At 36.3% G+C, this 496866-nt stretch overlaps 17 protein-coding genes and 1 non-coding gene across 24 annotated transcripts; 10 read left to right on the forward strand and 8 right to left on the reverse strand.

Annotated features, from left to right (window-relative positions):
- Nucleotides 1-354: 354 nt before the first annotated feature.
- Nucleotides 355-9719, reverse strand: LOC120633988 (pancreatic lipase-related protein 2-like). Its single transcript, XM_039904426.1, has 9 exons — nucleotides 9665-9719; nucleotides 9020-9071; nucleotides 8331-8443; nucleotides 7105-7120; nucleotides 6390-6531; nucleotides 4772-4920; nucleotides 3701-3915; nucleotides 1863-2010; nucleotides 355-448 (listed from the first exon to the last, which is right to left on the reverse strand). The coding sequence occupies exons 1-9, from the start codon at nucleotides 9717-9719 to the stop codon at nucleotides 355-357; spliced, it is 984 nt and encodes a 327-aa protein (XP_039760360.1).
- Nucleotides 9720-14854: 5135 nt separating this feature from the next.
- LOC120633607 (synapse-associated protein of 47 kDa) lies at nucleotides 14855-91987 on the reverse strand. Of its 4 annotated transcripts, XM_039903838.1 has the most exons (11): nucleotides 91814-91986; nucleotides 91613-91733; nucleotides 90509-90709; nucleotides 85169-85248; nucleotides 83452-83511; nucleotides 81544-81665; nucleotides 29978-30115; nucleotides 29727-29866; nucleotides 28500-28612; nucleotides 27635-27748; nucleotides 14855-15855 (listed from the first exon to the last, which is right to left on the reverse strand). In XM_039903838.1, exons 2-11 carry the CDS (start codon nucleotides 91705-91707, stop codon nucleotides 15731-15733), a joined length of 1188 nt encoding a protein of 395 aa, XP_039759772.1. In that variant the 5' UTR covers nucleotides 91708-91733; nucleotides 91814-91986; the 3' UTR covers nucleotides 14855-15730. The 4 variants fall into 4 exon arrangements, with proteins under 4 accessions (XP_039759772.1, XP_039759773.1, XP_039759771.1 ...); XM_039903837.1 differs by having other exon boundaries at nucleotides 14856-15855; nucleotides 91613-91986; XM_039903839.1 differs by lacking the exon at nucleotides 83452-83511 and having other exon boundaries at nucleotides 91613-91986.
- Nucleotides 91988-92332: 345 nt separating this feature from the next.
- On the forward strand, nucleotides 92333-126004 carry LOC120633754 (ubiquitin carboxyl-terminal hydrolase 8). The gene is made up of 20 exons (XM_039904087.1): nucleotides 92333-92735; nucleotides 92827-93057; nucleotides 94364-94500; nucleotides 95743-95905; nucleotides 96394-96550; nucleotides 97257-97398; nucleotides 98475-98578; nucleotides 100077-100196; nucleotides 102427-102552; nucleotides 103216-103345; nucleotides 104018-104187; nucleotides 105280-105372; nucleotides 106241-106360; nucleotides 116799-116929; nucleotides 117822-117921; nucleotides 121086-121211; nucleotides 121885-121968; nucleotides 123092-123202; nucleotides 124675-125018; nucleotides 125618-126004. The coding sequence occupies exons 1-20, from the start codon at nucleotides 92635-92637 to the stop codon at nucleotides 125718-125720; spliced, it is 2793 nt and encodes a 930-aa protein (XP_039760021.1). The 5' UTR covers nucleotides 92333-92634; the 3' UTR covers nucleotides 125721-126004.
- An 8650-nt stretch (nucleotides 126005-134654) lies between these two features.
- On the reverse strand, nucleotides 134655-139141 carry LOC120633636. Its single transcript, XM_039903915.1, has 3 exons — nucleotides 138914-139141; nucleotides 138316-138565; nucleotides 134655-135999 (listed from the first exon to the last, which is right to left on the reverse strand). Exons 1-3 carry the CDS (start codon nucleotides 139043-139045, stop codon nucleotides 135893-135895), a joined length of 489 nt encoding a protein of 162 aa, XP_039759849.1. The 5' UTR covers nucleotides 139046-139141; the 3' UTR covers nucleotides 134655-135892.
- Nucleotides 139142-139535: 394 nt separating this feature from the next.
- LOC120633635 lies at nucleotides 139536-140916 on the forward strand. The gene is made up of 2 exons (XM_039903914.1): nucleotides 139536-140001; nucleotides 140627-140916. The coding sequence occupies exons 1-2, from the start codon at nucleotides 139629-139631 to the stop codon at nucleotides 140848-140850; spliced, it is 597 nt and encodes a 198-aa protein (XP_039759848.1). The 5' UTR covers nucleotides 139536-139628; the 3' UTR covers nucleotides 140851-140916.
- A 1393-nt stretch (nucleotides 140917-142309) lies between these two features.
- Nucleotides 142310-147016, forward strand: LOC120633637. The gene is made up of 3 exons (XM_039903916.1): nucleotides 142310-142596; nucleotides 143871-144029; nucleotides 145096-147016. Exons 1-3 carry the CDS (start codon nucleotides 142503-142505, stop codon nucleotides 145320-145322), a joined length of 480 nt encoding a protein of 159 aa, XP_039759850.1. The 5' UTR covers nucleotides 142310-142502; the 3' UTR covers nucleotides 145323-147016.
- Nucleotides 147017-151922: 4906 nt separating this feature from the next.
- On the reverse strand, nucleotides 151923-185657 carry LOC120633638. Its single transcript, XM_039903918.1, has 8 exons — nucleotides 185318-185657; nucleotides 178070-178256; nucleotides 176647-176751; nucleotides 160540-160674; nucleotides 160173-160301; nucleotides 155685-155853; nucleotides 154502-154644; nucleotides 151923-153206 (listed from the first exon to the last, which is right to left on the reverse strand). The coding sequence occupies exons 1-8, from the start codon at nucleotides 185464-185466 to the stop codon at nucleotides 153117-153119; spliced, it is 1107 nt and encodes a 368-aa protein (XP_039759852.1). The 5' UTR covers nucleotides 185467-185657; the 3' UTR covers nucleotides 151923-153116.
- Nucleotides 185658-186240: 583 nt separating this feature from the next.
- Nucleotides 186241-192719, forward strand: LOC120633911 (chromatin target of PRMT1 protein-like). Of its 2 annotated transcripts, none has more exons than XM_039904310.1 (5): nucleotides 186241-186661; nucleotides 187344-187498; nucleotides 188729-188827; nucleotides 190416-190585; nucleotides 191768-192719. In XM_039904310.1, the coding sequence occupies exons 1-5, from the start codon at nucleotides 186449-186451 to the stop codon at nucleotides 191917-191919; spliced, it is 789 nt and encodes a 262-aa protein (XP_039760244.1). In that variant the 5' UTR covers nucleotides 186241-186448; the 3' UTR covers nucleotides 191920-192719. The 2 variants fall into 2 exon arrangements, with proteins under 2 accessions (XP_039760244.1, XP_039760245.1); XM_039904311.1 differs by having other exon boundaries at nucleotides 188732-188827.
- Nucleotides 192720-197655: 4936 nt separating this feature from the next.
- On the reverse strand, nucleotides 197656-197737 carry Trnas-cga. The gene has a single exon. It is a non-coding gene; the product is annotated as a tRNA-Ser (tRNA).
- Nucleotides 197738-202097: 4360 nt separating this feature from the next.
- On the forward strand, nucleotides 202098-240710 carry LOC120633990 (protein masquerade). Its single transcript, XM_039904427.1, has 14 exons — nucleotides 202098-202185; nucleotides 220133-220282; nucleotides 220639-220758; nucleotides 222124-222320; nucleotides 223639-223839; nucleotides 225404-225531; nucleotides 226794-226924; nucleotides 228311-228499; nucleotides 229294-229368; nucleotides 231120-231279; nucleotides 234189-234376; nucleotides 235157-235246; nucleotides 238221-238375; nucleotides 240543-240710. Exons 1-14 carry the CDS (start codon nucleotides 202098-202100, stop codon nucleotides 240708-240710), a joined length of 2040 nt encoding a protein of 679 aa, XP_039760361.1.
- Nucleotides 240711-245980: 5270 nt separating this feature from the next.
- Nucleotides 245981-268625, reverse strand: LOC120633668 (kinesin-like protein Klp61F). The gene is made up of 20 exons (XM_039903974.1): nucleotides 268427-268625; nucleotides 267012-267159; nucleotides 266014-266163; nucleotides 263167-263385; nucleotides 262380-262468; nucleotides 259699-259947; nucleotides 258714-258967; nucleotides 257921-258150; nucleotides 256942-257105; nucleotides 256061-256200; nucleotides 255425-255516; nucleotides 254712-254915; nucleotides 254116-254283; nucleotides 252955-253327; nucleotides 252419-252534; nucleotides 251863-251994; nucleotides 250684-250906; nucleotides 249849-249961; nucleotides 248452-248712; nucleotides 245981-247571 (listed from the first exon to the last, which is right to left on the reverse strand). Exons 1-20 carry the CDS (start codon nucleotides 268489-268491, stop codon nucleotides 247437-247439), a joined length of 3525 nt encoding a protein of 1174 aa, XP_039759908.1. The 5' UTR covers nucleotides 268492-268625; the 3' UTR covers nucleotides 245981-247436.
- A 63933-nt stretch (nucleotides 268626-332558) lies between these two features.
- LOC120633783 (NGFI-A-binding protein homolog) lies at nucleotides 332559-340782 on the forward strand. Its single transcript, XM_039904130.1, has 7 exons — nucleotides 332559-332653; nucleotides 334463-335217; nucleotides 336062-336189; nucleotides 337280-337352; nucleotides 339121-339182; nucleotides 339824-339899; nucleotides 340158-340782. Exons 1-7 carry the CDS (start codon nucleotides 332605-332607, stop codon nucleotides 340281-340283), a joined length of 1269 nt encoding a protein of 422 aa, XP_039760064.1. The 5' UTR covers nucleotides 332559-332604; the 3' UTR covers nucleotides 340284-340782.
- A 10017-nt stretch (nucleotides 340783-350799) lies between these two features.
- LOC120633688 (venom protease-like) lies at nucleotides 350800-360606 on the forward strand. Its single transcript, XM_039904002.1, has 8 exons — nucleotides 350800-350935; nucleotides 351257-351414; nucleotides 351860-352046; nucleotides 352864-352999; nucleotides 353473-353636; nucleotides 355434-355535; nucleotides 357670-357854; nucleotides 360363-360606. The coding sequence occupies exons 1-8, from the start codon at nucleotides 350875-350877 to the stop codon at nucleotides 360507-360509; spliced, it is 1140 nt and encodes a 379-aa protein (XP_039759936.1). The 5' UTR covers nucleotides 350800-350874; the 3' UTR covers nucleotides 360510-360606.
- An 8877-nt stretch (nucleotides 360607-369483) lies between these two features.
- On the forward strand, nucleotides 369484-401917 carry LOC120633784. Its single transcript, XM_039904132.1, has 9 exons — nucleotides 369484-369693; nucleotides 377973-378965; nucleotides 388176-388333; nucleotides 390809-391031; nucleotides 392101-392239; nucleotides 397285-397448; nucleotides 398543-398644; nucleotides 399184-399368; nucleotides 400638-401917. Exons 1-9 carry the CDS (start codon nucleotides 369630-369632, stop codon nucleotides 400782-400784), a joined length of 2175 nt encoding a protein of 724 aa, XP_039760066.1. The 5' UTR covers nucleotides 369484-369629; the 3' UTR covers nucleotides 400785-401917.
- A 1664-nt stretch (nucleotides 401918-403581) lies between these two features.
- LOC120633991 (venom serine protease Bi-VSP-like) lies at nucleotides 403582-409763 on the forward strand. The gene is made up of 5 exons (XM_039904428.1): nucleotides 403582-403595; nucleotides 405131-405294; nucleotides 406389-406490; nucleotides 407030-407214; nucleotides 408484-409763. The coding sequence occupies exons 1-5, from the start codon at nucleotides 403582-403584 to the stop codon at nucleotides 408628-408630; spliced, it is 612 nt and encodes a 203-aa protein (XP_039760362.1). The 3' UTR covers nucleotides 408631-409763.
- Nucleotides 409764-418514: 8751 nt separating this feature from the next.
- Nucleotides 418515-428997, forward strand: LOC120633992 (solute carrier organic anion transporter family member 74D-like). The gene is made up of 12 exons (XM_039904429.1): nucleotides 418515-418575; nucleotides 419159-419329; nucleotides 420178-420348; nucleotides 420683-420880; nucleotides 421828-422019; nucleotides 423011-423132; nucleotides 424021-424116; nucleotides 424623-424816; nucleotides 425526-425639; nucleotides 426328-426449; nucleotides 427382-427522; nucleotides 428671-428997. Exons 1-12 carry the CDS (start codon nucleotides 418515-418517, stop codon nucleotides 428850-428852), a joined length of 1764 nt encoding a protein of 587 aa, XP_039760363.1. The 3' UTR covers nucleotides 428853-428997.
- Nucleotides 428998-431242: 2245 nt separating this feature from the next.
- On the reverse strand, nucleotides 431243-455197 carry LOC120633666 (UTP--glucose-1-phosphate uridylyltransferase). 3 transcript variants are annotated; one of them, XM_039903970.1, is made up of 7 exons: nucleotides 455071-455197; nucleotides 454284-454310; nucleotides 439710-439896; nucleotides 438306-438538; nucleotides 436417-436622; nucleotides 432394-433165; nucleotides 431243-432155 (listed from the first exon to the last, which is right to left on the reverse strand). In XM_039903970.1, exons 1-7 carry the CDS (start codon nucleotides 455098-455100, stop codon nucleotides 432048-432050), a joined length of 1563 nt encoding a protein of 520 aa, XP_039759904.1. In that variant the 5' UTR covers nucleotides 455101-455197; the 3' UTR covers nucleotides 431243-432047. The 3 variants fall into 3 exon arrangements, with proteins under 3 accessions (XP_039759904.1, XP_039759905.1, XP_039759906.1); XM_039903971.1 differs by lacking the exon at nucleotides 454284-454310; XM_039903972.1 differs by lacking the exons at nucleotides 454284-454310; nucleotides 455071-455197 and adding an exon at nucleotides 445625-445874.
- A 2994-nt stretch (nucleotides 455198-458191) lies between these two features.
- LOC120633766 (solute carrier organic anion transporter family member 2B1-like) lies at nucleotides 458192-479274 on the reverse strand. The gene is made up of 14 exons (XM_039904105.1): nucleotides 479226-479274; nucleotides 472038-472137; nucleotides 471014-471178; nucleotides 470085-470252; nucleotides 468436-468615; nucleotides 466309-466512; nucleotides 465463-465584; nucleotides 464032-464118; nucleotides 463248-463383; nucleotides 462100-462160; nucleotides 460922-461035; nucleotides 459473-459597; nucleotides 458997-459137; nucleotides 458192-458461 (listed from the first exon to the last, which is right to left on the reverse strand). The coding sequence occupies exons 2-14, from the start codon at nucleotides 472072-472074 to the stop codon at nucleotides 458286-458288; spliced, it is 1716 nt and encodes a 571-aa protein (XP_039760039.1). The 5' UTR covers nucleotides 472075-472137; nucleotides 479226-479274; the 3' UTR covers nucleotides 458192-458285.
- Between the last annotated feature and the right edge of the window lie 17592 nt (nucleotides 479275-496866).

Genomic DNA, 496866 nt, shown 5'->3' on the forward strand with positions numbered 1-496866 from the left:
TTCCACTTTTTTATCGGCTTCGTACGCTCAGGTTGCCTTTAAAAGATAACTTTTAGTGATAAGGCCGCCTTTGCACCCTAGCATTAAGTGTTATTACTGTTTTCTTTGTATTTTTCCTATTGTGTTGTGTTGCAATAAAGTTTTTCTATTCTATTCTATTCTTTTGTACGCCAGTGCTCTGAAAGTTGATAAAGCTGTGGAAGAAGATCAATTTTTATCCTTTCCCCGGGGACAAAAATGTCTCCTTGCCATGCTAACCGTGCAGGATGTTTTTTTTTATTTATTAACATGTTTTTAAATTTTTTTCTAATACTAATGCTTCGTCTACTGGCAGAACGATGGTTGAAGAATTATTTAGGTATACCCACGCCTTCTTAAGGTAGCCCCGCTTTCTCCTAAAGCAAAAGGTTCTTGAGATGCTGTTCTTAGGTAGTAATTTCCTCGTAATCTAAGGAGGATAAAAAAATGTTTTAAAAACTTTAAAACAAATAACCCTATAGTAGACAGATAAAATTGAGACCTCCCTGGCGCAGTTGAGAGCGCCGTGGGATAAATGGAAGGTCCCGGGTTCGCTTCCAGCAGGAGTAATTTTGAAATTTGTAATTTCTGTAATTTCTCGGGTCGGTCCGGTGGGATGCTTTGACAAACACGCACTGTGTATCAATTTCCGACGAAGCGTTCCGGAATGATGTCGCGTAGACACAGATTGAGGACGTATGGGTATAATATAACTGCCATACCTCTAATGTGTTAGCCCGCTACCATCTCAGGCTGCATCATCACTACGCTTGGGAGTTCGTTACATTAACAGCTGTTCAATTCAATTAAAAGTCTAGTTAAATAACGAACACAATTGGAATTCATAAAGCAAGCAATGAAAAACTTTCGTAGTAGAGATTTTGTAACAGAGCTAGCAGGTTGCCAGCGTCTGTCTGGATGCCTGGTATTCTTCTACTGTTCGAAATACCAGATCATTTCTACCGCACTCTTGCAAATTATTGAACAATCTCCCATCTGATGTGTTTCCTCAAAAATACAATCTAGGGTTCTTCAAGGGGTGGATAAACAAATTCCTTAAAGGCCGGCAACGTATCGGGGGCTCCTCTGGTGCTGCAGATGTTAATGGGCGGCGGTGATCACTTATCATCAGATGACCCACTTGCTCGTTTGCCCGCTATTAATATAATAAAAAATAAAAAAAGCGTCATTATAGGCACATGAGGCTTCATACAACGTGTAACAGAATTACGAAATAATATTGAAGGATGCACAAGTATATATCATAAGGAATCGCCCTGTAAAAATATTAAATCAAAAGAACCATATTTATTTTTCCATACAAAATAATTCAAAACATTCTAAGTGTTTACTTATGACAACCCGATTGAAGATTGAAGACCGACACGCGCATATTACCTACGTTCCGCGACGCGTACCCAATAAATTGACAGGAGCCGCGTGATTTTAATTTTGCATGTGACGTTAGGGCTGTATCTGATTTCTTTCAGTAAAAACTATTTCAGTGGTTTACCCAAAAACTATTAGGTTTTCGGTTTCACAGATAAGTCTCAGAGACAGTACATAATGTACCTCTAAAGCCTGTGAATTATTATTTCGGTTTTCATTTACACGTTGTATATACGCTTCCAATTTCCTCTAGCATTTTCTCGTATGCCTTTGGTTTGGTTGTAGGATATACTATAGATATATATACTCCGCGAAAAGAATTTTTCTTTACGCGGAGTATAGCAATTTAATCTTAATTTTAATAATATATCATGGATTTCCGCAAAGTAACGCCTGCTTCTATCCAATACTTCCTGCATCCGTAAACTTGAGTGCTACAATAAACATTAACTCACTCTGGTGTTGCAGCTAAACCCATAAAAGCGGTTCCAAAACATTTCCCTTGGCGAAAACCTTCATAAGTATTACATTTTCTTGCTATAAAGTTGCCTCCATTAACCGACTCTGCCCAGTACTGCCACGAACGCCAGTGGTTGCAAAAATCTGTTAAGGAAAAATATGAACATTATTTTCTATTGTCTCATACCATGGCGTCCTGATGGAAACAAGCCTGCGCGCTTATTGCAGGGGTATTCAGCATGGACCCACCACGCTGCTCCAATGCGGATTGGTGGGCTATAGCGACTAGTATCACAAGTTAGCGATACTAACATCGACCGACAGCTTAACGCACTCTCCTAGGCTCGGGGGTTATTGAGAATTTAGCAACAAAAAAAACTTAGTTATATCGTCCGGGAGGTACACAGCGGGTTCCCCGGGCGTCTTACAAAGCCAACAAGAAGCTCGAATTCGTTCGTACGGGCTGCCGAAGCTCTGACCACTGGGCTATCACCACCGCACATTTTTTTTTTTATTTCATCGAAAAATACAAAAAGAAGTATTACATTTAAAAGGTGTAAAACATAAACTCTTAAGAGTTTTACCGTTACACCCTGCGCCGTCGACAATCATTGGTCGTGAATACAACAAGCTAAATTCTACAATTACATTTATTCTATACTAAACTAACTAGTGATCATTAAAGTATGACAAATGGCGATAAATAATAAGTATTTCAAAAAATTTACATAAATAGTTATATAGTTGAAAACCCTGAAAAAAATTGGAATATTTTCGGTTCAAAACAATGCTTTAATATTTTTCCCACGGCTTCCTCTGAATCAGATACAGAATTGAGAACATACAGAAACCGCTTACAGGACTAATATTGAAGCACTAAAAACCACTTCATTTTACTAGTGTTTATCGTACAGGCTGTTGGTCACTTCACAACATTTAGCAGTTCAAATTCAAATTCAAATTCAAATTCATTTATTTCAAGTAGGCCTACTTTATAAGCACTTTTGAAACGTCAAGTATGTATGTTTGTGTGACTCTACCACCGGTTCGGAAAGCAGATTCAGTGTACCAGTGGCGTGCACTTCGCAAAAGTACTGCATACCCTAAAAATTTTGTATTACTCATAAAGGGCCACTGCACAGTACCTAAACGTTTATCATAAATGGATGGGAAAAGTTTGTGAGCTAGCAAAATTGCGCTGGTGGGAAGTGACATCATGGTCGCGGGGCGTTCTCACTGTTTTTTGACACAATGCATAGTGGCTAAATGAGGTTTCTGTGTGTTCTTTATTCTGTGAAATCAGACATACTCGTAAATACACTAGCTGTTGTCCGCATTCTTCGTCCGCGTTTGTGACGGTTTTCAATTCCAAGTTAGGGGCAAAAGGGTTAAAATTGTATTATCGTAGTAGAAAAAGTCTTTATGGTCTTCGAGGTTTATTAATTTAAGAATATTTTTAATATTCCATTTATTTTATTAATTCACTTATGATTGACAGGGGGATTGACATCAGTGGCGTGCATAGAGCGTGTGCACAGGGTATGCAGATGATATAAAATGAAGAAAATCTCCATTACGAGTTATAAAAAACTTAAAGATAGGCTTCGTAAGAGTTATAAAAACCCTACCCCCAGGTACTCGTATATAACTCGTACTCCAGTTTATTTTTAATTTTTAAAATTTCAGATTATGCACAGTTATCTGTGCATATCAATCAGTGGCGTGCTAAGACGCCACTGATTGACATTCGCTGTTAGTTTGACGTATACAGCCGGTAGGGCTGTCACATTGCTCAAGGATGTCACTACATAAATATTATTTGAATAGCACTTACTTTCAACCGTCAATGGCAAAGTGAATGGCAAACACCCAGGCTGATTCGCCGTTCCGCCGTTTGGCCAAAAGTCGACATGGCCAATACTAGTGGAGGCCCCGAACCAGCCGCCATCTGTGTGGATTATGTCTACGAAGTCCGCGTCTTTTGGGTTAACGGGCACCGTTTGTAACGGTGGGTAGAAGCCAGGGTATGCCGCGTCCAGTGCCGTTATCCTAAACATGAATCAATGAGTATACCTTTATTGCACAGCGCGTAGTTAATGAAAAGTAGTACATAATGTTCTACACGATTGATGAATTCCTTAACGACAAGGCTGCTTGGAAGCAGGCCACTCCGCTCTCATCTCTCACAAAACAGAAAAATTCTAATGATTGTTAAACTATAAAATTATGTTGGACAAGAGCAATCTGCTGAGTTTCTTGCCGGCTCTTCTCAGTGGAATCTCCCTTCCGAACCGGTGGTAGAGTCACTACAAATCATTGAATTTTGTAATATAGACGAAGATGATTTTTTCAATTTATTATTATTTATTTATTTATTAATTTATGTTTATTATTTAAGTATTATTTTGTGTACACCTTAACCCTTCTACTTAACTTCATGAACTTTGGTAGGTTGCCTGGTAGAGATCGCTTTTAAGCGATAAGGCCACCTATTGTACCTTTTCTTTCTTTGTTTAAATTGTCTTTGTTTATTCCTTTGTATATGGTGTACAATAAAGTGTACTTGATGTGATTTGATTTGAAGATGCCCTGCATTTTTTGGGGGAGTTTGTTCGGAATAGACTAATGACGGACCAGTTAATATGTAAGTTTAAAATGAATGTTTATGACGTGGGGGTTTATGATTGGGGGCAAAGTATCCTAGCTGCTCCTTAATTAGAGGTAGCCAGAAAGCTATTAGATTTTAAGTTAGATACGAGAGGAAGTAATAATAAATTTTCGTAAAACGAAAGATGGAGCTGACATTCGTATTGTCAAGAAAAGTCCCGAATAAATAAAGAATTTAAAAAAAATCTTAATCTCTGGCAACGCGCACTGTTCGAAGAATTTAGTCTTCAACACTTACCTAGGTACTATATATCTTCTGGTTTTGAGATATCTTGCTACGACAGCCGCTACATGGGCCCCCATGGAATGCCCCACAATATGTAAGCCTTTAATATCCAAACCCCGTTTTAGTAGCTTAAAAACCGCTTTGCCCGCTGCATTGCCTACCTGAAAAAAAATCGTTTATTTCTTTTCCTACATTGTAAATGATACATGTTGTGGAGACCTCCTACTAAGCATCAAAATACCTGTGTCAGCCGGCCTCACTCTTCCATAGCAAAGACAAGATAAAAAAAATAAAACGTTTGATTCGTGTGTTTCCATAATCATTTATTTTCTCCTTTTATTAATTTTCCATGTTTATTATCTTTATCTATCTATCCTGTGACCTCATCCTACATCATACTTAAGGATTCCACCTATATTAAAATAAATTTAGCGGCGTTTTGGTTGCCTCTTATCTCAGCGACAGAACCCTGTGGGTGTGCATAAAAAACATTAAATCGCAGGTGTCGGCTATGTCAATGGGTGTCCCACAGGGTAAAATTTTTGGTCCCTTTCTATTTTTGGTGTATATAAATGATCTACCAAACGGCCGATTGCATGAAGGCCGATTGGCGCAGTGGGCAGCGACCCTGCTTTCTGACTCAAAGACCGTGGGTTCGATTCCCACAACTGGAAAATGTTGTGTGATAAACAGGAATGTTTTTCAGTGTCTGGGTGTTTATATGTATTTTATCAGTATTTATGTGTATTAATCATTGAAAAAATATTCATCAGTCATCTTAGCACCCATAACACAAGCTACGCTTACTTTGGGGCTAAATGGCGGTGTGTGTATTGTCGTAGTATATTTATTAATTATTATTTATTTAAACCACGTCAGTGAAACTTGTGACATTGTACTGTTTGCAGGTGATACATGTCTAATTTTTAAAACTAATAGAGGTAGAGTTAACTCGGACGATGTAAGCCGTGCTATGTCGCATGTGTCGACCCGGACCGTGAACCTTTTGGCGCTAGGGTAAATCATCGTTATCGACCCATTACTAGCCCACTACAGGGCAAGGGTCTCCTCTCAGAGTGCGAAGGATGTAGGCCGTAGTTTACCACGCTGGCCAAGTGCGGGTTGGTAGACTTCACACAACGTTGATAGAATAATAGAGAACTCTCAGGCAAGCAGTTTTCCTCAGTGGCGTGCATAGAGGGTATGCACAGGGCATGCAGACGAAATAAAATGAAGAAAATCGCTAATACGAGTTATAAATACTTAAGGGTAGGTTTTATATAACTCTTACAATGCCAATCCTTAACTTTTTTTTTTACCTCGTATTGGAAATTTTCTCCATATTAACATCTGCATACCCTTTGCATACCCTCTATGCACGCCACTGGTTTCCCTCACCATGTTTCCCTTCACCGTTTAATGCAACTGCAATTTAAATTGCTTGAATTAAAAACGCACATAACTCCGAAAGTCAGTGGTGCGTGCCGGAGCTTGAAGTCAGTCTCCACGATATGAAAGCCGAAGTCGTACCGTAAAGTCTATTGTTTTGTAATGAAATTTAGATAAGAAATAAATTATTTTTCATTTTCAATTTTTTTTCAAATACGCCCTTAAAAATATTGGAACTGACCGGTTTTATGTTAAGCAGGGCGCTAATATAATCGCCGAAGGCTAAGTTGCCCCAATCAAGCACGAGCATGTTGAAGCCACCGTGCGCAACGTATGCGTTCACCACAGTGGCGACGCTACTGTCGAAAGCCGTTTCTATATACCTGTAAATGAAGATAAAAACTTTTATTTCGGTAACAATATATAATAAAAGTTCGAAATGGGCGGTTTCGAATCCCACCACGCACCTCTACCTTTTCTAAGTTATGTTTTAAGCAATTAAAATATCACTTGCTTCAACGGGGAAGGAAAACATTGTGGGGAAACCTGCTTGCCTGAGAGATAATGTTCTCGAAGATGTGAAGTCTGCCAATCCGCACTGGGCCAGCGTGGTGGACTACGGCCTTAACCCCTTCTTATTGTGGGAGGAGACCCGTACTCTGTAGTCGGCCGGTAATGGGTTGATATGATGATAAAAAAAAACAAGCAAAACGACAGAACGGGTCTGCCGTATTTCCTCTTACCAAAGTTTGTCTGGGAGAGATCGCTTTAGCGTTAACGTTATTTTGTTCCTTTATCTGTACATATTATTAAATGAAAATGAAAAATAATATACATAGTATTTATGTATTAATATATAGGTATATATCTTTATTTATATATAATTCTGCTGTACGTGTGTATGTCACTGAACTCTTCCTAAACGGCTGGACCGATTTGGATGATTTCTTTTCTACGCGTTTGGGTGGCACCCTGGATGGTGTAGATTCACAAATCAGCCCGACAAATGGCGCTGCAGCCGGTATCTAGGTTATTTGTCTATACTGCAACTAAACGTCTGATTTAATCAGGTACAGCTGTGATTTGAAATATTATTTCAGTGTTGGATAGTTCATCTATCGAAGGGTATAGAGTATATATATTCAAGCTAAGACAAATAGGAGCATAGCACCGATGAAGAATATTTAAAAATCGGGGTTTTGATTTTCTTTTGTGAGCTTACGGTACGGACGCGGTGCGGCTAAAGTTTCGATAAAATCAAGTATAAAAAAGTTGTTCCGCTTTAAAAATTCTAAAAAAGCCTCGGACAGCACATGTCTATTTTTAAGGTTGACTTTTACACGGACGAAGTCGCGAGGGACCTCCAGTTTGTTTATATTTATAAATATATTTATATGCACCACCTACCTCTCGTCTTGGGCTGTGTTTTACGCCATCGGTTGCCTGGAAGAGATCGCTATGTAGCGATAAGGCCGCCTAATTGTATACATCGTGTAAACTAGTTATTAATATTTTTTTCTGTATTTTTATGTAGTGTACAATAAAAGTTTATTCATTTAAGGACTCTTTGCCAAGGTATGTGGGTATGATTCGTCGATGTTCACGCATAGCTGCGTAGTTTGAACCAATTTGAATAGGTAACTTTAATTATCTATTACCAGAACTTCTTTATTTACTGCCACTAGCTATAGTAGCGTGTACCTAGTATTTTTAGGTCTAGATTTGAGCTCTTCTTTGGAGCTGGTTTTTAATTAGCGTCCCGCGCGTTCATTTATTCATTAATTCAAACAAAGAACATTAATTTAACAAGTAGGCCTTCTTTATATTATACTAGCTTCTGTGCGCGACTTCGTCTGCGTGGGCTTCAGAATTGGGCCTAAAGCTTCGCTCATTAACAAATTTGAATTTTCCTTAGAGAACTTCTTAAGGAATCGGGATAAAAGGCCTATGTTCTTTTCGAAGTCAAAGGCTACATGCACGCCAAATTTCATCCAAATCCGTTGAGCCGTTTTTGCGTGACTGAGTAACAAACATCCACACTTTCACATTTATAATATTAAGTACTTAGTAAAATAACTTTCACGCAATCGAATAAGTAAACGTAGGTAGAAATTCTCACTCTCTGCACTCAGAGATCAGCGGTTAGAGGTTTGCAACTGTCAGAAATCTGCTTAACGGAAACAATTGACTAACCCATGGATATAAAACACGGTGGGTTTCTCGAAGTCGAAGGTAGGATCGGAAAGCAATGGCAGAACTCTCTTGATTCCATACGAGTTATTCCTTTCGCTATCTCTGTAATTAAAAGATATGAACTATTAATGACTCTCCACCTCACCGTAGGGAAGTTTGTATAGGGAGTGTAGCAAATTCAAATTTTCTTAATTTTATAATTTTTATTAGTGTTTTTACCTACACTTGGAGGAATTATCTATTTTTTATAAATTTAAAATGCATATAAAAATTTTTGAACCGACAGGATTTGAACCTGTCGGTTCAATGCAATGGCAAAAAAAAAAAAAAAAAAGCAAAAGCAATGGCAATCGAGGCCTGAGCGCTTTTTCCAATCAAGCTATCTCCTACCAGCGATGCCGAGGTCAAATCAAATTTTCTTTATTCATGTAGGCCTATCACAGGTAAGTACTTGTGAAAAGTTTATATATATATGTTTACATAATTGTAAGGGAATGGCGATAACTTCGTTCGCCAACTAAAACCTAAAGCTACGGGTTCCAATCGCGCCCTGGCCTGAGAAGAGAAGAACCTGCATTTTGAGGCCCCGAGGTAAAATATTTTTATTTATTACTAATGTTTTCTTATATTATGCGTTGAAGACTATAATATTATTTACCCAATATAAAGTTTACCAACCTATAATAAATTATTCGTGTATCGCTCACTTGGGATTTTCGTCCTTGTGGCACTGAAATGAAGCAGATCTTGAATAAAATATTAATTCTATAGAAATGCCCAACTGGTGATGAGCAAGTTTAACTAAGGAGCATAAGGCCCCGGGTTCCAGAAAAAGCAAGGTATTCTGATCAGAAAGCATTCCTGGAGTTAGGAAATTGGTAGTTTCCGCCCCAGTGCCTAGAAGAGCACAATTAAGCTTTCGGCTTCCCAGTCACACATTAGATTCGATTGCCGATTTGCGCAGTTTGCAGCGACCCTGCTTTCTGAGTCCAACGCCGTGGGTTCGATTCCCACTACTGGAAAATGTTTGTGTCGTGAGCATGAATGTTTTTCAGTGTCTGGGTGTTTATATGTATATTCTAAGTACTTATGTATATTATTTATAAAAAATATTCATCAGTCATCTTAGTACCCATAACACAAGTTACGCTTAAATTGGGGCTAGATGGCGATGTGTGTATGTACTGTCGTAGTATATTTATTAGATAACCGGCATTAGAGTAGTGGGGTGGGTTTAAGCTCTAAATCCCTCCTCCCTCGAAGACCTCTTTGTAGACATGTTTTACTAGTGGGACGTCAAAAGTAAGCTTATAAGGTTCTTACCTGACATAAAAATCCGTTTAATCTGTTGAAAGCTATCTTTAGATAGCAATGACATTGCATGTTTCCCTTGACATTCAGCGACAACTAAAAAAACTTGAACAAAATTATAATTTTTTTTTATTTAAACATCTTTATTGCGTAATAAAGGAGAAATTACAAATATAGTTAAACAAAAAATTAAGAGCAAAAGGCGACCTTATCACTAAAAGTGATCTCTGCCAGGTAACCTTACCAATAGTACACAACAAAACATGAGAGACGGGAAATCGCAATTAAAATAAACAAAACATAAATTTACACACTTAAGTACATACTACTAATAACTAATATAATAAATTATTAAAAGAGATAAATAAAATAAGATATAAATAAATATATATATATATATTAACAAATATTTATATATATTATATAATATTAATATTAAACGTGATAGGAGCGGTGAAAGCCTAGTGGCTTTGGCTTCACAAGCACCTAGAGGTGCTTGTGAAGCCATAGGAACTTTACTAAGTTATGTTTAAGTAATTAAAATATCACTTGCTTCAACAGTGAAGGAAAACAGTTCTTAAAACCTTTTACAAAATATAATCAATATTTTGTAAAAGGTTATAATTCCCGAAATAACCTAAGCCGGCGCGTGAACGGCTGAGGTGTTTTCGCGGCAATTCACCATCAGCTCGTTTATTGTGACGAGCATAAATTGAAACTAATGCAATACTCATTATTGTATCGTTACACTGTGGCAATCCTTGGTCGTCATCATCATCAGACTGACTGAATGGTACCTACGAAAGAAAATGGTCAATCAATACGCAAAAGGTGTGCCTACAATATTTTAAGAGTTTCCTGGATTTTTCCAGGATCCCTCCAAAAATGGGTACCTCCTCTGAGGTATGACATACCAACAAAAATAATCATCAAAATCGGTGCATAATTGGCAGAGTAATCGCGTAACAAATATATCAAAAAATTTAAACATACAGTCGAATTGAGAACCTCTGATTGAACCACCTCGTTCTGTCTTCGACTTAAAAGGACCCATGTTATAAAACACCCCCCGTTTATAAGTTGGACAATCGTGTAAAAAGTTTGGACAATCCAAAAGTGCAAGCCTCATAATCTAATTTTTCACTAAAAAAAACTACCTTAAACTTTTCACCGCAGGTGGGCGCCCCAAGTCTCATATTATTTTTTTATTAATATTATCAGTCAATGACAGGTGGAATAAAAAAAAATTTTTTTCAACATTTCGCGCCATTCTCGACGTAAAGCAACACAATAGCTCGCAAGCATTGTGTTCGAACCCAATTTTCATAAGAGACACACTAAAGACTAATCAATTTTTTTTTGTTTTAGAAAAATACAGCCATTTTTCGAATTTCGAAAAGTACTTGACTCTCATATTATAGAGGAAGAGAAAGGTAGCTTAGGTGCTTACCTGATACAAGAACACAGTGTAGTATGAATTTCACTTCCAACATTTTCACTTGAAGTAGAACTATTTTCGCATTTATTTCATTAAACTAAATCCTCCTTGAAAATAATTCTTTTATTACTTAAACAGTTAAGACACACGGTTTATTTGTAAGTATACACACCTAGTTATAATTTTATGTACATAAGAACTTAAACAACAATTAATTAATAATTTAAACCTTTAAACAGTAACACAATTGAATGGTGAACTACAAATGTAATTTTATCCGGAAATTCTCATACAACTATAGCGACGGTAACGAATGCTATTTTTAATTAACTCCTTACTTATTCTAGTGTCTTAGCGTGTTATTTCACATGCTATTATATGCTAAACGCAACCGCAACGAAAATTAATGTTAATATTTGGCATCGGCTGTGAAGACTTCATCCGCTGCGCCGTGAATTAATTTATTTATTTTTAGATCTTTTTAGTACGGCACGGGCCACTTACACGAACTAGATGGTAGGTACGACATAATTTATGGATTATTATAACACAAATGAATGAAAGATATCATTTAATCATTATAAAAGACATGATATTAATATAGTGTACTGTGTACGTACTCTGCGAATATTAAAAAAAACATTCAATATTCTTAGAGTACCTCAACAATTCACGGAACAATGATGTCCACCCGTCATGGAATAGATCCCATTGACCATTGCACTGGAAATACGCGGAAAATGTATGATCTTTTAAAAAATGTGTGGCCGTCAAGATACAGACAGACACAAGCAGAAAGGCGGACAAAAATTAAAAATAATACTGTTTTGGCGGCAGCATCGATTATAGAGGGCCCTCAATTTTTTTTTTCCACAAAACAGTCGGGGACGATCGGACCTAAAAAATCTCACTTGCCTAGACCAGAAGCTGGATACGTCCATTTCAATAGCCTCAATTTCTTACCACCAGGTGTGATTGCAGTCAAGGGCTATCTAGTGGAATAGAAAAAAATATCACATTTTACTTCACATACCTACAGATGCTAATTAAAAAATCCATCACTAGTATCCAGCAAGGTTATTAAAGTTAATTGTATTATACAGTTGATCATAATCACAGAATATACATATAATCAGCGAACGAAAGAAACATGTAAAATATGTTTTTATAAGACGTTTTAATTCTTTTGATATAAAAAAAAAACAGTTTCCTTACTTATTGTCTGACAGACAAACATAGCGCTAAGGAAGGTAGGTAGGTTTATCGATGCTAAAACAGTGTTGAAGGTTTGAATTTTGTCTGATCTTGTCTGGTAGTAGGCTTCGGCCGTGGCTAGTTACCACTCTATCGTCAAAGACCAGCCGCCAAGGGATTAAGTGTCCTCGTACGATGCGGTGTAGAAACCGTAGGGGTACGGGAAAAATATTAACTCTAACACTGCAACTTTAGACTGTATCACTCTACCCTACGGCCGAAGACTCCTACCTGACCAGACCAAAATTGCCCCGTCGGGAATCAAACCCAGGACCTCCCACTTAAAAGACTACGTAGCTCACCACTGCGCCAGGTCGTCCTTAAAAACCGTCCAAAAACGTCGTCCTTGACGACTCTGAGGGAACTAGAGCATTGGAAGAATTAGAGAGAGCGTGACCATCAATCTTGAGAGAACTACTTTAAAATCGTTCAGGTACTAAGGCTTCCTTTCGCGGAGACCGAGTTTGAGGCACGCACCACAGACTTTTCTGAGTTATGTGCGTTTTTAATTTAAGCAATTTAAATATCACTAGCTTTAAATGGTGGAGAAAAACATCGTGAGGAACCCTGCATGCTTTTTTTTTTGCATGGTGGAAAAGCTTATTGCTAGCACCAACCTTTGGGCAGGACGGAGGTTATATGGGACTCCCCCCTCTAAAGGGGGTATACCCGAAACCGAGTATACCCCCTTGAGAGTTCTGCATAATTTTGTCAGAGGTGTGTGGAGTCCACCAATCCGCACTGGGCCAGCGGGATGGACTACCCCCTTAACCCCTTCTCATTGTAGGAGGAGACTCGTGCTCTGTAGTTGGCCGGTAATGGGTTTATATGACGACGATGACTTAACTGCACTAAAGGACATCGAAGTGAGGCAAAGGGACAACCTCGGTGGTCGTGTAGAGTTTACGAGGTTCTATGTTCCATCGCTGGGTCGGTCTAATTTATAGTATAGGGTTTTCCTATCAATACATTTTTACTACTATACTGAAACCCGTGTGGCAGCGGCAGTAATAAAAAAAAACCCTTGTGAGCTTAAGAAATGCTTTATTCACGTACACATATATTTTGGGAATGTTTGTAATTATTGTATTAATTTTTTTTGGCCTTAACATTACGATAATATACAACTTCCAAGGTCCATATTGCACCATTCTTAATCACATACACGAACAGGATATTACGCGGGTGAAAAAACAGGTAACATTTTTTTTTATATATTTATTTTAGACAATAAAGTGAAGTTTTAATTGTTTTCGGTAACTGAATATGGCTTACTTTAACACTTAAGTATGTGCAATGTATTTATTGGTATAAAATCGCCCACTTAATATTCATGTTCGCCAACTTAGTAATTATATTCGCCAACTTAGTTTTTCGCACACAATGAAATGCTGCTTGGTTTCATTATTACATTATAGCATTAGCGGTTGCCATACAATTTTTTAGTCGATTCATAATATTCCTGTATTTGTTTCTATTCGCCATACGTTGCCTGGTTGAAATCGCTATGAAGCGATAAGGCCGTCTTATTGTAAACGCTGTTTTGCTATACTTTTCTTGTATATATCCTTTTAGTGGTGTGCAATAAAAGTATGTTCATTAATTTATTCATTCATAACCCATTTTAAAAATGACGAGACGGAAAAATGAAGGTCGGATAACTCCAAAGTTGTATGTAATTAGAGTGTTTATCGTTTGCATCAATACACTACTTATAATCCCAACATATCATACTTCACTTTATTGTAATAAAAAATTACGTATTTGATAGAAGCTGGCGTAATTGCGGAATTCCATAATATAGAACATTAAGCCTTATTTGCTATACCGCGAAAAGCTGAGAGAGCTGAAGATCGTTACGGGGTTGAGTACAAAGATTGGAGAAATTATAAACTACACCGAAAAGATTCTCCTTTTTATCGCGGAGTGTAGCAAATTAAGCTTAATGTTTGTTATATAAAAAAATTACATAATGGTCCGCACAGTTCGACGTCCCGAGTGATACTGAGGAAATACTTTTGTATTTTTAATATTTTGACGTATAAACACCAATATATTTTAATATTAAAAGGTTTTCGCAACTTTATACTATAAATATTTTTAATATTTAGCATATTTCAACGTATTTATATCGGGAAAAAATCTTTTTTACTTTAGATAGACCATTAATTGAGAAAGGTTATAATATAAGACTATGTCTAACATCTCATAAATGTACATCAAAAGTTTTAAATAACCTCTGAGATTTAAATACATCATTATTTTTATTAATACTAAACAACTCAACAGCCAAAATTATAATTAATATTAATTAATAGTTAAATTAACATATATACAAACTTAATAATTGACAGACGAATGGAAAATTTATAAAACAGTTGCCTTAATCGTACAAGATTTGCTCGCAATCGACGAGTGGCTTTCGCATATCAAACTATATGTATACTTTATGCACCATCCACTTTCCACTTTTTTATCGGCTTCGTACGCTCAGGTTGCCTTTAAAAGATCACTTTTAGTGATAAGGCCGCCTTTGCATCCTAGCACTAAGTACTATTACTGTTTTCCTTGTATTTTTCCTATTGTGTTGTGTTGCAAAGTTTTTCTATTCTATTCTATATCGCCAAAGTAATATGGCCCTAATCTCACAACGTATTAGTATCGCTAATCCTGTTCTTATGATTTTTATTTTACAAAAGTTTCGGCAAAATCCCGGCCTAAAGAATTTTAGGCTTTAATTGAATAAAATAGGACCCAAATTACTCTGATGTTCAAGTATTTAGACTTGCAAAACGACTTTTCGATTGCGAGCGAAAAATTCCTTGTACTAATGGTACATGTGACTTTATTAATGGACGTTTTTAATTAATATCTTAGGCCTCAAGGCGTGCCTACGACCCGCAAACACAGCCCGATTATTTGAAAATACCCAAGTTTATACAATCAGAAACCAAATTCAAAAGTCATTTGTACCACTGTTTATGAGAAGCCGCAACATAGCTTTGTGCCCGTCGATAGGACTTTTTGTCTCTATAGGCTTTTTCTACCTTTCATAACGTTGACCCCTTTATTAACCTTACTGGCCTCCGCAAGGGCCCTATACAATGTGTTGCGACACTGTCTGGACTGTGACAAAATTCAAAGGCTTCGAACAACTGTATACGTTCTTTACACTGTGGTATTTTAAAAGCTCACCAAACCGCATTGGAACAGCGTGGTGGGTCTATACTCTAAAATGGTCTCTGAAATGCAAAGTTTATTTTACAACATCAACATATGTATCATTTTCAGTATAAAAAATAACCGAGAAAATAAATTGAGGCCGAAAAAAGTTTTAACATTTACTCCGGTCTTATGTGGTCTACTGTGATTTTAACTATACTTTTTTACTTAAGATCCAAATCATCGCCGAGCAGGTCTTCGCATTCTTTTTCCCATTTATCATCTCCAGTCTTTTCGGCTACTACCTCGTATTCTTTAAGTTCCGCGTCCAGCTCCTTCTCCCATTGTTCTGAAAGTCGAATTTTTTAATTTTATTTTATCACGTTTAAATAAATTTGATGTATAAGCAATTATAGTACTTTTATCTCACGGAGCTACATCCGTCTGAGATACAGTAATAGTCGTTACGTACTACGTACACATTCGTAGCGAGTTTGTACGCTTGGTTACCACAAACACAGCGCACGTAGCTGTACTTCTGTGTAAGCACCCGCTGTAAACGTGTGTGCAAGCGTTTACAGTACCGTCTAAGCACGGGCGTAGTCGTCCCTACATACTACGCAACATTCGTAGCGCGTTTGTACACTTTGTTACCCAAACTAAAACGCTCGTCACTTCATGAGATAAAAGTACTATATTATTTAAAAACACTTGTACCTGTGTTAGTTTTGAAGTAATCAAACGTCGCACCGAGGTAACAGTTAAATTAACATTTTATATGGATGTCATGATTCGATAAACTAATACAAATTTGACCAAATAACATAATGTCTGTGGATGCAGCAGGAATATTTCCTCCTGAAGCAGAGTTTTCTAATTTTGTCTTCTTATGTTACAAATAAGAAATATATTATAAGCTTTATATCGTAATTAGTGACGCAATTACATAAGTCTGGCACAGAAATATTTACCATTTTTACGTAAAACGTTACCAATTTACGACACTTTTTGGTGGTAAACTTTGCAAGTAAAGAAGACAGGCATAACCTTAGCGAGGTTCTCGTGTATAGACCAAAGCATAAAACTAGAAATTCAACATTGTAACCTTTCCAGTTGTTAAATTAACATGACACAAATCTTTAAAATTTTAATTCATTTTGAGTGTTAAGTCAACGTAGTAACAAGTAACTCTATTTTTACTCTGTGCAAGAAATGGGGGCATGTGCCCATATAAATAGAATATCAATTAAACCGACACCAACACAACCAAAACCAACGTACAGTTTAAACATATATAATTTCTGCCTACCGTGCACATAATATATATATAATATATACTGAGGGACGCAAAATAACAAGACGAATGTTATTTTAGAATAATATAATTATTTCAATTCATAATAACTAACTATAAATGCCATTAATATCTATAATGTTATAATTTCACTAAACATTTTTTTTTTTAATATTGACAATAGAAAGTGTTTACGTCTATGCCGTCACTAGAATATGCGGGGTTTTTATTAACTAGGGCAGCGTCCGGATTGGCTGGAGACCCAAGACCACGTGACTTTCGGATTTACCGTACTATTCTATGGTCTATGCAATGTATGCACACAAGGGGCCTTATTAATAAGCATAACCTCGTAATTGTGTGTGACAAAACACTGAAAACTATTTCGACGTTATGCCACGTTTATTAATAATGTGAAATGTGTTTAATGTGTATTGAATTCATAACGTATCGTGCGTTTCAGATAAGATCATTTCAGACATCTACAATGTAATTGCATTTTATTGGCTACCTTACTTACCATCAGGTGATATTTCCAATTAAATAAGGGAAATGACTAAGCAGTTATACCCCTTATCGCTTTTTAAGCCAACGCTTGGTAGGTACGAAAAAAGAACTGAACGTAAAAATAAAAATATAATCTTAATCGAAACATTTTAGATATCTAGAGGTACAAACTGCCAATTTTTGGTATATGCAACAGAATTTTTCTAATCTGAAACACATAATCAAAAATTTCCCAAACAAAAGCCAAAAGACGGTTAGGTTTAGAAAAATTAAACAAATATTACCATATAAGGTTAGCAAATTTATTTGGCTCCAGTCATTCCAAACGCAGCCAAAATAACGTCTATTCCGATCTAAGAAGCGCCGCTTCGATGCGGTCCATAGACAAAAAGAAAAAGATAAACCTACAATCGCTGTCATCTGACAAGTTTAAATTAACAAAAATAGTTTTTATTCCAAAAAAACATCTTTGAGCATTTACAATAATAATTATAAAATACGTTAAAACGACAATTTTAATACTTGGCGTCATTAAAAATGTTTTTTTTTCTAGAGCACATTTAGGCCATAAAGTGTTATAGAATCTATGTCAAAGTTAGCTGTGCCCCATACACAGATTTTAGATGAATGACTGTCTGAAAGTTTCCAAAGATATTGTTTTACTAAAATTAAATTTTGCAATAACTAACCAAATCTTTCGGACGCTTAGGAAATTTAACGTTCAGACTGTTATCAAACTCACAATAAAAAATAACTTAGAAGAGAAAATGAAAATACCTCAACCAACTCCTTAATCTTTTCTTAATATAACTTATCTATGCTGCCATACGATCAAATGAATACTCCACGGGAAAAACAATGAACGACGCTCTTTTTGGGAAACTGCCGTCAATACCATATTTTTGGTGCATTTGTTCATTTAAAACCGAAGCACATTTTAAATAGTCACAGAATATGGTTATTAGATGATTCAATAATTAAATTTAAAGAATATGAATACAACGTTAAAACTCACATTTTTAAGTTTTTCACTCTCTTTAAATATTCATCCAAATTTATTAAAAATTAAAAAAAATAACAAATAGATTGAAGAAATCATAATATATCTCTCCTTCTCCGCCTCATCCTCTGAAATCAGAGGGTAATGTTTGCCCAAAAAAGATCTCACTTTGGTATTTAAAGACAAATTTTTATGAACTCCCAAGATAGTCTATTGGGACTCAAGAAAATTCATCAAACACTTCGCAAATCATCGGAAGTATGGACCTATGTCAACCAGTCGGACATTCATTGGCTTGGGAGCTCCAACTGATTTCTAATTACGCATACACCAACACACGGCAAACATTCCATCCACACCAACTAAGCGTCCAAAAGACGTGGCATGCTAGTTCACGATTAAATTATTGCTACATTTTAATGAAAGTAAAGCAGGTACAAACTATAAGCCTGCTTCTTATCTATCACCTGTCTTTGACTTTGATTCAGATTATACCATCTTACAATTATACCAACTAAATCTACACAACATTAGAAACACTGGATTATTTAGACACATAATAGATTCGTAACCTTTTTGTTAACTATTTGTTCTACATTCGCGCTGTATGAAAGTCTTTGACAACAACCAAAAGCGTTTCGAATACTTCGGCCTTCTTTTTTGCCCCCATTTTGGTAGGTGGCTAGGTTTTATCTACTTTGATTGATTGAAATTACGGATTTCGTGATCCTTTCATGGAAGATCTGTAAAATTGTACGTCACCAATTTCAAAGCCCGAATTCGTAGCCAATTTGGGTCCGTAAGTTATCCATATTTTTATTTATAACTTCCATGCTAGGATCATTTCGATTCCCTTTTTTACAATCGAGCACACCTGAATATTACAGATAAAAGATGAATCTTTAAATATAAGAATTCTCATGTTACTCTGTAAATATTTTATTTACTCTATTCCCCACGTCTTAGACTAAGCAGTGCGAACGTAGAACTATGTGAAAGGAAGGAAGGAAGTGTGTTGTCAGAGATGAGGTAAAAAACGCAGCTGAGACGGCAGTAAATGTATCATTTAATTGACTGTCACCCATAAGTGATATGTGGCGGCTATATAATTTAAAGAAAAACTTTTTTTTGTCATTTAAATCATCGTTGAAGCCTTTTTTGCGCTACCATTTCACCACCAGATATATCATCATGAACCATCCCGATCATAAACTTCTTATCTAAAAGATTGAGGGTAGTGTTAAAATTGTCAGCAGCTGCCTTTATTAAGATCAATTTACAATAGAATTTCGTTGTTAATTTCACTCACACGATGATCGCATATCGACGACAAATTTAGGCCATTCAGATTGCAATGGGTATGTATTGTCAAAAATCAAACAACAATTATATTTCCATACCGTAAGCAGACAAGACGGCCATAGAAATCATATTTTTTTTTTTTTCTTATTATTTTCCATAATAACTTTATACTATGAGCAATGATGGTATCCCACTTCCGATTCGGATCCTTTAATTTATGGTTACCATCATAAAATATATCTAGATTATAAATAGGTTTAGTATTAAAATCAAAAAAGACATCAACAATCTTTGAGAGTTCTTATTTTTCATTTTAATTTTTCTTAGCTTTAACGACTGCAAATTCTGACAACACAGTGTGAATAAATAAGTTTCAACATTGCTACACGAAAAAATTAATAGAGACTGCGCTTATTTTGCAATGCACAAAACTTGAAGTAATTGACCGGAAATGGTGAATAATTTTTGGAAATGCTGAAAATGATTTCAGCCTTGTCAGATCTTTTAATTCTTTTCGATATTGAAATTTACAGGCGATAGACAACAAATTTGACGTTCTTCGAACGATGAAGGACTAGCTTGACATCATAAATTATATTTACAACGTATGTGACGACTGTTATAACGGTTCAGTGAGAATATCAGCTATAAATTTACTGTGCAAATGAAAAAACGCCGATATAATCAGTAGATAATTAAAACCAACTTTGAGAAAATACAAAAGAATGAGAGTAAAAGGCAAGAAAAATAAGCTCGAAATGTTTCGTCATAGTAGCGAATGTCTGAGTGCAATAATTGTTACAAAATATAAGTAAAAAATTCAAATCATGAATCATTTTTTGTAGTAGAAGTTTCGGCCTTAGATTTTAAAAACACATCTGTAGTATTTATTATGCGAAAAAAATTAGTGTGTGATTACATCCATTTATGTATCCATTACATACTCACACACTTAACACACAATGGTAAAGCATCAGATTCAGTTTTGTATCTTGTGAGATTGATATAACTTCATGAGATTTAAGGAATATTTATCAAATAAATAACTTAAGATACATTGAGCGGGAGTAGTGATAATATAAAAACAAATAAAATTATGTAATTTTGATACGAAAAAAGGATATAAATGTTAATGAAAAAAAAGATCACATATCAAGTGACGAAACTCTTCGTAAATATAACCTTTAAAGACACGTAGCAATGTTAAAACCATTTGATATATTTAATTACTACTGAACAGATTTACGTGAATCTATTTTATTATAACTATATGATCTTAATTACTTATGCATATATATAACATTCAGTTTACATTGAAATACTTTTCCATTAAGATATTTAATTGTTAAACTCTAAATTTTAAAATCACTTTGAAAAATAATCAATATGGCTACGGTAAATGACCACAATCCTAATAAATTGCTATTTCGTAACACAGATTTGTTTTAATGGAACAATTATTAATAAGAGATGCTCATAAATCCCTCTTACTATAATAACATTATTTTATGAAAATAGCTATTATAGTAAAGCTACGAAGATTTTTGTTTACGAAACATAAAACTTGATAAAAATGTATAATATGCAGCAGCCAGAATGTAAGAACTGTCGTTTTATAACAAAGCTAGGTGCTTTATGAAACATCTCGAGTTTTACTGACGTTTTCATATGTTTTAATTTTAGCCATTTCCTTAATCCAAAAGTAATAAAAATATAACAAATCACCAAAAATTTTAAATGCACATTGTGATTAGGTAAATATTGTTTAGTCTAGTAAAACCGAATACTTTTGTAAAGTGCCTAGCAATATTGCAAAACAGCTTATCTTATATATTCACTGCAACATACTTATATATAACATACAGTATATATAACATTACAGTAGGGTAAGAAGGTATATATTGTCATATAACATCCAATTATATTTAAACGACACACGATTTAACAACAAGAGATGAGGATATGATAATATAGTGATATATGTAGCTTATATTATATAAACTTTTAGAATAAATAAAGAAACGCCGCTGCTAGGTATAAACTATATATAATGTCCAATAAAATATATTATATGAGTGAAAGAGTCAACAGTGAGTCGACTTGAATTGATAACGCCAGAAAATTACTTCTTTAGTACATTTGATGGTGACTTCATATCACATAAAATACATATTTCTCATTCTTGCTTTACTAAGCAATGCTTATGAAGACATGCTTTTATTTCCCATATAAATAGAATGCATTATATTTATGGGACTATTCGTGTTGATATAATGTAAGTAAACCTTTATTTCATACAAATGAGACTAAAACAAATTGTGTGTACTTCAGATTTGATAACTAAATTTGTTTATATTTCAGTTAAAGACATTTGCCGTGTTATCAAAGGCTTCTTCCATATTATTTGCTATTGTTGGTCACCGTTTTACATCAATGTATTTTTGTGGAATGACTTGTAGATAGTATTCCGGCCTACCACAATTGGTTTGGGACTCACAATTTATTTAAATTTTGTTTCGCAGGTCAAATATGATTACTTGTATTGTGCAATACTCCATATTAGAAATAGTAGAATTTCATTTTTTTTCTAGTTTAACAGTAGCATAAAATGAATGAGGCAAAGGATTTAACCTACATTGAGTTGGTTTTAGGAGGTTAAGGGCTGAATAAATTACCGTTCAAAAACACTGGATAACTATTCCGTCGTTATGTCACATTTATTTGAAAGGCCCCGTAATGTGGGTCGGATACTTAGCATCTGAATACGTCAAATTAAATTTATTCTTTCTTTATTTACTTATTCTTGGATATAAATGTTTTATTACGAATGAACCTTTGGATACTGCTGTAGGGCATTTCATGGTATATTAGTATACTAGTGGACCCCAGCGCCATCTGTCGGGCTAATTTGTGAATCTAAACCACACACGTTTGGGTGCCACCCAAACGTATACCAAAAAAAAAACATTCAAATCGGCCCAGCCGTCTAGGAGGAGTTCAGTGACATAGACACGCACACAAGAAATATATATATAAGATATATACAAAGAAATAAGTAATTGTCATTTTACATTGCAATACTCTTTGGCATTATCAAATCAAAATCGAAACAAATTATAAGAGGACATTAAGAATTAATACAATATTTAAGGCTAGAGACAAGCAACGGATTGAATAATATACTATAATTATAGGCGAAGGAAATTTGCTTAAAGGTCATAATTTAAACTTATATGGGTTAATTAAATATGTATTTGGTTTAAAGCTGAGCGTCTACCGTCACGCAGACGACTGAAATTACCGCAGCTCAGATTTTAATGAACACTTACAAATATCCACTTGTGTTCGTTATCCTAGGTACCCTCTTGTTGTGAGGTAAAACAGACCTAATAATGCCTCTGTTTTATAATTTTATTTTCAGTTTAAAATTTTACATAGAAGTAAGTACGCATGGCACAATATAGTACTGATGTACCTTAGTGTGCTATTTATGTGCAGATTTTGTTGAACATGTCTGACTTGCTACCTGATAGTAAGTAGTAAATTATTACTTAATTGTTCAATTGCCAACACACACTTGCAAACACCTGCTAGATGCGATTATTACATATCGCGCGTCCAGTGGACACCCAGCTTTATAAACGTATTGTTATTTCGTACCAACATAACAAAATTATAGTTAAGTGAAGCGACCGAGGTGTTTTACATTGTTACGAAAGTGGTATGCGAATTTTCCTTGACGTTCCGTGGGCCTGGCTTAAGCTGCATTCCGAAAAGGAAAAATATCTCATGTTAGCATATATTACAAACCTGCGGTTAGCATATATTACAAACCTGCGTGGTTTTCTGATGCTAGCTATAAGTATTTTTTATTTTTTTTTGGAAACTTTATGTAATAAATAATAAAATAAAATAGCACAGTAGCAATATTTGTATATGAGGTAACTTAAAAATATACGATACCATAGTGTGATAGAATAACAAAAATAAAAGGCCTTCGCTTATTTATTGACTCGGCTCTGTTCCAACACCGTTTCTACTCAAACTTACCGATTCTCCTTCAACTTCTGCACTAGATTGCCAACGAGTCGTATAAGTCGACTCAACGCGCTGTCTACGCGGTGCTAACGAGTCGGTAACGCGACCTCAACGAGTTGGCCAACGAGCGAACAACGTATCGTCAAACAGTCTACAGCTCGGCATTGACTATCACCCTTACCACGTCAGCGCACGGTTAACGCGACGCCAATGAAATGACGAGTCTGTTTCTCGTTAAAGACGCATAGCCAACTCATTGTCGCAACGCGTTGTCAAAGAACGTAAGAGGCCATAAGTGGTTAGAAGTGCATGACGAGTGACCAACTCTTGGTCTACTTGTCATCGTCTATTATCATAGTCTTTATGCCGCACTACATTCACGCTCACTTTTCCATACTCTAATATGAGCTGTGCTGAACGGCAAACGGCATAGAGTCGATATGGTATGCAAAAGCCTCAAAAGGTTATAATAAAACCACGTATTTGCGAAGATGGCATTGTTGTATGAAATAATTGATATTTAAGCTGCGTACAGACAGCGCGCTCCAGTTAACGCGTATTTTAGGTATGTTGAACTGCTCCGAATATAAGCATGAGGCGAATCGATCCATTCCAGCAGAGTTGGATTAATTTAATGCACTTTTCATTATTTAAAATCGGAGGGAACGTGTGATCATTTTTGGTGTCAAAATATGGGTTATCATTATTGAGTTAAGAACTTAGTCAATTATTTTCTATCAAACAACGATATCGCTAAGAACTTGCACTCTCTTGATATCTCAAGAGAGTGAGAGTATATTAATAGTTAATAAGGGTATTTTAACAATAACTCTTTAAATTCTATCAGAGTTATATAACTGCTATAGCACGAAATACACGCTATGAACTCTTTAGCCTTTTACAGCTCTTATTGATAATTCTTCGCAGTAGTGGGTTGTGCATCTACAACAATGAACATGCTGTTAGTTATGGTAATTACAGACGGCGTGTTTAGTACGCTACCGAAACGGTCTCCGTCGCAAAATTTCCAGATGACAACATATTCAGACGTGCGTTTATAAATCATTAAACACGCAGCGATTCCTCGATACAAACGCGCTATTGTCGCACGCAACTATATTCACAAATAAGGACATTCCTTACATTTTAAAGTAGCCCACTTTACCATACCATATGTTCAAGATGCGGATTCTACTTAATCATGACAGCGTAAGATCATCAGTCGTGCTCTTTTACAATCACTCTTGGAGATCAAGGCGCCAAGCGTATCTGTATCGCGTTTAACGTGCGTGTGTTTTAATACAAACAAATGAGACAATCGGTTTTCCGTAGTTCTACCATTTAATAACCGCGCGTAGAAAATACGCCGTGTGCATGCGCCCTTACGTGTGCGTCAGGTGAGACATATAAAGCGATAAGCTAACTTCGAAACAACAATGTATTCCTCAAAGTTGGTTATATTTTGAGACTTTTAATGAGCATGGCGAAGTAAACTTTTTGTAATTTGTTTTATTATGTTTTAAAAATATAAGAACAATTTTATATATATATATATATATATATATATATATATTGTCGAAACGTAAGATTTTTTTTTTTTTTTCATAAAAAGACATGCAACAAAAAATGGAGTGTATGTGATGGATTATATAGTGAATGATTTGGAGTTGATGTTTAGAAATAAATTTTAAACATAATATGTGACAATAAAACATAATATTCGTTGGGGACTTAACAAAACATAACATAAGAAGACAAAACAAGTGAGTCATACGTTTTTTTTTTAATAATTGACGGACTTAGGTGTGCATATAAGGTATGCACTAAGCGAGCAGATGATATAAAATGGGAAATATGTCTAGCACGAGCAATGGCGTGCATAGGGGATATGCACGGGGTATGTAGATAATATAAAATGCTGAAAATCTCCAGTCCGAGTTATAAAAAACTTAAGGATAGGCATTGTAACAGTTAGTAAGACGCATTGTAAACAAATATTAACATGAAATAAATCTAACTTAAAACCTTTAAACACAGTAATATTGGAACACCTTTATAACGTATGCATTCGGGGCAGCGCCAAACCGGTCGCTCGTATCTACTGAGCGACGCGATGGCTCGCAGTACAGAATTACCTACACTGGATTTATTAGTGTACTACCTGCTGTATACTGTATTGTTTTTTAATGGTTAAAATATGATATTGGATGTATTTAAACTTATTACATTTTAGAGGAATGTGCAGCGTCTAATTAAACTCATGTGATTTACAGAATGCGAAGAATAATAATTTTAGTAGTTTTTGTAATAAAAAAAAAAAAAAAAAAAAATTAAAAGCCTACCCTTAAGTATTTATAACTCGTACTAGAGATTGTCTTCATTTTATATCCTCTGACTACCCTGTGCATACCCTCTATGCACGCCACTGATTAGGGGTATGGCTTATAACTGGCATTTGCTATACCTAAGGCATAGGTGCGCCTGTAATTACACCGGCAGCCACGCCCAAAAAAGAAACATGACAATGAAACCCAACTCCCTTCTCGCCTATTCCGACAACAGTTGAATGCCATCGGTTGAGACTAATGACCGTTTTCACTAAATCTAAGCAACGCCTTAATCGAATGCCTAGTGATTGATTGAATTATTTAGACGATGTCTATCTTACGTGATCAGTGGCGCGCATAGAGGGTATGCAGATGATATAAAATGAAGAAAATCTCCATTACGAGTTATAAATACTTAAGGGTAGGCTTTTTATAACTCTTACAACGCCTATCCTTAAGTTTTTTACAACTCGTACTGGAGATTGTCTTCATTTTATATCATCTGCATACCCTCTATGCACGCCACTGTACTTGATATAGTATTGGTGAACGATTGATCTATCTATAGGAATCTCCTTAGATTAGCCGTTACTTATTTTGGCATTGCCTTGCTCATCATTAGTGAAAACGTATAAAAAGAAATGTTATTGAATAAAATAGGTATACGTTAGTTGCAAGAAACATGAATTTAGTTCAAACCAGATAACATATCCAATAAATTTATTGATACGAGTAAAAACTTTATTACTTTAACATTAAAATACTTAATTGAGGGTAAGGTCGAGGATTTTAATCCTTTATCAGTCCGAATACAATCATATCCGAAGCCCAAGCATTTATTAGCTATGGCTATACCAGTGCGCTTTCTTATTCATCTTGCATCATCGTCTGATCCAAGCCTGTGTGACTTTTAACATAGTGTCCATTATTCTACTAGTCGAGTCCTTTAGTTTGACATCCATATTGAGGAATTGGTCTTTTTGTGGTGGCGGGCGTCGTGGTTGTGACCATTTTTATCGTGTATCTACTAGTCAAGCCCATTCATTTGATACCCGTATTGAGAGAGTTGTGAAAAATTATGTGATTCGCCATTTTGGACCGATTTTCACCAAACATAGCTAAGAAGACTCCAGATTAATTCTCCTTTCAATGTCAAAAAAAAAAAAAAAAACAAAATCAACATCGGTTCATCCGTTCGGGAACTACGCTGCCACATACACGTCAAAAAAATAACACCCGTCGTTTTTGCGTAGGGCTTATAAACAAGTTCGGCGACTGCGCACGCTAATCTGCGGCGATTGGTCCGCCATTTTGCGATTTGCGATTCGCATAAAATGGCGGAAGACAAAGTTAAAACATTAGAGTTTACCGAGCATAGTATGTGTAAAACCCTCTCCTATGTACAGAGTAGAACTTCGCAGGGCATGCAAGGTACAAGTCTCACAAAATGCTGTCCTGTTTCCTTAAACCTAAGGAGTAGGTGTTATGCCTCACGTGCTATTATTTGCACCGGCAACCTCGCCTTTCAGACCGGAACACAGCAAAGCTGCTTAGCGGCATAAATAATCAAGGTGGCACTTTCGAGACGAGGATTGAAAGGATCATAAGAGCGCACTGGTGTAGACACAGTTTATACATCGAAAGATTTAAACATTCTTACCGTCGTCGTTGTCTCTATCGACTTTGAGCGATTTAATTCTTTTCTTCGCATCATCTATCGATTCTTGGGATGCTTTCTCATTGGCTATTAGATTGCCGGCAGCTGATTTGGCATCTGGGTTATGAGGGGAAAATAAAAATGATAAACAAACAAAACCAAAAATTAAAATACATGAGTGCGTGTGCGGGTGTGCGTGTGCGTGTGTGCGTGTGTGTTTCTGCGTGTGTAATTTGTGGTGAAGGTGACAAATGTAACAGCATTCACGCTTGAAACTACATAGCTGGCTATAACTTTAAGAATTGTAACTAAATCTTAAGTACAACAAACGCAACGCAAAGTCGTACCTTTGACACCTATACATAATTAATAGAAGATGTTTCTCAAAAAAAAAAAAACTAATTTTATAGATGCATCTTAGATGATACTCGTAAACGGGGAATCCTCATATATAATGTAACTCAATCGTCAGACATACAAGTAGTTTTGTACTTTTTACTGTGTTAAATGTTGAAAAGATTATCAATAGCTATTTTAAGACTTGTCAATTAATAGAGAATTTCGCATATCATAGCCCCTTAATCAAATTATCCTTTATTTTTCTTTCCTTCTGGCTTTACACAGTTTAGCCAATTTCAGGTGTTATTTATCTTAGATTTTTTCATACTTTATCCAAATTATCCAGGCTGTATCAGATATGTTGATGGATAGATTCGCTTTCTTATTATAGATATATCTTAGCAAAAATGTAGTTGAAAAGTGTTTATGATTCATGATTGTGATCTGTGGTTGATGGTAGAGTCGTAGTGTAGCGACTAGCCAACTAGTTTTTGTAAAAGATCTAGCCGAGTGTACTGAAAAGTCTTACCCTGGGACTCATCAGCGCTGTATTGGCGACCTCCAGCGGCGTCGGCCTCGTTGGCCTGGCAGATGAGCGACACGCGGTAGAAGTAGTTCCGCCAGAAGTTCTCCTCCGTGATTCTGGAAATTACACCAAAATAAAAAAATTACTTTAAATCCGCCTTTTATATTCAGGGGGACAGCAGAATTGTTGCTGAGTTCACAAAAGAACTGAACGAACGAAAGCTTATAGAAAAGTCCTATTATAGTATAAAGGATTGCGTAAACGATAAAAAAGCTTGGGTTTGAACAATTGCTCTAACCAGGTTGCTTCTTAAATATTTTCAAATTACAGTGTGAGATAGTTATAACAAAAAGAACACCAGGCTAAGTTTGTTGTGGGCTTCTTCTTAGATCAGGGCGCGTTTGGAACCCTCGTAGCTTTATTTTTAAGTTTACGAATGTAGTTATCGCCATCACTACTCACGGCTATGTACATATTTTGTATATAATCAACGCATCAAAAGTGACTTTGGCTTTGAACGATTGTAGCGTGTGATCAGAATTCATTGTTGGAACTACGAGTAAGAGCGAGAGTCGAAGCGGTCTGCTTCCAAACAATCGTATCATTATGAAATTCATCAAATGTATAGTAACTTTTGGAGCTTTAAGTCATCAGTGGCAACACATACTTTGTAACTCTGTGAAGAAGAATCAGTTTATATCACCACCCACTATCCCATTCTACTTTCTATTGCCCAGAGGTCCATCCCTGTTCCCAAATCCAATCTTTATTGAAACATAAAGTTAATAGAGCGAACTGGCCTGCTTATGCAGATTCTGTTGACTGCTTGGTTGATACTTTACAAAAGATGAGTGACGATGAAAATACATTGTTGTATTATGATAATTTGGTTAGAATTTTAAAATTTTCGGCAGATCTTCATATACCTTTAAAAAAGACTGGACTAGATTTTATTATGTCACCTCCATGATGGGATAATGAATGCACCGTTATGGTAAATAAACGCAGAAAAGCTTATTCACTGTCCCGTGAAAAATTTTTAGAGTATCAGCGCACTGACGCTTAATATAAAAGACATCATATCAACCTATTACCGGCCCACTACAGGGCTCGGGTCTCCTCCCACAATAAGAAGGGGTTAAGGCCGTAGTCCACCACGCTGGCCCAGTGCGGATTTGACAATTTATATCAGGTACATTAAAATCAAGCGTTTGTCTATCAAAAACTTACACTTTTGGCACAAGATCGAAGCGCATCTTCTCAAGGTTGTTGTCCTCAGTCATGATGGCCTGCGCGACCGGGTACATCTTGTCGTAATCGAAGTCGAACTCTACGCCGGCTGGAGGGGCCCGTACGAAGTTCCGCCGGTCCTGAAATAAATAATTTACGGTGAAATATCGCTCACAGATCAATAAGAAGGCCGATTGGCGCGTTGCGGTATTTAGGTCCTAGGTATTATTAGGACAAGAAGGAGTACTTACAGTAGATAAGGACAGGCATTCCTCCTTGAGCGCGGCTTCATTGGGGGCTCCGACCCACGGTGGCACTGCAGAAGCCCCTCCGGCACCCTGGCCTTTGATAAAAGCATCTTGCTCACGGTTGAACTCTCCGAGAATGCTCTGTGGACAAGAATTATCATTATATAAATATACTAGCTGATGCTTACGTGAAGAAAGAACAAAGAAAGAAACAAACACACTTTCGGAATCATAATATAAGATAGGATCATCTGAAACTCTAAGATAAGACCAACGTTGCCAGTTCGATTGTACAAAAATGCTGGAAAATGCAGATCCAAACGTAGAAGTAGTAAAATAGTCATCCTTTTCCCTCTTTCCCCTGTTGCAAAAGAATTGTGTTAATATAACCGAAGTAACGCCTGTAGAAAGCTATATTTTGGGCTCATTTCAATAAGTCATAACGTGATCGTTGGAAAATATGGATAGCGAATTTTTTTTCGAGAGAACCAAATTCCCTCATTCGCTGCGCGGTATCAATAAATAGATAAGAACAGACCTGAGCGAACTCGAACTGTGTTAAAACTCCTATCTAAAATTCATACAACGTGTTTAAATTGAACTGAAGTGAGGCTGCGGCTGCACTTTGTGAATTTATATGAATTAACAAAATGACAGAAAAAGTACAGCGTGTAGAAACCATATTTTGTATGTATTAAAACTTATCTGACTTAACATAGCATAACTATCACAATTTTAAGAGACAGTTAATTGTCTCTTTATAATTTGGTCACATAGTATGTCCGAAAAAAATATTCCATGTCTTCCAAGTCCATACATTTAAGTAGCATGAAAAGTTATGTTTATGAAAATTGTTGTATTGATATTTTCAGAACCATTGGATCGAATCGTTTGTTGCGAAAAACAAGCACTTACGTAGATCCATACGAAACTTTTTCCTACATAGAAGGTAAATAAATACGTTGCCAAAATATGATAAATATAAAACTTTAACCAAAAAATATTTAACTTTTTTTGAGTTCTATTTTTATACTAGCGTCATCGAAAACTTCGGTAACTCTTACTTTTGCTTACATGCACAAGTTAAGACCTACAAAAGTCTCGCACAAAATAACGCTTCGGGTACAAAATTAACTTAATGAGGTAGATCTAAATACATTTCTTATATTTCAAATATATAAGATTAACCTTCGACCCTGACCCCTAACGAGTTGCCAGAAAGGTCGAGCAGTCGAGTTGCGCATTTCCAACTTGACTGCTTGACTTGTTTCTAAGTAAGTAAGAGGAAAGTAATTTCATTTATTTAAGTGACTAATTTCCCAAAGGATCAGGAAATATAATATTTAACACATATATTTTCTTTGTTCATATTAAAGTATAACGTAACGAATTAAAAAATAATCAATTTACGACGGCTACAAGAAGAAACCAAAACTTCTTTTGAAGAAAAATCCCGTTTAACACAAATGGTGTAGGACGTAGTTTGAAAATACAGCATCATCCAAATTTTCGTTTACTTAACTGAGTAGACTCAAGAAGAACTGGACAGATGGCGATGATCAAACGAGTAGCAGAGAGGCGCTGAACCCAAGCAGCACAAAACCGCGGTATTTTGAGCATTTCAAAACTCCAGTCCAGCAGTAGTCATCCGTTGGTTGACATGATGATGATGATGAAAATGAGTAACCTTAAGATGAACTAACGCCTCACATTAATAAATAATCAATCCAACCCAAAAACTTCAAATCGAAGATTTGATTTGGTATGCTCTTCAAACTCTGCTCTGTCGATAAGGATGGCTATAACATTTATTTCCGCAATCGGTTTTTGATTTGCTCAAAAATCTTGTTATAACAAAACATACAAAAACTAAATTATGGTCTCTTTGTCGAGTTTAGTGTTGCAGTTAGTGTTTTTGTTTATCACCATGTTGCCCAATACGAATTATTATTATTTTATCGTACTAAAATTCGAGATATAAGAAGCACTTGTTTCTGTACTCATGCCGTTACCACAATTCGCTAACCGCATCTTAAGTGGTGCGCGTAATAAGCTGTCATAACCGAGGCGCCAAGTAATCCCAGTTGCCGAAATATTATGTCAAGTATCCGACATCCCGAGATTAAGTGCTACTCCAGGTATAATTATATCTTATGACGGGTTCTACACCAAATATAAACCCAGAGAAATACTCTAATTAGCCCAATAAAAGCAGATTAAGAACTCTTTATTAATTTATTTATTTTCTAGATATTCCCCGCGGTATAATTCTCGTTTATTGCTTTTGTTGTGTTGTGTTTCCGAACTAAAAAGGTGCATGCATGGGTAATAGGTTTGTTTTTTAAATCCCACAGAAACGTTACCAGGGTGATTTCAGAGAGTAAAAAGTACTATCTATGTACATATCTAGGATACATCGTCCTTACAACACATCTCTGTGCCAGGTTTCATGTTGATTGGTGCAATAGTTGAGCTGAACATGTAAAAAACAAATCTAAAAGAAAACTCCTCTTATTTAAAATATTTATTGTTCAAGTAGATCTTTCGGTTAAAAGATTTTAACCGTTTTTGGTAGGTATTCATTAGTTTTCTTTAAAAGTCTTTAAATCCCACTTCTGATGTTAATTTTAATTAATTAATTTGACCAGTATATACAACTTTAAACAAACAAGACCCTTGTGATTTGAATTTCGGTACGGACCATACTAATTTCGACGTCACCGAAATATGTCAAGCACCCACCGCCCAGAGCTTGAATCGAGTGCTACTTGAGATTTTTGCTTACGCTAAATATTAGACCTAGCCAAATATACTTCCGAGTCTGATAAAATATGACGAAAAATGAGGTATGCGGATTATTTGTTATACAATGAAATCTTATTGGTGTCATGCCAACTTCTTTTGTTCTAGAGATCAATGTTCTCTATATATTATTAATTGTAGCATTTTGATATAATTTTGATTTATATACTTAACTAGCTTTTCTCCGCGGCTTTTCTTACATTAAGTTCGACTTAAGACATTCATTTATACAAATTGTAAGCCCTTATTATGCCCTCTTAGGGGAACAATTTCCAAAAACCCTTTTTAGAAGACGCCCACGTTATAATTGCTGTATGTAAAATGTGAATGCCATCTCTCCGGTGGTTTTAGCTGTTCGTTTATACGTCAAACAGTCAGTCAGTCAACTATTATATAAGGATTATTATGTATTCACACAGGACCAATGCACATTTTTTTTCTCTCCAGGTACTAATCAGGTACTCGGCTTTCTATATTAGGTAGGAACCAGTTTCTCTATCAGCTATCTTGGATCACGAAATTGGCTATCGTGTATATTGGATCACAAAAGTTACGAAGCCTCAAAATAGTTTGCGTCCTCTGAGCACAAAAGACTTGCGGTAATTCTGAAATAAGAAATACGATCAATCTAACGATTACGACGACCAGTCCAGCTTTTCTCATCCTAATCTCTATTCGCCATACACCAAACGAATTACGATTTACGCTATCACTTAATCCCATTTACCCCACGACTCGGGGTAATAAATACGTAGGCGTGTTGGGAGAGTTAACACAGATTAATGTAGGGTCCTATTGACCTGGGATAATGTACATCTAGTTACTTAAGTAGGCCCGAGAGACAATACATTCCTTAGCACATTTGGACTCAGTAGTAGATTCAATAAATAACATCTAATCATATAAATCTATGTAAAATTTACGTGATTCTTATTTTATTCGAGTGAAATGTACCTACATCTAATTACTTGAGTAGAGTCAATTGGAATCAGTTGTAGATTTAATAGCATCTAATCAACTGTATTTCTAGACGAATCTACGTGAGTCTTATTTTATTTAAATAAACACCATTTATTTACATCTAGTCTATTAAATAGGTCCAAGAGAACCTTTCTTGTTTACAATAAATTCCGCAGCAAATTTGGAATCAGCAGTAGATTCAATAGCATCTAGTCAACGCTATACGTATTTCTGGGCCAATATACGTGATTCTTATTTCATTTCAATGAAAAATACATCTGGTTACTTAAGTAGGGCCAAAATAACTTTTTTTGTCATACATTCTTCAACACATTTGTAATCAGTATTAGATTCAAGAGCATGTAATCAACTCTATGTGTATTTTTGGACCAATAACCGTTTTTTTTAAATTGGTATTAATATATATTTAGATTTTAAATAATATCATTTATTATTATTTCATTGTTTACAATACATCCCACAGCAAATTTGTAACCAGTGAAATCAATAGAATATTATCAAATGTTTCCATTTTTGTGGACCAATTTAAGTAATTCTTTTTTTATTCGAATGAAATATACCTAGTGCCTTAGTACCTGCTACAATCTTTGACACCGTGAAACCAGGTGAATTCTTAGAAGAGTAAATATCTGTAGGTTCTATAAAGGGAAACGCATCAATCACAACTCCTTTGTAACTTAACTGCAGAGCGTAAATGGATCATTCGGGTGACAGAGATGGATATTCATCCAGCAAGATTAGAAAATAGAATACACGTACGTATTTCGGGGGAAACAAGTTTAAGTCCCATCACGCGCCTAAACTAAGCTAACTTCTGTTAGTTAGGTGCGTTTTAAGCAATAATTTCACTTGCTTTAACAGTGAAGTAAAACGTCGGGAGGGTCCTTGGATGCCTAAGAGTTCTCCATAATAATAAATAAATAAATAAATATACTTCGACAATACACACATCGCCTTCTAGCCCCAAAGTAAGCGTAGCTTGTGTTATGGGTACTAAGATGACTGGTGAGAATAGTTTTATGAATAATATACATAAATACTTAGAATATACGTATAAACACCCAGACACTGAAAAACATTCATGCTCATCACACAAACATTTTCCAGTAGTGGGAATCGAACCCACGGCCTTGGGCTCAGAAAGCAGGGTCGCTGCAAACTGCGCCAATCGGCCGTCAATAATGTTTCAAAGGCGCGTGAATCTCCCAATCCGTACTTAGTCAGCGTACAAAACTAAACTAAGGCCTAAACCCTTCAAATTAACTATAAGGAGATCCATGCCTTGTCGTGGGACGGTAATGGGTTGATATGATAATGATGATATGATCAGACTGGTACTTTAAAATATGAGTACGTTTCAACACACAAACGAACTATCTTTATAATATTAAACAAATATTATCTTTGAATAAGGTATGCATGTGAGGAAATTTTAATAAAAATGTAACGCACGATAAGAACGATCTAAATACGTATTTCCCATCGGCAATATATCTTAGCCGGGATAATCCGTCTTTATTCGAAACGCCGGATGAGCCGAACGATAAACAGGAACAAATAGATCTGAACATTAGTATTCCGAGGCAAACATAACTAGATACCTACAGATATTACTGCGGCACTGCAGAATTTTCTGCTGCTGTATTTTACAACTATGATGCAATCAGTGCCACAATAGTAATTCTATCAACTGCTAGACGTAGGAGCGGTTGTTCGCTTTTCGATAATAGAATATCTAGGGAGGAACTAAATTGGATTGGTATTGGAACCCACTCTGAAAATTAACCAAGAATTGCACAAAGTTCACTGCATGACATTATGAAAGTTAGTAGCTGAACAGGTAATATCAAACTAGCACAGAAGGCATCACAATAATTTTAATAAACAGCATTATAAATTAATGCCCTAATGACAACAATCCGCTTCTGTTATCAGCATCCAGTACACCAGGGCGTTGCGTTCTTTGATGGAAATGGCTCTTTTGTAGAGAACTTCACACGATTCGGTTTTGTATCGCATGGCTCGGTCACTCTCTGAGACTCGATTTATGTCCACCTTATGGTCTACATACACACTGCGCTTTGCAGTTTGGGGTTGCCACTCCAGCATCTTGGGACTATCAGTACTCCAAGCTATGTGACCCGCCTACTGCCACTTCAGCTTTGCAACTCTTTGAGCCATGTCGGTTTCCGAGTATCTTCTCGTCTACTTCTACTATTTCCTCATTTCTGATTTGATACAATAGAGATACTCCAAGAATAGCTACCCGCTAATGAGGCCCATATTTAACGACTACTTTTCAGATCCATATCTTACTGGCACTGTATAAAGAATCTTCCAACCAAACCATCTATGAATGAGACAAGGGAACCTACATAGATGGATGTCCATTCCCGTATAAAACATAAAAAAAAATAGTAAAGGCAATACCACTTGAGCTCTTGGCAAACACAAAAAGACTGAAACTTACAAAAATAGCGCAAAAGCGCTATAAAGGGCGGGGAACAAAAAATTTACGGCCCGTGTCAACTGGCAGTGGACTCTGTTATATTCTTATCATTTCTGCAAAGAAAAAATAAAATTCACCCCTGCATTTTAAATACCTTGGCGACAAGGTATTTAAAATTAAATATTAGGAATGGTGAAATTTTTTTTCTTTGCTTATGATACTTTTTGTGATTTGTATAATGCACTTTTAATTCTAGATAATAGAGCTCTATATATTTTTTTCGTTTCAGTCTATGTAAAAATTACATTACCAGCGGTCAAGATGCCCAAAAATTTAAATTGCAAATGCATTTTATTCGCAGTTTACATTTCAATGCCGTAGAGAATCAAGGACCGATACAGGGTGGAAAATATACGTATGAGATTACTCTCGATAGTAACATACATATACGAGTATACACTATAACCAAAGTACATACGCAATATGAATTTGTCCAGTGTACACAAACAAGAGAATTATTTTTTAATTCAATCAGAACAGCCGACTAAATATTACCTTGTATTAACAGAAAACCTTTTTATTTTATAACCATTTTATAACAGCGAGTACGAACAACGAGTAAATTCATACAATAGCCCTCGAACAATGGAAGTTTAACATTCAAAAGCATCGCCGGAGGCAACACGTCGACGCCGGTACCGCGATCGTTCCTATGTAGGATATATTTTTTATTTGCCCTATCTTGACTTTTCTCTCTAACTAGGTCCCCAACAAAGTTGTTAACAGTAGCGTCCATTTTATAAATAAAAACTGCAAAGCCATTTATTTTTCTTTTTGCATCGTTTCATGCACGTGATATATTTCGATTCATTTCCAGATCGATTGCACAACAAATATTTAAATACATATACTACGATAATACAAACATTGCCATCTAGCCCTAAAGTAAGCGTAGCTCGTGTTATGGGTACTGCGATGACTGATGAATGTTTTTAAGAATAATATAAATATCATGTGATAATGTTATGTGACAGAAACGCTTGGATGGCTGCTATTTCTAAAACACATTTCTAAATTGAAAAGTACCTACAAAGTTGGTATTTCTAAAAATGTTTTAATAGCTAGATTTAAATTATTATTATTATTATTATTTTTGTATAATTTACTCGGTAATTTATTTTAATAATCATAAACTTTGGTCATGTATTATTTTTGTAACATCGTAAAATTGTTTTTTAAACTTAATTTACAGATGGTTGAATCAATTGATTATTACAATCAAAGTTATTATTGAAATAATGACAGATTTGTATGACATTCAGAAAGTGTACAGTTAGGAACCTACTTTGAAATAAAATATTTGATTTGATTTGATTTGATTTGAATACTAATAATATACAGATAACACCCAGACACTGCAAACATTCATGCTCATCACACAAAGATTCTCCAGCTGTGGGAATCGAACCCACAGCCTCGGGCTCAGAAAGCAAAGTCCGATAGCAGGGCCCACTGTGCCAATCGGCCAGGAAATTTTAATTCCGATCCTTACTTTCCTGATGTATTTTCAGAATATTGTCGTTATCTAAATACATAAAAAGCGAAGCAAGGTGAAATAGAAAACAAAGAAATGAATATTGCGTAAGCTTCTTTTAACACAAGGCGATGTTTATTTATAGAGAGTATATACATAAATAACTACAGCTTAAATTTTGGGGTAAATACACTTTAAATTTTGGGGTATTTGAGATATTGAAACGAACATTTAATAAGTGTGGAGAAGATTTACAACTGTAACACTGTAATGTTCATTGTTTTTGTTTCCATGAGAATTTTTACAATACAATAGGGGCCTACATTGCCAACCGAGATTGTAAATGGGACATCCCTTCTCGCGTCTTTTTACATGAATAATGTATTGCAGCCAGAGCGGATATTATGTAAAACAATAACATTCTAGCACAGCGTCTAGATTTCCTATCTTTTCTTACGGGGAGTACAGTATTTTATGTACTTTTAGATTTTGTTTTTTTATTTATATGGTTCATGGAGTTTAGTGGACCAATAAGTATGGTTCTACGACCTTTCCTACACTTCAAGCCACAACTATCTTGAAGTTGAGCTATTAGAACGTCGATCTTTTTTGCTTCGTCTAGTGATAGCTCGAAAATGCTTTCTTTTACTTATAACGCGATATGATTTTATGTGCTTCTAATTAAATGATCTGGGCCACGAGCTGTTACACGGTCCAGTGACAATCCACTTACTACGTGGCTGATTTATAAAGTACTTAGGTCTAAGTGGCCTGCCTTTGTCTAGTGTTTAGCATGTTGAATCACAGTTGAAAGGATCACGAGGTCTTACTAGCCAGGAGGAAATTGGTGCTGTAAACCCCCATCACAGAGCAATAATAAATACTTGGTTAAAATTGAAGCAGCATTGTGGGTCTATGCTCAAAAATTATCTCTCCTATGAGAGAGGTGCATGATGATTCTACTAAGTCGTTCTTTCTAAAAGAGGGCAGCACTATTTTTGTATATGCGGTTTTAAAGTATTTATTTTGTTTTCAAGTAATCATGTGCCTGTATTCACCAGCAACCACGCCCTTAAGAGCGGAAAACGGCATCGCAACAATGCTGCTTGGCGGCAGAAATAAGTAAGTAAACATTGTAAATAAGTCCTATATGTTTAGGCGAAATTGTATAACGATTACAATGAGAAAGACGTATAATCAATCTTTCCATTAAACGTCCACTGGTATATAGAAATAGAGTAGTCTCGTCCATTGATAACGGACACTCATCAATCAAGCATTTATGGAAGCCAAGATGGCTGAGAAGACAATAGCATTACTGACAATAACCACAAATGTTGCGTGCATTATGTAGTTATTTATAAAATTCTGAGGCTTGTTGCCTTAACGCAGACTAAAATTCCAAATGAATTATATTTCCAAAAAATAATTCGTAAATTAGATATTTTTTTTGGACAACAACTCAAACGATATCTGGAAAAACTTATTTAACCATCGTGATCAGGATAAATCTCTTAATTTTATTAAGTTCACGTAAATGTTATATATTAAATTATTACTGTTCTTAATATTGTAATAAGTATTGTTAATAAATTTAAATCTTTCCCGGTGCGGCGAGGCAGGTTTTTAATAATGTCCTTTTTCAATATTGCTCTAACCAACTTGCTTCTTTAATAGTTTTAAATGACATTGTGAGATGGTGGTAAAAAAAACCGGGTACGTTGGGCTTCTTCTTAGACCAGGGCCCCCGGAGCTTTAGTTTTAAGTTGACGAATTTAGTTATCGCCATTAACTCACTTCTATGTCATATTTTACATGTAATGTACACATCAAAAGTGCAATCATAGATGCATATTTGAATAAAGAAATATTTGACTTTGACTTTTACTTTGACTTTGACTTTGAATATTCAATCCATCCGTAATCTACAGATTTATTACTTAACAATGAATAATTGTTAAGATGTTGACGTTACAATTATTCATTGTAAAGTCAACATCTCCTGAGGATGCTGCGGTTTCGGAGCAAAACGTGCGTAGAGGGTACATTGCCGAGGATCTGTTTGGTGTGGAGTATACGGATTAAAGAAGTTATAAATTACACCATACAGATTCTACTGCTGTTCGCGGAGTATAGCAAACTAAGCTTAATTTTTGTAATATAATTCCCATTTTCCCATTTTATGAAACGTTTAGAACGTTAAAGGTAATATAATCACTTTCAACTGCTAAATGGTATGAAGTAACTAACCGCCTGCCTCGAGAAACACTACTATAGTGGAGTGGTTTTGATGCTTCAATATAAGTCGTGTAGGTAGGCGGTTTCTGTATGTTCTTAGTTCTTCGCGAAATCGTTTTACCACGACAAAACGAAGTTAACTTCTTCGTAAAGGCGTAGCCAGTAGGTAGGTGACAATAAAGTAAAGGCCTATGAGGGTTAAAGTAAAACAAATCGTTGATAATCATTTTTATGCTATTTCCAAAAGTAATGACGCCGTAAACAAAGTTAAAAGCATTTTAGCATAATCCGATATTCATGTAAATTCGCCCATGCCAGATTACATCAAGCCGGGTTGGGGTGGCAGAATATTTGACACTAATTGAATTCAGCTTCATTCAAATTCGCTGCTCATATTTTTACAGTATTTAATTCTTGATACAAATGGTTTCATATAAGGTCACACGTGTTGTCGAATAATGCGCAGAAAACGTAAAACCCAAAAAAGGTTATACGAAACGTATGTTAAAATAACTGATAGAATTTAGGACATTATATTTAACAGACCTGCTTTCCGAGCAAGTGAAAATTTTATTATTGCATAATGATATTATCAATATCATCCCATAGTGTTTGTTTATCGCCTACGATCACTTTAATCATTTGCAAGCCTCCTAATGTCAATTCTACGGCACCAGGGTAGCGTTCCCGATGGATTTAAAAAAATAGCCTTTGTTTTGTTTATAAAATGGTTTTGTAAAAAAACCCCGATCCATATCAACAGATATTGATCGGGGTATTATTTACAGAATGCAAGCTATGTATGTACTAAATTTCATCAAGATCGGTGCAGTACAAACAAACTGACAAACTAGCATTAAGCTAGTCGCTATTATGATCAACTGCGTCGAAAAGTTGCAGAGAAATAAGTCCAAACTATTATATAGATGCCTAATTAATATTAATGAAGCGTTTGGCCTCAGGCCGTAGTATCTGTTACTTCAAAGCTTTATCAGTAAGTACACGCCCATCGTTTACTGTAACGGTTAGACTTTCATTAGAATTTATTAACGTTGTTTCTACGCTAAAGAGGAAGATTAGTCAAATGAGCTGCTCATATTTGTACAGTATTTAATTCTTGACTTAAATGTAAAGGTAAAGTAAAAAAAAGTATTTGACAAAAAAACCGACTTTGTAATACTAAAAAGCAAGCAAGTCTGTGGCAAGTAAAATGTATCGGTGCCATATAATATTTGAAGAGTTCCCTCAATTTCTCCAGGATCTCTTCAACAGATCTTGACCTGATGAAAATGGGACAGCATGGGAAGTATACCGTTTCAAACAATAAAAAAATTCAAATCGGTTTATAAATAACAGAGTTCTGGGCTAACAAACATTAAAAACAACCGATCTGACTGAGAATCTTTTCCTATTTTTTAAGTCTGTTAATGGAGAGATTAGCTTTAGACATACATCAGTACTAACCCCATCTCATTGTGGGAGGAGACCCGTGCCCTGGTTGATATGATGATGATGATGTTGATGATGATGAGGATTTACATGAGGCTAAATTTGCTATAATCCGAGAAAGCCAGGCAAATCTGCACGGTGCATATAATTTTTTCCGTCTATGTACACAGCACCACACTGATCTTTCAAAATGCGCTCTGTAAGCACGTTTTGCTCTATCATCCTAAATAGGGAAAGTACATTGTTTGACTGGAGAGAGTCCTTTAGTCAAACAATGGACTGTTTCTAAGTCCCCCCCGTCGGCCACGCTGGACAGACGCATTGGTGATCGCAGTAGATGCTAGTGGTGGTGGCCAGGACAGCTTTTCTGGTGAAACCTTTGAAGCGCCCCTTTTTTCACGAATCTTCATATTTCAACTTATTTTTTTTTAAATAATATTTGATTTTTAGATTATCATATCAATCCATTACCGGCCTACTACAGGGCACTGGCCTCCTCCCACAGTGAGGATGGGTTGAGGCCGTAGTCAACCACGCTGGCCCAGTGCGGTTTGACGGACTCCACACACCTATGAGAACATTAAGTAGAACTCTCAGGCAGTGGCGTGAATAGAGGATATGCACAGGATATGCAGATGATATAAAATGGAGAAAATCTCTAATACGAGTCATAAAAAACTTAAGGATAGGCATTGTTAAACTTATAAAAAGCCTACCCTAATATCTATAGCTCGTACTGGATATTTTCAACATTTTTATCATCTGCATACCCTGTGCATACCCTCTATGCACGCCACTGCTCTCAGGCATGCAGGTTTCCTCACGATGTTTTCCTTCAACGCTTAAAACGCACATAATTTAGAAAAGTTACAGGTGCATGATGGGATTCGAACTCGACCCCAGAAAGGGAAGCCAAAGTCCTAACCACTGAGCTATCACCGCTTCATCATATTTAGATAACATGTAACCATTTCATTTATATCGCATCTTTTCATATTTCTTCTAACATCTTTCAGTATATGAATAATAACTTATTCCACCTAAGGGTTGGGGCAGCATGTTTAAAGAGCCATTTGTTCGCCCCCTTCTCCCTATGGGGTCTCACAGGGTTGTTTATTGCCTATTTCAGTGCTAGGCAGCATTTTTCATACATTATGCACGAGTATTATTTTGTTAGTCGTTGAAAATATAGCTTTTTTTTTTTGACGACTTCTCTGACGCATTGGTGATTGCGGTGGTCTTATAGGTTGGGTGGTACCGTGTTCCATCCCCGCCAAATGTTTTGTATTAAGTACTCCTGGCAGCCAGTTTCGCGTAGATTAAATAAATAAATAAATATACTACGACAATACACACACCGCCATCTAGCCCCAAAGTAAGCGTAGCTTGTGTTATGGGTGCTAAGATGACTGATGAATATTTTTTCATATATAATATACATAAATACTGATAAAATACATATAAACACCCAGACACTGAAAAACATTCCTGTTCATCACACAAACATTTTCCAGTTGTGGGAATCGAACCCACGGCCTTTGACTCAGAAAGCAGGGTTGCTGCCCACTGCGCCAATCGCCCGTCAACAATTACGGCAAGATTACTTATTGCCGTAATAGTTTATGATTCCAGCTACATTTATTATGACGACACAACGCATAAAAATTAGCCTTGCGGTTATAACGTATTACCGCGTTGTAGTATACTGAGTTAGGTTAACAATCCCGGTGTAATCCTCTACAAAGGCCCCCTCGTCATACATAACGTAGATTCATTTGCATACAACGCGTATATTCCCATTCGTGCGCGAAAGAGATGAGAATAGGTGCACAGTGAATACGTTATCAGTTATAGTATCGATAAAAGTACTCGTATCTTTGAACGACTCCACCCGGATGCGTACATTTTCTATTGTCATACTCAATAAGTGAAAGAGTATCAGCAATTTATTTTCATTGTCTACTGCTTTAGATACCAATTTTTACTTTACCATACTTACTTTTCTTAACTGAGACTTAAGAGATTAATAATCTCTATCCCTACTAATATTATAAATGTCAATGTAAGTTTGTTTGTTACGCTTTCACGCAAAAACTACTTCACCGACCCTCATGAAACTTTGTACACATATTCTTGGAAGTGTTGGAAGTAATACCTACTAATATTATAAATGTCAATGTAAGTTTGTTTGTTACGCTTTCACGCAAAAACTACTTAGTCGAACCTCATGAAACTTTGTACACATATTCTTGGAAGTGTTAGAAGTAATACCTACTAATATTATAAATGTCAATGTAAGTTTGTTTGTTACGCTTTCACGCAAAAACTACTTAGTCGAACCTCATGAAACTTTGTACACATATTCTTGGAAGTGTTAGAAGTAATACCTACTAATATTATAAATGTCAATGTAAGTTTGTTTGTTACGCTTTCACGCAAAAACTACTTAGTCGAACCTCATGAAACTTTGTACACATATTCTTGGAAGTGTTAGAAGTAATACCTACTAATATTATAAATGTCAATGTAAGTTTGTTTGTTACGCTTTCACGAAAAACGACTTAACCGATCCTAATGAAACTTTGTACACATTTTCTTGGAAGTGTAAGAAGTAATATAGGATACTTTTTATCCCGACATTAAGCTCGGTTCCTTTGGGTGAGGGGATCAGTGTTTCACTATTTTACACCATTACTCCGAAAAATTATAACCGATTTAAATAATTATTTTTGTACTATAGAGGTTATAATATGTGTTTAATTTTGCCCAAACTGTGGCTGGAGATAGAGGACAGAACTCCTCAGCGGACAGCAGCAAACCCCTCATTCAAGGCTTAGCGATACTGAATATTTTAATTTTTTTTAGATCTACAACTAAATGCCACATAAAAAAACAAAATCAAACGCAGACGAAGTCGCGGGCAACAGCTTGTATGGATATAAATCATCACATCATCACATCAACCCCTTACCGGCCCTGTACAGAGCACGGGTCTCCTACCACAATGACAAGGGGTTAAGGCCGTAGTCCAACCCGCTCGTCTAATGCATATTGATGTACTCCACACACCTTTGAGAACATTATGTAGGACTCTCAGGCATGGAGAATTCCTCACGATGTTTTAATTCACCGTTGAATCAAGTGATATTTTAATTACTTAATAGGCACATAGCTTAGAAAAGTTAGAGGTGCGAGCTGGGTTTCGAACTCGGCGGCCGAAAGTGAAGTCGAGCTCCTACCCAATGCGATATCACTGCTTCCGCGAAAGGAAATGGTACCTATTAAGGAAATAGAAACCTAAGAGATAGTAAATTACTGCTCCGTTTGTTTAATGCATTGCATGTTCAACTACGGATCGAGAGGGTTCTGGATCCATTTTAAAATTTTCATACAAAAATCTCAAAGCCAGCTCGGATGTAGGAAAATTGCGATGAACCTATCCCCGTTTCTTGAAGAGCACGCAAAGCCGTTGTAAGATTATTGGAGTTTACTCCTTAAGAATCGATTTTCATATATAAGGCAAAAATAAAAAAAAATAAAAAATGGGAAGGAAAAAAAAAAAAAAAAAAACCTTTATCTCTTTTTTTTTTCTTTTTTCCCGTATGAGAAAAATGTGAGGAGTAAAATCTACTGATGAATGAACCTCGTCACGTTTTCGCTTTGCTACGTTGCATGCCCGGCAACTGTGATGCGCAAACATGCAACGTCGCTTTCGTTTAATTAACTTATTTTTCCTATTTAATTTACCGAGGAAACCGAATATTATATAGGTAAAGAAACAAACACATAAATATATGGGACAGAGTGAGATAGACAACATTATACATTTTTTTTCCTATTCTTGTTAGCATGTAAACTAAATAATAAACATTACATTTATCCTAATAGTTCTGATACTCTACATCCACCTAAATCTCCCGTAGGCTACTTTTAAGAAGTTACACTTCCGCCGTGTGTGAAGGATTTTTAATTTACCCTTTCATATGGTATTAATCTTTATTCAGCTAAATAAACTCTTTTTGTGTATATTTCGACAATCGTACTTAAGGAGTAAACTCCAGTCGTGCGTCGGAGCTGACACACACTTTTTTATCCTTAACAATCGATAATAATAAGTTTACAGCCCGCCGAAACGCATCTGAGTAGCGTGGTTGGTCTATGCTCTGCTATACTCTTTTTGGTACGCGTAACGGGATAGTTATGTCCACCTATTTTCTTCCCTTATCTCATTAAAACAGTAACGAGAATTCCCAGGAGAATAAAACAAAATCGAAACACCAAAGTAGTCGCGGGCATCAGCTAGTGTGAAATAAAATATTTCAAGGAAATAACTGAGGACGTAAACAAATAGTGTCAGAGCATTGCCTGTGTGCATCCTCTAACACAGTACAAGAATCTTTTATTGCGCTCTCGTATTTCCTGTCACTTTGTCCACAGGAAACATCCGGCGTGATAGCTTTGCAAGCGTAGCGCTACGAGACGCAACTCTAATAACGTCTTTTATACTTTTATCTTAGTGCTTCCAAAGAAATGCTTTTCACTGAAAGGATGTAGTCTTCGGTTTATAGATAAAAAAACTGCACCTGTGTTACCGCGACGAATAAAACTTTAAAAGTTTTTTTTTTTGTGTTCAATTACGTATATAGACTTGTTTATAGCGGGGAATGTTGCGCGGCGACAGTAATAAATAGCCTGTAACAGTCTACTGCTGGATTTAGTCCTCCCGATTCTAAATTTAACCTTTACTTATTTGTTCCATCATCATCATCATCATATATACCCATTACCGACCCACTACAGGGCACGGGTCTCTTCAATGAGAAGGGGTTAAGGGCGTAGTCCACCACGCTGGCCCAATGCGGATAGGTCGACTCCACACACCTTTGAAAACATTATGGAGAACACTCAGGCATGCAGGTTTCCTCACGATGTTTTCCTTCACCGTTGAAGCAAGTGATATTTTAATTACTTGAAACGCAAATATCTTAGAAAAGTTAGAGGTGTGTGCTGGGATTCGCCCTCGGCCCCCCGAAAGTGAAGTCGAGCTCCTACCCACTGGGCTATCACAGCTACTGTTTATAAACGAAGTAATAAGTTGTCCATTTTCTACTAAAGGTGTTTTCTATAAAGTACAGAGGGAACAGAGAGTTAATCCACCCGTGCGTAACAAGGATTTGCAGACTTCAACACAGTTCTTAAAACGGAAATTATTTTGAGCCTATCTATGTAAAACATTTTTAAAAATACTATTCCTAACTATGTTTCTAAATACAATAATGTTGAAAAAAAAGAAAATGCATGGGTATCTTTGTATATAGAATTCTTCTTTATGTGTGTATGTCACTTACTTAATTTAACTGCTAAACAGCTCCTAAATCATAAAAATAGGTCATACTTTAGATTAACATTTGGATGCGGTAGGCACTGCGATCAAGTTCCAGGATTTAAATTTCATTCCAGGATTTCCAGGACAACTTCTACCAGGCCCGCTAGTTTTGTAGATAAATATATGTAGTTAGTGTCTAAATTTACTAGTTCTTATCCCAGAAAAAACGTACAAAGATAATATGTATAAAAATTATATTTAACGTCTACATGAGTTTCACGATCAAGAGGCGAGGACAACGTCGCTTCATCCGATGACGTAAACAGAAACTTTCCTGAGCACACACGAAGCACAAAATTTCGTATTAAACTAAGCCCCAATGCGAAGCAGCCCAACAAAGCTGAGATAAAGTACTGCAACGAGCAAGGATAGTCTGTAGAGATAACATCTATGCACATAACAGAACTCGTTAGAACAGGTGAAGAGAAAGAACAATGGATATTGGAACAATCATTTGTACAGATGTTGTTGTAAAAGCTTTAGAGCAAAAGCAATTACGAAGTGCAGAGAGAACTTATTCGGAAAATAAACTTGAAATACTAGAGCACACACACTTGTACACTTATCTTAACGAGGAGTGAGATTTATGTTTTTGTGAACGTCTTAAGGGAGGGTGGGATAATTTATCTACCTGAATCATACTGGTGAAATGTTATTGCTAAACGAACAATTAAGACTGTGGCTCTACTGGCTCATTAGAAAAGATCCACACCTACTACAGTGAACTACTAAGGGCCTTAAATTTTATCTTCTTAGTCGTTACAGGTCGTGGTCGTCATTTGAGTGTTGCGGCTCGCTTTACAATCCGTCGCCACTCTTCTTTAACAGTTGCCTTTCTTGCGCATTCATATAGAGGAGCCTCGATTGTGGCCTTCACTTGGCCCGGCCATCTCATTGGTTATCCACCAAAACTGATGTTTGGTCTAGCTAACTTTATAATGTTATGTAAGCTTCCTTTCCATCCATTTTTTTTTCACAGTCCCAACTAAAACTCTATATTAAATGTTAACCCTATTTTTATACCCACGCTTTTATTAAACGCTGCTTGGTTGTAGGTCATCAGATGTTCAGTATGGAATGAGGGTTAAAAAAAGATTTTTTTACGAGTCGGAACTAAAGTTTTATATGAAATTTTTATGCTCTAACGTATACATACATACGAGACTTTATCTTTAAGACTTTTATTCGTTTTTAATGAATTTACTTTAGCACATAAACATTTTTTTTAATATCTTCGTGGAAAGTCTCTTATTTTTTACTAACCCCTTACGCCTCCATACACTTATCTCATATAGGCCATGTACAAAACTTTTGTTAAAAATATCTTTTGTTTCTCAGTAACCGACGGCGCAATTTTTAAACTTTTTTTTATTTATTACTCCAATACGCCTTAAAGGTAAGTTATTGGTGGAGTCCAAAAAGATTTCGTAAGATTCTGAATATGGTGTTTCATCATATTTTGATTTAGATTTCAATTGTGACTCCAATTCATATCTTTCTTGTTCTTACATTATTCTTCTATTTATTAACGATCTTACATTGTCTGCTGCTACTACTACCGACATTTTAATGTATTTTTGTAGCAGCTTTCTTATACTCCATACTAATTAAGAGTCTATGCTTTCTACTGTCGTAGAAAAACAGTTTACGTTGTTTTAGTGCAGTTTGAAAGCGTGATCTGGTCAAAACACAAAGTACAGAGTTAGTTAGTATACACAAATAATCATTAATTATAACTAGGAGTTCAATTGCTAGTGATGAAAATATTCACAACAAAAATAAAATGAATACAACTAACTAGCATTGAATATTGTCAGCAACACTGTATCAGAGTTTCAATGATTCGGTACAGTAAATTCCATCAAAGCGTATTTAATACCCGAAGTTGGTTGGCGGCCAATTTATATAGGCTTTCGGCTTTTGTGTCAGTTGGAAATTGCGTTTCTCCCTTGCCTTTGTGCTGTGATTTACCCGCATTGATTTTAATGAGCACATCGAAAATTTTAATGCACCCAATTGCACAACCGGACGATCATATATTATCTATATATGATTTAGAAAAATTAAATTTGTTAATTTAATATTATTGATGAGTTCAAATGGGAACTTGAAATCCAATCCTGGCATTTTGTGACTTTGCGAGACAAGTCACGAAATACTCCATCACGTCTGCACACCAGTTGGAATATCGACAACATGGCCGTGCGCACGACTGACCTGGACAATAAAGAGGGTAGATAGCATAACCGCGATCCCAACAAATAACACACACCTACTTAGGTTGTTCACGATCGAGCAAAGAAAATCAACTAGGTACTTCATTTCGCTGTCTTCGTTTGACAATCTATTTTTTCCCTCCTTGTTGTCAAACAATTATATATTATTATTTACGTTGTATATAACAACCATATTGAGATACCTGAACTCGTAACAATACACTGGATGTCACATCGACTCGTTCTGATTAGCTGAACTAAATAAAATACCAGACTTAACGAGTGTACTGCTTCGGTGAGCGAAAAGATCGATACAGTTCACCTATTTCATTTCATTTACACATTTTGCGAATGTGTGTCTCCTCACTGCTTACTCGTTACCCGTCCCTTAATGAGAATTTCTTTTTTCAGAACGACTTTTTCCTATTAACTTTGGTAAACGCGATCTGAAAGGTGCAACACAAAATAAATAACTCACAAAATATCGAACAAACTTCTTACTAAAGCGACGCTACAGTAAAAGTTTTACTAGAAGCCATTACGAAGTTTCGCCGTTTATATCAATTGTTGTTTTTGGAACAATGCGAGAGGCGAGTTTTTGTGCTAGTTAATTACTTTCAGTTATTAAGGAAATCCGATTATGGGAGACAGAAGAACTTGTACAAAAGCATAATATAATGACATCTATTTAAATACATTTTGAATTAAAATGTCATATTTTAATTCAAAATGTATTTAAATAATACCGCTATGGACGCAACTGAAAAATACACCATTATAGAAAGCGCAAATATGATACTATCAGCAAAATGTTTACAGAATAACTTAAAATTCTTATCTACCAAGTTAACTAATTTCTAATTGCAGTATATATAGTATACAAAATTTTGTTGTTTAGAAACGTAAAGTCAAATCTGTCTGGGATGAACTTTCTACCACTTCGAAACCCAGATTCTACAGAGCGGTACTGGCCATAATTTCAGCAGTGCTTTTAACCTTACTAAAAATTAGAAAAAATTTAGTAAAACAAAACACGCTTAATCATAGTAAAAAAATTTAGTTAGTTTTAAAGTTAGGATTGCGGCCTCATCTTCAGGCTTGAAATGGTCCCCCATTTCAAGCCCCGGCACGCAGCTACCGTTCGAGGTTATTAACGTTTTAGCACTTGCTTTACCGGTAAATTAAAACCCCGATTGAAATCTACCAATCCCCAATTGGTCAGCGTGGTGGACTATATAAAACCCTTCACATTCTGAAAGACCCGTGCCCTGTAATGGGTTGGTAATGATGCATATTTCAAAGTAAAGTTGGCGGAACTAGTTTTTGTTTCATTTTGCGCGCAACGCACTCATTACTCCGAAGCGAAGGGGATTGAAAAGGATCACAGGTTAAAATGAAACCTTCGCTATTCAGAAGCTGAAATGAACGGAAAATGAATGCGACGCGGTACTATTGGGAAATTGGAAAAGTTTTCCCGTTAATGAAAACGTATGACTGTTTCAGACTATATCCAGTGGAAAAAGAATTAAAGCTGGCAAAACTGATAGATTAGCTTTCAAACTGTTAAATTTTCAAACTTTAACACAGTTTTTGATAATTTTAACGATCCAGGGAGTCGCCGTAACTAAAACTTGGCGTATTAGGAATCGATCCAGCTCCAACTCAGCTGACTTATTGCAGCAGGGTTTAGTGGGGCGAATATAATACCAGTAGCTGAATACGCACTTTATTAACTCTCTATAAATGTAAATTATAAGCGATATAATAAATTTTATCTATATTGATTATAATTCTTATATTTTGTGAATTTTGTGCCTTTAGTAAAACTTATTATTATTAATTTATGTGCGTTTTTAAGCAATTAAATATCACTTTCAATAACCGCTAAAGAAGCGTTCCTGCACTACCAGTTTCATGTGCCCTACCTCAATACCAAGTGCTTCTGACATTCCAAGATATTTATAGGTCTCCCCTTCACGAAGTGATTTGAGAATAATAGTTTCTGAAAGAACTATATTCTCAGAGCTCACAACCCTACCTCGCTCTACAATGATTACCGCACACTTGTCTACACCAAATTCCATCCCTATGTCATTGCTAAAGGTCTGAGTTATCTTTCTAAAGCCGTAAAGTTCTCCTTTTTTTTTCAAAATATCAACTCCCCAATTCCCTAGCCGGGGTTTGAACCCGTCCAGGGTTATAACACACTAGGCTTATAACAGCGCTGTATATTGTTCCAGAGAGATCATAACACGTTTCCAAAATAGAGCTACCAGCTTACTATACTTAACGTGATATCTAAGCATTTTCTTTCTCTCTCTCTTTTGCGCTAGTGTGGATTTAATATAACGACCATATCCTTAACAGGTTAGCCCATCATACTGGCAGGTGAGATTTCTGTCAAGGGCTAACGTGTAGAGGAATAAAATAAATGTGCCGCTATCTCAATAAAAAAATAAAAGACATAATAAATCAATGTTGAAGAAGGCTTAATTTCAATCCAGTTCTAAACCCAGTTTAAACTTTTATGACCAGCGAGATTGGTGTCATGGTTTCTGTTCTCAAAGTTTTAAACTAAATAGGTTTTACGTGCCAAGCAATTGCCAATTTTGGGGCGATGTACGAGTACCTTCGTAGACTTGGCAATATAGAGAGAACATAAATTATTAATGTTAAGTTAAGTCCGTTACAGAGCGATTTAGATGGTTTTTTTTTGTTTTTCAATCAAACTGCCTATTTCGTCTAGTGGCTAGAATAATTGTCTGCATCAAGTGGTATCGATTTCCGATTCAGGCAAAAATAATACCGGCCCATTACATGGCGCCGGTCTCCTCTTAGAATGAGAAGGGTTTAGGCCATAGTCTATCTACCACGCTGGCCAAGTGCGGATTGGTTACACGGCCTTGAGAACGTTATGTTGAACTCTTTGGCATCCTCACGAAACTTTTCTTTACCGTTTAAAGCAAGTGATATTTAAAAACGCACATAACTCCGAAAAGTTAAAGGTGCGTGCATGGGCTCGGACTCTGCCCCCACGAAAAGAAACCGAAGCCTTACCCACTAGGCTATCACCGCTTCTGGCTTCAATGGCATTGAGTTTAGCTGTCAAGAAATTCTCAGTACTAGAGGTTATTATTTAATGCCAACCTTGAAGAACCAACGTACGATTTACGCTTTACTTATAATACGAAATCTATTATTACTATAACATGGCTTGAGCTATATTTTACGGCACTCGTTATATACCTCCTAATCCTAGTAAGAATGCGAAAGCACTCTTAATGTTGGTATCAATAACGCTGTTATCCATTTCATTATACCTATTCATAAAAGTTTGTAATTGGTAATAAGCTAAAAAAAAAACTCTAGAATTGCAAAACCCACAAACTGATTAGCATTCAAAAGGGGTTCATACGAAATGAGTTGGCAATCGTAACATGTTGCCAAAGTAACGATCCAGTGAGTCGCCGTAACTAAAACTTGGCGTATTAGGAATCGATCCGGCTCCAACTCAGCTGACTTATTGCAGCAGGGTTTAATGGGGCGAATATAATACCAGTAGCTGAATACGCACTTTATTAACTATCTATAAATGTAAATTATAAGCGATGATAGCCAATTGGTTAAAGCTTCAGCCTCCCTTTCGGAGGGACCGAGTTCGATCCCCGAAACGCACATCTAAGTTTTAAGTAGCCATGTATATTGTATATAGTAAGTAATAAAGTTTTATTATTATAAATTTAATCTAATTTTATTACAACTTATATATTTTGTGAATTGCATGGCAAAGAGTTCTCCATAATGGTCTGAAGGGCGTGTGAAGTCTACCAATGTGCGTTTGGCCAGCGTGGTGTACTATGGCCTAAAACTTTCTCATTCTTATTTACCTAGACTAGGTATTTCTGCAAAGAAATTAGATTAATCAGTAGCAGCCTTAGAAAATTGGTGGAGTACCATGCCTAGGAGATCACGTAAACGTTTGCCGACTACTTGCTTGCCGTCGACTGCAAATCTCATGCACTGTAAGGCAGATGAGTTTGCTGTTGAAGGCTAACAAAAAAATCTTATTTAACCCTGTAATTCTTCAATGAAACACGACCGAAGTTGTTAGGTTAGTAAAGGTACAAAGGGGCAGCCAAGACGCCATCAAACTCATCACGAACTTGTCGCCAAAGTAATGAACTCCTTTGCAAAGTTATCGGGAGGGAAACTTGCCTGATAAGGAATCTATAAGGGTTCGACACTCAACAAGTTTCTGGTTGCAACAGGATATTGAAACCAGTCTTGCAATAGTGCCTATTGACAAAGTTCGTTTGCTGCGAACGCAGCAGGCATGAGTAAAGAATCAATATTGCATCTGAATGTACCTACTCTTTATCATTATCAAGCTATTACCGACCAACTACCAAGTTTAGCGTTTAGCTGGCCAAGTGCGAATTTGAAGACACGTCTTTTAGTTCATTATAGACAACTCCCACGTATGCGGGTTTCCTCACGATGTTATCCTTTACCGTGATACTATAATTGCTTAGAACGCACGTCAGTTCGAAAAGTTAGAGGTTCGTGCCGGAAATCGAAATCGGTCCCCTCGAAAGTCAGGTCGATCTAACCTAACTACTAGACGACCCATCTATATCCTCATTATACATATGTCCTTAGAACATATGTATCAAAGATACTAACTTTGATAGGTAATGTGGGTGTTAATTAAAAATAAACTACCATGTGATATAAAGGAAGCCAAATCTACATTTATTTTTAAGAAAAAATTAAAAAGCTACTTAAAAAATATATATACTTACTACGGCATTACACACATGGCCATCTTGTCCCAAAGTAAGCGTAGCATGTGTTATGGGTATTATATAACTGATGAATAATTTTATGAATAAAATACATAAATACTCATTATATAGATATGAACACCCAGACACTGAAACACATTCATGTTCATCACACAAACATTTTCCAGTTGTGGGAATCGAACGCACGGTCTTGGACGCAGAAAGCAGGGTCGCTGCCCACTGCGCCAATCGCCCGTCTACATATAAATAATATGTCAATATAAGTTGTTTCCAGTAAACGATGATCTTTGTCGTATGTTTTTGTTCGGTAATATTCGTGTAACTACCCGCTTATACGAACATTTTCTTTTTAGCTGCGTTTAGTTATTTTAATAGATAATATCTTAATATATATAAATCTCCTGTCACGATGTTTGTCCGCGATGGACTCCTAAACTACTTAACCGATTTAAAATTAAATTGGTACACTGTGAGCAGTCTGGTCCAACTTAAGAGATAGGATAGCTTAGATTTTTAATTATAGTCGCAATTTTATTTTATTTCAAATTATTTGTCTATAATTAATTGGCAGTCACATGTTATATATATATACTACTATACTCATTTAAAGCTTAGCGATACTGAATACTTTAAAAACAAAATCAAACGCAGACGAAGTCACGGGCAACAGCTATGTATGTATGTACCTTCTATATATCTATGTTTTCTTTACAAAGGCTATATTTGTAATTCTTTTGAGAAATAAAGATCTTAAACGATGAACGCTGAGTTAATACGGCGCCGGGAGCGATGTGTTTTATCAGACGTAATAATAAACTGAGGGATATTGTGACTGAAACGATCGTCGAACTAACGATGTGGAATCTTTCTGAGGTAAATGTCAGTGGTTAGCCAAAGGATCAAGAAAAAGCGAGCAGCCTGCCGAGGTATTTCCTATTTTAAGAATTTAATTTTACATTAATAATTTTCTTCTATGTTGAGTAGCACATTTTCTTAAGCTAATCATTGTATTTAAGTACCTAGGCGCCGGCGTTTTTATATTTTTTGTAACTTAACCGGAGGGTTAAGACACAAAGTTACAAAAGTTTTTTCTCTCGTATTATTACACCTGGTGGTAAGTAATGATACAGTCGGCGATAATAACGGGCTTACCTGTTAAGAGGTGTGGCAGTTATATAAAACGCATAATTGGTTTCTATTCATGACATCGTACCGAAACGCTTAATCGCGTGGCAGAACGTCTTTGACCCCCAGCCGACCAAACCAGAGACAATTAAGAAATTATAAATTTACGAAAAGGAAATCTGACAAAAAATAACCATTCAAAAATTTATAATTCTTTGGAGCTTTTAATGTACACAAACCAGGCTTTGAAAATAAATATTAAAAAATGCCGCGTAAACCGACTCATCAAACCACCGACCACAGAACCACACCGAACCACAGATTGTAAATACGATTATTTTTTAAGTGTGATTTGTTGATTTTATATTATAAATAATTGTACTACTACAATTGTAAATGTATAGTGTTTGTTACTCTTTCACGCAAAAACATCTAAACCAATTAGACTGAATTTTGAAGGAGATAGATAATATTAACACATAGGCTGCTTTTTATCCCGGGGAAATGTACGGTTCCATCAAAATTCATAAAAGACCAGAAAAACCGCGAACCAAGCCGCGGCCAACAACTAGTTATTTCATACAAATATTGAATTGGCAATCTTTTCATGTTACGAACATGCTATAAAAATACATTTTGGATTTCTTTTTTAATTACTGTCCGATTGCCTATTGAGCCCGACAGGAATCTTATCCGGGACCACCCACTTATAAAACCACAGCGCGCTCACCACTGCGCCAAGGAGGGCGTAAAAAAATATCGTTCGTTCGTTGCTATCAATCTATATAGCCATCAACACTGGCGTTCACTGGGTTTCTTACCAGGGTATGTATACAGCAGGAAAATTGCATAAAATAGAAAAAAATCCTCCTCTTATACGGGCTTTATTTAAATTTTAGGGTATGCAGTGCTTTTGTGCATGTATGAAGTGCACGCCACTGGCCATCAATCAATACCTTTTAAAAGAACCTGAAAAACATTTTTTCTCCGAAATGTTGTACAAAGAAATATACAACAATAAAGCCTTTAGAATTGCTTCTTGAAATAACGACTGGTACCTATAGGAAATTGTGTGTGGAATTTAGCTCAGGTCGGGCAATAAATCTAAACCTAGTACTGCCAGATATAAATCAAACTTGGAGATCAGAACCAGGTTTGTGTTTGCATTATTTATTACCGTATTATAAGAAGTGTAAGAAAACCAACCTTATGCTGAAAAAGACAGTTATGCGTTATTATACGTGTAAATGAAAACCGAAATAATACTTCAGAGGCTTTCGAGGTACATTATTAACAGTATCTGAGACTTATCTGTACCGAAAAGCTAATAGTTTTTGAGTAAACAATTGCCATAGTTTTTACTGAAAGAAACAGAAAAAGATACAGCCCACATGCAAAATTAAAATTTAGGAGTCACTTTATTAGGTACGCGTCGCGTAGCTTACGTACTATGCGCGTGTCGGTCTTTTATCTTCAAAGGGGTTGTCATAAGTAAACACTTTAATTAGTTATGTTTTGAATTTGTTTGTTTGAAAAATAAATATGGTTCTTTTGATTTAATATTTTTACAGGGTGATTCCTTATGAGATATACTCATGCACCCTTCGGTATTTCGTAATTCCGTAACACGTTGCATCATATACCTATACTGGATGAATGAAGGAATCAATACACTTTTATTTTATACCACAGAGAAAATTCAAAGAGATACAATATCCAGAAGAGATACGATACTGGATTTCTAGTAACCAACCATATTGACCCAAAGGTTGGGTAGAGAAAATCATTTGAATTCTAATATCAGAAATGGGATCAAAATTTGAAACTGCAAAAAACGTAATTTATTTTTGCACTTCCATTGAGTACTCGTTATGATAATGATGAGGAAAGAAACTTCGCCGTAAAGTAAGGTAATGCTATGTTAGATAAGGTAAATATCATGGGGATGCTAAAGGAAACTGACTTACTTTGCGTTCAAAACCTAATCTAACATAGCCCTACCTCCTATTCCCAAAGCGGTTAGTAAAAATATGCCAAAATCTAAACAATAAATATGTCTTCACTTTAGAAAAACAAAAAATGTATGTATGTTACATCTTTATTGATGACAAATATCAATAAAGATGTTACAAACTACGGTAGAATGACTGAAGAAAATATGTCAAAATGGCGACCAGTGGCGACCGTAGGTAAGCCAGGCTCTAGACTAAAATATTCAAACGCGTTCGGACGAAACAAAGAGCGGTCGGGCGAGCTACTACACACAATAAAAGTTCTACAACAAAGCAGAACCTATACAAAGTAGCGGCTAGAATTTGATCTAGGCGAGGCAATAAATCTGTAAGCGCTCGTAAAACAGCGTCACAGCCACCGGAATAAAGGTCGCGGCGACCGTAAATTTAACTACCGCGGCCATAGGATCGCGGTCGACTTTCTGATATTGCGTTGTAAAAGTCGGGGAGGGTAGGAAAATATACGATGTTTATGCGGCTTTAATACGCTTTGTTATTCTTAACTCGCGACGCAATAAGATTGGTAATAAGAGTATGTCAGCTTTAGAAGTGTTGATGCGTAGCTAGTAATTTTTTTTTTGAACTCTAGCCTTCGTAAAAGATATGTTCGCTTTGTTCGCTCGAAATTAAGAAGTTATTTTCGAGTATTTTTAAACTCAGCATTCAAGCTATGAATTACTGGCGAAGGAAATTATAGTGAGGAAACAAGTGAGAGTTCTCTTAAACTTTAACTACCTTTTCATTAGCTTCTTTTTATAGTAATAACCAGCTATTTGCCGCGGCTTCGTACGCGGTTTTTTTGATTTTTGATAAATTAGTTCAGTAGTTTTTGCATGAAAGATTAACAAACATCCATCCATCCATACAAACTTTCGCATTTATAATAACTGCTTGGTTGGTACCAGATGGCCCACCTGATGCTCAGTGGAAAACCATCGCCTATAAACCGAGCATCACTTCACAGGGCATGCAAGGTACACGTCCAGCAACATGCTACATTTATATATTATATTTGTATATATATGCATATTTATTTAAATGCACCACCTACCTCTCTTCTTGAGGTGTGTTTAACGCCTTTGGTTGCCTGGAAGAGATCGCTATGTACCGATAAAGCCGCCAGATTGTATACTTTTTTATAATTATTTACGAGATTGACGGCCGAGTGGCGCAGTGGGCAGCGACCCTGCTTTCTGAGTCCAAGGCCGTGGGTTCGATTCCCACAACTGGAGAGTGTTTGTGTGATGAGCATGAATTTTTTTCAGTGTCTGGGTGTTTATCTGTATATTATAAGTATTTATGTGTATTATATTCATAAAAAAATATTCATCAGCTGTCTCAGTACCCATAACACAAGCTACGCTTACTTTGGGGCTAGATGGCGATGTGTGTATCGTCGTAGTATATTTATTTATTATTATTATTAATTATATTTATAATTTTACTATATGTTTATGTGGTGTACAATAAAAGTGTATTCATTCATTCATTCATGCTACCCTGTGCTGTCAATCCGAGGCGTAGGTGTTAAAAATTCAAAAAATTCAAAATTCAAAATTCATTTATTTCAAGTAGGCCTAATATAAGCACTTTTGAAACGTCAAGTCTGGCTGTGTGTAGTGACTCTACCACCGGTTCGGAAGGCAGAGTTAAGCCTCATATGCCTGACATTACACCGGCAACCACGCCCTTCAGACCGGAACACAGCATAGCAACAATGCTGCTTAGCGGCAGAAATAAGCATGGCGACAATACTTCCCGGACGAGCTCTGTCTCAAAAAGCTCTTTTACTCGGACTGTTTTTTTTTTATATTTATAGACGAGCGCTTGACTGCAATCACACCTGATGGTAAGCGATGATGCAGCCTAAGGTGGAGCGCGCTTGCCTAGAAGATGCCTATTCACTCTTGATTTATTGGTACTAATGTTGATATTAATTTAAAAACGCTTTTTTAATGTTATTATTAATGATGATTATTCATCATCATCATCATCTCAACCAATTGACGTCCACTGCTGGACATAGGTCTTTTGTAGGGAGTTCCACAATGCACGGTCCTGGGCCGCTTGCCTCCAACGGCTCCCAGCTACTCGCCTGATGTCATCTGTCCACCTCGTTTGGGGCCGACCTACGCTGCGTTTACCGGTGCGGGGTCGCCATTCCAGCACCTTAAGACCCCAACGTCCATCGGTTCTCCGAGCTATGTGCCCCGCCCATTGCAACTTCAGCTTCGCAACTCGCTGAGCTATGTCGGTAACTCTAGTTCTTCTACGAATCTCCTCATTTCTGATTTGGTCACGTAGAGACACTCCTAACATAGCTCTCTCCATCGCCCGCTGAGTGACTCTGAGCCTTCTTATGAGGCCCATAGTTAGCGACCATGTCTCTGATGATTATTATAAAAGGATTATTCTAATTAAGCTTACACGGCAACAGATGTTCCTGTTTAAGATACCTACATCTGCGTTCTTGCAAACTTTGCCACGCCCAATAATAAGTTGTACGGTAACTTTGAAATCCTACTATAAGGCAATACGAATGGCCAAAGACAGGACCCGATGGAGTGATCTTATATGACAAGATTACTCGCCATAGCAGTGATCACGATCGTCAGTCATGAGGGACCGAGTAAAGAGAGAGAGAACTTTGAAATGTTGACGTGCAGACAAATACCAATCACGTCAATGTGTCGTGACGTGTTTTAATTATACGTCATCTGTCATTAATCTGATTGGTGTATAACTTGCTCGTCTCCGTTCCGCTCCGCTGCGCACCCATACATACACAGCTAGCATAGATCCGCCTAGACACGTATTGTATTAAACTCAAACTCAACGAATTCCAGTTTGGAAACATTTTCTTTTGGAAACCATTTTTCCATTACCAACTTTTATATCAGACCCAAAGTTTGTACAGTGGAGAAAATGATGGATGAGCTATTTGCAAGCATTTGCGAATTGTTCATCGGAGCGCATTTAAATTCTGTAAGGCATCACAACTGTCTATGTTTAACAAACTGTCAAACTTTAGGAGTCAGCTCTTGACTGTAATCTCACCTACTGGTAAGTGATTATGCAGAAACGCCAAATCGCTTAGTCGCATGTCACTGTCGGTAGGCTGGTAACTAGCCACAGCCGCAGCCTCCCAACAAATTCAGAAATACTAAATTCCCAAATTGCCCCTTCCGATGATCGAACCAGCGACCTTCCAATTGAGACCACACCGCTCACCGCTGCGCCCGGGAGGTCATCAAAGGACAAGGGGTTTTACATTATAGTAATATTTGTTGAAACAAGCAGATAGAAAACTGATGACGAATTGGAAACGGTCGCCTATGAACAGAGTAACTAAAAACATAATACAAAGTGCCGCCCCGTGTGTTTCAACTTGAAGGCGTAGATTATAACCCTCATGTACGTGTAATAAAACCGGCAACCACGCCATATAAACCAGAACACAGTACTGCAGCTTGACGACAAAACTGGCTCGCACCCCTTTTTCGCGTCCACGCTCTAAGCCTCCCAGACAAAACCAGCGAAATTCCACCCTACTAATATTATAAATGTGAATGTAAGTTAGTTTGTTACGCTTTCATGCAAAAACTACTAAACCGATCGTCACGAAACTTTGTACACATATTCCTGAAGGTATTAGAAGTAATATAGGATGCTTTTTATCCCGAAATTAAGCTCTTGGGAGAGGGGACGAAAGTATTAGACGATTTTAAACCAGGCTTAGCTATCCTAAAAACAAAGTGCTGCCACATTTATGAGGCACATGTCTTTCAAAAAACAAAAACATAAGCGGACGAAGTCGCGGGCAACAGCTAGTAAATTATAAATTACCAAATTGTCGAGCGGATCAAATCCGGGTCCTCCCACTAATCAAGACCAGATATCTCACCACTGTCGTCTTTCTGCTGAGTGGAACATTTTTAATAGTCGAAAGTCATGTCTAAAGTCAAAACTAATGCGTTTTGTTAACCGTCAAGTCAGTCGATCATCCTGATAATGACCTATTGACGGCTCACTACCGGGCGCGGGTCGCTCTCAAAATAAGGAGGTTGAGGCCGTAGTCCACCACGCTGGTCAAGTGCAGATTGGTAGAAAACACACCTTTGAGAACGTTATTGAGAACTCTCTGGCATAACGGTCCCCCCACGATGTTTTTCTTCATTACTTGAATGAAAAACGTACATTGCTCCAAAAAGTTAAAAGTGGTTGCCGACAATCGCACTAAAACCTTACGCACCTTAGGGCACGGGTCGCCTCCCACAATAATAAGGGTAACATCACTCATCATCATCATTTCAACCAATAGACGTCCACTGCTGGACATAGGTCTTTTGTGGGGAGTTCCACAATCCACGGTCCGGGGCCGCTTGTCTCCAGCGACTCCCAGCGACTTGCCTGATGTCAACGAGGTGGCCCACAAAAAAACAAACATTTAACAACCGTTTAATATAATAACCTACCATTAAAATATATTACATTATTCCCACCTTACCAGGCAACCATAAAACCAAAGGTCATAAAGTTAAACAAAGGTGTGGGAATATAATTCCCAAGCGTAAGCGTTTTTATTTTAATATAAGTAACTGAGTAAGCCACCCGAGCAACATTATTCATTCTATTTCAGTGTTAACTATGCGTGTAGAGGCTACGGGGCGCCAACTGCTTACGTAACTCGGTATTGATCGCAGCTCCCCCCACCCCTGGCAAACCGACCGCGCGCTCGACCAATCGGCGACGTGGATTTAATTTTAATTTGATAGCCGTTCGATGCGCGCAGCCTCTGATTCGCCAACTCATTACACACACTTACGTACGTATTTTGCGTACATTAAAGCTCGCGTACACGTTCATTGTTGTATCACGGTTTCGTATTAAATTGAAAGAGCTAACAGAGGTTTATATTTAAACTCTTTCAACTCCCCTGTGATAACAGTTATTACATTAACTGAAAAGTTGTAAGTTCCTTTGTCAAAAAGCTGGAAAGGCGACCCCGCCCTTAAAATTCGGTGTATTTCGGAGTTTGTTCAAGTTACTTAGTAAAATCCCATCAACACGTACGAATCGCAATGCTTTCTTGTTTTTAATATGAACTGCATAGATCTGGAACATGTATGTTATGGATATGAAATTTCATATCGGGTTAGGTATATTGATATATGAATAATACAATACCCGCTTCTGATATAGATAGGGTATCATTTTGTAAAGTTTCAATAATATACAAGATTTTTATGATATGTATCGTAAATAACCTCACAAGGTTGGGAATATTTAGCATGAATTCTTAACTAATCAGACATATATATTGTTTTATTCCACTACAAGTGGTCTAAGATGGTAAAGGGCTAATCAGGCCCTAATCCGTTACTACTCGACATCATACTGGAACGCTAAATCGCTTGACGGCTCGTCTGTTTTGTTAGTGCGGTAACAACCCACGACCGAAGACCACTAGACCAGACTAAAGAAAATTTCGAAATTATAAATTCCGAACCCGGGATCTGCGCTTATATTAAGACCGTTATTATGCGTTTACCGCTGAGCCAGACAATGCATCTAAAAGTAATGATATTTTCCCTAAGACACTTAGGACTCTTCCAGTTCAGGGCCTGTGTCTGCAGCCAAATTTATACCATCACCATCTCTAATAAAAACCAGTTTCCTTAGAACTACGAATATGAAAAAAAAAATCCTGACGAATATTGCTCACGAATATTTATCACCTTATCTGAGATACGGAATTTCCACAGAAGCCATTCCCGTAACAAACTTTATAAATCCCAAAGCATCTAAATAAAAGGGAAAAGTTAGTGAAGCCGTTGCTAATCCTCCAAAGAGTTTCCCAGTAAGGGGATTATAATCGCTTTCTTAAATACTTTGTGGAAAGGTTCCGTTTGGAGAGCACGCCTTTTTTGTTAACAGTATCGCCGACATGAAAAATGCAAGAATAGGATATGACTTCATCATTTCAACTTAAAAAATTACTAAACCATTATTGGCTCACAACAGGACACGGTGATAGCCTAGTGGGTAGGGCGTCGGCTTTCCTTTCGTGGAGATCGAGTTCGGTCCCAGCACGACTGACTTTTCAGAGTAATGCGCGTTTTAAATTTAAGCAATTTAAATATCACGATATTCGTCGCTCTAAATCCCTAGCTATTTTCAAAAGCCGTGTTAGGCATCACTATTTGTCATTATAATTATGTTGTTCGTATGCGTGTAGTTATGTATCCTATAGTAAACATAAATAAATACTTATTCCCTTAAAGTTTCATTGAAATCGGTTCAGCCGTTTCGGAGCCTATACGGAAAATACCCACACACTTTCTCTTTTATATATATGGATTAGTAGTATGCACTTTAGTGTGTAAATTTATGTATAGTTAATTGTAATGTCGATTTCCCATCTCTCATGTATCATCTCATTATTGTGTACTATCGTTAAGGTTACCGGGCAGAGATCACTTTTAGTGATAAGGTCGCCTTTTGCTTGTAATTTTTTTTTTAGTATTTTTTTAATTTCTCCTTTAATACGGAATAAAGATGTTTAAATAAAAAGTAAAATAAATAACACTTTCTTTAATAAAACTACATAATGTTCCCAACGGCGTGTGAAGTCTACTTACCTGCTCTTAGCCTAAACCCTTCTCGTTCTGAGAGGAAACCCGTGTCCTGTAGTGGGCCGGTAAAGGGTTGTTGATGATGATGATGATGAGAAGACACGGGTCTCCTTTTAGAATGACAAGGGTTTATCACCACGCTGGCCCAGTGCAGATTGGTGGACTCGACACACCTTTTGAGAATGTTATGGAGAACTCTCAGGCATGCAGGTTTCCTCACTATGTTTTCCTTCATCGTAGAAGCATGTGATATTTTAATTGCTTAAAACGCACATAACTTAGAAAAATTAGAGGTGCGTGCTGGGATTCGAACTCGGCCCCCCGAATTAAAGTCGCAGGCCTGCCCTCTGGACTATCACCGCTTCTAATAATTAGCATAACTTCGAAATAATTTAGATTGGGCACTTTGAAAGTCGTTTAAGTTTGCATTTTCAACGCCCACGTTAGACTTTAATAAAGCCCGCTATCAAAGGTTTAATTACGTCATCACAAAACTAAATTTGGTTGGCTAATAAAGTTGCTACGAGGGAGTTTTGGGAAGGGTTTGCATCAACGAGAGCTTTCCAATTAACAACTAAAAAGGTCAGATAAAACAAAATACTAGTTGTAGTATGAAGTACCGGGTATATACCAGGTCAATGACGATTATATAATAATAATCCCATGGTCTACTGCCTCGTTGGTCTAGTGGATAGCATGTTCAGTTACGGATATCGAGGTCATGGGTTCGAATCCCGGGTCGGGCCAAAAATGGTTAGGTATTGTTTTTCTGTTAAAAGAATTTTCAGTAGCAGCCCAGAGCTAGAAAATTTGCAATATCAACCTCCGTGTCTCGGAGAGCACGTAAAGCTCTACTTGTGATGATAGTCTTTTAAGCCCACCAACCTGCATTGGAGCAGCGTGGTGGGTCTATGCTCTAAAACTGTATCTCCTATAAGAGACGAGGGCTGTGCTCTGCAATGGGGCATTAATAGGCTGCAGATGAGGATCCTATGGAGACCTCACGACGGTAAACACGTAAAACGGTAAGCACAAACAGGTTGAAATATTGTGGTGGTGGACCCCACAAAGAACAAGGACACCAAACGAGTCCGATGGAGCCGTTTGACCGAAGCGCCACAAGACCATGGTATTTGGAACTCCCAACATACGACCTACGTCCATTATCCAGTAGTGGCCGTCCAGATGGTGATGGTGATGTTGAACACCACCAATAGGTACTATAAATGGGTGTATTTAATTGATTTGAGGAAATAAAACAAAACACAAAGTCAGCAAGGCTAGGGCAAGAAACAATTATATCTCTGGGGAAAGGATAAAAATGTATCTTCTCCCACAGCTTTATCAACTCTCAGAGCACTGGCGCACAGGTAGTAATAATATCCAAATATTATCTGTAATAATAAACGGGATCCAAATATTACCTGTAATAATAAATATTGAATAGGAGAAGTTCTATAAATTTTTGAAGTTATGTGCGTTTTGAGCAAATAATATATAACTTGCTTCGACGTTGAGGAAAAACTACGTGAGGAAACCTGCATGCCTGGGAGTTCTCCATAATGTTCTCGAAGGCGTGTGGAGTCCACCATTTCGCACTGGCAATGTATGCAGCATGGTGTACTACGGTTTGAGCTCTTCTCATTTTGGGATCTCTTCTCATCGTGGGTGGAGCGCCTTGCCTTGTACTGGGCCGGTAATGGGTTTATATGATGATGATGACAAACTATAGAAATAAAAGATAACGTAATATAATTAAGTTGACCTATGTAAACTCACCTAGACATTTTTCGTCATTAGAGAATAAAAAATCTTCTGGCGAAATATAAACCATTTTTATACAGCATTAAGAGAGATGTTTCAAACCTACAAATACATATCATATATAAAATACGTATCCCTACTAATATTATAAATGTGAATGTAAGTTTGTTTGTTACGCTTTCACGCGAAAACTACTAAACCGATCATCATGAAACTTTGTACACATATTTCTGAAGGTATTAGAATTAATATAGGTATAAATTAATATGCTTTTTATCCCGAAATTAAGCTCAGTTCTTTTGGGAGAAGCGACGAAAGTGTTTGACGATTTTACACAATAACGCCGTCAAATGATAACCGATTTAAAAACCTAACCTAAATTGAATGCCACATGTCTATCGAAAAACAAAAACAAAGAAGTCGCGGGCAACAGCTAGTCATAAATAATTTCAAGATTATCTATAGATTTGCCTCTTATTTTCTAAAATTTTCAAAGCCTTGGACTTATTTATAGCAAGAGACAAATAGGATTATTTGAAGATTAAGCATTCAACTTAATAACAACAGGCTAAGACAATTGAATTTCAAATAGTATTCAAAGATCTGACTTTGTAACGAGATTGACTTTAGAGTTTATAGAACAATCTATTGTGTTAGTTAATCAATTCGAAACAAGTTTTCCCTCTCCTCGGAGACTTTACACAACGTGTAAATGAAAACCGAAATATTACTTTACATGCTTTAGAGGTACATTATGTACTGTCTCTGAGACTTATCTGTGAAAGCGAAACGCTAATAGTTTTTGAGTTAACCAATCCCATAGTTTTTACTGTAATAAATAAGTTACAGCCCAAACATCACATGTAAAATTAAAATCAAGTGACTCCCTTTACAATATTAGGTATGCATCGCGTAGCGTACGTACTATGCACGTGTCGGTGTTTTATCTTCAATGGGGTTGTCATAAGTAAACACTTAGAATGTTGAGAATTCGTTTGTATGGAAAAATAAAAAAATGCTTCTTTTGATTTTATATTTTTACAAGGTGATTCCTTATGAAATATAATTAAGCACCCATCACCAGTATTTCTTAATTCGGTTACACATTGTACACAGAAAAAAGAATGGATACACACCAAAATAACTTAGTCTGGACCAGAGCTTCCTAACCTGGGTGCCTTAGAAGGTACAGAGGTGCGACGAGAGTCGCTCAATTAAAAAATATATATATATTTTTTTTTGAAGTGAGTGCGCTTTGTGAAGAGGTGTCACAGTTCGTCCAGCACTTTAAAAAAATGTGTGTCAAGCTCAGCCATCCTGTTGTTGAGTATTTTTATTTTACTTTAATCCTTTGTTAAAATTTATAATTTATTATGGTTTTATTAGTTTCATAATGAGGTTGTTTTATCTGCCTAACTTACAAGTACCTATCAATTTTAACCAGCTAGGTTAGAGCGCGGATGCCGTGACCAATTTCTTAACTTATAAGTGCATCGCTAGCTTAATAAAGTTGGGAAACCCTGTTCTAGATATTTAAGCTTACAATGGCGGCATTACCGCAAAAGCAATCACTTCCATAAAACTCGCGATAGGAAATCCTGAGGAACTATTGGGAATTATTCGTATTTTTTTTAAATCCCACTTGAACCATTAGATATTTAGGGATAAAAAGTATATACATAGTAGGACACAAGCTATCTCAATATCAGTTTAGCTGTTAAACCATTTATCTCTGTTAAACTAATTTAAACTCTTATGTGATGTCTAACCATCGTTAGACATCACATAAGAGTTTATGAAACGTTATTTTGTTCTCTAAGAATCACCTAAATCACTAGGCATCGGATTAAAGCGATTCCTAGCTTTAGTGAAAACGGGCATAAAATATAGGTACTATTTAGCCTTATCGGGTATAGCGTTCAATTCCAGACGTAAGCGTAAACCCGTGTAAAAAATATATATTTGAAAAGCCATGCGCCTGATTACAGTCCATAATTTTCCACTTTCCATCCTTCCCGACCCCTCTTAAGAGTTTAACAAATTTATTTCCTGAGAACATCGCATTAATTATATTCAAAAGCCTCCGAAGGCAAAAAGCTTTTATTGTAAATTGAAATTAATTTTTCGTAAATGAAACATTTTACAAAGGTCTCATACCTTTCACTGAGGAGACTAGATTTTCCGGTTAAAAATGCAGTAAGAAAATTTTGCGCATCCAGTTTTGCTCATGAACACGTATTTTAACTTATGCGCAATAGGAATAGTGTAATGACGTACATTAAATTTATTATTTAATAATTTTATGGGGTCAAACATAACTGTTTCTGGGAGGGTACAAAACTGAACCAAATATTTCGTGAGCTGCCCCAGTGATGGTAAGTGGGAATCCATCGCCTGTAAACAGATCAAACCTTCGCAGTATTCGGTATTTTAGACATGTCAATTCAGTGGAGTTTAAATATTTATTTGCAGCGGAATTGGCGCCAATTGGTTTTAAGATAATATTCAACTTTGCCGCTAAAAACACAATAACAAAGTGTCTTTATTCCGTGAAAAAACTAAACTGATATAAAAGTGCCGGCGAGAGCGTTAAAACTAATGATTAAATTATACTCATTAGTCTTACCTACTCTTAAAGAAAGACGGTAGCTCGGGACATGAAATAAGAAAAGAAATAAATTGAAATGTTAGAAAAGGTGAGATGTAATTACTCAGAAAGGTAAAGTAGACTCGGAGTTGTTCTGTAGCGAAAGATAAAGTTTAAATTTATTACTTAAAATGTTGTAGGGCTTCGGTTTCCCTTTCGGGATACAGAGTTCGATACCCAGCACGCACCTATAACCTTTTGGAGTTATGTGCGTTTTAAGTAATTCAATATCACTCGCTCCGACGGTGAAGTAAAACATCTCATCAAATTTAACAAACGAAAGTGAAATTGACTTGGCTATATTGGATAACCTACCATTTTCAGAAGTCAATTCGAGAAGTCTGCTACAATATTGATGTAGTCTAAAGCTAAGCCCAAAAAGTCACTTGACCTGGTCCGACTACAAACGAACCCATTTATGAAACAGGGTCAAATGCCACTACCAAGAAATACTGAAGGCAATTGTAGGAATTCCCTTACAACGTAAAGCAAATAGCGTCGACCTAAAAAGTGCTTACAACTAGTAAATATATTTACGGTAGTTTTCGTTGCCACGGTGAGTAAATCGTTTACATACTTTGTCGAATGTTTTTCCGGTACCAAAAGTAGCCCGTCCTTATCTTTGACCTTTCAAATAACTCTTATGCCAAAAATCAAATCGATCGGTTGCTTACATAGGGCGTTAAGGAAGGTCAAACAAACAAACACTCTTCCGGATAAATAATTGTAACTAGTGCGTAGTGTGAGACGAGGAGAGGAGAGGAGAGGAGAGGAGTTGGGGAGCGAGGGGGAGATGCGGGGGAAAAATAATATGGTGGCAGGCACGCGCGCGGCAGACAGTTTTTTTTTAGTTTTGTGGTGATTAATTAAACGGGTATCACAATTTTGGATAACATCAAATAAGAGTGATTGTGTCCTACATAAACTCTTTTATTTGTTCCTGACTATTAATATTTATTTATCATATTTTTTTTTTATTACTTCCTAGGAATTTATTTGATTATCTCTAAAATATAATTTTTATTAATACATAACTATAACCTAAAATAAACTATTTAAAAACTAAATAAAATCTAAAACGTCCTCGAAACCACCGCAGCGAGGCACAGTTCCTAAGATGAGATGACTATTAATATACATAATATTACTATGGATTACGCTTCAGTTTTTCGGCAAACAAAACCGTCAAAACCCCCGATTTTAAAGCATTCTTCATTAGCGTTAGCGTGATGATATCTAGCCTATAGCCATCCTCGATAAATGGGCTATCGAACAACAAAATATTTTTTCAAATCCAACCAGTAGAACCTGAGATCATCGCGTTCAAGAAAACGAACTGTTGTTATGATGTATCAAAATAATAGAAGTACATATTAATATTTAGCAACTAGTAACGCTATCTATTGTTTAATGTAAAAATTATACTATTCTAATTATCTATTGTATTGTGTACCACAGATACAATGACTTGTCATATGCTTTATTCTATTAAATTGATTTGAGTCCGTTAGCGACATTCACTTGTATGAAACAAGTGAACGTCGCCAACAGACTCAAATACGAACAAACAAACTTCAGCTTTATATAATGGTATAAAAAACGCTTGTATGTATTGTGAAAAATTATGAAAATTAAGCTTAATTTGCTATACCTACTCCGCGAAAAGCAGGAGAATCTGTATGGTGTAATTAATCATTTTTTCAATCCTTATACTCCACACCAAACAGATCTTCGGCAATGTACCCTCTACGCACGATTCGCTCCGAAGCATCAAGAGCATCCTCAGGAGATGTTGACTTTACAATTAATAATTGTTAAACGTACCGAAGATCTGTTTGGTGTGGAGTATAAGGAGTGAAGAAATTATAAATAACACCATACATATTCTCCTGCTTTTCGCGAAGTGTAGCAAATTAAGCTTAATTCTCATATTATATCATGGATTTCCGCAAAGTAACGCCTGCTTCTATCCAATAATGTACTATCCAGTATGTATTGTAAATTAATACATTTCTTACATTGCAAATGCGCGGTAATAAAGCTTAGGTATACATGAATTCGGTTCCTTTACAAGGTAACAGACGTGGAAATATGCAGCGGAACATTCTTGAATCTCATTCTCCGTGAGAATGATCGATGAGCTCCAACTCGAGAGCGAAATATTGTGCTGGAAGGCGATTCATTATTTATAACTGCGTATTTTGTTCTGAGAATTGAATATATTTAGAAGATATTGATAATACCGTGACCGAATATTGCTCTTTGTTGCCCGCGAATTCTGCTGCGTGGACATTTCTATGTTATTTTTTTTTTTTATCTACCACCAGTTAGCCCTAGATACTAGTAGAAGGAGTGGAAAAAAATTAATTCGCCATGTGGTGGCGGCCATCTTGGATTTGAAATTTATCTTAGTTTATTCTACTAGCCATTCCCCTTCATTTCGTGATACCATAAAAATATACAAATCGCCATTTTGTGGCGGCGGCCATCTTGAACCGATTTTCATAGAACATAGATTAATTCACCTTTCAAATAAAAATAAAAAAAACCAAAATCTGTTCATCCGTTTGTGCGCTACGTTGCTATAGACAGACACAAACAGACACGTCGAACTTATAACAGCCCTCCGTTTCAGCGTCGGGGGTTAAAAATGCAAACGGAGAGAATTATCAATTCAATACCAGTGCCAGCTAGAATAAAATCAAAGAGAGATGGCAATTTAAATCGCCGTACATAAAGCGGTGAAAGGTCACCGGGCGTAGGAAATTGGGTCAACGCGATGCGATGGCGGTTGGACGGTGGAATTATTGAAAAACCTTTTTTTACCTACTATCCACTCGATAGCGAGATGTAACTGGGCCCTGTAGATTTCAAGTAATGTAAAAAGATTTTCTTAGAATTGCAACGTTTTCTGGGGACGACTCATTTCGATAATGTTATTGACGTAAGCAATACATTAATACTAACTGAAGAAATTGTATAGAATCGACAAAAATGATTGAGAATTCACAATGTGCAAGTCGCTTAACATCCCAGAGATTGTTTATTGTTTAATGTTTATTAATTGCTTCATGTACATACATAAGAGACATGACGCCCCACCGGGGCATTATTATTATTGCAATTGATTTAAATATTAAATATGTCAATTTAAAAACTTAAAAAATAAAATATTAGAATTTGTGAACTTAAAACATGGGAATAATTTCGATTTACAATAATATAATTATTAGGATTAGGATTTAAAGTCACTTACACTATTATTAATAATGGACAATTAATAATTAACATATCAATATTGTAGCGACTGGAAATGTTTAAAAAGCCCACCGCATCAAATGTTGCCGGTATCAAAAACAGCCTATATATATTCCTGACCATATATAATCCATACATTCTATATCGGTACATAATCTATGGCGTAATTGAGCAACAAACAGCGATCCGAACTTTGCATTTATAATATTGGTATAGACGTATGTCCGTTTTCATTAACGTCGAACAAGGCCTTTATTAAGGAACGCCTAATTTAAGGAGATTCCTTGGCATACATCAACCGTTCACCAATAGATAGCTCCTAAGGGTTGGTGAAACTTTTTTCCATAGACATCGCCTAAATCACTTGGCTTTCGATGGAGGCGATGCCCATGTTAAGTGAAAACGGGTATTACTCCTATTGCTAAGAGAAAAAGAGCATATTTACGATTGCTGTGATCAGATTCAGAAATGGGATTATAACTTTTTTTTTAATATATTATAGCGAGAAATTGAACAAGCGCAAAGTTACAGCACACAAGTTACTGCTAATATGTTGTCGGCTTTTCCAGACTATTATTTATCCGCCCCTCAAATAATGGAAACACTGAAGATAATGATCAAAATGATCTGAACTTAATTCACATCATGAATTCCTAAATATATAAATATGTATTACGATAATACACACATCGTCATCTAGCGTCTAAAAATAAGCAAGGAGAAATTGCTGTGTCTAAGTTTGTTGTGGGCTCTTCTTAGACCAGGGCACGTTTGGAACGCTCGTAGCTTTAGGTTAAGTTGGAGAACGAAGTTATCACCATCCCATTACAATTGTCTAAACATTTATGTGTGAACGCTACATAAGTGTCTGTGATAGGCCTACATGAATAAATAAGTTTTGAATTTGAATTTGGTACGAAATACAATATTATTATATAAGTATATGCTTGTTTTAAAAACAAATAAGTTCTTGTATTCTAAATGATACCAAATTCCTTTTATAATACATGTCTAAATTATATCAAATATCTTTAATCGAAATTTATGTTCGAATTAAAACAGGCAAGGATAAAATAGTTGTTCTCATAATTACCAAATTTATTTTATAAATAAACAAGTTAAGAGTATGGTTGTCTAACAATAGGAAAGGAGAAAATTCTTGTATTCAATATGATACGAAATTCCTTTTAGGAATACACAAAAATTACGCTAATCTAAAAACAGCAAGGAAGAAAATTCCCTCTTCATTCCTTATACGCTTACAACCACGCATGGCAACAATGATAGCAGTTTAAATTGGCGCACATAAAACTGTCAGGTCAGTGTGGAAAGGAAATTAGGCCAATGGCGGTCGGACGCAGGCATTAATTGAAAAGCTTTCACCTTCTATTGGTCAACTCTTGTTCATCGAGGTCGTAAATATTAGGGTTAGGAGTTTATACATAGATTTGTTTGTATTGAGTTTAGTGTTGTTTCATCAGGGGTTATCAGTTGACAGATATGTAGACCAGACCTATCACAGGCACTTTTTTGCTTTCATAGATATAATATGTTACCATTCCACTGTTACGCAGTTTCATACTTTTACAGTGATCATCGTTTCATTTATTAGTGGTTAAGATATGTTATTGTTCACAAATAAAATAAATAAATAAACTAAAAAAAAAAAAAAGTCATGTTAGGTGATGGTCATAGCTACATTTACCGAAGTCTCTAGACCATAACAGAAATTCGAAAATTATAATTTTACAAAATGCCTCTCAGTGAGCCCGCACCCCTCACTAAAGGACCACAGCGCTCGCCACTGGAGATGGAGGTCGTCACTGTGTGTGCACGGATATGGCAAAATTTAACGTTTTTATAACGAAAACGCGTTGCACGCGTTCATTACGTTTTTTTTCCAAATTCAGTCGTAACCGTGCGTGCTGAAAAGTAGCCTATGTTTCTCTTTGTCCTTTTAACTAGCTCTATGCCAAAAATTAGGTTTATTGGTTGCAAGGTTAGGGCGCAAATGAAGAATAAAAGAACACATTTTCGCATTTATTATTTTGATAGCATACCCACATTTCCAAAAATGAGTTCCATTACAATGGATACCATCTCATTTAAAAATTCAATTCGAAATGAAACCATCAATATTAAATTATTAAGAACAGGAAGTCTTGAGACCGTGAAGAGATAAAAGGATTTTCTCATTTTACAATTCGATGAGCAAATTTCAGATTTCTCTCGGTATCGGTACTTCAGAGATCCTTCATTAAGTTTGTTAGCGAGCGACCCAGTTCGAAGATAAGTAGCGTCGTAAAATAAAAGATCGGTTTTCTCTAGCGACCTTATATATCAAATTAGCTTTCGGTTGCTTATGCCCGATTTCGCTAAACCTACGCACCTCTAACTTTTCCAAGTTATGTGCGTTTCAACCAATTAAATATCGCTCGCTTCAAAACGATGAAGGAAAATACCGTGAGGAAACCTGCATGCCTGAGATTTCTCCAGAAAGTTCTCAAAGGTGTGTGGAGTCCATCAAGCCGCTCTGGGCCAGCGTGGTAGACTACCTTAACCCCGTCTCATTGTGGGAGGAGACACGTGCCCTGTAGTGGGCCGGTAATTGGTAATATGATGACGATGATGATGAATATTATGAATGCAAAGTTTGGATCGATGTTTGTTGCTCAATTATGCCAGAACGACTGAAAGGATCTGGATGTATAGATATAGAATATTTGGATGGTGATGATGGTGTTGAATAGCAAAAAGGCTGTTTTTAATACCGCTAAACATACGAATCCCATCAAAATTTCAACGCAAAGGAATGTCGCAGCTAACAAATAAAGGAACTTTACTTTGTAACACAATTCACCTGCCACAGAGGGTGGGAAATCCAAATTCCATTCGAAAATTTGTGTGAGGTGATAAATCATAAAGATTGAAGATAGTAGATCCGACAAATACTGTAGTGTAAATTCTCATAAAAGTATATTCTGTAAGGCAGAGTTTTCCGTATCGAGTGTCGTTTGGGACCATGTTATCTGGCGAAAATATCAGCGGCAATACAACTTGTATAAAGCTGTTCACATTTATTGTCTATCCCGGAAAACAAAATTGCCGTCTTACAATTTGTACAACGTTATTTGCGACATCTGCATCAAAGGACTTTGTCAATCCTATTCGCTTTTTGACGCCACATGGATGACTCTTTGGACAATCCGTCGGAAAAAAATTAAAACACTGATGCTTATAACCATGTGTCTTAATCTCGCGGAAATTGTCATAAACGTATATTCTGTTGTGTAGTTTTCCGGGTCGATTGTCTTTTGGGATCATGAATCAGACGAAAATATCAGCGGCACTACAACTTGTATGACGCTGTTCATATTTGGATTCGTGGATTCCGAAAAACCAAAATTGCTGTCTTACAACAGGTACGGTACAAAAGTATTTGTGTCATCCGGATCTAGAATATTCCGTACCATGCCCTGACACGCAGAACCCTTTGTCAGCTTTGTCAGTCATACTCGCTTTATGACGCCAAATGGATGACTATGTATAATCTGTCTAAACTCCGGACGAAAAGTTATACCTAACACTGATGCTGGCTGGATGTGTCACAAACAATTAACGCTTAAAAATTAAATAAATAAAATAAATTTTAAATTTAATTTTTACTGAAATCTTGACCACCACCGCCATCTTGAAAACACCGCCAAGGTTTATGCGGTTCCGGCCCGGAACTTTTCGGAGTTCCAACGAAGTGATTTCAACGAATTTCTTAGCAAGAATTCGTCAGACAACTGAACTATTCAAAAAATCGCTGAAATTTTTGAAGAATTCTTGTGAGTTTCATGTGATTGCGTAAACAATGCATATTTATGCATCTCACAACAAAAGGTTACGCAGATTTCTATCAAAGTAGTATGAAGTGTTTTCGGGACTGGAAGCTACTTGTAGCACATAATATTCCACCTTGATTTATCCAATTTATTTAATTTTAATTACGTATAACATGAATTTCAAAAGTCAGTTTTAATAAAAAAAATATATCTTGTTTGAAAAATTGTTTGCAGGTGATACATACGTCACGGCTCCTGTTTTAATCAAAACAATATTATGGGAACCTCATGTCCGCATATAATGGGATTTCGCGATAATGTAAACAAAGTGAGTCCCCTTTTTGTGAAACTGAGGCTTAAAGGATTTAAAAGCGACTGATAGGTATTCTTCTTAATCACAGGAACGAATTTAATATGGCGAGGCGAATAGGAGAAGTTTATCCCCGTTACTTATTTACCATCATTTATTTGTATACATTTTTTTTAAAATTTTCAATAGTGTGAATTATAAAAGAAGGACAAACAACACTATTAAAAATTTATAAAAAAAAACCCTCTTCCGCTTGCTAGGCTTTTGAGTACCCAAGCAACCGGCGGTCAGGGCTCCAGAGTGAGGAACCTGCTCACAATACGTGCCGTTTTGAGAATTAATGCCCTCTGTATACTACCCTTGATCCAACAACCAAGCGAAACCTGCTTAAGATATTTGTCGTAGGTTTACGCGAGGAGACCATTGACTATAACAACTATCGCAACAATGAATGTTGACTCAACACTCCACTCCATATCCCCATTTATTTTTATCCTTTCCCCGGGGATATAATTGTCACCTGAGATGGTGACAATTATATTTTGTTATTTGGATATTATTTAAACTTGTGCACCAGTGCTCTGAGAGTTGATAAAGCTGTGGGAGAAGATGCATTTTTATCCTTTCCCCGGGGATATAATTGTCACCTGAGATGGTGCGAGCTGTGCTGTGGTATGTTGAGAGGTCATCCAAAGTTCTCATATTAGTACAGAGTTAATAAATAATGATTATTTGTAAGTGCAGAGAGCTATTAAACTCTCCATCACACACTGAGCCAGCTATTAAGGTCACCTCCATTACTAGCCATCGCCGTAGTAATAAAGTGTAACAATGTAGAGGTTTTAGTCAACTTCTAAGTGCACTTAACTCAAACAATATAAGCTCGCCAAATAATGAAGCTATATTTTCAGGGAGTAAACTGAGATCTTGCAACATAAATAAGGCTGTGCTAATTGAAAGCACTTTCATATTTCTCCATTACGTTGCAGGGTATCTAGCACGAAATTTGAAATTAGGTTAACCAGTTGAAACATAAGTAATAACGACTAAGACACCGGGAGGTATCTTCTAGTTTCTCGAGTCCATTCAGGACTGAAGTGTATCATTTTTCAGATGGATACTTGTAGATAACCACCGGGGTTGCTACGGCGTCACCGTGGGGAGTGGGGCGAGCGCGAGAGCTCGCCATGAGAAGAGCCCCAGGGCAAACAAAAGAGTGCAAACACACGAAGGAGGCCTTAACAGACCTCAACCCACGATTAAGAACAAAATTACTGCAACTAAATCGGTCTAAACTAAGGACGGTTGTAGGTATGATAACAGGGCACTGCCCACTAAACAAACACCTTTCCATTTAAGGTATAACTGACAGTCCTCTCTGCAGAGCATGCATGGAGACGGAAGAAACACCGGTACACGTACTGCTCCAATGCAATGGAGTAGCAGAACAACGCGCAGCACACCTTGGCTCCTCAGCAACACTCATTGAAGCACTCGGCGACCTGGGCGGCCTGCTCAGCTTCTGGAGTGAGCTCGTCTGGCTGGAGTGATCCAGCGGGGGGCCGCATCAGTGGCCACACCAACAACGGACGGTCCCAGACCAACCAAGTGCGGAAAAGGCCCAGAAGAAGAAGAAGAAGAAGAGCCCTAGGGCTCGACGACATCGGAGGGGAAGTGGGGGACGTCAAGCCGAGGGCGCCTCCTTCGAGGATTCGGACCTCGGCTCGGATCGACCTTAATCTGACTGACAAAAGTGTATCGAAAGTGCACTAGTATTTTAATCAAAATACCCACCGGCAAAATGTCATGAACATTGGCTATATAATCAATCTATCAAATATAATTTTAATTATTTTTTGAAATCCATTTATTATTTAAATAACAATTACCTACCAGCACATTGCAAATGCTTATCAATTTAATAAAATATCTGGGACTTATCAATCTCCTGCCCGTTCTCCGTTATAATTCCTTAGTCGCCTCGTACGACACACGCGTGAAGAAGAGGTTTGGTGGTGACAACTGTATTCTTATCTGCCGTCACCACACGTCGTGACAGCAATCGCGTTACATGAAGTGCATTATTTCTTTCATTCATTCATACATTCACCAAGTGAGAGTGCATTCATGGGCTAACTTGTATTGGAATAAGTATAAAAATAAAATCATACATTCACATATCAAAGATCTTATATGTATGCTCTATACATATAAGATCTTTGATACGCAAACTACGTCGCAAACTGATGAAGTCGGATCGATAATGGGGGAGCGAGCTGCTCGCGTGGAAGCGATTCAATTGCTAACATCGTCAGAGGAAATTACTACGGTCGGTCTCGACTCTCGGTGCAGAATAGAGGCTTGTTTGTGTTGTACCTACTTTATTGTGCTCTGGCTCGGCTAGAAGTTACGTAATAATATGAACGTTGGATAGAAGCTGGCGTAACTTTCCGGAAGTGCATGATAACGTTAAGCTAAATTTGCTGCTAAAAATTTATTGGTCTGGTATTCACAAATTATTGCATGGATTATTTTGGTCCCTACTAAAAATCAGCGTTACAGTTTTCCTTGGCAGGTACCTACTGCTATGGTGCTGCATCCAGTGGCGTGCACTACATACATGCACAAAAGCACTGCATATCCAAATAATTTTATATAACCCGTATTGGAGGGGAATTTTTCCATTTTATGCCATGTACCTGCTTTTTGGATACCCTGGTCAAAAACCCTGTGCACGCCACTGGCTGCATTACAAAGATGAGTCAGTCAAACATTGACCATAAAGACACAGCGTACATATTAAATGTTTTTCTTTCTTTTTCTTTATAATTATAAATTTATAACTGTATGTTTCTGTAAGATTTATTGTGGTCAATATAGCTTATTATTATTATCATAATTATTATATCATAAAGTCGCGAATCGTTTAGAATACTCAAATTGCAATAACCGACAAGGGCTTGAATATTTTTGAGCTGGATCATCATCTATTTAACCTAAACTTATTTATGACCCAAAACAAGTAACATCTGCTGTAAGTAGCTGAGCAATTGGGAAATCTGCAGACTACTCGATGCAGCAGCATCACCTCAAGGTTACCATGTCTTGGAAATACCACCTACGAGTAAGTATGAGTATACTAAAATTCTCTATGCAAGCTAGTAACAACCACCATTTGTCAAATAGGAAATGAGCTGATTAACTCCAAATTATTGATCAGATCTTCATAAATTATAGCTAAGATCCTTCAGTCGTCAGATGTCAAAAAATATTTTTTTATTCCACTACAAGTGAACCCTTGTTTGCATTCTCACCGGGTGGTCAGTGATGATGCAGTCTGAGATGGTAGCGGGCTAACCTGTTAGGGAGTATGGTAGTCATACCCCTAATCGGTTTCTACGCGACATCGCACCAAAACACTGAATCTTAGCGGCGCGTTTTTGTCTTTAGGGTGGTGACCAGCCACGGCCAAAGCCTCCCACCTGACAAAAGATATCTACATCGACATTAACAATCCATGGCATGGGTCTCCTCTCGGAGTGAGAAGGAATTAGACCACCACGCTGGCTGTGTGCGAGTTGGTGGAATTCCAAGCATTCGGTAACATTATAGAGAACTATCGGGCAGGCAGGTTTCCTCACGATGTTTTTCTTCACCGTTAAAGCAAGCAATATAATATTGCTTTAATACCAATAAACAAGAAATACCGCAGCAAAATCGCTGCATGCCATCGGCAGATACAATGCCTTACATAAATAAAATAATAGTTTTTTTTTTAAGCCGTTCTCTTAGCGACAGGGGATAGAAATGCAAAGCTATATAAGCGTTGTGCAATACCACCCTGTAAAATAAAGATCGACTTTAATCGTATTAAAAGGCGACCTAGAAAATTGTTCTGCGCCGTAATACCCCACCTCCACCCAGCGCTCTATTCTTTTGGCGACATTCCAGTAATTAATACACGTATATACCTTATCGCTATGTACGTAACGGCTATAGTACGTTAGCACCACTTTTGGCAAACTTTGATTAATGCGATACTATAGCCATGCTTCCGATAGCAAGACACTCTTCCACTATTGGCTAAGAAATAGATACAACGGATAAGACTATTTTAATGGTCTCCAGAGGCAGCCATTTTGACTATTGATTAGCTTTTGTGGCACTTAGAAGGTGAAGATGAATATATGGCTTCAAGAATTAAAAAAATAAGCAGGGCGAATCCAGCGCTTTCCAAAAATTAATACACGTATACACTTTATCGCTATGTTTTTTTTTTATCTTTATAGCTAAAGCGCTTGACTGCAATCACACCTGATAGTAAGTGATGATGCTGTCTAAAATGGAGCGCGCTTACCTAGAAGATGCCTATTCCTACTTTTGATTTGATGGTACTCATATCGTAGGTACTGGGGAAAGTCGAAGCTATAGTACAATAGCTCCACTTTTGGAAAACCAATACCTTAATATAGCCATCCTTCTAATTGCTTGACACTCTTCTACTATTGGCTAAGAGTGAGGTACAGTTGACTACACCATTTTAATGGCATCCATGTGCCGCCATTTTGACTTTACATTACCGATCGTAGGCACATCTCAATTTTTTTATAAGCAATTTTTTTGGCGAATTTTCAGAAATTAATACACATATTATGCACCTATCGCTATTGACATATTAAGAGCTCTCATTTTTGCCAAACTTTGAGATATACCTATCTCTAGTGGCACTGTTACGACAAAGCCTGATCTATTGCTTCAGGACTTATTGAATTTGGCAAGATGGATATTTTGGCGCTCCAGAAATTAATACACATACGCCTTATCGCCATAGACATAAGGCGTGTAGTACAGTAACGCCACTTTTGGCAAGTTATGATCAATGCCTTTCGCCAGACAAAGAAATGGGTATAACAGTTGACATGGCTATTTCGATGGTATACAGAGCCGGCTATTTTGAAATTTTTTTTTATATACTACGACAATACACACATCGCCATCTAGCCCCAGAGTAAGCATAGCTTGTGTTATGGGTACTAAGATAACTGATGAATAATTAATTATATGAGTAATATACGTAAATACTTATAATATACTAATAAACACCCAGACACTTTTGGTACATAGAGAGTGAATTCTTTTTTACAATTTATTTCAATTTTTTATTAAACGTTCTAACTCTTAGTTATAATAATAACGCAACGGGCGAGACAGTTGCAGTTTGATACTGGAGCAGACTGAAAATCAGCGCTGAGCATTTTTGGCAATGCACAGCATAAGGCTCAGTTTGCGGCCATTTGCCATATTGTCAATAACAAATTGGTAATAATTTAGTTAGATCTGTTGCTAATTGATTATTAAGATACGAAAGCAATTCTACTTTTGGACATTTTCCAGAAATTATTACACATATTAAGAGTTGTACAATCACTTTTACCAAACTTTGAGCATAAATCATATAGCAAACGTTCCGATGGCCTGATACTCTTCCATCAATGTCCAATAGACAAACTGGGCAAAAAGACTTTAATGGTATCCAAAGGCGGGCCATTTTGATTTTTGATTTGGTACCTACTTACTGTAATAACTTTAGTGGCACTTATAAGGCTAGAAATATCTACTGCTTTAAGGCTTGTTAAAAGGCTTTTTATGGGCGTCTTTCCGGAAATAAATACACATATTAAACATAAAAACAGCAACATTTTTGCCAAACTATGATTTATGCTACATTATCTATAGCAATCCTTCCGATTGGCTAATACTATTCCAATCTTGACTTATAATATATAAGTTGGCAAGAATACTTTAATAGGGGCGGCCATATTGACTTTATATTGTTAAACATAAATGTTTGGTGATGAGACGAAGACGGATGCATTACTGCAAGATCCATTGAAATTGGTACGACGTTTTGGCGACTATGAAGAATTAATACACTCACTTCACTGTTATAAACAAATGAGCGAAAAAACACAAAAGTACTATATTTCCAATCCTTCTGATTGGTTTATTGGATTCTATGGACCGCCATTTTGAAAACACGTCCAATCGACAAGCTGTAAAAGTTAATAAACAAGAAAGTAACGTTTTTTATTTCAATGACGTAATAGAAGCTTAAATCTATTACTCACGTTTTCCTCAACGGTCTTCTTGATTTTAGCGCTGGCTTCGCTGACCTTCGCGCCAGCTTTGTTCACCGCGGAATACAGGAAGTTGCCAAGTGACTTTGCGCCGGCAACCGCTTTGGTAGTCACTGCCAAGTAAAAAATCGCCAAGTCAGCAATGGATTCAGCTTGGCCATGCTGTTTAGGTTAGCACAGACCAAGGACAGTTACGCTTCAGTTTACCGAACATATTAAAGATTGGTATTCAACAATATATCTAGCAGTACCCACGATAACGTTCGCCAAGTGTCATGGCAAATGACCGCACTCGTTACGTCATAGGAAAATTAGAGCTATCTGCCATCGAAGTTCTTGTTCCATAGCAGAAGATTTTTGGATACACTAAACTGAGCCACTGATAGTTTGAAATCAGAAAATATAGACGTGACGTCATTCGGCGTTTCACCCGTTCGCTCGATTATGCAGTTTTATTTATTGAAAATAAATACCAATCTTCGTTAGAATATAAATAATAATACGTTTTTCATAAAACATGAATCCTTTATCATAAATACAATGTTTAAGCGATTCTTTGTTATTATCATCATGACTGTTGATGAATTGCTTAACGACAACGCTGCGTTTTATCTCTCGTAAGACGGAATTATTATTTCAAAGATGATGTTGGAAAATAGGAACTGCTGAGTTTCTTGCCGGCTTCTTCTCGTTAGAATCTGCCTTTCGAACCGGTGGTAGAGTCACTACGAAAAGACTGACTCGACGTTCCAAAACTGCTTTTATTTCAGCTTACTTGAAATAAATGAATTTTTAATTTTTAACATCCCAAATACTGTACGTTCTTAAAGTATGCATGAAAATAACATTCAACATTCATTATGCTTATATGTTGAAATGCATAATTTAAGCATTCCGCGGACATTGCCTTTCATTAAGTAAACCTCACTCGTTACTCCATTCCGAAGTTTTGAGCGTTCGAATGACTGCAAAATGGCACGTAGCTTTTATTTTGCTCTTAAATGTTTATTTGAACTCAAGTTTACTTCATTCAAATAGATTTATTAAATTTTGTAATACCAGTGTACTGTGTATTAGCCTAGTGCTTAAAACTTCGGTTTCACTTTCGGGGGCCGAGTTTGAATCCCAACACGCTTCTCCTCTAACTTTTCTAAGTTATGGGCGTTTTAAGCAATTAAAATATCGCTTGTTTCAACGGTGAAGGAAAACATCGTGAGGAAACCTGCATGCCTGAGAGTTCTACATAATGTTCTCAAAGGTGTGTGGAGTCCACCAATCCGCACTGCTATAGCAAATTATAATTAAATTCTTTTAAAATTGAAAATTGTTGTCACATAGTTTCATTAAAATTACAATTAACAATTAAATACATCATATTTAATTTTTAATTGTAATTTTGTGAAAAAAAACTTTTGAAGTTATACTTCTTTTGGCGCGATGAAGAAAAATGATGAGAGTGAATTGTTACGTTGCGCGCGCACACCGCCACCTGAATTCTACATCGTAAAGTTAGGTCTAGCTCGCATGAAAATCGATAACTATGTTCAAGTTGTATGTTCTAGTATTTTATATTTAGAACACGTGTTTCGTAACAGTACAAACAGTGTGAATAAATGAATATTATTACGTTAATAAAACCTTTTTTATTTAAATAAAATATTTTTGATTAATTTTAATATTTATCGTTAATCACTACTGCATTTTAGTTATTTTTTTTCCATACGCCAAAGAAGTATAACTTCTAACGCGTGTACATAAGTACACACACTCTTTTTTTTTTTGATTAAAATATGTATGTAAATTAGTATTCTAAATAGCTACACTATACATTATTTGGTACGGTCTCTTAAAATATAACTTCAAAGCGAAAATAAAAAATAAAATGAAAATTCTACTAACACTCTTGCATATCGGGCACTTCCATTGCGTTTACTGTGAACAACTTTTTACTCTGAGGACCTGAAATTGTGCATAACAAAACAAAACTGTGAATTCTAGCAAACTACACTACACAAAATATTAAAATTAAAAGGATATTGTAAAACGAGCGAAAAAAAAATTATATGGCTAACGCTAATGAGATATACCATACCTTACCAAGCAGCATTATTTTTGCGAAACATTTACAAAACGGGCGAAAATAAATATTGAATGGACGAATTGTATACCAAATGAGCAGCTATAATACTCGCAACGATATATAAAGTGCTCCAAAAAGTGCAAAAGTAGCCATATGCAGCAATTACTTTACCATTAATATACATGCATATATATACAAAAATATATATATATGTATATATATGCATGTATATATTTGTCTGGTGGAAGGCTTCGGCCGTACCGACAAAGACGTGCCGCTAAGCGATTCAGCGTTCCGGTACGAGTTCGCGTACCCAAACCGATTAGAGGTAATAGCTTAATGCAATACCCCTAACAGATTAGCCCGTTACCATTTTAGACTGCACCATCACTTACTAGCTGGTGAGATTGTAGGCAAGGGCTAACTTGTAGTGGAATAAGAAAAAACATTCGCTTGTTTGAATACTACCCAAAATTAAATAAAAAAAATAAGAGCCAATGCATTCCGGATCTTCATGTTACGTACATATCACGACGGCCGATTGGCGCAGTGGGCAGCGACCCTGCTTTCTGAGCCAAGGCCGTGGGTTCGATTCCCACAACTGGACAATGTTTGTGTGGTGAATATGAATGTTTTTCAGTGTCTGGGTGTTTATCTGTATATTATAAGTATTTACGTATATTATTCATATAATTATTCATCAGTCATGTTAGTACCCATAACACAAGCTATGCTTACTTTGGGGCTAGATGGCGATGTGTGTATTGTCGTAGTATATTTATTTATTTTATTATATCGGAAACGAGGTGGCTTGCTTCGTACCGGAGGTCTTTGGTGAAGTTTAAGCAAAGAAAAAACCTTTAAATTGGTATTTAAAAACACTACTAGCTTTATAAATGATGCAAGCTACAGTCTATTTTTTATTACATGTCTTATAACGTTACCAATCTTTTCGACACTTTTCAGTGTAAAGCCTTTTTCAAAATTATGAAGACTTCGGCGCGTTTAAGTGCGCTTCTTAGGCTCAACTCACACCGAAAGAGCGTCGAAGCGCAGCGAAGCGGAGTGCAGATTGTGAGACAGACATTTTTCACGTCAAAATTGGCACTTTTGGGAAACTAATTATTGCATAATTAAATAAGAATTTTAAAGTTTTTGTTTTAATTTAATTTTGTTGTATAATTTTCGCTTGGTACTTAATTCCTAACCAATTGTGTTATCGTTTATGAATAACTAAGTTGTGGATAAATAAGGTGGCATTTCATGCACACCCAAATTGTTTTATATTAGTCGTATTGGAGGGGAATTCTTCCATTTTATGCCATGTACCGGCTTTATGCATACCCTGGTCAAAAACCCTGTGCACGCACATGGGTAATGTGATATAAAAAGACGGCATTACTCATGTGTAATAGTACTGTTTGTTTCCCTTGAAAAGCTAATAAATAAATACTCTAAAATGTGATGAAAAGATTGTTCACATTATAAGACAAGCGAGAAAACATGGGGTTTATATACTCGTATAAGGACACTTACCGTTACCAACGCCCGCTGGCTGTTCTTCGGTCGGAGTGCCGCCGGTAGACCCGGGCCTGCTGTCAGCGCCTCCAGTCGCACTGGTAACAATGGAAAGAGAGGTAAATATCGGTGGTAGCTATTAGTACTACTGATGGACATCTTGCCATTTTTACGGTCTCGTGCCACTTGCATCCAGTTAGTTGGATGACTCAATTTCTTCCATTAGAGGATTCGAAGTGTCCGACGCTGTTTTATACGACGCCATTTTAGCCGAACCTTCAGACCGAAACGCCATAGCGTGCTACTTTACGTGTCCTGCTTAGTAGAACTTTAACTATGCGAATCGTTAACATTGGTAACTGTGGTTCTTTCACATATCTCCTATTATCTTATTCTTTTTAATATAGAGCAACACTGTATAAATAAATAAATAAATAATAAATAAATATACTAAGACAATACACACACTGCCATCTAGCCCCAAAGTAAGCGTAGCTTGTATTATGGGTACTAAGATAACTGATGAATATTTTTTCAATGAATAATATACATAAATAATGATAAAATACATATAAACACCCAGACACTGAAAAACATTCATGTTCATCACACAAACATTTTCCAGTTGTGGGAATCGAACCCACGGCCTTGGACTCAGAAAGCAGGGTCGCCGCCCACTGCGCCAATCGGCCGTCAACTTTGCAGGTTATGCGAGGGTAACGTCCTGGTAAATGCCGCCTTTGTCCATCACTCTGAGGAGTAGGTGTTAAGCCTTATGTGCCTAAAATCGTATACTCTGAGTGATTCTGAAATTTGTAGCTTACGAGACAAAGCTTTAACTTTATTAAAGGCGTACATTTTGTACGATCGATTTATTTCGCCAAAATTTTTATAGGGCTGTGATTGATTTTCAAAATTCAAAATTTCCTTTATTTTACGTAGTCTACTTGAAATATAATAAATAAATATAACTACTATTAATCTTGAACTTTTAAAACGTCAAGTCCGTCTATTTGTACTTGCAGTAACTCAACCACCAGTTTGGAAGCCAGATTCTACTGAGAAGAAGTCGTCAAAAAACTCAGCAGTTCTTTTTTAACTATCGATCGATCGTATTCATAAACTATAAAAACATATTTGCTATATGGGTAATGTTACACGACTAATATGATTTTACAGTATTGTCGTGTGTCAAACTCAAATTTCATATTTTTATAGTAAAATGTTATCAGCCATTTTTTTAAATTTTAAATGCATATAAAAAAATTCGGAAACTGATGATTCTGATCCTCAGGCAAAATTTCGAAAATTTTTACATGCATTTTATAATTATAAAATTGATAATTACCTACTCCAATTGTAGGTAAAAACACTAATAAAAATTATAAAATTATTATCAGCCAATCAGAAAGCATTCCAATCGTAACATTGTTATAATTCCCCGACAGACGACCTGCGTATCTCCGAACTCTCTAATGGCTTCGGATTAACGGATTTGTGCGGATTATAGATGTCCGTTGCCGCCATTTTAAAACACTGTGCTTCGATGAAAAACTAGGGTGCATCTACTTTTTACGCCACGATGCAAATAGAAGGGTAATAAATCACCTCACCAAGTAACCTTTCCTTCTTATAAAACTTACCTGTTATTAAAATAATTTCACTTACCACAGGATATTTCTAACATGACACATATAAAATAATTAAAGCATAACAAGTGCAATAAGCGTAAATATATCATTCACATTATACATTGAAAATAAAATCACATGTTACATAAAAGAAAAACAATTTCGTATGATCTAGAAATTTTCATGGATATTAAAGTAAAAATATTTATGCAAAGAACACAAGCAATATTTCTCCTTTAATCTAAAATCTTCTAACCTGTCTACTAAAGATTAACATATAGAAAAAATATAAACATAGTTTATAAATTAGATAATGCATAAAAATGAGTAAAAATGGGGGATTGAGCAGAATAAATGAGTTCACTATTAAATGGTGTGATATTTTTCTAGAAAAGAACTATAGTAAATATACTTTTCAATCTTCTATTACAGAAAAGAAAAAAACTATTTTTTTTTTAATAATATTTAAAATGTTTCTAAAATCTATTGTTACAAAATTATGACAAGAGATGTTTTAAATATCTCAATCTGATTTTTAAAAGAGTGTTTAAAGTTTATAAAGTGTAATAAACATTAATGGTATTTATAATTCCAAAGATGTTTTATAATGTTTACACCATAAAAATTAATTTGATATGGTGATAATAATTGTTTATAGAAGTGCGCCAATTAAGACTCAAATAAATGCGAAAGGTGTGCCAAAAGCTGAAAAAATAATAAACAATTTAGAAAAAAGCTTTCTGATCTCACAACAATATAAGATTTTCGGTGCCATTTTGTGATACATGTTAAGCCAATTCAGTTTTAGAAAAGAGCGATTTAATTTTGGTATGCAATTTCTTATCCATTTTTTAATTAGTTATCTGTCATAAATTCAAGGGACCATCCATTCGTTGCGTTATAGAAGTATTTTTTTTTACCCCTATATTTTACATTTGTTACATTGTCATTTTAATGCGGCCGCACCCTTTCTGTGACGTAATAAAATTTTTCAAAGCATTTTCACATCGGATAATGACTTAAAACTGTGTAATTAGGTAATAAGTAATTTCCCAACAAACCAAAGGTTGTCTGGAGGAGATCGTTTCAAGCGATAAGGCCTCCTTCGCGCATATATTTTGTACGATAGTTTGTTTTGTTAACCTACCTAGCTTTCTATTTGTACGTGCAATAAAGACGTCTTCTATTCTATTTTATTCTATTCTAATTTCCATATTATTTGGAACTTCATAGATCACAGAATCAAAAACGTACAGAAACCATGTGCACGACCATGTACACGTAATGTTCAAAACGTTTACCATAAAACGGTGAAAATGTGAAAAGTTTATGAGCTAGCAACATTCCGCGGATGTGAAGTGAGAGAAATACGCGGGGCGTTTTCACTTCGGGTTTCGATGTTTGGGTTCGGTGTTTTCTAAATTCTGAAAGATTAGGTTTGTTTATATACACCCTCACCTTACTGCAATCACATCCCTCTAAATTTGAAGGAACCCATATAATAGGTAGTTCCTAGGACGAGCGCATTCCAGATATTTGCAGTCAGATTAGACACGGGGTAGCTATTTAAAGGATATCAACTACGTAGTGGGAGGCTTTGGCCGTGGCTAGTTACCACCCTACCGACAAAGACGTGCCGCTAAGCGATTTAGAGTTCCAATGCGATGTCGAGCAGAAACCTATAAGGGGTACGACTACCATACTTCCTAAAAGGTTAACCCGCTACGATCTTAGACTGCTACATCACTTACCACCAGGTGAGATTGCAGTTAAGGGCTAACTTGTAAAAGAATTTAAAAAAATCGAAAATGTACGGACCCTTTCGATATCTTTGGATCGATAGTAGATAGGTGAGGGTAGAAGTAAGTGCACTCACTCGTATACAATTAGTTTTCGATATATATTCGTTTTTGATGAACATCATCGGAATATCGTGTGTGACGATTTGTGCACTGCGCCGAGAATTGAGTACACGTAAAATATTTAGTACATAGATACTGTGTTCAAAATGTGTGTGACATTTAATCAACATCAGCTTTTTCTTCTCTTATATATTCGTGAGCTCTGCCCTCTTTCAACACACCTCTTCGCACAAGCGTGCTTATTTCATATAACGATCGATTCGATTAAAATTTGATTCAAAGCTAACTCGATGTAAACAATTATCGAAAAATAAAGCCACGAAAACGAATCCACTACGAGTGAGTGCACAAACACATTTATTATGAAGGTTATTTCGAATGGTATTTTCACGAATCTCGAAAACGATTTAATACGAAGGAACGCCCCAAGTCGAATCGTTAGTAATCTAAAGCGACCATCCACAGCCCAGTAGATTGGACTTTACGTGATTAACCAATAATAATAATCATTTATTTCAGGGTTTACCCATAAAAATTTAACCTTGCCTTATGCCTTACGTTGCCTTATGTAGGCAATGCCTTAAGTTAACATAGGTCTTTTATAAGAAAATGGTTTTCCGTATACTACTTAATGTCTGCCAACGCCTGAACAATTCCATGAGGAATACACGTTGCAATTTTAAAAGAACTTGAGAAATATACGACGCTTCCAAAGAACTTTCGTGATTGATCCGCGTCGCGTGTTACGTCACACAGCTAACGCCATTTCTAGTCTGCTCAAAGTCAGTTTTCGTATCGTAATATTTTAAAAAATGGCGATCCTTGTTAATAAATATTGTTTTGTTTTAAACTGCAATTTTAAAAGAACGGGAGAAATATACGACGCTTCGAAAGAACTTAAGCGATTGATCCGCGTCGCGTATTTTACGATGTTACGTCACACTTCTAACGCCATTTTTGATCCGCTCAAAGCCAGTTTTCGGATCATAATATTCAAAAAATTGCGTTCCTTGCTAGTAAATATTGTTTTTTTTATTATATCTTGGAATAGATAACAACGGTGCGCAGTTCTTTACGATCGATGCCTCTATCTATACGTTCACTACGGTTGACGATGTTTGAGAGAATGGTAACCTGACCGTTGAATGGAAGATGCCTTTCCGCACGAAATAACTTATTAAATCTGAGGCTATCAAAGTTCCACAGCTGGGCATAAGCCTCCTCATAGAAGAGAGGGTTTCAGATAGTACACCCACCACCCTGCTTCAATGCGCACGGAATCGCGTCGCAGTTTCATGCCCCGCGAATTCACATCGTTTCGATTTCCACTTTTGTAGTTGCGTTAATTTGAAAAATAAAAAATAAAAATTTGTTAGTGACCTTAAAGATATCTCATACTCCCTTATTTTTTCAACTTATCCCTGAATAGCTTCAAATATTCTCTCCAGAAGCTATATTAGACGAAAAAAAAAATCTCATAGATAAGCCACTCCCAAGAGATCCATTCACTTTTTATACTCACTGAATTTAGGGACCAAAGAAAAATCTTCCCCTCTTATATTATAACACAATCCCTATCAGAGAGTATCCTGTAATTTGTAGAATTTGCTTCCTACTTGACCACACCCTTATTATGACATAAGGAATTCTTAACAATTTAAATGTTATAAAAATTATATTCAATGGGTAGATAGGCTAACTTACATTAATAATAATAAATGGATAGTCCCATACAAAGATTAATTTCACGTTAAGTAAGTCCAAGTAAAAATTTTCAATTACTATGAGAAATGACACACCATATAATAAAAAAATAGGCAACATCAAACTCATTGCTTCTGTTCAACCCCTCGTACCTATTATACCTAGAATTATCATCATCGTCTTTCCCCTCTGCTTTAGGCTCTGCCGGTTCAGTTGGCTCCACTGGTGTAGGTTCTGTGACGTCCACTGGTGGTACTTCATTTTTTCGGAGGCCGGGTATTGGTATACCGGAGCCTAGCCAGCCGGTCATTTGTGATTTGACATTGGTGATGAGGTCCAACTTGCCACCAGCCTTTGTTGGACTGTAAGAGAAAAAAATATTAATTTCCATTTACCAATATTAGCTTTAAAAAAAGTCATTATATAATCTTCAGCTATTGAAGTATGTATTGTATGTAAGTAATAGATGAGGCTCAAGATGAAACTGAAAGGATTTTGATTTCAACCCCACAAACTGGACTCTTGATGATATATATGATAATTTAACTTTCATCAAGAACTTTTATCATAAATTCCATGGCTGAAGACTTTATGCTTAAAATTATACAGCAAATGTTCATGTTATCAAATTTTTTTTTTCAGTCATAGCTGAAGAACCCACAAATCCCAAAAATTTATACTTCAGTATAAGTTGCAAGAATAGAAAAGAAAATCTCATGGTTCAGTGTTAAGTTACAAAAAAAGAAGGCCACTCAAACCAAGTCATTAAAAAGAGCTGTCTGAAAATAATATTTAAGGGCATTTAAAGAAAAGAGTAATGGATTGATAAAAAGTGATTTTGGTAAAATAATATTTCCTATACCAATATCCTTCTATAAATACTCAATGAAACTTCATGTAAAAATTCACACAGCTTAGGGACTTGTAGCACACTTGACCTAAATAGTAATTTTACATGTCTGGGCTGGATCAATAAGTATATTATGCAACGCCTAGGGAGAAAATTGTACCTCACGATTTTTTTAAATGAGCTATGCACTCATGTGCAAGAAGTTTTACTGCTAATGAACGCTGTAACAACGCAGATTCTTTAGTAACGTTACAAAAAAGGAATTTCATCGTAAATGAGTTTTTTCCAACAATTTTACGTCTTGTGAACGATGAATATAGTTGAATCTACAATTTCGGCTGGTTTCCTATCGATTTTACGCGAAGTATGCGAAGAATTTCCTGAAAGAAAATTGTAAACAAAGAAATAACGTTACCTTTGCTTTTCGCCTTCAGCCGCAGCTTCCGCTATCGCTTCTTTGGTCGGGGTGGGCACTTCCTCGTCCTGGGGCTCGCCCTTAGCTGCCCCCATCCAAGAACTGACCTGGTTAGTAAGTCCTGAAAACATTTTCACTGCCACTAGCTAGCAACTACACAAGACACAGCACTCGTCTTATTACGCTGCGACAATCTCGTACATGACACACGCGTCGTCTGCGAAGCGCCCGTGGAAAGCGTGATCAGCTGAAAAACTAAGTGGAACACCGCAATCGACCAGGTTTACGAAGTTTCAATGCGCATGAAAACTTGCGCAGATTGCGCTACTATTTTGCAAAATATATACAAAATTTATATACAACTCTCTATATATGTACAGATAAGAATTTGTTCATGTGTGTGAGCTAGTGTTGCTATAGTCAAAATTAAAAATAATATGTTAAAGCTGGGTATACACTTCACCTTTAAAAGTCCAAATATCATTTCCAATTTGAAAGTGATGAATGATAATAACCTTGACTACTGACCTCTATAATACTATTACATTTAACTATTCTGCTCCAACGCAAGTAATGACGGGCTGTAACGATTAATTATTCTTCAATTAGCAATAATAAAAACCGCAATGTTGAGAAGCAAATCCCACACCATGCGATCTTTTATCTGATATATGATTACTAACTCCTAGACCAACGAATTTCTATCTCAACGTGTTTGAATCCTCTTTGCAAACTATGAGTTCAAGTCCTACACGTACAATAAAATAGGCGAATGAAAAAGAACGATAAGAACAGATTAAAATAAAATTAGATGCCAAATGAGAAAAGAGCGAATGAAAAGAATGAAGAAAACTGTGACGTTTTAATAGTAGAAGATATTTGTAATTAATTTTTTGTTTGTCTGAAATTTTGAAACAATTTAAGTGCTACCGTTATCAAATGTAACGCAAACGGGGTCCTGTCGGATTAGAGAATTCAATATATTTTGTTACGCGTCAGTGGCTGATAAGTAAATTATAAATATGACTGAGACGCGTCGTTCTCAACTCCATCTGGGGAAGTGCATAGAGGATTTGGATAAATTACACAACGTACCTGACTTGAAATCGAAAAGAGCTACAATGTAAGTGTTTCTTTATCCTTCGTTATCTCAAATGTACAATTTTCTATACATAAAATGATGTGCTGGTCCTGTAATCAGACTTTGATTGTAGGTTATGCAAAACTGCTCAGAAACTCTTCGAATCTGCTGAGGAAGCTCGTGAAAAGGGTGACGAAGAGACTTCCTACGTACAGTACATGAAGTACCTTCGTGTTATCGCATATATTAGTAAAGATAAGGACTACTCAAAAGACAAAACTTACTATACCAGTATGCTTGGAGTAAAGAACCCAAACAAGGCATTAGATGCCGCTGAAAAGTTGAAAAACAGCTTAATTGTCAGGTAATGTTTCAAATTAAATACCAAGATAAAGTGTATTAGTCTCACACTTCTTTCACTTCTTTCTCTTTGTTAAATGTATTTTACAGGATCATTAGGTCACAATAATGGTTTCATCAAGTTAAAAGACCTCTGTCAATAAACTTGTTTGTATCAGACAACTTTTTACAATAGAGTGTATGCAAATGATTGTGATTATATTATATAAGTATTGTATGTCAAGTGTTATAAAGGAGGGACATACACATTCTTTTACAATTATGTTTCAGTGGTTCACCACTGACATCATAGCACTAACAAAAAAAATTAATAAATGTTAGCCCTTTGACAATAGTCTTTAAGCCCATCAACTCGCATTGGAGAAGTATGGTGGGTCTATGCTTTCATAATGTCTCTCCTATGCCAAGCAGTGGGACATTAATAGGCCAGTTTATAAGCTCCTCTACAACATCAAGTCAGTCTGTTTGTAGTGACTACCACTTAATGATCGATCATTGTTAACCCTGTTATAATGTTGTTTACATACAATGCATATGTAAGTTGTCCTGACCCAGGCTTTTGCCTATTGTTACTTTAATTTATATATAACATTAAGAGCAGTATATGGTAAAAGAAGTTTGCTTGTAAACAGCAGTGGGATTTTATAAAGGTTTTGTACAATTGGTTATGTTTGTTGTTACTTACCTTATTTATTAAGTAAGTGGGTATTAATTTTGGTGCAAAGGCTGCTGGTGCATATAGAACAAGAAAACCTAATTTAATCACCAGATACCAACCAAATCTTATGTTTTAAGTAATTTTGGTTTATTGATAGATCTGTTTTTATATACTTAGTACATACTTAGGACTCTGCGTATTAACTATTTTTGGCCTAAATAAAGTAAACATTGTGCATTCTATACTATAACCAAGCAAAAATAAGCTTGCACAAATTGAAACTTTAAAGTATCATAAAATTGTTTAGACAATAAATATTTTTTTCATTTTCATTTTTCTGCATTAGTTACCTTAAATGTTATTAACAGACCAATGAGATACAATTTTAAAAGCAGAGGTGAAGCTCTTTAGGCTTAAACACTGTCAACTACCTAGGAGGCAGGCCGTTGGGCAATATAGTCAAAGTCTGGCATGCATAAAGCATCCATGAGAATTGTTCCCTTTCTAAAGAAAAAAAAGACTTAAACACTGTCATTTTACACATAAATAAGAATCCAATTTACCTTTTTATACAACTCCTTTCCGTTCATTGTAAACAATTTTCCTTTTCCTTTGTTTGCAAAAAATAATAAATCTTCCTGTTTCATTACAGATATGAGGAAGAACGACAGAGTGAACGTCTGAATGACATAAAAGAGAATGAGTTGATAAAGCAAAAAATTGATGATAATAGAAAGAAAGCCCTGGAGGCAGTTGCTGCTAAAGACCCTGCTACCCAGGGTCTACCTGGTCAGTATTTACTATTAAAATGAGTTAAAAAAATGTCAGCAAATAAACCACTTCAAATATTATGTTGGTATTTGGTACAAAGCTTAGCCCTTGAAGCTTTAGGTTTAAGTTGTCGAGTGAAGTTATCACCATTACATAATTATGTAAACATATATATATGTGAACACTTGCGTGCCTGTGATAAGTCTACATGAATAAAAAATATTGGAATTTAAATTTAAGCAGCAGGATATGAATTCAAAATTCCTTCACGAGTATGAATCATAAACACTGGCACAGGACTATCCAGGGTTAAATAACATCCTATGTATTTAAATCTATGCATATTTTGTGCATATTAATGTATATAGCTTTTTACCCAATATACTTTGGTGCTCCGGAAGTTTACAATCTTGTTCTTCCTTCCCCGTTATATCACAGAACAGCAAGACACTGTGAGCGGTGCTATCCTTATATGGTTGATATTCCATCAACATGGACAAGATGTTTTTTATCTACGTTTTTGATATGTATCGCTAGGATGTAGAACACACTCACGGCAACTGTGTTTCTTGCCACATATAATTTGAGTATGTTCAAGGCAAGAGTGAATAAGCTTTTTCTAGGCAAGCATGCTCCAACCTAGACCTGATAATTTCTTTCTAACAGGCAGGATAGTTGTCAAGCGCCGGCATATTGTTAAAAAAAAAAAAAGGAATTTAAACCTTAAAATACAGGTTTAATCTTATTTAACCCATTTCAGAAACATTGTATCATATCATTTGAGGGGGAAGTCTGCAACCTGGCTAAGTGTCACCAGGTTAAAAAGTTGCTAAAAAACATCATGGTATTAACGATGGAGCCCTTGGCATGGGAGCTTATTGTAGTCTGCAAAGCACAAAATTAGACATGCAAATTTACAACACTTAACATTTTTCCATCGGGAACAACATCTGGAATCCAGGACTTTTAATTAAAATGCCCATAATAATCCCTGCATCAGCAGTACATGCACTATTTTGTCAATGTAAATATTCTTTATTCATGTAGGTCACAGGCACTTTTGATGTGTTCATACATCATAAACTAAACCCTGAGCTGAGGGTTCCAAACGCGCCCTGCTCTTAGAAGAGCCTGCAACAAACTTAGCTGAGTAATTTTTTGTTATCATCATCACACAGTTTATTAATATTTAGCTATGCAGTTAGAGCTATTCATATCTGAAGCTTCTATGCTTTAATATATTCTAAATACTATTTAAAGGTCCAGATGAAGTGACAATAAAAAGTGAACAGCTCTATTCAACACTGAAAAGTGGCAAGTTGAAGGTGATGATCTTGGATGCAAGGCCCGGCAAGGACTACATTGAGTCACACATCAACCATCCTGCTTGCATCAGTGTACCGGAGGAGTGTATATCACCAGGGTATGTTTGTTCATAATAAAAGTGTATTATAGTGGATTGATGGTAAGTGAGAAGGATATGGTGAAGGTCCAGTGGGTAGGACTTCGACTTCACTTTCAGGGAGGCGAGTACGAATTCCAGCCAGCACCAATGTGCGTGTTACTTATATCTTTAAACGGGCAATTCTTGTATATATATATAATTGGAATCTTGGAATCGGCTCCAACGATTTTCACGAAATTTAGTATACAGGGTGTTTGGGGCCATAAATCGATCTAGCTAGGATAAATTTTTAGAAAATTTCATTTTATTCGTGTTGTCCGGTAATAACCGATTTGGTGCAGACGAAGTTTCACGGGCCAACTAGTAGCAATTAAAATATCACTTGCTTCAACTTGCTTGCTATCAAACCGCTCTTTTTGTGTTGGGGTTTAAAAAAACACACACATTACAATTGCTTTGTGTTTTATTCAATCCTGTCAATTCCAAATTATTTAAATTTGTTTCAGCCAAACAGCAAATGTGTTAGAGCAGAATCTTCCAGCGGTGTCCAGACCTGTTTGGGCTGAGAGGGCTTCCATGGACCTTATCGTCATGCTGGACTGGAACAGTTCAGCCGTCATTCCTGGAAAGACTCTGTATCTGTTGAAGACGATACTACTTAAGGTATTTCTTTATATATATATATATATATATATAAGGCCTTTTTACTTTCGGAGGGCCGAGTTAAAACCCTGGCATGCACCTCTAACTTTTTTCAACTTTAACTTTAGATGTACGCACATCAAACTCGGCCCCCCGAAAGTGAAGTTTGTGTCCCGACCCGTGGCTATCACCGCTTCATTTAACTGAAAAATCCTAGTAGGCAAATAAAATACCTTAGAATTAGGGACGTCCAGAACCCTCATTCAGCTTTTATTGCATGCAGTGCATTGTTTATCTGTATATTATAATTATTTATGTGTATTATATTCATAAAAATATTCATCAGCTATCTTAGTACCCATAACACAAGCTCAGCTTACTCTGGGGTTAGATGGCGATGTGTGTACTGTCGTAGTATATTTATTTTTTTATATTGTCCAATAACAGTGAAAACGCCCCGCGCACGTCTCACTTCACACGCGTAATGTAGCTAGCTCACAAACTTTCGACTTTTCTAATTTATAAGAGGAAAATAATTACTGTCATCTGCTAAATAGATTGAAGTAACTAACCTCCTGTCGAACAGGAGGTTAGTTACTTCAATCTAAAGTGGATCAATACTAAAGTGGAGTGGTTTTTGACGCTTCAATATTAGTCGTGTACACGGTTTCTGTATTTTCATAATTCTATGTAAAATACTAACTTTCTTATAATTGTTATTTTTCAGTGGGACATCAAAGTGCAGTATTCCAGACAGCCTCTAGCCCTGCGTGGGGGCTATGAAGACTGGTTGCTGAAGTACCCTGCCTTCACCACCAACCCAAGGCCTACCACTCCCCATCAGGACACCATGCTCGATGACATGTTAGGTGAGCACCCCCCACTATCAAAACCTCCTCCTTTAAACCTAAAATTTAATTTTCAAATGCTAATATAGTAATTTATTTGTCAATTTAATGTACAAAATTTTCACACTATCAATTTAGTAGAATATTATGGTCTATATACGAAATGTATTGTTTACCAACGTCTCGTACAAATATTTTTTTAAATATAAATTATTATTTAACTATTATAACCAAAGGGGATTCACTGCTGGATGTATGCCACTATGTGTTACAGACTAGACTCGCTTGATGTCAGTCTACCAAAGCTGCGTTTTCCTCTGTGGCCCCTCTAACTCTGGACACCAACGTCCACCAGTCCTCCACACTATGTTGCCCGGCCATTGCCACTCTAGTTATACAACTCACTGAGCTGTGGCGCTAATTCCGTTTTTATATGTATCTCCTCATATCTGATTTTATTACTCAAAAATACTCTCGCATTGCTCACTCCATTGCTTGATAAATACTTCTACTCTACCTAAAAGCAAAAACAGAAATAACGTAATAAATATTGCAGCTATCTTTCTACAAAACATTTACACTTTGTTCGATTGCTTCATCAGTACAGCTAGCACGGGCAGGAGCCAAAAATTATATCCCTCAATTATATCCCCTGACATCCTAAGGGATATAATTAACGTGTCCACCTGCTAAAGCATGGGAACATGGAATAGGAGAAGTTTTCACTCGTTTATTTAATTTATTACACATATTATTTGGCTATATAAAATGCCCACTGGCGCAAAAATTTCCACTTTTGCGCCAGTGGGCTCTGAGGGTTGATAAAGTTGTGGGAGTAGATACATTTTATCCTTTCCCCGGAGATATAATTTTCTCCTGACCATGTATAGCGATGCTGTTGTTGGAAGATCTGATATTTCCACCAGTCCACACTGGGACAGCGTGGTGGACTACGGCCTTTATCTCTTCACATTGTGTGGGAGGAGAGAGAGGGAGGAGGTTAATATAATGAAGATGATGATTAATTTCATTGTAACATTTTCCATAAAGAAACATATAATCAAAATAAATATATACATAGTTTCGTTTTGTTCCAGGTGAGATTGACTACCCAAACTGGTCAGATCTTAGCCCCCCCGTGGTCACTGTAAACCGTGTCGCCAAACCCAGTGGGGGGCCACTCATAGATAGAACTAGCAAGGTAAGACCTGCCATTATACAATGCTAGTGGGTAATAACCCGACGGAGTATGGGGGGACCACAGTGTTCAAAATTATGAACTTGAAAAAATACGCAGTGAAAACCAGAAACATACATGTTTACATTTAAGTTCAAATGGGTGATGTGTCGTGTGGTGACCGCAGATCTGCTTATAGTTGTCACTTCCCCTTTCTATCCTGCGGGTGTCGTACGAGGCGACTTAGGGAATATAGCGGAGAACGAGCGGCAGCGTCCTCTGTGCTAATACTGCCATCTACTGCGAACAACAACCCGTCTGCCCAGCGTGGTGACCATGGGCAAACTGTCCCGTTGGGAGAGGCCTTTAGTCCAGCAGTGGACTGTTATAGGCTGTTGAGGATGATGATGTGGTTATGGATTACTATATAAAAAAAAAATATACTACGACAATGCACACATATAGGATTACTATATAAAAAAAAAAAAATACTACGACAATGCACACATCGCCATCTAGCTCCAAAGTAAGCGTAGCTTGTGTTATGGGTACTAAGATGACTGTGGAATATTTTTATGAATAGTATACATATATACTTATAATATACAGATAAACACCCTGACCCTGCAAAACATTCAAGTTCATCACACACACATTGTGGGAATCGAACCCACGGCCTTGGACTCAGAAAGCAGGGTCGCTGCCCACTGCGTCACGCGGCCATCAAACAACTATGACAGCAGCAAAACGTTTATGGTCATATATCGAAACAATAAATCACAACACGTTCATACGGACACACGTACACTTGTTAATGCGATTTCAAGTCAATCGATATTTTTTTTTTCTGATTTGTTTTTCATGTATATATGTTTTGTAACTATAATCATATCTTGAAATGGAGTATTTTTGTTCTATTAATCCAAAAGCTTATGTGGATGGCATATGATTTTAAACCCATTCTACTTTGAGAGAGGAAGCCTGGAGCCCGTCAGAAGGGAATTAACATGGTGTTTATGGTTTTGTATTGTGTATTTATATACTTTATAAGACTTTTGAAACGTCAAGTATAAACTTTTGTAGTGACTCTACCACCGGTTCAGAAAGCAGATTCTTCCGAGAAGAGCCGGCAAGAAACTCAGTAGTTGCTCTTTTCCAACATCAACATTTACAATCTTGCGGGAGATGAGAGCGAGGCTGGCTGCTTCCAATCTACATTGTCAATAAGCAATTCATCAAATGTAGTAACCTCGCTGTATCAGATGTGTTTTTACACATTTTTTAAACGTATGTATTGGTAGGGCCAGAATTACCTTAGGAATCATGTTGTAAAAGCGTATACTCAACCCCACAAAGGAGTTCTGCACCTTTCGCAGACGATATGCAGATATCAATGATTTATGTCCGTTTCTGGTAAGTCGATTGTTAATATCAGGTTTTTTGTTTATACCAAAGTCATTCTGCATTCTTTTGCAGGATGATAAGTGACATGCCATTCATTCTGCAAATCGATTTTGTACAGATAGCAGCAGTACAGTTGTACGACGAAAGGTCTCGCAGCATGCAGAACATTCTAGAACAGCAGGAGCGCATCGCCGATACCTCGCTAACCCTTGAGATGCAACGGTTGGAAGCTGAGCAGGTAGGTTATATTTATCTCATAGGCGCAATGGTTACCAATAAAATAATAATAAATAAAATAAATATAAATACATTACATAATACAATATATAAATATAATAAATAAATATAAATATACTATGACATTACACACATCGCCATCTAGCACCAAAGTAAGCGTAGCTTGTGTTATGGGTACTAAGATGACTGATGAATATTTTTATTTATAATATACATGAATACTTAGAAAATACATATAAACATTCATGCTCATCACACAAATATATTCCAGTTGTGGGAATCGAACCCACGGCCTTTGACTCAGAAAGCAGGGTCGCTGTCCACTGCGCCAATCTTCCGTCAACCAATAAAACCACGGCGGGGGAAATCGGAGAAGAATTTATAACTTCATAATTGTCTCTGGTACGGTCTGGTGAGAGGCTTAAAGGACGTGGCTAGTTACCACTCTACAGAAAAAGAAGACCCGCCAAGCGATATAGCGTTCCGATACGATGTCGTGTAGAAACCAATTTATCGTAAACAAAAAAGTACTCAGAGTTCTTTATATAAGCGTTGTATATCATCTAATGAGCAATGTTTTTGATTACATAGAGTACGTATTTTTATGCCTATATCATCATAAGCATAAAAATACGTACTAAACGTTAGTTACTTTAGGGTTGTCAATTTCTTATTATTATTAATATAATAATATTTTTATAATAATAAGAAATTGACAACCAATATAGCAACTGCTTCATTGGTCTAGTGGTTTGCATGTTCAACTACGGATCACGAAGTCCTGGGTTCACGTTCACTATCACGGTTTCGTTAAAGCCCACCAACTCGCATTGGAGCAGCGTGGTGGGTCTTTGCTCTAAAACCGTCTCTTCTGTGAGAGACGAATCCTCTACCCAGCAGTGAGACGTTAATAGTAGTAATTATGGCGATAACTACATTCGTAAGTTTAATACTAAAGCTACGAGGGAAGCCTACATAACTTAGCCGGGTGCTCTTTTTGTTATCACCATCTCAAATTGTCATTTGAAAATATTTAAGAAGCAACCTGGTTAGAGCAATAGTTCAACCAAGCTTTTTTATTGTTTACGTTATCCTTTATACTATAATTATACATTTCTATAAGCTTTCGCTACAATAAAAACTTTAAACTTTTCATCCCCAAGATATAAACCGGTAATTTATAGTGTATACAATTTCCGTTAAACGAATTGCTTATTTTATGTAGTCTAGTGTAATGAACTGCAAGTCTATTTATTTATTTATTTATTTAAGAGCACTAACAACATGCATATTACACGTTTTTTAAACATAGGACACACACGAACACATGGACTGATATGCACGTCAATGACAAGTGCACATAGCATTGACAAAGCGTCATATAAACTTAATTTGCAAAAAATAAAAAAAATTTAACACAAAATTTAACTCACCGATAAATGTTCGGTGAGTTTTTTTCTAAAAGCTGTGGGTGAGTCATGGAAGATATCGATGCTAGGTATCTTTTTAGATAAATCGTTGTATTTCGCACAAATACGTATAATAGGCGCTTGTTTTCCGAGATGGGATTTAGTAAATGGTATATGAAAAAAATTTGTGGATTTGCAACTTCTGGTGTACCGGCGCGGGACAGTCAGAGATATATGATTGAGAAGGTTGTTACATTTAATTTTGTTTTGTAATATTTTATGTAAAAAACACAGATCAAGAATATCCCGCCTGTTACGAAGAGATGTCATTTTAAATACTGCCAATCGCTGATTATATGGCTGTCTGTGTGAAAGGCCACTGACATAAAAAGCCAGGTGCCGAGTAAAAGCGCGCTGTATACTTTCAAGGCGCTGCGAGTGCACGCAGTAAGCAGGATTCCAGATAGTCTATTTTGTGAACATACATTAAATTTTCAAATATGTATTGGCTATAGACTGTCATTATATTAACATCTTTAAATGTATCTCCTAATGACTCTCGGACCCATTTTATAGATCGCGCGAACAGCCTTCTTCTACAGCACGAAAATAGTGCCAATATCAGCAGAATTACCCCATAATAAAATTCCTTATAACATAATGCTGTGAAAGCAACTTTAAAATTGACTAGTCTAGCAGTTTCTATGTATGTCATGTGGAGTATCTTCTTTACTGCTCTAATGTATTTGTATTTTTGTGAATTTTGTCTGTAGTGCACAATAAAAGTGTATTCATTGATTGAACGCTGTCTGTGGTGTCCAGGACTGGGAGAAGATCCGTCAGCAGAACGAAGCGGAACAACGCGACGAGATCCGGGCAATGTACAAGTTGCGAGAGCAAGAAATCATATCGCAGCTTATGCAGTTGGAGAGCAAACAGTACGATATGGTAAGCATGGTTGATTAGGTTTTCGTTTACAATCATAAATCTATCAAGCGGTCCCGACTTTATCCGCATTTGAGTCGAACATCAAATTCAAATTCAAAAATGTTGTATTCATGTTGACCTTATTACAGGCACATATGAAGCGTTCATACATTTAACTTGTTAGACTAATGTTAGTGATGGTGATAACTGTAAAGGTTTTCATTTACAAAGATCAATTTAACAAGCTGTCCCCCACGACTTTGTCCGCACTTGAGTTAATCATAAAAGGTAGACATCAAATTCAAATTCAATAATGTTTTTTTCATGTAGACCTTATTACAGGCACTTATGATGCATTCATACATTTAAAATGTTACACTAAGTTAGTGATGGTGATAATGCATTCGTTAACTTTAAACTAAAGTTAGGTTTTTTTTTGTTATCACCATCTCACAGTCTAGTTATCGTTGAGCTTTGAAGTTAGAGCAATTCATACCCAAATTTTTTTTTATCATACATGTAATTCTTAATACTATAATAGGATTTTTCTATAAGCTTACGTTATATATAAACTTTGAACTTATTGAGAGACATCTCAAGGATTTCATCTGGTAATTTATTATAAATAAGGCTATCTACATATATACTTTATACTACACATATTTATATGTTTCCTTGATCCAGGAACAAGAGAATCAAACTCTCCGCGATAAGTTGGAGGAATACCAGAGGAGAGAGAAGGAGGATGCGGAGACCATCGCGGAGACCATTACCAAAACGGTGGAAATGCCTGGCATCGAATCTGAAGTGCAAGGTATATATTTCAGAATAACTTCTGCCAACTTCTGCCCGCTTCTGCGTGGACTCTAGAATTTAGTCTAGAAAGAAGGAAGATAAAACAAGGATGTCTGTATATCGACTGTAATACAAAAGGATCGTTTATAGAAGACCGCGCCTAGAAGACCCCCTCGACCGTTTCCTTCTTTCCCGCCAGCCCACCTCCCCCTCCACAGCCAAGACCTGCCAGAGAAACCTCATTCCCCGCAACCCCTCCCCCGCAGAGAAACCCCAGTCCCCGCTTCCCCCTCCACAAACGAGAAAACCCCGTCCCGCTTTTACCGCCCCTTCCAAGAATACCCTACCAAATGCGTATGAGGAAACTTGCATGCCTGAGAGTTCTACATAATGTTCTCAAAGGTGTGTGAATTTGATAACGTATCTCACGACAGGCTTGCGACAAGCGTAAATCTTGCAATCACTGCTGCCAAACGTCACTTTTCCATACAATAAGTAAACAAAAGTGACATTTGACAACAGTGATTGCAAGATTTACTCCTGTCGCGAGATACGTAATCACCCAGCCGCACTGGGCCAGCGAGCGTACGGCCTTAACCCCTTCTCATTGTGGGAGGAGACCCGTGCCCTGTAGTGGGCCGGTAACGGGTTAATGTGATGGTGATAAACTAAATAACCCAACCATGACCAGTGGACGAGCGTTCCCGCCAAGCGACCGCCCGCGACGTGGCGGCCAAGCGCGCGCGCATCGCGGCCGTGCGCGCGCAACGCGACGAGCTCGACCGCCGCAGGGAGGCCATGGAGCACGAACGGAAGCGGAAACTCGCCGAGGCGCGAACTAAGAGGAAGCCCTACGAAAAGGTTACCTGTTCGCATTAATATCGCTTGCTTTAAAGGTGATTACGTATCACTGGTTGCGCAACATCCGTGAATGGACCAATATTGTAAGCGTGGAAACATTGTTACGCTTGGCGCAAGACCGCGAGAAGTTCGCCGAGCACAAAAAGAGAGAGAGAGAGACGTATCACTGCAATCTTCGCTGTCAAACGTCAAATGAAGCTTAGTTTGCTATAATGCGCGAAAAGCAGGAGAATCTGTATGCCGAAGATATTTCTGGCTTGGAGTATAAGGATTGAAGAAATTATAAATTACACCATACAGATTCTCCTGCTTTTCCCGGAGTATAACAAATTAAGCTTAATTTTCATAACATATCACGGATTTCCGCAAAGTAACGCCTACTTCTATCCAATATACATAATCACCCTAAGAATGCTTGGGAGTTCTCAATAATGCTCTCAAAGGCGTGTCAAGTCTATCAGCCTGCATTTGGCCAGCGTGGTTTTTTTAATAGTCATAATTGACGGACCAGCCAGACGGCCCACCTGATGGTAAGTGGAAACCATCGCATATAAACAGAGCATCACTTCGCAGGTTATGCGAGAGACCGGAACACAACAATGCTGCTTGGCGGCACAAAAAAGTATGGCGGTCCTACTTACCTTGACGAGCTCTGTAATGAAAAGCTCTGCCACCAGTGGCGTGCATAGGTTTTTTTCCCAGGGTATGCATAAAGCAGGTACATGGCATAAAATTGAAAAATTCCCCTCCAATACGAGTGATATAAAAAAATTTGGGTATGCAGTGCATTTGTGCATGTTTGAAGCGCACGCCACTGTCTGCTACTATGAAATGTTAATTCGATCGCCGGCAGAGGCATTTACTGAAATTTACCTGTTGTGGTCTGGTGGAAGGTTTCTGCCGTGGCTAGTTACCACCCTAAAAGAGGTGCAGCCAGAGATTCTGCGTTCCGGTACGACCGTAGTAACCAATTAGGACATAAAGCTGCAATACCGCTAACAGGTTTGCCTGCTACCATCTCAGTAAGGCTAAATTGCAGTCAAGGGCGTACTTATACTGGAATAATAAAATATGATTAATAATATTAAACAGGAGGATGATGGCGATGCGTACATGGGGTCCCCGACCGACAGTACCGGGGCCGTCGGCCTCAACCGATCACAGTCATCGCCCAACATAGCAAAGGTTAGTTCATGTACCATATACCATTTGTTTTCCTGGAATAATGACATTAAATTAAAAAAAAAAAAGCTGACACTGGTCGTCCTATTCATTTGATACCCATGTCGAAAGGGTTGGGAAAAAAAATAACGTAATCCGCCATTATGTGGCGGCGGCCATTTTGGATTTGAAATTCAATTTAATGTAGAGTATAATAGTCAAACCGCATTCATTTGATAGCCATATTGATGGAGATGAGAAAAAAAGAATTTAATCCGCTATTTTGTGGTGGCGGCCATCTTTGATTTGAAATTTATCTTAGTGTAGAGTATAGTAGTCAAGCCCCTTTCATTTCATACCCATATTGAGGGAGTTGTAATAAAATATGTATTCCGCCATTTTGTGGCGGCGGCCATCTTGGATTTGAAATTCAACTGAATGTAGACTATAATAGTCAAGCCGCATTCATTTGATAGCAAAATTGAGGGAGTTTTGATAAAATATGTAATCGGCCATTTTGTAGCGGCGGCCATCTTGGATTTAAATTTATCTTAGTGTAAAGTGTAGTGGTCAAGCCGCTTTCATTTGATACTTTTATTGAGGGAGTTGTGATAAAATATATAATCGGCCATTTTCTGGCGGCGGCCATCTTGGATTTGAAATTCATCTTAGTGTATAGTATTATAGTTAAGCCCCTTTCATTTGATAATGAGGGAGTTGAAAAAAAATAATGCAATCCACCATTTTGGGGCGGCGTCCATCTTGGATTTGAATGTTATCTTAGTGTAAAGTATTATTGTCGAGCCCTTTCATTCAATAGCCATATGGGGGAGTTGCGGAAAAAGGCTTATAAAGACTCTTGCGAAGTAACACCTGCGTCTATCCAATACAGCTGTCATCTGATGAGGATGAGGTTCCCATGCCAGCGTTCGACCGGAGCACCAAGCCCAGCAAAGTTGCGCCCTCCAGTGAAATGCACCACAGGGACTTCCAACCCGTTTGGGGAGATGTGGTAAGTTGCATTAGTCAAAAAGTCAAAAATATCTTTATTCAAGTAGTCACTTTTGATGCGTACATAAGAATTACACGGTAGTGAGATGATGGCGATAACCACATTCGTAAATTTAAAACTAAAGCTACGAGGGTTCCAAACGCGTCCTGGTCTAAGAAGAAGCCCACAACAAATTTAGCCGGGTGTTTTTTTTTTGTTATCACCATCTCACAATGTCAATTAAAATTATAATTATTTTACTATGTTATACTACGTATAGTCCGGCCCTTGAAATAATGAGTTCCTGGCAGATATTGGATAGAAGCAGGCGTTACTTTGCGGAAATCCATATTATATTATGAAAATTAAACTTAATTTGCTATACTCCGCGAACAGCAGCAGAATCTGTATGGTGTAATTTATAATTACTTCAATCCGTATATAATGGTTACTTAACAATTATTAATTGTAAAGTCAACATCTCCTGAGGATGCTCCGGTTTCGGAGCGAAACGTGCGTAGAGGGAACATTTCCGAGGTTCCTTTTTGGTGTGGATTATACGGATTGAAGTCATTATAAATTACACCATACAGATTCTGCTGCTGTTCGCGGAGTATAGCAAGTTGAGCTTAACGTTCCTGACAGGTTTTCTGGTCGCTGGGGTTAGCGCAGTGGTCTAATGACTTTAGTTTTAGGTTAGATTTAAGGCAGAAGCAATTTGGGAAGTTCTCAATTTTCTCGTAGCAGGCTTCGGCCGTGGCTTATTACCCGCCTTTAAACACGGGCCGCCTAACGATTATGCATCCGGGTACGATGCCCATACGATGGTATGGGCTTAATGTAAATGCTATACTCCTAAACCCCTAGTCTAGTCAAGGTCTAACTTGTAGTATATAATTGCCTTTTATTGAAAGAATAATTATTATTGTTATAAGCTATATCATTTATATGGTGCTAAATGTAATGGATCTTGTTATGGGGCAGAGCTGCTGATAAAGAAACTATATTTATACTACAGAAAAGAGCTGGGCGATCGAAGTAGCCTCGCAATATATTTATTATAATCTTTATTAATAAAACATAAGTAATTAAAACAAAAAGTCGATATAAACAGCCTTACTAGAAACTGACATGAATTAGTGATATCTGCATATCGTCTGAGAAAAGTACATAAATCCTTTGTGGGGATGGGTATATGCTTCTATAACTTGATATAAAGATAGTATTAAATCTACCTTTACCTAAGTTTAAACAATATATTAAAACACAGTTAACAAATGGTGGTTACTTCACGATTGATGAATTGCTTGACAAGGCTGCTTTGAAGCAGGCAACTCCGCTCTTAGCTCTCACAAAACAGAAAAATTCTAAAGATTGGAACCGAGCAATCTGCTGAGTTTCTGGCCGGCTCTTCTCAGTGAAATCTGCCTTCCGAATCGGTGGTAGAGTCACTACAAACAGACTGACTTGACGTTTCAAAAGTTCTTATAAATTAGGCCTACTTGAAACAAATGAGTTTTGAATTTTTTTTTGAATGTGGATCGGAGAAGTGAAGAGAAGTAAGAATGGAAAAGTGATATATCTTTAATTCGTACGGCGCTGTTACAAGGATATTTTGCTACTAATACAATCTACTCTTCAATATTGTTTTATATGACAAACTGACCGAAGTCAAGAACGCATTCTCTCAGCGGTCAGATTATATCTATTTATAATCTCTCTTTAATTTAAGTAAAACATGTAATGCAATGGGTATGAACTGTTGGCGTGGCGACGCACAGCAGGCTATAAATCCTTTTTATAGGAATTTTCAAAAATTTTATGTTAATTTTATAAAAAGATTTATCGATACATCATAAAAAAATTTACGTTACTGAGTTTTCATTCAAGTATACAGTGTAGATTAGTGGGCGATGGCTATTTACATGGTTGACATCTATTCGACTCGTACGAAATTTTATTTTTCTACGCTACGTTCGTACGAAACGCTAAAGTGTGGTACGCTTCTCCGGTATATATATGGTTCAGAGAATATGCCGCGATATAATTCGTTACACTCCATAATACATTAAAACAATAAAAGATGGACACATAAAGGAGATAGGGCAAATTCAGTAACGAAAATATTACCTCAAATCTTTATCTAAATAAAGGCGACCTAACACAATGTTTAAGCCATTTTGGTACTGACTGCGAAATGTCAATTTTTTTAAAGAAATAATTGTATTTGATTTATTCTGGCCCGGAAACGCGTATTTACTAGCAAAACTGTAACGTATTTTAAAACTACATTCTATATATTATAAATCTTAAAAAAAGGAAGATAACTTATTTAACTGTGCACAAAACAGTCATAAAAACACATTACGCATAGTACCATGTATTTGACACATTATATATGTTTTATTAATCATTTTTGTTTTATAATTTGTTTGAAAAAAAAACCAGGCCAATTGACAGTGTAGCCTTGGGGATATCTGTAATTAAAGAAGCCTTTGGCAATAGAATCTTAATAATTTTAAAACTTAAATTAAAATTAGTTATATCTACCAGTATTTGAAATAAAATAGTCTTAATAGTAGAAATTATGAGCAGTATCCTTATGGTTGTTTGGTTTATCATCATCATCAATACAAAATCGCACCATCCCATATTATAAATGGACTTTGCCATTTCGAACCAGAAGTTCCTGAGATTAGCGCGTTCAACCAAACAAACTGTTCAGCTTCATAATATTAGTATAGATTCGCTAAGCTAATTAACCTATTGTCTAAATTTCGCACGTGCGCTCGCTCGTGGAAACTCGCCTGCACAGTTGTGACGCGCGGGACAGATGGGCGAGTCACATTTCAAACTGCCGACGAGCACTTATATAACACACGAGTTATATAAGTGATAACTGCCTCGTTGGTCTAGTGGCGAGCATGTTCGACTGGAGATCACGTGGGCCTGGCTTTGATCCCTTATTATTTATTTATTGTTATAAGGTACACAAAACAGGTAATAACTAAAGTTAGATCTTAATATAAGTAATAACAAGTTTTGTTCTAAGCTAAAACCCAAAGTATGTGTTTTGGAATTAAATTAAACCGCAAAATAAAGATAAAATTAAAACTGTAACAAAATATAAACAATAAATAATATATATGTGGAATAGTGCTTAATAATTTGATTTTTATAATATTTATCCTAATTAATATCTAAATCATTATTTAAATCAGTATTGGGTTTTTGTATCAAGCAATACTTAGTAGGTACCAACTCGGGGCTTAAAAATTGACGGTGGCTCTTCTTGTATCGGTGTTTCCTGCCACATGCAATTTGAATGCCTTCAAGGAGAGAATGAATATAAATAAATAAATAAATATACTACGACAATACACAGACACACATCGCCTTCTAGACCCAAAGTAAGCGTAGCTGGTGTTATGGGTACTGAGATAACTGATGAATATTTTTTATGAATAATATACATAAATACTTATAATATATAGATAAACAGACACTGAAAAAAAACATTCATGTTCATCACACAAATATTGTCCAGTCGTGGGAATCGAACCCACGGCCATGACTCAGAAAGCAGGGTCGATGCCCACTGCGCCAATCGGCCGTCAAAATATTCATTTTCAGGCGAACGCGCTCTGCTACTTAGACCGCGACATTGCTTTCCTTCGGGCATGATAGTTTTCAAGCTGAAGCCTAAATAGTATAGCCAGAAGCGTTATCGGCAATGAATCCCTCCTTGAGGCGAAACTACTACAGCACCAACGTAATGTTGCCTGGCTGGCGGTTTTTTACAGGACATACTTTGGCGAGTGTGCTCAGAACTTCATAATCTTGTTCCTCCAGAACGGCGAGACGGCGAGACACCGTGAACGGTGGTATCCTTATGTGGTTGACATACAGGCATCACGCATAAAGCGCTTTCATCTACGTTTCTGATACGGACTGCTAAAGTTTGAAACGCTCTTCCGGCTCCGGTGTTTCCTGATTCATACAACTCTAATGCTTTCAAGGCAATTTCTAGGCAAGCGCGCCCCAACTTAGATCATTGCTTTACATCAGGCATGATAGTTGCCAAGCGCAAGTCTATCAAGTATAAAAAAAAAACTAAAATAAAAAGATGAAATAGAAAGAGAAGTTCTGTGAAAACGAGCCAGAACCTTCTTATAAGGCTAAAGCTATGCTCGGATCTCTAAGTGAAAAAAATCACAAGTGAGAAGTCTTCGTTTGTCAAGATTAAAGGACTGCTTTTGTATTTATCTTTTCTGTGCCAATACCTCAATTCACTAAGTCACGTGAAGCCACACCAATACCGACTTTAATTAACACGCGTTATGACGCGATTCTACATTACTTACGTTTGTATAAAAGATATATGATTGTTAGTGCGTAATTAATTTCTTTTCCTCGCTAAATAATCTAAACATTCGAAGTTTCAATATGCTTTTTTTAAAGTTTCAATATGGCCATTAGTTCCAGATAGACAATATTACATACCTACGATATAGGGTTCCCAAGCGACTTTTAAAATCCAATAATAAACGTTGACGGCAGTCGCATCGTATTTCATATTTCCAGGTGCAAATGTTTGACGGCCTGCTTTCTGAGTACATTGCCGTGGGTTCGATTCCCACAACTGGAAAATGTTTGTGTGATGAACATCAATGTTTTTCAGTGTCTGGGTGTTTATCTATATGTTATAAGTATTTGTGTATATCTGTATATAGAAAAGAGAAAGTGTGTGGGTATGTTTCGTATAAGCTCCGAAACGGCTGGACCGATTTCAATGAAACTTTCAGGGAATCTCCGGATTGACCTGGCGAGTAATCCAGTTTGGAGACGATCGGAGCACTCCTATTTTTGAACTGTCGAACTGTCAAATACAGCTTTTATTTACTATGATGATATTCTATTGTTGGCTGTACATGGGTGTAGATAATGATCTTCACCCGCTCGAGAAGAGAATAGAAGAGAATGAATACGGAGAGAAATAAATGATTTAATATATTATGAGACTTAAATTAAAAATTTAATAATGTAAATTTATTGTTTTAATAAAATAAAGCAAAATCTAGCCCGGCGAAGCTGGCTGGGTTCGCTAGTTATTCATAAAAATATTCATCAGTCATCTAAGTACACATAACACAAGCTACCCTTACTTTGGGGCTAGATGGCGATGTGTGTGTTGTCGTAGTATATCTGTTTATAAAAAAAAATACTTACAAAATATATGAGGATGATTCAACGAATAATGCAGAGAGACAGCGAGAGAGAGTTGATTTACCACGGAACCCTAAAAACTGCCCCTTGTTGTATCAAACGATCGAACGTGCTAAGTCTGCAAGCAATTACTGAGCTAATGAAAATGAAAGAAATTCTAGCGCTAGGATTAAAACGAACGTCCGGACGGCACGCGATTTACGGTGAACAAAAATAACCTATGAAATGATATTAATGGCCTGTGGCCGTTTTTGATTATATTTCAACATTACTTTGCTTAAAACATGCCTTGCTTAAGACAATAATGTAAATAAATAAATAAATATACTACGACAGTAAGACATGAGGATACCTGCATGTCTGAGAGTTCGCCACAATGTTCTCATAGGTGTGTGGAGTCCACTAATCTGCACTGAGTGAGCGTGGTGGACTACGGCATTAACACCTTCTCATTGTGGCAGGAGACCGGCCGACCGGGGTATACGTATCTCGCGACAGGCTTGCGACAGCCGTAAATCTTGCAAACACTGCTGTCAAACGTCACTTTTGTTTATTTATTGTATGGAAAAGTAATAGGTTGATATGATAGTGATTGGTTCAGTTTATTTACTTATTAGCATGTATATTTATATTATACACCGCCTGCAACTGTCCACCTTTCAATAGGTACAGAATCAGCATGCCGATAGTCAAACATAATACCCGTCTGAGTAAGGAGATAGTTAAATCGATAAAAAAGGTTTATATCTATATTACTTGCTGGCTTTACACTCTTAATAGAAGTTCATAGTAAGTAATTAAAGTCCATGGTTAACTTAAAGACATAAAAGGTTAGCTAGCAAGGTCAATAAACAAGGTGCGTCAAAGGGAAACGAACGGACAACCCATCAAGCCCTGCAATTCCTCCAAGCCGCTAAACTGTAGAACCCCGCCGCCACCACCTTGGTAGGGTGACCATGATCCGTGTGCTACGAAATGCTAGTCGCATTAAAATATACATAGTAAATCTCCGTAAAATTAGACGCGCAATTGTCACTGTATTTACGCAACGCAGTTTGTCAAATGTATGAATGAATGAATACACTACATAAAAATACAGGAAATATTATAAAAAAACTAGTTTACACGATGTATATAATTAGGCGGCCTTATCGCTACATAGGTGGTGCATATTAATATATATTTTATATATATATATATATATATATAAATATATACATCTTATATCTTTAAACGAGCAATTCTTGAATATATATAATTGGAATCTCGGGATCGGCTCCAACGATTTTCATGAAATTTAGTATACAGGAGGTTTCGGGGGCGATGAATCGATCTAGCTAAGATTCATTGTTAGAAAATGTCATTTTATTCGTGTTTTCGGGTAATAACCGATTTGGTGCAGACAAAGTTGTACGGGTCAGCTAGTAAATACTAAAATACCAAAAAAACGGTATTAAAATAAAGAAAGGTTAAACATACTAGTTAAATAAATAGCGTTGGTAAAAGTTATATAAACTGATAACATGTCAAGCCCTGCAACTCCTCCACGTCGCTAAACTGTAGTACCTCGCCAACTTGACTGTATCATCACTTACCAACAGGTAGAATTGCATCCAAAGGCTAACAAGTAGTGAAAAAATAGTTCTAAGAAACGTTTGCCAAACTTGTTAAATAAACAGGGTACGTCAAAGTTAAATAAACAGACAACCTGTCAAGTCCTGCGATCCCTCCACTACACCTTAGCACCCCGCCACCTTGTTAGGATGACCATGATGTATGTTTTAAACGGACTGATAAAGAAAATTCTTTAATAGAAAATACACAATATATCTTATCATCAATACTTATATCTTTTGGCCCAACCCGGGATTTTAACCCAAAGAGGTAAGCCCGGTATATAAATTATATTTACATGCAATATATTTGTGTTCCCCCACATATCCATTACTTTAAAGTTATTCAAACAATTTACATCAATAAACGTAATAACCATTACAGTTGTATTAACTGTAGCCTTGTAAAACAATTGTCGCGATATAAATTACAAAAAAAAACGAGGACTCTGAAACAATATATAAAGCGAAAGCCTTCAATTGTACTCACCCTACCACCCACCCTATTAACTTACCCCCATATAAAAGACACGTGCCTCGGTTGTTAGTTCTACCACAACTTTGAACACGTTCGCACGTGTCCACAGTGATCGCAATATTGAAATAAAAACAATAAAAAATAATTACATTTTACTATCTGTTCAATAACTGCAAACCAAAAAAAACGTGATAAATGAAGATTCAATAGTTGAAACATTAAAGAATAACAGTGTTACTAACAGAGATAATTAATATTTTAGTGCATATAAATGTTGCCAACAATAATATCGACAATTTTCATGATTTATCTAATAGTGCTTCTCGTTTTAGTGTTTCCGTTGTCCAAATATAAAAATCGTCAATTTTAATGGAACTAAAAGGCTACGGTATTTATAATTAAACTTTAAATTGGAAGACTTAGGTAATGATGTATATTGAAAGGTGTTCATAACAGCAGATCGGAGTCTAAATTCAAGATATTTCCAATTATAAATACTTCTTCCAATAGGAAGTTCCAGCGATCATCATCAGAAAATGTCAAATCAATATAATTTGTTAACTGTAAACTTAACAGCACTTCTAAGCGTCTGGAAATTTTAAAACAAATTTTGAATGTTATGAAAAATAGTTATTGAAATGACAGTTCAGTCTTTAGTTTAGATCGTGCATAGATTACTTCACTAAGAAGAAATTGGAAAGTATCTAACAAAAGAAGACAAACAGAATAGTAATAATTTATTGAAACAAAACTGAATAGATTCCAAATTTAGAGCACGAACGTGCAAATCAAAAATATTTACATACCCAAAATACGTAAATCATGCAATAATGTAATAAAAGTCTTAAGACAATCAGTAGATATCAAATAAAAGTATTTAAAGTAGTAAAGTTGAAGAACCATTGCCTATCCCAAAAGAGGTAATACGTACAACAATCAAAATAAAATAAGCACACGAAAATAAATCTTAACCCGTAAATTTAGGGGTGAAATTCATACAAAAGCGTAAACAGTTACCACCATTCTACGTTACGAGCAGCGATGTATACCGCTGGACGCGGCCAACATGGTTCTGAAGGTCAAGGTCAGGCTGAAGTACTCGCAAAATCACTTCGTTTGGCTGTTTCGAAGAGTAAGTGCTCATTATAAAAACACCCCTATACCACTGTATTATGCTAACACCACCGGTTCAAGGTAACCTCGTAAATAAATAAAAATGTTACTTTCTTAGAAGCTGGTACCTTCTTAGAAATTATGATTGTGTTTTCATTTTACTCTTAACTTATCAATTATTTTTGATGATTCCTCATCCGAGAATGAGTCTAATAGTATTCCAAATTTAATTATGTTTGATGTCCATTTCTTTAGAAATGGACATCAAACATAATTTTTTTTTTGTGATATTTAAATATACTTTATTTAACTAACTGATTGAAAGCCTTCACCTCAGGTCTTTAAATAAAATCATTTGTTGTTAAAACAAACCATATATATATATTTAAATGTCACTTACGACTGTAAATATCACTGGTGACTTTTAGAAAGGTTCGATATACTTACGAACTCGAGAAATGAGGTTTTCTTTACATACATTGTAAGTCTTATGTCTTTGTCGCCTTTTCTAACAGTGCCTAAGCTAGTATTTAATTTCAAGTCTAGACTCTACGCTGTTTACCGACACCGCAATAATTAACTACAAAAGAAAACTCAACGTTCACTATTGGATTATGTAAGACGTAATACGAAAATAGGTAATCAGTTAATTTTTTAAATACCACTGGAACTTAACAAGATCAGTTCTAATTACCGCAAAATAATTTCTTTGTTTGTGATTTTTTTAGTAATACTATTTAATTACTTATTTACGAATCTTAATTTACTTAACTTTACCGGTTAGGTTTGTTATTGTATTGTATTTATTTCAGACTACAAAGCTACCATGTGTTAGTAAATAGTAATTCACAATAAACATAATATCTACGGCCGACTGTCGCAGTGGGCAGAGAACCTGCTTTCTGAGTTCAAGGCCGTGGGCACGACCACTACTGGAAAATGTTTGTGTGATGAACGCAAATGTTTTCAGGGTCTGGGTGTTTATATGTATATTATAAGTATTTATGTATATTATTCATAAAAATATTCATCAGTCATCTTAGTGCCCATAACACAAGCTACGCTTACTTTGGGGCTAGATGGCGATGTGTGTATTGTCGGAATATATTTATTTTATAAATCTATGTTAGTTAATATAACTTATGTTACTACATACTAAAGCTGACATCCTTTAAATGCACAATCCTGCCTGTCAGCTGAAACCTTCAGAACAATATTGGAGCTGCTCTCGATCCTACGTTTGCGGGACGCGCTATTTTTCCTATAAATAAATAAATAAATATACTACGACAATACACACATCGCCATCTAGCCCCAAAGTAAGCGTAGCTTGTGTGTGTTATGGGTGCTAAGATGACTGATGAATAATTTTATTATGAATAATTTATACATAAATACTTATAAAATACATATAAACACCCAGACACTGAAAAAAAATCCTGTTCATTACACAAACATTGTCCAGTTGTGTTGTCCAATCGAACTCACGGCCTTGGACTCAGAAAGCAGGATCGCTGTCCACTGCGCCAATCGGCCGTCGTTTCCTAAAAATTGCGAAGAAACTATCTACTCGGTTCTCCGCAAATATACCAGACGCACTACAGTATCGAGGCAGTCTGAATATTATCCTAAAGATATTATTATATTCGACACGAAAAGCGTTCAGATACCTTTAGGTTAGTTTAACCCACAGAGTGCAGGTATAGAAGGACTGGCAAAAGGACTTGAACACAGTAGCCTTCACCTCTTTTGTACAGTGAGCAAATCTGCGAGCTAACATGTTCCCTCTGACTGCCAACGCCCTTCGATCCCTATGAATGTCACAATCATCTTTTTGATCCTACAATACAATGTGCCCCAGGTAAGTGAACTTGAATGCCCTGTTAAGCTCTGTACCGTACAGATGCCTGCTGCAAATACCATAAGCGTGCTTTTCAGTATATCGTGCTCAACCGAGGGCTAATATTAATATCCAAACATCGTCTTTATCTAATAAAACTTATATGAACCCCGAATGTTTGCGTTCCAGGGCCGCGGATTAACAGGTCTCAAGAATCTCGGCAACACCTGCTACATGAACTCCATCATCCAGTGCCTGAACAACACCGCCATACTGGTCACATACTTCTGCAACGGGCAATACCTCGAACACGTTAACAGGTAAATATAAAATGCATTTGTCCTCAAGAATTCGACGGTTGATGTATGCCATGCCAGTGACGAATAGATTTAGAAACGGCTGACCGTATCCGTGCTTGCGTGCGTGGGTGCGTGTGTGCGTCGGTGTGCGAAGCTGTGTGCTACATCGAAGCACCCGAACGATTGTAATTTTTTGTTTTTTTGACTGAGCGTGTGTGCAACGTTGCTTGGAACAGATCGCTATGTAGCAATGAGTTCTAATTTGATGTACCTTATTTTAAAGCTCAAATTCATCCTCACACTCACTTGCCAAAATAAAAACAGGATTATAGAATTTGTGACTATAAAACTTGTTACATTAGGTCCATTTTGCTTTGAGTTTAAAGTGTTTCGATTCTCTAAAACAACTCCACGATTGCGAGCGTGCATATCTTATACTAAGCTTACTCTACCTTTGTTTACCTGTTGTGCCGCGTCGTGACGACTGATAACCATTCTATTGTCACCACCCCTCCTCTTGTCTCGGGTGTCGTACGTCGACTAAGGGAAGTCTTAGTCCAGCCATTATGAACCAATATTGGCGGTCGATAATTTATGATGACTGTATACTTAGTATTAGATTTGTCCGCTGCCGTGACGTTACGTCAAAGTAAAGTGCCATTAATTTTGGCACTTCAATTCTAAAGGAGGAGAACCCGTTACTTTCGTGTAACGAAACACTATACTGTCAGAGTAAAATTGACTTAATATACTCGTTTTAAAGTAGCCAATTCTGTATTACTGATTTTATTTTCTGCCAGAAATACTACCAGTAAAAATGTGTGCAAATTTGAGCTTAAAATTTATGTAAGTTCAATTTTACTCTGATTTACTAATGTTTTAATACGAACGAAAATATGTAATTGTCTGTCAGGTCCCACAGCACCCGTGGGGCGATAGCGGAAGAGCTCGCGGCAGTTGTTCGAGCGCTGTGGTCCGGACAGTATCGATTCATTGCCACTAAGGATTTGCGGGTAAAAATAATATTAATAGCATTAATATTTAGTTTATTTCAGGTAGAACCCATCTTAATGTTAGTTTATTACATATATATTATTTGTGTATATATAGGTATATATGCAAATATATATGAATATTTATATGCACCATCTACCTCTCTTCTTGAGCTGTGTTTACGCCATTGGTTGAGAAGAGATCGATGTAGCGATAAGAGCGCTAAATAGTATACTTTGGGTTAATTTTTTGTTTACAATAATTCTGTATGTTTATGTGGTGCTAATAATAGTATATATTAGTATTAGAATAGGCGACAGCGCATTGGCTAGGAGCTCGACTTCACTTTCGGGGGCCCAGTTCGATTCCAAAGCTCGCAACAAATTATATCACTTTTCTAAGTTGTGTGCGTTTTAAATAAATAAAACACATGCTGCAACGGTGAAGGAAAACATCTTGAGGAAACCTTCATGCCTGAGAGTTCTACATAACGTTTTCAAAGGTGTGTTGAGTCCACCAATCCGCACTGGGCCAGCGTGGTGGACTACGGCCTTAACCCCTTCTCATTGTAGGAGGAGGAGACCCGTGCTCTGTGGTGGGCCGGTAATGGTTGATGATGATGATAGATTATCGATCAATATTTCCACAAAAGATTCGTCGAAAGTGCGAGAGGGTTGGAGCTTAATACACGTTACACCTAACCTTGTTAAACTAATTTAAGTAGCTAATAGCGGTAATTGTATGAAGTCCTACACACGCTGTGTTACAATAAACTGTTTTAATTGTTCTTTACCACGATCACGAGGACCTAGGGTGTATTCAATAGGCTATACTGGATATATGGACTAAAGGGCTCTTCCAACGGATGGGTTTACCCATGATCGCGCTGGGCAGATGGCTCGGTGACCGCAGATGGTAGTAATAGCATAAAGGACGCTGTCCGTTCTCTGTTAAATTTCCCTATTCGTACAGTTTTTACAAATCTTGTTGGAATGCCTCAGTACATGTTGCGATCGGCCTAAGCGTTCGGCTTTTCCGGTTTGTTGCCCTGGGATAAAAATTACTTTTTCGTTAGTTATTACGGTTTTTTCTAATCCCCTGGGGACCGTTTGCTTTTCTGAGATCACTCGCAGACTTTGTTACTCTCCGTCCTTTCAACTAACTCTATGCCAATAAATTAGTAGTTCAAAAAAACTAAGAAAGTCTCTTGGTAAACAAAACCAAACTAGTGCGGTACTGGTTATTTATGACGAGTCCTGAATGCTGAGTGCCGTACGTGCCGTTGTTTGTAGTTTCAATATAACCTACATAAAAATAAGTTCTCACTGAGTGAAATTGTAATTTCTTTTGAGAAAATAAATGTCTTTAACCACAAACTAATTTCTACCTTTTAGTTTAGTCTATTTATAAAAGCGCGTTTTTTTTAACTATAATTTTTATAAGAGCAAAATTAGTCGCTTCACCATAAAGTTTGTTAACATTAGAAAAATTGGCTAATTTTAATGAATGGAAATTAAAATTGACATCATTCCTAACTTATCGACCATAGATTTTGCAAATTGAAAAATGAAATAATCTTATTAAATTAATGTATCGTCATCGCTTCTCGATATATCTGCAAAGTTTGAAAGAAATCAGACGGTTCGAAGAGGGTCAAAATCAAATCCAAAGGAGTCGGTTACAAACATACAAATATACAAACAATCATGAAGCTAAAATAAGCGTGAAAAAATCAAGTTTATCGGTTGCTTATTGAGGGCGTAAAGAAATGTAAAACCGAACTGGTGGTAGAATCACTACAAACAGACAGACTTGACGTTTCAAAAGTTCTTATATTAGGCCTACTTGAAATAAATGAATTTTGAATTTCGAAAACATTTACTTTCGCATTTTTAATATATCTATATGAATTCGTTTTGAATTGATAACGTCTTATAAATAGATGTGCACTGCCCACACGCACAAAAAAGTGTGACTCATTGTCACATTCCGCCTGAGCCGAGCGTGACAATGAGTCATACCATAACCAATTGTCCAATTTACCTCTCGGCTCTTAGTGATCGGTAATAATCCAAAATTAAGCTTTTTGTCAAAAAAAGTCAAAGTCAAAAATATCTTTATTCAAGTAGGCCCACAGGTGGCACTTTTGATGCGTACATAAGAACCACACGGTAGTGAGATGATGGCGATAACCACATTCGTAAACTTAAAACTAAAGCTACGAGGGTTCCAAACGCGTCCTGGTCTAAGAAGAAGCCCACAACAAACTTAGCCGGGTGTTTTTTTTTTTTTTTTTTTATCACCATCTCACAATGTCATTTTAAATTATTAGAAGAGCAACCTGGTTAGAGCAATAATTTACACCCAAGCTTTTTTATCGTTTACGTAGTCCTTTATACTATAATAGGACTTTTCTATAAGCTTACGTTTAATACAAACTTTGAACTTTTTAAGAGACATCTCCAAGATGACAATTGGTAGTTTATTGTTTTTAACACATGCATTTACTTTTCTTTCTAAATCTTTTATTTTTCAAGCTGGAATTCTCTTTCCGATAATATTAGAGTGCCGAGGAGTATATCTTCATTAAAATTTAGGGTAAAACAATTGTTGCTTGGTGGAGATATCTATTTATTTTTCCAATTTAGTACTTACCATTTCTGTTCTGTACGAGATGTCAAGTTGAATGTCACGGGACTGCGGGTAGCGCAATACGAAAGCGGGTAGTCAGATTCTGCCCGTGACATTCAACTTGACATCTCGTACCTACGCAGTCAGTATTTAAGAAATGTTGATTAACCACAAAAGCTTACTTTAAAATCTTTAATTATATATATGCACTAGCAGACCCCAGCGCCATCTGTCGGCCTGATTTTTGAATATACACCATCCAGGGTGCCAACCAAACGTATACCAAAAAATTCATTCAAATTGGTCCAGCCGTTTAGGAGGAGTTCAGTGACATACACACGAACATAAGAAATATATGTATAAAGATATATATATAAATATATATATATATTTTTTTTTTTTTTTTTTTTTTTTTTCGTGCCTACGACAAATATGTTCTTAGAATGAACCAAGGTTGACTGGTACTGGACTGGAAGTTCGCCTGTTGTACATTGTTTTCTTTTTCTTGTGCGATGAAGTTTACTAAACAAAACCTAACCAATTCTTGTTCTAGAATGAAGTTGGTAAGCACCAGCGCGCGTTTCGTGGTACCGAGCAGCAGGACTCTCACGAATTCCTCACAATCCTGATGGACTGGCTACATCTCGACTTGCAGTTCACGATCAAACCGCCTCACAAGGTAAATAAATAATCAGAACCTATAATATTAGCTGACTGTTTGAAGACCTCTATGGCTCTGTGGTCATAAGCAGTGGTGCCGGGTTCGACCCCTGACAATATTTACACTCAGGCATGCAGATTCACTCACGATGTTTTCCTTCACCGTTGAAGCAAGTGATATTTTTAATTACAAAAAAAACTATAATTGTACGATAATACAATACAATTGCAGAGCTCTTATCGCTTCACCACAATATTTTTTCTACCATTCCCCGCCGTCATTTCATTCCCCCCCGGGAAACATGCTGATTGGCCGGAGGGAAAGCGCGGGAAAGCAGTCATTTTACATTGACCAATCAGATTTTGGCAATCTAATATCGTATCACAGATTATAAAATGACAGACATTCATGACAATAGTATGCTAATTTAGCAAGTAAAGATGATGGTAATACATTGACTATCACAGATATCATATCACAGATAATAAATTACAGAAAGCTATGATTATACTAAGCTAATATAGAAAGCTTGAGTTAATTTTTTAATCACTTAAAACGGACATAATGAAAATGTGCTGGGATTTGAACTCGACTCCCCGAAAGTGAAGTCGAGCTCCTAACCACTGCGCTGTCACAGCTTCAGTGTGATTAACTATATACATAGCCTGTATATGATACGTTGTGTTTACAGGAAACGCTCGGCGCGTCAGAGCGGGCGTGGCACGAGTACACCAAGTCAAAAGAGAGCCTTGTTCTAAGGTTGTTTTATGGACAGGTTGGTTAAACATTATTTAACGGACGGCCGATTGGCGCAGTTTGCAGCGACACCCTGCTTTCTGAGTCCAAGGCCGTGGGTTCGATTCCCACAACTGGTATTGTATATTGGATAGAAGCAGGCGTTACTCTGCGGAAATCCATAATATTTTATGAAAATTAAGCTTAATTTGCTATACTCCGCGAACAGCAGGAGAATCTGTATAGTGTAATTTATAATTTCTTCAAATTCAAATTCAAATTCAAAATTCATTTATTTCAAGTAGGCCTAATATAAGCACTTTTGAAACGTCAAGTCTGTCTGTTTGTAGTGATTCTACCACCGGTTCGGAAGGCAGATTCTACCGAGAAGAAGCCGGCAAGAAACTCAGCAGTTGCTCTTTTCCAACATCAACAATTTACATTTTGTATTTTAACATTCATTTTTCTATCTTGTGAGAGCTGAAAGCGGAGCCGGATGCTTCCAAGCAACCGGAAATGCTTCAATCCTTATACTCCACACCAAAAAGATCTTCGGCAATGTACCCTCTATGCACGTTTCGCTCCGAAACCGGAGCATCCTCAGACTAAGTCTACTTAACAATTATTCATTGTAAAGTAACATCTCCTGAACGGATTGAAAAAATTATAAATTACACCAGGAGAACAGAAAATTAAGCTTAATTTTCATAATATCCTAAAACTGGAAAATGTTTGTGTAATGAGCATGAATGTTTTTCAGTGTCTGGATGTTTATATGTATATTATAAGTATTTATGTATATTATTCATAAAAATATTCATCATTCATCTCAGTACCCATATCACGAGCTACGCTTACTTTGGGGCTAGATGGCGATGTGTGTATTGTCGTAGTATATTTATATTTATTATTATTTATCGGTAACTGCCTTCAACACAAAATTGTTCCTACAATTCTGTCGCCCGCCGTCAATCCTCTATTTGTCACCGGAAACATTCTGATTGGCCAGAGGGAAAGGGCGGGAAATCAGCCATTTTACATTGACCAATCAGATTTTGGCAATCTAATATCGTATCACAGATTATAAAATGACAGACATTCATGACAATAGTATGCTAATTTAGCAAGTAAAGATGATGGTAATAACGAGACGTGTTTGCCAGATCCGGTCGACGGTGCGGTGTTCGGTGTGTCGGGCCAGCTCAGCCACCTACGACTCGTTCTCCAACCTGTCGTTGGAACTGCCTGCCCACGCGTCCCGGTGCACCCTCGCTGTGAGTATCATCGAAAGCCTACTAGAGGACTTTAGTCCACTGCTGGACTAAAGTCCTTGACCAATCGGAGGGTTCGCCCATAATAGCCACGCTGGGTTGATCGCAGATGGTTGTAGTAGCACAGAGGACGCTGCTGCCGCTTTTCCGTTATATTCCCTTAGTCGCCTCGTACGACACCCAAGAGGGTGGGTGGATAACTGTATTCTGGTATAAGAGTATCATCATTTAAGTAATTTGTTGGGTTGAGTATACACCTTTTTATAAGATGATGAACAGCAGGGGAATCTGTATGGTGTAATTTATAATTTCTTCAATCCGTATACTCCACACCAAACAGATCCTCGGTAATGTACCCTCTACGTACGTTTCGCTCCGTTATTTACATAAATTACTTATGAAATAGGCCTACTTGAAAAAACTTATTAAAAAGACCTGTGTTTACTTATGTACACGCGTTATAAGTATATATTTCTTTCGTTATCTGTGCTCGGGGATCGAAGGCCAACCATTCAAAGTCAAAGTCAAAGTCAAAAATATCTTTATTCAAGTAGGCCCACAGGTGGCACTTTTGATGCGTACATAAGAACCACACGGTAGTGAGATGATGGCGATAACCTACGATAAAGCTACGAGGGTTCCAAACGCGTCCCGGTCTAAGAAGAAGCCCACAACAAACTTAGCCGGGTGTTTTTTTTTTTTTTTTGTTATCACCATCTCACAATTCATCTTTGGAAGTTGTGTATATGGTCAATTTGTGAACACTTCGTTAGCGCTATGCAGAATTTTGTGGCGACGCCATCTAGTTCGGTAATGTGGAGACCACCACAATATAAAGCATCTAGCCTTCCTCGATAAATGGGCTATCTAACACTGAAATAATTTTTCAAATCGGACCTGAGATGGTCGCGTTCAAGTAAACAAACAAACAACTTTTGAGTTTTATATATTAATATAGGATAGGACTTTTCTATAAGCTTACAATTATTATTATAAGTTCTTAATGTTTAATCATTCACTTTTGTATTTTTTTTTGCTTTTTAGGGGTTACTATTAATATTGAAATTAACTCTCACGCCCGTGTACAAGATAAATATATATAGTGAGCCAAAACAACATTAATATACTTACTTAGATACATAGAGATTATCTTAATATATATAAATCTCCTGTCACGATGTTTGTCCGCGATGGACTCCTAAACTACCGATTTTAAATTTAATTGGCACACCGTGAGCAGTCTGCTCCAACTTAAGAGATAGGATAGCTTAGATCTTTAATTATAGTCGCAATTTTATTTTATTGCAAATTATTTGTTTTTAATTAATTGACAGTCACATGTTATACATATATATACTACTATACTCATTTAAGGCTTAACGATACTGAATACTTTAAAAACAAAATCAAACGCAGACGAAGTCGCGGGCAACAGCTAGTATGATTATAAAGATAAATCAATTAAATTGTTACAGGACTGTCTAAAACTCTACCTGAACGACGAAATGATACCCGGCTGGAACTGTCCCAATTGTAAAGAGAAGCGAGACGCCGTCAAGAAATTGGACATTTCCCGCCTACCCCCAGTCCTAGTCATCCACTTCAAGAGATTCTACGTGGACCCCAAAGAGTATATGTGCAACGCGTACAGGAAAAAGCAGACATACATAGACTTCCCGCTGGAAGACCTGGACATGAGGCAGTTCTCGCTGCAGTGTCCCGGGAATCCGATATACAATTTGTACGCCGTGTCTAATCATTATGGATCCATGGAGGGCGGGCATTATACTGCGTATTGCAAAAGTAGCGTTTATGGCAAGTGAGTGTACCACATTTAATAAACTTAAATGTATGCCTTTTCTCTTATTAACGGTCTTAGCCCGGTGGGTAAGACTCCGGCTTCACTTTCGGGGGGCCGAGTTCGAAGAAGTTTCGAGAAGTTATGTGCGTTTTAAGTAATTACATAACACTTTCTTCAACGGTTGAGGAAAACATCGTAAGGAAACCTGTATGCCTGCAGTAGCGTGAAAAAAGTTTTAAACCAAGCATATATAAATTAAGGCATATTATGGGCATCATTCAGAAACTTGGCAGAAAATGAGTGATATAATTTTTTAGGGTAGGCAGTGCTTCTACGCGTATATGAAGTGCACGTCACTGCATGCCTGAGAGTTCTTCATAATGTTCTCAAAGGTGTGTGGACTCCACCAATCCGCACAGAGCCAGCGTGGTGGACTACGGCCTTAAACCCTTCTCATTCTGGAAGGACTGCCCTATAGATGGCCAGTAATGGGTTGATATGATGATGATATCTTTTTGCCTGGTGGTTAGAGGCTTCGGTGCCCTTTCCGGGGAACCGAGTTCGATCTCCGGCCCGCATCTTTAGCTCTATTGAGTTATATGCGTTTTTAATTCCAGATGGTACAAATACGACGACCATCTCGTTACGGAGATCCCAACGAGCGAGGTCCGCTCGAGCGCCGCCTACATCCTGTTCTACTCAGCGTGTTCGCGCTCGTGATGCCGCACTCACCACGTCACACGCGCCCGCCACGCCAGGCATCGCTCCAGCCCCGCGACTTCGCACGCCGCAAAAGTGAACGACGGTTGAAACCGTCACTACCGAGTGCCTAGTGTGAGATTTACTAGCTACGTTTGCTTATTCGATCGCGCGAAAGTAAACTACAATTTGTATGGTATCGAAGGAGAGCCCTCTGGTATAAGGCTGGGAAACCGTACTGTCACTAATAATAAAATCACAGTTAACTTAACGCGTTCGAATGAATAAATGTATTTAGAAAATCACATTTGGCACTCTGATTTTTCAGTACTGAAAATGCTGATTACGTCATACGTATTTGCTATGCGAATTCAAATTTGTGAATTCGCTTAAATTCGGTATCATTATTTAATGATTTACTCGCTAACTGAATACCAATGTGTATTTTTTTTTTTGTCAGACAAGGCTCGTTGGAAAGTTAGTACAAACTTACGAAGCTAATGGGGTATTATAGTATTTATAGTAATGGATAAAATTTTTGTTTCACAATTTTTTCCTTAGATCAATAACTGTACAAATTTTTCCTAAAAACTACGTGACAACCAAAACTGACAAATTTAATGGGGTATTGGGGTACATATAGCCCATACACATAGCGGCTTTTTCCGAGATCAAATACTTTCAGAGAAACAACTTTACAAAGTTTTCATAAAAAACTAGGCGATGACAACGAAAATATCAGATGTGTTTACATTTTAAATAAAATGATGGATTACCATAGCAACTGAAAGGCCCAATATAACATATAAATTACACTCTCGTTCACCCGCGCACACATACACGTTGAATGTGATCTCCGGTCATTATAATTAGTTGGGGTAGATATATCTATATCGGTACTCGAGTATCGGTGATACTTTTATGCTTTCCTAGTACTCTCTTTCCAAATAACCTTGTGAAGAATATGTTCTTCAGAATTGAACTTGAAAAGAATGTTTTTAGTTCACCATTCTTCCTCTGGAGCGAAGTTACCTCGGCTGAGGTGCGTTTGTGAAAATTATAGCTTAGAATTTTAAGGTTTCTATTTTTTTCCGCCTTTAATTGATCGCACATCACAACGCGGGAAACGCAATGAATTTTTCAATAGTGTAATGCGAACTACGTCATTAGCAAGAGTGGACTGTGAAATGCGGATGGTGTCAGTTTCCGTTACATTATCGTTACTGGAAAGTACGTTGCGGTTTTTATAGCAGTCTTCTCAGCTTTTGACGGCCGACTGGCGCAGTGGACAGCGATCCTGCTTTCTGAGTCCAAGGCCGTGGGTTCGATTCCCACAACTGGAAAATGTTTGCGTGATGAACATGCAGTGGCGTGCACTTCATACATGCACTAAAGCACTGCATACCCAAATTATTTTATATAACTCATATTGGAGGGGAATTTTTCCATTTTATACCAAGCACATGCTTTATGCATACCCTGGTCAAAAACCCTGTGCACGCCACTGTGAACATGAATGTTTTTCAATGTCTGGGTGTTTATCTCTATAATATAAGTATTTATGTATATCATCATAACACAAGCTACGCTTAATTTGGGGCTAAATGTAGATGTGTGTATTTTCATAGTATATTTATTTATTATATTTTATCTGATCACAGATTAGCAAGATACAATGGTAACGCATTTGTTATAGTAAAAAGTACGAAATCATTACTAAACTGCGGTAGTAATTCTTCAATTATTGATGTCAACATGTTCAGTTGCGTACTGCTCTTGAAACTTTGTTCAAACTTTATGTTGACCTCAAATGTTAGAATTGCTGAAAATGTTGATGACCCTGGCGCGGTAGTACTAGGCAACTGGTACTGTTTCGTTTTCTCATCCGTGAAGTGTTTGAGTGCGTTTTTTTGCGGCAGTTTGCCATCAACTTATACAGTGCGTGCTAAATTAAAAGTACTTTTTAACAAAAAATTTAATTAATGTTCTCAGGGGGCATTTGTGTGAATTTCTTAATTCCATCATGGCTGAACCGCTTAGGTATCCCAACATCACCCCAAGTGATATTTAATCTCAACAAAAATAAATATGGCGGCTGTACGACGCCATTTTTAAAAATAAATATGAGTAGTGTTCAGCTTTTTTTTTTACCTATCATACACTGACGCCAAGAAACAAGCGATTTGGCAATGACGATATTTCATTACTGAAAAATACATTGCCTGCTATTCCCATAATGTTCTCGATCAGCATCTTAACTACCTATATTAAAGAAAGGCTCGATGTTAGTTTCGATTTTGAAAACGTTTATGCAGCCTTAAGTGTTTAGCAAATCTCGTAGCTACTTACTTCCTAAAGTGAGGTTTTCTATATACTTCCACCTCTTGGCACACACGTCAATATAATTGTCAATAATATTGACTGTGTGCGAGCAGCCATTCGATTGCGTGAAACTACGATTTGTATGGAATCGATAGAGCGCCATCTAGTGACGTAAATGTTTCCCAGTATTGTAAACGAAACAGCACTACGGCTGTACACACTTTTTCAAACATCCGTAATGAAGTATCTTATTTTATTTATTTTCTTTTAGTTTTTATTTAGGTAGACGTGTTTTGTGTGCGCGAGATTCCGGAAAGAAAGACTGAGTACGTGGTAGTCGTTTAGGTTTCAGAGAGAATGTATTTTTTCGCTAATCTATGTATATACTTGGTACTGGTTCGATTGTACACAAATTATTTATAAACTAAACTAAGTTCGCAATTTCATTATTACTAGCTTTTACACGCGGCTTCGCATGCGTGGTAATTTAAAAAAAAAAATTGAGCTACATGGGCTACTTTTTATCCTGTAAATATGCAAGGAAGCGAGCTAGCGAATCTTCCCACAGGAACTGTGCACTTTTCCCCTATAAAAAGTAAGTTTATGTCACTCTCCGGTTCATGAAAAATTCATCTGTATGCAAAAATTCACATCAATCCATTATGAATATTAAGCTTAATTTGCTATACTCCGCAAACATCAGGAGAATCTGTACGGATTGAAGAAATTATGAATTACACCATACAGATTCTCCTGATGTTCGCGGACTATAGCAATTTAAGCTTAATTTTTATGATATACTATGGATTTCCGCAAAGTAACGCCTGCTTCTATCCAATATTCACAGCGATCCTTTGCTCTGTTTCTGCTTTATTGATCGACAAATAAACACTTTCGCATTTATAATATGGATGGATTTCTTCGACCCGTATGTATACACCCATCGTGTTAACTAAACAAAGGCCAACGAAACGAGATAATCAACAAACGTCGCCATTATTTTGCTTGCTAAAGATGAGGACAATTATGCCCGTTTTTACTAAACCTAGGAAACGTATAACTCTTATTCCTACCACTGAAATCGAAATGATGTCTTACTTACTGAATCTTGATTAGGAAAATAGGTGACATAATGCGAAATAAAGATTTTACCAGCTTGCTGTTACTCATATTATAGTCATTAACGTCGCACGGAACATAAGACGGTTTCAGAGAATAGACCCACCACGCTGCTCCAATGCGGGTTGATGAGATTTAACCACATTATTTTTTTTTTATTATATTATAGTGTTTTCACATATCTATTGTGAATCTAAATACACAATAAGCTGACAGGATTTTGGTCAATTTACACCATCTATGTCAAATTTCATCGAAACGGTGATAGCCCAGTGGATAGGAGCTCGACTTACCTTTCGGGGGGCCGAGTTCGAATCCCAGCAGGCAACTCTAACTTTCTAAGTTATATGCGTATTAAGTAATTAAATATCACTTGCTTCAAAAGTCCGACGTTGGCGGCCGACTGGCGCATTGGGCAGCCACCCTGCTTTCTGAGACCAAGGCCGTGGGTTCGATTCCCACAACTGGAAAATGTTTGTGTGATGAACATAAGTGTTTTCCAGTGTCTGGGGGTTTATCTGTATTTATTCATAAAAATATTCATCAGTCATCTTTAGTACGCATAACACAAGCTACGCTAACTTTGGTGCTAGATGGCGTTGTGTGTATTGTCGTAGTATATTTATTTATTTATTATTTATTAAAAGTGAAGGAAAACATCGTGAGGAAACCCGCATGAGTTATCCACAATGTTCTCAAAGGTGTGTGGAGTCCACCAATCCGCACTGAGTCAGCGTGGTGGACTACGGCCTTAACCCCTTCTCATTGTGGAAGGAGACCCGTGCTCTGTAGTAGCCGGTTGACTTGATGATGATGATGTTTCCTATATTATTTGTAAACTGGTACCATCTTTTGTTTTTTTTATTTCCTGTCTCGAATAGCTATAAATTTTGTAAACAGTGCTGATAAAATCTGACCAAGTTAAATTAGAGGAATGGGTTATATAAATGCCATCTTAAATATATTTTACAATCGGGTAAGATTGCGGACAAAGACGTAACTTATAATGGAATTGAAAAAAAAAATCTTGTATTTTTTGTATTACACGTATGTTACTTTTGAGTAAATTGAATTTGGGATTATTTGTTCTTGATTGAATTATCGCTAAGCAATATCATAACTTAGTAGTAAAGTTTATTTACAAAATTTGTAACATTTAGGGGACTATTTATTTATTTATTTATTTTCTTTATTTGCACACAGAAGAAGAATAAAAAAAACAGACCGAAGTTACATAGTTTACTATAAAAAAAATTTAAGAGCTGGCATGTCTGAAAATAGTGCTATCTTTGTCACATAGTAAATAGTTTGAGAGAGATTCCTTTTGCACCTGTCAATTTAGTTTAGTTTATTGATTTGTATACAAAAGAATCGGCACAATTGTCTATAGATAACATAAATCTCTATAAATGTCTTTGTGTACATAAAAGCGAAACACACGAGTTGTAATTTGGTACATAGTTTACCGATCTTGTACCATAGAGGTGCACCAAAATAAGATTTTTATAAAAATCAGCTTTTGTGTGTTCTTATAATGACTAGTGTTTAATATATAAAAAAAAAATTAAAAGGTCCATCCTCACTTATCAGTGTCAGGGCTCCGTGACACCGTGCTAACAGTCAGGCGATGTTATCTATTATTTATTTGTAATCACATATAATATAGTATAATATAGGTTTTGTCAAAATAAGGGCGTGTGCGATATGCACGGTCTTACTTGGCCGACCTTATGTTATAGTCGTAAAAATGTAATAGGCCCGTTTTGACATTTGTCATCGCGACGTAACTAATTATGGAACCATAAGACTCTGTACTCGATACTCACGATAAATCAATTCAAGTTTGTATCAGTACTTGATTGATATTATTATGTATTGTAAAGTGTTCGTTCGTTCAAAGTATTCCTTTAACTTCACAACCAATACGCTTGACTGGCTGTTGATTATACGTCCACTTTTCAACATGTTGAAACAGAGTTAGTACTATATAACAACAAACACAAAAATCGAGTCAAATCACTATGTTTAAATTAATGTCCAAAATAGAAGAGCCATAGTTAACGTAATAGTAAACAATATATATCAAACTTAAAAGAGCGCACAGTCAACTTTACAAGATGAGGAACGAAAAACTGCGCAGTGCGCGCGGGGACGCTTCAGTCATGTGCCGCTTGGTCAGATACATCATCTCAGACTCATTATTTAGAACCCATTTTGAGAACCAAGCTCATTCTTTGCAGTAAAGATAACTACACAATATTTAATTTCGATATTCAGTAAAAAAATGGTTACAGCTCTAGTATAAAAAAAAAAGACTGAGAATGTAACTGTTTTCGGAACGTTCCGCAACAATTATAAATTGCATGCTACTATGAAGTAAGCGCAAAAAGAATACTCGCGATATGTTCTTTCATATTATTTAACGTCCCAATAAAATTTACGTATTTTTTAAAACACTGTATGTAATTGATTTTAATTTTTTTGTTTCTTTCAGTTTCGTTCCAAGTTACATTCTATGGTCTTGCACAAATGTCAAAACGGGCCTATTACATTTTTCCGACTATAGTTATTGAATAACATTGGATTCATTTAAACGATATATCTTAAGGTATTTCTGCCCGCCCTAAGGCTAAGATCTATAAAGCTCACTTATCTTATCTCAGGACTTTTGAAACGGTTTCGAAAGACAAAAAACAAACTTTTGTGTATTTATGAAAAAGTAGTTTCTATAGATCTACGTCTTAGATCGCACGTACTGCACATCCGGAATAGAGAATGTCCGCTTGACACGGTTTATATTCGATACTATATGCATTTAATACAAACCAAAGTCATACTAAAAGTTATAACGACTAGAACATGCCGACTAATAACCCGATTTGTAGTCAAATATGTGCACTTGCGATAGTTTAATTTGAAGCAATGTATGCAAGCAATTTTTTAGAGCCCTGATGAAACCACCGGCTGATATGTTTGGATAGACCTTAACTGTTTCTATCCTCTATTTTTTGTAACCTTCCTTACTTATAATGTAAAAAAAAATATTTTCATTACTTTTAGTGTAAAATATGTTTATAGTAACAGAAAAAAACCCAGTGTGATAAAATAAATAGAAATATTTCCTCTATGTACCTTCGTTTATTAGGTATGTATGTTTTTATTATTGTAACAGGATACTTTACACTAAAAAGTAATAAAAGTATTGGTTAAATTGTAAGACAGGTAAGATAAATGTAATATATGTATAGATAATGGATGTTTAAAAGGTGATTGGAACCTACGAGTATAATATACAGGACTCCATGAAATCCTGTCCTGTACTTAAACATAAAGTAAAGAATTATTGAACTTAAATTTTGGTTTCCTTTGAAACCATGATAACTTCGGGTGCGTGGTGTGTGATTTACTACCTACGTTCACTTATTCGACCGCGCGAAAGTTTACTGCGATTTGTACGAAATCGGAAAAGCGCCATCTAGTGGTAGAAAATCTCACACCAGTTACCCTGATTATATGCTATTATAACGAATTTTAGTACCTAAAACTTTGCGGTGAAATATGCTTTCTTAAGCAGAGTATTAAAATTTAGTGCCATTACACTAAAACCTTTGGATGGAGATATCTATAGACAGCTGGTTGCCATGGCGAATTGATCTAATAGCTCTAGCTTTGACACTTTTTATTGTTTTTGTTTGTTTCTAAAATATGGGCTGGAAATGTCTGAAAATATTTCCATTGTGTAACAGATTTTTATTCCAATACAAGTCGTCTCTTGACTGCAATCTCACCTGGTGGTATGTGATGAAGCAGTTTAAGATGGTAGCGGGCGAATCTGTTATGGGTATTTATAACTTTATTGCATAATAAAGGAAATACACACAGGAAAACTTACATTAACATAAATTATATGCAAAAGGCGGCCTTATCACTAAAAGTGATCTCTTCCAGGCTACCTTAACTAATGGAATAAGGCAATGAAGGACGGGTATTTAATAGGGAGTATATCAAACCCCAATCGTTTTCTACGCAACTTCATACCGGAACACCAAATCGCTTAGCGGCACGTCTTTATAGGTAGTGTGGTAACCAGCCACGGCCGAAGCCACCAGACCAGACCAGAGAAAATTAAGAAATTATAAAATCCAAAATTGAATCCGGGACCTCGTAACTTAAAACCCCAGTCTTCAAATTTGATTCTTACCCCTATTTATATTTATTTTTAGTTCATAGCATATATTCCATACATGTTATCCATGTTGTCTGTAGACATCTCTGTCTGTATATGTTATAACCATTTTTGTTCGGGTAAAAAGAATATAAATATTTTTGTTTATAAATGTTGTATGAATAATTATTATTGTACATATTATACTACATACTTAAAAAATTGATAATTATTGTGTAAATGTAAGACAAAACTTTATTAAATTCTTGGTTATTACAAGCCTGGTGTTTTTTATTCGTGTCTCATTTATTCATTTCAGTTATCACCTGTTCCCCGAAATTTCACCCGTGCCAATTAAATGTCGTAATTTAATTTTACATTTACCCATTTTGTGACAGAGCCCGTCTGGGGAGTTAGTATAAGAGTGTTATGTAAGGCAATAAGGGCATCATTTGGACGGACACTTACATGGGCTACTTTTTATTTCAAGAAAAAAAAAAAAACGGTTTCTACGGCATATGTAAAAAAACGTATAAACGCGGGTAACAGCTGGTGTCAGTTTATAGAAGACAGAATACATTCCGAAATAACAGAATACGTGAAAAGCGACTTCAGCACTAACGGTGATCTCTCCTTTTTATGATCATCATAATCTAGTGACGGCCGAGTGACGCAGTGGGCAGCGACCCTGCTTTCTGAGTCCAAGGTGGTGGGTTCGATTCCCACAAATGGAAAATGTTTGTGTGATGAACATGAATGTTTTCCAGTGTCTGGGTGTTTATCTGTATATTATTTATGTGTATTATATTCAAAAAAAAATATTCATCAGCTAGGTATCTTAGTACCCATAACACAAGTTAACGCTTACTTTGGTGCTAGATGGCGATGTGTGTTTTGTCGTAGTATATTTATTTATTTATTTATCATCAATCCATTACCGGCCAACAACGGCACAGGTTTTACTCTCAGAATGAGTAGGGGTCACTACGACCTCATTCTGAGTTTCCCACCACCCATACCCAGTGCGTATTTGTAAATTTTACACGCACTTGAAATCATTATGAAGGACTGTGGCATGCAGTTTCCTCACGATGTTTTCCTTCACCGCGAAACCGTGTGATATTTAATTTCATAAATTAAAAACGCACATAACTCCCGAAGTTACAGGTGCGTGCCTAAGATCGAACTCTGTCCTCACAGAAACCACCCACTGGGCTACTACCTATTATTTCATGATGAATAATATACTTTTCATACTTCGTCTACGTGGACTCTAGATTTGGGATCAAAATAGGTCGTTTATTCCTGTGGGTACTTTTCAGAGGTAAATGACCTAAAGAAAACACGAATTTTTTTTCCATAGCATTTTATATTACAAATAAGGGTAGACAAGAAAATCTTGCGTTATTAAAGATTTGAGACCATCTGAACTTATTTCTAATATTAAGGTTAATAAAAGTGACAAAGTTACATCCATTTTGACTTTAGCTGAATTTTCAAAAAAAAACCTTTTACAAAGTTTAAAAAGAATGCCAGATGTGAGATTTTCACCTTGCGAGAAAGTTAAGTAAGTACGAGTTGTATTGAAACTAAGAGTTCTAGCTACAATACTTGTAAACCGTATTATTAGATTAAACGTACAACATTTGAGATATAAACTATTGTTTCAAGGAAGTATTTTTTTTTATTTCACTACATGTTTAGCCCTTGGCTGCTATCTCACCTGGTGTTAAGTGATGATGCAGTCTAAGATGGCTAAACCCTGACCCCTAGATTGAATCTGAGCCTTAACACAGAAAGCATCTCAACGATACACTTGCACCTTTTTTAATAACATGTTATTATTCCTGAAGACTAACAATTTTAATGTTGGTAAACATCAGAAAAGAAATAACACTTAGTTTAGGCTGACATCTATAAAGCAAACTAAACACTATTATAACCAACATTGAGCTCAAAACAGGTTCTCATGTTCAGTTTTAAGCCATGTCAATTTATATTAGGTCCTTACATATGAAATTGGCGTTTTATCGTACTGGCCGCTTTGATCTCAAATATCTCATCTTTGGTTAAGAATTCCAATTTCAAATGTATACAGCTTATTACTCATGCTTTTGTGGTTTTGAAAACTAATTCACTTTGTTTTTTCCTTTTTATCAATCAGTTTACAAAATGGAAAACTTGAAGTGCTGCAGAAACGGCTAGAAGGATTAATGACCGTGAATGTTCAAAAGTTTTCGTTCTGGTAACTTCGCAGTGCAGAACAAGCCCCGTAGACGGCCGGACACCAAAGTAGATTATGAAGAATTGAAGGCTATGTGGAAGCTAATCCATCGCAAATCAGGTCCGAAACTTAAAACGCAATTAACTTAGAAGAGTAAGAGGTCCGTGCAGGGATTCGAACTCCCCCGAAAGTGAAGTTGAAGTCCTATTCACAAGGCTATCACCACTTCCTTTTCACATGTCAACTTCTAATTAACCATCTTTCACAGAGGTTCACAGAGGCTTATTTTTCTTACTCCAATGCTAAAATGCTTCATAGATATCAACCAGATATAAAAACAACTAACTTGCTTGTCCAACTAAGCTACTTAAATACTCCATTCATCAACATATTCATATCAATGAACATGTCATTATCGTCGCTTTCTTCATCATCTTCTTCCATGTTGAAATCCATGTCAATATCTCGATCTATAAATGATAAAAATATTATCAATTAAAATAAGAAAAATGGGTATAAAAGAGTGTTGAGAAACAATAAAATGCACGCCTCATAATCTCATTCATTACAATAAAATTGAGATAACAGTCAAAACCGTTTATGGCGACATCGATTAGAACAACATGCCGGTTAAATAGACCAAAATCAAAGGTCCCGGCTGAATGCTATATGACCGCCTTATCGGAAAACATTGGTTTTTTCGACATTGTTTCTACGACATACCGCATTAAGCGACCTCAATTGGTTAATGTTTTCGGAAAATGATATCTGTAGAACGACCGGTTAAGCTGTATTGTAAACAATTTGAATAGGTAACCGTATCCACATCTGGCACAGTATAATGGTCAATGGCTATTATAAATTCAAAAAAAAAATCTTTATTCATGTAGGCCTATCACAGGCACTTATGAAGCGTTCATACATATTTGTTTACATAATTGCCAACTTAAATCTAAAGCTACGAGGGTTCCAAACGCGCCCTGGTCTAAGAAGAGCCCACAACAAACTTAGCCGGGTAAAAGTAAACAAAGTTAAGGGTCTTTTATAATTCTTAGAAACAAAGCACATGCATGCCGTAGCCTCAAGGCCCGCTTTGTCGTATCTCTTAAGTCAGTTTGTTACTTATCTTTACACAAGACGCACCAAAACATATTGTTGAGTTAACTGTAAAAATTGTAACATGTCGCAAAAAAGAAAACAAATCAATATCGAAGAAAAATCGCGTATTACATACATGTATTATCTTTCCTATTAATACCCGTCACCGGTTGTTACAACTATCGGTTTTTACGACTAAATATGAGTATGTTTCGATGTCGTTATAACAGATTTTGACTGTATTTGTAAATAATAATCTCAAAATACTGATGCCAATAAAAAAACCAACTCGATAAGTGAAGTATTTCGCTCGCTATCGTGACCACAAGATATGGGATCCGCACATACAGACACACGGACGTGCAAGACAGAACTTTTATAAACAAATTTTTTCATTAGTTTAAATAATGAAAAGAGATTAAAAAATATCATGAGTGTTAAAAATAGTGTTTTTTCCCAACATTTGTCTATATATATTCACTTATAAAAGCAATAAGGAATAAAAAAAGTGAAACTTTAATTTGGAGAATAACTTGTTGTGAGTAAACTGACAGTTATACCCACCTCAACGCTTCGCTTATGAGGCGTGCAATAAATTACATTTCTTTCAAGTAGGCCTAATGTATAAACACTTTAAACACAAGTCTGTCTGTTTATAATAACAAAGGTACTTTGAAGAAGCTTATTATACATTTAAAAAAATCATAAATATGCATCAAATCAGATGCATATGCAGTATACACGCATTTATGCATGATACATGGGGGAATCTCCAACAATTGGGCCTGAATTCCTAAATGTATTAAATTCCTAATGTTATTATAACTGATAGTAAGTGGAAAACCATCATCTGCAATGCAAAGAACACAGCACTTACTCTGCAAAGTGATGCCCTGTGCCCATCAACCTGAGGTGGAGGTGTAATCCTCATGAGCCTGTAACTAAACCAGCAACCAGACTTCAAACCGGAACACAGCATTTTGACAATGCTGCTTAGCGGCAAGATATATATATATATATATATATAGCATAGTGCTTCCCTGGACAAGCTCTGTCAAAAACAGCTCTACTACTAGTATGTGTGTATTATAGCTTGGATGGCTGGATCCAGACAAGCAAAGAAGTTCATTTTACAGAGGAGAATGCCCTTGGAGAGGAGAAAACTACAAAATGTCACTACAATAGAATAAATCGTAATAATGGTGTAGCAGAGCAACGTGATGTCTACCTAAGATCTCTAGCCAATTTCAAAATTTTCCATAGTTTCGCTCCATCTATTGACTTAACTGAGTTAAGTCAACGTTGCTTACCTAGCGCAATAGTTTAATTTTTTGTGTATGAATGACTAAGTTCTATTCCACCAGGGCGCGTTTGGAACAAACGTTACTTAAGAGTCTGGTTTTTATTATCACCTCACAATGTAAAAAAAATGTATGCCATAAGAGCTTTTGAACCTTTTTCAATAAAGACGTTTATATTTGTGTAAATTATAGGTACTTAAGAAAACCTAAGATTCTTGTAAAAAGTCCAGAAGTCCTTAGGAACCTGGGTGGGATGCTAGGCTCCTGAAACAATCTTTGATGGCTGGATTACCTATCAATAGCGAGAAATTTCAACTTACAACAAGCAACTTGCTAACGTGCGGAAACTGCCCAGAGCAAAAAGAAAATGCAAAAAATCCAACTTACTAAAGCCAGGATTAGTGACAACCAAATCCAACTCCTCCTCATAACAAGTAGCATCATCAAGTTTTTTCTCTACAAACTCATTCTGCGGTCTGCTGCTCTTCACTGAGGCATTCTGCATCAAGTTGATCACAGATGTAGAGGCCATGGGTTCTGGTTGCACTTGGATTTGGACTTGAGGTGTTGCTGGGATTTTCCTACTGGATCCTGGTTTGAGTTTAGCTTTTAAATTCTCCAAGTGGAGTCTTTCTATCTGAAAAACAAAAAGAACAATGCAACAATTTATTGATTTATGTATTGTAACTGTTTGTTGTTACCTATGTTGTCCTAAGATTGCTATATAGCAATAAAATTGCCTTGTCTTTTGTACTCTGCTACAATTTTTTGGTAGCATTACTTAGCAAACTTTGACTTTGACTTTGACTTTACGTTTTACTACTGTCAATTCTACGAATCCCACGGGATTTGTAAAAACTTCCCCTTGGCCATATTATTGAATCAACCATCGCCAAGTATTTTGAACAGAGATAACTTGGCAACTTCTAGGTACAATTAACAATGTTTCAGTTGGAAGGAAAGTTCTTGTTGGAATTAGGCTCACCTGTAAACAGTTCCGTTGATTTTTTATCTTAGCAAGTGTTTCTACTATCCATTTTTCTTCGGCCAAGAGCTGAAACTCCTCGGACATACGCTGTCCCAATCCCAGCCTTTGATAGTCATTTCTATGAGCCATAATAAAAGGACACAGTTCCAATAAAACTTAACTAAACCCCTTTCCTAGGTTGTGTATTAATTTTATGTAATACATTCAATGGAAAAATTTAAATTTAAATATCTAGTAAAGTAAAATGTAAATACAAAATACAGACAACATTACCAGAATTGGTTGTTTAATATTTTTCCGTATTTTCGTTTTTCTCGCAGGTCACAGAATCAACAGATTTTGTAGGCTTACCGCTGACAGTAAATTATCGATATTTTTAGACGATATTTATTGATTACACATCAGTATTTCGATATAAAATATTAGGTATCGGGAAAGTTATAAATAAGATATAATATTTCTAAGACGTGTGTTATTTTGGAAATTTCCTTTAGAGTTTCATGAAAAAATATTACAGTGCATTTAAAATTTTATAGAATAACTTAAGAGACTGCATAGATTTTTGTCTGTTGAATAATTGGGGGTAGTCATAAAAACATTGTAATAAGTATTTTTAATAACGGTTAAGATTTAGTCTCCGTCATCATTCGTTAGTCACCCCAGCTAATCATCACTGCTACCCGCACAAGCTAAGCCAACGTAAGAAAGAAAAATGAATTCGAATTATAGACTTTCTAGTTCAGATTACTCTGATTCGGACACTGAAAACGAATTCGATATTTGTTGTGCGGGAGGATCGTGCTCACGAGGTTCTGGCGCATGCTCAAGAGAATCAGGCCCATGTGCACTGTTGACAGGCTCTAGTGGCCTGCCGTTCGATCCTACATCAATCGAAAACGTTATTTTGTCCATCAGCGACCAATTCAATTTTCGGGTTCTTCTAAACGATAGCAGAGCACAGAAGGCGGTTCTCATAACTGCTGGGCTAACGTTGGCTGGCAGTCTAATTGGCAAGCATTATGGAGGAAAAGCTGGTGCGGCTGTGGGTGGTGCGATCGGCGGAGTTTGCGGGCTCGGAGTTGTTGGTAAGAATTATATAATAATAACGTTGCAAAAAAAAATAGCATTGGTGGGATTTAAGACCTCAAATTTTATAGGCCCATAATTAATTTATAAATGGGTTATTCTGCTTAAAATAAAATATCAATATTATTTGTCTGCGTGTGTGTATGTCTCTGTGTATGCGTTAGTGTGTGCGTCTACCTTTGGCATTGTAGCTCCCAAATGGCTGTTTTAATTTACTTGTTTGTTAACTTGAATTAGTCAGGAGTGTTTTTAGCTAGCTTCTTAGCATGCTTGATGAAAATCGATCTAAGATGGCCACCATCACAAAATGGCGGATTACATATTTTTTCACAACTCCTTCAATATGACTATTAAATGAATGGGCTTGACTAGTACTGAACACTATAAGTTCACAATGATAATGTCAGGGGCTTTTATATTACATTTTAAATGGATGTACCTTTAACAGAATCTGTACTAGAAGGTATCAACTATTTCATAATTTGTTTTGTGCATCAGCTAAGAGTATTTAAAAATAAAATCTACAACTGTCTTAATAGCAAATATCTTTCTTAATATTGAGATTCAAACCTCATGGTATTATTTCACTTATATTTTTTTACTAATACAATTTCTTTGTTGCAGTTGTATCAATGCGCGATATTTGGCAAGATGTAAAAGGAAAGCTATGGGAATTGTTTGATATAGTATACGATTACCTAGCTGGACTGGGTATCGAGGATTATGAAATGGCTGCCAAGTTCCTAGTCCAAAACAGTGGCCAGAGCTCGCAACTAGCCATGGTTATTTTGCAGTACACTTCAAGTGCCCTTGGAAAAAAAATATTATCCACGTTAACTGCTTTATGAAGACATTTATTTTCATGTACCTATGACGAAAGTTTGACCAATTTTTACTTTTAAATTTACAGACAATTACTAGATTTCTAGACTGTAACTATACACTATTTACGAGACTTTGAAACATGACTAATGACTATACCTATTAGATTAGAAAAAATAAATTTAAATTATTTATTTAGGGTAAGATGCATGTTTACACAGTAATAATTTGTAATTTGTAATTTGTTTATTTGCTTCACCAGCATACAACGGTTCCATAATAATTTTCTTTTCTTATTTCCGTTCTGTTTTCTCTTCAATAACTGTTCAAATGATTGTTTAACTGTCTACTTGCTTCTATGCTTTTATTTATTTATGCGGAATTTAAAAAATAACCTATTATTATTTTATGATGTATTTTAGGCTTGGAAAATATTTTTATATTTATGCTTAATAATAATAATTTTATTTATTTAGCAACTAGGGCTTAATTGTATTAGTAAAAATTAACAAAAACAAAACATAATCGGTGTCGTACATTTTGCATTAGTATTATTTAGAAATTATATTGTATTGAATTATATTAAGAAATCCAATAAATTATGTGTGCAAACCATCCATAAGTTTGATTTTATAAGATTGCCTCTTTTGTTTTATTTTATTTATCAGGACAACAGTCATTCATGCACAAGAATAACAAAATAGCTAAAAAATTAGACAGCACTAGCAAAAGATCCATATAATTGTCCACAAATTATTAAAATTATATTGAATAAAAATGGCTGTACAAAAGTAATTATAACAATAAATAAACAATTCATAACTCTCAAACTCTAACCTCCAAGCTTGGAATTGCAGTAACTTTGTTTCACCTTAACTCCTTAATTGTAGACAGACTTCCTAGTACAATGAATATATTAACTAATTAAATAAAAATCAGATCTAAAAGTAATTCTATTCCCACAGAGAAAACAGTGAAAAAGACAACACTATCTGTAATGTTAGTGTTTTAGACACCAATTTATTGTTCTTAGGTTCTATCTGTAATGTTAGTGTTTTAGACACCAATTTATTGTTCTTAGGTTCTACCACTCACCTATATACTGATTATAGTAGGTATATATTATATAATAAAGGTCAGTGGATGCTACAAATTTGAAAACTAAACTCAATTAGCAAGCCTAGATGTCACTAACGTACGACGTGTATTACGTTAGTGCTAGATGTAGTGCCATCCTTTTCAATACCTAAGTTTTTAAGAGATTGCAATTTAGTTTAGTTTAGATATTTGTGTACAACAGAATGGGCTACATTGTTAATTTATCTGAAAGTTTGTAACATTATTATTTAAAAACTTGTAACAACAAAAATCTGTTGGCTATATAATATGGGCATAGTGTTGTACACTATGCCCATATTATATTTGGATTTTACAGATAAAGAATATCAATAAGTTGAAGCCCAGAGCCAATAAGCTAGTTTTAAAAACATAATAACAGTGATTTTGACAATTGGCAGACAACTCACAACAGCTGTTTTTTATTTTTCAGTCTGCGCATCTGTTTTGTTTTGTAAATACTGATTTTAGATTTCAAACGTAATAACGAACAAAGTAATAAATAACGTGCGAATACTTTTACAAAACATAGAATTGTGCTTGTATGTTATAACTTACCAAAATGTCCTTGCCTATTGAAACGACATCGACAACTTGTTTGTCGACAAAAAATAACTTTGATTTAAGATGGATTGAGCAAATTATACTGGAATTAGGTAAGTTATAGTTTTTGCGTTCTTTGGTCATATGCGTAGCATAAGGTCGAAACTAACAGAATTAACAATCCATTGCTGGCAACAAACGATTTGGTGCCATTCTTGATTTCGGCATGAGATCAAAGTCTTAATTCGTAGGGTTGCCGCATTTTTTTAAAAACTAAATCCTAAGTAATGATAGAATGTGAAAGTAAGATTTTGATTAGGGTTTTGAAATAATTCATAGTTAAATGTTTCCCCAAAAAACATCCTGTAAAGTAAGTTTCAATTTTCAGCAGCAGCAACTCTCCCGTTTATATCATTATGATATGTACAACGAGCAATGCAACGAGTCTTATGAGGCAGTTTAATTCTATGGAATTTCATGAAGTAAACTTAATATGAATATAATATCCTAGTTGAATGGATATAATTTGAATATTTTTAACTTAAAATAAACTATGGTAGTAAATCAAATTGAATTGTAAGCCTTAAATATATATGTTAATATTAACGTAGGTACTAATATCAATTATTTACATTAACGCTAGACTTCTGTCTGGGATCACTTTGCGAAGTCTGAGGTCCTGGGAATTGGGATAAAATTTCAAAATTTTCTCTGGCCTGGTCTGGTGATAGACATTGGCAGTGACTAGTCACCACCTTATCAACAAAGACTTAGTGCCTGGGATTAAGCATTCTGGAACAATGCTACATAGAAAACAATTAAGGGTTTTTATTAAATTGGATAACCCTGTAAAGGTTAACTGGGTACCACAATTTTTTTGTTTTTTTTTTCTACTCTTTATGCCCATTTGTGAAAGCCTCCTCCTATTTTTTCCAATCTTGCTTGCCTTGCCTATGTCCTTCTTACTTCAGCTGTAATTTTGTCTTCCCATTTTTTGAATTCCTCATATCTTTTTCTCTGGGGTACCACAAACTAACTACTGTGCTCCATTTAACCTCAACCTAAATGTGTGTTACTCAAGGAGTTTAGTTTTTAACCTCTTGCATTCTAGTGGCTTTTCTGAGATTAGCATGAGGAAGACTGCCTGCTCTTATCTAACATGGTTCATGCAATATAATAATCTCTATCAAAGGTATAAAACCAATTATTAAAATACACAGAGATGAATGCTAATCGCTTTGCGGCACGTCTTTATCTATAGGGTGGTAACTAGCCACAGCCAAAGCCTTCTGCCCGACCAGACCAGAGAAACATTTGAAACTATAAATACCCAAATTGCCATGAGGTCATCAAATGTTATAGGTCAGATAATTTTTCTTGTTCACAGCCGACGCATTTGACATACAAGTGGTATGGGACAGGGAGACAACTATATTGACAGGCACTCTTGCCCTCGTGGGAGTTGCAGTGGGTGGATATGCTGGAGGGCGTATGGGTGCTGCATTGGGAGCCGGCATTGGCGGAGCGGCTGGGTTCGGTGTATCAAGTGAGTTGAATAGATCATTTATTTTAATATCTTTCTTCTTAAATTAATTGTCGATGGTAAGTGGAAAACTATCGCCTATGAACATAGCAACAGTGCATAGGAAATGCAGTGGCGTGCACTCCATACATGCACAAGAGCACTGCCTACCCTAAAATTGCTATAAAACTCGTGTAGGGGGAAAAAAAAGGAGAATTCTTGCCCTTTTTATGCAATTGACCTGCTGAATGCATACCCATGCACCTTTGAGAACATTATGGACAACTCTCAGGTATGCAGGTTACCTCACGATGTTTTCCTTCACCGTTGAAGCAAGTGATATTTTAATTGCTTAAAACGCACATAACTTGTTGTACGCACATAAAGTTGAGGTGCGGGCTGGGATTCGAACTCATCCCTCCGAAAGTGAAGTCGAAGTCCTTCACACTGGTCTACCACTTACTAATATTGTATTGTATTTAGATGGCGCTATTTCAAATCTCGCAAAATAACTTCAGTTTGTGTTGGATTTATTTCTCCTGGACACAGATAGGATACTTTCTAGCTCAGGGAAATCTATAATACCATTATATACAGGTCTTTAAGTGGCATCAACGAAGTTTATATAGTATATTGTAGTAGGGTATATGTATATATACATTTAAAAAATGTGTAAAAACGCATCTAGTACAGCAAGGTTACTATACATTTGATGAATTCCTCAATGACAAGGTAGATTGGAAGCAGCCAGCCTCGCTCTCATCTCCCGCAAGATAGCAAAATGATTGTAAATGTTGATGTTGGAAAAGAGCAACTACTGAGTTTCTTGCCGGCTCTTCTCGGTAGAATCTTCTTTCCGAACCGGTGGTAGAGCCACTACAAACATACATACTTGACGTTTCAAAAGTGCTTATAAAGTAGGCCTACTTGAAATAAATGAATTTGAATTTATTATAGTAGGGTACTGAGTGACTACACTCCTAGTGTAGTCGGGCATGTCAACTTGCTGACATCCTCGAGAATTTCGTCCTACAATAAAAAAAAAAGTGGAATAGGGTTGATAATAAAACCAATTCCTTGCTAATTACAGCGATGGTGTCTCTTAGTAAAATCTGGGAGACTGTGAAAGAGAAACTGGCGGAGCTTTCATACATTGTGCTCAACTACCTGAGGAGACTGGACCCCGTGGACTACGTGCGTGCAGCCAGCATCCTCATGGCATGCATGAACAGCAAGCGTGAGCTCGTCATGACGATATTAGACTTCGTAGCTCATAAACTGGGGCGGGAAGTTGTGTCGAGTATTACCGCGGCGTAGTTAACAGTTACCGATTAAAGTATTCAAACGTTTGGTGCTTAGATACATTTTAGGTTGTTTTAAATCATAACACATATCTTTGAGTTATTCACATTACACGGTGACAAATTCTATGTTATTTCACCTCCTCTCATTCGGGCTAGCATGCCAACCAACGAGAAAATTATGTCTACCCTATTTATCGCTATAAAAAAAAATACGAGGTAGAGATAAATAATAAAATATGGTAATGTTACTTTTTCTTGGTTGTAGATTAATCGTTTTGATTGAAAAAAAGAAAAATTAAAAAAAATACATGTAAATTCTGTTGTACATTAATCTTTTAACAAAACTAAATTGATAGCTCTTATATAGTAGTAGTAGTAGAGCCCGACCCATTACATGTAAAAGTGAGTTAGATTTGGCAATTTAGAGTCTAGAGATTTTTGTACAGCAAAATTGGCCCCATAGTAACATTTTAAATGTCGATGGTTGTGAAAATTTCTAATCGTGTAGTCAAGTAACTATTTAACAGATTTATGAAAATCATGGCGCCAAATCTTTAAACTAAAATGATAAATCTATAAAAGTACTATCCTTTTCAATTAAGAACACAAGAAAGGAATGATTTTAGAAAAAAAAAATACGTTGTGGCATAAGTGATTACACAGAACTAAACACTCTAAGTTCTAAACATAAAAAAACTCTCATCTGTGATTTGTGTGAGGGTGTTTTTAGCTCCGCGCTGGGCATCTAGTTGGGTAGGTAAACATGAGCGCACGAGATAATTTGGTCCTATTTTCTCGTCTTATCTCATAAAAAGAGGACGATATATTGGTCGACATAGATATTTCGTGGGGCGCATGTTAGCCCTGCAGGGATGTTTTCGAGCTGTCAATTTCGTTTAGAGAATTATTTACAACAGAATTGGCACCATTGACTAACAAAGTTAAGGGTTTTGCTACTAACATACACAACTACCAAAGAGTATTTGGCCTTTGCACTTTGTGCGCTATTAAAAAAGTATTTTTCTATGTGTTGTATTTGCACTTTAAAATGAGATTACTTAGTCATTAAAATGTATTTTTATAATAGTTTTTATTTTTTAATTTTTTTATTGCTCAATTAGTGTAGGGCCAGCGCACACTAAGCTTGCGGATTTATTTCACGCTTTCTTTACCACTTTCCCCATAGGCATTGATGGGAGGAAAGAAAGATTGCTAAAGTCACATTTAATTTTAATTTGCTTAATGTATTTTTGTATTCGCGTGTAAAACTTTTTATCGCCGCTAACTAGTCGTTTGATTTTTGACGTTGGATGGCTTTGATGCTTTGACCGCGAATGAAATGTTGTCCATTCACTATAACTTGTCCCCTTTGTAATATAGGGGACTAGTAATCTGGGATTGGATAATTGGTGGGACCTTGTTGGAATACGAAAATATATACTGAATATCGCTTGTTAAATTCAGTTAAATTATACCGTCTATAAAACCATGCGTCCGTCTGGTGCTCTTTTTATGTTTTAGCACCTAAAACAACTCATAGTTGGTGCCACTTTTTGTTATAAATGACCCTGTCCATACACAATGTAATACAAAAATATTTCGTCCAAATAAAATTAAGATAGAGCAATAAGGTTTTTTTACTATGATACGCTGGCCCTTAGTTTATAAGGTGCTGACATATCACAGATCTGTTTGAAATAAAAGTATTATTTAAAAAATGAGTTTTTTTAATTATTAGTTATCCTATCCGAATGGCATTACTGATTCCCTAACATTGTATAGCTGGTGAATACATAATATTAAAAGAAGCAGACAAAACATTGCGTAAGTATATATAAGCCACGTTACAATAGAACCGGTGTGTCCAAAGCAAGTAATGTTAAAAAGCTGAGTGCATAGGTACCAAAATGAAAAATCAGTTCAGTAGTTTCGGAGTTTATCTATTATAAGCAAACATATTTATCTCTTAGTAATAGTAGACTTGAATAAAATAATTTTAAGTGGACTTCAGAAATAGGTCTAAATCTTCGCTCGTTAACAATTTTTAATCCTACCACGGGAACTATTTGAGAGATCGGTATGGAAAGTACATGTCCTTTTCCATAGCATAGGTGACATGCATACATAATTTGATGCTGCATGCTGTCTGCCCACGGTTCAGCTCGTAAATATTTTTCAAATTCCCTCGGGAACTACTTAAGGAATCGGGATAAAAGGTAGCCTATGTTCTTTTCCATGACAAAGGCTACATGCATGCCAAATTTCATCCAAATCCGTTCAGCCGTTTTTGCGACATTGAGTAACAAACATCCACAATTTCACATCAATATATATAAGAGAAAGTTGTGTTAGATACACCATTTTATAACTCAAGAACGGCTGGACCAATTATTATGATTTTTGCAAAATTTTTTATATTCCTCTTAGACCGGAATAGGATAATAAGTATTAAAATATAACATTCATTAAAATAAAAATGATCCACGCAACGAAGTTCGGCGGGACAGCTAGTTTATAATATTAGTAGGACAGTAGGATAGTAGCATATAAATAGTAGGATAGTAGAATGTTTTTTGTGACAGCTCGTTAGGGGAACTACTACTGACATGCTTTTTGTGCTGTAGACCGGTCTCAACACAATTTGGTGGGCACTGGGCGGCACTATGTAGGATGGGTTTCTTGCGTGACCTGCGAAGCGTTGCTGTTTATAGACGATTGTTTTCACTTACCATCAGGTGGGCCATTTGTTTGGTAGATGATATCTGATAGTATGGTGTAGAAACCATAGGGGTATGGATTTAATTTAAACTGTGTGTATATTTAAAACAAAAACAATTGCATACGTTGTTTTGTGCTACTTTTCGTTTTTTTTTCTATGTACTTTTTGTAGTATGCAATAAAAATACAAAAAATACTTTTTGTAGTGTGCAATAAAAGTATATTCATTCATATATTTCTAAAAAGTTAGCCCGTCAGTTCAGATTGCAGTTAAGAGTAACTTGTAGGTGATATAAAAAAAAAATGTAGTCTTACTTACATGCTTTACGACGCATTGTAGAAAAAAAGACTGAACGCCATTTTAAATGTTTTATTGAACTATAATGACAAAAATAAAGTACATCAGCGTCACATCTAAGAAATAAAACCAATATTACAAACAATTTGTAGACACCTTAAACCTATATACAGACTGGGATCGGGTCTTAAAAATAATACCAACAAAATATTTGAAAACATACAGAAAAAAGGTACCTACAAAGTGTGTGATTAAATTTTTAAATATTACATGCTATATCTCACTAACCGTTACCTTCTATATTTCAATAAATAGATTTATTTCATTTAATTCTAATAGGAATGTCTAAATTTAGGTGCTTTTTTTTGTCTAACAAATAGACATAATAAATAATAACAAACAATTACCATAGAGAGAAATACTTCGGAGGGTCCATCTATAAGCTTACTAGATCACCTACCTTATTTTGTATGCTATGTGATATTGTTGGCTGTTTATATCTTCTCAATTGAATATCGACTTTATTACATTCGCACAGCGTTTAATATTATACAAGCGATATACTCTGCGCAACGTTGCTGATCTTTAGGGTAATTTGATAAGAAACAAACCTTTTTTTTATTTAAAGATTTTAAAATAATGACAGTGTATATATACAGACATGTATATAATGTTTCAGTACATATTTGAAAATTTAATGTACGTTCATAAAAACATTGCTAAATTTAAGAAAAAATGTGACTGCAATAATGTAAACATTAGAAGTAAGAATAAACTTACAGTGCAATATACTAGGTTACATAAAATTCATAATTCTACAATAAACTACCAATTGACATCTTTGAGATGTCTCTTAAAAAGTTCAAAGTTTGTATTAAACGTAAGCTTATAGAACAGTCCTATTATAGTATAAAGGACTACGTAAACGATCAAAAAGCTTGGGTGTAAATTATTGCTCTAACCAGGTTGCTCTTCTAATAATTTAAAATGACATTGTGAGATGGTGATAACAAAAAAAAAACACCCTGCTAGGTTTGTTGTGGGCTTCTTCTTAGACCAGGACGCGTTTGGAACCCTCGTAGCTTTAGTTTTAAGTTTACGAATGTGGTTATCGCCATATCTCACTACCGTGTAATTCTTATGTACGCATCAAAAGTGCCATTTGAATAAAGATATTTTTGTCTTTGACTTTGACTTTGAGCTGATATGCTAATTAAAACTCTATATGATTGTAATAAAGGTCGATATTTAATTAACCACGGGGAGTATAAGAAATTTGTAGTTCAGTCTGCGGTGAGCATAAAAATCTTAATAACAAGACACTAGAAAAGTTGCGTAGGCTTCACCTTGTAGCTGTTGAATTGTAATTTGATACAAGAATTTTGCAAGCGACATTACTTTTAACTACATTAGCTCATACGCTATACAACAACTACTGTATGACGTTGTGAACAGAAATATATGATTTGCAGCGCGTAGTATTTCAACTCCGGCCGTTAGAACCGTCGTTTTTCTATACTTGAAGTGCTAAAGGGAATTGTGTCTTATTAAGATTTCTATTGCCGTGACTCTTTCACTCATTTTTTTTATTATCTTTCAGAACATAGTTTTGCGCTCGGTTGTGGTGGCCCTTAAAGTGAATATTAATCTTGATATTTCTTAATCTATAATAAGTAGTAATAAGGTACTGATAGCCAAATTAAATAAAAAAAATACTTAACTACGAATACTTCGACACCCTTCAAAGTTAGTTATAATGTCATGAATGAATGAGATTTCACACCTTGAAATGTTTTTTTGTGACATGGATTTTTAACATAAATATTAAACGTTTACCTAGTGTGACGAAATTAAAACGTAACATAAATTAATAAATAGTGAAATTATTATAAAATCACATAAATTAAATTAAAATTATTTAATGTTTTATGAAATTTGTTTAAATCAATCATAAATATATACTTAAATCACTGGATTAGTATATTGAATTACAAAACAAAGATAAATTAATAAATAATACAAAATGTGTACAAAGAATTTCAATGAATTTTTTTTTTTTAACATTTTATGTTTTCCAAAATAATATATACACATTTTCATAAATGAGAAACTATTATTGATTGCATCAAAGTATAAAACGTAACACCAACATAAATAAATAATTAATACAACCTAATTGCATATTAATGAATTGAAATTAAATATTTTGTAACATTAGATGTTTATTAAATTAATAGAATTACAGCCGTCCATAATTTTAGATCATAATTTGAAATTGATCACTAATTTATTATTACTATTTCTAAAGGATTGCCCACTCTTAACATGGTCGGGGCCTGTCAGTGTATAATGTCAGGTACAAAGAAAAACTGTTTCTCCAAGCCTGACTACCTATACAATAAACTGTTTTTATGGACTGGTCTACTTTTCCGCATGCGACTACATGTAAATCGTCAGTGTTCCGAAGCATGCCCTGACGTTCGCACGCACCGTAAAACCTGAGCGAAAATTAATGTAAACACTGTTCTTTATTCAAATAATCCTATACAAGGCACATTTGTTTATATACAAATATTAATGTAGTGAAAACCTTGTGTGCCTATTAAAATGTCGAAGATATAGCCAAAAAATGCAATAGTTTCCCCCTACAGTATCAATCATTAAACCTGAATACCCTCTGTCCCTGACAGAAGTCACCATTCCGGGTGAATAAAACTTAGCCTAAACACATCTAAAATGCTTATAAGTTTATCTTACTTTATATTATAATTGCAATAGCACTCTCTGTGAGATTGACCTAGATCTCAATTTTCACTATTTTCTAAAATTATATAATTAATTGCAATGGCATTTTATAATTAATTTAACAAAAAGGTAAATAAAAAAAATACAAATAATAAATACATATATATATATACTACGACACTCACACACATCGTTATGTAGCCCTAAACTAAGCGTAGCTTGTGTTATGGGTACTAAGATAGCTGATGAATATAATACACATATATATTATAACCTATATACACAACATCCATGTTCATTACACAAACATTTTTAAGTTGTGGGAATTGAACCCACGGCCTCGAGTTCAGAAAGCAGGGTCGCTGCTCACTGCGCCAACTGGCTGTCAAAGATAAGGTAAACAAACAAAAAAAATGCACCAATACATATCTTTTTGTTGACAGTTCATTTAAAGGTAAATGAATAGTGTCAACCAATCAACTGGTCAACGACGGTAAGGTTGGCTAATTAGCCAAGTCGTAACATGAAAATCTTAGAGGGCATATAACTTATCTATATCATTGCTTGGTCATTATCATTACCTAAAGAATTTTTATTTCGTACCGTTTTTCCGAAATATTGAATTGAATAAATAAAATAAAAATATTGATAAAAACCGTAATCATTAATATTTTAAGTACGTATTGTAATAACAGAATATTGTAAAATATATCCTTTTATGTATATTTGATCTGTTTTATGCTTTAAAGCATTACTGCTTACTGCTAGAGATATGTCAATAAATTATTTACTGTTCTAATCGTTTAATATTAAGAGATTGTCGCCAGACCAGCCATTTATTAGTTTAACAATCATAGTAAGGACTGATTTAGCGATCTCTTACATATTATTAAGCGGTTTACGAGCATATTCCCAGCCAGCAATTTTTATTCCATGGCAGCACTTGACTCCCGAGAAAACGGTTGTTACTAATAAAGCTAAGTATTTTTAATAATCTTCTCGCTGGAAATACGCTTGTATACCGCAACTGTATATACTGTACAATAATACCTTAAAAGTTACTGATAACAATATAGGAATAATTCAAGGAACATTGTGTTTTTAAATGTTGAGATCCCGCCTCGTAGTAAAATAAAACGAAGGAATTTTAACATAATTGACATCACTAGTATGCTTTATAAATTAAATTATACATGTAATTTACCATTGCAAGATTTTTTCTAAGGCTCAGTGAAAAAGAGTTAGGTTAAAATAAATCAAGGGGCTGTATCTAATAATAGTTATAATAACTTAAGGGTAGGCTTTTTATAACTTGTGTAATGCCAACCGTTAAGTTTTTATTAGCTCGTAACAAACAATTTTTCCATTTTATATCATCTGCCCGTTTAGTGCATATGCACGCCATTGATAACATCATATCTCAGAATTAAGAACGTACAGAACCCTGATTCAGCCATTATAACATGGGGTATCATCATCATCTATAAAGTGCGTCTTAATTTAATAAAAGCACTTTCTATCACGAGTTAAGGCTTTCAAATACCCTGACAACAGCGGTTAGCTCATAGAGGCAAAAAGGCATTGCTTACCCTGCAGTTTGAAATTACTAAATAACTTTACTTTTACAAATGTGACATTTAAACTTTATTTTTATTTGGAATTTTGAAAATAGCGAAACCTTATTTTATTTATTATGTGCTACTATATTGTGTGCCAAATTGTTTATCAACGAAAATGTAGTTAAGTTTTCGATCTACCCTCTATAATATAACATGTTTATAACTTATTGTTCGTCTTTACCCTGATAACAGCGGTTAGCTAATAGAGGCAAAAAAGCATTGCTTACCCTGCAGTTTGAAATTACTACATTACTTAATTCTAAAAATGTAAACTTTATTCTATTTTGTAACAGGATTTTAGACGGCGGAACCAAATTTAATTTATTTTGTGCTGTTATAGTGTATACCAAATTGTGTACCAATGAAAATGTAGTTTTGCGGGTAGTGAAAATTTCGATCTACCCTCACATTACATGATTATAACTTATTATTCGTCTTCCATTGCGTTTTTAAGTTCCATAGCTAGCTTGTAGCCCAGTTCCGGTCGTCGGTCACGCCCCTCCACCATTGCTGGTATCTAAAAAATTACGAGGTGCACGGTTTTACGAAATATGAGCGTTGGTTTTAATTTACTTAATTTAGCTTTTAAAACGTTTAAATGAAAACCGAAATAATACTTCACAGGCTTTAGAAATACTTTGTGTACTGTCTCTGAGACTTATCTGTGAAACCGAGAACCTAAATTTTTTTGAGTAAACCACTGCCATAGCTTTTACTGAAATAAATCAGATACAGCCCTAACATCACATGCAAAATTAAAATGAAGTGGCTTCTTTCACTTTATTAGGTACGCGTCGCGTAGCGTAGGCAGTGGCGTTCCTAGGGTTTTGAATTTGAGCAAGCCCAGTTACCTAAAGGACAAATTTAACTCGTCATGATCTCTAAGTCACCATTCTTGTTGTGCTAAATGACAAACCATATCAACAAATCTTTGAAAAACACTACGGTTAGGGTCGGCACGCGATTTATGATAAAGAAGTTCTATGCAATGTTTGCCAAAATTAAAAAGTAATCAAGTGTTTCTTTGAGTTCGTCTCTCTTTGATTCTTATGATGCCTGCCAGAGTAACGTAGTGCTTGCAGTAAAGTAGACAAAGAGTATATACATTATTAAGCAAAAGTTAAAACATTGTATTTATATCCTCATTGCTATCAAGTTTTAATTATTTTTTTAATTTCATTTCGGAATAGTCGAGAAAAATTTAAAAGAGATATATATTGTAACGCAAGCCCGGCTTTTCGGCTTGTATGGTAGTACCGCGACTGAGCGTAGGTACTATGCGCGCGTCAGTCTTCTATCTTCAATAGGGTTGTTACAATTATACAATTAGAACGTTTTAAGTCCTTTGTATGGAAAAATAAATATGCTTCTTTTTATTTAAAATTAATACAAGGCAGGAGATAAAAAATATATCCCCCGATTAAATCCCCTGACATGGGATAAAATCATCCTGCTAAAGAACGGCCATAGCGAATAGGAGAAGTTTTTATAATACATATACTGTCTCAGTTATAGAGGTAACTATGATGATAAATCGAAAGAACAAATCCCAGATATAGAGGCTTACCTCGTCCCACTAACAGAGGTAATTCAGTGCCAAAGTGTTGGGACCTCAATATGAGTTCCAGTTATGGAGGTTTCTTACTTATCCAGGTCCCACTTTACCAAGTTTCACTGTATATTATTTGGATATTATTTCCACAACACAGAAGATAAATTCTTATCATTTCCCCGGGGAGATAATTGTGTCCCGCCCAAGCTAGCCGTGACAACCCTTTATGGTAGAATAAAGTAAGGTTAGTAGTATTGTACCTGGTGGGACTCCACTATGACGCCGTTATTGGACACGATGGTCTGCTTCGTGCGCTCGATGTCAGCCAGATCGACGCCGCGGCTCGCGTCGTCAATGAGTATAGCGCGGTAGCCGATGGCCAAAGCGTCAGCTATTGTCGCACCTGGTGACGATCGGTTAGTTTGACTTTAAATTGATAAATGCCACCATTGTCAGACGGCCGACTGGCGCAGTGGGCAGCGACCCTGCTTTCTGAGTCCTTGGCCGTGGGTTCAATTCCCACAGCTGGAAAATGTTTGTGTGATGAATGTTTTTCATGATTGTTTTTCAGTGTCTGGGTGTTTATCTGTATATTATATTCATAAAAATATTCAACAGCTATCTCAGTACCCATAACACAAGCTACGCTTACTTTGGGGCTAGATGGCGATGTGTGTATTGTCGTAGTATATTTATATTTATTGCTGGAATCAGGAATGAGGAGATCCGTAAAAGAACCAGAGTTACCGACATATCTCAGCGAGTCGCAAAGTTGAAGTGCCACGTGACAATGGATAGACGTTAGGGTCCCAAAGTGCTGGACGCGTTTATGCGCTGCGTTTACCTGGCGACCCCGCACAGGTAAACGCAGCGTTAACATCAAACGAATCGCTGGGAGCCGCTGGAAACAAGCAGCCCAAGACCGTGGATTTTGGAACTCCCTACAAAAGTTCTACGAGTATGTCCAGCCGTAGTCTTCAATCGGTTAAAAAGTGACGATGATGACCATTGCTGGTATTTTTGCAGTCTTTAGCCCAGGTAATGATATTACCACAGAGTTAATAACATACAGAAACCGCGTGTGTACGCGGACTAATATTGAAGCATCAAAACCACTCCACGTGTGTTGGTTAGTGTTTCTCGAACAGGCGGTTAGTCACATCATTCCTTTTAGCAGTTGACTGTTTACCTCTAATGTTCTAATCGTTTACCATAAAAGGAGGAGAATGGATAGTTTGTGAGCTAGCCACATTCCGCGGGTCTGAAGTGAGACGTGCGTGGGGCGGAACGGTTTTCACTGTTTTTGGGCACAATGCACTGCATGCAATAATGGCTGAACGAGGGTTCTGTATATTCTTAATTCTTTGATGGGGAAAATGGGATAAGTTTGTGAGCAAGTCACATTTTTTGGACACAATGCATTATTCTGGGGATAGTACATACCAACGCATACGTCGTACGCCAGCCCGCATATGTAGATGTCGGTGGCGCCACGCGAGCGGAGCTGGGTGCTTAGACTAGTGTCAGTCAGCTTTTTGTTGTCCCAGAACACGGAGTACGAGTCAACTTCCGGGTTGGTGCCCTTGTAAACCTTCACGGCGCTGTCAACGATCTAGAACAATGAAATCCATAAATTTATACGTAATATGAAAACTTTTGCACAGTTTTATGCGCACTAGCGTTGCCACGCGACTATGCCCGCATACATTTTTTTTTTGGTATTAGACCAGCGCTGTAGTGGTGATAGCGCATTGGGTAGGAGCTCGACTTGACTTTCGGGGGGGCTGAGTTCGAATCCCAGCACGCACCTTTAACTTTTCTAAGTTATGTGCGTTTTAAATATCACATACTCCAACGGTGGAGGAAAACATCTTGAGGACACCTGCATGCCTGAGAGTTCTACATAATATTCTGAAAGGTGTGTGGAGTCCACCAATCCGCACTGGGACAGCGTGGTGGACCACGGCCTTAACCCCTTCTCATTGTGGGAGGAGACCCGTGCTCTGTAGCCGGTAATAGGTTGATGTGATGATGATGAGACCAGCGCTTCACCACAATCTAACCTGATGGAAAGTGCAGATGTGGCCTAAGATGGGACGGCCTTGCCTAGAAGATGCCTATCCACTCTTGTTTTAAAGATACCCAGGTTGTAAGAATTAGGAAACACAGAACTCGGGAGAGCGTTCCCAGCGATGCGTATTAGACGGCCGAGTGATGAATGAAAATCCATCAGCTATCTCAGTACCCATAACACAAACTACGCTTTCTTTGGGGCTAGATGGCGATGTGTGTATTGTCGTAGTATATTTATTTATTTATTTATTTATTATTACTTTTACAACAGGATTCCTAAGGAAATTCTTGACCTAACAATGCATACATTTAAAAAATGTGTAAAAACGCATCTAGTACAGCGAGGTTACTATACATTTGATGAATTCCTCAAAGACAAGGTAGAATGGAAGCAGCCAGCCTCGCTCTCATCTCCCGCAAGATAGCAAAATGATTGTAAATGTTGATGTTGGAAAAGAGCAACTACTGAGTTTCTTGCCGGCTCTTCGCGGTAGAATCTGCTTTCCGAACCGGTGGTAGAGTCACACAAACATACATACTTGACGTTTCAAAAGTGCTTATAAAGTAGGCCTACTTTAAATAAATGAATTTAAATTTGAATTTGAATTTGCAGTAACTCTGGTGAACGAACTACCAACCTGGTGGTTACCAAAATTAAACAAGTATTCATGAGTCTTCAACCAGTGTTCAGTTATACATAAAATATTAATGTTGAAATCATTCAAAAATAACTCAATGTGTATTATATTGATAAAAAAATATCCATCAGCTATCTCAGTACCCATAACACAAGCTACGCTTTCTTTGGGGATAGATGGCGATGTGTGTATTGTCGTAGTATATTTATTTATTTATTTATTATTAGAAAGGAAGACGCAAATCGCATTATGCGAGTTTTTGGTATATTGACAACATACGGATGTAAATCCGCCCGGTATAGCAAATAGTAAGTAGTAGCAATAAGTTCTCCTTACAACTTTCTTTCGCTATTCCACATTACATCATGTTCTGTTTGATTTTGTTTTCAACGCTGCGTGAGAGAAGCCTTCGTAAATGTAGATGGTGATGATTTGTGACATAAATGTGAATTTTACGTAGGTACATAAATAATATTATAAAATTTAAAAAGAAAGTCTGACTGTAATAATATTAATATAAGAAGTAAAAATAAACTCGAAGGGCAGTTTACTAGGTTGCATAAAATTCGGTTTAAAGATATTTATTTCTCAAAGAGAACATACTGTTCACCAGTGGCGTGCATAGAGGGTATGCACAGGGTATGCAGATGATATAAAATGAAGAAAATCTCCCGTACGAATTATAAAAAACTTAAGGATAGGCATGGTAAGAGTTATAAAAAGCCTACCCTTAAGTATTTATAACTCGTACTGGAGATTTTCTTAATTTTATATCATCTGCATATCCTGTGCATACCCACTGCTGTTCACTTAAAGGAGATAATAGGTTTACAATTAATTGTTAAAATGTACGCAGAACGCATGCACGTATTATATTATTTATAACAGTATTTCCATGGTGAAATAGTAAAATTACTAATTCATTTAAGGGTAATTGTATATAATTTTATAACAAATTACCCAGATGAAGTCCTTGAGATGTCTCTCAATAAGTTCAAAGTTTATATAAAACGAAAGCTTAAAGAAAAATCCTATATTAATATTAAGGATGACGTCATGTATGATAAAAAAAAGCTTGGGTATTAATTGCTCTAAATTCATAGCTAAGCATTAACTCGACTGTGAGATGGTGATAGCAAAAAAACCTGGTTAAGTTTGTTGCGGGCTCTAGTTAGACCAGGGCGCGTTTGGAACACTCCTAGCTTCAGATATAAGTTAACGAATGCAGTTATTCTCATCACCTAACATTAGTGTTAACAAGTTAAATGTATGAACGCTTCATAAGTGCCTGTAATAAGGTCTACATTAATAAAACATTTTTGAATTTGAATTTTAGTAAAACTTGACGATTGTGTGTTCAATATTGTAGACATACATTGTGGTTCTCTGGCCGAAATCCGGAGATCATTCCAATTAGCTTTAAGTGAAGTATAATAATTTAATTTATTTTTCATTATAAACTTTATATGCATGTCCTATTTGAATTTTTACTATCACTTTATTTTATGCTTTGTATTCAATCATATTATTTTGTTCCTTTAATTTACTTTTTATTAATGTTATATAGTTAATTAATGGTAGCTTTTTATGGTAACATAAATTCAAATTCAAATTCATTTATTTCAAGTAGGCCTACTTTTTAAGCACTTTTGAAACGTCAAGTATGTATATTGCACGACTCATGATGCGAAGCAAAAATTTTTTTCGCCTCATTTCGGCGGCTATTTTTATTATTATAGCCTTGTTAGTTCACGGAATCAAGATATTTTGCATACTATTGTCGAGATAATTTAATGGAGATTAATTCCATACTTTTAAAAAATTGATTTAATCCACCTTGTCATTGAAATAGCAGTACTACATTTTTCAAATTGTTTTGATGGCCTAAATGAAATTTTATATATTGCCAGATTGGATTATATCTTTTTTGTTTAGATGTAAGCTAGTTTAACACTATTTATTGCATGATTTGTTTACCTGTAAGTAGCTTTACATTTTGTCTTCATACTGTATAAGCTAGTTCAAATTGTTTTTTTGAAATGTAAAGTAAACCAAATTAAGGAAAAAAAACGTGTGAGCCTTCTCGGGACGCCTGGCAGATGTGAAACAAATATCGAAATGGTTTTCGGTAAGTTATTACAGATATTGCATAATGTAAAGATAAAGCATTACAAATTTGTTCCACAAATACAAAAATAAATACAACCAATTGGATAACCACTCATTTTTGTAAGTCGGTTAATAATGACTGTTTTATTACAGAACTAGCTGAAACGTGCAACTTCGTCTGCATAAAATATAATTAAAATATTTTTAAGCATTTCTATACCAGTCGTAACGTTTAAACGGTAGGTCCAATTTGAATAATTTAAAGAGGAATTTTCAGGTACATAATCAGATTGTACCAGTGTTTTGATTGACAAATTATAACAAAAAGCGGTTATTGTGCCTTAACACAGTTAGGATATTTAGCCTCCCGGACTTTTTTTAAAAGTAAAAATGATTAGTTTAAATATCTCCATCGATTCATACATCCATACTCACAAACTTTCGCATTTATAATATAAGTAAGATGGTACGCATGCATTCGATCGTTGTCCCATATGCACAGCGACTCGCTGTAATCTGTGAATATTTATGTCCTTTATCTCCGACAATATTTATCAGATCTTCATTAAAATTACACATGCTTGATAGTATACACTTTCAAATAAAAAAAGAATTATTTAAACCGGTTCAAATTTAACGGAGCTATGAAGTAAAATTTGTAAAAATTTTCATCTCATGTCCCGGGAGAAGCTTATTGTTTATCGGGATAAAAAGTAGCCTATATGTTGACCCGGAATATCAGCTACCACTATACCAAATGTTATTCAAATCCGTTCATTAGATTTCACGTGATGCCCGGACAGACAGACAGACAGACAGACAGACAGACAGGCAGTCAGACAAAAATTAAATAAAAATCTGTTTTGGTCTCAATATCCATTATAAAGCATCCCCCGGTCAAAATTTTCAAAATATATTAAATGTACAGAAATCTTCCAGTTACAGTTTTATTATAAGTTGACATTAATATTCATTTTTATTGTTACATACGAAATACAAAAATTCAATCATACAGCGTGTCGAAGCGACGCCACGGCCTGTGTCGCCACGCCAACATTAGGTTTACCCTCCGCCTACAGATGTTTCACATAAAAAAAAAATGTGTTGGTACCTTGAGATCCTTATGCAGCTCAGCACCCCACGTGTCCTGCACGCAGTGACGCGGCCACAGTCGCTGCTTCATGGGTGGCGGACCAGCGAATACAACTGTATCGTATGCCTGCGCCTTGTCCGCAGATACCTGAAAATACACCATATACCTTCACTTCACCGCAATCTCTAAGGTGTGAAGATGGTAGCGGGCTAGCCTGTTAGGTTACTACGCGACATCGCACCGGAACAATAAATCCGGTGCAAAAGTAGGGTGGTAACTAGCCGCGGCCAAAGCCAGACCGGGACCTCCCGCTTAGGTTTACAGCTCTCATCGTAGCCCCAGGGAGTTAGTCAATCGTTGACAATATTTATACAGAGATACTGACCGGACTGGACGGGTGCAGTTCCCGCATATGCACGTTGTCGATGAAGGAGACGTGGTCTGGCGGGTGCCAGTCCAAGGAATAGAACACGCAGTCGAAGGGCACAGACTCCAGAAGCCTGTTGATTGGCTCCACCACCTGGGAACAAAAATAACTTCTCACATAAAACTATTTAAGAAAAAAAAGCAGCAGTTACACATAATTAGGAAAGTTTATATTGGCGTTACTTTGCGTAAATCCATGATATATTATGTAAATTAAGCTTGATGCATGTAAATAATTGTTAATAATTATTCATTGTAAAGTCAACATCTCCTGAGGATGCTCCGGTTTCGGAGCCAAACGTGCGTAGAGGGTACATTGCCGAAGATCTTTTTGGTGTGGAATATAATGATTGAAGAAATTATAAATTTCTCCCTTCTTCTCTTTTATTCATTTTTTATAATTTTTATTTGAGGATAATTATTTATTTTATATATTTTGTTTCATATTTGTAGTTATTTATTTATTTATTTGTCTTTAGTTACAAATATTGTTTTTTAATATATTATATGTATATATTTAAGTAATGAAATATGTATTTTATGGGTATATGCACCACCTAACTTTTTTCTGTAACTGTTTTTTATCTACGCCATTGGTTGCCTGGAAGAAATCGTTATGTAGCGATAAGGCAGCCAAATTGTATACGTTGTTTTGTTATACTTTTCTTATTGTTCTATGTACTTTTTGTGGTGTGCAATAAAAGTATATTCATTCATTCAAATTACACACAGTATAGCAGGTAAATGAAAACCGAAATATTACTTTACAGGCTTTAGAGGTACATTATTTACTGTTTCTGAGACTTTTCTGTGAAACCGAAATGCAGTCACATCATCATTGCATGCAAATTTAAAATTAAGTGACTTCTGCCACTTTATATAGTAACTTGCTGCGTAACGCGTACCTAACGCGGCACGTAGCGCAGGTACTATGCGCGTGTCGGTCTTTTATCTTTAATAGGGGTGTCATAAGTAAACACTTGGAATGTTTTGAATTAGTTTGTATGGCAATATAAATTTGCTTCTTTTAATTAAATATTTGAACTGGGTGATTTCGTAATATACTTATACACCTTTCAACGGCATTTCGTTATTCGGTTACACGTAGTTTATATTCTTTCGAACGTATGACTATAATGTTGTAGTATCAAGTGGAAAAATAAGAGAGATTTAAGTTTAGTTATGCTACGTATGTATCACGTACGCAAAACAGTTTCTCTACTACATAAACGCTTTTTGCAAACATATATTTTGGCCCAGGGTAGGCTCACCAAAGTTTTTTTTCTCTTTCTATTTTATTAGGTTGTTCGGAAAGTCATTTCGTTTTTTCCCGCCAGAGGACTTAATTACGTTTTTTCGAAACTAACTTCACACTTAAGCCCCATAACCATTATATGTCTTGAGAGCTGATATTGCAAGGCTTGTGTGTGAAAAAGTTCTATTAATTCTACCCAGTAGTTTTTGGTTGGTGCCCTTTTAAATATGGAGAGCAATAAGCAGCATTTTCGTCATATTTTACTTTTTAACTTCAGAAAAGGTAAAAATGCTGTCCAAGCGAGAAAAAAATTGACGGATGTGTATGGAGAAGGCGTGTTAACAGTACGCCAGTGCCAGAACTGGTTTGCAAAATTTCGATCCGGCAATTTTGATGTCGAAGATGAACCACGGTCTGGAAGGCCGGTCGAAGCTGACAAAGATGCGATAAAGGCATTAGTTGATGCAAATCGGCGAATCACCACACGAGAGATCGGTGAGAGGTTAAATTTGTCGAATTCAACTGTTTATGGCCATTTGAAAGGCATGGATTATTCATTATACGAAAACTGTCTTTCATGTTCCCCAAAAAAAACGAAATGACTTTCCGAACAACCTAATAGTTATTTATCCTCAATCCCGATGGACGTTTGGGTCGGGGGTAAACTCATCTTGAAAACTCTGTGGTACTCTGATAAGGAGATAAATATGCAAAATAAAAATATGCAAAAGTATAAGTAAAGTCCTTCTTTTTGCTCGGTCAGCCATGGCGTAAAACTATTATGCAAACTATGCTTAACGGCCTGGAACACGATCATACCTATTCATCGTTTCCTGTTTAGTATTAAATTGCTTTAAAACTAGCTGATGTTCGCTACTTAGTATCCGCTTTTCATCGATTTTATTTTTAAAATGCCTGTAGCTTATAACCGTCTTCAATAATGCTAGCATGCGCGCCACGAGAGAGTTATGTCTACTCATTATCTAGTATATCTCTATGGAAATAATACGAGTAATACAACGAGTAATTGATATTGTTCAGTTTTAAGTTAACAGCATATCTATCAGTAGAAATGTTTTAACAAACCTGCTCCTGTAAAATTTGTGTTTTTTATGTGTAAAGATAAATGGGTGGTAATGGATCGAAAACTTAATCAAGAGTGCAGTGTTTGAGGTAAACATAGGTAATAGTAGATTGCCCAAAAAATAGGTAAAGCAATGTCTTACGTTACGGGCGCCGTTATAAATCCCAAGCAAACGAGGGATTATCGAAGCGAGGATGATGCATTCATAATCCTGAGTGTAGCGAGGTTTTCAGGAGCGCCCAAAATGAAGGTAGTTTTGAAACTCTGAGTTTTACACTCTACTTTAGACACCTCGCGAGGCAATAAGATCATCATACATTAGAGCGTGATAGCGATATAAGAAAAGATTTTATTCATGATTTTATGCGCGATATATTTAAATCACATAAACTCCAGAACTCCAGTTCAACATTACTTACCTGCTAAGCGTAGCTAGGGTGCATTGACGTACTTGACCTTTTAATACTAGGCTAGGTTATAAGGCATTATAAATTAATATAAATATACTACGACAATACACACATCGCCATCTAGTCCCAAAGTAAGCGTACCTTGTGATATGGGTACTAAGATGACTGATGAATATTTTTATACATAAATACTTAGAATATACATATAACAAGTTGCTGCAAACTGCGCCAATTGGCCGTCAAAAGTCGAGCGAGTGGTGTGAAAAAAGTAACAAACAAACAGGTCCACCTTATTATTTATAATATTAGTATGGACTTGTTTTTCATAGATTCGTTACCTATTACGTCATTCGTCTGTGTGATTTTCCATTGTTAGCGGATGCATGTCTCGTTAAGGTACTTTTTTACTAAGTATCTTTTTACTTAATAACGGTTTGTACCTACTTATATCGGTTTCCTATATTACCTACGTCTTCGCTCTCGATTCGCGACAGAGAGTAAGAAAATACATTTATTCATGCTTAAAAATAAAAAAAAGACAAAATTCATTTTTTTCAAATAGGCACTTTTGAAACGTCAAATGTGTCTGTTTGTAGTGACCACCGGTTCGGAAAGCAGTAGTTGCCCTTTTCCAACATCAACATGTACAATCACTTTTCTATCTTGCTGGAAATGAGAGCGAAGCTGGTATCTACCTTCTCTTCAAGAAATTCATCGAATGTATAGAAACCTCGCTGTATTGGATGTATTTTTGCACATTTTTCAATGTATTCATTGGTAGGCCCAGGAATAACAAAATCATGTTATTAAAGCGTATACACAACCCCACAGACGATATGCAGATATCACTGAGTTTTAGTAGTAACTACTTTTTATTTTGGTGTACAATAAAAGTGTATTCATTAATTCATTCATTATATCAGTTAGTACTAAGGTATTTATTCGGGAAGGGTGTAAAGCCACGCATATCATCATTATTATGGACACCGGCCCAATACAGGGCACGGGACTCTTCTTAGAGTAGTCTACCACACTGACCTTGAGCTACCCGTCACTGTGGAAAGTTGCCACCAAAGAACCCGTTAAATCCATATTTTTTATTCTGAAATCTGAGTTCATTGTTTCGTTCTTTATTCTGAATTCTGAAACCTTTTCCAATTGAGTTTCTACCAACTCGTTTGGCATATACAATTACGAAATGTAGATTTGATGGCAATTTCCCACTGTGGCTAGCTTGATTTGGTGCCAACTGAGATGTAGAATCATCATCATATCAATCCATTACCGGCCCACTACAATGAGAAGGGGTGAAAGCCGTAGTCAATCACGCTGGCCAGTGCGTATTGATGGACTCCACATACCTTTAAGAACATCTATTGTTTATTGTTTATTAATTGCTTCATGTACATACAAAAGGGACATGACGCCGCGCCGGGGCATTGCAATAAAATGTGTCGAAATTATTTTTATTACTTAATTTAAATTATTATATCCAAATTAAATTTCTATAATATTCAAAAAAATCAAAATTCATTTATTTCAAGTAGGCTAATATAAGCACTTTTGAAACGTCAAGTCTGTCTGTTTGTAGTGATTCTACCACCGGTTCGGAAGGCAGATTCTACAGAGAAGAAGCCGGAAGGCAAGAAACTCAGCAGTTGCTCTTTTCCAGCATCAATAATTTACAATTTGCATTTTAACATTTATTTTTCTATCTTGTGAGAGCTGAAAGCGGAGCCGGATGCTTCCAAGCAACCTTGTCATTAAAAAAATCATCAATTGTAATTATGAAGAACTCTCAGGCATGCAGGTTCCTACACGATGTTTTCCCGCACCGTTAAAGCGAGTGATATTTTAATTACCCAAAACGCACATAACTTAGAAGGTGCATGTTGGAATTCGAACTCAGCCCCCAAAAGGTGAAGTCGAATACGTTAGAGCGAGATAGCGATATAAGAAAAGCTTTTATTCATGATTTTATGCGCGATGTTCCTTAATTAAACATAAAAACTCCAGGAATCGAGGAAGGTGAAGTCGAGCTCCTACTTAAGTAGGAGCATACGTAAGTAGGAGCTCGACTTCACCTTTTGGTGGCTGAGTTCGAATCCCAGCATGCACCTCTAACTTTCTAAGTTATGTGCGTTTTAGGTATATAGAGTATAGCCCAGTGGCTATCACCGCTTCCGCAGAGATGCAGAATACCGCAGCTGAACCGAAAACAAAATTATCTGCAATCAATGTATTGCGATAAAACGAAGTTTTTGACTAAGGCTTCAAGTTCACACGTCTCATCGAGTAGGCAGATAGCAATTAGGTGGTAGGCAAGCCAAACTGCGTGCCAGGCACGGTATCGCCCGCCGCGATGAGGTGCAAATATGGCGATTAGGTTAGATATCAATCAAATAGAGAGTTTCAGGTGTTGGAACACGTTATTTCCGAACGTTGATAAAATTGTATAATTTAAAAAAACAGAAGAGAATTTAACAAAATTAATAAGCCAATGTAAGGAATTAATAGCTCGGATTAGATAGGAAAAAGATTAATAAAGCTCGTGAGATATTAATCTTTTTCTGGATTTCCTTTATCGAATTTAGATCTTCACAGATTTTTGTCAGATGTTCACTAAATCGATACATAGGACCAATTTGACTAATTCAAATGAAAAATAACTTATACAATCAAGTAAAATTGCTTACATTTTTAAGCATTTAGATAAATTATATTAGATGTAAAAGTTACGAACTGTTGCCCGCGTGCTGCGTCCGCGTTTTTTTACGGTTTTTTTTTTTGTTATACTCCATTTTTTCAACTAACTCTATTCCAAAAATCTAGTTGATTGGTTCCTTAGTTAAAGGTTGACAGAAGGACAAATAAACAAATAAATTTTCGCATATTAGTTATGATTCAGTTTTATAAAATTAGTTTTTAAGAGTTTTGGAATACACTAGTTTAAAATATTAAAAAAACACCCAGACACTGAAAAAAAATCATGCCCATCACACAAACATTTTCCAGTTGTGGGAATCGAACCCAAGGCCTAGGACTCAGAGAGAAGGGTCGCTGCCCACTGCGCCAGTCGGCCGTCAAAAAACATTAAAAACTTGTCATGAATATATATAGCGCGTAGCCTATGTAAAGAATGTATGTACCTACTTTTTGCAATCTATATAATGTCACTAGTGAACAACCCAGTAATGAAAATTTTCACATAATAAAAGAGAGTCAATAGAGTTTTGACAATTAGTTAATTTAAAATAAATTGTAATCTAATATCGGATTAATCGACTGATACTTTTAATAAAGTTAATCGAATTAAGTTGAATTAAGCTCGAATATAATTCTCGACTAAATAATTCAAGTTAACTTCGTTACTAACATAAATGGAATCTGCAATGTAATTTCCGGCTTTTTAATCGAAAAGCCCGTCAAGTCATTCATCGATGTGGAATTAAAAATAGAGGTGGCGAAATGCAATTTGCATATCGAAGCTGGGAGTGCCTGGTACCAACAACCGCATTGGGGTGGAAATATGCCAAATTTTATATGATTTAAAACGGTTTTGGAGTTGTTTAATAAGTTCCGTTGAACAAAAAACGTTTGATTCAATGAATTGGGGCACGTCATCGTAGAATGTTATTTTTCGCGACCTGCAGCGAAATATACCAGTAATAATTTCGATTATTTTTCCGACCCAAATATCGACCAACAGAATTGCACCATTCGACGTCACGTGGTACAACCTACATGGTATTATACTGATAATTTTTTGAAAATTTTCTCTGGTAGTTGCTATATATATTTTGCTATATTTATTCATTATGAAATTCTTATTTGTTAACTGTACATTTCGTCTCATGGTGCAATTCTATTGGCCGACATTTGGGACGGAAAAATAATCCCCCGAATACCACACGAGCTTCAAAATTATCTGGCATTTCCCTCAAGGTTCCCAGCAAACAAATAAAGTCGTCAAGTTTTGTTTGCAACGAACCTATCGGGAAATACCCGATAATTTTGAAGCTCTTGTGGTAATAAGTGATAGTTTTTCCCTTCGATTTACGTACAAAATGTGTGGATGGCACAAAATTGTCGATTGCGCAAGCATCGTTAATCCAAGTCAGCATATCATCATAAATCAATCATCATCATCATTTAGACAGCCGATAGGCGCAGTTGATATTAGTTAGTTAGCACCTGCTTTCTGAGTGCAAAGCTGTGGGTTTGATTCCCACAACTGAAAAATGTTTGTGTGGTGAACAAGAATGTTTTTCAGTGTCTGGGTGTTTATCTGGTTAAATATTATAGGTATTTATGTGTATTATATTTATAAAAATACTCATCAGCTACTTTAGTACCCATTACACGAGCTACACTTGCTCGGGGGCCAGGGGGCTTAAACTTCATCAAGTTTCACAATTTTTTCTGTTCTGGAGGGTACTTGGCCTGTGGCTACTGGCAAAGCCGTGCCGACAGACGGCTGACGCAGTGGGCAGCAACCCTACTATCTGCGTCCAAGGCCGTGGGTTTGATATCCACGGTTGGAAGATGTTTTTGTTATGAACATGAATGCTTTTCAGTGCCTGGGTGTATTATATACATAAAAAAAATCATCGGCTATCTCAGTGCCTACCCGTAACACTTAACAAGCTATGCTTACTTTGGGGCTAGATGGCGATGTGTGTATTGTCGTAGTGTATTTATTTTTAGTAGTGTTGGAGTGGCAACCCCGCACCGGTAAACGTAGCGTTGGTCGACCCCCAACCAGGTGGACAGACGACATCAAGCTAGTCGCGGGGAGCCGCCGATACAAGCAGCCCGGAATTGTGGAGTTTGGAACGCCCGACAAAAGACCTATGTCCAGCGGTGGACGTCAATCGGTTGATTTGATGATGATGATTTATTTATATAGCGTTCCGGTACATTGCCGCGTCAAAATTGCTTGAGCCCATACTGGGTTTAATATTACTGCAATACAGCTTAGACTGCGTAACTACTTACTATCAGGTCACATTGCAGTCAAGGACTAACTTGTAGTAGTAAAAAAAAAATATTCTTGGTATTTGTCAGATTACAGTTTATTTTACGTCCACAGTGTAAGCGGTGGTGGCAATATACAACGTGTAAATGAAACCCGAAATACTACATCACAGGCTTTAGAGGTACATTATGTACTGTCTCTGAGACTTATCTGTGAAACCGAAATCCTAATAGTTTTAGAGTATACCACTGCCATAGTTTTTACTGAAAGAAATCAGACACAGCCTTAGCATCACATGCATATTTAAAATTATGTGACTCCGGTCACTTTATTAGGTACGCGTCGCGTATTGTAGGTACTATACACGTGTCGGTCTTTTATCTTCAATAGGGTTGTCATAAGCAAACACTTAAAATGTTTTCAATTCGTTTGTATTGAAAAATAGATATGCTTCTTTTGATTTAATATTTTTACAGGGTGATAACTTGTTAAGATAAGTGACGAAATACGCTTATAAAAAATTAAAAAAAAAAATTCGGTATGAAACAAAGTGATATCAATATATCGCTGAAGTCTTCTTTCAAGAGTAGTATTACTACCCTTGTGTCAGTCTTAAGACTCCGCCCTTCGATTACAATTAAAATAAACTTAACAAATTACAAAAAAAGAAGGTAGGTATACAAACAATACAAGATATACAATGATATACTAGGCTGGGCTCTCTCTAGCTCCAGAAATTAAGTTTTAGCTGCACCACAAGAGACAGTAATGCAATAGGATATAACTGTTTGGGCAAGAGTTAAATAAATAGTGTTAAGATTTTTATTTCATTCATCAATATTATTTCGTAATTCTGTTAAACATCGTATAAGTTCTTTGACTAAACATTATTTACAGAAGAAATATCCAATTCCCACAGTCTACCGCAAACGATACAATAATAGAACCAGCAAAAATCCACCAAGTAGGCCATAATGTGATCGTGTTAATCAAGCTGGCTGTCGAGCGATCCAACCACCATTCAACGCTCGAATTAGACTAGCAGCTTTAGTACAAGTTTTGCTCGCTCGCAATCGAAGAGTCGTTTTCGAGTTTTTAAGTAATTAGAAATATCATAGTTTTTACTCGAGTAAGTGGACCTTTGTGGATGAGAAATGCTAAGGAAAGAAGGGAATGGAGAGAGCTGGGGGAGGCCTACGCCAGAGAGGCGACTTCTACCAAAAGTAACAACAAATAAGAATTTAAGACTAGCTATTAAATAAATGTAATGAAATAAAATATGTAATTTGTTAATATATTTATAAATTTAATTATGTTATGTACCTAGTTTAATTATGTGAATGAATGTAATATGTATTTCTTTATTTATTGGTAGTAGAATAAGTGGCATTTTTATTTTTTTTATTTATTATTTTAAAAATATCACTCGCTTCGAAGGTGAAGGAAAACATCATGCAGGCATAAGTTCAACATAATGTTCTCAAAGGTATGTGGAGTCCACCAATTCGCACTGGGCCAGCGTGGTGGACTACGGCCTTAACCCCTTCTCATTGTGGGAGGAGACCCGTGCTCTGTATTGAGCCGGTAATGGGTCGCTATGTTGATCTAAGTAATCATCATTATAATCATCATCATCATTTTGACGGCCGATTGGCGCATTGGGCAGCGACCCTGCTTTCTGAGTCCAGGCCGTGGTTTCGATTCCCACAACTGGAAAATGTTTGTGGTATGAACATGAATGTTTTTCAGTGTCTCTTTCTATATTATAAGTATTTATTGTTCATAAAAATATTCATTAGTCATTTTAGTACTTATAACACAAGCTACGCTTACTTTAGGCCCTGGGGCTAAATGGCGAAGTGTGTATTGTCGTAGTGTAAAAAAACACTTAAAGTAAATAAATAATAATAAACATATAATACGATAATTCACGTAATTCTAAACGTAATTGATATAAGTGTTCATTATTTTAAAGCTAACTTTTGCCTATAATTCTATAACTCAGGCTTTTCAGGATTTGCGACTCTAAAACGAGTGGCTTTGGGTTCATTTTACTTTGACGATACAGAGTTTAATACTCGAAAATGACTCTTCGATTGCGAGCAAGCAAATCTTGTACTAAGGCTACAGCAACACCCTTCACACGTATAGGTGACGAGTTGCAATTAGGCTATCGAAACGGCGTACCTGGCACCAACAGCCCACCGATATCCGATCAAGGGTTGCCGACGCAGGGTATGTGAAACGTATTGGGGTTTACTGTGTAGCAATAGGCATAATATCTTTCACCCGGCTAAGTTTGTTGTTTAGCAGGCTTCTTCTTAGACCAGGGCGCGTTTTGAACCCTCGTAGCTGTAGTTTTAAGTTTACGAATGTAGTTATCGCCATCACTACTAACTGCTATGTACACACTATGTGCTACATAAATACTATGTGCCTATTTGAATAAAGAAATATTTGACTTTGACTTGGACTTTGAATAATAACTAATTTTGAAAAACTACCCTATGATTTTCAGAACTGCTTCTATATCCAAAAAATATCTTACTTTTGCAGATATTAAAGGTTTTACTAATATGAGTTGAAAATTATATTAAAAAAAGTTATTACGTCATGTCTGTACTCGCGACGTAATATCAATTAGATATAGATTGATTAATTGATTTTGGTATCGATAACAAAAACTTAGCAACTGATTCGTGTATCATATATGAGATTGTCGAAGTTTAAGCGGCACAAAACTATGTTTATATAGACGTGACGTCATAATTTTTGTATTCTGCGTTTCACCTGTCAAGGCGGATCGCTAAATTATGCAGTTTTATTTAAAATAGATACCCATCTCACTTAGAATATAACTAATGATACGATATTCATAATACATGAATCATATATTAACGATTCTATGTAACTGTCAACATACAATTTCTCAGTAACAGCATATTGTTAATCATCCCCTGCCGTTGCTCGTGATATGACCGGTTTTCACTTAATTTTATTTTATTTATTTCATCTTTTTTGTAATAAAAACTATGTTTGTTAAAAATGTCATACCGACTTGGAGCTTTACCGTCGTACGCTACGAAAGTGATTGATGATAAATAAAAATTGTTTACAAGTCTGAGAGGCTATATCATGTCTATCTAATAACCGCTTATTGTTATAATGACAAAAATGTAAGATGGGAATAAATAAATAATTTTTCAATCAAAACACGGGTAGGTATAATCGAAAAATGATGACATTCCTATCATAATATTTAACCCTATACAAATTAATAGTTTTATAAATATTTGACCTATCGTTTAGAAGTAACGACGCGCGACGGGTAGAGAAATGCTAAAAGCAAGAAAAATGCCGCGAACCGCCCGGCCACGTAAAATATAGGAAATAAAACTGGACGCTGCAAGTTGGTTCTAGTTTATTAAGATAATGAAATGGGTAATAACCGATTTGGTGCAAATGAAGTTGCGTATAATAGTATCATATAAGCTTGGATTACACTTGTGAACGCAAACAAGTTTTGGCAGCCCTAGCCGAAAATGCCGAGCGGCAATAGTGAAGGCCTTGCCGTTTTGGTAAGGTTTAAATCGAGTTTTGAGTTGTTTTAATAAGTTATACTGAAGCGTTTTCAATTGAATTGTGCTCACGGCAGCGGGGTTGTCGATGCCAAAACAAATAAAGGGTTCCATAAATCATGGGAAAACTATTTTGGCTTCGTAATAAAGAATGCGGCAATCGAAATTTTTATAGTATTTCTATTTGTATTGGAAACGGCGCGGCATCAGAATTCTTCATCATCATAGACGTCCACTGCTGAACATAGGTATTTTTGAGGGGGTTACAAATATCACAGTTTGGACAAAGTGGCAGAGACCCGTTTGAAGTCATCTGTTCACAACATCCGGGGTCTATCAACGCTGCTTTTACAGATGCGAGGTCACCTTGGGACTACAACGTCCATCGGTTCGGTTTTTACAAATTTCCTCATTCCTGATTTTATCACTACGTGACGATAAAATTAAAAAAAAACAACCTTTTTATAAGCACTTTTGAAACGTCAAGTATGTCTGTTTGTACCGACTCTACCGCCAGTTTCGGCAGATTCTAACGAAGAAGGGCTCTAAGGGCACGAGTCTCCTCTAAGAACAAGGGTTAATCTTTAGAGACCTAGACCACCACACTGGCCAGTTGCGGATTGTTAGACTTGAGAACATGTACCTAACCCGTATAAGTAAAACATCGTTTTACTTATTTTGGGAATATAAGTAAAACGATGTTTTACTTATATGGGTTCCCCAAAATAAATGTTAAATATTTGAAAAAAGACTTGCTTCTACTAAATTTTTAACCATATACCACTCATGGTAAATATTTATAAAAATAGGTTAAGAATTTTGTTAATAAGTTAGGCGTATTATTAACGAATATTATTGTGACAGTTCTTAGTTTGTGTCTAAAGTTTAAAATTTTAAGTGTTATAGTCATTTGTAAATATGTAAGAAAATTGCACGCCAGAAAGTGGCAAACTGTTGGAACTATTCCCACATAAAATTTATTCTATTCTATCATCTATGCTATTCTTCACCATTAAAGCAAGTGATGTTTGATTGCTTCGCTAATTAAAAAACGCACATAACTTCGAAAACTTAGAGGTAGGAAGCACGCATTCTTATTTTACGCTTGTAAAACATTCGGTTGCAATATTGCAAAAATACCTATTCTATTGACGGTTCTGTCCCTCTGGAAAATACCAGTCTTGCTTTCTCATCCATGCATCATCAATTTAGGTCATTAAACTGAATTCTACCAGTTTTTGACGACCTCTCTAGTGCAGGAGTAAGCGTTACGGTTTTAAGTTGGAAGTTGGGTTTGGGGTTTTTTTTTATAATAATAGCGGGCAAACGAGCAAGTGGGTAACCTGATGATCATAAACATCTACAGCACCAGAGGAGCCTCGATGCGTTGCCGGCTTTTAAGAAGCGAGTTTTTTAGAAGCATTAAAAGCCGGGGCCTTGTTCGAATCCCAGCGCGCAACTTTTAACTTTTCTAAGTTATGTGCGTTTTAAGCAAACATGACTTGCTTCAACGGTGAAGGAAAAAATCGTGAGGAAACCTGCATGCCTAAGAGTTCTCCATAATGTTCCCAAAGGTGTGTGTGGACTACGGCCTTGAACCCTTCTCATTCTGGGCGGAGACCCGTTCTGTAGTGGGCCGATAATAGGTAGATATGATGACGATTATACTTTTTTAACCTAAGGGCACGATTTCAAAAGTATTGCATGCTGCAGCGGCAACTTCAAGGAATAAGGACAGTTTAATAGAAGTTTATTAACGATACAGTGTAGTTTACCCACGCGAGGTTAAATTGAGCATTTTGGGTACATTCCAAACTCTACATTGATTATTTTATATGGCCATAAAACAAACTGTGTCATAAATATCTGTTTTAGTGGGCTTAAACGTTCTCATGAACGGTAACTATTTATCAAAATTCATGATGGCATTGTAACTACTTATATCGTTAGGTCTTTGAACATTGCGTGTGGCCAAAGATGACTTACAGCTACGGGAATAATAAATAATAAATATACTATGACAATACACACATCGCCATCTATCCCCAAAGTAAGTAAACCTTGTGATTTGGGTACTAATAAAAATATACATAAATACTTATAATATACAGATAACCAACCAGCACTTAAAAACATTAATGTTCATCACACAAACATTTTCCAGTTGGACTCAGAAAGCAGGGTCGCTACCAACACGCCATTAGTAGGCGGCGAGTATCTCAACAATTCACGGAACCATTCTGTCCACCCGTCATGGAATAGATCCCATTGCTGTCCAAGAGTGCATTGAATGACGACAATGAACGCGGTATAAGTGCCAAAATTCGAGCAACAGTGTTACAGGATGGGACCACGAATAATTTGTTTTTTCTTGGACGAAGGAATTTGGGGCACGTATACAACACAGTCGTTTATGAAGATCTGGAGCATCGATATCTACTAGTAAGATTTGGCACATTATATAAATTAACATTATAGAAAGGGAAGTTCGAGCAGTACCCACTAGGGTGTAAAATCGAAGGACCACGAAACTGGAAAATGTTGCAATACTGCTTTATACTTACGCGAAAGATTTGGGATTAAACTAACGTGTACAACACACTCTTCTAGCTAATTAAGATAGCGATATCTCGCTGTATCAATGTGGTATCGATCGATCAAACATAGTCATCGCGAGGTATCCATGACGTGCGTTCAATGGAGGGCTAGAGTGTGTGTCTGTGTGTGAGAGGGAGACACGTGCGTAATCAAGTTAAAAATATCTTTATTCAAGTAGGCCCATAGGAGGCACTTTTGATGCTTACATTACATGAGAATTACACGGTAGTGAGATGATTGTGATAACCATATTCGTAAACTTAAAACTAAAGCTACGAGGTTTCCAAACGTGTCTTGGTCTAAGAAGAAGCCCACGACAAACTTAGCTTAGGGTGTTTTTTTTGCTAACACCATCTGGTTAGAGCAATAATTCACACCCAAGCTGATCTCTGTTTATGTTACGCGAGAAAAAAATGATCATGGCCTCTTCAGATTAAGATACCTTCACAAAGGCGGAGGTTTACAATTGGATGCGTTTTTCATGTAGGTATTTTATGCGATTCCGCTCTCCTTGGCGTTTCTTGACAGATTTGCATGATTTTTTACTTATTCTTTAAGATACTTCTCTCAGTCTTGAAAATATCATTAATAGTGGTAATACATAAATTGAACCAAATTGTTCTCAAGGTTCAAAAAAAGGGTATAATATAAGAAGTCCCAAATTTCTGGTCTGGTGGAAAGCTTCGGCCGTACCTAGTTATCACCCTACCGACGAATACGTGCCGCTAAGTGATTTAGCTTTGCGGTACGATTCTGTGAAAACAAAGTAGTGAAAGGGTTTAATATTACTGTCATATCTCTAACAGGCTAGCCCGCTACGATCATCGTTATAATTTCAGGGCGGGTCCATCGCATACCCTGCGGAGTGTTGGTCAGTTTATAGGTGATGTATTTCCACTTACCATCAGGTGCGCCATTTATTTGTCCGTCTATTATTACTATAAAAAATTGGTCATAAAGCAATCAAGTGATATACGCCGTCGGAAGAGCCATGCCACTCTGATATTTCATGTCTCATGACAATAGTACGGATATTAGCATATCGTTCGCCGCATCGGATTCATTAGGTAAGTAACCTACTTGCCTACTGGTATATATTTAGGCTGTGGTTACAAAACAAATGGCATCCGGAGGTTTCGTATGAAATTATTTTTCCTTTTCCCTTTATTCACATCTTTTGTTGCCTGGCAAAGACATCTACTAAGCGATAAGGCCGCCTTATGTTTCTCTCTTATATTCTTAAGTCTTATATAAGTATCTTTTATTTCATTTGATGTAGAAATAAAGAGTATGAATGAATGAATACACTTTTATTGTACACCGAATAAAAATACAAGAAAAATTATAAAAAAGAAGAAGTACAATTAGGCGGCCTTATCTCTACATAGCGATCTCTTCCAGGCAACCGATGGCGTAAAACACTGCTCAAGACGAGAGGTGGTACATATTAATTTTAATATAAATATATACATAAATACTATACAAAATAACCACCGTTGGGCTAGAAACCTCTTCAACGGGATCGTTTGTCCATAATTAAATTGTTTAGTTAATTCAATTTTATATAATAAAGAGGACGCTCTATCCGTAGGAACATAAAGTGGTAGGAAATAACATGTTATCTTAAGATATTTTACGCATCACAAGCATCGGAAGCTCTCAAAAGGAATAACTTTTCACGTTTTGTAACATTTGTCATTGATGTTACTTAGCCTATAGCCTTCCCCGATAAATGGACTATCCAACACAAAATCATTTTTCTAATTCTAAACCATTATTTCCTGAGATAAGCGGGTCCCACAAAACAAACTTTTCAGATTTATTATATTTAATTTTATAAATTTAAAATGCATATAAAAAAATTCGGAACGGACAGTATTTGAACCTGCGACTCTCTGGTAATCGCGGCCTGAGCTGTTTGAGCTACGGCTCTCCATAAATGCTAATTTCGGAATTGGTTGTTGGAGAAATCCTGTCTGTTCTGAAAAATTTTATATGCTTTTTAAATCCATCAATCTTCCAAGTATAGCTAAAAACACTAAATAAAATACATATATACAAAATTTATTACATTAGTATAGATTGCACAGACTATGTTTTTAACACACTACACAATTGTACAAGCTACACTGTGAGGCTACATAGCAATGTTAGTGTACTCACTTCGCTGCCATCCTGTTGCGCATTACACTTGCTGATGTTCAGAGTGCCGGAGATGAAGTCGTTCTGAACGTCTACGATCAGGAATGCGCTCACCGGACGCACGATCTGTTGGCAAGAGGACTCTATGAAAACACATATCATACTAAGTTCAGATCTGAAAACTATTCAAGTATGTCCGTTTCCAGTGGCGTGCATAGAGTTAGAGGTTATTCACAGGGTTTGCAGACGATATAAAATGAATAAAATCTCCAGTTCGAGTTATAAAAAACTTAAGGATAGGCATTGTAAGAGTTATAAAAAGCCTACCCTTTAGTATTTACCACTCGTACTGGAGATTTTCTTCATTTTTAATCATCTGCATACCCTGTGCATACCCTCTATGCGCGCCACTGTCTGTTTCTCATTTACCAATAACTGTCCTACACACGTCCACTGCGCACTTCTACGTATCCAAAACATCTTCAGGAGATCAGTAGAGGAACTACTAGAATTACTTATTAGTAGTAGAATTACCGAAATAGATCAACGAGTCGAGAAGCTGAAATGGCAAGTGGCTCGTTGAACCGATTGGCGTTTCGGTCCCAAGGTGCTGGAATGGCAGCCCCGCACCGGTAAACGCAGCGTTGGTCGTAACCGCCGTGTGACGGCCGATTGGCGCAGTGTGCAGCGACCCTGCTTTCTGAGTCCAAGGCCGCGGGTTCGATTCCCACAACCCGAAAATGTTTGTGTGATGAGCATGAATGTGATTCTGATGATCTGAGTGTTTATTATTCATAAAAATTATTCAACAGTCATCTTTGGGTTTAGCCATAATACAAACTACGCTTACTTGTGGGATTAGATGGCGATGGGTGTACTGTCGTTGTATATTTATTTATTACTAGCGTACTCAGCCCGCTTCGCCGGGCAAGATTTTGCTTTATTTTATTTAAACAATAAACTTACATCATTAAATTATGTAATGTAAAATAAACGTTGGTATGATGCTGTGTAAGATAGTAGCGGGCTAACCTGTTAAGGTTATGGCAGTTATATGCAGCCCATACCCTAATTGGTTTCTACGCGACATCGTACCGCGGCACGACTCTATCGGCAGGGTTTATTTTATTTATTTATTTATTCAGAATATTGGTAAGGGTACAGGGTATTGACACAATAAACATGGTGCTGCGATAACTGATGCCACAATATAAACTGAGTCGCAACAATTACCGCCCACCTCCAACAATAAATGTATAGTACTAATAAAACAAAATAAGAAAGAAAAATGCCACCAGGGTAATAACTACGACTGAAGCCTCCAACACCAGACAAGAGAAAGCTCAAAAATTATTTATTCACAAATTGCCCGCTGCCAGGAATTCTCCTTAAAACCCCAGCGCTAAGCCAGGGGAGCCATCGTCGTGAGGTAATGATATCTTACCACTTTGATCCAATGGTTCCAGCAGAAGGTGAACTCATCTTTGTCAATGAACCCGTCGTCATTCTTGTCGAACACTTGGAAGATATGCCGCGCTCTATCCTCCGATAGCGGGTAGATGTGGCCTTTGTCGTTGCGGAACAGTGCGCGGCAGATCAATCTGAACTCATCCAGGTTCAGTTGCCCGTCTCTGTAAACAAAATTACTTCTTACTCCTATGGCGGCCGACTGGCGCAGTGGGCAGCGAACCTGCTTTCTGAGTCCAAGGCCGTGGGTTCGATTCCCACATCTGGAAAATGTTTGTGTGATGAATATTATTGTTTTTCAGTGTCTGGGTGTTTATCTGTATATTATAAGTATTTATGTGTATTATATTAATTAAAATATTCAACAGCTATCTTAGTACCCATAACACAAGCTACCTACGCTTACTTTGGGGCTAGATGGCGATGTGTGTATTGTCGTAGTATATTTATTATTATTATTATTATTATACACTAATGAAATGAAAATATTGGATAGAAGCAGGCGTTACTTTGCGGAAATCCCTAATATATTATGAAAATTAAGCTTAATTTGCTATACTCCGCGAAAAGCAGGAGAATCTGTATGGTGTAATTTATAATTTCTTCAATCCGTATACTCCACACCAAACAGATCCTCGGCAATGTTACGCACCTTTCGCTCCGAAACCGGAGCATCCTTAGATGTTGACTTTACAATGAACAATTGTTAAGTCACCATCTCCTGAGGTGTATAGCAAATTAAGTTTAATTTTCATAATATGAAATGCAAATACACTTTATTGTACACCTAATAGAAATGAAATTACAAACAAAAACAACACTTAATAAAACACAGGTGCAATGGGCGGCCTTATCGCTAAAGAGCGATCTCTGCCAGGTAACCCAACACAGGAAAGGGGAAAAAATAACACTTAGACTTTAGGGTTAGGGTGTACACAAGAAGCAGTTATCAAATTTAAAAAAAATATACTTATATATATTTCTTGTATGTCACTGAACTCCTCCTAGACGGCTGGACCGATTTGAATCAATTTTTTGGTATACGTTTGGGTTGCACCCTGGATGGTTTAGATTCACAAATCAGCCCGACAGATGGCGCTGGGCTCCGCTAGTACTTATATATGAATTACCCACTGATGTACGAGACAATATTAATCCGCGTAATATTAAGAAAAAACTGAAGTCCTTCTTTTTAAGTAACTTATGATTATTTTTATACACAACATGGTAAACTGGCAATAATGTTCTGTAGTTAACGTACCTAGACTTAATTCTCTGTTAGCATATATTACAAACCTGCGTGGTTTTCTGATGCTAGCTATAAGTATTTTTTATTTTTTTTGGAAACTTTATGTAATAAATAAATAAATAAATAAATAATATATTTCTTGTATGTCACTGAACTCCTCCTAGACGGCTGGACCGATTAGAATGAATTTTTTGGTATACGTTTGGGTGGCACCCTGGAGGGTTTAGATTCACAAATTAGCCCGACAGATGGCGCTGGGGTCCGCTAGTATACATATATCAATTATTATATCATATTAAGTATAAGCCTACAACACAGAAAATTGACATAGAAGCAAAAAAACATGACTAATTAGGGTGGCATAAAATGTTTTTTAAGAAGTCTCTTGAAAATCGGTAGTGACTGCGCGCGCCTGATTTGAAAGGGGAGAGAGTTTCATAGCCGAAAAGGTTCAACTGAAAAGGATTTAGAATAGAAAGAAGTACTATGGGAAGTAATCTAGTACTAATCTGAAGCACAGGAAATATATAAGCTAAAGTATTAAAGAAACTAGATCCGATTGTTAGAATTACCTACGCTACACTGGAGTGTTAGGGTTGTCATTGCAATTTACGTAAAACTTTTGCGTAAAGTTTTTGTATCTCAGCTAGTTAGCAATGTAGTTCTAACAACCTAAATTGCTAAGCAGTTGAGATACTCTTACCAAACTTCAATAGAAGTGTAAAACACGAAGAAAAATCATATTATAATATTAAGGATTAGGTACATGTATGTTAAAAAAGCTTGGATGAATTGCTCTAACTTCATAGCTCCACATTAACTAGACTGCGAGATGGTGATAACAAAAAAAACCTGGCTAAGTTTGTTGTGGGCTCTGCTTAGACCAGGGCGCGTTTGGAACCCTCCTAGCTTTAGTTTTAAGTTAACGAATGCAGTTATCACCATCACTAACATTAGTGTAACATGTTTAATGGAGTTAAAACAGCCGTACACTACTCAAAACACTGGCATTCAAGCAAGATCGTGGACCAACATCAAGAGTACATGATTTACGACTCTAAAACGAATGGGATTAGGTTCTACTTTGACGACACCCCGTATGCGGGCAAGGAAATCTTATGCTAAGGCTTCCAGGTTGCGATTAGAACTCGCGACCTGTAAGATTCTGTACATTGAAATTTGATACAGCGAATGCCTACATAATAAATGTTTATGTATTAAGTATTCCTTGCAAATAGTACATATGCGGATGCATAGCGCTTGTAGGTATAGTTTAGTAGGTATACCTATTCTATACCATGATAAAAGAGTTGTTAAAGCACACAATAGCTTGTTGGCGGAACTCTGGTGTGTACATTCAGGTTCAATTTCCGCCACACCTGACTATTGTGTGTATTACAATACCCTAATTTTTACCTTAACACTCTCACCGCCATACGGTCCGCCGGCGGGACGTATCTTTTCGAGTAGAGTACGCCATCTATATGTTGCACTTGGCAAGATCAGCAGGCCATACGGGCCGCCGGCGTACCGAATCTTTCGCGCCAAAATCTAACAAAATTTCCGTTATAACTTAAAACAATTATCGACTCTGTCACGCCACACTAGTAAACAATCATTAGCCCGCCGGCCGCCCGCACGGCTTGTAACGGTCGCATTTTGGCGCGCGTTTTGTGGAATTTCATCGTTTTATTGTGAATTTCTTCCATTTAATTATTATGTCGGACTCAGAAGATGACCCAGACTACCAGCCACCTACAGACGAAGAATCGGAAAGCATGTGCACGTATTCTGATGCAACTTCATCTGAAGAAAGCGTAGAATTATCCACCAGTCACCAACATCAACATTCTTCAGAAGCCATACCATGTCGGAGCATACCGAATTCGAGCTGGAATATACCGTTATCAGATGGTTCAAGAAAAAAACAGTTTCCGTTTACTGTTGACCCAGGCATGAAAAACATTGGTTCAGATTGTCAAACTGAATTAGACTTTTTATTTTTATTTTTGGATAATGAGATTATTGATTTAATGGTACGAATGACTAATTCATACGCAATAAAAACACAAATACTCAAACGTGTAACACGAAACAGTCGGTTGTCTAAGTGGAACGATTGTGATGCTGCCGAAATGAAGAAATTTCTCGGGCTACTGATTTGGATGGGGCTCAAAAAACTGCCAAAAATTAGTGATTATTGGAGTACAGACGTATTATATGAAAACAATGTTGCAAAAAGAGTAATGAGTAGAAACCGATTCGAATTATTACTTCGATGTTGGCATTTCGAAGATGCTTATTATATTGGCATGACGGGAACAGATCGACTCATAAAAATAAGACGCTTCGTCGAGATCCTTTCAAAAAAATTTGGCCAATACAAAACACCTGGAGAGTTTCTTACCGTTGATGAAACAATGGTAGCTTTTCGTGGCCGGATCGCTTTTATGCAATACATACCTGGAAAACGACATAAGTATGGCATAAAATTATTTAAAATTTGCGACGACGATGGATATACCTATGACTTGATTGTATATGAAGGCAAAAGGACCACTTCAACCACACAAAACGTATCCAGTGAAATAGTCATGAAACTCAGTGATCAATATCTGAATGCTGGAAGAAGTATCGTTACTGATAATTACTATACAAGTGTCACTTTGGCTAATAGTTTACTCCAAAAAAGCACCCATTTGTTGGGGACTCTAAGAAAAAATAGAAAAGGGCTACCAAAAGAATTATTGAAAGAGAAACTAAAGAAAGGCGAGACCTGTGTTATGGAAAATAATGACGGAGTGTTAATTCTACGATGGAAAGACAAGCGTGATGTGTTGGCTCTATCAACTCGGCATACACCTAGTTTTGTCAGCGTGCGCAGCAAGAGAAACCGCAATAAAGTGACTATGAAACCAACGCTGATAGCGGACTATAATCGTCATAAATGTGCTATTGACTACTCAGATCAGATGGGTAGTTATTGTAACCCTGCAAGGAGAAGCTTGCGTTGGTTTCAGAAATTGGCCATAGAGCTTTTATTTAGCACATCACTAATCAATGCCTTTATTTTGTTCAAAAATTCGAAAAACCTAACATCTAAAAAATATACCATAACCACATTCAAAGAAAATATTTGCCGTACATTGATGGGTCTTGATCAACAAAGAAGACAAGGTCGAATTAACCAGGACTGCTCAGCTGGACACCGATTTGGAAAGTCAACGTTGGTCGATCAGCGTAACAGAATAGTAAGAAGAAGATGCATCCACTGCTATGAAAAGAAGAGAGAAGAAGGTTTGACCAGTGTAGAAGCATGTAAAGTAACAAAGAAAGTAAATACAGTGTGCTTACTTTGTCCTTCAAATCCTAGTGTGTGCTCTGAATGCTTTGCTAACTTCCATAGCGCTATTGTAAGGCAGTAATAATGTAATAAAACATTTTTCTTTCATTTAAAATAGCTTTTTTATTTCTGTAATAAACCCCCAGAAATCCTATAAATTTTAAGATAGAGCAATTTTTTTTTTTTTAAATTGTAGGTATAAAAGTAAATTTTGTGTCTGGTTGCTTCACTTTTCTGTAATAGCAGGCCACGCACTACAAAATTAATATGAAATCACGAGGTCGTAGCGGACCGCACGGCCTGCTAGTAAAAATACATTGTGAGCCCGCCAGCCGCCCGTACGGCCTGGTAAACTCGTTAAACATTTTTCACCGCGGCCTGCACTGGTGGGCAAAGATGCGGCCGCCGGTAGACCGCATGGCCTGTAACGCTGAAAAAATCTATATATGGATGGCGGTGAGAGTGTTAAATGGTAGCTAATCTTATTAACAGCAGCGACGACGGGTCACGATGACATGCACAATTGTGTCCTCACTCAGCCAATCACAAGTCTCCTTAAACCAGCGCGACTTTTGATTGGTCTCAATATAAGTATGGCAATGGGGAACGGGCAAGCGTTTTGACGCATTTGTTTGTTAACAGATTAACTGTTAGGATAGGTACACATAACTTAAGTTAATATGCAACTGCCTCGGTAGTTTAGTGATGAGTATGTCCGACTACAGATCACGAGGTTGTGGGTTCGATCCCCGGGTCGGCCCCAATGCATAGTATTGGAGTTTCCATCAAGAAATACTTAGTAACAGCCCGAAGTTTACGTGCATGGAAGAGCACGTTAAACTGTTGGTCCTGCGCCTAATCTCTTTCCGGGCATGTCGGAGCTGTCGTCCTATCGGACTATGGGAGTGAGGGTAAAAGAGTGCATCTCTGTTTGCGTACACACCTGTACACTATAATATCTCGCGCGTAGTTCGATCTTGAGATTGATCGACCACCGTGCCCGTAATCGGTCGGAAACTGTTCTGTTTATTATATACCTACTAGCGGTTGGACGCGACCTCGTTCGCAATTCGTTATTGCAAACGGGGATAAGGAGTATTGCCTTTGTTTGCTAGTAATTAAGGGGTAATTTTTTTTTAAATCAAAGACAGAGTAGGTATACATACTTAACATGTGTTATCTTATAAATACAGATATATCAGACCATCTTAGCAGGGAACTCCAATAACTAACAATTACCGACCCCAGAAATCGAAATCTTATACAAATCTTACATAATTAAAATCAAGCCATAACTTTTTCAGCTTGCCTACCACAACCACCTATTAAGTTCTATACATAATTCTTTCCAATATTGTAAATCATGATAATTAAATATATGATCCAAACCCAAACAAGTGTTAGGTGAAGCCTAAATTAATGTGTTTATTTCTGTTTTGTGATTGTTATTAAATAGATTTGTCTACCTTAATCTAAAGCTAGGAGGTTCTCAATGCAGTTACCAATGAGACATTGATAAAAGTACTTAGTTATGCATTTACTTCACAGAATCACATTGCACTAGCATGCAATGTGATTCTGTGAAGTGAGAACTATACTATAAAATAGATAGTATACCCTAAACAATATACCTATTGGGTATTGGCTCAACATAGATCCCTTAGAAAGACTTTTCTAGAGATTTAAGAGAAGTATATATTTGTGAGTTTTACGTTCTTTTATTCTTTAGTAATAATTGTTTCCTTTCAAGTTTCTCAATCACAGCTAATTAAAGATTGCTTACAAAATGTTTTATTACAAGTGACACTGAGAGAATATAAAGTTAAATTTTCTTTTTAGACTGTGCAAAACCTCCCATGTGTGGATATGAAATCATGTGAAACTCAACTTTGTTGTTAATTTTATATATGTTGACTACTGTAATGGATTTAAACAATATACCTATTGGCTCAACTTAGAAATCCTTTTCCAGAGATTTAAGAAAAGTATCTACATGTGAATTTTATGTTCTTTTATTTTTTAGTGAAAAATTGTTTCCTTTCGAGTTTCTCAGTCACAGATAATTAAAGATGAGAATAAAAAGTTAAATTTTCTTTTTAGACTGTGCAAAACCCTCACATGTGTGTATTAAATCATGTAAAACTCAACTTTGATGTTAATTTTATATGTTGACTACTATAATGGATTTAAAGTTTACAACTTTAGGTACTTGAGATGTTAATTTAATTTAAATTAATGAATTATTGTTCAGGCATACTAGCAATAAGCAATTCACTTTAAGAACTTCAATGCATCCACATATAAGTTAGGCTGTTAATGTTCTTTAATGGAAAACTTTGAAAATAATGTATTTATCTAGTGCATTCTTAAGCTAAATAAAATAATTATTATTATAAAAAAGGATTCAATGAGGATAACCAATGTCTGTGCATGTATTATTACTTCAAGTGAGTGTTTAAATTATTTAATTGTTTGAAACGATGAAACCTAGCAATGAAAACTATGAAAAACAATACAACATTGTTATGTTTTTATGTAAAGTGTGGATATCAGATTCAGTTTTCGAGGCTTCTGTTGAATTCGAAGCTTTAAAGATTGAATGATTAATCATTCAAAAATTTGAATAATCATACCCATCCTTGTCGAAAGTCTCATAACATGCGTCCATGTCGAATAAGCTGGTGTCCTCAACTGGGCACTGGTTAGCAACCTCCGACATCGTTGGTTGGATCGAACTGAGCCGCCAGCCGTAGCTGCGCCCGTTTATAAGGCACTCGAGCATGTCTGCGCGGAAAATTGACCACTAAACGAAAATGATACAAAATATTCAATGTGTCACAGTTAAAAAACCCTTTCAGTGAGACTGTTACATCTAGACAAGTTCTAGCTTGTCTCTCTAGTAATAACTAATAGTTTTATGTGAAGTTTTCAGTGAAACAATTACGAAATACATGATTCATATTTCATAAACACAGGCCCCGATCTCTGAAGACAGACACATGACATTGGAATAATGTCAATGTCACCAATGTAACAATGACATTACCAATGTCGCTATCCCCTAACGTTTCGTTGTACGGAAAAAAAAGAATTCCGAATGAATAAATTTACCATGGGTTTTTTAATATTTGATATTCTTACTAAGTTATTTGATTTAAATCAACATTAAAAATTCCTATCTTCAGCCAATTTACGTTCCACTACTGGCAAAGACCTTTTCTCTCATCTTAATGCAACAACGAGAGCTTTTTAAATGATGAAGTTAAGTTTCATTTAGATTAATGAATTGTGTACCGAGAACAATAAGGGCTTCATATTTCTATATCATAACTAAATTCTTCAGAGAGTCTTCACTTTCAAAGAAAGAATTTCCTTGTTCGTCAGATGATGGAGCTATCCATATCCAGATAGGGATTTTTAATGTTGATTTAAATCTATGCAAACTTCTTCTTCTTTTATTCGAAAATCTGTGGCTGAAGCGTTTGAAGTTTACATGAGGATAAGGATCTGTGGTTTACATTTTGAAAATGTCAAATTTGCTGTCGCAGATGTCAAAAATTTGTAGAGCGCGTATGCGAAACGCGAGCGGCGTTGAAAAAAAATACTATTTTCGTTCGATTACGTTATTTACCTTCGTAAAATACGTGTTAATAGCAACGTTATGATCAAAAATCGTTAAACTTTAGTTAGAAGTACTAATAAACTTTGTCAATTTCTTATTTTGTGAGTTAAAGCTAGCGCGGTATTTGCGGGTAAGATCAATCATGGTTATAGAAAAGTTGCATGGTCTACAAGCTACCAGCATCAGTTTAAATGATCGCTTTACATTGCTGGCGACAACTACGCCCGTGGTTCATGCCGCTCGTGTGCCGAGACAGCGGAGGCGGTCGACGGGGCTGTTCTCCTTTGGGCAACATATAAACAATCGAAATATCATCGACCAAATTGCTCAACGATTAGGACAGCAGTCAAAGAGGGTAAGAATTTAAATTTACGCTACCTGGGTAGCCTTCAATCTGATATCATACACACTTAAAGAAAGTACATAATCAAAAGTGTTACTACTGCTTGATTTGACACAATAAGCGAGTACCTGACTAATTCGTACAGTGTTGTTTATAGTATAACATAGACCTGTGTGGTTGTAAATAGCAGGCCTACGTGGCTATCACCTAGCCACTTTCTTGAGACTTTAAAAAGACAGTATAAAGTAGACCATCATCACATCAACACATTACCAGTCCACTACCGGGTACGGGTCTCCCGCCACAGTGAGAAGGGGTTAAGAATATAGTCCACAATTCTGGCCCAGTGCGAATAGGTGGACTCCACACACCTGTGAGAATATTATGGATAACTCTCAGGTATGTAGGTTTTCTCGCAATGATTTTCTTCACGTTTGAAGCAAGTGAATTGCTTAAAATACACAATATGAGGGACTTGGCACCATTATACAGATGATGATATATTTATTATATATTGAGTTAATTTTATCAACCCATTTTTTAACCCTTTTCTCATAAAAAAAAGGATGAGAAAATGGTACTTAGATTAAATTATCTTATGTCCTTTGTATGTTAGCCCTACAGCATGGTTAGTGTTGCCAAGAGACAAAAATTATACAAAGGGTAAGGAATGACTGACTTTAAACAATTCCAGGATGCAGTCAGACAGCGGTTGGGTATCCCTGCCCTAAGACGGTTTGGCAGTGAGAGTAGCTTGCCAGGGCTCTGGAGGTCCAATAGTATCAGCAACATGAGCATGCGCAGTGTCCAAGCTAGGGCTCCCTGGCGACAATCTAATGGCAACTTGAGGTAAGCGGGAACTGAGCTTATGATTATGGGATATGATTGATTGATTAAATAAAAACTGGCAGCGGGATAAAGTCAATGCATATTGCTGGATTCTCTTGAAACAACCCTTGCAATTAAATTCAATACCAACACTAATAAAATTTAGGACAGAATTTGTGTAAATCTATATATACTCTATGTATGCAATTGGTGGGCTCCAAGAATGCAACAAATGGAAGCAATATAGCAACATTCTCCTTCTTCTGTTCCTGGGCCTTTTCCGCACTTGGTTGGTCTGGGACCGTCCGTTGTACGTATGGGATATAGCAACATAAAAATTTGGCCAAAATTAGATATAAATTTGGCTAAAATCCATAGGGGTCATGGATTTCAATACAACATTAAGGCTTTGTTCAGTTACATGTGTGAAAAGATTATCCATCATACGCACTTATGCTGTCTGAGGCATCGCCAATTTCCTAACTCTGGGCTGGTAGTGAAAATTCTTTAGCAGAAAAATCCAATAACCACTGACGTAATAAGAAATGGATGTTGGGTCTCTCACAAAATTAACGAAAAAAGTGTCCCACATTATACATATATAGAAATTTTAAAACATTTCAATTTGAATCATATATCATCATAGCTTTACTGATAATTTTCGCTTGCAAATCTATTACTTATGCAGCAAAGACTGGGAGGAATTTTATAAAATCAAAAGAAAAGTCTAAATAATTTAGAGTAATGGAGTAACTATTATTTAACATATATATACGAGTATATATATAAGAAAAATAATCATAAATGGAAAAAAATTGCCTTTATTTTCATACATAACTTGAGTAATTTTTACGTTTTTACCACGCAGTATGGCATTGTATGTGTAACCTGTTAGTCGAAACAAATGAAAAATTCATACTGTTGCATTTTCATACCCCTTTAGTTCGGACGTTTTTGAGCCGAAGTCAATTTCTTATTACGCCAGTGACAATAACTAACAATTTTTATCTCAAAACGAGATTTGACCCCAGAACTTCGTTATCCTTTATGGTAACATGGTAACGACTAAAGCAACGAGGCAGTTAAAAGAAAAGTTTACTATAGTTACCTAATGTGAACGAACTTTATGGCTAGTCACACTGATTAGAAACAAATATTTGTAATTTTCCTTTACTATTGTGAAACAAGCTGTTAGTGTTCCTTTAATAAATAAATAATAATAAATAATAATGTATGAATTTATTTACACAGCAGGTCTGCATCGTTCAGTAACCTCTCGCAGGGCAACTGGCGCGGCCGCGGGTTCAGGCGTCGCGGCGGACGAATGGGCTTGATGAGAGGGAGGATGAGGTGATTTTTTTTATTTTTTATCTGTTTTTTTTTATTTGACTCACCATAGACATCATGAAAAGTGCCATCTGTTTGCCTATTTGAATAAAGAAATATTTCACTTCGACATAGGTCATTTTAAAATGAACCCATAAAAATTGTCGCTTATTATGATTTGGAGACTTTAAATTCAAAATGGACAACCCTAATTAATTGTAATGATTGGGTCTCACAATTGTGAATGGACTGCAACAATATGAATATTGGAAGCAACAATAAACTTGTTGTGCAGTTTACTAGGCTACATAAACTTGCTTATTCATTCAAAGGCAATTGTATATTATTTTTTAACAAATGACTTTGAATGAAATCTTTGAGATGTCTTTCAATAAGTTCAAAAGTTCATAGAGAACTCATATTATCATGTTAAGGATTACATAAACGATCAAAAATATTAATCTACTGTGAGATGATTATAAGAAAAAAATACCGGGCTATGTTTGTGTTGGCACTTAGACCAGGGCGCGTTTGGAATCCTCGTAGCTTTAGGTTTAATTTGGCGAACGAAGTTATCACCATTTTGTTTTGCACACAGCAAGGTGGTGGGAGGCTTCGGGCGTGGCTAGTTACCACGCTACCGACAAAGAGGTTCCGCTGGGTGATTTAGCGTTCCGTTACGATGTCTGATTAGGGGTAGAGTTTTATGTAACTGCTATACCCCTTACAGGTTAGCCCGTTACCATCATTGAGTGCATCTTCACTTACCAGTGAGTAGATTGCAGTGAAGGGCTAATCTGTAGTGGAATAAAAGAGCAGAGCCACTTATGTGTGCATAACTGTTTTACTAGCTATTGCCTGCTTACTTCTTCCGCGTTTATTACGTTTTTTTTACGAATCCCGTAGGAACCGTTTTTTTCTGAGATAAAAAGTTTAAGATCATTATGGAGAATTCTGAGGCATGGTGGTTTCCTGTTGGAGCAAGAGAATAAATGAATTAATACACTTTTATTGTACACTGAAGAAAAGATAGTTGCTTAGTACATGCACTTGTTGGAGCGTGGTGGGACACTCGTTTACACCAAAAGTCCGGTAAAGCACTTAACGGGTCGCTAAAGTAACAAACATCAATTAATTGTAATAATATAATTACTTATTTACTTAATCGCTTTATGTACATATATATATGTACAAGTAAGTATACACACATATGTATATGTGTGTATACTTACTTTATTTTAAGACATAATTTACTTATTACGTTATTTACTTACTGGCTTTATTTGTTTAATCACTTTATATACTAAAGTATATATCTTACATTCTTTACTTATTCTATATACGTCTTTTATTTACTTAAATACATTATTTATTTACGTATATTACTTACTAATATATATGCTTACTTTCACTTACTTTATTTATTGTCATTTTTTACTGAAGACCTCTATTTCATTACTTATATTATATTACATATTATATTATTTACCCTTTATTTACTTACATAGTTACTTGCATTTTTTATTTACTTACGTGTTTTATTTAATAAAACACTACACACACACACACACACACACATTTTTTTCATTGATTGTTTTTATAATCTGTACAGATCGCGCGGTGGTAGGCAACAGATCGTGGGCAAGATGCGGGGGCAATCACGCGGGCAGCGACGTACGATGCGTGGACAGAATGGACAAAATGTACAAAATGGTCGGGGTCGGGGTCGCGGGCAGAATAAACGCGGAGCGACGCCCGGGCGAGGCCGAGGTGTGGGCAGAGGTTAGTTAAAAACTACCGGGTCAAGAAATCATCTAGTAACCGTCTATTATCGATACTAAACTATCACAGTTCTCCTTTTAGATAAAAACAGTTTAGGCTGTAATACTACTTTTTTTTAATTCATATCATATGGTTACAATTGACGGAGAACACAGATGGTGATGACCGTGTATTGTGACACAGTCCTGGGCCGCTTGCCTCAAGCGGCTACAGAAGACCTATGTCCAGCAGTGGACGTCGATTGGTTGAAATGATGATGATGTGATGGCGATAACCATATTCGTAAACTTAAAACTAAAGCTACGAGGGTTCCAAACACGTCCTAGTCTAAACAGAAGCCCACAACAAACTTAGCCGGAAAGCCGGAATGTCATTGAGAAACAATTATATTTTTCATATTTAGTTTGTTTGATGTCTTTATTTTGTCAATAAAATGTAAAAAATGCTATACAATAGATATAATAAGTTCCTATTGCTAACATAAACTAATATTTTTTGTTGTTCAGGCTAACACACCTTTGTAAACATATACAATGTGTAAATATAAAAACTTGTAAATATTATAGTCATATATTTATTTATATTTTTGTATAATTTTTAAAACTTATTGACTGCACCACCTACCTCTTTGCTATGTTTTTTTTTCTTTTACGCCTTTCGTTGACTGGAAGAAATCGCTATGTAGCGACAAGGCCACCAAGTTGTACTCTCTTGCTTTGTATCTATATCTATTTAGCTACTTTTTTTTCTTTGGTGTACAATAAAAGTGTATTCATTAATTAATTCAATAACTTAAACTTAACCTACGCAAAAATAAACGTAACACTTTTTATTTTTACCTCATATAAACGAGCTGCTTCCGGTGGCAAGCACATTATTCGCACGCCATTGGTTGCCTGGTAGAAATCACTATGAAGCGATAAAGCCGCCAAATTGTATACGATGCTTTGTTATACTTTTCCTTTTTTATGTACTTTTTTTTTTACTACCATTAAAGTATATTCATTAATTCACATTTTTTTCCTATATTACACTAGGTTTAGACTTGTAGGTAATTTTTCATACTGGAACGCAACTATGCAACTTGGCAGATACGAGTATAAGCATGGCATGGTGGTATAACTTCTCTGGACGAGCTATGTCACAAAAAGTTTTACTAAAACTTAACTTGTTTCCTTGCAGGTGGCGGTAGCGGCGGCGCGTCCAACCAAAATAAACAGACAGTTACAAAGGAAGAGCTCGATCTCCAGCTGGACCAGTACATGGCGAGCACGAAGACAGCTCTGGACAAAGAGCTGGATGCCTATATGAAGAACGCTATGGAGATGGAATAATGGACAGTGCTGTGTTATTAGTGTGACTATTGCTTTCTAGTGTGCATACAGACTTAAGTGAAGGTGATTATTCAAGGTTAAGGACTCGATTAGGTTAAAATGTTTAAATCTGATATGTGCCGCTAAGATGTGGAACACCCTCCCGGCAACTGTGTTTCCTGCCACATAATTTGAGTACCTTCAAGGCTAGAGTGAATAGGCTTTTTCTAGGCAAGCGTGCTCCAACCTAGACCTCATCATTGCTTTCCAACGGGCATGATTGTCGTCAAACGCTGGCCTATCGTTAATTAAAAAAAAAAAATCATCAACCTGTTACTGGCCCACATTAGGGCACAGGTCTGTCAGAAAGCCAAGAGCGAAGTGTGGGGACTTCACATGTCTTTGAGAATGTTATGGAGAACTGTCAACTCAGAAAGAATTGTGGCAAACCAAGAATTGTGAAAGCAACAATTGTGTTTGCTCACAATTATTTCTTTCACCGTTAATGTTAGTGATATTGAAAAGCTGAAATCGAAAACGCACATTCATGTAACTTGCTCTGAAAAGTTGAAGGGATGATTCCCTTGTCAATTTTTTTGGAGTTATGTGCGTTTTTAATTACATCTATGTTAATAATGGGGCACTGGGGAAACCATCTGTGTATTAGCCTTATACCATAAAAATTTTAACTAAAAAGGCTATATATGCTTTTATATAACGTGTAAATGCAATCCGAAATAATGCCTCAGAGGCTTCAGAGGAACATTATGTACTGTCTCTGAGAATTATCTGTGAAACTGAAATGCTTACAGTTTATAGAAAGAAATCAGATACATCCCTAACATCACATCAATGCAAAAATAAAATCAAGTAACTTAGGTACTATGCTCGTGTCGGTCTTTTATCTTCAATAGGGTTGTCATAGGTAAACAATTAGAATGTTTTGAATTCGTTTGAATGGAAAAAAAATATGCTTCTTTTGATTTAATATTTTTATAGGGTGATGCCTTATGAAATATACTGATGGATCCTTCAATATTATTTCGTAATTCCGTTACACGTTGTATAATAGTAAAACAGTTAAAAAATGCATCAGCCATAAATAGCATAATAACAGTCATCAGCTGGACTAAAGCAGTCTTCCAACAGCTGGGTTTTCCCATAATCACCATTCTCCTCAGACAATATGGTGATCAAAGTAGATGGTAGTAGTTGCACAGAGGATGCTGCCCGTTCTCCGTTATATTCTCTTAGTCGCCTCGTACAACATCCGTGGGAAGAATGGTGGTGACAACTGTATTCCGATCTGCCATCACCACACGGACAACGTAGCTTCATATTTACTATTGGACTTCATATTGGACCCCAGCGCCATCTGTCGGGCCGATTTGTGAATCTAAAAAAAATCATTCAAATCGCTCCAGCCGTTTAGGAGGAGTTCAGTGACATACACACGCACACAAGAAATATATATATAAGATAAGATAACATGGTGAGGGAAATTGTTTATGTTCTTACTCTCTCACACACTCAGGAAAAGTAGTAGAAAGAGGTTCCTTTTGAAGTCTGTATTTGAATATATGATTTTGGTCTGAAAGGTGTTGTTTCCGGTGTAATGAATGGCACTGAGGACTCTTGGCACTCTTGGCATGGCCACGAGGCATTTTGTAAGATATGTTCCTTGAAGCCCTGCGGAGTGTAGCTATGTTGAGAGTAAACTGACCACGTACCATCTTCTCTGTTTTTCAATCGTTATATAAAAAAAACACTAGATGCTGTCTGCAATTACCCATAGATCAAAGGCTCTGTAAATAGATTACTCTATCTCATCTCTATACATTAGTATGCATACCAATAGACCTAAAAAAATTTTAATAAAATATTAGTGATTATGAATAGTATGACAGAGACTTTTTTTTCACGTCTTTGGCCCTGGGTTGTAACTCTTTCAGTCAATTTTGTAATAAAAAAAAAAAAGATTAACTCCTTGTAGAATTTTGCGGATACAAATATAAGGTACTGCTATTTTTTATATATTTATTCTACAATGATACATTGACCTTTGTATATATAAATTTAACGCTTATTGCGCCAAAGAAAGGCGGATGAAGTCATTAGCACGGTCAGAGTGCCTAGTTGTGATTTTCTATCTAGGTCTACTCATTGGATCGCGTCAAAATTAGTAACTGATAGAGCGCTATCTAGTGACAATACTGTTTTAGAGTATTGTAAAGAGATAGCGCTATTTAACTCGTAACCTTTAAAATCACAGTTAATTTCACGTGACAGAATAAATAGAAAATCTTATACTAAACCTTCTGAATAAATATGCTCGCGCTAACGAAGTTCCTATGCACAAGCTTACAAATGAAAAGCACAAGACGCAAAATGATGAAGGCCCAAAAAAAGTTTTTCATTTTACTGTATATGATATAATATATGTGTAATGAATGAGTTAAATCAGCGCCCGGCATGGCAAAGAATGAGTGCGGTGTGGGGTGTGCGCTGCGGTAGGCCGGAACTGCTTTTCTTGCGCGCCTGTGCTTTCAATGAGTATACAATCTCTCTGACTCACTATGTACTCATTAGATACACATTAATACTGTTCCGTGTGCTTATAATGTAGCCAAATAACCAAATAACCAAATGCATATAATAATCGCGATTAATTCGAGATAAAAAAATGTTTGCACTGCTAAAATACTGGGAGTCGCAGTACAATGTGTTTCATAGTTTCGTAGGGTGCACTCACAATTTTTTTATGACTTAACATTTAACACAAACATATCTACTAAAGTATAATTTTATAGATTATAGATTTATGTATCGCATTTATTAAATCTGTGTATACTTACTTATGCGAGAGGGTCAGTAAATAGTTATATTAACGCGAAATTCTGTGTAACCAGTATGATGTTGTATGTAATATGTATTTACAACTATTCAATACGACTATATTTATTCTAAACACATTCGTTGGAAAAATGTAAAAGTAAACAATTTAACATTTGTAAGTATAACCAGCTATGTGATGATCAGGTTTAAGCTAACAATATTTTGTGAAGATAAATTACAATCAATCTACTATTAAAAATAGTTTATACATATTATTATTAAAGAAGGTTTGATAGAAGCGGAAGTTAGAAGGTTTGGACTCTGGTAAAAGTTGCAAACCTGTCTAAGAAACTGTGGTTAGCAAAACCATGGTTTTGGAATCATTTGGTTATAATATCCGTTTCGTTTATTTATCCAGTTAAATAACTCATATTACATTAAAAAAGACAATAACAAAATTGGAACCGAAAACAATACGTGGCGTCGAACCGACTTTTGTTAATTTATTGCATGGAAAAGTGACGTTTGACAGCAGTGATTGCTAGATTTACGCCTGTCGCGAGATACGTAATCACCCTGCGGAACGATCGATTGCCGGCCCGTCTTCGCAACGGCCGAAGCCGAGCAAATTCGGTAATTATAAATTCCCTAGTTGCTCCCCCGGGGTTCGAACTCGAGACCGCCACTTATAAGACCACTGCGCCAGGGATATCGGCAAAGGTTGCAGTCATAGCACTTGTCTGCAATATCAACTTGTTATGGAAGAAAAAAAAAACGAATTTATGATTTTCTTACATAAATCTGTTATAACAGTTAATTGTAACAAAAAAAAATGTATAAACGAAAAGTCTAGGTATAAGTGCCTCACTAATTGTATTTTTTTTAAAAAGTGGATTTTATTTTTTAATTTACTCCTGGGTAAAGTTTAGTTTATTTTGACGTAACATTGTAAATAATTATAATTAGTTTTAAAAGAAAGATTGTTGTTCTAAATAAAAGTCCATTTTTCCAGTGTGGGTCCTTTTTTTTTTTTCTGGGAAGTTTTCAACTTGTTCCCCGGACTTCCAATAAAGCCAACGAGAGGGACATGCCGTGGTGGTTTTTAGTACGGGTAAACGAGTCCCACATAACCTCTGTCCTGCCCAAAAGGACAGAGCTAGCCATACAGCTTTTCCACCACGACAAAAAGAAAAAAAAAAAGTGTGTGTCCTTTTGATTTTCTTATCATCATCGTCATCAACCGGCCCTCTACAAGGCATATGAAAAGCTCGTTGGTCTAGTGGTGAGCATGTGCGACTTCAGATCACGAGGTCTTCGGGTCGATTCCCGTTTTGCGTCAGTGAATAAATACTGGAGTTTTTCTATCAAGTAATTCTTAGTTACAGCTCGAAGTTCGTGAGCACGTTATGCCTGTTGCTTTAACTGATGTCTACGCTTTAAAAGAAACCAATTTTGGACGTGACAACGTCTTATAATTCGATGGAGCCGGCTGCACGCACGAAAAAACATGACGTATGCGGCGTTACCTCGCTCTGAGTGAAGTGCAAGCGTGAGCGTGCAACGAGCGACAAAGAGGCTCTCCTACTTGAGTGAGCGATGCGTCCGCGTGGACAGCTTCTATACAATAATACATTTACATGTTTTCGGCAAGGATGAAGTGCAGTGAAAAGTGAATGTGGTGTCAATTGTTTATAGCAACGATAATATCTATCAAACAAATAAAGTTAAAATTTTCTTTTGAAAAATGCAACCATTCCATTCGTATTTTCTTACGACGTTGTCACGTTCAACTATCGTCAGTAAGCCGACTTAACAGACAAACAATTTTTTTCAACTTTATTTAATTGCTATTGCTTAATGCATATTCATTAGTAGTGAAGGTATCGTTTTCCCGGGATAAATAGTTCTTCTCCGAGAAGCCAGCTATCATTATCATCATCAAGCTAATCAATTCAAAATTCATTTATGACAAGTAGGCCTAATAGAAGTTCTTTTGAAACGTAAAGTATGTCTGTTTTTAGTGACTCTCCCACCGGTTCCAAAGGCAAGAGCCGGTAAGATTAAGAAAGTCAGCAGTTACTCTTTTTAAACGTTTGACAAGGTTGCTTGGAAGCATCCGGCTCTGCTTTCATCTCTCACAAGATAGAAAAATGAATTTTAAAATGTAAAATGTAAATTGTTGATATTGGAATAGAGCAACTGCTGAGTTTCTTGCCGGCTTCTTCTCGGTAGAATCTGCCTTCCGAACCGGTAGTAGAGTCACTACGCACAGACATACTTGACGTTTCAAAAGTGCTTCTATTAGGCCTACTTGAAATAAATGAATTTTGAATTTTGAATTTAGAAATTTTTGAATTTAACAATCGTAGTTTATCTTGTGTTTTGTCGTGAATCGTAGTTTTATGTTGTGACTGAGATTGGTTTAGACCGTAGTCCTTCCTACACGCTGGATAAGTGCGGATTGAAAACGTTATGGATATCTCTATGTCATGCCGGTTTCATAACGATGTTGTCACAGTTAAAGTAAAGTTAGAGGTAAGTTCATGTGAGGGATTGAACTCGGCCTCCTAGGATGGGAGGCCAAGGGGGCAAGCCTAACCACTAGGCTATGCCAGCTATGTCAAATTTCATCAAAATCGTTATAGAGAAATAAGCAAGCTGATAACGTTAAACGTTTATATTTTCTGTTATTTTACAATTTATTTCTTTCACATTTGTTTTATAAATATAACCTAAAATAAACTATGTAAAACTAAACAAAATCTAAAACGTGTTCAAAACCACCACAGCGAGGCACAGTTCCTAAGATGCTAACTGCCCGCTCTAGGATCACCGGTAGACGTTTATATTGTATCGTAGATAATTGAATTGCAATACATATAGATATGTACCTTGCCTTCAAAATTTTGAATAAAAAATTTCCGCAGCCGGTAGGATTCGAACCTACGCTCCCAGAGGGAATCTGATTTCGAGTCAGACGCCTTAACCACTCGGCCACGACTGCTTATGTTTGGTCTGTCCATATTTTAATACTGTACGCTGATAAACATTGGCTGGTGAGGCGCGAAGATTCTTAAATCTATAGTTTGCGCCTTTTTAATTATATTTATTTCTAAATACCTGTTGTTCGCATTTAAAACGGCTATTAGAACTAACATGTGAACCGTTAGTTTTACTGGGATAAAAAGGATAAATTACTATCCGACCTTTCAACTAACCTTTTTTAAATTGGTAGCTTTATTAAGCCGAAGTATTAACGACTCACACACACACAACACACACTCTGGCTTTTATAATTTACTAGCTTCTGCCCGCGTCTTCCTCTGCGTGGACTTTAGAATTGCGTCTAACAAGTTTCGCTTGTTAACAATTTTGAATCCTACCACGGGAACGTTTTGAAAGATCGGTATAGAAAGTACATGTCCTTTTCCATAGCATAGGTGACATGCATACCAAATTTAAAAAGCTGTCTGCCCGCGGCTTTGCTCAAAAACAATTTTCAATTTTCCCTCTGGAACTTCTTAAGGAATCGGGATAAAAGGTACATTATGTTCTTTTAAATGTCAAAGGCTACATGCCAAATCCGTTCAGCTGTTTATGCGTGATTGAGTAACAAACATCCACACTTTCACATTTATAATATTAGTACGATTAGTAGGATAGTATTAGTAAGGATGTATCCCGAATTTCATACCAAAGAAAATGTACAATAAGGAAAAAAAACCACACGCGAAAGGTACCTTATCATGAATAGTCTACGTGCAATTCTCGGTTACCTTATTTATTTATTCAAGTAATATATAAAAACCTAGGGACTGGCTACATATTATAATAGCGTGAAGCCATATAATTTTGATATTGTACATTTTCAACGACCTCTCATCGGTAGAATCTGCTTTCCAGACCTGTGGTAGAGTCGCGACAAACAGACAGACTTGCCATTTCAAAAGTGCTTATAGAGTAAGCTTACTTGAAATCACAGAATTGAGATTATACAGAATCCTCATTCAGCCATTATTGCATGCAGTGCATTGTGTCCAAAAACAGTGAAAATGCCCCGCGCACTTCTTACTTTACGCCCTCTGAATGTTGCTAGCTCACAAACTTTTTCCCATTTTTCCATTTTATGCCAAACGTTTAGAACATTGGAGGTAAAACGTCCCACTCTACACCTACGGAATGTTGCTAACTCAGTTCAGAACATTAGATAAAATAATTACTTACAACTGCTGAATGGTATTTAGTGACTAACTGTTGGTTCGAGAAACACTACTAAACTGGTTTTTGACGCTTCAATATGAGTCGTGAACACGGCTTCTGCATGTTCTTAATTCTGTGCCTGAAAAAAATGAATTTTAAAATTTTTTATTATGAGAGGGAACCCATTTCCTGCATTGGGCTGGTAATCGATTGGTACTTATAACTTCATAAACTAAACGGCAGCGTAGAAAAATTGCGTGCGCGTTGATGTCTAATATATGTAAAAAAAGAATTTATGATTTAAACTTTTTATTGTAATATTTGACGGACCAAGCAGACGGACCACCTGATGGTTAGTGGAAAACCATCTCCTATAGAAAGAGAAGTACTTCACAGGGCATGCAAGGAGCACGTCCAGCAACATGCCGCCATGTGTCCATCAATTTGAGGCGTAGATGTTAAGTCTTATGTGACTGTAATTACACCGGCCACCACACCCTTCAGACCTGAACACAGCATTGCAACAATGCTGCTTAGCGGCAGAAAAAGCTATAATGCTACAAAAGCGGCAGTAGCTGCCCAATCTGCTCAAATGCTTAAGCGCCTTAAAAACTCCGTTATTTTTCATGACTACGTTTTTGCAGCGCTTGCGTTTGAGACTCTGGGCCCATGGTCTTCGGACACGAACAATTTTATTAATATCGTGTCCCAAAAATTGGTCTTGACGTCTGGTGACCCAAGAGCTGGCGCTTATTTAGCCCAACGGCTAAGTCTAGCAATTCAAAGGGTCAATAGCCGATTGGCGCAGTGGGCAGTGACCCTGCTTTCTGCGTCCAAGGCCGTGGGTTCGATTCCCACAACTGGAAATATGTTTGTGTGATGAAAATGAATGTTTTTCAGTGGGTGTTTATCTGTATATTATAAGTATTTATGTGTATTATTTTCATAAAAATATTCATCAGATATCTTAGTACCCACAACACAAGCTACGCTTACTTTGGGGCTAGATAGCAATGTGTGTATTGTCGTTGTATATTTATTTATTTAATAGCGCCAGAATTTTGGGTACCATGCCCATAAGTGAACAGCAAGACGGCTTATATTTGTTGTAAATAATAATTTTATCTTGCTTATTATTTCTTATAACATTAAGTCTGATAGTCTGACTATATTTAAAAAAAAATCTATCATTCTATTAGTTAGTATAAAAACTCGGGTCTCTAAAGTTTGCATATGAAAATATCACAGTCGCAAAGGTCAGTGGTCAATGTTACAAGTTGAAAGTAATTAAATTCGGGGAGTTTTTATTAGTCAGCGTTATATAAACATCTCACTCATATCTGCTTTCATTAATAGTGAGTCACTTTGCCGAAGTCCTAATCCTTTCATCTTATCATCCTATTACCGGCCAACTACAGGACAGTCTCCCCCCACAATGAGAAGGGGTTAAGGCCATAGTCCACTTCGCTAGCCCACTGCGGGTGGGTGATAATTCTTTCTCTCAGCTGAAAATGTGAATGAATTGTACACAAAAACTACATAAAAAAAGTATAACAAAACAACGTTTACAATTTGGCGGCTATATCGCTTCATAGCGATTTCTTCCAATGTGTAAATATTTCGTTTCAATTAAGTGGCGCGCGACATTTTTAATTCTTGAAACCTATTATTCAATTTGATCCGTCCCCCATCATCATAAAACTCCTACCGATTGCAGTCCAGTGCTGGACATAGGTCTTTTTTAAGGAGTTCCAAAAACCACGCTCCTGGGCCGCTTGTTTCCAGCAGCTCCCAGTGAATAGTTTAATGTCGTCTGTCCACCTCGTTGGGGGCTGATCAACGCTGTTGGTACGGGGTCGCCATTCCAGCACCTTGGGACCCCAGCGTCCATCGGTTCTCCGAGCTATGTGCCCCGCTTATTGCCACTTGATTCGTTGAGCTATGACAATTTTTTTCATTTGATGGCCGAATGACGCAGTGGGCAGCGACTCTGCTTTCTGAGCCCAATGCCGTGGGTTCGATTCCCAGTACTGCAAAATGTTTCTGTGATGAACATGAATTTTTTTCAGTGTTCTGGGTGTTTATCTGTACTTATTTTATAAGTATTTTTGTATCTTATTCATAAAATTATTCATCAGTCATCTTAGTACCTGTAACACAAGCTACGATTACTTTGGGGCTAGATGGCGATGTGTGTAATGTCGTAGTATATTTATTTATTTATTTGATCAGTTAGTATGTTTTAATTTAATTCAAGCAAGGGTATTTCTTATATTCTTGGATAATGTTTCAATTTATATCCTTTCTGAAATATGCTTACTGCTATTAAAACAAGTTTAGCAACCTCTATTCGTTCAGTAATTGAATTAGCAGTGCTTCATTCATAGGCACCGCTCGGTTCGCTGTCGCCGTCGCGTCACCACTCGAGCCACCACTTACTTTAGACAGTAACCAGTACCTACCACCACGCGTAAGCGCTTTGCCCCGTTAAACGATGCGGATCATAGAGTAGGCGTTTGTGTAGATGCGCCGGGTGTGATCGCGCTTGCAGCGGTGTTGCATCGGCAGCGTTCGGTTAACTGTCACCACTCGAACCACCACTAATACACACCACCTTACCTTAGGCAAGATTCAGGAACCAGGACTTACCACGCTTAACGGGGAACGCGTATAACGCGATCATAGAGCATGTGTTTGTGTACATGAGCCATTGTACTCATCTCATTTATTCTTACGTTTCTTAAAACCTGACACGGAAAATAGAAAACCTCGTCATAACGGGGATAAAATTGAACTATTTTTTCCATACTCTTCCTCTGTCAAGTGTATTGCTATGCATAAGGTTAAATATTTTCCCTGTGAGGCCTTTGTATATACAATGCACGGTACAGGATTTTTTAGTTGTATTAAATTTATGTTGTCTAGCTCAAGCAGATCAGCAAACTAACGCCTGAATCCAAAATCTCCAAGCGAACAGGTATTCCTCGCAACAACCGCCTCTGACTTTCACCGCGCATAATCTATGACCTCGAAACGCGTCGAACCCCCTTTCTTTCTTTCACCAGTCCAGTTGAGAACCACGCGAGTCGGCGATCAGTCGCTGCGCCATGCGCCTTGACAGTTGACAGCCGTTCGTGACATACGTGACAGTTTTACAGTGCACCATGTCAGTGATCAGTGTAGCACTCCTGTTGCTGGGATTACCAAGTATTTACACGCAAGATGAGTCATTCGCCAGCTCGTTTCTGTCAGGTTAGAAGACAAACTTTCTCTTGTGAGATGGGTCGAGTTTTTGGGTCGGACCCACTTACATGTTAATCAGCCGAAGGTAGGATGCGTGCTGAATTGAAATGTATACCTAACTAATTTTGGCGAAGGTATTTGAAACCGCTACGTAGGTATTATTTGCCCGCCGAGGTAGGTATGGATTGGTATAACGGAGATCTTGTTGAGATATTGCGTATCCACGTAAACAATACCGTTTAACTATGCTCGGGTGGCTGTGCATGTTTTTCTTGGTTAATATTTTTCGTAGCGTTAAGTTTATAGTGGAATTATAGGCTTGGAATAACGGAATAGTACCTAAGCGGTGATAGCGATGTGGTTAGGGCTTCGGCCTCCTTTCGGGGAGACCGAGTTCGATTTCCGGCTAGTACCACTAATTCTTAATAAAACATCACTTGTTTTAATGGTGAAGGAAAACATCGTGAGGAAACCTGCATGGCTTAGAGTTCTCCATGACGTTCTTACAGGCATGTAAAGTCTATCAATGCACCTTATCAAACCCTTCTCATTGTGGGCGGAGACCCGCTCCCTGTAGTGGGCCGGTAATGGATTGAATGGTTGGTTGATGAATGGCTCAAAGTATACTATTGCAATTATTGCACGAACTGTGAGATGATTTATGTTATCAGTTCGGGAATTCTGGAGGTCTTAATCATCTTTATATAATTCAAATAGAACCAAGTACCAAACCCAAACCAAAACTTTTTGAAAAACTAAAATGTTGACTAAAGCTAACATCAGGGTGTCGGACGGTGTGCGCGCGCATCGTAAAAATTTGCTCTCATCATTTTTCCCTAACGCGCCAAAAGAAGTATAATTTCAAAAAAGCATAACAAAACTATTATATTGTACTTTATTGTGCTATGCATGCAACTATATAAGGTTGCATGATGCATAGCATAATATACTACTTATATCATAGGTAGTAAAATGAATTCGGTTTCGTTTTTTTTTTCATCCTATTATTATCCATGCCAACTTGCACGTGATAATTTCTGCATGCCACTTGTAAATAATACCGAATCATGTACATTTCTAGGAGAGACAGTTTTCTCGAGTTCAGAACGGATAGCTATGCAAGCCGATTTCTAATTCAATATGTGTTGTACTGTTAATCATTTGTTGGAATTTATCATATTTTTACTTACGTTTGCAGGCATTTGAATCCCGATTGAATTTATAATGATATGTTTTTTTTCTTAAGAAGTTATTAATAATTCAAAGAAGATTTATTGATTTCATTTATTTAATTACTTGCTATAATGTACAGACACGGAATTAAAAGGAAAAGGTACTGCAAGAGTCCATTATGCCAGAAACAGTGCTGCTAACATTTAAATAAATATGACGTGTACTATCGAATAAGGTTTTGATTTTTAAAATGTAAAATGTAAATTGTTGATGTTGGAAAAGAGCAACTGCTGAGTTTCTTGCCGGCTTCCGGTGGTAGAGTCAATACAAAAAGACAGACTTGACGTTTCAAAAGTGCTTATAGGTATTAGGCCTACTTGAAATAAATGAATATTGAATATTGAATTTTGAATTTTGATTGTTTTTTCTATTCCATCAATGCAATGTTACAAAATGTATTAAAATAACAATAAAATGACAACTATAAAATAACAAGTTGAAATTATGAAAACTACGAATAAGTTTAAAAGTCTTGGCATTATAAAATAGTTATTTGGGATAAATTATGATATTTTGCAATCATGACATCGACCGATTGACAATAGTTTTAACAGAAATAATAATGGCAGATTGAACCAACAAGAAGGTTGGTATTGAACCAACGTTTAAGTTTTTTGAGGTTGGATCAAGTTATTATCAAACATAAATTTAGATAAATAAATATACTACGACAATCAACAATGCACACATCGCCATGTAGCCACAAAGTAAGCGTAGCTTGTGTTATGGGTACTAAGATGACTGATGAATATTTTTATGAATAATATACATAAATACTTATAAAATACAAATAAACACCTAAACAATGAAAAATATTCATGCTCATCACATAATTTTCCACTTTCGGGAATCGAACCCACAGCCTTGGAGTCAGAAAGAAGGGTTGCTGCCCACTGTGCCAATCGGCCGTCAAATAATCTTGTTGACAATATAAATAGTTAAGCGACTTTGAGCTGAACAATTTTGAACTTTACTAACGAACAGTTAAACAATTTTATTTCTTACCCGAGTCTATTCTGTAATATAGTTTCAAAAAGTAATATGTGCTCGCGATACGTTTAACGAATTATTTGAAAATTGACGAACCATTTCATTCCGTGACTGTATATTAACAGATAGATGTTGTCTTAAGAATAACCCTCAATATTTGTGATGTACACAGTACATCGTACATGAGACACATGCGGCTTAACACCTGCGCCTTTAATTGATGGACACAGGGCAGAATGTTGTCGGACGTGCTCCTTGGATGTCCTAATAATAATAATTCTGGTGAAAGCTGAAAAGGAAAAGTATCTAAATACTTGGACCTTGCTCACGTTATAGTTCCGATGGTCGTTTCAGTCAATGGTAATGGTCTTCTGGCTTCTTCTGGCGAAAAGCTTCGACAAACATCTTAAGAAGCTTTCGCTTGGTTGTTGGATCAAGGGTCGAATACAGAAGGCAGTAGTCCTTGAAACGGCGCGTATTGTGAGGAGGTTCCTCACTCTGGAGCCCTGACCGCCGGTTGCTTGTTCATTCAAAAGCCCCGCAAGCGGAGGTTGGATGTTTTTTCTTATAATTTTTTTAAGCATTGTTAAGAATTAAAAATTCCTTTTTTTGCAAGATTGCAGGTGTGCATAGCAAGATCTTATTAAAATAAAGTTAATTCCAAGCCATAATCAACGACGAATGGCATGTAAATGTTTCCATAAATAAAAAAAAGTTAGAATTGTTATCGAAATTAAATTGTATTCAAATCTAATATGTATGTAAATACATCACTTGTCAACTCTGTTAATCACAATTACAATAGCAAAAAAATCCTTTCCTTAACTCGCAAGTCAATTGAACAAGTCCTGTGATCTGTTGCTCTGTTACATGTGATGGTTTCCAATTACCATCAAGTGAGCCATCTGCTTAGTCAATTATTACTATAAATAAAAAAATTAAAAAAATTGTATTTCGATCTGACTTCACCAAGCGGCACGTTTAAAAGTCACAAAAGTAAGACATTAAAATATTTGTTTATTCAAATATGCATATAGATAGAAGGCACTTTTGATGCGTTGATTAAATGTGTACATAGTAGTGAGCAGTGATGGCGATAACTACTTTCGTAAACTTAAAACTAAAACTACGAGGGTTCCAAACGCGCCTTGGGCTAAGAAGAAGCCCACAACAAACAAACAAAGCCGGGTGAACTGTTATCGCCCATTTCACATTGTCATTTGAAAATATTCAAGAAGCAACCTGGTTAGAGCAATCGTTCACAACCAAATTTTTTATCGTTTACGTTATCCTTTATACTGTAATAAAGCTTTTCTATAAGCTTTCGCCTGATGGACAGATCTTCCAACTAGCGTTTTATAACTCGCACCTAATTCAAACCCATTGTGCGCTGGAGATCGTACGATTACCTACATCACAAATCGATTGGGTAAGCAACTGTTTACCGTTTTTGAAACGGTTCCAAAGTTCGAACTATAGCACAAAGGTATATAGGTACGCACTTTTAACTTTACTTTTTCAATGTTACGTGCGTTTTTTTTAATAAGAATAAATTTTATTGCTTTAACGGTGTACAGATTTTTGGTGTTGTAAGTGGGAATGTTCCAACAGTTTGCCACTTTCTGGCGTGCAATTTTCTTACATATTTAGAGTTTATATTACAAATTACTATAACACTTAAAATTTTAAACTTTAGACATTAACTAAGAAATGTCACAAAAATATTCGTTAATATTATAATACGTCTTACTTATTAACCAAATTCTTAACGTATTTTAAAAAATACTTCCGTCTAATTTTTTTACCATGAGTGGTAAATGGTTATTTATACCACAAGCATAAGTACTTTTCGCAAATACGTAATATTTATTTCGGGGAAAATTTATATTATATTTATATTTCGTACGAATATTATCTTTATATTTTCTGACAAAATACTCCTTGTTCATTTTAACAAAAATGCAGATTTCCAAAATATATATGCAAGTCACGGTAAGATATTATTTATTTATAAAAACATTTTTAAGTAGTTTTAAGCAATGTAATATCACTAGCTTTAACGGTGAAGAAAAATATAGCGAGGAAACCTGCATACTTGAGAGTTCAACATAAGGTTCTCAAGGTGTGTGAAGTCCACCAATCCGCACTTGGCTAGCATGGTGGACTACGGGCTTAACCCTTCTCACTCTGAGGGGAGACCCGTGCCCTGTAGTGGGCCGGTAATAGGTTGATTTGACGACGTACAAGTTTATCGCACCTTTATATTACTGTACTGTACATAGTCTGGGATTTGTACGATGATGATTTTGCTTAGTTATGGTTGCCTGGACTTATTGCTCGTAACAACGCTCAAATTTTTATTTAAAAATCTTAAGCAATATAATGAGCGCATCCAATCTCTGCGGCATGTGGGTGCAATTGATAGATTTAGTTGTAGCATAGTTTAATTTAATTCTACGTTTATCCCTTTGTTTATGTTGCAGAACTAATACATGTGTTTTCCATCTTTCTATAGGTATATAATAGTTATAATAATGTTAATAAAGGTTATTATAACCTAAAACAATATTACACTGTCAGTTTTTTTTGTTTCAAATAAATATACTACGACAATCGCACACATCGCCATCTAGCCCCAAAGTAAGCGTAGCTTGTGTTATGGGTACTAAGATGACTGTTGAATATTATTATGAATAATATACATAAATACATATAATATACAGAACATCCAGACACTGAAAAACATTCATGTTCATCACACAAACATTTTCCAGTTGTGAGAATCGAACCCACGGCCTTGGACTCAGAAAGCAGGGTCGCTGCCACTTACGCTTAGGTTGCCTGTAAAGGATCACTTTAAATGATAAGGCCGCCTTTGCACCCTAACACTATGTCTTTTGTATTTGTTTTCTTTATATTGTTTTTTTGTGTTTTGTTGCATTAAAGTTATTCTATCTAAGTATATCTCTATCTTTCTTAAAGTGATTATCATTAGTAATAAACTTAAATATTATGTTTAAACTAGCGGACTCAGCTGACTTCGTTTTGTTCAGCAAAGCACCACTGGTCCAATTGGATTTTTCATCGAGTTTCAAATATCAACGATTCTATAGAAGTTTTACTTCAAAATTCTCTCGTAAAATTGGTTTTGTGTCTCGTTTGTCCATGTGTATCCAATGAATGGCGCACTAAGTATAGAATAGCGCGAAGTATGGGGGGGAGGGGGGTCATAGTAACGGTACCCCGCCGTCCGTTATCATCTACTGTTTAGGTGATAATTAATTCAGCACAGCGGGTTGATGAGCCGCAGTGGTCCATCAGTAGGAAAAGCGGTCTGAACCAGTGGTTGGGGCGATTATTATTATTATTATTATATAATATATCGAAGAGGTTAAGTTGGTGAGTTTGTGAGATGGTCGGATGTAATCTCTGTATCTCTGAACTAATTTTGAAAATTATTTCACCAATATAAGCCACATAATTTTTTTATTTTATTTTATTTATTTATTTTGTACAATAAAATACGTCTGTATGGCACGGGTGTCCGGAGGGAAGGGGTGGGTGCATGTGCGCGTGCGCAAATTTGTGAGTGCCATAGGCTATATATTTAACTGAAAAGTGAAAAAAGCTTTCCGCGGTAGTCATCTCAAACGCCTAAGTATTACAAAGAACCGAATGCCAACTAAGTACTACTGATGACAACCGCCATATAAAGAAAGGTTGGATTTTTGCGACACCTACTGCAGACAGGGAGAGGTACGAGTTTCCAATGTTGATCCTTGAAGGCAAAATAACCTACTGGGAAAAGAGTACCTGAGACAGAGAAAGAAGTGATTCGACGACATAACAGAGTTTCATAACTCTTTCTCTAGGAGTTTATTTGGAACGGACATTCGGAACTTAAGAAGATGGCGTACGATTTTCCACCAGCTGCCCTTCGAAATTCAATTTGAAGATTGTACCTACTGATGATGAGGTATATATAGAAAAACTTCGAAAACATCAGACACGGGATTATCTCTGACATAATAGATTATGTCACTATCAATTCCTTTCGAAGATAAACTCGTAAGACTGAAGTTAATTTTATTATTATATCAAAAGTGCTAATGCGATCTTGCATGCAAACCGGTCATTAATTTATCGCGAGTAATCGTGAAACGAAATAAGTGATGTTTCTTACGTAATCTTGGAATTCAATCTCACTGTTAACTCACGCCCGAAATTATCTATGTAGGTAATCTAAAATTTTCAGATGACTGATTGAAATGCGCAGTTACTAAACCTTACCTGTATATAAGGATAACAAACTAAGAGATCCTAAAGATGGAAATTGGTAAATGTTACCAGCGGTTGCTGTTACCCCATAACTTGGTAAAATTTACCATAGCAATACTTTCCATCCGGGAAAATAATGGGCTAATTTTAGTTACAATACTTTGGTCATTGCCAAGTATTCCTGGCGAAATTTTCCTTTCATCATCAGATCCTTAGTCTTAAAAAAACTAAAATAAAAAGTATCAATGAAGGTTGATTTTCTGAATTCAAACGCAACTGAACTGTATAAGTGTGAGTAAGGACTGTAAATGAATGAAAGAATGAATTTCTTTTAACTGTACACCGAAGAAAAAAAGTATTAACCTAGAGCAAAAGGGTACGATTTGGTGGCCGTATCGCAACATATCTATTTCTTCCTGGCAACCAAAGGCGTAAAAGAACGTGCATAAGAAGTAGTGTGTTTTAACACCTATCAATTTCGGAAACGTGTCCTTAACTCAGAAATGATAGAAGTTAAAGGTAACATTATTAGGCCATATTATCACCATTCATCGTCGTTAGGTACGTTGGAATAATAAAACCTATCATTCTTTTCTCTACAAAAAATTTAAATAACCTGTCGGTATAAAGCTTAATCAATCAGATCAGCGACTATCAAACGAGTTTTTGCAGTCGACGAGGTCGTTGACCCGCGAGAAAGCATCAACACTGAAAACTTACGTCGTTTTCAGATGTTTTATCCTCAATGATGTAACTTTCATGTGGTTATATATATACCTTTGCATCTAGTGTCTAGTATGTTTGAACAACTAGGTAATTTTGGACCTACCAATGCATAAGTTTAATCAATGTGACACATCAACGTATGCATTGGTAGGTCCAAATTACCCAGTAAGTAAATAATAGACACTAGTTGTAAAGGTATATAAATAACACATTTCATACACATTTAATATGACTGCCGATTGCCGCAGTGGGAAACGACTACAACTGGAAAATGTTTGTGTGATGAACATGAATGTTTTTCAGTGTCTGGGTGTTTATATGTATAGTTATGTATTTATGTATATCATCAATAAAAATATTCATCAGACATCTTAGTACCCATAACACAAACTACGCTTGCTTTGGGGCTAGATGGCGATGTGTGTATTGTCGTAGTATATTTATTTATAATAAATCGTGGTGTCTATACGGTTGATGAAATTCCAAACGACAAGGCTGCTTGAAATCAGGCGACTCCGTTCTCATCTCTCACCAGATAGAAAAATTCCTAAGATTGTAAACTGTTCTTATCGGCAGAATCTGCCTTGCGAACCGGTGGTAGAGTCACTACAAAAAGACTGACTTGACAATTTTTTTTTGGTTATAGGGTCTTAAAAATTGTCAGTATCTACCAAGCCAGAGTTTGTAATTTGGTACTTTCCACTTTCCATGCCTCGGAGAGCAGTCGGTCCCGATTATTATCATTAATGTGAATATATATTATAATACAACCGTTACCGTCATCTTAATAACGTGCTCTACGGCGCATGCTCACTTATTGGACTGGTTTAACAGTTTGGCTATCCTTTTCTACCGGGAGCATTTTAAAAAGGACAGCCTTACTTTAAGATCTGTCCATTTAGTACAAATAGTGGAATTTCGATTGTACAAAAATCTTCGAACGAAACTTAACTAAATTGATAAATTTAAAATAATGTCCTATTAACAATATTTCTTAGGTTTCCCATGTGAAGAGATTTATGTACCATTGCCGACTTCGTAACTCCAGTTTAACCTATATATTATGATATGTTGACGTTTATTTATTTCACATAACCTTATTGATCTAAGAAGTGGTCAAACGGCGAACTTTCTAGGCACCATGTTGCAGCTAAACTAGTAATACTAGTACATGCGCAGGCGCAGCGATTGTGCGATATGCCTGTTACTTTCCCAACTACCGGCGTTGCGCTCTAGTGTAATTAAAACAGTGAAATCCTGTGGGAAATTATTTTTCTTCGAAAACCTTAGAAGGGCAGACAAGATAACAACCTAAGTGATATAACTATAGATCATTTTATTTGTATTTATATTTACAAGGGTAGCAATGGAACTCCTAAGCCGATGGGATATTACAGTATTCATATGAATATCAAACTAATTCGAAATTCATATGTTTCAAGTAGGCCTACTTTATAAGCACTTTTGAAACGTCAAATCCTTAATTTTATATTTTTTCTATTCCACTACAAGTTAGCCATTGACTGCAATCTCATCTGGTGGTAAGTGATGATGCTGATCTAAGATAATAGCGGAGATGAAGATCATGCGCGAGTGCGGAGTTTTGTGAAAAGTCGTTGTAATCAATAATTCTTTTTAATGTTCTTCCTTTTTGTATTCCTTGTTATTATTGGTGTAGTTGGCTTCTGGTCATTCTAATACAACAACATTTAAATGCTTAAATACTGAATATGTATCTCTATAACAAAATAATTTAAAACCGTCGAAAGAAAGTATTGATCATCTTCTTAAGGCAGCCAGTTTGTCGGTGTTTTATAGCATATACTTTGGATATATAGGTTAGATAGTTATAGATAGGTTCAGGAACTGTTAGATCTTTTATAGCATATACTTTGGATATTTAGATTAGATAGTTATAGATAGGTTCAGGAACTGTTAGATCTCATTCCCACCTCACCATTATACTATCGCACTGCAAGTCACCGGGCGGGTTTTCATCCCTATGTTGTCACTATCCCAAAACTAGCACGAAGCGATTTGCATCTTCTTTTCTTATGACGGCCAACTGGCGCAGTGGGCAGCAACCCTGCTTTCTGAGTCCTAGGCCGTGGGCTCGATTCCCACAACTGGATAATGCTTGTGTGATGAACATGATTATTTTTCAGTGTCTGGGTGTTTATCTGTATATTATAAGTATTTATGTGTATTATATGCATAAAAATTTTCAACAGCTATCTTAGTACCCATAACACAAGCTACTACCAATGGCGATGTGTGTATTGTCGTAGTAATTTTTCTTTATTTATTTATACGCACGGCTGGGGTTTGGAACGCCCTTCCGAGTTCTGTGTTTCCTAATTCTATCTATGGTATCCTTAAAACAAGAGTGAATAGGCAACTATCTTCTAGGCAAGCGCGTCCTATCTTAGGCGACTTCTATACTATCCATCGTGAAATTGTGGCGCTAGTCTGTTAACTTAAAAAAAAATGTCGTTTACACTAAGGTAACAGCCATCATCGTCATTATCATGGACGATGGACGTCCACTGCTGGACATAAGTCTTTTGTAGGGAGTTCCAAAAACCACGGTCTTCGGTCGTGCTGCTCGCGTCCAGCGGATCCGTGCGAGCCGTTTGATGCCATCCAATGCTGCGTTAACTGGTGCGAGGTCCACCTTGGGTCCCTAGCGTCCATCGGTTCTTCAAGGTATATGCATTGGCGTGGCAAGTCTGCGGTAATAGCTCGCAATTAGAGCGGAGAGACCGCGACAGTGGCCTGCGCTCTCGTTCGATGTCGTCATCAAGGCCTTCGAAGCTTCGGTTGTATGATGGAATATGCATGAGTGGTGCGAGAGATCGCCGCCGGTTGCCGGTTGCCGGTCGCCGGTGGTCGGTGGTAGCGGCGGTGTCATGTCGGGAACTTTCGTTTTCGGCGCGGCGGCGATTTCTCCGAGTTAGCTCATCGGATAACGGTGTGCGGGACCGGTGGTCGCAAGACAGAAGCTTTTGGCGGGGATATTATTTGATTGGTCGATTGGCTCAGTGGGCAGCGACCCTGCTTTCTGAGTCCATAGCTGCGGGTTCGATTCCCCACAACTGTAAAATGATTGCGTTATTAACATGAATGTTTTTAGGTATCTGGGTTATTTATATATTATAAGTATTTATGTATATTATTCATTAAAAAAATCATCAGTCGTCTTAGCACCCACAACACAAGCTGCGATTACTTTGGGGCTAGATGGCGATGTGTGTATTGTCGTAGTATATTTATTTATTACTACATTTACTCTGCGGCTTCGCCGGCGTGATTTGGGACGCAGTGTACTGCTAAATAGTCTACACCTATAGTCATACATGAGATCTTCGACAAACATTTTTTTAGCTTTCGTAAAAAATGTTTTTTTTTAAATAAAAAGTATCCTATAATACTTCTGATACCTCCAAGAATACGTGTACAAAGTTTCATGATGATCGGGTAAGAAGTTTTCGCGCGAAAGCGTAACAAACAAACTTACATTCACATTTATAATATTAGGAGGATTTAGATAGATAGATAGAAAGATAAATTCTTTATTGCACACAATTTATAATATAAATTGAAAACATAAATATAAGAACAAAAATGCGCAAAGGCGGTCTTATCGCTTTAAGCGATCTCCTCCAGACAACTCTTAATGAAAGAAGAAAAGGAGTATGGAAACGGGATAGTGCAATTTTAAAAATGTTATATATTTTTATATTTTATATATAAACTACACCTACTATATATAACAATAATACATAAACAGCTAATACAAATACAAATAATACAGAAATATTATAATGTTTACGATTTATGATTTGTTTATGATTTTTAATGTTTACGCGCGATAACAATGAATCTGATCGAAAATATTCGGATGTAAAATTCAAGTTTTATTACCTCCAATTTTTCTTTTTCTGATACATAAGTGTATTATTTCATAAGGAATCACCCTGTAAAAATATTAAATCAAAAGACGCATATATTTATTTTTCCATACAAACGAATTCAAAACATTCGAAGTTTTTACTTATGACAACCCTATTGAAGATAAAAGACCGACACTTGCATAGTACCTACCTAATGAAATGACAGTATGATTTTAAGCATGATTTTTAAGTTACATATGATGTTAGGGCTGTATCAGATTAATTTCAGCAAAAACTAAGGCAGTGGTGTACTCAAAAACTATTAGGGTTTCACAGATAGGTCTCGGAGACATTACATAATATACCTCAAAGCCTGTTAAGAGTTATTTGGGTTTTGTTGTATATATGAAATATTGTTTTTATTTCATTATTTTACAGCAGTGTGTGAAAGCATAGTATAAAAAAATCATGAGTATATCTTTTGACTTGTAACCCAGCGTAACGCAAAAACTTGCTTTGCTACGTCAACTTTAGTACGTGAATAATACGATATTACTCTAAGCAGGACTTTGCTTTTTACAAAAAGATTTTACCGGGGACTATACAAAAGCATATTTTTCTCAAATACTGTAACTGTATCTGTACTGAAACTTATTTATAAGAAGAAACTGTATAAGAGAGCGTCATAGCATTTTACTTTCATAGGATTTTATTTTCTATAAAGTGCGCCAAATTTTTCTGTACCCAGACCCAGAGATGTTGACTTTACAGTGAATAACTGTTCAGTTATTCATTCTAAAGTCAACATCTCCTGAGGATGCTCCGGTGTCGGAGCGAAACGTGCGTAGAAGGTACATTGCCGAAGATCTGTTTGATGGGGAGTTTAAGCTTAATTTAGGTTTAAAGACATTTATTCTCAAAAGAAACAGTTTAACTTAATGAGAAATTAAAACTATCATAAAGAAGTGGTAATATTTTATCTAGTTAGTGTGATACCAACTAGCAGCTTAAACTAATAACAGCTTTTAGTAGTAAAATAAAATAAAAGATGGCGCGTTTATAAAAAAATTAAACAATGCTTTGTTAGCCTTTTTTTAAATGATTTAAATAATTTCTCGCAAAAAAAAACTGTTTTGGTAGACTATTCTATAGTAGTGCCTCTTCAACCTGTATACTTTTACTGCCATACTTAGTTCTAGTCTTCAATTTATGCCTATTTCGCGTATTTAGATGTGATTAAGTTTTAATAGTAATTTGTGTATGTATGACTTCGGTGTTTTTCTAACTAGTATGCATGTTTTATATTTATACAGCTGGCAAATATGTTAGTTTTTTTTAAAGTTCTTTAGTTGGATAACGATAGTCTATTTGGAACAAGGTTTCAAGAGTGTGTTTTGAGAAATTTGAATAATTTTGAGGTTTGTATCATAATATTTGTACTAGGTATTCTAATAATTAACATCATTCAAATAATTAACATCAAAGTAACGCCCGCGTTTATCCAATTTTGTCGCAGCTATACCAGGGTCTTAAGAGTTATCCAACGTCATGAAGTTTTATGAATGAATGAAAGTATACGACGAGATTGCCATAACCGGCGTCGAGAGTGTGATTCACCGTACTTATACTTACAAGTTAACAGTTAATATTATTGCTTATTAGCATAATACCATACTAAAACGGTGTCGACCCAGTTCATTCTATTACGGTTATATGATACACAGGAATTCGGTTGTAACCATTTTATATTCGAACTTCGAAATGCTTATCTGGTTGTCTATATGCCATGTCGGCCGGTCGATTGGCGCAGTGGGCAGCGACCCTGGTTTCTGAGTCCAACGCCGTGGGTTCGATTCCCACAACTGGAAAGTGTTTGTGTGATGAACATGAACGTTTTTCAATGTCTGGCAGATTATCTGTATATTATGAGTAGTTATGTATATTATTCATAAAAATATTTATCAGTCATCTTGGTTTTCATAACACAAGCTACGCTTACTTTGGGACTAGTAAGCTTTTTATTTCATTGTTTTTACCGTCTAGATCATTATCAGCCTAGTACAATGTCCTACCAAGCTTATTTTTTAATTCCACTTCAAGCCAGCCATTCACTGCAATCTCATTTGCTGGTATTTTGCTGAGACAGTCTAAGATGGTAACGGGCTAACCTGTTAGGGGTATGGTATTTTCATTTAACCCATCCCCAATCGGTTCTACCGCGACATTCTACCGGAATTTTTCGTTTCTGCTGTTAATAACTTTAATAACATAAGATACCGACCGCACCGGGTTGGATGTTTGTTAGTGCACCTAGATTTATTTTCTCTTAATTGTCTAAACCAGTTACCTATATTTTTAACTAGTGCGGGAACTCCGGTTCTTCTACGAATCTCCACATTTCTGGTTTCACCACGTAGAGATACTCCAAACGTAGCTATCTCCATCGCCCGCCGAGTTACTCTGAGCCTTCTTATGAGGCCCATAGTTAGCGACCATGTTTCTGAACCATAGATCATCCAAACAACACGCACTGTTCGTAGACTTTGGTCTTCACTCACTGAGGGATTTTCGACGAAAAGACGTCATGAAGTTAAGGCTCATGTGACTTTAATTAAACCGGTAACTACGCTCTTAAGACTCGGAACCCAGCAATACTGTTTGGCGCCAAAAATAAGCATGATGTTATATCCCCGAGCTCTGCCAGTTGCTAGTCTCCTATGGATTGGGACACAGCCTGTTTTCCTTTCATTTGCCTCCGACCACATCTGTGCCGCTGGGAGCATCTAACGGTTGGTCTCTGGATCGGAATGCGGCGATACAGGTTTGGTGCGATGGTGGCTGTGTGTTAGGTAATAAGGTCGAGTGTTGTATGCAGGTGCGTGACCGAGCGGTTACATTGTTGTTTTGAGGTTTCAGAGGTTAAGGCCATCCAATTGTGGTATGTAGATGAAGTTTTTGAGATTGGTTAAGTATTATCGTCGAAGTAACCACATAAAACATGTACTCTTACATTGCACACACACACGCGTGATCGCATACACACGCAAACACACTTACAAACAAACTTTTTGTCATTTTTATTTTATTGTATGATAAACCAATAGTATTAATCAATATTACATCATAAAGATTATCTACAGAACACTACTACACACTATGACTGTGGCAGGACATCCTGCCACAGTTATATTATACTACATTTTTTTTTACAATTTCTACAGTAAGGTAGATTACAAACATTCCGTCAAACAATAATAAATAATTAATATACTACGACCACATCGCTATCTAGCCCCAAAGTAAGCGTAGCTTGTGTTATGGGTAATAAGACAGCTGACGAATATTTTTATGAATATAATACACATAAATACATATAATATACAGATAAACACCCAGACATTGAACAACATTCATGTTCATCACACAAACATTTCCAGTTGTGGGAATCGAACCCACGGCCTTGGTCGCAGAAAACTGGGTCGATGCCCACTGCGCCAACTGGCTGTCAAACTAATAACAACTTTGGTGACGGGATTGTCTTTCTCAAAGTATAACGTAGACATATGTATATATACGTATGTTTAGACGCTAAAACTTTTTCGACTTATAAGTAGGTAAGTAGATAGTTTATAAAAACAAGTGATGTTTTATGAATAGTTTCATGAAGGAGTTGTAAATGGTTAATTTAATAGCGTTTACAGGTCCTTCGCAAAAACATCTCTTAGCCTATTTTGAAGGACCCTTAAAAGGATGTCCCAACAACGGATCAATGTTATGTTAAACCTTTTTATGAATAAATAATATTTCAAACATTTTTTAAGCATAATAACCGGTGGTAGAGTCACTAAAAACCGCTTTGAAAGTCAAAGTCAAAGTCAAAGTCAAAAATATCTGTATTCAAGTTGGCCCATAGGTGGCTTTTGATGCGTACATAAGAATTACACGGTAGTGAGATGATGGCGATAACCACATTCGTAAACTTAAAACTAAAGCTACGAGGGTTCCAAACGCGTCCTGGTCTAAGAAGAAGCCCACTTAGCCGGGTGTTTTTTTTGTTATCACCATCTCACAATATCATTTAAAATTATTAGAAGAGCAACCTGGTTAGAGCAATAATTCACACCCAAGCTTTTTTATCGATTACGTAGTCCTTTATATAGGACTTTTCTATAAGCTTACGTTTAATACAAACTTTGAACTTTTTAAGAGACATCTCCAAGATGTCAATGGGTAGTTTATGATGGAATTGTATGCAATTTCCTTTAAACGAATTATGAATTTTATGTAACCTAGTATATTGCACTGTAAGTTTATTCTTACCTCTAATGTTTAAATTTTTGCAGTCACATTTTTTTCTTAAATTTAGAAATGTTTTTATGAACGTACATTAAATTTTCAAATATGTACTGACTATACACTGTCATTATTTTAAAATCTTTAAGGCTTTACAATCCATTCCATGAGACTTGATTCCAACCTGTTCCATGAGAGAAGACGAGTTTGCCCAGCGTTGGGGTACAATAGTGGGGCTCAGAATGATGATAATGTCAATGTCAATTTTGTGCTTAAAAGTGCGTTTCGAAAATAGAAAATTTTACAGGAGACCGTTAAAACACGTTTCGAAAGTTGATTTAAGAAAACTTTAGACAATAATTACATGCTAAATATTTACATAAATATAAAAACGCTTGGTTATGAATTATTGCTGTAATCTAGGTTGCTCTAACTTAATTTTAACAGACACAGAGAGAACAGTAAACATATACCTATGCTTATTAACTGTGCAGAGACTGAAAAAAAAATCTATCTCAATTTCATTACAAAACAATAGGCTAGACCTCCATTTAATTTTGGAAAAAAACCTGTATTTGGAGGTTTCGCTCTTTCCGATACAAAGTTTACACATATAATGATAACAGAGACTGTGATAATAAATATAACAGCCGAAATAATACACTTGTTTATGAACTGACGTCCATTTTAATATTCAATCTATCCGTAATACATAGTTATATTACTAAGTTTAGTTTAGTTTAGTTTAGTAACTTTGTTATTGTCAACAAATATCTATACAGTTTTTTTACAAATAACAACTTTGATCAGAATTTATCAACAGATTACGGATAGATTTAATTATAAAAACGGACATTGGTAAGCAGTAGTTTATTTGGGTTGAGATATAGAGCTTTTTTTTTTCTTAGCATGGAATAAAAGGCTTTTTTCTTTTATTATTATATAGAGCGTACCTACATTTGTAAAAATATAGTCTTTATTTGTGCTACAAATAAAGAAAGCATAATATACTACCGTTTCCGGTTTACATATCTAGGTATATAAAAGGCAAAGGTGACTCACTGTCTGATCTATCAACGCATAGCTCTAACCACTTGACGGATCGGGCTGAAATTTTGCACACAGAAAGTTATTACAACGTAGGCATCCGCTAAGAAATGATTTTTGATAATCCCAACCCTAAATGGGAGATGAAAGTTTGCATAAAATCCTTCATTTAACAATTTATTTTTCAAGTTAATTCCATGAAACTTTGATTATCACCCAGTAGCTTGGTAGTTTTGGCGCCTACTGATCAGTTAATAATATATTTTAAGAAGAAGTTTTATAGTTCCGTTTTTTCTATTAGCAGCGAGACATTTTTTAAACCTAAAATTTTTTTAAACCTTAAATTTTTTGGTACAAATTTACCAAATCAAAAATTGAACTTTAAACGCGAGTGAAGCCGCGGACAAAAACTAGTATTTGATAATTTGTGATAACGACTAAAACACCGTGAGGTATCTCTGCATCGTATAGTCTCATAAAAGACTAAAGTGTATCGAAAATGCACCCGCATTCATTTCAAAATTCCCACCGGCACAATGTCATGAACATTGACTGTGAATCAAATCAAAAGTAATTTAAATAATTTCTTCAAACTATTTACTAATTTATTAAGAATGATCAGTACATTTGTTTAAATGTTAGTCAATTTATGTTAATAATAAATTATCTGGCATAAATCAAATTATAGTTATCCAAATTGTAATTGACCTACCTATACTTACTTTACCTACTTTATAAAATAACTGGAACATTTGTTATAAGTTTACATTTAAGTAGAATCAAAATTTTAATTAAAATTTAATTCAAATCGTTAATAACATTTTAATATTGAAAAAGAGCATTACTTTATTCATTTATTTCAAAAGGCGAGCGTTAAAAGGGGTCAGGATTATATGTCCAAAAATTCGATAAATCGCAAATTTCGTATGTGAATGAATGAATGAATGAATGAATGAATACACTTTTATTGTACACCAAAGAAACAAAAAGTATGTAAGTATGTGCCAAAACTTTATGTAAAAAAAGAAACCCTCTTAACCCTCGCCTTAGTCGAAACTAACTAAGGCCAGTTCCCTGCGCTTCTTATATGACTCGGAGTGAAGTTGGTAAATATAACAACGTTTTTTGTACAGTGATAACTGATGGACCATGGATACGGCCCGTCTATTGGTAATTGGAAAATTCGTCGCTTATAACAAGGCGACCCTTTGGCTTACAAGGAACACGTGCTACAAAGTGAAGCCCTATGTCCTTCAACCTGAGGCGTATGTGTTCCGTCTCAGATGCCTCCACCGGCAATGCCAACCAAAGCACAGCAATGTTCATGGCAGTCTTTCTGCATGGCGGTACTACTTTCCCAGATGAATTCTGTCACAAAAAGTTCTACTACTAGATATCAAAATTTAGTAAGGTTAAGCGTAAAACAAGAGATAAGAAAATAAATGAGTTTGATAACCATTTAAGTATATTAATGTCGGCGTTTCTTCCGTTTCCAGGTCTCCTGGACACGCTGGACACACAGGTGGACGCTAAGAACTGTCCGGGCGTGTGCATGCACGCGTTGGCCTCGCTCATCTGCTCCAACGTGCTGGAGGAGGTCGAGTGTCCCAACCCTTCCATGAAGTGCTGCGTCGATGAGCCTTTAGGTAAGTGTTCGATTTTCTTGACACTCTCGACACATATAAAGTTTACGTCTGTCCGGGCATATCCGTGTACACGATTGCTTTGATCCTCTGCTCCAACATGATGGCGGACGTCGAGTGCCCCAACCCTTCCATAAAATGTTACGTCGACGCACCAGGTAAGTTTGCGTTTTTTTTTAAATATAGCTTGGCGTGAAATCTTTGTTAGTTTGTAGGGTAATTGGCCACAACCGAGTCTTCTAGACTATAGATTCTAGTATAGTCTAGTGCCGACCTTACACTAGACCAGATATTATAAAACTTATTTCTTATAAAAACAATAATTTTTTAATGATTTACATTTATTTCTCTGTTTCCAGGCAACGACACGATGCTGACTACCAGGAAGCCGTTCACGACGCGCTACACGACCACGGAGTCGTACTCCGACGAAGAGGACAGCACGACACGCGTCTCAAACGACAAATACAAAGACAGTGGTAATTATTAGGTACACCCTATTAACTATTAGGATAATAAAACTGTTTTCTGGACCGATTGAAGCCACGATGGTCAATTTACGGATAGATTTTCCATTTACTCGGGAGCTGTTTTAGTGTACAAGTGTGTGCACAAACACAGGTGCACTTCCTTTTCCCTTACTCTCATTGTCCGATGGGACGGCAGATCCGACACGAACGTAGAGAGACAGGCGCAGGGCCGACAGCCTAATGCTCTCCGAGACACGGCGGTTTCCAAACTCCGGGCTTCTATAAAGATTTTTTTGAATACAAAAACTAAACACAATTCACTGGCGACATTGGATCTATCCCAGGACCTCGCGATCTGCAGTCGAGCATGCTCACCACTAGTCGAACAAGGCAGTCTGCTAATATATTGGGATCTGGATAAACACGTTACGATCGACAAGTAGGCCCCACAGATTCAACTTGCACAACTTCTTCGTCAGTGAAGACCAGGTCCCCGAATTCGGACTTAATCCGGACCTGTAATCATGGAGTACGGAATTACGAATCCAACAAACTCAAACTGTCTTAACGTCACCATTAGCAGTGGTCAGAATCTCATAGAAGGTTCTTGGTGGTTAGGGTAAATCTGTCCTTCTCATTTACGCTCCCTTACTTAATGCATTGTAGGCATAAGTTGAAACAGTCAGGCGTTAAATAGCCTTGCAGATTGCAGATAGCCTTGTAAAAATTGCTTCCTTATTTTATTTATTTTAAATCGGCCTTTTATAAATAAGTATTACGAACTTTTGACACGTTAAAATTTACCTGTTTGCCGCTCTTCCTTCTTCCACCGGTTTCAAAAGTAAATTCGACTTCTGAGAAGAAACTCACCATTTGCTTATTTGTATGTTAGTAAAACCGTGTACATTGAATTTATTAAAAGCAGGTCGAATTCGCCGCTTTTCTGAGAAAAATATAGAAAAATGCTTTCCTTTCAATTTTCATTGAATCTTTAAGAGTAGGTACAGATGTTTAATATTAAAAAAAACTTGTTTTAGAAGCTACCAGCATCTGGGTACTCTGCTTTATTACGGTGGTATCGAAGGGGTGTGAGGTTTAATTTAGTTTTACGAAGAGTATTCATTAAACAAGAAAAAATATAGTTTTCCTAATTGATCAAATAGTTTTTATTATGCAGTGATAGCTCAGTGGGTAGGAGCTCGACTTTCGGGAAGCCGAGTACGAAATGTATGTATTACATACATTTTCATCTAGTTTCTTGTCTTATTTGTGTAGAAAATAGCTCCGATGTTTCCCATGTTCCAGGCGTCCCGCGATAGCAAAGTCTTTACATTGCTTAATTTTTATGTGATAACTTATAATTTTACTTTCCAGGTAATATAGCGTGTCCGGGAGTGTGCGTGGAGTCCCGTTTAACGCAGTACTGTGAAGCCTACCTCACGTCCGGGGACCTGTGCGTCTCGGGAAGGCTGTGCTGCGTTTCCAAGGACGGATACGGAGACAAGCGGCCACCGGATCTCGTCGTACCCAATGAGAAGAAACACGTTACTAGACGACCGCCATCTACTGCGGTAACTGGCTATTTTTATCTAATTATTACAAGCCCGTTGCTAGCTATTGAAGATTGATGACTAACTAAATCGATAGACGTCTTAATACTTTACCATTACTTAATAAATACCGATGAAAAACCCAGTAACCCACTTAACACCAATATAATAAGTAGTTCTGTAGTAAGAAATTAGTATTTACATACAAAAAAAAAATTGAGAACCTGCTTCTTTCTTTGTAGCCAATAAACAAACAAACGCACTTTCGCATTTATTTCGGATTTGTGGACTACACACGCCTGTGAGAACATTATGTTGAACTCTCGTTAGAGCAAGTGATATTTAGGTCTCTCTTGCGGGAGATCGAGTTCGGCTAGTGCCTTTTTTATTCAGTGTTTATTCTTTTTTATTTTATTATCGGTTTGATCGCTTTAACAAAATAATATATATGTAACAAATCATTTATATTATTTTTATTTATTATTACACTTTTTTTAATATAATTATATAATACTTTTAAATCTTATTAATTTATAGCATATCCATAGCCTTTAAGCGTCGCTCTGTCCGTGCCTGCCGTCCAAACGTCACGTCTGGCTTCACAGAAGATCAGCGCTGTGTCTTTAACAGGCACTGCAAACATGCTGAGTGAAGACCGTTTTGGGATCACACCGTTCCTATAATTGTTGTGTAGACTATAAGTTGTATTTAAATTCTAGTGTGTGTATATCCAAATAAAAGTTTATTCTTTCTTTTTTCCTTTTTTCTTTGACTTTCTAGATATGTTTATTTTAAGTAATTTAATATTGAAGGAAATTTGCATGCCTGAGAGTTGTCCATAATGTTCACAAAGACATCATCATCTACCGATTCGCAGTTGGCCAGCGTGGTGTATGGCCAAAACCTAAGCCAAAACCTATATGCTAAGCATTTTTTTTTTTTATTTTATTCATAATATCTTCAATATATTATGTTAAATATGTACTATGTTTTATGTTTATTTTATGATAATTTAGTTTAAAATTCTAATACTTCACATTTAGCACACGTATAGCATTTTCTCTCCAGGCCTTATTGCTAAATAGCGATCTCTTCCAGGCAACCAAAGGCATACAATGCCTTTGGTTGCCTGGAAGAGATCGCTATTTAGCAATAAGGCCGCCAAATTGTACGTTCTACCTTATTGTGCTGTTGTATTTGTATGACGATGTAGTGTTTTATGGTAGCGGCTAATCTAAACGGGTATGGCAGTTATAACGGCTGAAATCGCTTCGCTGCTAAGACGGTAAGATGGTAAGGCTTACATGTGTCGGTAAGATGGTATGGCTTTCTGTTTCAGTTAACTACTACGCCGCCCCCGAAGCCGAAGCCGGGCAGGAAGTGCCGGGGCGACTGTATCAGCGGCCTGTTCGCGCTGCTCTGCGACCACGTGGATGAGGATGCCACCTGTCCCTCCGAAGGCACGTGCTGCCTCACCGACTCGCACACCACCGAGCCCGCCACTCGAAGGCCACCCACCACACAACGACCTACCACGCCGGTAAGGATATCTAGCACAAATAAATAATAATAAAAAAAAAAAATATACGCACAAATCAGGGCAAAAAAAGAAAAATGTGTGGAAGATAATTAAACATAATAAATAATAAATATACTACGACAATACACTCATCGCCATCTGGCCCCAAAGTAAGCGTAGCTTGTGTTATGGGTAATAAGTAATAACAAAACTTGTTATTACTTATATTTAGATCTACTTTTAGTTATTACCTGTTTTGTGTACCTAATAACAATAAACAATAAACAACAATAAACAATAAGATGACTGATGAATATTTTTATGAATAACATACACTCAGACACTGAAAAACATTCATGTTCATCACACAAACATTTTCCAGTTGTGGGAATCGAACCCGCCTTGGACTCAGAAAGCAGAGTCGCTGCCCACTGCGCCAATAGGACGTCTACAAAGCAGGGCCAATGAATTAAAAGAGAAAAATGTGTGGAAAATAACTGATGTTCGTCTTACCCGTTCAAGGGGTATAAAGAAAGAAAGAATGAAATTATTTATTAGTCCACATATTTACTTACTTAGGTATACAAAAATATAATTAAAGTATAATCCTACTTAATGTTATTAATTAATAACGAGTACAGCAAATTAAGTTTAAGTATGTAACATAAATGTTTATTGTTTATTATATTATAAATGCGAAGGTGTTTATGAATGGATGGATGGATGGACTCTTTCAAGCAAATAGTACTGAACACATTTCACTGAATTCTCGAATGGAGATAGATTATACCCTGGATTAACATTTAGGCTGTTATCACCGCTTGTTACCGTTGACTGGCTGATACCAAATATTGAATTCTGCGCATCGAAAAACACGAAGTTCGAGAAGCCATAAAGTTTGATTCCGAATAAAAGTAGCTACGGCTGAAGCCTCCTACCAGACCACACAAGAAAAAAAAAAATTCCAATCGAAGTTCGAACCCGGGAACTCTTTCTTAAGAGACTAGATAAACCAACACACATTCATTGTAAAGTCAACATCTCCTGAGGATTTACATTACACTGACTGCGCAATTATTCATTGTTAAGTCAACATCGGATGCTACGGGGTCGCAGCGAAACGTGCGTAGAGATTACATTACGAAAGATCTGTTTGGGGTGGAGTATAAAGGTTAAACATTATAAATTGCAGAGCAGATTCTCCTGCTTTTAGCGGAGTATAGCAAATTAAGCTAATGTGTGTTGTTTACCATGAAATTCCGCAAAGTAACGCCTGCTTTTTTCACGGCCGACTGGCGCAGTGGGCTGCGATCCTGTGTCCAAAGCCGTGGGTTCGATTCCCATAACTAGAAAATGCTTCTGTGATGAACATGAATGTTTTACAGTGTCTGGGTGTTTATCTGTATATTATTAGTATTTATGAATATTATTCGTAAAAATATTCATCAGTCATCTTAGTACCCATACCACAAGCTATGCTTACTTATAGGCTACATGGCGATGTGTGTACTGTCGTAGAACATTTTTTTTGCTTTTATCCAATATTTATAACATTGTCCCATTTACATTGCGACATTTGTTCCAGCCCCCGTTGCCGCGTTGTCCCGGCTACTGCCTCCTCAACATCATGGCCGCCTTCTGCGAGCGGCCCGCTGTGCTGCTCTCGCACACCACTTGCAAGCACAGTGGCTCCATCTGCTGTGATAATACCAGGTGACTAACCGACTAGATCCCATAAAACTGGTCCACCGAAGGCACCATGTTGGAAAGACAGAAAAGGAAAACATCTGTATTAATAAACTAGCGGTACCTCGACACTTCTTCCGCGTATAAGTCAACCTTAAAATAGACATACTCTGTCGACAGTCGACACATTATTTAGTGAGTAACGTGTTTCTTGCAGGCCCTGCACTTACAGACAATGGTTTCCCAATTGCCATCAAAACTGTCATCTGATTGGTCCGTAAATACAATCAAAAAACTATTTTGTATACTCATTGAGAGAAACGGCGCGCTAGCGACACATTATTTAGTGAGTAACGTGTTTCTTGCAGGCCCTGCACTTACAGACAATGGTTTCCCAATTGCCATCAAAACTGTCATCTGATTGGTCCGTAAATACAATCAAAAAACCATTTTGTATACTCATTGAGAGAAACGGCGCGCTAGGAAAGCGAAGGCGACCTAGCGGAGAAGGGACTCTGCTTTCTTTCACATTACACAAATTCGTTATCTTGTTGGGTAGCAGAGTAAGGGGCTAAACAAAGAGGAAAAAGGACAATTTAGGGTATTTAATTCATTCATTGGGTTTCATTTTGGGTATTACCCAAAAATGGGAAAACGGGAGTGGCGCAGTGGGCAGCGGCCCTGCTTTCTGAGTCCAAGGTCGTGGGTTCGATTCCCACGACTGGAAAATGTTAGTGTGATGAACATGAATGTTTTTCAGTGTCTGGGTGTTTATCTGTATATTATAAGTATTTATGTTTATTATATTAATAAAAAATATATTCATCAGCTATCTTAGTACCAACAACACAAGCTACGATATACATATATATACAATTGATGAATTTCGTAATGACAAGGTTGCTTGGAAGCATCCGCTCAGCAACCGCCGCCGCATCAGGCTCCGCTTTCATCTCTCACAAGATAGAAATATGAATATTAAAATGTAAAATACAAATTGTTGATATTGGAAAAGAGCGACTGCTGAGTTTCTTACCGGCTTCTTCTCGGTAGAATCTGCCTTCCGAACCGGTGGTAGAGTCACTACACACAGACAGACTTGACGTTTCAAAAGTGCTTATAAAAAATATGCCTATTTGAAATAAATGAATTTTGAATTTTACGCTTACTTTGGGGCTAGATGGCGATGTGTGTATTATCGTAGTATATTTATTATTTATTTATTATTATTATTATATATTACATTAAGCTATTGAGCAGTATATTTAAATTCTCTTGTTATTCGGCAGGGTTCCTCCGCGTACCACCGCCAGGCCTACCACCACCACCACGACCACCACCACCACGCCAGCGCCGGTCGACCCGCGACCAGACTGCCCTGGCTCTTGTATAGTATCACTTCTGTCCTTCACGTGTTTCCGTAAGTACTTTGTTCCATGTGGATAATAATAAATGCTCATCAGCATAGCTAGGGCAGGAGACAATTATATCCCCGGGGACAGGAGATAAATTTATCTTCTCCCACAGCTTTATCAACTCTCGGAGCACTGGCGCACAAGTGGAAATAATATCCAAATAATATTTGTGTAATAATAAACGGGGGTGGAATTTTGAGTCGACCGTTATTGTCCCGATCGGCGTTTCAGTCAATGGTCTTCTCGCGAAAAGTTTCGACCAACATCTTAAGAAGCTTTCGCTTGGTTGTTGGATCAAGGGTCGGATACAGAAGGCAGTAGTCCTTGAAACTGCGCGTATTGTGAGGAGGTTCCTCGCTCTGGAGCCCTGATCACCGGTTGCTTGGGCATTCAAAAGCCCCGCAAGCGGAGGATGGACTTTTTTATAAATTTTTAATAGGGTTTTAGGTTAAAATGTAAAAGAATAAATGATAGAAATAGTAAAAACGGGGGTAAAATTCTCCTATTCCATGTTCCCGTGTTTTAACAGGTGGACACGTTATATTCCCTGTCAGGGGATATAAATATATTACAAGGGATATATTTTTTATCACCTGCCCGTGCTAGCCCTGCAGATAGGACAGCTATTTAGAAAGTTTTGGGTTGATGGGCTTGCACTCGTGGTCTAGGGTACTGGGATGAACAACGTCACTTTCCTCACTCCATGCGAAGAACCAAGAATTTCTTGACAGGCAGCCCTAATATCAAAAGATTTTTTGCCCAATCCGAGAAGCAAATCTAGGAATAGTTATTACAACGTTATTTAACTACGACTTACCTATATGGTTAGATTTTACGGACTGTTCTGCAAGTATTTAGGATTACAGCTTGTTAAAGAGATAATAAAAGAAGGAAGGATCATTATCTTGATTAATGAATTATGCCACAGTTTACAATTTGCGCTTTACGTGCTCATTAGTAAATTACATTACCGCATCCAGACGCTTCGATTACATACATAAAAGAAGCGCCAGGGTTAGGCTTGTCATGTGTGGCACAACCCAGTAAAAGGCTCCAGCTCTGCATTGTGCTACACGCCCTGCCAGGCGTAAAACCATGCAGCGCTGATTTCAGATGAAACCCTAGTCCAGATGACGCCACGGAAATAATTATTGAATCTGCCAATTCTAATAAATCTACTTTAAATTTAATTCTAAGTAAAATTAAAAATATGAATTAATAAAATCTTTAAAACATGCAAACTATGATAATCCTATGCTATACTAAATGTAACCATATTTAGCTAAGTTCTGGTAAATTGATTAAGCTGAGTAACTAGGGAACTTTTTAGGAATGACACTTGTAGCGAACATTTTTTTATTATTTCATAACTGGTGTTGACGTGACCGCAGGCAACGCCGAGATGACGGACGTTTTCAAGTGCAAGAAGGCAGGCACCCAGTGCTGCGCGCCCAAGTCGAAGGTTCTGGAGGCGATCGGCGTGAGTCGCAACGACTCGTACCCGCTGGCGACCACGCACACCTACACGCGCCCACTGCCCATGGCGCCCACGCATTCGTACGCGCTCACCACGCCCACGCGTGAGTACAACTCGAATTCAAATTGTTTAATTGGAAAAAAATGGTAGGAATAGTAATGATGCCGTGCTAGCCTAGTGGGTGGGACTTCGGCTTTACCGGAGCCTAGTTCGAACCCTACACGCACCTCTATCTTTTCTATATTATATATGCGTTTTAAGGAAATACCCGTTGAAGGGAAAACGTCGTGATGAAACCTAAACGCCTGAGAGTTCTCCATAATATTCTCACCTATGGGTGACTACGGCCGTAACACTACTCATTCTGAGACCCACTGTAGGGGGCCGGTAATGGGTTCACAATGAAGATGAATGCCAGTTTATAGGGTAATCTAGTCATAGCAGATTTTTCAACAAGGGTATTGTCAACAATAATTGTCTTTCATTACGAAGGCTCCGCAGAGAATCCCGAGCGAACGAATTCAAATTCAAATCTTTATTTGCGTGATTGCAGGTTAACAAATTTGATCTTATAATAAAACAAAACAAGTTCCGTGCTACAAAATCTGCCATTCTATGGCATGCAAATTATAACAACACCATCATTATAGAGTTATTTTTCCATTTTTTTTCCACAATGTCAGAAAATTAAGCTATCAAAACTGTGAAATTAAATAACAATGTCAACTTAAATGAAATAATATCAAGTAAACCAAAATATAAACTTAGAAACACAATTATTAAAACCTTTAGTTTTAGATATTCGTCTACTGAATAAAACTGACGAAGCATAAGCCATTCCGGCCGGACGCCTGTACCACATAATCTATTGCTTTAATGATGTTTTAATAATTTCAGCACAATACGAGCCAAACTACGTGACAACGTTGCGAACTCCTGAAAAGTACAACAAATACGTCTGCGGAGTAAAAGGTAACATACATACTTAGGCATAATATAAGCATTTTTGAAACGTCAAGTATGTTTCTAGAGACTCTATACATACACGCAATCGCACACGCACACACACACACACACACACACACACAAACACACACACATTATTATTGGCATGTTAGATTATAGGTACTTTGTTTTTCTATGTTAAGATAGATAAATGTAAACGGAGGAGAGCGGGGACCCTGAGACACAGGTTTTATTTTAAAACTTACTTAGGATTCCAAACACTATTGTAAAATATATACTACGACAATACACACATCGCCATCTAGCCCCAAAGTAAGCGTAGCTTGTGTTATGGGTACTGAGATAGCTGATGAATATTTTTTTATGAATATAATACACATAAATACTTATAATATACAGATAAACACCCAGACACTGAAAAACATTTATGTTCATCACACAAATACTTTCCAGTTGTGGGAATCGAACCCACGACCTTAAAATAAAATGACTGTTATTTTAACAATAAATTTCATTTAATTTAATTTCATTTCACTTATGGCCGTCTTCACTAAACCTAGGTATCGCCTAAATCGAACGCCTAAAGATTTATCGTCGTTGACGTCTATAGAAATAAAACGTTTCATAAACTCTTAGGTGATAACTATTGGTGATCGGTTGAAGTATGCCTAGGAATATCCTTATATAAGCCGTTACTTATTAATGCATTGCCTTGTTTCTCGTGAAAAGCATTATGCCTGCTTGAGAAAAATAATACCTACTAAATACTTGCAATTTAAAAGCACCATTCGAATATGAGAATACCACCAATAATAAAAATATTTGTTGGTGGGTAGGACCTACGTTACTGGAAATTAGGATCTGTAAATCATGTTGATATTAGTGCTACTTTTCCTAAATGTTATACAAGTACTCCCTCAGCGAGGTTACTATACATTTGATGAATTCCTCAATGACAAGGTAGAATGGAAGCAGCCAGCCTAGCTCTCATCTCCCGCAAGATAGCAAAATGATTGTAAATGTTGATGTTGGAAAAGAGCAACTACTGAGTTTCTTGCCGGCTCTTCTCGGTAGAATCTGCTTTCCGAACCGGTGGTAGAGTCACACAAATATACATACTTGACGTTTCAAAAGTGCTTATAAAGTAGGCCTACTTGAAATAAATGAATTTGAATTTGAATTTGAACTTACAAAATTACCTTGAATAGGGGGTTTCAGTATAAAAATAACTACACATCTAACTACGTAAATTGAAGTAAGACTCATTTTTCTAAACCAGTTAGGTAATATCGCTTCTTTTTTACATATTATCCTAGTACTCCTTAAACAAAATAGCCATGGGTCTTAGTTTAAAAAAAAATTTAAAAAATTCAATATTTACTCGTACAAGTACTCCTTGTTTATAAGCACTTATGAAACGTCAAGTCAGTCTGTTGGTAGTGACTCTACCAGCGGTTCGGAAGGCAGATTCAACTGAGAAGAGCCGGCAAGAAACTCAGCAGATTACTCTTATCCAACATAATTTTATAAATTCAAATTCAAAATTCATTTATTCAAGTAGGCCTACTTTATAAGCACTTTTTAAACGTCAAGAATGCAGGTTTCTAGTGACTCTACCAGCTATAGTTTAACAATCTTTACAAATTTTTCTGTTTTGTGAGAGATGAGAGCGGAGAGGCCTGCGTCCAAGCAGCCTTGTCGTTAAGGAACTCATCAACCGTGTAGTACCACGGTTTAAAACTATTTATCACGTGTAGGGACGTCATCTCGAGCTGGTCGCGTGATGGGGGGAGAGGATGGGGAGCGGGGCGAGTGGTGCTGGCAAGTGGCTCTCATCAACTCGCTCAACCAGTACTTGTGCGGCGCTGCGCTGGTCGGCACACAGTGGGTGCTCACCGCTGCGCATTGCGTCACTAAGTGAGTATTAAGAAAAAAACAGTGAAAAATATTATTCTTGTGAAGTGTTTTCGTGTTGCATTAATAAACGGACTTAGCTATTGCCAACCTGATGGTAGTAAGGAAAACCATCGCCTATACAGATCAACACATCGCAGCGCATGCAAGGAACATTTCATAAAGTGCCATCCTTTTTTTATAAATATACTACGACAATACACACATCGCCATCTAGCCCCAAAGTAAGCATAGCTTGTGTTACGGGTACTAAGATGACTGATGAATAATTATATAAATAATATACATAAATATTATATATAGATAACCCAGACACTGAAAAACATTCATGTTCATCACACAAACATTGTCCAGTTGTGGGAATCGATCCCACGGCATGGCTCAGAAAGCAAGGTCGCTGCCCATTGCGCCAATCGGCAGCCAATCAACCTGCGTTAAGAAGAAGAAGAAGAAGAAGAAACACTTTATTGCACGTAAAACATACAGGAAAAGAAACAGTACAGAGTAAACAATGTAGACATGCAAATGCGGCCTTATTGTTGCAAGCAATCTCTTACAGGCGACCTTTGTATACAGGACTTGCGGCAAGAGAACGGGATAGTACCAAGGGTGTTGATATATACTCGTACATAAATACCAAAATGTATAAATACAAATACATAGATAATTTAAATATATAGACGTAATATATAAATATAAAATATACTTTATATATATAAATAACATACACAGTGGCGTGCATAGAGGGTATGCAGATGATATAAAATGCAGAAGATCTCCAGTAAGAGTTATAAAAAACTTAAGACATTTTAAGAGTTTTTAAAAAGTCTAGCCTCAAGTATTTATAACCCATACCGGATATCTGCATACCCTGTGCATACCCTCTATGCACGCCACTGCACAAACATAATATATCTAAGTGGTTTTTAATACATAATTTACAAACAATAATAAAGAATTTCCTTCAAATGCCATCACCCAAAGAGAGGTAGTCGTTCTTAAGTCTCATGCGCCTCCACGCACGCCCTTTAGAATGAAGACAGCATTGCTGCTTGGCGGCAGAAATAAGCATGGTGGTACCCCGGACGAGGTTTGCCACAAAAAGATAGATAGATAGATATATAGATAAAGTTATATATGTTGCACAAATTAAAAGCGAAAACAAGAAATAACAAAACGATAAAAATAAATATATAAGATGTGCACGGACCAAGTGAAGGCTACAATCGAGGCTCCTCTACATGAATGCGCAAGGAAGGCAACCGTTAGAGAAGAGTGGCGAAGTATTGTCAAGCGAGCCACAACACCCAGATGACGACCACGACCAGTCTGTCAAGACTGAAACGACTAAGAAGAAGAATATAAGATGTGCAAAAAACTCTACTACTACTGAGAATAAAGTTACAAACCTAATCCTAATCACAATTAATAATAATAATAATAATAATAATTTATTAACCAAAATTCACAAGTAGACTTAAAACTATTATGGTGTAATCATAAATTCTTACGAATTTTACCGTACACCACCGTGCCGTCGACAAAAGGTAACATCTAAAGAAATTAATTAACACCCACCTACTTACTACAGCAATCAAGATATTCAATAGAAATAAAGTTCCCTCAATATAATTAGGTAGATACATCGGAAGTTTAAAATTGGTAGTAGGTAGGCAGGTAGGTACTATAAATATATTTTAATATTAACTAACAATCTTATTTAAACCTATATCCTATAACTTTATTAGTAATGTTAACTATAACTATTTAAACTATTGCTATTTACAAAAAACCTTAAGTGTACTTACGAGTATTATTATCAATCCGTCACTGGCCCACTACAGAGCACGGGTCTCCGCTCTGAATTAGGATGATTTAAGCTTCACACAGATAACTCTCCTTACGATGTTTACACTTTTTACTCTCCGTTAAAACAAATTATATTTTTAATTGCGTAAATTAAAAACGCAAATAACTCTTAATATTGTCATAAGTCAGATTTATTAGACACTCCAACTTTGGTTCAATGACATCTCCTTGAAACATTAAGTGTATGTAGTGTAGCATGTAGGGCAAGAATCCGGGAATTATCCTAATTTATACGTAGTAGTAAAAAATCGCTTAGGGAAAAAGTTAAAGAAAACTGAAGACTTTTTTTTTTCACTTTTAGTTTATTTACACTTCGATTAGTGATTAGTAATAAGGCGAGATACATTTTAATGATATCGGTGATAGGGCATTGGGTAGGAGCTGGACTTCACTTTCGGGGGACCGAGTATGAATCCGAGCACGCACCTCTAACTTTTTTAAGTTATGTGCGTTTTAACTAATTAAAAAATATCACTGGCTTCCCACGGTTTAGGTGAATATCGTGAGAAAACCTGCATGCCTGAGAGTTCTACATGAGGGGGGGGGGGGGGTGTCTGGGCTTCCCTTCCCTGCCCATGAGTATGCCTAAAAGACTCCAGTCCAAATAAAAACCAATTTCAGTATCATACACTAACATAAAATTTGTCAATTACGCCAACAATATACTACCACTTTAGAGCGTCAAAATGCTTTCCATTTATATTCCTTTTCCTTTTTCCTTTTTCCTTTTTAAAATCTCGCCAAATAATCCCAAACGCCCAATATCCCTTTCCACGCCATCTTTTCTTTCTTCTTCTTTTTCTTTTTAATCCCCGCGTCGCTTTAGTCGCCAGTCCTTCCAACTTTCCAACGTGCCTTCATATAAAATATAAATACTCCAAATCCATGACTGTTTTTATCAAAAGGATTGATGACCTAGTTCTTCTATAATTTCTAGATTCATTTTATTGATTTGCATATCATCTCGTATTGATAATCTAGCTTAGAATAGCATTTATCTGTGACGAAAATTCAAGTAACCTTACTATTCATGTGTGTTCCAGCATCGTGCGCTCGGGCGACGCGATTTACGTGCGCGTGGGCGATCACGACCTCACGCGCAAGTACGGCTCGCCGGGCGCGCAGACGCTGCGCGTGGCCACCACCTACATCCACCACAATCACAACAGCCAGACCCTCGACAACGACATCGCGCTGCTCAAGCTGCACGGCAAGGCAGAGCTCAAAGAAGGTGCTTTCACTACACCAAGTTCGCTTTCTGTATTATAACAATGGGGCCCACGTCGAGAGCCATAGCAATGAAGTCGGTTTTATATATATTTTTTTGATTTTATTACATTTCATAATTAACTAGCTTGAAGCGCATTGGATTCGTGGGTGAAAAAAAGGTTTTTAACTTCCCGCTGAAAATCTCAGATTTTCAAAAATCTCAGATTTTCAAAAATCGGGAAGTTATTGTTTTCACACCGTTTTGCAAAAATCGAGTTTTCATCAGATCTCGACGTTTGATGGTCACAGGAAGCCCTGACTATCCCCGCGAGGTTGTCTGTATGTATATATATGTGTGTGTGTGTGTGTGCTTTTTCGGAATAACTCCGAAATCCCTCGCTCGATCAATTGGAACTTGAAGATTCTTTGTAAGGCTTGAAAAACTGGGCTGAATGCTGAATGCCGCATTAAAATCGATTCATTCATTCAAAAAATATTGCGGATTGGAAATTTGAAAAATAGTGTTTTATCCAACTTCTATTAGACTTTTGAGCTCAAAAGCATACAAAAGCTACTTCTTTGAGCTCGGAGAGCTCAAAAAAACACACAAATTGTATTTTTAAGCACGAAGAGCTCAAAAACGTCATAAGTGCAATTTCAAGCGTTTAGGTATGAAATTGGCGGGAAGTTGCAGGGATGGCCTTCAGGGTCAACCGTTTTCCTAATTTTTTTTAAATGATTGTAGTTTGTGAGAATGAGTTTTTCAAGCATTTTTTTAATGTATTGGTGGTATTTGTTCCAGGTGTGTGTTTGGTGTGCTTGCCTGCGCGTGGGGTGAGCCACGCAGCCGGCAAGCGGTGCACTGTCACCGGATACGGTTACATGGGCGAGAGTGAGTATACCATCATCTTTATCCTTACTATTCAGCTAAAACATTTGGACAAGCAACTAAGCGCTACCAGTTAATTAAAGAATAACTGGATGACTGAGCTGAATTACTGCTGCCAATGTGGTGTGAATTTTTTTTAATTTGAAAATCAAAATATCTCGTTCTTAATTGAAAAAGCGTATTTTGTAGTCTCTGAAGTTCCACAAAAAATCACTGACGTGCTTTTTTAAGCTAAACTGTAATATTTTTTTGAAAGGCCTTAAAGGACTTGAATCCATGGCCGTAAAATAAATTTAAAAAAAAAATCACGACGTGCTTTCAATGTGGTTGATTTAATACTTATGTTAGATACTATTTTGTAAGCTCGCAAACCTAACATGGCATTTGTTAAAAATCGCAATATTTCGTTCTGAACTTAAATTGCAAATTTTGTGCATTATCTGTGATTTCGCGTAAACCTGTGTCAGTTATTAGAAATGAGACCATTTTCCAAGAACAATGAATCATAATCATCATTCTCATTAACAAGTAACAACCCATTGGCGCTCCACAGCAAGACACGGATCGACTCCCAATATGAATGAATACACTTTTATTATATAATAGATACATTACAAAAAAATACAGAAAATAAAATGTATTATATACTAGCTGTTGACCGCGACTTCGTCTGCGTTTGATATTGTTTTTTGATGTGGCATTCAATTTTCATTCAAGCATTCAGTATCGCTAAGCCTTAAGTGAGGGGTTTGCTGCTGTCCGCTGTGGAGTTCTGTCCTCTATCTCCAACCACATTCATCAGATATACACAGTTTGGGCAAAATTAAAAACATATTATAACCTTTAAAGTACAAAAATAATTATTTAAATCGGTTATAATTTGTCGGAGTTATGGTGTTAAATCGTAAAACACTTTCATCCCCTCTCCCAAAGGAACCGAGCTTAATGTCGGGATAAAAAGTATCCTATATTACTTCTAACACTTCCAAGAATATGTGTACAAAGTTTCATGAGGATCGGTTAAGTAGTTTTTGTGTGAAAGCGTAACAAACAAACTTACACTGACATTTATAATATTAGTAGGGAAGGGATAGGGATAGTAGGCTAATCGTAGTCCATCAAGCTGGCCAAGTGCGAATTGGTGGAATTCATAGGCATGGAGAACTCACAGGCATGCAGGTTTCAGAGTGTGCTCAGGAACTATTCGATTTGGTTAAACCATCTCCTTTCTACCATCGAACTGCGAGGTACCGAAAGAGTCTGCACCGTTACGTTTTTATAATTTTTTATTAGTGTTTTTACCTACACTTGGAGGAATTATCAATTTTATAAATTTAAAATGCATATAAAAATTTTCGGAACTGACAGGGATTTGAACCTGCGACTCTCGGGCAATCGCAGCCTGAGCGCTTTCACCAATTAAGCTACGGCTCTCCTACCGTCGCTGCCGAAAATTAGTATATGCCTTTTCACATGTCTTATAGCGACTATAGCGTCATCTAGTAGGAAACGTTGCAGTTTCAATCTACTTTTCAAAGGTCCATATTACAATGAGACACGTTTGAAACAAGAGATGACACATTGCTTTTTTATATTTTTATAATTTTTTATTAGTGTTTTTACCTACACTTCGAGGAATTATCAATTTTATAAATTTAAACGTTACGTTGTCGAAATACCATTATTTTTATTTTTTTATTTTTACCATCAACACGTACGAAGCGTTTTGCTTCTTCCTTTCTGATCCGCACCGCAAAGGCCTGGAATGCCCTCCCATCTTCCGTCTTCCCCGATACTTCTCCGATATTTGGGTACCTTCAAATCAAGAGTGAACAGGCATCTTCTAGGCATGCGCGCTTCATCTTAGGCTGCATCATCACTTACCATCAGGTGTGATTGCAGTCAAGCACTTGTCTACATACTTAAAAAAATAAAAAGTGTGTGTCGGCTCCGACGCACGACTGGAGTTTATTTCTTAAGCACGATTGTCAAAACGTACACAAAAAGAGTTTATTTACCTGAATAAAGATTAATACCATATGGAAGGGTTAAAAATCCTGTGCAATTTATTCACACACGGCGAAAGTGTAACTTCTTAAAAGTAGCCTACGGGAGATTGAGGTGGATGTAGAGTATCAGAACTATTAGGATAAATGTAATGTTTATTATTTACTTTCCATGGTAAATGTATAATGTTTCCTTAGGCAATACTTAGATAATAGTCGGTTTCCTTGGTAACTTAAATAGGACAAATTAGTTAATTAAACGAAAGCGACGTTGCATGTTTGCGCATAACAGTTGCCGGGCATGCAACGTCGCAAAGCGAAAACGTAACGAGGTCATTCATCAGTAGATTTTACTCCTCACATTTTTCTCATACCGGGAGCCTTATATATGAAAATCGATTCTTAAGGAGTAAACTCCAAAAAAAAAAATGTTTTCCTTCGCCGTTAAAGCGTATGATGTATAATTGCTTAACCTCTGAATCCATTTTCAAAATCTAAATGTCAATTTCAAACAGTTCAATTTAGGAACGCGTTCATTTTTAAAAAAATTACACTTTTTGGGGAAATGCGTATAAAAAAATATCCATCCCACCTTTCATGATTCTGTAAACGGCATTGGCTTCCTAAATAATTTATCTTTATCATAGTGCTATATTTATAGAAGTTTAAGTCTACAATGAAATATATAAAAATCGTAAGGAATGCGTCAACTTGCACCGAAATCGCATGAAAATGGCTTAAACGTGGTGCCGGTATTTGACCTTTATAGCGATAAAAATACAAAGAAATTCACAAATCCAATTGATAAAATAGCTTTCTTGTTTCTTTATGAACATAAAATAACAATCGCACATAACTCAGAAAAGTTAGACTAGGCTTATCATCGCTTCTTAAGCTCTCCACTGGCTTAACATTACGGTTATTCCAGAATTCTAGATTGTTCTTTACCTTCTGTATATTGTTTTCTCCAGCGGGTCCCATACCACTGCGGGTGCGCGAAGCGGAGCTGCCCATCGTCAGCGATGCGGAGTGCATCCGCAAGGTGAACGCGGTGACGGAGAAGATCTTCATCCTACCAGCCAGCTCCTTCTGTGCAGGCGGCGAGGAAGGGAACGACGCTTGTCAGGTTGGTTTCATATATGGCCATTATAAGAAGTCTTCAATGCCGCCTAGGTTACATATCTGGCCATTAAAAGAAGTCTTCAATGCCGTCGACATTGAATGAAATTCACTTTATTGTGCACCAAATGAAAAAACAAGCATTCAAAATACACAATTAAAATAAAGGAGAAAAGGTACAGTAGGCGGCCTTATCGCTTAGAAGCGATCTCTACCAGGCAACCTACCGAATCAAGTTGAGTACATGAAGTTAAGAAGAAGGGTTAAGGTGTACACAAAGTAATACTTAAATAATAAACCTAAATTACAAAAAAAATAAATAGTAATTATACGATTCACCCACACCCGGCGTGTCGGCGTCTTCTTTTGAAAGAATCTTGTCACCAACATGTCGGGGGTTTTGTCCGCAATTTGACACTGACTTTCGCGATGTTTAAGAGCTCCCTGGCGCAACGCGCAACGCTATGAATTTAGGTAGGAGGTCCCGGGTTCGATCCCCGGCAGGGGATATTTGTGAACTTATAATTACTCAATTTTCTCTGGTTTGGTCAGGTGGGACGTGCCGCTAAGCGATTGATGATTGATGTGATGTCAAGTAGAAACCGGTTAGCCCGCTATCATCTTAGACTGCGTCATTACTCGCTACCAGGTGGGATTGCAGTCAAGGGCTAAATTGTAGTGGAAAAAAAGATAAACTCCCACCATTTGTTATTATTTCCCAGCCAGAAAATATTGCTTGCTGGAAACTCTATTTTAAATGAACATATGGCTTCACTATCATCATTACACAAGCAGGATATGGGAGTTCTTTTTGAATAGAAATACGGACAAATCAGATGACCCTGATGTTAAGTGACGGCCACCTGGCGCAGTGGGTAGCGACCCTGCTTTCTGAGTCCTAGGCCGTGGGTTCGATTCCCACAACTGGAAAATGCTTGTGTTATTAACATGATTATTTTTTTTCAGTGTCTGGGTGTGTTTATCTGTATATAATAAGTATAGATGCATCTTATATTATCAAAATATATATATATATTCAACAGCTGTCTTAGTACCCTTAACACAAGCTACGCTTACTTTGGGGTATGGAGGGTAGAGGTAAGGAGAGTCATCTTATATGGGAGAAAAGTTGAAAAAGTGTCCAGTGTATGCGCTAAATAACAGTTCAAAAATCCTCCACAATGGCGCTGGTGGATGCACAGGGTATGGTATGAATGTAGCAATCGTAGATGAATTGAAGTATGCCGAGTTAAAAAATTTAATGTCATTATCGACTAAAGTAGTTAATTATTGAGAATTTCAATAACTTACGTTGTACAAAATATTGTGGTAAATATAACCTTACTTCCTTGTATCTCCTTCCTTGTTTATTTTTCAAGCCTACTCTAACAATATTTATATTTGGCGCTTCTTTTAAGAGTTACCCTGATGCAAATGTGGCGCCATCCTAATTTAATACATTTTGACGACACTTTTTCATATACACAGATGACTCTCCTTACCTCTACCCTCCATACTTTGGGGCTAGATGGCGATATGTGTATTGTCGTAGTGTATTTAAAAAAAAAAAATTATGTGCAAAATCATCGTCTATAAGCAGCAATTGATTTTATATGTTACTATCGTAATCTTATATTTGACACACACGCATATATTCTCTTTTTTTAATCTATTTTTGAATTATAATTTGTTTGGAAAAAAGAACAGGCACAGACAGTGTAACCTTGGCTAAATCTGTGATTAAACAAGTATTCCTTACGTTGTTCGTATATGTGTATTTATATATCTGTAGTAAATGTATATAAATATCCATAATTTTATATATATATCTTATTTTATTTTCGCTCTTTTAATAATGTATTATATTAGTTATTAGCATATACTTTAGTGTGTAAATTTATGTATTTTTTATTGTAATTGCGATTTCCCGTCTCTCATGTATATTCCTTAGGCTCGTTAAGGTTAGCTGGCAGAGATCACTTTCAGTGATAAGGTGGCCTTTTGTATATTTTTATTTTCTCCTTTACTACGCATTAAAGATGTTTAAATAAATAAAATACTTATAGTCTTTGACAATGGTTCTTAATAATGTTAAAACTTATTATTCAAATTATGGAATTTCGACCAATGGGCGAACTCTAGCAAATGTCACTATAACTCATGTTTAATTGCAGGGTGATGGCGGCGGCCCGCTGGTGTGCCAAGACGACGGGTTCTACGAACTGGTGGGGCTTGTATCGTGGGGATTCGGCTGCGGGCGACGCGACGTACCCGGTGTGTACGTGAAGGTCTCCTCGTTCATAGGCTGGATCAACCAGATCATATCCGTCAACAACCTATAACACAGCCCTATGCCAAACGTTCAGAAGGTTCGAAGAGTCGTTTTCGAGTGTAGAATACTTGAGCATGGGAGTAAGATAAATCTTATGTCGATTATTTTAAAGTTCAAATTTGTCTACATTTCTTTATTTCGGGCTTTTGTCAGTAGCCTTAGTACAAGTTTTGCTCGATCACCATCGAGGAGCCGTTTTCGAGTATACAACGGTTTAAACAACGGACTAAAATGAATCTTATTTCCATTGCATTAAAGATCAATTTTGCTTACAATTCGATATTTAGGGTTCTTGGCGGAACGTTCGTTAAACAAAAATCAGGAGTACAAGATTTGCGACTCTAAAACGTGCCGCATTTGGTCCATTCTACTTTGGCGATATATAGTTTAATACTCGAAAGTCTCCTCGATTGCGAGCGACTAAATCTTGTACTAAGGAATGTTTGTAAAACAATAATCGGAAGTACGATATTTGCGACTCTTAAACGAGTAACAACTTTTATTTTTTTTCAAATTTTGATAGTCCTTTTAACCAGTAGGCCTCCCAAATTGATAATTTTTCCAAAAATCGACACAAAATAGTCGTAATAAGCAATAGAAACTTGGTAAATCGGTAGCTTTGAGACCACTGGTTTTCAGTTTTGATTACTAAGACGCAGGACGACGATGAAAGCCCACAAGTGGGCACGTCGCTGGCACACACTTTATATAAATAAGACACATTTTAAATTCTATCAATTGGTGCCAATTCTGTTGTTTTTTTAAACAGAATTGTCACGATTGGCGTGGTTGGTAAGTCGCCCACTCAACGCCACAAACTGTATCTTTCTTTTTCCATATATTTTTATTAAATTTGCATGGAAGGGCACGACGTCCACACCATATCAGCGCCAGACGTCATCTAACTTAATCGCAGATTATACAACAATACTTATGTACTTAACTCAATGGCTTGCGCCTAACAGATAATCTAGAAGGCGTAGCTAAAATATCAAACAGTTGTTAAACGAAAGTCGATAAAGAAATGTCAAACATATACAAGCATTATTTTAACAATCTTCTTTGAGATAAATCGATATTGTATTAGTATGATACTGGCCCAATACAGCGAAAGTTGTATGAAAATCCATACATTATGTCGTGGTTTAGCGGTCAAATTATCTACAGTAATTAAAAAATGGAACGATCCTTTATTGGAGATTCCTTAAACATGGCAAGGAGGTATTGCAAAGAGAAAGCTGTTGATTGAAAAAAAAAAAACAAATGAGCATTTAACACAGGAAAAATTATTGTGGATCGTCGATTTTGAAAAATAATTAGGTATATTTTACACGTTCATCCATCAATGCCTCTTTTGCTAAAAGTCTTAAAGTCTTAAAGTTAATCTTATGTCGATTATTTTAAAGCTCAAATTTGTCTACATTTCTTTATTTCGGGCTTTTGTCAGTAGCCTTAGTACAAGTTTTGCTCGATCACCATCGAGGAGCCGTTTTCGAGTATACAACGGTTTAAACAACGGACTAAAATGAATCTTATTTCCATTGCATTAAAGATCAATTTTGCTTACAATTCGATATTTAGGGTTCTTGGCGGAACGTTCGTTAAACAAAAATCAGGAGTACAAGATTTGCGACTCTAAAACGTGCCGCATTTGGTCCATTCTACTTTGGCGATACATAGTTTAATACTCGAAAGTCTCCTCGATTGCGAGCGACTAAATCTTGTACTAAGGAATGTTTGTAAAACAATAATTGGAAGTACGATATTTGCGACTCTTAAACGAGTAACAACTTTTATTTTTTTTCAAATTTTGATAGTCCTTTTAACCAGTAGGCCTCCCAAATTGATAATTTTTCCAAAAATCGACACAAAATAGTCGTAATAAGCAATAGAAACTTGGTAAATCGGTAGCTTTGAGACCACTGGTTTTCAGTTTTGATTACTAAGACGCAGGACGACGATGAAAGCCCACAAGTGGGCACGTCGCTGGCACACACTTTATATAAATAAGACACATTTTAAATTCTATCAATTGGTGCCAATTCTGTTGTTTTTTTAAACAGAATTGTCACGATTGGCGTGGTTGGTAAGTCGCCCACTCAACGCCACAAACTGTATCTTTCTTTTTCCATATATTTTTATTAAATTTGCATGGAAGGGCACGACGTCCACACCATATCAGCGCCAGACGTCATCTAACTTAATCGCAGATTATACAACAATACTTATGTACTTAACTCAATGGCTTGCGCCTAACAGATAATCTAGAAGGCGTAGCTAAAATATCAAACAGTTGTTAAACGAAAGTCGATAAAGAAATGTCAAACATATACAAGCATTATTTTAACAATCTTCTTTGAGATAAATCGATATTGTATTAGTATGATACTGGCCCAATACATGCGAGGAGCGGCCAGCGAAAGTTGTATGAAAATCCATACATTATGTCGTGGTTTAGCGGTCACATTATCTACAGTAATTAAAAAATGGAACGATCCTTTATTGGAGATTCCTTTAAACATGGCAATCAAGGAGGTATTGCAAAGAGAAAGCTGTTGATTGAAAAAAAAAACAAATGAGCATTTAACACAGGAAAAAGTATTGTGGATCGTCGATTTTGAAAAATAATTAGGTATATTTTACACGTTCATCCATCAATGCCTCTTTTGCTAAAAGTCTTAAAGTAAACAATCAAAAATTTTTCAATATTTTATGCCTCAATATTGTTTTTATTTCAGCTCAAAAATGATTATTGTAGCAAGTAAATAGTTATTGAGGCTTCTTTTGAATCGGCAAATGTAACGAAAATAAAAAAAATCAATTTGTATAGTGTATTTTGCTTGCTTCTTTTAAGAACTGATAACAGAAAAATCTGTTTTGTATTTAGAACGCATTTATATCGTTACTTAAATCTAGTACTTACAGATAAGTATTTATTATTTTTGAATTTGTAAATAAATATTTGCCTGTATTTGGAGCTTAGGTTAAGTATTTAACTAATTATTATTTAGTAAATATTATTATAAATGGCATTTAAATATTTTCCCACCATTTTGTATTCAGTTTAATTTTGAATATGTAACCAATTTTTGAAGCATTTTTAGCACTGACAAATAATTTGTATGCAGTTTTAGGTAAGTAAAACCTTGAAATAGCACTTTTTATATTATTAAAATGCAAATAAATGCAACTCAACTTGGCGAATTAAATAATTATGTAGTAAACTCAATAAAAATAGTTTACTTCGTTTTTCTAGGTCAGTTTTCCATTCTGAAAGACATTAAAAAATCTATTAATTTTCATTTAAAAAAAAAATAGTAAAACCCATAGAATTAAGAACATACAGAATCCGTGTACAAGACTAATATTGAAGCATCAACAACCACTCCTCTTTAGTAGTGTTTTTAAAACCAACTGTTAGTCACTTTATACCATTTAGCAGTTTACATTAATTATATTACCTCTATTGTACTAAACTTTAACCATAAAATGTGTTAAATGGGAAAGTTTGTGAGCTAGCAACATTTCGCGTAGGTGGAGTGAGACGTGCTCGGGACGTCTTCTCTTATTTTGGACACAATGCACTGCATGCAATAATTGCTGAACGAGGATTCTGGATTTTCTTCATTCTGTGGATATAACATTTAAGTTTCGTTTAGTTTTAAAGTATAAACCAAACAGTTACTTAAACATAATAATGAATTATTTATTTAGTGATTAAGTTATTTATTCTTTAGGTATATTTAGAAATTTTATTTAAAAAAGATTTACTTCAATTTATTTGGCGCCAACTCTTTAGGCACATACGCGTTATATTTAATATCACAAAATATTTGCAAAAAAGGTGCTGAAGATCGCTTTCAATTCAGTTTACAGTCCATGATTTTATTTTCAGTTTTGTATTACACTACCAATTTCTGGTGGAACATTCGCGTAATTATTAACAAAAATAAAATATTAAAATTGTACTACTAGTACGGTTGAATTAAGTATATTATCTAGCTAGACTACAATGCCAATATTATGTCCATATGTACGTAAGAGAAAAGCAAGAGAATAGCAGTAAATATGATAACTGCCTCGATTTCCTTGGTATTATGTCAAGAAATTTTCATTATCACTCTCATTGTGAGTGTGGATGAAGATTTTTTTTTCTTGATATTAAAGCCCATTCATTGTATAGACGCAGAACATGCGAGCGTCCGAGCTTTACGAAGTTGAAGTTTTGACGAGAATATTTATTGCTTTCGCTAGTGAACGACGAAATATTCTTACAGAATGGCAGGGTGATTACGTATCTCGCGACAGCAATGCGACAGGCGTAAATCTTGCAATCACTGCTGTCAAACGTCACTTTTGTTTATTTATTGTATGGAAAAGTGACGTTTGACAGCAGTGATTGCAAGATTTACGCCTGTTACATTGCTGTCGCGAGATACGTAATGACCCTGCCGTTAGCTTAGCTCGATGTAACACAAGTCAATAGTCTAGTTTATCAGCACCTTTAGCGGCTAACACTATGTTTTGATTTGAAGTAGCCATGCTTCTTTAGAATGTTGTAAATAGACTTTTATTTTTAGAAATGTTTTGTCTATGGTTATTTATTTATATAGCATTTTGTGAGTCATTGGGACAGGTCGGGTACAATGAAAAAAAAGGAAAAAACTGTCTATTACAAGAGGCAAAAGCGCGAATAAAAAAAAAAAATGAATATTTAACTGCGCCACGCGTTTCATAGATCCCGACTTGTCCCTGCATAAAAATTCGAACTTCTTAAGCTGTAAGTAATTAAGTCTTTTCTAATAAATTATTCAAATAAAAACTGATTTTTATTGATACAGCACACCGCACACGTATAGTATTTTCATGGTACCTTTAAAAAATAACAATCAGAAAGATGCATGTTTACATTATAACGAAGACAATAAACACACAGCTGTAACGTTTCACTTGTAAGTTACAACTCCAGCTGATTTTTGAAGTAATAACTTCATTAGCCGCGTTGAGCGATTTTTGGTAGGGGAAAATGCCGTCAACAAGCTTGTGACGTATTGCGTCATACTAGCGAAGCCATGTGCAGTATAGGGGTCTGTCTACATGTGTACGCATATCCCTATACAATAATACATTTTATATGTCTTATTGTATAGGGATATGCTTGACTGTATAATAAGCGTGTCTTGACTTTTATGATTGTTAAATTAATCTATTTAACACCGCGCATGTTCATGCGAGATTAACACAGAAATAAAAATAAACAAAACAAATTTTGGACTTAATTATTTATTAAATCGTACGTAATACAAATTTTATTAAGTTACCATAACATATAATAAAATCATTTCAACTTGTGTGCACATGCTCATTTTTGTCACGTTCCTTCCAAAACGCATGCCCATCGATTATCAAATCAATCGTGATTTGAAGTTAGCCCAACAGTGAGGAATCCCCGAATTATAGACGGACTAGAAAATAAATGATATATAAAGGTGGAGCCGATTCTGGGATAAATATATTTTTAATCTAAATTGGCACGTCTAAAAATAGCACCCATGCCCATTGTGAAACGAAAATAAGTACCTTTGATATGCCAATAAATTCTGTGTCGGGTCGAGATTTGTGTACAAAAAAATTAGCAACAGTTATTATTCTGCTTTGGGGATTCCCCGTATATCGACAGAGTTATCTTCCAATGAGGAAGCACCGTTTTTTTTTCTAATTAGGAAGTACGTGAAAGCGACCTCCAGCTTTGGTCATTTCTATACGAGCATGTGTTTGTGCGAGGATTTTACCCAAAATCTAGTTTAGATTTAGGGCTACAGTTGTCACTAGGTTTCTTTTACGTCTGTCTAATCAATATTTGACCTACAAAGATAGATAATGGAGACGACGGGACTGTTTTTTAGTAATTTAATTTATATCCATCAAAGGGACTATATCGTCTAAGTCATCGAAAAAGTAACGTTCATCACGACGCCTGCGGAAGATGGTAGGCTGGCACAGCTCTGCTTGCGCGCTGGTACTTTCAATGAGTACACAAATAGTTGACTCACTATTCACTCATTACACATAGTATACTCCCCGAAAAGAGGAAAATATTTTAGTGCAGAGATGAAACAAAAATTAGAGGCAGACTAAAAAAAAAAACATTCAAACAATTAACGCTATTTTATCCAAAAATAAATTTAGAAATAAAATCACTACCTACAATTAATTATTCATCGGTGGATATATTTCTGAACATGTCATAATAATATAAGTTTTTGTAAAGTCTAATTTAATAATATATAAAACACATCTAATTATACACTTAGAATACGCTAATTCTAAACTATTAAAGTAGTACATATGATTCCAATGTGTGTAAAATTTAATAATCTAGTTATTAAAATTATCAATAGTGAGATAAGTTACAGAAAACAAGCTATAGATACAAGAAATATTTAAAAGTTGTGAGAATTCAGTAAATTTAAAACACCAGGAAAACAATTGAAGTGGTTCAACCGTTTAGCTAGAGTCTTTGTCATGTAGTGGGACGGTCACGGGTTGAAATTGATGATGACATAAACTAATATATTGATATAGATTAAATGTATAATTTAGGGTCAAAAACGTCTTATGTATCCAAACGGTTGAATTATCCAGGGATAATAGTAAAGAGCGGAGATTTGATTTAAATTTATTTTTTATCTATAGTGCGTTATAATCATACAAGATTATTTTACATTACTGTATGTCAGTTATCTGAGTTTCGTTCATACAACGGTTTCTTGTGCGAGGCAGGGGCAGGAAGTTTCGAAGGTTTCTTGAAAGAGGCGTTGCGACTGAGAGAGTTTGCGGTGTTTTCTTTGCCTTGCTGGTCTTGCTGGCGCTAAAAAAACAAACAGACATATCATCAAACAGTCCATCATTATTATTTTTTATTCCACTACAAGCTAGCCCTTGAAACTAAGATGGTAGCGGCTTAACCATAGCCCTGTATCATCATTGTCACAACCCATTAGGGTCTTCGACCAGGGTATATATATATATATATAAATCGCTTAGCGGCACCTCTTTGTTGGTAGTGTGGTAACTAGCCACAGTCGAAGCCTCCCACTGGATCAGAGAAAATTTGGCAATTATAAATTCCCAAATTCCCCTGCCGGGCATCGAACCCGGGACATCCTACTTGAATTCAACGCTCACCGTTGCGTTGTGTTTGGACGTCGTAAAAAAAAGTTATATTTAAACACATTAAACCATTCGGAGTAATGCGCGTTTTTAAAATCAAAAACGCGCATTACTCCGAATGGTTTAATGTGCGTACTGGGGATCGAACTCGGTCCCCCCGAAAAGGAGACTGAAGCCCTAACCCTAGCCCCACTAGGCCATCATCGCCGACCCCCGTAATGCCTGTCACATCAATGATTATCACAATATGTCAGAGAAGCCATCAAAACTATTACAATTTACGAATTTGTAATTTTTGAACGTTGGTCTAGTCGGCAGAGGTTTTGGCCGTTTCTTTATAGGTAGTGGTAGACTGCATCATCACATATTGCCAGTCAAGGGCTACAAGTTAGCTCTTGACTGGCTGGTTAAATAAAAAAAATATTAATCGGTGGCTTATGCTTACCTTCGCAAATCGACTCAACACGGAATTGATAGAAATTAAAGCTGACTGGGGAATGGAGCTTTATGTTATGTGATATAAAGCAATATTTTTAGTCTGTATTCGATTTAAAGAAGACTTTTAAAAGAATACTCACTCGTCTGAAATATATGTCGGTTTCTGAAGTGCACTTGACTATCGGCCCATTGTGGTTCTGGTTGCTCGCGACGTGGTTGAGGTTATTTGCGCTTTGGTTGTGGTTGCTCGATCTGTGGTTGTGGTTGCTGGCCCTGTGGTTACGGTTGCTGCTAGTGTCGTCTGTGGGCGGTGAGGGCGCCGCGAAGATGGCGGAGTCCTCGGACGCCGAAGACTCTGTGTCACTTCGGCCTTCGCCCTCGTTCTCTATTACTATACAATCCTAGAAAATTAATTTGAATTAAAGTAGGTAAAGTCTGTAGAGATCTTTACGATCTTGGAAAAGCTGATTGGCGGGAAGTGGCGCAGAATAGGAGCGAGTGGCAGTTTCTGTTGTCAGGATTATTTTCGGGTTACTGAGCCATCATAGTAAGTAAGTAAGTAAAGTAGGTGAGTCCATACAGCTAGCATGTGCAGGAGACAAACATTTTATCCACAGAATTAAGAGAATACAGAAATCGTGTACATGACTAATAATAAGGCATCAAAAACCACTCTACTTTAGTAGTGTTTTTCGAATAGGCGGTTAGTCACTTCAGTCCATTAGCAGTTGAGTAAACGTTTACCATAAAATGGGGAAAATGGGAAAATTTTGTGAGCTAGCAACATTACGCGGGTGGATTTTGGATACAATGCACGGCATGCAATTATAGCTGCACGAGGGTTCTGTATGTTCTTCATTCTGTGATTTTATACCTTCTCAGTGAATATAATTCATTGAGAAGGCATTCATTTCGCTTGTCCAGCTGCCAAAGCACGGCTTTAGGGAAATGGAGAAGTTGACCCGTACGCCAATTCTCAGAGATTGTATTAAACTGTGGGAGAACATAAAAAAAAATATCCTTTCTCTGTGGACAGAAAAAAAAATTATTTAGAGTTTTTTTGAATAAATTTTGAGTAGTTTTGAGTATTTGGTGAATACATAAAGGATGTAATCCTTTATGTATTCACGCAAGTGAAGTGAATGAATTATATAGTTTCCAATTAGTTTTCGCTTCAACCGATTGACGTATACTGCTGGACACAGGTATTTTGTAGGGAGTTCCAAAATCCACGGTCTTAGGCCGCTATTTCCGGCGGCCCCTTTAACTCGCTTGCTGTCGTCTGTCTACCTCGTATGGGGTCAACCAACGCTGCGTTTATCGGTGCGGGGTCGCCATTCCAGCAACTTGGGACCCCAACGTCCATCGGTCGAATGTTGTTGATGAAATGTTTGATTAATATTCGAATTTTTTAACGAAATTTGGATTATCGTGGACGAGGATTTAGATGTTACAGGTACATGCTGTTATGAGGGTAGTGAGAGATAAGCATAAGTTAAAACCCAACTATGGCTTTGAAAAAGGGTTAAGAACTCACGTCTTCGTTGCTGTTCTGTCGCATAGCTCTAAACCTGGACAGGATTCGTTCGTGCGGCGACGTAGCGGCCAGCGTACGCGGGTACCTGTAATCTGCACGCACTGGGGTGTTGCCTAGAACAAAATATATTATTAGACTAGCAAGTGAACAAGGTCAATAATGTTACATTGCTGTTTAGGCTTAATCCTATGCACAGACATGGCACGAGTCTTCTCTTACAATGAGAAGGGGCTAAGGCCGTAGTCCACTTTTGTGGAGTTCACACGCCTTTGAGAACGTTATGGAGAACAATCAGGCATGCAGGTTTCCTCACGTTGTTTTCCTTCACCGTAGAAGCAAGTGATATTTTTTAATTCCTTAAAACGCACATAACTTAGACGCGCGTGCACTGCAGCACGTGCTGGTATTCCAACTCGGCCCCCCAAAAGTGAAGTCAAAGTCTTTCCGACTAGGCTATCTCCACTTTAACTATGATAGTTAGTTATACTTCCTCGCGGATTTATTTGTGTGTACTTCAAACATTAAGTACATCATGTCTATGCATCAACATTAGTTTTCTCAGCGCACTTTCTATTCTTTAACTTAGTTACATTACTGCAATTTTCTTAAGGTCTTTAATGTAACTATAGTATGTACAATTAACAAAAAATAGTGGGACATATTTATATGCATTTTGATTATGACTATCTCCAGAGAGTGCTCTGTTATGTATCGTGGTGGGTCTTATCCCTGAATCTCAGTCATCTATTTGAGAGTAGGCATTTGTTTTTGCTGGGACAACAATAATGTAAGCATGAGTATGAATTTGTAAATTAAGATTCATAGTAAAACTTACCAGATGGATTATAAATCGCATACTCCTGGTTCAGGCACCTGGTCTCCAACTCCTCAAGCCTGGCCACCTCCTGCCTCAGATTCCCATAGAACTGTTCGATGTCCCGGTGAGTGGTCGTCAGGGAGTGTTTCTGCTGGTTCTCGTGCGCATGGCACGAGGAAGCGAGGTGTGCTGTGCCGTTGGACACGGCGGATAGGTCTTCGATCGTCGTCGTAGTAATACTCTGTATAACACGCGCCATTAAAGAGCTGTCCAATCAATATACAAACTTAGATCACGCGAATCTCTCCGTGAAAAATTTAAAGAAATAGGTATACTTACAGTAGCTTCGCAATATATTTATAAAAATTTAATCTTTGTAAAACAAAACATTAATCTTTATAAAAAAAAAAGTGGATATAAACAATCGACTTACTAGAAACGGTCATCAGTTAGTGATATCCGCATTTTGTTTTAGGAAAGTACAGAAAACCTTTGAGTTGAGTGAGGGGCTGAGTATGCAACATGCTTTTACAACATGATACTGAAGGTAATATTAGATTTACTATTACATAAGTTTAAAGAATGTAAAAAATCTACATCTTCAATTTCAGAAATTAAATTATAATTTGCTTTAATTGTGAGGGAAAACACCGTGAGGACACGTGCACGTCTGAGAGTTCTCCATAACAGTTCTCAAAGGCGTGTGATGTCCACCAATCCGCAATTGGCCAGCGTGGTAGACTGCGGCCTAAACCCTTCTCACTCCTGGCCGCAGTCCGCAGGAGACCCGTGTCCTTTAGTGCCGTTATTGGGTAGATAAAATATGAAGAAATATCAATGTTCCATCATATCGACCCATTACTGGCCCGTTACAGGCCATGGGTTTCCTCCCACAATTAGAAGGGGTTAAGGCTGTAATCCACCAAGCTGGCCCACTGCGAATCGGTGGACTTCATATACTTTTGAGAACATTATATAGAACTCTCAGGCATGCAGGTTTCCTCACGGTCTTTTCCTTCACCGTCGAACCAAGTGATATTTTCAATTATTTAAAACGCACAAAACTTAGAAAAAAGGTGCGTGCTGGGATTCGAACTCGGCCCCCGAAAGTGAAATCAAGCTCCACTGCGCATAGTCAGTATTTATAACCTTGTAATAGTCTAGAATCTGATGCATATATTCGGGGGCTTTACTCACATTAACTTCGCCGACGAGCGCGTCGACGGAGCGGTTGTAGTGTTGCGCCATGGATTGTAAAACGCTGTCAGATTCGTCGGCGAGTTGACCCATTGATTGCTTATTCTCTTGTATCAAGCCCGTGGATTCGTCCTGATAATTATAAGGTATTAGTGTTTTTATATCGTAGATTTAGTTCAGAAAAACCTCAATTTTTACCGTTTAATATATCAGAATATATTATAGGCTGCGTTATTAGTACAGCCATAAAGTAATCTAATTGATTAGTTAACTAGTATCAAATAACTTTTTAACCGATTTTTTGCATGATCCCGACTGCGCTAGTGAGAGATCGAATACGAGCGGTCAATGAACCCAGCCGACACGAGGTACACCGCTCATTAACCGGTTTTCAGTATCATCTTGAGATGACACTAGATGAGCACTGGTGATACATGTAATTTTGTTGATAGTCCTAATAACGACCAATTAAAATAAAATGACTAAAAATTAAACCCATAACCGGACATTCATTAACCAGGATATCTTAATTATAAAAGAAAAAGAAATACTTTACATGGATTTTGATTTGAGCCTCCTGCAAGTCTGAGAGTAAATCCGCCTTGACTTTATCTACCACATTGGCTGTACCGACGCTTAAACACTCCACATTGGATTTGATTGCCGTACAACCTGAAATACAATTGTTTTAATGGCAGTTGGGCATTCATATTTTAATAGAAACGTATAATTTTTAATACAATTACACAATACAACAGTGACAGGACATATAAACATTTTAACACAAATATCTTCTATCTTCTTCTTGAAAATAAGGGATATTTGTTACTTCATTGCATACAATTTTTTGTATAAGTAATAGGAATATACCAACCATTTTTTTTTTAAGAACCAAAGAAAAGAAATGAAGTAAGATCTATAAAACGACGTTTTCAAAATTCATACTAGCTTCTCCACAGTATGGCAATATATAGTATTATATATATAACGAAACTGGGTGGACTCGGACACAGATGAAATGTAGAATATTTGTTGTGATCTTGATTCTTGACATGTAAACTAAATATAGGATTAAAATTAAAAAGCACTTACCTCTTTCGCACTGATCCACAAAACTTGTCAAACATGTATCCAATTGTTTTTCATACGCTGAAAAATCTTCCCTGCACTTCTCTACCTCTTGTTGATAAACACTCAATTTCTCGTTTAACCACTCTACATTCTTAGCAGTTCTCTTTTCGAAGAGTGTTTTTTGTTCTTCTATGATATTCAACTTCTTTTTAATTCTATCTTCTAGAAAGTCTTTTTCGGTTGCAAATTGTCTTTGTAAGCGCTCTTCTAGAAGCCTCCTTTCTTCTTCAGCTCGCTTTTGGAACTGTGTTTCGAATTCCGCTTTCTCGCGGTCTATTTCTAATATTTGTCCCTCTAGGTATTGTTTCGTTCTAACTTCATCTTCTTTGACTAACTGTTTCATAAAATAATATTTTTTTTAAAGGTGAGGAAATAATCAAATAACATTTGAAAAAAGAATACACAAAATGTCATATGGGTATAAGAAATAGCATGCAGCGTGGTGTCAGCAGATCAAAATACAGTTGTCTATTCTTCTCGCCGGTATCGTACGAGGAGTCTAAGACAATACAACGGAGAAAGGGCAGCAGAGTCATGCTTAACTACCCTCGTCTGTGATCACCATCCTGTTGGCAAGATCCAGCAGTGGAATGTTATAGACTATTGATGATGTACAAAAAAAACCAAAAGTAAATGAACTATTTACAAACTCCATCGGTTACAAGTTGAACAGTAAAATATGAATCCCCTAGCACTTACTAGGAAGGCCTGTTTTATTCATATCTAAAACTTAACTAAAACAATAGGTTTATATTTTGGTTTACTTTATATTATTTAACTTTAAGTTTGTTATTTAATCTCACAGTTTTGATACCTTAATTTTCTGACATTTTGTATAAAATGGAAAAATAATTTTATAATTAAGGTGCTATTATAATTGTGCATGCCATAGAATGGCAGATTGTAGCACGGAGCATGTTATGTTTTATTATAAGATCAAATTGGTTAACCTGCAATCACGCAAATAAAGATATGAAAATTTGAATTTGTATCATGAGTGCAGATTATCATCAAGACTGTGTGTAGTATACCCAAATCATAAGCCTTCGCATTCCATATCAAATCAACGATATATACTAATACTATATACAGAAGGCAATTTTAGTGGATGTATGCACTCACAGCAATTTCTCTTCGCATGTCGTCCTCCAGTCGTCGGCATGTCGTATATCTATCGTTTTGCTGTCGTCGCGCTGCCGCGAACATTTCGTCCGCCGCCGTTCGCACGCTCGTTTCAAACGCGGTATGTGTGTTGCGTAATGACGCCACATTCGTTGAAGCGTTTTGTTGCTGTAGAAAAATAGCACAACTATATTTGCATACTAGTTGGAACGTAGGTTGCCAAAGAAATCAATTTAGCTTTAAATGTACACACAGCTGATATTAAGGTTGTCACCGCTTATTATTTATAAAAAAATTGCAGTTACTTCTTTCAAAGTTTCATATACTGACCATTTGCATAGTCTCCCTGTCCAACTAGGCTTGCTTAGTTATTATTTCATTCTTATCCACTGGTGTGAAAACTATTCAGTTTAAAGAATTCTTATCCACTGCCGTGAAAATGAGTTATATTATATTTGTAATTCTTAACCACTGCTGCCGAAACTACACAAGTTATAGAAGCTGTACCCGCTGTCGTGAAAACTAGTCAAGTTATACAACCCTTATCTTACGCTGTTGAAAACTACACATGTTATATTATGTCATAGGATTCTTACCCACTGCTGTAGGAATTCGGTCACATTGGCAGTCAAGTCGAGCCGGCCGGCCTTCTGCAAACACGCCACAATGCAAGTGGAGAATCTTCCCATAACATTCTCCATATTCTCCGTCTTCTGTTTGAGTGTATCGCGAAACTGCGCGGAATGGCTCTCCATTGTTTTGTTTGTTTCGTCTTGAACTGCGGTCTTTAGTGATGATATCTGTATTTTTAAGTGAAATAAACATATCTATATTAACAGTTAATGATAACATATAATGTATATAAACATATATTTAAATACACATTCAGGTGAGTGGCATAGGTTACTTTTTGTCAACCGGTAACCAGTAACCGTTTTTACAAGATTTAAAACCTAATCAGAACCTGGTATTCTATTGTTGATATTTTTTAGACCTGGTAACCTGTTAGTACATCCCAGGAGATCTTTCTAATAAGAACCGAAAAAAAGAAGACATTTTGACTGTACTATGCACGTGTCGATCTTTTATCTTCAATAGGGTTGTAATAAGTCGAAACTTAGAATGTTTTGAATTTGTTTGCTTGAAAAAATAATATGGTTCTTTTGATTTAATATTTTTACAGGGTGATTCCTTATGAAATATCACTCTACTCAATTCACTCTACTGAAATATTACTCTATTGATGACTTATGCATCCTTCAATATTATTACGTAATTCTGTTACATGTTGTATATTTAATTTACTGACCCTATTCAAAGTGTCCATGGATTGCTGCACTAGGTGGTCAAGCTTTTGTTTGTTGTCATTGTTAACCTGGATGTTGTCCTTTGTGTATGACTCTGAAAAAAAAAACAAATTATATATCCTCCTAAAAAAGGAAAGCAATGTTTATCTTGGAATTGCTGGGATCACACGTTGCTTTTTTATAATCTTGTACTTCCATTAGGAAGAAAAAATTGCTGTCATACTTACTACGTTTTTTTGGTGCAACCGTTGGTTACTATGAATTGCCATGGTTGCTGATTTAGAAGTTTCAGCAACTTCTAAATCAGCAACCGTAAGTTTTCATAGTGCCTAACATAATTTATTGATAATTTTTCTTTCCACCAATCCTCACTGGACCAGCTTGGTGGCCTACAGCCTTTCTCATTGTGAGAGGAGACCCGTGACCTGTAGTGGACCAGGAATGGGTTAATATGATGATGGTTTTTTTTATTCCTTCAAGTTAATCCTTGACTGTGATCTTGACAAGCTCCTTTTCTTTTTCTTCCTTGAATAATATGATAAATGTGAAAATGTGTGTTTGTTACTTAATTGTTTAATAATTAATGTGATGTGTGTATGTTTGTGTGTGCGGAACTAGGCTACATGTACAGAACTCACCTAAAGCGGTTTGAATGTCGCGCAAGCTCTTAACGAAAGAATCGACGAAGTTGTTGGCGCCAGTCACGACGTTCTTGCGGTGCTGCGTCGATACTTCCCGGTAAGTTCGCGTCACTTCTAGATTCGTCGACTCCACGGATCTGATGGTGAGTGACAAAATAATCTATATATTAAAAAAATATATATATTTTATTGTAAAAAAAGCGTGGGGTGCATGGTGTCAATAGATAAATATTTCAGATATGAGTAGAGTGATTATTAATTTGATAAAATCTTAAAAAGAACCTCACGCTTTTTCTTAAATAAAATATTTTTGTTTTTATTCACACTATTATTAATTTATATTTATTGAAATTTTTGACACTATTCTTAATTTAAATTTATTTTCTATTTTTTAGTTCGATTTTCTATAACAAGCGTGTTTTTTAGTTTTTTTTAAACTATTATTTATATTTTACTTTTTAGTTTGGTTCATTTTAAACTTGATCTAATCTACTATCAATTCCGTGATGAACCTACAAGGATTCCAAACGTGCCCCGTAGGGCTAGGATGCGCACGACGATATAATTATCTCCATTCATTACTCGTATTTTTTCTATAGACATTGATGAGATAATGGGAAGACATAACCCTCTCGTTGCGCGCATCCTAACCCTACGGGGCACGTTTGGAACCCTCGTAGGTTTAGTTTTAATTTTATGAATACGGTTATCGCCATCATCTCACTACCATGTACACATTTCTCATGTAATGTACGCTTCATAAGTGCCATCTATTGAGTAAGATGTTTTTGACTTTGACTTTGACTTTGTAGTGGGCCTATGCTCTCAGCAGTGACTTTAACAGGCTGATGATGACGAGCTTGGTGCAAATGACTCACCGCCGCTTGTCCACGGAGTCCAGTAGCTTGCTGGCGTCGGTGGAGGCAGCGTCGGCCGCGGCTAACAGTGCCTGGGCTTGCGACGCTAATGCACTCTCCGTCTCCGCCTGTTTACCCACGAGGTACTTCTGCTCCTCGTAGTGTAACTTCGTCGTGTTTAGCATCTGAGGTACCAATGGAAACAGACATAAATAAAGTCAAATATTATATTCAAATAGGTATGGCACATAAATGGCATATTATGAAAAATAATATTCAAATAGGCACTATATTCAACGAAAAGCAGGAGAATCCGTATGGTGTCATTAATAGTTTCTTCAATCCTTTTACTCCGCACCAAACAGATTCTTCTCTGGCAAATTATAACCGATTTAATAATTATTTTTGTACTAAAGAAGTTATAATGTGTGTTTAATTTTGCCCAAACTTTATGTAGATCTCATCAGAACTCCTCAGCGAACAGCAGCAAACCCCTCATTTAAGTCTTAGCGATACTGAATACTTTTATTTTTTTTAGAACTACAACTAAATTGAATGCCACATCAAAAAAAAAATCAAACGCAGACGAAGTCGCGGGCAACAACTAGTAATAAATATACTACGACAATACACACATCGCCATGTAGCCCCAAAGTAAGCGTAGCTTGTGTTATGAGTGCTAAGATGATGAATATTTCATGACTTATATATATATAGTCATATATATATATATATATATATATATATATATATATATATATGTATATATAATCTGTATTTTATAAGTCATGAAATATTATATATATATATATATATATATATATATATATATATATATATATGTATATATAATCTGTATTTTATAAGTCATGAAATATTCATCATCTTATATATATATAGCACAAGCTTTTTCCGATTATGGGAATCGAACCCACGGCCTTGGACTCAAAAAGCGGACCCACTGCGCGAATCGGCCGCCAAATCAGTTGCGTGCACTCACATTAGTAGTATTGGCAAGTGCGTTCTCAGTGATGCAGAGGCGGTTGGTGGTTTTGCTGAGCTGGTTCTGGTGTTCTTCGAGCTGGCAGTTCAGCTCCTGGAACACGTTAGTCATGCGATCCCTCTCCTCTTCCATGGCGCGCTTCTTCAGCAAAAGCTCCTGGATCTCCTTGCGCTGCTCCTCTTGTTTGAGGGTCATTTCCGTGAATGTCTCGTTAGCTAGATATACACCTGAAATTATACTAATGTTATAAGTGCGCAAGGGTGTTTGTTCATTTATTACCTATGTTTTAAAACGAACCGGAAAAATTTAATGGATCCCGCGAGACACTAATAAAAATTAATTATTAATTTAAAAAAAACCCGACCAAGAGCGTCCTGGACGTCCGCGCAAAGCCTAAAAAATCGTGTCTGTTTTATGGGAGCCCCTTACATATTTATTTTCTTCTGTTTTTTACTATTTGCTATAGTGTCTAACTATAACGGTTCGTGAGATACAGCCTGGTGACCGACGGACATACAGACGAACAGAACCATAAAAAAAGAGTGATCTAGTTTCGACCACTAGCCCATTCGGTGCCATAGGTACCTATTCGTATTCTAACGTATTCAGAAATAATTCGATTGGTATAAGTTTAATAGATAAATAAATAATAAGAAGAAAAAACTAGGTAATAAAATGGATTATTTAGTGAAAATAAATGGGCTAAGCGACTCACTTTTTAAAATACTGTCGGAACAATTGATTTCCATATAAATAAGTTAGTAAGGGTTCAAATGAGTATAATAATTACCGTTCTTTTCCCTGGCAGCGTACAGATCTCTCTTCAACCTATCGATTTCCTCGGCGTATTCCTTCAGGATGGCCTTCTTGGTCATCTTCTGGTTGATCTCCGGCTTGTTCTGGATGTTCTTGGCGCGGTTGGCGTACTCCAGGGTGCTCATGGTCTCCTCCATGTCTTTGTGTCCCGGGGAGATGGTCGCTATTATGGAAGTTTTTGTACGGCCGCCGAGTGACTCTTGAAGGATACGGGTCAGTTTGGATTCCCTGTCAGAGAATGGGTAATTTTATAATATAGTATTTCTTGGATGATAAAACGAATGTTGACTTTAAGTGCCGCACAGGGGTAATAAACATTTGGATTTAATTTTTAAAGCGTATGCCGTAAAAAGCTTAAGTCTAATTAAAAAAATACATATACTATGACAAAGCACACATCGCCATCTAGCCCCAAAGTAAGAGTAGTGTTCTGAGCACTAAGCAAAGCAACTATTTGAAGGAAATAATTCCCGATCCTCTTTAACGCAGGAACCCTGCACTCAGCTTGGGCGGTTAGTAGACGACGGGAGGTTCCCCGAGCGTGTATATATGGGTTTACCCAACAAGAGGAACATGCCGTGGTGGTTTTTAGTTCGGGTGTACCTCCCCTCGCCTCAAAATTGGGGGGGTTGGAGAGTTCCACATAACCTCCGACTTGCCCAAAATAACTGAGTTAGCTATAAAGCTATTAACTATACAAAAAAACAGTAGGCTACACCCGCGGGTGTCATACGAGGCAACTTAAAGTGTAACGGAGAATGGGCAGTTGTTTCGCTGTGCTACTTCTATCTAGCGTGGTAATTTTGGAGAGGCCCATAGTCTTCCAGTGGGCTGTTATAGACTTTTGATTATCAGGTACTGGGCTCTTGAGGTGGACCAAAAACTGCAAAGTAGTGGGGTCTTCCGTTTAGAAATAGAGAAACAGGTCCCGGTGGACGGGTTTCTGTCTAGTCACGAACCTGTAGGGTATATGCGGGTGCCGCTCCACCAGCGCAGTGATGACCCTGCCGAGGGTCAGCAGCGACTGGTTGATGTTCACGCACTCCCTCGCCCGCTCGCGCTTGGCGGGGTTGTCGGAGCCCGCCTTGCTGATGTTCTCCGAGCCGGCCAGGTCGACCAGGTTCAACTTCCCGATCTTGACCAGCTCCTCGCCTTCCGGACTGTTCTCCTTCATGTGCACGACGATCGTGAACACGGTGTGGGAGCGGCTGAAATGATCGTAAGGCTGTAGGAGCTTCTAGTATAAGCCGCACATTTTAAGAATGAATGTATGAAATGAAGTCAAGAAGGACAAGATATCCTGTCATCTCATTGACACGCCCGTTTATTGTGTGAAAGAGATAGCACGATATCGGCCGCCTTTGCAAATGGTTTCTTTAATGGATTATATTTTGGTAGCAGTTTGGATCTTCAGCGATCCAATGTAATTTTACGCACACAAGCCCAAAAAGGTGCTGAACCTACAAGATTTTAAGGGTAATTGTATATCATTTTATAACAAATTACCAGAAAACAATTAACAAACTTATAGAAAAATCCATTTATAATATAAAGGATTACATGTATGATAAAAAAGCTTGGGTATGGACTTCTCTAACTTCATAGCTAAATATTAACCCGACTGTGAAATGGTGATAACAAAAAAAAACCTGGTTAAGTTTGTTATGGGCTTTTCTTAGATCAAGGCGCGTTTGGAACCCTCCTAGCTTTAGTTTTAAGTTGAAGAATGCAGTTATCACCATCACCTAACATTAGTGTTAACATGTTAAATGTATGGACGCGTCATAAGTGCCTGTGATTAACCCTTAAAGTAGACCCTCTACATGAATAAAACGTTTTTGAATTTGAATTCACCTCAGATTGATGGATAGAGGGTAGCACTTTGTAGGAAGTGTTCCTACCAAGCCTCCGTCAATTATTAGTATTCATACAAAAAAAACAAAAAAAAACCAATTGCAGAAACTCTACCACCAATTCGGAAAGCAGATATTACCAAGAAGCTGACAAGAAAATGCTTCTCTGTATTCGTTGTTTTTCAATATCAAAATTATACAATATTAAAAGATCTAAAGCAAGTATCACGAATATTAAAGGCGGCGTTCATAAAATACGTGCGATTTTTAAGGGGGGGAGAGTGTCGAGTCAAATCTCATCTAATCTTACGTTGGAGATAGGGGGGTCTCGGCGAATATGACGCATTTTTTTTTTCTGATTGGGACAAAAAAAAATTATACTATCTTGGTCCATTTAATATAGATTGTACACGCTTACTGATTTAATTTTAAATGCAATCGTAATACGATCATTCACTAATTCGTTCGAATGAAAATAATTTAATTCATACTGCAACGTTATACATCTAGCGACTGTCAAACCACCTAATTTGTTTCATATCATTAATTTTTTTTCTTTTTGCAATAACAATCCAAAGCGTAAGAAACCTACATTTTGAAAAATCTCACGTGAGATTGGGGGATGGGGGAGGGGGTTGAATAACATCTCATATCTCACCCGGGGGGAGGGAGGGACGGAAAATTTAAAAAAAACACTTCACGTAATTCATGGACGCCAAAGATAATCTAGGAATAAAATCCACCTACCTACGAATAAATAAACTACAATCGAGTACCACAAAAACTACTTCAAAACGTGAAAAAATTTGAGTATGCTTCCTCAATATTGCAGTAACAAATAGGATGATTCAAATAGAGTAATTATTGATTTAATTGTTTATGGCTTGAAGAAACATAAACAAAAGAGTACACAAAAAAAACTTTATAAAATAGAACTTACAACAAAGGCTTGAGTTTATCATAGAATTGGTTGCTGCAATATTAAAGACAAATAAGTTTTTTTCGAAGCGGTGATAGCCCAGTGGGTAGGATTTCGACTTCACTTTCGGGGGATCGAGTTCGTATCGCAGCACGCACTTTTAACTTTTGTAAGCTTCATGCGTCCTAAGCAATTAAAATATCACAGTGAAGGAAAACATCGTGAGGAAACCTGCATTCCTGAGAGTACTCCATAATGTTCTCAAAGGTGTGTGTAGTCCACTAACCCGCAATGGGCCAGCGTGGTGGACAGCCTTAACCCCTTCTCATTTTGGGAAGAGACCCGTGCCCTGTAGTGGGCCGGTAATGGGTTGATATGATGAAGTCTCTTTTATGAATATTGTGTATTTCAATCACGGTGTAGTACCTCTAAAGCCTGTGAAGTATTATTTCGGTTTTCATTTACACATTGTATACTCTATATAAAAAAAGGCCTAGTTCTGTCAAATTAAGCAGATATTTGTGTACAACAGAATTGGCATCCATATTTTATCACTCTCTGCTATTCTACTGCGTTTATTAAATAAATAAATATACCACGACAATACTCACATCGCCATCTAACCCCAAAGTAAGCGTAGCTTTGTTATGGGTACTAAGATGACTGATGAATAAAATATACATAAATACTTAGAATATGCATATAAATACCCAGTCACTGAAAAAAATTCATGCTCATCACACAAACCTTTTTCCAGTAGCGGGAATCGAACCCACGGCCTTGGACTCAGAAAGCAGGGTCGCTGCCAACTGCGCCAATTTGCCATCTGGCCGTATTAGGGTAATCATCATAACGAAACTCGACTTACCTGGACTGAGCGTTCATGAGGGTAGACGCGACACGTTTCCTTTCCTGCCCTTGTCCCATAATTTTGAATACCTCATTCTTATTGTATACCTATAAAAAAAGCAATAAATTTTTTAAAAAAAGATGACCACACCAATTTTCACATCTAAACATAGCGCCGTACGGTTTTAGTAAAGGTAAAGGTTTATGGTACAGCGCTGATATAGGGCTAGTTATAGACAGCATTGCAGGGTTCCGGTTTTAAGGGTGTGGAAGGGTGTGGTTGAACCGGGCACATGAGGCTTACCACCTACGGCTTAGGCTAATGAACCCAGGGCAGAACTTCACTGGGCGATTGTAACGATATACCATACATGTAAATTTTTCAAGGCATTTAGACGTTATGATGGAACAAAGAAAATACATAAATACAAGAACCCATAATAACATTACCCTCTTTTTGGTCGGTAATGTCAAAAATAAGTATTAAGCCTTTCTTTCCGGAATGTTTATTGGTTTTTTAAATTAATATTAAAATTTATTTTTAACAAGGAATGGGATGTAAAACCCCCAAAAATAATGCCGCCGGATTGTGTCGGCTGCTTTGGCGTGCACTCTCCTTAAATTAGAACAATAACAAGCAAGTAAAATATATAAAAATAATATTTTTATTTATTTCAGACATTTCCATCCATACATTTTTAGTACATTAGTAACAATTTTTCCTTAATTAACCACTAATATTATTATTGATTAGTTTAAATAATAAAAAAGAAAAAAGAATAATAAAAATATATAATAGTACTCACAGTAATTTCCTCCAAGCCATTAACAATATTAGCACCCTTCCGGGTGACATCCTCATATATCCTCAGCTTGGAGTTATCTTCGGAGGTTGAAAGCAGGTCAAATAGCTCTTCATTGTACAATTCGAGATACGAAACGCGCACTGTATACTCCGTGTTCGATATACGGAGTTCGTCGAACAGCTGGCTCAGAGCGCGTGGTATTATACCCGCCAGGGGATCCTGCGGGTAAAACAAAATGTTCTAGATGCTGAATATTCCGAAAATTGTTAAAACGTAAAATGATGATAAAAAGAGCAATCTGCTGAGTTTCTTGCCGGCTCTTCTCGGTAGAATCTCTCTTCCGAATCGGCGGTAGTCACTACAAATGGATTTACTTGACTTCCAGTTGTGGGAATCGAACCCAGAGCCTTAGGTTCAGAAAGCAGGGTCGCTGCTTACTGCGCCAATCAGCGTGTCAAAATAAAGATGAACGGAGTATATGTTTAAGTAACATAGTACAGAGCTTTACTCGGTTTCAGTGTCACCAAAATGAGCAGGTACTCGGCAGAGTTACTCGGTTCAAGTTTTGTAATGCAGGTTTGCATGGGTAAGAAAACGGGCGGTCACTCTGCTCCCGCTTCAACACTGCTTACCGCGTCTCCTATACAGGTCACAAGTGTCGTTTATGCAAGTGTAGTACGTCTCGTAAACAGGAAGCCAGTGTCGTTTATGCAAGTTTCGTACGTCTAGTATACGGCAAGCTATTGTCGTTTATGCAAGTTTAATACGTCTCGTATACACGTCGCAAGTGTCTTTTATGCAAGTTTAGTACGGCTTGTATACAGGTCGCAAGTGTCTTTTATGAAAGTTTAGTAAGTCTCGTATACAGGAAGCTATTGTCGTTTATATAAGTTTTGTACGTCTCCTATACAGGTCGCAAGTGTCTTATACCCTAGTTCAGTAAGTCTCGTATACAGGAAGCAAGTGTCGTTTACGCAAGTTTAGTACGTCTCGTATACAGGCCGCAAGTGTCTTTTATGCAAGTTTAGTACGTCTCGTAAACAGGAAGCCAGTGTCGTTTATACAAGTTTAGTACGTTTCGTAAACAGGAAGCCAGTGTCGTTTATGCAAGTTTCGTACGTCTCGTATACGGCAAGCTATTGTCGTTTATGCAAGTTTAGTACGTCTCGTATACACGTCGCAAATGTCTTTTATGCAAGCTTAGTGCGTATCCTATACAGGTCGAAAGTGTCTTTTATGCCAGTTTAGTACGTCTCGTATACACGTCGTCAGTGTCTTTTATGAAAGTTTAGTACGTCTCGTATACGGCAAGCTATTGTCGTTTATGCAAGTTTAGTACGTCTCGTATACACGTCGCAAATGTCTTTTAAAAAGACACTTTCGACCTGTATAGGATACGCACTAAGCGTATCCTATACAGGTCGAAAGTGTCTTTTATGCCAGTTTAGTACGTCTCGTAAACAGGAAGCCAGTGTCGTTTATGCAAGTTTCGTACGTCTCGTATACGGCAAGCTATTGTCGTTTATGCAAGTTTAGTACGTCTCGTATACACGTCGCAAATGTCTTTTATGCAAGCTTAGTGCATATCCTATACAGGTCGAAAGTGTCTTTTATGCCAGTTTAGTACGTCTCGTATACACGTCGTCAGTGTCTTTTATGAAAGTTTAGTATGTTTCGCATACAGCAAGCTTTTGTCGTTAATGCAAATTAAGTACGTCTACTATACAGGTTGCAAGTGTCTTATATGCAAGTTTAGTATGTCTCGTATACGGGTTGCAAGTGTCTTTTATGCAAGTTTAGTACGTCTCGTATACAGGAAGCTATTGTCGTTTATATAAGTTTTTTACGTCTCCTATACAGGTCGCAAGTGTCTTATACCCTAGTTCAGTAAGTCTCGTATACAGGAAGCAAGTGTCGTTTACGCAAGTTTAGTACGTCTCGTATACAGGCCGCAAGTGTCTTTTATGCAAGTTTAGTACGTCTCGTAAACAGGAAGCCAGTGTCGTTTATGCAAGTTTAGTACGTCTCGTATACAGGCCGCAAGTCTTTTATGCAAGTTTAGTTCGTCTCGTAAACAGGAAGCCAGTGTCGTTTATGCAAGTTTCGTACGTCTCGTATACGGCAAGCTATTGTCGTTTATGCAAGTTTAGTACGTCTCGTATACACGTCGCAAATGTCTTTTATGCAAGCTTAGTACGTATCCTATACAGGTCGAAAGTGTCTTTTATGCCAGTTTAGTACGTCTCGTATACAGCAAGCTTTTGTCGTTAATGCAAATTAAGTACGTCTACTATACAGGTTGCAAGTGTCTTATATGCAAGTTTAGTAAGTCTCGTATACGGGTTGCAAGTGTCTTATATGCAAGTTTAGTACGGCTTGTATACAGGTCGCAATTTTCTTTTATGCAAGTTTAGAAGTCTCGTATACAGGTCGCAAGTGTCTTTAATGCAAGTTTAGTACCATACAGTTATATATGCAGCAAGCAATTATTTATATCCGGTCAAATAGGGCTGTGAAGACAGCCCTATTTGACCGGATATAAGTATGTAGACGGAAGTTAATGGAAATTCCCTATGAACGTCTGCAACTTACGTACATTAATATTACGTCTTATGTATACATTTTTTTGTGTGATGAAGAAGTCTATGTCAGTGCTTTGTTCCCAGAGGATAATTCCGTACCGTACCTAAGCCAGGAAACGCATATGCATAGTACTCAGAGGATGTGCTCAGTATGTGTATTATTTTAGTTTTTTTGCTATTCATTTCTAAGTTATGGATCTAAGCCTTACTTCTGAAAATTTGTTTTGCTGATAATTTATTAATATATTAGTCGCTCAATACTCACAGTCTGCCAAGTGGATTCGTCAGCTATAGCCTCGCCAACCATCGTGTGGGTCTTGCCTGTTCCAGTCTGTCCATAAGCAAAGACTGTGCAGTTATACCCGGCTAGTACTTCCTCTATCAGTGGACTCACCACCTCTTGGTATACTTCCACCTGGAATGATCAATAAGATTTATTAATAAGAAAACTCGCAGCTGGATACCACTATCAAGGAAGATTTCATCTTATTAGATCTTTTGGAAACTATGTAGCTTTAGATTTTAGCTAACAAATGTAATCATCACCCTTTCAAAATATCCTATTTTTTCTCATTTTCAATCTTTTTATTCCACTAGCTAACATTGTTTGGTGGTAAGACTGCCTCGTTGATCTAGTAATTAGCATGTTGGCTGGGGGATCACAAGGTCCAGGGTTCAAATACCAGGTTGGTTGGGTTTTTCTGTTAAAGAATTTTGAGTTAAAAAGTTAAAAGTTAGAAAGTTAAAAGTCTAGAGTTATAAAGTTAAGTTAGTTGCACTGTTAACCCCCACCTTGGAGAGCATGTTAAGTCAGCTCCATTTATTATCACTAACTTGTGATTATAGTCATTAAACAGCAAATGAGCAGTGTGGTGGGTCAATCCTCCAAAATTGTCTCTCCAATGAGAGAGGAACCCCGTACCCTGTGACCAGCATCATCATCATCAAAGCTCTAAAGGCCTTGGTGGGCCTTGGCTTGGCTTGGCTTGGCAAAAAAAAAAAGCAGCCGCTTTTTTCCAACTCTGAACTCCCAAAACCCTCATATCCCTCTTAACTCCATTGCTCCACCAACCCCTAGGTAGTCTTCAGCCTCTACGCCCATTTGCTATTCATCAACCTCTTTGGGGCTCTTGTCCCTTCCATTTGTTGCACAAGCCCTGCCCTTTGCATCCCTTGCCCAGCAGTTTGACACTAGTCAGGCTGCGGGTGATGGTGATGACATGCTTGAAATCTAAGATATAACTTTAAAATTTTAAAACAAACCTGTTTAGAATGCGGGGGGAATGCTCGGTCAAAGGTGAACCGTTTGGTATGCATGCTCTGCTGGGATTGTCGCACAACCACCTCGCGTCCATTCTGAACTTCCACCACACCAAGGGACTTGATGTCTCGCTCGCGTTGGTTCAGAGGCCTGACAATAACAATTATACTCAGGTAAAGCACACAGCTACCTTGCAACGAAAAAACAGTTAATATATAAGAATAGTGATGAAAGTAAGAACCCAAACGCGTTGGATAAGTTGTAGATCATCTTAGAACCTTTTAGTTACCCATATATTGATTCAATGATAATCATTAGGATGAGACGCGTTTGCTTACTGGTAACAGCTACATACCTACAAGGGTTACTTATAGATGTGTCTAGCGTTACTGATATGACTGACTGCTATTTAACCATTCGCACACAGGTGTATCACAATACCAAATTACTGGTTCATCATTCTAATCAGTGTTCAACCCTACACCTAAATAAGAAAACCTTCATAAAGATATATAAGACTCTTGTTAAAGTATGCTTTTCAGGTAAGGAGGAGTCCATATTTTGTTAAGGATATAGAAATGTGTGCAAAGGTTCAAAGATGAACGTTCAAGCCCAGGACCTCCTACTATTCATAGAGCTTGTTTTGCTTTGCTATGTGTGCTATGTTGCACCAGGGAGGTTAACTATTCTATGTCAAGTTTAGCTGTTGTTTGATTAGCTGAAGACAAAGAGCATAAAAAAGCTTTTCTGAAAGTCCATTCCAGGGTTTATATTGTTTTTATATAACATCAAGATCAGTTTAGAGGGTAAATTGAACTTAAGCTTTAACCAGAAATATTCTCATAGAAACTTTCACATTTTAATCAATGGAAGGAAGTGGGAAATTGGGACACAAAGCAAGCGGACGAAGTCACAATTAGACCTATTTTATAATAAAAGTAAGATAACATTCTAACCCCTCAGAGTTAGGCCTAAATTGGCCAACTATGGATGGGTAAAGTAATGAACATAAAAACAAAAGCCTTCACATTTATAATATAGGATACCATTATAAAGTCTTATGTTTTAGACCTGAATTGATATATATCTATGGAGGCGTGAAGTTGCAGCGAAATAAAGCATCAACGAGTTGAAGCTATTTAATTAATATCTTCTTTCTTTTGAGTAAACCAGGGGCAATACAAGAGGATTAACATAGATCTTTTAACTTAAGCTATTTAATATAAAGTTTATAACCGTTCAAAACATCAAGTGAGCTATGACGCACATCTCGAAATAAGAGTCATTGTTGTGATATTTGCCAACGAAATAAAGTCTTTATGTATATTAAAAGTGAGATAAGGAGTGCTAGAAGCCATTTAGAAGATCTAATTATAAACTACATTTGAGAAAACATCTAAAAAGCATGAAGCTTTACCTTAGCCTTACGAACACTTGAATGTTTTGATTTTTATCCTTTCGGCATCCTTTTTCGGACGTCATCTTGATAAAATAAACATAAAACTGTGAAATTCACTAAATCTATCACTTTTTTTTATCACAAAAGCACTAAAATTCGTCAATAAAATAAATAATTGTCGCAGCTTTATTTCCTCTGCTTGAAATATTCGTTATTATTTGAATGTTTTCTCAAATTCAAACTTTAGTCCCATACAGTGCTGCCACAATAAAAATATTTTTAAGCTATTCCACACTATCAACCATGAATTTCAAGCTTGTTACTTTTTAATCTGTTAAGTGCTGACAGGAACGTTTGTATGGTCATTTTACACCATATTGTAAGAGTCTTATAAACTAAAATTTCAGTCAGAAAAGTTTGCATATATTATGCCTGTTACTTATTAAAGCCAGAATGGCTGAACGAATCGGGATTTAATTTGGAACCTGGTTAGAAAGTCTGGAATTACACATTTACAAGCCGCTTTTTATCCCGGAAAAATTTACGATTCCCATGGGGGACAGATTTGTTAAAGTCAAAAGTCAAAGTCAAAAATATCTTTATTCAAGTAGGCCCATAGGTGGCACTTTTGATGCGTAGATAAGAATTACCCGGTAGTGAAATGATGGCGATAACCACATTCGTAAACTTAAAACTAAAGCTACGAGGGTTCCAAACGAGTCCTGATCTAAGAAGAAGCCCACAACAAACTTAGCCGGGTGTTTTTTTTTTGTTATCACCAAATAACAATGTCATTTTAAATCATTTTAAAATGTTATTGTTTTCCATGTTTCAAGCCGTGGCATCGATCGTTGGGTTTTTTTTTTCAAAGTTTAGCTCAGAGTCGGAGAATAAAGTTGGCATTTCCCTGAGAACAAAGTCACGTTTAGCACTCTTGAAGTTTTCATAGTTTTTCCCACGGTGGCTTTCGCGGTGGGAGAATAATAGGGAAGGGAATAACATTTCAATTTGTGTTTTTAAATTAATAACAGTGCTTAAATATAATCATAAAAGAGGTCTTGAATTATTTAGGTATACTTTTAGCGGAGTATAGTAAATTAAGCTGAATGACACGGTAGATATAACCTACTATTTATATCTACATATTTTAGATTTTTTTTTAATTAGTGTCCGGTTACTCGTAACCAACGTAATGGTACTCATACGTAAGTCGTTCAAATGAATAAGTCCTAAATTTTTTTCATATTATTACTGGAAGGCAGGAATATTTAATTTGGCTGCCTAAAAAAACCGTGAAGATGACTGAACTACTCTTACCTATTATGGATAGATAATGTGCTACCAAGTATAAACCCAGTTAATATTACACCTGGGTTTAACTACTCAACCGTCAGGGCAAATGTACTGCACTCAAATATTAATTCTTCTACGTAAAATTTACGACTTTGTCTACCAACACATTGATTATTTTATTGAAGTTATACTTCTGTTGGCGTTAAATTATGAGCGTAAATTTTCACAAAAAACCAACACCCTGAATAAGCTTTAGTCAACATTATAGTTTTTCAAAAAAGTTTCCAACAAAGTAAGGACATCTTTATGTTTCATGAGAACTGACAACTGTATTCGCGATATGTATTTATTTGTGATATTTAAATAAACGCGTTATAATAAAACTTTAAATGAATTGAATACCTTTTTTCAATTGTTCGTGACGTTTTTTCTACAAACGTAAAATAAGCCGAAAGATAAAACTTTTCAAAAGATATTTATCTTGGTAGGTACGCCAAAGAAGTATAACTTCTAACGCGTGCACATAAGTATTCACACGTTTTTTTTTATAATTTTATTTAACTAAAATTTACTTCCTCGTTGGTCTAGTGGTTAGTATGTTCAACTTCACAAACCTGGGTTCGAATCTCAGTAGAGTCAAAAAAATTTTAGCTATTACTTATTGTATTTTGTGTTAAAAAAGTTACAGTATCAACCCGGCGTTAGGATGTTGGCGGTGACAACTCCTGTGCCTCGGAGAGCACGTTAAGCTGTAATGGTTACGTTATTTAGGCAGACAGGCACAGAAAAGAAAACATTCACTTTTTTTTATTTTTTTTCTCTTCGTTTAACAATGAACACATAAAACTACCCCATCCCATCAATGTGACGGTTGAGCTTGGTGATAGACCGATAGATCTTTATTTGCATGCACGTATACTACATAGATGCCATTTAAATATCAATTACGAAGTCACAGTATATTGGCATTCATCATCATCATCATATCAACCCTTTAATGGCTCACTACGGGGCACGAGTCTCCTTCTTCAATAAGAAGGGTTACGGCCGTAATCCACCACGCTGGCCCAGTGGTAATTGGTATTGGGCATTAGCTGGCGTAAAATAACGGCGGTGGAATTGAACTTTATTATCATGGTTTATTGTGTTTTTAAATACATAAAGTGGCTAGCATGGGCAGGAGACAATTATTTCCCCGGGGAAAAGAATAATGATATTCTCCCACAGCTTTATCAACTATCAGAGCATTGGCGCAAAAGTGGAAATAATATATGAGTATTATTAAACGAGGGTAGACTATGCCTATGCCATGTTCCCGTGCTTTAGCAGGTGGACACAAAATTCTAAATTCTAAATTCATTTATTTCAAGTAGGCCTAATATAAGCACTTTGAAACGTCAAGAACTGTCTGTGTGTAGTGACTCTACCTTCGGTTCGGAAGGCAGATTCTATCGAGAAGAAGCCGGCAATAAACTCAGCAGTTGCTCTTTTCCAACATTAACAATTTACATTTTACATTTTAAAATTCATTTTTCTATCTTGTGAGAGATGAAAGCGGATCCGGATGCTTCCAAGAACCTTATCATTAAGAAAGCAACCTTGTCATTAAGAAGCAACCTTGTCATTAAGAAAGCAACCTTGTCATTAAGAAGCAACCTTGTCATTAAGAAAGCAACCTTGTCATTAAGAAGCAACCTTGTCATTAAGAAAGCAACCTTGTCATTAAGAAGCAACCTTGTCATTAAGAAAGCAACCTTGTCATTAAGAAAGCAACCTTGTCATTAAGAAGCAACCTTGTCATTAAGAATTATATCCCTTACACGTTAATTATATCCCTTGTCAGGGGATATAATTTTTATCTCCCGCCCGTTGCTGCTTTGGCCGTGGCTAGTTAGCACTCTACGTACAAAGACGTGCTCCCCAGATAGAATTTCGCATAGAGCGAAACAAATTATTTAAAGCCAGTAAATTTTATGTATGACGCCGCTACCCTTTACTAACTTACTACTTTCCTCAAGGAAATAGATTTCTTTATCAGTAAGACCGCTTTTGCATAACAATATTTGTGTAAATTTATTATGATTGTTAATTATATACGTGATATCCCTTTGGATATAATCGGGGGATATTATTTTTATCTCCTACCTGTGCTAGCACTGCTGATGCTGCAGTCTAATATTGAAGTGGGCTAGCCTGTTAGGGAGTATGGTAGTCATACCCCTAATCGGCTTATACGAGACTTCGCACCAGAACACTAATTCGCTTAGCGGCGAGTCTTTGTTGGAAGGGTGGTAGCGGCCAAAGCGACGACCTGACAAGATTGAAAAAAAATTGAAATTATAAATCTCGTAATTTCCTCTGCCTGAAATCAAACCCGGGACCTCCTACTTAAATTCACAGCGCTCACTGTTGCGCCAGGGAGGTCGTCAAATGTAGTCTGGAGTTTTGCCTTTTAGAACTATTAGGCTTGCAGGTTTCTTAACGATGTTTTCACCACCGAATTCGCTCCCCCCAAAAAGGCGCTTGGTGTCGTAATCATTAGGTTCTCACTGCGATACCTAATTTTCATGTTATTTATTTAATTGGTATTTAGATATAGCTTTATAAAATAGACAGGACCTTTGAAGTTGTTGGTACCTAACTGTTTGCAAAAACGTAAAATATTTGTCATATAGGTACAGACTAATTTAGATGTAACTCGATATAATCGCCGCAATTAGACAAGAGTATATGTCGCAAAAAACGCACGCTATGTGCTGGCGCGTACATTTAAAATACCGCTTATTTTTTTTTATCTTCCCAACAAGAACTGAATTAAAGTGGTTAAATGAGGTACGTCATTATACAGATGGTTTTTGCGTCTGGCAACACTCATTACACCATTTCCTCCCGCGCTTTCTTGAAGAAAATTAAAGAGTTGCGCCGCATTAATTCTATCTGTATGTCGCAGCTCGCAGTTTTTGCCGCGGTTAGTCGGCGTTATGGCGGGACCGCTAGGTTTTTGCGCGCTCTGTAGCCGCGTCGTTTCGCTTCCCAGACTCGGGAGCTCTAAGCAAAAAGCCACCGTGCCGCGGACGCTGGAATTCCCACAAAAACCCTCCACTCCGCACAATAACTGGCAACGCCGATGAAATACTAAGACTTCCTTTCTATTTTTTACCACTTTCAAACCACAATTTGCATCGGGATGGTGCGCGGCGGCGGCCATGGTTTTTTTTCTCTGAATACACCAATCAAAATGTGGTTTTAGTAGTCTAGGTTTTTGTAAGTTCATTAAGTATTTGTTGAGGGATGATGTAAAGTAAAGTAAAGTAAAGTTTTATAATACACTAGCGGTGCTATTATAAAACGTGGCGTAACGTCTGAACAGTATGCCGAGTTATTTCACGCGCGGTGTCACGCTGTGCCTTTCGACAGGTGCTGTTAGTTGAAGTAAGACAAAAGAAAACACGCTTAAACTATTTTAACGTTATGCCACTTTTATTGATAAAGAGGTATAGCATTTGTGTCCGGAGGTACTGACTTTTCCTGTAATATAAATCGCGGAAAATTGGGCTAATGATGATGTCGATAAGATACCCGCAACTTACGTTAATTTCTGTTTACCACTTCTTAAGCAAATGGAAAATTTTAAAGAGCTATAACTCGGGCTTCTCTGCTGTAAGAACTAGCGTACCGTACCGTTACTTCTCTGCACTTTGTAAAGTCCCATACCTGTCATTGTTTTTAGTATTTTTAGGCAGCTAAAAGGTAAACGCAGCGTTGGTCAACTTCCAGGTGCACAGACGACATCAAGCAAGTTGCTGGGAGCCGCGGGAAACAAGCGACCAAGGACTGTGGATTTTGGAAATTCCAACAATAACTTCCTATGTCAAGCAGTGTATCTCAAAAAGTAGATTACATGATGATAATGTTAACAGTAGGTACGAAAAACTGTCTGTGAGGGCCTGCAGCGCCTGTAGCGTTGAAGTGTGTATAAAAAATGCCAATTATTATTAAAAATTACGTTGTTACTGACATAAAAAAGTGCTTTCTTTCTTTCTTCCTTTATATTTTTTACCACTTTCCCAACCACAATTTGCATCGGCGGCCATCTTGGAAGTTTTTCGTCGCCGCCAACGCCGCGTTCCGAAAACTGAGTTTCGGTAAAAAGTTATTGAAATTTTTCGTTCTCGGAATGGACATTTATTAGTAATGGAATTCATTAACAACTGCTTTGACACTTATGTGATGGTTAAGGCGAAAATAATTGTCTCCTTACTTACTTATCGGAAGTACAAAGTAACGTGGCTTAATATGAATGAATCTTTACGAATATAATAAAGCTGAAGAGTTTGTATTTTTTTTTACTTGTAAGCGATAATCATTGGAAGTAATAGTAGGATTTTTTACATTCTATTGCCTGTGTACTGAATGTTATAACAATAATAAATTCTCTATTTTTTATTTCTAAGATGAAAGCTAACCTGTTACAGATAAATTCTGTTTTCTACACAACATTGTTCCGGAACGCGTAGGTAATCGCTTGGCTGCACATCTTTGTTGGTAGGGTGGTAACTAGTCACGGCCCAAGCCTCCCACCAGACCAGAGTCGAGAAAATTCGAAATTATAAATTTAAACTGTTTTCCTCCGCGAATCGAACCAACACTTATTTACATCATTAACTCGTCTGTAGAGCAAACAAAAATTATTTGCGGCCACTGCCGCATAAAGAGAATTAACTTAAACATTAAAGAGAAGTTTTTTTTTCTATATATTTACACGCAATAGTCTCTGGGACGAAGAGCAGTCGAATTTTAAAAACATTTTCTAAATTTGACTTCATTCTTTTGAAAGATTACAGGCTATTTAACATCAAAACCATACAAGCTAACACATTTTTTTTTTCCTGTAACACCTATTAACCTGAAAATAAAAATGAATTGAAATTAAACTAAATAAAATTGACTAAATAAAATTGAATTAAACTGAATTGAAAGTATCTACCTAATCTGCCTAAGGGCTTGTGCACATTTTTTAAACGCGTCGCGTCGACGCCCTTTTGTCGGGATACATTCGCGATAGGCACGGAAGTCGGACGCAGCCGGTAGACAAATTTAACGCGCGTCTATATCGATTATGAATTTCACAGCTGTATAAATTTAAACTAGCGTTTGAATCGACATAGACGCACGTGTGTAGCGATACAGACGCAATGCAAACGCGCGTGTGTATCGATACAAACGACAACAAACAGATCTGTAGGAAAAAAGCGCGCCGTTGCGTTCTAAAACGCGCGTCAACGCGGCGGTTTCCTCTCGCACTTATTGACGGCCGATTGGCGCAGTTTGCAGCGACCCTGCTTTCTGAGTCCAAGGCCGTGGGTTCGATTCCCACAACTGGAAAATGTTTGTGTGATGAGCATGAATGTTTTTCAGTGTCTGGGTATTTATATGCATATTCTAATTATTTATGTATATGATTCATAAAAATATTCATCCAGTCATCTTAGTACCCATAACACAAGCTATGCTTACTTTGCGGCTAGGTGGCGATGTATGTATTGTCGTAGTATATTGATTTATTTATTTATTTATAGGGTATAAGTGCGAGAGGAAACCTACTGACAAATATTATAAATATTACCTACCTGTACGAAAGAATTTGTAGAAAAGTCGAGGTTATTTTCATAAAAATCGTATTCGAGACTCAGTAATACTTAATATTACATAACTCCAGTAGGCACCTATACCATCTACAACTTTTTTTTTTGATAAGCTGGACAGGAAAATCTTGACAAACGTATAAGAATCTACAATTTTTAAGATGTGATGTAACAAGTGAAAGTTGTTTTTTTCATAGGGTACCGTACAGAAAACCATGAACTAATTATTTGTCTCATTTCTTAAGATTGATAATTATTGCAAACTGAACCTTATTAGAAGACTGAGACTTGACGACATCCCTAGCGCAGCGGTGAGCGCCTTGAATTTAAGTAGGAGGCCCCGGGTTTGATTTCCGGCAGGTGCAATTTGGGAATGTATAATTACTGAATTTTCTCTGGTCTGGTGTGCTGGGAGGCTTTGGCCGTGTCTAGTTACCACTCTACCGACAGACACGTGCCGCTAAGCGATTTAGTGTTCCGGTGCGATGTCGCGTAGAAACCTATTAGGGGTATGACTACCATACTTCCTCTAACAGGTTAGCCCGCTACCATCTTAAACTGCATCATCAATTACCACCAGGTGAGATCTTTGTCGGTAGGGTGGTAACTAGCCACGGCCAAAGCCTCCCACCAGACCAACCCAGAGAATGATCAGAAATTATAAATTTCCGGGGAATCAAACCCGGGACCTCTTACTTAAATTCACAGCGCTCAGAGGCTCACCGCTGCGTCAGGGAGTTCGTCAAATATTTTTGCGACATGTTCAAAATTAAAAACATCGTATTTCAGTCAATTTACAGAAAACTCCCACATGAAACACTCGGTCCATTGATGAAAATTGTGTGAAAATCCGTTAGGTAGTTGTGAATTTACCGCGTTCATTAATATTTTATTTAATTTATCATTAATATACAATTAAACGCGGCTGGGGACCTACCTAATATGAAGGGTCAAATTCACTAAAATATATATAAGTATAGCTAATCATCATATTAATCAGGGCACATGTTTAATATTATCAGTACAAGCAATGTGAATTTATTCGTAAATTTATTTAGATGGAAAGAAGCAGGCGTTACTTTGCGGAAATCCATGATATATTATCAAAATTAAGCTTAATTTGCTATACTCCGCGAAAAGCAGGAGAATCTGTGTGGTGTAATTTATAATTTCTTCAATCCTTATACTCCACAGCAAGCAGATCTTCGGCAATATACCCTCTACGCACGTTTCGCTCCGAAACCGGAGCATCCTTAGGAGATGTTGACTTTACAATGAATAATTGTTAACAATTATTCATTGTAAAGAGTATAAGGATTGAAGAAATTATAAATTACACCACACAGATTCTCCTGCTTTTCGCGGAGTATAGCAAATTAAGCTTAATTTTCATAATGTAAATTTATTTATTTATTATTTATTTATTCCCATCTTACATTTTTGTCATTACAGGAAAAAGTTATCCTAATACGACAATGCAGCATGTTATGTAAATTTTAATAATATATATAACTATAGTGTATATGATAAAATCCAAATCGCTATATTTGTGAGTTTACTCAGAGTGCAACAAAATAAATCCGTCTTCTTGGCTATCACATTGAGGGTACGGAGTGTGCGCGTCAGTGGCGCCTCCTTCAGTAGCTTGGTGCGCCCGTTCGGCACCGCCGGCAGCGATGGCCGGTGCCTTTGATTTGACTCAATATACTTAGATCAACGGGATGTAGGATGCGTAGGGTAGCGCCATCTATCGTCAACCCGTGTTATGAGTATTTGTATTTCATAGGAACTAATAATATTGTAAAATCGACAAAAACATTGACTAGATAAAAAATAATAATAATCAAATGATTTTAGTATTTATTTTTTAACTAACTATTGACGATGTTTAATTTTATTTATGGGTCATCCAGCATAATTATTTATTCAACAAATCAGGCAGTTTCATTTATTCCTCATCATAATGTTGCTAGCTGGAAAAATATGTTATAGTTATTAGATAGTAAGGGTTTTTTTTCCTTTACCGCCGAATTAGCGTAACGGAGACATAACATTTATTCTATAAGAAAGTTTTTTATACAAATAAACCTTCTTTGGTGAAAACTTTGATTAGTTGCATACAACTAATACGGTGGTAAAGGCTCGACCTTTTTTCCAATTAGAATATCAAATTCAACTTAGATTGCCACAATATTATACTTACAAGATGTAATAGACATAGTTACGTAAGATATACTTACTACTTACTGTCTATCTATTTGTCTGCTATTTGTAGTTTCTTATCTTTTAAAGGTAGTTTATCTAATTTATAGACATATACTTGAGATGTAAAACTTTATTTTTAATTTGAAAAAATAAAATAAAAAGTTTAAAAAAAGAGATCTTCAAGGTTAGAACTAACGAGATGACTCTTACAACTGATTTTTTAAATAATGAACTATACTTATGATACGGAACTTTTGTAAGATATGATAGGTGAAAGGGTGAAACATAGTGTCATACACGCCCTGAAACGGGTTGCGGTCGTTAGCAATGAAAATGCGATGTGTTAGAGTGCCGAGTGCAAGGCGAGGCCGGTCGCCAGCGTGAGAAAATACTCACGAGAGAGTGTGTTACTATTAGAGCAAGGCCACGGAACTCGCGGTTCTACCATCCATACTAACATGTCCCACGGGATCTTGTTATAGGGCAAGGGTGCTGATATCGAAACTATATTCGTATTTCAAAAAAGAGCTGTAAGATCAATATATAAACTTAAATTACGCGAATCCCTCCGTGAGAAGTTTAAAGAAACCAGTACACTTACTGTAACTTCACAATATATTTATGACTAGCGGACCCTCGCGACTTCGTCCGCGTATGAGTCAATCGAGAAGCTAGAATCGAACAGAAAGAAAATTTTTCTAGCAAATATCATAAAGAGTAAAATGAATACTTCGGCATTAATTACAATTATTTAATTCAAATAAAGAGCTGAAAGAACCAAGAACAAGTAACAATATTCATGGACGCCAGGATGCAAGCTATATGTAGAAATCTGCGAAATTACAATAAGATCGGTGCAATGGTTGAGCCGTTCAAAGGTAACACAAAAGCAAACAGTCACACATTCGCATTTATAATATTAGTATCGATGATAGCTACTGCGCACCGCTCAGCTCGTGGCCTAAGTTTTTCTGCAAATAATATCGGGCGGTCGATTAAGGCAGTGTAGGTTTTTCCATCGGTGAAAGGTTGTCGTGACGCTGGCCACTCTGCGGCTAGCTGGAAATATGTGGACGTACGGCTAACGGCTCGCAGAGCCTGCTCTGTGGGAACCGACGGCCTTTTTGTGGAAAGCGCGGGAAAAACTACCAACGCGGAAAACGAGACGGGGCGATAACACAGCATGCTAACAAAATGGTCATTTCTCTTTATTTGTTTATGGCCAAAGTTTTGTTTTCGTGCAGTTTTTATGTCGTAGTTATGGTTCTGTTTTTTTTTTATATTGCAGGGGCGCTTTTCTTTTTTAATGTCTAGAATCACGTCTTCTTTTTTTATCTTTGCATTTGTCTGTGCACCGATTAGGATTTTTTTTTTTTATTTGCATTTAGAATTGTTTTATTCGGTGTTCTTAGTTTGTTACAATTGCAAGCAGTCATAAACTTACCTTTAGCTTTAAAAAGTATTTTATTTATTTAAACACTTCATTTGTACACCACTACACAGTTAGGAAAATAAAGGACGAATAGAGAGAAACACAAAGACTGGAGTAGATAGAATACAAAAGGCGGCCTTATCGCTTTGAAGCGATCTCTGCCAGGCAACCTTAGGATTAGGACAAAAAGAGCGAGAACAAATAGGTAGTGTAAAATTATTATAAACCTACATAACTATTGTCAAGCGGCGAGCTTCGTGTTTAGTCTGAAATTCACTTTTGGGACTCTCACCTCTAAATTTACGAAATTATGTGCGTTTGTAAGCGGTTAAATATTACTAGCTACAGTCGTGAACTCTATGGCGTACTAGGTATATAGCTATACTAATAAACGGACAAAGTAGGTGTATCACATAGAATTTACAAAAAACAGATACCGTGTATACAACTAATATTCAAGCATCAAAAACCACTCCACTTTAGTAGAGTTTCTAAAAACAGGCGGTTAGTCACTTCACTCCATTTGGTAGTTGACAGTTATTATTTTACCTCTAATGTTCTAAACGTTTTTTATAAAATGGAGAAAATGGGAAAAGTTTGTGAGCTCGTAACATTCTTCAAGTGTGAAGTGAGATGTGCGCGGGGCGTTTTCACTGTTTTACTCTCTTGCTCTATGTTTATATCTCTGTAACTTTTTTTCTTTGGTGAACAATAAAAGTGTATAAAAGAAAAACAACCCAAAGTCTCGCGGCAAAACTCACAGCCAATTTGATTGGTTCCCGCCATTCTGCATCGGCCGGCGTTAACCAATCGCAGAATGGAAACCGATCGTATCGTTCAAAATGACATTAAAATAAAAACAAAACAATTTGTGGAAATCATAAAGCTAATTAAATTAAAATCTTAACAGATACGTTTATGAGCAAGCTTGTCAATAATTTTTAATCCGCCAATCCTGCTCTGTGGGAACCTACAGCTTTTTCGTGGAAAGCGCGGGAAAAACGGCTTACGTGGAAAACAAGACGACTCGCACTGCATTGCTGCGTTAGAGCTCGTTTCTTTGGTCAATTACCGTAACCAATTTGGATGGGCAGCGTTCGGGAAACTTAGTAATATAAGTATTTTTGAAAACCTTCACGATTATGTATTATTTGTTTCGGTTTAATAAATTTCCCAGAGTGGTTACTATACGATTGATGAATTTCTTTACGACAAGGCTGCTTGAAAGCAGGCTCCGCTCTCATATCTCACAAGATAGTGAATTTAAAAGATTGTAAACTGTAAAATGATGTTGAAAAAGAGCAATCCGCCGAGTTTCTTGCCGGGTCTTCTCGGTGGAATCTGTCTTCCGAACCGGTGGTCACTAAAAACCGACTGACTGACTTGAAGTTTCGAAAGTGCTTATAAACTGGGCATACTTGTAATAAATGAATTTTGAATTTTTTTTGAGAAACTGCTATAGTTTTTCGCGAACCTGATAAGATACAGTGATTCCGAAATCATGGCCTTTATCATATCAGATGTATTTGTATATCTAGATAAGCTTTGATTATACCTACACAATACAAAAATAAAATATACGCTGCCCTCTGCGTGCTTAAGTAAATTAAAAACAATAATCAGTTTGCGAAAGCTTAATTCGCCTTTGGCCCAAACCGGCGGGTTCGTGGAAACTATAAAAAACCTATAAAATGGCGGCCCGGCAACGGTATCGCGAGATTTGCAAAAAACCTCCCGCGATATGAAATAATATAGGTTATGCACATCGCGATTCGCACCTACCTGCTTTCATCTTTTCGTATTATCCAAATAAATACTTGGAGCTATGGAGGCGAGTAAAAAATATAGCAGTGTTACCAATGGTAGCAAATTTACTATAGCCTACTTGTTATTAAGTCATGACCCTTAGGCATCGAGAAACGGGCGGACCATGCTATGCGGTGGGTCGTAGAATGTTAGCTTAAGAATGTAAAGATTATATATTAATTTTTGTAATTAAGAAAATTAAGTTGTTAACGGACGAAATTGCGTTTTACCGTTAGTTAAAAAGTCTCGCTTACACAATTTTACTTTAAATGTTGTGAAAAGAATATTTTTTTTTTAATTTATGTATTTTTTTGTTTTTATACACCTACTGAGCTTTGGAGTCGAATAAAAAAATAGGAGGCAAATTGACCGTAGCCTTTGGTATCGAGAATCGGGCGGGCCATGCTACACGGTAGGTCGTAGAATGTATGTTTGCATGTGACTAGTTTACTTATCAGAAGTTGTGTCGCATGAAACCGCTAGTTTATAGTATTAAAATTCAAAAAATTCAAAATTCATTTATTTCAAGTAGGCCTTATATAAACATTTTTGAAACAAGTCAAGTCAAATATTTCTTTGTTCAAATAGGCACATAGATGGCACTTTTGATGCGTTATTATATACAAAATGTGTACATAGCAGTGAGTAGTGATGGCGATAACTACAATCGTAAACTTAAAACTAAAGCTACGAGGGTTCCAATCGCGCCCTGGTCGAAAAAGAAGCCCACAACAAACTTAGCCGGGTGTTCTTTTTGTTATCACCACCTCACATTGTCATTAGAAAATATTTAAGAAGAAACCTGGTTCGAGCAATTGTTTACACCCAAGCTTTTTTATCGTTTACGTAATCCTTTATACTATAATAGGACTTTTCTATAAGCTTTCGCTTAATACAAACTTTGAACTTCTTTAGTGACATCCCCAAGATATCAACCGATAATTTATTGTAAAATTGTATACAATTTCCTTTAAATGAATTGCTTATTTTGTGTAGTCTAGTGTACTGCACTGCAAGTTTATTTTTGCTTCTAACGTTCAAATTATTGCAACCCCATTTTCTTTTAAATTTTGATATATTTTTGTGAACATACATTAAATTCTCAAATATGTATTGGCTATAGAGTGTCATTATTTTAACATCTTTAAATTTATCTTTCAATGACTCTCTCGGACCCATTTTATAGATCGCACGAACAGTCTTCTTCTGCAGCACGAAAATAGTGCCAATATCAGCAGCATTACCCCATAGTAAAATTCCATATGACATAATGCTGTGAAAGGAACTAAAATAGACTAGCCTAGCAGTTTCTATGTCTGTCAGGTGGCGTATCTTCTTTACTGCATAGGCAGCAGAACTAAGCCTGTTCGATAAATTATTTACATGAGGGCCCCATTGAAGCATCTAACGTTATTCCTAGAAATACTGTTGTATCCACCGGATTCAATTCCTCATTATTAAATAGTATAGTGGTTTTTACATGTTTAACATTTGGTAATGTGAATTTTATGCACTTAGTTTTATTTTCATTTAAAACCAAATTATTAGCTTCAAAAAACGTCAAGTCTGTCTGTTTATAGTGGCTCTACCACCGGTTGAAAATCAATTTTTACAAATATTCTATATCTTTTAACAGAACTAAATTGACAGGTGTGTGTCGACAAAAAACTGACAAATATGACACTCCCACTGAGTGCATTGGGTTCCTTACCTAAGTATGCATACCGCAGGAAAACTGCACAATACGACAAAAATTCTCCTCCTATTCGAGTTATATATTCATTTTATAGTAGGCAGTGCTTTTGTGCATGTATGAAGTGCACAGTGATTTGTTTATAACAGAATGGGCTCTAGGGATTTTAAACTTATTTTAATATATTTATCTATCTCAACAAAAGTTTCATACCCTTAAAAACTGAAATTCCATGCGGACGAAATAGCAGCCTGTAACTAAGAATTTTGTAAACTAAAATTCTTTTCGTAATGATTCACAACAAAGCGTAACAGCGTTCCTAATTTAAAAAACTCCAACCGACCCTACGGCCCTCACGGTGGAACCCTTTCAATCCCTTCCCCTAAAGATGCCAAACTACCCATACATTAGCAGAAATTCGTCAGTCCTTTATATTCTTTTTTATGTAAGCAAAAGGAAAATGTGGGGCAACGTGGAGACCCCTCCAAAGGGGTGCCTTGGGCGGGGCGTTGCAGCTGCACCCGTGGGCCGTAGGGCTCCGCACAAGTCGGATGCGTTCAGTCGCGACGCGCACTCCAAACCGTACACGTCTGCGACCGCCGATTATTTGATTTCGAACGCGACCATTCGAATACGTGCGCGAAATCCAATCGGATCTATACTTAATAAAAACCTTTTTTTTTTCTAGCCAGTGTTTCTAAACTTATGATGTAGGGTTCTTCGAAAAGAAGTGAAGTTCGGAATTGGCGGGTTAATGTGTGCGAGTGAGAAGGGAGATATGGAAAGCCCGGGTGAGGAAACGGGACGGAGCGTGCCCCCGCACACCCCCGCAACGCAACCGAACGGGTCCAATAAGATAATCGGACGAAACGTGAATGGGACCAGTAAGTCACAATAATTAATAAACAAGTTTTAATGCAATTATAGCCCAAAAATAGAGTCATTGATATATCAGCTCCATAATTAGTGGACAGCGTTTTTCTCTTTAATTATAAGCAAATGTATATCTAGAAATATCAACATATTAAGGTTGTAGGGGCTTAATTAAATGCCTCTACAGACTAAACAGTGACCTTTTCATTGTTTACATTGTATGTAGGTAACAGGTTGGGTACCTCATAATAATTAGTACTCAATTTACTTATAATAATGTATTTTAATTACTTTATGGTATCTAAGAATCATCATTTTAGCATTATAACAAATAATTTATTAACTTGCATATTTTCCTCTCGTTCCAAAACTTACTATATTTTCTTCTTTTAACGTATTCGTAAAATTATTAAGCATAAGTTTGTTAGTTTTGGGCTGTTTATTACAGTCCCTACTTAGCAGCTGAAATTCGCAGTGGTTTATTTTAAAATATTAAAGCCTTAAGTTTTTGAAAGTAGGTATCTATCTACCTAATTTAATCATAGTCTGTGATTATAAGGTTCCTTTCAGATAGTTGATCTCAAACAAAAAAACATAATATTATCAGAATAAGTAAATACGTAAGTCAGAATATTATGTACGTCTAAACAATATAAATTTTTATTTTTAAATCTGCCGGTAGAAAATGTGAAGATGTAATCATTTGAGAACCTTCAATATTTCTCCAATCTTACTCATTCAGTGCCAAAAATAAACGCTCCTGTAAACCAGTAAAGTTATGTGCGTTTTAAAATATCGCTTGCTTCAACGGTAAAACAAAACATACCTATCATGTTGCATGACAGTTCTCCATAATGTTCTCAAAGGCGTGTGGTGTCCACTAATCCGCTCTGGGCCAGTATAGTGGACTAAAACCTAAACCCATGTCACTGCGGGAGGAGATCCTTGCTTTGTAGCGGTAATGGGTTGATCCCTCTCTCTTCTTTACTATTATAGCAAAAATGGTTACGTTTCGTGAGTAAACCTGCTGGCCTACGAGTTCCTCATAATGTTCTCAAAGTCTACTAATCTGTACTTGGCCAGCGTTGGTCGGTGGTGTAAATTCTTCTCATTCTTAGAGGCGACCCGTGCTCTGTAGTGAGCCGGTAACGTGTCGATAATGATAACAATGTCATTACTATATGGCCCCTGCTAGTGTCAATTCTCGAAATTCACACAAATTCTCACGAATTCCAATTAGTAAAGGTGCGAATGTGCGACTTAATTTCTTTATTTAGATATCTATAAAGAATTGCGATTGCCTTTACAGTATGGCGTCCACATCGCTGCGACGCCATATTGGGAGTGCGCTATGCCAACAATTTAATGTTGTGCACGCTTGATATAATTACGAACTATAATTGGAGTATTTAAAAATATGGATAATATGTATATTTTTATTATCAATGTCGATAACTGGACCTTTTTTTGATAGTTTCAAATAGTAAGGTTTAATTAAAACTTTTTTCATGACCACAAAGGTAAAACTATTAAGTACGAAGTATAAACTGTTAATTGAATTTTTTTCCGTTCGGAAATGGTTTTTAAGTATAATTTTATGCTAATTTAAACTTCACTCTTCACCTTACTTCAGAAAAACAATAGGTTATTATACTAGCTTACTTCGTCTATGAAAAAAGAAATTCATTACGACGCGACTTAAGTTTGTTTAAAGTTCAAAGATTATTAAACTAAAAATGAATTCATAACTTATTACTTTAGTAGCTACATTTAATACATAGTTTTAGTATTTTTTTAAAGGCTATCTTTTTTAAAATCATATTTACTAAACTGTTTGATGATTGATGATAAAACACCGATTTTAAAGGATAAAAATTTTAACCAACTGACCGAAAATAAGATTCGGTTCTATTGTTTGTTTGTTGTCTCAGAAACCTATTATTTATAAACTAAGGATCTATTAAGGCGCGACTTCGTTTGATCAACATCGATTGTTTTCCCGGGATAAAAATCATCTCCAGGATTCACGCTATATATAAATATGTGCCGAATTGTAAACCCACAAAGGTCGTGGGTTTACATTTTACAATGACTATGATGTTTGTTTTTGTTAGCACGGGTTTCCTCTCAGATTGAGGAGGGTATTGGCCTCAGTCCACCACGCAGACTATGAGTGGACTTCACAAACCTTTGAGAATATTATGGAGGCATGCAAGTTTCCTCACGTCGCTTACTATACAATTGTATCTAATTGGTTACGGTATCCATTAATTACCGCTAGCACAATTATTTATTCCTAAAAGTTGCTAAATATATAAGTGCATGATTGTTTTTTTTTTATAGTTGAATAGATAATATGAAAATAGCTAAACCAAAGAGGCAAAAGTTGTTGATGACGATGGTAAAAATAGAAACAGGACTTGTCCCATAAAATCAGGGAGACTGGTAACTTTAGTGTACTGCTGTCGTTTACTATACAATTGTATCTAATTGGTTTCGGTATCCATTAATTACTGCTAACACAATTTTATTCCCTAAAGGTGCTAAATACCGTAAATATTTTCTTTATGAGAACCTTTAAACTTCATGTTAAAAAGTGACAGTGTACAGACAAGCTAATATTGAATATTTAGTTATCGCTCCTTTAAGTTACATTTAAGATAGGCTTCCTAATTAAGGCGAAAGTGTCTCTATTTCTTTTTTTTTCTTATGCCCGGCTAATAGCGGCTGAACCGATCTTACTAAAAAAAACATTTTGTACCAGGTCAGAGATATATATGCAAGACTAATACAAAATTAATGAATTATAAAAAATAATTACAGTTCAAATCAAAATAAAAATTACAACTACAATTCACTGCTGGCTTAACTTTAATTGGTTATTTAATTCAGTATATCTATACTAATATTATAAATGCGAAAGTATATCTGTTTGATAGTTACATATGCCCGGCTCAACCGCAGTCCACTGCACCGATTTTGATGAAATTTTGACTCAGATATAGCATGCAATTTGTACCTATATGGTAACGGGTATACTTTTGATCCCAGAAAACTAAAGGTTCCGCTAAAACCTTAATAGGTGTTAAAATGTACCAACAAATAAACAGCAAAAAAACTTCGACTTTCAAATAGGTTAATTAATCTAGTAAACTAAACTGTGTAACTATTAGTTGTAAATGTATAAAAAAAAGTTTAATTTTAACTCTGAACTTTAAATAAACTTGTGTCGTAAGTAATAATTTATTTATTCATAGAAAAAGTGGGTATATAGTTCTGAGACAATGAGTAAGGTGATCAGTAAACTTTTGATTAACATAAAATTATACTTATAACCATTTACAAACAGCAAAAAATTAAAATAATTTGTACCCAGGTTATCCTTACTTAGGTTTTCCTTTTACGTCTCGATTTTTTTTAAATTAAACTTTATTTAATTTGAGATTAGAGTAGGGTTGTAATCAAATCAGAAATGAAGAGATCCCTAGAAAAATTAAAGTAACCAGCCATACCATATTTACGAAGCTGAAGTGGTAGTTGGCGGGGCATCCGTTTTTTAAATCATACTTTCAACTAAAATCTATACTTATAATAAAACTGTAACTGGAAGATTTCTGTACATTTAATATATTTTGAATTTTTTTACCGGGGGATGCTTTATAATGCATACCGGGTCCAAAACAGATTTTTTTTTTTTTTTTGGTTGTTTGTCTGTCTGTCTGTCTGTCCGGGCATCACGTGAAAACTACTGAACGGATTTAAATAACATTTGATATAGTGGTAGGTGTTTTTCCGGGTCAACATATAGGATACTTTTTATCCCGATAAACAGTAAGTTTCCTCCGGGAAACGGGATGATAATTTTTATCAATTGCAAAGTTTTCTCTAAATATACTTGTTTAATAATTACTTTTGTAATAAATATCACTTACAATCTTTTGTATAATTATTAATAAATTTTCTGACAATTGCGACATTCTATAATATTCAATGACAAGTGCTGATCTAACCTTCACTTTTCTACTCTCAATTATTCTATGTAACAAATTAAAATATTTATAAAATGTGAAAGGTTATATTAATTAATTTTAAGTATAATATGAAATGAAATGGTGAATATTAAATGAAATGGCGGACTCTCAGGAGCATTTTAATCTTTCTTCAATAAATAATAATAAAAGTTTTACTTCAATCGCGCGTAAAGGTTACACGCACACACTTTTTTATTTTAGTAAGGAAGGTGGAATGACTGATGGAAGCATGTCAATACAGATGGAAACTGTAAAGACATATGCTAAGCACAAACAAAACAAGCAATCCATCCCATCTCGACCTCGATTGCAACAGAGAAATAAATGAAAACGTGCCGTTTTTCTCCGCATTGCATTTCCTACAACAATCACATTTTTTACGACGCGCATAATTCCGAACGCGTAGATACACAAAAACTTTGCAGCTAGCCGATTCAAAGAAAATTCACATGCGGGATTCGCTGCTGGAAGGTAATTTGTGTTTTTCTGCGGCACCGGGACCGCTTTGTCTTAGAAGAGGGTTTTTGTGTGCCACTCTGTTTCTTAATGCTTCGTGACTTGGATGGAATAGTCTTGTTGCTTGATTAAAACTCGTGGAATGTATCTCATATTTTTTTATGGGACGACATGTCTGGTACAATGAGGTGTGCTGTGGTTCTTAGCGATTTAGCTTGGAAACCAAAGGCCAATTGGTAGAGTATATGTTCTACGAACTGTCACACCTGTTCTAGATGTTTCCATTTAAGCCTGCAGTGGTTCTCAAAAATTACATGTCGATTGATAAAATGAATATGCGAGATTTCTGGCTGAAAGGTAATGTGTGTTTTTCTGCGGCACCGGAGCCGCTTTGTCTTGGAGGAGAGTTTTTGTGTGCCACTCTGTTTCTTAATGTTCCGTGACTTGGATGGAATAGTCTTGTTGCTTGATTGAAACTCGTGGAATGTATCTCATATTTTGTATGACGTGTCTGGTACAATGAGGTGTGCTGTGGTTCTTAGCGATTTAGCTTGGAAACCAAATGGTCAATTGGGAAAGTACAGGTTCTACGAACTGTCACACCTCTTCTAGCTGCTTCCATTTAAGCCTGCATTGGTTCTTAAAGCAATCATATCGATTCATATAATTCACATGCGAGATTCGCAAAAAACACAAATTTCCTTCCAGCAGAAGGTAATTTGGTTTTTTTGTGATACTGGCACCGCTTTGTCTTAGAAGAGGGATTTTGTGTGCCATTCTGTTTTTTAATGCTCTAGGATGGAATAGTCTTGTTTCTTGATTAAAAGACGTGGAATGAGGATCGCAATATTTATATATGACATGTCCCGCAGAACGAAATACGCCATGGATTTTATGCACGGAGAAACATATAGTATTACTTATCTTTTAAATTTTCAATACGTTTTAGTAATATTTTAGTGAATTTGGTTTTAAAAATAATAAAAATATATATTCATAGGGTCAATTTCTAGTTATTTAATTTGTTTTTATTTAATTTAAAACACACTTTACTCTTAAATTACGTATGTAATGAAAAGATTTTTATCGATAATGTAAATAAGAAAGAATTGATCTTCTAAACCACTATAAAAACTTCACTTTACACACACCATGGTTTTCTGTCGTGGTTTTAAAACAAGTTTGAATTAATAAAGCAAGTACCAATAATAGGGTAAATAAGAAAGAATTGAGCTTTTAAACCGCTATACAAACTTCACTTTACACACAACATGGTTTTACGTCGTAGATTTAAAACAAGTTTGAATTAATAAAGCAAGTACCAATACCGCTGCATCCAACTACAGCTAGTGCTGCAAAAACAGCGAGTCTGTATAGGGCCGGAAAAACCGTGGAAACGCTGGAAAAACTGCGCTCACATGCCACCGGCAAAAACTATCCGCCACCGCATAGCTGCTGCACGCGGCTTCGAGCAGTGGGAACCATATACCTATAGTAGTATTTAAAATTTAACTTTTACTAAATTTTCTTTTTGTTAAATATAATTACAATTAGTAAACAACTAATAATGATTACAATTTTTTTTTTTAATAATTTTATTAATAAGTAGTGTTTTTTATTTTTTTGAAGCATTGTTAAGAATACATATTAAAAATTAAAGATAAATGATGATAAAAATTAAAAATTAATATTAATATTTATGAAAAATATAGGACGTCTAACTGTTCACTTATGGTCATGGTACCCAAAATGCTATTGCGTATTTGAATTGCTAGACTTAGACTAGAACTAGAACTAACTAAACAACTTTAAAAAAAGGAGTTTCTCAATTATTTTGTATGTTTGTTACGGCGGTTACCCCACCAATAAACCGATTTTGATGATTCTATTTTTGTGGTACCTACGTCACACCTCAGATGTCAGGTGGAAACCGACTTTGTAAATAAAAGTTATACCATCTAAAGAGGAATATATAATTTTTATATTCTTAAATTGGTGCCGAATAAAACACAAAATTACAAAGTACATTGTTTGTAGTGCGAATATTACAAACCATTGGTTGCAATTAATACATAGAAACAATTTAAAAACAGGCAATTTTAATACACTACAATCCCTACAATCCCTTTCCCTATCCCTACTAATATTATGAATGGGAATGTAAGTTTGTTTGTTACGCTTTCATGCAAAAACTACTGAACCGATAATCACGAAACTTTGTACACATATGTATTAGAAGTAATATAGGATGCTTTTTATCTCGAAATTAAGCTCAGTTCTCTTGGGAGAGGGGCTCCCTTGGGGCAGGCTTAGCTATCCTAACTACAAAAAGTTCTGCCACATTTATGAGGCACATGTCTTTCGAAAAACAAAAGCGGACGAAGTCGCGGGCAACAGCTAGTAATATATACATACGATAGATTTTTATTGCCATAGCGTAACAATTTTGGCTAAAGAGTGCGGTTTGATGCACTCTCGTAAAAACCAGTTTATCTTTGTTGTACTTATACAATAGTAATCATTTTTACATTTTACTTCGCACCGTTTTAAAAAATCTTGCAGAGAATTTTTGTTTTAACTTTTTGGGTGGTATTGGATCACTTTTAACAATGATTCATTGTAAAGTCATTATTATTATTATTATTTTTAAACTCTTTATTTGTATACCACAACATTTAAAATATAACAAAAACAGAAACATCGAAAGAAGTAGTAATACAAAAGGCGGCCTTATCGCTTAATAGCGATCTCTGCCAGGCAACCTTAGAATTAGGAAAAAAAAAAGAAGAGGAGAATAGACTGCTGGTGGTACAAATATTAAAATTATCATAATAATAATTACATTATCTCCAGAGGATGCTCCGGTGTCGGAGCGAAACGTGCGTAGCGAGTAGGTAGATCTGTTTAGTGTGGTATAAAGATTTAAGAAATTATAAATTGCACTGTACATATTCTCCAGCTTTTCGCGGAGTAACTAATTCAGCTTAATTTTCATAATTTTTATTTGGTATGTTTTTTTATTAATACTTGGGATTTTTATGTAATTTTTTAATTCTACTACCAGTACTAATGTGTAGTCCAAGTACTGTGAAAAGAATAATCGATAATCGAATACATTCATTAACGATAGTACAAAACATCGTGCCTTCTGTGAGCTGTCAAAATTATCATTGAAATTTAGACAAAGCTGAATTTTAAAAATAACTGTTTAAAAAATGTACGTACCCGTATTAATATCAAAATACCACGCTGACACATTGTCGTAAACATATATGAATCCATTATAATTTTAATTATTTCTTGAAAACTATTATCTAAATAATAATTATTATTAAGTTTGTTAAAATGTTAAACAATTTAATGAAATATCTGGCATTTATCAAGTTATAGTTATCATGAAGTTTAATTATATACACACTTAACAAAATTACTGTAACATATTTTAAATCTTGCTTCAGTATAATACTGGTAAAGATAACATAACGAAACCTATTTAAGGCGGGTGAAACCTCATTGACAGCTGCTTAATATAAATCGAAAAATTAAAAAAAAAGAAAACCGGCTCGCGTTCATCTTTAAATAAATTTGAAAATAATTGAAGAACTGAAAAGATAGAAACAAGATTTTAATAGATAGATAGTAGAACGTAAATTCCGTGTGGATACGTGGAATGTACGGAACATACCAGCTTTCGTTTCGCGCTTGCCTCACTTTTTTAATCACCCTTCCATTCGTTTCGTTTGGCCGTGTTTTTCAGAACATAGTTACACTATAATTTTATACAGCCTCGAAGATAATTTTTTTTATGTCGCTTGCATTTTATATCGCCATTTACATAACTTCTCTTTTTGTTGGGTTGGTCACTTGTATTAATTGTGTGCAAGAAAAAATGTCTTACAAAATGTTATAATATCTGTGGAGGCGATGTGCAGTGAAATAAAAACCCAAGTCGGTTGAAAATATAACCAAAATTTTTGAGCCCTAACCACTCCACAGTCAATGGAGTGAATACCACCTGAATCCCTGCTATCGACTATCGGCCAAGATGGTATCGCGCCGGCTAAATCGGGCTCCCCAGTGGTCCACCACCTAAAGTCATAAGTGGCGTGATCTTCTCCCGCCAGCCATTCCCGCCACCCGCACAGATACATAAATATAATACCCACATCGACTTCTAAGTATGCTCAGCTTGTTTTATGGGTACTTCGATAACTGTTACATATTTTATATGATTAATATACATAAGCACATATAAAATACACATCAATTCAAATTCAAATTCTTTATTAGGAAAAAATATGGTTGGTACTTAACACTTATATAGTTACCATTTTGTGTTTCACGCATATTTTGTCGTTCACATCGACGTCCAAATATTGAGGTAAATTAGAAACTGAAAACGTTCATGTTCGTCACAGAAACATTTTCAAGTTGTGGGTATCGAACCCACGGCCTTGGACTCCGGAAGCAGGGTCGCTGCCCACTGCGCCAATCGGCCGTCATATCATCGTCAGATAATTTAATGTTAAATGCATTATAATATTATCATAATACAGTCACATAAACCTTAACTAATTAATTGACTATCTCATTTCCAAACAAACCTAACATTAATATCCATTTTGCTCCTGGAATGGGAGGGACCGATGGACGTTGGAGTCCCGACTCCTAAGGTGCTGGAATGGCGAGCCCGCATAGGAATCGCACGACGAACTCTCTGGCGCAACGGTAAGCGCTGCAGTTTTATAAGCAGAAATGGCCCTGGGGTCATTTCCCGGTACAGGCAATGCGGACGGATGGACAGAAAGTCTTTATTGCACATACAGAACCAAAACAAATTGAACAAAACAAAAGATAAATATATATATAAAACTGATAAATATATATATAAATATATTACAAAGGCGGCCTTATCGCTTGAACCGATCTCCTCCGGACAGTTGATGAAGCATGTTTGGTACGGAAAACGGGATAGGGCAACATTCAATTAAAAAAATATATTATTGATAAACATTAAATGTACTTTACATACTAATACAACAGAATATATAGATCATTAGTGTATAAATATAGTACATATATATGATATGAGTATATATACATATATATATATATATATATCGTGCGTGCGTATGTATGTCACTGAACTCCTCCTAAACGGCTGGACCAATTTGAGTGAATTTTTCGGTATGCGTTTGGGTGGCACCCTGGATAGTTTAGGTTTACGTATCAGCCCGACAGATGGAGCTGGGGTCCGCTAGTATATATATATAGGAATATATATATATATATATATATATATAGGAATATATATATATATATATATATATATTTCTTGTGTACGTGTGTATGTCACTGAACTCCTCCTAGATGCCTGGACCGATTTGAATGAATTTTTTGGTATATTTAACTACATTTTAGATAGGAGATGGTCTTTTACGCGCGGTTTAAAGATGTTTAGAGATTTAGAATATTTTATTTCTCTCGGTAGATAATTTCAAAGGTTGAGCATCTTAACCCTAAAGGAATTGCTATATGCCAATGTATGACTAACAGGAACCTGTAACTTGTTTGGAATTTTAATTTCTAAATTGCCTCTGGTCTTGTTCAAAAAATTCAAAATTCAAATTCAAAATTCAAAATTCATTTATTTCAAGTAGGCCTAATATAAGCACTTTTGAAACGTCAAGTCTGTCTGTTTGTAGTGATTCTACCACCGGTTCAGAAGGCAGATTCTACCGAGAAGAAGCCGGCAAGAAACTCAGCAGTTGCTCTTTTCCAACATCAACAATTTACATTTGGTATTTTAACATTCATTTTTCTATCTTGTGAGAGCTGAAAGCGGAGCCGGATGCTTCCAAGCAACCTTGTCATTAAAAAATTCATCAATTGTATAGTAACCTCGCTCTAATAAATGTGTTTTAACAAATTCTTTAAACTTGTGCATTGGCAGGTCCAAAATCACCTTAGGAATCATATTATAAAAGCGTATACTCAATCCCACAAATGATCCCTGTACCTTACGCAGACGATATGCAGATGACACTAATTTATGACCATTTCTTGTAAGTCGACTGTTTATGTCCACTTTTTGTGTATAAAGACTAATATGTTGTCTTACAAATACTATATTGTTATAAATATATTGTGAAGCTACAGTAAGTATGCCTATTTCTTTAAACTTCTCACGGAGGGATTCGCGTGATTTAAGTTTATATATTGACCGTACAGCTCTTTTCTGCAATATAAATATAGTTTCGATATCAGCTGCTTTACCCCATAACAAGATTCCATAGGACATAACACTATGAAAGTACGCAAAATAAACTAGCCTAGCTATTTCAACGTCAGTAATCTGTCTAATTTTTCTGACTGCGTAGGCAGCCGAGCTTAGTTTACCCGCTAGTGAATCTATATGGGCACCCCACTGTAGCTTATTATCCAAGGTCACGCCCAGAAAAACTGTGGAAGTCTCTATTTTTAGTGATTCACCATTTATCATTATATTTTTATCAATTTTCTTTACATTTGGTAAGATAAATTCGACACACTTTGTTTTTTTTGCATTTAAAAGTAAGTTGTTAACTGTAAACCAGTGCGACACATGCGACATAACACGGTTTACTTCGTCAGAGTTATCTTTACTCCTATCAGTCTTAAAAATTAGAGATGTATCATCTGCAAACAATACAATGTCGCATGTTCCACTGACATGGTACGGTAGATCATTTATATACACTAAAAATAGAAAAGGACCCAAAATCGAGCCTTGTGGGACACCCATTGAGGTATTTGAACCCTGAGACTTTGCATCATTTATGCAAACTCTTTGGGTTCTATTGCTGAGATAAGAGGCAACCAAATTTAGTGCAACGTTTTGGATACCATAGTGGCTTAGCTTAAGAAGCAAGGTTTTATGATCAACACAATCGAAAGCTTTAGATAGATCACAAAAAACACCCAGGGCGTTCTGTGAACATTCCCAGGCATCATAAACATGTTTTATAAGTTTAGCGCCTGCGTCCGTTGTGCTACGACCTTTAGTGAAGCCATACTGCTCAGGGTGTAGTAAGTTATTTACATTAAAATGATATAAGAGTTGATTTAATATAATTTTTTCAAATATCTTACTAAGAGCTGATAAGATTGAGATAGGTCTGTAATTGTTTATATCATTTTTATTACCAGATTTAAATAGAGGAATGAGTTTACTATGTTTCATTAGGTTCGGGAAAGTACCTAAATCAACACATTCATTGAAAATTATGGCTAAAAGAGGAGCAATGACGTCAATAATTTGAGATATTACCTTTACCGACATTCCCCATATATCACCTGTTTTCTTTAATTTTAACAACTTGAAGTTTTTACTGATATCCGATGCATCTATATGTTTGAAATGAAATAAAACTTTGCACTCATTAATGTTGCCTCTTAATAAATTCTGAGCTGCAGTAGGTGAGGAATTTAGTGAATCTGTTAACAAAATAGGAACATTCTGAAAAAAGTTTTCAAAAGTACTAGCAACTTCTGTATCAGTAGTTACCATATTATTATTAATAATTAATTCAAAATTTCCGTCTCGAGATTTAGTTTTCCCAGATTCATTATTAACAATTTTCCAGGTTGTTTGTATTTTGTTTTCAGATTTTACTATCCGATCTTTAATGTATAGCGACTTAGCTTGTCTACAAACATTTTTAAAGGTTTTGGAGTAACTTTTTACATATTCAAGGAAGGTTGGAGTCTGATTGTATTGTTTTTCATCATATAGCTCATACAACTTATCCCTGCTTTTGTAAATGCCTATTGTCGCCCAATCACTAAACCTCATTTTTTTATTAGAATCTATGTATTTAAAAGTAAATACTTTATTAAATGCACTTTCTATTTCATTGAAAAGCGTACGATAAAGATTGTCGGGATGACAGTTTTCAAAAAAGAGAGCAGGAATTTTGGCTGATATTTCACCTTCAAATCGCGTCAGTTTACTCTGAGTTATCGGCCTGTACTTAACAATATGTTTATTTCTATTTGTACCAACAACAGTAATTTGTTGGCCACAATGATCTGACCTTAAATTGTTTAATATCGATTTACCTAAGATATCACAGTTAAAAAAAATATTATCTAAACAAGATGCTGAAGTTGCTGTGATTCTAGTAGGTTCATCGAAAGCATTATTCAAATTAAAGCATTTAAATAAGTTTAACAACCTAGTCGTAGTAGATTTATGTAATAAGATATCAACATTGAAATCCCCGCATACTATTACATTTTTAGTAGACATACACAATCGCTTAAGGACATCTTCCATTACATCCTCGAATTGGTTGAAATCACCTGAGGGGGGATGGTACACACACACTATTATAAAACGCTCCAGCTCCACACAAGACAGTTCAATTATGCGCTCCACAGAAAGACTAACTATATCTTTTCGCTCCTTACATGTTATATTATTGCGTACAAAAATTAAGGATCCACCATGAATAGCAGTCTTTCTAAAGAACACACTTGACATTTTGAAGTTATTGATGTTAACTGCTATTTGTGCTCCAGTGAGCCAATGCTCAGTTATACACAATATGTGTATATTGAATTTTTCAACAAACAGTTCTATTTCTAATTCTTTGCCGGTGAAGCTCTGTATGTTTTGATGTACAATGTTCATATTACAGAGCTTCCCCGTTGTCTCACTGTCTAGTTTAAATAACTATTTATTATAGTACTAGAACAAGTACTAGGGTCAATATTAGAAATATTGGTGGTACTTGAAGTACAATATGTAGAGGTGTCAATAGACTTAGTTACAATACTTGTAACAGTATCATTTAAGTTGTAAGCTAGTAAAGATGCCAAGTGATGCTTACTTTTCTTAGATAAAATTAAACTATCTCTAGACAATAGGGATGACATGGATTTATTGATGTCAAAATAAAAAACTGCGTCACTATGACGGCATGTCAGGTTATAAATTAATAAATTTAAATTATAAATATGTTCATTCTGCTTTGAACTAAATGTGCCACAGTAAGGAAAGGCACACATAACGAATTTACATTGAGTTTTACTATGTAAAGCTAGTAATTTATCAATGCATCTTATAACTTGATGCTTTTTGACATTCAAACTGTCTCCTATTAAGAGAACAACATTTTTATTTACATCTAAATAGTCACTATTCAAACTATTAATAAGATAATCGAAACTAGCCCCCGGTGAACATCTATTAGTCACTGAGTGATCAAGGTAATGGTTCATAATAGGTCCAAAACCTTTACCTAACATGTCGGAAAATATAATTGTCTGTTTTTCAGGCATACTTTTTAATAAAGGTGAAGGGTCTGGTATGACAGTTGAGCACTGCTCCAGGCTTGTTTCTAATTGGTTGGAAGATACTGTATCACATAATTTTAGGTTAGTCATAGGTATCTCATGAGTACAGTTACATTTATTTGCTAAAGACTCAAAGCGAGCCATGTTGTAGGTACCTAGGGCTAACAACTCATCAGCTGCCAGAATTTGTTCATCAATCTGCCTTTGTGATAGCTCATATTTAATGGGTACAGTTTTAAGTGAGTCCTCCAATTGTTTAATTACATCATTGAGGCTTTGAATTTCACTTTCATAGTTTTCTCTACTTCTCTGAGAGGATAATGAAAGGGTGTTTAATTTATTTACTAAAACTGAGCGTTCCTTTCTTAATGCCAGGTTTTTTGTGCCAGCCCTTTGTTTTTTTATTAAAGTTTGAGTTTTTTTAATTATTTTACTTATTTTAATGTATTTTTTTATTTTGTTATGGCTATTTAAATAGGAACAGGAATGTTGCTGAGGCTTGGGGTTTTTAATACAAGGACTATCACAAGTCAGATCGATACACATTGGCATTGTTGAGGATGAAGCAACAAGTTCATCGTACAGATTATTTGTTGATAGTATTTCAGCACTGTGTAATTGTGACTGAAGGTCATTGATTGTTGAACATGCCCTACTTAATTCTCCCTCCAACATAGAAATTTTCCCTAGAGCTTCTTCATAGGTTGATATGCATTGTTCAAATGAGCTGACTGCCTTCTGGAGTTGGTCGCGCTCCTCTATGACCAGATTGTGTGCACTGTTTAACTCTGCTAGTTCACCTTTCAGTTGGGAGTTCTTGGCTATAATTGCTCTCAGTTCAACTTCACTGTCATCTTGTTCCCTCACCAAGTCAGCATTTACTTGTTTGAGTGACTTGAGTTCACGGAGGGCATTCTATAGTTTCAATTGCTCTTCCAATGCAGCCGCTCTTCTGGTTAACATTGGAGGAGCCATTTTATAGAACTTGTCTCTGAAACACACCAAACAGTGTATGTAAGTGAAGGAAAATAGATGACCTACAGAAGAGAGAGACCAAAGGAATAAAAGTAGGATTCAAATTAGTATTAAACAGAGTAATATTAAAGATCTGATTAGAAATATAAAAACATACTAGTTTGGCATATCCAACAGTTACAAATACTATTTTTTGCGCTGACTATTGAAGTTATTTCTAAAATGTATTAATTACTAAAGTAGATTACTAGAACAGTGACCTATATCATAAGGTGTGCATGAGTAGATGCTGTAAATGTTGTCTGAGACAGTTTCAATAATTCTTTTTCTTCACTTCCACAAATCCGTCAAGTAAAGCAAGAATGATTTTGTCAGAGTGTATATAGGGACGTGTCTCGTGATCAACGAGAATGTACTGTGTAGGGAGTAATGTATTTAATAGCTAGCGGGATAATATAACGTGATAACAGAGAACGATAAAGAAAATAAAAGCAATACTCCCCAGTAAAATCCTTTGAACGTAAATCATACGTCGTTACAGACGTTGGATTTTGAATTCTCGCCGAACGAACCTCCTGTCACATGGATAGTTCGCTTTTTTGCTCGCTGAGTTGATTACACTTTTTATGACTATTTATCTAATGAACAAACACTTATTTACAAATAATTTACACAGTTTTACGAATATTAAGACTAAAATTAAAACTTAAATTATAAATAAAATACGAGCAGCTGATTATACGACATGTTGATGGGAGACTGGCCGTGTAGTAGATATTCCGGGATACTGGGTCTATCCAGAAATACTGAATACATTTTATTTATTCAGTATTTCATTTCTTATCAAAGTTAGTAAGCAGTTGCATATTCTTTTGCGACTGGAAGCTCCTCTAGTTTTACCACATAGTATTCAAGCTTCAATTATACAAAAAAATATTTACTTTTTAGTTCGAAGGAAGTCGGTTATTTTTATTTTAACTTAAAATCGTTTACAATTCTTTCCTTGCGATAAAACTAGGTAGTTATTATTTATATTAATATATAAATAATTAAACAAACTGTCTTATAAAATTTCTACATTAGTTTTTGTAGAATTATTAAAGAGCAATAACTTATTACAATAATTTCAATATAATGTAAAGTAAGTATTTCAAACTACGTATTAATTAATGTACATAATTTAGATCGATAAATGATCCGTAATTATTATTAGTAACAGTGCGTAATTAGGTATTAACATTTATTGCGGTTTTTTTTCTAATGATTGAATACAATAAATTCAGGTTGCTTGTTAGTACGATGAAATGTAGCCTAAGAGCCCAAGAAGAAAGATTAAAAAAAACCGTTACTTTTTTTTCTTTAGATACAAACCTTTTCAATTAGCAGATGAAAAAAAGAAGATTTTTTTGGAAGAACCAATTCTTTAAACTTAATTATTAACAAATATAAATAGAAAAAAAACTATCCGCACTATAGCCATCAAATTCAAATTCAAATTCAAAAATTCTTTATTCATGGAGGCATATCACAGGCACTTATGAAGCGTTTATACATATATGTTTAGATAATTGTAAGGGTATAATGATAACTTCGTTCGCCAACTTAAACCTAAAGCTACGAGGTTTCCAAACGCGCCCTGATCACTTTTTGTTATCACCATCTCACAGTTAATTAATATTAAGCTATGAAGTTAGAATAATTAACACCCAAGCTTTTTTAACGTTTAAGTAATCCTTAATATTTTTCTGTAAGCTTAAGTTTTATATAAACTGTACTTATTGAGAGACATCTCAAAGATTTCATTCGGTAGAACATCAACCTGAGGCGTCGGTTTTAAGCCTCATATGCCACCTTTCAGACCATAATACGGCATTGCAACAATCAGTGCCGTGCACTCTATACGTGCACAAAAGATCTGCCTACCCTATCATTTTTATATAACTGGCAACGATGGAGGATTTTGCTTCTTTTTACTTACCCTAGTCCAAGATCCTGTGCACGCCACTGGCAACAATGCTGCTTTTACCTCTAATGTTCTTATCGTTTAGGATAAAATGGCGAAATGAGCTTTGCTAGCTCGCATACTTTCGCCATTTTATCCTGAGACGTGTGTGGGGCGTTTCCACTGTTTTTTGACACTGCACTGCATTGCATGCAATAATGGCTGAATGAGGGTTCTGTATGTCCTTAATTCTGTGGCTTCATAGTTAATTTACATTAACCTAAAACGAAAACATAAATTTCGGTAGAGCTACCAAATTGAAAAGTTATGAAACTGACATTGCACAATGCCTATAAAATAAAATATTGTAACTTATTAATAAAAATATAATGTGCCATTATACATAATGTAAAACTCTTATTACTTTTACAAGTAATTCATGTTCTTATTTCCGGCCACGGGTTCCTTGTAAGGCTCGGTGCGATATTTGTTTTGTGCAAGTTTTTTACGAGGAGACTGCGCGGAGCCTCGCTACTCGCTCGGCTCGATTTAATGACGGAGCCAAAGAAAAGTTTTCTTTTTAATTTATATTCCATTTTTTGCTTACACTGTTAAAATTAAACGGCCGTTTTTAATTTATTGAATTATGTTCTTAAAGGCAACAGTGTGTAGCTACCTTTTTTTTTTGTTGATGCTTTAATTATCTGGATTCCAAAGCTAAGACAACGCAGTGTTTATATTCTCATATTCTCATAAATGAAAACACAGTTAATTAAAAAAGGCCTAACCTCTTTGTTTAAAAACTTGCGAGAATAAGTGAGAATGAGATGCGGGAACTTCTATATATTTTTTTAATTCGACATACTGGAAATATACCTTCTTGCAGACTTCAAAGCTTAGAACGGTGAGATCCCTTTTACTCTCAGTCTTTGACTGAAAAAAAAACAATAACGTCTTCCAAATTTAAATAATAGAAAAAACCTAAGTTGAAAAGATGAAAGCACGCAGTTACGCAAAGATGCGTCCAAAAAGACGAATAACTTTTTACAACCTTTTTAAAAGCCTCGTACATACACCTACAGTTAGTTATAACAATAGGAGAATATGCAAATCTCGTTTATCTTGCTTTTGATTTTTTTAATTTCTTTTTGTTGTCTGTTTTGTAATTATAGGGTTGACAATTTTTAAACCAAGAAAAAGAAAAAATAGAGACAAGAAAGATTAGGTCGTATTTAAATTAATTATCAGGAAAATATATCTATTGCATAATATAATATGAAATTCTAGAATAGGCACTAACCCGAAGAAGAATAATGTGGTGGGCCTAATTAGATGGGCGAGTTTATATATTACCTATCTTTGTTTAGCAGTGAGAATATTAAACCAATATAAGTATGTAAAACATTGAACAGGAATGGAAATTTGAGGCGATTTTTTTATTAGGTATTTTTATTTCTTGCTTACGTTTGCATACATACATCGGAAATAGAAAATAGTATACAGGATATATACCAAATACTACTATATTATTTAAATTTATTTCGATTTAGGTGATATGGTTGACAACCCTACTGTAGTATAGCTCGTACGAAGTGACGCATCTGTCATTTTGGATATTATAACGCCGCATTGGAAATACGAAAAGGAACGGAACATGATGTGTAATGACTGGGTTTTTTATAGTGCACGCGAGCGAAATGGGGTTATAGCAGCATTCGAAATTCAAATCAAAAGGTTCTTTTTATAACACACAAATTGTTTAAAGTTAAACAAAGTTGTATACATATTGAAGTAGGCATTTAAAGAATACTTTGGTTAATAAACTAAATTCTTTTTTTTTAAATATTACTGTTTTATATTTAATTGCTTAAGATTTTAATAATGGCACTCTTTTTTTTATTTATTTATTTACCTTTATTAAGTGGATCTAATAAGCCCATATTCTCAAAACTGTTTTGTTGATTATTGTGGTTCAGCAGTAGATTTTCGAGTAGAGTTACTATAAAACCTTTCTTTTATTAAAGATAGAGATTGTGTCAGACGTTATTTAAAATGGTGTCTTTATATCCTCTTTTTCCCTTATTAATTTGCTTTATTATGAGCATACATTATTTAAATTATGGATATTCATCTTTTCTTTGTTTTTTTTTGCTTTATTGTATTATAATAGAAAAATTTCAGAAATTGTAAATTTCAAAATAGCCCTCGCCCTGGATCGCATCCGGAACCCCGAGTCAAAGAGACTAGAGTACTTAGCACAGCGCCTGGTTTATAACTTAAATACTCCGATGTTAAACGATTTTACAATCTTATTTATTTACTAGCGGACACTCGCGACTTCGTCCACGTATGAGTTAATCGAAAAGCTAGACTATATCTGATGCTAACATTATAATCATCGTGGCTATCTAGAGCTAGAGTTAGTAAGTTGTCATTATTTTAGTTGATACATACATACATCCGATCCTCAGAGGCGTGCACTGGGTTTCTTACCAGGGTATGCATACAGCACGAAAATTGCATAAAATGGAAAAGTCCTCCTCTTATACGGGCTATATTTCAATTTAAGGGTATGCAGTGCTTTTGTGCATGTATGAAGTGCCCGCCACTGCCGATCCTCACAAACTTTCGCATTTATAATATTAATGGTATGGTACGCATGCATTCGATCGTTGTCCCATATGCCTTGCAACTTGCTGTAAAGATTTATGTCCTTTATCTACGTTAATATTTATCAGATCCTTATTAAAATAAGACAATACATGCTTGATAGTATACACTTTCAAATAAAAGAAGAATTATTAAAATCGCTTCAAATTTAACGGAGGTATGAAGTAAAATTGATAAAAAATGTTATCCCATTTCCCGGATGAAACTTACTGTTTATCGGGATAAAAAGTATCCTATATGTTGACCCGGAATATCAGCTACAACTATACCAAATTTCATTTAAATCCGTCCAGTAGTTTTCACGTGATGCCCGGACAGACAGACAGACAGACATACAGACAGACGGATAAACAAAAATTAAATAAAAATCTGTTTTGGACTCAGTATCGATTATAAAGCAAAAATTTTCAAAATATATAAAATGTACAGAAATCTTACAGTTACAGTTTTATTATAAGCATAGATTAGCACGTATATGCTTACATTATAATCTGGCCACTTGCAGCAAAATGTATCACAAATCGTAGCTATGCTATAATATATCTTGCTTTTCGTCGGAGTCTCTTGGACGTAGTACATTTTGCGCCGTTTTTCAGATGATCGCCTTTAAAGGGACTACGTTGTAAAGCGAGTAATTACGGTATGTCTCCTTATCTATTTATTTATTTACTGTGCAAGTGCAATTTACTGTGTGGGCTGCAAGTGGCAAGTATAATTTAGATAACCTTAACTTGTAGCGTAATGAATAATGAGTCCCAAAGTTTATTATTAAATCGAGTTATTACCGCCAACTTGGTGAAACCGACAAAAACAAATTATTTACGCTCCGTTTTATTTTGCTGTTTATATTGTAATTATTTGAATAAATTAATATTTTTTTATATTCGATTACGAGTAATGGCTTTATTTGCTCCCTGTCTTTCAGACGATCGTACTAAACAAAACTTTTTTTTGATTCCACTACAAGTGAGCCCTCGACCGCTATCTCACCTGGTGTGTGATGATGCAGTCTATGATGTTAGCGGGCTAACCTGTTAGGGAGTATGGTAGCCATACCCATAATCGGTTTCTACGCGACATCGTACCAAACTAAATCGTTTAGCGGCACGTCGATATAACCCTACCGACAAAGACCAGACCAGACCAGACCAGACAAGAGAAAATTCAGAAATTATAAATTCCAAAATTGCCCCTGCCAGGGAGGTCGTCAAAAACTATTTGCTTTGTGAGGAATTGGGCTGCAAATGGCAAAGGTATAAATGTTACACTAGCCGCTTGCAGCTCACTCGCAGTTTCTTGCACGTAGTACATAACATTTGCCAGAAGGTCTTGCCCCACCGTTTTTCAGGCGAACGCCGCTCTCTTTATAATGCACTCCTGAATTTTCATGAGCTTATATTATTTATACAGCTTGCGCAATTATGTCCAATGGCGAGGCAGTGTTGCCATATACACTTTATTGATATGACAAAAAGGCGCGCCGACAGCACAAATATACCTTTATATCGAATCCGTGTTTTTTACTGTTAATTCCTCACATAATGGCCTGGAGTCAAATGACCGGGCGGCAATAAGAAATGGCGGGAATTTCAGCAATGCCCGCGCGTCTTTTAAGCCAATTTTTTGCCCGCGACGGGTTCGGACTACGGCGGTTTCGATGTTTTTTGCAAATCTCCGATGAAAACCGTAATGGCATTTATCGTGCATAAGAGCGGGTGGAATCATTAATTATTTATAATAGGCAGCTAGCGCCGAAACGCCGCCATGTTTTACTTTGGGATTGTTGCATTGACATTATATTTTTTATTTCCGCGCGAGTAACATAGCCAGCTTTCAAGCCGAACCGCAACTGACACGGTTTATTTGTATGCCCTTTATAAAAAATAAGTTCTTAGTTACACATTATTTCTTTGGCCACTCAAAAACAGATTGACTTGTGTAGGTCAATCCCTTGTTTTTTCACTCTACAAACCATATTAACCAGATGAAAAAATATGATTATAGTTGTTCAACAGGAATTCTGAAAAAAGGTATTGTCTAATTAGGTCATTCCATATATAAAACCTGACCAGGAAAATAAAAACCTCGCCATGTTGTGGATAAAAATGGAACTGTTTTTGAAGTTATACTTCGTTTGGTGCGTTAGGAAAAAAATATGAGAGTAAACTTTTATCTAATACTATTGAAACTGAAACGAAATGAATTAATATTAAATACAAATAAATAGCCTAATTGAATAGATTTGTATACGTAATAATTTTGCACCCCATTATGGCAAAACATGTTTGGATCAATTTTATTTTGTACCTATTTACTACATATTATGTAACCCATGTTTAATGCAAATAAATAAATTTTTATTATTAGTTAACTAACTGATATTGCGTTATAATATAACTTTCAAATACCTTTTTTTCTATTCGCTTACCCAGTCAAATTGGTTGCTATGCAAAAGTGACACCTTCAGAGCAGGGTTATATGCTATTAGACATGCATGTAATATTTGCGAAGCTCGAGGAAGTTGTCATGAAACCACTTCTGTTTGTATACTCATTGCGCTGGGCCAGCTTCAAGGCTAGACATTATTTTTCAGCGTTAAAAAATAGGTTTAATATAACTTTGTTGTGTACCATGTTTTATGTTTTTCTGCGGTTGATATAATATATAATTTAATAAACGATCTGGAAGTAGGTCGCGTCAATCATTTCAATACATAAAAAAGGCAACTTGTATACTGTTTACGTTATACTGGCGTATGCCTGTGACTTCGTCCGCGTAGCGTTTTTTCTTAGCATACGTATTATAATCGGCTCTTTTAGTGGCTACGCTACTAATATACAAATATATACAATTATGTATGGTATTTTAATTTCAAATTCGTTGGGAATTTCACTATTGGTGTTTTTTTAAACCGTTCATAAAACCGTTTGTTTCTTAATTTTGCAGCCATGTAGTTCAGTGTGAACTGTAAAGTGGAGGTATTTTTGCTACTGATTTTTAATTTTTTTATTATATTAGTACACCTGATGGTAAGTGGAAAGCCATCGCCTATAGACAGAGCAACACTTAGCAGAGCATGCTAGGAACACTTCCTACAAAGTTCCCCCTGTTTTCGTTAACTTGAGGCAAAGGTGTTAAACTAAAGAGCAAAGAAAAAAAAAATCTTATTTGTCGCAGTGTGATCTTCTCTTTTATTATTTCTCATAGGTGCTTTTGTCGGTATGAAATATCCTTACTAATATTATAAATGCGAAAGTGTATTTGTTTGTTGGTCTTACCTAACCTACCCTACCTAAGTCATGAGACGTAACCAAGCAGCCAGTCTGACTCAAAGGACGGAGCGTAACATATGCTACTATTTATTAAAGGAAAACTAACGTTTCCCACGTGATTTGTAAAAAAAAAAAACGCGGGCGATGAGCGCTTGCAATAGCTAGTTTCATTTTAAAAGTTTAATTTAGGTGACCCGTGCTATGTATTCCTGGGAGAATTATTTCCGGACTACGTCCTAATGAAAATATTTTGAATTCAAAAGCTGTAATATTAGCTGAAATATGAAATATTATACTTAGGTTGCCAAAGATATATTAGTGAGCACTGATAGCATGCACTATTCGATGACTAAGTATTGAATAAACAATTTTTTTTTTTAATTTTAAATTTCAAATGTAAATGTGATGTTGGAAAAGAGCAACTGCTAAGTTTCTCGCCAGCTTGTTCTCAGTAGAATCTGCTTTCCGAACCGGTAGAGTTACTACAAATGGACAGATTTGACGTTTCTAAGTGCTTATATTAAACTAAAATATTAAAATATTAATTTTGAACCTAATAAATGTAATAATAAATAGCTGGAACATCCTGTGTAAAGTTTACTCAAACGATAAAGTGCGATATGTGGAACTGGTTGAAACGCGATCATTATTTTTTATATTTTTTTAGAACTACCCGTCATATTTTGTATGTAGCTTTAAAATACTTTACCTACTTTTAATTCCTAGCGCTGAACGATGAATACCGGTGTACGGATAAACACGATTGGGTTTTTGTTACGCCGTAACAGATATTATTATGTTAACATAAAAATGTATATTTTTCATCAAATATAGAATAAAATTTGAGGAAATCCGTAGTAAAATAGATGCACGTAGCTAAGTGGCAAGTGGTATCTCCCCATAGCGGTAGTGAGCATTGTCGTTTTAAGTCATTTAGGTCCTCAGTTCGAATCCATGCAGGGGCAGTTTAGGAATTCTTAATTTCAGATTTTTCTCTGGTCTGGTCTGGTAGGAGGCTTCGGCCGGGGCTAGTTAAAGTTGCAATCCCTCTAATGGGTTGAACGCTACCATCTTAAACTTACTTACTATCAGATGAGATTATAGTCTAGGGCTAAATGGTTGTGTAAAACAAAAGCTATTGGAACCTGCACGAGACCTATGTCCACCTGACGGCGTCCATCTATTGATACTTACAATGGGCTCGATTTGAAATCTTGGACGGACAAAAATACCAACTGCAAGGCTATATTGGGCAGGAGACAATTATATCCCCGGGGAAAGGATAAAAAATTATCTTCTCCCACAGCTTTATCAACTCTCAGATCACTGGCGCACAAGTGGAAATAATATCCAAACAATATATGTGTAATAATAAATAAATAAATATACTCCGACAATACACACACCGCCATCTAGCGCCAAAGTAAGCGTAGCTTGTGTTATGGGTACTAAGACGACTGATGAATATTTTTATGAATAATATACATAAATACTTATAATATACATACTGAAAAACATTAATGTTCATCACACAAACATTTTCCAGTTGTGGGAATCGAACCCAGGGGATATAATCGGGGGATATAATTTTGGTCTTCTGTCTGTGCTAGCCCAGAATTGGTCATGGATCCCAGAATTACATAATATTGACGGACCGACGAAATGGCCCGTGATGGTGATAGTAATAGGAATACCATCCCTATCCCTATCCATATCACTACTAATGTTATAAATGTCAATGTAAGTTTGTTTGTTACGCTTTCACGCAAAAACTACTTAACCAATCCTCATGAAACTTTGTACACATATTCTTGGAAGTGTTAGAAGTAATAAAGGATACTTTTTATACCGACATTAAGCTCGGTTCCTTTGGGAGAGGGGATGAAAGTGTTTGGCGATTTCACAACATAACTCAGAAGAATTATAACCGATTTAAATAATTATTTTTGTACTATAGAGGTTATAATATGTGTTTAATTTTGCCCAAACTTTGTGAAGATCTTATGAATGTGGTTGGAGATAGAGGACAGAACTCCTCAGCGGACAGCAGCAAACCCCGTCATTTAAGGCTTAGTGACACTGAATACTTAATTTTTTTTAGAACTAAAACCAAATTGAATGCTACATCAAAAAACAAAATCAAACGCAGACGAAGTCGCGGGCAACAGCTAGTCGTCTATAAATAGGCGCAGGGCATGCAAGGAACACGTCTACAAAGCCGCCTGTGGCCATCTGACGCTTTGAGGTCAAGCCATAAGTGTCTGTAATTACACCTGAAATCACGTCCTTCAGGATGGAACTCAGCAATACTGGTGGTAGTAGGTACTTCCCCGGATGAGCATTGTCACAAAAAAGCTTTACTACTTCTGAAAACAACATTCGCTTCATCGGCGCAAAGAAATATAAAAATAGAAAATCCTAACACAGCCGAAACCGATTTCAGATGTTGTGTTGAAGTGGGACAAACAGACAGACGTAAAACAAGGCAACTTTTTGCGCTCCAACCATAAGCAGTGTTGCAGAACTCGTAAGTCCCGATCCGAAACATCGATGCTTTTTACCTTTGCCGATTATCGACTTTAAAAATCACTCGAGTTTTTACAACTGGCAATAAAATGTATGAAACGATCCGTTTGTTGTTACTTAATAAGGTTTTTTTTGCGTTTTTAATAGCATATGCGGTACTGCGCAAGCTGAAACTTAATGACGTAAAAACGATTCAACAGTGAAACAAGTGTTTAATAGGAAGGTTTATTTTTATTCTTGAGATTGTGTTTACAAGCATATGTACCTATTTATATTTGCAAATTTAATTACCTTATTAGAATGTTCAACTACGGATCACTAGGTTTAAATCCTGGGTCGGGTCAACACTTGTTAGTTAAGCTCGGAGTTAGAAAATTGAACAGATAGAATTAATAACATATAGAATCCTCATGCAGCCATTATGCACGCAGTGTATTGTGTCCAAAAACAGAGAAGACGCCCCGAGCACGTCTCAATTCACACCCGCGGAATGTTGCTAGCTCACAAACTTTTCCCATTTTCCTCATTATGTGGAAAACGTTTAGAACATTATAGGTAAAATAATTACTGTCAACTGTGGTATGAAGTAACTAACCGTTGGTTCGAGAAACACTACCAAAGTGAAGCGGTTTAAGGTTTTTGATGCTTTAATATTAGTCGTGTACACGGATTCTGTATGTTCTTAATTCTGTGATCAAAAATGTAAATGTTTACATTCCCTTTTGTTGGAATCGAAATAAGGCCCTTAAATTTTTGACCATTGAAAAACCAGATTTTGCCAACTGCTTCGTTAAGTGAATGTTTATTTTATCACTGATTCCGGTATAGTTAAAAAAGTTCTAGAAGTCTAGAAGAAAGGTAGGTACCAAAGAACTTTTTTTACTCATGACAACGTGTCTGCAAAATATTATGATGATTATAAGCATAAAAACAAACAAATTGAATAGGATTCATTTCGCTTTATAAAGTCGTTTCTTCTTTTTGAGGTCGGTCAAAGGAATTATTTCTAATTCTAAGGTACGATGAAAAAAACTATTAACCCTTCACCGTCCACCCTGATTTGAAGGAACGGACAAGTCCGATCTAATCTCAGCAGAACAGCTGCTGGGCAGATGTTCCTACTTCTGATGGACAAATGTACGAAGAAAAACGTACATTAAAAACATTCAAATATGCACCCTATTGTTAAAAAATTAAAGTTGCCTATTGCATAAAAACAAACCCTTACCAAATTGGCTCCTTTATAAAAGAGTTTATTAGAAAATAAACTTTGTTTGTAGCACTATAGAGCAGAATATTACTTGAAATAAAATCTATCGGAAGATAACAAGCCATTGTTACAAATGTTGTAGCTATTACAAAAAAGTGCGTTCTGTATTTGCAGTTAGAATTGAAATTTCTTTGTGGTGAAAGGGTGGGAGGTCAAAGACCTTTGCACTGAATAAATATTGCTGATCATTTTTATTTTTGACAGATTGTTCGACTGTTGACAGGTGAGGTTGCGATATTGAATTAAAAACAAAAAGTTTGAGTTTTGGACTATGTACTGCGATACGTATGTATGCATTATCTACTTCGTACTAGTAAAGTACATTGAGTAGTAAATTAATAGATTTTTAGGCTTATTTTCTGAAATACTTTGATCCGTAGATTATAGATAAGTACACATTAGCACGTTTTTAGAGAAGTGAAATTCAAATTCAAATTTAAAACTTCTTTGTTTACGTAGGCCTACCACAGGTACATAAATAGCGTTCATACATACATATCTCTATTAATGCGAGGTGATGATAATAACCAAATTCGTGAAATTAAAATAAATATTTGTTTTATCTTTAAAAATTGCAATGTTACCAGTGAAACTTAGGTACCTTTTTCAAAAATAAGGAGTTAACTTTATTTGAAGCTCCGAAAAACTGAAAGCCATGACTTTGTTTTTTACTTTTATAGTGAAAGCTACTAATACATTTTTTTTAATTTCCTTTATTATATTTTTTGAACAGATATACTTTTTAACACCCCACAGAGCTATTTAAAAAAGCCAAGGGTTACTTTCAATTTCTTCTAAGTAATTAATTAACGATCCCGAAACATATGTTTAGACTATGTTTGTCACGCTTTCTCTAACGCAATGAACTTTAAAATTATTAACAAAACTTCTTAACCCTTTGCCACCTGACTGTAAAAAAAAGAAACGTCAGTTGGCCTTTTCCCGCCTGTTATGACATTGACGGCCATAGAGATTTGTTTTATTTCTTTTTAATTGTCGTCTAGGACTGCGGGTGAGGATGCGGGTGTTTTTTTCTTAAAGTTAACTGATTTTAATAGTCAACGAATCGGAAATAGCATGTGTCTTCGAAGTTCAATCGTCATTTTGATTTTATTGCTATAATTTGTTTTTTATTTGTACGAGTCCACTTTTTGAGTTCCGCTGAGAATTATTATTTTGGGCGTAGGGAAGAAATACGAACAGTAAAAATACTAGACTTCGGGTAACCTTAACCAACATCAGAGGTCAATGTAGAGGTAGATCATTATGGATAACTCTCGCGCATGCAGTTTATTTTCTTTCACTGTTAAAGCAAGTGTTATTTAATTGTTTAAAACGCACATAACTTTGTAAGTTAGAGGTATGTATGGAAAACATCAAAACCTTTACGCGGAACGAAGACGCGGGAAATTGCTAATAATACAATACTATAAAAAGAGTTTTAGTATAAAATAAAAAGAATTTACTTAGTGAGTTAATAATTTATTTAAAAAAAAGTAAGTTCGGGATGGTGCCCTTAGTTTTTTACACCATCACCTGTACGCGAGGGAGAGGCATCGTGAGGGATCTTGTGGAAATAAAAAACCTTATAATGATCGCAGCGTGGGAATCGTTTGATCAAGGCATAATAATTGTTGTTCCACGGGTTTTTAAAAAACACATTTCTGACCTCTTCATTTGCTTTATCTAGAACGTACTTTGGTTAAAAGTGGATATAAACAATCTACTAGCTACTCGAAACGGTCATAGACATAGTGACAAATCCTTATCGTTTGCAATAGGTACCGAATTTATATGTGGGGCTACATATTTATGTTTTTATAACATAATTTCTAAGCCAAGTTTAGACATACCAACCGTGACGTAATATATAATATAATTATTGGTAGGCACTGACGCCAGTGCCTACCAATAAATAAGTTCAAAAATGTAATAGGTCACAATATAATTGATAAATTATAATTGATATCTAATGACAAGGTAAATTGTCAGTGCTGGAAAAGAGCAACTACAGTTTTATTTGCAGGTTTCTTGTCTGTAGAATCTGCTTTCCGACTCGGTGGCAGAGTTACTACAATCAGACAAACTTGACGTTTCAAAACGCCGGTAAGGGGAGGTCATTAGCACATCCAAAAGGCTCTTAATATCGGGAAAATATTATCAATTGCAAAATACGCTTCGTCGGCTTACTACTAAAATACCAGATTTACCTTGAAACCTTGAAAATAATGACTACAATTCTGAAACAAAACGTCATCTATATCAAAATAATACATTATGCGACGGTAGGAAACAGGTACATTGATTGTCTTTAATAGTCCGGAGTAGTATATATCAGTCTGCGTTTATACTAAAGGTAAGCCCATCACATCAAAATAATTAAAAACAAAAGCCGTTGCCCACCTTTTACCATTTGAATCAAGATAACCCTATTTTTATCGTACCGAGCTATTTATTATTCATTCCTCAAGCAATAACTCTTTTTGTGAAGACAAATGTCCACTCGCGCCCTCATTTTAAAACTTTTTATTAGACCTCCTTATTACACTCCTCTTTTTCTCTATGGTCATGTTTGACGTTCTCACGGAAGAGATTGAATGTAGGCCGGTAGGTTAAATGGGTATGGACTGCAGCTCTATCATATGACTTAAAAAAACGCGGAAGGGTTGCCAGTACCCAAATTATTAGTTTGTTTTCCCCGTGAGGTGCAGTGTGGGAATAAATGACCCCTCGTGTATTTACTTTTTCGAACATCCGGTAAGATGTTTTAAATGGTTTTAATGAGAGGATGTGGACAGATAAAAAGTGTCCGACTGGACCGCGATCTTTACGTTGGGGTTACGTATTGTATAAGTACTCCGTTTTGTGTGTGAGTGTGATGACTTTATTGAGGGTTTTATCTAAGCATGCATCTATGATTAATAAGATTGAAACATCTAGCTGCTATTTTGAAATCATGATTATATTACCTGGTCGTATTTATTTTAGTCTACTACAAGCATGCATCTATGATACCGACTGTGTTAAACAACTAAACAGGAAAAAATAAATATTTACAACATTTTTAAGTCGGTGCCAAATAAAATGTAGAAAGTTATATTATGTATGTATAGATCATATATGTACTTCGTATTCGTTTTTATATAGGAGGAAAATAAGTATCAATAATAAAGGTAATGGGTTGATATGATTATCAACCCATTACCGGGCACGGGTCTTCTCCCACAATGAGAAGGGGTTAAGGCCGATGTCCAACACACTGATTTGGCTCCACATACCTTTGAGAACATTACGTAGAACTCAAACTCAGGCATGCAGTTTTCCTCACGACGTTTTCCTTCACCGTTGAAGCAAGTGATATTCTAATTACTTAAAACGCACATAACTTAGAAAAGTTAGAGGTGCGTGCTGGGATCCGAACTCGGACCCCCGTGAAGTCGAGCTCCTACCCACTGGGCTGTCACCGCTTAGGAAAATACTTACCAGTAGTTTTTTCACGCTTTTTAGTGGGTAGGTTTGCAATCATAACTAAGTTATAAAAGCCAAATGTCAACTGCTCATAACCTTTTACAAAATATTGCTAATAATATTAATGAGTCGATATCGTTAATGATTGTGGAGTTCCCCCCGGCCCTTCATCTTCAGCTCGTTTATTGACGAGCATAGATTGCTTACTATATAACATAATCTTAGCGCAACTAGTGTAATATTTATTTTGAGTAGTTCTGGTGACCATCCGTGGTATGATCTGGTATGATCAGTTTCACTTGACCAAATGGTGCTTTTCGATAGCAAATGCTCAAGTTACTTTAATAAATACCCAAATCGCTACAGGTGTCCCTAAAATATTTGAAAAGTTCCCTTTTACAGATCTTGACCTTATGAAAGTCGGACCACACGGCAAGTATACCGTCTCAAACAAACTTTTACCGTTGCAAAGTAATAAATCTATAGATTTACAGTTAGTCAATATATAAACTTGGATCTCGCGAATCGCTTCGTGAATAATTTAAACAAATAGGTATTCTTACAGTAGCTTCGCAATATATTTATAATAATATAGTCTTTGTGAGACAAAATATTACTTTTTATAAACAAAAAGCTAAAATTAACAATCGACTTACCAGAAACGGACATAAATTAGTGATATCTGCATATCGTCTGCGAAAGGTGCAGAACTCCTTTGTGGGGTTGAGTATACGCTTTTACAACATGATTCCTAAGGAAATTCTTGACCTACCAATGCATACATTTAAAAAATGTGTAAAAACGCATCTAGTACAGCGAGGTTACTATACATTTCATGAATTCCTCAATGACAAGGTAGATTGGAAGCAGCCAGCCTCGCTCTCATCTCCCGCAAAATAGCAAAATGATTGTAAATGTTGATGTTGGAAACTGACTGAGTTTCTTGCCGGCTCTTCTCGGTAGAATCTGCTTTCCGAACCGGTGGTAGAGTCATTACAAACATACATACTTGACGTTTCAAAAGTGCTTATAAAGTAGGCCTACTTGAAATAAATGTATTTGAATTTGAATTTGAATTTGAGGAAATATAGAAAAATTATACTATGAAAACTTTTCAAAAAACAAAATCGATAGCGTCCGTTAGATCCGTTCGGAAGTATACGCCACAGACACAAACATACACACAGACGCAGCAAACTTATATATTACCCCGTCGTTGTTGCGTCGGAGGTGACAAACGATCGTTAATAAACTATATTATAATGTAGAATTTTTCAGGAAACTCTATTTAAATGGACAGTGTGGTGTGTGGACAAAGCAAACATTGGGCTAAACAGTCGCGGAGCCAACCCTTCCGCTCGCTGACAGATGGTTGACTAATGGGGACTAGGGCTGCCACCTTTTTCAATAATCATTCCTAAATCTTTTAGTAGTAGAACTTTTTGGGACAGAAATCGTCGGAGGAAGAAAAAAAAGTCAAAAATATCTTTATTCAAGTAGGCCCATAGGTGGCACTTTTGATGCGTACATAAGAATTACACGGTAGTAAGATGATGGCGATAACCACATTCGTAAACTTAAAACTAAAGCTAAAAAAAAAACCGTAACCTACTAATTTCTGCTGCCAAGCAACATTGCTGTGTTCTTGGTGAGACTGAACGGCTAATGTTAATACGCAGGGCGGCACTTTGGACGTGTTTTTTGCATGCCCTACGAAGTGTTGCTCTATTTATGTAAAGGACTGCCAACTACTACCAGAAGGGCTAGCACGGGTGGGAGATAAAATGTATGTCCCCTGATTATACCACCTAACAAGGGATATAATTAACGTGTCCATATCCTAAAGCCTGGGAACATGGAATAGGAGTAGTTTACCCCCGTTTATATTTACACGTATATTATTTGAGTATTATTTCGACGTGTGTACCATTGGTCGGAGATTTGATAAAGCTGTGGGAGACGATAAATTTTTATCCTTTCCCCGGTGATATTTTCTTGATTATTGAAAAAAATCTATCATACGATTTCTAAAAGTATTAGGAAGTAATAAATTCTTTGATTCTTCGACAAGTTTGGGATATGTTTTGCAAGAATATCCACCAACTGTACAGTTTTTTTTAATTATCTAATAAAACAACTAATAAAACAATTACAATAAAATGGTTAGTATAAAGGCACCGAAAAACCGCAGAGGTTTGTCCTCGGTGTCTATCTGCAACGATTACCTAAGGTGTTAATAAGAAGAATAAAACCAGCTGTGGGAAAAACATACTGCTACATTGTAGAACGACAGGAACTAAATAAGCCTGTAAATTTTAATTTTTAATAGTTGTAAGTACCAAAATAAAAGAATATAAACTATACGGGATACAAAAAAGTCAGCCAACTAACTTAATGTTTTTAATATTAGTTAGTTTTAATAATAGTTCTCGTCTCGGTTGGGTTAAAACCAAGTTTAATTAAATAATGTTTTGCTATACTTATGTTAAGATTTTTAAACTGCAGCCCTCAATCCAGTTTAAAAAGTAAACTTGCTTATTTGATTGCGTTCAGTACGAAGGCGAAATCGCGCCTTAAATTGATTTAACTGAAATTGCGCACCTGTCTTAGCCTGGGTTTACTTTTATCACGTATTATGAAAATAATGTTTACACGAAAAAAATAATTGCAGACGGACATTTTAGATCTATTTTGAAATTTAATGAAATATCACTTGGCAACCCTAGCTCAATACAATTTACCTCACCTCAGCGAGGGGTGGTCAGGGAAACGCATAAATAATTTCAACTTTTTATGAAGTTTCATCGAAAAAAAGCGTAGGTGAGGTGCTAACTGCGGAGCCCTGGGGCTTCGGAGTATCAATTAGAATGCAGTTTATAATGGTAACATGTGTTAAGTTACTAAGTGGCGCCTTAGGGTACAGGTTTTTCATTTAATACGTGTTTTATCTATTTGAAAATATTAACGTTACCACGGTTTTTTTACTGCCCGTCCCGGCGAACTTTGTACCGCTTATAATTTTTTTTTATGAATGTTATGTTTTAAATCCTATTCCGGTCTAAGAGGAATCCAAAAAATCAAATATCATAAAAATTGGTATATATAGATTGCACTACAAATTAGCCCTTGTCTGCGATCTCACCTGGTGGTAAGTTGTGATGCAGTCTAAGATGGTAGCGGGCTAACCTGTTAGGGAGTATGGTAGCCATACCCCCAATCGCTTTCTACACGACATCGTACCGGAACACTGAATCGCTTAGCGGCACATCTTTGCCGGTAGGGTGGTAACTAGCCACGGCCTCCCACCAGGTCACAAGTGTTGTTGTTGTTTACCTAAGCCCACCGGGTTGGGTGGCGTGGAGGGTCTCTCGTGGCAAAATTAACCTTTACATTATAGAGTAACAAAAATATTGTTTACGTTATAAGACGGGTAAGAAGAAATAAAATTTACGCTAAAATGGATGAGACGTTTCATCAGTCCTGCTGAGATCAGAACTTGTAGGTAATCGGTTAAAAAAAAAAGAAAAGTATTAACTTAGCAAATTCTTTCCATGTCATACATTCCAAGTGCGCACTTTTTAATTGCATTTACTTTAAATGCAGGTAGACACCTAATTCGAAACCTGTCTTAGCCTTAAAAGCGAAAATTCTATGTCTTAAGTCGATCTAATCGCAAGCATATAAAAACTGCATAAGTTTTTATTGCAGTTGATATTTTTTTTTTGTATTCAACTGCACCCTTCTATCGATGATAGCCTAGTGGCTAGGACTTCGGCTTCATTTGCGTGAGGCCGAGTTCGCATCCAACACGCACCTCTTTTTTCACTTTTCTAAATTATGTGCGTTTTAAGTAATTTATATATCAATTTTATAAATTTACAAATATAATAATATAAAAATTTTTGGAACCGACAGGATTTGAACCTGCGGCTCTCGGGCAAATCCTGTCGCAGGTTAGGACCTAACCAAGTTTGGAGTACTTTAGCGGTTCAAATCTGGCTATTATTTTAAATCAGATTGTTTTGACTGGCTCTCAAAAGACGATTTTACGCTAAACCGTTTCAAAAGTTTCTGTAAACAATCCCTCTTCGTGGAAAGTTCTATTTTGACTTTGTCATCGTCTCCTAGGGCCCAAATATCCGGTTTTGATATAAATAGTTGCATGGGCTTATAACACTGACCTATTAGATTATACGCAGGGGTCGGGCTTAACAAAAACATGCGGTTTTTTGTCGATGTGTTCGCTCGGAAGAGATTTGGTAATAGGGTTGTTACATTAGAAAAATCTTGTTTTACATTTATTTCACCTTTTATGAAATGCAGTCTGTCAGTTGTCATACCAAAGATATTCTTGTACAAGTACGTCTGCACTGAACTTCTGTTTTCTCTTTTTTCGTAATGATAAGAGGCCTTAACACTCTAAAGATATGCCTCGCCTCTTGTATTCTACTTCTTTCTTTATGTTTCTCTTTTTATTATATTTTGTATATGTTAATGTTGTGGTGGTAATACAAATAAAGAGTTTAACAATAATAAAGATAGTTAAATTCTTAAAAAAAATATCCTAAGACGATGGTGAAAAACTAAACCGAAGTCCGTCGCGTGTTTGAAGAGAAGCTTGTTTTATAATATGTAGACATAAAAGGCGCATATCAAAATCATAGGCAGATACTTCTATTTTATTGATTTATACGATATTGACTAAAGGCTGAAATAAAAAAAATTAAACATTAAAGAAGTATAGTCTTTGAAAATAGAATAAGGTTCTATTGTCAAAGACTAAGTATACTTCTTTAACAACAGATTTCGCTGAGGCTACACTGTCAATTTGCCTGTTTTTTCAAACAACATAAGATAAGAATATATATCTAGCGTGTGTGCGTCAAACTACGAAGTAGGTAGTGTGGGTAGTGTGAGTAAAAGTTTTTTTAATTAATCACTGACGTGATATGAATTAGGTCAGTGGACTTAAAGCAAGTTTTACACTTAATTAAAAAAAAAAATTGCATTCTGAGCTCCTTCTCTATAAAAACTACACGTAAGTTTTAGAAATTACACACTCCTCGTCTGCTGAATTTTCTTAAAAAGGGATAAGGGATTTTTGTTTCACGTATTAATATATTTATTTCACCACTTCGTGGACCGCCGCATGCAAACAAGAGAGAGGCAACCCTATAGGCTAGAATGGGGAGTTAACTGGAACAACTACTGCCAATGCCAATATGGGTAGATCCGGTTTTTGCAAAGCCTACCCTTTACATCTCAGCGGTCAATTGGTTGATTAAGTTTTAAAAACAGCTCTATTTTGCATCTGTTGCTTAAGCAATTACGTAGCGCGCCTTTTTGTTTTTTTTTTTAAACGAAAACTTTAAAGGGTCATGCTAAAGTATCATTGTCATCGACATAAATAATGTTACACGGGGCATGTGTCCTTTCTACAATGTGAGAGCAATATAGAGTTTACACCCACAATGTTACAACCACAGCCCTCTTATGTACGTACGGGCTCTGGTAACGATGATTATCAATCAGTGAGTCGTTTGCGAAATTGGTGATACTTAACTATAATCGAAATGATTTTAAAATCAGATTGGAAAAATCTTTTTTGTAAAAGATAAACTAATTCTTGAGGAAGGGTAAGTAGATACAACCTACATGCATAACGCTACAACACTTAGGAGTCTAGCAAATGGAATAATATAGGGCGGGTTATGCGAGGCGGTAGGTAATTATACTTACAAATATTATGAATGTGAATGTAAGTTTTTTGTTACGCTTTCATGCAAAAACTACTAAACCGATCATCACGAAACTTTGTACAAATATTCCTGAAGCTATTAGAAGTAATACAGGATGCTTTTTTATTCTGAAATTAAGCTCAGTTCTCTTGGGAGAGGGGACGAAAGTGTTTGACGATTTTACACCAGGCTTAGCTATCCTAAATTCATGAAGTGCTGCCACATTTATGAGGCACATGTCTTTCGAAAAACAAAAACAAAAGCGGACGAAGTCGCGGGCAACAGCTAGTTATATATATTGTGTAAATTAGTGGATGAAGGTTGTAAGGGTAAATTTACTTAGCAGAAATTGTAGCTAAAGACTCAGTGGCGTGCATAGAAGGTATGCACAGGGTATGCAGATGATATAAAAATGAAGGAAATCTCCAGTACGAGTTATAAAAACTTAAGGGTAGGTATTGTAGGAGATATAACTAGCCTACCCTCAAGTTTTTATAGCTCTCTAAGATTTTCTCTGTCTATCACCGCATCTAAATTCAGATATTCAGATTTCGTAATTCCATTTAATTGATAATTGAAGATCGCACGTTGTTGTTAAATCTAACAAAAAGTAGATTAAAGCAATTCCAAATAGATCCCGACTTCCGTCGGTTATTTTTTGCCCCCAAAAGACAATGACGCGATGATTTACATACGTGATTGGCGAGAGAGAAGTCCGACGCGCTTTTTGAGAAAGGTTTTTATTACTTTGAGATATTGATAGGAATTTGATGGCGATGAACCTAAAACTGAATGAACTGTTGGACAAAAAATATATACTTTTATGATACTTTTAGCCATAAAGGTACGAATAATAAAAAATACGAATAATAATATATATATATATATATATATATATTTCAAATCCTACTGGTAGCTCTCCAGATTAGCGCGTTAAAATACAGACAAGAAAAAAAACGATTTAGATTTTTTATTATTCGTACCTTTATGGCTAAAAGTATCATAAAAGTATATATTTTTTGTCCAACAGTTCATTCAGTTTTAGGTTCATCGCCATCAAATTCCTATCAATATATATATATATATATATATATATATATATATACTATACTATACTACCACTAGGATCTGAAAAATCTTTATAGAATATCAGGCCACAATTTTTGTGCAAGGTAGGCGGTCGGGTCCGCGCGGTCGGTTTGGGTATATTTTGTATTAGATAGCGGAGGAAATTTTATATGGATAACTTATCAGATGTTATACTAGGTGAGGTAGTAGTACATATAAAACTAACAGTCCCCCGCGACTAAGCAATATTCAAAATTTGACGGCCGATTGGCGCAGTTTGCAGCAACCCTGCTTTCTGAGCGCAGGGCCGTGGGTTCGATTCCCACAACTGGAAAATGTTTATGTGATGAGCATGAATGTTTGTCAGTGTCCGGGTCTTTATACTTATGTATATTCTAAGTATACATGTATATTATTCATAAAAGTATTCATCAGTCGTCTTTGTACCCATAACACAAGCTACGCTAACTTTGGGGCTAGATGGCGGTGTGTGTATTGTCGTAGTATATTTATTTATTTATAAAAAAAAAAAAAATTAAGTATTCTTCTAATCCTAAAAAATATAATTTCTGTATTTAAAAATTTTGAAGCAGTTTTGTAAAGTACATAATATACAATAATAAATACTTTTTTCTATTGCATGAAACGACAGCAATTGATTGATTTGATACAGCCGCCGCACTGTGTCGCTGACAATCGATATAGGATGCTTGTTAAGTTGATATATTAGTATACGAAAGTATTCATTTAATTTGCTTTTTTGTTACCAACTGATAGTAGTCATTTTATCAATGTACTGGATCACTGTTGTACGACAAAAACAACTGTGTAAAAAATCTATATATATAATAGAAAGTTGTGTTAGTTACACCATTTATAACTCAAGAACGGCTGGACCAATTTTTATGATATTTTATTTTTTGGATTCCTCTTAGACCGGAATAGGTTAATAGGTATTAAAATATAACATTCATAAAAAAAAAAAAATTATCCGCAGTACGAAGTTCGGCGGGACAGCTAGTAGATATATAAATAATAGATGGCAACGCTCAGTGTAATTTGTATCCTCTTTATTCCTTGCAAATAGGTTACAATGTGGTTAATTATTTATGTACCCACTCCCTAAAAACCACGCAAGTTTTGGACACCGCGCTCTGTAATCTATGGTCTGTATCTTTTTTTTTAATTTTTTCCCCGATGCAATGGAAAGTGATCGGGCAGGTGCCCCAACACTTTTTCTAGTAATTAATCAGACCTGCATCTGTTTCTAAATTACTGCACCACTCTGAAGGGTTAATCAAATATAATAAAGAAATTAGGAGGTTCTTCATACAATTCCGTATGATGGACATGTGTTTTGGTTTTTATATGGTTTTTATCTTTCCAGATTAGATTAGTCATGACGTTGTAATTATGTTTTTTATATTATTTTATGATAAGCACTTTCGTTTTTGGCCAGTAATTATTTTTTAGGGTTCCATAATAAAAAGGATTTGTAAGGAAGTGTATGTTATTGAATATTAATTGCTTGTTTCCAGTGTGTGACTATACAGTTCGTGAATTCATTTATTTCTAGTAGGCCTACTTTATAAGCACTTGACTACCACCGTTTCGGAAAGCAGATTCTACCGAGAAGAGCCGGCAAGAAACTCAGTAATTGCTCTTTTCCAACATTTTCTAACATCAACATTTACAGTCATTTTTCTATCCTGCGGTTGCGGGAGATGAGAGCGAGGCTGGCTGCTTCCAATATACCAATATCTTGTCATTAAGAAATCAACGCTGTATTAGATGTGTTTTTACACATTTTTTAATAATAATAACTAATAATATGTTCTTTAATTCACTTTCTTTCTCTGATTCGATCGCACAATATCTTAATAATTCGCTGCCTGAGTCACCGTGGCTTGGAGAATAAATAATTTCGGAAACTTTTCAGAGGCCCGCTTTCTTTTCGACTTTATCGACGTTTGTTTACTTATTTGAAAAATATTAGGGAAAAATTCTTTTTCATGCCAATTTCGAATATATCTTTCAACAGTTAACTTTTGCATATGTTAAAATATACACAAACAAACAGATGCATTTTTCATTTATTTTAATATGTATGTAGTTAGTCTTACAAATGTAACAAAAAATCACTTTACACCATAGGTATTCTACCGTAGGACTCCTCTACCTCGGGTACAAGATGATGCCGTATAACCGCAAAGCTAACCAACAAACTGATTTTATAAACGTTATTTAACTTAAAGTCCCTTACACTTAACCCCGTGACCTAGTAAGAAAAAAAACATAATTCTCCAAGTAGCATCCAAGACACGAATTTCGCACGGAAGCCGGGGGCTTAAGTAAAAAAAGTCGTTAGCGACTTTCATAGTATTAATATTCATACAAAGACACCATTGCGCATATCAATCACATTGCAAGTGCGAAAAAATACCTAATCAGATGCGTATACACATCCCGGCATCTTTGTTGTCTATGGCACAGTGTCATTAGCGCCTTTTTAATTTTTTTTTCAACTCTGGGAACGGTGGCTTTCGAACTTATTCAAATTTCCGAACGACAATGCCGTGTTTTTGTTTATAAAGAAATGATTGTATTATCTGTAGGTTTATTCCTCTATTCAAATGGTGCATAGACAACTTGAGGGGTGCGTGTTCTTTTTTTAAAAGACGTCGTGTCGGCGAGGTTTGCGCTAATTACTGTCGTATTTCTTTGGTCTGGTATGGATTAGGCGTATTTTCGCACGATTACCATTTACTATACACGTGTTTTGTATCTGCGGTAACTAGATAGCTAATTATAGAGTATGTTACTTGCATCCGGTATTGCATAGGCAATTATTGTCAGTCGGTAAGAGAGCGTCGGTTTTCAAAAAGGGGTCCCAGGTTCGATCCTTGTGGAACCTGATTCTGGAACTAATTCTATTGCTGCACGAATCATCATCACTATGATCATATTACCCCAACCCGATAGGGCAGGGCATAGGTCTCCTCTCACAATGAAAAGGGCTGAGGCCTTTCGCCACCACGCTGGCTAAGTGCGGATTGATGGGCTTCTTAACGCCTTTGAGAACATTATGGAGAACTCTCAGGTTTCCTACTTCACTATTAAAACAAGTCATTTATAATGGCTTTAAACGCACATAACTTAAAAATGTTACAGGTAGGATGAGGTGGGATTCGAACTTGGCCCCCGAAAGTAAAGTCGAAGTCTTACCCACTGGGCTATAACCGCTTCGCGTTGGCCCAATTAGTAAAATTAGTAACTTCTAATGTATAATACATACCGTCATATGTATATGTTATAGAAAGATATATCTATTTTGAGTTAACAGTGTCGTTATTAAAATGATGGTCAATTATTGAAGATCACCTGCCACCTGTCCTATTTCAAAAGCACCCCGTTTTACATCTTGGAATATGACGTGTAATTACGCATTTTAATTAGATAGTTCTGCCTACCAAATAATAAAATGGAGTTTTATGATTCATTCGGAATAGTATGTTAATTGTCTAGGTTTTTATAGTGTTAGCAAATCTGCCTTTGCATGTACATTTGGTTAAAAATAAAAAGGTATCTTCGTTCAGACTGGTCAACATTATGCTTAATCTGTGGTCGGTATAATTTGGAGTAGAAATTCAAAATGACAGGCACCCAGATCAAAAAGGAAGGTCGTATAAAATGGCGGGAAAAATAGGGGTACGAGGGTAGAGAGAGAAGTGTCAAAGGAAGATTGAACAAGTTATCTCTTTGTAGTTCATTAACAGTAGGCTATAAGTTCAGATAGATTGATGTTTGAGTTTATGATGTGCCATGTTTTGTAATCTTATATCTTTAAACGAGCAATTCTTATATATATATTACATAAAAGGAATCTTGGAATCGGCTCCAACGATTTTCATGAAATGAAGTATGCAGGGGGTTTCTTTTTTAGAAAATGTCATTTTATCCGTGTTTTATCGATTATATATTTTAAACACGAATAAAATGACATATATATAATAGTAGAATCTCGGAATCGGCTGCAATTTTCATAAAATTTTGTATACAGGGGGTTCCGGGGGCGAAAAATCGATCTAGCTAGGATTCATTTATATTGCAATCTCGGGCAAAACATCATCATCCTTTTTGGGAGATTCTGATGCATGCGATGCGTGAACGGTAAACGTGACGCCAAACGTGTAAGTATATCGGAAGCTTTTATTTACTATGATGATATTCTATTGTTGGGTGTACATGGGTGTACATAATGATCTTCACCCGCTCGAGAAGAGAATAGAAGAGAATGACTACGGAGAGAAATAAATCATTTAATATATTATGAGACTTGAATTAAAAATTAGTTTAATGTATTCTTTAAAATAATTGTTTTATAAATATAACCTAAAATAAACTATTTAAAACTAAATAAAATCTAAAACGTCCTCGAAACCACCGCAGCGAGGCACAGTTCCTAAGATGCTGGCAGCATTGCCCCTTTGGATGGCCAAACTAATTCGTTGGCCAAAATAACTGCCCGCTCTAGGATCACCGGTAGACTCGATAACCCTTTTCGATAATTCTTTGAAAAGGGCTTTTGCCTCCGGACCCCACGGTCCCAAAGTCTCTACTCCAAAAGGCACAAAAATGAAGCTGCTATCCAGGTTTTCATATTTATGCCTCTTGGCCTGCTCGGCACTGGCAGCAGCCGCACCTACCATTGACGAGGTGGCCTGGATGTGTGATGCAGCTAGGGTATCAACACAAGTTGCATCATTAAAAATTTAATGATGTAAGTTTATTGTTTAAATAAAGTAAAGCAAAATCTAGCCCGGCGAAGCGGGCTGGGTACGCTTGTATATTATATTAAGTATTTATGTATCATGTTCATAAAAATATTTCTCATTTATCTCAGTAACCATAACAGAAGCTAAACTTTCTTTGGGGCTAGATGGCGATGTGTGTTAATTGTGTAGTAAAATGTTTATTTAAGTAATTTATAACTTTTTTAAATGCAAAATAAGCCATATGATGTTTTGTGTCGATATGGACAGTTCAATATGATAACTACGTAAAATGTCATAATTCTAGTTTATACTAACTCAGATGACCAAACGACCTCCTACCGACTTTACCGACTTTATGATGATTGTGGTTTCCAGTAGGAGGTCCATGGTTTGATCCGCAACAGAGGATTTCTGAATTTTCTCTCGTCTGGTCTTATATGTTAACAACTCGTTGGACATACTCCGCCAAGATCCAAGTGAGTTTTATGATGTTAAATCATTTTGTATATCAGCCGGCTAAACTCACTTGGATCTTGGCGGAGTATGTCCAACGAGTTGTTAACATATTTCAATAACTGGACTGGATGGATTACTCGCCTTCTAAAATATACAAGCGGGTAAAAGAATAACTTGCATTTGATGAGTTGGTAAACAATTTACATGCGATCTGAGGTTCTTGTTGTGATTTGGTTTTTAATTTACTCAACACGCGTGGCGTCGCGAGGGTGGGGTGGAGTACTCGCAAAGTAGTCTAGCAAGTATAAACAGATCTATATAGGTTTCCGCCGTCTACGCATATTTAATTCGTAAAATATTAATATGCATGAGAGCAGTTCTTGTGGTGGCATCTGCATTTATGAAAAGCGACCCATTTTAGAGATCCGCATGTAAAACGTGCCATGTGATGACGGCAGATCAGAAAATAGTTATATAATAATAACAAATTTACACACAAACACACACGCACACACACGCTTACAAACACGTGCACACCCACACACAAATCAAATGTACCTACGCTCCCGCCTCATAAAATTATATCATTCTTTTTTTTTTCATTTATTTTTTCACTTTACCTATATGATTTTGCCTTTTAATTTGTCAAAATTTGTTATTAAGACCATAGATATATGGAAAACAGTGACTCCTGTAAAACAGTTTAAACTACCGCAGGAGACAGGGCTTCACACTAATTAAATGTATATACGTTTTTCTGATTAAATAAAGATATATGAATGAATGAATGAATGAATGAATGAATGAATACACTTTTATTGTACACCAAAGAAACAAAAAGTAGTTACAAAGATATAAATACAAATCAAGAGAGTACAATTTGAAATCGCTACATAGCGATTTCTTCCAGGCAACCAATGGCGTAAAAGGAAAAAACATATTTTATATTTTTATATTTTTTAATTCTTAACTCATAACTCTTTCCACATAACGTCCGTTCTGCAGTGGCGTGGTCTGGGTTTCTTAGCAGGGTATGCATACAACACGAAAATTGCAAAAATGGCAAAAATCCGAGTTATATTACAATTTTGGGGTAGGCAGTGCTTTTATGCATGTATGAAAAGCACGCCACTGCCGTCCTGCCCAAGGGTCGAAGGTAGCAATAAAGCTTTTTCACCACGCCAAAAAAAAGGGTATGCACATGATACAAAATGAAGAAATCTCCAGTAAGAGTTATAAATACGGTAGGCTTTTTATTATCTCTTACAATGCCTGTCCTTGAGGTTTTTATAAACCGTACTGGAGATTTTCTTCGTTTTATATCATCTGCATACCCTGTGCATACCCTCTATGCACTGCACAGCTCACAGGTTACCATCTTAAAAATTCATAAAATTCTAAAATTCTAAAATTCTAAATTCTAAAATTCTAAAAAAATAATATTCAAAATTCATTAATTTCAAGCAGAACTAATATAAGCACTTTTGAAACGATAAGTCTGTCTGTGTGTAGTGACTCTACCACCTAAGAGTGTGACACCCCTTGCACCGCCTAATTAGCGTTCCGGTAACCTACTAAAGAATGGTCATACCTACGGTAGACATCGAATAGAGTTATGGGTTTAAAATTACTGCCATACCCCCTACCATCTTAAACTGCATCATAATTTACCATCAAGAGATATTGCTGTCAAGGTATAACTTGTAGTTGAATAAAATAAAACACGACATCGTACCGGAACTCTAATACGCTTAGCGGCACGTCTTTGTATAGATTGAATCGAAAAACCGTAGAAAATCTAGAGTTAGCACATAGCTCAAAAAGTCGCAAAGCTGAAGTGGCAATGGCCGGGAAAAATAGCTCGGAGAACCGATGGACGTCACGTTGGGGACCTAATGTGCTGGAATGGCGACCCCGCATGGGTAAACGTAGCGTTGGTCGGCCCCCAACGAGGTGGACAGACCACGTTAAACGAGGCGTTGCGAGCCATTGGAAACAAGCGGCCCGGGACCTTAGATTTAGGAACTTCCTACATAACACACACTCATACGCACACGTACGCACAAACAAACACGCACACTGGTTAGTTGTATTTTTCTTTTCTTTGTTTTGGTCTTTTTGTATTTAAGCAAACCCGGACGTGAGCTTTAATAGCTGTAACACAGTTTTTAAATAAAACAGTTGTTACCGTTCCTTAGATTATAAGATCCGTTATAAATGAGACACCATTAATATTATTATTATGTACACCAGTGGACATCAATCGGTTGAAGTGATGATGATGACAATGATGAATTGAAAAACGCAACTTTTTTTTTGTTGACTAAAAAGGCTAAGGTATTGGACACATAATGCCCAGCTGTTGTACATTTACGTGATGTAATGAAGAGCCATAATGTTTTTTTAATTTATTGCACACATTTGTAAGTTAATTTGACCATAAACGTCATTTTTAATTGTTTTAATTAACCCAATATAAGCAATTGTTTGAAATTGCAATTCAAAAAAAAGTTAATGCGACAACTTTTTAGTGTCAACGCCAAAGATAATTGTACTTAAGAAGTGTCGAAATGACCCTTTTACCGCAACACCAAAACCATTAATTGGTGAACAATTATATATTGTAACACTTAACACAAACTTAGCCTTGTAAACGGTTATAAAGCATCGAAAACCACTCCACTTTAGTAGTGTTTCTCGAGCCGAATCTTCTCGAATTGTCTTTCGCCTCTTTCGCCAAATGTCATGGAGTTCCCGCCACATTAAAAATAAACCTATAACTCGAAAATAGCAATTTTAATTTACATTATGATTTTTACCAAATTCATTGTGTTCTATAAAAAGGTGTCTGGATTCCCAATAATAAATTTTAAATTCTTAAATTCGGTGCTTGTACATACAGCACCTTCTCAAGGTGAAGTAAACTTTTCCATAAAAACGCTTTTAATTTTTTTTTTATTGATTTGGTAAAAATTTAGAAGGGGTGTTCAACTGTGCGTCCGTCTATCAGTCTGTCAGCGGACAGTCTCATAAACTGTAATATTTAGAGAGCTGTAATTTTCAGAGAATGTGTATTTCTGTTTTCTTTAAAGAAAAAATGGTTTTTTAGTTTTGTGTTATCTTAATTATGTTAAAACTATGTAGTGATTCTTATAGCCCTTTGGTCTGGAACCACAGGGATATGTACGTTATACTCGCATACGAAGTTGCGAGTATAACGCACATATCCACCTTAGGATTAGGCACCTAGATCAATTAATATCCCAAATATTTAATTACGTATGTGATAATTTTACAAGGATTTTTCTACGAGCAACGTTTCATATTTAAATAGTAAATAGTAGGTACGTGCTTAAGTACTTCATTGGAAGATTAAATTTTGAAATCAACTAATGTATTTTAGCCGCTGCAAAAGTTCAGACCTAGACAATAATGATGGGACCTGAGTGGCTGGGATACTAAAAAAAACAATGCCGAAATCAGAAATACCTACACAATAATAATAGTAGCGCAAAAAAACTGCATATAAACCCAAAAGACTTGCATATTAATTCGTGCGAAATAAAATTCTCAAGACAAAAACCGATTAAAAAACTACGAAGTTACCGTGAGACTTGAATAAAATTAACGATAGTTATAATTTATATTCTCATTATTCTCTACAACTAACGTGTTACGTGACCAATTTCCAGATTAAAAAAAGGAGACAAAAAAATTAAAAAAAAAACAAAAGACAAGCAATGTGGTCGATAGTAACCCTTCAATTTCGCTTGGAACCTAATTTGCATACGCTAGGCGCGCATAGTGGCGATTTTTTATGCCCAAAAAAGATTATGCAAATACTTTTTTTGGACACAGTGCCTACGAACTGTGAACTTTTTTTTGAGTCTGAGAAAGTGTTGGCAGTATTTGTTTCATTTAAAAAAAAGTTATGAACAATGACTTTTTTTTCATGGAAAGATACTTGGGAATATTGTTGCTCGAATTTTTTGTTGAAGTACAAGGAAAAAATTCTAAGAAGCTATTTAGAATTCAAATATATTATCTTCAGACATAAGGAGATACCCAAAAATAGGATTATAGTTTTTTTGTAGTCATCTTTATAATCTTAAGTTAAGTTTATAATATACTTACGTAGACTAGTCGTGTAAATGAAATATACTCGGATATGCCTTTATTTCAAATTTTCCAAAAGTAACTAGATAATATTTTTGGGTCGAAATATCGACAAATCCAAAAATATTATCGTGCTATGTATCCTACTATATTTAGGAAATGTTGATTAACCACGAAAATCTTAGTTTAAAATCTTTAATGAAGTAACTTATCTTTAACAAAGTTTTAAAATCGCTTAATAAGTATTCTTTTCTTAAGAAAAAAAGACAAAACATATCCTTTATTTTTTGGAAAAAAGTATATAATAAAGAAGAATATATAAAATCTACTAAAACATATGTAGTCACTGCTATATTCTTATATGGAAAAAACTTTACATAGTAAAACTATCTATCACATCCCATTACAATAACTAAATGCAATAAACAAAAACTTTTTGTTGTTTTTTGTCGCATTTTTTACCTGGCTGGGGTGGAGACAAGTCCCACCCCACAATTTTTTTCATCTACAAAAACCAATAGTGCACGCCAAGCGCATTAAGGGTGGCAACATATTTTTTTGTCTATGGCAACGCTCGATCGATATTTTTCCCGCGCGAACACCGCATTGGCGGGTTACCGTAGATTATATCCAACCCGTTTGCACAACAAAAGAGGCCTTTATGTAAAATTTTATTCATTCTATTTTTTCGTTCGGTAACGGTTGAAGCGATTCTTTTGGAGTTTGGTAATGGCAGGGGTTGTTATTAAAAAGGGGTAGTTTTTTGTGCGGCGTCTCCACACGCGATTTAGGGACGAAATTACTTTCGGCACGCACTTCGTCTGGTTATAATTTAGGATTATCGATCGACTTAGAATTTAATATGAAGCTATATCCGTTTAGCCACGATTATTATGATTTGAGTGCAGTGAGATGTTAATACCCCTGGAGGTATAAGACTCATACATCTGGCATTAAAAAGGTTCTAATGATTACTAAGAAATAATTCAGAACAAAATAGGCAAATAATATCATTCTATTTTGTATGAATTTAAATTTGTTATTGACTTTTTTGAAAGATTGTGCTAGTTAAAATTTATAATGAAATTTATAAGCCATATCTGAGATTCGATTGAATGAACTAAAAGCTTACATATGTTGCTTCTGTTAAATCTTTAGTTTTTCCAATTAAATTTTTATAGTTGAAACACAAAGTATTTATATAATATTTACTGGCGCAGTAGGGTTCGAACTATAGTTCGGGATTTTAATATTTCTAGAACTAGTCTATTAATATTATCTTAGTTAAGTTGCAAGGATTACATTTTTTCGTATTTTAATTTTATTTTCATGCACAATTAATAGGGGCTACGTCTAAATAACTGCTTCAAGGCACTTTCACTTTCACATCACACAAACTGCTTCACTCAGTTTATATACATATAAAACGTAAGCATATAGAAAAATCCTTTTATAACGTTAAGGATTACTTAAGCGATAAAAAAGATTGATTGTTAATTTAATATAAATTTACTATGAGATGGTGATAACAAAAAAAAATATATCTGCTAAGTTTGTTGTGGGCTCTTCTTAGACCAGGGCGCGTTTGGGACCTTCGTAGCTTAGGGTTTAAGTTGGCGAACGAAGTTATCACCATCCCCTTACAATTATGTAAACATATTACCTATACACAATGAACGCTTCATAAGTGCCTGTGATAGACCTACATGAATAAAGAAATTTTGAATATTTATAAACTCGAAGCTGTAATTTTCCTGTCCACTTTATTACCATTTACCACTCATGGTCAAAAAATTAGACGGAAATATTTTTAAAAATAGGTAAGAATTTGGTTAATAAATAAGGCGTATTAACGAATATTTTTGTGACATTTCTTAGTTAGTGTCTAAAGTTTAAAATTTTAAGTGCTCTAGTAATTTGTAATATAAACTCTAAATATGTAAGAAAATTGCACGCCAGAAATTGGCAATTTGTTGGAACTATATAAAATTAGTCAAATAATTGCTGTTTCCCAGTCAACCATGTAACCTTTGCCCCGTCGCACTATTTTCAGGGTTCCGTACGCAAGGGGTAAAACGGGATTAATAAAACTCCACAGTCCAACGGTCTATCTGCCAGTCCGATTGCCACCAGGCTATATCGCAAGAACCTTGTAATTTTCACAGGTGACGTACTCACAGACCATCTGTAGCCGCTCACAGAGTTAAGAACATAAAAAATTCGTGAAGGTACACGATTAGTATTGCAACATAAAAAATCCTTCCACTTACTACATTCTATTTAGAAGTGAACAGTAATTATTTTACCTCTCATGTTCTAAATGGGAAAAGTTAGTGTAGAAAGAAAAAAAAAATGGAAAAAGTTTGTATTGGATAGAAACAGGCGTTACTTTGCGGAAATCCATTCTATATTTTTCCATATTAAGAAAATTAAGCTTAATTTTCATAAATTCTTCCATATTATAAAAATTAATTCCGCGGCGTGAAGTGAGACGTGCGCAGGGCGTTTTCACTGTTTTTGGACACAATAACGCATACAATAATGGCTGAAAGATACTGTTTGTTCGTAATTCTGTGTTATCACTATAACTTAAATAAAATAAATATATAAGGGGGCTTCTATACAACAGACATGATTGCTACGCCTCTTTCATAGATACTAATAGTACGGAACCATTCGTGTGCAATTATTAAAAGATACGAGATTAGACTGTACCTACGGACAGTGGCGTGCGTGACGTAGAGGGTTTTCACAGGGTGTGCAAATGATATAAAATGGAGAAAATCTCATGTACGAGTTATAAAATACGTAAGGATAGGAATTGTAAGAGTTATAAAAATCCTATCCTCAAGTATTTATAACTCGTACTGGAGATTTTCTTCATTTTGTACCATCTGCATACCCTGTGCATACCCTCTATGCACGCCATATATGAGTACGGAACCCTTCGACTCAACTTCGTTGGTTTTTAACTATAAACCTTATTACAACGCGACGTGTTAGACTTGTAATTAAGTTTAGAAATGCCATCTTTGAAAAAATGTAAGATATACTGATTTTGATAACTACTATTAAATGTAATTGTCTTTTTCAGTGGTGGTAACGTCAGCGCCGGCAAACGAAGCCGAACTGCAACTATACAGAGTTATGCAACGCGCCAGCCTTCTCGCCTATTATGACACCCTATTAGAAATGGGTAAGTTCCTAGAATACATCACACGAAAGAAAGTTACGTTCGTTTAGACGTCTAGTTCGAGGTCTGTCTGCTTTTGCTGACAGACCTCGTCGCACTTATACAGAGTGGTGAACTACGGCCATAAGCCCTTATCGTTCTAAGAGGAGACCCTGTAATTGGCCGGTACGTAATCTTATACTAAGTATAATGATGTCTCAAAAAAGTTCAAAGTTTGTATTTAGCGAAAGCTTAGGTAGTAACTTATAGTATAAACGATTACGTAAACGATCAAAAGCTTGGGTTTGAACTATTGCTCTAACCAGATTGCTTCTTAAATATTTTCAAATAACAATGTGGGGTGTTCTTTTTGTTATCACCATAACAAAAAGAACACCCGCAAAGTTTGTTGCGGGCATCTGGATTCATGACCAGGACGCGTTAGGAACCCTCGTAGCTTTAGCTTTAAATTTACGAATGTAGTTATCGCCATCACTACTCAATACTTATCACTGATTTGAAAAAATCTTTCAGTGTTGGATAGCCCATTTATCGAGGAAGGCTATAGGCTATATATTTATCATGACGCTGAGACCAAAAGGAGTGTAGCACCAATGTGTCAAAATGGTTTTTTTTTCCTTTTGAGAGCTCCCGCTGCGGGCGTTGCGTAAACGATTAAAGTTTCGATCAAATAATCGATAGTCATGCCCCTATAAAAGTTCTTAAAAAAGTCCGTGAGCATATGTCTATCTTTTACAGTTGACTCATACGCGGACGAAGCCACGCGGCACCGCTAGTGGGTTAATATAAATAAGCGTCCCTGTTCGTCCATGCTCTGCCAACTATTACAGTACTAGATCAACAAGGCCATAGTTTCACTAAATTAACAAAAACTAATTTGGAATGCAAACAAAATACCATTTTATTGTGGTTAAAATCACTAGGCTGCCATTGCATACAAGTTTAAAAAACCTCGTCTTCAGAACTCACGAGCATTAAAAAACGGCGTCTGATTCTCAAAGCCCGGACGCAAGAGAAAAAACAAATTTCCATAAGCGAAAAAAGAGCAGACATCCCAACTTCCCAAGCTATGCAAAATGTTTTTTTTATTTTTACACTTTTTGATGTTCGCAATTACCCGCTCCAAGGAAGGTTAGGAAGGGTTCGGCCGCTCCTTGGCCCTTTTGTTTTTTTTTATTACTCGAAACCCCTTCGCAAAATGGTCACGTAAGCTATTTGCATATTCGCCTAAATTAAAAGTATGAGTTGATCTTTTTTTCTAGTATCACACGTTTTTGTCGCGAACAATGATAGCAGAATGAACTCGTATTACTACTATTTGGTTTCTATCTAGTTGCATTATAATATTGTGTTTTGTGTTGTTTTTTTTCTGGGTATACCTACCGCGATTATTGCAATGCTTCTTTAATTGAGATTCATTTTTGTAATAAAACTTTAACAAGGCAAACTTTCTTATGTAATATCCACGGTGACGATTATATGATTTTAGGCTTTGTTGTACTCTTCTGTTTTCTTCAAAATCTCACGATTTTTTTACAACTTCACAAGATAGGAAAATAAATGTTTAAATGTAAATTGTAAAAAGAGCGACTGCTGAGTTTCTTGCCGGCTTCTTCTCGTTAGAATCGGTCTGCCAAACCAGTGGTAGAATCACTACAAACAGACACTTGGCGTTACAAAAGTGCTTATGGTGTGTACCTATTTGAAATAAATGATTTTTGAACTAGATATACAAGTATCTTGGTGACCTTCAAGAATGACAACACACTGGTGCGCCCCTTAGTTAAATCAAACTTTAATTGTTGCTTTCAGGAGGCGATGATGTTCAACAGCTCTGCGACGCCGGCGAAGAAGAATTCCTAGAAATAATGGCATTAGTAGGCATGGCATCAAAACCCCTCCACGTCAGGAGGCTCCAAAAAGCCCTTCAAGAATGGGTGAACAACCCAGCGTTATTCCAAATTCCCATCGTCCCAAACCTGTGTCCTTCAGAAAACCCTTTTATGCCTTGTAACCAAAGATTATTAAGTATCCCACCCAATATCCCTAATTTATCCCGAACAGTAGCATCACCCGATAATAACCGACCTATGTACAGTCCTTCACCGGGAGCCCCAGAAAATTCTTGCAGTTCGAATACCTCAGCTCCTAACGCAAGCCCTGTACATAGTCATAGTACGTTTACTAAAATAGTCCTCCCCGTATCCCCAGCACCTACCACCCCAGTTACTACTACAACTAGGTCCTTTTCCCCCCAAAGTGCCTGCCCCCCAGCTTCGTCTGGATCTAGTCCGAGCTCAGTAACCTCACCTGTACATTTAACACCAGTTTTACTAGATATTCATGTACAGAAGTTGGCCGCTGCAGCGGAAAAGTTAAGCAAGCATTTACCGCAGTTGGAACCAAAGCCACAGAATACTAAAAAGAAGATGTGCAAAGACTTGGAGTTGGTGATGTTGATGCCGGAGACGGATCCGAGGAGAATGGAGGAGATAAGGAAGTATGCGGCGATATATGGACGTTTTGACTGTAAACGGAAACCAGAGAAACCGTTGACGTTGCATGAGGTTTGTACCACTTAAAAAAAATTGTTTAATAGAAAATGTTAACAAGAACAGATAGTTTTGCTCAAATAATTACAATAATAAACGGGTCGTGATATTTCATATATAACAGATATATTAATGAGCTGATACTACTAAAAGAAAAATGCTATTAAAAAAAAAGGAAAACCTAATATTTTTCCAGTCTAGCTACATTATAGAAATTTTAGTTCCAAAAAGGAATATCAGGTGGCAAGCTATGACAAAGTGGTGCTCAAGGATTCCCACACAATGTCACGTAAAAATTAATGAGGAATATGTGTCTGAAGCCAGCTTAGGCTGTATTATCACTTAACACCAGGTGCGATTGCAGTTGAGGGCTAACTTTAGCATCGTCGACTCATTATTTATCGCTCCACTACAGAAGATGGGTCTCCTTCCAGATTAAGAAGGGCTAAAGCTGAATGGGACACCATTATGGAAAGCTCTCATATAAGTTTCCTCATGATATTACCAATATCAAGTGAAATTCATAATTGCTTAAATAAAAAGCGGTGATAGCCCAGTGGGTAGGACTTCGGCTTCATAAGTCTCTCTATTGCAACTTTGTAATTTATGTGTGTTTTAAGCAATTAAAACATCACTGGCTTCAACGGGGAAGGAAAACATCGTGAGGAAACCTGTATTCCTGAGAGTTCTCAATAAAGGTGTGTTGTGTTAATCGAACCACACTGGGCCAGCGTGGGTCTTAACCTCTTCTCATTGTGGAAGACCCGTTCCATGTAGTAGGCCGGTAATGAGTTTCTATAGTGATGACGACGAAATTAAAAACACGCAATTTGGAAAAGTTTGACGTTCAATTCAACAGGTGATGGTAAACGAAGCGGCAGCCCAAATGTGTCGCTGTCTGCCCGCACTGCTGACGCGTAGGGACGAACTTTTCCCTCTGGCCAGGCAACTAGTGAGGCGAGCTGGTCTTCACTACTCCAAGCATGGGTAGGTGCTATATTGATTTTCATACGAAATTGGCTATCCTTGATCTTCCTTCCTTCCTTTGCTATTTATCCTTGATCCTTGATCGTTGAGTTGAGCATTTTGTGACGGAGCCCGTTCGGAAAAGTACTACCACCATGCTTCTAAGCAGCTAACCTGATCGTAAGTGGAAACCACCTCCAATAAACAGAGTAACACTACCCTGGATTTATTAATAAACGTTCTACGTAAACAAGTTATTATCGTCTGTTATGTGGCTCAATAAGTTGTTAAAAATGTTTAGTTTATATGCTGTAAAGTTTTGAAAATGTGTTGTAACCTGCTAAACTGTAAGTAATATATTATTTATTTGTTCAACCTAGGCTAGTCACTAGGATATGAACTGTAACACAATTATTCAATTAGGTAATAAAGATATTTTAAAATCAAAAAAAAAAAATTACCCTGGATTTTTCTTCTCCTGAACACACCGGTCTGCAACGTGCCTTCCTGTGTCGATCAACCTGAGGCGTAGTTGTTAAGCCTCATGTGTCTGTAATTACACCGGCAGCCATGCCGCCATAGCCTGTTCAGACTAGTCACAGCAATGCTACTTTATGGCAGAAATAAGCATGGCGGTTGTATTTTTTTTTTTTTATAATTATGTATGTATAGTAGAGTATTTGTACGTTTATGTGTTTGTATATATGTATCGAATATATATTATATTTTTGTACATATCTTTAATATGGCATGTTTAATATGTACTATTTGATTTGTTCATTTTATGTAATTTCGTTTAAAATCCTAATATTTCACTAATGTTTGTTGTACAACCTACTAATTTCGTATAGCATTTTCTTGTATGCCTTTGGTTGCCTGGAAGAGATCGCTATTTAGCGATAAGGCCGCCAAATTTTACGTTCTACCTTATTGTGCTGTTGTATTTGTATCTCTGTAAATTTTCTCTGTGGTATACAATAAAAGTGTATTCATTCATTAATTCATTCCCCGGATGAACTCGGTCGGTCGGGATTTGGATTCAGGAACCATAATCGAAGGTGCCGCTTTAGACGAGTAAGTTCACGTATTGATGTTTATAATACTTTTCCAGATTACCTCCTACTGCCGCAAGCGAGGACCGCGACCGAGATGAGGACGAGACTCCCAGTAAACGGGCGCGGCAGGTCGTCACCACTGAAATTGACCTCACAATATAACCCTTGGCAACGCTAAATAGAAAGGGCTAACTAATCTAACTCAGCTTGTAGTAACACTCTCTAAGGGTTCTTAAGGACATAAATGCAATATTAAAATCAATGTTTCCGATTGTCATTGAAGTGAAAACTTCTTAAGTCGCGTTGAGCACTTTCTGGGTGAACAATAATCATGGAACTAGTGTTCACTACATTATCATCGCTTTCCATGAGCTTATATACTTACTATTTCTATATGTTATTTCATTTCGTTTTCACAATTCAATTTCACAAAGACTGCCCCGCTTATTTCTTTAAAAAACAATTTCTAATTTAAACACTTACTACAAATATTCTTATTAGAAATTGCTAAATGTTATTTACTTAATATTATTCAATTAAAGTAGATTTTAAAATAGTGGCATGCCATGCCCAACTATTTTCTTATTGGATAAAATAAAGGAATCTCGTTTGAAAATAACGATAAAATCCACTATCTTTATCAGTCTTGTAAAAAGAAATTCTATTATGTCTATTTCAAATATGGACTTTGAATAGATTTGGACCTAAAACTACCTTGACAAACTCAATAAACTCAAATTATATCGTATAAACGGATGGCAACCCGCAGTAAGCTTCTTATGACGCATTTTAGTTTTATCTTTGCTATTTATTTTTAGTTGCGGTAAAGGTAAGCATGACTCTATTGAATGCTTTAAAATAATCTTAACTAATACTTCTTACTTATAAAATATTAATTTTCAGTTGCGGTAAGTTAACTCCTATTATATGCAATGCTTTATCTAATTTGATTTTAATATTTATTGTTACAAAACAGGTGCTTAAATATTTAGACAATTATATTAATAAAAGTAATGGGAAATAATAAACTTATCAAACTAACTTTTCTATATAAATTGACTTATTAAAAATAGTATAAATTCTTTAAATAAGAGTACATTATCAGAAATAGGAGCGATCCTGCATTTAATTTTTTACTTAACACCTTCATGACCAAAAAACGATAACATAATATAAAATAAGAGATATTCTACGGGTGCCAAATTTGACGTCACTAAATGCATTTAGCATGTAACTACAATAGTACTTCATTACCTTAACAGCATGTTTTAGAGAGTCGAGCTCTTGTGTGTAAGCCAGCCTTGATTTCTGTATTGCAATGAAATCTTAAAGACATACGCAATACATTTCGTGACGATAATTTTGACGACTCTTCATACTAAGTGCTAAAAATTTTCAAATTAGATAAAAGAGAAAGTGTGTGGGTATGTTCCGTATAGGCTGGACCGATTTCAATGAAACTTTCAGGGAATCTCCGAATTGACCTGGCGAGTAATCCTGTAAAGTTTGGTGGCGATCGGAGCACTCCTATTTTTGAACTGTCAAACTGTCAAACTGATTTATTATATTATGAGACTTGAATGAAAAATTTAATGATGTAAGTTTATTGTTTAAATAAAATAAAGCAAAATCTAGCCCGGCAAAGCGGGCTGGGTACGCTAGTACATTATAGTAAAGAGTTTATGAATCGGGTCTAACAGTTTCGCAAATTCATGAATATTTAAGGACTTTTAAGATATTAATAGACAAATTAAATCCTTTTAAAAATGTTTTTGTCTGATGGAGATTCTACGCCAGTGACTTATTCAAACCGAGTTAAAACATTTTAAATGAGCCTGTTAGTTTCCGGTAAACGAAGTAAAGAGCAATATTAATATTTCTATATTTTATTTATCAGGATGGAGAAGACGGGAATGGCGTAAGAGCTAGTCCGGAAGCTGCAAGGAGTTCCAATCACGGGTTAGTAATCTAATCTATAATCTATGACAAGTTATTTTTGAAATACATTGTAATCATCATCGTCATTATTAACCGATCACCGGACGACTACAGGTTGCGAGTCTTCTCATAGAAAGAAAGGCTTAGGCAGGCCCACCACGTCAGCCAAGTGCGGGTTTAAATAATATATAAATATATTACGACAATACACACATCGCCATCTAGCCCCAAAGTAAACGTAGCTTGTGTTATGGGTACTAAGATGACTGTTGAATATTTTTATAAATAATATAAATAAATACTTAGAATGTACATATAAACACCCAGACACTGAAAAACATTCATGCTCAACACACAAACATTTTCCAGTTGTGGGAATCGAACCCACGGAACAAGAAAGCAGGATCGCTGCAAACTGCGCCAATCGGCCGTCAGTTATAGGATTCTTACGCTTTTGAGTATATTTTGGAGAACTCTCGAGCATGCAGGTTTCCTCACGATGTTTTCCATTACCGTAATAGCTAGTGACTATATATATAAATTGCTTAACCACGCATAGCTCTGAAATGTTAGAGGTGCGTGCCGGGGATGCTTTGCTATTTCCACTCTTTTATATGGTTATGCTTTATAATAATTATATTGATATGTTGTTTTATTGCCAGTTGGTGGGGCATGAAGACCGAAAGCGATGATGCCGATTCAAGATGCTCCTACTCCAGTACTAGCACGCCACCACCCGTGAGTACAATTGATTCATTAAAAAACTATTTTTGTTGACTTTTAAAAAAAACTAGTTGTTTTTTTCAATTAAAAGTTTAAGGTAACATCTTAAATATTCACGAAATGTTGTCTTAGATAAACTATATCTTAATAATTTATTGAATCCGAAATTTACAGATCGAAGAAAGAAACTGAAGTCTTGCACTTCTATACATTTGGCTATCACCGTTTCATTTCCAGGTAAAATTAAAAAAATATTTTTGTTTGTTTCTCCAGGAAACAGAAGAATCTCGGCCACAAGTGGTAGCCGCGCGAGGTGACAGCATAATAGCTGTAGCTAACCCAGCGCTGCAACCACCTCACCACCACCCACCGCACCCTGCAAGAAACCACTCTAACTGACCACCATCTAAGGAGCTGTACTTAAAAAAACACTTATCTCGTGTTTGATACAAGCTACCTTTGAATATTTAATTATTATACAATCAATATGACATTGGACAGTAGAGGTTCTATAGTCCGTTCAACTTCACTTGACACGCGGAATGAAGCATAACAAGAAGTCACCAGTGTTCCATTCAACAACCCCAAAAAGGAGGGAAATAATGATAAAAAATATTTTATTTAAGGTCTAAATAATGTTATAAAAGTGTGAATAATTTAGTATAAACAACTTATACAGCGGCTTATAAAATTTAACTGTGAATAATAATTGAAATCTTTTGAACAGAACACACTTTCTGTCCTTGCCATTAGGGCTTCAATACTTGTGCTGAAGTAAAAATAAAATTCCTTGTCTTATTTGTCTGGTCTTTTAGCCCTTCTAAAACTTCTGGCAATATGGCTTATCAATTAAACTAAAAACTAGTGGAAGTTAAGGTGCAACCAACTCACGAGTCAAGTTAAGAGCCTGTCCAGATGAGGCGTTTTACGCGCGAGTCGACGCGCGCGTAGACACTCGCGCGTTCCCGAGATACTACAGCTACATATATTCCGTCCAGATGATGACGCGCGTTTCCTCACTCGCGCGTAAAACGCCGGTAACGAGCGAGACTCTCGACTCGCGCGTTCTACGCGCGTAGAACGCGCGAGTCGAGGTACTCGAACGCCGTTACTGCGTCCAGTACTACGCGCGAATCTGTAGCGAGTGGACGTACTAAAAATGGATAACTTCGATACTGAACTTTTTATAGACGAAATTGAAAAAAGAGTAGCCATATGGGATATGGAATCTTCAGACTATTCCAATAGAGTAATAAAACGTAGGAACTGGGAAGAAATAGTCGAAATTTTTTGTGAACCTGGCGATTCCCAAGAAAAGAAAAAAGCTTTAGGTAAGTAAACGATAGTTTATTTAATAATATTATTTCTTAGATAACATTAATTTTACTATAGCATTTTATCTTGCCAGGGGAGTTTGCCTTCGTTAACAAAATAATCCGCGAATTTGTCTCTTGTATTTCGCGATCTTGCATTAGGCCTTACTACCTCAGTGTTCAAACTATTCAAAGATGTTTCGTACAGAGTGTGGTCATACCTATAACCATCCCTTAACCTGACGTAATTATGAAGAACACAACAAGCTTTAATTATGTTTTCTGCAAACTCTAAGTCTACATTCAACGGTCTATGAAAAACTCTCCATTTATTTACCAAGATACCAAAGCAACATTCAATGTAACGCCGGGCTCTGGATAAGCGGTAGTTGAATATTTTTTTCTTGATTGTTAGAGATTTACCGCAATAAGGGCGCATAATGTTTTCAGACAGACTGAACGCTTCATCTCCTACTATCACATGGGGTAAGGGAGTTGAATCTGTTTGCGATATTGGCTTTGGATCTGGAATATCTAAAGTTTTCTCGACAAGTTTTTTATACAAAACTGAGTCTTTAAAAATTGAGGAGTCGTTACTTTTTCCATATGCGCCGATGTCTACTGAAATAAAACAATAATTTGCATCGCATACAGCCAGTAAAACAGTCGAAAAATAATTTTTATAGTTATAAAAAAGAGACCCAGAATCGTTGGGTTTTATAATACGGATATGCTTGCCGTCGATGTATGCAAGCCACAACACAACCGCTGTGTCCGAGTCCATGTTTATAACTGAATGCCTCCCAGCGTAGGAACGCGCGTAACACGTGATATCTGGACGCAATATAAATTGAAACGCGCGAGTTCACTCGCGCGTAAAACGCCTCATCTGGACAGGCTCTAAGTTAATCGGAATATGAAGACCACAGAATAAATATCTTAAAATCTTTACAGGCGCAAATCTCGCGATCATTGCTGTCGCATACTAAAAACATACAAAATTACGTTCGACAGCATAGATTGCAAGGTTTACGCCTATCGCAAGCCTGTCGTAAGATACGTATATACCCTGGCGGTAAAGTACATGAGCTTGAGTAATAAACGTACCTTTGACAATACTAATAATACTTATTATATTCATCAGCTCAGATAGATAAAGGGGCTTTTTAAGACTTTTTACCAGGGTATCGACTTTTGTAGAAGTCCGCTACTTAGCCGATGTATAGCATTTGCTAATAAGTAACTTCTATATGAAACGAATATCAAACCAAGCTAAGTGTATCAAATTATAACAAAAGAGCACATAACTAAAGCCAACAAGATACGGAACGAAAACAAGTTCTGAAGATATTGCGTGTAAAAGAAATGTAGAGTGGATTAATGTTAGGTACCTATCATCAAAACTACCTACTAACTGACCTTTTCTCTCGCACGCAATAAAGATCGACACCTTATTCTTTATGGTATGTTACAAATGACAAGTAAGTTATATGTGAAAGCGAAAAAGATTTGGATTTTACTATTATTTTGAATAGATTGTGTGAAAAAGAATATGTAGATATAAATTGACTTTTCAATCGGATGCAAATAAACATAAAACTCTTAAAAGCATGCATTTATTTTTTATCTTATCTTACAATAGGCTAGCAATAAAACTTTACGCAAAAAACAAATTTTACGAGAAAAGATTACTGACTTTCTCCATCGCTTAGTGGTCACATACAATCAAAATTTGTATTTAATAAATCTATTTTTTGATACTTGTCAAAATGTTGTTCACATCTTTTCAATATCTTTGGTCGTAAATTTTAAAAATAATGTTATGACATAACTGTCTTAAATTTATGTAACTCCTACCTATTTTCTGTACTAATGTTTTACACCATTCATAACATTGTTATTATGTTTTAGGGACGGTTTGTGGCGTATAAAACGTCAATCTTCATTCATTTATAAATGAATAAACAAAAACTTTTTTTTTGTACGTGCTGTACAGCCAATTGAAAACGAACAAATTACAAGCCTGTCGCCTAGGAAAGGGGTAAACAACATTTTAGTCTTTACAAAAAATTTGGTCCGCGGATAAATTGGCCTCAGGTACTTATTATACCTAACCAAGTCAATTTAAGTCCAATTTTGATGAGTTAATGTATTGGAATATTATATTTCTAAACATGTTAGAAGAATTGGATAAAAAATTCTGTACCTTGTCTTTTTTAGCTTATTCTTCTTGTTTGGTACGCATCTTAATAACACCTTATTATTAATATTATGTATGCTTATGCAAAATATGAAATGAATAGTCAAATCCATTAATCGTTTAAATCCAAAATTATTTTGGTCGAAATTCAGGACCTGGCAATGAAATACATTCCACAAAATAAATATTTATATAGATACTAATAAACTTTGCAAAGTGGTCGCACCGTTAGGCAATGTTTTGTCTTCTTTCTCCGAATGTTAAATTACTAAAGACAGAAAGAGCGAAAACATTGTTCAAATAATCACCAGCTAAACAACGTTTATAAAGGCCCTTAAACTACAGATGTTAATGTAAATAATATAATATAGTTTGTAGATTATTTCGGAAGCCATATATGCCTTTTAGTCATTATTTACGTAAGTTGGCTTTATTTAATTATTACGGTTGGACTTAAAATTATTTTGTTAAATTTGTGCTTTGGGTTTGTTAGGAGATTAACTTAAAATATTAGATGATTTCAAGGCTTTGTAATCATGTCCTCCGTTAAAACTGGACTCTGGTATTTTAATTTAAAATGGTTCATCCGAATGTCCAAGACAACTGCAATTGCAACTGCAACTGGCGTGGCCGCCTTACCGGGATACCTTTGCCTTGCTATATGAATGAGTAAAAGTAACAATGGGGATTCTCAAATATATAAGGGTATAAAATTAATAACTCGGTGCGTCCTATGGGCCTATAGCAGGTGCGAGCGACGACGCTGTATACACCTACACCATATTGGTACAAAAATCGCTTAACTTAACTCATAGGTAAAAAAATAGTGGCATTCTTTTCGGCAGCAAAATTTGTGTTCTATTTGACCTACCAATGTAGTTTATTATTTAAAATAATCGGCACCATTGCGTAGAGTTACTTTAAATTGAACTGATTAAAAGGGCTCTCGATATACGTCTCCGTTATTCTGTATCTTAGTTGACACGAAATTTATACAGTAAATTTGTGAAAGAAGCGTAGCATCGAATACGTCCATAATTAAACATTACATAATTGTGTCTAACCGAATTCCATCTGAAGTCAGTTGGAAACTTAGGTTTCCCATTTTTTTTCTTTTACTAATTATTCTAAGATTGCTAGGCAGAGATCGCTATTAAGCGATAAGGCCGCCTTTTGTATTCTACCTCTTTCTTCATATTTCATATTGTTTTTCTTGTATATGCTCTTGATGTGGTGTATCTACGAATAATAATTTTATTTGGTCTCAGAATGCAAAATGGATTTAACAGGGTATTTGATGGAAACTTTCCACACTGGCTTTTAAAATTTGGTGTCAACTAAGACACGGAATCGGCCTGCTGTTGTGGCTAAAAAACCCAGACAGGAATAGATTTATCATCAGATTCCATCATGGAAATTCCATGTTCGCAACTTCTTAGTAAATACATCCGCTTTCCGACTACAGCTATTTTTAAAGTCTCGATTTAATATGTAAAGTCAAATATGTTGAAGTCACAGCATTAGTAAAGCATTACTACGTGTTACAAATATTGAAATGTTCGGCACAGACTAACGGTAAAATATAGAGTTTAAGTTATGTGCGTTTTAAGCAAATAAAATATCACTTGCTTCAACGGGAATGAAAATACCGTGAGAAAACCTCATTGCCTGAGAGTTCTCTATAATCTTCTAATAGCCGTGTGGCGTCCACAAATTCGCAATGGGCCAGCATGGTTGTTAGTGGTTTGAGGCCTGAACACTACTCATTGTGGGAGACCTGTGCCTTTTAAAGTCGGTAATGGTTTTAAAACGGTAAAATATAGATGGTATTCTCGAACATATGCTGTATACACCTATAATTGATTGTTATAATGGCAGAATCACTGTTCAATTTTTATGAATGTTGTTACAATTAATTGCTGGTGTGTCTTATAAATAAATAAACAAAAACAGCAAAGAACAACATTCGTAGCGAAATACGAATATTATACAATATTCACTCAAACAGCATACGTGCACGGTGCAACGTGTGTTTGCCGAAAGCTAATTCTAATTGAGTGATTCAAAGATGGTTTACGATTTGGATTGTTGCGTGTTATTTTATTTTAATATAAATAATTTTGGTTAAATTCCAATTTATTAAATTATGTCGTATCTTTTTTCGACGACATCGAGTACAATGTACTTTAACACACATAGTTATTTAATTTTATCAATGACAACTAATCAGTTTTATATCTTAACGATCCATGAACAAACTGACGCACAATCACCCTACCCTTTCTTTGGTAAGGAGAATAAATGTAGTGAATATAAAACACCCAGTTGTGCATTTTGTCCTAAGGATATTTCTTTCCCTAAGGGGTCTTTCCCTAAAAGGGAAAATTCCAGGACCAAGGACACACAAGCGCTTCTAATACACAATGAATTTCAAGAGCTGTTACCTAAGCCTACCTGGACAACAACCAGTACCTCTTGGAGATGTATCCACCAAAGTCAAAGTCAATTTCAAAGTCAAATATTTCTTTATTTAAATAGGCCCATAGATGGCACTTTTGATGCGTAATTTACATGTAAAATATGACATATAAGTTAGTTGATGGCGATCACTAAATTCGTCAACTTAAAACTTAAGCCACGAGGGTTTCAAACGCGCGTTGGTCTAAGAAGAAGCCCACAACAAACTTAGCTGGTTGTTTCTTTTTTTTCATTATCACCATCTCACCATGAAACACCCTTGATTACCGGCTTCGGCTAGTGGGTTGGGAGGCTACGGCACTAGTGTTAGACGACGTCATTTTAAGCAGCTGGATCACCTTAGTTACACTTTTGTTTGCTGGAGTTTTCCGTCTACAATATCTTCTAGTCTGTGTTGTTCCGTAATTTATTACGATTTCAAACATTAGGTGATGCAATGATGATTCGATTGAACCATTTTATATATCGCTGTAGTTATTCTTAAGCATCCATTTTTTTCTGTGATGTTCCTTAATTTATTACAATTTTAAACATTAGGTGATGCAATGATGATACGATTGAACCATTTTATGTATCGTTATACATATTCTAAAAGCCATTTATTTCTTGTCCAAATGGTAAAAACTCCATTATCTGGGAGGGATCGTCACATTTAATAGGATATTTTTTTAATCTTCAAAATCTATTGCGTTATTTTTTTGAATATTAAGTAGGCTTATGAGACTTACTCAATTTTCTCGTGATATCTATTGATGGGCTGTCACAGAAAGATCCACGGTATGTACCCTATTACTCGTGTCTATCCAACGCCCTAAAGTCCTCCAAGATATTTGCAACGCCAACTGCCACTTATTTCCGCCGACAAGCAGCATGGCAGTGTTGTTTGCTGTCTTGGTTGCCTGAGTTATTAGAGGTACTTGAGACTTAACACCTACTCCTCAGTGTTCATGTTGATCGAATGCCCTGCGAGCCGCACTATTTATAAGCACTTTCTATTTTCTTTTTTAATTTATTTGTACATTTTATTCGTACACCACAAAAAGACAAAAAAATAATGTACACAGCAAGCAACAAGCGGCCTATTTACCATCAGGTGGGCCATCTCATCTCTGCGCAAGTAGGTAACTCTGGTCTACCGAGTTACCTAATTGCGCATTCAACACATTTCGTACAAAGTCTTGATATCAAAAGATGCCATTATCGTCAGCCTCTTAGCGCCCCACTGCTGGGAAAATGCCTCTCTTCACATGGCAGAGAGTGATCTACCCCCAAATTAAAATCAATCCAATCCAAAATATTTAGATGGCCGATTGTATTTAGTTATGCTATCTTCATTCACAGGGCTCTTCCCTGTAGGAAAAGGATAGCACTACTGAATTCAATCTGCCATCTGAAGATTTCAGATTGGATTGATTTAAATTCGGGCGCTAAAGATAAGTATTTCTGTAAGTAAAAACTCTTTGTGAGAGATGTATATTTTAGCACCTACCCGCATTTGAATTGGTTTGACAATAACGGAGATTGGCAAAAGCCAGGATATAGTTACAACCAACGTAATTCTTCATCCTTAGCTTTTAACTCTCATAGGAGAGAGGGATACACCCCTTTAGAACACGCCCTGGGATTCCAACGCAGGACTTAGGAAACCATGGTCGAAGTATGCTATCTATGCTTATCAACGACACATTGCTAAGTAATTCAGTTATATGTGTAATGAGTGTATAGCGAGCAAATTACTTGGTATACTCATTGAGAGTAGCGGCACGCAAGCAAAGTCGAGCTGAACTAGTAACTAAGTTTCCTCGGTGTGTACTCATTACACATATGATTCCACAGTGCACAAATCTCTACACTAAACTAAATTGACTGGTGTTAAAGTGATCTACAATGTTTTCTGTGAAAAATGGTAGCACTAGAAAAAAATAATCGAGGCCAATTTAGAGATTTGTGCCCAAGACAACAAGAATGTAATTATGTTTATGTATTAGTAATATCTATTCCGTAATAATTATTTTAAAATGTAAATATGCACAGTACTCTACATAGAAAATAACGAGTATAATATTATCAATTATAATTATTAATAATAATTATTTGTGAGCCTTAGTTTGTTGTAATTATTATATTATTGTAAACTTGTGAATAATAAAGTTGTATACATATTTGTAGTTGGTCCTTTTATTTCTAGAATCTATTTATCAATATCAATTTGTCTTTTATTTGTGGGACTAAAACTTAGTTACTTACTTATAAAAAGAACAACTGATATATTCGAATCATCATTATACCCAGTACAGGCCCGCTACAGGGCGCGGGGCTCCTCCAACAATGAGAAGGGGTAAGGTCGTAGTCCACCACGGTGGCCCAGTGCGGATTGGTGGACTTCACAAACCTTTGAGAATATTATGGAGATTCAGTTATGCAGGTTTCCTCACGATGTTTTCCTTCACCATTGAAGCAAGAGATGTTTTAATTGCTAAAAACGCACATAACTTAGATGAGGTGCGTGCCGGGATTCGAACTCGCTCGAAATCATATCCACTGGGCGGTGATACTGTTCAATATATTCAAATAGTACAAGAAAAAAATATTACGCCACTGTCTTCATTGTCACCAGTTTAACTTAGAAAACTATATCTAAGAAACAAACGCGCTCCTCTAGGGCTAACATTCGCGCCTCTGAATAATGATGACGTAAGAAATGGTTTCTGAGATGAGACGATAAAATGAGCATACAAGTTTATCGTTATTATGTAGGATTTTTTAAAAATCGCGGGTAACAATTAGAGACTTAAGTAAAATAAGTGAATTTTGATGATTTACTATAGCTACCTACATTTACGTTGACACGATAATAGTAAAAACAAAAGTGCAAGCTAATCGACGGTGTCAAAGTTTATCAGTCTACTAGGTATGTGGATACATAAGACGGAATAAGTTTATTTTATGAACCGAGAGTAATAAATTCTTGGTTAAAAAAATCGACATATTTGTACTAAAGTTATCCGTTTGAAAGTGGGTTTTTGTTATTTGTGTATACTAACGATCTTAAATATAAATAGACTTTTTAATGGTTCAAGTATATTCTATTTATTGAGGGGACGCCTGCCATTGCCAGACGAGTGATCCGTCTATCTAAGAACCTTTCTACCCTATTTCCTCTGTTTGAGACACAGGCCCCTTTTGTGAACATAACAAAATCTCTGGAGAGGTTTGCTAGGTCTTCGCTTAATCTATCCTTAATTTAATATTATTTTTTAGTTTTTTTACAGTAGTGGCATATGTAGATATTAGTTTATTTTGTTTATTTTATATATATACTGTTTTTATAATTAATATGTATGTATATTTTTAGTACTTTGCGCACCACTATAATGATTCATATGTGAGTTAGTTCCTCATAATGTTTGCCTGGAAGAAATCAATATAAGTCATAAGGCCTCCCAGTACGGCTTGGGTAGGAGACATTTTTGTCCCCAGCCTTTTACCTTCAACTCTCCGCGCATTGTCGCACATGTCCACATACTTTAGTGTAATAATAAATTTACAATAATTTAAACTTCTTCTATTCCCCGTTGCCGTGCTTATAACTTTTTATAACTTTAATATCTGCAATCAGTCGTGAGATTGTAATCAGATGTGTTGGGTAAACTTTGGCAGGTGACACGTTAATTTTATACCTTGTCAGGGAATATAATCGGGGGTTATAATTTCTGTCTCCTGCCAATGATAACTGTGCAGTATGAGGTATAGGACGTAGTCCACCACGCTGACGTTCAGAATGATCGACTTTACACCTTTGGAAACATTATGAAGAATTCTTAGGCATGCAGTTTTCTTCAAGATATTTCCTTTACCGAAGCAAGTGATACTAGATAGAGTTGCGTGTCGGGGATCAAACTAAGTCCCCCCGAAAGGAAGGCCTTTAACCACTAGGCTATCACCGGTCTAAATAATGTCCATCATTATTCTTCTTCCGTAGCCAATTAACGACCCACTGTTGGGCACAGACCTCGTTTTCATAGAGACTGTTTAAGAGTTTAGACCCACCACACTGCTCCAATACGGGTTTGTGGGTTTTAACGACAATTACCAAAAGTGCGAGTAGCCGGGACCGATGGCTTTACTTTACATGCTCTCCGAGGCCCGAAGGTTTACACCACAAATTCCTAACTCCGTGCTGGTACTGAAAACTCTTTAATAGAAAATACACAATATATCGTCAACCCGGGGATCGAACCCAGGACCTAGTGATCTGCAGTCAAGTGTGTGTTATATGCATCATTAATAGAGTTAAACTATTTACCAGAACCAACTTAAGGGTCTATGCTCCTATAAGGGAGGATACCTATTTCCAGCATGGAGAAATGAATTTATTGATGTTGACTATGACGTCATTTTTATCATAACCCTCGCGGGAATGCCACGGTAGGTATGCGATGGGATTCACCTAAGAGCAAGTCGTATTGTGTTTCTGCAGCGTGTCTTATTTTTAATGTGGTAATTTGTGATAGTACATATTATCAAAGCATTTATATCAGAGCACATACTGTGGACGCCCGCGTGTTAAATATAGTTTAATATTGAAATCATTTATTTATTATTTTAAGAGTGCTATTTTGCTAGTTTCAATTAACTTATCTCTAAATTTTCAAGACTGATGTACCTTACATCTTTGAACAGACTAATATATAAAGTATATAATATTATATAAATACCTGTAAAAGTTTGCATTTGAACATAATTTTTGTTCACGATAGAGTTTCACAAGTGCCACTTATTTAATGAAAAATATTTAGTATTTAACATATAAAGTGTATTTAAATATTTATTTTTAAATAAAGTTTTCGTAATAAAGTTTCGTGTGTAGAATATAAGTATTCCAGAAATCTTTTAGAAGTGCCTTCAAACACTAAGCACTGTTTTAGGTCCAAAAGCGCTATTTAAGTAGATTTATAATATTCAATTTTAAAATTTTAACGTATTAAGTTTTAGAAATATGGTGCCACTGCTATTTGTTTTTTGGGTATTCCAAATTGTTTCCTGTCAAATTGTATTCGGTAAGTTTGATTATATCGCCAGTAGGTTCATAAAGTTACACTCACTTAAAGCTTTACATTGTGCATTTATGTTGCATGTATCCAACACCACATCTCTAGAGCATCAATTTTCCTCTTCTCGACCTCCCGCAAAGATGAATTAAATCATCGTGAGGAAACTTGCATGCTTGAAATTTCTCAGGAAGGTTCCCAATGGTATGGAATCCACCAATCCGCACTGGTCCAGCGTGGTGAACTACGGCATAAATAATTCCATTGTGAGTGCAGACCCGTGTCCGTAGTGGGCCTGTAACGGTTGATATAATAAGTATTATCTTACAGAAGAGTCATGCACCACGGTGGCTGAAACCCATGGCATATGCCTCGACGTCTCGCTATGTGAGCCGTATCTGAAACTGTTGAAGAAGTTCGGCCACACGTCCAAAGTCCACGATCTGCTGAAGAAGTCCACGTGCGGCTATAATGGCACTACTCCCAAGGTACCAACATAATCTCCTCTCTCATCTTGTCTTCTGTTTTTTGTTTTAATTTCTCTAAAATGTGTCCCTGGACTGCAATCTTACAAACGGGGCTGTGATGATAGCGGGCTGAACTTTTACGGGTACGGTAAGTAGGCCGAGGAAGTGCTGCGGCTTATTTCTGCCACAAAGAAGCATTGTAATGCTGTCCTCCGGTCTGATGTGTGTGGCTGCCGGTGTTATTTCTGGCACATGAGGCTTAACACCTTTGCCTCAGGTGTTGTAACTTGTACCCAGAGCAGCACGTTAGATGTGTTCCTTGCATGCCCTGCCTAGTATTCACCTATTCATAGGTGATGGTTAGGTGATGGTAACATCAGTTATTACCATGAAAAAAACAAGTTACAAGGTTTATCCCTTTGTTTCTTCGCGATACCGGAACCTTGAATAATATAATTAATTTCAGGTATGCTGTCCTCGGAAACCCATACAAACTCCGACTACAGCGCCCTCGCAAACAGCCACTGTTAATAATTCCGTAAGAAATAATGGGGAAAAAGCCGATTACATTGCTGCGTTTCCATCCCCACCTGAATGTGGGATAAGTAATGCTAGTTTCAGCAGAATCGTTGGTGGGGTGGACGCTGAACTTGGTGAGCTTCTTTCTTTATATTTAAAACACAAACATCAACATAAAACAGCACTCGGTTCTAAAAGTTGTTATCATTATATGATTTTGATTTACAACAAATTGTCTATAGCTATTAAAGATTTGCCATTTTTGAAATTCAAGGCAAAATTACGTGACTGGTTGGTTGATAAATGCTATTACTCTGTAAGGGAGTTCTTGGATAATTAAATATAATTTATTTAGGTACTAATGTAATTTATATGTTATTTTTTAATTGACATTCCATGTTTATAAATTTATTATTCCATACAGTAAAATTAATGACATTTTTATTATTTTCAGCCGACTATTTTGATTATTTTGATATTGTTTATTTTGATGTTTTTTTTAGTTATTACATAAATGAATTTGTTTAAATTAAGATTTGAATGTCATATATGTAACATGTATACCTACAATGTTTTATGCAAATAAAAGAATTTGAATTCGAATCACTTCCACCGATTGATGAACGTCAACTGTCGGATATACCAAATGTCAAAGGTCGTGAGCCGCTTGTTTCAATCGACTCGCTTTATGTCGTCTGTTCCCCTCATCTACTGCTGGATTAAGGGCCTCTCCCAACGGGCACGTTTTCCCATAATCACTACGCTGGGCAGACAGATGTGATCGCAGTCGGTGGTAACAATAGCTAGTAGGAAGCTGCTATCCGGTCTCCGTTTTATTCCCTTGGTCACATCGGACGACACCCTCAGGAAAAGCGGTTGTCATAACTGTATTCTGATCTGCCATCAACACACGAAACCACGCATGTAGTAAAAATATAAAATTATTTTCAGGTGATTTGCCCTGGATGGCGTTGCTGGGCTATGCAGCAAGGTCAGACCGTGCAAACTGGCTTTGCGGCGGATCTTTAGTCAGTGCCCGCCACGTCGTCACCGCGGCGCACTGTATACACCGAAAGGAAAACTCTTTGTAAGTAGAGAAGACGTATATGTTTAGCTCCCAAAACATGTCGAGTCTCGAGCTCTCTAAATTTAATTTTCTCTGTTACCGAAACTTTTGGGTTTGGATGAAAGACATGGTTGTTAAAATTGTATTATAATGAGTAATGATATATTCGATGGGTACACTCCAATGTTAAATTAACAATTAGGTACGGCACTACAGAATTATTCCTTTAAAGGTACCTACGTACTTTGTATACCGTTCGCTATCATATCAAGTAGCAAGGAAAGTACCCAGCAATTTTAAATTTTATTGGACACCGATTTAGTTGGTATTACATCAACCTACAATCCCACATAAATCCACTATATTTTTAGGTACTTGCTTGTTACTCACACTAATAAAATTAATAATTATTGTGGAGGGAATTAATGACAATAAATCACAACAATTGACCGACCTGCCGATCTCGATAACATTGATAGTTCTTCGACTCGCAGGTACATCGTTCGCCTGGGAGAGCTGGACCTTGAGAGGGAGGATGAAGGTGCAACTCCTTTAGACGTGCACATAAAGCGAATGATAAAACACGAGCTTTACAACCCCAAGTCGTTTGCAAACGACATCGGCCTTTTGGTGTTGCAAGAAGACGTGCATTTTACCAGTGAGCAAATGTTATTACGTGATTATTGCCGTGAACAAATATACAGGTCCTGTACCAGACCCCTAGTAACTTACTTTTCATCATCATCATCGTCATTTCAACCAATCGACGTCCACTACTGGACATGTGTCTTTTGTAGGGAGTTCCACAATACACGGGTCCCAGCGACTCGCCTGATGTCATCTGTCCACCGCGTTGGGGGCCGACCTACGCTGCGTTTACCGGTGCGGGGTCGCCATTCCAGCTTCTTAAGACCCCAACGTCCATCGGTTTTCCGAGCTATGTGCCCTGCCCATTGTCACTTCAGCTTCGCGACTCGCTGAGCTGAACTTACTTTTGGAGTGACGTTAATCTGTAGAGTTTGTGCGTTATATGCGTTTTTTATTTTGAAGCGGTGATAGCGCATTGGGCAGGATCTCGACTTCCCTTTTGGGGGACAGAGTTCAAATCCCAAAACGCGCCTCTAACTTTCCTAAGCTATGAGCGTTTTAAGTAAATAAAATATCCTACCCCCCCCTCTCTCGGACGACATTGTGACGGCTCGGTTCGACGTTGATCTATTGCAAGAGCCTTGCGATTTCAAAGCACCCTGCGTCCGAGAAGCAGCCATAAAAACCGACAAAAAGTAGGCTTCTGTTCACTACAATAGCCTCGAGAAAAAGAAGAACCAACATTAAGGCTTTTACTAAAACAACAAACCCTTATTAATAAACGTGGCGTAACGTCAGAATTGTCAAAGCCATAGTAAAGTCAAATATTTATTTCAATAGGCCCATAGAAGACACTTTCAATGAATGAATGAATTAATGAATACACTTTTATTGTACACCACATAAACATATAGTAAAATTATAAATAAAAATTTAACCAGGCAACCAAAGGCGTTAAATACAGCTCAAGAAGAGAGGTAGGTGGTGCATTTAAATAAAAATATATATATGCATATATACCTATATACTTATACATATTTAATATATAACCTATATAATTAATATCCACATCCACAAATTACATAAAACATAGTGAGATAATTACATTGAAATGTTAAGCAGTGTTTTGTCACACTACAACTGAGACCACCTTTCAAATATCAGAGTGCCAAGTGAGAGATTTGCTAACTACGTTTACTTATTCGAACGCGTAAAAGTTAACTACGATTTGTATGGTATCGAAAGAGCTCCATCTAGTGTCAGTATGGTTTCCTGATACTGTCGCTAGATGGCACTTCTTCGATACTATATAAATCGTATTATGAAATATTATGAAAATTAAGCTTAATTTGCTATACTCCGCGAACAGCAGGAGAATCTGTATTTATAATTTCTTCAATCCGTATACTCCATACCAAACAGATCCTCGGCAAAGTACCCTCTACGCACTTTTCGCTCCGAAACCGGAGCATCCTCAGATGTTGACTTTCCAATGAATAATTGTTATCCAATATATAAATCGTAGTTAACTTACACGTGATCGAATAAGTTAACGTAACTGCGTATATACATATCTTCTTAACTATTCCAACGTTAGGTATACCACGGTTAATAAAGAGAGAGTTAGTGTGAGATTTGCTGAAAAGCAAATTCGTGTCCGAGTACCTACTTTGTTAAAAAAGAAAATTGGCGTAACTGATGATAACATATTTTAATCAAACTTCAATTCAATTCTTGTTTATGGCTTTATAAAATCAACCTTACAAAAGTGTTTTGATTATTATTTCTAGTTAAAAAATAAATGAATTATTTGGAGATAAGATAAGGTATAATAAGACAGGTTTAAAATAATACAACTTTATTACAGAACTAATAAGACCAATCTGCTTACCTTGGGATGAAAAACTGCGGTCTGCAGACTTGGTTGACTGGACACCTTTCGTAGCTGGATGGGGTAAACTAAGTACTCGTAAGTAAAAGATTTTTTTAACAACAGACTAATCTATATATATAAAAGAAAGTTGTGTTAGTTACACCATATATAACTCAAGAACGCCGGGACTAATTTTTATGATTTTTGATTTTTGGATTCCTCTTAGACCGGAATAGGATAATAAGTATTAAAATATAAAATTCATAAAAAAAAAAAAATCCGCGGGATGAAGTTCGCCGGGACAGCTAGTACGTATATTATAAAATTAGGTACGATGATTCGTCTTCGTTGAACGGCTGGTTGCCACCTGACGTAATCTTTATGAAAGACTTAACACCACTAATGAAACATATGGGCTTCTTCACCACCACTCTAACGGAAGATTCGACCTGAGTACCCATTACAACTGAGAACCTCTGTGATCGAAATGTTGACGGAAAGCTCCGAAGTTATTGTTTTTCCTCCGGTGTTTATGGTTCGCGGGAGTTTAGGCAGAGCTCAGAGTTAAAATTGGCAGGTATTGAATTCTCTGTTTAGTTTTTCTACCAGCTCGGAGTAAAAATTATGGTACATTGCATTATTTGTTTAGTATTTCTACGTATGAGCTCGGAGTTCAAATTGGTAGATATTGAGTTTTCTGTTTACTATTTCTACGGATAAGCTCGGAATTCAAATTGCCAGATATTGGCTTTTCTGTTAAGTATATCGACCTACCACCTCTGATTTCAAATTGGCAGATAATGAGTTCTCTGTTTAGTATTTCGACGTATCAGCTCCGAGTTCAAATTGGCAGACATTGAGTATTCTGTTTAGTTTTTGTACGTATTAGCTCAGATTTTAAATTGGCAAATAGTGAGTTTCCTTAGTATTTCTACGTATCAGCTTGCAGTTCAAATTTGCAGATAGTGAGTTTTCTGTTTAGTATTTCTACGCATCAGCTCGGAGTTCAAATTTGCAGATAATGTGTTTGTGTTGAGTATTTCTACGTATGAGCTCGGAGTTCAAATTTGCTGATAGTGAGTTTTCTGTTTTGTATTTCTACGTATAAGCTCGGAGTTCAAATTTGCAGATAGTGAGTTTTCTGTTTAGTATTTCTACGCATCAGCTCGGAGTTCAAATTTGCAGATAATGTGTTTGTGTTGAGTATTTCTACGTATGAGCTCGGAGTTCAAATTTGTTGATAGTGAGTTTTCTGTTTTGTATTTCTACGTATCAGCTCGGAGTTCAAATTTGCAGATAGTGAGTTTTCTGTTTAGTATTTCTACGCATCAGCTCGGAGTTCAAATTTGCAGATAATGTGTTTCTTTTGAGTATTTCTACGTATGAGCTCGGAGTTCAAATTTGCTGATAGTGAGTTTTCTGTTTTGTATTTCTACATATCAGCTCGGAGTTCAAATTTGCAGATAGTGAGTTTTCTGTTTAGTATTTCTACGTATCAGGTCGGAGTTCACATTTGCAGATAGTGAGTTTTCTGTTTAGTATTTCTACGCATCAGCTCGGAGTTCAAATTTGCAGATAATGTGTTTCTTTTGAGTATTTCTACGTATGAGCTCGGAGTTCAAATTTGCCGATAGTGAGTTTTCTGTTTTGTATTTCTACATATCAGCTCGGAGTTCAAATTTGCAGATAGTGAGTTTTCTGTTTAGTATTTCTACGCATCAGCTCGGAGTTCAAATTTGCAGATAATGTGTTTCTTTTGAGTATTTCTACGTATGAGCTCGGAGTTCAAATTTGCTGATAGTGAGTTTTCTGTTTTGTATTTCTACATATCAGCTCGGAGTTCAAATTTGCAGATAGTGAGTTTTCTGTTTAGTATTTCTACGTATCAGGTCGGAGTTCACATTTGCAGATAGTGAGTTTTCTGTTTAGTATTTCTACGTATCAGCTTGGAGTTCAAATTTGCAGATAGTGAGTTTTCTGTTTAGTATTTCTACGTATCAGGTCGGAGTTCACATTTGCAGATAGTGAGTTTTCTGTTTAGTATTTCTACGTATCAGCTCGGAGTTCAAATTGGCAGATAATGAGTTTTTTGTTTAGTTTATTGATCTACATGCTCCGGTAAAAATTGGCAGGTATTGAGTTTTCTTTAGGTATTTGTACCAACCGCGCAGTTCGTTCGCGTTCAAATGCGCAGTTATTGAGCTATGTATAATAATTTTTTCTTCTTCAGATGGAGCTCAAGCGACTCATTTACAAGTTTTGCAGCTACCAGTGTTATCCAACGACGTGTGCAAGCACAATTTCTCCTTGTACAAGGACCTAGAGATAGATGACCGTGTACTTTGTGCTGGGTATACCACGGGTGGCAAAGACGCCTGCAAGGGCGACAGTGGAGGGCCGCTGATGCAGGCTTTTGTAAGTATTTTTGACCACTAGAATTGAGGGACTGGATTGAAACAGTTAAAAAAAACTTTAAGAAAATTACTAAGGACAAAAATCTAAAAACTTGACGAAGCGACGGCCACTTTGGTCGTCTAGGTTTTTATTTTTTTGATTGTCTAGTTTAAATTTGCAGGAAGCGAAGTTGACTACGATTTTATAAAATATATTGTATTATATAAAATTTTGAGAAAAGTTCTCCATCAGCGTTTACCAGGCTCAACAAAATGCACCATATTAATATATGTAAGAAAATAATGTACTTAAGTAAATTATGTACTAAAGTGTATAAATGTACTTAAGTTTATAATGTATTAAAGTATACAATGTAGGTAAATTATATAGATAAATAATTTGTCTTATGTAAATAAAGAGTAAGTAAATAAAGTACGCAAGTAAATATTGCAAATAAGTAAAAAAATTGAGTAGGTAAATAATGTACGTAAGTAAATAAATAAGAATATAATGTAAGTAAATTAATGTAAATAATGTATGTAAGTAAATGAAGCACCTAAGTATATAATGTACATATGTAAATAAATAGGTATATAGAGTAGGAAATTAACATGCAAGTGCTGTCTCGAAGTTATCCTAAGTTGTGTCTTCCTATACAAGCTTTTATTAGGTCGAGGCAAATTAACAACGAGATACCCAATATAAAAGATACAGTCGTGAACGAATGGCCACATATTTCAAGTCTTGACTTACCAGATCCAGAATACTTTAAGTCATCGATGTACTTCTTGGTGTTAGCGAATATGCAAAGGTGCTGCAAAAAGGTCTAGTGAAGGGTCCTCCAGGTACGCCTTGTGTACAAAATACCGCGTTGGGCTGGATTATAATTGATGAGATAGATACAAAGACAAGTAAGATAGAAGATACGATTAACATGCACCAACACGGTCTTGAGTAGAAAATTAATATGAAAAATGATGAGCTATCAAAGGAAAATTATGCGAATAAATTCAACAGAATGAAAGAAAGGGAACACAAGACAGGAGATTTAAAGTCTACAGAAAATACATATCCTGGAAAGAAAAGGAAGGACTAAAGGGAAGAAAAAAAAACAGTTTGGTGTCGTAAATGTGAAATTGGATCTGATTGTGTGAAAAGTTAAAGCATTGATGTTTGTTACCTTTGTCTAAGTATAATTGTTTATTGCCTTTTATAGTTAACAATATAGAATAACCAATGAAAATATCTATGAAAGATGACGCTACCGAATAAGACTGCAAATGATTTGTACTAACTGAAAGTTCTTGACAACTAACTATATAGATTTATATTGTATTGATTTTGAATATCGTTTCACAGTTTGGAAATGACCCGTAGGGTCCTATGGTGGGCGGCATGTTGAGTTAAATAAGGCTAAATACTAAATATTTAACAACTTACACGGCTTCTTTCATACTTTCAGCTAACACGCATACAGACATTCCCCTATTATACATACACAGCGCACACAAGCATAGCCATCCAAATTAAATAATGTGAAATACTAATAACCAGTCGCAATTAAACCTTGACAAAGTACATACGTATTTTCTTTTAATCTATCCACAACCTGCAAGCTCAAACGAACCTTATTGGAACCAAAAGGATGTAAGTAAATAATGTACGTAAGTAAATAATAAAAAAAAGTATAGAATATATATAAGTATAGAATATAATAGAATATATAAGAATTTGTTTAAGTAAATTATTTACTTAAGTAAATACTGTACTTAAGTATATACTGTATCTAAGTATATAATGTACATAAGTAAATAATGTTTTAAATTAAATAATATACTTAAGTATGTAAATTGTAATGTATGTAATTATGTAATGTATTTAAGTATATAATATACATAAGTAAATAATGTAATTAAGTAATTAATATACTTAAGTAAATGATGTTCTTAAGTAAATAATGTACTTAAGTATATAATATACTTAAGTATATAATGTACTTAAGTATATAATGTAAATAAGTAACTAATGTACTTAAGTATATAATGTAAGTAAGTATATAATGCATTTAAGTATATAATATACGTAAGTAAATAATTTAAGTCTTTAATGTTCTTAAGTATATAATGTATTTAAGTATGTAATGTAATTAAGTAAATAATGTACATAAGTAAATAATGTATTTAAGTCTATAGTGTAAATAAGTATATAATGTAAATAAATATATAATCTACTGAAGTAAATAATCCACTTAAGTAAATAATGTACTGAAGTATATAATGTAAGTAAGTATATAATGTATTTCAGGATATAATGTAAATAATGTACTTACTTCAATGAACATGAATATAATTTGTGTAACTTATAATGTACTTTGGTTAATAAATAAGTATATAATGTAGGTAAATTATATAATCTAATAATTTATCTCAAGTAAATAATGTACTTTAGTAAATAAATAATATATAATGTAAGTAAATTAAACACTTACTTATATATAATATATCGTAAGTAAGAAAATTCTATTTTCAGCCGATAAACCACACGTCTATCTTCCATCAAATCGGAGTAGTATCGTTTGGGCTGTTGGATTGCGCGCGGCCCGGGTTCCCAGGCATCTACACCAGGGTCACCAGCTTCATACCTTGGCTGCGAAGACACGCCCTTGGATCTCCATAAACCTAAGCCGAAAATACTAGTGTACCTACTCGCACTCGCGGTGCACGGGAAATATTTCTAATATTCACAAGGAAATAAATATCCCGAGAAATAAACGTATTATTTCCTATTTTATATTTTATTAAAAACACGCGGTGCTACCTGCGATAAAGTGCTTGTCGTTGGGACGGGAAGGAAGGAAGATATTTCGTGTGAAAAGATAAATTTTCCCATAAACCTTTGGGAATTTTATGTTTTTCAAGGACCAAAAGTATCGTATGTTACTTCGTCCTTTCAACTAACTATGCCAAAAATGCAAATCGACCGGTTGCTAAGTTAGGACGTGAGGAAAGAACAAACAAACAAACACACTTTACCCTTTTATGTTATAGCGTAGATTTCAGGTGAATCACCGTTATTATAATTTTAATAACAGAAAAACATAATTAATTAAATAATTACTTTTATGAAATCACGGCAAAAGTGAAACTTTTTTCACATTTAACTAAAAATTTCCATTAAGGGTATAAAAATCGATCCATCAATCTTAATTGTATACTTGGAAAATGGAAATAATAATGAGAAATGATAAAAGTAGACTAGGTCTCCAACTAATATTTTTATTGAACTCTGTGTCTAAGAGAAGAATATTTAACAATTGAGTCATTTTGATCCGTTTTTCAATCATTCTGTTATCGATTCCATCTTCATCATAGATGTAACCAATATTTTATGGAGGACTACACAGTCAACTGATGCGAACTATAGCGCCTGTCACTTCATCCTTAATCCGCGGCCGACCGTCACGCGACATGCAATAGTCACACAGCCGAAAAAGTTTGAGGCACTGTAATTATGTTTCACTTTAAAATGAGAAAAAAGAAAAACATGCGCATTTAGGCATAATGCTTTAAGCTATCACCTTCAGACAACAACAAACTGTTAAACGAATTAGGGAAAGCAGGATACCTAATGAAACAAGTCGAATAACGCTAAAAAACAAATTATACACAACTTACACACTTGCAATTGCAAATGTGCACAAAAAACCATAAAACCACAGAACATATCAAAGAAAAATAAATATATAATAATTAAACAAATATACTACGACAATAGGTACGGTACACACACCACCATCTAGGCCCAAAGTAAGCGTAGCGTTTGTTATGGGTGCTGAGATGACTGATGAATATTTTTTGTATGAATAATATACATAAATACTTACAATATACATATAAACACCCAGACACTCAAAAACTTCATGTCACACAAACATTATCCAGTTTTGGAAATCGAACTCACAGCTTTGGACTCAGAAAGCAGGGTCGTTGCCCACTTAGCTACCCGTCACTACACAAGCCTCTCTACGGCCTGAGCGGGGGGGCTTCAAGCTGTGCTGATCCCCTCCTCGTCGCGGGAGCTCCTACATTCGGTTGGGGTTGTTGTCCGGGTGGTAAAAAACGCGTTCCCCGGGCGTCTAACAAAGCCAACAAGAGGGACATGCCGTGGTGGTTTTTAGTTTGGGTATACCTCTTTAGAGGGGCTAGTCCCACATAACCTCCGTCTTGCCCAAGGGTCGGAGGTAGCAATAAAGCTTTTCCACCACGCCAAAAAAAAAGGGTCGCTGCCCACTGCGCCAATCGGCCGTCTAATATTTACAACCTCGTTAAAACTTACTTTGGTGAGTACAACAAAATTAACGAATTTTTAAATGAAAATGTTTAACAGTGGTAATAATAGGTCCTCCTCTCGATGGTTACAGAGCCCTATCAGGGCTCCATTACAACTTTAATTCCATTAGATTGACATTGATTTTTTTGATATTGCAATTGTGTGATCTATATTACAATGTAATGGAACTATAACTGAATAAATATGTATTTATAAAACAAAGTCGTGTAAATGTAACTAACATCATGTATAACTTGAGAACGGATGGACCGATTATCATTATTTTTGATTTGTTTGATTCCTGTTAGTCCGGAATAGAATAATAATTATTAAAATTCAATTATTTTTTATTTAAAATCAAAACAATTATCTAGCCGTTCATTAGTAACAAAACAACTGGCAGCGCACGTCATGTTGGCTATACCTAATCTTAAAACTGTTGATGTGACCTATAGAGAGGTTCCGGAGTAAGATGAGTTTTACGTATTGTACTTTATAAAGACATTGAGATGTAAATATATTAAGGCGAAATTAAATTCGCGGGGACAGCTAGTCTGTATATAATAGATATATAAAAGAAACTTGTGTTAGTTACACCATTTGTAACTCAAGAACGGCTGGACCAATTTTTATGATATTTGATTTTTTGGATTCCTCTTAGACCGGAATAGGATAACGTCGTCCAACGTCCATCGGTTCTCAGAGCTATATGCCCGGTTCATGTACACGGCTAGTAACCGTTATTACGTTTAAGTAATTTTTCCGGCTTTTATCTTAATCGGAGACACGAGACAGATTCAGTCACGAGTAAGAGGTAGTCAGATTCTGCCCGTGACATCCAACTTGACATCTCGTACCTACGCCATGACCACGATCCATGCAACTGGGTCGAAATATCGACAAATCCAAAATATTATCGGGATATGTACCCGTTCAACTATATTTGAGAAATACTTATGCACCCTTCAACAGTATTTCGTAATTCGGTTACACGTAAGTATGTACTTTTGAAACATCATGTTTGTCTGTTCGTTGTGACTCAACCACCCGTTCGGAAACCAGATTCTACAGAGAAGAAGCCGGTTCTGTAACCATAAGATCTACTTCTTTATACACAGTATGTAATGCCTTGGAATAAAAATAAATACGTATACACACTACGATACTTTACAGCAAAATTACCGTGCGAACTTTATTATTCTTCATCGGAATCGACCTTCGTGAGTCAAAAATCATATTTCTGTCGTAATTATTTATGATCATTTAAAAAAATACTATGAATAATAAACATTTACCCCCGGTTTCAGAACGACGTTTTAATGCAACGGTCAACTAACTTTGTAGTCAAAGAGATGATAAGCGCTCAATTTTGGTCGTGTCTCTACCGAAAATTCCAAAAAGCGAAGACAATATCGCGGTACTATACGCGATAAGCCTCAGCAGCTAAGTAATCCATTGCTAAGGTTCTCTTTGATATAGGAATCGAATTTAAAAATAACCAAAGATTAGCGGTTAAAACAGCTTTTAAATCAAAGTTTAAGTAAATAAACTGATGCAGATGCCCCGAAGGCGGAAAATTTTAAAAATACACTACGTATTTGTCCATCCGTGCACCAAAAAAAGTTATGTAAATGGGAAGGCTGAATTAAAAAAAAAACCGTTAAGGACTCCCTAACTCAAATACTGGAAGTACAATAGTCTTAAAATTTAATAATTGAACACAGAATTTGCCCCTTTATTTCGATTCCTAGATAAACGATCAATTCATCAGAAACTGGGCGCGTAATTAACCTCATGCAAATTGCATATTTAGGGAAATCATATACTTTTGTTAACGTTCGCCAGTTCACGTTACAATGTTTTTCCTTGTATATTAAAAAGACGAACATTTTTAGAAATATATCGAAAAATTAAGTGATTCGCAATTCAACCCGATTGGCGCAGTGGGCAGCGACCCTGCCGTTTGTATGATGAACATGAATGTTTCAGTGTCTGGGTTTTATATCTGTCTTATTTTTAGTATTTATGTACATTATTCATAAAAATATTAATTCGTCAACCACCACATACCATTGTACCCATAACACAAGCTACGCTAACTTTGGGGCTAGTCGTATTATAATTATTTATCTTTGCCTAAATAAGCTTAAAAGCTTTGGCATATTTTGATAGGAATGACAAGAATCCAGACACGGATCATCAGCATCATCTTCATCATCACTTGAACCCATTGACGTCCACTGCTGGACATATGGAGGGAGCTCATAAATCCACGGTCACGGGCCGCTTGTTTCCAGCAGCTCCCAGCGACTCGTTTTATGTCGTCTGTCCACCTCGTTGGGGGCCGAACTAGGCTGCATTTACCTGTGCGGGGTCGCCAGTCCAGCACCTTGGGAACCTAACGTCTATCTATTGTCACGTGGCACTTCAACTTTGCGACTCGCTGAGAAATGTTGGTAACTCTAGTTCTTCTACGAATCTCCTCATTTTAGAATTGATGACGTAGAGATACTCCCAGCATAGCTATTTCCATCGCCCTCTAAGAGACTCTGAGCTGTCTTATGAGGCATGAAGCACAAAGTAATAATTCTTTATATCTCAACAATCTTTTACCGGCAATTACAGGGCATGGGGTCTCCTGCCACAATGAGAACCATTATGCTGGCCCAGTGCGGATTTGAATGAATGATGAATGAATGAATGAGTACAATTTTATTGTACACCAAACAAAAAAAGTAGTCACAGAGATGTAAATACATATCAAGAGAGTACAAAGAGAATACAAGGATTTGTGAGCTTCACACGCTTTTCAGAATATTTTCGTGAACTCTAAGGCATGCAGGTTTCCTCACGTTAAGGCAATTGATATTTTTTTTACAACTTAGAAAAGCTAGAGGTGCTTGTTGGGATTCGAACTCGGCCCCTGAAAGAGATTCCGAATTCCTAACCACTAAGCTACCACCGCTTAATAAATAGTATAGAATTACAGACACATTCAGGCTATGTGTCTAGTACGTAAGACGTATGTTCCTTGCATACCCTGCCAAGTTTTGCTCTGTTTATAGGTCGACTTGGTCCGACAATTATATTTATAAAACATGTTAATTACGCTAACTACTAGTAACTACTAGTTATCGCGTGTAGGTAGTAGTAATACTACTCTAGGATACACCCACGCGTCAAGAGGAAAAGTGTGAATAGCATAACGATTATGCACGCCTTCATGATTCCAATTAATGTAAGTTGATTTTCGAGAACAGTGCGGACAAGGCCGGTGCGTTGAGGACGAATGCGTAATGGCGATCACCGGTCGGTAATGAATAATCAACCATTGAAAATTTCCAAAGCGTTTTGCCCTACGACGCCCTTGAACTTATGACTACTAACTCAACACACATCGCCATTCGCCATCTAGCCCTAAAGAAAGCGTAGCTTGTGTTTTGGGTACTAACATGACTGATGAAAATTTTAATGAATAATATACATACATACTTTCAATATTAAGATAAACATCCACCCACTGAAAAACATTCGTGCTAATCACACAAACATTTTCCAGTTGTGGGAATCGGGCCTTGGACTCGGCTTGAATAAAATCAAAATTTTGTGAGTTACGATGCCACAGACGGTTACACACAGACACTTCAAAATCATAACACCCCGTCGTTTTTGCGTCGGGTTAATGAGGTTGAAAGATATGCTATTCTTGACAATAAATAAATATAAAATAGTGATCATATTTCCGACTCAATTTTTAAGTTGTCCACATTAAACTATTAAGAAAAAAATACTCTATCGAAAAAATTACTTATAGCGAAAATATGAAGAACTTTTCCTCTAAGCTACTTATTTAATTACTAATTCATACTGATATTTCATCATGTGGGTAAAAATAGAAATAACAAAAATAGAAATGTTAACAAGCTTTGCATTCACATAAATAGTAAAGAGAAGTGCTAAAGCTGTGAGCAGAGCAGAGAGTAGGTAAAAATATTTTCAAAACACCAAAAAAATTGTAGTGTTTCAAAGTCGGACAGACTTAAAATCGTTGGAATTAATGATTGGCCGACTTTGAAATAGAGTGTAAACAAGTGACAAAATCAACTTTTATTTAACACTGTGACATAATCAAGTCGGGTGAAGTTTTAAATAACAAAACTTTTTCTCAGGCATTGGGTTGTCCATCAACAAAATCCGCAGTACATTCTGGAGTTTTTCCGTACACTGGTCCACTAAAAAGCTGTTCATAATAATAATGATGACAAACGGGATCATAAAGCCCAGTTTTATCATCAGGCAGGCTATCAACGGAAACACATAATTACCAATACCTAATAACCCTTTAAATTTCACCATATTTTACTTTTTACTGCATGATATTTCGGTAGATAAGTTAAACATTTCATCACAATAATAACAATATGAAATCCCTATCCCTACTAATATTATAAATGTCAATGTAAGTTTGTTTGTTACGCTTTCACGCAAAAACTACTTAACCGATCCTCATGAAACTTTGTACACATATTCTTGGAAGTGTTAGAAGTAATATAGGATACTTTTTATCCTGACGTTAAGCTCGATTCCTTTGGAAGAGGGGATAAAAGTGTTGGACGATTTTACACCATAACTCCGACAAATTATAAGCGATTTAAATAATTATTTTTGTACTATAGAGGTTATAATATGTGTTTATTTTTGCCCAAACTTTGTGTAGATCTGAATGTGGTTGGAGATAGAGGACAGAGCTCCTCAGCGGAAGGCAGCAAACCCATTATTTAAGGCTTAGCGTTACTAAATACTTTAATTTTTTTAGAACTACAACTAAATTGAACGCCACATCAAAAACAAAATCAAACGCAGATGAAGTCGCGGGCAACAGCTAGTTAGTTTATAAAATAGTGTAATTGCAGATGTCAGAGATAGCCTACTTTTGCTGCGAAATTAACCGAAAAATTGGTTTAGTCTCATCCCAACCAGTGAAAGTGGCGTACGAAAAACTATACACAAATTTTCTGCCAAAATATTGATTTGCTATTCTATATACCGAGTTCTTACTTAAATAAAACAATTACAATTACGTTCTATCTCTTTTAGTATTTTAGATACTTATAAGAATTTCTTTCTACTTCAATATTGTCAAAGTATAGGTTTCCTTTATTTTTTTTGCTTATTTAAATATCTATTTCTTCTAGAAGTTGTCTAGTTTTTTTTTCCAAGTGTTTTTTTATTACCATTAATCTTACAGTTACTTGTAAATCTACTCCAGCTTTGTTTTTCTTACACTTTCAAGAGTTCTCTTCTCCATTCAAAAACGCTTTCACCATATATTATTATTAATTATTCGTAGTCACTTTAATTATTTCCATAAATTTTCTATCTTATTTTAAAATAACTATTTCTTTGCCTTTACAAGTTCTCAATTTTTAAGTGGTTTAGTTTTTACAATTCGTACTCTTTCTAAGTTTGGTTATGCCTTGCATTATTTCGAGATACCTTCTCCATTAAAAAACGGTGTTTTCCCTATTTTTCTTTATCGCAATCTTTATATTAAAGTAAAGTGGAATTGTTTCCATAAATTGAATACTTTAAGAAATAATAGATATTGGTTGACTAATATTTCGTTACATTCAAGTTCTCCACTTATTTGATTTAGTTCTTAATCAGTTTATCATGCGAAAATCGACGACAGCTTAATGTGACTTACCCATTTCAATACTTTGTTGTTTGTTTAACTTCAGAATTTCTCCATTTTTCAGGAAGTCGTTCCTTTTAAAGAAGGTTAATGGTAACCTTTTAAGTTAGGTAAATAAAAAAAATAATGACCATCGACGGTAGTAAAATATGCAGTATTGTCCAAGCATTCCCTGTGTTACTTATATTGGCACATAGCACTAAAAAATGTCTGCACACCCCCTTCGTGTACAAACCCCCGAGTCCAACCCATTCCCCCGAATACTACGAAGCATACGAGTCTTTACTCCACACTTTGCTTCAAGACAAATGTCACGATTACCAATATGGAGTGCCTTATGTATACGCGAAGAACTATCCACAGACGAAAAAATGTTACAATAATTTTCATACCGAACCAACGCCTATTTATAACCACTTTTCCCCCGATTACGCTCATGGATCCTACGGGCACCCAAATTATGGACATGGGTACGAGAGTCAGTATCCCAGTTTGGGGCACACTTTTTCGGAATACGGTTCCAAGGCTCAAACTTCTAAATCTTATAATAATACAGATTATGAGTACAATACGAACTATGCTCCAAGCCAAGTACACGTTAAACGTAAATACAAAGTTGTAGTTGTCAAGAACAGAGGAGGAAAGCGGTCGCAAAAGTTAAAGGGTAAGTATTTTTTTTTTAATTTTGGTTTATCAGCCTTTTTAAAGCGAAACGTAAGAATGTGACTGAATGATTGAACTCTGTTTCATTCCCTTTATGACCCAAAACAGATTATGACATAATAGAAACACATGAACATAAAATAAAACTAGCCATCTCCACTTCATACGAAACTCACGTAGGTACTTTCATTAAAAATAAAAGTTACATATATAATTATAAAAGAATAAATTGTAAGAGAATAAAGATTAAATTGATGAAAAAAAATTATTGGAGGACACTTTTTTTTTTAATTTGACGAATCATTTTAATCCATAGTCCATTTTTCTTCCTTCTTACTTGTCGCATTATGGACATTTTGATATTTTAGAACATAAAAGAATAGCGTTTATCAAGAAAGAGATTGCGTTAATGCAACAACGCGAAATAAACCCAAAGGACAATCTTATCATTATAAGGATCCGCTAATAGTAGTGTAGTCTTATCTTAAGCATGACTAAAATATTCAAAGCCTATTTTAGGAGTTCGTTTTTTTTATTTTATTTGACATTTATTTTGTAAGCAAGATTTCTTTTACTTTTTGACGTAAGGTTAAAGAATAATATCATTAGTGGCTGGGAATCCAGAGTCCTGAATCGAAGTCAAATATGCTTGATTTTATAATATAGACTATAGTTTACGAAGTAAAATAATATTTTTATAAATATATGAGATCGGTATAAATCGTATGATTTCTCCTCCTTATTACCCTACAGTAATCGGGTAAAAAAGGGGAAAATGGGGGAAAAAATATTAGTCATCAAAGAAATATTCTACCCATGAACTAATTCAAAACTATAGTACGGAACTGGGTTTTTTTTGGAATTAATTCCCTTGGAGCCTAGTTCCGGTCACTCGTCACTCAATTTATATGTTGTGACGTCACAGATCACTCGCCTCGCACACACTTATATTTATAAAGTCGGTCAAGATCACACTAGCTAGATTGACCGCACGTTTGTCCGACGCTGTACGTGTTTACAAAAAACTTGAAGTTAATTTTAACACCGGTTGAAACGTAAAAAACTAAAAACTTAACTCAGTTTGGCAGTTCGAACTGTGTTGAGCAGTCATGGCGCGTGTGTTGAGTTTTTTGTGTGTCTGTTTGTGTTACCAATTAGTGTTTTGCCAATTCGGTGAGTTGTTTTTTCAGATCATAATTTTATCGTAAGTTAGAACGTTACGAACTGTAAAAGTTAGAACTGACATAAGTATTATACTTGTATACTTTTTAATGGGCTTAAGAATGAATTATGATATTTTGTTATTATTTTTTGGTTTTTAGACTTAATTTAAAGGTTTTATTTGTTGGAGTAGGTATAAGGCGAAATTATTTTGTGCACATGACTTCAAAACATGTTTTTACCGCGTTGTAATTTTTTGTATAGTTAATGTTGTTTTTAGTTAGCTAGTTATATAAGTTTTTTCATTATTTTTGTACTTTAATCTTTAAATTAACATTTACTTTTGTAAAGTGTTATTTAACACTAAGGTGTGTAAAAGATCAGAAAAATTCACCGAACTTAAAAAAAAAATAACTAAAATAAAAATGTTTGTTCAAATTAGTTAAGTTACATAATATGTTGATTTTAATGTAAGCAATATTTTGACTAAATTAAATAAATTTTCGTTAAAAGAGAAAGTTAAGTTTGGTCAAAATCTTGTACCAAATTATATTTCAGTTGTTAAGTGTTTTTTGAAGTATTTTTCGTTTTTTATATATATTAGGTAGGTAGGTTATAATACAGGAGCTAGTGGTTATTCCGGTCTAAGTATGATTTGTATGGTTGTCAAAAATAATGTCATTAAAGTTTATGTTCACGGAAGAGGAGGTTGTAAAATCAGAATTTAAAAAAATTAAAACTTCTTTCACCACTGAAATAATGCTTCTGATATTTGGAGCCTGTTGAGTGGTCAATACAAAAGTTTTAGCGTCAAGTGGTTATAGCAGAATTAGCAGTCTAATTCTGTTATTTAAACTAAACTGAACTGGCATATTTGAAAGTAGTGTGAAAAACAGCACTATTTTTAGTCACATCAATTTTGTTTTGTTAAGAGATACGTACAACAGATTTGCACCAATTTCTGTCCACGTTATTCAACTTGACGTCCCGCATCTCATCATGAAACATAATCAAAGTAAAAATGATTCAAACAGTGATACGAGACACTTAGTTGTTCAATTTTAACGGGGATTGCAGATCAAGAGCCAAGCTAAGTCAGCCTAGCTTAGCTTGTATAAGCTCGTGCAGTTTTTCATACTTCTTGCAAAATGTTGTTGTTGCATAGTTTTGCAAACTAAACTCAGTAGACTTAGCTTTTGGTCTTTTATTGGTATCATTATCGAAAGCCTACTAGGACTTTAGTTAACTGCTGGCTTTAGGTTTGCCCTTGATGATCACACTAGGCCGTCGGGTCGGTGATCGCAGTAGATGGTAGTAGTACCACCGAGGACGCTGCTTCCCGGTTTCCTTAGTCTTCTCCTACGACATCTGCGGGCAGAGGAGGGGTGGTGACCATTGTATTCTGATGTACCGTCACTACCCGCATTAAAATCGATTAACCACGATATCATTAGAATGAAATGAATTCAATAATGATATGAAATTATGCCACGAGCTCCTTAACTACCATGATTATTGATTTAAATGTTTATATACCTGTTTAGTTTACATAACATATTTTATGCAATAATATGTCTTTGCTGGAAACTCTAACATCTTAATGATACTTATACCTATATTATATACAACATCATCATCATGTCAACCAATCGACGTCCACTGCTGGACATAGGTATTTTGTAGGGAGTTCCACAATACACGGTCCTGGGCCGCTTGCCTCCAGCGGCTCCCAGCTACTGGCCAGATGTCATCTGTCCACCTCGTTGGGGGCCGACGTATGCTGCGCTTACCGGTGCGGGGTATATGTATTATATACATACATATACCTAAATGCTATTTTCATATGAAGAACACAACGGAAAATTTCATGGAAAAACATATTTATTTATAGATTTTACATTATAACACTCCACACAAATATAGCAATTAGAGTCAAGTAAATTATTAATGGCAATTAAAAGATTTATTTATTCATCATTCATGCTATTGCCATTCATTATAATAAGTACCAACCGAATGCCTATTAAACGATTACCTTTGCATAATACCTTCTTAATCTAACCAATAGTTCGACGGATTTGGTTTCGAATGAAATTTTAAAATTATTTTTATCGGTTCTTATTAATCGTTATTTTTTACGGTTGCGTGGTGATGTTGATAACTTAATTCGTTAAATTGAAAGTTAAGAACGCCCTGATCTTATGAAATACCAAAAACAAACTTGTCCGGGTCTTATAAAGGCGTACGTTTGTATAACAAAATGATGGTATTTTGAAACTCAAAATCAATGTAAAGGAGGGTCTATGTAAAAAAGGTTACGACACTGTAGAGTGTACGACATTATATATGTGTCAGGAACGCTTGTATGGCTGCTATTTCAACACATTTCTAAATGGAAAAGTACCTAGGTACATAGTTGGTATTTCTTAAAATGTTTTAATAGCTAGATTTAAATTATTGTTATTATTATTTTTGTATAATTTAATCGGTAATTTATTTTAATAATTATAAACTTTGGTCATGTATTATTTTTGTAACATCGTAACATTGTTTTTTTTTTTTTTTTTTTAAACCTAATTTGCAAATGGTTGAACCAATTCATAAAGTGAACCTGAAGTCCTATCCAGTAGGCTATCATCGCTATTTTAAGAAACTTTAAATCACGTCAAATTATTCTGGCTCTTATGTTTCAAAAAAAACAATATGACGGCATATTTAAATGTGAAAACCCATTCAGTATTCGGCAGTCGTTGTTTTCAATTATTTCTCAGATTGAATAGTCAACCCCTTTTCTAAAAAAAATGAATTGGCCCGAATTTTCTTAGGACCTTCCCTTAGTGGGTTTATATATTTATGTCCCTTAGTACCTTCTTATCAGGTGAACGACCGATAAGGAACCTGCAGGTAATAATAATTAAGATAAAGTAGTTAGAATTCGCAACGACGAAGAATTCGCAACGACGAAATCCGTAGAAGAACCAAGGTCACCGACATAGCTCAAAGGATAAGCAAGTTGAAGTGGCAGTGGGCGGGTCATGTCTTTCGTAGGACCGATGGCGTTGGGGCAGACGTGTTCTGGAGTGGAGACCGCGAATCGGTAAACGCAGTGTGGGACGACGTCCAGCCCGCTGGACCGATGACCTTAAAAAGTGGCTGGAAGCGGCTGGATGAGAAAGGCGAAGGACCGTGTGTGGTGGCGCGCTCTTGGAAAGGCCTATGTTCAGCAGTGGACGCTTATGGGTTGTTGATGATAATGATGAGTTAGCCAGCAGTTTTGTCAACGGAACCAATAAATAAGTACCTACGCTATGAGACTGTACTGGCATCACAGTGTACATAACACTTGGTTAATGTGGGAGCCTCAGCAACATACCCGATCTTTGGCAACCGGCATTGCAAGGCATTGTCTCTACTGCGTAAAGACAAAATGTCTACCCCCTCACCGAGCATGGGCGCTGGTATAAATAACATACGTCCACGGTCCAATCAAACAAAGGTGTAACTTCCAACAACCAATCCGCACTGGACCTGCGTGATGGACTACGGCCTTAAACCAATCTTAGCAGGTGGACAAGTTTTATCCCTTGTCAGTGCTGCGTGGGTATAATCGGGGTATAAGTTTTTGGGTTCCTGTCTACAACGTTTAACAGAATTACGAAATAATATTGAAAGATGCAGTAGTTTATTTCATAAAGTTATTTATAGTTTATTTTTTTTTTATTCGGTAAATAAACCTAGACTAAAATAGAAATAGAAACATACTTCGAAAACTAAAACCCAATTCCCTATAGTTACCTAAATCTAACTATAGGTTCCTAGCACACGCTTTTTTCAAAGGGCAATGAAGATTTGGTTTAGCTACAGTCTCGCAAATCGCGTTTTACAGGATGATTATCCTGTAAAAATTATAAGTGTGTTGTTGTGTGTGTGTGTGTGTGTGTGTGTGTGTGTGTGTGTGTGTGTGTTACTAATGACAACCCTAACGAACATAAAAGACCGACACGTTCATACCTACACTACGCGACGCGTACCTTATACAGTGACAGGAGACACATGATTTTAATTTTGCATGTGATTTTAGGGCTGTATCTGATTTCTTTCAGTAGAAAGTATGGCAATGGTTTACTCAAAAACTATAGGGTTTTCGGCTTCACAGATAAGTCTCAGAGACTAATGAACTTCTAGAAGAGAGGTACATAATGTACCTCTCTTCGCAGAAGTATTATTTCAGTTTTCATTTACACGTTGTATTTGAGCCGTGTTGAACAACCTGCTAGGCTTCTGGAACTAGCGTAGATGGCTGGAGTAGCAAGAAGTGCGACGTACAACACGCGACGTACAATCGCGCGGAAAACTACCCAGAGATAAAAAGAAGTAGGAGTTATTAATAAACTAACAATTCACTTAATCTAGAAATCGTCTTAATCACATGCCTAGTGATTTATGTTTTTTTAGAGGAAAAAAAACGACACGATCTCTTAATTTGTGATGTCTTAATGATGTTAGGCGCCGTCTGAAGTGACGACACCGATCGTAATGTTTTTAATGTAATTAAAGTTTTGTAGACTCGTAAACATACACTTGATAGATAAAAAAAAACGTGTGTGTACTCTTGTACACGCGTTAGAAGTTATACTTATTTGGCGTAACAAGATAAAAGTATTTTAATTTTTTTTTTTAAATTTATCTTCCGCCTTATTCTACGTTTGTATTAAAAATTACACTAATAATAGAAAAAAAGTATTATGAGTATTATTGAAAGTCAACTGTCAAACCTTTTTCAGAAAAACTAAAATGTTTACTATAGCTATCTTCATGGTGTCGGTTTTTTGTGACGGTGTGCGGCGCATCGTAAAAATTTACTCTCACCATTTTTCCCTAACGCGCCAAATGAAGTATCAAATATACATAAATTCTGTTTTTAAAAATATAAATTAAATAATTTTATTACACAAATTTTCTTTGCTAAGTCGTTACTGAGACTGAGACATTACCTTGTTCGTCGTTGGTGAAAACGGGCAAAAATTAATCCTTAGGACCTTCATAAAGGCCCGCAGTTGTTTTGAACATAGGTACCTAGCGAACCGGTTTTATAATATGATGGCTGGATATAGTGCCTATACAGTGTTAAATTGCCCGAATTCCCATGAAAATGGTCGTTATTACCGGAGCCAATCTTTTACGACTAGTAATTTGTACACGATTTTATCTGCTAAATTAAACTAGTAATTTGTTTTTTTTTATTCGGTACATAAACCTAGAATGAAATAGAAATAGGAAGTTTGTTTCTATTTCTATTTTATTCTAGGTTTATATATAGGAAAACTAAAACCTAATTTCTCTATAGTTACCTAAATCTAACTATAGGTTATATATATAGCACACACTTTTTTTCAAAGGCAAATAAATATTTTGGCTTACCTAGAGTTTCGCAAATCGCATTCATGGATAATTCTTTAGTAACGGATAGATTCCAGTGTTTTATTATTTTCCGTTATAAATTTTAGAAAGAGTTATTAGTGAATGCGTTTTTTAAATGAAATCAAAATGGAGAACGATAGGTTAGCCAAGCTTCATACAAATCATCAATGTCCTTTGTATGGAACTGATATTACAAGCGTAGAAATATCCCTGTTTGTTACCAAGTTCGGTTCACAGCAGAGAAATTTAGCATAGAGATAGCATATCGGTTAAACCACAGCGGTAATTAACATATTGTCCGTTCCCGCGGGATTTAAAACAATTAACTTTGTTCCTTATATTTGGCTAATAGAAAAAGCGATCGTGACCAAATATTACGTAACTCATACCTATAGCAAATTCTGAAGAAAAACCTAAATCTTGGGATTTTTCAAAAACAGAAAATAGTGCGAATGTTGTTGGCTTCAGCTATTTGATATAAGGAATAACGTTTATATTTAACTCACTCAAAATATAACCATATCCAATTGCCATACAAATCATGCTATACAATAGTGCCATAAAAGCTATCTGTTTTTCTGCACAGACTAGACTGATCCTTATGACAATGAGCAAGTTCTTCTATGACATATCAGATGCAAATGTACGAGAAACCGTATTATTATGACACCACTTTTGCACAGGGTATGCAGATGACATAAAATGAAGTTAATCTGCAGTAAAAGTTTTAATTTTTTTTAAGGATAGGCATTGTAAGATTATAAAAAACCTACCCTTAAGTATTTATAACTTGTACTGGACATTTTCTTCATTTTATATCATCTGCGTACCCTCTATGCACGCCACTGCACTTTTCAACCTTCGAAAGTTCATACAGTCATATTCACTGTAAATTGCCCTCTATATACTATTATATAGAGGGCAATTTACAGTATAGTAGTGTATCTATATACAGTTGATTTTATAAGATAGGTGACAAGTTATAGTGAATGGACTATAATATTTATATTCGTCAACCATCACAGATGATTGCTTTGATGACAGATGCTTTAAGATTTGAAAGATCAGATCGTTATCAGTCAATGCCTTTTTTCCTGCCCGAAATTGCCCTTTTTAATCAGTATGATATACTTCCATCTAAAATTCCTCGTCCCTTAAATGTCAAGTGTGTGTTAATGTCAGTGTATAGTCGGTATGTTAAATATCTACGTAAATTTATTAAAATTAATAAATTAAAACTATGATTTTTATATTTTGGATTTAAATTTTTAATTTTATTTTATTTTCAAATGATTGTTAAATTCATGCGTACTTAGCTCATTTCACTAACAACTACTAATTCAGGACGAAGTTATGAAATAGACATTTCTTTTTCTGTACTGACGACTCTAGTTCGAGCCTTTTCCAAGCTACTTGACACTGGCAAAGTACATTGTGATGTTTTGGCACTACGAACAGCCATCAAAAGAAGAAGATCAGTCAATAAGTTAATAAATCATGATTGCGATTGTGTGATTCTATAAACCATGATCGTCATAATTCCATGTTTGAATTTAGGAAAGTCCATTTTTGAAAGACTCATCCGAAAACATTTTAACAAAAATTATCTATTAATATAGTTGAAGTAACTTTATTAATAGATAATTTAGATAGTTTTCACGCCCGTGCAATAGGTTGCTAGTTTCTGCGATCGATCGCTACGACTCGTTTGCAACGGGACGTGGCATCACAGAAGCCAGTGGAAGTAGAATGCCTCAAAAACGTGTGCAAATAGTACCTATATATGCTAATCAGTTGCACCAGCTGAACTTATGCGTGTAGTTCGCACCAATAACTCTTGCGATTTACTAGAACCAGTAGCTGGCGCTGGTAGCTCCAGAGTTTCCTTGACTTAAACGAGCGTAGTTGCAGGTGCAACAGCTCCAGATTGCATGCGATCTACGTAATCGCTTATTTATCCTACAAACTTATAGATATACACATTACATGAGCGATCCGTCGCTTGCTAAACGCCCTGTGAATCGAAACCTTTATTTATGTACCTACTTATAACTTCGTACGTATTGACCATGACAGAATCAAATTAAGTATTCCGGGCAAATATAGCGTGGCACTCTTTTTTGTCACACTTTTTATTGCGATTTTTTGTGTTATTTAGTCAGTATTTGGTAATTACTGTATACTTTGCTTATAAAGCCTTGTTGTTGGCCTAATGGTAAGCATGCTCAATAACAAAGCCCGGATCGGACTTTAATTTGTTAGGTATTGGGTTTTTATGCGAAGAAATTCCCAGACCTGAGATAGGAAATTTTCCGTGACAGTTATGTTTTAAACAGGCTATTATTTGTATCCTCTTTGTCTTTAAGAATACACGCAAAATTAAAATGTCATAACAACTTACGGATTTTACCAATTATTCCATTTATTTAGACTTATGTATAAGTAAATGTTGAGAAACATGTATCATATTTATAGCCTTTACAATATATTTTTTTTTGGTATATCTTCTTTTTCTCTCTCGGTGTTGTATTACATTTTATCACTAAGTTTTTTACTGACCAGTTTTATGTAATTTTAAGCTTTAGTTCTTACTTATTAGTTTCAATTAATTGAATTGGAAATTAGTTATTGTTAGAAATATTTTTAAGCATTGTTTTAGTAAGTGAATACTTAACTTAGGAAGACTAAACACGAAAGCATGCAGTTCAATCTTTCATTAATTAAGACAAAAATCTTTCATTACTTTTAGTCTTGCACGGGAGCTGTTTTGTTTTGGTATCGTATCTTCTTTGGAATAAAAAAGCGTCCACTAGTGCTCTTTAACTCATTAAAATGTTACAAAATTTAAACATATCTGTTATCTCCTATAGGCTTCTTCCCCCGCGAGCAACGAAGATATCCATCAGCATTCGGATTTGGCCAGAACTTTATTCCAAATACCGCAAACAGATTTAGAAATACGCTAAACAATATCCTTCATCTGCAACCACAAACGCCGGCTGACAATCCAGAATACGTTTATCCATTCCAAAATCAAAATAGACCAAACAACCAATATGATCAAAATTATAATAACCGACCAAACAATGTAAGGTTCCCTAACCAAGGAAACCAAGAGTTCTATAATAACGGACAGAATAATCCTCAGTTTGTCGAAGGACCACCTCAAAACCCCGATCAACAGACAGGTTACGGTTTTGAGAACGGTGGTAATAATAATGAACAGTATAATCCCGAAGGGAATTTACCTAATAACGAAGGTAACGCACCAAATTTTGATACCGGCTTAGTCAGCGGCCAACAAAATGGCCCAGCGTTTGGGCAAGGAAATACAGATGCTCAAAACTTCGGTAATGAAGGTAGTGGACCGTTTTTCAGTGGACAGCAAGACGGTCCAGCCTTTGGCCAAAATCAAGGATCAGACACGCAATTTTTAAGTGGTCAAAATAATGGACAAGGTCAAGTGAATACAGAAGCACCAAATCTTGGTAACGAAGCTAATGAACCGTTAGTCAGCGGGCAACAAGATGGCTCAGTATTTGGCCAAAATGGTAATAGCGGATTAATCAGTGGTCAACAGAATGGTCCAGCGTTTGGCCAAGGAAATACAGATGGCTCAAACTTTGGTAATGAAAGTAATGGACCGCTTATAAGTGGCCAACAGAATGGCCCAGTATTTGGTCAAGAAAATACAGAAGCACCTAATTTTGGTAATGAAGCAAATGGATCGCTTATCAGCGGTCACCTGGATGGCCCGGTGAATGGATTTACTGAGACACCAACGTTTGCTAGCGACAATGACGTCCCACAGCAACCGCCAAATACTGAGAACAGGAACAACTTTGGCTCCGCAGGAACATTCCGTAATAATCTTTTATTTATTTGACTATACTTACTAATAAATAATAATTGTGTTTAACAACGGTGGTTAGATTATTAACATATGGACAGATTTTAGTAACGTATAGTCAATTCTGTAATGCACGTGCATGGAATTGTAAAATAAGATTCACGTGGTAATTTTTTTTTAATCTCTGTATTTCTATTTTTTTTATATTCTATATTAAGAATGAATATCCTATTAATCATAGTGAATTTTGAAATTTGAAAATTCAAGTTCAAAATTCGGTTAAGTATTTCAAGTAGTTCTAAATATTACTTTTGAATTAGAGATTAGAGCTAAGCATTCAAGTCAGCTTTAAGAGTCAATACCTCGCCGTTCACGCATATATGTTTTTTTTAAATAATCTATGATTTATACACCAACAGGTTCGAAACTAGTCAGTCTACAGATTATAAATAGTTTCATTAAGAAATGACATCTGTATAGATATAGCAACCAAAACTCCTTATTTTCTAATGTACTTAGATCTTGTTTCGTGAGTAAGTTTTAATTACTTTTCTACAAATTTCTAGGCTTTCGAGTGCAAACGAAAATCACTCAAAAAATAATACGTGGTGGTGAGTGTGAATGTTTAAGATATAGAATTTAACCACCGAAAGTATCTGAGTAGAAGCTTTAATTAAAACAATAGCAAGACATATCTGGCCGTTAACCTCCAGCAGAAATATCTGTACATTGTTTATTGTAGAATTAAGTATGTGTTGTTAATAACATTGACATTACTAACAGCTGTTTATGGTAGTATATTAATAATTGTGATTAAATTAACTACTTCGGTTCTTTAGCCTTAGAAAAGGATTTGCTCGCTTACAATGGAGGAGTCGTTCTCGCATATCAAACTCTGTGTCGTTAAAGTTGAATGGGCCTAGCTAAAGAATTTTAGGCAAATTTATACTTAAAAGCAATTCAAATAAGATTCATTCTACTCTCAGTTTACAAGTATTTCCATACTCGTAAAAGCCTTCTCGATTGCGAGCCAGCAATTCTTGTACTAAGGCTTATGGTGTAAAATGATTGATGAAATTTTATGACATACTTTGGTGTCCTTAAAATAAGGATTATATTTCTAAAACAAACTTTAACAAAATTAAAATAATACTGTTTTAGCGATGGTAGTAAGCCTCCAGTTCGTTTACTCCAATGGAGCATGTTTTATGTAAATTTTGTAAATAGGTACTCAAGTAGGCATCATTATTTGTGTTGTCTTAACCATTTTATTTGCATGAAAAGTTAACATTAACCGGTAATTGTATGTTCAATGCGCTAATGGATTCAGTAATTAGTACTTAAGAAGTAAGTCGGAGTTGCATGCACTTTTGCCTACATAATATTTGCCGGCAGGGGCAATTCGAGAATATTATTATTTCTGAATTTTCTCTGGTTGTCTGGTCTGGTGGGAGGCTTGGCCGTGGCTAGTTACCACCCTACTGACAAAGACGTCCCGCTATGCGATTGAGTGTTCCGGTACGATGTCGCGTAGAAACCGATTAGAGGTATAACTACCATACCCCCTAACAGGTTAGCCCGCTACCATCATCACTTCCCACCTGGTGAGGTTGCAGACAAGGGCTAACTTTTATTAGAATAAAAAAAAAATACAAAAAAAATTATGTCCATATGTCCATACATTTTCAAAAAGCGCCCATCTAACATATAATATACTAACATATAATAGGTTAGCTGCTGCCCGCGACTTAGTCTGCTTTTTTTTTGTTTTTCGAAATACATGTGCCTCATAAATGTGGCAGCACTTTGTGTATTTAGGATAGCTAAGCCTGGTGTGATATCGTCAAACACTTTCGTCGTTTCGTTCGCTAATTTCGGGATAAGAAGTCCTATATGATCGGTTCAGTAGTTTTTGCATTAAAGCGTAACAAAATTCAAAAAATTCAAAATTCATTTATTTCAAGTAGGCCTAATACAAGCACTTTTGAAACGTCAAGTCTGTCCGTGTGTAGTGACTCTACCAACGGTTCGGAAGGCAGATTCTACCGAGAAGAAGCCGGCAAGAAACTCAGCAGTTGCTCTTTTCCAACATCAAAAATTTACATTTTATATTTTCACATTCATTTTTCTATCTTGTGAGAGATGAAAGCGGAGCCGGATGCTTCCAAGCAACCTTGTCATTAAGAAACTCATCAATTGTATAATAACCTCGCTGTAATAAATGTGTTTTAACACATTCTTTAAACTTATGCATTGGTAGGTCCAAAATTACCTTAGGAATCATATTATAAAAGCGTATACTCAATCCCACAAATGACTTCTGCACCTTTCGCAGACGATATGCAGATGTCACTAATTTATGACCATTTCTTGTAAGTCGACTGTTTATATCCACTTTTTGTTTATAAAGACTAATATGTTGTCTTACAAATACTATATTGTTATAAATGTATTGTGAGGCTACCGTAAGTATACCAATTTCTTTAAATTTTTCACGGAGGGATTCACGTGATTTAAGTTTATATATTGACCGTACAGCAAACTTACATTCACATTTATAATATTAGTAGGGATAGGGATAGGGATTAATCATCTTCGGGTCTCCTCTTAGGATAAGCAGGATTTAGGCTGTACTTGCTCCACCACGCTAACCAATTGCGGATTGGTAGGCTTCACACGCCGCGCCGTTCAGAACACTGACATTATGGAGAACTCTCAGGCGAGCAGGTTTTTTCGCCATGTTTTCCTTCACCGTTAAATCAAGTGATGTTTTATCGCTTAAAACGAAATAAACCTCAAAAGTTAGAGTCCTTACTCGGCTATCACCAGTTTTCTGTAAACTTATTTACTGACTTACGTAAAACTATGTCGATTAGAGCGTACAAAAATAAATTTCAATTCGGTTAAACATTTTAATTAAAATCTCTCTATGGTCTCTCTTCTCGACGGCCGATTGGCGAAGCTTGCAGCGATCGCCGTGGGGTCGATTCCCACAACTGGAAAATGTTCGTGTGATGAGCATGAGGGTATTTATATGTATATTCTAAGTATTTATGTATATAATTTATAAAAATATTCAACAGTCATCTTAGTACCCATAACACAAGCTTCGCTTACTTTGGGGCTAGATGGCGATATGTGTATTGACGTAATATATTTATATTTATTATCTATGGGTCTCTGGGATCTATCTATCTTGTAATGAGGCCCGCTTCAGCGGATGCACTTCGACCCTGGGGGATATTTTGTGCTCATGGGTCTCTGGGATAGTTAATAGACTTTTTGAGATTTCAACCAAGCGCAATTCTTTACAAAATAAAATAAATAATAGGTACGTAAAGGAAATAAATTAAAAAATGCGGTTCGCTGGCCTTACACAAAGCAATAAAACATCAATTAAATAACCACAGCTTGATAGGTATATGTTTTCTTAGGTACCTATAACTGGTTTTCTCGAACTCTGACAAAATAATTAATCCGTTTGGTAGCGCGTCTAGTCGTAGGTTATACTTAAATAAATAAAAAGTATGTATGTACTCGCTAACTTTAGTTACAAAAACTGAGAAGACGCCCCGAGCACGTTGCACATCACACCCGCGGAATGTTGGCAGATAACAAACTTTTCCTATTTTACTCAGTTTATGATAAAAGTTTGGAATAGGTAAAATAATTACTGTAAACAATTAAATGAATGAATTGAAATGGTGGTTGTCACTAATGTTGTCACGACCTGTTCGAGAAACACTTCTAAAGTGGAATGGTTTTTGATTAGATTGTTACTTTAGTTATTCAGTCATATATGTCTTACAAGATCTGAGGTTCTCGGTTAGAGGCTTTTTTCTCTTTTTATTGTATTTTGTGGGAAAATGTACATCTATACTACCGCGCTACAGGAAGCTGCACAGTGGTGTCAGACTTGACTTGGTTAGTACGTCTTCAATTTATATCGATTCCCACAGTTCATTTAATATCATCAGTCCACTCTTTCCTTGGTCTGCCAACATCCCTTTAATGATTAGGTACTTGAGTGGTTCCACCATGAGAATTCACAACCTAATAATTAGTAAAAATTGACGATTTACCTATGTGACTGTAAAGTTATCGTAAAGATTAATTAAAATCCGCCGTAATAGAATAATCTGAAAAGATGTTAAAAGAATTCAAATTCAAATTCAAATTCATTTATTTCAAGTAGGCCTACTTTATAAGCACTTTTGAAACGTCAAGTATGCATGTTTGTGTGACTCTACCACCGGTTCGGAAAGCAGATTCTACCGAGAAGAGCCGGCAAGAAACTCAGTAGTTGAGTCAGAGTGTTTGAAGAGTCAACCAAGGTCAGCCGCTATTGGCAGGTCAGACGTAGTTAATGTGAGGTTAGGATGAACAAACGTGTCACTTAAACCTAAGGTAACGTCTATTTATAAATGCACACTTTCATCCCTCATTGAAACAAGTCAGTAAAGGTGAAAGTTTGATTGGTAATACTTTAGAAGGAAAAGAAAGAAAGAAAGTTTTCATTTGGGAGCTACAGAAATAAAGCACATTTTTTAAATGAACAAAAAGAAATAGCTTATAATGTGTGTGGACACAAATTGGTCTCTAGAAATTACCCTCAACATACAGGCTCGAACCAACAAAATGTTGTCTTTTATAATAGAAGAAATAGTGTGCGTGTGTCTGTAGGTGGCATCGTATTTCCCGAACGATTTCGATTTTGTTTTTTTTTTTTGCTTGAAAGGTGAATTAGTCTGAAGCTGCGTTTGATGAAAATCTGTCTTAGACTGCAGCCGTAACAAAATGGCGGATAACATATTTTTCCACAATATGGGTATCAAATGAAAGGGCTTGGCTAGTAACTCATTATTTATAAATACCTATCTCTTAATATTTTTTTTTGTGTTACCCTTTCTGTTTTTGTTTCCAAAGAAAATTTTGGTCAATATAGGTTTTTTTTACAATTAAAAGCAGATTTGGTGCTACGTAGTTGTGTCTATATAAATAAATATATATTAGAAATGCAAACTAATTACATCAACCACGCTAAATTGGGAGAATGGCCTCGAAACAGAATTCACCTCCATGTTGGTTTCATTTACGCGTAAATACATTTGTCACTCATTTCTCATAACCGGACCCGACCTTAGATATTTGTCCAATGATTTATCACAGTTAGTTGTTGGTGATTTATACTGAAACGGAAGTTGTTTTAATAGCTTGGCTTACAAGTATCCCGTTGCTGGGCACATTAGATCACCAACTCGAGGGTCCTCCAGTTCGAGGGAAGCCAGTTTCCAAGGTCCAAGCTGGTTTAAGTTGGCGGCCTGAATCAGATATCCTCACGATGTTTTCCTGCACCGTTAAAGCAAGTGATATTTAAATTGTTTAAATTAAAAACGCACATAACTTCGAATTTTCGAAGTCGAACTAGTTCTCCACGAAAGGAAAGCCGTAGCCTTACCCACTAGGTTATCACCGCTTTTTCAGAGTTATGTAAGTTTTTTTTTATTTAAGCAATTAAAATATTTAACGGTGAAGGAAAATAACCGTAAGGTTACTATGTAGGTTACATGCCTGAGAGTTTTCCACAGCGTTCTCAACGGCGTGTGAAGTCCGAAATCAAAGACTCAGAGAGTCAGATTAGTAAGAAAATTTATTTTTTCTTCTTTCTTTTCATGCGTAGCTTGTGTTATGGGTACTACGATGACTGATGAATATTTTTATGAATAAACATTTATAATATACAGATAAACACCCAGACACTAGAAAACACGTTATGTTCATCACACAAACATTTTCCAGTTGTGGGAATCGAACCCACGGCCTCAGAACCCATCGAACTCAGAAAGCAGGGTCGCTGCCCACTGCGCCAGTCGACCGTCAAATATTGTTTATAATAGCTGTTCATCTAGGATCTTGGTCATGATCAAGCTTAGTTAATCTCAGAGTCAATCTCTAAAGGAAGTGTCTATTGTTTGATGTTAATCTTTTTTATAGTGTAGTAGTGTATGCAAGTGTCATTAGCTTTATGACGTCATGACATCGCGGATGTCACAGACTAAAATAGCAGAGGAAATAAACTGGGACTGCATGATATTTTTTTTTTTTCGACAATGCACACATCGCCACCTAGCCCCAAAGTAAGCGTAGCTTGTGTTATGGATACTAAGATGACTGATAAATATTTTTATGAATAATATACATAAATACTTAGAATATACATATAACCACCCAGACACTGAAACACATTCATGCTCATCACACAAACATTTTCCAGTTGTGGGAATCGAATCCACGGCCTTGGACTCAGAAAGCAGGGTCGCTGCAAACTGCACCAATCGGCGGTCGTATAGATAGATATTGTTAACGACTACTTATATTTAAAATCACCAACCCCGGTTGGAGCAGCATGGTGCTATGCATTAAAACCTTCCTAATAAGAGCCCAGCTGTGGGAATTTATAAGCTGATGACTGTGATACGAATAAACAAAGTGCATATATTATTGTCAGGCAATAATGAATGATTAGGAATTCTTAAGATATGTTAGCAAAATAAACTTGAAGTTTGGAAGGTAAATTATTATTTTAAAGCACAAAAATCTGTGAATTTTCTTTTGTTCCAATTAATGAGGATTGTGCAGCACACTGAAGATTCAAGAGTGCCATGAACACGTTTGTAAAAAATAAATAGCAATTAAAGGGTCTTACGAAATTCAACCCCTGTAAAAGGGTTTTAATGTATTATACGCAAAACATAAATATTAGATACAATTTTCACTTTAAAAATGAACTCTTTCGTATAAAGATACTGGTCGATTTATAATTTTGGTCAAGAATTCTGTAAACAATTTAATTTCTTGTTTATAAATAAATAACTTAAAGATCTTTCGAAAGTCAACCAATGAAATAGGGGTTGTATGAAAGGTAAAACATAAATATTCCCTCATATATAGATAGACACTTGTGTAACAATTTACTTATTATTTGGTTCGAATACGGTGACGTAGCTATGAGAAGTTTGTACTTGTTATTAATTGGTACTCCTAACAGAATGCTGTAGGTACTACATCCTGTTTCAGTTTCGAATGACATTGTAGTCATTATTACTGTCTTGGCGCAGTGGATATTTGCTGCGCCTTTAGGTAGGAACTCCCGGGTTTTATTCCCATCATGGGCCTAACGAGGATTGTATAATTTCAATACTGGGTCAGGTCTTGTCCGGTTCAGAATTGTCCAGATTTCAGCCATGGCTAACTAAAATGGTAACCATCCTATTGGCAAAGCCGGCAAGCGATTAGTATACCAGTACATTTTTTTCCACTACAAGCGAACAAGAAAAAGTAGGTGATCCGTGATGATGCAGTATAAGATGGTAGCGGGCTAACCTGTCAGGAGTATGGCTATGCGGCAACATCATGAGACCCCACGTCCTAATTTATCATTGAATTAATAACCAAACTATGACACGTTCTGAATAATTGGTACTTGTCAATATAATGTTTTGATTTATCATTTTCTCTAAGTGACACACTGCCGGAAGTAGCCTTTACTTGCAGTATAGTTCTTGTAACCAGTTGTTCCTGTTTTAGTTTAGTTCCTAGAATAAAATTGTATTATTTGTGACTTGGAATGAATGAAGTGGTAATAGCGCAGTAGGTAGGCTCGACTTCACTTTGGAGGGGCTGAGTTCAAATCCCAGCACGCGCCTCTAACTTTTCGAAGTTACTTGCGTTTTAAGTAATTAAAAATATCACTTGCTTCGACGGTGAAGGCAATCATCGTGAGGAAACCCGCATGCCTGAGAGTTCTACAATATGTTCTGAAAGGTATGTGGACTCTAAAATCCGCACTGGGCCAGCATGGTTGACTACGGCCTTAACCCCTTCTCATTGTGGGAGGAGACCCGTGCCCTGTAGTGGGCCAGTAATGATGACGTATGATTTCCGGTGTTAGGTAGGTATTCCTACGTTTTAAATCGGGGACTCCTCGATATTAACGAACCCAGATAACCTGCGTAATCTTAAGAATAATAAATGGGGTCAAAACTATTTTACGGTTTGACAATATTTTATTAATTTATGCAAATAATTCCACCGGAAAAACACGCATTAGTTTGATAACCTCAGCAATTCAAGGCAAATTGTTTGCGATGCAGATAAGATTTCGATGCTATTTTTAAAAGGACTGGGTGAATATTTGAAAAGTATTTAAAGAACGAAGGATTGTCCAATACTACTTGTCAAAGTGTGACATTAAAATAATTAATACGGTTATTAGTTAATCGTTTAACTTAGAGTACATATCTACGTTAACATTTTTAAAAACAAACTTTTATTTAAATAAATATATAAATATAGGTACTACGACAATACACACATCGCCAGCTAGTCCCAAAGTAAGCCTAGCTTGTGTTATGGGTACTTAGATGGCTGATGACTATTTTTTTTATAATTAATAATATATATAAATACTTATAATACACAAATGTACACCCAGACACTGAGAAACATTCATGTTCATCACACAAACATTTTCCAGCAGTGGGTATCGAACCCACGGCCTTGGACTCAGAAAGCAGGGTCGCTGCCCACTGCGCCAATCGGCCGTCTAAATGATTAAACAGAAGAATTTAAATTCTTCTTTACTTTAATTTAACTCAACCCCATATACAAAGATTACATTATTTAAAATTGACGCGAGTGTATACGACACAAGTGCAAACTACATAACTATACGTTTTTAGGTATGTGTGTTTGACACTTACAACTGGCCTGGAATTGAATGCGATTGGCGCAGTGGTAACGACCCAGCTTTCTGAGTCCAAGGCTGTGTTTTCGATTCCCACAGCTGGAAAAATTCAGTTTGAAGTGAATTCAGTTTTTCATTGAAGTTTTTCAATGTCTGGGTGTTTATTATATATTTTAAGTTTTATTATTCATAAAAATATTTATCAGTCATCTTAATACCCATAACACAAGATACGCTTTAAGTCATCCCATGGTAGCTAAATGTCATTTTGAATCCAATATGGCAGACCGATTATTAATTTTTATTCACCCCCATGATATGGGTATGAAATGATAGTATCCGCTTGAAATGAAAATCTTATTTTTTACAATTTTTTTTAAACTATGCGTTCAGAGTATTTAATTGTAGCCCGCTCGCTATTTTTGCGAATGCAATTTCAATATTTCTTAATGAATGTTTTGTATTCATTTCTTCTAGATGACACATGCCCCACCATAGATAACGGAGTGGGGACATGCCGGAACATCAAGGAGTGTCCACTGTACGTAAAGCTGCTAACTGAGGCGCGGTCCAACTCTGCAGCTGTCCAGGTGTTGAGGAGAGTACACTGTGGCTTCGACGGCAATACCCCTAAGGTCAATCTTCTTTATCTACTTAATCATTTAATAATTTAAACTTTAAACTGTCTTGAGATAAACTCCAATCGGTGGTATTAGAAGCGGTGATAAACTAGTGGTTACTTGGCGACCTGGGCGGCTTGCTAGGCTTCTGGAGTGAGCTCGGCTGGCTGGAGTGATCCAGCGGGGACTACGTACAACGGAAGGTTCCGGCCGACCAAGTACGGCCGATTGACAGCCGATTGGCGCAGTGGGCAGCGACCCTGCTTTCTAGCCGTGGGTTCGATTCCCACAACTGGAAAATGCTTGTGTGATAAACATGAATGTTTTTCAGTGTCTGGGTTTTTATCTGTATGTTATAAGTATTTATGTGTATTATATTCGTAAAAATATTCATCAGCTATCTTAGTACCAATAACACAAGCTACGCTTACTTTGGGGCTAGATGGCGATGTGTGAATTGTCGTAGTATATTTATTTATTTATTTAAGTATGGAGACAAGCCCAGGGAAAGAAGAAGAAGAAGAACCTAGTGGTTAGGACTTCGGCTTCTTTTTCGGGGGACCGAGTTCGAATCCCAGCCGACCTCTTAATTTTCTAAGTTTCTTCACAAACATTTTTCGCATTTTCCCATTTGATTGTTTAGAACATTAGAGGTGAAATAATTAATGTCAACTGGTAAATGGTCTGTAGTAACTAAACACCTGGTAGAGAAACATTACTTAAGTGGTATGGTATTTGATGCTTCAATATTAGTCATGTGTGTACACGACTAATATAATGGGAAAATGGGATAAAGTTTGTGAGCTAGCAACATTCCGCGGATGTGAAGTGAGACGTGCGCGGGGCGTTTTCACTGTTTTTTGACACAATGCACTGCATGCAATAATGTCTGAGTTAGGGTTCTGTATATTCTTAATTCTAAGGATAAACCTCATAAAACAGACAGATTTAACAACAAATGTAGGATAATAAAAATACATGAAAACAATTAAATAAATCATTAATTGAGATAGGTAGGTGGGCTGTATTCTTATTTCGGCTTCGATGAGCGGCCGTGACATTCAAGTATTAAACTGTTTCACAAATTTATGCGAATAAAATGGTAATTCTTACCTTAATAATTTTTTATTTATTTTACCTAAGCTTGTTTATATTTAAATTTTACCGGTAAACTTGCGTATTATTAAATTGAGATCCTGCCAAAAACTAAGCCAAGTTCGGTATCGAGCGTTGATATAACAAATAATAAATATATAAATATAGCACGACAATACATACATCGCCATCTCGCCCCAAAGTAAGCAAAGCTTGTGATATAGGTACTAAGATAGCTGAATATGTTTCTGAATAACATACATAAATACTTACAATACATAGAAAAAGTCTCAGACACTGAACAACATTCATGTTCATCACACAAACATTTTCCAGTTGTGGAAATCGTACCCACAGCCCTGGTCTCAAAAAGCAGGGCCGCTGCCCTCTGTGCCATTCGGCTGTGATATACAGTCGTTGCAAGTAAAAGATTATCAGCTTCGCCAAAAGAAGCATCGATTTAATATTTATTTTCAAAATTCATTAATGAATCGTCGGGGTTTGAAACCTTCATTTCCCTGGCAATCGTAGTCTTCAATGTCTTCAGTGTCTTCAGTGTCTTAACCATCGGTCATCATCATCATCACGTCAACCATGGGCATAAACTGCTGGACTTGGGCGTCAAGAGGTTTCCTGGTGGGTCCAGTCCACCTAGTCGAGGATCTACAGACGTGGCGTTTACTGGTGCGAGCTTGATAATCTAGCACTTTGGGATTCCCAGCATCTTTTCTCCCAGCTACATGACCTGCCCATTGTAGCCAGCTTCGCGATCCACTGAGCTATAGGAGTCCAAGGCTGTAGGTTCAATTTCCACAACTGGAAAATGTTTGTGTGATGAACATGAATGTTATTTAGTGTCTGAGAGTTATTCTATATATTGTAAGTATTTATGTATGTTAATCAGAAACATATTCAGCCATCTTAGTACCTATATCACAAGCTTTGCTTACTTTGGGGCGAGATGGCGATGTATGTATTGTCGTTCTATATTTATATATTTATTATTTGTTATATCAACGCTCGATACTCTGGGTCTGGACCACCACAGATCTCCTATATTTGACGATTCCTGATTTTAACAGGTATCCTGACTGTTTTAACATGAATGTATTTCAGTGTCTGGGTGTTTATACGAGTATGTATATTATGTCTTTTATTAATAAAAATATTCATCAGTCATCTTAGTGTTAATATCTTGTGTAATGGGTACACAAGCTTCGCTACTTTGGGGCTAGATAGCGATGTGTGTATTGTCGTAGTATATTTATTTATTAATATCATCCAACACAGGCTGGTTTTAATCGCAGAAAAACCTCTCTGGAGATGGACCACTATGGCCGAAATCCGTTAGGGAAACTGTTTTTGGGTTTATTTAAAGCTGAACTATTATTCCAGGTGTGCTGCCCTCTTCTACCAATTCCCACGGTGGCCCCAGCACCACCTACACCAGCTCCACCTACACCGGCTCCCATCCAGCCTCCCACACCAGCCCCTATCGACACAGCGGCTGGCAAGTCCTTGACATCTGACTTCATATCCGAGTTCCCTCTACCGCCAGAGTGCGGCGTCAGCAACGGATCCTTCAGCAGAGTTGTTGGTGGGGTTGATGCTAAACTTGGTAAGAATTCTACTCTGGAATAATCTTACTTGCGTCGGAAATCAAATTTGTATTGTGGCAATACAAATTTAACTTCCGACTAACTAACCGACTAATTATAGACGACAGTGTGGATAATATTATAATAGAAAAGGTGTATAATATAAACAGACATGTTCATTGCAAAATCAACATCTCATCCTTCAGCAGAGTTGTTGGTGGGGTTGATGCTAAACTTGGTAAGAATTCTACTCTGTTATAATCTTACTTGCGTCGGAAGTTAAATTTGTATTGTGGCAATACACATTTAACTTCCGACTAACTAACCGACTAATTATAGACGACAGTGTATATAATAGTATAATAGAAAAGGTGTATAATATAAACATACATGCTCATTGTAAAGACAACATCTCCTGAGATTGCTCCGGTGTCGTAGCGAAACGAGCGTAGAGAGTACATTGTCGAAGATCTGTTTGGTATGGAGTATAAAGATTGAAGAAATTATTCATTACACCATACAGATTTTCCTGCTTCTAAACGTCAATCTTTTTGACTTTATAGCACTCTTTTTATTAACAACAAAGACATAACTTCTTCAATCTTCCCTTGACGCTTCTGTCTGTACTCCTCTGTACCTCTATTTTTCCCGTCATTTTATTAGACCCTTTCTTTTAACTTATACCGACCACAGATTACGCATATTTTTGACCAGTTTGAAAGAAGATACGCTTTTATCTTTAAACAAAACTTTATAATTAACTGAGATCGCGCTAAGAACAGGTGCTCAGGTTCAGTGTTTTAGCACAGATTACCCGAAACTTCAATACATGGTCTTAGCTCGATGTCAATATAGTTTTTTAATTAGTGGTATAAGTTTTAACAGGTTAGCCCACTACCATCATAGACTGCATCATCATCTAGGCGAGATTGCATTTAAGGGCTAACTTGTAATAGAATAAATAAAAATACATACTCCTGTTTGTATTATAGAAGTGCAACGGAATAGAGTGATAAACGCTCGATTAGAGTGAGTTCGCTTACCCAGGTCGGGGTGAAATGATGATTAATAATTTTCCCTGTACCCCAGGTGACTTCCCCTGGATGGCTCTACTGGGCTACAAGGGCAAGCGAAGCCCCACGACCAGCTGGCTCTGCGGCGGCTCCCTCATCAGCCGACACCACGTACTCACCGCCGCGCATTGCATCCACAACCACGAAGACGATCTGTAAGTTCACTTTGTTATAATGTTTACTGCTCTGCAAGTCAAGGGTTACCCTTGACTGCAATCTACAAAAACTATATCCAAGGGATATAATTAACGTGTCCACCTGCTAAAGCACGGGAACATTGAATAGGGGAAGTTTACAACCGATTATTATTACATATATGTATTTGGATGTTATTTCCACTTTGCAGCCAGTGCTCTGAGAGTTGATAAAGCTGCCGGAGAAGTTGAATTTTTATCCTTTCCCCAGGGAGATAAATGTCTCTTGCCCATTCAAGCCGTGCCATAATTTGCACGGCTAGGGATAACAATCTTATCCCCTGACAAGGGATGATAAATAAATAAATATACTACGACAATACACACATCGCTATCTAGCCCCAAAGTAGCGAAGCTTGTGTACCCATAACACAAGATATTAACACTATGATGACTGATGAATATTTTTATTAATAAAAGACATAATATACATACTCGTATAAACACCCAGACACTGAAATACATTCATGTTAAAACAGTCAGGTAAAATCAGGAATCATCTAGCCCCAAAGTAAGCGTAGCTTGTGTTATGGGTACTAAGACAACTGCTGAATATTTTTATGAATAACATACATAAATACTTAAAATATACATATAAACACCCAGACACTGAAAAATATACATGCTCATCACACGGACATTTTCCAGTAGTGGGAATCGAACCCACGGCCTGGGGCTCAGAAAGCAGGATCGCTGCAAACTGCGCCAATCGGCCGCCATAATCACGTGTCCGCCAAAGCACGGCGACAGGGAATCGAGAATTTTTGCCCCGTTTATAATTCATCATCACTATCATCAACTTATTACCGGCCCACTAAAGGCCAGTGGTCTCCTCCCACAATGAGAAGAGGTTAAGGCCGTAGTCCACCACGCTGATCCAGTGCGGATCGATGGACTCGACACACTTTTGAGAACATTATGTAGAACTCGTAGGCATGCAGGTTTCCTCACGATGTATTCCTTCACCGTTGAAGCAAGTGATATTTTAATTGCTTAAAACGCACATAACCTAGAAAAGTTACAGGTACACGTTTACTGAGTACCCTTCGTCTACGAGTCCGTCTCGCACTTGGCTGGTATTTTAGGAACTCTAAATGAGTTGCTAAAATACCAGCCACCACCACCATAAAAATAAATCGTAAGAAAATGCTTACCTATACAATTTAAAATCAAATGTAACATAAATTATGTCCTATCACCATTCGGTGAACAATAACTAGCTCTGCACCTCGGCTTAACCCGCATTTTTTATGAATTCTGAAGTAGGAAGGTACATGACGTTGTATTTCTAAAGAAAACACCGCAAATGATATTTTAATTGAGACATTATATTGCAATCACGTTATTAATATGTATGTATGATTAATACAGGCACCACTCGTCTATGTCTTTAGGAACAAGCAATTGTGTTAGACATTAATTAATTAATGCGCTTTTAATAATTACGCTTTTATAATATGATTCCTAAGGTGATTTTGGACCTGCCAATGCACAAGTTTAAAGAATTTGTTAAAACACATTTATTACAGCGAGGTTACTATACAATTGATGAATTTTTTAATGACAAGGTTGCTTGGAAGCATCCGGCTCCGCTTTCAGCTCTCACAAGATAGAAAAATGAATGTTAAAATGCAAAATGTAAATTGTTGATGTTGGAAAAGAGCAACTGCTGAGTTTCTTGCCGGCTTCTTCTCGGTAGAATCTGCCTTCCGAACCGGTGGTAGAATTACTACAAACAGACAGACTTGACGTTTCAAAAGTGCTTATATTAGGCCTACTTGAAATAAATGAATTTTGAATTTTGAATTTTTAATTTTTAATGCTATAAATCATGAGCTGTGTTCCTATTACATATGGGGAACTTTCTGTAGTTTACGCCGATGACGAAATCGAGGTCGTAACATCGTACTTGTCTAAGCTACAGTGGCGTTAACTAGGTTTCTTACCAGGGTATGCATACAGTAAGAAAAAATTGCATAAAATGGCAAAAATTCTCATCCTATACGAGCAGCGAGCTATATATATAAATTTTAGGGTAAATAAATCATAATAAATAAATATACTACGACAATACACACATTGAAACCTTGCCCCAAAGTAAGCGTAGCTTGTGTTAATTTTAATGAATAATATACATAAATAAATAGCAATATACATATAAACACCCAGACACTGAAAAACATTCATGCTCATCACACAAACTTTTTCCAGTATCGGCTGTCAGAGGGTATGCAGTGCTTTTGTACATGTATGAAGTGCAAGCCACTGCTAGGCTATGCATATGTGATTTGAACGTATGAAATCTAGACGTGTGGTCAAGGCAGATAGATAGCGTTATAAATAGTAGTAGATTTGCTCGCTCGCAATCGTAAGTGGTTTCGAGTATTAAGCTGTGCATCGTCAAAGCAATATGGTCATACTGTCACTCGTTTTAGAGTCACAATTTCTGTAATACCTTCTGTTTTTTGATTTAATATTTTTACAGGCTGATTCCTTTTGAAATATACTTATGCATGCTTCAACATTATGTCGTAATTCGGTTACACGTTGTATATATGCAAATTATTGTTATTCGACTGTTTAAATTATATCTTCAAATACCTAGCAAATATATTTGCAGCGGCAAAAAACAAGACTTTGTTTTGAGTCCGTACGTTTTCATAAATATGAGTGCTGATGTAGTCTTAGATGGTAGCGGGTAATTATGTTAAACCAATTTCTACCCTACCGGAACGCTAAATCGTTTGGCAGCGCGTCTATGTCGGTGGGGTCTGGGCCGAAACGTTACATGCCGAAAAAATAAGATTTTATAGATTCCCAAACTGCATCTGGCTTGGGATCGAACCCGAGTAGGTACCACTTATAATAACTGGAGTCGCCACTGCGCCAGAGGTCGACGGTAATATTTCTTGAAATAAATGCATTACTATCATAGTATCAAAACAAGCTATAAAAATGCCACAATGGGTTATTTATAACAAGTTTAGCCTTCGCAAAATTGCTAACTGCATGCCACAATTTTGTAGAATTAACTCTAATAGTTCACTGACAGTTAATGACGACTATGATACATCACAATAATGACAGTGACTTCGAAACGGATGTTATACACGAACTGCATTACCTATTCCACACACTCGTTAATCCATCGAGCAAAAAGACTAAGTTGTTTTAGCTAGTACAGTTTAATTTACCTAAGTTGGTAAAGTAAACAACAGCTAGTACATCTAAATAATAGGAAAAATTTGGAAAATCCAAAAGTGCACGACTCATAATGCTCATTTAATTATCAAATATTGAAAAAAAAAAAAAAAAAGAAAAAAATAATAATTTTAAAACAGCTGTACTAGGAAAGTTATGCACAGGCGCCCCTGGTGGAATAAAATGTACATAATATCTATAGATATAGATATACCACCATCCATGTTAATTTTACATGGATAAATATAGATATACAGTCTTGCAGTTTTCGTTTTTTATTAGTTGCAATTAAACTACACTGAATTAATTTATCATTCGCATTCAGTGACCTACAATCGTCGATTAGAATTTTTTTTTTTTAATTTAACTCAAATAATGGATTTTTTCACAAGTTAGAGTGTTTTCGGGTTTCACACATGACGGACAGGAATTTTTTTTGACCTATTTTGGTGTTTTTTTCCAATTCTATTGCAGTAAATCAATTTGGAATTAATCTCCATTAAATTATCTCGACAATAGTATGCAATATATCTTGATTCCGTGAACTAACAAGGCTATAATAATAAAAATAGCCGCCGAAATGAGGCGAAAAAAACTGCCTTGCGAAGTACCACTAGTAAATACATGTTTTATAATATATATATGGACTAGCGGACCCGCGCGACTTTCTTCCGCGAATGAGTAAACTTCAAAAAGTAGTCGTATGTTGTCGCGGACTGTTTTATAGAACTTTACAGAAACAAGAATTCCGACAATTCCGATATGCTTACTACATAGTTCCGTCGTTTGGCGTAACGTTTACCGTTCACGCATCGCACGCATCAGAATCTCTCAAAAATGATATTTTTCGCAGTTTTTGCAACATTTCTCCGGAAAAGCTCAGCTATTCCAGACTATATTTTAGGTATCTCTGCCAAATTTTAGCCAAATCTGTTCATTCGTTGTGGCGTTAAAGCGTAACAAACATCCATCCATCTATCCATCCATACATCCATCTTTCCATCCATACATCCATGTTTCCATCCATACATGTATTCTCACAAACTTTCGCATTTATAATATTAGTAGGGTGGTACGCATGCATTCGATCGTTGTCCCATATGCCTTACGACAGACTTGCTGTTATCTGTGAAGAATTATGTCCTTGATCTCCGACAATATTCATCAGATCTTCATTAAAATTAGACAATACATTCTTGGTAGTACACATGTCAAATAACAAAAAGAATTATTAAAATGGGTGCAAATTTAACGGAGATATGAAGTAAAATGTTCATCCCATTTCCCGGAGGAAACTTATTGCTTATCGGGATAAAAAGTGATCTATATGTTGACCCGGGATATCAGCTACCACTATACAAAATTTTATTTAAATCCGTTCAGTAGTTTTAACGTGATTCCACTGTGGACAGATAGACAAAAATTAAATAAGAATCTGTTTTGGACTCAGCATAAAGCATCCCACGGTCAAAATTTTCAAAATATATTAAATGTACAGAAATTTCCAGTTACAGTTTTATTATACGTATACCTAAAATAAAGTATCTAGTCGTTCATTCATTTGATCATTCATTTATTCATTCATTCATTAAACATTTTTGCTTACTTATGACAAAAGTTAATGAGTTAACTAAACAAACAAATAACGGAAAACTTTATTTCTCAGATAAGTAGTCCTACAATTAAATGTTTTCATCCACTCAGTCATTCATTCATTATTCAAAATCCGTACTCGTGATCACGAGTCTCAAGGCAACTCACCTAAAAATTCAAATAAAGAAACAAAAAATAATGTTATTTCCCAGATACGTAGTGCGCGTCGGCGAGTTGGATTTAGCGAGCGAAACCGAAGGTGCAACCCCCGTTGATGTCCTCATCAAGACCAAAATCAAGCACGAGGACTACAACGCCAAAGCGTTCACCAACGACATCGCACTTCTCGTACTGCAAAACGACGTACAATTCACTGGTGAGTTTCTGAACATGGCAAGTGCAAGATTTTCTACCTACATACGCTTACTTAAATAAATAAATATACTACGACAATATAAACATCGCCATCTAGTCCCAAAGTAAGCGTAGCTTGTTTTATGAGTACTAAGATAGATGATGAATAATTTTATGAATACTTATAACATATAGATAAACACTCAGGCACTGAAAAACATTCATTGTACAGTGGGAATCGAACCCACGGCCTGGGACTCAGGAAGCAGGGTCGCTGCCCACTGCGCCAATCGTCTTCGTATCTTGGTTTTTTTTTCTGTGTGTTACCCTCTGACCAATTGTATATCCGTATACAAAATAAAAAATCAATCTTTGCTCTTTTGCTGCGTGAAATACAAAAACAGAGTGATTTAAGTTAGGTAGTGTCGCGAAATTAATTGTTAATTCCTTGTTATATCCTTTTTATAACCTCATGATAATATTGTTTATTATTTTTACTCTATTTATTATCTCATGATAATAATTATTGTTTATTATTTCTCTAAGCACACGTAAGTGCAACGACCTGACGCCTTGTTTTATCTAGTACACATTTTCCGGTACTTCCTTTTATGTATATTGAACATTGATCAGTAGATTAACTAAGTCAATGTTAACTTCCGGTCGGCGTCTATTGTGACTTTCTTTTAACTTGCACAGCACACATAACATGTAGTTTACATGGGTGAATTTATTTACTTCATTAAGTTAGTCAGAATTTTATCCTCAATTGTTATATAGTTTTTTTGCCTAAAACAGAATAGGTAATTATAAGGAAGTGTAATAAAAAAGGGGGGTATAACACAAAATAAGAGTTTTAATAAAAGCAAAAGAGGTCTTAACTATATTATTAAAATTAACCTTTCAAATTAAAAGGCTATCGGGTTTACGAAATATTATTTACGAATTTAATATATTTATTTACGAAAACCAGCTTATAAATTTTTGTGAGCGAAAAATGCTACAACTAGCGTTTCCCAGTAACCACGCAACTCCAAGTCCATTCTTCTCTTTCAAATGAAGCTATAGGGTCTGTGATTACTTGAGGTTGTTTGATTAGTTCTTTATTTTTTTTAGATCTCATAAAGCCTATCTGCATTCCCACGGACAACAAGTTGCGATCCACAAGCTTCGAGGACTACAATCCCTTTATTGCCGGATGGGGAGACCTGGAATTCCGTAAGTAGCTTCTTCCACATTACTAGATATGCCAATAAGTGGTAAATGAAAACTACACGAATGATTTTCTTAAAATATAATATGGATTTTTAATAATTTTTATTTTATTTTCCCAATGCTATTAATTGTACAACAATCAGGGTAAGTAAAGGTTAATTCCATGCGACTTCTAACGCTGTAATAGCCATATTTATCTTCTATCGGTTCCTTACAACTTCGTCCGAGTATATTTTCATTAGTTTCCCTTACAAACCTAAATCTGCTATTTTACGCCCACCCGCCTTTGCTATTTGATTTCACTAGGCGTTCTTTCTGACATTTTTTTCTTGTTACTTGACTCCTAAGCGTCTTAGCATGATGTCAATTTAAATTATCTGCACCAGAGATTAATGAGTTTAAATAAACAAAAAGAAACTCTAGTGCTACTAGTATATAGTATATACTCATAGGTAGACGAACGGTATTTGTTGAAAATAAGTAGGTACACTTACAGTGTGACAGTGAAGTAAGTCGATAATATGAAACGTTTTATTATCCAGGTGGACCGAAAGCGACACGCCTGCAAGTGCTGCAGCTGCCAGTAGTATCCAACGACTTCTGCAAACAAGCGTATACTGCGTACAAGGCGCAGGTCATAGATAACAGAGTGCTGTGCGCTGGCTTCAAGAAGGGAGGCAAGGACTCCTGCCAGGGTGACAGCGGAGGGCCCTTGATGCAGCCTATCGTAAGTACTCTCTCTATCTCTATTCATCTCTTTATTCCTGCAAAAAATAGAGCTTCTGGAAAGCCTTTTATGATTAGATGTGATTTTTGCTAGCCCCGCGAAGAGTTGCTTTGTTTCAAGTCGATGGTTACCTCCTACTTTACTTAGAGTAGGTACCTTACGTACCTTAGTTACTTAGCAATTATTAATTACTAGTTTCTGCCAGCGACTTCGTCTGCGTGGTCTTCAGACTTGTTCCTAAAGCTTCATTCGTTAGCAATTTTTAATCCTACCACGGGAACTATTTGATAGATCGGTTTAGAAAGTACACGTTCTTTTCCATAGGTGTCATGGATACTAAATTTCAAAGCTGTCTGCGAGCGGCTTAGCTGGTAAACCATATTAAATTTTCCCACGGGAAATACTTAAGGAATCGAGATAAAAGGTAGCCTATGTTCTTGTCCATGTCAAAGGCTACATGCATGCCAAAATTTTATTAAATTCCGTTCAGCCGCTTTTGCGTGATTGAGTAACAATTAGTAGGATAGGAATATTGGCTCCCACCAGACCAGAGATTTTTATACAATTTGAGTCTTGAGAAGTTGAGGCCTACAATCGTGGCTTAGAGCCTTGCGAAAGAGATGGAACATTGAAGATAAAGAGTAAAATATTTTATTTGGGAATTTTGAACAACACAGTACAAAGCAAAAATGGAAACCATTGAAACTTAGAAAACAATTGTAAATACAATGTAAGAATAACCAGTTGAATTAAACTAACTAATAATAATTCATATTAGGTAACAGTAAGAATTTTCAGTGGGTAGGAGCTCGACTTCACTTTCGGGGCAACGTGTTCGAATCCCGGCACGCACATCAATTTTTTTAAGTTATATGCGTTTTAAGTAATTAAAATATGACTTGCTTCAACGGTGAAGGAAAACATCGTGAGGAAACCTGCCTAAGAGTTCTCCATAAAGTTCTCAAAGGTGTGTGGAGTCCACCAATCCGCACTGGGCAAGCATGGTGGACTACGACCTTTACCCCTTTTCATTGTGGAAGGAAACCCGTGCCCTATAGTGGGCCGGTAAATGGGTTGACCAGTGGCGTTCACTGGGTTTCTTACTAGGGTATGCATACAGCAGAAAAATTGCTTAAAATGGCCAAAATCCTCCTCCTATACCACCTATATATCAATTTTAGGGTATGCACTGCTTTTGTGCATATATGAAGTGCACGCCACTGGGGTTGACATGATGATGATGATAAAGAGATTTAATTTTTTTTACAGTATAACTTCGAAACCACGAAAACCTATTTCTACCAAATCGGCGTTGTGTCGTTCGGCAAGAAGTGTGCAGAGCCCGGCTTCCCAGGGGTCTACTCGAGGGTCACTAGCTTCGTGCCCTGGCTGCAGAAGAACGTGCTCGGAGTTTAGACAGGACAAACAGGCACAAAAAATACTAGAACTCCAATAAAATTATACTTAAGGTGGCATTTCGCTAGCCCGAAAGGATAAGGCAAGTCAACGCAACGCTTTGGACAGGAGAGCATATATAACATCCTTTTATACTCACCCTAAAAATATATGCAATAGGCACTGTTATCCTCTCAGGAGGAAAGGATTCAAAACTTTGCGACGTGCCTTAAATACGGGTAGCTGGGCGCACATCCCTTGCAATACTGTGTTATTAATAATATAGGTTTCTTGACCTACAGAATTGGGCATCTTACGTTATTTAGATTAAATTTGTCTTCAAGATGAGTGCGGCTGCTAATAGTTATTACTTCTTATGGACTGCTGGCTTTATACGGTTACTCGTATCTAAGCTCAAACGTGAAGGGAATATTTATTGTGTTTTATAAGTAAACTATATTTTTAAACGAGTGTACCCCCTGGATGGCGATAACTGATTATAATGTCTAAATACTTTGTGGGTAAACCTTGTTTTTATTTATATAAATAAATCAATAAAAATAAATATACTCCCTAACAGGTTAGCCCGCTAACATATTAGACTGCATCATCACTCACCCAAGGTGAGATTGCAGACTAACGATGTGAGGCATTACGTAACGCTAATATGTTATTTAATGTTCGATTTTTACATAGGAAACCCCTTTGTCGGCTCCGCGGAGGTGCTGCGTCACGCGAATATAATGTGCCGAAACGAAGGCCTTTTTTGCCTTTTTTACTTTTATTTTGTCGGTCAAGTTTTTTTTTAAGAAAATTGTAACAAGCAAACGAAAAACACAGCCATAGAACCCCTTACCCGGAATACTTTAACGCCTAATAGTATTAAATTACGCCTTCCTTTAAGTACCATAGTTTGTTATTTGTCATTCGGCTTAGTCAAATGCCACCTTAACTAGTGATATTGAAAACTCATTAGCTGTAAGATTAGATAATTATGAGGATGACAATAATTTTATAAGAATGACGTAGGTGCTTAGTTATAGACAACCTACAATAATAGAATAGTTTTAGTATGACGATCAGGGGGTAACTGCCATCGTAAACAGCAGTATTGTTTTAATATTGTTGACGTTTTTGTTTCCGAATATTTATATATACTACTAGCTGTTGCCCGCGACTTCGTCTGCGTTTGATTTTGTTTTTAAAGTATTCAGTATCGCTAAGCCTTAAATGAGTATAGTAGTATATATATCTATATATATATATATATAACATGTGACTGTCAATTAATTATAGACAAATAATTTGCAATAAAATAAAATTGCGACTATAATTAAAGATCTAAGCTATCCTATCTCTTAAGTTGGACCAGACTGCTCACGGTGTGCCAATTTTATTTAAAATCGGTTAAGTAGTTTAGGAGTCCATCGCGGACAAACATCGTGACAGGAGATTTATATATATTAAGATATATTTTAGGTTATTCAAGATGTTTAATAGATAACTGACATTTTAAAATAATACTGATTTAAATAAGCGATTAGCGATGTTCCCACCATTGGAACGTCATGGACCACCATGGAATCATTAATATCAGCATTTTTTTATAGCATAGTTACCTATATCACATATTCCTTAAAGAAGGAGGTCTTTCCAATTCTTGTTCGCAATAGTAACACTCCTATTGTAGTTATCCCCCCAATGTTTGACAGTTCAAAAGGCATTTTTAGAGCCACTCCTATGATATGTGCACACTAAACTTACTTTGCTAGACGAGCAACCGGGTTTTTGATTATCAAACGCCCAACTTCCATATTTATTTTCTATTTTATTTGTATCAGTTTTGATTTATGATTGCAGTGCATTTATTTATCTCAATGTACTTAGTTTTTCAGTATTTCAAAATACCTTATTTTCAATTAAAAAGGTTAAAGATACCCAAAAAATACGTTTTATATTTTAACGCCATCTAGCGCATATTTTTAGCATTAGGTACTAACGGAATAGTTCTTATATACCTACCGTTGCATAGTTTGATTTTAAGTTAAACATAGATTAATAGTAATGTTAAATGTAGTCTTATTTGTTATTATTTTTAAAAAAATTCATGCTCCCGTAAAACTTGCTGAAATAGACTTCGACTTACTTTATAATTGAACTCGACGATATATTTTGTGTTGCTTGTGTTAAGTTGGTGTGTACGAATCTTAAAACTATGGTGTGTTATCCGTAAAATCATGAGTTTATTTAAAAAAAAAATTGTATCTATGGTCAATCCTATGCATGACAGTACGTAAACGATTGCTTGTATTTACAAACGAAGTAAATATTACTAAAGTCTATGGTGTAAGTATTAAATGAAATTCATTTGAAATAAGAAATTTTTACTACTGAAATATTTTTACTGTTATTTTATATTTTTTTATAATTATTGTTTTTTAAAATTATATTTTGACGATGGATTTGTTTTGCAATCTCTTATTACTAAGTAGATAGTCTATTTTCAGTCTTCTATAAAATTACAGTCCACACCCGTTTACTACTAAACGTTGTAAAGTGGTTTTAGGGTTGCACAGATTACAATGTTTTGTCTTCTTCTTTCGAATGTCAAATAACTGTAAGCAGATAGAGAGAAAACATTGTATAACTAATTACCTCAATAATTACACAACTTTTATTAGTAAGGCTCTAAATATATATATAGAATCCTCTTTCAATCCAGTCATTTTAAATTTTTCGTCTAATAAGTTGTCTTTCCAAATGTACCTATCTATGTTTCAAAAATATCTAGTTACATGTTTTACTTTCTTTCGCATAAATGTTTATCATAAGGTAATACAAATTGATGTCATGTTAATAATATAAAAAAAAATATATTTATGGGACATAATGCATACAACAAAACACTGGATGTTAAAATCATTTGTAAAGTAACTGCAGGAGAAGTAATAAAAATAAATACCATATTGTATTTAAGAGTTCGCCTGATATGATAGCAAAAATAATTGTAATTATAAAGGAATAAGTAGAATTTTAATTTCACAAATGTCAAAGATGAATGGCTTTGCAATAAAAGGAATGTTATGTGCAGGTGCATGCATGCGAATAAGCACTGCCTACCTGTGAGATATTTTAGAACCTTTTGTACTTAACAGTGCAGGAAACTATTGTGTATTGTATGCTAATTTTCATTTTTTTAACTATTCTGTAGTCAATGGTATACTCTAGAAAATGATCTATTTAGACTTTCTTTATAAAAAAATAAAATGGGTATGTACACAGAATTAAGACCATACAGAATCCGTGTACCGTGTACATGACTAATATTGAAGCATAATAAACCACTCCACTTTATTAGTGTTTCTCGAACAGGTGGATATTCACTTCATTCATTTAGCAGTTGATAGTAATTATTTTAGTTCTAATGTTCTAAACGTTTACCATAAAAAGAGGAAAAAGGGGAAAAATCTGTGAAGTAGCGTACATTCCACGGATGTGAAGTGTGACGTGATCGGGACGCCTTCTTTGTTTTTGGGCACAATGCACTTGCATGCAATAATGGCTGAATGAGGATTCCGTATGTTCTTATTTCTGTGGGTATGTATGTATTATTAATTAAATTAAACGACAAGCCACAAATTTTAACTATTGTAATTTTATGTTTATTATTTAATTTATAAACCAGTGATTTCATATTTTCATAATAAAATAATTATTACCTATTATTTTTTTTCGAAAATTTTCTCATGTTTTATTTTCTCCTTTTATATGTAAGTTTTTTCAGTTCATCAAGTTCCCCTGCACGAACCCAAAACTTTTCAGGGTTATACGTTTTTAATTTATGTAATTAGAATACCACTTTCTTTGAGATGTTTCTCAATATGTTCAAAGTTTCTATAAAACGTAGGCTTACAGAAAAATCCTATTATTATGTTAAGCATTACTGAAACGAGAAATAAGCTTAGGTGTGAATTGTTCTCACTCCATAGCTTAATATAAATTTACTGTGAGATGGTTATAACAAAAAAAATACCCGGCTTAGTTTGTTGGCGCTTCTTAGAGCAGGGCGCGTTTGGAACCCTCGTAGCTTTAAGTTTAAGTTGGCGAACGTAGCTATCACCATCCCCTCACGATTATGTAAACATATATGTGTTAACGCTTCTTAAAGTGCCTGTGATAGTTATGTACGGGAGCTATGGTGATACGCTCGACCGTAACAATAAAACAGATAAGTAGTCCTACAATTAAATGTTTTCATCCACTCAGTCATTCATTCATTATTCAAAATCCGTACTCGTGATCACGAGTCTCAAGGCAACTCACCTAAAAATTCAAATAAAGAAACAAAAAATAATGTTATTTCCCAGATACGTAGTGCGCGTCGGCGAGTTGGATTTAGCGAGCGAAACCGAAGGTGCAACCCCCGTTGATGTCCTCATCAAGACCAAAATCAAGCACGAGGACTACAACGCCAAAGCGTTCACCAACGACATCGCACTTCTCGTACTGCAAAACGACGTACAATTCACTGGTGAGTTTCTGAACATGGCAAGTGCAAGATTTTCTACCTACATACGCTTACTTAAATAAATAAATATACTACGACAATATAAACATCGCCATCTAGTCCCAAAGTAAGCGTAGCTTGTTTTATGAGTACTAAGATAGATGATGAATAATTTTATGAATACTTATAACATATAGATAAACACTCAGGCACTGAAAAACATTCATTGTACAGTGGGAATCGAACCCACGGCCTGGGACTCAGGAAGCAGGGTCGCTGCCCACTGCGCCAATCGTCTTCGTATCTTGGTTTTTTTTTCTGTGTGTTACCCTCTGACCAATTGTATATCCGTATACAAAATAAAAAATCAATCTTTGCTCTTTTGCTGCGTGAAATACAAAAACAGAGTGATTTAAGTTAGGTAGTGTCGCGAAATTAATTGTTAATTCCTTGTTATATCCTTTTTATAACCTCATGATAATATTGTTTATTATTTTTACTCTATTTATTATCTCATGATAATAATTATTGTTTATTATTTCTCTAAGCACACGTAAGTGCAACGACCTGACGCCTTGTTTTATCTAGTACACATTTTCCGGTACTTCCTTTTATGTATATTGAACATTGATCAGTAGATTAACTAAGTCAATGTTAACTTCCGGTCGGCGTCTATTGTGACTTTCTTTTAACTTGCACAGCACACATAACATGTAGTTTACATGGGTGAATTTATTTACTTCATTAAGTTAGTCAGAATTTTATCCTCAATTGTTATATAGTTTTTTTGCCTAAAACAGAATAGGTAATTATAAGGAAGTGTAATAAAAAAGGGGGGTATAACACAAAATAAGAGTTTTAATAAAAGCAAAAGAGGTCTTAACTATATTATTAAAATTAACCTTTCAAATTAAAAGGCTATCGGGTTTACGAAATATTATTTACGAATTTAATATATTTATTTACGAAAACCAGCTTATAAATTTTTGTGAGCGAAAAATGCTACAACTAGCGTTTCCCAGTAACCACGCAACTCCAAGTCCATTCTTCTCTTTCAAATGAAGCTATAGGGTCTGTGATTACTTGAGGTTGTTTGATTAGTTCTTTATTTTTTTTAGATCTCATAAAGCCTATCTGCATTCCCACGGACAACAAGTTGCGATCCACAAGCTTCGAGGACTACAATCCCTTTATTGCCGGATGGGGAGACCTGGAATTCCGTAAGTAGCTTCTTCCACATTACTAGATATGCCAATAAGTGGTAAATGAAAACTACACGAATGATTTTCTTAAAATATAATATGGATTTTTAATAATTTTTATTTTATTTTCCCAATGCTATTAATTGTACAACAATCAGGGTAAGTAAAGGTTAATTCCATGCGACTTCTAACGCTGTAATAGCCATATTTATCTTCTATCGGTTCCTTACAACTTCGTCCGAGTATATTTTCATTAGTTTCCCTTACAAACCTAAATCTGCTATTTTACGCCCACCCGCCTTTGCTATTTGATTTCACTAGGCGTTCTTTCTGACATTTTTTTCTTGTTACTTGACTCCTAAGCGTCTTAGCATGATGTCAATTTAAATTATCTGCACCAGAGATTAATGAGTTTAAATAAACAAAAAGAAACTCTAGTGCTACTAGTATATAGTATATACTCATAGGTAGACGAACGGTATTTGTTGAAAATAAGTAGGTACACTTACAGTGTGACAGTGAAGTAAGTCGATAATATGAAACGTTTTATTATCCAGGTGGACCGAAAGCGACACGCCTGCAAGTGCTGCAGCTGCCAGTAGTATCCAACGACTTCTGCAAACAAGCGTATACTGCGTACAAGGCGCAGGTCATAGATAACAGAGTGCTGTGCGCTGGCTTCAAGAAGGGAGGCAAGGACTCCTGCCAGGGTGACAGCGGAGGGCCCTTGATGCAGCCTATCGTAAGTACTCTCTCTATCTCTATTCATCTCTTTATTCCTGCAAAAAATAGAGCTTCTGGAAAGCCTTTTATGATTAGATGTGATTTTTGCTAGCCCCGCGAAGAGTTGCTTTGTTTCAAGTCGATGGTTACCTCCTACTTTACTTAGAGTAGGTACCTTACGTACCTTAGTTACTTAGCAATTATTAATTACTAGTTTCTGCCAGCGACTTCGTCTGCGTGGTCTTCAGACTTGTTCCTAAAGCTTCATTCGTTAGCAATTTTTAATCCTACCACGGGAACTATTTGATAGATCGGTTTAGAAAGTACACGTTCTTTTCCATAGGTGTCATGGATACTAAATTTCAAAGCTGTCTGCGAGCGGCTTAGCTGGTAAACCATATTAAATTTTCCCACGGGAAATACTTAAGGAATCGAGATAAAAGGTAGCCTATGTTCTTGTCCATGTCAAAGGCTACATGCATGCCAAAATTTTATTAAATTCCGTTCAGCCGCTTTTGCGTGATTGAGTAACAATTAGTAGGATAGGAATATTGGCTCCCACCAGACCAGAGATTTTTATACAATTTGAGTCTTGAGAAGTTGAGGCCTACAATCGTGGCTTAGAGCCTTGCGAAAGAGATGGAACATTGAAGATAAAGAGTAAAATATTTTATTTGGGAATTTTGAACAACACAGTACAAAGCAAAAATGGAAACCATTGAAACTTAGAAAACAATTGTAAATACAATGTAAGAATAACCAGTTGAATTAAACTAACTAATAATAATTCATATTAGGTAACAGTAAGAATTTTCAGTGGGTAGGAGCTCGACTTCACTTTCGGGGCAACGTGTTCGAATCCCGGCACGCACATCAATTTTTTTAAGTTATATGCGTTTTAAGTAATTAAAATATGACTTGCTTCAACGGTGAAGGAAAACATCGTGAGGAAACCTGCCTAAGAGTTCTCCATAAAGTTCTCAAAGGTGTGTGGAGTCCACCAATCCGCACTGGGCAAGCATGGTGGACTACGACCTTTACCCCTTTTCATTGTGGAAGGAAACCCGTGCCCTATAGTGGGCCGGTAAATGGGTTGACCAGTGGCGTTCACTGGGTTTCTTACTAGGGTATGCATACAGCAGAAAAATTGCTTAAAATGGCCAAAATCCTCCTCCTATACCACCTATATATCAATTTTAGGGTATGCACTGCTTTTGTGCATATATGAAGTGCACGCCACTGGGGTTGACATGATGATGATGATAAAGAGATTTAATTTTTTTTACAGTATAACTTCGAAACCACGAAAACCTATTTCTACCAAATCGGCGTTGTGTCGTTCGGCAAGAAGTGTGCAGAGCCCGGCTTCCCAGGGGTCTACTCGAGGGTCACTAGCTTCGTGCCCTGGCTGCAGAAGAACGTGCTCGGAGTTTAGACAGGACAAACAGGCACAAAAAATACTAGAACTCCAATAAAATTATACTTAAGGTGGCATTTCGCTAGCCCGAAAGGATAAGGCAAGTCAACGCAACGCTTTGGACAGGAGAGCATATATAACATCCTTTTATACTCACCCTAAAAATATATGCAATAGGCACTGTTATCCTCTCAGGAGGAAAGGATTCAAAACTTTGCGACGTGCCTTAAATACGGGTAGCTGGGCGCACATCCCTTGCAATACTGTGTTATTAATAATATAGGTTTCTTGACCTACAGAATTGGGCATCTTACGTTATTTAGATTAAATTTGTCTTCAAGATGAGTGCGGCTGCTAATAGTTATTACTTCTTATGGACTGCTGGCTTTATACGGTTACTCGTATCTAAGCTCAAACGTGAAGGGAATATTTATTGTGTTTTATAAGTAAACTATATTTTTAAACGAGTGTACCCCCTGGATGGCGATAACTGATTATAATGTCTAAATACTTTGTGGGTAAACCTTGTTTTTATTTATATAAATAAATCAATAAAAATAAATATACTCCCTAACAGGTTAGCCCGCTAACATATTAGACTGCATCATCACTCACCCAAGGTGAGATTGCAGACTAACGATGTGAGGCATTACGTAACGCTAATATGTTATTTAATGTTCGATTTTTACATAGGAAACCCCTTTGTCGGCTCCGCGGAGGTGCTGCGTCACGCGAATATAATGTGCCGAAACGAAGGCCTTTTTTGCCTTTTTTACTTTTATTTTGTCGGTCAAGTTTTTTTTTAAGAAAATTGTAACAAGCAAACGAAAAACACAGCCATAGAACCCCTTACCCGGAATACTTTAACGCCTAATAGTATTAAATTACGCCTTCCTTTAAGTACCATAGTTTGTTATTTGTCATTCGGCTTAGTCAAATGCCACCTTAACTAGTGATATTGAAAACTCATTAGCTGTAAGATTAGATAATTATGAGGATGACAATAATTTTATAAGAATGACGTAGGTGCTTAGTTATAGACAACCTACAATAATAGAATAGTTTTAGTATGACGATCAGGGGGTAACTGCCATCGTAAACAGCAGTATTGTTTTAATATTGTTGACGTTTTTGTTTCCGAATATTTATATATACTACTAGCTGTTGCCCGCGACTTCGTCTGCGTTTGATTTTGTTTTTAAAGTATTCAGTATCGCTAAGCCTTAAATGAGTATAGTAGTATATATATCTATATATATATATATATAACATGTGACTGTCAATTAATTATAGACAAATAATTTGCAATAAAATAAAATTGCGACTATAATTAAAGATCTAAGCTATCCTATCTCTTAAGTTGGACCAGACTGCTCACGGTGTGCCAATTTTATTTAAAATCGGTTAAGTAGTTTAGGAGTCCATCGCGGACAAACATCGTGACAGGAGATTTATATATATTAAGATATATTTTAGGTTATTCAAGATGTTTAATAGATAACTGACATTTTAAAATAATACTGATTTAAATAAGCGATTAGCGATGTTCCCACCATTGGAACGTCATGGACCACCATGGAATCATTAATATCAGCATTTTTTTATAGCATAGTTACCTATATCACATATTCCTTAAAGAAGGAGGTCTTTCCAATTCTTGTTCGCAATAGTAACACTCCTATTGTAGTTATCCCCCCAATGTTTGACAGTTCAAAAGGCATTTTTAGAGCCACTCCTATGATATGTGCACACTAAACTTACTTTGCTAGACGAGCAACCGGGTTTTTGATTATCAAACGCCCAACTTCCATATTTATTTTCTATTTTATTTGTATCAGTTTTGATTTATGATTGCAGTGCATTTATTTATCTCAATGTACTTAGTTTTTCAGTATTTCAAAATACCTTATTTTCAATTAAAAAGGTTAAAGATACCCAAAAAATACGTTTTATATTTTAACGCCATCTAGCGCATATTTTTAGCATTAGGTACTAACGGAATAGTTCTTATATACCTACCGTTGCATAGTTTGATTTTAAGTTAAACATAGATTAATAGTAATGTTAAATGTAGTCTTATTTGTTATTATTTTTAAAAAAATTCATGCTCCCGTAAAACTTGCTGAAATAGACTTCGACTTACTTTATAATTGAACTCGACGATATATTTTGTGTTGCTTGTGTTAAGTTGGTGTGTACGAATCTTAAAACTATGGTGTGTTATCCGTAAAATCATGAGTTTATTTAAAAAAAAAATTGTATCTATGGTCAATCCTATGCATGACAGTACGTAAACGATTGCTTGTATTTACAAACGAAGTAAATATTACTAAAGTCTATGGTGTAAGTATTAAATGAAATTCATTTGAAATAAGAAATTTTTACTACTGAAATATTTTTACTGTTATTTTATATTTTTTTATAATTATTGTTTTTTAAAATTATATTTTGACGATGGATTTGTTTTGCAATCTCTTATTACTAAGTAGATAGTCTATTTTCAGTCTTCTATAAAATTACAGTCCACACCCGTTTACTACTAAACGTTGTAAAGTGGTTTTAGGGTTGCACAGATTACAATGTTTTGTCTTCTTCTTTCGAATGTCAAATAACTGTAAGCAGATAGAGAGAAAACATTGTATAACTAATTACCTCAATAATTACACAACTTTTATTAGTAAGGCTCTAAATATATATATAGAATCCTCTTTCAATCCAGTCATTTTAAATTTTTCGTCTAATAAGTTGTCTTTCCAAATGTACCTATCTATGTTTCAAAAATATCTAGTTACATGTTTTACTTTCTTTCGCATAAATGTTTATCATAAGGTAATACAAATTGATGTCATGTTAATAATATAAAAAAAAATATATTTATGGGACATAATGCATACAACAAAACACTGGATGTTAAAATCATTTGTAAAGTAACTGCAGGAGAAGTAATAAAAATAAATACCATATTGTATTTAAGAGTTCGCCTGATATGATAGCAAAAATAATTGTAATTATAAAGGAATAAGTAGAATTTTAATTTCACAAATGTCAAAGATGAATGGCTTTGCAATAAAAGGAATGTTATGTGCAGGTGCATGCATGCGAATAAGCACTGCCTACCTGTGAGATATTTTAGAACCTTTTGTACTTAACAGTGCAGGAAACTATTGTGTATTGTATGCTAATTTTCATTTTTTTAACTATTCTGTAGTCAATGGTATACTCTAGAAAATGATCTATTTAGACTTTCTTTATAAAAAAATAAAATGGGTATGTACACAGAATTAAGACCATACAGAATCCGTGTACCGTGTACATGACTAATATTGAAGCATAATAAACCACTCCACTTTATTAGTGTTTCTCGAACAGGTGGATATTCACTTCATTCATTTAGCAGTTGATAGTAATTATTTTAGTTCTAATGTTCTAAACGTTTACCATAAAAAGAGGAAAAAGGGGAAAAATCTGTGAAGTAGCGTACATTCCACGGATGTGAAGTGTGACGTGATCGGGACGCCTTCTTTGTTTTTGGGCACAATGCACTTGCATGCAATAATGGCTGAATGAGGATTCCGTATGTTCTTATTTCTGTGGGTATGTATGTATTATTAATTAAATTAAACGACAAGCCACAAATTTTAACTATTGTAATTTTATGTTTATTATTTAATTTATAAACCAGTGATTTCATATTTTCATAATAAAATAATTATTACCTATTATTTTTTTTCGAAAATTTTCTCATGTTTTATTTTCTCCTTTTATATGTAAGTTTTTTCAGTTCATCAAGTTCCCCTGCACGAACCCAAAACTTTTCAGGGTTATACGTTTTTAATTTATGTAATTAGAATACCACTTTCTTTGAGATGTTTCTCAATATGTTCAAAGTTTCTATAAAACGTAGGCTTACAGAAAAATCCTATTATTATGTTAAGCATTACTGAAACGAGAAATAAGCTTAGGTGTGAATTGTTCTCACTCCATAGCTTAATATAAATTTACTGTGAGATGGTTATAACAAAAAAAATACCCGGCTTAGTTTGTTGGCGCTTCTTAGAGCAGGGCGCGTTTGGAACCCTCGTAGCTTTAAGTTTAAGTTGGCGAACGTAGCTATCACCATCCCCTCACGATTATGTAAACATATATGTGTTAACGCTTCTTAAAGTGCCTGTGATAGTTATGTACGGGAGCTATGGTGATACGCTCGACCGTAACAATAGGAAGATCTTCTTCCGAGCGGGTGATCGTGCTCGGGGACCGAAGTCCGAACATTCATTCATTTTTTTTCATTTTTCGAATGGACACTTGCCGATAACCACCTGAGGGGTTGCTACGGCGTTACCGGCGGAGTGGGGCGAGCGCGAAAGCTCGCCATGAGAGGAGCCCTAGGGCTCGACGACATCGGGGGGCCGAACATTCATTTCGATTTTCGGATGGACACTTGCCGCTAACCACCTGAGGGGTTGCTACGGCATCACCGGGGGAGTGGGGCGAGCGCAAAAGCTCGTCATGAGAAGAGCCCCAGGGCTCGACGACAATCCGAACATTCATCTTTGGAAGTTGTATATACAGACATTCTTTGTGAACACTTCGCTAGCGCGATGCAGGATTTTTGTGGCGCCATCTAGTTATGTATGGTGGAGACCGCTACAGTTACATGAAAAAAGAATTGTTTTGACGTGACAACGTCTTATAATTCGATGGAGCCGGCTGCACGCACGAAAAAACATGACGTATGCGGCGTTACCTCGCTCTGAGGCGTTCCATTCAAGGCTTGAAGTGCAAGCGAGAGCGCGGAACGAGCGACAAAGAGGTACAGTCGGCCTCCGCGTTCGACTTCCGTCTCTCTCCTACTTGAGTGAGCGATGCGTCCACGTGGACAGCTTCTATACAATAATAGATTTACATGTTTTCAGCAAGGATGAAGTGCAGTGAAAAGTGAATGTGGTGTCAATTGTTTATAGCAACGATAATATCTATCAAACAAATAAAATTAAAATTAACTTTTGAAAAATGCAACCATTCCATCAGTATTTTCTTACGACGTAGTCACGTTCAACTATCGACAGTAAGCCGACTTTACAGACAACCATTTCTTTTGGATTTAAATTTGACGGTCAAGGAAAACATGGTGAGGAAGCCTGTATGCCTGAGGCCCGGACAAATAGTCTTTGCTAAACTATGTCTTAAGCCATGAAGGGCTTCGTAAATGTTAGGGCTAAGCATTGCATTCCCTTGAATATACACTTGTTGTTAATGCATCCGTGAAATTAAAGGAAAGTACTTGGCTTGAACTAATACTATGGTAAGGAACGGTTATTTAAGTATGAGCTCACTATGAAGTAGCCGACCCACGGGGTAACCCTGGACGCCTCGATTTGGAGGCTAGCGAGATCCGAAGCACAGGGACCGCAGGTAGTAGGGGGCCAAGCTAGTAGGTTCGTCACCTATGAACGGCTACCCCGCCAACTAGTGAAAAATCCTGGGATGGCTTCCATCGCGCTGTTTGACGACCAGAGAGGCCGGACCCGATGGTGATTCCCAAGGGAGTTCGAGCGTCCCCGCAGTCTCCAGTCGAGTGTTCCTTTAATATGGTTTTTCGTGGATTGAGGAATCGTAAAACTGCCGTCCCCTTTCCTATTCACCCTTATATGTCAAAGTAGTTCTTTGCGGAGTACCGGAGAGTAATACTTTTGATCAACGCAAAGCAATGGTTTATCTGGGCCTGAGAGTTAATAGAGGCGTGCTACCACGCCGGCTGACTACGGCCTAAACTTTTATCATTTCGAAAGCAGACTTACCCTGTAGTGAGCAGGTAACGTAATGATGATATTATAGACCTCGTGATCCGTAATCGAACTTGCTTATTACTGGATAGTTGATTACATAGTTAATAACGTTTATTATTAAGGTATAGATAAATGGCAAACTTAGCAACATGATTCCTTATCGTAATTATTTTATTTAAGATTAAATAAATATACGACCGTGGATCACATGTTTGTTAATAGCTTCAGATTACCCCTGAATTATAAATACCCCACAAGAAGTTGTGGCTGACAATTGCGGTCAACATCAGAAAGGAAAACAAACGCTTCGTACTTGTTAATGTTATTTCAACAACGTAACGGTGAAGATTCGCAGGCCTCGCAGTTCGATTGTAGAAAGGAGATGGTTTAACCAATCATAGCTCCAATCAAATAATAGAATCGTATTCTGCTTTATTATATCTTTTTACCCACGAGAAACGTAGTTAGTGTATGTTTGACTGGTGGGGGTCACCAAAACCGACTAAGACGTCTGGCTAAGTGATTTAGCGTTCCGGTAGGATGTCGCTATGTCGATGTGCTCCTGAACATTCTCCGAAATTAATCTTGTAGAATACCGCTAGACTATGCAAACAAGAGTTTCGGGGCAAAATTTAACTTGGTATCCTGTTATACTAATTAGTTCATCATTATCTAATCATTACAGCCCACTATGAGAGGAAGACTGAAAAGAGGTCACAGATATATATATAAATGTTATGTTGGTTTGTGTACGCTTCAAAAACTCAAAAAGTTCTGTACCGATCGAGCTGATATTTTAGCATGATATATACTTAATACGCATCAAGGATTGTTTTTAGTTTATTGTTTTTATAATAGATTGTGATTGAATTGTTGAGAAGCATATTCTCAACAATTCAATCACAATATGCTACAGCAAAGCGTGGAAGGGTACAGCTAGTTACCTATAATAGGCAAATGCCAACTGTGCCTATCACACAATATTTCTTTTCCCGAACCTGGGCCGTAAATGGTTGAGGAGTTTTCCTGGTCATCGTCATTGTGACGAGCGTAAATTGCTTAAGAACCATATACCATAATTGAATCACAACCCTTGTCATACTTTTTATTGTGTAGTTGCGGTAGAGTTCCAAATGGTGCTTTTCCAAAGCAAACGCTCAAGTTATTTTGAGATATACCCAAATCGCTATACGTATCCCTATAATCTTTGAATAGCTCCCTCGATTTGTCCAAGATTTCTACAACATATCTTATCCTGATGAAAATGGGACCACATGGGAAGTATACTGTTTCAAAAAAAAGGATTCGAGTTCGAGGAATTTTTTAATACAATTGAATTGAGAACCTCTCCTTTTTGTAAATCGGTTAAAAATTGAAAATTTACTTTTATGCGAATGTATATTCACAAAAATAATACAAAACAGAAATTTCCTATCGCTAAACATCCGTATTGGGATCAAAGATAGATAAGAAAATATAATGGCTGAATCGATAAGAATTGTTCAACTCAGTCAGAATATTTCGGCACACCGATAACAGGTGTTGCGAATAGAAAATATTATTTTCTTTTATTACGCAAAATATAATAGTAAATCTTTACTAATACAAAAGATCATAATTCATAATATGAGAGTTTTTTATGTTATTAAATAAAATCAATGAAATACAATAGTAAATGTGCTGTGATGTGTTGATAACTAATCATTTATAAGTGTTTGAATTTCGAGTTTTCATAAGACATTTACGGATTTTCACAATGGGTATATAATGTTATAATAATGTTTTTGAGAAAAACTGTTTTTAGGAGTAGTAGAACTTTTTGTGACAGAGCCAGCCATGCTTATTTCTGCCGCAAAGCAGCATAGATGCTGTGTTCCGGTCTGAAGGGCGTGGTTGCCAGTGTAATTCCTGCAATTACACCGGCAACCACGCCCTTCAGACCGGACACACACACATGAGATTTAATTAACACCTACGTCTCAAATTGATGGACTCTGGGCGGCATGTTGCAGGACGTGCTCATTGCATTCCCTGTGAAGTGTTGCTCTGTTTATAGGCTATGGTTTTCCACTCTCCATCAGATGAAAATAAAAAACAGAATTACTACTAGGTACTACTACTAGTAGTTTGACTTAATCTGACCTATAATCCAGTACGCTAACGAACGCGCCATCAGATGTGAACACGTACAGAAAACTTTGTACTCTTTAAACATACAACACACAAATACGTAAATAAAGTGCGCAGATTTGGAGAGGAGATGCCTCCTATTTAGTCAAAATTACTACTACTCTTTAGTTTGTTACTTTAGTTTACGTAACTTAAGTTATAACGTTTTGTTTTTAAAAAAGAGATTGGAGAAAAAATATACATGCGCTGACAAAAAAATGTTTTATTTTTACATATTCACAATAAAAAAACTAAACTTTCCCACTTGCACTTGCATAAATTAAAATAATGAATAAAATGAAGTCACAAAAAAAAAATATAATTCTCTATAGATAATCTTCCGTATTTAAATTAAAAAGTGAAGAACCCTAAAATTTGTGTCCTCAATAATAGGATATCATGAGCTAAGCTTGGGTTTCGGGCAATGTTTAGCCCCCAATTTCGCAACAGTTAGGTATGAAGTGGTTTCCAAATTCGAGATTTTTGGTCCCAAATTTTAATGTTGTCATCATATCTCTGATGTTTCTAAACAATGTACAGATCCTTAATACTTACCTACTAAGGTAACCTTGTACCTTAGGTACTCTTCTGACATTTTGTTTAGTGATTGATATTTTTATCAATTCGGAAGATCCTGACTTAATTAAGGTCATGATACGATAATGACATTAATTTATTCGCGAAAAGATGAGTGATGGGAGTTAGACAAACTAAAACAACTCGTGATCAAAATTATTTCAATTGATTCGATAAAAAAATATCTGTAGATATGTTTTTATATTAATTTTATCTAATTGTAATAACCCGTACCAAATCATGATGACAAATGAGATTGCCCACTTTCTAAGGAGCTTTTAAAAAAAGTACCGAATCACTATGGCTTAAATCCGACGGCCGCGTGGCGCAGTGGGCACCCTGCTTTCTGAGTCCAAGGTTGTGGGTTCCATTCCCACAACTGGAAAATGTTTGTGTGATGAACATGAATTGAGTTTTTCAGTGTCTGGGTGTTTATCTGTATATTATAAGTGTTTATGTGTATTATATTCATAAAAAAAAAAAATTATTCATCAGCTATCTTGGTACCCATAACACAAGCTACGCTTACTTTGGGGCTAGATGGCGATGTGTGTATTGTCGTAGAAAAAAAAAAACTGTATTTCATTTTGAAATACTCGTAACAGAGACATGAGGCTAACACCTACGTGACAGTCACCTCAGAATGACTGACACAGGTCGATACTTTGCAGGACGGTCCCTCGCATACCCTGCGAAGTATATATAGCTAGCTATCTTTATATGCGATAGTTTTCTAACTACCATCAATTAATTTCGTGTACAATTGGAAGCCATGTTTGTAAAAATGTTTTATTCATTTAGATTTTATCATACATGTATTCCTTAATATTAGTAATCATCAAGTTACTACATGAATATAAAGATGAGCTAGGATTTTTTTTATACTTATAATTGACGGACGGCCATCGGTAATGCGGCCTACTAACTGAAAATCATCGCTTATAAACAGAGCAACACTACGCAGGGCATGCAAAGAACACTTCCCGCAGTTTCCCTCACGTGTCTGTAAATACAACGTAAAGCGGGCCCTTCCGACCGGAACACAACAATGGTACTTGGTAGCAGAAATAAGCATGGCGGTAGTAGTTCCCCGAAACAGCTTTGTCACTGGAAGCTCTACTACGCAGTACCTACGGTTAATTTTTCTATGGCACCCGAAATAATTATAATCGTCAATACACAATTCATTACAACTGCTGTCAAGCTTGATAGCAGTTTAATTTTTAAGACATTGGGACCGTGGGGACCGGGGCCTAGAGCTATTTTTAAAGAATTATCAAAAAGGGTTGACGTCTGACGGGTCTACCGGTGATCCTAGAGCGGGCAGTTGTTTTGGCCAAAGAATAAGTTGCCAGCATCTTAGGCACTATGCCTCGCTGCGGTGGTTTTAAAGTCGTTTTAGAGAGGCATACGCCTTTTGCCATTTTCAGTAATCTCTTGATGCTTTCTCCCTGATATTCGCCTGTCCCCGTTCCCAAGGAGCCAGCGTCAATCTAGCCGGTCTCTTAAACTCATCCCGGCTTATTCCTTGTGGCCTGGAGACCAGGAATATCTATGGTGGCAAGAGCCCGTTTGATCGTGTCATTTAGAGAATTATGCAGTCAGTGTATTCCAAACTTATCTACCTCCTTTCCACACAGACATCTATGCTCGTAGCACAGCGGTGTTTCTAACCTGAGACCTAAAGACTCACGAAAACTTTCGTTATCCAAAAAAAGTGCCAAGATTTTTGGATGGAAGGGCCAAATACCGAGATTATTTTTCACTTAAAGCACGAAGCCTGACTCGATCTTGTTCACTACAAATATTTTGAACCAAATTGGTATGATTTGTTTCAATCAATCTATCAATGAATCAATTTTTTATTTTGCTTGAATATGGTACATGCAGCATGTTTACATAGGTGTAAATTAAATTTTATAAGTATCACATATCCTGCCAAGATTGGCGTGCAAAAATTTTGTGTTTTATTTAATTTTTTTTTTTAAAAAACGGCTCTTTTAACAATTTAGTGAAGGTGATAGCGAAAGGATGGTTCTTACTCCGCAAGTACATCCTCACGATACCGCGGTTCGACCTGTTCCTGCAGGGGGCGCTGCTCATCGTGGTCTTCCTCGAAAGCTACGTGTTCTTGCTTCTGAGGAGAAGCGCCGGGACAGGATACCTGCGGACTATCAATGAAGGTACATATGGATTTCTTGATCTTTCTCGGGCAGGTAATGCAACCATCCGAACTGCTGGTGAATTTTGTGTCACTTTCCAACCCCAATTACTATTTTTAAGTAAACAATCGTATACATCTATTATCTAATACGCTGCTGAAGGGTGGACAATAGAGCAAACATTCTTATTTATAACAATCAGTAGGAAAGTGAAGATATATATGACTCTTTTAAATTATAACGTCGGCAATACCTAATAACCCGATGGGTAGGGAAAGAATGAAAACAACTAGTGCTCAATTTCTTTAAAAAAAACCATTGGCCAAAGATGATACAAACATAAACTGGCAGCTGATTATCTATGGAATTAATATCTTAACAGTACAAGTACAACTTTTTTATGGATTGTTGTATCGCTATTGCATTTATTATTAGTAATCCGAATAAGCGATGAAAGCCCATTGGGTAAGACTTCTACTTCACTCTCGGAGGGCTGATGTCTAATCCCAGTACGCTCCTCTTAAAGTTTTTGGGTTAACCACTGCCATAGTTTTTAACTGAAAGAAATCAGATATAGCCCTTCATTAGGTCCGCGTCGCGTAGCGTAGGTACTAGGCGCGTGTCGGTCTTTTATCGTCAACAGGGTTGTCATAAGTAAACACTTAAAATGTTTGGAATTCTTTTGTATAAAAAATAAATAGGCTTCTTTTGATGTAATATTTTTACAGCGTGATACCTTATGAAATATACTTACGCATCCTTCAATATTATTTCGTAATTATGTTACACGTTGTATATTGATCAATAAAGGAAAAAATAAAAATAAATAATTCTGCTTATTGTTCTTGAACTCGTCTTGTATTATTCAGATTGGGTGCAGCTAGGAGTTGGAGGCGCGGAGTTCCTGTTAGGGGCAGTCGTAGCGTGGTGGGGAAGAGGGATGCGGCACTTCGCGCTATCGGGTTGGTTGGGCGCGACGGCCGTGTCGGGACTGATCGTGCTGGCATTTCCTTTTGCTGAATCTGGTCGACCTCCGGTAGGTAAGTTAGTACTCATTATATTTTAACGTTTATATCTGGAAATTTAGATACGGTGATAGCCCAGGGTAGGACTTCTACTTCACTGTCGGGGGCGAGTTCGAATCCCAGCACTCACCTGTTACTTTCTCAGTTATGTGCGTTTTAAACAATTAAAATATCACTTACTTCAACGGTGGAGAAAAACAGTTTTTTTTAAAGCGTTTACATAAAACTGGCCGACTAAACCCGATTATCCTACGTATTTCTGCGAATCCTCGATTGATTATTTGAAATGTAAGTGACTACATCAAGTTATCATTTCCACAGTGTTAAAAGTGACTTATTCATTCACCAGAACTTTGTGGAGGTGGCATCATCTCAACCTACTCTGATCCACAAGAGAACCAATCCGTCGAAGATGAGTTCTTGGTTCCACGCACAGTGTTCCTGATCCTCACAGCGGTGCTCTGCGCTCTGACCAAGATCAGCGTCTGGGCGCACGGGATTACATACCTCGATGACCATGAGCCAGAAAGCGGGCCGTATTTTTACGGTTAGATTATAACTTATTGTTTATATGTATATTATAAGTATTTATGTATATTATTCATTAAATATCTTAGTAACCATAACATACGGTTACTTTGGGGCAAGATGGCGATGTGTGTATTGTCGTAGTATATTTATTTTTTTATTATTCACAACTTAAGGTCTGAAGGGGCGTGGTTGCCGTTGAAGTTACAGGCACCTACGCCTTAGGTTTTCTTTATTTATTCTGCCAAAAGTTAGCCCTCGCCTGCAATCTTGCCTGGAAAGAGACTTTGTTGGGGGCTTCTTCTTAGACCGGAACCGTATGGAAACGTTTGGAACCCTCGTAGCGTTAGTTTTAAGTTTAAGCATATGGTTATCGCCATCACCTCATTACCGTGTACACATGTCTTATGTTTGACAGCCGATTGGCGCAGTGGGTAGCAACCCTGCTTTCTGTGTCCAAGGCCATGGGCTCGATTCCCACAACTGGAATATTTTTACTGTGATGTACATGAATGTTTTTCAGTGTCTGGGTGTATATATCTGTATTTTATTTGTCTACATAAGTCATAAAATTATTCATCTTAGTAACCAAAACACAAGCTACGCTTACTTTAGGGCTAGGTGGCGATGTGTGTGTCTTGTCGTAGTATATTAATTAATTTTATTTATTTAATGTACGCATCAATGTATGTTTGACTTTGAATTTAGAATGAGAGATTCCAAAAAGGACAATTATTACTTTATTGTGTTTTTATTGTAACTTTATTTTAGGGCGGATGGAGGAGGTATTTTTTTCACATCGTTTTCTCAACGCTGGTGTGAAATCCTTTGAAATAATACCTACCTAACCTTCACATTCGTCTGCAAATATTGTCAGCCGTAAGATCAGCAGTAGTGCTATTCGTATACACAACCATTAGTTAACAAAATAAGTTTGTTAAATAAAACATTCTCTGTTAATTCCAGGAATCCTTATCTCCATCCGTCTGTCCCTTGGTTTGAGTGGGCAGAACTGGATGCGGGGCGTATCAGTGCGGGACGACTGGTGGGAGGCGCACATATCCCTGGCGATGCTCACCCTGATGTTCTCTATACTGTTCACCCTCTTTCCGAGGAGGATGGACGGGTATAAAGAGTTCGAGGAAAAGGAATATAATTGTAAGATGTGCTATTTGACAATGTTACGAAATTTTCGATATCCTACTTATGTGTCTCGGCGAGAAAGTCAAGTATCACTAACACGTGGCAATAATCGTTATACCTGTAAGGATTGGATAATCAACTATACAACGTGTAACAGAATTACGAAATAATATTGAACGAGGCATAAGTATATTTCATAAGGAATCACCCTGTGAAAATATTAAATCAAAAGAAGCATAGAATTTGTTTTTCCATGCAAACGAATTCAAAACATTCTACGTTTTTACTTATGACAACCCTATTAAAGGTATAAGACCGACACGCGCATAGTACCAACGCACATGGAGTCACATGATTTTAATTTTGCAGGTGATGTAAGGGCTGTATCTGATTATTTAAAAGTAAAAACGATGGCAGTGGTTTACTCAAAAACTATTAGGTTTTCGGTTTCACAGATAAGTCTCAAAGACAGTAAATAATGTACCTCTAAAGCCTGTGAAGTATTATTTCGGTAGTAATTCGGCCCGAGATACATATACAATAGCACAATACGGTAGAAGGTACAATTTGGCGGCCTTATCGCTATATAGCTATCTTTTCCAGGCGCCAAAAAATCTGTTAATAGAGAATTTTGTTGTTGGTGTATACCTCATACTGCTGGTAAACAGAACCCTGGCAGATCAGAGCGCAGGGCCAAAATCGAACCCAATTCCCCGTGATTCAACATCGAAAAATTAAGACCAGCCAGTCTGCTGTTTTAAAAAAATAACCAGTAGAATATTAGTGCATTTGACACGAAATGTAGAAAATATCCAGTTAAGAGTCATAAGAACTTAAGACTAGGCTTGAATAACTCGTACAATGCCTACCCTCAAGTATTTCATAGTGGAGTTTCTTTCCTTTTTTATATCATCTGCTCTCTTAGTGCATACTCTGTATGCAGGCAATGCTTTAAGGTAGGTGTATTCTGGACAAACTGATAAGCAGTCGTCCTCTCATATTTCAGGCATCTTGAAACCAATCGGTCGCATGCTGCGGAACAAGGCGGTGGTGTTTCAGACCGTGGCCCTCGCCCTTCTCAACACAGCTTTATTTGGCTATGTGAACCATGACACGGCTACCATACAGGTTGGTAAATGTGCAGGCTATATAGCTGGCGGCGGTGAAACGATAATAACCCAGGCTGTAGGACTTCAACTTCACCTCAACGGTACCATTCTAAGTTATGTGCATCTTAAGCAACTAAAATATCAACGGTGAAGGAAAGCATAGTGAGGAAACTGCATGCCTGAGCGTGCTCCATTATGTTCTAAAAGCCTTGTGACTCCACCACCGCACTATGCCAGCGTGGCGAACTACGGCGCTAACCCCTTCTCATTGTGAAAATCTCATTCCCTCCGCATTACATGACCATTTATATAAAAAAAAAAAATTGGCTATACATACCACGCTAGCCTATGACATCTTCGAATCCTTTCTGTAACCAGTAACTGGCGCTACTTTCAAACTACGCCTATTATATCATCATCATCATATCAAGCCATTACCGGCCCACTACAGGGCACGGGTCTCCTTCCACAATGAGGAAGGGGTTAAGGCCGTAGTCCACCACGCTGGCCCTGTGCATACTGTAGTGTAGACTCACACCGTTGAGCAGATCATGGAGAACTCTCAGGCGTGCAGGTTTCCTCACAAAGTTTTCCTTCACCGTTGATGCAAGTGATGTTTACATTGCTTTAAACGCACATAACTAAGAATGTAAGAGGAACGTACTGGGATTCGTACTCGGCCCCCCGAAAGTGAAGACGAAGTCCTACTTACAGGGCTTTCCCCGCCTCGCCTACTATATACTCATTTCATCTCTTCTTATCCTTTCTTCTGACATCACACATCCACCTCAACATTCGCATTTAGGTCACGTGTACTCTTCTTTCATCAGTCCCTTATACATTCTTATTCATACAAAGTCCTACAACATCTTATATCTTTCATAAAGGTGTACTTTTTAATTTCCAGGCAAAGTTTCACGTGGAAACCTTGACTCAGGATCCTCGGACGACAAGGACTATTATGGACATTTTCCGCTCCCTGGTCCTCATTTTCTTTGTCACGGTAAGATATTATTTGAGCTCGTTGCCTGCAGTTTAAGCCACCTTTTAAGCCCGTGGGTAAGCCAACTAAGCAATTGCTTAGGGCATCACGTCTTCTTGGGCACCATGAACAGCAACGAAAAACTTTTGCTAGCACATAATAGGCAAGGATGATTGAAAAAACGCATCTGAAAAGTCGCATTTCAATAAATAAAATATATATGCTTCTAATGTTAACGGCTAGCATGGGTAGGAGACAATCTCCCCGGGGAAAGGATAAAAATTATATATACTTCCCAGCTAGATAATTTATTTAGCTGGAAAGTTTTATTATATTATTATGTGATAATATACGTATGTACTTGGCGGAAAAGCCAATAAAAAATTGTTGGAAGACCCGGGAATCGAACATGAAAAATATTATGTTTAACTACGGATTACGATAAAGAAAGACCTAGATTCGATTCAAGGGGTTTCCAGAACAACTATTACGCACAGTCCTATCAAAAAACATGTCAAATCTTACAGATTTTCCGTATGCGATTCTCCGTCCGACGCAGCGACGGTGTGAAGTCAAACACGGCGTCCAAAGTAGGAGGCGGGGTCTGTGTGCTAGTCGCTGTGTTCTTCTGCGTGCTGGCGGGCTTGCACTGCAACACAGGAGTCATAGACGGGCTCGAACACGGCCAGTTTCAACAACCTGAGTGTAGCTCTGAGTGCGGGTAAGAAAATATACTTCTACTATTGCTGGGAATCTTGGTGGCAGTGATAGTGATAACGGTACCGTGAGGCAGTTATTTTTGCATCGTCTAGAGTCTCATACAAGACAGAAGTGTATCTTCTTTTCGAAAGGACACTTGCCGATAACCACCTTAAGGGGTTGCTACCGCGTCACCGGAGGAGAGGGGCGACCTTGAAAGCTCGGCATGAGAAGAGCCCCAGGGCTCTAAGACATCGGGGGAAAGTGGGGAACGTTGAATCAAGGGTGCCTCCTTATAGGACTCAGACCTCGGCTCGGTTCGACGTTAACCTGACTGAAAACCATTTACTATTTAATCTCGTCCTTTGATGTGTGGTTTGAAAGGGTGTTGTTCTCCGGAAGGTTTACTTTTATTGCTGATAAACATCATCTTTTAAAGCTCTATAGGTCCCTGTCCCTATCCCTCTTCCGGTAACTAGTCTTTGGAGTCCTTTTGAACTGTAGTTTACAATAAAGTCTGTGTCTGTGTGTGTCTACAGCTGCTCCCTCTTTTGCCCTTCGGGATAGTAATAAACTGCGTAGTCATTTGTTAACCGTGCCCTTTTTTCACCCGAGGTAATAATACATTTTTCCCACAGCCTAAGCGTGACGTGCACGATAAAATAATCTTAGTTCATTACCATAGGTCCGAAGACTTAAGCCAAACGAACTCCTTTTTATTTCTTCTGCAGGTGTGGATCTGAAAGGTACGGATTCGTCCCGGTGTGCATTCTGAACACTTCCACCACATACTTCTCGCCTTGCCACGCTGGTTGCCAGGAATATGAAGATCTCAATGGATTCCTGTGAGTTTGCATCCAGCTAAACATCATCAATAGTCTATAACAGTCCTCTGTTGGACTAAATGCCTCTCCCAATAGGGGTTTGCAGATAATTGCAGCTGGGCAGACGGGTTGTTCTGGGTTTTATTCGGGAAACAGAGGAGTTGTGATAACTTCCAAACATATAGCTCATAAATTGTTTACTAATTTGAGCTTACTTTTGCAAAGAACGGCCTATCCAATATGGCGGATAATTTACTTTTACACTCATTTGTGAACTATTAAGTCAGTTTTAGCTTAAATCAAATTATAAATATAACCTAAAATAAACTATTTAAAAACTAAATAAAATCTAAAACGTCCTCGAAACCACCGCAGCGAGGCACAGTTCCTAAGATGCTGGCAGCATTGCCCCTTTGGATGGCCAAACTAATTCGTTGAAATTTAGCTTAGTAATTATGTATTTTATTGTAACAAATACGTTAGGTAATGTATAATTAGACTTAATCAGACACTGTGAGCCGAATTTAATGAAATTTCGCACAAAGATATCATCAATTATACATATATTTCCGGGATACCACCCATATTCATGCACAATATGAAAATATAATTAATTTAATGTCTTTCGTAGAGATGTTCAACTTCACTAGCGCAAAAAGTCATAGATTCATTAAAGAATACATTCAGCTTTACAAGGTTTACTCGACAGGTTGTTTGACGATTGCAAGTGTGGTCCTCACCGCGCGGTCCGAGGAAGCTGTACTCTCCCGGAGTGCTGGCTACCGTACTCCATTTACCTGGTCTTCTTCACTCTGGCCCTCGCTGCTGCAGGTAGGTTTGAGACTAGTTCAGACTACTTGAATGGTTACTGATTTTTGACCACAGTGAACTTGTTCAGAATTGAATAGTACGGCAAGGTGATTACGTATCTCGCGACACTTTTGTTTATTTACTGTATGGAAAAGTGACGTTTGACAGCAGTCATTGCAAGATTTATGCCTGTCGCATTGCTGTCGCGAGACACGTAATCACCCTGCGGTTTGGAACGCTCTTCCGGCTTATTATTCTTCTGATTAATTAATTGAATTCCTTCAAAGCAAGAGTGAATAGGCATTTTATAGACGCGCGTCCTAACTTAGACCGCATCATTGCTCTGAAGATCTTTTTGGTGTGGAGTAGGTATAAGGATTGAAGAAATTATAAATTACACCATACAGATTCTCCAGCTTTTCGCGGAGTATAGCAAATTAAGCTTAATTTTCATAATGCATCATTGCTTTACATCAGACACGATAGTTGTCAAGCGCAAGCCTATCAGGTACAAATCAATCAAATCAATCAAAAACTGTTTTATTCATATAGACCTTATCACAGGCACGTATGAAGCGTGCATACATTTAACATGTAGCACTAATGTTAGTGATGGTGATAAATACATTCGTTAACTTAAAACTAAAGCTAGGAGGGTTCCAAACGCGCCCTGGTCTAAGAAGAGCACACAACAAACTTAGCCAGGATTTTTTTTGTTAACTAGAATAGAATATAATGGCTGAAAATCAATGCTGTGCTTCTAAGTATGCAGCTACACTGAGTCAGCTCCTTTGTCACACATTTTTTTTTATACTTTAACAAATTTATGACACGAATGTAACATTTTACACAAATGTGTGATAATAAAGACAATATTTTCTTCTCTTTCTTTCAAAAAAAAAGAATACTAAGTATAATATTAATTATTAACCCCTCTGTATTTACTTTTCCAGCGGCATCATTCCTCATGCAGGGAATGGTGATATTGCGTGCAGTGCGCCGGAGAGACAAGCCTATAGCCATCGGCGTCAGCTTCGCCCTCATCGGATTGCTGTCGCACGTGCTGGGGCACTTTATCTACATGATTATCAGTTGTAAGTACCACTAGTATTTTTTGTTAAATAAGGCCGCCAAATGTACCTAATACCTTAACGCTCTATTTTATATTAGTATTTATGTAAATTTATTGGTGTACAATAAATAAATATACCACGACAATACACACATCGACATCTAGCCTTAAAGTAAGCGTAGCTTGTGTTATGGGTACTAAGATGACTGGTAAATATAACAATTAATAATATACATAAAAACTTATAATATACGGATACACTGAAAAACATTCATGCTCATCACACAATCATTTTCCAGTTTTGGGAATCGAACCCACGGCATCCAATGCAGTCAGAAAGCAAGGATGCTGCCAACTGCGTCTTTTGTTTATTTATTGTATGGAAAAGTGACGTTTGACAGCAGTGATTGCAAGATTTACGCCTGTCGCATTGCTGTCGCGAGATACGTAATCACCCTGCGGTACGACGTCCAGTGTGATTAGGGGGTTTAAAATTACTTCACTACCCCTAACAGTTTAGCTCGCTACCATCTTTGACTGCTTCATAACTTACCACCAGGTGAGATTGCAATCAAGGGCTAAATTGTGATAGAAAAAAAAATTAAAAACACCATCCCGAGCATAATACCAGGTTCTCAAGTATTAGTTAATCTATGCTGATTGAAATTACAAAACTGTCGTTTAATCTGAAAGACCTTATTCATCATATTATCCGGCATACTGGCTCATTACAGGGCATAGGTTTCCTCCCACAATGAGAAGGAGCTAAGGCTGTAGTCCACCACGCTAGCCCAGTGCGGTTTGGTGGACTCCACACACCTTTGAGAACATTATGGAGAACTCTCAGACATCCAGGTTTCCTCACGATTTTTCCTTCACAGTTGAAGCAAGTGATATCAAAACGCATACAACTTAGAAAAGTTATGAGGTGCGTGCTCGGATTCGAGTTCGGCCCCCTGAAAGTCTAAGACCTACCCACTGGGCTATCGCCGCTTATTCGGATTACTTAATAATAAATACAATCTCGATGCAATAGTCCATAAAAAATAATACCTACATGCACTGTAAAGATTTAAATTCCATAGATAATCAGGTGCCAGCTGCTGTTTGTATCCTCTTTGGCCCATGGAATCTTTTTTTTAAGAAATTGGCACTTCTTTTCTTTTTCAGATTACACCTGTGCTTATGAGAAGGACGGCATCTGTCTCCTCCACAACTACTCCATATGGTCAATAGGAGCTGTAAGCGCAGGGCTTTCTGTACTCTCTGGCATCTTCAGCTTTATAGCGAGTCGGTACCCGGCCGCGCCCGAACTCCTCGTCACTTCTGACATCTACACTGATGATAGATGATCACGGAAAGGGGTCAAGTATAATTAGTAGTACTTTCCTACTGTTTAAGGCCCAATCGAGTTATAGTCTTAGTTTCAAATCAGAGATGCGCTTGAAGTTATTTAAGAAAATAGTTAATAGAAAAGTAGAAAATAGTTTTGTTACGAGCTAGGGTACGAAGATTTGGAATAAGAACACCTCGTAAGACTTTAGTTCCAGAGCATACTTCCAATCGCAGGTCAATCGTAGTCCAGAATGGTAGCAGATTCCACTAGGTTTCATACTTAACACTCGAAGTTTCGCTTGGATGTCACTTCGCTGGCGCTTCAAACAAGGCTATTCGAGTGTACTAATTTTAGAAGTCAATGCTTGGTCCGAGGACCGAGACCTTTAAGCCTTATAAATGGAGTTAAAAACTGACACTAGCAAAACCATATTTTATTTTTATTTATTGATATTCTGTTAGTCCCATTTTCCGGAGCATAAAAATTCGATTTAGTTCGATTACATCTTGTATTTAAAACCATTTTACCGTCACGACCACTGACCTCTATTATATACTATAGTATAATATAGGTCAGTGTAACCGACAAATTGCATTAAAAAACAAATTAGTTTTTTTGTGTTGTAGAGTTTTTCGAACAGGCGGTGAGCCAAATGGGAAAGTGGGAGAAAGTTTGCAAGCTAGCAACCTATGCGTTTTCACTGTTTTTGGAGACAAGGCACTGCATACAATAATGGCTGAACGAGAGTTCTAGATGTATACCTTAATTGTGTTTTTTTGCATTACGTGGATATCAGATATTTTGTCAAGGTATTGGCTACCATTTTTTTTAATTTCGGGTATTTATTGATAGTTGATAAATAGCTATGTAAGTTAACGAATAAATGTACAATATACATTATATTTTTGAAGTTATACTTCTTTTTGCACGTCAGGGAAAAATGATGAGAGTAAATTTTTACTTCGCACACCGTCACAAAAAACCGACACCCTGAAGTTAGCTATAGTCAACAATTTAGATTGTCAAAAAAAGGTTTGACAGTGTACACTTAAATTTTAATGATAAAATAATAAAAATCTGAAATTTTAATGTCGAGTGAAACTTGGTTGTCCGATAATGCGATAGCAAAACTAGATAATTCGTTATAATAAAACTCTAAAATAAGGCGAAAGATAAAATTTTTAAAAACATTTTTATCTTGTTACGCCAAAGAAGTATAACTTCTAACCCGTGTACAAAAATACACACACGATTTTTTATTTATTTTGTGAATAAATGTAATAAAAAAAATAATGTTTTATCATTTATATAATAAAAAACTAATGTTGTTTCATGATCCTACGCGAAGAAAGCACATAATTAATTGAATACAAAACCGGTGATTTCAAAATAATCGCTTTCTACACAGCATCGTACCGGAACGCTAAATCGCTTAACGGCACGTATTTGCGCACGCACGCCTAGGGTGGTAACTAAACAGCGCCGACCAGACCAAAGCCAGAGAAATTTTGGAAATTAAGGTTTTTAAATTGCCCCTGTCGGTATCGAACCCGGTTACTCCAACTTATAAGACCACTCTGCTCACCACTGCGACATCGCTCCTATAATTTCAAATAAAACAACGTTGCCAGGAAAAAAATAACAAAACAGAAAAAGTTAAATAAATATATTTTAAGTATTTCGAACTTATTTTTTACACTACTTAATATACTTTTTACACTATAAATCAACTTTATTGAAAGCTTCTATTTTGTGCTAAGGGGACAACAATTTTTATATACTAATTTTAACTTATTCCTATTTTTTGTAATCACCAAAGCCTACATTTATCTATGTAACTATTAAAATTTTCGATCAATAATGTACTAGCTCAGATAAACTCGTTTCTCTTTTATTCGTTTATGCTTTAGGTAAATAATTGAGAAAAGTTAACCTATTGGCAGTCAGTTGTCATAAGGGTCATAATTGGCTACCTTATTTTTTTTTTTTTTGATTTACGTAACTTTTCAGGCAAATGCGTATAAAAAAACATCCAGACCCTCATCATGGTTTTGTAAACGGCCATGGCTTTCTAAATAATATATTTTTATCGAAGTTCGATTTACAGAAACAGAAGTCTACAATCAATTATATAAAACGGAGAGAATGCGTCAACAATCGCGGAAAAAAGTTTAATCCTGCTGAAAAACCACGTACTTATTTATCACGGACACTATTTGACGACCATTCTTGTCAGGGTATCTAGTATATTATTGATCGATGTATGTTATTATAAAATCTTACAACCCTTAAAAAATTAAATAACAATTATTCAACACTTTTAACGATTTTTTTTTTTATAATTTTTATTCGTGTTTTTACCCACACTTGGAGGAATCATCAATTTTATAAAAATTTTTATATGCATTTTAAATTTATAAAACTTTTAACGATTTTAAGTTGCTGGAGTGATCTTATCATCTTTATCATCATCAATTCGACCAATTGACGTCCACTGCTGGAGATAGGTCTTTTGTAGAGAGTTCCACAATCCATAGTCTTGGGCCGCATAACATCATTTGTAAATATTTTAATTCATTCTTTAAACAACATCGACATAATTGAACACGACACATAAAAAAACATGCTTAGAAAATATTTACAATCTCGAATTGCCCCTTTTTGTATATCCGGTAAAACCAGACAACCTATGAAATTGGTAACCTATAACCTAAATAAGCTGCAAAATTGAAAAATCCTTTGTATGCAAATGTGGATTCGCTTCAGAATAATCTTGAAGTCACTTTTGAGACACGAATGCCAACAAAGTAAAATGAACCTTATTACCTTAAAGTTAGAGTTCCAAATTGTATACAAATGATTTTTATTATCACTTTAAATGTGGAAGAGTGGACTAATTTCAACTCTAAAACAAGAGGGTTACATTTCTATTTACGATACGAAATATCGAAGTTGGGATTGACTTACACTCAAAAACCTTATAAAGTATACTATTTGTATTGTTTAAATCTTAAACTATTGTATTTAAGGCCTTTTTCTGTTGCTAAAAGTTAGCATTTGCCTGCAACCTCACCAGATGGTAAGTGATGATGCTAAAGCACTGGGCTAAATTATTAGGTGTATGGCAGTTATACTAAACCAATCGCTACGCGACAACGTACCGGAACGCTCGATATGCGGATCGCTTGGCGGCACGTCTTTTCAAGTTATACTAGTGATCCAATATACGTAAGTTGCCTGAAACTATCTTGTTCTCAAGAACAGCTCCCGATGGTATGTCGATACGGTCGCCGTGGTTTGCAATGATGATGACGGTTCCCTGGAAACATACAAAAAGTGGCCGTGATTATATTATAAATTATTACCATGCAGATTTCACAAATCAAATGAAAATGTGACTTAGAATGTGAAATAGAGTGAGTTGTATAGACGGAGAGTAACGTACGCTACTTTTCATCCCAGAAAAAAACGGTTCCCACAGGATTTGGCAAAAATCGTAATTAACGTGCACGAAAAGACCCGGGCAACAAGCTAGTAACAAAAAAAGGTCAACTCACCTTTAAAGACACCCTCCTGCCGAAAGTCACATCTCCGGAAACCGTTAGATGATCCAGCTCAATCAAATCAGGAACCGTCGCGAACCTGTTCAAAAACTCCTTCACTTTGGCGAAATGGTTGTCACCCAATTTCACCAATGGCGTAGACGGAAACATCCTCTGCGGAGACATCACTAGAGAACCGTGGGACAGACTGTACAAATTCGACATGACGAGCAGCAAATCCGATGTCTTTTTGACAGGCAAGAATCGACTCCTGGGTACGTTCACACCGATACCTCCCTCGAAGCACTTCATAGCAGCCCCCACAGCTGTTTCCAGTTGAATCACATTCACCCCATCAGCTAAACTCTTGTTGTTCACGATAATCTCCATGTTCAACGAGCCCTGGTCAACAACCCTGCGAATGGCGTCCAATTTCGCCCACAAGTTGTTTGTGTTGAAGAATTTGAACTGGCTCACGGATTTGAAATCGTCCACGTGTTCTTTTGGCACCTGAGCGATTTCCAATAACCTCAGTTTGTCCTCGTACTGAATCAGAGTTCCACCTTTGACATCGGCTCTTGTTTTATCCGTTACTTCCATTACGAATTCCGTTTGGGCTTTCTGCTCTGGGTTCAGCAAGAGGTTTAGGATGTTGAGATCTACGGTCGCCCCTAAGTTGTCTATGTTGCTTATGAAGCAGTATGTTCTGCCTTCTTTTATGAACTTCTGGAGGAGACCAGAGTTGTTGAAGGATTCGTAGAAGTCGCCGTGACCCGGTGGATACCATCTGTATGGAAATTAAAACATTTCAGATAATTATGTCAGTAAAAAAATAAGATGGCAAAACTGCATGGATAGCAATGGTACATACTTTGATTTAATAGATCATTATCGTCATCATCATCATCGTCATTATATCAACCCATTACCCCGTTATCACTACAGGGCATGTGTGTATTCCGACAATGAGAAGGGGTTAAGGCTGTGTCCATCACGCTAGCCCAGTACGGTATTATGGTATCTCAGGTATGCAGGTTTCCTGACGATGTTGATATTTTAATTGCTTAAAACGCACATAACCCACAATAGTTAGGGGTGCGTGCTGGAATTTGAACTCGGCATTCCCAAAGTGAAGTCTTAGTCCTACCCACTGGGCTATCACCATTTAAAATTATATTAGATAATTAAAAAAAAAATTACTACCCTTTCACCAATTTCATATGTAAGGATCTATTACTACTCGTTGCGTCAAAAAACACCTTCCATAAATTGCGGCTTTATTAAAACATACTACACCTACTACGCAGAGCCGACAAGTCAGTTATAACTTCAAACTTTATGCACAAGTGCACAAAAGTGAAGTAAAGTAAAGAGTAAAGAGAGTTGATAAAACTTTGACAAGAGATGAAATTGTATCCTCTCCCGGAGAGAAAATTTATACTGCCCGTGCAAGCCGTACCTAGAAGCATTTTGAATGATATACCGGTCATTTTAGTGGAGTTAAGAGATTTGTGAGCAGCAGAATTAGCACCATTCTATAAGCGAAGACTTTGTTATACAACGTGTTACAGAATTACGAAATAATAATGAAGGATGCATATATTTCATAAAGAATCATCTTGAAAAAATATTGAATCAAAAGATGCATTTTGACGGCCGATTGGCGCAGTTTGCAGCGATCCTGCTTTCTGAGTCCAAGGCCGTGGGTTCGATTCCCACAACTGGAAAATGTTCGTGTGATGAGCATGAATATTTTTCAGTGTCTGGGTGTTTATATGTATATTCTAAGTATTTATGTATTTTATTTATAAAAATATTCAACAGTCATCTTAGTACCCATAACACAAGCTACGCTTACTTTGGGGCTAGATGGCGACGTGTGTATTGTCGTAATATATTTATATTTATTTATTTATTTATTTATTTATTTTTTTGCCGTACAAACGAATTCAAAACATTCTAAGTGTTTACGTGTGAGAACCTTTTTGAAGATGAAAGCCCTGTGAGAACCTTTTTGAAGGTTGCGTAGGTATTATGTGCGTGTTGCACATAATACCTACGCAACCTAACAAAGTGACAGAGAACCTAACAATGAAGAATGCATAGGTATATTTCTTTAAGAATCATCTTGAAAAAATATACTTTTTCATACAAACGATTTCAAAACATTGAAGCGTTTACTTATGACCTATTGAAGATAAAAGATCAACACGCGCATAGTATCTACGCTACGAGACGCGTACCTAATAAAGTAACAGGTGCCACGTGACTTCATTTTTCATGTGATGTTAGGGCTGTATCTGATTTCTTTAAGCAAAACTTTGCCAGTGGTTTACAAGAAAAATCTTAGGTTTTCGGTTTCACAGATAAGTCTCAGGGACATTACATAATGCGTTCATACATACATGTTTACATAATTGCATGTAAACATATATGTATGAAAGGGGATGGTGGTAACTTCGTTCGCCAACTTAAACCTAAAGCTACGAGGGTTCCAAACGCGACAACAAAGAGCCCACAACAAACTTAGCCGGGTATTTTTTTTGTTATCACCATCTTGACGGCCGACTGGCGCAGTGGGCAGCGACCCTGCTTTCTGAGTCCCAGGCCGTGGGTTCGATTCCCACAACTGGAAAATGTTTGTGTGATGAACATGATTGTTTTTCAGTGTCTGGGTGTTTATATGTATATTATAAGTATTTATGTGTATTATATTCATAAAAATATTCATCAGCTATCTTAGTACTCATAACACAAGCTACGCTTACTTTGGGGCTAGATGGCGATGTGTGTATTGTCAAAGTTTATATATATTTTTTTTTTTTTTTTTTTATCTCACTGAAAATTAATATTAAGCTACGAAGTTACATGAGTTAACACGAGTTCGATCCCAGACACGCACATGTCGCTTTTCGAAGTTATGTGCGTTTTAAGCTATTCAATAGAACGATATTACATTATGTTCAGACAGACCGACAGACGCGGCGGGGGACGTTTTATATTACGTAGTAATAGTAATTAAGTAAGAATTATTTATTTATGTAAGATCTATTCATAGTTAGCTGAGATCAAGTATCAAATTCCAGCGTCACTATAACTGATACTGTATCAAATAACAATTGTACACGCGTTAGATATGACAGTTCTTATCGCGCTTATCGTATGGTATGGTAAATTCGTTATAGATAGTTTGTGATATCCTTGATTCAAGTATTTTTTTATATACGTAATAGACGGACGGATGGATTCATGTTGACCGCCGTGTCACTTTTTTTTTTTTTAATAAAAAAAATAGTTTATTTCTGTACGGAACAATGTTTTGAATTGGTTTGTATGGAAAAATAAATATGCTTCTTCTTTTGATTTAATATTTTTAAAAGGTGACTCCTTATGAAATATACTTGTGCATCCTATAACATTTTTTTATAATAATAAATATACCACGACAATACACACATCGCCATCTAGCCCCAAAGTAAGCGTAGCTTGTGTTATGGGTACTAAGATGACTGATGAATATGTTTATGATTAATATACATAAACACATATGATATAAAGATAAACACCCAGACACTGAACAACATTCATGATCATCGCACAAATATTTTCTAGTTGTGGGAATCGAACCCAAACGCCTTGGACTCAGAAAGCAGGGTACTGCCCACTGTGACCATGTGACGACCGACTGGCGCAGTGGCGCCAGTCGGTCGTCACATTATTTCGTAATTCGGTTACACGTTGCATAATTTGGCTTCACACGGGATTCGAACCCAGGAGCTCGTGATTCGTAATTGAATATGCCAATCACTAGACCAACGAGGCAGTAGACCAATTCATTTATTTAAAGTAGGTCCAGTTTATAAGCACTTTTGAAACGTCAAGTCAGTCCGTTTGTAGTGACTCTACCACCGGTTCGGAAGGCAGATTCCACCGATAAGAGCCGGCAAGAAACTCAGCAGATTGCTTTTTGCAAAAATAAATGAAGAACGGCCTTAGTACGTTATATAGCTGTTACGTCTTTGACCCAAGAATACTCACGCCTCAATATCCTCATGTACATCAGGGTTCTTGGCAATGGGCAGCAGGGATTCCCGGTTGATCCTCGGGTGGCAGGACTGGTTGAACGTGTGTATGTCGAGCTTAAGGCCTTTGTACTTGTGTATCACCTTCTGCGTGTCTTCATCTGTGTTGAAGGAGTTCATGAGGACCAGGGGAACGTTGCATTTGTATGTTTTGTTCAGGTGCTGCAAGAATTTATTATTCATAAGACGTCATGATACATTTATTTATTTATTAAAGAGTGTCCCTTTGGATGGCTTGTTCACGATACATATTAAAAAAACAAATATTTTGTTTCTAATGCTATTACTCGGTAAGGGAGTTCTTGGATAATAAAATATAATTATTAGTTTAGTTATTTTTTACTTGACATTCCATGTTTATGGTTCCATACAGTAAAATTAATGAAATTTTATTATATTCAGCCGATTATTTTGATTTTATTTATTTTGATGTTTTATTAATTATTACATAAATGAATTTGAAAATTTTTAAATTAAGATTTGCATGTCATACATTATGACTAAACATGTATACCTACAATGTTTTATGCAAATAAAAGGATTTGATTTGATTTGATTTCTAATCAGTGTGGCTAGCTTAAAGGTGTGCACAGCATTTTCTATAAAATGACCGATATATACTATAACAAAAATACAAAAAAAAAGAGTGATCGTCATCATCATATTTTATTCTATTCTATAAGTAGTGACGATACCCCTGACCAAACGGTTGGAACTGCGGACTAGGAGTCATGCAGGATTCCTCACAATACTTCAGGGGCAATCTGGGAATTTACAGTTTCGAAATTCTCTGGTCTGGTCTGGAGGCTTTGGCCGTGGCTAGTTACCACCCTACCAACAAAGACGTGGCGCTAAGCGTTTTAGTTGTCCGGTGCGATTTCGCGTAGAAACCGATTAGGGGTATGACACCATATTCCCTAACAGGTTAGCCCGCTACCATCTTAGACTGGATCATCACCTGCCACCAGGTGGGAGTGCGGTCAAAGGCTAACCTGTTCGGGATTATGGCAGTTATATTAAACCCACACCGTAGTAGGTTTCGACGCGGCATCGTGCCGGAACGCATGGACACTTGTCAGAAGCGTGGTAAGGCCAGACCAGAGAATATCAACATAATATTAAACTGGCCAACTACAGGGCACTTCCCCCACAATGAGATGGGGTTAAGGTAGTCCACCACGCTGACTCCACACACCATTGAGAACATTATATAGAACTCTCAGGCATGCAAGTTGTTTTCCTTCACCGTTGAAGCAAGAGATATTTTATTTTGATTACTTAAAACGCACATAACGTTTTTTGCACATAAGTTGCAGTTGCGTGCTGGGATTCGAACTCGGCTCCCTCGAAAGTGAAGTCGAGCTACCCACTAGGCTATAACCGCTTCATAATATTCATCATTATCATCATCTCAACCAAATGACGTCCACTGCTGGACATAGGTCTTTTGTAGGGAGTTCCACAATACACGGTCCTGGGCCGCTTGCCTCCAGCGGCTCCCAGCTACTCGCCTGATGTCATCTGTCCACCTCTTTGGAGCCCACCTACGCTGCGTTTACAGGTGTGGGGCCGCCATTCCGGCACCTTAAGACCCCAACGTCCATCGGTTCTTCGAGCTATGTGCCCCGCCCATGAGAATTCAATTCCCACTCCCACTCAAAATATTCGGAAATTATAAATTCCCAAATTGCCGCACTCTCACAATATGGGAAGAATCAGACGTCTGCACTCCTAAAGCGATTAGAAGTGCTTATACTGAAGGCACTGTTCCTAATATCTGTCAACAGAATCATACGCGCACTGTTAATAATACCAGTTCAGTAGAAACTTATTTTAACAACTTACCTCAATCTGCTGTACTGTTAAATCCAAGAAGGTCAGTTCGTTCCGCACTTGGATTACCGATTTGGGACCTTTGCACCCCATAGACGTGCCCAGACCACCGTTAAGTTTCACAACCACCAGTTTGTCCAGCATGTGGTGGATATTGTCTGTTGTGGGCATCTCCAGAGTCGAATAGTCTATGACCGCGCCCTCCGGAAGCTTCTGTATCTTCTCCCATGTTACGGAGGGTCCCTCTGAAATTATTTTAAGGTATTTAAAATTATTGCGTTTTCGGGCGATATTTTTATCATGGAATATCATGCAAGGAGCACGTCCTGCAACATCCTGCCCTGCGTCAAACAACTTGTGACGTAACTGGTAAGCCTCATAATCATCATAGCATCAACCTATTACTGGCCCGCCGGTTTACTTGTTAATTAAACACCGTAACAAAGTGCTCTGTCGTGGGCCGGTAATAGTTTGATGTGATGACGATGACCGGACGGTCGGAGCGTTCCATTACAATAATAATAAAATAATAGATAATAAATATACTACGACAATACACACATCGGCATCTAGCCCCAAAGTAAGCGTAGCTTGTGTTATGTGTACTAAGATAGCTGTTGAATATTTTTATGAATATAATACATAAATACTTATAATATACATATAAACACCCAGACACTGAAAAACATTCATGCTCATCACGCAAACCTTTAACCTTTATTTATATGTGATTAGGGGGTTTAATATTACTACATTACCCCTAACAGTTTAGCTCGCTACCATCTTTGACTGCTTCATAACTTACCACCAGGTGAGATTGCAATAAAGGGCCAATTTGTGGTAGAAACAAAAAATTCAAAACACCATCCCGAGCTATGACCAGGTTCTCAAGTATTAGATTATCCGGTATACTGGCCCACTACAGGTCCCCCCCCCACCCCCACAATGAGAAAGGGTTAAGGCGGTAGTCCACAACGCTGGCCCAGTGCGGATTGGTGGAGTTCACACACCTTTGAGAACTTTATGTGTATTTTGACGGCCGACTGGCGCAGTGAGCAGCTTTGGGTTTGATTCCCACAACTGGAAAATGTGTTTGTGTGATGAAAATGAATGTTTTCAGTGTCGGGGTGTTTATCTGTATATAAATAAGTATTTATGTGTATTATATTCATAATAGGCATGCAGGTATCCTCGCGATGTTTTCCTTCGCCGTTGAAACGCCATATATTCCGTATAACCACACCCTGTACCCTGTACGCATGTTTCGCTCCGAACACGGAGCATCCTCAGAACATTTTGGCTTTACAATAATGCATTGTGAAGTCTAGTAAACATCGCGTTCAAGTAAACAAACAAACTAACTGTTCAGCTTTATGCATGTTATAGAAACATTATAAGGTTATATATAAAACTCACGTTCAGCCAAGAATCTGCTGAAGAGATTCTTGAACCCTTTGAACTCCTTCTCGACGAGGACTTTCCTGCACTCGGGCAGCGCCCCCACCAGCCGCTCCAATTCAACCTCCAACCGGGCGAGGGCGTCGCGCTTCGTCGCCTCCTTGAAGTCCCGCGACCCCGACGGAGTGCGCTGGTGGCTTCTTATCTATACAAATAAATAAAACAAATGCAATTTAATTTTTTACCATCAGCACGGCTAGCATGGGCAGGAGACCAAAGTTATATCCCCGATTATAATCACCTGACAAATGATATAATTGACGTGTCCACCTGCTAAAGCACGGGAACATGGAATAAGAGAAGTTTACTTCCATTTATTAGTACACATATTATTTGGATATTATTTCCACTTGTGCGCCAGTGCTCTGAGAGTGTTCTGTATATTATTATTTATATGTATGTATTTGTGTATATCTAGAGAAAGAGAAATCTATATATATAGAGAAAGTCTGTGGGTATGTTCCGTAAAAGCTCCGAAACGGCTGGAACGATTTCAATGAAACTTTCAGGGAATTTCCGGATTGACCTGGCGAGTAATCCTGTAAAGTTAGGTGACTTCTATTTTGAACTGACTTGAACTGTCAAACCGTCAAATACAGCTTTTATTTACTATGATGATATTCTATTGTTGGGTGTACATGGGTGTAGATAATGATCGTCACCCGCTCGAGAAGAGAATAGAAGAGAATGAATACGGAGAGAAACAAATGATTTAATATATTATGAGAGTTAAATTAAAAATTTAATTATCTAAGTTTATTGTTTAAATAAAATAAAGCAAAATCTAGCCCGGCGAAGCGGGCTGGGTACGCTTGTTATTCATAAAAATATTCATCAGTCATCTTAGTACCCATAACACGAGCTACGCTTACTTTGAGGCTAGATGGCGGTGTGTGCATTGTCGTAGTATAATTATTTATTTATTTAAAACCGTGCGTGGTTTGATTCCTCCCATTTATAAACCACAGCGGCAGCGCACAGAAGTGCAACAGTGAAGTGTCCAAAGTTGTCCAGATTAATAAATATATGACAATTCCCGTCCCCAGAATCAAACCTAGAACTTGGTGATCCAAAGTAAAACATTGAACTGGTGGATTAGCGATTATCTACTGGTATAATTAAGGCGTAAGTGTCATCAACGACCGCTTATAAGCGTTGTTATAATAACAGGTTCGATAAACTTAATGTGACGATACCGTATCATATAATGCGACAATGCTACAAATGTATTATAAACACTAGATACAAAAACCTGTGTAATTAGTGAATATCTTTACCTATAAAACAGTAGGTACTCTGACGGACTGACTGACTTACTAACTATCAATCCAATAAAGAAAAATTAATAGTTCAAAAAAAGTAAAAAACACGCTCGGTATAAAAAACCAAACTAATTTCTACCTTTTAGTTTAGTTTCTTTTTAAAAGCGTGATTTTTAGTTAATCTTAAACTACTATTTTTATTATAGCAAATTTTAGTGGATTAAATTCGTTAGTATTAATAAAATCACCTAAAAAGATAATGGTTGGTAATTAAAATTAACATCATTCCTGTCTTATAGACTATAGATGAAGATTATATAAATGATCATATGTCATATGTCATATGGAATTTTACTTTGGGGTAATGCTGCTGATATTAGCACTATTTTCGTGCTGCAGAAGAGGGCTGTTCGTTCTATCTACAAAATGGGTCCGAGAGAGTCATTGAGAGATAAATTTAAAGATTTTAAAATAATGACAGTGTATAGTCAGTACATATTTGAAAAATTAATGTACGTTCATAAAAACATTTCTAAATTTAAGAAAAAATGTGACTGCAATAATTTAAACATTAGAAGTAAGAATAAACTTACAGTGCAATATACTAGGTTACATAAAATTCATAATTCGTTTAAAGGAAATTGCATACAATTCTACAATAAACTACCAATTGACATCTTGGAGATGTCTCTTAAAAAGTTCAAAGTTTGTATTAAACGTAAGCTTATAGAAAAGTCCTATTATAGTATATAGGACTACGTAAACGATAAAAAAGCTTGGGTGAAAATTATTGCTCTAACCAGGTTGCTTTTCTAATAATTTAAAATGACATTGTGAGATGGTGATAACAAAAAAAAAACACCCGGCTAAGTTTGTTGTGGGCTTCTTCTTTGACCGGGACGCGTTTGGAACCCTCGTAGCTTTAGTTTTAAGTTTACGAATGTGGTTATCGCCATCATCTCACTACCGTGTAATTCTTATGTACGCATCAAAAGTGCCACCTATGGGCCTACTTGAATAAAGATATTTTTGACTTTTGATCTTATCAAATTAGTGTATCGTCATTGGTTCTCGATATATCTACAAAGTTTGAACGAAATCAGACCGCTTGAAGTGGGTCAAAATCAAGTTCAAAGGATTCGGTTACAAACATATATATGTGAAGCAAAGCGTGTAAAAAAGTTGGTGGCGCGCTACTCCAATTTATATTAAAAGTAAGACTACTTTTAATATAAATTGAACTAGGAACTTTTAATTAAACTAAAAATTCTATTACAGTAAGTACGTAAAATCTTTTATCAAAAGTTTTATTATATACCCACTATACAAAAAAACTAAATATACTTTTTATTTAGCCACTTTAAAAAATTACTCCATATTAACATCTACTTTTTTTTATATTTTTGTCGCTGAGGACATCTCATGATAACTGCATACAAAACAATATTAGCCTCAATTAGAGTCTTGCAATCCAAACAGTCTTAAATGCTAAAGTTTGTACGACTATTAACAATAAACTTTATTGTTAAAGGAATTTGGTTTACAATTGTTTGCTAATTGCTATGTAACATAAGAAGCAGTTCAATGATTCAGTTGATGCAAGGCTGTTCTTCTAAATCATTATGCCCATGACCGTCGTCTCGTCTGATGGTAAATCGTGATAGAAAATATGCAGAGTCCTTTTGCATATTTTATATCACGTATTCCTAACGTAGATATTTATTTACTTAAGTAATTATTATTATACAACGTGTAAATTAATACCGAAATAATACTTCACAGGCTTTAGAGGTACATTATGAACTGTCTCTGAGACTTATCTGTGAAACTGAAGATCTAATAGTTTTTGAGTAAACCACTGCCATAGTTTTATTGAAAAAAAATCAGATACAGCCCTAACATCACATGCAAAATTAAAATCATTTGATTTTCGTCAGTTTGTTAAGTATGTGTCGCGGAGCGTAGGTACTATGTGCGTGTCGGTCTTTTATCTTCAATAGGGTTGTCATAAGTAAACAATTAGAATGTTTTGAATTCGTTTGTATGGCAAAATAATTTTTATTTTTATTTATTTAGAATACTTTATTGCACAAACTTAGAAACAATACACGAAAAGAAAAAAAGAAAATTAAAAACAATTAAAAAAAAAGTTAAATAAAGGTGTGTGCAAAGGCGGTCTTATTGCATAAGCAATCTCAAAATATGCTTCTTTTGATTTAATATTTTAATAGAGCTGGTTCCTTATAAAATATCATCCAGCATCCTTCAATATTGTCGTTATTCTGTTACACGTTGCATTACGTGTGTTTCTGGGTACTGAGCGCAAGTGAGGTAGGTAAATTAGTGAGGATATTGATTGTCACTGTTACTTGCCATAGACAATTATTGATAAGACAGAAAATCATGACATTGAGAGATATAACTTCTCTACACCAGTGGCGTGCATAGAGGGTTTGCACAGGGTATGCAGATGATATAAAATGAGTTATATTAAGTCACACTTAAGGGTAGGCTTTTTTATAACTCTCACAATGCCAATCCTTAAGTTTTTTATAACTCGTAGTTTTTTTTCATTTTATGTAATCAGCATACCCTCTACTGTGTGCACTGGGTTTCTTACCAGGGTATGCATACAGCAGGAAAATTGCATAAAATGGAAAAAATCCTCCTCTTATACGGGCTATATTAAAATTTTAGGGTATGCAGTGCTTTTATACATGTATGAAGTGCACGCCACTGTTGTGCAAGTCACTGCTATATACCATATTTTTCATAGAGGTGTCTTTGTATAGTGTGACTTGGTGGACCAGGTTTCCTCACGATTGTTTGCTTCACGGTTAAAGCAAGTAAATTAAAAACGTGCATAACTCTGAAAAGTCCGGGGCTCGATCTCGGTTTCGCTAAGAAAGAGATCGAAGGCCTAACACCTAGGCTATCAGTGCTCCCAGACATAAAAAATAATAAGTTTCTAAAGGATATTAAAGCTTCCCGGAATTAATATTTAGAATTAATTATTATGTACAGGAAACTTCCCGTTTTAAATAATATTAGTGTAGATAAAATGTCTTCATTAATATAACTATTTTTCAAATCTAATCTCGTGATAGCACTGATCTTAAATATACTGCAAGGAATAATGACTAAGCATATAACCTATAGCAATATTTGCTTACCTAATATTTTCTTACTACTTCACGGTGATATACAAAATAAACGGTTTTGAACTCTATTTAACCTTCAAGTTCAATCGGCATGCCTATTCTTTTAAAATAAAAACGTGTGTTTAGATCACGCAATTGCGATTCTCAATGATATTTATATATTACAGCTAATAAAGAAAAATCTTGACGTTAATAACACAATGAAAACATAAAAACAGCCTTTTAAATTTTATCCGACAACCTTGGTCAGAAAATCCATTGCCAAATTATATCAGTGTTAGAATTAAAAAAAAACTCAAATTTATGAACACTATCACCTTCTGATTGATGATATACCTTTGCCTTTTCCCTATGGGATAGAATAAAGCAAAAAAAAAAACATTAGCATCTGTCAGATGACAAAAAAATGCCAATTTTGGCGTGAACAGATAGTCCCCTTACTACTATCGCTTAAAGCAATGCTGTTGTAATTAATAATAAAAATTACAACAAGTAATTTTGTTTAAGAATTATAATCCAAACCTGGAAGAGATCGCTATCGCTATGAATTGTATAATTGCTTTGAAGTGTATTATGTATAATATATCTCCCAACTACTTTTTTCTTTGGTGTACAATGAAAGTGTGTTCATTCATTCATTCATTCATTAATCCTTATTTTTAGGAACTCATGGAAAAACACTAAACTGAACTTTCATTTAAGAATAATACTGCATATTCAATGGTTGAAAATCCCCAAGAATAGTAATTGCCTATAACGCGCAGCTTCTAAGAGCCGTTTAGAAACTAAATGCTAAAATAATTAGTATTATTATCATTATTATGTAACTGCGAATGTATAAGTTAAAGCTATACTTATTTATTTAAGAATTCTACAGAACAATATGGATTCATCTTGCTTACTTCTTGAAGAAATTAGTTAACAATTTATTTTACGTATGTGCCTGCACGGATAGGACACTTAGCTCCCCGGAGAAACGATAAAAAATTAACTTCTCCCGCAACTTTAGTAATTCCCAAAGCGTTGGCGCTCAAGTGGAAATAATATTCAAATAATAATATATGTGTAATTATAAACGGGGATAAACTTCTCCTATTCAATGTTCCCGTGCTTTAGCAGGTGGACACGTTAATTATATCCCCTGCCAGGGGATATAATTTTTGTACCCTGCCTGTGCTAGCCCTGCTGTTGTTTTATTTTAATTATTTTTTTTTTGTAATTTCATTATTAGAATTACCTATTTGTGTTATTCCTTAGCTGATTCTAGCCCTTACATACCAATACAAACTTTGTAGGTAAAACTCAATCTTGAAATAAATGAATTGGATTGAGATGTTGTTTATCAACTGTCGAAATGTCAGTTAATTGTAATCCGAATACCTCCGGCTTTTGATTTATTATGTTATACGAATTGCTTTTAAACTTGATAAAACTTTTAAATCTAACTTACCTTATTCAGTATATCCATTGCCAAATAAAGTTTTAGAATTTAACAAAAAAACACAAAATCACTAGAACTGTCAGTTGGGAAAAAAAATTACTGTCAAATTTCAGCGTGAACCTTAGAGGAAAATAGCGCGCAAAGGACGCGCTGCCCGTCAAGAGACGTTTTTAAACTAAATGATGAAATGATTACTGCGGTTATGTATTGTAAAACGTACACACATATATAAAGCTGCATACATATATTGTTGTTTGTCCATTGACTCGATAAGTGGTGACCTTAGTCGCACGTGTAATCAGTAATCACGTACATAGGATATAGTTTTTTAAATTACCCGTACGTTTTTTTTTTAATTTAGGGTAGGGTTAGGGTATTTATTAAATTTATTTAGTCTAAAATATGTTTTTTTATTTTACACTAAAAGGCGATGATGCAGTATATAATAGTGACGTTCTTAATTGATACGTGATGAACGACTAAGACACCGGGTATCTTTGCATCGTTAGAGTCCATGTAGGTGCATCGATAATGCAGTCGTATTTATATCAAAATACCCACCAACTCGAATGTCATGAACATTGGTTAACAACCAATATAATATAATTTCAATTGTTACTTAAAAACTATCTATTTAACTATTTAATAAAATATCTGGCAAATATGAATTTACAGGTATTAAAAGTTTAATTATTTACTTACTCTTTTTTTTTAATCTTTATTTATTTATTAATGAACCAACGAATTATTATTTACCCACTTTATAAATTAACTGTAACATACGGGTAGCCGAGTACGATGGTTAATTTTATACCAATACCCCTAATCGGTTTCTATGCGGCATCGCAACGGACCAGTGAATCGCTTAGCGGCACGTCTTGGTCAAGAGGTTATAATCCGAAACAGGTAATAACAAAATTAAGATGAGATATTATTTGCATAAAAAAAAATTTAAAACAACTACCGACTCAAAAACACTACGAAATAAAATTGTAAGTATTTTGTAGTTTGAACCTTCAAAATCCCACATGTACTGTCAAAATAATTTATTATTAGTTTATAAAACAATTTTATCCCTACCCACATTTATGTCGTAATCGAAGTCACAGGATGTCGTTATATTCCAGAGTTCAGATACGAGTATATCGGACACAGCGTTATCAGCAAATTGATATCACTTATTGTACGAGGCTTTGACATAAAATAACGATCATAAGTTAATTATGCTTTCAAGTTAATTCATGTCACTCTGGGGGCAATCAGAGCCGTTTTAACTTCGGCCAGGCATTTCCAACGAATTGCAAAAAACTGAAAAAAATATTAAATACTACTTTCGCCCCGCGTTGAAAAAGTATGCACACGTCATTGCAATAAAAAAAATGGTACAGAATAATTTGGATTTTTTTTTTCGAGTAAGCCGTAGTCCATGTTACTCTCCGTGTTTTAATAAACTATCTCTATGCCTAAAATCAATTTGATTGGTTGTGTTGTTAGGACGTAAATGTAGGACTATTTATCATTTTAAACTACTAATGTGTATGTAAAACACCCTTGGGATTTTTAAAAATTTTCCAGGACCATAAGTAGCCTTTATTACCGTCTTAGTAACTATATGCCAAAACTCGAATAGATCGGTTGCTTAGGGCGTGAAGCAAGGACCAACAAACAAACAAATAAACACACTTTCTCATGTGCAATGAAATTGTATGGATAAAAGTTAGGATAAGGATCTCATTATTGGTGGTTAAAATCAATTTCCACTATCATTATAAAGGTGTAACTTTCTGTGTACAAGAATTAACTTAAGTAGTCTTATTAGACTATAACCGTGTACTCTTATCAGACTACACATGTTAAAGGACTAAATGATGAAGACTAAAATATTATCTAACATACACATTTGCAGTCAAACAACGCACACACACACACACACACACACACACACACACACATAAACACACACACACTCACAGACACAAACACAACCAAAATGAGAAAAATGCGTTACGGGGATCGAACTCGGTCCCTCGATTGGGAGGCTAAAGTGTTAAGTATTACACACTAGGCTATCACCGCTTTAAAAAAGTGTATTTACCTAAACAGAAAACTGTCCGCCATTCGTTTGTAACAACACTTATAATAAGCATAAAATGAAGATATGAATCATATAATTGTGTTTGTCTACTGTTACTGACATATTTACTTTTTTTTCACGTGACGCTTTTTGGGTATTTTTTTTCGTAGACATCGAACCCACAGCCTTGGCCTCAGAAAGCATGGTCACTGCCCACTGCGCCAATCGGCCGACAAATAATATCATAAATCTTACAACTGGTAGTATATTGTATAGTAATAGTGAAAATCATCGTTTTTAATGTCTTCCTGAGATTACCAGCATATAACATAGTATGATCGTGTATTATCGTAATAGTGGTTAACAATGAGTAATAACATACTAAAGTGCGGCCCATTTATACGCGGACTAAATATAAACAAACAAATGTCAGGGCGTTTACTTAGTGAAGGGTAAGCAATATTTTAGTCTTGAGCAAAAATTTTAATACATTTTTGTCTTCTGTAAAAATTTAATTTTACTAATTATAAATTACAGCATACAGATTCTCCTGTTTTTCGCAGAGTATAGCAAATCAAGTTTTATTTTCAAAATATATCATGGAATTCCACAAAGTAACGCCTGCGTCTATCCAAGAAAATATGTATATGTATACCGGATGTTTGGTGCATCGTGTGCCAAATCGAATCTGATGATTGGAGGGGTCTTTGGCTATCTCTTCAGCCCTCGTAAAAAAATCTTGCTCAAACGGTTTTTTTTATACTGATTTTAAATTGTTTTTTTAAAAATTGTAAAAATTCTACATTTAAATTTTAATAAAAAATAAAGTTGTTAAGTATTAATTAATTTTCTTTTTAATCTTTAATTTGTAACGTTTTACGCTTCTTTTGAAACTAGAATTACACGCCAGCAACATCTAGTTTTTGTTTTACAGCCCCGCAAAGTTTTTTTTACGTAAAAAAATAAGCTTGAACGTCAACTTTCGGTTTTAATAAAAAAAAAACTAAAAGTGATCATGTTCTTCCAATTTTTTTAAAACATCTCTGGACTGTCCCCTTTCTAATGGTGTGCAATATGCCATGAAAAGTAATTAGTAACATCACTAATTTTCAAATTTTCTAAACTTAGTCACAATTTTCTAATATTCAACAGATGAAAGAAAAACAAGTTTTTGCGTAAATAAAACTCACAAGCAGGTAAAATTTTTAAATTTCGTAGGTTTTACTTGAAATAAAAATAATACATTGCATTTGAAACATTTATTTCATAATTTTTACAAATTCTGCTCAAATTGTTCACCCCTGTTTCGAATGCAGGCCCGACATCTTTGACGTATTGTTACAGTTGTAGTCCGAAGCCGTATTTCGTTCTTAATTGTACCGAAGGCCGCTTCTATGCGTTGTATTAGTACCTCCCTCGTTGGGACTTCTGTGGCGTATACTAGCTCTTTGGCACGTCCCCAGACATAAAAATCTAACGGAGTTAAGTCTGGGGAACGTGGAGGCCATGCAATAGGCCCATCGCGCCCAATCCACGAATTGGGGAACACATTATCGAGGTATTCCCTCACAGTTAAACGCCAATGCGCGGGACAGCCGTCATTTTGAAATACTATGGGCACATCTTCATTAAACACGGGCACCTCGGCCAATAATTCCGGCAGATCATTTTGCAGGAACTCTAAATAATTATCGCCATTTAAGTTATCAGGCAGGTAGTGCGGTCCAATTACCTGATTCCCAATCACTCCTGCCCAAACGTTCACACTAAACCGTCTTTGAAAAGATTGCTGTCTTTTGGCATGTGGGTTTTGCCGTTTCGGTGCCCAATGGTGTAAATTGTGCAAGTTAAGAATCCCTTCTCTGGTAAATTTGGATTCGTCAGTCCACAGTATTCTTTTTAAAAAATCAGGATTATCCACATCTGTGTGTAACAAAAACCGACAAAAGTGCATTCGTCTGTCAAAGTCGCCACCCTCAAGACCTGCAACAACCAAAAATCTTTTTAATTCCCCTTGAGCAGTAATTAATTGCACTAGAAGATTATGGATACCTGCTAAACAAAGGCAACGTCAAACAAAGGTTTTAAATTACGTACCTTGAACCGGAGTCTCGTGGAATGGATATTTTTCGTTTTGTCGAAGGACTTTCCACACTTTCCATATTGAAATATCAAGTTGTGCCGCCACATATCTAATGCTTCTTGTGTCGTCTTCCTCAAAAAGTGCCAGTATTCTCTCGTCCACTTCAACATTATGTCGCACAACATGTCCCCTTGGTTCATGAAAATTGACACTCCCAGTCTCGCGTAAACGTCGGTATGTGTCTTGGAAGACTCTGCGGCCAGGTAATCGTCGACCAGGAAAGCGTTCCTGGTAAAGTCGTTGCGCTGCACGAGCGACACCACGGGCTGCACCATAAACCATTATGATGTCCGCATATTCCTCGTTAGAGTATGTCGTCATTGCAACAACAAAAAAGTCAACAAAGTTTAACAATAACACCAAAAGTAAATAAAACGTAACAAAAAACAACAAAACTTAACGAAAACTAAATAAAAGAATCGTGGAGTACAGTAAGCTAGCACACACGTTAGGCAGCAGAGGCAGTGATGTCTCGACTAAAAAATAAGATGGCCGCCGTGTCGACGCGACGCGGGGCCCGTTCGCGATTGGTTCAAACAGGTTTGCACTATGCAAGAAAGGAATAGAAGATAGATTTCGCTTCACTAGAGTGAAAAAACTATTTTTGCCTGTTTAAACGAACAACGGGCGTATAACTTTATGAAAGAGACAGAAAATGTCATCTGCCTTGTGAATTGTGAGTGTTATTTACGCAAACCCTTGTTTTTCTTTCACCTGTTGAATATTAGAAAATTGCGACCAAGTTTAGAAAATTTGAAAATTAGTGATGTTACTAATTACTTTTCATGGCATATTGCACACCATTAGAAAGGGGACAGTCCAGAGATGTTTTAAAAAAATTGGAAGAACATGATCACTTTTAGTTTTTTTTTTATTAAAACCGAAAGTTGACGTTCAAGCTTATTTTTTTACGTAAAAAAAACTTTGCGGGGCTGTAAAACAAAAACTAGATGTTGCTGGCGTGTAATTCTAGTTTCAAAAGAAGCGTAAAACGTTACAAATTAAAGATTAAAAAGAAAATTAATTAATACTTAACAACTTTATTTTTTATTAAAATTTAAATGTAGAATTTTTACAATTTTTAAAAAAACAATTTAAAATCAGTATAAAAAAAACCGTTTGAGCAAGATTTTTTTACGAGGGCTGAAGAGATAGCCAAAGACCCCTCCAATCATCAGATTCGATTTGGCACACGATGCACCAAACATCCTGTATATAAAATACTAAAATAACCTTTTTTTTACTGTGGGGGAGATCCTCATGGATACCACTACACCCAGTGGCGTGCATAGAGGGTATGCACAAGGTATGCAGATGATATAAAATGAAGAAAATCTCCAGTAAGAGTAATAAAAAACTTAAGAATAGGCATTGTAAGAGTTATAAAAAGCCTACCCTTAAGTATTTATAACTCGAACTGGAGATTTCCTAAATTTTATATCATCTGCATACCCTGTGAATACCCTCTACGCATAATACGCCACTGACTACACCATAGGAAGGGTCTTACCGACTAAAACCCCCCAGTGTTCCCACTCGTCGCCTGGTGACTGGGTCGCGTGAAAGCTTTCGCAAACAATCGAAACCCTGCCAGCGGCGCCCACCGAGACAGATACTGGTCTGAGACCACATCATTTTCATCATCATCATCAATTCAACCAATTGACGTCCACTGCTGGACATAGGTCTTTTGTAGCGAGTTCTACAATCTACTGTCCTGGGCCGCTTGGCGCCAGCGGCTCACAGCGACTTGCTTTATGTCATCTCATTGGGGGCCGACATACGCTGCGTTTACCGGTACGGGGTCGCCATTCCAGCACCTTAAGACCCCCCACGTCCATCGGTTCTCCGAGCTATGTGCTCTGCCCATTGCCATTTCAGCTTCGCGACTAGCTGAGCTATGTCGGTAACTCTAGTTCTTCTACGGATCTCCTCATTTCAGATTATTCTGATTTAGAGATACTCCTATGAATGTTTAGAATGACTCTGAGCCTTTTTATAAGGCCCATAGTAAGCGACCACGTTTCGAATCCATAAGTCATCACTGGCAACACGCACTGTTCGAAGACTTTAGTCCTCAGGCACTGAGGGATTTTTGACGTTAAGATATCACGATGTTTCCCGAACGCTTTCCCGAACGCCTATACACCATCGAAGGCACACCAGGAACACGGGGTGTGCCTTTAAGTTGAGGTACTGAAATAACCTAACCTAAACTTAAATGTTCTAAAATGTTCACGACCTGTCATTTGTTTGACGTATAAATTGGCCGCACTTTATGTATATTTGCAGTAGGTAGTTAGGTAAGTTTACACGTCACTTTGGACGTTATATAAAAATATGGAGGTATACTACATAATTTAATAATTCTAATTCATTAATTGAATTTAATCTTTCTTATCTGAATTAATATTTAAAATTATAAATTTCATAATTGCCCCTGCCGGCGAAAGAACCTGGCTCCGTCGAATTGAAACTGCGCTCACCGCTGCGCCAGAGAGGTCGTGAAACAGTACATGCCGAGTCTTCGTAGTAGTCGACGCCTACCTTTAATCAGTAGCCGGCAGCCGCTTTCAATGCGAGATTGGCAATGTTACAACGATACTTCTTAAGTACGTTTACCACTAATTTTAACGATGATCATTCAGATACATGACTTCAACACGATTATATTTTTTTATTGAAATGTATTACATATCCCTTAACATTCAGACCGCCCACCTGTTGGTAAGTGGAATATCATCACCTATAAACAGAGCAGACCCACCAACCCACATTTGAGCAGCGTGGTGGGGTACATGCTCTAGCCTCTAAAATCATTTCCCCTACGAGCCCTGTGCCCAGCAGTGGGACAGTGACAGGCTGCAGACGATAATTGAGATGATGAAAATGATAAACAGAATTATACTTTGTAGAGCATGCAGAGAACATATCCTACAAAACGCTGCACTGTGTCCATCAACCTCTATTTACACCGGTCAACCATGCCTTCAGTGGCGTGCACTGAATACATGCACAAAAGCACTGCCTACCCTAAAATTGATATATAACTCGTATAGGAGGAGGATTTTTGCCGTTTTATGCAAGAAACCCAGTGCACGCCACTGCATGCCTTTCAGAATGGACCACAGAAGTGCTGCTTGGCGGCAGAAGTAAGCATAGCCTTAGTACTTCCCTGGGCAAGCTCTGTCACAAAAAACTCTACTACCACTACAATAACTTGCAACATATCTCAGACAAGTAAAGAATATGAAATGAATTTTAAATAACTAATAATGTAAACGTAAAAACATGCAAGATTTTATTTACATAATCTTCTATATATATAAAAGTGAAAGTGTGTGGGTATGTTCCGTATTGGCTATTGGATATAATAATAATACCAAGGATTGACCTGGCGAGTAATCCTGTAAAGTTTGGTGACGATCGGAGCACTCCTATTTTTGAACTGTGAAACTGTCAAATATAGCTTTTATTTACTATGATGGTATTCTATTGTTGGATGTACATGGGTGTAGATAATGATCTTCACCCGCTCGAGAAGAGAATAGAAGAGAATGAATACGGAGAGAAATAAATGATTTAATATATTATGAGACTTAAATTAAATATTTAATGATGTAAGTTTATTGTTTAAATAAAATAAAGCAAAATCTAGTCCGGCGAAGCGGGCTGGGTATGCTAGTAATATATATATGGAAATGGTGGTGGTGGAAGCTAATCAGTTTTACAAATTGACAGCTGCAAAATAGCACCATGTACTCAGTTGAAAAGGATGGCAGTAATTTTATAGCTTTCATTTAAATTTATTTTAAAACTTTTGCAAAATTATGTAAAACCTGCAGTTTATAATTAAGTGTAAAATATTAATATTTGTCATTTTTAGGACACAAAGAACGCCAAGCTAAACACCCCGACCGTCTTGCTAGCTCACTATTAGTAGCTCCACGTATGAAACGCCTAAAACGAGCTGATGAGCTTGACATTTGACGGACGGTTGAGCGATGGCTCCCTCATCTGTAAATGCCAATAACTCACTCAGCACATCTGATTATAGTCTCGCGACTGATTGCAGATTTATTTATAAATAAAAAATAAAAAAAATTTAAATAAAAATTTAAATTTTGAAAGCTTAAACCTTATAACATGCTGTTATTTACTGTGTAAAAAATAAAGATAACATTTGTGCTATTTATACTTTAAGAGACTTACTTATAGTCATGGCATAACTTTGAAATAGCTATTAAGCTGTATTTTGTCACACTGATATTTAAAAGGTGCCATCAGTTGAAGTTGACAAAATACTGCATAAGTTTCATAAATTTATGCCATAATTATTTCAAAGGTCCTAAAACTTTATCTGTCAAGCAATTTTTGAATGACTGAAAACCTGTTATTTACAAAAAAAAACATAAAATTCTAATTCTTTCTACAAGTATCTTTTATCTTACCGCAGGTTTCAGCCTGTTGTCATCAGCCTGCAATTTAATCATTACTTTTTATCGTTACCAATCAAAAATTAACTTAAAGTCATAAGAAATATTGAATGTCCAATCTCTTACTTCTACACAATATTTGCCTACTTCGTGTAGGAATCATGTGTAAAAAGCAAAAGCACCACAAACAGATCTTTGAGGAGCCTTCAATACCTTTTTTTATTTTTTTTATCTCAATTTTTTTAAGATACTTTTATCCTCAAGTACAACCGTGCAATAGTTTGACATTTCATTATACAAACTGGCATGTAATCTTTTTAAGGCAAGTGTTCAGCACAGAATTTCAGTACATGCTAAGCTAGCATAGGCAGAAGACAAAAATTTATATCTCCCTTGCAAATCAGTGCCTAAAGGAACTAAATTTCAATTGTCTTTAAAATTAAGTATAAAGACCGGGTACAACTGAACATAATAACTACAGATAAAGTAAAAACGAATGATCCTTCTCTATTAATATAGAAGCATTATATATGTTTTTTTTTTATAAATGCACCTTTTTAAATTATTCCAAAACCATTAATTTATTGTGGTTTTTCTATCGTAAAAAACTTAATTAAGAGCGCAATTCATTATCAAACTAACCATAAATAACTCATCTGAGATTATAGTGATTTTGTAGGTAAACATGACCCTTTCAATGACCTTTGCATTCGACAAGGTCGCGAGACGACATGATAAAGTATCACGCATTGCTATTACAGAGATAACTAAGTCCAAGCGCGTATTGTATTGTAGGTATTACCTTTGCCCTTGCTTCCCTGTTATCAGCCATTGCGTAAACACTTATAAAACTATACACATTCACAAAGAAAATTGATAGTTACGATAATATTATCGTAACGCCGACTTGTGTAAGTGACGTAATTTAAAATTTTGACACTTCGGAAAACGTCAAAGTCACGCATCACATGTCTCTGACATTTTTTATGTCAATGTCAAAAAGCGTTTTGCTCATCACGCATTGTACGACTTGTAATGTAAACAAACTAACCATATAAAAGTTTTGCACTTTGTATATTCGTCATAGCGTGTCAAGAGACCTACTTAATATTATAAATGCGAAAGTGTGTTTGTTTGTTTGTCCTTCTTCGTGCTAACTAAGCAGGCAATCGACTTGATTTTTGGCATAGAGTTAGTTGAAAGGACGTGACGAGGAGAGTAACAAAGGAGAAATCATAGTGAAACAGGCGTCACACTGTGACACATCGATAGACCCATCACCCAAGAGTAGCTTATCAGAAGCCATTTTTAACTCTCAACACAAAACTTCGGGTTGTTATAAGCTAAACGTGTGTGTATGCTTATGTATCTGTCTGTGGCATCGTAGCGCTCGAAAATGGCGCATAACATATTTTTCCCAACTCCCCACAACCCCTGAATATGGGTAATAAATGAAAGGGCTTCACTAGTAGAATACTATGACTAGATTCGAGGGTTTTTTATTTATTTTATTTTATTTTATTTTATACTGACAGTTATAGCCTTATTCAAACTTTTAGTGTTTTCTTCTTGAATTTCGTGCATTTTGATGCGATTTCAATAATCAGTACCAGCCAGCAGCGGTACGGAACAGTTTATTACATGCAGCGCGGGGTTGGCAGCTGAATCTCGCGAAATTTATGAACTGTCTTAATAAATGTATTTTGGCCAAGAAACAGATAGACAGACAGATTAAAAAGAAAAAAACAATACAAACAATACAGTTTTGGCTTCAGCATAGATTATAGAGGGCCTTCTAAAAAAATGTTCACAAAATCACAGTTGCCCCACCCTATGCCCATGCCAACTGGCATTTGATTGTTTGAGCATGGCGCGTTCGAAACTCTGAATCCAATAAAGGAAGAAGCATAGATGTAGAAAGCTATATATAGACTGCGTATAAGACGTACCTCTTATTCTTATTTCAAAAGCCAAGCCAAGGAAACTTTTTACGATGCAAAAAATACAAAATTAATTTACTCGCATATTTTTTTATTTACATAGCACTTATCAATAATTAAAACTATACCAGACCTTAAAATGTAATTCACAATACATTCATAAATTACGTAATACCTAAAATTCTCGTACCTAAGATATTGACAAAAATAATTTATTTCCTGAAATCCACGACGATGGTACAAAGGTAAGGTAGAGGGGGCAGTAGCCTCCTCTGTGCTACTACTACCAGCTACTGCCATGGTAGTTTAGTCCAGCAGTGGCTATGGACATACGTTACAAAGCTCAGTAATTTGGCTAAAATATACCAGTTTTTACTAACTAAGCCTTATCGCTTAAAATCCTGTGATCAACATGTGGACGGGTGTAGTCACAGTTTCTTGCCTAAAATTTCAAGCAGGGCGGCAATAGCGTGCACTTTACACAAACGCACTGCCTACCCTAACATTTTTATTTAACTTTTATAAGACGAAGACTTTTCCAGGTTATCCCTTCCCTATTTTATGCCTACCTTAATGGAGGATGATTTTTCAAGTTAATGCCATCTTCCTCTCCTTGTTAAAAACCTATGCACGACACTGCCAAGCGGTCCCTATACAATAAATGAAATTAAATTTTGGTTCCCAAACTTTTGATTCGCTACTTGTGAAATACAAGTGTCCCTCGAGCTAATGTTCTTTTATAATAATAATCGTCAGACCAATCCAACTAAGAGTGAAAAATCATTTATTAGGTATATTGATTTATTTATACTCTTTATTTGCACACCAAGTCATTCGGAAAAACAAAAAAAAACGTGTGTGTACTTATGTACACGCGTTAGAAGTTATACTTCTTGGGCGTAACAAGATAAAAATCTTTTCAAAAATTTTATCTTTCGCCTTGTTCCACGTTTGTAGAAAAAACGCCACTAAACCACGTTTGAATTATTGAAAGTCAACTAAAACTAAAATGTTGACTATAGCTAACTTCATGGTGTCGGTTGTTTGCGAAGGTATCGTAAAAATTTACTCTCACCATTTTTTCCTAACGCGGCAAAAGAAGTTTAACTTCAAAAAACAAAAACACTTAAATAATGAATGACTTATAAGAAAGTAGGATACAAAAGGCGGCCTTATCGCTAAGTAGCGATCGCTGCCAGTGCCAGGCAACCTTAGGATTAGGAAAACTAAAAAGAAAAACGATTGATCGCCCGTAATCAGGGCAACACTTTGCAGGGCATGCAACGTGCTGCCCTGAATAAGATATTAAGACTCACGTGTCTGTAAATACACCGGCAACCACGCCCTTCAGATCGGAACACAGCATAGCGATAATGCTGCTTAGCGGCAGAAATAAGCATGAGGGTATGTATTACTCTATTCTATTCTACGGTCGAGCTGGGTTACAAAAAACTTGGGAAGTGTTCTATAACCATCAGGTGAGCCATCTACTTGTTCAGTCAATTATAACACAGACATGCAGTGTTTTTGTCACACTTCCACTGACAGCGCCTTTCAAATATCAGAGCGTGACAAAACATTGCAAAACTCCAATATGCCGCATTTATTTCTAAGGCTCCAAGTGCCTCAAAACTACCTCGATTTATAATAGTAATGATAAATATACTACGACAATACACACATCACAATGTAACCCCAAAGTAAGCGTTTTCAGTCATTTTAGTACCCAAAATACAAGCTGTATTATGGGTACAAAAATGACTGAAAACATCATTACGTTCATCACACAAATATTTTGCAGCTGTGGGAATGGAGCTGCTTTTGGCTCAGAAAGCAGGGTCTCTGCTAACTTGTCGTCTGGGGGTTCCCCGGACGTCTGAAAGCAAACAAGAGGGACATGACGTGGTGGTTTTTAGTAAGGGTATACCCCTTTAGAGGGGGGAGTCCCACAAAACCTCCGTTCTGCCCAAGGGTCGGAGGTAGCAATAAAGCATTTCCACCACGCCAAAAAAGGGTCTGCTAACTAAGGCAGTAATTTGTATTGGTTTCTTATCGTATAACCAGTACGTCCAAATGTCTATAATCTAGTGTTCTCTCGCTCGTTTTTGTTCGCCTTGCGTATGTAGAAAGCCGAGATGACGCTGATGAGGAGCGATGTAACAGCCAGGAAGACGCTGGTGCCTCCGACATAGTACGGATAGTTTTGGGCTTGCAGGTGGCACCGGTCAGCTTCGAACCAGCTGCAGGCGCCCTCTGAAGTACAAAAGTAAAGATTTAAGAACTAAAAAAATAAAAAAAATAAAAAAATAGTTTATTTGGGTAAATAAAATTACTTTAAACACTAATGGCTGGAGCCTTCTTTTATGGGTAGTATTACTACCCCTGTGTCAGAAGACACCGCTCTTCCATAACAAGAAATAAACATAAAACGAGGGTAGGTATACAAACAAAAATATTTGTGTAACATCTTAACAGAAGAAGATATAACTAAAAAATGAACATTAAAGAAAAATGACATTACAATATAATACTAGAACTAGGAACTAAATTGCTTAAATTAAAAACGCACATAACTCCGAAAAGTCAGTGGTGTGTTCCGGGGCTCGAAATGGGTCTCCGCGAAAGGAAAACCGAAGCATTACCTACTAGGCTATCATCGTCGTTGGTGATAACGTGCTTAAAACAAATAATATTAGGTACTGCTTCGATACAGAGTTAAATAATCGAAAACAATTATTCGATTGCATACTATTTCGAAGCTAAACAGTTAGATATTGTGGTATCTTACCTCTTATACCAATGAATAACATGTGCCCGCACACAAAAGTCATCAGCGTGACTATCGACCAAGCCATTCCCAACACAACTGACTTATCCCGAGGGTCCACTGTCCGGAGAAGTAGGACTCCTTGTGCTTGAAGGGATAACACTGAAAAATATAGACAAAGTTTGTTATATTTAAGCCAAAATTGACAACACTCCATTATTCCTAACTTGTCGTATAATGCACACGATATTTTTATTACTTTTTAGTGTAAAGTATGTTTTAATAAAGTGAAAACCGTATCAAAATCCGTAGTGTTTCATTTTTTCGCGCCCAGACAGACAGCCAGACGCGATGGAAGACTTTGTTTTATAATATGGAAAGATTAACGCTTTGCGCCTGTTATAGGTCAACGTGAATAAAACCTTAAACCAAATATTTAATTAGAATTAATATGTACCTACCTGCCACTTTTTTACGTAAAATATAGTTCAACTAACGTGTAAAAGTAACGGCTACGATCAGAAGCATGCTGTGCAGCCGACGGGCTTGCTTGCAGAGGATGTCGCTGCAAGCACCGACCACAGCGCGCCCGCTGCCAGAACACGTGCAGTTGGTGTAAGCCCTGGGGAAAGCGAAGTAAAAATACCTTTAAAAGCGCCTGGTGACGCCATTGACACAACGAAATAGCCTGCCCAGACGATTATAAATTAAATGTTCTTAATCATAGAGTAGACTTTTGCATAAACAACTTATGATTATAGACAAATATAATAACTATTCTATTCATACCAATATTCAAATGTCGAGTGCTAGAAGAAGAAAAAAGAAATATGGGCAGTTTAATATGTGTCACCGCCCAGTCACCGCGATTATGATGTTTACGATGTTCGGATGTTTTTAATCACTATTAATATATACACTAGTAAATATACTAGCGGACCCCAGCGCCATCTGTCGGGCTGATTTGTAAATCTAAACCATCCAGGGTGCCACTCAAACGCATACCAAAAAATTCATTCAAATCGGTCCAGCCGTTTAGGAGGAGTGCAGTGACATATACACGCGCATAAGAAATATGTGTAAAGATACTAGCTGTACCCTGCCACGCTTCGCTGTGGCACATTGTGATTGAATGGTTGAGAAAAGAACAGAAAAATAGATAAAAATAATCCTTCATGCGTATTATATAACATGCTAAGATTTCAGTTCGGTCGGTGCAGAACTTTTTGAGTTTTTGAAGCGAACACAAATCAACTAATGTTGATTTGTGTTCGCTTCATTTTTATATATATATATATATATATATATATATATATAAAGTTTATTTATATATATGAAAAAACACCTTTTACTAGCAGTTCGGCCTCATTTCCGAGCTTCCAGCACTCACCTCTACAACAACTTTCCGGACTTTCTACAACGGAGAAGCAAAAAAATACATAGAATACGAAACCTGCATGCGTGAGAGTTCTCCATAACATTCTCAAGGATGTGTAGTCTACCTTATAATTGGCCAGCGTGGTGGACTATTATTGCAGAAAGAGAGCCGTTTATGTTAGTTTGTCCTTTCTTTACGCTCTAAGCTAAAAATCAATATGATTTTTGGCATAGAGTTAGTTGAAAGGACGGAGAGTAACAGTAATAGGCTACTTTTTATCCCATAAAAATAAACGGTTTCCACGTGATTTGCAAAAACAGTTATAAACGCAGAAGAACACGGGCATCAGCTAGTATAAATGTAGTAGTAGTTATAAATGCGAGCTAATAGTCGTCTCCCAACGGGAATGTTTGCCTACGCAGCACGTTGCCCGCGGCTTCGTACACGGTTTTTCGGTTTTTCATGAAGCCTGCGTGAGCCGATATATTTTGCCATTCTAAAATTCAGTCAAATCTGTTTAGGAGTTTTTGCGTCAAAGAGTAACAAACATCCATCCATCCATCCATACCTGATCCCGTGCAGGAACTCCTCGCCTCCGCAGCCCGCCTGGCACGGTGACACGTAGGTGACCATGTCGTCTACCACGCACACTGGCTCGAACTCCCGCAGGCGAGGCTTGCACCTGAAATCATCATCGTCAAACTACTACCGGCGCAGTACAATACGGCTAGCATCTTCTCCCACCGCTCTAGCAACTCTCCGAGCATGGGCGCACGTGTGATAATAAAATCCAAACAATATACGAGTAATAATAAACGGTATGGATATGGAAGAGTCTGTTGGCCTAGGGGTACCCAAAAAAGATATCCTGGAAGAAAAAGCCTTCGCCCGCATCCGGGTTGTGATCTAAATATTATAATATTATAAGTAGAAATAAGTTGAGAAAAAAAGGAATAAAAAATCAAAAAACATTAAATGAATAAATTTTAAAAAAGCAGAAAAATATAATGACTTGAAAGCAAGAAAAAAATGTACATATTTATAAATAGTATAACTACTGGAAGGATAAATTTAGGCTTGAATAAAATAAAATAAAAAACATAATAAACGTTCCCAAGGTACTGGAATCGCGTCCCCGGTAAACGTCCCCCCGACCCCCCGGGTCGAAGAAGCTGTTCTTCGACCCCCAACGAGGTTGACATACAACATCGAACGAGTCGCTGGGAGTCGCTTGAAACAAGCGGCCCAGGACCGTTGTTGTTTAATTATGATGATAAACAGGAGTTTACTTATGTTCTACTGAAACAGTCATAGTCAAAAATAGGTAATATTTTATTTGTTTTTTTTTATAGTATTCCAATCTGATGGTTAGTGCCAAAACGTACCAAGAGAGTTCAATTTGGCAGATCTATGTGGTTTTGTATGCTTATATATATATATATATATATGTGGTTTATTAAATATTGCATCTTTAGTATACTGACATATAAAATAAACTTATTTATTAACTTATCCAAAGTGAGATAAAAAAATTGTTTTATAAATATAACCTAAAATAAAATATTATATTAATATTATATTATTTAATATTATTAACATATTATGTTATATTATATTATTAATATTATATTATATTATTGTGGTTTATTTAATAGTGGGACAGTCACTTTTTCCTTTTATACAGCTAAAATAATAATTCACTGGGCGTTAGTTACAATAATTGCAATGCGCTCAGCTAAGACTTACCCGCAAGAAAGGCTGCATTCAGGATTTCCATATAGATCGTTAGACAGTCCGGCGACGTAACCTATAAAATAGATTACTAGTAAGTTAAATGAAGCAGTGAATTTGCTCGGTTGTCAATTGTGTGACACTACTTAAATCCATAATGGTACCCGTTAGTTTCCAGAAAACAAAATAAACACGACACGATAAAATATAGATATGTAGAAGTAAAGCTTTTTGTTTAGTGAAGTACTAGGGGAGGAGATACTACAAACGAGTCGAATAAGACCGCTGGAAACAAGCGGCCAGGGGTCGTGAACTTTGGAACGACCTACAAAAGACCTATGTCCAGCAGTGGACGTCAATCGATTGAATTCAAGTGATGATAATGACGAACTTAGGCTAAATTATTTGTGATGACTGATCGACATACCATAATCGCAGCGCACCACGCTCGTCATGCCCACGGAAGTAAGATAAACTGTTTGTGATCACTGATCGGCATACCATGACCGCAGTGCACCACGCTCGTCATGCCGACGGAAGTAGGATAAACTGTTTGTGATCACTGATCGACATACCATGATCGCAGCGCACCACGCTCGTCATGCCCACGGAAGTAGGAAAACTGTTTGTGATCACTGATCGGCATACCATGACCGCAGTGCACCACGCTCGTCATGCCGACGGAAGTAGGATAAACTGTTTGTGATCACTGATCGACATACCATGATCGCAGCGCACCACGCTCGTCATGCCCACGGAAGTAGGAAAACTGTTTGTGATCACTGATCGGCATACCATGACCGCAGTACACCACGCTCGTCATGCCGACGGAAGTAGGATAAACTGTTTGTGATCACTGATCGACATACCATGATCGCAGCGCACCACGCTCGTCATGCCCACGGAAGTAGAAAAACTGTTTGTGATCACTGATCGGCATACCATGACCGCAGTGCACCACGCTCGTCATGCCGACGGAAGTAGGATAAACTGTTTGTGATCACTGATCGACATACCATGATCGCAGCGCACGACGCTCGTCATGCCCACGGAAGTAGGAAAACTGTTTGTGATCACTAATCGGCATACCATGACCGCAGTGCACCACTCTCGTCATATCCACGGACTTAGGATAATCTGTTTGTAATCACTGATGGGCATACCTTGATCGCAGCGCACCAATATCGTCATAACCACGTAAGCTAAGATCGCGAAGATTGTCGTCTTGATGATCTGTCTCATCGCGTCTGCGGCGCGAAACTCCTTTAGAATCGGCTTAGAGAATAGATTTCCCGCGAACTGGAATCACAACAAATCTTTTTGTCTCGAAGGTTTTGTGGTAGTCGGATCATGAAGCCCTGAGCTCGATTTCCGAGTCCGGCCAAATTTATTGCGTTTATTGCGTTTTTCTATTAATTTCAGAATGTAGCATTCGGGTGTTAGGAAATTAGCGTTTAGCCGTAGGTACCGGATATTATAACTAAATGTAACTGTAAAGCCTATCACGAGCGTTGGAGTTGTGAGGTGGGTTTATAATCGATCAACCTCCTTGCTATGAAGCAATTTTTTCAGCATCAACTCCCTTACAAAATAATAACCATTTTTATTGTCGGATATAAACACAGGCTGATCACTGACGATAATAATAAATATAGTAAATAAATAATAAATATACTACGACAATACACGCATCGCCATCTTGCCCCAAAGTAAGTGTAGCCTTGTGTTATGGGTACGAAGATGACTGATGATAATATTATACATAAATACTTTTAATATAAACATAAACACCCAGACACTGAAAAACATTCATGTTCATCACACAAACATTTTCCAGTAGTGGGAATCGAACTTTAAACTTTGGCCTTGGACTCTGAAAGCAGGGTTGCTGCCAACTGTGCCAATCGACCTTCAAATAATGACCATAATGTAACAGATTTCACTTACCGCTATAATAAACATCAGGAAAAAGTATTGTAATAATTCTTCAAAGTTTACTGTCACATTTCCTTCGGGAACCAAATTGAATTTCACCTGAAAAGGTATTAAAAATCAAGTTAACTAAAACAGTTCATTTTAATCAGCTAGTTAAATAAAAGTTTATTTTATATAGAAGCAGGCATTACTTTGCTTTCGCGAAAAGTAGAATAATCTCTGTACGGTGTAATATATAATTTCTTCAATCTTTATACTTGACAACAAACAGTTCTTTGGCAATGTAGGTTACTACTTTACTAGGCAGTAAGAACTTTCTTCGCACGTTTCGCTCCGACACCAGAGCATCCTCAAGAGATGTTGACGTTACAATGAATAATTGCGCATTTAAGAATTATTCATTGTAAAGTCTATAAGTATTTTATTTTTTTGACTGGACGCCTAACAGGCGTGGTGGCAAGTGATGACGCAGTGCGAAATCCTCCATAATATCAAACAAATGCACCTAATCCGGTACGGTGTAGAAACCCTACACCGTGCCGGAACGCAAAACCACTTGGTGGCATGTTTTCACGTCTTAGGATTGTAATGGTCACGGCCGAAGCCTTACACCAGACCTGAAATTGTAAGTTGCCAAATTACCTCTGCCGGAAATCGAACCGGAAGCTCCAACTTATAAGGCCACTGTGGCTTTAATTGGATAATAGGCGGGGCAAATAGCTCTTTTTTATCTATAGACTAGCGCTTGACCTCAATCACACCCGAAAATAAACGATGATGCGGCCTAAGATCGCGGAGATCTAGAAGAAGATGGATCTAGGAGATGCATCTTCACTCTTGATTGGAGCAACTCATAGCCGGAAGGGCCCAGTTCTTTGCGGTGAGAATTAGGAACGAGGAAATGCTTCGTGCGAGTCCATGGGACATCAACTACGTAACGGTGCAGCTCCTTACGCTGCCTTGCAGTTCAATGGTAGAAAAGTGAAGATGGATGGATGGATGGATCCCAAGGTGCTGTAAAGTGGAATGGCGACCTCGCATAGGTAAAGAGAGCGTTGGTAAACCTCCGACGATGTGGACGGATTTCATCAAACGAGTCGCAGAGAGCGGATTTTTTTTTAATTTATACTGGATAGACTTGCGCTTGACAACTATCATGCCTGATTTAAAGCAATGATGCGGTCTAAGTTCGGGCGCGCTTGCCTAGAAAATGCCTATTTACCTATGCCTTGAAGGCATTCAAGTTGTATGGATCAGGAAACACCGAAGCCGCAAGCGCGTTCCAAACCTTAGGGCTTAGCGGTACGTATCAGAAACGGACCTAAGCACTTGATATGGAAACTCCCTACAAAACACACTTTTTTGACATGATAAAAAAGAAGAAGATAGTAGTGATAGTAGATAGAATTAAGTAGTTTAGATGTAGTATAAATGAATTGATACCTTTACGACATCGATCTCATTATAGACATATCCGAAAAGCGCCGCCGCCAACAGACCCATGGCAAATATTTGCAAGTTTACCAAGGGCGCGGAACATACGCGACCAACACTCGTTAGGAAATCTGTAAACAAAGAGAACGGATGAACGGACCTTCTATCCTACCTTTCCTTTTCTTCATTCATTCAGAATGAAGAAAAGGAAAGGTAGGATAGAAGGTATGGAACAGGTATGGAACGGAAAAGTGAAAACATTGCAAAGAAAGTAAAAGCATAAGCTTAAGACCGATACTTGAGAAACCGTAATTAGCGCGATATCGGTTTATTTTTTTATTTTTTTTTTATTTTTGAACTAACGAAAATTATATTTTTCTAGGGAAATAATAATTACTAACTAAAGTTTATATTTATTTTTATTTTTGACGGTCGAGTGGCGCAGTGGGCAGCGACCCTGCTTTCTCAGTCCAAGGTCGTGGGTTCGATTCCCACAACTGGAAAATGTTTGTGTGATGAACATGAATGTTTTTCAGTGTCTGGGTGTATATATTCATAAAAAAATAGTTATCAGCTATCTCAGTACCCATAACACAAGCTACGCTTACTTTGGGGCTAGATGGCGATGTGTGTATTGTCGTAGTATATTACAATAAATATAAGCCGTATAACTGTTCACTTATGGGCATGGTACCCAAAATGATGGCGCTATTACCCCTTTGAACTGCAAGACTTAGCCGTTGGGCTAAATAAGCGCCAGCTTTTGGATTTATATTATAATACAGTTCAAAGAATTCATGACTCGCCCATGATTCTCAGGAAGCCCCCAGGCAAAAGTAATTAAATTGTATTTACTTCTTCTTTCGTCAAGCAATGCTGTCTTCTGAACACCCTTCACAATGGGAGCGGTTCTGGGCACGATAAAGAACAGCTGCACCACGTTGGAGCCGAAGCCCACCAGCAAGCCCACGCATTGCATCGTCATGTTTTTATCTACGCCGCCGGTCAGCAGCCTGTAGCCAAGGATAATTGGCACTGTTCTAGCCAGCAGAAGTACACCTGGGGATATACGCAAGATTTCATATATTAATTACTAGATTTTGCTCGCGTTTATTTCTTTATTCTCCAAATTCCGTAGGAACCGTTTGTTTTTCTGGGATAAAAAGCCTATGTTACTCTCCGACTTTTCAACTACCGCTATGCCAAAAATTTACTAAATTAGTTGCCTAATTAGGGCGTATAGTAACGACAAACGCATTAAGCGGACAGATGAAATAAAATGAAATAAATCTCCAGTCCGAGTTATAAAATATTAAGGTATAAGCATTGTCAGAGTTTTAAAAAGCCTACACCTAAGTTTTTATAACTCATACTGGAGATTATCTTCATTTTATATAACCTGCATACATTTAGACGGCTTATATTTATTGTAAATATTAATTTTAGTTTGTAATTATTATTAAATAATTATATATATTTAGGTATATATGCTTAATCGAAGGTAGCTTAAATAAATCTGCATACCCTGTGCATATCCTCTATGCACGCCACCTTTCAATTTAAGTTTCAATTTATTTGCATTTCACATTACATACATTGTTCATAATAATATCACAATATGTAATCAAAAGCAATTAAATATAAATATACTACGACAATACACACATCGCCATCTAGCCCCAGAGTAAGCTGAGCTTGTGTTATGGGTACTAAGATAGCTTTTGAATATTATTATGAATATGATAAAAATACTTATAATATACAGGTAGACACCCAGATACTGAAAAACAATCATGTTCATCACACAAACATTTTCCAGTTGTGGGAATCGAACCCACGGCCTAGGACTCAGAAAGCAGGGTAGCTGCCCACTGCGCCAATCGGCCGTCAATTGTAATGAAACCTTGTTAGGGCGCAGGAATTGGGACTTTCGACTCACTCTTTGCCAAAAATTATGTCGATCGGTTGAACTAACCACGGCAAAGTCTTCCACCAAACCAGTACCTAGTCCTAGCCAGAGAGACAGCAGCAACCTCTATGATACTACTACCATCGTCTGCAGTCACAAACGTCTCTTAGTAATTATTATTATTGGTATTAATTCCCCAAACGACATAATCCACAACAGCTCTTTTACTTCTAAAAACATCCGTGGAAGCAATCAATATAATTGTTAGTAGGTAGGTACATTTGCAAATGGTAGCTACCTATCTATAGATTGTTTTAACCAAGTAGCGGGCCAACACAAGTATAGTAATATCCCTACTAATATTATAAATGTGAATGTACGTTTGTTTGTTACGCTTTCACGCAAAAACTACTGAACCGATCGTTATGAAACTTTGAAAACATATTCTTGGAGTTAATAGAAGTAATATAGGATACTTTTTATCCCGAAATTATGCTCAGTTCATTTGGGAGAGGTGATGAAAAAGTTTGACGATTTTACACAGGTACCATATAAAACTAACTACTACAACTAACAATGCGAATTCAATTCGTCCTATAACGATTACTATTTTTTGCAAGTTATAGGAAAATATATGGAACTGAGACTGCTCAGACAGTTCTTTTTAGATATTGTTTACGCGAATAGTTTTTTTTTTTTATAAGAATACTCAACTTAAAAACCTCAGTACAACTACACCTAAATTTAATGTCCAAAAAAGAAAAACTAACGCAGACGAAGTCGCGGGCAACAGCAAGTAATGAATAAATATATACATACGCTTATTTAGTCTGACCTACTTTGAATATAAAGGTCATGTTGCCGTGAATATTACTTGTTTTTGTGGTATTTTTGATATTAATAGCTTCAGCCGTCAGATTATAGGAGCTCAATAGGACTTAGCGTAAGGTTTGAGGTACACATGAAGAACAGACGGTGATTATTCAGTCAACGAAATTCAATGTTCGCTGATTGAAGGGTACACGGATTTTAAGTGGATTGTTATAGGCTATCGATTGCTATTTCATAGTTACCATAATGCACGCTAGTCCTCTCGGGCGCGTACTCGTCCGAGTAAGCGATGCCGTGACTCCAGCAAGCGACGCGGGTCATCGAGAAAGTTACGCAACTGGCGATGATGAGGACCAGCCTCATGGCTGTGCGCGGTGGAACACCGAGGGACGCGACGGAACTGTTGGAAGCATTGCAGAACTCTGGAATTTAAAAAAAAACGTGTGTTTAACGCGGTAGTTATACTTCTTCGGCGTTACAAGATAAAAATCTTTTCAAAAATTTTAGCTTTCGCCTTATTCTACGTTTGTAGAAACACGACACTAACAATAGAAAAAAGGTATTTAATACATTGAAAGTTTTTATTATAACTAATATTAAATAATATTTTCTTTATTTTATCTAAACAATTAACTTACATCATTAAATTTTTTATTTAAGTCTGTAAGTATCTCTCCGTATTCATTCTCTTCTATTCTCTTCTCGAGCGGGTGACGATCATTATCTACACCCATGTACACCCAACAATAGAATATCATCATAGTAAATAAAAGCTATATTTGACAGTTTGACAGTTCAAAAATAGGAGTGCTCCGATCGTCACCAAACTTTCTCTCCGTATTCATCATTCATTCTCTTCTATTCTCCTCTCGTCACCAAACTTTACAGGATTACTCGCCAGGTCAATCCGGAGATTTCCTGAAATTTTTATTGAAATCGGTCCAGCCGTTTCGAAGCCTATACGGAACGTACCCACACACTTTCTCTTTTATATATATATATATATATAGAAGATAGATTATCTAGTTAAATAAAGTTTATTTAAATATCACAAACAACATATTTGTACATAATTGAATAAATTGACATAATAAGCATAATTAAATTTGGAATAAGTACTAATAGACTCACTATCAAGTTTCACTCAACAAAATTGGAGATTTTTGTACAATTGAATCGATTAAATGAGCCCGCAGATCTTGGCAATTGAAAGTGTACACTATCAAACCTTATAGCTAACTTCAGGTTATCAGTTTTTTGAGCATCGTCAAAATTTACTCGCATAATTTTTCCCTAACGCGCCAAAAGAAGTATAACTTCAAAAAACCGTGATGTATTAGATTTTAAGACAGTTTTGTATGCAAGAATTGACTTGATTGTACGGGTATGTTCCTGCGAACATGGAAGACCTGGGACTCTAAGCAGTTGCCTCACCTTAGAAAACAATCACCTCTAAACAGAGAAACAATATAGTGTATTTTCATTTCATTTCATTTCAAACAATAAATAAATGTACTACGACAATACAAACATAGTCATCTAGTCCCAAAGTAAGCTTAGCTTGTGTGTGTTATGGACACTTCGCAGGGCATGCGTAAAACGTCAAAGGTGTTAAGCGTCATGGGCTTGTAATTTCACCGGCAACCACGCCCTTACGACCGGAAAACAGAAATGCTGCTTAGCGGCAGAAATAATGATGACACCAATCGCTCTACTACTTTAAAACTTACACTGAAATCCAAGTTTAATAAAACTACTTCTTGTTATACATTCAAATGTTCAACCTGCAGGTAAGGAACCCAGTTGAACACTTAAACTGAGCTTATTTTACTATCTTGTGTAGTTTCAAACGGTGAAATGAGGCTTCAGTAAAACTATAGTTCTTTCTTACGTGATTCTTCCCTTTTCTCATATCCAGGCATAAAGAACCATGGGACAACGCACAGAGTTGCAGCGGTCGAATAGGCGATCAGCAGCGTACGTCGATTTCTGAAGCCCCACCAGGAAATGAACGGCGCCACTAGCGCTTCGAAAAATGCGAACAATATTATTGCCACATCTGAAAAGAAGATACGATTCAAATTTGAATAATATTAGTCAATGCTGTCATTGGCCGAACGACAAACACAAGCGTTTAATGAACCCGGTCAACGCTCACCCAGTGTTTTTAAAATTAATAATTAACTGTTCAATGGACTTTCGTTCCGTGAACTGCTTTAAAATATTAACTGGTCAAAGCAAATATTTTTACGAATGGAACTACTGTGGGTTAGCTCGAAGATATCGCTATGTCTCGTACCACCTTCTCTTCTTCACCTTCTCTCTTCGTATGAATACAATAATTTGCTATTCTCCGCGAAAAGCAGAATAATCCAGATTGTAATGCTTTTCGCAGAGAATTGCAAGTTAAGCTCTAAATATTCACCGTATATCCTCGAATTCCGTAAAGTAATGTCAGCTTAAATCCAATGCCTTCCTAATTTGGATGGACAAGGAAAGACGAGAAATTAGTAAGGAAATTGGAGAATTTAAAAAAAAATGGGTGACTATTATACAGGAAAAGGAGAAAGAAGAAAAACAAGTCCATGAAAAATTTTCAAAATCGTTGTCGTGTTTTAGGCCGAAAGGCGGGTACACGGTCAATGAGGTGACAGGGGCGGTTTTAGCCGGTAAAAGTCCGGCACTACCTAGCGCTGCGGTTGTCCATGAGCATTTCCCCTCCTGTGTGGAAAAAAAAAAAAAACTTATCCTAATGTATTAATATTTCGTTATTTATCCCAGTGGTGTAAAATAAAAGTTCAACCATTAATTCCTACTTACCAGTGGTATATGCCGGCAGGTGCCCAGCTCGGATGTCCTGCTGCATGAGCTTGTAGCCGCACACCTCACCAAGAGTGGTTGTGATAGTTATACCCGTCAGTAGACCTCTCAGTCGCTTCGCTGTGAAGCTCTTTGGGTTTAACCATGATTTCACACGGGTTACCACTGTAGAGCATACGATTATATCATCAATATAGACATAGGACTGCCGCTTTTCGTGGCAGTTTCATGCTTGATTCCTCCAAGATATGGAACATAATCCTCATAATGGATATTGCTGGATAAGCAAAAAGGAGACGACAAAAGTATTTGGGAAGTTTAATGTCTTGGAGCAAGCCTTAGAAACGCTTTGCATAGTGACAGAAATAAGTTAACCATATTATTTAGTAGACACAGAGTGCATACACTTGCCACCAACTTGCGTTCTTGGCCGGTCCGGGATGTCGAGAGAGGTCGCCTGAAAATCAGCGCTGTAGCAGTGATCACAAAACCACTGCTACAGCATAACGCTGAGGCGATACTCTGTTTGGGAGGAACAACACCACAGATATTTCACGGCCAACAGGGAACTATATTTGTTTGATTTTAGCTTATTTAAGTTTATTTTGTTACCTAACTTTAAGATCATTTCTTTTTTTTATATATATAGTTTAAGTTGTCAATGACAAGTTTTTTGTGTAACTCGTACTTTATATGTTAATTGCTATGTAATGATTTTTTCCCAAATAAAAGATTTTATTCATTTATTTTATTTAATACCTCAACCTATTGCAATCCATTGCTGAACATTTGTTTTTGTAGATAGACGTTCCATAAGTGATGTGGTCTCATAACAGGTGGGAGAAAATTTGAGAATTAAACTAGGGACCTAATGTAGTGGTAGTACCTAATATAATGGGTGGGTCATGTAAGCAGCTAAAGTCATATAAATTTGTGCTGAGTAACACTATCTCCAAAAGGTAAATGCCGAAGGGTTTTTAGGAAACTCTTAGATAAAACATATGCCCAACGATGAATCGCTTACCTTTTGAATATTTAACAGAATCGACTGGCAACTTCATCTTCAATATGGTTTTATCATTGATGCGTCAGCAACTGCCTCGTCTTTGACGGTATCCGGTAATCTATAACAAAAATAAAAATATAACTCAGGTAACTAAGTAAGGTCACTAAGGTATTTGGTAATGGGTACTAAGTGGGCATCCATTAATAAACTGATTTTGCGACACCCCGTCTCTCCACGGGGAGAGGACAAAATGTTATCTTTTGCCACAGCTTTGTCAGCTCTCCGAGCATTGTCGCACAGGCGGAAATTAAAGTGTGCGTACACAGATATTATCAGAACAATTTTACTGATTATCCGATCTCTACTTATTAGTAATATTGTAGATAATATCTGTAGGCGTTTCCGATTACACTCAATAAACATTTTACCATATTTAATGAATGGGGTGGATAAGATTTATCCTATTTTTTTTCATTACTTTTGTCTCCTGCCCATGCTAGTGGAGAGCATAGCAAGCTAGCAAGCTAGTGGAGAGCATAGCAAGCTAGTTTGTAAGAACTTTCTACATATCTAATCACGTGTTACCTTAATTGTTTTTTCTTTTCTTTTCCTGGGCCTGACTCTGTGGTGGTTGGCCTGAACCGTCCGTTGTACGTGACGCTCACGTGTTACTTAAAGACGGAACTAAAGTTTGAAATCAATTTGCAGATAATTAGTTTCTCAGCCGTTTAATTAGAAAAAAACTCGCTGGCTTTAACTCGACTTTAAAAAAGATAATTTCAGTTATTTCTACGGAACAAATTCAGCTTTTACTTAAATTTGAAAGAACAAATTATCTGACCTAACTATAGTAGTTATGGGGTGAGTGGAGGTCAGATATTCTGTGAGATGGTAAGATTTGTTAGTGACCTATATCTTAAAATGCAGCATCATGACCAACGGCCTATATATATTATTATTATATTATAGCCTCTTTATTTCCATAATACATTTTTATAAATTATTAATACATTATAATTAAACGTAAGCTTATAGAAAAGTCCTATTATAATATAAAGGACTATGTAAACGATAAAAAAGCTTGGGTTATTATTGCTCTCACCAGGTTGCTCTTCTAATAATTTAAAATGACATTGTGAGATGGTGATAACAAAAAAACAAAAAACACCCGGCTAAGTTTGTTGTGGGTTTCTTCTTAGACCAGGACGCGTTTGGAACCCTCGTAGCTTTAGTTTTAAGTTTACGAATGTGGTTATCGCCATCATCTCACTACCGTGTAATTCTTATGTACGCATCAAAAGTGCCACCATACTTGACTACTTGAATAAAGATATTTTTGACTTTAATATGTGCATGCATAAAAATGATATCTATATATATATATATATATATATATATATATATATAGTATAGGGGTGTAAGGGGGAGGGGGGTGTAAGGGGGAGGCTAGTACCAGTCAGCCTCCCAAAATGCCAACCTCACCTGCACGTGGTGCACCCTGCCGTCTAACCGACGAGGCTCTGGCGACCGACAAGTGGCGGTATAACGACTTCAAATTGGCTAGACAATAAATGGCACAGACCGGTGTCGGGCAGCAGCGACGCCGGTGCGATCAGTCTAGCCCTGCGATGACCAACCCGCCTGCCCAGCGTGGTCATTACCGGGCAAATCTTTGTACGAATGGAGAAAAGAAAGCCACAGCCCCTAGTCCCCGGCAGCCCCGCTATCCCTGGCTCTGGCAGCGGTTATGGTAACGGCGGGGCAAGGGGTGTCAAGAATCTCCGGAAGAGATTCCGCTGCCAAACCCGACGACTAGACCTGGCAACGTATAACGCACGCACGTTGAGGACCGATGAGAAGTTAGTCGAGCTGGAAGAAGCAGTGAGCAAGTTGCGCTGGAGTATCATGGGTTTATCTGAAGTCCGGCGAGAGGGGGAGGACACGATAATCCTAAAATCCGGCAACTTGTTCTACTACCGGGAGGGCGAACAACAGTCCCAAGGTGGTGTCGGATTCATCGTCAACAAATCCCTTGTCAACAACATTGTTCGAGTCGAAAGCGTGTCGAGCAGGGTAGCGTACCTTGTACTCAGAATAACCAAACGGTATTCCCTGAAGGTTATACAGGTCTACGCACCAACAACTGCGCACTCCGACGAGGAAGTAGAGGCACTGTATGAGGATATTTCGAAAGCCATACGTACCTCGAAAACCTACTACAGTGTTGTGATGGGGGATTTCAACGCGAGGCTGGGCAAGCGAAGCGGTGCAGAGCTCAGAGTGGGGCAATTTGGATATGGGCAACGGAACGAACGGGGCCGACTTTATGGAGAAGGAGGGCCTCTTTATGATGAACTCCTTCTTCGAAAAGCGGCCGCACAGGAAATGGACCTGGCTGAGCCCCGATGGTTCGACGAGAAATGAGATCGACTTTATCATGTCGACCAAACGGCATATATTCAATGATGTCTCTGTGATCAACAGGGTGAAAACCGGGAGCGATCACCGTATGGTAAGAGGCGCATTGAATATAAATGTAAAGCTGGAAAGGGTCAGACTGGTAAAGTCTACGCTCCGGCCTACTCGTGCTCATATCCTAAACCCCGAGAGCTTTCAACTGGAACTGCAAAACCGGTTTGATTGCCTGGACTGCGATTCTGTGGACGATCTTAACAACAGGCTCGTGGAAACTGTCCATACGGTTGGGTCCAAGTTTTTTAAGACCCACCGTAAACATAGAACCAAAAAGTTCTCGGCCCATACACTCGGGCTTATGGAGAAGAGACAAGAAATGAGACTACAGTCTTCAAAAGAGGCGTCTGAATATCGGCGTATTAATAGACAGATCTCGAAGTTGCAGACGAAAGACTTGCGACACTTTAACACTGAGAAAATTAAAGTCGCCATTGAGCGCAACAAAGGCTCGAAAGTGTTCGCAAGAGATCTGTCTATCGAACAGAGCCTGTTGACTCGCCTGAAGACTGACAATGGTAGTCTCATTTCTTCTAAACCAGAGATCCTGAGTGAGGTTGAGAAATTTTATGGACAGTTATACACCTCAACACAAAAGCCTGTTGAAAGTTTGGCTAAAGACCCTAGAGCCAAATTGACCCGACACTTCACTGAAGATATCCCGGATGTCAGCCTTTACGAGATTAGTATGGCTCTCAAATAACTTAAGAACAACAAGGCACCGGGTGATGACGGAATCACAGCAGAACTCCTGAAAGCGGGTGGAAAACCGATACTTAAAGTCCTTCAGCGGTTGTTCAATTCCGTCATTCATCAAGGCACAACGCCAGAGGCATGGCACAGGAGCGTGGTGGTTCTGTTCTTCAAAAAAGGTGATAATACCTTGCTGAAGAACTACAGAACTATCTCGCTGTTGAGCCATGTCTACAAGTTGTTCTCGAGAGTCATTACGAATCGTCTCGCGAATAGGTTCGACGACTTCCAGCCTCCCGAACAAGCCGGTTTCCGAACGGGCTTTAGTACCATAGACCACATACATACGCTGCGGCAGGTTATACAGAAGACTCAAGAGTATAACCGGCCACTTTGCTTAGCGTTTGTGGACTATGAGAAAGCCTTTGATTCGGTGGAAACCTGGGCTGTGTTAAGGTCACTGCAGAGATGCCGAATTGACTACCGGTACATCGAATTTTTTAAGTGTTTGTACAAAAACGCCACTATGTCAGTCCGTATACAGGACCAGACTACGAAACCGATCCAACTGCAGCGAGGAGTGCGACAGGGAGATGTTATCTCCCCGAAGCTGTTTACCGCTGCGTTGGAGGACGTTTTTAAGCTTCTGGATTGGAACGGGCTTGGCATCAACATTAACGGCGAGTACATCACTCAACTTCGGTTTGCCGACGATGTAGTCATAATGGCAGAGACTCTGGAAGACCTTAATGCGATGCTTAATGATCTCAACAGGTGGGCCTTCGTATGAACATGAGCAAGACGAAAATTATGTCCAACGCTCATGTTCCGCTCCACCCAATAATTATTGGGAGCTCTGCACTCGAAATTGTAGACGAGTATATATACCTAGGACACACGATCCAGTTAGGTAGGTCCAATTTCGAGAAAGAGGTAAACCGCCGAATCCAACTCGGATGGGCAGCGTTCGGGAAACTTCGTGACATCTTCTCGTCCAAAATCCCCCAGTGCCTGAAGACTAAAGTCTTCGAACAGTGCGTGTTGCCAGTGATGACTTACGGATCAGAGACATGGTCGCTAACTATGGGCCTCATAAGAAGGCTCAGAGTCACTCAGCGGGCGATGGAGAGAGCTATGTTAGGAGTATCTCTACGTGATCAAATTAGAAATGAGGAGATCCGTAGAAGAACTAGAGTTACCGACATAGCTCAGCGAGTTGCGAAGCTGAAGTGGCAATGGGCGGGTCACATAGCTCGGAGAACCGATGGACGATGGGGTCTTAAGGTGCTGGAATGGCGACCCCGCACCGGTAAACGCAGCGTAGGTCGGCCCCAAACGAGGTGGACAGATGACATCAGGCGAGTAGCTGGGAGCCGTTGGAGGCAAGCGGCCCAGGACCGTGCATTGTGGAACTCCCTACAAAAGACCTATGTCCAGCAGTGGACGTTCATTGTTTGAGATGATGATGATGATGATGATATATATATATTAAATTCTTAGTAATAAATAATAAAATCAAGTTTCACTATGAACCCCTATATGGGTGAAGGCCTCCTCCATTTTTCCCCACGACTGTCTGTCTGTCCTTTGCTTTAATTAACCAATATTCACCGGATTTTCTCATTATTTCTATATATTTTAGTGTAAGTTTATTATATGTATATATTAAATTTGTATATATAGGTATATATGTATGTTTATTTAAATGCACCACCTACCTCTCTTCTTGAGCTTCTATATGTTTATGTGGTGTACAATAAAAGTGTATTCATTCATTCATTATTTCGTCAACCCATCTTTCTTTCGTTCGATCAACGGCCTATAACAGTCTAATACTGGACAAGCCTCTCCCAATGGGAGGTTTGACCTATAATCATCACGCAGGGCAGGTTTGGTGATCGCAGTAGATGATAGTACAAAGAGATGACAGCACAGACGATGCTGCCCGGTCGCCGTCCGTCCGGATGGGAGGGATAGTATTCTGATCAGCAGGGCTACCACAGGTAGGAGACAAAAATGATATCGTTTATCGTTTATTGTTATAAGGTACACAAAACAGGTTATAACTAAAAGTAGATCTAAATATATGCTTTCTGAGTCAAAGGCCGTGGGTTCGATTCCCACAACTGGAAAATGTTTGTTTGATGAGCATTAAGTGTTTTTCAGTGTCTGGGTGTTTATATGTATTTTCTAAGTATTTATGTATAAATAATTCATAAAAATATTCATCAGTCATCTTAGTACCCATAACACAAGCTACGCTTACTTTGGGGCTAGGTGGCGATGAGTGTATTGTCGTAGTATATTTATTTATTATTTATTTATTAATAACAAGTTTTTTTCAAGCAAAATTTACAACAAAATCCCGGAACATATAAAAGAAAAAGCAAGTATAAACTTATTTAAAAATCCTTAAAACATTACTTGCAGTAGAAAGCTTATTATAAAATAAACGATTTCCTAAATGAGAATATTTATTATTGACAATAATAAGTCCGCCTCTTAATCTGGTTACAGCGCCCTCGCCGGGTTCCATTTCAAATGTAAACATTAGATTGACATTCTTTTTGAAAAATATGTAATGGACTTGTAATTGAATAAATAAATAAATAAAGTATGTGTATACAACTTGGAATTAAATTAAACAGAAGGTAAAGATAAAATTAAAGTTGAAACAAAAAAGAAACACTTAAGAAATAATATATATGATTTCTCTAAAGAATATGTGGAATAGTGCTTGATAATTTGATTTTTTTAAAAAAATTATCCTTTTGTTTAAAATGACAATATTACGATTACTTGATACTAAATCATTATTCAAAAAATTCAAAATTCAAAATTCATTTATTTCAAGTAGGCCTAATACAAGCACTTTTGAAACGTCAAGTCTGTCCGTGTGTAGTGACTCTACCACCGGTTCGGAAGGCAGATTCTACCGAGAAGAAGCCGGCAAGAAACTCAGCAGTTGCTCTTTTCCAACATCAAAAATTTACATTTTATATTTTAACATTCATTTTTCTATCTTGTGAGAGATGAAAGCGGAGCCGGATGCTTCCAAGCAACCTTGTCATTAAGAAACTCATCAATTGTATAATAACCTCGCTGTAATAAATGTGTTTTAACACATTCTTTAAACTTATGGATTGGTAGGTCCAAAATTACCTTAGGAATCATATTATAAAAGCGTATTATAAAGGCGACACATACGAACGATGGGATTGTAAAAGGAAGTATTTATTTGTAAAACGTAGTATATCCCCCGATTATATCCTCTAACTATGGATATAATTAACGCATTAAAATTAACCTGCTAAAGCACGGGAACATTGAATAGTAGAAGTTTACCGCCGTTTATTATTACACATATCTTACATGGATATTATTTCCACTTGTGCGCCAGTGCTCTGAGAGTTGATAAAGCTGTGGGAGAAGATACATTTTAATCCTTTCCCCAGGGATATAATTATCTCCTGCCCATGCTAGCCGTGCTGATTCTTCCAGAAACGGTTGCGTGCAAAAATGCGACCTTAACCTAGTCCAAAAGCCTACTAAGTCTAAAACGTAGATCCTAACCGTGGTCCTTTGCGGGTGGCACCCTCGGGTCGGCTCTTCTATCGTTTCCAACCCTTGCCCCGTTTTGGCGAGCTCTGGGTTTTACGCACGCCCCCATGCCCCGATGATGTTATTATCTGTTACGATCCTACCGAAAAAAATAAAACGACGTCACCAAGGCACGAAGGTTTGTATATTGCCAACTATTGCCCGCGACTTCTTACGCGGTTCTTTGGTTTTTCATGAATCCTGCAGGAACCGTTAATTTTCCCGGGATAAAAAGCAGTCTATGTGTTAATCCAGGGTATAATCTATCTCCATACTAAAACTGAGTCAAATTTTTATAGAAGTTTTTGCGTAAAAGAGTAACAGAAATCCATCCATACCTTCATAAAAACTTTCGCATTTATAATATTAGTAGGATATTCGATATTCGAATAATCCAATCCCTTGTCTATTTCTACGTTATGAATTATATATGTTAATTACCTTTACTTAAATAACTATTTCGCACTAGTAAACGATGCACTTGTCACTTGTCAATTTTTATAATCATTTCATAAAAAGTTCTCAGACATTTTACTTTTAATTCACACCACACACAATTTGACACTTAAACGTATTAAAAATTCTAGTCACACTTAGACTATTAATTTAATACATAATGATAATTGAAATGAATTATAATGAATTTAACTTGGATCAAGAGCTCACAATATGCGACTGGTGAATCACCTTTATAATACCTATCTCAGAAGGTAGTTTATATAAAGTCGTATTTATATACTTACAAATATATGCAAAGATAGCGACGACAATATCGAGATTTACAGTTTTACGTTATAAAGATGCTTATGTCTATGTACCTATACTGATATTCATAAAGCTGTGTTTGTTTGTATGAACGCGCACTTTTTAGCAAGTACGTCACTACGATTTTTATAAATAAACCTTCGAAATACTTTGTATGTATTTATTGCCTCAGTGGCCTCATTTTCTGGGGGGCCGTATTCGATCCCCGGCTCTGACTTTTTGTGTTTAAGTCGTGAAATGTGTTTTAAGCAGTCTTCTATCAACAGTGAAGGATCATAACTGTTGATATCGTCATGAGAATCATCGTGAGAAAACCTGCAGGCCTGAGATTTCTCCAAATGTTCTTAATGTTTGCGTGTGAAGTCCACCAATCCGCACTGAGACAGCGTGGTCAATCGACCACGCTGTCTCAGTGTGTCATTATAGCCTACGCCCTTCTCATATTGAGAGGAGAACCACCTTACATTGGCTTTATAAAGGGTTAATGATGATGACGATGACGATATATTTATAGTTCTTCTTTTTATTTAAATTTGATTTTTGAATTGGTTTATTTGGATTAGATTTAATTTAGTTTTTTTTTTTTTTGACATGTATTTATTTGAATTGCATTCAACATAAGGTCGTAACTGATCTTAAATTGTATGGGTAAAGTCTGAAATAAATGATTATTATGAATGATTATTATTATTATTATTATAGTGATAATATAAATTATATACGAGGAGTTTAATGTTTTTTACTAATTGCTTGAAAAGCAAAACAAAAAAACTGTTGACGCAATCGGTAAAAGTTTCACGTTGGATAGGTATTAAAGAACCCAAGGTACCTAACCTAACTAAATTTTTTGTTAGGTACTATGATATGAAGAATGTTTTAACGGTTTTATATAAAGGTTTTAAAAAAAATCTACTTTTGTTTCACTTAACAATTAATTAAAGTTGACGTTGAGATGGCCAGAATCAAACATCGAAACATAAATATTCTTTATACTTGATATAAAAAGGTAGTAAAAATCTTAGGAAAAGTAAAGTATCTATGTTTGTTAGTACTCTACCATTTTATTTTATAAATGTTGTGACGAATTTTATGTTTTGTAAATATATTTGTAATTATTTTCTATTATATTTTGTATATTTAAGTTGATTGTATTCAAAGTTACAATAGAAGGGAAGACATTTGTTACACGAAATTGAAATAGGTGTTTAAAACACTGATAAATAATCCATAAGAGGAAAAATTTGTTATCAGACCCCGCCGGTATATCGGCCCCCTTTTGATATCTTAGAAAAACGCCCCCTATTTTATTTTTATAGCTCCAATGATTGTGTCATATTTTCTAATAAAAACAGTAGGGGTCACATTACCATCTTCTCTATAACAAAAGGAAAGATGTAAAACTATATCGAAGCGGGTAAAGCCACATGTCGACGCTATTACGATGATACCTAATCATAACATTTAGGTAAACCATCTGGCCCACATGAAATCTCAAGCTAACATAATGACTCATCTTGATATTTTAAACATGGCTCCTTAATTGACACGAGCAGTTTAAAAGCGCGCCAATATTAGTAAACTGGCTGATGCCCGCGACTTATGTATATTTAATTTAATTTATTATTATTTTTCTGGTAAATGATGTTTATTCATTCTTTAATATATCGGTTTCATAAATATAACCTAAAATAAACTATTTAAAACTAAATAAAATCTAAATCTATTATTTATCTATTTTTGTAATTTATGTTTATTTTTTAAATTTTATTTTGTGTACATCCTAACCCTTCTTCTTAACTTCATTTAGTGCATTTACTTTGGTACCTTTTGTTAGTTTCTCACAATTATGTTTTTTTATTGATTTGTATTTGGTGTAAAATAAAGTGTATTTGATCTGACTTGTTATGAAAATTAAGATTAATTTGCTATAGGTACTCCGCGAAAAGCAGGAGAATCTGTATGGTGTAATTTATAATTTCTTCAATCCTTATACGAACGTTTCGCTCCGAAACCGGAGCATCCTTAGCAGATGTTGACTTTACAATAAATAATTGTTAAGAAATTATAAATTACACCACACAGATTCTCCTGCTATTGCGCGGACTATAGCAAATTAAGCTTAATTTTCATAATATATCATGGATTTCCGCATAGTAACGCCTACTTCTATTCAATAATTTGACTTAGTCCGCGTTTGTTCCGGGTTATAATCATCAAAAGCCTAAAACTCACCTCACGTTATAACGTTGTTTTATCCCGATGACGACTTGGAGAAATTGCCGCATAATCATCAATAACAGCTGGACTACAGGCTTCTCCCAACTCCCAGGGTTTGCCCATAATCACATTGGTTGGTTGGTGATCGTAGTAGAAGGTAGTAGCAGTGCTCAGAAACGGGAAAAAACCGGTTTCGGTCGCTAACCACGGTATTGGAATCATTTCGGTTACGGTTTCGGTTTAGTTTTTTAACCGGTAGTTAAGTTAAGTTAAGAACCGGTCTTATTTAATTTCACTCCATTGATTAAAATTACGTCTTTTGTACGAGTAATGTGAGGCGGCAGGACATTTAAATGGTTATTAGTTTTTTCATGCACTACATTTTTCTTTGAAATTAGCGAAAAGTAATATCTTAAGTAGGTACTAAGTAATTTTTATTCCTAAAATTGAGCTTTTCGATTTAAACATCTTGATTTATAAGAATCGACACAAATCTATTCGAAAGATTTATAATTTCTACCATTTTTGTTAATTGCAGCGAAGTAGGACTCACAAGGAACGAGGGTAGGCACGTGTCAAAAAGACAAGAGCGTTTTGCATCAACCGGTGAATTTAGGTTTATTAAACGTTATGACTTCGTTCGCTCATTTAAAACGGTATAGCATTTCAGTTTGTGCAATCACTTAACCGGTAAAACACAGAACATTAAATAAACCGGTTATTAAAATTTGCCGGTAAATTGAAACCGGTTCCGAGCCCTGGGTACTAGTAGCACAGAGGAAGCTACTGCCATTTTACTGGTCAAGGACGCTGAATCTTTAAATACGTCACTGGTCTTAAGGACGCAGTTGCTGAACCGAACAACAAACCAACAAACTTGACGTACTTTCGCATTTATGATTTTGGTATCGATTGATATCAAGATATTCATTAATCTGTGGTTTGCTATTAAAATAAGTTTGCTATAATAAAAAGCAATAAATATTGAAAATGATAATTTATTGTTCACAAATTACCAAAGCTGATTAGACGGAGATCTTTTAATTACAATTAGTCTGATGCTTTGGAACGGGTCCAGAATTATATCTTGCGGATGTCCAAGTCAGCTAGCAAAGAGAAATGACAAAATGTTTATCTTCTCCTACAGTTTTATTGTGTACAGTCTCTCCCTCCGAGTAGGGGCGCCCTATTCGGAGAGTGGAAATTATATACCTGTAATATTAAACGGGAGGAAACTGCTACTTTCTAAAAATGGTAGAAATTATAAATCTTTACATTGGTAAACATTTTACCCTCTCAAACAGGTTGGATTGGATTTTTTGGTTATTAGTGCAATAAGTACATTTCTGTTAAGCGTATATAAATACAAGTAACTCCCAACCCAAGGTCTTGTTGTTTGTATATCTAAGGAAGCACTTGAACTACTGACAGACGCGAATTTGTGATTTTCTTAAGTAGCCAGATAGAAAGATTGGTTGATTTATTGCACAATGTTTAAAATCAAAATAAAGGAAGCGGTGATAGCCTTGTGGTTAAGACTTCGGCTTTTCATTTGGGGGCTGAGGCAAAACCCGGAACGCAACTTTGAAGTTATGAATGAATGATGTACTTTTATTGTACCTACATCACATAATTATACAGGAAAAATTAAAAAAAACTAGTTGAGACGATGTGTTACAATTAGCGATCGCTTCCAGGCAACCGATGGCGTAAAACCCGGCTCGAGACGAGAGCACCTTCACCGTTGAAGCAAGTGATATTAATTAAATACGGTCTATACTATTATCCACTCACAGAGATATTAGTCACACAGATATTAGTTGTACCTAAGTATCTAGATTTGAATAGATAAATAGGTAAGTAAACTTATCATTTTCTTACTCACACAGTACACTTACGTGGGTATCTTATCAGCAGGTAAATATTGTTTCGAGACAATCGTGTCTCATCCTTTCCCAAAAGATTCAAAAAACAAAGGAAATAACGTTTTTTTTTATCCTTTAAAAATTATGCAGTAGATATCTATATACTTATATTAAAACTATAAGTGAAAGATTTCTGTACATTTCATGTTTTAAAAATTTGAAAAATGACGAAAAATGAAAATTTGATTTATGTTTTTGGGTTGCTTTATTTATTTATTTATTTATTTATTTAGGAAAACCAACCGCTAATACATTTTTTTTTGTCCAAGTTTTTACGTTGTGAGCTAAGTGAATGTTCAGCTTATTACAGGTTTTCACAACATTTACAAATAATTTCAAAATTAATTACATTTTATATATAGCTGCATTACAGAATAAATGTCTAAAAATATTTTACTAATTAATAAGGTTATAATGTTAAAAAATTAAATAGAATTACAATTCAAATTCAAATTAAATTAAAAAAAAAAAATTAACTTCAATGTTCAAGTTATTAAATTTTGAATATTTGATAACATAAGAAGTCAAGTATTTATTTTATTTTTATCTTGAAATGTTAGATAGTACAATTAAAAGTGTCAATAATTTTACTCCTAAAGTCAGTGTATTTATTATGAAATAAGTCTATTTCTTTTTGTTTTTTACGTAATCGTTATAAATGTCGGATATTCTTGGTAAGGAAGAATATTTACCCAACTTCGTTCTATAAGGCCTGTGATACAACAAATTACAAGGAACCCGAGGTGTGTTGTGCGCGGTGTTCTAATCGCAAATCTGTGAATCAGTTCAGGACAATCAACGCCATTGTTAAACAAATTAAATAAGAATGTCATTGACAACAGCTCTCGTCTATGTTCAAGACTTTGCTTTTTAAAATAAATAAGCCTGTCTGCATAATTATAAAGATTTCTATTGAATCTATAAGAGACCAGTCGCAAAAATCGTTCTTGTACTCTTTCAATCCTCTTAATATAAATTTTAGTGTATGGTGACCAGACAATATTCAACTTTACTTCGCACATAACAATCAAATAGTCTTATTATAGTAGCACATCTTTTAAAATTTTTAGAAGTCCTGAGTACAAATCCTAACGATTTATTCGCTAGGTCAAGAGTTTTATCAATGTGGGGTACAAAAGTTAATTTGCTATCTAAAACAACGCCTAAGTCACGGATCATACTAACTTCAATCAACTGCCTATCATCTATGTCATATACAGATAGTAATGTATTTTTATTCTGCGTGAATTTTATGTGATAGCACTTGTCAACATTTAAGAACATTTTATTCGTATTACACCAATCATTTAATGTACTCAAATCTTCCTGTAATAATTTGATGTCATTATCACAGTGAATAATTCGCGTCAATTTCAAATCATCAGCAAAGAGACTTGCATTGCTGTTGAAGAAAATGTCAGTTATATCTTTAATAAATATATTAAAAAACAGAGGTCCTAAGTTCGATCCTTGAGGCACCCCAGATTCCGCTATATACCGCTTCTGATTGATGTCCATTAATTACTACCCTTGACTTCCTATTCACAAGGTATAATTTGCTCCACTTCAGCAAAGAGTCAGAGATACCATTTGCCTGCAGTTTGCTCAGTAGTAGTCGATGATTAACTTTGTCAAAAGCCTTTGAAAAATCAGCATATATTGCATCCATTTGATATCCATGATCAATACATTCAGCAATATTTGTTACATGCAGTAATAAATTGGTATTAGTAGAGCGTTTGCACATAAATCCATGCTGCTTGTCACTTACAGTTTTTTAAATGTGTATACATATGTTGATAAACTAAAGATTCAAAAGCTTTTGCCATGGTAGATATGATTGATATAGGGCGATAATTTTTCACATCTTTCTGTTTCCCAGATTTGTAAACAGGAACAATTCTAGATTCTTTCCAAATATCAGGAAACTGACCATCTATTAAAGACCTATTAAAAATCATCGTTAGTGGTAAAGAGATCTGCCACGCGCAATTGATTAAAAAAATTGGAGGTATATTGTCAGGCCCTGCTCCCTTTATAATCGATACTGAGTAAAAAAACAGATTTTTATTTAATTTTTGTCTGTCTGTCTGTCTGTCCGGGCATCACGTCAAAACTAATGAAGGGATTTAAATAAAATTTGGTATAGTAGTAGCTGATATTCCGGGTCAACATAAAGGATGCAACAACATATAGGATACTTTTTATCCCGATAAACAACTTATTGTTTAAGGAAACTTATTTCCCCCGGGATAATTTTGTTTATCGATTTTATTAATTCTTTTTTTACATTACTCTTCACAGATAGCAGTTCCTCAGTTGCAAGGCATATGGGACACCGATCGAATGCATGCGAATCGTCCTACTAATATTATAAATGCGAATGATGGATGGATGGATGGATGGATGGATGGATGGATGGATGGATGGACGGATGGATGGCTGGATGGATGGATGTTTATAACACTTTAACGCCGCAAAGAATGAAATAAAATGCCGAGGGCCGCCCGGCCGCGAATGATATAGTTTGGATATAAAACTGGACCTGGTGGCGCTGCAATTAGTATCTAGGTTTTTTAAAGATATTAAAACCTGTAATAACGGATTTGGTGCAGACGAAATTGCGCGGGTCAGCTAGTAGCTGCATATATCATTTAAAAATAAGTAGGTCGGTATATCAGTGAGTTTTGAAATAACAACAACTTTTACCATGACTACTTCAACCATATTCGTCCTAAGCACACCATAAAACTCTAAGGAGTCTGAAAATTAAACATAGGAACCGCGTACAATTAAATAACATCGTCGTCATAGTCAATCGCTTCATCTAAAGAAAAATGAACTTACCTTCCTACATTATTCTTACTCAATAAAAACATTGTTTACTAAACTTGTTAAATACGTGATGGGCAGTGGCGTATTTAAAGATTCAACTCCATGTGCCAGTATGGTGGATATAAACGAATAAAAAAAAAACCAACATTTTTTTTATTCAAATGCTGATAATGAGTGAAGAAACTAAACACGCTATAAACAAATAAACTGAACCACTTATTCAATACTAAAGTTGCAGACGGCATCGTCCGCTGAACAATTCTCATTTACCTACTGTATCCCAATTTCCGATTAAAAGGCAAAACATTTATTCTTTAGCTCTATCCCATAGCTTAGGAACTATGCCTTATTTCTGGATAAAAAGCACATTTACTCTAACTTCTGCTTGCGCCGCAACTGGGGTATATACGCCCACGCTACCATTCGAATGACAGAAAGTGATTTAACACCGTTTAACTAGGATTAAAGTACAAGAATTTAATTGTTGTTTACTGTACCTAATGCTACACAAAACAGATAATAACTAAAGGTAGATCTAAATACAAGTAATAACAAGTGTGTCTCTTAGCTACAACCCAAAGTACGTGTACACAACTTGGTATTAAATTAAACAAAAAGTAAAGATGAAATTAAAGTTCAAACGCAAAATAATATGTATAAATATAATTTCCCTCAAGTTATGTGGATAGTGAATTGAGTCTGTTTATCGATATAATATGTAATACATTGTGTAGAAACATTTTCGGTCTGTGACACCACGAACAGATGAAGGTACAGTACAGTCTAGCATATATCGTCCATATAAATACAAAGCGCGATGATTATTGATTCTCAGCTAAAACCCGAGCGACCGCGACGTCATAGCTAAAAATAAGTTAGGGCGAATGTTTGATTAGTAGAATGAGTTTATGGTAACTAATGTGTACTTACCGTTATTTTAAATTAATATTTCACTAGCCACCGCAAAACACATGTACTTAGTTAAAACTTAAATACTAAAACTACTAAAAATTGTATTAATTGTTTACACAATTTGACTACATTGACTGTCCGATGCGGAATCAACAAAAAAACCGCCGGTTTTACTTTTGTAGATTTAATTATGAAGTTTATCGACTATAACTTAAACACCTTAGTTTTCTTGGGGCAAGGCCCTTGGGGCTTGAGACACAGGTTTTACCTAGTTCAAGCATCAGTCTCACATTATAACTGTGTAACAAAACAGCCCCATTATACTGTAGTCTATACTTATATTAGTAGGTAATGTGGAGAAATATAAATCATTAATTCATTCATTCACCTACCTTTTTATAAATATGTTCGTATGTTCTTACTGAAAATAAGATATAACGTCACTTTTAAGGTTTTTTCAGGCGAAACACAATTTGGTGCCACTTCTGTTGGCCACAAATCTCGAAACGAAAGTAAATTGTCAAATGTTAAAGAACTGTGCTTTTCATTGTATTCTTCTGAAATCTTTATAACATTGTCTTCTTATTAAGCTTTATGGTAGCACTTTTTAAGACTTAGATTAGATATTTTGGAGAACTTGTAGTTCATGAGATTTGTATAGGTACAACAGAATTATTGGCACCGCCACTGGCCTTCTAACAGGAAAACGCGCGAAAATAGGTTAGGTTAATTACTAGCCGTATATCTAGTATATTGATTAAAGAATAAAAAGTATCGTATGTCTGTATAAACTAACCGAATCCTGATAAGGAACTGGCTACATTTAAAAATTTAGCAATCTGTTGACCACTACTTACTCAGTTTGGATGTAAGTATCATACTGTGCAAATATTTAAAATACACATCTATTTGACCATGATATTAATAGTTATGTAAACATACCACGTAGGTAACATTGGTTAGCACACTCGCCGGCAGGTTTATTTCATAGAGGAAACCCCTTTGGAATGTAGGTGGCACTTTTGATGCGTACATAAGAATTACACGGTAGTGAGATGATGGTGATAACCACATTCGTAAACTTAAAACTACGAGGGTTCCAAACGCGTCCTGGTCTAAGAAGAAGCCCACAACAAACTTAGCCGGGTTTTTTTTTTGTTATCACCATCCGACTATGTCATTTAAAATTATTAGAAGAGCAACCTGGTTGGAGCAATAATTCACACCCAAGCTTTTTTATTGATTACGTAGTCCTTTATACTATAATAGGACTTCTCTATAAGCTTACGTTAAATACAAACTTCGAACTTTTTAAGAGACATCTCCAAGATGAGTAGTTTATTGTAGAATTGTATGCAATTTCCTTTAAACGAATTATGAATTTTATCTGAGTCCCTCAGTTAACAACCATATTTTACATACATACCTAACAGCGACCGTTTCCCATGGGACAAGGTGCTGAGGTCACCAAGATTTTAGTGGCCAGAATTTTTCATAAGATAGTTATATTTAATGAATAGACACAGCATTCATCCACTTAACTTATGCGATATATGATTCACACTTGACCGATAAAAAATCCTGCGTAATTAGTTAAATACTATGTTTTCGTATTTTGCAAATAGTTTATTGAACGTGAAACGAGGATCGTTGTCAATAAATCGTTCTTGTAATTGAGGCAAAATATAATAAAACCTTTATTGATGTCTAGAGATAAAAGACATAGTAAAATAAATCAATAGATATTGATATTCATACCTACAAGTTAATAAAGAAAATAAAATGTAAAAGAAGTCAAGATCCTTTTAACTCGGTTATGTCCTCTAATATTTTTTTTAATTTCGTGTTTATTACGGTTTTTACAAATTCCGTGGGAACCTTTTGTTTTACTGAGATATAAAGTTGTCCATGTTACTACATGCTACGTTTCAACTATAGTCCGTGCCAAATGGATTGAGACAAACGAAAAAAGTATTTCAGTTTTATTTTTTACTTGAATTAACAATTATCAATTCATCATCATCATCATCATTCAACCGATTGAAGTCCACTGCTGGACATAGGTCTTTTGTAGAGTTCCAAAATCCACGGTCCTGGGCCGCGGCTTTTCAGCCACTCCCAGCGACTCGTTTGATCTCGTCTGTCCACCTTGTTGGGAGCCGACCAACACTGCGTTTACCTGTGCGGTAAACGCGGTTGCGGTGCGGTTGGACGCCATTCCAACACCTTGGAACCCCAACGTCCATCGGTTCTCCGAGCTATGTGCTCCGCCCATTTCCACTTCAGCCTAGCAACTCGCTGAGCTATGTCGGTAACTCTGGTTCTTCTACGGATCTCCTCATTTCTGATTTGATCACGTAGAGATACTCCCAACATTGCTCTTTCTATCGACCGCTGAGTGATTCTGAGCCTTCTTATGAGGCCCATAGTAAGCGACCACGTTTCGGCAACCGCACTGTTCGGAGAGCTCTGCACTCGAAATTGTAGACGAGTACATATACCTAGGACACACGATCCAGTTAGGTAGGTCCAATTTTGAGAAAGAGGTGAACCGCCGAATCCAACTCGGATGGGCTGCGTTCGGGAAACTTCGAGACATCTTTTCGTCCAAAATCCCTCAGTGCCTGAAGACCAAATTATTAATTATTAAATATTAATTATTATATTTATTAGCAGGGATTTGCAATAAAAGGATGCACTAGCGTGTCGACATTTTAGTTCCGACTTCATACCTACTCAATGACTATTTTTTTTTGTCGTTAAAACCGGTCTTATATTTACCGTAGGTATTGATCATCCCCGATCAGTGCCCTATAGAGGGTTGTGTTAAAGAAACCCTATGTGTATTATTATTTCTCAAAAGCTTATGATTGTAAAATATACAACGTGTAAATGAAAACCGAAATAATACTTCAGAGGCTATAGAGGTACATTATGTACTGTCTCTGAGACTTATCTGTGAAACCGAAACGCTAATAGTTTGTGAGTAAACCATTGCCATAGTTTTCTCAGATAACAAATCATATACAGCCCTAACATCAAATGCAAAAGTAAAATCAAGGGACTCCTGTCACTTTATTAGTTATTTACGCGTCGCATTGCGTAGGTGGTTAGGTACTAAGAACGTTTCGGTCTTGTATCTTCCATAGGTTTGTCATAAGTAAACATTTAGAATGTTTTATATTAGTTTGTATGTTTATATAAGTACTTATATTATTTAGATATTATTTCCACCTATGTGTAGATGCGCCCATGGTCGGAGGGTGGATAAAATGAGAGAAGATAAACATTTGTCCATTTGTCCTTTCTCCGTGGAGAAAAATGTCCACTGGCTTTCTAGCCGTGCTGACTCTATATCTCCGACGAATCTAAACCTATTTCGATAATTCTTTTTAAATTCAAAGTAGGTACCTATTGTAACTGCTAACTGGCTACTTAATAAAGATTTGATGATGATACGTTCAAAGTAGCTATGAATGAATGAATGAATGAACTTCTATTGTACACCAAAAAAAAACGTAGTTACAGTAATATGTATATTGTATACACATAGAGCAAGAGAGTACAATTTGGTGGCGTAGGTATGAACAATTTTTATTTTAGAATTACTACTAATTACTTAAGTATATTTTTTTAAATTACCAAATGTATCTTTCGATACAAGCGCATTGATAGTATATTCGTCAGAACTTAGATCCTCTTTTGAAAAAAAAGTTGTAAGGCTTCAAAATATAGGATTAATAAAAACACAATATTTATACATCAAATAACATCTTTATATTCATAATTTATTATATTATTCATCTACACATTAAGTAAATATGATTAACATTTTCCGTAATAAAATATTAGCCCCGTTGGGTGCAAGTAATATCGAGAGCACCTCTGAGGACACTTCCAAAATTACAAACGCTCTGGAAATATATCGCTTAAAGTAGATCCATCTCACGAAGACCTTTCGACTAAAGGCTGTAATGTGATTTAGGTAGAACATTTAGTTTTTTTCATTAAGCCTAAGAATTCTAACACAGATTCAAAGTTAATTGCCAAGTATTATTTATTTGTTCAACACATTATTTACTTCGAAGTGAACATTATACAAAATACGATACAATTTAACCAATTTACTTTAGAACTCTCGCAGTTTTGTATAATGTTTAGATGTTCTTCGACGTGAACATTATACAAAATACGATACAATTTAACCAATTTACTTTAGAACTCTCGCAGTTTTGTATAATGTTTAGATGTTCTTCGACGTGAACATTATACAAAATACGATACAATTTAACCAATTTACTTTAGAACTCTCGCAGTTTTGTATAATGTTTAGATGTTCTTCGACGTGAACATTATACAAAATACGATACAATTTAAGCAATTTACTTTAGAACTCTCGCAGTTTTGTATGATATTTGGATGCGCATATTGTTTTGGTGTGTGTGTGTGCGTAAGCTTGGGGGTTTAGGCCACACATGCACGCTACTTAGTCTAACACACAACGTCAGGGCCAGCCCAGGCAGGACACAAGAATTATATCCCCCTGACAAGGGATATAATAAACGTGAGAGAATTTTACCAACGTTTATTACACGTATATATTATTTGAATATCTTTTAATATTTTTATTATCTATTATTATGTTTTTACCTACAATTGGAGGAATAATCAATTTTATAAATTTAAAATGCATATAAAAAATTTCGGACCCGACAGGATTTGAACCTGCCACTTTTCCACACTTTTTCCAATTAAGCTACCTCACCTCCTACCATCGATGCCGAAATTAGTGTATGCCTTTTACATCAATCTTATAGCGACTGTAGCTACTAAATGTTTGTAATGTTTTGTAAAGTTTTGTTAAGTTTTGTAATGTACTTTAAATTTTTAAAATAATTGGATATCATTCCCACTTGTTCGCCAGTGCTCGGAGAGTTGATAAGGCTGTGGGAGAAGATTAATTTTTATCCTTTCCCGGGGGATATATTGTCTTCTGCCCATGCTAGCCGTGCTGCTACAATTTGTGTTCTTAAACCACTACAAGTTAACCCTTGACTGCAATCTCACCTGCTGGTAAGTGATGATGCAGTCTAAAATGGTAGCGGGCTCACCTATTAGGCAGTATGCCAGTTATATTTAATGACCCTAATCGGTTTATGCGCAACATCGTACCGGAACGCAAAATCGTTTAGCGGCACGTCTTTGTCGGTAATGTGGTAACTAGCCACGACCAAAACCTCCCACCAGACATAAGAAAACTACAACCGATGCTAAACGGTCTTCATGGGACACAAGGTGTATAAAGTAGTGTGGGTGCGGTAAATAGTATATCAAAGGTACAGTATAATATAGACACGATTGGCGTCACGTAAGTTGAGTTTTTTTTATTTTTTATTGATCGACTAAAGAGTGAAAACAATTAACGTCTAGTGTGTAACTCACCTCGTCTCAAACCACACAGGGTTTATGTGACAAGGCATAATAATGTATTTTATTTTTATTACTTACTAGTTGTACCCTGCCACGCTTCGCTGTGGCATATTGTGATTGAATGGTTGAGAAAAATAGATAAAAACAATCCTTGTTGCGTATTATATATCATGCTAAAATTTCAGCTCGATCGGTGCAGAACTTTTTGAGTTTTTGAAGCGTACACAAACCGACATAACATTTTTAACGTAACGTGTCAAAATATTTGTCTCATAAAAACATTCATTTTCGTGAGACAAATATTTTGACCGTCTAATGTAAATTCATTGCTTTTATAAAATGTTTTCTGAGATAATTTTGGACTTGCGAATGCACACAAACAATGTATTAAACCCTCATTTATAACATAAAGGTTTAATAAACGATTGATGAATTTCTTGATGGCAAGATTGCTTCGAAGCACACCTTCGCTCAAATTTCTCGCAAGACAACATAATAATTATTATAAATGTTTATTTCTAGCTGTCTTCGACCTTCCGAACCGGTGGTAGAGATTTAAGAGCAACTACAAGATAGACTTGACAATTTAAAGTTCTTATATTGCCTATCTATAGGAGCATGCTAGGCCTAAAAATAAAAGACAAAATTAAAAATATATACATTAGAAAAAGGACGAAAATAATCGACGCGGCGAAACTAGCATGTATCCTTAAATGGCGCTGGGCCAAACACAGCGAGAGCCAAGGACGGGCGATGGACTGAAAAGATACTCCACTGGTACCCACGCGAAGATCGCCGACCGAGAGGACGGCCGCGGCGTCGCTGGAGTGACGATATTATCAAGGCTGTTGGGGCTACCTGGACAAGGCTGGCGAGAGAGAGAAACAGATGGAAAAGGATGGAGGAGGCCTATGCACAAAAATGGGCATTCCAATTGACGTAGAATACCTAACATTGACATTAAATACCTAACATTGACATACAACGATTTTATAAATGACAAAGAAAAATAACAAAAATAATTAAGATTAAATTTAAGATAGCAAATGATTGTAAAATTTTTGACATACACAAACTGACTAAAATTACAATGAATAAATGTATGAATTACTATGTACGACTAAAAATTGTTATTGACTTAAAGTTGGAAATAAAGGCTTTATTATTATTATTATTGTTATATTGCCTACTTGAAATAAAATTTTAAAATTATAATTTATAGTCACACATTTGAGTACAGAGTCAAGACTCAAAATTTCAACTTACATGACGCCCACCGTTTATAGAAGTTTTGTATAGAATTAATAGGTAAGTCTTTAAAAAGTTGGTCGGCCTACGTTTATAGGTAGAAGGGCCTAAATATATAAATATCTTTTTTAAAGTAGAAATATTTCTTATATATATTTAACATCAATATTACATAATACTTTTATTCGTAGTATACTAGACACCGATAACATTCAATATATGCACTTGATTTTTATTAACTTGACTTGTTATGTAAACAATATTTTCATTAATACGTAAAAAAAGAAAAAAAAAATTAATTACAAATAAAAAATTAATAAGAAACAAATTAACTAACGAGAATTGAGGGTTTAAACTGTGGTTCCACCACGCTGGCCCAGTGTGGACTTTAAGAACGTTGCGGAAAACTCTCAGGCATGCACATTGTATGGTGATAACAAAAAGAACACCCGGCTAAGTTTGTTGTGGGCTTCTTCTTAGACCAGGGCGCGATTGGAACCCTCGTAGCTTTAGTTTTAAGTTTACGATTGTAGTTATCGCCATCACTACTCACTGCTATGTACACATTTTGTAAATAATAACGCATCAAAAGTGCCATCTATGTGCCTATTTGAATAAAGAAATGCGCGCGATGTTTTTCTTCAGCGTTATAGAATAAAGTAAGTGATATTTAATTGCTTAAATTAAGAACGCGCGTACCTCCAAAAATTTAAGAAATGCGAGCCGGTAATCTTAATCGTAATCGTAATAATTTGTTAAGTTGACGTAACAATTAAACATTCATTGTAAAGTCAACATCTCCTGAGGATGCTCCGGTTTCGGAGCGAAACGTGCGTACAGGGTACATTGCCGGATCTGTTTAGTTCAGGATCTGTTTGGTGTGGAGTATACGGATTGAAGTAATTATAAATTACACCATACAGATTCTCCTGCTGTTCGCGGAGTATAGCAAATTAAGCTTAATTTTCATAATATATTATAGATTTCCGCAAAGTAACGCCTGCTTCTATCCAATAGCCGGTAATCGAACTCAGTCCCCCCGAAGCATAAATGACGAGGCTATCACCGCTTTTTTTTTAAATTACGTAGAAATGTATGATATTCATAAAAAAATATTCATCAGCTATCTTAGTACCCATAACACAAACTACGCTTACTTTGGGGCTAGGTTGCGATGTGTGTATTGTCGTAGTATATTAATATTATAAAAAAAAAAAAAAAAAAGCGGTGATAGCCCAGTTAGTAAGACTTGAGTTTGAATCCCAGCACGCACCTCTAACTTTTATAAGTAATGTGCGATTTTGGCAATTTAAATTACGCATGATACAACGGTGAAGGAAAACATCGTGAGGAAACCTGAATGCCCGCGGGTTCTTCATAATGTTCTCGAATGTGTGCTCTACACAACAATGGCCAACGTGGTCGACTACGGCCTTAACCCCTTCTTCTTTATTGTGGGAGGCAACCGTGCCTTAGGCCGGTAACGGGTTTATATTATGATTCAATATGTTATTAGTATTTTTAAAACAAATTTTAAATTAAAAAGTAACGAAAATATTGTTCAAATAATAAGCCAAGTAACATAAAGTGGACTATACCTAACTGCTACATCAATTTATAACATCTATAGATATGTAAGAACTAAATTTAAAACACGTGTTGACGAAATATATTGGTTTCACCAATAGATTATTTGATCTACGATTTTCTGAAAATTCGAAGATTTGAAAACTTCCCTTTGAGACGAATTGTTATAAAACGTCACAATAGATTTTTTTATAGATATAATTGATGACGTCCTTGTTAATCAAACTGCATTCGGGCTGGTCAATATTAACATTCGATTTTAGAACTTGTATTTGTAAATTATTATGTAATAACATAATAATTTAATTATTGTAGTGTGTAATTTTAATTATTTATGTATTTCATAAAATTGAGGATGTTATTTATCTATTTATATAGGTATTTATGTTATATATTTTATTTGTATTTATATGTAATATATTTATATATATTATATATATAACTATATAAATATATATATTTTTTAATTATATATTTGTATAATTTTAAATATTATTGATTGCACCACCTATCTCTTTTCTATGTTTTTTCTTTTTACGTCATTGGTTGCCTGGAAGAGATCCCTATTTAGCGATAAGGCCGCCAAATTGTACGTTCTACCTTATTGTGCTGTTGTATTAGTACCCTAAAATTGATAAATAACTCGTATAGGAGGAGAATTTTATGCCGTTTCATGCAATTTTCCTGGTGAGAAACCCAGTGGACGCCACTGCATGTATGATGTAAGGAACATCCTGCAAATAGCCGCCCTGTGTCCATCAACTAGTAGTAGCGTAGGTATTAAGACTCATATGCCTGTAATTTGTGTTGGAAACCACGCCCTTCTTGGCGGCAGTAGTATTGTCACATTAAGTTCTACTACTACAATTGGTGGAATCAATACTGTGCCTACAACCTCTGGTTGCACTGTTCAAATCATGGTGTTGCAAGTGAATATGACAGTAGAACAAGTACCTAATGTTTTTAAAACTGTGCAAATCGCATTGATAATAGTAACATAGTTCTCATTACGTTTGAAAAATCATATAAACAAATATAAATATACTACGACAATACACACACCGCCATCTAGCCCCAAAGTAAGCGGTGTTTTGGGTTTAGTACCCATAACACAAACTACGCTACGGTGAATAGGTTTTTTTTCTATAGACAGCTGCTAAATC

Source organism: Pararge aegeria, chromosome 22, assembly GCF_905163445.1.
Source record: "Pararge aegeria chromosome 22, ilParAegt1.1, whole genome shotgun sequence".
Lineage (NCBI taxonomy): Eukaryota > Metazoa > Arthropoda > Insecta > Lepidoptera > Nymphalidae > Pararge > Pararge aegeria.

What these genes read in the sequence shown, in the direction of transcription:
- LOC120633988 (XM_039904426.1), bottom strand. Translation starts at nt 9,719, where the DNA reads ATGTCATTGCTATCTAAAGATAGCTTTCAACAGATTAAACGGATTTTT. An exon ending in CCCTGCTTAACATAAAACCG is followed by an intron (nt 4,921 to 6,389) that starts GTCAGTTCCAAT and finishes ATTTTTTTTCAG; the next exon opens with GTAGGCAATGCAGCGGGCAA. An exon ending in GGTTTAGCTGCAACACCAGA is followed by an intron (nt 449 to 1,862) that starts GTGAGTTAATGT and finishes TATCCTCCTTAG; the next exon opens with ATTACGAGGAAATTACTACC.
- LOC120633607 (XM_039903837.1), bottom strand. Translation starts at nt 91,743, where the DNA reads ATGTTTTCAGGACTTACTAACCAGGTCAGTTCTTGGATGGGGGCAGCT. An exon ending in AGTGCCCGATATGCAAGAGT is followed by an intron (nt 81,666 to 83,451) that starts GTTAGTAGAATT and finishes TTTACTTGGCAG; the next exon opens with TGACTACCAAAGCGGTTGCC. An exon ending in TTCGATCTTGTGCCAAAAGT is followed by an intron (nt 28,613 to 29,726) that starts GTAAGTTTTTGA and finishes TGTAATTTCCAG; the next exon opens with AATCACGGAGGAGAACTTCT.
- LOC120633754 (XM_039904087.1), top strand. Translation starts at nt 92,635, where the DNA reads ATGACTGAGACGCGTCGTTCTCAACTCCATCTGGGGAAGTGCATAGAG. An exon ending in TACCTCGAACACGTTAACAG is followed by an intron (nt 116,930 to 117,821) that starts GTAAATATAAAA and finishes ATTGTCTGTCAG; the next exon opens with GTCCCACAGCACCCGTGGGG. An exon ending in AAAAGTAGCGTTTATGGCAA is followed by an intron (nt 125,019 to 125,617) that starts GTGAGTGTACCA and finishes TTTTAATTCCAG; the next exon opens with ATGGTACAAATACGACGACC.
- LOC120633636 (XM_039903915.1), bottom strand. Translation starts at nt 139,045, where the DNA reads ATGGCTCATAGAAATGACTATCAAAGGCTGGGATTGGGACAGCGTATG. An exon ending in ATCAACGGAACTGTTTACAG is followed by an intron (nt 138,566 to 138,913) that starts GTGAGCCTAATT and finishes TTTGTTTTTCAG; the next exon opens with ATAGAAAGACTCCACTTGGA. An exon ending in TGTCACTAATCCTGGCTTTA is followed by an intron (nt 136,000 to 138,315) that starts GTAAGTTGGATT and finishes TATCATTTATAG; the next exon opens with ATCGAGATATTGACATGGAT.
- LOC120633635 (XM_039903914.1), top strand. Translation starts at nt 139,629, where the DNA reads ATGAATTCGAATTATAGACTTTCTAGTTCAGATTACTCTGATTCGGAC. An exon ending in TTGCGGGCTCGGAGTTGTTG is followed by an intron (nt 140,002 to 140,626) that starts GTAAGAATTATA and finishes TCTTTGTTGCAG; the next exon opens with TTGTATCAATGCGCGATATT.
- LOC120633637 (XM_039903916.1), top strand. Translation starts at nt 142,503, where the DNA reads ATGTCCTTGCCTATTGAAACGACATCGACAACTTGTTTGTCGACAAAA. An exon ending in GCAAATTATACTGGAATTAG is followed by an intron (nt 142,597 to 143,870) that starts GTAAGTTATAGT and finishes TCTTGTTCACAG; the next exon opens with CCGACGCATTTGACATACAA. An exon ending in GGCTGGGTTCGGTGTATCAA is followed by an intron (nt 144,030 to 145,095) that starts GTGAGTTGAATA and finishes TGCTAATTACAG; the next exon opens with CGATGGTGTCTCTTAGTAAA.
- LOC120633638 (XM_039903918.1), bottom strand. Translation starts at nt 185,466, where the DNA reads ATGCTCGAGTGCCTTATAAACGGGCGCAGCTACGGCTGGCGGCTCAGT. An exon ending in GGCGTACGACGTATGCGTTG is followed by an intron (nt 154,645 to 155,684) that starts GTATGTACTATC and finishes GATCGTCACCAG; the next exon opens with GTGCGACAATAGCTGACGCT. An exon ending in TCATAGTGGAGTCCCACCAG is followed by an intron (nt 153,207 to 154,501) that starts GTACAATACTAC and finishes GTAATTTTTTAG; the next exon opens with ATACCAGCAATGGTGGAGGG.
- LOC120633911 (XM_039904310.1), top strand. Translation starts at nt 186,449, where the DNA reads ATGGTTATAGAAAAGTTGCATGGTCTACAAGCTACCAGCATCAGTTTA. An exon ending in TAGGACAGCAGTCAAAGAGG is followed by an intron (nt 186,662 to 187,343) that starts GTAAGAATTTAA and finishes AAACAATTCCAG; the next exon opens with GATGCAGTCAGACAGCGGTT. An exon ending in CAATCTAATGGCAACTTGAG is followed by an intron (nt 187,499 to 188,728) that starts GTAAGCGGGAAC and finishes TTATTTACACAG; the next exon opens with CAGGTCTGCATCGTTCAGTA.
- LOC120633990 (XM_039904427.1), top strand. Translation starts at nt 202,098, where the DNA reads ATGTCAGTGATCAGTGTAGCACTCCTGTTGCTGGGATTACCAAGTATT. An exon ending in CTGCGTCGATGAGCCTTTAG is followed by an intron (nt 220,283 to 220,638) that starts GTAAGTGTTCGA and finishes CTCTGTTTCCAG; the next exon opens with GCAACGACACGATGCTGACT. An exon ending in AAGGGAACGACGCTTGTCAG is followed by an intron (nt 238,376 to 240,542) that starts GTTGGTTTCATA and finishes GTTTAATTGCAG; the next exon opens with GGTGATGGCGGCGGCCCGCT.
- LOC120633668 (XM_039903974.1), bottom strand. Translation starts at nt 268,491, where the DNA reads ATGACGTCCGAAAAAGGATGCCGAAAGGATAAAAATCAAAACATTCAA. An exon ending in CACCCGCATATACCCTACAG is followed by an intron (nt 258,968 to 259,698) that starts GTTCGTGACTAG and finishes ATTCTCTGACAG; the next exon opens with GGAATCCAAACTGACCCGTA. An exon ending in AGGCTCAAATCAAAATCCAT is followed by an intron (nt 251,995 to 252,418) that starts GTAAAGTATTTC and finishes TATAATTATCAG; the next exon opens with GACGAATCCACGGGCTTGAT.
- LOC120633783 (XM_039904130.1), top strand. Translation starts at nt 332,605, where the DNA reads ATGCAACGCGCCAGCCTTCTCGCCTATTATGACACCCTATTAGAAATG. An exon ending in TGACACCCTATTAGAAATGG is followed by an intron (nt 332,654 to 334,462) that starts GTAAGTTCCTAG and finishes TGTTGCTTTCAG; the next exon opens with GAGGCGATGATGTTCAACAG. An exon ending in GTACTAGCACGCCACCACCC is followed by an intron (nt 339,900 to 340,157) that starts GTGAGTACAATT and finishes TTGTTTCTCCAG; the next exon opens with GAAACAGAAGAATCTCGGCC.
- LOC120633688 (XM_039904002.1), top strand. Translation starts at nt 350,875, where the DNA reads ATGGTGCCACTGCTATTTGTTTTTTGGGTATTCCAAATTGTTTCCTGT. An exon ending in CACCGAAAGGAAAACTCTTT is followed by an intron (nt 353,000 to 353,472) that starts GTAAGTAGAGAA and finishes TTCGACTCGCAG; the next exon opens with GTACATCGTTCGCCTGGGAG. An exon ending in GGCCGCTGATGCAGGCTTTT is followed by an intron (nt 357,855 to 360,362) that starts GTAAGTATTTTT and finishes TTCTATTTTCAG; the next exon opens with CCGATAAACCACACGTCTAT.
- LOC120633784 (XM_039904132.1), top strand. Translation starts at nt 369,630, where the DNA reads ATGGCGCGTGTGTTGAGTTTTTTGTGTGTCTGTTTGTGTTACCAATTA. An exon ending in TCGACGGCAATACCCCTAAG is followed by an intron (nt 388,334 to 390,808) that starts GTCAATCTTCTT and finishes CTATTATTCCAG; the next exon opens with GTGTGCTGCCCTCTTCTACC. An exon ending in TGGGGTTGATGCTAAACTTG is followed by an intron (nt 391,032 to 392,100) that starts GTAAGAATTCTA and finishes CCTGTACCCCAG; the next exon opens with GTGACTTCCCCTGGATGGCT.
- LOC120633991 (XM_039904428.1), top strand. An exon ending in AAACGACGTACAATTCACTG is followed by an intron (nt 405,295 to 406,388) that starts GTGAGTTTCTGA and finishes TATTTTTTTTAG; the next exon opens with ATCTCATAAAGCCTATCTGC. An exon ending in GGCCCTTGATGCAGCCTATC is followed by an intron (nt 407,215 to 408,483) that starts GTAAGTACTCTC and finishes TTTTTTTTACAG; the next exon opens with TATAACTTCGAAACCACGAA.
- LOC120633992 (XM_039904429.1), top strand. Translation starts at nt 418,515, where the DNA reads ATGCCTCGCTGCGGTGGTTTTAAAGTCGTTTTAGAGAGGCATACGCCT. An exon ending in ATGACACGGCTACCATACAG is followed by an intron (nt 423,133 to 424,020) that starts GTTGGTAAATGT and finishes TTTAATTTCCAG; the next exon opens with GCAAAGTTTCACGTGGAAAC. An exon ending in TCCTCATTTTCTTTGTCACG is followed by an intron (nt 424,117 to 424,622) that starts GTAAGATATTAT and finishes CAAATCTTACAG; the next exon opens with ATTTTCCGTATGCGATTCTC.
- LOC120633666 (XM_039903970.1), bottom strand. Translation starts at nt 455,100, where the DNA reads ATGGCTGATAACAGGGAAGCAAGGGCAAAG. An exon ending in CAGCAGATTCTTGGCTGAAC is followed by an intron (nt 438,539 to 439,709) that starts GTGAGTTTTATA and finishes AAATAATTTCAG; the next exon opens with AGGGACCCTCCGTAACATGG. An exon ending in GTACATGAGGATATTGAGGC is followed by an intron (nt 433,166 to 436,416) that starts GTGAGTATTCTT and finishes ATTTCCATACAG; the next exon opens with ATGGTATCCACCGGGTCACG.
- LOC120633766 (XM_039904105.1), bottom strand. Translation starts at nt 472,074, where the DNA reads ATGAAGTTGCCAGTCGATTCTGTTAAATATTCAAAAG. An exon ending in CGTAGCCGTTACTTTTACAC is followed by an intron (nt 459,138 to 459,472) that starts GTTAGTTGAACT and finishes TATATTTTTCAG; the next exon opens with TGTTATCCCTTCAAGCACAA. An exon ending in GTTATTCATTGGTATAAGAG is followed by an intron (nt 458,462 to 458,996) that starts GTAAGATACCAC and finishes TTTGTACTTCAG; the next exon opens with AGGGCGCCTGCAGCTGGTTC.